At 36.8% G+C, this 489,078-nt stretch overlaps 1 protein-coding gene and 2 long non-coding RNA genes across 6 annotated transcripts; 2 read left to right on the forward strand and 1 right to left on the reverse strand.

The window, feature by feature from the left end:
- Positions 1–141,483: 141,483 nt before the first annotated feature.
- On the reverse strand, positions 141,484–378,033 carry LOC119255803 (uncharacterized). Of its 3 annotated transcripts, XR_008553539.1 has the most exons (5): positions 377,682–378,033; positions 351,549–351,690; positions 199,705–199,877; positions 157,313–157,423; positions 141,484–141,565 (listed from the first exon to the last, which is right to left on the reverse strand). It is a non-coding gene; the product is annotated as an uncharacterized LOC119255803 (long non-coding RNA). The 3 variants fall into 3 exon arrangements; XR_008553541.1 differs by lacking the exon at positions 157,313–157,423; XR_008553540.1 differs by lacking the exons at positions 141,484–141,565; positions 157,313–157,423 and adding an exon at positions 180,907–182,002.
- Positions 373,869–375,939, forward strand: LOC129146623 (uncharacterized). The gene is made up of 3 exons (XR_008553542.1): positions 373,869–373,953; positions 374,548–374,659; positions 375,889–375,939. It is a non-coding gene; the product is annotated as an uncharacterized LOC129146623 (long non-coding RNA).
- A 489-nt stretch (positions 378,034–378,522) lies between the features above and the next one.
- On the forward strand, positions 378,523–422,113 carry SPOPL (speckle type BTB/POZ protein like). Of its 2 annotated transcripts, XM_037523294.2 has the most exons (11): positions 378,523–378,577; positions 399,574–399,710; positions 399,914–400,035; positions 400,271–400,422; positions 402,878–403,005; positions 408,558–408,735; positions 408,817–408,872; positions 410,940–411,062; positions 414,271–414,413; positions 414,496–414,549; positions 417,882–422,113. In XM_037523294.2, exons 2-11 carry the CDS (start codon positions 399,633–399,635, stop codon positions 418,024–418,026), a joined length of 1,179 nt encoding a protein of 392 aa, XP_037379191.1. In that variant the 5' UTR covers positions 378,523–378,577; positions 399,574–399,632; the 3' UTR covers positions 418,027–422,113. The 2 variants fall into 2 exon arrangements, with proteins under 2 accessions (XP_037379191.1, XP_054555673.1); XM_054699698.1 differs by lacking the exons at positions 378,523–378,577; positions 399,574–399,710; positions 399,914–400,035 and adding an exon at positions 405,059–405,155 and having other exon boundaries at positions 400,357–400,422.
- Positions 422,114–489,078: the final 66,965 nt, after the last annotated feature.

Raw genomic sequence — 489,078 nt, forward strand, 5'->3', positions numbered from 1 at the left:
AAGTCGCCATGTTTATTGGTTGTTTATGTTTCCCTGTGAGTCACCCTGCATGAACTCTTGAGGGAGAATACACTATCTCAGCTATTTTCTACTAATGCCTAGCACAGTATTTGGTCTATAATAGTCATTCAATGTATGTTTGGAGAATAGATGGTTGAATGAAAGCATCTATTATATTTTTTCCAAAATTCATTTCCAAGCTGAATAATTTAGAGTTTTTGTTGCTACAGTTAAACAATAATGTTCATTTTTAAATACATGATTCTGATTTTCTGCCAAAATTTCACCCCTTTGGGAAATTTACTCCATCATGTTCTTGGATCAGCCTATTTTTAATCCTCTGAAAACCAAACAAAAGTCCTGTTTGCTGAGTTGCTTGATTTTTTTTTTTTATTACCTCCCCTCATCATATAATCGCCTACCTTTTCTTCTTCCTCTTGTGATTCAGTTTGTAAGTATATTTTCAGACACAGAGGAGAAGAAGCTGTTCTTTCATTACCTTTGCTAAGCTTCTGGGTATCTCATTCTCTGATCCTGACACATGTGCTTTCTTAATCCTCAGTGATAGTTTTTCTCCTGTGTGTTTGCTTAGTTCTGTAAATTCAACACAGGTTTTCAGGATATAAATCCCTGAAGAAGTAGGAAAACAGTGAAAATGGATTCTTAGGTTAATAGTTCTTCTTATTATTATTACATAATTAATGAATTAAATCCTAATGCAGGAGACCAGGCAAGTTTGTGAATGAAAAATCTGCCTGGCCTTGTGCATAGACAGGTCAGCAGTTACTAATTTAACTGTAAATGTGAAAAGGAATTTGTCTTCCATTGTTATCATCTTCATCCTCATCCTCATTATGGTCTTCATCACTGAAACCTATACCACATCATGTGTGGTGTGCACAGAACAATACCTACCTTAGTCTAAATCCCTAATATCACTCTTATGAATGCTCTTGCTACTTTAAACCTTCATAATATATGTCATTTTGGTCATTATTTTAGACTATATTGTAGTAGGTTTAAAAAAAAGTGTTATTTTTTATTTTATTCATTTTTACATCATTTTTACACAATGTATGCATTTTCATCTTGGTTATAGTCCCCATACAATTCCCACCTCCTCCCCATCCCCCTGTACTGTGTCTGTGGTTTATAGTTGCTTATTGATTTTGATTTTTACTTTATATAATTAGTTTTTTTCCTGGTCCATTATTTAAGTTTTCTAAATTCCTGCTATGAGTGAGACCATCTGGTACTTTTCTTTTTCTCTCTGGCTTATTTTGCTGAGCATGATCCCTTCAGCTCCATCCAAGCTGCTGCAAATTGCACGAGTTTATCTTTTTTGATTGCTGAGTAATATTCCATTATGTATATGTACCACATCTTCTTGATCCAGTCGTCTGTTTTGGGGCATTTGGGTTGTTATATCAGATAAAACAGATTTCAAACTCAAAAAGGTAAAAAGAGACCCAGACAGTTTATTGCAGTAGTTTTGAGTTGTTCTCTCATCCTTCTCAAACTCCTTTCTCTATTCTGGCACTAGATCAGAAATTCATTAAAGGCTAAGATTGAGGTTTATATTTCATGTTATCCTAAGTAACTATTGTTATGCCAAAAACATAATACAAATTTAATAACTACTTCTGGAATTAAATTGTTTGTCTGCCAGCTCAAACAGAAGCAAAGAAAACGCTAAACTAGGAAAGGGCATGTGAGAAATTAACAATTTCAAAATAAAACATATGTTTTCATTGATAGAATGCTATTGATAAACACATTCAAAAAGTTTTGAAAAGTTAAAGAAACCAACAATTGACATTTATCAAGAAACATGAACTGTAGAATGAGACCTGAAAATACCAAAGATTCATTTGGACTTGATTTATGTAATATTTTTCTTACAGTGGGTGACATTCAACAAAAGAAATAATTTAAATGTCATTCTTTTTGCCTCCACAGCAGTATTAATTTTAAGAATCTACCTCCTCTTAATTCCCATTGGCAATGTCTTAGTTCTGATACTCATTGCTTCTCATCTGGATAATTTGCAAATGTTTCTCTGCTTCTAGTTTCTTCTCCAGTTTCATCAGTGATGACTCCCCATTGATCACATGACTAAGTTCTAATCCTTTCTTGACATGCAACATACTTCAATTTTGGCCATCAATTTATTTTATTAGAATTCTCTGTTACCATTCTCTTTTTACGCCTTGTACTCTAGCCTCATTAAATTTTGCAAATCTCCAGAAGGGAGTACAATATGCTTTTTAGTTTTCCACACATCTCCTAATGCTGTTTCTACAACCTGAAATGCCCATCACTTTCATCTGATCTTCCATGAACTCAGGCAAAAAAAAAAATATTATCTACTCAGTGAAATATTCCGTAAATTTACAAGTAAAAATTGATCTGTCCCTATCATTTGCCATAGAATTTGACTGGTAACTTTAATATAACATTTGTCATAAAATTGTGTTGAAATTCTTTGTTTACCAAACTGTAGTTCCAAAAAGGCCAACTCCTATTCATATCATCATCACCAATGCCTAAAGAGAAACTGTAGTAGACTGAGCTGCTGCAACAAACCCTGAAATCTCTGCAGTCTATCACAATGAGAGATTATTCACTCATTACAGGCCAATGTGATGGGGGGAGGATTATAAAATATCATATGATGCCAACATATTCCCCACGCAGATTCAAAGTGTGCCACAGAAACAGTAAGTGGAAGATTGAGTGTGGGAGATACTTGTGGGTGATATTTATGCATAGTGCACATAGTACTAAATCACATTCCATTTTGCAGTCACAGACCCAACCTAACTTCAGGTGGATAGGAAAGTAGTTTAGTTGTATCCCCAGAGGAAAGAAGAAAAATATGGATGCTGAAGAGTGCAAACTTCTCTGCCATCAACTGCAATACATGGATGCAGAATGAATACAAAGAATACCTGATTCCAAATCTGAAGCTATTGTAGGATATTGGAAGGAAAAAAGAGAACCAGTTTTCAAACACAAAATTCCTAGCTCAGACTATAGCAAAGCAAGCCACTTACTAGCTCTGTGGCAATACTTAAAGCTAAGTTCCAAGTTCCTCATCTATAAATGGAATTGGCATGACATTAGTTGAGGTAACACATGAAAACCACCTGACACATAGGAAAAATTATTTAATAATTATCCTTATTTCATTCAAACATATGATTTTTAGAATCTACAATGTGCTTGTATGAGGAATAGAAAAATCTATTAAAAGCATTGCTAACCTTTGGAAAATTCAGAGACCAGTTTTTAGGGCATAAATAAAATAAGAAAAATAGGCATTTAATATATATTGTGATAGGCAGGCTCTTCAGAACATAGGATATTGGAATTTCTAATAAACATATGAGAAAATATGTAATCATTAATAACCAGAAACATGCAAATTAAAGCCACAATGAATTCCTATTAAATGTTAAAAAGGTGACAATATTAAGTATGGGTAAGTATATGGAACAATTGAATTTCTTACCTAGCTGAGTGATTATAAATTGGTCTAATCACATAGAAAACAATTTTAAAATATCTACTAAATCTCACATACACAGCTCATGACCAAGCAGTCTCACTTCTGGATGTAAGCTCAACAGAACTGACAGAACTGTATACATTTAAGATCTATACATTTCAATGCATGTAAATTTTGCCTTAACAATAATAATAATAATAATAAAAAGAATAAAGCAAAACCTTCCAAACTGACAGTTTGAAGAGTCTTATACCAAAGCTTTATTTGTTTTCGAGGATGACTCATATCTTCAAAAAGTGTCAAGTCTCTTATAAATCCAAAGAAACTTTATTAGTAACACAGATTACATTAATAATGACCTCCACACTATTAAAGCTTTATTATTAAGAAAGTCATTCTTAGCTTTAGTTTCAATTAATCCAGTTCTTTGATGGTCCCCTAGCACTACCATCATTAGTTCTGCTTACTATACTTTGAGTATATTTTAAAGCAAACCACCTAAATATACTATCCATTTTGGGTAATAATCCTGACAATATATGCTTAACAAATATATGTATTTCTTCTTCATAAAAAAGATACCATTTAATGGTTTAGTGATAAAAGAAAATTCCAAGAGGGAAAACTATTCTGTTGTACATCTAACCAAAAAGTAAGAGGTGATATCACCAATTTCCTTAAAGTCCTATACAGTATTATCTTCAAAAACCAATATTTTATTACCTAATTATATGGAAATATATAAGTAAATATATTTGCAAATACATTTCTTTTTAAATGCTTTTTTTTAAAAGATTTATTTATTTATACAAGCACTGAGTACAGTCAGAGCGTGGGAAGGTGAGAGAATTCACCAGAGCCAGAGCGGGGAACTGAACAGGCAGACCGACGAAGTACACTGCTGAGGAAAGCAGTGGGCATGGCAGGGGAGGTCTGTCACGCCATGTGGGACCCTCGCCGGCAGCCGGGGATCGAACCAGCGCTGCAGAGGCTGTGGGCAGCTTCGCAGCCCAGTGCTCAACTGCTGTACCACCAGGGGAGGCCCATTTGCAAATATATTTAAAAAAAAAATCTCCCAAGCTCTCAATTCCACAGAAAACCAATTTGCATTTGAGATTATCTTCTGCATTAAATAGACTGCCAGGTAGTCAGACAGAAATCTTTAAAGTTGTTTAGAATTTTTTAATTAGAAGATAAAAGATACAGATTGGGGGGGGGGGCATGCCCAGAAGGCCTAATGCAATAAACCACTTCAGGAAAAATCCCTTTACAGCACAACCAGTATCCAACCAAATATCTTAGCAACTCACCACAGGACACCTGATCAATCCACACACCTGCATTTTTCAAGGTGGTGGACAAAAGTTTGTGGTGTTGATAGAATTAGGAGAGGAAGAATCGAACTGCAATAACTGACAAAGAGAAAAGAAGAGTCGGTCGTGGCATGTTGTGGACCAAGCAGGAGGAGGGCCAGGATTTTGGAGCTAACCCAAGATGCCAGAACTTCATTACCTCATGGTAATGACAAAACCTATAGAATAGGAGTAATAAGATGAAAAACTGAAGCAATCGAGAGAATCACCAGGAAGAACCATCCAAATGAAAAGGCAAATAGAAATTCATGGAAAAAAGAAATGTCAGAAATATAAAACAATCAGAAAACAAAAGGTAGAATGACAGTAATTAAGCCCCATATTTTAATAAACACCCTAAATGTAAAAGGATTCAATTTACTGATTAAAAGACATAAATTAGCAGATGAATAAGAAAAGCAATATCCATATATATTAGGCATACAAGGGACCCACATAAGACTTAAAGGCATTGACTCACTGTGAAAGGCTGAAGACTTATCAAGTAAATAAAGCAAAAGGAAAGGGAAAAACTGCTATCCTTATATCAGATAAAGTACACGTTCACTCAGAAAAGGTTCTAAAAGACAGACAGGTACTATAAATTACAAGGGAACAATTCACCATGAAGCTATAACTCATTGATATATATATATATACCCAACACTGCAGCATCTAAATATACAAAACAATTATTAGCATAGCTAATGAGAGACATTAACAACACCACAGTAGTAGATCTCAATATACCATTTACATGAATGGACAGACCACCTATACCAAAAAAAGATTAAGGAAATAATGGTCTCAGATGAAGTAATTGACCAGATGGACCTAGTTGACATCTATAGAAATTTATATAGAAATGAATACATATTCCTCTTAAATGTACATGAAACATTCTCAAGGATAGATCATACTGGGACACAAAACAAGACTCAATAAATATATGAAGGTTGAAATTATATCAAGCATATTTTCCAACCACATATTAAACCACAAATCTAATAGTTGTTGGGTACAGAAACCCAATGAATTAGATAGCATAGATATCTAGTATCAAACCCCATAAGTGTTTCTATAATATCTGGATTGTTAAAGAAGCCTATGATGAATTTTGGAAAGAGAAGTCAAAATAAAACCATCTAAAAACAAAGAAAAACATGGAGAAAACAGACCTATTGTTATTGCACATTGACAGACTCCTTTGTTTGGTTCCTTGTAGATTCCTGTGTAGGGAAAGAAGATAGATTTGGAATGGCCATATATAATCTCACTGGAATTATTCCTCTTTTCTACTTGGTGACATTTGCTTCAGATCATTAGCAACTAAGAAAGCAGTATGTAAGTGGGCAGGATAATTGAAGTCGAGATCCTTGGTGTACTGTTTCCCACTAAGATCTAGGTTCAAATATGCAGGAACTCTAAAACAAAGGAAAAAAGGAGTCACACATGGGAAAAATAACATGAGCTTTATCCCAGCAATATGATTTTATTAGCACAGAAATAATTTCCTTCACTTCCAAGAGAGAAACTTTGAGTATAACTTACTTGACGCCTATATCTCTAAGTGATATTTCCTCATAGAGAGACTTGCAGATGGATTGCTGACAATGTGCTATTTTTATGGAACTATAAATGGTGCTCTTCTTGGAAAAGAAATTTAATCAGAATTAATTAAATTAATTTAATTTAATTCTAGCCCCCTAAACAGACTAAAAGACCCCTGCAAAATTTAACCTTGTAAGTCTCAAGAATTTATGCTCCCTACACTGTGTGGGCACCAGAGTTGCGTGATGGTGAGCCACAGTGATTCCTTCCTCTGGGCCAGCTACTAGGTCTGAATGCTTTGCATTCTCATGTCAGCTTCACCAATAGGATATCTTTGAGCATAAGATTCAGTGTTAGGCAGGAGTTGTAGTTAAGACTGTCACAAGTTGGGAGTCGTTATCTTTGCTAGTACAGAGCTTTTTCCTGGGGTGTTTGCTCCTCTTGTTACCAATGTCTTCTTAAACTATGGTTAGTGAAAGTTTCATTTGTTGTCTCAGTTTCTAGTCTGGATGGAAGGGCAGTAGGGGTTTTGAGTATGCCAGTTTCAGGCTGCATGTTAAGTGAAACATGTACCAGATTCCTATAGGAGGAGACTTAGGTGCTCTGGTTCTCCCAGCCAACTCACGTTCTAGCTATTCTATATTGGGAGCTCATGCTTAAGAAAGTAACCATCATTCTGCACCCCTATTACTATTATTTCCCAAAAGTACAACTCTGTCCTGAATTCCAATTCAGTGTATCCCTTTATCCAGGACAATTCTGAGTTTCCAAACACTTGATATAGGTATGTACCCCTTAGAGAGCAACTATAGAGGGTTTTCTACAGCAGCTGCCCCTCTCTCTCAGGGGTTGCACTACCTTAATAATTTCTACTTTGCTGTTCTTAATAATTTCTACGTTGCTGTTCCCCTCCCTTTCAACTTCAGCCATGCTGACCTCTTTGAAGTTTTTTATAACACTCCAATCTAGGTCTGCTTCCAAACCTTCACTTTTGCTTTTCTATTCCCTTCCTGTTAAATCTGCTTTGTCAAAACTGAATATCACCTCCTGCATCTCTTCAGATCTTTATTCATATCTCTATTCATATCTTCAGAAAAGCCTACGCTGATATCCATTTTAAAACAACCTTTCCAGAGGTCTCCCTGGTGGCACAGGTGTTAAAGTCTCAGCACTGTCAAGCCATTGCCAGCCACTGCCAGCATGAGTTCAATCCCCAGCCAGGGAGCTGACCCACATGGCACAGCAGACCTCTCCTGTCTCACCAGCTGCTTCTCTTAGCAGTGTATTTCAGTAGATCTTCCTGTACTGCACCCCAATCTGTCTCTGGTAAATCTTCTTACCCGCCCCCCAACACCTCTGGTCTACACACCAGTTGTTGTATGCATAAATAAATAAAATAAATTTATTAAAAAATAACACAACCTTTCCGACTCTTCCCATTTGGGGCAATATGGATGGAACTGGAGGGGATTATGTGAAGTGAAACAAGTCAGGAGGAGAAGGATAAATAAGGAATGATTTTAATCATATGTGGAATGTAGAGAAAAACAAACAAAAATAAAAACAAAAACAAAGGAACTGACAAGACAAAAACCAAAACAAACCCTAGATATAACTGCTGAATGGAGGCTAATAGAGGGGGAGGGATAGGGGTGGGATAAAATGAGGAACTACTTTACCACAGTAGTCTGTGGTAAAGGACTTTGGGTGTTTGGATGGTGGAGGTGGTGTGGTAACAATCATCTGAAGTGTATGAACCTATACCCCTAAATCATATAGAGTGTTGCACATGTTACCTCAATAAAGGAAGAAAAATTTTTAAAAATGTAAAAAACTCCCATGTCTTCCATTTATTTTTTCAAGTTTTTGGTAACACTTAAGTTTATTCCGATATATACTTGTTTATCTATATATTTTCTGTCAGTCTCTTTTACTATAACTTCAGTTGCAGGAAATTTGCTACTGGATTTTCAGTGCTCAGAAGAGGATCAGGCATCCGGTAAGTGCTCCTTGCATTGTTATTATATAAATAAATTAATTTAAAAACCACACACATCTAATTTTGTATAAGGGTTCTTTGGCATTCTACCATTTTTCTCTAGATTTTAATTCACTCAGAAAAGGAAAAATTCACTGAAGCAGAAAATCACTCAGACCTAGAGAAGATCAGGAATGATCCCTAACTGAACAGAGTGCAATTCTACAAGTAGTTGAAAAATTGACTGAGTTTTGGTCAATTCATTTTATAAAGTCATGTCCTGAATGTGTAGGTTTTTGCAGTCACTGGATCAGCCATGCAGTCAATTTAATTCAGTCTCAGAGGGGAGAAATACATTGAATGGCTTTAAACCTATATGTTTTACTCTACCAACATGGGCAGTCTATTCTTCAGACAATTTCCAACACCAAACCCATAAGTTTCTGGGAACCTCTGTGGCTGTTAACCTTGTTAGCTCCACTTTTGATGCATAATTTCCTTTTCACATTCAAATACTCAAAAAGTATTGTTACTTAAAAAAATCTAATGTTGAGCAACTGATTAGAACGTTTTGTAATCCTCTTGTTTCCTATATATTTTTTAAAAGATTTATTTATGTATGCATACAAGAGCTGGGGTACAGGCCAGAGATGCAGGGGGTGAGAGGATTCACCAGAGACAGAGCAGGGAGCAGAACAGGCAGACTGACTGAAATACACTGCTGAGGGGAGTGGCGGGTGTGACAGGAGAGGTCTACTGCCATGTGGGTTGCTCCCTGGCCGGCCAGGGACAGATGCTGCAGAGGCTGCAGATTTCTTCACAGTGTGGTGCTTAACCCTTGAGCCACCAGAGAGGCCCCTGTTTCCTGAATTTTTAATAACAGAAGGCAGAGGGAACAATAGCCTCATCTGTGGTCTGTCCAAATAAAGCCTCATCTTCATCTTTACATTTGAGCACTTAAGTTTAAGAGCAGAACTCATCACAGAGCAGAGAAAAGGGGCACCTTTTAGTAGTTAAGCTTCACGCAAACTTGATCTGAACTAAATGCTTTGTAATCTCTCTTTAAACAAAAGCTTTAGCCTCTGTAATCCCCCTTTTTATCCATCCCTATGAAGCCTCCTGAGGCTGAAGCTTCTGCTCATGTCATTTTATAAACAGCCTAGATCTCTGCCCATGGATTGCTTTCCAAGGGTGATGGCAGCAGTGTCAGCTCAGCTTGAATGTCATGAGTCATGTTTCTCTCCCTTGAGAGAACCTGCACAAGCAAAGCCCCAACATCCTTTGCTTGTGCACAGACGTCCTGTTACTGAGCACCCAGTCAGCCAAGAGCCCTGGCTCATTAACGTGTGGTTGAGAGACTGTTGTGTCTGTCTGCACCTTCTGTTCTGGAAATCCCAAGAAAAGCCTTCTATTTGTCTTGTAAATATGCACTGTGACACATTGTACCCCTGGCTCTACCCAAAGTCTGGGTAGTTATTGATAGAGTTCTTCAGTGCCTGTGAAATTCCACAGGCTTTCCTGAAGCGAAACAGCAAAGCAGCCCAGGGTCCATGATAACAGGCTGATGCCAAAATCAAGCACAGTCAAGTCAGGATTGAAATGGATCATACTAGCCTAGTCACTGTGGACTTTCCAACACACATCTTTAATATATGCTGATAAAAGCCTGCATCTAGAGATAATGAAAAGCTGCACTCCAAATAAAAGCCAAAAAATAAAAATATATCTCTCTGCAAAAAGAATATCCAATTTCTGCTGCACTTATTCCAGAAGGCCATGTGTCAGCATTTGCACACAATTGTATACATACACAGATATACACAGACTCATCCACAAGATTGCAGCTGCTCTCTCTTTTAAAAGCTCAAGCTCTATACATATGTGGGTGAAAAATAATCTCTGGATAAATCCTTATAAAATAAAAATCAATTATATTTTCTATCTTTGACTTAGATCTCTAGGCTCAGACTCACTGACAAGAAAGTTGCTGTAACTGGGAATGAAACGAACTAGAATCTCTCAAAAAATGGTCTAGTTTGATGGCAGATGCATGGGCTAATAGAATTAAACAGAGCTGGCTGTAAATCCCTGACATGCCTTTTACTAATGGTGTAGTTATGAGCACAATTAAACTCTCTGAGTCATAGTTTCCTAATGTGCATAGTGTTTTTTGGAAGCAGTAAGGATGATGTCGAAGATAGCTGGAACAGAGAAAGGAACGGTAGATTTCATTATAGCCTGACTCTTATTAAAAGACATGTTGCCTTTTGGGCACTCATCTCTTGCACCTGAACAAATCAGGTGCACACCTGCTTAGAGCACTAAGAGACTGCAGTCTTTCAGCATGCAGCTCTGTTAGCTAGTCCTTCACCCAGCTGTCTTGCATGATGTTCATGCAGCATGGAATGGAGAACTGGAGGCCTGAACCAAGTGTTCAGCCTGCAGGACTTCTGTTGCTGGGCCATTATCTCCTGCACCCCAATGCACCTCTAACAACAAGTTCCCTCTGCCGATCACAGTCAAGAGTCACCTCAGTCTTTCTCAGTGGCCAACTGCATGAATGCCATCATGCACAAGTGCTCCTACTCACTGACCAGTGTGGCTGGGGGCAGTGGCAGCAAGGGGAATAGCTTTATGAGATCCAAATCCTTTAATCCACCATCCTCAGAGACGGCCCCAGGACAGCTTGTAGAGCAACAGAAAAATCTAGCAGGGCAGGCCAGGCATTGTAAAGTCCAGACAAGGGACTCCTGGTGGGGGAAAGTGCCAGGTTGAGTTCTGAAACCTACCAGTGTATTCAGGGAAGACTGGTCCTGGAAAGCCTGGGGATACACCTAACAAACTTGGTAGTCTCAGCAAGAATAAGCTTCACAGAATGGTAGAGGGTTAGTAATGTGGGGATGTGGGCAGAATCAACCTTGGACCATGAGGTATGGCTGAGAATCAGGAGGTAGCTCTGCCTGGCCCCAGTCTGGCCTAGGGGACTGTCCCTGGGAACCAGGGAAATTAGATTTACATTTCTTTTTTACAAGGAATATGTTTTACTCCTTTTTAAAAAAAATATTTTTATTTATTTATGTATTAAAGAGCTGGGGTGTAGGCAAGAGGTGTGGGGGTTGGGGAGAGGATTCACCAGAGACAAAGTGGGGAGCAGAACAGGTGGATCTACTGAAATACACTGCTGAGGGGAGCAGTCGGTGAGACAGCAGAGGTCTGCTGTGCCATGTGGGTTAGCTCCCTGGCCTGAGGTGGAGCTCCTGCTGCAGTGGCTGGTGATAGCTTATTAGCACTGAGACTTTAACCTCTGAGCCATCAGGGAGCCCCTGTTTTACTCCTTTAATACATTTTTAAAGGGCAGGAGGAAAGTCTCAATGGAGCCATAAATGCTGAGTCCATTTCATTCCATGTCAGTCGTGGGAAGGGTCTGATACTTTGTGGGAGAGGGGAAGGAATTACCATCAGTTTAAAACTTTCTTCGAATTTATACACATTTCACATGGGGATGTGAGGTAGGGGCCAGTGAGGCAAGTGAGTCCTTCTGAAGCCTTGGGCAGCAATTTTGGACCCCCAGCCACCCGCTCTGGACTTCTTGACCATAGTGGATTAAAAAATAGTATCACATTTTAAGGTTTAGCAAGTAGAACTTTGGTAATGGGTTGAGAAAGAAATTTCAAACATAGCAGCTAAATTTTGGCCTGAGCACTTGGGTGAATTAAGACATGTATTGCTAGATAGAATATTAATGGTAAGAACTGGTAAGAGATGATGCTTAGAATCAAGAAGCGTACCTTTTTTGACATGTCATTTTTTAATTTGTTGTTAATTAATTTATACATATTTTACATAATTGTTCATTTCTGTACAATGTTTGCTTTCTCCTCTCAATGTCTAGGTTTACTAGACTGAAGCCCAGGGGAAAGATTGAGGATTTATCACCTTATAGGTGATACATAAGCCCCTGAAATCATGAGGACACTGAAACAGTGCTGTAGCAGTGTTACAGAGGGTTAAAGGAAAGTGCCAAGATACAGGACAGGTCACTGACTATGGGTTCTCACCCGTGTGCTCAAATGCAAGAGCACTAAGGCTCAGGGAACAACAACAGTGGGGTTTATTTAACAAACAGAGATGTTTTGTTTTTACTTTTTTTTTTTTTTTTTAAGATTTATTTATTTATTTATTTATACAAGCACTGGGCAGAGTCAGAAGCGTGGGAGGGTGAGAGAATTCAGCAGAGCCAGAGCGGGGAGCAGAGCAGGCAGAAGGACCGAAGTACACTGCTGAGGGGAGCAGCGGGCGGCAGGAGAGTTCTGTGCGCCATGTGGGACCCTCCTCTGGTGGCCGGGGAGCAGCCGGGGATTGAACCGGCACTGCAGAGGCTGCGGGCAGCTTCGCAACCCAGTGCTCAACCGCTGCGCCACAGGGGAGGCCCTGTTTTTACATTTTAAAAGGACAGATTTGTTAGGAAAAGAAGAAAAAGGGAGGCACCTGCATAGTCACAGGTGGTCAGAGTGTTGCTGCTGCTGCTGCTGCTTTGCAAACGGAAAAGGTCTGTGAAAAGAAATCTAAACAAAGAGTTTCTAAGGCCACAATTGGCCAGCTATCTCACTCCAGATAGTGTCCAGTGTCCAGGAGTCACAAACGAAAGACTCATCCAAGATGGCACTGTCCCATCTTGGAGCTCATGGCACACCAGCAAGCAGTGGGCCAGGATCTCTAACTCATAGTAGCAGCTGGAGGTGCTCACAGGTTGGATTGTTGAAATGACACTGAAACAGTCCACAGCAACAGTGTGAAGGTGGGACTGGACAGAACTGGACGCTGGGCCAGACAGCAACAGAGGCAGTGGTGGGTGATGAGAAGCAGTGGACAGCTCTCAATGGGTGATCCAGACACTGAGGGCCAGGGCGGAAGGGCTCTGACACTTTAACCCAGGTAGGCATAGTGAGCCATCAAGCCCAGCCCACTGAGGTGGGTCTCCACGTAGCTGTCCTGCAGCCTGCTGCCCCAGAGCATCTGGTGTGCCAAGGCAGTGCTCCTGGGATGCTGATGGGAAACTCCCACTGCTGCTGCTCTGGAGACTCAGGCGCTCAGTAGCAGGCAGGAAATCCCACAGCCACTGCAGCTTTTATTTTGTATTTATTTTTATCATTTTTAAAAAATTTTTACATCATTGTTCATTTTTAAACAATATTTGCTTCCGCCCCTCAGGTGTAGTTACCATAGAATTTCCTTCACCAATGCACCTGTGCACCATCACCTCAGTCCACTGTGCTCCTCCCTCATTCCCTGTGATGTCTCTCCCTCCTCCTCCCCTGCAGTATGTCTCTGACTTATAATTGTCTGTTTTTGCTTTGTTGTGTTTTGTACTGTTATTATTTTTTTAGACTGATGTCTTATTTGGTTTCCCTATATTCCTGCTATAAGTGAAACCACGCTGCAACTTTTAAAGCCAAGAAGGCACTGGGCACTGGAGCAGCAGGGCGGACAAGGCCAATGCTGCTGCCAGCCCTCCAGCTGTACCAGCTGGTGGGGGCCAGCAGCACCAACAAATCTGGCCCATCCTGCTGCTGCTTAGGTGGCAGTAAAGAGCTGGTTTTTCCCACACTGCTTGTGCCTCGGGATCCATTTCAAGGCCACCTAAGAAGTGAATTTTGTAGAGAATATTAAGGGTCTTGAAAAGACTGAAACCTGGAACACTCTAAAATTCAAAGGTCAGGATTCAGTGAAGCTGAGAAGAAACAGTGAAGAGGGAAAAGAGAGGACAATGGTTCCCAAAGCTAACTTAAGCATTCTGTAATGAAGGAATGAAGATTAACATTAGCAAACATTCCAAAGACATGAAGATAGATCATGAACCTATTGGACTTGGCAAGATGGCATTCAGTAATAGCCTAAACCCAGTAACTAGGGAAGTGTGAGAAGAGAATAGAGGGTAAAGGAACAGAGATGGTAATTTTAGGCAAGACCTTTGAGATTTTTGTGCCATAAAGAAGCACAGAAAGGGGATAGATACAGGGTAAAATAGGTAAAGGTTGTGTTTTATTATTACTTTAATGTTGAAGACTGACAGTGCATTTGTATTATGATGGGAAATTAGTGATTCAGGGAAGATGTGGGGTAACTGCCAGAGCAAACACCCTGAGAATTATAGAGGAACTAAGGACACAATGAATGCAAACTCACTTTGAAAAGTATAATGTGCTAATTCAGGGACATTATATTACTAGACCTAAACTATGCCCTCTAGAAAAAAAGAAAAACAAAACTCAACTCTTACTTTAAATATCTGTGATAACCTCGCAGGAAAAATAGATGTACATTAAAAAATTCTGATATGACTTCAAACAATCCTAAACTTTGCAACGCTTGGGGCATAGCATCAACATAATTTAGATTAGGAGGTCCTACTGATTCAGTGACCCTAATATCACACCAAGAGAGCCAACTTTAGTACCAAAGCCCTTGTAGGATTATCCTGCCTTGTTCAAATTAAAAATTCTCCCAAGATTATTTTCAGTTACGAAATAAAACAAACAATAAGCTCTAATTAATATGCATAGTTATGCATATTATACTGTGAAGATGATAGCTTGGGTCTTGGAAATTTATGGTAACCACATTTTATTAGTGCTCTCCTGGGGTTTTGAGCAGCCTCTCTCATTCCTAGTGTATCACTCTACTCCCACATAGTTAGAATTCTGTACAAAGGGGATTTTACTCACCATCACATTTTTTCCCACTCCACCCTATCTGCTTGCACTGCAACTGATAAATGTTATTATTTCCTATATGAATAATGACTTTCTATTACTCTCTTAAGGCTTTCATAACAAAATACCAGAGTAGGTGGCTCAAATAACAGAAATTTATTTTTTCACAGTTCTGGTGCCTGCAAGTCCAAAACCAAAGCATCGCTAGGGCTTGCTTCTCCTAGGGCCTCCCTCCTGGACTTGCAGATGGCCACCATCTCATTGTGTCCTCAGATGACCTTTCCTCCATCATCAACCTCCTTGGATCTCTCTTGACCTTTTTATAAGGACATCAGTCCTATTAGATGTGGCCACCACCCTTATAAATTTATTTATTCTTAATTACCTCCTTAGAAGCCCTAGTTCTAAAAACATTCACATTTGGCAATAAAGGTTTCAATATATAAATTTTAGGGGCACATATTATATTCCATAGCAACTATCTTTCTAATAAATTTGATGATTTTCTGGCTTTACTTGAACAATGTGGTCAATTTCATATTTGACAACTCTCTATGTTTTTATCTTCCTTTCTTGATTCTATTTCTTTTATTTCATTGATCACTCCTATCTAGCTTTCATCAAATTTTTCTTCCTTCCCTCCCCTTAATTCTTTTTAATCTCTAAGCTCAGTCTGGAGCCCTCTTATTTTACTTAAAATGACTTCACTAGAAGGTATTAGTCATGCTATAATTTAAACATGATCTGCTAACTACACTTTTATGACTCTAGTCTGGATCCTCTTTTGAGCCTCAAAATTATGTGCATTCAATTTCTATTGTACTTCCTAGAATCTATAGGACTAGGATAGACAGACATGAATTCAAAAAATGATAAACACTCAGTACATATTTATTGAGTTCATTCAATGCACTTAGTCACTTGAAAATACTCATTGACCACCTTTTAAATACCAAACACTACCAAAAGCACTTGGAAGACATCAATAAACAAAAAAGACCAAGGTCTTTGTTCACAAGAAGCTTCTATCATTAGCAGATAGGAAGCAATGATCAAAAAACATACTATATAAGTTAGTTATCCAGTAAAATAGAATATGCTGTGATTAAGCAAAAAGGAGAGCAGGGGAAGGGTGTTCAAGGATGGTCAAGAAACAGGCTGAAGAATTAAATTAGATGGCCAAGGGAACTTCATTGAGATAGTGATCAAACAAATGTGAAGGTGAGTAAGTAGACCATAGACATCTCAAATAGAATAAGCCCAACATACCTCTTCAACCCCTCTCCTCCATAGAATTCTCAATGTAATTGTTTTACATGTTTTTATTAGGGTAACCATATAAATTTATCTGACAAACTTGCTTACACTGGAAAATAAAATTATGGTAATACAGGAATTAACCAACACAGTCCAAGACAAGGTTGGATGTGCAGATGACCAGCTGGCACCCCAGACAGAAACCTATCTGTCAATCTGACGTTCTTGTAGACCCTCATCCCTCCCCCCACGCCCATATTCTCTTAGAGTTCACTAATTATCTTGGCAATACCCCCAGAATACCTCTTCTTTTCCATTACTACCTCTGCTGTCTTAATTGCACATCTCAGGATCCTCGGCTATTGTAGACACATGAGCTCAAAAATATTCCCTCTGTATCTCGGTCTATTCACCCTCAAATTCTTTCCCTATACTTCAAACAGAAGCTTCTGAAAAATTCAAAGCTTATCCTGACACTAATTTAGAATATTCTTCAGGAGAAAGATGGGAGTGAAGGATTTGGGTAGAGAGTTCATATTAATGCTGGAAAAAGCAGTTGTTGGCCTCAGGCACTCCTCTCTGCCACCCATCACCTACTCATGATGTGCAGGTGTACCCCACCCATGAATTCCTGCAGCAATCTAGCTGGGCCAAATGCCTTCACTAAAAGGAAGTGGGGAATCAGTCAATTTATCTCTGAAATCCACAGTTTCTGTAATTTCAACTCTAAAACTCAGTGCCTCACAAAGATTAAATGTCCATTATTTTCCTTAAGATGTGGGAAATTAAAAATATATCAGATCTCTCTATATTTCCTATTTTAGCCCAAATGAATCCAATTAGGTTTCACTGCAAACTATAAAATACTCTAGACCTATTTCCTCTTTAAATTGATTATAAATGTTGATGCTCTTAAGTATAAGTGCAAATTAATCTAGGGAATTCCATGAAATTTTATTTCTTAATTAAGCAATTTAAACTAAATTACTTAACTGAAATGTCTACTCTGGCTCCTAAGATTGTTCAAGGTCAGACAAATGTAATCAAATGTAACACAGTGATTTTTCACTTGGCATAAACCTTTCCTCAAACTCATTTCATTGCTTTAAACTTGATAGAGAGAAGAAGCTGCTGTAACCAGGTGATCTCTAGAGAATGGAATCAAGAAATATAGGAGGCAAGGCTAGTTGAAGACACTTAGGCCAATTGGAGAAGTTTCTGGAAAATAGAAATGTGGTTTCCATTAAATTGAGAAGGTAACTGGGGGCTTAGATGGTCTAGAAATTAAACTTTCCACTGTTATAAATCTGGCAATGCTCCAGTGAGCACAATCCATTTGCCCAGCCAGATGGACTAGTCCTGGCAGCTTTTCAGTCTCATGCACAAAGCATTCCAGGCCAGGGAAGAGAAAAATCCCCAAGCAAAATATAAATGGAAAAGACTCCAGCACTGTGGCTAAACAATGGGAACACACTGTCTGTGCATTTCAGACACTCCAACTGTTAACCATTTTTCCCTTGATTTTTAATAACTTATTTATCATGGGTAAAGGATGAGATTACTTAACTGGAGTTTCATGCTTTCAGTAGCAAATCTTTATACTACTCAGTTACCCTATCCTTGAGGAAAGAAGGCAATTTCTAGCCTCTTCTGAGAAAGCATACTAAGTAACACCAACAAAGAAAAATGATAAGAACTTAAACTGAAAAAAGTATTTGAAAAGGCAATTTTTTCTATTGTCACCTATCAAAGGGACACAGGCTAAAAGGACAGAATCACTAAAGAGATTATTTTTTCTCACTTAGGAAGACGTGCCTTTTTCTCACTTTCTAACACAATGAGTCTAATTCAAGTCCCCTATTAGCTTGAATGAGAATTATCTTCTGTCAATCAAACTATGTATCTTAGTTGAAGTACATTGATCATCCTTCAGCTGAACTGCCATGGTTACTCAATAATCATGGTCCATTTGCTATTCCAGAAGTCAAATGCTTAGATGAGGGCATGACATCCACTAGGCAGTCTATCCATGTTTCTTCCATCCGTGCTCAAAGATTGAGGTAGAAATAGATGGGAATCCATTCTAAACAGCCATTCTGACTTATGCCTTTCATAATTGTGGACTTCTGAAGTACTCTAAATATACATCTTTAAATATAGGCTATGTGGGGGAGGATATGAAGTTAATGAAAAAAAAAGTTAATGTCTTTTACTTATTTAATTGTATTATCAAATACTTTTTGTTTGTCATTTCACATACAGATTCAGCCAAAATTTAAATCTTGGTTCTTCCTTCCCTTTCTCTTTCCCTTTCTTTCTTCTAGAAAAGATTCTAGCTTGCACTCTGTGCCTGGTATACCACTGAGGGATTTTGTGAACTATCAACAAAATAAAGCTTTTTGGTGATTTCCAGGCATTACACAGAACAAAACACATTTCTAATAGCTAATCTTCATGTTTCCTTTGTTATTTATATCAGTGGGATATTAAATTCCAGATCAAATATTGAAAATGAAAGTTCACATTGTAAATATTTTTCAAATTTAGATTTTGGTTTTTATAATGTTTGGGCCATGTCTAACCTGTTTGGAGAATTAGCTTCCTTAACCCATTCTCAATGCTTCAGAAATATTGGGAATTTTTCTTTATTTCAAGTGAAGAACAATGAGATTTTGCATCTTTTCTAACAGTTACCCTCTCAGAATCAATCCATTCATTCATATTTTTCTGTTGTTTCTGCATACTTAATTTCCTGATAAAATGATCAGAATGTTGGCATGATTCTGGAAGTCATTACTTTAATGCTTTCCACCATAAAAATATTTTGTTTAATGTTTCTTATATTTCTTTCTTGTACTATGCTTTCTTGTACTCTTTAACCAAGGCCACCACTCATTTGTTCCCTGTCACTGTGGATGAGGCTACAAAACAAAAGTTCTAGAATATCATACACATTGAATTACACAATGTGTTCTTCTATCTGGCTTCTTTTACTCTTTACTCATGTTATAAAGATTCAGTCATGTTCTTGGCATGTACTAGTTGCCATTTCATTATAATGTTACAAAATCTCATTTTATGGATATACCACAATTTCTTATTGTTAGTGAATATTTGGGTTGTGTCTATTTTTTTGGTTTTGCTTCATTGAGCTTTTTGAATAATGCTTCTATAAATTTACCTATACAAGTTTTGTGTGACTACATAAAGACTCTTGCAAGAAAGAACATAAAAGGAACACTCAAGGGTCATATATTCAGATTCAAAAGGGAAGAAACAGTTAATATCAATTGATGAAGCCAAGTAAGTGTAAGATAAAAGAGAGTGGTAAGGACTGTAGCAATTTGCCACAGATCCAGTTTTTAACTTTTATCTTATGAAATAAATTTAAGAAAGCAGAAGATAATACACACAACATCAAAAGAAAAGTACAATAGGTCAACTTATTCCTCAGATCGCATAATAAGCAGCACTTTTCAGATATTCTTCCTTACCACAGGCTAAAGTATCATTAAGAAAACAAATTTAGTTTTACACAGCCTTGGGTTTAAATTCATTATCCACACCTGCTAACTGTGTAACATCAAGCTTCTCCACATTTTTACATCTTTGTTTTTATTAGTAAAATGGGGATAATGATATTATTCATTACATAGCAATCAAGTAAAACACAAAAAAAGTGAAAGTATATCTGGAATTTGCCTAAATATTCTCTCTTTCACTTTGGCTTAGACCACAATTTTATTGCATGTCTTAAACATATCTGGCCCTGTGGATAACACATTACTCTCATCTTATTTTTTAAATCCTCACCTCATTTGCTAGACAAGAAACTGAGCCTGAGAGAGGTTGAACACCACAGGACAAAAACAGAAGACAAAAACCACTAGCTCTGACTAGAATTTTCCAGGCTTCCTCAAAGCATGAGCCAATAAAAAACAATTTTCATTGACCTTAGCTGTATCTCCACAGCCACTCATCCATAGCCTACAGGTCTGATGTACTCATTAAAAGCTGGAGGCCAAGTTTTTCTGAGAACTTATCTTTGGTTAATTCTAACCATACTGACAAAAATGTGTCTCCTACCCTTGACTGTGAGCTCCAAACCCTGGACCTGGCAGATGCCTGACATGTAACAGGAAAAGACCATTTTATGGAACACAGAAAGAACATAGTTTTTCTTAAATCAAATCCAGGAATGAGAATTTTTAGATCAAGAACAAGTATTCACTCCTTAATTCCATTTCCTACATTGTTATTATCTTGATATCATCTTTAGTAACTGAAACAGCCAACTGTGGGGAGGGTGTCAGTTAACCTTGTTACCAACTTTTGGTACAATAATGAGTCACTTACTCTTAAATGATGACACACTCTGTCACTGAAACCCTGTTTATAAAATGAAAGTGTGGACTAAGTGACTTACAAGATCATTTGGAGCTTTAAATTTTCTACTGTTCAAATAAAATTCACTGATGCTTGTCCCAGTTCCAATATATTTGAGGTAATCTGACATTTTTCTGAAATCAGGTTTCTATAGATCTTGTTGAAATGGAGAACATCAACCTTCTCTTTCTAGTTTGAGTCTCTCCTAAACCAGGGACACTAGGTCCAACTCCATAGCAGCTGCCAACTAACACTTCCCTGCATTCTTCAGAGCACAGAATTATCTGGAAGGCTCTTCAAATTCTATTTCCTCTGTCCATCTGACCCAAAATAACATCTTCATTGGCCTCATGAATGAATTATGAGGGTATTCTCACTTCCCAAGAAAAAAGTGACATCCTTCCAAAAATGAGTGTCAGTGTCAGTTTATAAGCAACGCATATTGAAACTATTGACTGGCTTCTGCCTGGTCAAGCAAAACAAAGAAAAGTGGTGTGTGTGTGTGTGTGTGTGTGTGTGTGTGTGTGTGTGTGTGATCAGATCTGGCTACAGGAGCAAAAAAAAAGCTTCTGCCTTAGCATCACATTCATGAAGGAATTTGAATTTAGAATTTTGATATAATTTCCAAATTAGTTTATGTGTTTACTCAGGGAGATGTATTGAAAGATGGTTATCATTTTACTTGGATCCCGTATCTGGATCATACTTTGTATGTTGTATTGTGAATTATTTTTAAAATAAATTCTTCACTTCCCTCATAGACAACACAATTATATTGCACTGGGTTTTCATGCAAGTATTTAATTTGTTAACATATTAAATTCTTGGGCCCTACTTTGCAATTTTTTATGATAATAGATTAAGAGACTCAATATATCACCTTGCTCTTGCCTCTTTCCCTTATGAGAAACCTGGGAATATTCTCAGTATCTAGATGAGCAGGTATGAGGCCCAATAACCTGTAATAATAACTTACCCTTAAACCTGAACTTAAAAATGTTCCATGAAACATTCAAGGTCCTTCCTAATTTCATGTCTTATCTAATTTATATCAAAAGTCAATAAACATTATCAAATGTTTACTGTCATACATTGTATTAACGCTGAGGAAACAAGATGTAAAAGATAACCTGCATCCTCAAAGTGCTCACAGCCTATCAAGGGAAAAGACTTAAATAACGGGCACAATTCATCATAATAAATATTATGAGAGAAGTATGGACGTGATACAGATACTCAGCTGGGGAGAAGAGAATGTGTTCTGGTTAAGACATCCAAATAATGGTTATGGATGTGAAATATGGTTTTCCAGCATGAGAGCAAATGGGACAGAGGCTACAGTATCTGAAATAGGAGGGCAATTGTAAAGTCAAAACACTAGTTGGATTTTGCTGCAGATTAAAGATGGAGAAGTAGGAGAAGAGGCCCACCTCCTGCCTCATAGGTTTCTTTCTTTTAAAGATTTATTTATGCATACGAGAACTGGGGTATAGGCCAGAGGTGCAGGGGGTGAGAGGATTCACCAGAGATAGAGTGGCAGGCAGACTGACTGAAATACACTGCTGAGGGGAGCAGCGGGCGAGTCAGGAGAAGTCTGCTGTGCCATGTGGGTAGCTCCCTGGCCTGCTGGGTATCAAACTTGTGCCACAATGGCTGCGGACAGCTTCATAGGTTGTGTCTTAACCCCTTGCGCCACCAAGGAGGCATGTTTTATAGGTTTCTTAAAGCTCTAACTGCCTTCAACACTTGGTGTATGTTTATAGACCGTCCAGAGTACTGAAGGCCTGAACTGTTGAGCTCCTCCCTCCAGGTCTACCCTGGACACCCAGAAGCCAGCAATCCAGCTACTCAATAGCTGGAAAGCTACAGGCTGTGACCAGGCTCCAAGCTTTCCTCTCTGAAAAGTGTAGAAGCCCAAAAGGATTTTTTTTTTAAATACATTGTAAGTCTCTCTTTTTTTTTTTTAAATATTTATTTATTTATTTATACAAGCACTGGGTACAGTCAGAAGCGCGGGAGGGTGAGAGAATTCACCAGAGCCAGAGCGGGGAGCAGAGCAGGCAGAAGGACCGAAGTACACTGCTAAGGGGAGCAGCGGGCGCAGGGGAGGTCTGCACGCCATGTGGGACCCTCCTCCGGTGGCCGGGGAGCAGCTGGGGATGGAACCGGCGCTGCCGAGGCTGTGGGCAGCTTCACAACCCAGCGCTCAACCGCTGCGCCACCGGGGAGACCCCCCAAAAGGATTTTTTTTTTTTTAATTCTGTTAGTACAAACAGATCCGTGTATCAGCAGAGAGTTATCAAGGTTAATGAGAAAAATTATCTCATCAGAACAACCCCAGGATTGAGGCGTGAACACTGAGGCTGAAGCCTCTTTAATCTGCCAGTGCTGGGCCTCCTGTGCAAAGTGATCCATCAAAGTCATTACCTCCAACTTGCCACCTTCCCTGGAGAGCACAGCTTCCCTCCCATCATTGGGAGGGAAACTAGTCAGACGGAGGGTCCCCACACAGGTGGGCTGTGAGCACAAGGGGACACCAGGTGAGTCCATAAGTGGATAAGGGAGCAGGACCTGCATCCCAAACCTCCTTTTGCCTGAAAGGTAGCCAAGAACTGAGTATACTCAATCAGGTTCCAGAGGAGGGTAAGAAATGTGTGCCCAATACACACACACGCACACACACACACAGACTACAACACAACATGCATACAAAATGGACATATACCACACACGCATACACACTCAGTCAAATTGACAAATAGATACTACACATAGACATCTCCTATGTACATAGGACACACACACAGCCACACATACACCACTGCACACACACAAAAACACACTACAACATACCACACACAAAATATGCACATACACTACACACACATCAGTGTCCTACTCAGCCACAGACACAAACACATACCACACATGGACATACCATGCATACACAAAGGACACACACACCAACACACATTCACATGCAGGCATGCTGTGTGTCCTACTGCCATTTGTTTGCAATATTTCATCCTTTATGGGAAATAACAACTGTTCGGTCAGATGAATTTTCATAAACACTTGTCCTTATGGTGCCTTTGGCAGGAGCCTGGAATCTCCACCTGCTTTCAGTTCTGTGGGGAGAGAGTGTTTTGTTTTCTTTTGTTGCAGTTGTTGTGGTGCTGCTTTAGTTTTGCTTTGTTGGGGAGAAGGCAGGAGGCACCGGAGAAGCAGCTAGGAAGCCACAAGTTTTCAGGTGGGCGATCCAACATGTAATGCAATTTGCCAGACAAGTGCCCAGTCACAATGCCAGGCCTGCACACCCCGCCCACCACCAGTGCCCAGTTCCCTTATCATCTCACTTCCTTACCGAACAAGCCTTCTACCAGCTGGGGGCGCTCGCGCTGAGCAGATCCCCTTTTCCTGGCTATGCCTCCCCTGGCCCTTAGACTTCTCTTTCCTCAAGTCTAACCCCAGTGGGAAGATCTTAGCCTTCACTGATCTTTCCTCTCCTCAAGCACTCTGTACTAAAGTTACAGTCACTAGTATTCTTCTGTAAAGCACCGTTTAGCCCATAATTTATATCGACTTGTATTCTCACTAGATTTCAAGGATGTCAGTCTCGACTTCTCCAGCCAGCTTGTAAGCCACTTCAGGGCATGTTCGGTGTTCTAAAGCATTCTGCGATGTTCCCTCAGCTCATGGCAAAATGCCGGTTGCGATTCTCATCTCAAGGCATGGCCAATAGATTTTATATTCATTGCATTTCTTTCTTTGACAGAGGATTCTTTTAAGAAACTCCTTACTTTACTAGCTATTCTCTTCTTTTCATACATTGCAAAGAATTTTGGGAGATTATTCATACTTACAAATTATTTCTGCCAGCACAGAACTGTCCTTGACATATTGCCAATATAATTCCGTGGTGAAGCCCGTTGTAAGACTGAGGAAAAGGGGAACCTCGGAAACTATGACCCCTAACACCTGGCTCTGACCCCACGTGGTGACAAACTTGCTCTCCACACACAAGGGCCGCAGAGACATCGTTTCCAGACATCTCACTGAAGATACACAACTCCCTCCTCCCCAATCCTATTCCAAGTGATGGGTCAGTATGGTTAAAATATAAAGCAATTTATCCACTCATCAAATATTTGTTGATTGCATATTATCTGTGTGTTGGACTCTGGGAGAGGCCCTAGAAGGAAGACTATACACGGGACAGATTATAGTTACAAATGGTGGTAATCACCATGAACAAGCTGGAGAACTGTGAAGATAAAGGAGTAACCAATTGGGGTTACTCCTTTAAATGCCATTTAAATGCCATTAAATGCCATTGTTACAATACTGCTCCAGATAAGCTTACTGCAAATGAGGAAATTGAGACTCAGATTGGTAAAAAGGGTGAAGATCCAACCTGGGTCTCCTGGACTCCAGAATGTGTGCCTCTTCCCCCTTAATTCTATGTAAGAGAGTTTGTATGTAACCCCAGGATTGGAAAAAAAAAAAAGTATGTCTTATGGAGGACATATCTATAAATCAATGTTAAATAAATCACAACTGCTTTACTTGTAAAAATCAAAGATATGCCATATAGTACATGTAGAAAGAGGACAGAGTCAAGGAATTAAGCAAAGAATCCAAAAGGCAAAAAAAAATTTCCTTGAAGATACGTATTACACATTAATATTCACTGGTCTCTGCCTAGATAGAGAGTAGACAACAACTATTGGTGCCAATTTGTCCTTCCAATATTCCAAAGACTTTTTTGAGAAGCTGTTATATGTTAGACACCATAGTAGCAGTTCAGTGTGCAGATACATACCATGCTACTGTCCTTAAATTTATATGAAATGCTTTGGGGAACAAAGAGAAGAGGTAATTATAATATGGTATGGGGAATGCTATGATAGTGAACACGCAAAGGGATATTTTAGGCAGACACAGAGAAGGTAGGTTTAGGAGGACTTCAGCAAATGTTCTTTAAAGGAAGTGATTTCTGAGCTGAGTCCCTTAAACCTTAATAGGAGTTAATCAAGTGAGGGCTATAGTCCAAAAGAGATAGCAAGGAACATTATGGAAATTTCTAAGTAGTTGATGAAGCTAACCTAAGGTGCAGGAATGAGGATGAACACAATAGAAGAGGCTAAATGTTAACCAGAGACCAGACTACGAAGAGCTTCTAATTGTGGTAAATAAACAATTGGACACTGCTCTGAGTGCTATAGAAACCACTGTTTATGAAAATGTAAGCAGAACAACAACATTGTTCTTAGAGTAATCTCGTTGCTATGTGGAGAATGAATTAGAGGGAGGTTAACACTAGAGGCAGGGAGGGTTCCTGCTATGTGCCCTGGATCTCTGACAAGGCAAACATGGTACCAACCCGCTAAGGAGAGAGACAGAAAGCTCTACTGACAAATCTCATTTTATATTCACAGCCAGGAACCTCAGATAAGTTCTTTGTGCTACTCAGTAGTCAGGCTTCAAATCCATTCACCCACCTATGCCCCTAGGTACTATTTTATCACATTTCCTCTTCCATGAAACTAACTCTCCATGTTCTCCAGAAGCTTCATACTTAGTTGTCAACCTTGTTGCCCACTTCACTGAGAATGTAAGGAGGCAGAACAGAGCTGTTGCATACTCTTCACACCACTTCTACCCACCGCCAGTGTCCCCATAACACAATCTGGCTCCCCCTGCCTGATAGGAGATGAGCTGTCTGTGGTCCCATCTGAAGCCAGTCTCTCCGGTTGCTTAGATCCCACTTTTCACCTTCCTCTCCCAAAACATATTTCTTCACTGACCTATGCATTTTTCCATTTGACTCCATATTTCTTTACATCAGCACATGAATATGCTGTCATCCTTCTTGTCTTAAAAAACCTTCTTTTGACTCACTTCCCCTATCAATTGCTGTCATGTTTCTTTACTCTTGGTGGCAGCAAATCTTGGAATTGTCTAACCTTATTGCCACAATTCATTTTCTATCAATTTTTTTCTGAAAACCAACTGGACTTTAAGTTGGTTTGTTAAATCCCATGGTCAATTCTCATTCTTCATCTTAAGTGACCTACCTGTAATGATACATGGCATAATTCTTCTTAGATGCATTTCTTAGCCTTGCTACCGGGGCACACGTTTTCTCGTTTTTGGTTGTTTTTTTTTTTTTTCTCTTCCTCACTGGTCACTTCCTTTTGGTCTCTTTTACTGATTCCATCTTTTCTCCCCAATTCTTTATTTAGGGTGCCCTAGGATTGGCCTTGATCGTCCCTTCCTCTCTCTCTATACTAGTATGTTATATATTGGTGCCTTAATATATATAAACCTCAGCCTATTCCTCCACCCACTCCCACATATGCAACAGCCTTCTAAATTCCCCTACTTGGACATCTAATGGACCCTTCAATGTGTGCAAAATCAAACTCCTGGTCTTCCCCACAAAGTCTGCTCTGCTGGAAGCCTTCTCCATCACAGTTGGTACCATCTCCTTTTTTCCAACTGCTCAGTTAAAACTTATGAGGACCACCTGGCTTTCCTCCATGTCTCACATCTCTTATCCAACCCATAAGCAAACATTATAGCTCCCTTGTCATGATATGGCTAGATACTATCACTTCTACCCAACTTCACTACTACCACTCCATCAGAGCCATTATCTCCTATTTCAAACCTCCCTAACAGGACTCTGCTGTTACTCTTACCTTCTAAAATATTTGTCTTTAGCACTAAAATGATTGTCTTGAAACTCACCACTCTTTGCTCAAAACACTAAGCAAAGGCCAAGCGCCTACAAGATACCCCATAACGGTAGTCCTCACACCACCTCTCTAATGTGACCAACTTTCTTTCCTTCACTCACTTGACACCAACATTCTGACCTCTTGGTTGGTCTGGGATGTTTAAGTAAATAGTCACATGGTTTTAGTCTCTGGTTCTGCACAAAGCTCCTAAAATCATTGTGCTTCCTAAGTGAGGAGAGGTATACAAGTGGCTTTTGTTAAGCTAATAGGTGACTTTTTGAAAGCACCTAAAGATGGGGGCTAGCTGCTAGGAGAATCAATCTTGTGATTAGGTTTGAATTTTCAGTCCCACCATACCTCAGAGCTCAAGGGAAGGAGAACTGGAGATCAAATTCTATCACTAATGGTCAGTGAGATAGTCAATTGCAACTATGTAATGAAGCCTCCATAAAAAACAATAAAATGACTTGGTTCACAGAGCTTCTGTGGTGGTGAATACATGTAATATGGCAACAATGATGAGCATGGAGCACTGTTCTCTTTTCCTACACCTTGCCCTATGCATTTTTTCCATTAGACTATTCCTAATTTATTTTCTAACAAACCGGTGATCTAGTGAGTAAAATGAGTAAAATATATCTCTGAGTTTCTATAACCGGTTAATGGTACCCAAGGAGGGGATTCTCGATCTTCCATACTGTAGCCAGCCAGAGCACAGGATCTGTGTTAATTTTGACCAGTGATTGGTCTGTGGTGGAAGGGTGCAACTTGTAGATGTAACCTGTGGGATCGACACCATCTCCAGGTAGATAGTGTTAAAACTATGTTGAAATATAGGGCACTGGCTGTTGTGTGGTGGTGGGGAAACCCCCTACACAAACACACACACACACACACACACGCACATAGGAATAGATCCTTAGTCCTCAAGTTCTCCAGATGCACTTTATCTAAAGGATTTTTTATTTTTTTTATTTTTTGGGGAGTGGTAAAAAGTTTATTTTGATTTAAATTCATAAAATGCATAACTGCAAATTTGTAATTATATTCTAACATTGGCTTTAGAATAACATCATCTTTTTTTTTTTAGGAAGATTCAACTAATTTTATATTTTTTAATTTTTTTTAAATTTTATTCATTTTTTTAATCTTATTTTTATATTCCCCATACAATGGCAAGCCCCTTATTTTGACCCCAATCATCTCATAAAGGATTTTTAAAGGATTGTTACTGAAACATTCTTTAAAGCTAACTTTGAGTACCCTATTTAAAATAGTAACCCCTTAACATTCCAGCAGTCTCCCTCCCCCTTACCCTATTTTATTCTGTGGCACTTACCACCTTCTAATTACCATCTAATAATGTACTTAACTATGATATTTTATGCACAAACAAACAAATCACTCTGTGCCCACTAGAATGCAGGTTCCACAAAAGCAGATCTTTGCACATCTTGCTGCATTAGGCATCATATGTACCTAGAACAGAGTCCGTCAGAAACTGGCATTTCATGAATAGCTGCTGAGTGAATGAATAGCATTAAGAAGGAAAAAGTGAGGATGTGACCTAAAATGAGACAAATCTCCACAGAGAGAAGAGATAGAAAAGATTAAGAAAGTAAAATTAAATGATCTCTTTGATTGAGTCCAGGGATAGAAAAAAAAGAGTAAATGTGATTTCCAGGTTTTAGGTTTAAGTACCTCTGTGGAGGGTGGTGCCATGCATTGAGATAAGAAATGTGAATTCAATTTAGATCTGAATATGGGATACCAAAATAAAAAAGGTCTATTTGTTAAGTGTTTTTAAAAATTGAGATGTAATGCACATACAAAAAAAGATAAACTTTTAAAATATATGATTTAGTAGATTTTAGTATAACCATTATCACTACCTAATTTAAGGACGTTCCCACTGTCCCACAAAGAAAGCACATGTCCACTGACTTTTACACCCCATTTTTTTCCTAAACTGAACCCTTGAAATGAACTTTCTGTTTCTATGAGTTTGGCTACTGTGGACCCTTAATACAAATGGAATCATGTTATGTAAATTTTGTATCTGACTTCTTTCATTTAATATTATGCTTTCAAGGTTTATTCATATTGCAACATGTACCAGTACTTCACTATATTTTATAGTTGATTAGTATCCCATTATCTAGATATATCACATTTTGTCTATCAATTCATCAGATTATGCACAATGAGTTTTTTCAACTTTTCGGCTGTTATGAAAAATGCTTTGATTAATATTTTTTTCTGTGAATATGTTTTCAATTCTGGAAGTGGCATTGTTGAATCATTTGATAATGCTATATTATAGTTTTGAGAATGACATTTGGTTTCAAGAACAGAGACCAAACATCTTGATTTGCCAAGGAGAATGCTAGTCTATGTAGTTATCGCAGTAAACTTATTAATAGTGCTCCTTTTTCGGTCTCAAAAGAGCCCACACACCAGATCACATGATCACCCTAATTTTATGGATTTGGAGCCAAGAAGATAACCAGGCATATAGATAGTAATTAGAGGCCATGGGTAAATTGCCACATGGAAACAGAGAGTTATGGAGACATTTTGTAAAATGTGAAAGGGGCTAATGACAGAAACCTTGGACATAGGACATTTAACAAATTAAAGGAGGAATATTTCACTGTGAATCTATTGTAGAATTTTCTAGTATCTCCTGATCACCCTTCCCACCATTAGTGTTAATTAAGAGACCAGAGTGTGTAGGGGGGAAATTCTTTTTTTTTAATTGAGGAAATCCTTGTGAAGGTATCTGTTTTCTGTGACAAAGGCAGAGATATGTTGAAAGGTGTTTACTGAGTGTGAGGCAATGTGAGAGAAATAGTGAAGAGATGGGAAACACAAGATTCTGTGAGGAAAGTCCAGGCTTATTTATAGCATCTGGTACCCAAAAGAAGTTGAAGATCCTGTATTTGTGGTACTTGAGTCACCTTCCAGTAGCAGACCCAGAGAGATTCAGAGAAAGCAACAGCTAAGCTGGTCCAACAACATATTTCTGCAAGGTGGGCAATTCAATGGTTAAAAGGAAAAGAGAAGGAAGAGAGATCTAGAATGGTTGAAAGCTTAAGGCCCTGATATGTAGGTTGAATAGTAAAGAATTGATCCTAAACATTCCAAAGTTTTTGTTTTGTGTTTTTTTTTTTCCTTCCAGTCAGTTAAACTTTTGTATATAAAGAAAAGTTAAGCAAAAGCAAAAAATCAAAACACAAGAAAGGCACAACAGGGATCCTAGCTTCTTTCTTCCGTAGGTTATTCAACTCTACCTATATCAAAATAAATAAATAAAAAGAATTTTTAGATGTTTTCTTAACACGGAACTATGAATAGTGATAAAATGTCATAAATATTTTTTTTTATGTTGCAATCTGTTCACAGGGAAGAGATGAGTTTAGCTGCAATAAAATTAAATCGACCAAGCAATGAAAGCCAGAGGAATTTTTTTTGTTCATTTATGTTGCATTGCTAAGATTTCAGATTTGTATTTACTCTTTCACAATATATATATTTTATTTTTCTAGAATTGATGGTCAATCTAGGTGTATTGATAATTAATGAGATAAGATTGAACAGTACTGGCCATGTTATAGTTTTATTGTTTTTATTGTTAAAATTCTTACTATTAAGTATATAAAGTAAGAACAATTTTTAATAATTTTAATTAAGAGGGTGTGTCAATTTTCTAGAACTGTTGCTGACTTCCTCACCATTAAACATAAAGCAGTATGATAAAGGAACTACTGGGATTCTAAAAATAAGCTTCATCTAGATTACACTTGAACTTCTCTAAAATGTTAATTAACATAAAAGTGCTACCATTGACAAAACTTAATTGTGCTTCCTTCTCTATCCAATGGATGGAATAACTCAAGGAGCAAAAGACTTTTTATATCAGACAGTTTTAGCATAAATATACATATCAAGATCTTGTAGCTACTGATATTATGCACTTCCCCACCTCTCTGTCCATATAAATTCTACTTATTCTGAGAAATTTGTCAGTTCTAGTTCCTATATCATCTGAGTATCTTCTAGGAGCTCATATTATTATTATCTCATATTATTTATGACCTATTCTATGCCATTATTCTACTCCAATCTCATTTTATACCACTCTCTCCCTTGTTTAGAATGCTCCAACCTCACTATTTTAATTAACATGTTAATTGTGTACGTCTAACTCCACTGGGCCCAGGGTGTCCAGACATTTGGTCAAACATTATACTGGGAACTCCCTGGTGGCATAGAGATTAAGTCTCAGTGCTATCAAGCTATCTGCAGCCACTGCAGCAAGAGTTCGATCCCCAGCCAGGGAGCTACCCACATGGCACAGCAGACCTCTCCTGACTCTCCTGCTGCTCCCCTCAGCAGTGTATTTCAGTCAATGCATCTGTTCTCTTCCCCACTCTGTCTATGGTGAATCCTCTCACCCCCTGCATCTCTGGCCTATGTGCCCCAGCTGTTGTATGCATAAATAAATAAATCACTAAAAAAAAATAAAACCACTTTTGCCATCACTTCACAAACCCTGATTCTCTACTACGACACTCTGTTTTTTTTTTCCTCTTGGCACTTACTGAGTTCTGCTGTGAAACTCTTTCTGTATTTGCTTTATTCTACTTCCTCTTTCCTTGGTTTACATTCCAAAGGAAGCAAAACCTCTCATTGTTCACTAGTATATATCTCTGCCCAGAGTAAAGCTACTCAAAAACTGTACTACCTTATATTTAATGATATAAGGAATTTGGGAATAGATTCAGAAATTTGACACATCCTATCATTTTGAGTAGGGTTTTTTTTTTGTGTATATAAACAACCTTGGGCAGGGGCGGGGATATACAGGTAAAGATGATAAAACTGAAGTTTTGAGTCTATTTCTTAATCAACCCAAGAAAGCAAATAATGCTTCTCCTTGCTACCAAATAAAGATCAAATGGGTTATATATATGTAAATACCCTGAATATATAAATTATGGTTAAATATGATCATACGGTGTAATAACTTATAACTTGTTATAATGTTTTATTTCTACCAGACATTTTATCTGCACTTATGCATTTTAATAAATGTCCTGTGCAAATATGATTTAGTTGTGCTATATATGGATGGATAACAATTTTAAAATTCCCCCACTAGAGCTATATTATTAATTTTAAACTCACCCTGTGGTATGCCATAGAAATTGAGCACATGTCTGATTATTATTTCAAGATAGGTCTCCAGACACAAAATTATTAAATCAAAATTTAAGAATTTTTATTGCACTCTGAACAGAAGGGCAAACTATTTTCCACTAGAGATTGTACCAGTTTTCATACATAACATCTTCCAAGTACTGAGTTAGAAAATTTTTACCTTTAGCACTGTTAGGATGGGAAACATTTTTCTATTATTCAATGCATATTTCTTGATTATTGGTGAAGCTGTGAAGTTTTAATATATATTGACTGGACATTTATGTTTCATTTTCTAAGAATTACTTGCTGGGTTATTTTGACAATTTTCTATTTGGCTTAAGGATTTTTGTTTTTTAAAGATTTTATTTTTGCACAGAACTGGGGTACAGGCCAGAGGTGTGGGGGTAAGAGGACTCACAAGAGACAGGGTGGGGAGCAGAACAGGCAGATCTACTGAAATACACAGCTGAGGAGTGAGGCGGGCAAGACAGGAGAGGTCTGCTGTGCCATGCGGGTCAGCTCCCTCCCAGGGATCGAACTCAGGCCATAGCGGTGACAGCGCTGAGACTTACTCCCTATGCCACCAGGGAGGCCCCAGGATTTTCTTTAATTATTCAGTTTATATGAGCATATTACAGTCTGATGTCTCTTATTAATTTATCATGAATATTTAAAACATTTCCCATTTAAACATGAATATTTAAAACATTTTAAATTTATATATCACATACACATTTTCATTTTTAGGTAGTCAAATTAATAGACTGCTCTTCTGGTTATGATTTCTTTCATTGTTTTATGTTTAGAAAGTTCTTCCTCATTTTAGATAAGATAGTTACTGATATTCTTTTTTCCCCTGCTTCTGATCACATTTCATTATTTACCTTAACTCCCAACCCACCTGGAATATTTCTGGCACAGAAAGGAAGACTGTCTAACCACGCATTATGGCCTTTATGCTGTAAGCTCTGATATGTAAATGGTTCACAGGCTAATATCTATTGGTGGGATGTTCACCTTGTTATCTTCTGATCTGGCTGAATTCTGAACCAATATCATTCTGTTTAAAATTATTAATAATAATATTACTATGTGGTTCATGATTTGGCAAAATAAGCTCCCATTATTACTCTGAGTAGGTAATATGTTCCAGGTTTTACTCTGGGCAGAAAGCTATGCTAGTGAACAAGAGTAGGAGGTTTTGCTTCTTTTGGAATGTAAACCAAGGAAAGAGGAAAGTGGATATCTTTACTTATTTTTCACTCATTCAGATAAAATTTAGACTTTTTAAGTTATTAAAAACTCAACTTAGGGCCTCCCCGGTGGCACAGCGGTTGAGCGCTGGGTTACGAAGCTGCCCGCAGTCTCTGCAGAGCCAGTTCGATCCCCAGCTGCTCTCTGGCCACCGGAGGAGGGTCCCACATGGCGCGCAGACCTCTCCTGCCGCCCGCTGCTCCCCTCAGCAGTGTACTTCGGTCCTTCTGCCTGCTCTGCTCCCCGCTCTGGCTCTGGTGAATTCTCTCACCCTCCTGTGCTTCTGACTGTACCCAGTGCTTGTATAAATAAATAAAATAAATCTTAAAAAATATATAAATAAAGATTAAAAAAAACTCAACTTATATTTTCAGTTGAAAATACAATGAACCTACACATTAACTTGGTAGGTTTTATATTTTTATAATTTCAGTTATATAACAGAGTTAAGGATCTGTGCTTCTCCATTTAGTTCAAGAATTCTTTTAGGATCTACAGTAAAGATTACTAGTATTCTTTACAGGACTTTTAAAGTTTCCACTAAGGTTATAACTAAATATTAATATTTAATTTTAGTTCTTAATTAGATAGCCTTAACTATCACACTCTTTCCAAGGTAATAAATACTGCTTATGTATTTTTCTCAGTTTATGTCATATATTGGCAGAACAGTTGAGGGGAAATGAATTATCAAGAATGTGTGTAGAGGAAAACATGTAAGACAGAGGACAGAGGATTCAAGTGAGAAGCCAGTCCATACAGTTTATAATCCCTCATGTGGTTTAATTTTTTTTCCATCTTGACTGATTTTTATTTTTTTTTTACTTTTAGACAATCATTATTTTGCTTCAAAGCACGTTATATACAATAGTCCATTGTAAAAATTGACACTACTATTATCATATAGTAGCAGTTCATTAAGTATTTTAGTAGGTGAAGAAGCAAAGATAAGAGCTGATAATGGCTGAGTAATATTGGTACAAAAATAATTTAGGTATATTAGTGGAAGAGGCTTAAGCCAGCACTCATGAATATGAGCAGTGCTATTTTTCATTCAGAGGCAGTGTCAGACCCAAACCAACATGATAGCAAAGTAGTTGTCAAAAATAGAGATTAAACCTCAGTCCGTCAGAAATATAGTAATTAGTTTCTGAGTGAAAGTGCTAAACAGATCCAATGCCATTAAAATATGGAAAACTTAAGACAAGCTAGTAAGGCAATACATATGAATTCAAGGCAGAAAAAGGAGGTGATAAGGTGGCATAAAGGTTAAGCTTCCAGTGAGAAAATAAGGAAATACTATGCTGGAAATAACAGATTGGTCCCAGAAAGAGAGTGCAGGAGTCCTTGAGATTTTGGCTAAGAATGATATGCTTTTCTAGTCACAAAATCCTGGCTTAAAACTTAGTCCTTGGCTGCCCAAGTCACCTCCTTCCTTTCACCATCCAAACATTTTAAAAACAGAAAAGGCAGAAAAGGATGGCTACCATGACTGTGGTCCTGAACAATCAGGAACACCATGAGCCACTACAAATCAATGTAGCAAGAGAGGAGAGAGTGGCCAAAAACAGAGTGGGGAGAGAGTGCCAACCACAGATTTTAAGTAGCTTATAAATTTGCCAATGGTGGTTGAGTGGAATGAGAGATTAGAAATTCTGAAAATCTGCCTAGCTACCATATGGTATTTTATTAATAACATTTTACATTCAAGTTGTATGTTATAGTAAAAAAGTGCTTCACACACCATAAATCCAGAATCCCAAGGGTATATCTGAAAAGTCATAATTAACTCTATTTTCTAACTGAAAACAAGCTTGTGAGAAGTATAGTGACTTATGAATGCAAAAAAATCTTATGTGGTGGAGAGATCCTGAATTCAGGATGCTGAATCCTGAAACAAGGACTTCTGAGAGTAAAACTAATTCTCTCTCCACAATATGTCTCCATTTCTGCTGCTCCTTCAGGCCAGTTACTGGTTCTCAAGTTTGTTCTTAAAATAAGCCAGAATGTTTTAAGCAATATTGATCTCTTAGACCCCACTCCTAGATATTTGGATTTAATTGGGGTGGCATGCAGTTCTAAAAGTTCCAGTTCTAATGGAGCAAAGTTTGAGAGCCAATGTCATCAGACTGAAATTAAAACTTTCATAGTGAAAGTTTTATGAAAAGAGTTCTGGGGATTTACTGATTCATTTTTCATTTTAATAAGATGCATTATTATTCAAATTCCACGCAGGTCCCAGGTCCAGGGGCCAAGTGCACAGCCCAAGCTGGGTCCTGGCTCTGGGCCTGACCAGGGTTCCAGGGAATAGGCAGTGTGACCATGAGGTTGCCTGTCCATGTGGAGAGGAATTCCCTGGGCCACAGGAACTCAAGCACCATGGCGGCCTTAGGAGGAAAATCAGTGGGCTTAGGTCCCCGCCTGACGTGGCTTCTGAGTCACATGAGTCTACAAAGTCCTTCCTAACATGAAGCAGGGGTAGATGCTGGTGGGAGGAAACAGAGACAGCCTCAAGGAGAGCGCCCGCCATATCAGGGCACCAGCCAACGACCATCCTGCGGCAGGGATATTCCATTTCAGACAAACTGGTGGCATAGACTAGGATGAGTGGTTAACACTGAGAGGTAACAGAGTTAATAAGAGTTAACTGCAGCTCATAATCTCTCCCTTTCTCCCTATTCATACTCCTCATCTGAGTTTTTTTTTTTTTCCTCACTTGTATTACCAAGGAGGGGATATGGGGGTGGACAGAGTCAGAGTGGGGAGGAATGATTATAGGCAGGCAAGCTATCAATCCAAAATAAGAATATTCCCATTTGGTAGGGTATTTTATTGGGGGGGAGACCTGGGAATGCTATTACCATTAATTTATTTGGAAATATTTTCAGTGTTTTAAGACCCCCCAACTAACCTAGCAAGGCATACAAATAGGAATACTCTACTTTCAGATACTAGGGGAACCTGCAATAACCACAAAAAAAAAAAAAAAAAAGTCTTAAACCATTACTAACACAAGCTAAGGTGGGGAAAAGAAATGCATAGAGCCTGGGTATTCAGAGTAAGAATCAGCCATAGTGGAAGAGCTGGAACAGCAAGGGGAGAAGACTGAGGAGTAGAAAAACAAGCTGTGGTAGTAGAGCAGATTCTGCAAGGAAAATGGCATTGATGTAAAGTTGCATGTGCTCTCAAAACTAGTCACATTAGGTGAAATATGGGCATAGGGAGAGCAAGGACAGAATCAGAGAAGTGTGTCCAAAGCATGGTGGATGTCTTCAGCGGGGTGAGGGGTCACCACCGAAATCTCCACAGGCAAGGAACATTCTCTTTTCCACATCCCTAGGCTTTTCTTCCTTTTCAAGTGATTTAGCACCAGAGAAGTCAAGTCAGATATTTTAATGGATACTATCAGAAAAAATGCTTCTCATATGTCCTAGATAGAAGTTCAAAAATACTTTTTCCACCACAGGAAAAAAATACATAATGGCTGTGCTAGTGAAATAAGGGTTTAAATAGAACTTTGGAGTAATATTCCAGAAACAAAGGAATTGGGAACTGAACACAACCGGACATTATCCCTGTGGAGAAGGCAAAGTTTAAAGTCAAATTTCAAAAAACTTCTTTTTCCATGGCTGCAAGTTTCTAAGAGCAGGGTCTGTGTGTTTTTCATGATGGTATCACTGGGGCCGAGCACAGAGCATACAAATTGAATTGCTCAAATACAGATGCACTTATAAGTTGCAAACTGCCTCTTCATACCTCAGGAATAAGTGATGCCTCAAAGAATTTTACGCATTCTATTTTCCTCTCATATTTTGATGTGAGGTAAATTGAAGACTGTTTTCTTTATCAAATGGAAAGCATGTCTAAAGACCTCTTGCCAAATTTGTGGGTAAGAAGTTTTGGTGCACCTCCAGTCCAGGGTGCCCCAGAGAAAATAATCTGAGAATCTCCTTTCTAGCTGGTGTATGTGTCCTTGTACAGGTTTTGGTGAGTACAGATTGCCCTTCACTTGATTTCTCTCTCCTTTTTCCTCACCCTGCTTTATCAAGATGCAGCCCTTTTTATCTGCTCACAAAAGTGAACTCTTAAGTGCTGGTTTGTGATCAAGAAGTAACAAAGCTGTCATCTCCCTAAATATATTTTTATATTTTGCTTGGGGTTGTCACTATAAATAAGAGAAAGTATTGCTGATGGGGTTTTTCATGTGTGTGCTCTCTTTCTCTCTACCTCCTCACTCACTTCATCATCCTCAGGCCCCCAGAGCTGTGTCACCACCCCAAAACAAATGGAAAAAAGCAACCAATTACATTAAAATGCAATATAAAGAGAGGGAACAAGCAATTTTTAACTTGAATTTTCCCGAAAAACTGTTCACATTCTGGTGGCAAGTCAAGAAGGGAACAAATAAAGAAGTTATTTGGCTGTCATTCCATTTGAACTATTATAGGGATCTAAGTGCCCGGGGGAATAGTCCCACCAGGCCTTACTCTCTTACGAATAGTTTAGTCTTTGTCTATGTCACTCATTTGGGAGAACACAGACACTGATGAAAGGTATCTCGGGAAGAGTCTGAAGGAAATTATTCTGGAAACAAGACCAGTGAAGAGGGTGGAGAGAGTAATGATCATAAAAACTCAAATCCCTCATGTCTTGCAGAATGGAAGGACAGGAAAAGACAGACATGTCCATTTCATACAGCAGGCAATGACACCAAGCATCAAGGTGACCTTAAAACTTGAACTGTGGAAGAAATAGATAACTGTCCATAAAAAAAGGCTACTGAGAAGCATAAGGAGCTGGGGTGGAAATATGTCACACACATGTTGCAATCTCCACTGTCCTGCCAGCAGATATTGTAAATGAATTATGACCATCTCTCTGCCAAGTCAAAGTTAATCTTGAAATCTGTTTTCAGTACAAAAAACCAGATACATTATCCATCAAATGGTGTCAATATACCAGAAGAAATCTGTTTGCTTTCATGATTCAGAGTGTCCAGACACATCAGCCTGTTAATTCTGGTTGGAAGAAATGTGATACAGGCTTGATTTAAGCAAGCAAAAAAGCAAATGCCTGCCTTGTGAAGTTGAGATTTCTGCCCCTACTCTGGCACAACCACACCCCTTAACCTGATTGCTTTATCCTGGCCTCTTACATTTTCTCTCACCATCATATTCATTGAACTTTACTTTCTACCCTACCCTATTATGTCCCACCACCATAATATCCTGGCAAAATTCAGGGAACTTATGTTTTATGGAAGTGAATAGAATAGAACTGAAGATCATGATGAGGGAGATGGCATAGTTTTTTTTCTTTATCTCTAGCTACACCCAGTTGTACAGTGAGTTTTTAGATATTAAAGTTGTGTAATTAAGATACACAGCCAAGACTCCAGATGACTTAGCTGGCATTCTACTGTACTATGATGCCCTTTTCTCATTCTTAGGCTATCTGGGAAATCTCAGGACTAAATGATGACCTTCTATTGACATCTATAAATAATTTCCTTGCAAATCAACTGCTAAAGCAATATAGAGCACCATTTTTATAAGAAGTCTCCTCACCTGTCTTTATAGCAACTGTAGCTTTAATACTGAATTAATATACATTTTTTTCATTTCGATTTTTGGTATATTCTACCTCCTTCAAAGCAAACAACCTCAGTAAAGTTTGATAACAATCTCTGAAATTTCTGAGAGCTATTAAATCATACTCGCCTAAGATAATGGAGACAAATTTAAACATTTATAATTAAAATTAATTCAAATCACCATGAAATCTTTCTAAGTCATACTTATCTTTATAATAAGTGCCCTGTGGTTCTAAGGGTATTTGGTTTGCCACAAATACATGATTTCCATTGATAAGAATCAATTGTTCTTCTTAAAAATAGGAGACTCCCATAACCTCCTGAATCACTTTAGTATCTTTAATTGTCCACAAGAAAATAGTTTGACTAAGGCCTTTCAGGTTATTTTAATAACCCAATCATTTCAATACATAGCCATAGCCTCTATAATCTCTGAGTATAAATCTCATTAATGATTGGCTTAAATAGGAGACAACTACAACCCCACATTTACTTCTGCTTCAGTGTGTTGGATGTTGTTCTGCAGAAATATATGAAGAAAACATGGCCTCAGACAGAAATGTAGTCAAAAAATTAAGGAGAATTCTGTCTTTCCAGGTAATTGTAAATACTATTTCCTGATAGTACAGCAAAACTCAACAAGTAGAATTTGAAACTAGATCAATGAACTTTTCTTCCTTTGCTACATTACACTCCATTAGCTCTTTGATCTTTGAATGGATCTTTTCACCATATGTGATCCTATAACATGTATTGGTGACCTGGAAAAATACTGATTTTTCTGAGTTATGTATATCTTACACATGTTGATGCATTACATTAGACTGTATTCAAAAAAATCACATTTCAAGTTAAGTGTTTAAATACAGTAAGTTCTTATTTTATATCATAGATATTTTCTTGGAAACTTCAACTATGAGTTCAATGAAATACAACCAAAACAGGTTATTGAACAAAATTATTTTGTTTACTGTCACCTGGGATTGTATTTTTCTCATGGATGAAATAATGGAACGACACTAAACTAAACATTTTTCAAGAACCTCATACAAGTAAGAAGCTTCATCATTAAAACTTGAACATTTTAATTTTATCACTGGCAAGAAACTTCTATGTTTCTCTTGAAGTGACAAGACATTTCATTTTTATAATATTTCCCAAGCACCCAAATCTGAATATCCAGTTTGTCTCTCTTATGCAATTTCAAGTTAAAAAAAAAAAAAAGCATGGGTGAAAGAAACGAACAGTTCAGCTTGCAACTGAAGCAATTGAACATGTGCTTTTCTTCTAGATAACTTAGGTATCCAGCTGGAATGCAGCTGGATACCTCTTTATGCATACCTCTTATTTTTGATGACTGATTTTTATATGTCAACCTGGAGTGTGTTTTTGGATGACTATATTACCTTTCATCTCTCCTGAAAAGGATCAAAAGTATTTCTATAAATCCACATCCAAACAAATGAATTAAGATAATCCTAACCTTTAGAGCTCTCTGATGGGATGTGAGTGCCTTTCCTAGTGCTGTCTCTATTGGTGCCATTGTGGTGACCAGACAGCACCATCTCTTACCCTGCTCAACCTGCTTCACCCAGTGGAGTCTTTTTAAATAAGAGTAAGTAGGCCTACAATCCAAAGCTCATTTCATGCATAATTGATAGCTCATAAGAAACTTCATCAAATTCACAAAATATCTAAAAAGACATTGATGAAGTTGAAGTCTTTTATGGTTGTTGTGGATTCACATCAGGAGAAGGAACTCTTTAAGGAGAAGGATATGGTATTTTAATTTGCATAAAAACAATAAAACTCTTTCAACAGCAATTTTCCCCATATATAAAAAGTGAGAACATAGCACCTCAGTGACACAGACATCTGTTACTTAAACAGATGCCACCTTCTAAACTCACTCAAGCAATCCTCTGTTCCAACTAGAGACCCCTAAACCAAAATTCAATGTGTGAATAGAGCTCAAAAGAGGAACTTCGAATAATGATTGATTTTACTTCCCAGCTTTATTATGAATTTGTTCAACTTGTGTATGTTTTTAATTTAGCAAAATCCCCATCATCTTTTTCAGTAATTCCTTGCTTCTCACTTAATCTCCATAGTCTGCAAAATTCAATGTTTCCGTCTCTGATTCACTGCTGATTAGCATTAGCCTCTCAGAGGACCAGATAAACTATGGTTTTTGTTTGTTTGTTTCTTCTTGCAAATATACTTTAATGATTTCACAGGGTAGGGCTCTATCACCATCTAAAGAGAAATGAAACTTAGTTTCTTTTTTCTAAGTAGCACAAAGAGTCTGGGACTGATGTTTTCCAGTTAAGCAATACTTCCCAGCCTGAGACTGATAAGCGCCTTCAGAAGTCAGGCTTACACTTCTAAATCAGCAGTTCATGAAAGGCATTACGAAAAACTATTATACTGCTCTAATGGATGACAGCGCAGTTGTATATGTTACACCTTGAAGTAAGCAGTAGGATTTTCAATCACTTGATAACCTTGAAACTGCTAAGGTATCAAATTGCTATCATGAATATTGTGCAGGAGCAGAAATAACTCAGGAAGCTGCCTTTGTGAATAATAATCAGAAAACTGCAACATTTTTACCAAGAAAATGGATTTGAGGCACTGGTGTATTGACAAGCTCTCTAACAGGAAACTAAGGTAGACATTACAAGTACATTTGCATTGGACTATGCATCAATCCATCATGAAATTCCAAAAGCACTGGGTTTGTAAGATATTATCAGCTAAAAATATATTAGCAAAGAATTATGTAGTTTGTTAATACCAGAAGGATAAAGGAGGAGAAGACATATGTTCTGTATAGTTGAGAACATAAACAAAAATATTTGTTTGCTGTTTCAACTTGTCAATACTCTCAAATCTAACTCATTTTTACAGAGTAAAACAAAAAGGGGGTTGGAAAGTGAGGATTTGCTTAATAGGCACTTACATCAACTACAACATGAAGACATGGTAAAAATGTAAAGAGTGAATGTGTATTATACATTTCTTTTCCCTAAAAGGCATCTGTTTAGTTTTTACCAAATCCCAGCTTTATTAATGAATAGAGCACCCAGGGTTGGTCTGTGGCATTTCCAGACGACAGAGTCTACTGAGAATCCTCGACAGCCATGTGAAAACTCTATGGAGTGATTCATCATTGTGTCAGATTGGCCAGCACTTTGTCACAGTGACTGACAATGGGAGAAACTTGGAAATAATACAAAGATTCTCTGTTCACTGATAGTGTCTGCACTGTGATTAGAGAAGAAAGCTTTGAGACTGAGAAAGGAATCTTAATTTTCCTCCAAAATTAATTCCGATGTCTTACCCTTTGTAGGTCAATCCCCACCTAACATTTCCCATTGTCTTCCTCAAAAGTAGCCATTTTTATTTAAAATAGTTCTTGGAGCCTGGTTGTTGAAATCATCACATACTCACAGACTTATTGAGTAAGGTAAACAATTTTTCACCACTACAAAACCAACTACACCTCCTTTATCACAGAAACACTGTATCTACTTAAAAAGGTAATTGACACCCAGCAAAAAAAATATCTGAACTGACTGACTACTACTGATGGACATGCCAGTGCAACCTAAATTCATTCATGCTATACCTTTGGAACCTGGAATCATTTTATATTATTCAGTTTGACAAAGTCCTAGGGGTCTAGTAATGCTGTTAATTTCTTGTGTTGGGTAAACTTGCTGGATAAAGTAATGTAGAGCATAGGCATTATTTTTAGAGGTCCTGAGATGCAAATGTAGATGACTTGATGCAAGTCCATCTCTTCTATTGGAAATAAAGGAAATAGCATTTTCCACAGGTAGATCAATAATGTCACCTTCTTAATAAAAGAAAAAAAAAGCTAAATGCATCCTATGCAAAAGAAAAAATGTATCACACAAGGAATAAATTAGTATTGTGGGTAGTAATCAATACTAGCACTTATTAACTTAACATGCGCCAGAAATTGTCTAAATAACATGTCTCAGAGAAAACTCTCTGAGACAAATTATCATCACCATTTTGAAAATTTGGAAAATTGAGACAGTAAAGAATACACACCTTCTACCATTCTATACAATTATAAGAATTTGAATTTAAGTCAAAGTATACCAAATATTTTAAGTTCTGTGGATATTAACTATTGGGCCAGAGTAAACAGAGGATTAGAGATGGGGTCCATGAAAGATCAAAGAAGATAAAAAAAAATGCTGTCAAATATCTGTAAGACTGATAGCCTCAACATGCAAATCTGGTCATATCACTTCCTTCCCTCACTCTCATCTCCCTGAAAACTTCATTGTTCTTAGGTTAAAGCCAAAATTTCTTCTCATGGCCAACAAAGCAATATTTAATCTAGGCATACCTGCCTCCCAAGCCTCATCCTCCATCTCCTTGACCTTCTCTCCAATACAATCATGCTGACTTGTTGGTAGTGCTTTATATCTGACATACTCCCTCCAGACTTATGCTTTTTCTAGTCACTGAAATTCTCTCTATTACCCTCTTTAGCTGACCAATTTGCCTTCATTCTCCCTAGTTCAGCTACATGACATCATAAGGAGGTTGAGTTTTCTCTATCACAGGAACCACACAACTTTTCTTTGTTGCCTTTGTCAGAAATGCACCTTATATTTGGCAGAATGATTTTTATTTATATCTGAATAACCAACTCATTTGGCTAGTAGCCCCAGTGCTTAGCTCTCCCTGTCACATAAATAGAGGCTCATTAACTCTTTGAGAGTGAATGAGTGGGTAAATGAATAGTTTCTATCTGTATTTCTTCTGAAAGCTCGTATTTAGAATTTTATTTGATTTTTATTGCAACTCAAGGGCAAAATGAGCTAGGTATCACTTTCCTATTTTACTGCAGAAGAAATTGATGCTCAGAGAAGTTTTGTATTATCTAAATTTACATTGGTAATACCTATGTATTGTGGCAGAACCTGTTAAAATCTGAGACTTCTGAATCTCAGTCACTGTCAAGGACATCAAAGCCTAATGTCTCATCACTGAAAATGCAAATTTCAGATATCTATCTTTAAAAAAAAAAAACAGAAAATGGGAAAAGGTATACAAAATGAGATCCTCAATGACCATTAAAAAGGCATGCCTTAGGGAATGGATGACTCCTGCAGATGGCAGCACTGCTTTTCTCTATGGAAATGCCAGACTAGCTCAGGGTATTGTGTGAGCTCATCAACTGTGACAAAGACCCTGGTGGAGGAAGCCAAAACTTGAGTGAAGAGTGATGTCTCTCAAGTCAAGTAGCTGATTGGTGAACTCTGGATGAGTGGGTATAGAGTGGTTAAGGTTCAAAAACATAAGGGAACACATCCCTGGCCAGTCTTCTGTGGTCAAGGAGGCAATGTGTTCCAAGAATATTGCAGACATGGCCATGAGCTTCAGACCAGAGTAGCTCTCCATGATTGGAGGATTGATTTTTTTTCCAAAGACACATAGGTCAGTACCAATCAGCAAAACAAAAATTGATGCCAGTAAGGCCCACCCAATTTCTGAGACAGTTTGGTCCAGTGTGAAATATGTCAGTAGATACAAATACAACACAGGGGCAAGTCTAGGAAAAGCTGGGCCATTAGACCTGTTGCCTATTATTCGTGAGGCAATCATTTCCAGAGGCTGAAAGTTCCTTCATCTCAGCAGCATTGCTCAGCTGGGATAACTCTGCTATAGTATGATTTCTGTTAAAAAGAAAATGTTGCTAATAATTGTAAGCCACTTGGCTAGTTTCTTGCTTAGGCCTTCCTGTCTTGTTTACCCCAGCTGTCAGACATCTGTCCAGTCCTCTCAGCTTGTGGTTACCATCTACTTAAAGAGAATAGAAGCTTCCACTACAGAACCATGAACAAATTACCCATCTGATTCTGAATCACCACTACTTTGTATTCTCCTGATACCTTGACCTAGGAGGTGGCAGGTTGGCCACTGTGTTCCTTTAAACAGTGTCTAGTTGTCTTATGATCAGATGCTCAGGGCCTCTGTCCAGCCCATAGCTCTACTCTGACCTTTTATAAGGATCCAATTGGAAAAATTTAGAATGTAACACTTAAGTGTATTGATAAATTTTAACTCAGTTTCTACATTTCTGATTTTCCCTGCTGAATATATTGATTGCCCAAATGCTACTATTCAACCCAGCACAAGGTCTCTATCCTTACATGGCAATGGGAAACATCCTCAGACAGGTCTGAGATTTCAAGAGAAGTACCACTCCAGGAGAAATATATATTTATTGCCTCTAAACCCAGACCAGTTACCTATTCCATCTGAACTCATCCATTGACCCTGAACTTGTGATCCAATTTCCAGCTTCTTTCCTCTCTTTTGAGTGACAATTTAGTGGTGTTTCTACTCTTGTTTGAACATGTGTGTCCTGTATGAAATCTTCTCAGGTCTCTGAGTACTTTACTGCTGATGGTTCCTTCACCACGTAAATCAATTTGTTAACCACAAAGGTCTACCACAGCCTTTCTAAATGTCACTAGAGATTTTAAAAAGTGTAGACTAGTATGGCTCAAATACACACATGGGTGATTCCTGTGTGCAGTCAAGATAAGAAGCTACTGTTATACATATTCTAAGAATTCAGTGCAAACAAGATTGGAGAGAGAAAAGCAGGTGTGAGGGAGAATGGGTTCTTAAGGCAGAGAGAATAAGTGGGGAAAGCAATAGTTTAAACCAGGATGTGTCAGTGGAGACTTGGAGAGGAGACTGAATAAAATAGGGAGGGATGAGGCTTGAAAGCTATGCCCCATGGCCACATAGGAAATGTGTTCTGAAGGCAGGCAGGAGTGAACCCAACATTGACCCTAGGTTATATAAGCAGCACTTATTGGACATGGTGGGTGAACTCACACTTAGTCAATCCATGCAACTAGAAAGCAAGTAAATCCAAACTGTAAGCATCGCTAAAGATAACACAATCTACCTTCCTTCCTCTTCCTTAAAGAGTTCCTTCTCCTGGAGACATCCCCTGCTCATGGATTGGAAGAATAAACATTATTAAAATGGCCATCCTTCCAAAAGCAATATACAGATTCAATGCTATTCCAATCAAAATTTCAATGTCATTCTTCAAAGAAATAGAACAATTATTGATGAAATTCATATGGAATCACAAAAAACCCCGAATAGCCAAAGCTCTCCTGAAAAAAAAAGAAGGGAATGGAGGCATCACACTCCCAGACTTCAAACTCTACTACAAAGCCATAATCATCAAAACTGCATGGTATTGGAACAAGAACAGACATACAGACCAATGGAATCGAATAGAAAATCCAGAAATAAACCCACAGATTTATGGTCAACTAATCTTTGACAAAGGAGCAAAAACTATGCATTGGAGCAAAGAAAGTTTGTTCAATAAATGGTGCTGGGAAAACTGGGTCGCTACATGCAAAAGAATGAAGCTTGACCACTACCTCACACCATACACAAAAATCAACTCAAAATGGATTAAAGAACTAGACATAAGACCTGAAACCATAAAATATATAGAAGGAAATATAGGCGAAACACTACGTGATTTGCACATCAAAGACATCTTTACAGACACATCACCCAAAGCAGTGATAGTGAAGGCGAAGATAAACAGCTGGGACTACATCAAATTAAAGAGCTTCTGCACAGCAAAAGAGACAATAACAAAAACAAAGAGAAACCCCACCAACTGGGAGAACATTTTTGCACCCAACACTAATGATAAAGGACTGATCACCAAAATCTGCAAAGAGCTGATGAGACTCAACAACAACAAAGAAAATAATCCAGTCAAAAAATGGGCAGAAGAGCTAAAAAGAAACTTCTCAGAAGAGGAAATGCAACCATCTTACACCAGTGAGAATGGCACATATTAAAAACCTAGCAACAAAAAATGTTGGCGAGGGTGTGGAGAAAAAGGAACTCTTCTGCACTGTTGGTGGGAGTGCAAACTGGTCCAACCACTGTGGAAAGCTGTGTGGAGATTTCTGGACCTACTAAACATAGAGCTTCCATATGATCCAGCAATTCCACTCCTAGGAATTTACCCAAAGGACACAGAAACATCAATTCCAAAGAACACCTGCACCCCTATGTTTATAGCAGCACTGTTTACAATAGCTAAGCTTTGGAAACAACCCAAATGCCCAAAAATAGATGACTGGATCAAGAAGATGTGGTACATATATAGCATGGAATATTACTCAGCATTCAAAAAAGATAAACACATGCAATTTGCAGCAACATGGATGGCGCTGGAAGGGATCATGCTCAGTGAAATAAGCCAAAAAGAAAAAGAAAAATACCGGATGGTCTCACTCATAGCAGGAATCTAGAAGACTTAAATAAGGGACCAGGAAAATGAATAACTATAAGAAAGTGAAAATCAAAATCAGCAAAAAACTATGAACCAGAGACACTTTTAGGGGGGCGGGGTGGGAGGGGAGGGATTGGGGTCAGAATGGGGGGGCTGCAATTGTATGGGGAATATAACAATAAAATTTATTATCTAATAAAAAAAAAAAAAGAGTTCCTTCTCCTGATATGAATAGTTTCTCTGAGCACCAGGAATTACTGTGAAGTTGTAACATCTAACTAGATGATGAAATCAGATCACATGTTGATTTTAAATTTATTGGCTATCCTGTGAAGTTAGCAGGATGCTTATTAAAGAATTTTGATTTTTTTAGCATTTTCATTTCTTGATTATTCAAAAAAACTTCATTTTAAAATTTAGCTTTCTAACTGCTCTTGTGCCTTCAACACTTAATGATTTTCTGCTTCTCAATAAGTTAAAATCACAGACTATTTAGCATATATGGAACCACCAAAGGTCCCATTGATATATTTTTTCATCTTAAAAAATCTCATTATAAATTTAGGTTTCAAAACAGAAACTCACGGAGGTTCACACAACACTATATGCAGCTATTGGTGCTTTCTCAATGACCTCTGTGTTATTAAGGTAACAATTATAATATCAGGGATTCAGGACAGCCTAATTTTGTTAAGAGGCTGTATTGAATGCCAGTCTATGACAGTATATTAAGCCCTGGTCATTCTGAATGCCTCTCCACACCCTCCTCAGAAGAGTGACAGTAATTATTTTTCTCTGTCTAATCAATGAAGGTAATGATACTCAGAATGGAACATCACAGGGTTACTTTGCTACCAAATTCAAGGCAGGACCAAGATTGGAGCTTGGAGCTTCTACTCCAGTTTCATAGCTTCCTTTACTTTGCCAAAAGGATTGAGGATGTTATGAAAATACAGAGATCAGGGCTGCTTTATAGGCTCTGGTAAGGTTGCACCCTTAAGTGGATGGGAAGGATATGTTTCCCCTTCAGGTGGATCAGTTGTTCTTAAGGGGCATGGAGCCATTTGGGAGGAAGTTTTTGGAAATTTATAGGGAAAGCATTTTTATCATTCAATATTTGGGGACCAAGGGTAATGGAAAAGTTTTAGACCATGTTATACTCCCACAGAGCAAAGATTTCTAGCATCACCTGTGAGGTTGAATACCCAGTGGATGTCAAATAAGTGAAAATGTGTGTAATTACCTAAGAACCTAACTCTGTTTTATATAAAATCACAAAATAATTTGCATGGTTTCAAATAGTTACTGGATTTTCAGAAATGTGATTCTCAAGTAAATCTAAGAAAAAAATATGTGTATGGTTTTGTGAGAAATTTACATGTGGGGCCTCCCAGGTGGTGCAGCAGTTGAGTGCTGGGCTGTGAAGCTGCCCGCAGCCTCTGCAGTGCTGGTTCAATTCCCGGCCACCGGTGAGGGTCCCACATGGCAAGAGGACCTCTCCTGCTGCGCCCGCTGCTCCCCTCAGCAGTGTATTTCATCAGTCTGCCTGTTCTGTTCCCCATTCTGTCTCTGGTGAATTCTCTCACCCTCCTGTGCTTCTGACTGTACCCAGTGCTTGTATAAAAAATAAATAAATAAATAAATAAATAAATAAATAAATAAATAAATAAATAAATCTTTAAAAAAAAAAAGAAATTTACATGTGGTTTTCAATGAGATACCACTTTACACCAGCAAGTGTTGCAATTATTAAAAAAAAAAAAAAAAACAGGAAACAAATGCTGGTGAGGATGTGATGAAAAAGGAACTCTCCTACACTGCTGGTGGGAATGCAAAATGGCCCAACCACTACGGAAATCTGTGTGAAGATTCCTCACACTAATAAAAATGGAGCTTCCATATGACCCAGCAATTCTACTCCTAGGAATCTACCCAAAGGACACAAAAACATTTATTCAAAAGGGTACCTGCATCCGTATGTTTACAGCACTATTTACAATTGGTAAGATGTGCCAACAACCCAAATGCCCAAAATAGATAACTGGATCAAGAAGATGTGGTGTATATACACAATGGGATATTACTGAGACATCAAAAAAGATAAACTCATGCCATTTGCAGCAACATGAATGGAGCTGAATAGGATTATGCTCAGTGAAATAACCCAGAAAGAAAAGTACCAGATGGTTTCACTTATAGGAGGAATGTAGGCGAACCAAATAAGGGGGCGAGAAAAAACATAATAAATTAAAATACAAAATTAATAGGCAACTTTTAATCAGAGACACTGCAGGGGAGGGGGAGGGAGAAGTATCAAAGTGAAGGTGGGAAGAGCACAAGAGACTATGGTGATGGTATAGAGGTGAACTGGTTGTGGGAATTTTATGGGAACTACATGTAAGAGGAGAAATCATACATTGTGCAAAAAGAATGATGCAAATATATATATAATTAAATAACAATAAATAAATTTACATGTGGTTTTAACTTGACTTTATTTACTGACTTTATAATCTTGCCCTAGAGCAGAGGTGGGAGTGAGGGACTTTCACTATATAGCTACCAGAATTGACTTATACTTCTTAAAAACTTGTTAATGTTGGATGCTTGACAAATGGAATCTACAATCACAACACTGAATTTCAACCTGGGAAAAACAACTGATTGAATAGCATGATTTTCTGGCAATAAATAGCCTGGATTTTGGCTGAAATGATCATTGAAATAACTCTCTCTTCACTGAATAGTCATGAAACTTAGGTCCCAAGTTTAAATGTAAATGAAAATTCGTTAATTGGAAAGCATTCCACAAAGTCAGGTTATTATTAGATCTCCTCTAGGAGAAAAGATGAGAAGTTGAGTTTGGATAAGACATTCTGTTACAGATTCACTTCTGCCTCATGTCATAGTTTTCGTATTATTTAGAGGTAATTTAAGATTCCTATACATGGTAACATGTTGAAACTTTCATTTCATCCATTGCACTTTCTCCCTGCACTTTTCAGTTCCTGTCTTTGTTTTGGAATGGAACTATTAAGTTCCAATATGAAGTTAAATACACTGGACAGAGAAAGGTGTGAGTCAGCAGTTTACTGCCAAGAAAGGAATGAGAGGGCTTTCAAATTCATGTTATTGATGTGTACTATTTTAAAATTGTATGGTTGGCTGTTTCAGTGAACTTAATCAGGGATCAGCAATTTACTGATGATGAAAATAAACTAACACTAAAGTTTCATTCTGCAAACAAGGAGCAAAGTTGACCATTTGGTAATCAAAAATTAGAGATAAAGCTGTAGGATTTTCAGACTGTCATGGAGAGAAGCTCTTTAAACTTAGTTCACTATCTCAAAAGAACAGATCTTAGGTTCACAAAAATCACATATGGGTTTTAATTTCTTAGACCCTTTATTTCTTTAGTGACAACTTGCTATGGAATTATTTCTAAATATTATGCCACAGTAATTAGGGAATGACCCAAAGCACCATTCTGGAAAATAATGATGTCGGTCAACTGCAATAAGATCTTCTGGGGACATTTAAAAGATGAAAATAAAAATGCAAAATAAAATAAATACTACAACCCCCCCAATTCCCAGATACATCTCCAAGCACACCTGATTTGTAGCCCTCAAATGAGGTTTGGGAATCTGTGTATTCCCTAGCAGATTCTAATGTGCCAAACAGGTATGTTACCTATGATTTTTGACTACTTGTCAATTAGATGACAGAATAAATAAGATCAACACAGAATTCCTGCAGATTCACTTTAATGTTTTACAGTAAATTCTAATTCTCTTTGGCTATTTTACATATTTTATCTGCATATCCAACATTTAATACTGATAATGTTAAAAATAAAAGAAATCCACCTGCTGTGCACAATGACAGAAGACATAAAGAACATTAATAGTCCATTACTTCCTCTGGTCCAGAAGAAAATAATGAAGTATGAGCTGTTGGGAATACTTCCTCAAGGTATCAGTTTTACTAGTGGCACAATGGTAATGGTTACTTCTGAACAGTGGCTCAGCTATTTAGAGGCACAACATTTCAATAATAGGAAAAGTGCTGAAGTGGAAATTGGGTTGAAAGCAAATGAGATATCTATAGGTATCTATAGACATAGATATCTATACTACGCTGCCTTCTATACAAAGCAGACTTTAATTAGTCTAGAAATTTCTTCATATAGTAATGCACAAGCAAAGGAAGACATGATACCTATCCTTAGTTTCCAAACTCAGATGGCAGATAGAGTTCCCAATAGTTCAACCTATCAAACCAGGCAGAACTGTCTTTTCATTGGTCCCTCCTTCTTAAAAAGCAGAGGCTTATAGCTTAATGAATTTTAGCAAAAAAAAAATCCTATGAGAGTCAAGGTTAACAACTTAGTACTTCGGACTATATACTGATGCGTAGTATGTAGTATGTAATATCAACAGATAATTTTGCACAAATGCATGTTCTCACAGTTGTGGCACTGGCCTCTACTTTTCCAGAAAGAGAACAACTTTCTGCAGCGGTAAATTATAAAATCTAGCCTGAAATATGCTTTGCCCATTTTGTCTGAACATCCACTTTTTGAGAATAACAGATATTAGGATACATTCTCTATAATCAGAAAATCATGAAATATTATATTGAAAAGAGAGCTTAGATATAATCTGATCCATCTCCAACTTGGACTCTTCCCTCTCTTTCTATAACACATACCAAATCCATAAAAGACACAATCTCCCAGCAAAGCCTAATGCCCTTAATTTATATATATTAGAGCAAGTCGTTCACCCTTCTACCACCCCCACCAAACACACACACACAAACACATACACACACACTTGACTTTAGTCAAAGCCACTATCAGGTCTCCTTGGACTACCAAACTCCTTTCCTAATAGGTGTCACCACTTCCATCCTTGTCCATTGTATAATTTCCCATCACAACAGAGAGATACTTTTTACAAGAATCTAGAAAACTTAAATAAGGGACCAGGAAAAAGAATAACTATAAGAAAGAAAATATCAAAATCAACAAACAACTACCAACCAGAGACAATCTATGGGGGGTGGGGGGCAGGGAAAGGAGGGCTTGGGGTCAAAATAAGGGGGTTGTAATTGTATGGGGAATATAAAAATAAAATTTAAATAAAATTTAAAAAACATACATACTAATAAAAAATAAATAAATAAAATGAAAATCACTTCATGTCATGCCTCTGGGCAAAGAGTCACTCCTTAATAAATGACATGCCAGATTCCACAGGATTTGTTTCCAGGTCACTTTTCTAATATTATTTATAATTTCTACATTTCATTCTCTGCAGACACACTGGTCTCCAGGCTATCACTAACATGGCTGCTTTCATGCTATGATAACAGAGCTGAGTATTACCAATAGAAACTATAAGACCTGCAAAGCCTAAAATATTTAACCTGCTGACTCTTTACAAAAAATTTCACCAACTTCCTGATTTATATTATGCTGCCTTCCATACAACACTAATTAGTCTCGAAATTCTTTGATATATAAATGCATATGGAAAATTACATACACAGATGATACTATTAAGAAGCCAAAAAATACTTTTAGGAATAATATACAGATTTTTTAACTTGTACGTCTCCAATCTAGCTTTTCTTTAACTTTTTAAGCTTAGTTTACTAAACAATATTCTTTCAGCAGAGGAAGCAATTATTAAATAGTTGAGGATACCTTTGATTATTGTTGGTCCAATTACAGATATAGGTGAACTTTCTCAAACATTTTAAACCACATCTAAGAATTTAACATCCTTGATTTTAATTTTCAGTACTTCCGTTTTTTTTTTTTTTTTTAAGATTTATTTATTTATTTATTTATACAAGCACTGGATACAGTCAGAAACACGGGAGGGTGAGAAAATTCACCAGAGCCACAGCAGGGAACAGAACAGGCAGACTGATGAAATACACTGCTGAGGGGAGCAGCAGGCACATCAGGAGAGGTCTGCGTGCCATGTGGGGACCCTTGCCAGCGACCGGGGATTGAACCGGTGCCGCAGAGGCTGCAGGCAGCTTTGCAGTCCAGCGCTCAACTGCTGCCACCAGGGGAGGACCACTTTTGTTTTCTTACTGACATAAACTTTTAGAATTTTTACATAGCAAGTCAGTGAAATATATACATGTGCTTAGAGTTCCTAAAATGTCCCAATATTGTTTGAGATTTGACAAGACTTAAAAATCTAAGTCTAGGGCCTCCCTGGTGGCGCAGCGGTTGAGTGCTGGGCTGCGAGCTGCCAGTTCGATCCCCGGCTGGCCAGTGAGGGTCCCACATGGCATGCAGACCTCTCCTGCCGCGCCCGCTGCTCCCCTCAGCAGTGTGTTTCATCAGTCTGTCTGTTCTGCTCCCTGCTCTGGTTCTGGTGAATTCTCTCACCCTCCCGCGCTTCTGACTGTACCCAGTGCTTGTATAAATAAATAAATAAATCTTTTAAAAAAATCTAAGTCTACATCCATTATTCAAAAATATATTTTATATTTAAATTTACAAGTCTCACTTGTTATTCAGGAGACCACATTCTCTTAAACATTATAAGTATATAAAATTTCAAATGTGCTTAGATTATTTAGCTAAAAAAATACAAGTTTGATTCCTTAAATAACTCTTATTAAATTCTAAATGTTTTTGAATTCCTTAAGAAAACATTTCTGTCATGCCAATCAATTTTAGAGAACAACTTCTCAACCAATTGATATTATAAAATGATTATAAATATTTGGATTATAAAATTACATATTACATATAACAAATGCAACAATAAAAGCAAAATATTCTTATTGTAGAGCATATGGAGAGACCCTTATTAAGATATTACTTATATTTTACAGTGGCAGAGTTAGTACTAAGGAAAGTTAGCTTTTTAATATGTATCATTGCTTAATGTTTGCAATTTTATCTAGTAAAGGCACTTGAATGTTTGCATTTCTTTGCATTATTTGGCCTTGAAATGTGTTATTTCAATGTAATACTAAAGACTTGTAAATAGTACATTTTGTATTTTTATGCAGTTTATTTCTTCCTATAACACTGTTCTTAGGGATATCAAAATACTAGTAGATTTCTAGATCTCTTTGATGACTTTGTATGAAAATTAGGTAAATCTAGAATTCTAGGCAAATCTAGAATTCAGTTCTCTGCTGCATGACTTTGGGCCAATATAGCCTGAAGGGGAGGAGAGATAAAGGTAAGAGACATTGTCAAATTGGTCTGCATATCTGTTTTTTTCTTTTATCAGACTCCTCTAGCAGTCCCACTTTTTCCACAACAGGTATTTCCAATTTTATAACTTTATCAAATAAACTTCTATATCCATTCTAATGGCATCTTTATAGATAGATAGATAGATAGATAGATAGATAGATAGATAGATAGATAGACAGATAGATTTATTTGTACAAGAACCGGGGTACAGGTCAGATGTGCAGGAGGGTGAGAGGATTCACCAGGGACAGAGTGGGGAACAGAACAGGCAGATTGACGAAAAATACTGCTGAGGGGAGCATCAGGCGAGATAGGACAGGTCTGTCCTGCCATGAGGGTTTCTCCCCGGCTGGCCAGGATCGAACCCGCGCTGCAGACTCTACAGACAGCTACACAGTGCCAGTGTGGCGCTCAACTGCCTGTGCCACCAGGGAGGCCCCCACTCTAATGGCCTCTTTTTCAACTATGAGTTTTCTATTTGCAACCTACAACTCTGTTACAGGTTTATGAAATCATTTTCTGAAAACAGATCATGAAGGGAAAATTGAGTGAGAGAATCCAGACACTTGTATTGATGAGAATTTATGAAAGTGACAAGGGGCTAACCAACTTCAGCATTATCAGTATGTCTCTGAGTCTTAGCTTCATCTTCTGTGCTAGAAATAATGATACCTGCTTCACAGATTAGAATGAACAGTGAGAAGGAAATGGTGTACTAACTATGAAAGTGCTCAGCACAGTGCATATTTTGTGATTGTTTTGGTATATTTTTTCTTAATTAGTACTTTTTTTACTCAAGTAAAACAGTGATCCAGGAAAATGCATAAATCATAAAGGCACGGATGATGAGTTAGTCCAAAGTGAAGGCACCTGTGTAACCTGGTGAAGAAACAGATAACAAGCACCTCAGCTCTCTTCATGATCCCTTCAACTACTACACACCAGATTAGTTTGGTCTATTTTCAAATATTATATCCATATACTCATGCAGTGCAACTTTTGTGATTCCCTTCATCCCTCCACATTATATTCCTGAGCTGTGTCATTTATGAGGCATGCTTATGCAATATTGCATGTAATAGTTTGTTTTGTTGTTGTATAGTGTTCTGCTTTATGATTATGCCTTGATTAATATGTTCTTCTCTTGACTGATACATAAATTGTTTTCAGAATAGGAATAGTATGAATTATTTTTCTATGAACATTTTTGTATACAATTGCTGACACTCATAAGTGTGCATTTTATTGCATCTATAACCTGGGCATTTGTTGAGTCAAAGGGTGTGTGTATGTTTAACTTTGGTTGCCAATTCCTTTCCAAGGTGGTTATAACAAATTTAACCTCATACCAGCCATTTAATGAAAATTCCAATTGCTCCATTTCTTTAACACTTGGCATCTCACTATGATTTTAATTTGCCTGTTCCTATTCCACAGAGGAAGTTGAGCTCTTTTTATTCCAATACTGCTTTGGCAGAATAGAGCATCAGATGTAATAGCTTTATCTTGGTAGTAATACTCTTCATGGTAGGTAAATTAATAGTTATGCATTTAAAACTATTTCTTAGAGCACACAGATTAATCAGAATCACAAGCTAAAAATTACCAAGTGTGCTATGTGGACATTTTCTTCATTTAACAGGAGAGGTGAACATCAACAACTTTTCCAATGGATTTAGATTTTTGGCATTCATGTTCATGTTTGATATGTTCTAATCCTAACTGGTGGTACTGATTCTGATATCCTTTTTGTATTCTGCTAAGGTGGATCAAATCAGATGCAAGTCTAATGAGAACTTTTGAGGCTTCTGATGTTTCTTCACATCACAATAAAATTATTTGAAGACCAGGCATTATGTTGATTTTTTAAGGCTTGTGTATCTCTGAGAGTTTTTTTTTTTTTTTTATTGTGTCACTATCAGGCCAAGGAATCCCCTGTGAATAAACTGGAAATGGAGAATCAGAAACAATGCCAATAGCATCACCACAGTAGGGATATTTAATTCTGTCCATTTATTTTTTACCTAAGAGAAAGCTCAGTTCTCATTCTTGCCAGTTATTTCTAGGAGGATTTGTGATGACTTGAATTAATGTTCAGCTAATATTAATTCCCCTGTCACTCCTACTGTGGGAGGAGTAAACATTCTGATACATGTTGATACTGGGCTTGGGAAGCTGGAAAATGTGACACACGCAGGGATCTTAAATACCCTGTATAGTCTGGCTTGGCTTTTGGATTCCTGGCATTCAGCATAAACAGTAAATGACTAGGTATCCACTGTTCCAAAATGTGAAGATTAATGTAGACGTCAGGATCCAGTCTAGATCTTAGAGCCCAGAATATGGCGTCTGGTGATGCTGAGTTAAAGCTCACACCTAACTCATGAAAAAGCAAGATCTTCTTGTTTTAAGCCACTTAGTTTTGGTGTGATTTGTTATAAAGCACTAGTGTTCCAAAAGCTGACTGAGGCAGTTCCTGAGTTTATTGTTTAAGAATATTGACATTGGGGCCTCCCTGCTGGCACAAGGGATTAAGACACAACCTACAAAGCTATCTGCAGCCACTGCATCATGAGTTTGATCTCTGGCCAAGGAGCTACCGACATGGTGCAGCAGACCTCTCCTGACTCCTCCGCTGCTCCCCTCAGCAGTGCATTTCAGTCAGTCTACCTGTTCTGTTCCCACTCTGTCTCTGGTGAATACTCTCGCCCCCCCATACCTCTGGCCTGTACCCCAATTCTTGTATGCATGAATAAATCTATAAAAAAAAGAATATTCACATTAAAGTTCTCAAATAGAAAACTGCATTTATTAAATTAGTCAAAAAAAAAATAGAGAAAGAGAGCACTGATAATGTGCCAGTCACTGTGCTACTTGCTAGAAAAAGATGATGAAGAAAAAACACTTGGGAAAACTTCACAAAGTAATTATAACATAATGTGATATTTCCTGATGCTGATAAACACCTATTACAGGATGGTCTAAAGAGGGAACTAGAACTCGCCTTGACAACTCAAGGAAGTTTTGTGAGAGATGAGGTAGAGTAAGAATTATACACCTTATTATAGGCAGAACTGATAGCATACTCAAAAAAATAAAATGACATGATGACCAAAATGACCAAAAATGACATGATATAGTCATTAAGTAGACCACAAGGAATGTTGTAAGATGAACTCCATGAGAGTAAATTTTAGGGGGGTAAGAAAGTAAAAAGTGTATCTGTGGCTTCTGTAGCCATCCTGCACACTAAATACAGAGATAAAACTCAGATGAAATAACAAATTTCTAAAATTCAGTTATGAATGAAACCAAGGATAGGATTCTAGATAACACCCACATTTATAAGATAGACGGAGGCAACAGATTCATTAATCTGCCAGATAGTTGCTGAGCACTGTCATTATGATAGTAAATGAAAATAACCCCTTGTAGAAATACAAGTTTCCATGTGAATATAAACACAAAAAGTAGGGAACTCCCTGGTGGTGCAAGGGGTTAAGCACCATACTATGAAGCAATCCACAGCCTCTGCATCATGAGTTTGATCCCTGGCTGGCCAGGGAGCAACCCACATGGCACAGCAGACCTCTCCTGACTCGCCTGCTGCTCCCCTCAGCAGTGTACTTCGGTCAATCTGCCTGTTCTGTTCCCCACTGTCTCTGATGAATCCTCTCACCCGCAGCATCTCTGGCTCGTACCCCAGCTCTCGTATGCATAAATAAAAAAATCTTTAAAAAAATACAAAAAGTAAAGAGGCAATTCTAGTATATAGTGTTAAATGTTATAATGTGGAAATGGATGGAACAAAATGGGGAGAGGACCAGGCCATCTTCACAGAGAAAGTAACACTTTAACTGAGAACATAAAGAAGGAAAACAAATTACTCAAATCAAAAGTAACAAAAATATTCCAGAGAGAGTCAATGGAATGTTGAAAAATCTCACAGAAAAAAGATAAGCTGATGAGTCCATCCATGTAAGGGGTGATGTAATAAAAAAATAAAAACAAAAAACAAAAAAAAACACTAGATGAGGCAAATAGGGTCAGGTTATAAGTTGTTTTTGGAGTTTCCATTAACTTTGAAAATAAGGAGAAACCACTGAGGGATTTTAAGGAGGACTAAGACACATCCTTGGCATAGAATTGGCAGAACTTGATGATGCTGCACACCTGGGTGAAAAGAAAGGAACACACACAGGACACTCAGCAAATAGACTTGGGCGAATGAGTGAAACATAATGCCTTTTGGAGCACAAACTGTGTGTGGGTTTAGAGGGTTGGTGATGAGAATTTAAAGGTTATATTTTAAAAATAATAATAAAAGAGGTAGACAAATAGCTGTTAGGGGGCAAGTAAGAGAATCAAAGGTATAATGTTTGTTCATCAATTGAGGAGAAGACCTAGTTTTAAGAAAGTGTTGCTGATCATCAGTGGCAATACTGCAAAGAACATGAGAATACTTAGTAAGAAAACATATTCATCTTTGACTATTAAGAGTTTGTGAGTGACTTTTGATAATGCAGTTTCAGTGATGTGATGGGTGTAGAAATCAGATTAAAACAGGATTAAAAGTGACTGACTGAACAAATAGGAAAGAAAGTGGAAGAAATAACAGAATGACAGTTTAAAGAAGTACCTCTGTTGAAATAAAGGAATATTACAAGAGGAAAATCAAGCCAGTCTGTGTGCTAGTAGAAAAGAGTCAGAAGGAGGAGGCAACTTAAAACATAAGGTATGTCAGGGTGTTTGTCTCTTAAAAGAAATCACTCCCTATATGAACTCATCAGCTTGTCTCTTATCCTTGAGAATCTTAAAAATTCCATTAACTCTATCTGGAATTATATTTTTCTTACTTTTGACTTATGTAATCCATATTCCTCCTTTAGCTTCTCTGTTCGGGTGTTACTTTCTCTGGCTCTTTCCAAATTTTGTAGTGGATGGGGAAGGAACTTCTACATTTCCTGAAGGAAATGGAAATCTTGAATTTAATTTCAAAACAGGAAATCTTATTCCTATTAAGGAGCAGGACACTTTGTCCTCAGGACATAACAGGGAAGGGCAGGCTTACTAAAATAAGAAATTTAGAGATCATTGGAAGAAAGAAAGATGTAAGGATATTGACTTTTACTCCAAATGGTAGAAAAAGAGGTAATTGGCTAGATGAGTTTGAGAAAAGTGGAAAAGGTTGAAATCGTCCTGAGAAAACTGGTAAGGAGAAGGTTCTTAGCTGCAAACCAGAGTCATCTCTATAGTTAATTTTAGTAGAGATGGATCTTATTAAGGTATATTAGGTAGCCTACAGTATTATTAGGAGGTCTAGTGAGCTACAACCATAACAATGTCAATGCAGGCCTCCCTGGTGTCACAGAGTTTAAAGATAGCGCTATCAAGCTACTGCCAGCCACTACTGCATGAGTTTGATCCCCAGCCAGCCAGGGAGCAACCCACATGGCACAGACCTCTCCTGCCTCACCCACTGCTCCCCTCAGCAGTGTATTTCAGCACATCTGCCTGTTCCTCTCCCCACTCTGTCACTGGTGAATCCTCTCACCCCCCTGCACCTCTGACTTACACCCCAGTTCTTGCATGCATAAATAAATAAATCTTTTAAAAAATCATGCCAGTCCAGGATAGATTTTCATTCTAAGAAAAAAAGTAAACTTCTATCTTGTTTTCTGAATTCAAAATACTTTCTAATGGGTCTGTCTGCTGTGTGGCCCAGATCCTTTGTCTGGACCCAGTCAGCCCAGGGAGACTAGGGAATCATATCAGGTTCCACCTCTCGCAGCCTGGACTCGTAATGTAACATCCCTGAAATAGGAGATGTATTCAAAAGATATTAGGCAACCACCAATAAAGGTCAAGGAAGTAAGAGGGAGAGGAGAAAAAGGGAGACTGAGGAAGGAAAGACGCAAGGAAGGACAAAATGAGTGGCAAAGGGGTGAAAAAAATTGCATGAATTAACCATGATCTGACAGCATGCCTTTAAAAATAATTAAATTTATCTGTTGTTATTAAAGCACCATCGTTTTACATCATTGTTAGTATTTTGATGGTAGAGGATTTCCCCTTCAGGTGTAGTCACCATCGCACTCCCACCACCTTGCACCCACAGTCCTCCACCATAGTCAACTGTGCTCTCTCTTCCACCCCTCTATCTGAATGCCACAGATCTGTTACGACTTTCATCATAGAAATCCTTGACACCATGGGGTTAAAAATAGAAGCTAATGTTATCTTAATGAAAGTATGTGAAATTGATGGACTGTAGAATTCAGATTTGATGTAGAAGCAAATAAAAGGGAATGAAGACAAGAATACCTTCCCTCTTTTGTACTCATGCCAGTGCCCAGAAGGACAATGGTTGTATACTGTAGTATGAGGGTTGACTGCTGGTCAAAGTAAAGCAAAGGTTTGAAGTCCAAAGTGGATGTGATTCGGGCCTCCCCGGTGGCGCAGCGGTTGAGCGCTGGGTTGCAAAGCTGCCCGCAGCCTCTGCGGCGCCGGTTCGATCCCCGGCTGCTCCCCGGCCACCAGAGGAGGGTCCCACATGGCGCGCAGACCTCTCCTGCCGCCCGCTGCTCCCCTCAGCAGTGTACTTCGGTCCTTCTGCCTGCTCTGCTCCCCGCTCTGGCTCTGGTGAGTTCTCTCACCCTCCCGCGCTTCTGACTGTACCCAGTGCATGTATGAACAGAACAAACAAACAAACAAATAAATAAACATGCCTCTATAAAAAAAAAAAAAAAAGAACAAAGTGGATGTGATTCTAGCTCTGCCTAACATACTAACTGCAAAACTTAGGCAAGTTATTAGGCCCACTTCCTTATCAGTACAATGGGAAGGATGATGGTTAGCAAAGCATTATACCACAGGCTCTCAGCTGTGGTATAATACACTCAGCTCTTAGCATAGTGCCCCTCACCTGTGTGCCCTCAAAACGATAGTAAGCACTTTTCAATAAAGCTCAAGTGCTTTATTTATTCCCCCCCCCCTTGTCTCCTTCCCCCACACATAGATTTTAGGCAAATAAAAATATCCAGTCCACTCAGGGGCTGAAAACCGCCCAGCATAATTCAAGTCATTCTCAAGAATTGAGTATTTGGACATAGGAAAAAAAAAAAAAAGTTATGACTCACAATTAGAGGATGGAATCTTCAGGAAAAACCAACATTAGCATCTAAACAAGAAAATGAGCTTGTTGACATTGAAAAATGTTACTATGTTTTCAATTTCATTAAAGCCTCCAATAGACAAACACATTTATTTCTGTGCTATATGTCTGATAGCAAGAATGGGCAAAAACATCAGTCTACAAGCATTGAGACTCTTGTGACAGCGCTGATGAAATGTATGTTTCCTGAAGAGACATGCAATCCTCACTATCTGTGACCATTGAAATATTAAGGAAATTACTTATAAAACAGATAAAAATCCATTATGGGAGCACAGCCTAGAAACTGCAAAGAGACTGGGAAGGAATAATTTCCAATCTTCCTTGAAAATAAAAAGAATTTTTTTCTCTTGTTATTATCTTGGTGAAATTAAATTTCATTGTGCAGTTCTCATCTTCATAATTGCCAGGTTGCTTTGAGAATTAGATATAAAAAGCCACCTCATATAAAGGTAGCAGCTGATTTTTCTAAATATGATATTTTTTAAATGATAAAAGAGGAATAACATTTCAAATGATCATTTTAATCACTAGGCTTGTTCTGTGGCAGCCCACCCATCGTCCTCAATACACACTCATTTACAGACATTAAAGCACGATACATCACCTTAAGGGGCATCCACCCAGACCCTAAAATTATCTGTATTTGTATAGAAACAGGATCTCCATTACCATGTTCTTGAGTTTCTAGAAAATGTCCAAAGGCTGACAGCCTAGAAATCTGAGTCTTGGGAGGTATAGCATACTAAATAACTGCACCCCAAAGATATCCAAACAATAATCATCTGGAACTGTGAATATGTTACCTTATGTCCGCTGTGAATATGTTTTTCCCATATGTCTGCTCTGTACCCAGTATGTATAATGGGCCCATAGCCCTTGTTCCTTGTTCTCTATCTAAGGACACAACAATGTGCCTGCCTCTTAGTAGTTTTTATTTGGGAATTAGATGCTATTTCAGTGAAAACAGTATCTGCAACTGACTAGTCATGATGCTTCAACCAGCCCTGAAGATTCCTGATATTCCTCTTAATTTTCATCTTGTCAGATGTATTGGAACATCAGGCCTGACTTATACCTAGTCCTACTTATCAAATCCTCCTTTTTGATTTCCTTTTCTTCCTCCACCCCTCTCTTTCTTCCTTCTTCTATCTCATCTTTTCTCCCTTATTGATGATGTACAGTTCAACAGGTACTACTTGCAAAACACATATTTAAAAAGTGATTTTTATATACACCTTCAAATTGATTTTAATGTCACACATATCTCAAAGTATGGCATTAAAATCACTAAAAGGTGGTGATTTTAATGTCTACTATATTTCACTAAGTCATTGAAAAGTACATTTAAGTGGGTAAATTTTATCAAATATAAATTATACCCTTAATGAAATGTTTTAAAGAAAGTTTTGTCATGAAGATTTTAGACATCATTGTCATCAACATTGCCCTCCTTGAGGGTGCACTATGGTAATAACACAAGGCGGGGCTCTATTCCCAAAATGAAAACAATGATGAACACCAATATTACTTCAATAAAAAAAGTAAAAGTCAACAAAATGATAATCAAAAAAACACTTAGTTTTAGCTAACAGCATAGTATACCTTTATATCTATCTATCTATCTATCTATCTATCTATCTATCTATCTATCTATCTATATATATATATTTACACCATTTTTCATTTTGCACAATGTATGCATTTTCATCTTGGTTATAGTCCCCATACAATTCCCAGCCCCCGCCTTGTTTTGATCCTGCTTCCTCTTCCCCACCCTCTGTAGTGTGTCTCTGGTTTATACTTGCTTGTTGATTTTGATTTTTACTTTATTATAATTAGTCTTTTTCCTGGTCCCTTATTTAGGTTTTCTAAATTCCTGCTATGAATGAGACCACTGGTATTTTTCTTTTTCTTTCTGGCTTATTTTGCCGAGCATGATCCATCTAATGGAATATGGTAAAAGATTGTTGTGGCACTGGTGATGGGCAGGGTGTGAAAGTAGGCATTTGCACAGATTTGAATTAATTACTTTCAGAACAGGTACAAAGATGCAAACTTACTTTGGCTCAATAAACATAATTATGAAAGAAAATAGAAGTCCTCCTTGTCATTATCAATTGACATATATACACACAGATAAAAAATATCAAATAGTTATAAAAACATGTAATAAAAATCATATCTTCTATTTACAACAGAGTTTTCAATTCTGCCTTTTGTTCACATATTTTTTAAACTTTAAAATAAATTTATATTTACAGAAAAATTGCAAAGATATTTTAGAGTTCTCATATAACCCTCAATGAGCTCCCCCTAGTTAAAATCTTTCACAGTCACAGTACACTAATATTAAATATTTTTACTCTTATTTCTTCTGGTTATTTACTTCATATTTTTTAAATATTTATTTATTTATTTGTTTGTTTATTTATTTATTATTTTTAAGAACTGGGGTACAGGCCAGGGGTGAGGGGGGTGAGGGGATTCACCAGAGAAGAGTGGGGAGCAGAACAGGCAGACTGACTGAAATACACCACTGAGAGGAGCAGCGAGCAAGACAGGAGAGGTCTGCTGCACCATGTGGGTAACTCCCTGGCTGGGGATCAAACTCATGCTGCAGTAGCTGCGAATAGCTTCACAGTGCTGTGCTTAACACCTTGTGCCACCAGGGAGGCCCAAATATTTATTTATTTATGCATACAAGAACTGTGGTATAGGCCAGAGGTGTGAGAGTTGAGAAGATTGACCAGACAGAGTGGGGAGCAGAACAGGCGGATCTACTGAAATACGCTGCTGAGGGGAGCAGCAGGCAAGACAGGAGAGGTCTGCTGCTCCATGTGTGTTAGCAACCTGGCCAGGGATTGAACTAGTGCTGCAGTGGCTGTCAACACCTTGATGGTGCTGTGTCTTTAACCGCTGTGCCACCAGGGAGGCCCCTATTTACTTCATATTTTTAAATAATATATTTATACGTCTATTAACTAATATATCAAATTTAGAAAATATGCATTATCTGTCACTGTGAAGTCAAGGAACTAGCTTGCAAACTCTATATACCTTTACCCTGCTCCTCATCTTAACAAATGCATTTTATCATATTTTTAGTACTTTGCTGACAAGTTTTTTAATTTAAATGAAACAACTATTGTTTCATTTTATGCTATCATAAATCACCATTATATGCTATCTCTTAAAACTCTATTTATAAATTCAAGAAATTGGCATCTCTCAATTTCCCTCTTTCTTATTGCTCATGTTTCACAACTTTCATTTATTTATTGAATTGATACTTGTTGATCACATACTATGTTCCAGAATTTTCTAAGCTCCATGGATACAATAATACAGATATGAGAAAATGAGATCCTTACTTTCATACAATTTATATTCTAGAATTGGAGTAGGTTAAAATAAATAAGCAAGGGAACAATTCAGGCATAAAGTTATGCATGGGGGAAAGGTCTGTAATGACAGAGTAGAGATCCTGAGGCCAAATGCTAGGGAAGACTTCCCTGAGATGACTTATAAATTAGGAGGCAATAGTTAGTTTCCTAAGGTGAGGGTGAAAACAAAGAGACAAACAAAAAAAAGAACAACAAAAGATGAGGTCAGCGTGGTGGGCAGGACAGGGACCATAATACAGGGCATTTAAAACAGGGTGGAGAGGGCCTCCCCGGTGGTGCAGAGGTTGAGTACTGGGTTACGAGGCTGCCTACAGCCTCTGCAGCGCCGGTTCGATCCCTGGCCACCGGAGGCGGGTCCCACATGGCGCGCAGACCTCTCCTGCTGCCCACTGCTCCCCTCAGCAGTGTACTTCATCAATCTGCCTGCTCTGCTCTCTGCTCTGGCTCTGATGAATTCTCTCACCCTCCCACAATTTTGACTGTACCCAGTGCTTGTATAAATAAATAAATAAATCTTTAAAAAAAAAATCATTGACTTTAAAAATAAATAAAATTAAAACAGGGTGGAGAGTTGGCATTTTATTCTAAGCATGACAGGAAATCTTTGAAGAGTTCTGAGCATGGTGTGAATGCACAGGAACATGGTCTGATGTACATTTTTAGGAGTTCAACTTATGTGTGAAGAGATGGGAGGGGCAAGGAAGGCAGATATTGTATCAGAGAAGCCCGCTTGGGAGGTTATAGTCCTAATTCAAGATCATGACAATGAAACCTATTTAGGATATGATTTAAAGGTAGAATTGGCAGCACTGGCAAATGAACTGGATGCTAGATATGAGCGAAAGAATGTAGATAAGTATAAAAAATACATATATAGCGAATGGTGCCATTTAAAATGGGAAAGCAACAGAGGATCCAGTTTATATGAAAATGTTGAGATGTACACTGAATGAAAACTATGTTACAGTTGAGATGTCTAACATATTTAAGTGATGTTTAAGCAGGTGGTAGGATATGTCTATTTGGAATTCCAGGAATAGACACGAGATACATATTAACAGGGTATTTCAAAATAGTTTGTATTCAAAATAACAAAACAGTACGATATAATCTAAGGAGGGAGCATGCAGTTAGAGAAATGGTTTAAGAAGGAACCTATTAATCTGTGTAACAAGTGTATGGATACCTCTCCAGGAATGGAGAACTTCCTGTCAAATGTTTCTCAAGCATTGAATCTCTGTGTCTCCCACTGACTCTGAATTATAGGCTAAGATGTGGCTCAAGTGATTAGGTCAAACCTACATGAATAATGCTTCTTTTGTTAATTCAAAGTCAAATGATTACTGACCATAATTACATTTGCAAATCTCTCTTGCTATATAATGTAACCTAAGCATGGGCACAACATTGGGGGCAAAAGTCACAAGGGAAATTCTGCCTACAACACACAAGCAGCTGAAGGAAAAACTTTCAAACAAATGTGGAGAGCATGTGCCTGTATACTGCTAGAGTGTGAGTTGAGATTACTTTCTATATAAAATTGTTATTAATAAAGAGGTTATTTATAACTACATAAATTTTAATTACATAATAATTGCATACATAGAGCAGTAACTATGTTCATTATTCTGTTATTGGAAACTAATATAATTAGAAATGTTTCTTACAACAATACAGCAAAGAGGTATATGTTTTTGCATATTATGAGCAGAGGAAATGATGCCTACAGAGTTTAAGTAATTTGATCAAGGTTGATTGTCATAATCAAATGCGTTCCTCACAGAGGAACAAGTCAAGATCGTTCTACCCTGTCACCTGGAAACAGAATGAAAGGGACAAGAATAGGTAATCATGACACAATGCTTCCTGTTGAACCACCTGAGTATGTCTTTTAACCCTACTTGAGAAGTGACTCTCCTTGAACCCTGGATGATGTAAGAAATGCAACCAAAAAATTGTGGATCTGAAGCTAATGATCTATAAGCTTGAAAATTCTAGCATTTAAACTGACACACATTTTTCTTCTCTGGACTCATACTTCATTTTCAGAAAACTATTAATAAATGATGAACAGATCAGGTTTGCTTACCTAGCTCACAATACCAAAGATTAAAAGGTAATTTAGTCTAACCAACAAATATAAATGGGAAAGAAAAATTAATATGAAATCATCTTATGTATTTTGAACAAACACTTGTGCTCTTAACTCAATTTTTACTTAAAACATATAAGCTCTTAGATTTGGGTTTAGACAGCTCTCATCTGAGAAGACTTCCTGACTGCCCAAGCCAAAATTGAAAGACTTTTTCTTCTTTTTGGCTACCATACCTCCCAAAAGTTTGCTATGGCTCATGAAACACTGAGTTACAGCTGCCAGTTAACTTATCTCCCATCTTTACCAAACTGTTAATTTGTTGAGTGCAGGGACAGTCTATTGTTCATTGCTATGTCCACAATGTTTCCATAGCTCCTATATCTATATTATTTACATAATATGATAAATTAATACATATGAATGAAATAAAGACACAAAAAATTGTTACAATGACCAACAGGTTAAGGAAAGCAGATTACACGTGTTACAGGGAAACAATAAAAGGTGGTCAAACATGTAAGAAAAGTTCTACTTCAACAAACAACCTTACACGTTTGCAACCAGAAAAAAATCTAGAAAGGATGACTCACTTTCAGCATATATGAAAGTTGTAGACTCATTTAGCAATGATAATTACTGGCCATTTAGAGAAAGTCCAAACAAAACATCTCTACTAGTGACTTGAAACGTTACTTGAATGCAGAACTGAAGTCTTCTGGCTTCACATAAACCATCCTATAATTCTGGTTCACACAAGCTCCAATCTATCACTTGTGTGTGTTTAATTCAAACATGAAGATCCCAAGACATAGCAGGAAAAAACAATCAGTTCTTGACACCTTTCTCCTTGAAACCATAAATCATCCCCGGTCCAGTTGTTACTCTACACATCAGAGGTAACTTGTCCTTCTCTGAACCCCCCAAAGGTCAAAGTCATCACTCCCAGACAGAAAATTTCCACTAGAACTTTTCAAATATCCTACAAACTCAGAATGATCAAGTATAGTTCAGGTTCTTAAAAAGCTCAAGAGGCAGTGTCCCAATTTGCTAATTATTCTCGTATGATAGGAGTTGACAAAGAGGCAACTGAAGTGGAAGACTGGTAGTGAGTAGATAATAAAATAGTTTTTGAAACCTTCCCATTTCAGTCATCTAATGATATAACACCACCATGATGGAATCATAGCAAATGATTTTACAAACCTGCCTTCCATTTGTTTCTGTTAGAATCATGTACCTCCCAGTTTATTTTAATGATTCTTTTTTTTTTAAGTTTTAAGAAGCTGGGCAAATGGTTTTATGTGGAGACAAATGTCAGGATTCATGATGCTTAAATTACCCATCATTAGTGTGGTTCCTAATGGGATTTAAACAGCTAGCCATTGACAATCATTTGTATTTAGACTGCTTTTGTAGGAGGCAGTCATTTCTGTGTGGCTGAAAGCCCTAGAGATGCTCTAGTGACTAATACAGAAGTTATAATAGCATAAATCCACATGATGATCTCTAACATAAACAAAAATCTGTGTCCATGTTGGATATAAAGATGAGAGTTCTTTAATCAGGGGTTAAAACATGGGTTTTCATAAAATACAAAGTTCCCAAGGTTTCCCCAGAAATGCTAATAAAATGAATAGGCTAAAGGCAAAAGTACTAAACCGTTAAATTAGAAAACCTTAGCAAAGCAAAAAATGGAGCTGTGTTTAAACTGGATAGAAACACCAAAAATGAACATTTCTAACCTCTATGGAGGAAGAAATGGGTAGAACAGGAAATGTACCTGCATCTCTGTTAGTGAGAGGATGGAATTGGGTGGAAAACATAAGAAACAAATGAATTCTCTCTTGAGTGATATTTTGTGCTGTGATCCAGGCAACATGATAAGTTTATCACCAATTAAGCTAACGTAATGACAGGTTGTCTTAAAGACTAGATTGGAAGTAGTGTAGGATTATAGAAGAGTATCTCTACTTCAAAGAATACTAAAGTAGACTAGAAAGAAATCAGAAGAATTGATTTCTGATGTTGCCAGTAACATTTCCTTGTTTGGAGTCATTTTATCCTGTGAAGGTTATTTAAGGAGTGGTGTTTTTTGTGTTTTTTTTTTTTCCAATTCCCAAAATTGGTTCCCCAAGTGAAGTGTATTATTAGTCTGGATTTTGGAAAGCAGCATCATTTACAGCAAAAGGAACAACAGGAATAATCAACGTTAATGTAACGATAACTTAGCATACACTGCACACATTCTATGTGCCAGAAACTTCACTAGGGGTTACACAACCATGTCCAAATTTAATCTTCACAACATTCAAAAGATATAGTCACCACAGGGTAGAATTACCTTATGACTAAATATTAGTCCTTATTATTTAGTAGATATTATTGATATTATTAATATAATTAGAAAAGTCCTAAAGACAAATGTGGGATGGATGTATAATTCTGAAAAGCCCATTCTTTCCTAAAGAGCTTACTACTTTCTTAATATGAAGTTTCAGTGAACTTAACTCATATGATTTAAACTAATTACATGGTGAAATCCCAGGAGAAGAATTAAAATGCTTAGTGTAACCCCAGGGGAAAGATGAATTATAGGAGCACACTCAAATGAATCACAGGATGTGACTCCCTCCTGCATTTTACATTTGAGGAAATTCAGGGAAGAGAAGATAAGTACATTTTCCAAGGTCAAGAAAATATTAAGTGGTGGCGTTGGGACTGCAGTCAGAATTTGCTGGTATAACCAATGTGCAATTACAAGGGTCATTGAAGTAGCATTGTGTACATACTGCAAATACAGTTTCCTTTATTAGAAGAGTCTAGACATATAATATTTATAAAAGAGATAATAGCTATATTTTTTAAAATAAAACATAGAGAAAAATGTACACAATAGGGAAAAACAATGGCAAATTCACTAATACTCCAGAAGGATAATTTTGTGAGCTTATACCAAAAACCATACTTAGGGTAACTGAAAATATCAATTAATACAAATATATCGGAGTATTAAAGTGCTAAAACTTAAGTTTTTTGTGAAAAAAATTATGGTCACATTTCATAACTCAATAAAGCTTGCAGAATTTGATACAAGACACTGAAGTGTAACTCCCCAATTATCTTTTCTAGTAGTCAATCATACATGTTCCCTGTTTAAACAAAGCATTTTTTCTGCTTCAAGTAGAAATTCGTTTTACCTTTACAGAAAAATCCAGTGAAGCTGGGACATACATTGGCATGTCTTTGGGTAACTCACAAAGTGGAATCACCAAGAGTTTCAATTAGGGTAAGGTTTTTTACATTTTTTTAAAAAATATTTATTTTTGCTTTACCCATGTTCTGATTAATTCTTAATCATCATTGCTGGGGACATCTCTGCTTTTAAACATTTCATTTATTATGATTACTGCTAGAATCTGAGCCTAAGTTCATCGCTTCTTTTCTGTTTTGAAGAACAAATAGCTCTGCTTCCCTCAAAAATAACACCATAAGTCACATGGACATCATCCCTTAGGTACTTTTCAAGAACATTACTCCTGAAATTTCAATATATCTCTTTTCTGAACAACTTATGGGCAACTTGCAAATATGGTGTCCCTTTCTCCTAGATATGTCCGTGTATATTTTCTAAAACCAGGACACTGTCTGATATAACTGCCACAAAATCATTCAAAAACGGAGATCCACATTTGTACATTATTACATTCAAACCTGAAATCTATTCCATTTCCCAATTATGTCAGTTATGTCTCTTACACTTCTCCTCTCAGACTCTATCCAGCATCAATCTTTGTATTTTTTGTTGATATTTTCTATATTATTTTATTTTTTTATTATTGAGGTAACTAGCTTACAACACTATACAGCATTTGTACCTCCTCAGCTAGCTCTGATATCTCTTTAGTTTCCTTCAATCTGAAATAGTTAGTCAGTCTTTCCCTGTCTTTAATGTTCTTTTATAATATTTTATAACTTAAATAAGTGCTATACATAATATATTTTATAGCAAATTTTATAATGTATAATATGTATTATAAATCACAATATATTTAAAGTTGCATAAAATATATAGCATACATATAAATCATATATAAATACTAAATCTTTTCATGGCTCTCTATCTCAGTTTGAACCATGACTGATATACTGTTCTCCATCAAACCTCCATCCAAAAGCCTTAAGCCTTTCATACCTTCCATTTAATCAGTAATGATAATAATTAATCCATAAGATGTTACCAAATAGTAAGTTTTCTATATTCATAATTTGCGGCAGCCTCTGCCGCTGAACGCCAGTGAACTTACTGGAAAGAGGGAGGCTTTCACTCAGACACATCAGAGTGAGTAAGACCCCCTTCCCCTGTGCGCTGGACTGGACAGTCAATGACGGGTAAGATCGGGGGCAGACTAAAGAAGGCACTGGCCAGCCTCATGTTTGTGACTCCTGACGACCTAAGACAGGCGCAGTCCCCGAGGGGCTTCATCATGATAAACTTTGGCGTTCAGATCAAACAAGGTCTACATGCCTATAAGCCTAATTTAGGCACCAAGCCTGCAGTAATTAACCCCTCCTTTGATGGAAACAAGGCTGCTAAGAACGTCACCTGCAAACAAGCCTGATGGAATTACCTACAAAGCAGTTTTACCATTAATCAGATAGCCATTGTTTCAGAAACAGTAACAACTTAGCAACCTGCCTATAATCATACTACTTTTTCACTTACTTTGCTTTTTCTTTATATGTGTACAATCAGTTTCAGGAAATGCATGATAAAGAAAATAGTGTGTGGCAATAGTAGTTTTATAATAATCATAATACTTCTCACATGAGACAACACCATAAAAATCAAAATGCTTACGTAGAGAATATATTGCTCGTGATTACTAAAAGTAGAAGGTGCCAGTAGGTAAATATCAATGTTTTTGATCATTGTGGTTTTGGGATACGAATCAAGAAAAGCTAGCTTAAAGAATGCTGTTCGGTGTAAGCTAAAATGATTGTGTAGATTCAGTACCTGGAGATCGTTTACTGTGCCATGTCATGGAACAGCGATCACATGCACATGAATAATGAAGTAGATGTCTTATGCCTTACAAAGTATTTTATGCTGAGAAAGAATTAAATTGTATGAAATCATCCATTGTTAAAATAGGTATAAAAGTGTATGATGATTTTGAGCAAATTACATTCAGATCTTCACTCTTGAAGTGTGTCTGTTTGTCATTTGTGTGTCTGTCTGTCATTTATGCGCCGATTCCTTGAGCATCCTCACAGTTTCTCAATCCTGAGACAGTCCTGCAAGTCTACCGCTGCGTTGGTCCGCGGCAATAATTCCCTTCAGATTTATTAGCATTCTGCTCAAAGGAAGAATTTTTCCTTCTCTAGAATTATTCATCTTTTAATTTATTTATATATTATGGACCTATGAATTACCATTTATTTGGTGGTATGTAAACCATTACTTCATTATTAATTTGGATGCCCAGAAGCTCTTAGAGTCGCCAATGGAAGTCCCATACAATCTGGTCCCATGTCCTTTTATGCATATTTCCCACCTTGTTTTATGCATATTCCCCACCTTTCTAGCAAAAAAGATGTTTTGAAGTTTTGTTATTTCTCTGACAGTCACAGCATCAGCTATTTTCCTATGAGAATCTGTTCCTTTTAGTGGAGGATGCTGTTTAGACACCAAGTCAAAAATCTTAAATTTACCCTTATTTTATACCTTTCATTTATCCTCTCCATATAAATCATGTAGACATTTTCTATTGTTGTGAAACAAATTACTGCAGCATAGTGACTTATAACAATCCTGTTCATTTTCTCTCCATTCCCATGGATTAAGAGTCTAGGCCTTGGTTAGCCACCCAGAGATTCACAGACTGTAATCAAGTGACCTCATCTAAGCTGGAAGTCCTCCTCCAGGTTCATTCATGGTGTTGTTAGAATTCAAATACTTGCAGTTGTGGACAAAGTGCCCCATCAGTTGTGGGGTCCCTCTCAGCACCTCCCTACTTGGTTCTCTTATAACAGGGCAGCTTACTTCTTCAATTCAGCAGAAAAATATCACTCTAATGTGCTATAAGAAAATCTCAACATGGATGTGAGGGCGATCTGGCTGCGACATCTGTCACCCCATTGATCGCCAGGGTTGATTCGGCTGATCTGGCTGGCTAGGCGGGTGTCCCCTTCCTCCCTCACCGCTCCATGTGCGTCCCTCCCGAAGCTGCGCGCTCGGTCGAAGAGGACGGCCTTCCCCGAATAGAGACGGACCGGTCTTCGGTCGAGGGTATACGAGTAGCTGCGCTCCCCTGCTAGAACCTCCAAACAAGCTCTCAAGAAAATCTCAACAACATAATGTAATCCTAGGAGTGACTATACCATCATAGTCAAAGGTCCTGTTCATACTCAAGAAAAAAAAATTGTACAGAACAGGAATGCCAGAGGGCTGACACTTAGGAACCATTTTAAAATTCTATCTATCACAAATCAAAAACAATTGTTGTGGATTATATTTCTAATATATACCCAAATCTAGCATCTTCTCTCCATTGTTAATGCCATCCATCCTCACAGTCCATGCCACTACCATTTTATTTCTTTTATCTAATATTTTCCTGGTCTCCCTTATATATATATATATATATATATATATATATATATTTATTTATACAAGCAGTGGGTACAGTCAGAAGCGCGGGAGGGTGAGAGAATTCACCAGAGCCAGAGCGGGGAGCAGAGCAGGCAGAAGGACTGAAGTACACTGCTGAGGGGAGCAGCGGGCGGCAGGAGAGGTCTGCGCGCCATGTGGGACCGAACTGGCGCTGCAGAGGCTGCGGGCAGCTTTGCAACCCAGCGCTTAACCGTTGCGCCACCGGGGAGGCCCTCTCTCTTATATTTTTGCCTCTCTATACTATTATTAAAAATGATCCAGTGTGATCTTTTAAAAATATACATAAGATGATACTGTTAATTTACTTTAAATCTTCAACAATATCCCAATACATTCATATAAAAATCCCCACTCTTTCCACAGATCACATCTCTATACTGTCTGCCCTTGCTAACCTCTTGCATTCTCTTCCTTTTGAATCCTGGTCCCCAGCTTCCATATCATTTTTCTAAAATCTGTTTCTCAAGGTAACCAAAGTTGTTCCCTTCCTATGCCTTTAAATTTGCTCTTAACAAATTTCTTTGGCTACTTAGATCTCACTTCACGTAACACTTCTCTAAAAAAGTCTTCCTGATGTTACAAAGCAACAGCATTCAAGGTTAGTCACTGAATTTTATCATCTTGCTCATTTTCTTCATAATGTTTATTACCCTCAGACAGTATATTTTTCATATATTTACTTATATGTTATCTGCCTCCCCAAATATAATGTTAACTCCATGGCAGAGACCATGTCTATTTCATTCACTGATGTAGCTCCAGTGTTTAGTACTATCCTTTATCCTAACTAGGTATGTGATAGATAATATGTAATACATAGAATAATAAAAACAATTTGGAAATGTGTTTTTAAAAGAACTCAGGTTCTGAGGTCATTTTGTAATGTGAACAAAATTATACATTTATACAGTCATACATACAAGTTTTCTCTCTTAAAAATTATTTTCTGAAAGAGCATATTTAAGAATCAAGATTAAATTAAACCATTTGAACATTTGATAATATTAATATCTCTCTTGAACACTGGGAGGAAGGTGTCATTACAGAAACAACCTTTTTATTACTACCATTGAAAGTAGTTGGAAGGCCTGATATTATTTTAATGAACTAGCAATATTCTCCTTTAGTAAACTAATATCATGCTCTAGAAATTTAGTTCATCACTGTTAGCAACAATAATAAAAACCCTTATTTCAGAGATTCTGCAGGTGGAAGACACTTTAACAATTGTGGATTATTATATCTTCTACCACCAATCACAAACTGATATCTACCCAGTTAGATTCTTAGTTACTGGATATCAGTCCCTTCGGGCCTGCCTCAAACTGGCACAGGGGGAAAGAACATGGTTAGCTTGGATGTGCTTAGTGAGAGCACTACCTGGGGTGGCCTCTCATGCTCCAAATAATTCCAGTATCCTCCAGGTCTTTGGTGGGGAGCAGTCCTTAAGAAACTGACTTCGAACAATATGCACAGATGACATTTTCAGTGGTCAGTTTTCTAAGTTAAACTACTATATACAGCTTAAGAAATTTAAGAGCCTCTGGCTAAAGGGCTAAAATTGTAACAGGAATGCTTAGGAACTGTTTATATGCTTGATTTGTTTTACAGTGTTTTTGGTCTTTAGTTTTGATTGGATTGTTTTACTGAAACATGAAGGGCATTTAGAAGGCAAGAAAGTGAATAGGATACATTTGCAACAATATGCCCTAAAGCAACATCTTAATGTCAGAAGTAAATTATAACAACTTACATTACTGATGACATACATTATAATTCAAAGCCAGGAGAACTACATCAAGGTTGTTCTCACTGTGATATAAAAAAGGGTTTCTTTGTATCTTTTGCAACCAAATGAAGGCCTTTATTGATGAAAATGGTACCAACAAAAGGTAATAGGAGAAAATACATATCTCCTACACTGCGTGAAAACATTTTTTTTGCAGCTTCCCAAAACCTTTGCATCTATTTCACTGGAAATAATCTTTATTTCATAAACAGCAAGAAATGATTCCTTCAGTGTTATATATATGACACCCACAATGTCAAAAGAAAGTATATCTACAGTTTGACACCCCATTTCTAATGTAAGTATTCAGTCGATAACAGCACAAGCAGTGATGACAGTTATAGAAAAATGCTGAAACTAATAATGCAGTGCTGTAAGGACATAGAGATTTAGATATATGTACATAGCCCCTTCTGAAAAACAAAGAATCCAAAAATTCTTTAAAGTTAACTTTTTTTTAAATTTGAAGAAAAAGTAATGCTTGTTTGTATTCGTATTCAAATGTTTAAAAATCAAATTTGAGATGAATTAGCTCTCCAAGTTGTAATAAGATGAATATCTTAATAAGTTACAGAACTTTACTTCATTATTTCTATAAAGATATTAATATGGGGCCTCCCTGGTGGCGCAACGGTTGAGCACTGGGTTGCGAAGCTGCCCGAAGCCTCTGAGGCACTGGTTCGATCCCTGGCTACTCCCCAGCCACCAGAGGAGCGTCCCGCATGACGCACAGACCTCTCCTGCCACCCGCTGCTCCCCTCAGCAGTGTACTTCGGTCCTTCTGCCTGCTCTGCTCCCTGCTCTGGCTCTGGTGAATTCTCTCACCCTCCCACGCTTCTGACTCTGCCCAGTGCTTGTATAAATAAATAAATAAATCTTAAAAAAAAAAAAAAAACACCAAACTGATTGGGAGAAAACATTTTAAAAAAAAGATATTAATATGAAATGAAATCTCAAGTCTAAAGGAGCTATCACAGGTTTATTGACCAATGAAAAAATGTATTCTTTGATTATAGAGTATATAGAACTTAAAATTTATAACTTCGGTCAGTTTAAGGATCCAATGTGGTATTTTGTATTAATTAACTTATATTTGGTAATTGCCAGATCTTATCTATTTTGATTGTTTGTATGTGTACATACATGTAGATGCAGCTGACTTAGACCTGAAATTCTGAAACATCTATCCACTGACACATGCCCAATGAGGCGTTTTAGCTAGGTAAGAGCAAACATTCAAACACTCTTATTCATCCTTGGCCCCAGTAGTGGAATAAAATGACTTGAAAGCCTAAGAAAAACCACTGCTTTAAGTTGATTATATTCTTCCAAACTGTGCTATGGGTTTACCAGCTCCCTATGTTGCTATTTCTAGGATCAGCTAAAAATACTCAAGTATCAGAGCTGGAGATAATCTAGAATATTGAAGTCAATCATTACGTACACTCTAATTCTTCTTTCAGGACAGAGCCAATAGTTAAATGTTCACGCATCCATACTTTATGACTACATTAATATTGATTCTTTGAATTCTATCTATGGATACATAGGTAAATTGGTTCCCTGGGAAACCTACAAGAGAAAATAACCCCCCTTGCTTTTTTTTCTTGCTAATCCAAAGACAGGAAGAGGCTACAATGCAACTAGAAGACCTTTTTTATGAAAATGGGATGATATGTCATTGAATACAAACTGATTCACATCCCTGCTTGGGAATGAAACAGCAATTTTATGACTGTTGGGAAGAAAATGTGAGTTGGGGTATAAACCCCTTTTACATGAAAAAGCAGGGTGCACTGAATGCTCTGAAATGATACTAAGTTAGGCAACATCACTGGAAGGAAAACGTCAGATTAGAGTCAAAAGCTTGGGGTTCAAACAGTGAATTTACAATGCAATGTTGTAGAATACTTCTACCTTTACCTGTACATTTGCGAGATAAGAACTTAATAGCCATTTTTTTCAGAGGACACTGAAGCCCAAACTTACTGATTTAAAGTAATAGAGCTCATAGAAACCAACTTTCATATTATGTGTATAACCTTTTAGGTTTGTAGAAATTACATTATTTTTTAAACTGAAGTGATTTAATATACAGCAAGGCATAAAACCATAAGTTTGGAAGGAATTACGAACTGATCTGAACCAATAAGTACACGCATATTTTATCAGTCTATGCTCAGACATGGGAGTTTGGGTTGTTGTAATGTTGTTTTAGATACTGAGCCATAGTTGGACCTGACATATACATGCCATCTGGGCCTCATTACACTGCTAAGCATCCTGGTGGCATGACCGTCAGCCCAATCATCCTGTAAAAATTCTGGACATTATTACTGGTTCTTCCTTTGGAATCTCTGCTATAGGCAAGTAAGGACATCATCAGTAAAAAACTTGCCCTACTGGCAAATATTAAATGAGATCATGAAATTGGAATTGCTTTATTAATTCTAAAATTCCAGATGAACATTTGTAATTGTAATTATTTGTTTAAAGCATATATATAGGGGAGAAAGATGATATTGAAAATTCCCGACAAGAATTGTTGGATATTTAACATTTCTCAGAGCTGAAATTCCTCGTAGATAAAAGGAGTATTGTGAGTGGTCTCTTGATCAGTACTTACAACTCAATTCTTAAAATCAGGTGGAAATACTGATTACATTTTATATAAGAAGAAAAGCCTATTATGAATATGAGACATAGTATCTATGTGACCTCACTTTTTTCCTGTTCATTAAAAATTGGTCTAGCCATCATTAAAATTGGCCACCTCCAAACCAAAAAGATGTAGATGAAATCTCAAAAGCAATTCACTTAAAAACTGGATCTCTCCACAGCTATTCACAAAATCTTATCAGATTGGGTTTTATTCAGAGTATTGTTATTTAAAAAAGAAGAAAATACCTACAATGACAGTAAACAGATTTGTTTTTCTATAGTTACTAACATAGGGCCTTTTGTTATTACGCTTGCTTAGGTTAAAAAGCTTGCAGTTGATCCTATAATTGAGTATTTAATCAGTTTTGCACAAGAAAGAAAAATAACGCCTTATGTTTATATAACATTCAGAAAGTATAAGCATTTTACCTTTTCTCTCATTTGATCTCTACATAATTACTTTGGGGAAGACAAAGAACAGTCATGGTGATGCCCAGGCTTTAGCTAAAGAAGTACATCGAGAGACTTGGCACAGGTTGTATGGCCCAGGTTACCAAGGAAGCAGCAGGGCCTCTTCTTAAATCAAACACCTGTGAGCTCGAGCTTTCATGCTTTTCATTTCTCAATAAGATCAATGCCTCTTTATATCCCATGTCCCCTCCATGGTATATGCAATTTTCCCTGTATAGGAGATTTGTTTGGGAATTAGGTTCTTTTCACATGGTTTTAAGCATGTTATAGGTCACTAATGCTCTCTTAATTATAAAAGCTTAATGCCATATTATTATATCTTTAGAATCTACAGCCTAGCCCTTCAAAACCAGTGAAATAAAGATTTTTCTATGCTGCAAACATACAGAAAACGCAGAAGACAATCAAGTATTAAATATTGTTGGAGCTTGTTGGCTACATGCAGATCTAATTAGAAAATTACTAACTTGACATTAATGAGTAATAATATTTCATTAATTGCTCTGGCTATTGTTTATAAATGTTAAACATAGTGCATGGCTATTTATTTTCTGTTTAGTTAATAATGGCTTGAAACCTCTGTTTTCTTTCAGAGCTAATATAGACTGACACATTATAATCCAAGTTCTTAGGCAGTCACCTGAAAGGTTATGATATTTTCATTCATATTGATATTTTCAAGTACTTGATTTTCTCTTCCAGAATCTGTGTTCCTCCTAATTTCCCCTGACCAGAAAGAAGAAAAAAGCTAATAAAGATTCAAGTAGATGAGGTTTGTGTTTTTCCTTCTTATCTTTTATCATTGATTTTTGTATCAGTAATAATCAAACACATTTGTATTCTGGAAACTGCTTATCTCTCTCCATGCAACAAATTTCTGTTGAGAATGAACAAGCATAAAGCTTAGTAATGAATCTTCTAAAGTGCCTTTATTCCATCTGTCTTGCTCTGTGTGTGGTGAGGGATGACAGGATAAGGTGAGGTGAAGATAATTCATTTAGCCATATTTGAGTTCATGTGTAAAGTCAATCAACTTTCTGATAGATATCCCCATGCACACACATCTAATTCCTTTTGTCCTAAGTTTTGTTTTTGTTTTGTTTTTTAATAGTGCTGTGGGCTGAATGTTTATTTCCCCTCAAAAAATTCATATGCTGAAACCCTAACCCCCAGGTAATGATATTAAGAGGTTGAGTCCTCAGGCACGTATCAGGTGATGAGTGTAGAGACCTCATGCATGAAATTAGTACCCTCATAAAAGGGACCCTGTAGAGCTCTTGGACCCCTCCCTAACATGTAAACATAGCAAAAAGCAAAGAGGCAACATCGATGAATCCGAAAGTGGACCTTCACCTGACACCATGTCACTAACACCTAGACCTTGGACTTCTAGTCTTCAGAACTGTGAGGAATAAATCTCTGTTGTTTATAAGCCCCCAAGTTTATGGTATTTTGTTATGACAACCTGAAAAGACTAAGATAAGCACTATAGGTTCCATTAATAACAAACAAAATACAAAATTAAAAAGAGTTATGAATAATGAAATATAGAGTTGTACAGATTCACACCAACTGGGAAGAAAAAACAGTAAACTCATTAAGAAGTATTTGTCAGACAGGAAGTGTTTGCCATCCATATTCTGATTACTTTGAAGAGAATATAGTCTGTTCTTATAAAGCAAGAATCTTCAAGTCTTTGTGGCTGGTTTTCACTGTTATTTTCAATGGAAATATCCTTAAGAAACTTTCTTCATGAGGAAAGCCCATCTGAGATACCTAACAAGATATTTACATTTTTTTCATAGCTTGCTGATAAAATCAGACTAAGAAACAATGTTTCAATGATCAAGATTATCATCAAGTTTTAGAAATTCTTTAAAGTTACTATAAAGTATACTATTTTGATTATTTCCTACTAGATTCCATGACAGAAACAGATATAAAACCAAAGTATAATGAGTCATAAATTATCATTATGCACATTAATTACCATTATGCATATTTGAGAAAAGTGAGCAATTGTTATCCATTTCTCAAATATTTACTGAACAGCAAGCATGACAATTTTAAATCCATTCTTCCCTCCACACTCCCACTTCCCTTTCCACTGACAACCACTTATCTGCTTTCTGTCACTACAGATTAATTTACTTCTAGAGTTTTGTACAGAATGAAAAGTATATTGGGCATGTACAAACAGTTTGTTCCTCTTCATGGCTGGGTAGTATTCCATGTGAGGATATACCACTACTTCCTCATCCATTTAACTATTGACAGACATTGGCTATTAAAAATTAAGCTGCTATTATTAATATCCATTAGACTTATTTTTTTGATTTCTTAGTAGCTAAAGATATTGCTCTGTTATAAATCCCCCAATTAATTGTGTTCTCTCATGCAACAAAGTTCAGTTATGGAGCAATATAACTTTACATTATTTTAAACACAAATATTTGTCATTGATGAACCTAACAAGGGGGATGATTAATTTTATTTTCTCATACAGCTTTTTATTAATAGTTGCCTCACATTTTTCATATGCTTATTCATATATAGACCTACAAATAATTAATTCTCCCTCTCTAATAGCCACTCAATATCATTTTGCAAATGGTTAAATGTACATATCAGCTATTATTTCCAATTCACACTGGCAACTTTTCCTAGAGCCCTGCTCTGATGTGGACTCTTCTTTTCTGGGTAGTATATAGGTGCTTCCCCATTGTTTTTGTTCTGGTAATTACTTACAGGATCCAATTTCGCATGACATCTTCGTTCACTCCTATGTTAGTGAGACCTAGTCTCCAGTATATTCCTGAGATAAGCACATGGAGAGGAGACAGAATATTTTTATTCCTTGCATGTAGGAAAACTATTTCTTTAATCCAGTTTTACTGGAAAACAATTCCTCGTTGAAAAATACTTTTACTCAGGTTTATATTTGTTCTTTCCATTGCTTTTTAACTTCCTAAGTTGTCACTGAGATGATAAATATCATAATATCTTTTTTTAAGATTTATTTATTTATGCATATAAGAGCTGGGGTACAGGCCAGAGATGCTGGGAGTGAGGATCCACCAGAGTCAGAGTGGGGAACAAAACAGGCAGACTGACTGAAATACATAGCTGAGGGAAGCAGAGGGCGAGTAGGGAGAGGTCTGCTGAGACATGTGGGCTTCTCCCTGGCCAGCCTGGGATCAAACTTGTGCTGCAGAGGCTGCAGATTGCTTCATAGTGTGATGCTTAACACCTTGCACCACCAGGGAGACCCTCATCATATCATTTTTATTTTGGGTGATGATTGTTTCTAGAGTATTTTTAGCACCTTTTCCTTATTCCTCATGTTCCAAAATTTTACAGTTATGTACCTCATTACATTAATTTCTTTGAGAATCCTTTTAATCAACAAAATTATGTTTTTTCTTTCTATAAAATTTTGGGGTATTATTTATTTGTAACCCTCTCCCCTAAAAAAATGATGTTCTTTTATTTTTTTTCTTTGATTTAGAGCTTCTACTAATAGCATATTAGGTCAATATTGATTCTCTAATTTTATGTTTTATGTTTTTACTTATATTTTCATTGCTTTCGGAAGAAATCTCCAACTTTACCTCTCAAACTTTCTACCTTAAAAAAAATCCCACTGTAATTTTCAATTTTCAAAAACTTTCATTATTCTTTTATTTCTCCTATGTTTATACCGAAATTTGTACTTAAAATTTTGTTGAACCATATACATATTTATAAATATTTTTGTGTGTACACATATAGGCATGCACAGACACAATTTCTGTTCTTTGCAATCTCTATTTTCTCTGAAATTCTTCTTAATGTTCATTGATTTTGAGCCTTCCCCTGGTGGGAGAGCTCTCCTAATTGTCTGGTGATCCTAACCTCAACATTCACTTTAAAGAATAATGCACCTTCTTGGAAATTTACTTGGAAGTGTCTTATTGATGGGTAGGCTTCATTGTAGAGGGGATGCCATATGAATGGAGCTATTTCACTGGTAAAGCCATAAATGTTAGTCTGCATTAGATCTTCTCTTTCAGTATTCAGAAAAGGGTTTATTCTTCACATTCAGTGTACAGGGCTGGCTACTAACCTTGTGGGAAGGAGCTTGAGATTCTTACCATTTTATTTTTCAGCACATCTTTTTAAACCCCTTGCTTTAAATCTCTCTGAATACTCTTGTTCTCTACCATGTGAAGTGTCCCAGAGTGTGATGTGTTCAATTTAGAGAATCAGCCTCTGGTTTCCTATGAGGGTAGAAGAGGAAGTCATTGGATTACCTGGGGTGTGACTAGAATCCTAGAGGTACAAATACCTCTTGTGGAAGTTTTCACTCTGAGTTGGGTCATGACAGGTCTGTCAATTTCTACAGGCCTCAAAAGATAGGACTACTGCAATGTAAGAATTTCTTTACAGGACATGTACTAGGATTTCCCAGAGAAACAGAAGTAACAGAATATAGATCCATCTCTCTCTCTCTCTCTCTCTCTCTCTCTCTCTCTCTCTCTCTCTCTCTCTCTCTCTCTCTCTCTCTCTCATATATATATATGAGAGAGAGAGAGAGAGATTTATTGTAGGAATGATTCATGAGATTATGGAGGCAAAGAAATCTCACAATCTGCTATCTTTAAGCTATACAACCAGGAAAGCGGGTGGTATAGTTCACTCTGAGTCAAAAGACCTGAGAATCAGGAGAGCCAACAGCGTATGTTCAAATCCAAAGGATTGGGAATTGGAAAGCTGATGGTGTGTTAGCTGTGTTTGAAGATTTAAGAACCGGGAGACCTTAGTGCCTAAGAGCAGGAGAAAATGAATATCACAGCTCAAGCAAAAAAGACAATGCTCCCTTGCTCTGCCTTTTTGTTTTATTTAGGTTCTCAATGGATAGGACAATGCCCACATACATTAGTGAGGGCAATATATTTTTTTTTAAATGAACCCAAATGCACTTATTTTCTGGAGAAGCCCTTTTAGACACATCCAGAAATAATATTTTACCAAATATCTGGGCATTCCTTATCCCACTCCAATTTACATAGAAATTAACCATCACACTAGATAAGTTTTTGAAGAATGAGGTTTATTATAGGGATAATTACAAGGCTGAATGCATGTAACTGATACTCATTTAATGATATAAAAGATAAGAGTATGTGGCTCTGGAACCTTCTAGTATGTGGGCTTCCTGACCATGAAATTATTTACCACAATTCTAATATATCTTTGTGAAAAAAAATATAGAGACACAGCAATTTGGGTAGTCCCTTATTTCTTTGTCAGGAGATTATTCTGGTAATGCTTGGATGAAGTAAAGCTTGCTTATTAAGAAAAAGGCTGAGTTGTCATTCTCACCTGTCTTAAAAACCAAGAGGATTCTTTTTAGTCCATCTGGATCATTCCATTTTCAGCTCATTTTGGAGTACCCAAGACCAATTTCTGAGAACTTCTGTTATTATCTGAGAACCTATGGTCAACTACTTGTCTGTGCACTCATACCTTTGCAAGCATTTAGGATTTAGGGTTTTCTCTTTAATTTCTGTCATTCTAAATGTTGTTGGCATTTATCCTCAATTAACTGTTTTCTTTCCTCCTTATCACTGTATTCTTCTGGATTTATAACTTTTTATTATTGCTTATTTATCTTTATTTTGGTGTAATTTGAAGTGGAAGCAGATATAAATGCATGGGATCTCTGCCATGTTTATCCAGTTTTAGATGTTATACATCCAGGTCTTAGATGTAATACTTAAATACATATTTTTTATTAAGGTATCATGTCCTTACAACAAAATTCACCTGTTTTAAGTGTAAATTTGAAAATGTATTTATATTTTCAGATGTTTGAAAAGCCCAACTCAATAGTGCATTTCTCCTGGTGAAAGTAGAGAGAGATTTATATGCCCTTAAATTTTAGAAGTAATTGTAGATGACTGGCGTAGATCTGGATTAAAAAAAGTGGGAGAGCAATATAGTTGGCAATATACTTAACTATAATGGCCAATAGAAGAGCTATTCTTTATGGATAAGCAATCATGACAAAAATAAAACATCCTATACTGTACTACTCAACAATGCTTAATTGGTTCTTATTTAAAAAAATATATGGGGGAGAGAAATCCACTAGTTTTTCTGAAGATGACAGAGAATGAACAAAATTGGACTTTGACCAAGTTATTTCCATCCACTGTGATGAAAAAGACTATATAAACACATTAGGGAGGCTGAATACTTGTAGCTGATGCTCTTTTAATAGCAGCTGATAAAGCATGACAGGCACTTTGAAAGCATCTGATACAATTCTCACAAGTGACTCACTGTTTTCGTTGAAAATATTGGGGGAGAATTTCAGAATATATCACCCCAATTTCAGGACATGTGTGCTTTAATATTACTCTTTAATTTAAGGTATGCATAAGTGCAAATACCTTATATTTATTATCAATGATGAAGTCTTTACTAATGGGTTGTCTATTGTAACCACAAACTCAAGCTCTTGCAGAAGTCATGCAGGTATACAAATGCACATTTAAGAAAATAGGGAGTGGTTAGTCACAGACTGGCATGGACTTCTAAGGTCACTCAGATTTAAAATATGTTAAAATGTATGAAAATAAACATAAAATTAAATGAACAGATAAAAACACATACTAAAATAAAAATAAACTCAAGTCTTGAGGTGCTTATAGATGATAGGTTACCATTTTAACATCTAGTTTAAGAAATGTTGATGAGGGTCTCCCTGGTGGTACAGGGATCAAAGTCTCAGTGCTATCAAGCTATCACCAGCCACTGTGCCATCAGTTTGATCCCCAGTCAGGGAGCTAACCCACATGGCACTGCAAACCTCTCCTGTCTCTCCTGCTGCTCCCCTCAGCAGGGTATTTCAGTAGATCAGACTATTCTGCTCTCCACTCTGTCTGGTGAATAATCCTCTCACCCCCACACTGTACTCCAGTTTGTGTATGCATAAATTAAAAAAAAAAGAAATATTTAAAAAAAAAAGAAATGTTGATGAGTTCTCAGAATCCTATAGCAGATTGTATTCTTTTTTAAAAAAAAATATTTATTTATTTATTTATACAAGCACTGGGTACAGTCAGAAGCGCGGGAGGGTGAGAGAATTCACCAGAGCCAGAGAGGGGAGCAGAACAGGCAGACTGATGAAGTACACAACAGCAGATTGTATTCTGCACCTAATTTTCAAGTCAAAACTTACTTAAACTTAATAACATATTTCTTATATAATGTGTTTTTGCTCCTTTTTTTCTTTCTCAGAATGTACTTCTCCTCTTCCCTACTTGTCTAATGTTTACTCCTTATGTCTTTCTTCCCTTCTTCTTTCTTCCTTCTCTTACCTCTTTTCTCTTGTCCTTAGTGAGATGTAACTGGAAAGAACAGTTTTATATATAACTATTCTTAAGATCAAATCAAGTTGAATCTCCTCTATTGGCTCACTTCCCTCATTACAAACCTTTGGTGGCTTCTCTTTCCCTTTATCAGGAAGACAAAATTGCTTAGCCTCTTCCTCAACTGACCCCTATTTGCTTTGCCAGTTTCATGTGTTAGAATAATTGCTCTTCCAGCATCCCAGATTCACAAGCCACAGAAGCCAGTGAACAGGCAATGCATACAACTTATTCTTCATTAGTCATCTGTGTTCCTTCACTTTGTCTGGAACATGCCATGGATATTGCAGGTGTTTAATAAACATGAGTTAAATTTGAATTTTTTATTACCAGTTTGGACGCAAATGAGTTGAAGTATTACTGTTTGTCATTTTAATATTTTAAAAGCCAATTAAATTGAGCTACCATTTACATATGACTCATTTTTCCCTCCTCAACACCAAAATTAAGCTGTTAAAAATATAAAAGACATCCTTGCCTGCATCTTCATCCCCTGTTGTTTTATTTGTTTGATTAGACAGATGGCACTAGGTGTTTGACTCTGGCATGCAGTTGATGGGCATGGATAAAAAACAAGAAGTGAAATTGATTCCAACTTCAGAAATTGTTGATTAGTAGACCATAGTTGACTTCCACTGTTTAGAGTTTTTACTGCCAAAGTTGCAAACACTCTGGGCTCTTTTCCATTACATGAATTGCTATATAAATTCTTATGTTTTCATTCACATACTGCACTTTCTTTTCACAAATCTCTGGGTAGAATTTTGCAAAGAGAGTAAATAGGCATTTTCTTGCCATTTACAAAGAGCTTTGTTTGCCCCAAAAGTCCACAATTTAGACACGAATAAAATATAAAATGTGCTACATTATGCTTTGAAAATGACCTTGTATCAATGTCATCAGTATTCAGGGATTTTCATGGTTCCTATACAAATTTTATGTTTACTTTACTGAATCTTTTTCTATACTTATACGCTTTAATGTTTTTTAGACATTAATACATAAAAAAAAAATTAGGTTGTTTCAAAAAAAATCTAAAATCTAATTTATCTATGAGATACTCTTCATAACATAAACCAATTTTTCTGTAGTAATACTGTGTCAATATTTCCTGACAGAAGACAAATGTTGTTATTATTTTACTATTTCTTACCTTTGTAAAAGTAAATTTTTACAAAATGATTCTTCTTTACATGTCAAAATAATAAGCTGATGAAAAGACAAAAAAAAGCTGCAGCAAATTTTTATAACTGGTGGCAATGATGGATAATAAAGGTATGTTGAGTAATAAATGGAACACATATCATACTGACAACTTAAAAAAACTGAATACCATTTTAATGGAGAAATGTATGTTTTCATCAAAATCACAGATAAGTGTTTTAATAGCTTGTTTTGACTTGTTTCACTTTTAATTTAATTGAACATTCTCCAAGAGGAGAGACAGAAATCAGGATTGTAAAGGTTATCAGTGTCCAACTAGTAGTTTATTAGTCGATACATAGAATAGAGAGTTAGTAGCTAGCAAAATTGGGAAAGAGATAATGTTTATGCTTCATAGGCTTTCCAACTTTCCTAAAGTCCTTTCTAGATCTCCTTTCCTATCATCCATTCCTTAATACACACTTTGAGTCACTCAATGTACTGATGCTATCTGAAGGTAGGTGCTTAAGAATTTACTATGCTAGAGTGGGATAAGATTGCAGCAGAGTGAATACATCAGGTTCATCTCCTCCATATATTCATAGGTAGACTGTAGCAGAATAAGTCAATAACTCCTGATGGAAAAATGACTAAGCAAATAGCAGCAACACTGTCTGGAGGAGGGGGTCTCTAACAAGCAATGGAAGGGGCCAAGTAGGAACTCCAAGTGGGTAAGTGAGCCCCAATGACTCAGGGATTCCTGCAGGCAACAGAGTGGAACTGCGAAGCATGCCTGATCTGGTAGGCCCAGGCAGACATCATCAATTCCTGGAGTGAGATCTGGAAGCAGCCCTGCTGAGGTAGGGTCCTGCAGAACCCCAAGAATCTCAGACAGGACCTTAAAGGAAACCACATGCAGTAGGTCCTGGCAGTGAAGCAGAACCTGTCAATGGGTGTAGATGTGACAGTCCTCAGCAGAGGCAATGGTAGGGCCTGGACCCCACTGGCTCTTACAACAGTGAGCCAGAGGTTCAATATTCACAGAGTCTGATGGATAAGAGTGGGATTCATCATCCCTTGGACAGTAGAAACCAGTGTAGACTTCAACAAGCTTGCCACTGAGGAGATTCACACTACATTAAACAAGAGGTGGGTGGAAAGAGGAATTTGAGGTTATGGTCTGGAGAAGGGGACACCAATTAAAGGCTGTCAGCTCAAATAGGGGCAGTGGGGGCGGGGGAATAGAGATTGTGTGAAGACAATGAATTGTCCTCCTTTGAGGGAAAAACCTCTTGAAGGAGTTGGGGTGCCCCATATAGGCTGGCAAAGATAGGTATCTAACAAATATAATAGCAGAGCAGGCATTCTGAATCACACCCCTCTTTCACACCCCCGAGACTGGTGATTACCTTGTAAGGTGTACTGAGGGCATGGAGACTGCTGAGTCTTCCATCGCAAACCCCTAGAAAAAGGATATTGGGGTACAATAATTCACATGCCAGTCACACCTAAACTTATCCACACCACATCTGGACACCCACAAGCCCTTCCACCATCCTGATGACTCAGCAACTACAAAACAGATGAGAGTATAGAGAGAAGGCCAAAATAAATAAGTGAAATCAAAGAAAACTATAGCACCTCCTATGGGCAAGTAAATTAGTTTAACCCCCTTACTACTAAAGACATTAAAAACAATAACAAAATAGGGAGGCCTCAAGTAACAAAGTGAGCAGACAAAAAAAAAAATAAAATACATGGGAATATGAGACTTCAAGATAGTATGACAAGAACTATCCAGAATTCAAAGTCAAAAGATGGAAATTTATATCTCCCTATCAGATAGAGTTCAAATATCAGCAATCTATTCTATATAGTGCAAATATTTTTAGAGAAAATTTAATATGCAAATATCTCTAGAAAAGAGAATATGTAAAACAGTAAGTGATAGAAATCAGATTTTATAATTGAGGGAGAGAGAAAGCAAACTGATGCTGTTGTTTCCACAGAAGTGGTGTCTTCATAGGGAAGTAAGAAGTAAAAATTCAGAATAGGTGTTCATGTATTTGAGCCAGTTCCAAACTTTGGTAAAGTTAAGATTAGTCAGGATTCACACTGCATGTAATCGAGAGGCAGATCATGAAACCCATGCTTGGAAAATGAAATGACAACAAGCAGTGGAAGAACCAGGATTCTAATTGGGATAAACAGCTTCTTCAATAACAGTACAGTAGATCTCTCTATTCCTTACAACTAAAATATAAATTCCTAAGCATCAGCTTCCTATTGAGGGCACTCAAAAATTATTTATTCAATCATGAGCTGAATTATCTCTATTATATTAACTTCGTCTTCTCTTATTCTTACCTCTTAGTTCTGACAATGGTCTTGAGACCCCTCCATGGCAAACAATCAAAATTAAAGATTCTTGCCCCTCTCAATGCAATGTTTGCTTAATTTCAGAATGTATAATGTTAAAATTATTTTTAAGGTCCTTAAATGAGAAGCATTAGTAGAGTAGATATGACTATATCACATTATCTTAGGCCAGCTTTCCTAGAAGCAAATGCTTAGATAATGCTATGTAAACCAACAATTTATTAGGAGAATGCTCCCAGAAGGAACGGTTAAAGAAGTGGGAGGCATTAGTAATGACAGGAAACTAAACAAGAACACAATTTCTGATGTCAGCCTAACCTCAGCCTGACCCCACCAGTAGCTCTGGCAATTAAAGACAGCAAAGTTTATCCTCCTACAGGCAAGAGGTAAGACTTTTGTACCCTGTCTTCAGTCAGTCATTGCCTACAGACTTTCCCAGGGGCTATGCAAACTGGAAGGTGCTTCCAGAAAATGGTTCCTAGATGTCCCAGGGCAATGTGATGAATGTTGCTAGTCTGAGCTGTTAACCAATAACAGGAAGAGGCTGTGATGTGTGCATACAAAACCTCTAAGAGAGATCTAGGAGAGCTGGATGGAACATTATTATATTCCCTAATGCCAAACTGATAGGAAAAAAATGACTCATTTGTCACCTGCTAGTTTGGTTATGAAGGTGGACACACAAACACCCTGTGTGCTTTGTGTTCTACATGATGCCCTCATACCTAAGTAAAGTTCTGCTGGTGACTCACAATTTCAGGTTTGAGTACTATCTCTACTGCTTAATCTCACTGCTCTTCTAGCAAAGACTATCCGGTTAATCACAGTTTTCTTAAATTGGGCTATGGAGCATGTGTTAATGTTCCCCCAAGTAAATTCCATGTAGTAAGGTGTGAAAATTAGAATGATGCAATGCCAATTGTAATGTGTACTGAAGTTTGCTTTCCTACCAATTACTGTAATCCATTTCCCAGATTCACACTGAGCACATAGATGAAATGTATATATATATATATATATATATATATATATATATTATTTTTGTTATTGAATGCATGCATAATCTCAAGAATCTAAAATATAGTTCAAGATAGATTTGTAAAAATGGTATGGTAAGGCGGCCAATCTTATCATGAGTATATTAACATGCTTTCTACTTTTCTTTAATCCTTTTGACATTTTTATTATTATTTCCAAAAAGTAACTTCTTGAGAAATGATTTATTTTTCACTTAGATCTATATAATGCTCATGTAATTATAACCTCTTTACACATAATAATAAGTGTATATATATATATATATAAAATACACAAACATATAAAATGTATTGAAGGTCAGCTCTATAGCCATCAGTCAAAACACATTACCAAGAATACCAAGAAAATTCTTTACTAAGAAACAACTGCTTAAATGTGCTCTACAATGAACAAAATACATGTCACCAAAAATCATGTACCTTTAGTATTGTCATTGTATGGTTATAAAAATCAGAAACATTTGTTCAGTAATCTTAATTATCTTTAGTCTTAGCAAAGTAATCTTGTGACCAAACTAATTTGAGTGAGGGGCCGGATGGAACTTCTCTAAACTAGCATGTCTGCAGGTGGAAAAATAGGAGTTAGATAGATAGCAGAAACATTAACAACTGAGTAGTCTGATGGATATGTGATCTTGCTGTACAGTTTCAGATAAAATAACACAATAAATGCTTATAAAACACTAATAAATATGACATTGACCATAATATTTATTAACATGTGATTCTGATAGATTTTCATTGAAAATGATTCAATAATTTCAATCATTTGGATAAATAGAAGTTATTTGGAAATTTCACTCATGTGATGTATTTCCGTTAGAGGAACGTTAAGAAGTGAACTCTGAGCCAATGAATGACATCCTGAGTGAACTCCATCCCCTAGTGACTTTATTTATTCCCCACTTTTCTAGTACTCACACTCTCCTTCCCCCATCTCCATGCCAAGTATTACAACTCTAACCATTCCCTGAACCTGAATTCCTTAATAGGGGGTCACTAGGAACTAGGGTGAAGTTAAGCAGCCATGTTTGGCTAATAACTGTAATATGTAGATTCCTGGCCCCCCTTTTTCTCAGGATGTTGTCTTGGTGCCCAAAGTTCCTGCTGGTCAAGCTAAAATGTAGAGTCAGGCAGGATGGCTCTCACCAGGACAAAAGTCTTGGTATGAGGATATCTCCTGAAAACAGCAGGCAGACATTATGGTCAGATTAGCATAACCAGCTAGACCACCTTAACAGGAAGTTAACTGTAAACAGGGACTAGACATAGGATGTTTTGATCATCAGCAACAATGGAGCCCCCCAGGCTACAGCCTATATTCACTCCACCCTAGCTTGTGCCAGATAATTATGCATCCCCAATAAACATCCCCACCACACACGTTCCTCCACACATCCCCCCACTTACTTGCCCACCTTCCCTCAATCTGATACCCAAGAAATGTAATACTGGCCTGGAAAATAGGCACTGTATCTCCAGAGGTGCAAGCCCTTCTAAGTCTCTCTCTCTATCTCTCTACTTGGACTTCGAGTTGTCTTTCCTCCATCCCTTACCACTCCCAATGCTACTGTGTTGTGAGACAACAGAAATACATGTCTGGATATTCTTGCTATTTTGGCTGTGACTTGGACCCTGCTACTGCTGGAAGAAGAACACATGGCAGAAGACACATGAAGTAGAGACATGAAAAGACAATGAGAAGAGACACTTGGAAGAGACATGTGGGTGAGAGACACATGGGAAGGCTGCTCCTGGGTCCTTGGCAGAGTCAATGGCAACCATTATCGTGATCTCATGTTGGATTATGTGGTATATTTTGAGTTTTGTATCTCGCCTTCTGTTCCAGATCTCTGGGACCAGTTTAACCCTTTTCTTATGGTTCCTTATCAGAAAGTACCTTAGATTTGTGGCAAACTTTCTGGTCTTAGCAGTCCTGTTTCAGGCCCAAACTGTTTGTCTTGGCACTTGCCCAAAGGTCACTGAACCTGTCTACATGCCAATTCTATTAGAAACCTATCATACTAAGAGTATGTTTCCTTTGTCTTTGTGTATGGGAATGACAGAATCTCTTTCAGAGTATGCACCCCTTAACTGTTTGGTGTCCCTGGGTATCCCTCGGTCATGCACTAACATTTCATTCCTGAAAACAGAAAAACTAAACATTGTCATCTGTATGTTTTGAAACTGCACAAGACTACTTGGGCATTTATGTGCACATACACTTCAATGTACTACTTTTTTATATATAGATGAATTTCTGATCAGCTAGGTGAAGATACAACATGTCATGAGAAAATTTTCAGTTTTTCTCAACTCCAAATTATTTGAATTCAAACAAAATGTGAAGGGAGTAAGGTAGTTGCTAGGAGTGTATCCATAGTAAGTAAAAACATTCACTTTGGTGGACAGATAGCCTGACTCAATACATTTCAAAACACAGACTGCGTGATTTTAAACAATGGAGAATCACAGGTGGCCACAAAACCCTTGAGTGCGGTAATGAAAGTGGTTAACCAGAATAAAAACTCATAAAGAGCACCTTCACCTTCCCTATTTAATGCAACATACTTAACATCAACTTTGGCTCACTAATGAAACTGACACCTCTGAGAGCAGGAAAGTAAATTATAACTCTGCTATGGATTCCCAAGGAAGAAATTCTTCTCCTTAGCACTCTTAGTTAGCCTTCCAACTTGATGTCAATTCATGGGATATAGTTTCTGATTAAAAGTGATGCCAGGTGAATTCCTAATGCCAAAACCTGATATCAATATTTAAATAGAGGTACAAATCAATAATTAGAATTCTTCTGGAATTCATAGCCCAGTACTTTTGCATTCACTTCTCTGTATTTGGATACAGATACTTAGATCTGGGAGATGCCCATCTTATGATTCTATTTATTTAATAAATACAGAATAAACTATTCTGTATCACTGTGAACATGTCACTTTTTATGAAATTAGAAAATGGCATGAAATAAACTATTGGACAGTGGATCCAGGAATAAAAATAAATTGTGTACCATGGAGCTGAAATAATGGGAAGCTGGGAGCATAGGATGATCATCCTGCAGCATAATAAAGACTTTCAGAACCAACTGCATACAAATCCAGTCTTAAGACTTGGACTTGAGGATACCTACTTTAATGGTCCCATAGAGGTGGGCTTAGTGATTTGTAATAAATTAGTTACTGAAAATGCAAACAAGCCTCACAACTTGCATTTTTTTTTTGTGGTAGCACTCTTAATCCCCCAAAAAATTACACAGAATTCAAAATAAGCCATTGTATAGCAAACACTACAACAATAACATTAGAAAACTATACAGCTTATCTCTAATGATCCCCTAGATAATTTAGAATGTGTTCCAGGAAAGAGCAGCGTCACAGCAACACTTTGACTCCCTCTAGAGGAACAGCTTTCAACTTCATTTTTATAATCCACATGACAATGGCAGTCACCTATAGGACATACTGTCAAAGGTATGTGTATGGTAATTTAGAGCATTATGCTATTTATAATTGTATCTGATTATCTGGAACAAAAAAATCCATACTAGAATAAAAATATATTAACCTAACCATATTATATGAATAATTTGATCCATTTATTTTAAAATAGAAATCGCTGGGAGGAATATTTGGTACTGTACTCATACACTTACTAAAAGTTACTGTAACAATGGACATAATACACAAAACCACTTTTAGACACTGAGCAAGAAAAGAGCAGGACTGTTTCCTTAAGGAAAAAAAAAAAACACAACAGGTTTATCACATATTCTGCCAAAATAAAGAGGGAATAAATCAAGAAGAGCAGAGAAGAAACTAAATTGAGGGTGCAAACTTGGTATACAAGAGTCAATGAACCTTCTGGAAGTTATGAGGTACGTTGTTAAAAAAAGAGGAAGCTCAAGGCAGGGGTAAGGAGAGAAGAGCATAAAAGTGTATGCAGTTCCCCATCGAGGAACAAGACTTGGCAAGGCTAAGCAGAGAATGGATGTTGTGGGGCTGAGAACTGGACAGATACCCAAGACTGCACAATGTGGAGATACTGTGGAGATACTAGAGTTCAAGAGCAGTCTGAGTGGAAAAACCACATAAGGTAAGCCTTAAGAATGAAGACCATGCACTAAAGAACACACCTAGAGTAAAAGATAGACCATAGAGCTAAGAAAAAACTAAAATAGCTCAAATCTAACAAAAGACAGAAATTCAGTTCTGCAGAAAAGAATGAAAAGGCATAGAAAAATGTAGAAGTATAGACACTATAGAAAACTATCTTTTATTCCTTCTATTAGTTGTATTTTACATAAAATATTGATTCTAAAGAAACTATAGTAAGCTAGGGAAGCACATGATAATGAAGTTTAAAAAGTCAATAAATTAAAATGGAATGCTAAAATATTCAATTATTTATACAAGTTCATTTTAAAAAGTCAGTACAAAACCAGGTGAGACAAAAAAGAACACAAACACAACAATGGTAGTAATTGTTAATGAAAGCTTACAGTTTAGTGGGCACCCCTCTCCCTGGTCCCAACTAAGAGGCACAAGTCAAGAGTCACGATGTGGTTGATTTGGGCCTATAAAGAAATTCTATCCAGGAAAAATGCTGTCTTTGTGAAAAAGAGTGCTTTAGAAATTATGGCCTCCAGATTAACAGTAACTTCAGAGAATTCCAATGCCCGGTTCCCAGAAGATAATATTGATAAGTTAAATACACTAAATTTTAACAGCTCTCTTTGTTTTCCTCAATGCATAGACAACATCAGGTAGAGAAATTAACCAGATCCCTACCAGGATTTTTTTGTAGAAATCCCTGAAGTGCTTCATGTTGTGAATTATACATAATCCTCATTGAGAAGCTCAGAATCCAGGCAGTGTTCCCAGAGCTATCAGGAAGCTGTTCCCCAAGCTCAAGTCCTCGGTCTTGAGTCTTTAATAAACTCACTTTTTTTGCTTGCCTCAATTTATGTAAGCCAATAATATAAACCTTATAAAATTTTTGTTAAAAGTAATGTACTAAAAATTCCAATTATAAGGCAGATTGACTAGATAAAAAAGAAATACCAATTATTTTCTGTATTTAGGGATTCATTTTAAGTGTAAAAACACATAAAGGAGGAAAGTAAATGGCTAGAAAAATAAAAGTTATACAAACAGTAAATATAAAAGCCAGGAGAAGGTATTACTATCACATACAAAGCAGGCTTTAAGACTAGGAATACTAGCAGAAATGGGAAGATTTTTTTTTTTTATAAAATATTTTATTTTTATTTTATTTTTAACTCTGTCTATTGAGCTAATGTTGGGCTTTGATGGTGAGCATGGTGTGATAACATATATTTATTTGTGACAACAAACATATATTGTGCTGTAATTCAACATTACCTCAATAAATATAATTAAAATTTAAAAAGAAGCATCTTATTAAACTAACATTGCATTACAACATTAAGTTTCAGGTGTGCACCATTAAAAATAAATGTGCATCTATGTTGTACTACTTTAAGTTTGTCACTAAAAATTCAATTCTATCTTCCATTATACAATTAACCTTTTTACCAAATTTACCTCCCTCCTTTTCTGCTTCTCTCCAGGTAACCACTAATTTTTCTTATAGTCTAAAAGTTTGTTTTTATTTATTAATACATCCATTCATTGATTTCTGTTTGTTCTCCTCCATCTAACATATTTTGCTATGCATAATACCTTACAGATTCATCCAAGTTGTTGTGATGGTAGGATTATATATTTTTTCCTTTAATAGGTGAGTAGCATTCCATTCTGTGTGTGCATTATACATATATTTTATATATATATTATATATATGCACATATGTTTCTGTATGTGTGTGTATCTTTATCCAATCATCTGTGATGGGTGCTTAGGTTGTTTCCAGTTCTTGGCTATTGTAAATAAGGCTGCAATAAACACGAGAGAGTGTATATCTCTTCAAATTGGTGGGGCTTTTTGTATTTTTCAGGTAAATATTCAGAGATGGAATAACTTAATTTTATGGAATTTCTGTTTTATAATTTGTTGAGGAATCTCCATACTGCTTCCCATAATGGCTGCACCAATTTACATTCTCACCAGCTACGTGCAGGGCTCCCTTCTCTCCACTTCTTCCTTCCTTCCTCCCTTCCTCCCTCCCTCCCTCTCTCTCTCTCTTTCTCTCTTTTTCTCTCTTCCCCCTCCCCTTCCCTTCCCTTCCCTTCCTCTCCTTTCTTTCCTTCTTCCTTCCTTTTTTTTTTTTTTTGATAGAAGTTACTCTCACAGGTATGGGGTGATATTATCGCTTTGATTTGCATTTCCTTTACAATTAGAGATGGTAAACATCTTTTCATGTGCCTAATGGCCATTTGTATTTCTTTGGAGAAGAGTCTATTTAGATCTTCAGTCCATTTTTTAACAGGAATTTTATTGGTTCTTTATAAATTTTGGATATTACGCCCATGTTGGATGTATTACGTGTAAATATGTCTTCCAATTCCGTAGGATTTTTTGGTTTTGATGATAGTTCATTTCACTGTGTAGATGCTTTTAAGTAGGGTATAGTCCCATTTGTTTATTTTTGTTTTGTGTCTCTAAGATTAATTTCAAGGAGCATATTAGCTATGTTTTCTTCTATGTATTTTATGGTTTCAAGTGTTAGTTCAAGTCCTTCATACATTTCCAGTTAATTTCTGTACATGGTGTGTACAACATTCTTTTGCATGTGGTTGTCCAGTTTACCCAACACCCTTTATTGAGAGACCTTCTCTGTTTCATTGTATGACTTTTGACACCTTTGTCATAAATTATTTGTTCAAATATGGGAGGTTTTATATTTGAGCTCTCAATTCTGTTCCATTGATTTGTATGTCTGTTTTTAGTCCAATATCATGCTGTTTTAATTGCTATTGATCTTTAGTATAGTTTCAATTTGGAAAGTGTGATACTCCTATTTTTGTTCTTTTTTTCTCAGGAGTGATTTTGCTTTTTGGAATTTTTTGCACTTCCAGATAAATATTATGATTTTTTTTTTTGTTCTACTTCTGTGAAGCATGCCATCAGGATTTTGATAGGGATTGCATTGAACCTGTATATACCATCAAGGATATACAGGTTAATTCTTCCAATTCCTGTGCATGGAATATCTTTCAATCTCTTTGTGTCTTCCATTCTTTCAACAACATCATATATTTCAACATATATGTTTTCCGCCTCTTTGGTTAAATTTATTCCAAGGTATTTAAAATTTTTGACTCAATTGTAAATAGGATTGTTTTCCTCATTTCTCTTTCTGCTAGTTTGTTACTGTGTCTAGAAATTCAGTGTATTTCTGAATATTAATCTTGTAGCTTGCCAGTTTACTATATTTGTTTGTAATTTCTTTATCCTTTTTACTGCAGTCTCTAGAAATTTCTATGTATGTTATTATGTCATCTGTAAATGCTGAACTTTACTTCTTCCTTTCCAGTTTGGAACCTCTTATACAGTTTTTTTTGGTTGTAATCACACTCCTAGGTATATAGACAAAGGGAATGAAAACAGATTTGTGAAAAGATCTATGCACCCCTATGTTTACTGTAGCAGTATTTATAATAACCTATTTAAAGAAACATCTAAGGGTCCATCAATAACAAATGAATGGATAAAGATATGATACATATATATAATGCATATAGTGAAATACATATCTTAGATATAGATATAAATACAGAATGGACTATTTTTCAGCCACAAGAAAGAAATCCTGCCATTTGTGACAACATGGATAAACCTTGATGGAATAATCCTAATTTAAATATATTTGACAGAGAAAGGCAAAAATACGAATATTGTGATTAAGAACAGAGAATCTAGTGACAGAAGATATATGTATGTCAAATATTGTATGATATATTTACATTTGAAACCTAAAAAAGTCAAACTCATAGAAACAGAGAGTAGAATGATGATTACTAGGGAATGAAGACTGATGAAAATAGGGTAATGCTGGTCAAAGAGTATAAATAACCAGTCATAAAATAAGTTGTAAGAATCTAAAGCACAAAATGATGATAATTAATAATATTTTATTACATATTTGAAAGATGCTAATAAATTACATCTTAAAGATTCCCACAACAAAAAAGAAAAATGATAATGATGTGATATGATAGAAATGCTGGCTAGCTCTAAGGTGGTAATCATATTGCAATATATAAGTGTATCAAATCAATACATTATAAATCTTAAACTTACATAATGTTATATGTTATGTATCAATTTTATCTCAATAACCCTGGAAAAAGGCCAGCAAAAAGATTGCTTAGTAGGGATCTAGCCTGACTTGATGGAAATAAAAGACAATTTCTGGAGTAATAGAAATATTCAGTTTATTGGAATTATAACTAGATGAACATAAATTTGTGAAATTTCCATTAAATTGTACAGTTAAGACTATATATTTCACTGTTTACACATTTTACCTTAATAAACAAAAATGGCACATTTCTCACAAACTTTGATCATTCTATAATACCATTAGTAGTATCAAATTACTTAGAAAATTTTTACCCTCACTGTATACCAGGGGACAAAATTGATACTTTCAGTCACATACCAGGAAGCCATACCCAGTGTCATTCAGTAGTAGTAGCTAGATTCAATTAGCTATTGCCTTAGTTGAAATCAAGGAGATGAGAAGCACTGAGAGTACAGTTGTAGAAAGTGATTGGTGGAAATGATTCCAATCCACAGGCTAAGCTGTAAATTGCTATCAAGAGAAACTCTGTTCATTTATATACTCAATCAAATATTTTATAAGTGTCTAACATGAACCAGCATTGACCTAGTCTCTGGAGATTCCAGGCAAACTCCCTACCATCTCGGGGCATTATATTTTAGTGTGGGAGATAGATATCTATTAAATAATCATGCCAAAATATACACTAATCTGTAGCAATTAGTAAGAAATACTAATATGAAAAAAGAAAAAAGAGTTCACAGAGAAAGAAAAAGTGCAGAGAGCTAAGAGAATTTATAATAATAATAGCAACTCCTCATATTTATTTATTACAACAACTCTAAGAAGTAATTTCAAAATTATCACTTCCATTTGGGAGGTAAAGACCTTTAGGCAAAAAGAAGATCAGTAACTAGTGGAACCTAGCAAAGCTAGTCAGCATTCAAGCCAGAGTTCTCATCGAGAACTTTTTATCTCTAGATTCTCTGTTCTTAACAACAATGATATATGCACAGCCACCTGGATGTACAGGAATATGTTCCTGAAGAATTAATTTAAGCCGAGATCTGAACGATGGGCAGAAATTACCTGGAGAAGGGAGATAAGATTGTGTGCAAATTCCCTGATATGGTTGATAGGATGGCAGATTTGATGTACAGTGTTCTTTGTTCGGTGGGGGTGAGAAATGGACCACGCTTCACTATTTTGAAACCCTTTCAAACATAGATACTAGTACTGTTACTGATTATTAAACACTGTGTTTGCAATTGCAATGACACCTGTAGCCATGCGTCTTTTTTCTAAGTTGATGAAAGTTCTTTACCCAAAAACTATAGCCGATTCTTCCACAAAGACACTTCTCTAAGAAACATGAAGCAGTTAATTCATTCTGCCAAACATAGTAGAAAGGTAATACTTTTTTCAAATATCAAATCAGTCCAATTTCATTTAGACTTAAATGATTTTTCTGGCCCTCTTCATGTAGATACCTCCGCAGTCAATTACCATTGTCACTTTTAATCTTCTGTAGTCAGATCCTGGTCATTTCCCATTAGAGTTCTATTAAATAGATTCTTATGGCCTGGCTGAACTGACTGCAGCGCAGTATCTGAGGCAAGCACTCTAGACATTATTATGCAGCTGGCATTTACTAAAGGTTAGATATTACCGATAACCTTAATCATGAATTATGCTACATTGCCTGAAAATTCACTCCCGGATTTCCTTGCCACCAAACCCAAAAATATTCCTGGAATACTCAGGCTAAATCTGGATGGAAGGGCACCTTGAATTATGCGTCTCAACTCAAACTACTTTAAACAACAAGATCCAAACATCCTGAAGCATCTGCATCTGACTTCAACTCCAGGTGCACTCTAAAAAGGAAGGACAAATACATTTTCCTTAGGAAAAAAAAGCCATGTCCTACCATGACTTTACTCAGTCCACTGAGTCTTGCAAATAAAACAACAATGGAATTGTGGAAATTGAAGTATATGAAAAACTTAGAGAAAAAATTTTTATCTTCTAAGTGAAAAGATAGGGTAAACTTAAAGAAATTCAAAACACATAGCAGATAAGAAACATCATCCTCTCATAGAAAAAAAGCAATAAGCAAGGTGTCATAAAATAGGGTTTCCACATACATAATATGAACTGCCACTATGACCTTGAGAGAGTTGCCTGATTCCACTAGACCTCTTGAGCTATAAGTCCCTGGTAAAATATAAATATAAATTGAGTGACTGACAAGCAACTCTAGCAGATTAGCACATGCTAATTGGAAGAGTGGGCACAGAGGAGATACGTAAGACTGGCTTCGAATTCTCCAGTCAAGCTGATCTTCCCAGTAGAGTGGCTTTAGGGAGACAGGTTACTAGTGGGGCAGAGAAACAGGAAAGAACTATGCCTGCTGCAAAGTCATGGTGGCAATCAGATCTAAGGAACAGAGATACAGCACTATAAATACACTATCTCATGCACTGCCAGCCCCTTCACCCTACATAGGCCCATTTGGTAAGTTTCTTAAGCACAGATTAGATAGAATCCCTGCACTTCAATGGCTTTTAGTTTCATAAGAAAGTCAGGTTGACAGATGGGCACAGAAAAAAATTATGAAACTCACGCTACTTTTATTTTAGACTAAAGTTCTTAGGTCCTTTTCTAGATTTGACTTCTCCCCAATTGTCTTCATACAGAGATCCACCAGGCACTCCTCATCTGCCTCAAAACAGTTCATCATGCAAAAACATGCAGAGCCAAACCGAATTAATTGGTTGGTGTCAGAGGCTTGTAAACCATTGAACATTTGTGAAGAAAGGTAGTTTCCCCAGTAAAATTCTTACTAGATCTTGTTTAATAAGTGGCTAAGAATCATTTGTAATTATCAGCAAATGCTTACAAAAAAATTAAAATCTGGGGCCTCCCCAGTGATGCAAGGAGTTAATCACAGCATTGTGAAGTTATCCACAACCTCTGCAGCACAAGTTCCATTCCAGGTGGCCAGGGAGCTACCTACATGGCACAGCAGACCTCTCCCGACTCACCTGCTACTCCCCTCAACAGTGTATTTTAGTCAATCTACCTGTTCTCTTCCCCACTCTGTCTCTGTTGAATCCTCTCATCCCCCACACCTCTGGCCTATACTCCAGTTCTTATATACCTAAATAAATAAATTTAAAAAAAAAACTTAAAAGCTATTTTCTTAAGTATTTTAAAGCATAATTTCTGAAAAGTCTGTCTTATCATCTTTTCTTAAGTTACTTTTTTCCTGTATAGTTAAGATATATCAGTTTAATGGAGCCAAGTTGGGATCACTTTAATGTATTAAGGCAGATGGTCAAGGTGCAAAATCAGTGTGATTTGCAATTGTCTGGTATGTTTCTTAGAGGATACTTAAGCTCCATGTTGAAGGCAAGGGAAGAGTCAAATTAAATGAAAGAAAGAGGGAAATAACTGTTATTAATGAAATGACAGAAGGGAAATTTGGAGGCAGGACCCCTTCTGGTGACATTAGCCAAATGTGTGCTGATCCACTCACTTTCATAAAATCCTATGCAGCAATAATAAAAGGTCTTGGGGGACATTTTCCCCCTTTTAAAATGAAAATAGCTTCACTGTGTAGCAGGGATAAAATATGTACATTCTTACATCATTCATACTAAATAGAAAACTATACACAAGAACAAGTGGTGTTTTTAGCCACAATAATATCAATCCCTATGCTTACTAGAGAAGTAGTGATAGCCTCATAACTTTATTTTATCCTTGTGTTACTTTGGATCCATTGAGAAGCATATGCTAAAATGTGATTAGACATGCAAGAAATGTATTAGCGAAAATGCCTGTGAGGAAAAGGGAGGGAGCTGAGAGAGGCTGAGAGAACTGTCAGACTGTGATACCCATCTGACCCTGAGAGAAGGGGAGAGAGATGGAGGGAAGAGTGGAATCATTACAGGTTGTAGCATATTTCTAAAGAAAGTACGAAGAGATTCTTAAATTGTCCTCTAGCTAAGGTTGGCCTTCAGAGAAGTCCCACAACCAATGTTCCCTTGTGTTCAGGTATGTCTGGGACAAGGGCAGGAAACACGCATCTCTGCAAAACAGCAGTGGGCTTTGAAGACAATGGAAGCCCTTGAACAGTCACAATCTCTGCAGTTGGAAATCTAACAAACTTGTTCTCTTGCTCACCATAATACTGAATTAGGCTTTGGGTAACACCACAAAAGGTTTGTAGCTCATCATGAATTCTAATAATTGTGATGCAAATTTTAATAATAATATCAATTAAAAATACTGGTACAGTGCTTTGTATATTCATACCACCACCACAAAGAAAATCCTCCCATGCTATTTTTATAGGTGAAGGAAAGTATTAGACATAATTAACTGGATATGAACAGACTATTCAAAACCAGGTCTTTTGACTCTATCCCACATGCTTCCCATTATTCATGCTGATTAAGATGTGGAATATTTTCTGAAATTATGAGCAATATTAGAATAGCACATATCTAGGGTAGAAATATAATTATCAAATACTGGGATGTTTATGAAAGGGAGAGGGGGAACAACTAATATTCTATCTGGGGAACAATGCTTATCACTGACAATATCCTTTCTTCAGGCGATAATCCCCAGCATCCTTGATGGACAGAGATGTCATACAACTTCAATCCAAAGCACCCACATACTTAGGTAATCCTTACCAGAACAATCTCTAAGCACAGAGAATAAATACCCTCAGCTCCTTTCTCCACCTGTTCCTTTCCCAGGGAAAAATTCCTCTTTAATATCCCTGAAGGAGGATCCTCCACTTCCATCAAAGTACCTGGAACCTCTGATATTGATGTAAAAGGTTTGTTTTAGATCATAATTGCAGATTAAATTTCACACTTATTCAGCATCTTTGCCATCAACCCTACACTTCATTTTAATATACTTATCTCCCTGCAGTATCTTATTTATTTAATTGATTGACTCCGTTTTCAAAGTCAAGTTAATCTCAAGTGGCATAACAGAATGCTCTGTTCCCACATTCTCCTCAGCAAGAGAGTGCTGACTCTTGGAATAATTCAATGTCTCATTAAAGAGAAAACCCTAAAACTAGTTCCAAAAACTCTTAGTCAAGGTGCATGTGCCTCATAGCTTTGCACCTTTTATATATTTTTTAAAGATTTGTTCATTCATTCATTCATTTATTTATTCAAGCACTGGGTATAGTCAGAAGCGCGGGAGGGTGACAGAATCCACCAGAGCCAGAGCGGGGAGCAGAACAGGCAGACTGACAAAATACACTGCTAAGGGAAACAGCGGGCGAGACAGGAGAGGTCTGAGTGCCATGTGGGACCGGGGATCCAACCCGCGCTGCAGAGGCTGCGGGCAGCTTCGCAGCCCACTGCTCAACCGCTGCACCACTGGAGAGGCCCCACATTTTATCTTTTACTGATGAACTTGTTCACACTAAACGTGCTTGCTCAAGTCCATCTCAATCAAATATTTAGGTAAAAAATGAACTTCGCAATTATGTCTTCCAATGTTTATTATTTTCTCTTTCCACACGTTTTTCTGTTTTCTGTTAATGATTTCACAAAGCTTAGGCATTACACTAAGACTGCAGAAAACAGAAAGGTTGTTTTTTTTTTTAAATTATAGACACTTTTTGGCTTTCAAGCCATACTTCTGAATTTTCAGTCATCACTGCATTCATGACACCAATCCAATCTGTACTCTTTTTAATTACCTTGAACATATTTTTCAATACCCAAGAAATTGCATAAGCCAATACAACTACTTCTACCTCTATTGCATCTCAATTCATTAGAAATGAGTCTGTAACTGTGGCGCTGTAGCATGCCAAAGACCATCAGATGGTACTTCCATCACCGATGGTCTCCTCTTGGTCATCTGGCCAGCAAGTGATTCCATTTTAGAATCCGATCCTGGGGAGCTTTTTCTTAGGAATACTGTCATTAGGGTTTCTGGCAGAATTTCTTCTAATTTGGGTGGTCCCAGGAAGTTTTGTGTGGTGGTGGAAGTGGAAGTGCAGAGAACACCAGTAGGAAAGTGAGAAAATACAGGAGAGGAAGACAGATAAAAATAAATAAATAAAATAAAAGTTTGCTATTAAACCTGCCTCTGAATTCTATTAAATTCTCAATAATCGTGTTTTTCAAACTTGGAAGTAATAAAGGCTACATTGGGACTGTGCTCTATTGCATTGCACTATACTCTTTGGCTTCCTAATCACATCTTTGTCAATAGCCCCACTTCTGTTATTCCCAGTTGAGTGTGTCAAGTGTTTTCCATCAGAATCTTCATTGAGATATTAACGAAAGGGCAGATTTCCACATATGGTCCTTTTAGGTACAATGGGTATTTGTGTAGGGTGGAGAAGGGGATAGCAGTGTGTACATGTACATGTATGTAAAAACACATCAATGACAATAAATTGTAGTGCATTTCTAGGCACTGCCTTAGGTACACACAAACACAAACATACACAGTCAAGTGATGTGTATGGGAAAAAATATTATAAGGAGATATCAAGATCAGATGTTCTCAACCCTTTTGCTGCTAAGTTCTCAACCCTTTTGATTCTCCCATGAAGAATTATTTTTCATTGTGCCAATGATTTTTAGCTGTGCAGTGGAAGTATTTAGATATTGGTGGATCTTAAAGAGAGATATTCAAAATTTTCCTGAAGATACTGACATAAGCCTAATTCTGACATAACCCTAAAAATCACTTCTCAAGAAGCTCTCCTTCTCCTAATTAGACTTTCAAATATTAAAGATTTCATCTGAAGATTTTTCCTGCACAGAAGAGGACCTGCATTGTAGTAAAATTATCCAGGGCTTTTGGGTCTCACATACTCGAATTTGAATCCCACCTTAGCTGCTTCTTAGCACTGTGTAGGTGCTTGTCATCTGTAAAATTGGAAAATTAAAGCATACTTCTTAGTGGATTCACAATGAATTCTTTGAAGCAAGCATTTCACCAAATTTCTGCACAAAACTGATTGGTCTTAAGGTAATTTTGTAGTAAAAGATAAATAATTGACTGTGTTTTAATTGACATAGTACTTTCATTTTTATATTTTAAAAATAAAACAATAAAATTTACTGGAATGTGAAATCAGAGAGTGTAAAGCAAAACTGCATTCCACCCATCAAAACAAAAAAATTATCACACAATGGCAAACATAAGAGACAGTTAACAATTCACAAATATCTTTCAGGGCAATTCTTTAGCTAATTTAGATACAACAGCTTATTCTTCTACACTATCTTTACAAAATTTATAATATAATATTAGAATTGGGAGGTAAAAGAAGAATCAATCTCTGCCTAAACCCCCTGAAGAAATATTTTCTGATTCCTGATGAGTATGAATTTCTTGAAAATTATAAAAAAAAATTGCTCTTGATAGTTGGGAACATGATGTAGACAGAACTTTGGTATTTGGCATAGAATCTGATTTAGAAAATTTTGTGAAATATAAGGTGTACCATCACACCTCTGAGTATTTGTACATTCATGCCCTATGCACCCTCCTCCCTTACCAAATTCCTTCTCATCTCTCAAAGCCCCAACTTCAATGCTGAATACACTGGGCATATGATATTAAATAACAGCATCCCTTATCTGTCAAACAACAGTGTCCAGTTTATACAAGGTAGCAATACAAAGCTTACTTTTAAATGTCTACCCTAGTATATGGAAACATATTTCTTCTAATGAAGGGAGAAATTTTAGTAAAAAAGAAAAATCAGTTCATTATATCCCTTAAAATTCAGTTCCCTCTTTTATCTTTTTTACAGCAAAATTGCCTTATGACCAATAAATTGAATGAAGTGAAAATGAAAAGAACTTAATGGAATCTACTGATATAATTCAAGTATTGTTCTATGACTAAAAATATGTTATATGTATAAATTATTATACATATATGTATTAATATAACCATTTGAAATGAGAATTTTTTAATGTTCAATATATCAATGAAAGACAGCTATCAATATTACTAGGACAGTAGAAGTAGTATGTGCAGAAACAGCAGATAGATTTACCTCCTGTTTGAAAAAGCCTGAGATGTAGAAGAGTTTGTGGGAAGCATAGAAACATGAAAACACAAAGGAGAAGTTTCAGTGTCATTCTTTTGAACACTGCAAATCTGTTATTAGGAACTTCTGGTCCAATGTTATGTTCTGCCTTCTTTAAACCCATATTCCCTATAGATAGCTCCTTTCAGTCTTGGATGTACAACAGGTCTGACTATGCCCCAATTTCTGTATAACTTCCTTGGCTATTACTGAGAGCTACACAGGAAACAATAAAAGGTCTAAACTCTAAAAGTACCAGTCACATGGGAGGTGATATAACATAGAACTAAGTCCAAGATGTAACAATAGAACCTGCTAAAATGACATCTATTGAACTAAACAGTCCCCATGTGTAGTTCTAGTGCTTAAAAAATAAGTAGTTTCATGAAATTGACAAGAATATAATAATATAAAACAGAGGAAAACCATACTATAATATCTCAAATGCAATGTAAAGTGACTGCCCAGAATGAGGTGTATATTAATCTATCCAGGGCCTCCCCTGGTGGCGCAGCAGTCGAGTGCTGGGCTACGAGGCTGCCCGCAGCCTCTGCAGTGCTGGTTCCTTCCCCGGCTGCTGGCAAGGGCCCCTCACACACAATAAACAAACAAACAAACAAATAAATAAATAAATAAATAATAATAATAATAAAGTTAATCAATCCAAAAGGAAATTTCATGGATTCTTTAGCCCAGTGTATAGACGTCCAGCCTTACCCTGAGTCTATAAATGAGACCAGTCCTCTTCCACACTTATCCCATTTCATAGTTGTTCTGGACTCTTTTGCTTTGTTTCACTACTCTTCTCACTGCACACGCCATGTTATATTTCTCTCCATTTGCAGGACCACATAGTGTTACTATACTAGAGAGGGTTGGCCTTGATGTTCCAAAGCACAAAGCTACCTGTGCCCATGCAAACACGCAAACAGCTCCAAAGCAAAAGGATTCTAGTTGGTGCAAATGCAAGATGCAGACACAAGACTTAGAAAAAGGAACAACTTTCATTGCACCTTCTTATATCTACACTAACATGGTAACACATCCCAACCACCAAGGCCAGGAAACTAGAGTTTTCAGGCATCATTGCTTTGAATCACCTATTTCTATTATTTTTAATAATATGATTCAGGATGCTATCAAACAAATTCTTTAGTTTTCCTGGAATTTGTCTTCTTTTCATAATTCCTCTACTTTCTCCTGCAAATCGTCTTAGACTAGTATTTCTTTTTAATCGAATTGTGTTTGCAGAAGCACTAGAGTGTAATGAATAAGGGCAGGGCTAGGGCTTTAGAACCTGATAGATTTCCTTTGAATCGATAGAAATAGACTGGTGGAATTTATGGTTAGCTCAGTGGGAGAAAGATGAGGAAAAAGGCACTCACATTCCAGGACTATATTAATATAATTAGTAAATGTACATAAGGAACTTAATTTATGATAAGCACATATCACATTCTAAGTTGTAAATAAATGTTATCCTCATTTGTTTCTTCATTTCTTAGTTTTCTTTCAGACCTTTTCCCACATTATCTGCCTATTTTCCCTGTTTTCTCAATATATTCATCTTACCTTTCTAAGATTTCAAAAAATATGGTAGGATGCTCTTAGTACTAATGGTTAGATCATCAGCTTAGCTGAAAATAAATCCTTATACCTTACAGTTAAATGGAAAATGAAATTTCAAATAGGTTTGCAAATGTTATTAATAATAGCTCAGCAACAACACCAATAGAATGGAGAGATGCAGTGAAAACAACACAGATATAAAAATTGCAAGACCAGAACTCAGATCTTAAACAGTGTTGTCTTTTTTGGCCTTATTTTCCTTGGGTGTTAAATAGCAGGCTGTACTAGATGTTAGCCACTTCCTTCCAAGTTTAAAATTCTATGACTCTATATAAGTTCTTTTACTTCATAGGATAGAATGTATCTTATGTTCAACTGAGTGGGAGAAAGATGAGAAAAAAGGTATTATAGGACTATTGTGCTATAATTAGATAATATACATAAGAGACATATTAAGCACATGCCATATTTTAAGTTTTAAATGAATGTTATTATTTATTTAAAATGTTATTATTTATTTAAAATTAGCCCCAAATCCATTTAATTTGCAACCTACCATATAATTGGTTTATATTCCCTATTTTTCAATCTATTAACAAATCAATTAATACAAATTAATTGGTGAGGACACTGCACTAGCTACCTATAATGCAGGAAACAAATCTCAACCCTAGCGCCCAATACCCATATTATAATTGAAGCATAAACTGCCATAGTTAGCAACATGTGATTACATACAACTAGATGCATGAACAAGAATTGGAGTAAAAGGGCGAAGGAGATTTTGTCTAGGAACTAACTTTTACTAAAACCTTACTCTTTGTCAGTCACTTTTTATACATTATTGAATTCTCACAGCTCTATTTGGAAGCTATTATAATTCCTGTATATGAAGGTAAAACAAATTAGATAGAGAAAGTATATGACAAATTGGATTTAATCCCACACATCCTGTTTTTCATATTGGACACACCACATGTCCTTATTAAAAGAATAGTTTTTGGAGAAGAGAATTGAGTCCTTAAAACTGGAGAATGTTTTCAAATAAATGAATAATAACTCTACTAAGATGGAAGGTAGAGTTAAAGGGATGAAAGCTTATAGGAAATAGAAGTCTTCCTCATATCAAGGTCAATTTATCTCAAGAAAGGAACTGTATGTCCTTTTCCCAAATTTATAATTAAGCAAATACCAAAAAGTATATGCAAATAGAATTGAGGATGGTCTAGCACAGCAGACTGGTTTATTCAGAATATTCTAAGAGGAAGGATGACTGTAAAACATACTCTTTCCAAATAATATCATCAACAAATAAAATCCCTGTAGGTAGTTGGATGAACATGGACATAGGACTGTAATACAACAAAAATTCTTACAGAGACTCAAGAACAAAAGAGACTCCCAGCTTCTGCACTTCATCTCAAATTCTTTTTTTTTTCTGAGAGCTTAAGAAAAAAAAAATGTTTAAATTAAGTTTGTTGCAGCTGCTCTGTCAGGAACTTACCAAGCGCTACAGCCATTGGAGCAATTAAAAAAAATTGCACAGAAGGTAATTAAAAGCCTTACTGGTTCTTGCGATTAGACTGACATTTTAAATGCCTCTGGATGTTTTATTGTGCCAATAACCTATTTCCCTCGTCTCCAAGAGAAATACAACTGACATCAGTAATTTACCCAAATACTCTACAGGTAACATGTGCCAAATACAAACCTGCACTAAATTAGGACCAGAATTCTCCTCTGTGCAATCAGTATGATACATCTTAATGGGAAAACTGCTATTTGCAAATTCCTTCTATATGTTTGTGTTTCAGTGTTCACAATTCCTGTTTGCTTGGCTCTGAGAATACAACCTAACGATGACTGCTGGCTGGAATACTCCAGATCTATGGGAAGGGTAATCATTTCCAATTTACACATAGTTATACAAGGACAAAGCTCACAGCTTTGGAGGACAGAGCCTTATTTTGTCATCATTATTGAATGATGATGATTTATTGGAGAATGTAGATTCCTTAATGGACTACTCATGTCAAGGGAATCCTGCTCCCCTTTATAACTAACCCTTGATTCAGGATTAGAATATGTGTTTGCAATTTTGGCTGTAACTTAATAGACAGCTTACATATGATTGAATTTAGGAAACTGCCCTGGCTCAGGGAATGGGAACTTGAGGACATGTCCACACTTGAAGTTTCATTCCTTCATGGAGTATGATAAGAAAATATGATTGACTTAAAGTCAATGTTAAAACAAGAATGACTCAAAGTAAAAAAAAAAAAAAAAATATATATATATATATATAGTGCCCCAGTTTCTCTCAGGAGGTACTAAAGACCAAAGGTAAATGAACTTGTTATTACTTCTTCAGTCTTTCTAGGAGAAACAGAATTTTCATTTCTCCTTGTGTGATTTTTTTTCTGGTGTACAGAGTAATCTACTATAAGTGGTTCTCAGCTTTCTTGCTCTCCTTTGTGAGCAATCACATATACTGATAAGTGACAATGCTATACCCAATTCTTCCCTGAGCCCATGGGGTGTGGTGTGTGTGTGTGTGTGTGTGTGTGTGTGGCTGTGAATGACACACACAGTACCTTATGTCCTCAATCCTTTGGCCTCACAGACTACATGGTGGCAAAACTGCTGAAGATGGCTGAACATCAAATAGAACTTTGTATAAAAAGAAAATAAATTTATTTCTATTCTATTTCAATTTCTGTTTATTCCTATTTCAGTTAACTAGACCAAGCATCACTAAATTAAATCAAATAAGATGATCAGAATTTATGAGCTTGTTGGGGAACTTCATAGAAAGAAAGCATCACAAATGATGAAAAAAAGGTGATTGAAACCTATCAATAAAGAAATTAGATTATACAATGTAAGGATGTCACAAAAGATGGAGAGATGCAATAGGTAACATCTACAAATACCTTAATGTTATTAGATAGAGTGCAGCACAGAACAATAGTCTCAGCAACATTTGGGGGCTACTAGTCTGGCCTTCAAGTCCCTACTGACAATGACAACAAAAAGCAGAGTGATAATCCATAGGTCCACTGAGTCATTCCCTTTTCTAGACACATTTTATTGATATATGTTTAATATAGTCTCACAAGAGTCCTGGAGTCTGGTCATCCACTTGCCTTTACACAAGAATGCAAATAATTAGAAACACTTAAGGACATTTTTAAATGGAAGGTGAATGGAACATGAATCCTCTTGGCCCTCTTCCTATGTAATCAGACATTTGCCAAACCAAGTGCTAGTTTATTCCTAAAAATATAATTGAAGATCTTTTTAAATATGAGTTCTTACAGAAGTGAGTAGCAATGGCAGGCTATAAAATCTACTGCTGCAGAAATTTTTCAAATGAGGATAAATTCCAGTGAACCAAAGGTGATTAAAGAAAGATAAATACAGAATCATTTTTCACTGAATGTAGTGGGGAAAGGTAGGTTTAATTCAGTGAAATAATCTTTGAAATAAGTATTTGACCACTACCTTATGATAAAAAAAGGTTGATTTGAATGAAATTTTGTTTTTCTTTTGCTTAATGATGTTGTAAAACATGGAAGTCACTTGAGCTAAAAATAAGACAAAATGATTTTTCAGGATACTAGATGATCCAAAAACGATATATTCCAAAAATGCTAACTGAGTTTATTTAATTATGCAAGTAAACTGAGAAACTGGTGGTATTTTCAACATGCCATCTCAAATGTTTTATGTATTTTTTATTAAGGTAGCATTGATTTAACTCACAGTATGTAATTCAAAATTACAGGGTCCCCTAAATTAGTTCATTATATCCTTTTATTGTCAGATGTGAAGGCAGCAGTCTCATGTTGAATATATTGTAGGTGAAAAAAGTAAACTTCACAAATAATTTGTCAAAATTTCTGAAAGATTTTGGATTGCATTATTGCATTAGTATGTGGTATATTGGTATCACAGTTTGATAATAATTAATCCCCTTAAATTCAATAAGATAAAAATCCTGCAATGTTATAGTTTCGAGTGTTTAATTTCAGAGATGTAAACTATACGTGCAAACTTTTAAGGAAATTAGAACTTAAATTTAGACAAAAATTATCACCTATTCATGCCATTTGTGCACCAAAACATCCATATTCCTAGGGTAGATCTGAAACTTGAGAATGTGTTAACCTACCCAAGGGTCTATCAGAAATTAATTATATAATTTAAAAGAATTATATTCACATATATTTGAAGGCTCCCTTGTACTTATGATGCAGTCACATGACTGCCCCAAATTAGGGAGATAGTAATAGTTATTTTTAAAATCACAAGTAATATATCACTAGATATTGTGGATTTTCATGCATTTTTAATAAAACAAGAAATGTATTCTTAATATACTATTAAGCATGAAAAGCAAAATATAAAATATTTGAATTGACATGATTTTAAATATTAAACATCATCTACATGTATACTAAACTGTTACAAATAGTTTTTCTGCTAGAAGTGGGAATATGGATAACTTCTTTTAACTTTGTACTTTTTATTATATTTCAACAGTCCATCTATTTATTTACATGTCTTTTGCCTCCAATAAGATATATATTCCCAAGAGACAGCAACCATACCTATCAATCGTTATTTTTCTAGTTTGTAAATCACATAGAAATTCCGACAATTAGCATGGAGCTATTTGTAGTATACATGTCAATACAGGTGATTTTGCAGATCTTAAAAATAATTCCAATAAATGTTACATGAATGTATTCTGTATCATTTGGTTAAAATGTAAACTCTCAGTTCCTACAACTTTCTAATTTTTTCTGCTTCCAAAATGTTATTTTTATAGATTTTTTTCCCAACTGAATAACATACATGTTTGACTAGAGATGTTAAGTTGAACTGATTGACTTAATAAATTCAATGAAGAAAAAAAATCAAATGAGTTACTTGTTTTCAATGAATGATTCATCCATGCATGCAGATACTTGCACTTGCAAATTTCTGCAAGTCAACTAATTCTACCTTGCAACCCAGTTTTGGAGATCTCAGCTCTTCTACTTCTATCTTATTTTGTTTTCCTATGATTACAATAAAAACCGCTAGTCCCAATGTTGCCCACACTCAAGTAGCAGCATAAACCACAACCAAGATTGAACAGCTTAAACCCTAATATCTCAATTCACCTTTTCTGCCACTCACTAGTACCACTCTTTAATCCCCTAATTTCTGACAGGATGATGAGAACTTCCCATCTCTCCCAGTCTTATTTGACTTTCTGGGATTCAACTTTTCTTCCTTTTCTTTCCCTAGGTAGACATCTCCTTGGTTGTTTGAGTTCTTGCTCACATTTTGCTAATCTACTCCATTTACACCTGGCTGCCAGCATACCAGAGGGATGCATAATGTGTAAAGCAGGGTAGAAAATTGGCTTTACCTCACAAGTATTCACTGATCCGTGGACATATTCTATACCACATGGTTAAAGTGTGAACCCTTAAGTACCTACAATTGAAATATGCTGAGAGGTTCTGAAGGAGGTTGGGAAGGAGATATACGACTGATTACTAATATAAGAAATGGACATAGCAATAAAGAAGATGGAGAGTGGTCCTCTTCAGCACAATGGCACTAGAAAGTATGAGTCTGTTTACAAGGAGGACAAGTTTGACATCAGCACACATCTATGATACATAGTTTCCTTATCAATAAAAGGAGGATAAACAGGCTATGCTACAGGCTTAGAATTGGAATTACTGAGTTGTATGGTAGATTTATTTTTAGCATTTTGAGCTACCTCCATACTGTTTCCCATAGAGGCTGGACAAGTCTACGTTCCCACCAACAGTGTACAAGGGTTCCTTTTTCTCCACATCCTCGCTAACACTTGCTGTTTCTGGTGTTTTTCATATGGGCCATTCTTGCGGGTGTGAGACAGTATCTCATTACAGTTTTGACTTACATTTTCCTTATGAAAAGTGATGGTAAGATTTTTTTCATGTGCTTATTGGTCATTTGTATGTCTTCGTAGGAGAAGTGTGTATTTAGCTCTCCTACCCATTTTTTTGATTGTGTTAATTATTGATAATTTCTTTTAGTTGAGTTGCATAAGTTCTTTATATATTTTAGATATCAGTACTCTGTCAGATGTATGATGTACAAATATTTTCTTCAGCCCAATAGGCTGTATTTTTGTTGTACTGATAGTTTCTTTCACTGTGCAGAAGATTTTCAGTTTGATATATTCCCATTTATTCATATTTGCTTTTGCTTCTCCTGCCACTAGAGTTAAGTTCCAAAAGACAGCTCCAAAATGAGTGTCACAGAGGTGTCTATTTTCTCTTCAATGTATCATATAATGTATGTTTTTACATGTCTTTAAAACCCATTTTTAAAATTAATTTTCATGTAAGGTATTAGATGGCTATCTAGTTTCAGTCTTTTACATATGGCTTCCCATTTAATCCAACATCATTTGTTGAGAAAACTTTCTCTTCCCCAGTATCTGACTCCTTTGTCATAGATCAATTGTCCATAGATGGGCAGATTTACGTCTGGACTTTCAATTCTATTGCATTAGTCTGTGTAGCTGTTTTTGTTCCAGTGCCATGTTATTTTGATGACTAGTGTTTGATAGTATGGCTTGAAGACTGGGAGTGAGAAACTGCAACTCTTCCACTCCTCTTTTTTTCAAGATTTTTTAGGCTATTTGGCATTTTTTGTGGCTCCACATGAATTTCAGTACTGTCCTATTTCTTTTTTAATTTTCCTTACAATGTTTGCTTTCTTTTCTCAGGTCTAGTCTCCATAAAACCACAATGAAATACCAACTTATACCAGTAATAATGGCACATAGGTACCTTACTCCTTAACTTCCCACACCCACCACAAGTAATGAGGAAGCCCTTTGTTCATAGACTCTGTTCACTATGGTTACTTGGGGTTCTAACAACACACTGAACACAGTCCCAGAGGTTCCACTGTGGGTAGAACTGGGTGTGTACTTAGTCTTTTTGAAGGCTGTCATCTAGAAGTCCCCTGCTAAAAATGCTATGTAGACAATATGCCCAAAGTGCTGTGCTCTCTCACTTTGCAGCAAAAGGCATCAGAAAGGGTGGCAGTTACAAGCCAGCCCTTTGCGTCTAAAGGCACAGACAAACCTGGTTACCCAGAGAATGCCTAGGGTGTGGCCATAAGAATCTCCCCACAGCCAAACCCCATACCCAGCCATCTGGGTGTTCTTTGTTGAACTTCCGAAGAGGAAATGCTCTCACTAAGAATTATACATTCTCCTTCCTATATTGGAGACATGGGAGAACCCAGGAATTTGTGGGAGAAAGGCTGGTAACTCTCCCAATGACCACACACCTTCCTGATTACTGTCTTTCAATCTTTCCCACCCTTGCAAAGATTTCTAGCTCTCCTCCTTGCTAAAACACAGGTCCTCACTTTGCAGCTCCATTCCAGATGTGCCTTCTCCTCCCAGATGCTTAACCTCTGTATTGCTGAAGGTTCCTGCCTGCCCACCAACTTCCAGTGCCCCTTTTAAGCCCATTTTACAGAGATCCAATATTCCACTTTGGGACCTTCTCTTTCTTATTTTCTCCCTATTTATGTTGCACTTGGACTTTTTGCTCTATCTCTGCTGCCCTTTGGGCATTTCTTTTGCTACTGACTTACTTTGGTGTAGAGTTCTCTAAAGGAAGATGCTTCTTAGATTACCAACTCTACTTCCATGCACTCATACCCAGGAATTCTCCTCCCAACGCTATACTTGCCCCAAATTCCGTTTCTTTGTACTCAAATCTAAGTTTCAGGAATTGACTAGACAATCTGAAATTAAAAAAAAAAAAAAAAGCTGTGTTTCAGCTCAAAGTATAATCCTCCCCTGCCATAGACCTATAGCTTCAGAAATCAAAATTGCAATTGGTCCTGGAGAGGCAGCACTGAAGAGTCAGCCAGACACAGATTTGCCAGAGGTTACTTTAAAACACACAGTGAGCTTGATTCATACCTGAGATGTTTCTCCCATTGTCTTGGGATTGTGTTAAATGAATATCACCTGGTCTTTTTATCTTCCCTCACTTCGAAAGAAAACTATTTCTCACCCTTCTCATTCAAAAATGAAAGTCCTAAGGGCCTGTCATGATAACAGATGTTTCATTCTTTTACTTTTAAAAATTAACATAGCACTTGAGTCATAGCCTCCTCCGAGGGTTTGAAAAAGAAACATGAGCTGGGTACACATAAATACAATAAAATGAGATGAAAGTTAAAAACAACAACAACAAACTTATTCTGTGTGGTAAGAACACAATTATTACCACCACCAGTCAGACTGTGTCTGAGAAAAGCAACAAATAGTGTTTTGTGGGAGAAAATGGTTGCTCTCCACAGTATTACATCCATAAAACCAGAGGTGATAGTAATTATTTTGGTAGAAAGAACAACTAAGCTGAATGTCAGGTGACTGGATTTTAAGCACAATCTCCTTATCTCTGAGATGAGTTTTAGTTGGCTGTTATTGTATTTCTAAAGTGTATGATAGTGACTAATTTTTCTAAGGTTTCCTAAAAACAAAAGCTCTGTAATTTTCCTGACAGCATATGAAAGGCACAGAGAAGGCTGTAATAAAAAGGTGTGAGCCATTTGTTTAAGTTAGTGTTCCTTAAATACTTTGGATAATCTGATATTTTTATTTAGTAGCAACTGATTGATTGCTTGCCAGGCTTGTATTATTTAAAGGGTCTATTTTTCCAAACATTTTAAAGGTCAATTTTCATCTTGTTTAATTATGGCCTAATAGCCTTACATTTATTCATCACTTTTAAAAAACAATATAAACTTAGCTGAGTACTGTTGTTTACTTTATTCTTGACACCTTTCCCTTTTGTTCAGATAATAAAATCTTCACCAAATCCATACTTATGATTATCACCAATATTCCCAACACTACTACTTATTAATCATTCACTATGCGTGAGGATATGTCTAAGTATGTTTTGTGAATTTTACACTTAATGCAACAAACATCTTGGCAAATATGTACTATAATGCCTACTTTTATGTAAAAATATCCCTTAGACACTGAAAGATTATGGAACTTACCGAAGACCCAAAAGGTGGCAAAGCTGAGGTTATACTCAAAAGACTGACTTCAAGTCTAAGATGGTTAAAATATCATATATCATGCATGCATCTTAAAACATTTGTGTGTGTCTTCATAGGGAATCAAGGAAACCTGCAATCCCCACAACAGAAGAGGTAAGGTACCTTTAAAACAAAGCAGAAGAGCTTCTTCACATCTCTAAAGGCCCTACCCACCTCCAACATTCTAAAATATAACTGCTTGATATCTGAACATTGATATCTGAACAATTTTATCTTTTCTGCTTTCACTCCCAAGAAAACTAGTCTAGAATACTTTTTCCATCCTGAAATCTCCTTTTCCTGACTCAGTTCTTAGCCTGTCCTTTGGGATCTGCTTTCTTTTCTTCCAGCATGAATGATCTAGCTTTATCTCTGGTTTTATTAGACTCTCCCCACAGTTTTCCTGTTGAGTTAGACCTAACTTTGTCACCTGTTTCAGCCACTTTCCCAAAGCATAAGTGAGTTTTCCAGGCTTGGCTGATGATTGCTGCCACTACCTGGCCTCCAGTGCTGAACATGCCTACCTCTGTGTGTCCCAATTGGATTAACTTTGGGCCTGAGAAGACCATCCCAATCTCCTTGCCTGTTTTACAGGTTCTTCTTTCAACACTTTCCAGCTGCTTTATACGTTTATTGAGTGGCAGAAACTCAAAACATAAGCAATATCCAAGCCTTCCTGGTGGCGCAAGGGATTAAGCACAGCACTGTGATGGTGCAGCAGACCTCCCTTGCTTTGCCCGCTGCTCCCCTCAGCAGTGTATTTCAGTAGATCTGCCTGTTCTGGTCCCCACTTTGTCCCTGGTGAATCCTCTCACCCCTCCCTCACCTCTGGCCTGTACCCCAGTTCTTGCATGCATAAATTAATCTAAAAAAATAAGCAATATACTGTCTCAGGAAGAACATGGTCATAAAGTGGTACGGAGGAGAAGGATCCTCTTTGGCTTTTAACATATTTCTAGATAATGCCCAACAGCTTTATTTCCTCATTGGATTATTACAACAAATTCAACTAATTTTGTCAGGAAAATAATTCTCCAAGTGTTTTTAAAGGTTCACTTATCAAGTCATAAATACACAAATTTATCTTTCTCACTTCCTTTGAGAACTTGAACTAGTAATTAAAATACCTGGGCCCCATTTTCTTTCTCTATAAAGTTAGAGGGATGCCATGTCACCTGTTTTCCACAGAGTGTTCCAAGAATCTCTGTGATCTCCATTACTATCTTGTGGGATCCTGAGTAGGGAGATAGAAGAGGTAAAGACTATCGGGCAAGCACAGGTTTAAAGGCTGTCTTACAAGTTATGTTTCTGGATAGCATTTTATTTTGAATAAAAAGGAAAGGTTAAACAAAAGTCTGGGAAACTAGATCAAACACTGAATTCTCTGCTTTCCTTTCTTCAAGGGAATTTGTCCTTTCCCCATCTGTTAAGATGTAGCTCAAATGTCACCTACTTAGAGAAGTCTTCCTTGGCTCCCTTATGCTCCACTTTTTGTGTCCCAGGCTCTTTTTTATCATCCCTGACATAGTACTCTCTCTCACCCAGTAGACCAGCAACCCTGCATTCTTTATTTCACTCTCTAGTGCCTTTTGCAAAGCACATAGTAGGCACTCAATAAATACTTGCATGAAGAAAACCTGATTTATCCTACAAAGTTCAGATTATTTTCTCCAAATAAAACATGCTGCTTTATACTCTCTGAAACTGAAGCTCAGTTACTATTTTTCAGTTTACTCCCACAGTCTCTCAAGATGTCCCTGCAATTTATTCATGTCATCATGGCATTTCACTATTAGGAAGAACTAGTGTCACCAGCAAATTTGGAGATGTCACTGTGAATTCCATCTTCCAGATCACATCTAAAAATGTTCTCTGAGACCAATCCTTAAATATTTCTCTGTTTGCACTTTTCCATTTAGACCTGCTTATTCTTATTCATTGTTTCATGGGTAGAAACTCGGTCCCTAGGTATACATGATGACTGTTTTCCCAACCTGATTTAATTTTTAAACACCTGTTAGATCTGATCAAAGGCTTTTTGAAGGTCAAGTAATTTTCATTCTCTCTGAGCCAAACTGTGGAGAGTAGTGGTGGAATTTAGAGCTTTATTATTTTGTATTCTCCTATGCTTCTGTACCAAATCAGAAACATGAGATTACTTTGGTAGGTAATGAAATAAGGGATACTCTTAAATTGATATAATCTTCTTGGAGGTGTTACCTGACTGTGTAATCACATGCCAAACTATCCCTTCTCCACTTGGATGTATGTTAAAGATGAAAATATTGTATAGATCAACGGATGCTTACTAATAGCAACTTAAATCTCTAAATTTACTGATAACTTTTACATTACAATTTTACTGTACAACCTAACAGTCTGAATTCTAATTCACTGTATTTTTAATCTATCTCCCAACACAAACATATACTCACCCAAAGCACATGGTAATTTAATCTTCAATGATATTATTAGTTTTCTACTAAGACAAACATTAAGCCTTCTTTCACAGTGCCCTTCCCAGAATTTACATCTGTAATCTGATTACTGAAGTATCAGTACAGAGCAATTTTATTATTGAAGTGCCCTATGACTGTACAGATTGTCAAATGTCAAAATATCAAGTTTGACAACACCCCTTATACAGAAATACAGAACATAGTTTTCTACTTAAGATTTTTTTAAATTGCCACCACACACTGAAGATTGCAGACTTTTCAAAACATAATAATTCCCAAATTGCAGTGATTGTCTCTGAAGTAAAATTCTTTTTTCATTTAGATTTCATTTCAGATATTTATTCAAGTGCTCATTATTGTTGATTTACCTAGGTGAAATTGAATTTACTTTTGATAACCTCAATTTAAATTTACATTTCTTCTTTTCTCTATAACAGCTTCGTTGTTTATTTGGGGAAGAATATATGATATTGTATGCATATCTACCACTCCTCACGTGTTTTCAAAATTGCCATTAAGACAAATTACAGCTAAATTTTTAATGTGATTTCATGGACACAGCTTGCTAACTTCAAGAGCAAATATTTCAAATAATTTTCAGAAGTATCCATTTGAGTTCTTTTTGCACTGTCAACTCAATTAATTCAATGGTTCCATATTTTGAAAACTCAGGTCTGTATCTGCACCATTTCTACTTCCCTATTAAAATTAGTATACTGTATAGATAAACAGGAGTCTCTATTATACAAACCCCTCTAGGGAAAAATTGTAAAGTCTCATATTCCTGGTAAATTTATTGCAAACAATACAATATAAAATTCTTGGACATCCCTGGTAGCTTAGGGGTTAAGTCTCAACCCTATCACAGCAAGGACCCACAATGTCCACCTAACTTTGATCCATGGCTAGGGAGCTAACCCACATGGCACAGCTGACCTCTCCTGAGTCTCCCACTGCTCCCCTTAGCAGTGTATTTCAGTAAATCTGCCTGTTCTGCTCCCCACTCTGTCTCTGGTGAATCCTCTCACCCCCTGCACCTCTGGCAACACTCCAGCTCTTCTATGCAAAAATAAAATGTTTAAAAAAATTCTTGAGCAATAACAAAATGTGAATATCTTAGATTTTTTCATAAAAGATTACAAGCAATTAACATTCACATGTTTTAGATTATATAATAATACATAAATATTGCTCTTCTTTTATAATACTAAATTAGATATAATGCATAACTACCTTTACAATAATCACCAGCCAGCCCCAAGCTTTACCATTATGAATCCATGCGGGTCATCTTTATTTCTCATTAATTTGGATCACTCATATGTGAAAAGAGATCGTATGCAAATGTGTGATAACAAATTGCAAGGCCCCCATAGTTACAATGTTTTAGACTTGATTATATGTTAATCTACATATAACAACTATAGAAAGTTGCATAAGTCCTTTACCTTTTCTGTGCTCAATTCCCCTACCTACAACAGTAATCTTTGGGGTACATGAAATATTAAATATCCTAGGGTCATGTCAATGTGGACAGTTTTAAGCAACACAATGTCTGATCCTTAGCTTCCATGTGTGCGCATTCCTAAGGTTGCTGGACCCAAGAAGGTGCCCACTGTCAAAGCATTGTGCAGATACCATCCTTTTTTTTTATTTATAATTTCCCCAAAGTAAATTAACTATACTTGTTAAGACAATATTTTCTTCTATATAGATGAAGGACAATTTTCTCCAAATGTAATTTTGGGCATAATATCTTGAACTCTAAATATTTAAACTGTTAAAATTTGAACTTTTAAAATTTAGTATTAGCCATATGTTGACATATTTCAATTCTGAAAAATACATAAATTATAAATTTAATATCATCGGCCATGAAATGAAATAATTTTTCTATTTGTGTCTAATATTTATTAAGTAACATCCTTTCTGTCAATCTTTTACACTTTTTAAAAAAAAATTGTAAGAACTATAAAAACTGACATCTATCACAAAGCATAAGTCTTCACAGCCAAAGGGAATAGACCTTCTGTATATATGCTATAGTATATATAGTGTATAGTATAGTATATAGTATATATAGTGTGTATATATATATATATTTATATATACATATACACACACTATATTTATTTTTAGGGTATATATATATATATATACATACACATGGGTAAATGGGTATCAATAACTATCATATTTAGGCACTGCTTTTTTTTTAAGATTTATTTTTATTTATTTATGCATACAAGAACTGGAGTGTAGGCCAGAGGTGCAGGGGGTGAGAGGATTCACCAGAAACAAAGTGGGGAGCAAAGCAGATGGATCCACTGAAATAGACTGCTGAGAGGAGCAACAAGCAAAACAGGAGAGGCTGCGCCATGTGTGTTAGCTCCCTGACTAGCAGTGGCTGGTGACAGCTTGATAGTGCTGAGACTTTGACCCCTGTGCCACGAGGGGGGCCCTATTTAGGCACTTTTAAAATAAGAGCCTTTTCTGAGTTTTTGACCAAAAAATTTAAAAGCACTAATTTGAAGAGATATATGCACCTACATGTTTATTACAGCATTATTTACAATAGCCAAGAGCTCTAAGCCACCTAAATGTCCAACAAGTGACAGGATAGAGATGATGTGGTATACACAATGAAATACTATAATCTATTTTAAAAAAAGATGTAATTCTGCCATTTGTGCCATATTGAAGGGCCTCAAGTCTATTATGCTCACAGAGACAAAAATACAGAGAAAGATATACACTGTTCGAATATGTGGTATATTGACAAAGCAAACAAATAAGCTAAATTAAATAAAAATACACTTTCAGACTGTAAGACCAGTTGACAATTACCAGAAGAGAAGAAAGAGGATAGTTAAATCATGTAACAGGGACAATTATATGCTGAAGGATAGAAATGGACTTTTTTTTTTTTTAAGATTTATTTATTTATTTATACAAGCACTGGGTACAGCGGGAGGGCGAGAGAATTCACCAGAGGCAGAGCGGGGAGCAGAGCAGGCAGAAGGACTGAAGTACACTGCTGAGGGGAGCAGCGGTGGTAGGAGAGGTCTGCGCGCCATGTGGGACCCTCCTCCGGTGGCCAGGGAGCAGCCAGGGATCGAACCAGCGCTGCAGAGGCTGCAGGCAGCTTCACAACCCAGTGTTCAACTGCTGCGCCACCGGGGAGGCCCTAGAAATGGACTTTTAATGGTAACTTAATGCAGTATATATGCTGATCTTTAACATATACTCAATGATTTAATATGTATACAAAATAATAAAGCAAGGTTACTTCAATTTTTAAAAAGGCATTTAAAATAATATAAAGAAATAAAAGTCTAAAATGAAAATTTTGTTTTCAGATTTCATTATATACAACAGGACAAAAATTTTATTATTTCAACTCAACAGAGAAATTTTATGTATTACCTAAAAATGTGTAAGAGGAGTACATATTTTTTCCAAATTGTTTTAGGAAGTAGAACATTTGCATACTATCAATACAGAACGTAGAGATAATACTATGGCCTGCTGTCTTCAAATGTAAGGTGTTCTAATGACTATGATATTCTATATTATTTTAGTTTTAAATTCAAGCCTATGTCAGTCTTTACATAATATTGAGTAACACTTTCTAGAGTGGTAATAAAATAATTGTGGGAGGCAGTAACAAAACTTGACTCAAATAATTAACACATTTGAACAAGTTTTAATTCCAGATTTTATTGGGAACAAACAGCCTTAATCTCAAGAAGCATTTCATTCACAGGTTTTATCTAAGGAAAAGTTGGATTTTCATTACCCCTTATGGTAGGTAGATAAGGACAAACTTAAAAACTAACCCTTTAAAGCCAACTATAGAACTGACACAAACAGGGGGGAAGGGGTTAAGGAAGGGTAAAAATAGGGAAGAAAGCACAACAGACTCTGGTGGTGGATGATACGTGATTTTGTGGGGTTCACTACAGTGACAATACCTGATGGAGGTATCCTAGTATTACCTCAATTAAAAATAAATTTTAAAATATAAATAAAATTGCTCCTTATTTTTTTTCCCCACCGTATATAGAACTTGTGTTTATGCATTAAAAAGTAAGGTAACAGACTATGTGAAATTTAGTCCTTTTCAGACTCTCTTATAATTTGAGAAACGTAAACCTCAATTTTAAATAAAATGGGAATAAAACACAGATAAGATGGAAACTTCATTTTGAATAAAAATGTAGTTTCTGTGATTCCTAGCTTAGTTACTCATGTCCATAAACTTAATTTCATGAACTTTTATTTCTTACATACCAAAAGTATCACATTATAGCATGTAGCATATCAGATACATGAATAATGCCTGGATATATGATTAATTTATTATAAAACTTTTAAACATCATTAAATTTTGGAAATTTTGCAATTCACAAATTGGGGGTTATTTTCTATTCAATATCTGTAAAGTCATTTGTTCATTTGCTTCCACTTTACAATCACAGTTCTACCTCTCAAAGGTTAAAACATCTTAATCACTGTTATGTTATGCTATCAGAAATTTTAATTTCAATTTTAATATACATAATCAACATGATTACTTCTTTGAGATAGGTATCGTGTTTCATTCCTCTTCTTTTTAGCAAACTATAAAACAAAATGATACAGCAATAACCCTGCAAACATGTATTCTTCCTTACTCATTCTGCAGTTCTCAATCTAGTCAATGTCAGAGTATTTAATATGACCCATTTTTCATAGAGAATAGTAGTCCCATTTATAGTACTGAGATTGATAGCACGGTATGCTATCAATCCCAAAAGCTCTGATGCGGGCCATGGACCTCTACCAAAAGATTCCTTTCTGGGCTATCAATCTCACCGCTTCTCACTGTCTCTGCGCTCTAAATCAGACTGCTTGATATCTTTCCAGTTTTGTATTCCTGCATCAGCAGTCTGCCTAAGCACAGCCATCACTCACTAGCACTGTTAACTACACTTGTTACAAACACTGAACCACTTTCCTCATCCTAAGGCTGAGTGTGAAATTCTTGCTACATTATATCACTTATGAATCCCTTGACAAGAAGAAATCATTATGTCTCCAGTATTCTGAATAATTGGAAATTTAAAAGGATCATTACTTTATTATTTATTTTGGTAATGGGAATCTGGAACATAACAGGTAGACAAATACTGAAACAAGGAGACTTCAAAACCAAAGTTAAAAAAGACTTATCTGTAAGTATGTACATTTTTTTCTATTCAGAAGTTGTATTCCAGTCTAGAATTGCTAAGTTGTATATTCAACAAAACTTCTAAGGACAATTCAATCATTCATTTTACATGTGTTTACTCAAAATGAACAAAATGCTCCTACTCCTTAGTTTGCTGGGGTGAAACAGCATCATAAGCAGAGAGTGGCTAAACCAATAAAGCAAGTACTCCAGGCTGAGATGCTTGAAAGCATATTCAATCCTATCCATTTCTTTATCTTTACCAATCAATTTTGCCTCAGTTCACATGAGAATCCATTTTGCTCTTATTTGTTGACTAAAGTAAGGCACATGGACATGCCTCATGTTAAAGAGGCTATGACTTCAAAGTGAAATCCTTCTATGTCTACAGAAGGAGAAAAAAAAAAAAAACTAAACACAGAGATAACCCAAAAGGTAATACTGAAAATTATCTCTAATGAAAAACTGCCAGTACTACACCTGCCATATAAGAGTTGTTCAATAAAATGGTAACTTTTTATTAGAATATTTCATTCAGTTGGTCTCAGTATTTGAAATCAATCCAGTTATCAGTCTTTTAAAAAATACATCTCCATAATAATTAGTATCTACTGTTAGAGAGAAAAAAGGGTCCTATATTACTAAAGGAAGGAAAGGAAATAAATATTCCTGACACATTAGAAAATACTCTGTACCCAGTAAAAGTAATTATCAAAGACTATTCCTTCCATGTCAGGACTAAATATAGTTTAACAATCTAAAAAGCATCAGATCTCTATTTTACTGGTTCAGTTGCTTATGGTACTTAATTTAAACTCATATCATTGTCAGATATACATACTAAAATGTATACTATTTGACTTCTAGCCCACAGTAGAAGATGAATCTAAAGAAGAATAATACAAGTTGACTTATTCTATAATGAATTGTTTACATTTATCCCAAAAGCTAATATATATGAGTGTCTAGTTACATTGCATTTGTCCTTATGTTATGTACAGTAATAGTCCTAGAATGCCAAGCACCTTGAAAACCACCAAATAACCAGATTTTAAAGTAAAATAATTAATCTCTATCTTCCTTATCTCTGCCTTCCTTTTTCTTTCAAATAAAAGATTGACACTCTTATCAATTTCTTATCTTTCCCTCTTTCTGCTTACCCTGGATTCTATAACTTTAAAGCCTTTTTTCTCTACCTGAAAACTAAGCACAATTGTACACCAAAATAATAATTTTTCCCTAATTATTGTATGTTTGGTGTCTTTTTTTTTTTTTAAAGATTTATTTATTTATTTATACAAGCACTGGGTACAGTCAGAAGCGTGGGAGGGTGAGAGGATTCACCAGAGCCAGAGCGGGTAGCAGAGCAGGCAGAAGGACCGAAGTACACTGCTGAGGGGAGCAGCCGGCGGCAGGAGAGGTCTGCGCGCCATGTGGGACCCTCGCCGGCGGCCAGGGATAGAACTGGTGTTGCAGAGGCTGCAGGCAGCTTCACAGCCCAGCGCTCAACCGCTGCGCCACCAGGGGAGGCCCTGTTTGGTGTCTTGTGTGTGTCTATTGTGGAAAATCACACCTCAATACTAAGACATGTATGTGTGATATATGTACTCAACTAGTGTTAGGAATCCTAGTTTCTATTTTTAGAGTTAGGAATCAAGGTGTGTCAACACCTTGATTATAACATTGATAAGTCATAACCTCTGGGTCCAATTGTGCATGAAAATGAACAGATCTCATATCATTGTCACAAATTCATTGATATTGTATTCTCTTTGTGAAATATTCTTTGTGAAATATTCCCCCTCTACATATTTACTGCTAATTGTTATTGTTTTAAGCCACATTTTATATATTACTACTTCTCTATTCCCATTACTGAAAAGATGACATACTATTTTCACAAAATAAGCATATATCTTCATTGTTATGCTTAAAACATTGTTAGTTCTTGCTTTATATACATCTATTTATATGCCTCAGTATACTATAGTATACTTTGAGGTGACTGGAAATAATTAGTTATTAAATAAATATATGTGTGATGAATAGATGAATAAATGGATTCATAAATGAATAAATAAATGAAGTAAATGATTTTTCCCAAGTTCTTTTTACCTCAAACTTTTTATTACTCCAAAAAACATGAACAACTGACAGAGATATTTGGAAAATTGGCAGCATTTCAATTCATTACAACTAGGAAGCAACTTTTTTAAGTCTCTGCTATTTTAGTTTCTCACTATATCCTTTATCTTCATGCTCCTGGTTATAATAAAATTAACTGAAATATTGGTGTAATACATAGCTTATTTCTTATTCATGCTTCTCAATTTATGAGCAAGAAATCTGGAATCTTGTAAGGAGTTTGCAATATCAGTCAAGCAGACAGAAGACAAACAACTAGCACTCATCAACTGGGGCGGGACTGCTGCTATAAAAGACCAAGGCTGAAGCTTGGGACTGATAGAGAACATTGGTCCGGGGCAGAGGAGACATTAGTCCAGGGCATGACTCCCTCTTAGTGACAGGTATGAAGGAAAGAGTGTGATCAAGAATGAGTTCATGCTCCTATTTGTGAAATGTTCCCTTTAAGTAAACTGGTTAATGATTACCAAAATGAGTCTTATGTTTTCTTATTTCTCATGTTTTTTTCCTCTGTCATTTAACTCACTTCAGTTCCAACATTCTTTTTTTATATATTTTTTTTATTTTTATATTCCGCATACAATTGCACCCCCTTATTTTTATCCCAATCCCTCCTTTCCCCACCCCCCATAGTGTGTCTCTAGTTTATAGTTGTTTGTTGATTTTGATTTTTTCTTTCTTATACTTATTCTTTTTCCTGGTCCCTTATTTAGGTTTTCTAGTTTGCTGCTATGAGTGAGCCCATCCGGTATTTTTCTTTTTCTTTCTGGCTTATTTTGCTGAGCATGATCCCTTCCAGCTCCATCCATGTTGCTGCAAATTGCATAAGTTTATCTTTTTTAATTGCTGAGTAATATTCCATTGTGTATACGTACCACATCTTCTTGATCCAGTCATCTATTTTGGGGGCATTTGGGTTGTTTCCATTTCTTAGCTATTGTAAATAGTGCTGCTATAAACATAGGGGTGCAGATGCCCTTTGGAATTAATGTTTCTGTGTTCTTTGGGTGAATACCTAGGAGTGGAATTGCTGAATTATATGGAAGTTCTATCATTAGTAGATTGAGGAATCTCCACACAGCTTTCCATAGTCATTGGAACAGTTTGCACTCCCACCAGCAGTACAGGAGAGTTCCTTTTTCTCCACAACCTCACCAACATTTATTGTTGCTAGTTTTTTTAATACGTGCCATTCTCACTGGTGTAAGATGGCATCTCATTGTAGTTTTGATTTGCATTTCCCTGAATACAAGTGACGTTGAACATTTTTTCATATGCCTGTTGACAGTTGCATTTCCTCTTTGGAGAAGTTTCTTTTTAGCTCTTCTGCCCATTTTTTTTACTGGATTATTTTCTTTGTTTTTGTTGAGTCTCATCAGCTCTTTGTAGGTTTTTGTGGTCAGTCCTTTTTCATTAGTGTTGTATGCAAACATTTTCTCCCAGTTGGTGGGGTTTCTCTTTGTTTTGGTTATTGTCTCTTTTGCTGTGCAGAAGCTCTTTAATTTGATGTAGTCCTAGCTATTTATCATTGCCTTCACTATCACTGCTTTGGGTGCTGTGTCTGTAAAGATGTCTTTGAGGTGCACGTCATGCAGTGTTTTGCCTATATTTCCTTATATATATTTTATGGTTTCAGGTATTATATCTAGTTCTTTAATACATTTTGAGTTGGTTTTTGTGCATGGTGTCAGGTAGTAGTCAAGTTTCATTCTTTTGCCTGTAGCAATCCAGTTTTCCCAGCACCATTTATTGAACAAACTTTCTTTGCTCCAGTTCCAACATTCTTAATGGCAAAAATTCAGTGTTCTTCCTCATCTCCAGAATCAAAGATGCCTTCCTTTTCCGAACTCAGCATGTGATCTTCCACTTGATATTTAACCTTGTGCCATCTGTAATATCATGTTAACTTTTCCATATTTAAAATTTTATATTCTGCTTATATTTAACTCTGTGTGTATTCATGCCTAGCCTCTTCAACTATAGTATAATTTCTTCAAGGGAAACAACTATACCTTACACCTTATACCAAGGCACTCAGTAGCTATTAAACAATTGATTATAGATTAAATATTTCAGTCAATAGAACAAGAAAATACATGTTTTTTCAACAATCTGAGTTCACAAAATATGACAGTCTATTGATATTGTAAAATCTTTTGAAAAACATTTCACATTTATAAGGTAATTGCTATTCCCATAACTGTTTTTTGAGTTACATAGTATAGAGAAAAGTATAAATTTTTAGATGAAGAATTTACACCTTAAAAATTATGTTTCAGGCCTACTAGGAGTATCAAGACTAGAGAAGGTCTCCTGACTACTGGTATTCCGTTGTTCTTTCCAAGACAATAGATCAAGTTCAGGTTCCCAGCACACAGTTCCTTCCATACACTTCTGCCACTTAATAATGGACCCCTAGCCAGGTACATAGAAGAGTTCTGTAACTTCATAACCTTCCCTGTGCCAAATTACTAACTGTCAGATATTTTCCTCTAAAGAAAGAAATGAGTGCTAATTCTAAAGGCAATCTCTGAGATTTTTAACTGGATTATAGAAATGCTAGGGTACTACTTATTATTATTCCTATTTGCTTACAAGTACCAGGGAAAAAAGTCATGAAAGTCCATAGCACACAACTTCATATTTAGCTCTGGAATGTATAGAACAGATTAGAAAACAAAAATTCAATTTAATCTCTACCTCTGAAAGATAAAAACAAAAAACAAATCCAAACACCAAAGATCTTTTTTTTTTTTTTTGATACAGCAGAGATTCCTTAACTGCCTGATCAACATAGAATGAATTCATTTACTGACAAGGAGTATCCACTGAAGACAAATGTAGTCATCGTTTTATTCAAATAGAAATCATCATTCATGCAAAATAAACTGACTCTACTTTAATTGTTCATTTGCTGTGACTATAAAGCAAACTATGTGAGCCTTACAATTGAATCTTTACCACAGGCAGAAATGAGGATATAAACATCTAAAATACTGTTCATTTGGGTCATTGTTGAAGAGTTCATATCCTGTTTGATACTTCAGAGTAAATTGCAGTTGGCTATGATGATATTAATCACATATTTTCTGCACATCCAAAAAATATCATTTCCCTTTATGTCAATGAATATGGCTCAATTTTCTCCATATTGAAAAGATTTACAGAAGGAAATTGTTTACCTACATGATACTTTATTTCTGAAGCCAACATATTAACACATGCAACAACAATGAAAGTAAAGAAGAATAAATTACATAAAATAAAGCCATACTTTTGTTTACAAACTATAAAATAAGTCTGATTTTTTAAAATGTTAATATGTGTAATTTAATGTATAGAAAGGTTACAAAAATAAAGAAAATTTTTCTTAAAAGGAAAAAGGATACAAAGATACTTTATCACACTTATGATATTTATTACAGCAAGACATTTTTAAAATGTAGTACGAATGAAAATTTGAAATTCGGCCAAAAGTTTTATTGAAAGTTGATATTAAGTTAGCAGCTGAGCCAATAATTTCTATTTTCAGAAATATTTAAATTTAGGTAAGATTTTTGTTTACTTTGATTAAAATCTAGATTGTATAAATGTTATATATACATGCATAATTTTTTCATTTTCTGGAAAGTGAATGAGTAAAAATTTAGCTATAAAAGATGAAGTGTGCATATTATTTTCATGCCTTTAATTTAGTTAATAAATAAGAACTTCAAATGCTTCTAGTAAATTCTTTATATTAAATTGTCTTCTTATTAAAGAACTTATATTTAACTAAGACTCATCGCACACACTATTATGTTGATGGTGTATGTGTGAAGTTAGTTTCAGTATCCCAGTGAAGATACCTAGTTCACAAACTATCATTTTGGAGAAATACTGAATTTATGGGGTTAGAGAGTCTGGATTTCTCTAACAAGTAAAACCTGTACTGAAACAAATCAATCCATTGTGTTTTCCATTTGTGGGAAGGGAACAATATCTTTCCTTTCTTAACCCAAGAATTCTGAGAATTAAATGAAATTGTATAAGAAACAACATAGGTGTTAGAGAAAGTCTTTTACAAAATGTAAAATAAACTAATTTATTTACCATTTTAAAATGCATTTGTTAAATGCTTACAATGCACAGAGCAACCAAAATAGCCCCTTTCTACAGAAGGATAGATGTCTGAATCCCAAGAAACCTCTCCTTTGTCTATACACAGACCATTCTAACAGCATCCATCTCCCAACACTGTAATATTTCTATGTATCTATCCTTTGCAGGGATCATTTTATTTTTTGAGGTTTCCAATAAGCTTTACTAGAGTATTTGTAAACAGCACTGCATTATTGGAAAAGCCCTTCATATAATACTGTTTTTCTTTGTTTTGTATAAATGATGCTACATTATTGCTCTCATTCTCTTTTTTCTCTCAATATGATTTTAAAATTTCATATTTCAGCATATACATTTAGTCCTCACTACTGCAGATTCAGCGTAATCGTCCATCATATTTTGTTTTCCATTTTCATAATGATAGATATTTGGGTTACCTCCAACACCCTACTTCCAAAACTGGTGTACCAAATAGTTTTGTGTATGTCTATTTATCAGTTAGTGACATTATCTTTTTCTTTACATATGTAGATTTACATATGTAGGTTATTGCTAGGTATATGGATAATTAATTTTACTAAATATTGTGTAGGTATCCTTTTAGTCTTTATAATTAGACTGTAAACCTCTGGGAATGATGATTATAACTTGTTTGCCTCCTCCTCCCCCCAGCCCCAGTAGCTGCCAAAAAGAATACAAATTAAGAGCATATTCTTCCTTACTTTGCAATTATGAGTAGCCAGAAAACTTACTTGTGAAATGTGTCCAGATGTATATTGTTCTCTGCCTATCCATATGCATATTTGATATGAAAATCAAATAATGAGTCCTGCCTCAGCCATTGGCCAACTGATTGGCTGTGGGAAAAATGGATTTGATTAACATTCACTGAGATTCACAAAGAGCTGCTATTAATAAAGTGTGTTTGCAGGTAAGTGCTATTAAATGTCTTATGTTTTTCCCACTGTTCTCATAAAAATGTGTGCTAAAATGTATTTTGAAATTCTGTAATGTGGTGACACAACACATTAAAATGTGTCACATTCTCTGGAAAACTCTTCTTTATGTTAAAAAAAATGGAAGCATTCTCTAGCATCTAAAATATTCCTTCTATGATTTCACAGAATTAATCATCAATGCCAGAACTATGATTTAAAAATCTGTAGGGTAGAGATGAGTTATTAATAACATTATAGATGGATAGATGCTATCCAGGGGATGGACAGGATAGGGCAAAGTTACCAAACTGGCAAGTTCTCTGAAACTGAATCCCATTGATGTGTTTTCAGTCTAAGTAAGGGTTGGCATTGCAACTGGTTCCCAAAGCTGCGACCTACCCCCAAACTATTTCTGCATTCTATCAGACAATAACTTAACAATAAGTTAAGTTATTTGAACTGCTTTTTGTTTTACAACTATGCTGGTTAAATCAGATGACTTATGATTCCCTTTGTTATAACACCAGGAATAACTTGTTCTACCAAAACATTTGTCCAGATAAAGAAAACCTAGAAACCTAGGTCCAGATTTGTTCACAAGGATCTCTCCACTAGAATACAGAGACAAGAGCATACCACCACCAATGACCTGCAGCCAGCTGTTTATCTGTCCCTTCCTGCTCACTTTATCAATGACCTCTGACAAAACTCACATTCCTGTGCCCCAGTTCACTACCCAGTCAATAAATTTCACCTCTTTTGTTCTATAGAGCTTTATTTCCCAAAATGTGATGTTAGCCCATTCCCCAGTGATTGGAAGAGACACAGAGGAGACTGGGCACAGCCAGGCTTTCAATAAAGCCTTTTCCTTTTACAAACCCTGGTCCCTTATTATTGTCAGTTGTTTGCCTCAGGCAGACAAGCCCTGCATTGCTTGATAACAGCAGCAAAATGTAGAGATGCCAAAGAGAATGAAGAGAGGAGGAGACCATGAAGGCTAAACAAGAAATGGACAAAAATATAATGGAATAGAAAGAAACAAGAACAGCAGAGATTCTTGAAAAAAGAAGAAAAATAGAAAAAGAAAATATATATACATGCCACCCAAATAACTGATTTTTCTGGCATTTTCCAGGAAATCATTTCTCCAATTCTAATAGGCTTCTCTCAAAACTACCATCTTCACAAAAATGTTCTCCATCTTTTCCTCAAAATGAGAAAACTAATAGATATTATATTAGTGTACATATCTATACTAGTGTACACATATCTATATTAGTGTCCATTTTAAAGTCGCTTTCATTTATTAAACTTTACTGTGGGCTTTAGTAGCTATTATGCAATGAGTCATTTCCCTCGACAACAAAAATATTAGTTTCTGTCACCAGAAACACACACATAGAATTGATTATGCTCTTTTTGATGACCATTACCATAGCTTTTGAGTGCAGCTACCTCAGCTGATAGCCCCCTTTCTATCTCTTGATGAGAGTGTGAGAGGAATGAACATAGCTTGTATATAATGGGATTAGAGTGTGGGCAACTATAATGAGCTTTATTTTATTTAATTTCTGCTCTGCTAGCATTTGATGACTTCTTATGAACTTAAGTACTTCTTTTGATCATATGAATATTGGAGAAAGGGTGGATCTTGAACACCTGAAAAGCACTACATACGTAAAATGAAATTTACCCAATAAAAAATATTACATTACTAAAGAGTAATGTGGACCATGGGGAAAATATATATTTTTAGTGACACATGTCCAGGTCATATTTTTAAGATATGAACTCAAACAGATTTCCACCCTTTCTGTAGTTGGCTCTAAGGAAAATAGAAAAAAAGACCAGAGCTTAATCTTTCCTGCTTTTGTTTGCAAATGAATAGTAGTCACAGGGATGATGCCTAAGGCCAATGAATGGGCTTCAACACTTACAGAAAACCTGGAGAGTGAGGAACATGCAGAGGGAAAGATGGGGAGATGTCATCTTGTTATAGGACAGGGAGAGGGGCAGCCCAAACCCCACAAACCTGCCTATTCTAAATGGGTTCTGCCATCCGCCGCATCAACACAAAACATATGAGACTTTAATGGGAAGGAACTTTAATAAAACTAGGAAACAATACAGGTAAGGCAAAGAGTCTAGTTTCTAAATGAAGCACCCAAAGTTACCCATCCCCTCGTGGGTAAAAGTCCATCCATATGGGATCGGCCCAGAGCAAGGCCCCAAAGCCTGCCACAAGTCTAAAGCATCTTCCAGTGGGGACCCACAGAAAAGGGTCACAAACAACCGGACAAGCCCGGAAGGAAAAGAGCAAAATCAACATCAAGATAAAAGCTGCCATTGTCACCTCCCCACGGGTCTCACCCACATCTGTGTCACCCAGTCCACGACCAAAAGACAAGCACAGTTTCTTCACGTGTCTCTAGGCTCCATGTACCTCCTCCAGGTCTCCTGGCTCCATCCTCCTTCCTTCCTCAGTCTCTTCTGTGGCTTCTCCTCTTCCTGCTCAGCTCCACCCTCCCTTGGGTGGGGCAGGGAACCTCCCCTTTTCCTGGGGACTACCCTGTTACAATCCCCCCTTTTAATTTTTATTCCACCACATGTCAAAGGGAGTGTGGAAGAGCAGAGATAAGTAGGTGGTTTGGTTACACTTCTTTCATCGATAAGGAGGAAAATGAGTCAGCTCAATAAAGGGATTACATGAGGACTGTTTCTGCCAGTAGAAGCAGAGTCCCTGTGCACAGGGACTTTTTCATGCAGGCGCACCAGTTTTCCTTCCCATTGAAGTACATTTGTTAGCCTCTAGGGAGTGTCCAGGGTGACCATTAATTAGCAGAATCAATGCCCAAGGCTTCTAAAATTCCATCTGACTTTTTGTAGATTACCTTCCCCCAACTACTACAGAGATCTACATAAACTTTTAGACACACACAATAACCCCTGAGAGAAATGACTACAAGAAAAACAGGTAGTATTGGGGATCTTCAATTGGTTATAGGGAGGAAAACCCTTACATCTCAATTTGGCAAAAAGTAAAGAATAGGAAGAGTTCCCAGTTTCCCTACTCTAATGCAGAACAGTGGTTAAGCTGAGTCAGTATCCTAGTAATTTTGAATTAAGGTTTTCTAATCTTCAGAAGTACTTAACAATTGGATTTGGCACATGGAAGGTAGAAGGGGCATGGAAAACCTAAAAAATTAACTTAATATCCTTTAAGTATATACAATGATTTTTGTACACTCATTCATACATCCATATTTGGACATGCATGGACATGCACACATATACACAGTTATATGCACACCCAAGAAATCATTCATTAGAGTCTAAGTCCTAACTACACTGATAGTCTTGATTACCATTCAGTACTGTAGTGTCAAAATAATGTCTAGAAAGAAAGAAGTCAAGGATCATCACAGGCAAATAATTAATTTAATTAGTATTTATTGGGTCTACAATATACAAGCTCCTGTGCTGGCAATGGGGGCTGACACATTGATGTATTGCATCCCTTGTTTTTAAGAATTAAGGTTTTTAGAATCCAGTAAAAACATAAAGTAAAGCATAGCACTGTCCCTGACATGGCAACTAATTTACATACACAAAAGTGTAATCGACACTTATAAGCATTAAAAAAAAAAGTACCCAAAACTGTGACAAGGAAAATTATTTTAAAAATAGTTTTTTCTAAAGATGCATGGGGAAAAGAGGTTCTTTATACTATTTTTAATCCTCATGGGAGAAATAAATAGCTATTTAAACTCAAGTCTGTTTAGGAAAGAATTATGATGAGATAACTCAAACAGCTATAAGAAAGACAGTTCAAAAGACATGAAGAGGGATGTATTAAAGAGTTCCAGATTGAAAATAAAATCTGTATTGAATAGTTTCTGTAGCTGGAGAACTGACACAGCAACAAAGTATATGTCTCTATCCATCCCACCAGATGAGCACCCCCATTTCCTTTATTTTCTCTGTAGGCTTAATAAACTTTGATTTTTTTTTTTTTACATTCCAAGTGGAAAGCTTTGCACAAAGGCAACATCAGAATCGCTGACCACCAGATGATGGCCAAAGCAAGTCAGCATCAATCAGAATCATGAGAAGCTTGTGTGTCGCGAGGATGGACTTGATGATCCTAGCCACTTCCCCTTTCTACTCTCTTATAACTCTGGATAAATGCCCCTGCCCTCTGCCAAAGACGAGGATGGTGGTCTGTCAGACATTAGTGTGCTGTCCTTCTCAATTTGTTGACAAATTAAGCTACATTCCTTCTTCTCAAATTCTGTTTCCTTTTATTGGCAAAGGGTACTGAAGACTGGCCAGCATTCCGATTATCAGAATCACCTAGGTAAATGATTCAAGAGACAGTGGAGTACAAAGGTCTTAAGACCTGTGGCTAAGATCTCTGCATGAGAGTGTATTATCAGAGGATCTGAACTTCTTCAGGGACCACCCAGTTTGACCCAAGCAGCACAGATAATAGATGACAGAGAATTCCACATTAACAACAGTATCAGCAGCAGAGAGCAAGCTGTGGTGAATTCCATCATGAACGCAAGACTCAGCTATTTCCTGATTTTCTAGCACTGAAAAATGCCCCAAAATTTTCAACCATTCAAATCACAGAGGGTTTTCTGAGCTAAGGAAAATAAGGCAAATTCAGGTATGCTATAGAAAAGATTTCTCTTTGTTCTCTAGGTAGATTTCCTGAAGTTCTTTTCCATCCCCAAACTCAACTGCATTTGAACTACCCATCAAGCAGAGTCACAGACTCAAAGGAGACTTATATATTGCAGCGAATATGTTAAATCTGAGAGATTTTATTGTTAATATTGAGTTTAAAATTAAATTCTACCATGAACTAAAAGACTTGGTGATAAGAGTCATAAATATAATTCAACATGTTAGAATAATTTAGGCTTGCTAATAAACTACAAAGTAAAAGAGTCATATTTCCACAGACGAAGTGCCTGGTAAAGGTTAAACTAAGTGAATAATATAAGGTAATTCCTAGAAAAACTAACAATTACTTTCCACAATTCTACTGAAGTCAATTCAAGTCTCTTCTCTGATGAAGAAAACTAAAAAAAAAAAAAGAAGATAGAATTTCACTATAATAGTTCCCCAAGCTACAATTTGGCACCAATTTGACAATTCTATTAGAGAGCACACCCAACTCATTAAAAGCAGAAAAATAACCTTTCTATAAAGTGTTATACCATAATCAAATATTCTCACAATAACTAGACAGGAAATACAGTGCCTGTCTGAAATATTAGCAATTAACCATAAAATATCCAGTTTTTCTAAACTGTCATGCATTTCACTATACACTAATGCTTCTTAAATTGATCTGAAAAAAGTTTTTTTATTTTTCACTTGTATTTTCTTTTTCTTAATACATTCAAGAGTTATCTATCTCCACAAATGTGAATTCAATCCATATAGAACTGGAACTTGATCAATTAAGGAAAATCCTTCAAGCAAATCTAGATTTATAGGAGGATAACCTTTTAAGTATCAAACAGAGCCTTGGTCGGACATTCTCTTCTATAATCCCCAATCACAATGGAAGCTCTATGAAGACAGTTCAGAGACTAATGTGAGAATCTCTTTTATAGCATCTCTTATTTGAAGGGATAGTCCTTAACTCAAGCAATGGCCATGTCATTCATCAGCATGCATTGCATGATGTTAAAAACTGTTTTGAATTGATACATAGGTGTATATACTTTTTACTCACTAGTCCTAGATTTGCCTTTCAATCAAACAAACTGCTGCTTCTTCTGTCCTAAAGTATTATAAATATCTGAAGACTACCCATGCCTTTTTTAAATTTTTAATTTAATTTTATATACTTTATGTCATTTTTCATTTTTGCACAGTGTATGCACTTTCATCTTGTTTATATTCCCCATACAATTCCTACCCCCCTTATTTTGACCATAATCCCTCTTCTCCTCCCCCTCTCCATTGTAGTGTGTCTCTGGTTTATAGTTGCTTGTTGAATTTGATTTTTACTTTATTGTAATTAGCCTTTTTCCTGGTCCCTTATTTAGATTTTCTAAATTTCTGCTATGAGTGAGACCATCCGGTATTTTTCTTTTTCATTCTGGCTTATTTCACTGAGCATGATTCCTTCCCGCTCCATCCATGTTGCTGCATATTGCATGAGTTTATCTACTGCTGAGTAATATTCCATTGTGCATATGTATCATACCTTCTTGATCCAGTCATCTATTGTGGGCATTTGGGTTGTTTCCATAGCTTAGCTATTGTAAATAGTGCTGCTACAAACATAAGGGTGCAGGTGCCCTTCTGAATTAATGATTCTGTGTCCTTTGGGTAAATACCTAGGAGTGGAATTGTTGGATCATATGGAAGCTCCATCTTTAGCAGGTTGAGGAATCCCCACTACCCATGCCTTTCATTAATCCTCTTGCCTCCAGTCCCTTTAGCCACTTTCCAGCAGGACATGGTTTCTAAATGCCTTTATCCTCCAAGAGTGAATAACTATAAATATATACTTATGGGTAAAATTAAGACTTTCATAGTTTCTATATCATTAAAGGGAAATTTTAGGATTGGCTATATTCAATTGACTATACTCAATATACTCAGTTGACTATGTTTTGGAGGTGAAAAAAATGCCCACTTGAAAGAAGATTTAAAAATTATGTTAATAGTAACAGGCTCTTTTAAAAACTTAGTGTTTGTTTGCAGGCCCATTTCATATAATTGGAAAAATATTTTCATTGTAAATATCTAACGAATCAGCAAATTTACTTCTTAAAATTCACTCAACAAGCATTTATTGTGGTGACTGTAAACTAAACATTAAGAAAATTCATGAAAATCACAAAAAGCCATGAGAGGACAGAGTACGCACATCTAGTCCAACTTGGGAAATTATCTCAATTAATTTAGACTACTATAACAAAATCACAGAGACCAGGTAGCCCAAACAACAGACCTTCATTTCTCACAATTTTGCAGACAAGGATATACAAGATTAAGAAGCCCACAGATTTGCTTATTTGCATGGTCACTTTTGTTCTTTTGCAAATTATTCCTCTTAGCTATATTTCCCATGGCTTAGAAAGGAAGCACTAGTATTTCTTCCTTGTTTTAAAAAGCCATTAATCCCATCATGAAGGCTTTACCCTTATGACCTCTTTTCAACATAATTATTTCTCAGAGGTCTTATCTTCTTCTACCATCATATTATGGATTAGGGCTTCAACATATAAACTTAGGAGCACACAAACATTCAGTCCACAGTAGAAGCTTCCTAAAGCGGTGACACTGGAGTTGAAACATAAGTGGAAATTAATCATGCAAATACATGAGAGACAAAATTCTGGCAAAGAGGCAACCATGTGTAGAGGCTCTAAAGCAAAGGGAAGCAAGGCATGACTTGAGTCCTCTGTGGTTGGGACACTGACATGGGAATTCAGGAAAAGTAGTGCAAGATAAATCTGAAGGGCTTGACTTAAGTCAAAATACAAATGGCTTGATTCTTAGCCTAAGAGTGGAAAATCCTTAGTGACTTTTTATCAAGAAAGCATTAGAGTTCACTCATGAAGCAGTATGGAAAATGAACTGGAGTAGAAAGCTAGGAGGAAAGAATAATCCAAATCAGACCTAATAGTAGGTGTGTCAAATTGATAACTGCAGAGAGAAAGAAGTTCACAGATTTGAGACATGTAATATGAAGGAATTTGAAAGATGGAATATAGAGACTAAGGAGAAAAAAGTGTCAAAGATTATCTTTTGAATTCTATCCTGTGCAACTGATTGGAATTTTCTCTAGAACACAGAGAGAAACAAGTATGGAAAGGAGAAAATGTTTTACCTGGACATGCTCAGTTAACATATCATCAACAGGACTGGATTCAAGAATTTGGGCATTTAGATGGCAATCAAAAAAAAAGACTCCACTTAGTTTATTACACTATACCTTGTAGATGGCAACACCTAGGATAGTAAAATATATGTGCTTGGGTTATACAACCACCCCTCAACTCAAAAACACATATATCATTACTAATGTATAGGAAATAGCCAAACTCTCATGAGATTTAGAATGTTTTCGTATATCTCTGGCCCCAAGAACAGCTCCCCTTCCTTCAGCTGCCCAAAGAATGCTAGAGGGTATTTCTCTGAATAATTAGCTTAAGATAATGTACCACCAGTTGAAATGTGAATCTGCTACTTGCCTTTCTGCTCCTCATTTGAAAAACCACTTTTCAGGAACACTCTTCCAAGAGGTCATTCTATTTCATTTCTTTGTTATTTCAAACTAGGGTCAAAAAGAAAAAGAATAATGAGTTGAAATGGATCTTAGAGACCACCCCCTTCCTACAGAGAAAAAATGAAGCCTCAAAATAAAGACATATTTAGACAAAGCTAACAGCAGTTTTTTCCTTCTGTCCTAGGTATTTTTTCTTCTTTTCTTTTGAGTATTTCTAAGGTTAGAACAGAACACACTGCTAGCAATGTTATCTGCATTCCAGCTTCTGGAAAGAATAATCTAAGGAACTCAAGTAGAAGACACGGTGTTCTTAGCCTCTCTGTCTTCTGAAAGTCCTGCCTAGCAGTTAGTAATAAAATCTTATTCAAGATATTGTGTTCAGAACGTACTGAAAGTGTTAGGCTGGTCACAGAGGTGGAGTTCCCAAATTAGCAGGTGGAGATACTGATACTTTTAAAGAACAACTATTTCTAAGTTATAAAGAAATTCAAAAAGTGTCTGGTACAACCTCAAATTCAGTGGAATTCTCTTGGAACACAACTGTTAGGAAGATCTTTATTGAGACTGTGAGCATGAGGTTTAGCAAGGGCTTTGTCATCATTACCGTCCTAACCAGTGGTAAAGAATGAAATATTATTAATAAAAATAAACTAGTAGCTTTGTCTGCTTATTCCTTAAGGTTTTAAATCAAAATCAATGTGACTTTTTAAAGTAAACCCCAGGTAGTGTTAAAAAATGCTGAATGTGCATGAATAATGCATGTGTACAAGGCCTACAGCCTCAGGTGCATTGTTAGTAAATCAAATGCCATAAATATAAATCCATTCCAAGAGCTAATTTGAGTGACTGAGGCTGCTGTCCCACACTACACACCGTTGACATAGAGGGTAAGAAGAACACCACTTGTATGGGGATGTCTTGGTATGTATAGGTACTAGAAGTGATCCAGTGATAATACTAGTAATAAAACTAAAATAATGACTGAGAACTCCCTCTAAACTGTTTAGAAATTTGGCTATCTACTTTCATCAGCTGCCAACTATGTACAAGTGCCTGCTTTTGGACTCACAACTGAAGATGATTGGATTCTTTCCCCATAATCAATCATAATCCACTGGGTGATTTACATACCTAATTATAACAATACACAACAAACAAGGAACAGTGAGAAAGGTCATAAGTTCTATTCAGGTAAGCTTGTTCTGTTTTCTTTTCAGGTCTCAGAGAAAATGTTTGTGATGGAATTGATATGTCTGGCAGTCCTCCAAATTTATTTATTTAAGAGATTACATAACCATTGTTTAACAAATTATTGATATGAAATAATTTATTTTAAAATTTAATAATCAAAAGTTCACCTATTCCAAGGTCTTTTGAAGTTCTGAAAACAAAGACTGAGAAGATTTAATGACATAGCATAACATGTCATTATCACATTAACATTAAAGTACATATTTACATAAAACATAAATTGTATAATGTATACAAATAGTATATATTAACATAGTATACAATGCATATTTATATTTTATGTGTTTATGTTTAGATAGATAAAAGACAAATAGAGAGGTATACACATGTAACTGCTGGCAGATCATTTTCAGAACCGTAGATACATTCAGTCAATTGTATTATATCAGACCTAACTTTATAAATCTAAAGTATCATTGGCCAAAAAGCTGATTTGTTTCTATTTTCATGTCTTTTCTTCCTTGAACCCCATGAGTAAAATAAATTCTCTTAAGTAGTCTTGGAAGAATAAGCAGTGAATGATAAAACGTCCCTGGTCCTCAGAAAGTAGTATCACCCTGTCTAAGTAATATTTATTACCAAACTATTGCTTTCTCTGAAACACATATCAAAGTAATTAGCTTAAGGGACTCAGCTTTCTATAATGCTGGGAATGGGCTGATGGAAGGCCTTCACTTCTATCTCATTTGAAATAAGACTCCAAAGAAATAGTGACAAAGGGAAATTTAATTTGGACTGAGGAGTCAAGAGATTAGATAGCCCTAGTGGAATGAGCTCTGAGATTTGCTGAAACTTAAATATGAGTCTTTTATAGCACAGATTTATTAAACTCAACCACCTCTGTGGACTCTTCTTTGCCAAAATCAATCCCCATTCTGATATTTCCCCATGGATTACACAAATGATAACAGAAAAGACTGGGTCTGTTACTGTAAAAACCCACAGGGTTGTTTCATATTTAGTTTGTCTAGTAAGCTGTCCCAGGAGAGTCATGAAGCTGTAGGAAAAGATAGAGAATCAAATCGATTTCTTCGACTGAGAGTATGGAGACCACTTTCTGAGGCTTCTCAAGGTGAGAACATAGTACTGACTTGTCCCCATGAAAAAGTTGATGGGTCTGAAAGAGGCTTGTGCAACAGAGGACATAGTAGGAAGTTTAGGGAGAATAAATCAATCTTAGAAAGTAAAAAAACTATTACACATTAGGTTCTTCCAAAGAGAATTCTTTCTTCTTAAAGCCTCAGAACAATTTCCTTCTCTGATTTTATAACGCTGAATTTTTCTCTGGCAAACATTTATAAGGTATCCCTTTATTTTTTAAGTATGGCAAGAAAATCCAGAAGTAGTAATATGTTTGATATGTAATAAACTATTACTGAGCTTGTGAGTATAGTCCATGGAGTACCAATTTTGGATATAGTTTTGAGAATCTTGAACTCAAGGTCCCACCTCCTATCCCTCTTGCCATACTTATAAATCTCTTCTCAGATGACTTACTCCATTCTGGAAGCAGCTATTCAAGTTTCCTATTACCACTCTTTCCACATATATCTGAAAACATCTAACTAAATTTCACTATATGTACTGACCAATTGGCTTCAGTTAATTAAGTGACTATGCCTGTCATAATAATGCTCACTGTAGATTTTTCTGGTAAATAATATATGACATGTGTCAAAAGTCATTTTGTGCCAACTCTATCTCACTCCTCCTCCTTTTAATATAATGCTCTTGGAGTTGCATAAATTATTATGTTTATACTTATTAAAAGAATCATTTAACATTAAGCTGTAATGTGCTTGTACTTTTTGTTAATATTCTTTGGTCCTCTTCTGCATTAACTAAAAAAAAAGTTGTTTACTATGACACTTCCAGTGAGTAAGGTATCACATTGGTTCTATCATAGAATTTAAGAAATTTGACTAGGTCTCACTTTGTTTGCCTTACATTAGAATTTTGTTCAAAAAAGCCTCAAATTAAACAAGAGTTACCAAATCTCTAATTCTCCATGGGATAAAAAATAACATAGATATTCATATACGTGTATGCATACATCTTCAGAAGTGATTATTCACAAATTTTAATAAGGTAGGCAATAAACTTTCTCAGTATATCTTCTAAATCTCATCTACTGTATTGGAATTTTAGATTCTTATTTATTGAGGTAGTTCTTCATCTAACTACTGGTTAGGCCTCATTTTATTATTACACAGGTAACATACTTATAAGAAATGAGTTTCAGTACCATAAGTCCCTTGAAGAGAATGGCCTATTTTGTCTGGTTCTCCTGGTACTAAAAACTTGTCTGCACTTGTCCGTTTCAGAAAATAACAATCATAACATCTTTCAACATTCATTGAACACTTCCAGTGAACCATTTTTCTAAAGGTTTTACATGAATAAACTCATTTGATTTTTTTTCCTGATTTTTAAGTCATTACAATTTTTACTTTATGAGACTTTGTAAAATTGTAAAATATACATTTCCCCATATCTGTTTAGATTTTACAAAAATCAAAGATGTAAACAGAATATACCACAGAAGCAGTTCTTCACTTTTCTTTATATTTAAATTTCATTTATTAATTATATCATTTTACTGAGATATGTTTACAATACTATACATGACTTAGAGGTAAAGACTCACCCTTCTTTAGATATATGTTATAACAACATGCCTACCACCAAAGAACCAATAATACCCCAGTCTGTTGGGTCCTCTCCCATCTTTGGCCCACAACTCCTTGCCCCAATTCCACAGTCAGATATCTAGTGTTTTGTTTTGGTTTAAATTCATCTGTTACTTTGTTTTGCTCCCATATAGTCTATGTATGAAAAACTTCTAATTTCCATGACAACTTTATGAAAGAATATTATGGGCTCTATTTTACATTTAAAGAAACAGTTAAAAAGTTAACTTGCACCCAGGAAGGCAGATCTAAGTCCTTGCCCTTGGCCTCTAAACTCTACTGTATTTATTATTTCTCTGTCTATAACAATATCAATGTGGGAGGCAAATAACTTAGTTCTTCATAAATAAAACTAAAAGAATTAATTATAAATGTATAAACTCACTCTAAAACAAAACTGTATGCAGCTCATTCCATAGATATTCCATGGATTTTATGTAAACATAAAGATACAACTACTAGCTCTTCTGCATATTTTTTGATTTATTTGTTTGATGTGTGTTTGTTAAATTCTGTGAGCTCTTTGTTGATCCTCCATATCAGTCCCTTATCAGATGCATGGTGTGCAAATATTTTCCCCCACTCAATAGGGTATCTCTTCATTTTGGTTACTGTCTCTTTTGTTGTAAAAATTCTTTTTAGCTTGATTTAGTCCCAGTTACTTATATTGCCCTTTGTTTTCCTTGCACCTAGAGATGAGTTCTCAAAAATGTTTCTGAAGTTTATGTTATACAGTATTTTGCCTATGTTTTTGTCTATATATTTTATTGTTTCAGGTCTTACATCCAAGTCTTATATCCATTTTGAACTAATTTTTGTGTATGGTATGTGATAGTGGTCTAGTTTTATTAGTTTGCAGCACAATTTATTGAAGAGACTTTCCTTGTTCCAGCATATATTCTTTGTTCCTTTGTCAGATTAGTAGACATATATTTGTGGTTCTATTTCTGGGCTTTCAGTTTTATTCCATTTGTCTGTGTGGGAATGTTTTTGTTCCAGTACCATGCTTTCTAATTATTATGGCTTTGTAGCATATTCTGAAGTTCGAAAGTGTAATATCCCCATTCTTTTAGCCAAGACAGCTCTGGCTATTTGGGGTCTTTCATGATTCCACATTAATCTCAGCATATTTGTTCCCCAAAGAAGAAACGCAAGTGGCAAACAGGCATATAAAATATTTCCATCATTATTTAATATCAGGGAAATACAAATCAGAACCACAATGACATACCACCTTACACTAATAAGAGAATGGTCTTTATTAAATGAAACAGAAACAAGCGCTGTCGAGGGTGTAAATGAACCCTCTTACACTGTTGATGGGAATGCAAAGTGGTTCAGCCACTATGTAAAACAATATAGCGGTTCCTCAAAGCACTAAAAACGGATCTGTCATAGGACCCAGAAATTCTATGTATGTATGCAAAAACCACAAAAACACTAATTCAAAAGGAAATCTGCACTCCTATATTTATTGCATCAGTGTTTACTATAACCAAGATATGGAAATAACTAAATGCACCAAAACAGATGACTAAATCAAAAAGATGTGGTATATATACATAATGGAATACTACTCAATGATCAAAAAAGATAAACTCATGCCATTTTCTGTAACAAGAATGGAGCTGGAAGGGATTATGCCAAGCAAAATAAGTCAGAAGGAAAAAGATAAATAGCAGATGAATTAACTTATATGTGAAATACAGAGAAATCAAACAAAGAATCACAGATAAACCTTGAAAGCTGACATAGATCTGAGGCATTCAGGAGGGAAGGAGTGAAAACAAGGGGGCCAAGAGCACACTGGACTATGGTGATTGATTATGGGTGCTTTGGTGGTAGGAGAACTACCACTTCAGGGGAGAAATCATACACTTTCCAAAAATTAACAATTATGTAAGAAAAAAGTTACTTCATTTTAAAATTTTTTTTTTTTTTTTTTTTTTTATAGAGGCATGTTTTTTTTATTTATTTATTTATTTGTTTGTTCATTTGTTTTGTTTATACATGCACTGGGTACAGTCAGAAGCGCGGGAGGGTGAGAGAATTCACCAGAGCCAGAGCGGGGAGCAGAACAGGCAGAAGGACCGAAGTACACTGCTGAGGGGAGCAGCGGGTGGCAGGAGAGGTCTGCGCACCATGTGGGACCCTCCTCCGGTGGCCGGGGAGCAGCCGGGAATCGAACCGGCGCCGCAGAGGCTGCGGGCAGCTTCGCAACCCAGCGCTCTACCGCTGCGCCACCGGGGAGGCCCTTAAAATATTTTTAAAAAAACATTAAGCAAACTTCTATTGTTAGCTATATATATATATATATATATATATATATAAAATACACAAACACACACACATACCACACACACACACCCATACACACTATATAGTGGGACAGACCCTTCCTTTGAAATTATAAAGTCCTGCTTAAAGACAGCTCTCAGCCCTAAGCCAAGTCTGTATGTACCCTAATACATCATCTTTTCTCCTCATTTGGTCCTTTCACTCACATCATGAAAAACTAGCAATGGTCATAGTGTCTACCTCTGGAAGTTGGCTAATACTTATTCTAACATTTATTCATTCCACTTTTTGCTTCATGATCTTGCCTGGCTGCATTTCTCATTCATCATATTTGCACAACTTTTCAGCCCTTTTCTCTGGTCTATGAACTTTTCATCACCTCTCAACTCTGCATATTTGAAGATAGTCTCTGAAGCCTTGGGGAAGAGACTCCATATTCTTTCAGAATTGCTAAACTTGCATCTGGCCCCAGGTTCACTGCAATAGAATGTACCCATCCACATTCTCCTATAGTTTCCTTGTGAAAAATCATACCTATCTTCCACTGGACTGTAAAATCTCTTGAGATTCACCTGTGCTTACCACTGGACCTGGCTCATTGTTGATGTGTGATGAAAGGCACTCTGAATTAAAATGAAACTACCTTTTTTTTATCTTTAAGGTAAGTATAAAGGAAGGGATGAGATGAAGGAGAGGGAGACTCAGAGATAAGCCTCAGGAACAAATCCAACACGTCAGCATTCAGGAATTAAAGTTCAAGAGAACAACGACAGATGTAGTTTATTACCAAAGATAAAATAATATATAAAAACTGTATTGACACAGCATAAATTCAGGAGTAACTAAATATTTAGTGCTATATCTCAACTAAAGAATTAAGGATGCCATTAAATTGTGATCAAATATGTTTTGGTGCTGACAACAATGTATAATTAATAACCCATCATTTCAGGGGCCTCCCTGGTGGCGCAAGGGGTTAATCACAACCTATGAAGCTATCCAAAGCTACTGCAGCACAAGTTTGATACCAGGCCAGGGAGATACCCATATGGTGCACCAGACCTCTCCTGACTCGCCCATTGCTCCCCTTAGCAGTGTACTTCAGTCAATCCGCCTGATCTAATCCCCACTGTTTCTGGTGAATTCTCTCACCTCCCACATCTCTGGCCTATATCCCAGTTCTTGTATGCATAAATAAATAAATCTTTAAAAAAATAACCCATCATTTCGGAAGCACCTAGTATGATCATAGCATTATGCTACCCTCAGAAAAATTACAAGTGTTCAGAAAAAAACGTTCCTTTAGGAAATTAAAACTTTCCTTAGGGAGATGAAATCAATCTGTAAGAAACCAAAAGACAACCATAAAAAGCCAATCCAGGGCCTCCCCGGTGGCGCAGCGATTGAGCGCTGGGTTGCGAGGCTGCCCGCAGCCTCTGCAGCGCCGGTTCGATCCCCGGCTGCACCCTGGCCACCGGAGGAGGGTCCCGCATGGCGCCCAGACCTCCTCTGCCGCCCGCTGCTTCCCTCAGCAGTGTACTTCGGTCCTTCTGCCTGCTCTGCTCCCCGCTCTGGCTCTGGTGAATTCTGTCACCCTCCCGCGCTTCTGACTGTACCCAGTGCTTGTATAAATAAATAAATAAATCTTTAAAAAAAAAAAAAAAGCCAATCCAATTATCTACAAAATTATGTAGTACAGATTAACTACTTCATTTACTTATTCATTTCATAATATTGAGAGAAACCTACATGAATTTTTTTGTGTGTCAGCTCTTCACTTAGAACAAGAGATTTGTTTAGCTGAGTGTGATGGTATAAGGCCTTTGTATTTTGTTAGCATTACAGCTGCCAAACCTATTAAAGGGGAGTTTTAACACCTACAACTGCGAAGAAGGAGGCAAACATAAGGTCCAGATGAATGCTGTTAGATATGTAATACAGAGCTCATCTCAGTTCCCATGAGCATCTGAAGAGTTAGGAATTGCAGAATTCCAATATTCTGCAATTCTCTTTACATCAAGTGTTACTAAACAATTTTATTGATCATGCATATTTATTACCTAGCACAAACCAATAATTTAGTCTTAGAGCAATATCTTAAATCAGTCAATTCAGTCTTAGAGCAATATCTTAAATCAGTCAACTGTTTTAGAAGCCCCTGAGTTCAAATTGCTACACACCGGATGTTTGCTATAGAAATAATTTGAGGTCTGGGACATCAATCTAATTCAAGAAATCTACTCAGTATGCTTCTGAACTGATGTTTCCTGATGTTTCATTTGGGAAAACTACATATGAATTATTGTGCTGTGATGAATCTAAATGTATGATCTAATTTAGTTTTGGGGCTTTGTTAAGTTAGAGCTCAGCAGGACACTGCAACTATGTAGAATGCCAGCATGATGAAACACTGGTTAAAGGAAATAAATTTTAAAGACTCTACATTTCTAAATCAGGAGGAGCCACTTTTACAGCTCTGAATGTTCCTCCAGATGACAATCTATGGGATTCCAGAAATGAAATGACAAACAACTCCACTTTGGAATTCTGTATATTGAATTGTGATTTACAGAATGGCCCATCTCTTTTAAGAGAAGAAAGTAAATCTAGTCTTATAGTTTATTACCACAAACTTTTCTCCCCACAGAAATGTAATGGTTGTTTGGAGAAAATAAAGAAGCCAACAAATGAATTAAACTGGGCCTAGTCACTCAGTTCCCTGCTGACATTTTTGCCAAAAGTAGGTAAGACTCACTATTTCACCCTCACTATTTCTGTTGAGGAATAGATTTAATTTGAATATTCCCAATTTTCTCTTAACCCCTACCCAAGAGGCCATATAAAAAGGTTTTTTTTTTAATTTTTCTTGAGTTCTATGAGCACAGTGTGGTAAAGTCAACAGTGTTTGCAGAATATACTCAACTATTCATGCAACTTTTTTCAATAAAGAATAACATAATTATCAAGACTTTGTAATTCCTGCCATAAGAGTTTGAAAATGGACTTCTTTCATTTCAACCTGGAAATTATGTTATAATCCAAGCACTTTGAACCACCAACATGTGAAACAAGGTTTCACATCAAAATAAATAAAATGAAATGATTCAATAAAAAACTTAAGCCTTGCACAGTTCTAAAATGGTAGACAAGGCTTATTTCCATATTACACCAGTCTAAGCTTTCTATCAGATAGGAGAATGCCAACAAAAGAAACCAACATTACAAATTTCTGTGCAGAAGGGACACAAATTTCCCTTTCTATTTAATTGATTTGTAACTTACATATAATAAATACACAGATTTAAAGTGTCAATCATAAGCATTAGTTTTCACATTTTGATAGCTTTAGAGCCATATATCCACCACACAAATCAAGATTAGAACATTTGTATCACTCTAGAAGTTCTATCATGCTCTTTTGACTTAATCCTACCCCATATGTGTGTGCACGCACAAGTGCATGTGTGTTATATATTCTGAAGTCCTTTATCAGATAAAGGCATCACAATTATTTTCTCCCAATTTATGCCTTGTCTATTTCTTTCATTGGTTCCTTTCAAAAAGAATGTTTAATTTTGGGCTTTAGTTTTTCTTTTATGTTTCATGATTCTTAAAAATCATATCTAAGAAATTTTCATGACCACAAGGTCATGAAGATTGTTTTCCTGTACTCCTCCAGAAATTTCATAATATGTTTGTATTTACGTCTGTGCTCCATTGACATTAATTTTGTATATCATATGAAGGAAAGGTTGAATTTCCTTTTTTTTTCATATAAATACATAGTTGCTTAAGAACCATCTATTGAAGAGATTCTCATTTTCTCATTGAATTATCTTGTTGCTTCTGTAAAAAATCAATAGACAATAGTGCACGTGTAGGTATTTTTCTGGTCTCTCCCTTTTGTTTCATGATCTGTTTAACTTGACCACAATACCACACAATCTTAGGTTTATAAAAAGTCTTAAATAAATTACTTTAAGAGCTTCAACTATGATTTTCTTTCTCAAATTTGTCCTGGCCAATCTCTAGTTATAAATTGCAGAATCAGTTTGTGCAGTTCTATAAATAACCTACTGAGTCTTGACTGGTACTATGTTCAACTTCTAGATCAATTTGGAGAGAATGGATATCTTTTAAGAAGGGAACTTTATCCTCAAATTGATCCCTCATTGTATTTATTCCCTCACACTTGATATAATCTTATGCTAGTGCAAAAAATTTAAATTAAATTTTTAATCCTTCACTGCTAGTTTATAGTCTCTGTATTCTGTAAATCACATGATCTTGCTAAATAACTAATATTAGTATTTTTGTAAGTTTTTAAAAAATTTATTCAAAAACATGTAATTTATAAATGAAAAGCAGTTTTATATTTTTCAAATTTTTATATTTTTCCTTTTTGCTATGTAGTAGAATCCCCTACATATAATTTTTAATTTCAGAAGAATTTTACTAACTAAAATTTCAGTTTCTTGAATAATTCATAATGTTACCAGAAATATGCAATACTGCCCGTTTTTTAGTAAAGAACTGGGAATTACTGGAACTTTTATCAATTTGATACATGAGAAAGGGTAAATATCAGTCTTCAAATTTGCATGAATGTGAGATAAAATAAGAATTAAAACATGATTTTATAAAATATATAAATTTAGAAAATTCAGTGTGTTTCTCTAACTTATTAGCACTCAGAAGTGAAAAATAGAAAACTCAAAACATTTGCTTATCTTTTAAGGGCTTAGAAATACATTTAAGGGCCTCCCCGGTGGCGCAGCGGTTGAGCGCTGGGTTGCGAAACTGCCCGCGGCCTCTGCGACGCCGGTTCGATCCCCGGCTGCTCCCCGGCCACCGAAGGAGGGTCCCACATGGCGCGCAGACCTCTCCTGCCGCCCGCTGCTCCCCTCAGCAGTGTACTTCGGTCCTTCTGCCTGCTCTGCTCCCCGCTCTGGCTCTGGTGAATTCTCTCACCCTCCCGCGCTTCTGACTGTACCCAGTGCATGCATAAACAAACAAATAAATAAATGAAACATGCCTCTATTAAAAAAAAAAAAAAAAGAAATACATTTAATTGGGCCTCCCCTGGTGGCACAGGCAGTTGAGCGCAGCGCTGTGAAGCTATTAGCAGTCTCTGCAGCACCAGTCCTATCCCGGCTGGCTGGCGAGGGTCCCACATGGTGTGGCGGACCTTTCCTGTCTTGCCCGCTGCTCCCCTCAGCAGTGTATTTCGTCAGTGTGCCTGTTCTGTTCCCCACTCTGTCTCTGGTGAATCCTCTCACCCGCCTGTGTATCTGGCCTGTACCCCAGTTCTTGTATAAATAAATAAATCTTTAAAAAAAAGTTTAAAAAGAAAGGAAAAATAAAAAGAAATACATTTAATCATGTCCGTGTCTGCTTTTGTTATTAGGATATGTTGACCTCTTAAAACATGTTTGGAAGCATTCCCTCTGCAAATTTTTCAAGGTTTTGAGAAAGGTAGGTATAAGTTCATCTTTGAAGCTGCGTTGAACTAGCTAGTGAAATATATGATCTTTGCTTTTGTTTTTTTGGACAGTTGATTATTGTCTCAATTTCCATGCTAATTGTTACTCTGTTCAAGTTTTCTGTTTTTCTTCCTGATTCAGTCATGGAAGGTCATTTGATTCTAAGTGTTCATTTCTAGATTATTTAATGTTTTTAGTCACTACCATAGCAATGAAGAAAATAGCAATCTCCTATCTTCAAATCTGTTACCTCTCCCTCAAATTACTTAAATTCTATTCTATAACCCATAATTGTCTAGATTTGTTTATCTTTTAGTTCATGCCCAACACCAATTCTTTGTGTCTCTATTTCTGAGTTTTTTTTTTTAAAGATTTATTTTTATTTTTTAATGATTTATTTATTTATTTATACAAGCACTGGGTCCAGTCAGAAGCGCGGGAGGGTGAGAGAATTCACCAGAGCCAGAGCAGGGAACAGAACAGGCAGCAGGACCGAAGTACACTGCTGAGGGGAGCAGCAGGCGAGTCAGGAGAGGTCTGCACACCATGTGGGACCCTCGCCCAGCGGCCGGGGATCGAACCGGCGCTGCAGAGGCTGCAGGCAGCTTCGCAACCCAGCGCTCAACCGCTGCGCCACCGGGGAGAACCTTTGCTAGATTTAAGTCTCATTCTCAAGAAGAGTTCAGGGGTACTGCCTTTCTTGTTTGTGTTTTGATATTTTTGTGTTTTTTTAAATTTATGTATTTCATTTTTCTTGAGATATTGCTTTTAACATCTAGGATTTTGTTCTATTATTTTCATGCATAGAATGTTGCTAAGCACAACATTTTTTAATTGAGTAATATTTAGATACCACTTCAGGGATTCATCACCAACAGTAAGGAAAACAAAAGAACATAAATAACTGGAACTATATCAAACAAAAGACTCTTACACAGTGAAATAAAGCATAAGTAAAACAAAAAGACACCCCACTGAATGGGAGAAAATATTTGCATAACATACACATATATTATATACATTACTACTATAGTGCAACCACCACAGTCCATTGTGCTTAATTCGTTCTTGTTTGTACCCCTCCCCTACAACTTCCCCCCACCTTGGAGCTTCAGTTTATAGTTAAGCTTGTCTTTGACTTTTAGTTGTTTTGTATTCCACATATTAGCAATACCATGTTATTTATCTCTTTCTGACTTATTTCACTTAGCATTATCCCTTCCAGCTCCAGTCATGTTGTTGCAAATGGCATATCTTTTTTGATCACTGAGTAATTTTCCATTGTGTATATATGACACATCTTCTTGATTCATTCATTCATGTATGGGGGCACTTAGGTTGTTTACATAATTTATAGTAAACAGCACTGCAATAAACATGGGAGTGTAAATTTCCTTTTGAATTCATTTTTGAATTTTGGGGGTAGATGCCTAGAAGAGGAATTACTGGGTCAAATAGTAGATCAATTTCTAATGTTTGGAAACACCTCCAATACTACTTTCTATAGGGGTTGGACCAGTTTGGATCTCCATCTTTTTCTCCACATCCTCTCCAGCACTTGTTTCTGTACTTTACAGGCAGTTCTCACAGATGTGAGATGGTATCTCATTGTGGTCTTGATTTGCATTTCTCTAATAAGTGATATGAACATTTTATCATGTGCCTGTTTACAGTCTGAATGTCTTCTTTGGAGAAGCATCAGTTTAATTCTTCTGCACACTTTTTTATTGTTTTGTTTTTCTAAAGTTTTATGAGTCTTTGTGTATATTTGATATTAGTCTTTTTTCACATGTATGGTATGCAAATATTTTCTCCCATTCTATAGGATGTCATTTTGTTTTACTTATAGTTCCTTTCACTGTGCAAAAGGCTTTTATCTGATGTAGTTCCAGTTGTTTATGTTCTCTTTTGTTTTCCTTACTGTTGGGGATGACTCTCTTAAGGCATAACTGAAGCCTATGTTGTGAAATGTTTTGCCTATGTTTTCTTCTATGTATTTTATGATTGCAGGTTTTACATCCAAGTCTTATCCATTTTGAATTGATTTTTGTGTATGGTGTAGTATAATGGTCTAGTTTTGCTCTTTTGCATGCAGCTGTTCAGTTTTCCCACCATTTATTTAAGAAGCTATCCTTGTTCCAGTGTTTGACTGGCTCCTTTGTCATAGATTAAATGTCCATATATATGTGCATTTATTTTGGGGGTCTCAATTCTACTCCACTGGACTGTGCATCTGTTTTTGTCCCAATGCCAGGCTGTTTTTGTTATTATGACTTTATTATAATTATATAATTATGCCTTTATAATATAATTTGCTGACTGAAAGTGTGAATAACTTCATTCCCTTTCTTTATCAGGATTGATATTGTTATTCAGGGTGGTTTGTGGTTCCATATAAATTTTAGTAGTGTTTGCTTCAGTTCTTTTAAAAATGCCATTGATATTTTAATTAGGCATGCATTGAATTGGTATATTGCTTCAGTTTTATTGCTTTTGTATAGATCTTTTTCCTCCTTTGTTAGTTTTACTCCTAGGTATTTAAATGTTTTTTGGTATAACTGTAAATGGGATTAATTTCTTCCTCTCTTTTCTATATAGGAAGGCACTGATTTTTGTGTGTTGATTTTGTACCTTGCCAATTTGCTGAGCTGATTGTTTTGATTAGTTTTTCTGTGAATCACCATTTTTTTTAAGTTTTTTTTAATGCATACAAGAACTGGGGTGCAGACCAGAGGTGTAGGGGTGGGAGAGGTTCACCAGAGACAGTGGGGAACAGAACAGGCAGACTGGCTGAAATACACTGCTGAGGGGAGCAGCAAGTGAGAAAGGAGAGGTCTGCTGTGCCAGGTGGGTAGCTCCCTGGCTGGGGATTGAACTGCAGAGGCTGTGGACCGCTTCACAGTGTTGTGCTCAATACCTTGTGCCATCAGGGAGACCCACCATATTTTTTGTGTGTGTTTATGATAAATAGGCATTAGAACATAACTAATGTTCAGTAACTTTTTCTCATTTTTCTTGAATATGGTGTGCTCTCTCAATTTCCTTGATTTTTTCCTTCATTTTTAAAAACATAACCTATTTAAAATTTTGGAAACTATTTTTTCCTGTTCTATTTATGAAATTCTGTTCTTCAGGAACCACCCCCACCCATTTTTGTTTTAATTAACATTATTTTACAACACTGTATTGGTTTCATATGTACATTTTTTTCACCATAGCAACTATATCACACCAGGCCCACCAACAAATCAGAGATAATGTTGTTCACATTATTGTGCTCCTAACTTTTCTCTTTTAGCTTTAAAAATGCCTTCTTTTCTTCCCTTTCCTCTCCTTTTTTCCTTTCTCTATATTTACCTATTTCTAATCTTTCCACTTCATCTTTTTTTCAGTTTCTTGCTTTTACTTGTTATATCTATATTACTACTTTCCTGGTCATACGGTCCTTGCAAGAGCTAAAAATCTACTGTTCTTTATTTAAGTGCTAAGTATATGCAAGGCATTTTAAATACATTGCTTGTGATCCTCGTAGTAATTTTGTATGATAAAAATAGTCTTAATTTTATACTAAAGCTCAGAAAGTCTAAAAATGTGTCATCATTCACCTAGCTGTAACAATGTCACAACTGGAAAGCTATAGATATACAGAACAGGGTCTGACCATCACAGAGGATCATCTATACTGTACCAGATATAAATATTTTGATTGTTGTGAAAAGGCCTAGGAGTCGATACCATGAAAGCTAGGGGAGTCTCAGGCTTCAGGCAACAATAATGTAGTTATTAACCTCTGTGAGCCATTACTTTTCATCTTTTGATTCCAACTCAAGTGCAAATATTCTTCTAGGTCAAGACTGCTGTCTAATGATGGTTTATAGCTTGATTTAATTTTAAGAGTGCTATGAAACACTGACCCTCATGTATAACAGAGAGCTGATAAGTATTTGCCAATTGATTGAGGGACAAGAAATATGTGCTTACCTGCAAAGGCCTTATTTTATATATAAGATTATCCTCATATCTTAAAAAAGACAGAAATTGTTGTTTTCTAAGTGTTAATTGAAATAACATACCTGCCTTTTGTCTTTCTTCTTCTTTTACACTGGCATTTCCAGTAACAATGACTACCCTTGAATGTATTGACAGTATTTATTTTTTGATGATTCCTCTAAACAGATTTTGCTCTAAACAACAGAAACAATGCAGTTGTAAACAGTTAAGATATAATGAAAGATTAATCCACTATCACATTACATAATGACTAATTTCTAAAAGGGCTAATGATACAAATATGCTTAAGAGAAATAAATTAACAATAGATTTGCCTCAGTAAATTCACATCAGTATCAGTCACACCTGCTTTGACTGTGTCTTATCAATAAGAATAATAAATGCATTTTTATGGTAAAATATGCAAACAGACTTTTTTCATAAACCAAAAACTCACTATCAATACCAATCAAGATGTCACATTAATCTATAAGCATTGTCTATGTTTTTCTTCATTATAGGAATGAGGACTACAAAGTCTCAATCATACACAATAATTTTCCAGATGAAGCAATTCATTTACAGCCTCTCATTGGATCCTTTCCAATATTTTAAAACAGAACTTACAATGCTCTTTTGTCACATGATGTAACTGAAAGTGCTCAAGATGTAAATCCTAATAAATACTGGTTTAAATCCCAGTTCCTCCTCACCAATAGTGTACTCTCATGCAAATTCTGTAACATAGAATATAATCTGAACATATTTCCTCATTTTTAAGATGGGGATACTAATATATATTTCATGGAATTGTTTTCAGACTTTGAGAATTTATAAAGAATCTAACAGCTTAGCACGTAACAGCTCCCAGGACATAAGAGGCTGCTTTCTTACTCTCTTTTTCTTTCCCCTTATCAACATGGCATTAAATGAGAATATTCATATTTGCTTATGCTTTCTGAAAATCATGATGTGATTTTGGGCTTAGATTTGACTAAAACTCTGCTTACACTTTGAAAAGTGCCTGGTAACTTAGATGGATATGTGGTCTTTTAGATAAAGTTTTAAATAATTAGAACTTTGGATAGCTGTGTTGGAACTGACAACTGATACAGAAATGTTTATATTCTTTGAGTCTTAAAATACAAAGCTCATTTTAATGTATTTTTTAAAATCATCCCCATATTATACATTTGTCAATTTGCTATTTGAAAATTTTCCTCCATTCTACCCCCACAGCTTGTGGGACTGTCAAAAACTAAAATAGAATTTTAAAAAACACAAAGAAAAAGAGATGACTACTCATTTCCTTCTTAGTTCATTCTAGGAGTATTATGGTGCCCCTACTGTGATGCTATGCATTGCTCAAAGATGTGGGCATATATCAGTGACCCACAGAGGTAATAGTCTAGACTGGAAAGACAAACATAAGTAGATAATAGAATATAACACATTAAAAGGTAGCATGTTATATGGAAAAAAAAAAGCAAGACATGTAAGATTGGAAGTTTAGGGGCAAAAGAAAGGTGAAAATTTAAATGAGTTGGTCAAGGTAGGTGTCAGGGAGCAAAGACTTGAAGACATGAGATAAAGCCATAGATTTTGAAGGCAGGGTCACCTTATCGAATAGGGCATAGCAGGCACCATTCTAAGGAACCACCATACTTTTGGTGACATTCAACAACATTGTACTTCTGGCTATTTATCTGAAGTATAGAAAAAAAAATTGAAAACTTATATGTACTCCAATGTTTATTGTAACACTATTTACAATAGCCAAATTATGAATGCAACCTAAGTGCCCACTGGCAAATGAAGGATAAAGAAAGTGCGGTATTTATATACATATACATACATATATGCACACAGTAGAATAGAACTCAGCTACATTTTAAAAAGTTGAAACCTTGCCATTTATGACAACATGGATGGACCTTGAGGGGATTATGCTAAGTGAAATTAGTCAGACGGAGAAAGACAAATACCATTGTGATTTCAAGTGTGGAGAGATAAGGAATCAAAGCAAATGAGCATACAAAACAAAACAAAAACATACCCCTAGGTTCTGACAAAAATCACTCTGGTGACCAAAGAGGAATGCAATGGGGGTGAGCAGAATAGGTATAGGGGTCAACTGTATGGTGGTAGATAGAAACTAGCTCTTTGGTGGGGTAGAGGGTGTGACGTGATGTACACAGATGTCAAGGTGAAAAGCTATAGTCCTGAAATTTATAGAATAAGGTAAAGCAATGCTACTGTGATTGAAGAAAAAACAATCAGCCAAATGTACAGATTTATTGATGACTGACCATAAATAAATGGTACATGAAGAAGCTACACAGCTGGTGGGAGTGCAAACTGGTCCAACCACTATGGAAAGCTGTGTGGAGGTACCTCAGATGATTAAAAATAGAGCTACCATATGACCCAGCAATTCCCACTCCTAGGGATCTACCCAAAGAACACAAAAACATTGATTCAAAAGAATACCTGAACCCCTATGTTTACTGCAGCACTATTTATAATAGATAAAACCTGGAAACAACCCAAATGCCCAAAAATAGATGACTAGATCAAGAAGCTGTGGTGTACATATATATATATATATATATATATATATATATACACACACACACACACACACACACACACACACACACACACGGAACACTATTCAGCAATCAAAAAAGATAAATGGAGCTAGAAGGAATTATGCTCAGTGAAATAAGTCAGAAGCAGGAAAATACAGGGGAACCAAACAAGATATCAGGGAAAAAAATAATACAAAACACAACAAAACAAAAACAAGCATACAGTTATGAACCAGGGACATCCTGCAGGGGAAGGCTGGGGAGAGGGATCAGAAGGAGGGAGGGAGAAGCACAGGGGACTGTGGTGATAGTACACGGGTACCTTGGTGAAGGAAATTCTATGGGACTACACCTGAGGGAAAAAATAGCAAACATTGTTTAAAAATGAACAATGATGTAAAATATATATAAATTTAAAAAATTTTTAAAAAGAAGCTATTTAGTATCTTTCTTGTACCCACTTCTCTAATTTCCTATTTTATTGTCCAAACATCTCCTAGATGTTTATAACAATTATGATATCGTTTCCATTGTGACTGGGTGCACATTAATTTCCAATTGTAATGTTATGCATTTAAAGTCCTCATCTTATTTACCTTTTGTAGACTTTTCTTTTGAAGCAGTACCCAGAAAATAAAGGTGCTTAGTTTTAAAAAGAAGATGACAAACTCAATGTAGAGTTGTTTTTGTTAAGCTCCATGTTACCAAACCAGAGCAAATAATTTTGACATTCTCAGAAATGGAAGTTTAGGGGCCTCCCTGGTGGTACAGGGGTTAAAGACAGCACTAGCAAGCTACTGCCAGACACTGCAACATGAGTTTGACCCTGGCTGGTCAAGGAGCAACCCACATAGCACTGCAGACCTCTCCTGTCTTGCCTGCTGCTCCCCTCAGCAGTATATTTCAGTAGATCTGCCTGTTCTGCCCTCTGCTCTCTCAGGTGAATCATCTCATCTCCACACCTCTGGTCTACACCTCAGTTCTTGTATGCATAAATTAATAAATCTTAAAAAAGAGAAATGGAACCTTAAACTAGACAAATAGGAATCATTTTCTCAGTAATAATTAGGTAATGTGCCTGAGAGATTGCTGCCTCCCCTAAAGAAAAGTAACTATGCAATGGCCAACCCGCTTTTTTGCCAGTATAACCTGCTTTTTGCTAGTATAATAAGTCCTTTTCCCCATTCCTTTCAGTCCATAAAAGTTGTTCTTTCTTTGCAGTTTCTTGGAGCGCCTTTCTATTTGCTAGATTTGATGGTGCCCAACTTGAAGCAATATTTGCTCAAATAAACTAAAAATTTTTAAGATGCCTCAGTTACCTTTTAACAATAGTAAACATTGGTTAATTGAATTAAATTTGAAGAAGAAATATGTACACTTAAGCTGTTATTCAGAGCATAAGAAATTTATCGCAGTTATAGGGAGCAGCATGCATAAATGTATATAGTGATGGCTTAGAGATACAAAGTAGTTAATATATTTTTCACACAATCTATGATTCACCAATTTTTGGGATATGTATTATTTATAGATTTGTCACACTCAGAAGATCAGGAGAGAAAGTTAGGGTGAGAGACTTGAAGGAGAAAAGAGAAGGACAGGGCTAAAATTGTGGATGTTATTGGCATATGGATTCGTACCTCTCCACTGAACTCAAAGGACACTCCATTCTGGAGAGTTATTTGTAACTCTGGATGGGTCAGATAATTGCCTGTTAAATAGTGAATGAAAATTGTCAGGGGGTGACTGAAAATGCAAATCATTTACATTCCTCAGGAGAATTTGCAAAGTAGTTCAACAGCTCAAAGTAGTTTAAAGGAAAGTGGGTTGAAGGGTCATTGAAGAGAGATGCAACTGATAAAGGTTGATTGGAATTTCTTGTCATATTAGCCAGTTAATGATGTATTAAAATTATCCTGTAGGCTCTTTCATTATACCTAATGTTCATAATTTAACTCTTTTTAAGTTTGAAAGTCCTAGATTAATTTTTCAAATTCAAAGGTGAATTATTTAAATAGAGGAAGGAGAGTACTACTTAGACCTACATAAAAGAGGAAAAGAAATCTACATTATACTTAAACTGTAGTCTTCCCAGTCTTACAGATATCAACTAACTCAGCTATCAAGCATAAAATTGGGTTGAGAAGAGTAAGAGGGGCTTTATCATTTTATGTTGCCATTTTCTTGAACAGTCTATGTACCTAAGGGGAGCAGAAAATTTTGCAAAGTATAGAAATAAAGATTTCAAAAGACATTTAAGATTTCACTATATTTAACAATACATATCTCATTTTGTATACTGGACAGAAAATTAAACTTGAGAGACTGCATCAAAAAGAAGATTCTAAAAGAGAAAATATCTTACTGTAAAGGTTGTAGGAAATAAAATATTTAGTTTAGATTAGGAAAAATAAAATTGTTCAATTGTTCTTTAATTAAAATCAATTTAATAAAAAAAGCATGATGGAATAAGATTTTTATAAATATTCTTCTAAAATAAGTTTTTAATACCACTGCTTATAGAGTTAGTTTGTAATTGTCACAAACTTTAAGGAGTGGCTGAAGGAATCACTATATTTAATTTTGAAGTAACACATAGGTAGCAAACACCCCTGAAAATATCACTTGGAGAAAGGAATGTTTTTTCAAGAGCACAGTGAAAAGTTAGCACCTGCTGAGTGGGAAAAATTCGTCACAGAAATTTTTTTTTGTTTTACTCTCTAAGTAAAAAGGTCTAACTTTCAGCTTCTTCCTTCAGCTTATTGCTTGGAAAGGAAAATAGAGACCCCAAAGAAACTGCAAATTTGTGGGCCTCCCTGATGGCCCAAGGGGTTAAGCACTGCACTATGAAGCAATCTGCAGCCTCTGCAGCACCAGTTCCATCCCTGGCCAGCCAGGTAGCAACACAAATAGCTCAGCAGATCTCTCCTGACTTGCCCACTGCTCCCCTCAGCAGAGTATTTCAGTCAGTCTGCCTGTTCTGTTCCCCACTCTGCCCCTGGGGAACATCTTTAAAAATGTTCCCCACTCTGTCCCTAGGGAACATCTTTAAAAAAAAGAAACTGCAAATTTGTGAGGATAATTTCAGCAGTGCATCCTGAAAAGGCAGCCAAACATAAGATTGCTCACCAGAGTTCTTGGGTTTTAGTGTCAATAAGAATCCGACATTGGGCCTCCCTGGTGGCACAGCGGTTGAGCTCTGGGCTGCGAAGCTGCCCTCAGCCTGCGAAGCTGCAGCACCGATTCGATCCCCGGCTGCCAGTGAGGGTCCCACATGGCGTGCAGACCTCTCCTGCCGCCTGCTGCTCCCCTCAGCAGTGAACTTTGATCCTTCTGCCTATTCTGTTCCCCGTTCTGGTTCTGGTGAATTCTCTCACCCTCCTGCGCTTCTGACTGTACCCAGTACTTGTATAAATAAACAAATAAATCTTAAAAAAAAAAAAAAAAAAAAAAAAAGGGCCTCCCTGGTGGCGCAGTGGTTGAGCGCTGGGTTGTGAAGCTGCCCGCAGCCTCAGCGGCGCCGGTTCGATCCCCGACTGCTCCCCGGCCACCGAAGGAGGGTCCCACATGGTGCGCAGACCTCTCCTGCCGCCCGCTGCTCCCCTCAGCAGTGTACTTCGGTCCTTCTGCCTGCTCTGCTCCCTGCTCTGGCTCTGGTGAATTCTCTCACCCTCCCGTGCTTCTGACTGTACCCAGTGCATGTACAAACAAACAAATAAATAAATAAATATACATGCCTCTTTAAAAAAAAAAAAAAAAGAATCCAACATTGAACACTTATTAAAATTCTGGCTCCAGGTGAATCCCATTATAGTTCCCTCTTTTATCGATCCAGCAGATCAGAGACATGTACAGTAATTTGCATTTTTTTTAACAAACACACATGATTCTGATAAGATGGTGATAAATCCCACACAATGGGAAAACTAGCCCCTATCTGATATTTCCATAACTCATAAGAATAAGAAGTTGTAAGTATAATTAGTCTATTGTATGTTTGAAATGTTAAGCCAGGATTTTAAAAAAATATATTTTCCTTGGAATAGTTCTAGAATGTTTCGTGATTGATGCTTCAAAATAAGGATTCTATGGTGAGGTATGTTTTAAAAAATGCTGCATTCCAAATCTTCTTTTCTGAAAATTTGATTCACAAGTCCTTTCACACATTAAATTAAAAAAAAGGTTCTTCGATTTAAAATCATGTTTTAGATTTTAATAGTTAAACTTCTTTACAAGGGATTTTTCCCCCCTATTAAGGGGGGAATTTAGTAACATTTCCCCAGGAGTGTTCTTCAATAACCCTTACTTGGGTTGGGTTCAGTTAAAATTCTCTTCTGTTATGCTGAAAATAGATTTTAAAATTATAGCACTAAAATGTGTCAAAGATAAACAAAGCCAAATATTAGTTAAAATGGCAAGGACAGAGTTTAATCATTAATACCTTTTTGCAATAGGGAAGAGTCCAGGATGAACTGAACTCAACTTTGATTTCTACAGGGGTGACTTGGTGTTTTCAAGGGACAATGAGAGGGTCAATGAAAGCTCGGTGGAGTCCTAGAATTAAAAATTTTCAAAAAGAAGAAAGAAAGGAGGCTAGTCCATGTGAAACTCATCTGGGTTTGCTAATTGGTGCTTATTGCCAGTTAGGGCTGCTCCCCAACCATGGAGGCTGGGAAACTGCAGCCCCTCTTCACAAATAGAGTGGAGCAAAGAGTAAATCTTTTAAAAGCCTTGAGTTTTCTCAGGTGAGTATTTCAGCAGGTTGGGGTAGAAGGAAGGTTTATCCTAAGGATGTGTCTTTTTTGCCCTATTGGAAGCTATGTTTTGTTTGTGCATGTCTTTATAGGCTAAGATTGCAGTCTGGTGGAGAAGATGGCTTGGAGGAACCTAACTAGAGTTGCATCAGTGAGGAAATCTTTGTCAGAAGTCTGTGATGAGCAAAGAGAACCATTTGGAACTCAAACCCAAATCAAAAAGTTTCTTTAATCTCCCCCATCAAAAGGGAGTAGAAAAAATTCTCCCCACTCCATTATTTTGGTGCACCACAGAATGTAAAAACAGAGAGAAAACTGTTAATACAACAAAACAACAGAGTCAAGAAAACAGCAGCAGAAGCTATTTGTAGATTATGAACATTAATATTTAGTACTACTTTGAGCAAACACTATTACTAGTGTGTAATCAAAACTTTCATTATTGATGCTCATGTTCCCTTGACATCTACGCACCTGGGTAAGATTTAGCTCCTGCCACTTCAAAATTTTGGAAAGCATCATGACTTCTATCAGCCTTTACTTTTTTAAAAGATTTATTTATGCATACAAGAACTGGGGTACAGGCCAGAGTTGCGGGGTAGATTAAAGGATTCACCAAAGAGAATGGGGAGCAGAACAGGCAGATCAACTGAAATGTACTGCTGAGGGGAGCAATGGGCACACCAGGAGCGGTCTGGGGTACCAGGGTTGCTCCCTGGCTGGCCGGGGATCGAACTTGTGCTGAAGTGGCTGGCAATAGCTTGATAGCACTCTTTAACCCCTGTGCCACCAAGGAGGCCCTCTGATCAGCCTTTAATTAAAGCATTGAACACACTCAAATCAGCAATGTAAAAAAGCCCAGCTCTATATATGAATAATTATATGTGATGTTATATATGCTGTATAGAAATCAATAACACCTAGTGCTTTAATCGTCATTAAAAATTAACTCTTCTCCATCAGCCTGACAAGAATCCATCTTTGCATATGTCAATAGGAACCATGGGAAGCTTCTTTCTCTCTTTTTACCTTATCCCTCAGTACCGTGGCAGACCTTGCCAGGGTTGAAGCACAGGGAATGAGGAAGGCAGGAAAAGATACATACTTTCTTACTTGAGTGTAGAGGCAGGAAGGCCTAGTGCAGGGTCTCTGTGATTCAAGCAGATGGGGTAAAGGAGAGTCCTGGAGCCCTCGGTGGCTTTTGCAGGCTAATATTGAGTTTATCAGGTACATGACAGGCAGGGGTACCAGGGGGCTGGGAGGCTGGCAGGTCTCCCAGCCCCCAGCAGGTCTTCACTCTTTCTGGGCTCTCCAGCGTTCTCTCGTGGCCTTTACTCTACTGTTCGGCTCTTTCGCTCCCTCGCTCTGCTGGCGGCCCTGTGACGCTGCCCTTATAAGCCCAGTCTCTCAGTCCAGGTGAATCCCATCTACCTATGCCCCTATGCCCACACCCTACTCCAGGTGCCCGCCATCAGGCATGCATTCAGGACCGCAGGGATCTATCATCAATCCTAATGGCGGGGGGTAGTGGGGGCAGAAATGCCTGATATTTTACTTACCCTACACTGAGGAACATACCATATATTATATGCACACTTTTTGATCCAAGTTAATGTTTAAAAATGCCTCATTGCCTTGTGGGTGTGTAGAGTAAGGAAAAAGTATGAAGAATGAACGGAAGCCGAGAGAAGAAAAAGAGAAGCAGAGAGAACGCCGGAGAGCCCAGATAGAGTGAGGATTTGCTGGGGGCTGGGAGGACTGCCAGCCCCCTGGCCTCCCAGCACCCCTGCCTGCCGTAAATCTAAATAAAAGACCTGCAAAAGCCACTGAGGACTCTGACTCCTCCTTTATCTGGTCTGCTGAATCAGAAAACTTGCTCCGAGTCCATTCCTGCCCCTGCAGGGTGCTTTCTCAATTTCTTTTTTTTTTTTAAGATTTATTTATTTATGCATACAAGAACTGGGGTACAGACAAGAGATGGGGGTGTGAGAGGATTCACCAGAGACAGAGCGGGGAGCAGAACAGGCAGACTGACTGAAATACACTGCTGAGGGGAGCAGCAGGAAAGGCAGGAGAGATCTACTGTGCCATGTGGGTTGCTCCCTGGCTGGGGATCGAACTCGTGCTGCAGTAGCTGTGGACAGCTTCATAGGTTGCGTCTTAACACCTTGCGTCACCAAGGAGGCCCAGCTTTCTCCATTTCTTGAAGACACCAGGTCACATCTCTCTGACTGGGGTTTTCAGGCACTCCACAATGCATTCTCTCCCTTCGGTCTTACTAATTAATGTTTTCAGTCTCCCTGCCCCTCGACAAGTTACTCTATTGCAACCCCATTGACCTCTCACGTGATGCTCATGGCTAAAAATCAAAATCACTCCAGTCTTAGTTTCTCTCCACTTGGCCAGTCAGGTTTAGATAAGTATTTACTCATCCTTTGCCTTGCTTGATAAGATCTGGAAGTAGAGACAGATTTAAAAACAACTGTTTCTCTACTGCCAAAGTAGTTTGTTGGTTTTTTCTATCCTCTAGATTTCCTGGGCACATGATTACTGGTCAGTTGTGTCTGCTGTTTCCCTAATAAGTTCTCCAAGAGTACTGCAGAAGCACTTTTTTTCTGAACCCAATATAAAGTAGGTGGCTACCTCCTTCCCTGATGAGTAGATGACAAAATTGAAACCATTGGGTGTGCATTCTTTTAAGTAAGATTGTTATTTTTTTTTAAAGGGATGTGGACCTCCCTATGGCACAGGGGTTAAAGTCTCAATCCCTGGCCAGGGAGCTAACACACATGGCACAGCAGACCTCTCCTGTCTCGCCTGCTGCCCTCCTCAGCAGTGTATTTCAGTAGATCCACCGGTTCTGCACCCTACTCTGTCTTGGTGAATCCTCTCACCCCCTGCACCTCTAGCCAGCACCCCAGTTCTTGTATACATAAATAAATCTTTAAAAAATTAAAAAGGGATGTTTTTACCATAATTCAAACAAAAAAATACTTTCTTAGTATGTCTATCCCATGTAACATAACAAAAATTATTCCAAAAAAATATTCAAATGTAGTTGGGCACCCTTGTACTTTCATCTGCTAATTCTGACCATCCATATCCCAGAAACCTCTTTTCGGATCTTTGTTTCCCACATGCACACTCTAATATGTGTATTTTTTATCCTCTTAAAATGGGTAACAAAGACTAAAACTGTGAAACTCATACTCTGGATCTCTCAACTTACTTTAATTGAGCACCTTACTATTGAAGTTTGTGTCTTTTGGCATATTAGTTGAAATTAGTGGCATCATTTATTAGCAGGTGACATTGTACAGAGTTTTTGAGATGGCAAAACCTTATAGGAGTACTCTGGATATTTTTAATTGAACTTACAACGTTCACTCACAGATACTGTTTGAAACAGTTACAAGGGCTCTGACACAAATAATTAGTGTCAAAGTAACCACAGCCTACTGTAAAGGCTAGCATAGCAAAAAACAAAGAAAATAAGAACATGTTAAAATTTAAAAAGATCATGATTATAAAGCACAATATAGAATTATTTTTGTTAGCTTTGTAATAAGAACATTGAACAGTTAGAATTTTTGCACATTATATTAAAATAAATTTATTTTAGGGCCTCTCTGGTGGCGCAGGTTGAGCACCACACTGTGAAGCTGTCCACAGCCTCTGCAGTGTGGGTTCGATCCCGGACGGCGAGAATCCCACATGGCGCAGCAGACCTTTCCTGTCTCACCCGCTGTTCTCCTCAGCAGTGTGTTTCAGTCAGTCTGCCTGTTCTGTTTCCTGCTCTGTCTCTGGTGAATCCTCTCACCCTCCCGTGCATATGGCCTGTACCCCAGTTCTTGTATAAATAAATAAATCTTAAAAAAAATTATTTTATATTCATTATTGTCAGTTATATCTAATATATCCTTTCTGGTGTTTTCTTAAAGAATCACATTAACTCTTGAAGATATGAAAGATCTATAACAACCTGGACATAGAAGTTTATACTTTACATACTATGTAGTATTATATGGATTCATTTCTGTTGGTGAGGTTTCAAGATTAAGGAACTCCAATACCAAATTGATGTAACTCTCAGAAAAGATCTGACTCACTGAATGAATTCTAACTTTGTAAGAAAACAAGATTCTTTGGGGTAATTATGAAAAAATGGTGATCCATAATACAGTTCATTTACTGTATTTGCCAGTTCTCTGAACGTTGCTATTAGCAAATGTGACTGATGGGTCATAGGCAAATGCATATGGAATACTATTAATATTGCCAAATTCTAATTTTAAAGCTCTAGAAATGTATAAATGTCTGCTTCCCCAATCTTACAATGCTGTAAGCTTACAGCTTTTGGAGTTGTGTCAATCTGGCAATTTCTTCATTTACTTTTGTATATTTATGCTTACATTACTTTATCTTTTTCTATTTTAAATGTGCTCTTCTTTAAGATCTTCTAGCATATTTTTCTCATTTCTAATTTCTGAATGTTAGTTTTATATATTGCCATTTTACTAAATTCACAGTACTTTTCCTTAGGACTTTTCCAGATATTCCATTGTAATAGAAATTTTGACTCTTCTATAGGTTCATACCTACTCAGATCTACAATTCTTAAATATTTTAAAATATTTTTTCTAATTATACTAGCTAATATCTTTAGTTCACTATTACGTAGAAGTACATGTGGTGAGTAAATTTGAATTTTTTTTAGTAAAACAGTCCTTAATATTTCTCTATTAGTAAGATTTTTGCTTTTGATGTGAGACAGATATTAAGAAAGGATCTATTGTGATTTTATCATGTTTTTATCAAAGATGATTTTGTTGCATTTTTTCAGAGGTTAGTTTGCAAGATTATATGATGCTTAACTAATATGCATGCCTAATGCATAATACTATACATAACTAATATATGTAGAAATTTTCTACTTAATCATAGTATATTTTTCTTTTAATATACTTTTTATTAAAAAGTACACAAAGTATAAGCCTCAGCTCAAGGAATCTTCACAAACATACTTGCATAACAATTACAAATTAAGGAAAAAATCATTATAAAATACTAGAAACCCCCTCATAGCACCTTCTAGTGACTACTAATCCTCAATAAAATAATCAATATCCTTCCTGCCAGCATCATGAATAAATAAATTTTTCCTTATGCCCTCATTACCTCTAGATGCATATAACTTGAACCATGAAGAGCACTGTTCTCACTTCTAACCTACACTGTCAAAACCAGTAACCACTAGCTATATTTAGTTATTTAAATTTAAATTTTTTATAATTAAATCCAAATAAACTCACAAGAATAAAACTAATAGAAGCAAAATCAGGAATAAATAGTAAGGACAAAACCCAATAATAACATTGTTAATTAAATAACTGGTTGTTTGTGAAAAGTAATGAATTAGATAAATCATTGTCTAATCAATTCAAAAGAAAAAAAAAGAGAAAAAAACAATACAAATACTTCACAATAGAAATAATAATAGGGAAAAAAAGAAATAATGAGAGAAAAGAAACACAAGTTCAGAGAAAAATAAAAGAATCATTAATTACTACTTTGCCTTATTTTTGTAATTAAACTTCAGTATGTAGCTGGATAGAGGAGCACTCTAGAATTTAAATTGCCAATATTAGAATTATATGGAAATAGAAAATATGAAATTTGTAAAATCTTTCTCAAGCTAATTAAAACATTAACTGAAACCACAGCACAGAAGTCACAATTTTATTCAGTTTGGAAAAGAAAGGAAATTGTATACTTAGTTTCTTCTTAAATAGAAAGTCTTCTTAAGGATATTCTCTATTTTGATTATAAATATAATAAACCAGTTATGATAGACTCATTAAAATTAAAAACAATCACAAAGAAAAAGTGAATGTGTATGAAAAATAAGATATCTTTCTATTTAAGTTGTTTTTGTTTTGATATACTCTATTTTGTGACATCATTAAGACTCGGTCCGTGTCTAAAGTGACTTTTTAAAAATTATAACAGCGATATGATATTCTACTTTCTAATTGCAAACAATTCATGGTAATAACATTTGTATGTGATCCTTTACCGAAGGCTGTAATTACTGTAAGACTTGATTTCCTTCTTATTATAATACATGGCAGTAGTTTGAGTATGACAGCTATAGGAAATCTAATTTTACCACTTGTAGCTAGTTAAATAGTGGCCCCCAAAGATAAATTCTAACATTCACAAGCAGTATATATGAAGTTATTTGGATAAAGGGTCCCTATGGCTGTAATTAAATTGAAGATTCTGAGGTAAGACCATCCTGAATTATTTGGGTGGACCCTAAATTCAAAGACAATTATCCTTATGAGACTTGGAAGAAGCAGTGAAAGATTCTCTCCTACCTACTTTGGAAGGAGCACAGGCTCACCAATACATTAATTTTGGACTTCCGGACTCCAGAATTACATAAGAATAAATTACTGTTGGGCCTCCCCTGGTGGCGCGGCAGTTGAAGCTGGGCTGCGAAGTTGCCTGCAGCCTCTGCAGCACCGGCTTGATCCCCGGCCACCAGCGAGGGTCCCACATGGTGCGACAGACCTCTCCTGCCACGCCAGCTGCTCCCCTCAGCAGTGTATTTCTTCATCAGTCTGCCTGTTTTGCTCCCCACTCTGGCTCTGGTGAATTCTCTCACCCTCCCACGCTTCTGACTGTACCCAGTGCTTGTATAAATAAATAAATAAACCTTAAAAAAAAAGAATTAATTAAGGTTATTTTTTTTTCTTTTTTTTTATAAATTTTATTGTTATATTCCCCATACAATTGCCGCCCCCCATTCTGACCCCAATCCCTCCCCTCCCGCCCCCGCCCCCGCCCCCTAAAAGTGTCTCTGGTTCATAGTTTTTTGTTGATTTTGATTTTCACTTTCTTATAGTTTTTCATTTTCCTGGTCCATTATTTAAGTTTTCTAGATTCCTGCTATGAGTGAGACCATCCGGTATTTTTCTTTTTCTTTTTGGCTTATTTCGCTGAGCATGATCCCTTCCAGAGCCATCCATGTTGCAGCAAATTGCATGTGTTTATCTTTTTTGAATGCTGAGTAATATTCCATGGTATATATGTACCACATCTTCTTGATCCAGTCATCTATTTTTGGGCATTTGGGTTGTTTCCAAAGCTTAGCTATTGTAAACAGTGCTGCTATAAACATAGGGGTGCAGGTGCTCTTTGGAATGGATGTTTCCTCCCAACTTTGTCCCGAACCTCTTCTAGTAATCAATATTCTGTAGTCATTTCTTAAATTTATTTTGATTTAGTTCTATCTGTTCCTTGTTTTGTTTCTCTATATTTCAAATGTGATGAAATAATCAGGTGTTTATCTTTGTATTTCTTAGTGGAAGTGTGTTTGATAAAAATAGTCATTCTAGCAGATGAATTTTACAACAAATACAAAGCTTGTATCTTCTGCAAGTAAAATGAATTTAAAATCATTATCAATATGGGGGCTGTAACAGAACTTTGTATAAAGCTGAAAATTTCAATGAATCTAGAAGAACAACTTGCCTCATGTGAAAAAACAGCAAGAAAACTTGCCCGACTTTCCCTAAGATGATTTATTTGCTAACATCATTTGATGGTTTGAATTTATACTACCTGGTTCATTTGAGAAATATCAAATGGAAAAATTAAAGGTGGTTGAACTCAGTTGGGCCCTAAAGTAACTAACAGTAAGAAATGAAAATTTTCTTTAAAAAATAACTTCCGGGCCTCCCCGGTGGCGCAGTGTTTGAGCGCTGGGTTGTGAAGCTGCCCGCAGCCTCTGCAGCGCTGGTTAGATCCCCCGGCCACCGGGGGAGGGTCCTACATGGCACACAGACGCCCGCTGCTCCCCTCAGCAGTGTACTTCGTCAGTCTGCCTGCTCTGCTCCCGCTCTGGCGAATTCTCTCACCCTCCCACGCTTCTGGCTGTACCAAGTGCTTGTGTAAATAAATAAATAAATCTTTAAAAAATAATAATAATAATTAGTTCTGGGTCTCCCTGGTGGCACAGCAGTTGAGTGCTGGGCTGCAAGGCTGCCTGCAGCCTCTGCAGCGGTGGTTCACTCCCCAGCCACTGGTGACAGTTCCACATGGTGTGCGGACCTTTCCTGTGCGCCCACTGCTCCCCTCAGCAGTGTACTTTGTCAGTCTGCCTGTTCTGCTCCCCACTCTGGCTCTGGTGTATTCTCTCACCCTTCCGCGCTTCTGACTATACCAGTGTTTGTATAAATAAATAAATAAATCTTAAAAAAATAAATAAATAAAAATAAAAAATAACTTCCAATATTCTCTGAGGTAAAGCTCTAAACATTTCACAGTGTATAATAATAAAACAATAAGCCACTGAGGAAATGTAAGTTGAGTACAACATAATACTGCACAACCAGGTAAATAATTAAAATTTGAGATTGACAAATATGTCATTTTTAGCAAATAAATTTGAATATGTATGTATAATAATGTATGTATAATATACCCACTATACTGAAAATGTGGAGTAAGCAGAACATTGATGGCACACAATAGTACAATTATTTTGGTGAAATGTTTTGCAAATAGTATAAAGCTGATATAAACTTGCCATAATGCCAAGTAATCATGCTCTAAGGCAATTAACTAAGTGTAACACAAATACACACACACACAACACACACACAACACTTAAAATAGGAATGTTACAGCAACTTTGTTTATATTAGTCAAAACCAGGGAAAAATCCAAATTGAGTGGGAAATGGATAAACAGATTGTTGTTTGTCAACAATTAAAAGGAACAAACTATTAATACAAACAAAACATGGACTATATAAATATTAAGGTACCCAGGTATTTATTCTTAGTAAATATGGAGAGGCTTAAAACAGACAGCAAATTTTGGGTTCACCTGGAAAAGATGCCAAAGTATATTTTTACATTTAAAAAATAATATAAATAAGCAGTTTGTTGAACAATACACTCATTGTGTCATTTTTTATTTTAAAGAATACTCCAAATACAAGTAGAAAGATGGATCAAGAAATGGGTAAATGATGAATGGATAAGGGAGAGAAAGAGAAAATGTTTAAGAATAATGCAGATAAAAGTCTGGAAAAATAAGTACCAAACTCTTAATAGGGAATGTCTACTCTTGTAATGGGGTTGCTTAGGATTGCTGAAGGAGAATATGAGAAGAAAATATTCACTGTTAAAATTATAATGAAAAAGCCTTCTGGAACATTGTGGAGAAAAAAAACTGACAGTGTGTAGAGAAGGTAGTTCTGTAATTTTCAATCCGAGATGTTTTCTTACCTCCTCTTTCTGAGAATTAGCAAGCAGAGCAGTAAGTGTCAGATACTTGATTTCCTTTGGTGGGAAACCTGAGTTTAGAGTCTGGCAGACTGGCAATAGGGCTGATAAAGTCAAGAAACATAAGGCCTACAACGTGGACAACATGATCAACATGGCAAAGATTCAGAAGATATTGTAGCTAGTTAAAGAATGCCCAGTCATTAGAAAAACCATGTACATCAGAAAAACAGAGGACTTAAGAAAGACAAAGGACATAGCAGAGAATGCCATCAAAACACCCTATGACTGGACTAGGTACATCATGCCATTGGGGATGCTAGATAGTAAACCCTTAAGTTAGTTCAGTGTATAAAAATCATCACACATTCTCTCAGGAATCATGGTTACTTTAACATTCAAACAAATGTTACATTGATACATGAAAAGTAAAAATGGAAAAATATTAGGTACAGAAGATGCCTGATAAAAGTTAACACTCACACATTATAAAAACTCTAAGGTAACTAGTAATACAAAAGAAATTGAATCTGATAAAGGATATCTACCAAAAACCTATAGCTAACAACAAAGTCCAATTGAAAGACTGAACTTTTTTCTCTAAAATCAAAAACAAGGCTAAAATGTCTATCCTTGACACTGCTATTCAACATTGTACTAAATGGTCTAGCCAGAATACTATGGCAAGGGGAAAAAATTAAAGATATCGTAACTGGAAAGGAAGAGATAAAACTGTATTAGCAGATGACATTATCATATAAATTTTAATGACTATAAAAAAACAATTGAAATAATTAAAGAATTATGTAAGGTCACAGATACTAGGTCCATATAGAAAATTTAAAAGCATTTCTATATACTGCAATGAACTGCTAAAATAGAAATTCTAATTGTGGGATCTTGAGCAAATATTTAACTTTCCTGAGTACAAGTTTCCTGACCAATGAAATGAAGGACTTAAAGAAAATTATCTCTAAGACTCCTTTATGCTTTAATTGTTACTGTTTCACTATTTTATAACTTTGTGAGGTCAGAGATTCTGTTGGCTCTAGGACTGAGTGATTCTTCCCATCTGAGAATAGCCATCATGATAAGGAGCATCCAACCAGAAGCTGTTATGTATGCTAACTGAACATGAATGGCTCTGTCGTAGGCACTATGAGGGGAGACTATTGGATTATTTCCTCCTGGAGACAGAGTCAGAGACAGAAATCAAACTGGATTGTAATTATTTTCTATTTCCAATGGCAAGGAGGCAGAAGCACAATTTCTTGAAATTATGGAGAGCAAAGTCCTTTAGCTATAATAACTTCAAATCACAGAATAATTAACCTAATTAATATGTAACTGCCTTTAAATATATCTGAGATTTGCATTCTTAATTATTCTTTTGGCAACAGGCAATAAAAAAGATTGGGCATGTGAGATTTACAAAATGATTTCAGTTGGAATATGTATTTCAACAAAGTTAGCTGGGCTTGATATTACTCCTGGGAGGCAGTTCAAAATTAAACTTTATTTGATTAACACAAATACATTTGTGCATACATGCAGTCTCAAGGTCAAATTCCTGCTTCACACTGCATCTTTTCTTTTAAGGCCTTCAGCTGATTGGATAAGGCATAACTACATTTTGGAAAGAAATTTGCGTTATCCAAAGTCTACTGATTTAAATGTTAAGTTGACCATGAGTTTCTTCTTGTACTCAAAGATATTATCTCTCAGATTTTTGGTATCTATGTGTTTGAGGTTTTGGTTTTGTGTTGTTTTAACTGCTCCTTTTGAGAAGTCAATCGTCTTCATGTCACTCTATGAAGATACTACCTCCTGAAACAATCCCACCCCGGTTACCTTTATAATTTTCTTCTACTATTTGGTTTCATGCAGTTTCACTATAATGTATCTGAGTATAATTTTATTTATTCTACTTAGCATTTATTGGTCTTTAATCTATAGTTTAATATCATTTAATATTTCTAAAAAGTTTAGCTATTAAGCCTTCAAGTAATGCCTCTTCCAAGATTTCTCACTCCTTCTATTTAGCATCATATTTAATTTATTAGACCTTCTCAACCTATTCACTCATTGCCTTGTATGTTTTCCTGTATTTTTTACTTCCTCTGGCTGCACTCCGTGTAATTTCTATGCTCTATCTTCCTTAAATTTATTCTTTAGCTATGTCTAATCTGCCTATAATCATATATTATATTTAATTCTGAGAATTAAAATTTCATTTATAAATATTCTATTTACTAATCTTTTAAATCTACTGTGTCACTTTTCAGTTTACTGGTTCCAAAAATATCTGCAAACTCATCTCTTTTTTACTATCATAGCATAGTTGCTTTGTAGCATCATTCTGACAGTTACAAAACCTAATATTTTTCTGGAGGTGATCTGATATTGAATTTTCTTTTACTTAGTGCTGGGTATGTTATCTGCAAAAAAAAAAAAAAATCTGTAGGCATAATCTGCGACCTTCACTAAAGACACCTTGCCCTAGAGAGACATTACATTTGCCTCTGTGAGGTTCTAGGAGACATTGCACTAATCAGAGGCCTATTTAGAACAGATTTAAGGCTTGAAGTTTACTGGGCTATAAAGAAGACAGTAATTTGTGTTATAATTCCATAAGAAACCTGATCTACTTCAGGTCAACTTTCATCTAGAATATGTTGCTCTTGGAATCACATCTTATTGTGTGTAAAGTTTCCTCCAAGACTTATTACTACCAGGCCTGGGTTTTGATTTTTCTCCTACTTGTTTCCCAGAGCTATCATACTAAATCTAGGAGAAATATAAATTCAAGTCAAGAGCAGTTTTCATGTTTCTTTATATCTCTTCCATGCATATAAAAATATTTTATTCAGGGTTTTACTGATAAGTTAGTTCTCACATGAGGATTAGTCAAATAACCTAGACTAATATCCTTTCTAGAAGCTAAATTTGAGATTTTCCAATTATTCTATAAAGCATACAACCCTTGAGCAAAACCTCCTACTTACCAAATTTTAAAATATTAACAACTATGAAAATAAATATTTTAGCTAAAATCTCCTTAATTGTATTCTACAGAATGGCAATATATGTAAGTAAGGTGAAAGAAAAATGAGGAACTGCTTTATGATCAAATAAATTTAGCAAATGAAACAGACTTTGTTTTTTTATGAAATTTATCTCTGAGCTTTGTCTAACATGAGTACTTATGTAAGAAGAGGTATATATATATATATACATATATATATATGTATATATATATATATATATATTTCTGTGCTTTTTGAAATTATTTTAACACACGCAAAAAAAATCTTTTATATTGTAGTATCTCTAAGGATTTGTGTTCCACAGCATGAACATTAGGAAAAGTGCTAAAAATTAGTAGCCAAACATTTTGGAAAATGTGGCCATATGTTTATGATAACTTATTTTTTACTGAAGTTTATATATCTAGTATTGACAATTTTCAACCATAAAATAGTACTTTCACCTTTTATATGAGCATTTATTATCTTTCTATAAATTTCAAAATACTATTTGCTAAATGTTCAGAAGGCTGATAATAACTTCATTGTTCTATTGACTCTGGACACTGTTTTCAGACTGATATTAAAAGACTATAAGAAATCTTGAATAGAGGGCCTCCCCAGTGGCGCAGCAGTTGAGCGCTGGGTTGCGAAGCTGCCCGCAGCCTCTGCGGCGCCAGTTCGATCCCCAGCTGCTCCCCGGCCACCAGAGGAGGGTCCCACATGGCGCGCAGACCTCTCCTGCCGCCCGCTGCTCCCCTCAGCAGTGTACTTCGGTCCTTCTGCCTGCTCTGCTCCCCACTCTGGCTCTGGTGAATTCTCTCACCCTCCCGCACTTCTGACTGTACCCAGTGCATGTATAAACAAACAAAAAAACAAACAAATAAATAAATAAAACATGCCTCTATAAAAAAAAAAAAATCTTGAATAGATATAATTTTCAGATGAATATATTCATCTTAATGACCTTAATATTAAGGGTCACTTAATGATTCCTAATGAGTCCCTATAGATTCCATCAGGATCTCTATTTCTGTATTCAGTTGTCTCATAGGTGATAGTAACATACAAATATGAGCCGTAGGTAGGAAAACTGTGAGTTAATTCTGAGTTTAGGGAAGGTAAGGGGATTTAAAAAAAAAAATCAGTGAGAGCTTTTGTAAGTTGAATTCTAAATAAACTTTGTGAACCATTTGGATTGAAAATGTGGCTCACTCTACTCTGTTGTTTCCAGAATTAGCCCCAAGATATCTCACTAGCACTACTTGACACTGTGTTAAACATCACTATAAATTTCTGCTTTCATAGAGTTTTAGCTTTAATTAGTTTTCATGGCATAGCATTCCTTACAGAAAGAATGTTACTGTGGTTGGGATTATGGATTGATTTTTCAAGTAACAATGAAGGTTACTAGCAAAACACCATCCAGGCTCACATCATCTCCTCCCATACTCCTAATTCAGAACATCAAATGAGTTTAACTTCCCCATCTCATTTGCAATTATTTTCTTAAATTGCATTACATTAAAAGAAAAAAAAACTATCTATTCATATTTCTCTTGCCTAATCCTAGATTATATTTTAAAATGACGATAATTAACAAGCCATAGAAAATGCTATGATAGTTATAGCAACATGGTAACCAACTTAATTAGTACTATCAAAGATTAATAGAAAACTTTATGCTCTTTCTCTTGATTCAGGCAATTTTTCTTATTATATGAAGACTCAGATGGAATTAGATAGGTTTATTACTTTCTAAAGTGATTATTGTGTTTTCCAAATACTTATTGGTTCCTAAGGATCAGTTATCCACATTTATAATGTGCTATATCCAATTGGCAAATCTATTTCACTTACACTCTTTAAATTGCCCCATTGTGGGTCAAATCATATTCGACAGCAACAGATTCCATTATACAGGGTAATTCAGTTACAAACATGATTTCAGGTTTCCCTAAAGCTGTTTCTCTGATTTTACATGACAACTTGGACAGACTATAGCAATTGTGAAGACTAGAGCAGCCATAATAATTTTCCACATTATGAAATCAGTCTATATTTTTTGTAAGTATGGGTCCCAGCAACAAGTTAAAACTTGATTTGCTACATCACAGATTACATTATAGACAAACCTAAATGAGTATCAAAACAAAATAATATCAATAATTCAATAGATGAAGGTAGCCTGCAAGATCTGATTATTTGATTAAAGAATCTATGAATTAAAAGATTCATTGATCATATAGTACAACTTCTCACTAAGTTGAGAAAAAAATTCCTCTGGTATATACCTAATAGAGGTTGGTCATTTTTCATTTAAACAAATGTAATAATATAAGAAATCACTCCTTAATAGGGAATCCCATCACATTAAAAAGTTTCAGAGAAGTATCACATCCTCATGGTTGAGCTGTTGTTCACCGAGTCAAACTGCTTAGGTTCAAATCCCATTTCTGCTCTCACCTGACGGGGAAGCTACAATAGGTTCATTTCAATCCTTGCACTTCAATTCTGTGATGCGTTAAGTGGATTTCCATAAAGGTTAAAGTAGTTAATATATATGAACACAGAATTAATCATATATAAACGCAGAATAAGTTGACATTAAAACAATTTTTTTAGAAAATTAATTCATATATTAAACCAAATTCATTCATCAGTTCTAGTTTATCTCTAAAACTGCACTATACAATATATATCACTCTTCTATATTTCCACACTTGTCTTCCATTTTGTTTTGTTTTGTTTTGTTTTGTTTTGTTTTGTTTTGTTTTTCTCCAGGGAGAGCATTTCCACATCTCTAATAAATACATGGATACTATTTTTAAGTCAGGGGAGGGCTAAGATGCATGTTTCTTAACTTTTTTTCAAATTCACTACACTACACAATGATTTTTTTAAATACCCTCAGCATAAATCATATTTCTTCATAAAATTCATATCTTCATTTTAATAAAAGTTTAACCACTAAATATAGGGTGAGGAAATATACCATATACCAAACACATGCAAACATGCATACACATATGCACATTGTTGCCTGTGGATGCTGCAGGTAAGAGTGCATGCTTCCGGAGCACCATTTTTCCCTAAGGTTTAGGAAGGACAACTGAATCAAAATGAATAGCAAGTATTTAGTCATAGTTTCACTTTCAGAAATTAAAGACCTTTACATTTTCTCAGCTATTTCTAGCAAGCCTTCAAATGGTCAAAGACACACATCAAGATGAAAATTACATAAAAGCAAATAATATGTACTCATCTTTAAAAATAAAATAAAATCATAGAGGATGGCATTCATGCTCTGCAACTACATAGGCCTTTTACTCCACAGATACAACCTGCCATCCTATGTATGGCCCATTGCATTTTTTATGGAGTTGTCCTAGATAATCTGATGCCTATAAATTTTCACAGGGTCTTTGTTATTTTCCATGTATGAATTATAAGCCCAAAGCAAGTCATTAAACCCCTTGTTGTCTCTTCTGACTGGATTTTTTTAGTCTGTTAACCTCACAGATTTCAGTTACTACGAGGCAAAATAAACTATGAAATATTAAAATCACTTTTAAAGTATCAGTACTATTGCTGTTGATAGTCCTAAGGAGATTCTGGATCCGTTATCTATTTTTTCATTATTGAGAACACATGGGGTGCAAAGCAATTTCTTTCAGAACTTCCACACATGGGATCTAGATTTTTTGTAGCACTTAGATTTATATTTTGTTTTCACAACTTTGAGGTGAGGTCTGAGAAGGCTAGAGCCATGCCTTCACTTCAGGAAACCCCTACAACAGCAAATACTTAGTAATGATAATTAAATTACTATGTGGCCCAAAGAGTCAAAATATAATAAGTTATCATTACATAAGTTATTTACTGTTTCAAATATTAGCTTGAGAAAATATGCCTCAAGGCATGTAAACATGTCTAAGGAATATTTTAAAATCACAAAAACATTAATTTGAAACAAATATCTTTTAGGATGTAAAGGCATACTAATATTGGATTATTGTTATAGCATTTGATAGTAATAGGAATATTCGTGGTAGATTTTACTTTTGGTCTCTTCTTGTGGTACCTTATAGCCCTGAGAAGGTTTGGCTGAAAAATTTAAAGCAGATGGCCCTAAAGGAGACTTTTGTCGCTTCTGCTTTTTTAAGACCTCAAGTGTAAGTCTGAATGGCTGACCAACCTTTTGATGTCATGGCAATTTTGTTACCATTATTTAGTGTCTAAGGAAAAAACACCCCAAAACTATCTCAGGAAGTGTCTCCTGACAGTCCAGGGTCAACAGTAGTAGAGACCCCCAAGTCAATGCTATTTTTTGACATGTATTGGTAAGCATGATCCCAATGGACTGGAGGAAAAAAATCCCAAGGTTCCATAAGTGCTTTCATATAAATGAGATCAAGCTGAGTTGTCAGTTTTTATTCCAAAAATAGTATTTCATGTCATGTATATACTAGGCACTGGTGGTAAGATGGAGAATATACAGATATAAAATCCTTCCTTCCATAAATCTCATTAAATAATCAAGTAGTAGTTCTCACAAGAGGAGGTGAAAGGGAAGTTCTGGATCAATGACCAAGACTATCTCATGAGAATTTGCTTGAAACGCCATTTTTCAGTCCTCACCCAGACCTATGGACCAGAAATTATGAGGGGTAGGCTCACCAATCTGGTTTAAAACTAGTCTCCAATTGATCTAATACAAGTGCTACTGAAACAAAGAAACACAATACTGAATAAAAATTACAATGGTGAAAACATAGCAAGCAAGAGGGGACATAGAAAATGTAGAGTCAGTTTGCATACGATCTATTATAAGTACTAATTTTAAAGGCATGAGATCACAGGATATTGTGGTAGAACATTAATGTCCCATAACAGCAAAACTTCTTCATCATAATGTAGATTTTCCACACTCTAAATAAAATCCATGAATAACTTGTATGGTCTTTTAATGCCATAAGACATTTCTTTCCACTCCAGGTTTAAAGCACAACTCTAGAGTCACTGGTTGTATGAAGCTGTTTTTACAAAAAGGGATGAAGTGTTGATCCTTCCTGGAGAGAAGCTGTCATGACACCTATATTTCTTTTAAAAAAAAAAAAAAAAAAGATTTATTTATTTATTTATTTATTTATTTATTTATTTATTTATACAAGCACTGGGTACAGTCAGAAGCGTGGGAGGGTGAGAGAATTCACCAGAGCCAGAGCAGGGAACAGAACAGGCAGACCGACAACATACACTGCTGAGGGGAACAGCGGGGGCAGCAGGAGAGGTCTGTGCGCCTGCCCTCCAGGTGGGACCCTCCCTGGTGGCCGGGGATCGAACCAGCGCTGCGGAGGCTGCAAGGCAGCTTTGCAGCCCAGCGCTTTACTGCTGCGCCACCGGGGAGGCCCTGACACCTATCTTTCCTATTAGGACATGGTACACATGCTGTGGTCATACCACACCCTGTGACCACTGAGAACACTGCTTTGCAAACTGTAACATTCTGAAGCATAGGACCTGGGCTTTCAATGTTATAAAGCCTTGACTTTATCAATATGTGATTTTAAAAAAAAAATCATCTCATAATATGTAATGGAAGCACTTGTCCTTATGTCTAAAACATTGGTTCCAACCAGGATTCAACATATAAAGATCTCTCAAGGAGCTTTAAAAATGTACCAAGGCCAGGACTTCAACCCCAGAGATTCAACAAGCCTATTTAAGAGCCCAGACATTATTGCTGTTACAGAGATCTTCAGGCGAATCTCAGAATCTCACGTGAGGCCAGGTTTGAAAAGCACTTTGCCTCACAGCTCAGTTATGGTCCATGGACCAGATGTATAAATCATGTAACCAGAAATCTTGTTAGAACTTCAGAATCTCAAGCCCCAATGTAACCTGTTGAACCAGAATTAGCATTTTAACAACTCCCCCAGCCCAAGTAATTGCTATGTGCCTTAAGATATGATGCACTAGGGGTTAAGTCTCAGCACTATCAAGCTTTCACCAGCCTCTGCAGCACTAGCATTAGTTTGATCTCCAGTTCGATCCCTGACCAGGAAGCTAACCCACATAACAGACCTCTTGTCTCGCCCGCTGCTCCCCTCAGCAGTGTATTTCAGGGGATCTGTCTGTTTGCTCCCCACTCTGTCTCTGGTGAATCCTCTCACCTCCCACATCTCTGGCCTGCACCCCATTTTTTGTATGCATAAATAAATAAATATTTTAAAAAATGATGACAGATGGAATGGAAGTACTTTTAAATATATATATATATATATATATAATGCACTGGTCTAAAGGGGTTTTGATTGCTTCTTCTCTAATGAAGTATCTGAACTCCTAATACAAAATCATAGCATAAAAATTATCTAGCACAGACTAAGCATATTTGGAAAATCTTATAATTTTTTCCTGAAGCATGTACCTTTTGCGGATCATTTCCTGCATTTTTGAAAACTCGTAAGATGTTTGGTTGGTTTAGGAGGCAGACAGAAGATAGTTTCAGCCATTTTAGGGTGATTTTAATAGAAAACTGGAAGGTTTTTTTATAAACCCCCACACAATTTGTAATTTGAGGAATACTATACTATTGTATAAACATCAAAATACTGACTAAGACTGACTCACTGACTCTTTAACAGTCATGATCTTCTTTATATAATGATGCAAGTAAACTAGTATTACGCCCGTTATGTTTTGTGCATCAAAACAACTGAGGTCCAGAAGGATTAGTTAAATTGCCTAAAGTCACAAAAAATTACTAAGTGATAATTTGAACTGAGCCATTGAGACACCAAAACCCAGATCTTTTAATAATTCCAACTTGATTGCTTTAATTCTGAAAACCTCAGCAAAGCATCACTCTTCTTTATACATTCTAGTGAATGTATAAATCACCTCTCTTAGCATGAATAAATGATAACTGATTGTAACTTTTCAAAACTATCCATCATCTGCTGAAATGCCAAACATTTAGTCCCAACATGTCCTTCACAAAATCACAGTGCTTATTTTTGGAGCAATCACTTTTAAGTGTTAATAAACTATAGGTAAATATGATAAGATTTGGCATATTTTGGAATCAGATAAAAAGCACCTGTATGCCATTTCTGGTGCTTTCCTTAGCTATACCAAATTAATTCAATTACAGCCCTTGTCAGTCTACAGAACAGTGAACTGTGGATGCCTGCATCTTTTTATAAATTAAAGGTGTGACTTTAGAGTTTCATGACACTGAACTTGATGTATACATGAAGAAAGCAGCAAAGTTAAAGTAATAAAGCCTGTTGTAAAAGGCATTGAGTCATTGTATTTCTCTTGGTGGAAAATGACCTTGACTGCATCATTCATGCCCCTTTGCATTTGGCTTAGGGTGCATAATTCATACAGCAATCAATTAGCTGACTGCAGTGCCTGCAACAAGAGGGAATATTTCATATAAATCAATTCTGGCTAAATTGCTAGGACAATTAATAAAGTAAGAAATCTGTGGACATCAATATGTAGGCAACACAGGTTCATCAAAAGGAAATCAGTTTCCTCCAACTTTTAGAAAAAAATTACACACAAAGAAAAAAACGCATCATTTAGTCACTATTTCTTAAAAAGGGCTTGATCAAGATAATATTGTATTTTGTTTCGATTAATGTGAACAAGTGCCAAACATAAGTGGCTCATTTATTTGGCTTAGGGCACTCAATCAACAATGTCATTCTATGAATTAAAATACAGCAATCAAATATTTCACACAGTATTCCTGTGGTGAAACATCTAAAATCTAGTATAGGAGGCCTCAACTTGAGATCTCTGGTAGGTCATGAGGGTCTAAAAAATAGCCCTATGACCCTCTCTCTTTCAAGAGCAAAGCTTCTTTGACAACAGATGGGGGGGGTGAAAAAAGTGAGGTGGTTGAAGAAAAACTGCCATTACTTTTACTGCTCTCCACAAAATAATCTGAGTTTACAACATTCCAGTGCAACCAAAATATTTCATTTCTAATATCCCACTTTCCTTTACCAGAAATATGTCTGGAAAGTAAAAAGATCCAGTGCTTTAACTAAAGAAGTTTTCCTTGACAGTGATAGTTTGAATTGCTTCTCTTTTGTTGTTATAGAGATTTTAATTTCTGAAGCAGTGTGAACTCTCCTTTGTTTATTATGTTCTGTTTGTAAGACAAAAAAAAAAAAGTATGATTGTGGAAGTAAACATGGAGGGAAGATGTAGCATCTATAGACATATTCTTTTGTAGGAAAAAGTCATGTGGATATTCTGATCTGGAAAATAACTCTTGTAATTATCAGTAAGCAGAGCACATCTATATGAACATTCAGAGACACATGTACTTCAGCCTGAATCCTGGGTAAGTGTGGAAAGTTCTTAATTTTTTTAGTACATTTTTCTTACATCATTGTTAATTTTTGGATAACATAAGAGTTTCTCCTCAGATATTGTCACTGTAATTCTGCTAATACCAAATCACCCATAGTCCATCAGCATAGTCCCTTATGCTCTCCACTATACCAGTTTGTACCTTCCCTCCTGGATGCCTCAGATCTATGGTCATCTTTCAAGTCTTTGTCTGATCCTTTGTTTGGTTTTTCTGTATTCCACATGTAAGTGAAACCATCCAATATTTATGTTTTTCCTTCTGACATACTTGGTTTAGCATAATCCCTTCCAGTTCCATCCATGTTGGCACAAATGGCATGAGTTTATCTTTTTTTGATCACTGAGTAATATTCTATTATATATATGTACCACATCTTGATCCTTTCATCTGTATTGGGCCATTTAGGTTGTTTGCATATCTTGGCTATTGTGAATAGTACTGCAATAAACACAGGGATGCAGATTTCCTTTCAGATTAGTGTTTTTTATTCTTTGGGTAGATTCCTAGGAGTGCAATAGCTATGTCCTATGGCAGATCCACCTTCAGTATTTTGAAGAATTTCCACAGTTGCTGACCAGTTTAGACATTCCCACCAGCACAATAACAGGGTTCCTTTTTCTCAACATCCTCACCAGCACTTGTTTCTGTTCTTTTTTTTTTTTTTTTTTTAATATGGGCTATTCTCACAGAAATAAGTTGGTTCTGATTTGCATTTCCCTGATAATAAGTGATGATGAAAACCTTTTCATATGTCTACTGGCCATTTGCATTTCTTCTTTGGAGAAGTGTCTACTTAACATTTAATCCTTCTTTTTTTTTAAAATTAGGTTGTGGGCCTCCCTGGTGGCACAGCGGTTGAGCCTTGGGCTGCAAAGCTGCCCGCAGCCTATGTAGCACCGGTTCCATCCCCGGCCACTGGGTGAGGGTCCCACATGGCGCACAGACCTCTCCTGTCTCACCCGCCACTCCTCTCAGCAGCATATTTCGTCAGTCTGCCTGCTCTGCTCTCCCCTCTGACTCTGGTGAATTCTCTCGCCCTCACGCATTTCTGACTGTACCCAGACTGTACCCAGTGCTTGTATAAATAAACAAATCTTTAAAAAATAAAATAAGGGCCTCACCTGGTGGCACAACGGTTGGATTGTTGTATATGACTTTTACTAGTAAAATTAGGAAATAAGATCTATTTCTTTTATCCCTAATTTTTTATGGTTTTTTCATCACAAATGGATGTTTAACTTTATCAAATGGTTTGGCAACATCTGTAGATATATTCATATGGATTTTATCTTTTTTTGCTATTTATGCAATGAATTGCCTTGATTGATTTTCAGATGTTGAACCATCCTTGTGACCCTGGAATAAATCCCACTTGTCATGGTATGTAATCCTTTTTAACACATTGTTGGGTTCAGTTTGCTGAGATTTTATTGAAGATTTTAGCTTCTGTGTTAACTAGGGAAATTGGCCTATAGTTTTCTTATGGTGTGCTTTGTTTGGTTTTAATATTAGTGTGATGCTGGCCTCATAAAATGCATTTGAAAGTATCCCTTCTCAATTTTTGAAAGGTTTGAGTAGGATAGGTATTAGTTCATCTTTGAAAGCTTAGTAGAACTCACTTATGAAACCATCTGGGCCTGTGCTTTTTATTTTTTGATTGCTGTTTTTGACTGCTGTTTCAATTTCCTTGTCTGTAATGTGTTTGCCCAAGTTTTCTGTGTCTTCTTTATTCAGCCTTGGATGATCATATAATTCTAAAAATTTGTCCATCTCATCTAGATTGTTGAGATTGTTTGCACATAAATGTTCATAATAAATTTTTATTGTTCTCTGCATTTCTGTTGTGTCTGTTGTAATTTCTCCTTTTTCATTTATGATCCTGTTTGAGCTTTCTTCCTCTTTTTCTTTGTGAGCCTAGCTAGAGGTTCATCTGTTTTTCTTTGGTCTTTATTTTTTCAAAGAACCAGCTTTTGTTTTCACTGATGCTTTAGATTGTCTCTTTTTTCTTTTTTCATTTATTTCTACTTAAATTTTTATTAAGTCCTTCCTTCTACTGACTTTTGTATGTTTTTGTTATTCTTCTTGCTCTTCTTCTTCCTCCTCTTCTTCTTCTTCAAGTTAAGAGATTAGGTTGCTTCTTTGGTTGTTATTTCTTAATTTGGACCTGTATTGATATATACTTCCCTCTTTTTTTAAAAAAGATTTTATTTATTTATGCATACAAGAACTGGGGTATAGGCTGGGGGTGGGGGAGGTGAGAGGATTCACCAGAGACAGAGTGGGGAACAGTACAAGCAGATTGACTCAAAAACACTGCTGAGGGGAGCAGGTGGTGGATGAGAAAGGCGAGGTCTTCTGAACCATGTGGGTTAGCTCCCTGGCTGGAGATTGAACTCCTGCTGCCGATACTTTCATAGTGCTAAGACTTAACCCCTTACATCACCAGGAAGGCCCTATATTTAATATTGCTTTCACTGTATCCCACACATTCTACAATATTGTGTCCTCACTGTTATTTTCCTGAAGGCATTTTTTTGATTTCCTCTTTGATTTTCCCATTAATCCAGTGGGTATTTCAGTAGTGTGTTGTTCAGTCTCAAAATATTGGAATATTTTCTTACTTTCTTTTTGTAGTTGATTTCTAGTTTGATACCTTTATGGTCAGAGAAGATACTTATTATGACTTCAATTTCAAATACTTGGATAATATTTTCTTGTGACCCAGTATGTGGTCAATCCTAGAGAATGATCCATGTGCATGTGAGAAGAATATACATTTAGTTTTGGGGGAGGGGAGTGTCGTGTGCCCTATAAATGTCTGTTAGATCTAAGTGGTCTATATCTTTTCTTTATGGCAATTGTGCCTTGTTTATTTTCTGTCTTCTTGATCTAACCATTGTTGAAAGTGGGGTGTTGAAATCTCATGCCACATATGTATTTTCTTCAATATCTGTTTTCACATTCAATAGTAATTGTCTAATATATGTCAGTGTTCCTTTGTTCTGTGAGTGTATATTGATGAATGTTATATTTCCCTGATATGTTTTCCCCTTGATCCTTATATAGTGTCCATCCCTGACTCGTGTCACCTTTTTTAAGCTGTGTGTGTACTTTATCTGCTATAAGTATAGCTTTCCTTGACTTTCCTGGGGTGCCATTTGCTTGTAGAATTGTTTTCCTACCATTTACTTTTAGTCTATGTTTATCTTTGGAACCTAGGTGGGTTTCTTGGAGGCAGCAGAAGGTTGGATCCTGTTTCCTAATCCAGCATGATAATCTGTATCATTTTATTGGTGAGTTCAGTCCATTGATTTTTAGCATGATTATTGCCATGTAGAAGTCTGCCCTACCATTTTTTTCATAGTTTTGTGGTTCTATTCAACTACTTGCTCACTTGCTTGTGGTCATTCCTCTCTTTGGTTTAAATTTTAAAACTCCATCGCTTCTTGGCCATTTGGCTAAGATCAATTGTAAATTTTAAAACTCCTTTTATTATTTCTTGTAGGGAATAGTAGCAAATTCCCAAAGATTTTGTTTGCTTATAACGATCCTTATTTCTCTCTCATATAGGAAGGAGAACTTTGCAGGATAAAATATTCTTAGCTGGATTTTTTTTCAGGCCCCTCTTGGAGTATTTTGAATAAGTGATTCCATTCTTTTTCTTTTTTTTTTTTTTTTTTGCCCGTTACCATAGTTGCTTATTTTATTTTTTTATTATTTTTTTTAATCTTAAATTTTATTTTTATATTCCCCCATACAATTGCAAACGCCCCATTCTGACCCCAATCCTTCCCCTCCCGCCCCCCACCCCCAAAAAGTGTCTCTGATTCATAGTTTGTTGATTTTGATTTCACTTTCTTATATTCATTTCCTGGTCCCTTATTTAAGTTTTCTAGATTCCTGCTATGAGTGAGACCATCCGGTATTTTTCTTTTTCTTTTTGGCTTATTTCGCTGAGCATGATCCCTTCCAGCGCCATCCATGTTGCTGCAAATTGCATGTGTTTATCTTTTTTGAATGCTGAGTAATATTCCATGGTATATATGTACCACATCTTCTTGATCCAGTCATCTACTTTTGGGCATTTGGTTGTTTCCAAAGCTTAGCTATTGTAAACAGTACTGCTAAAAGATAGGGTGCAGGTGCTCTTTGGAATTGATGTTTCTGTGTCCTTTGGGTAAATACCTAGGAGTGGAATTGCTGGATCCTATGGAAGCTCTATGTTTAGTAGGTCCAGAAATCTCCACACAGCTCTCCATAGTGGTTGGACCAGTTTGCACTCCCACCAACAGTGCACAAGAGTTCCTTTTTCTCCACATCCTCGCCAACATTTGTTGTTGCTAGTTTTTTTTAATATGTCCATTCTCACTGGTGTGAGATGGTATCTCATGGTAGTTTTGATTTGCATTTCCCTGATTGCAAGTGATGTTGAACATTTTTTCATATGTCTGTTGGCCATTTGCATTTCCTCTTCAGAGAAGTTTCTTTTTAGCTCTTCTGCCCATTTTTTGACTGGATTATTTTCTTTGTTGTTGCTGAGTCTCATCAGCTCTTTGCAGATTTTTGTGATCAGTCCTTTATCATTAGTGTTGGGTGCAAAAATGTTCTCCCAGTTGGTGGGGTTTCTCTTTGTGTTTGTTATTGTCTCTTTTGCTGTGCAGAAGCTCTTTAATTTGATGTAGTCCCAGCTGTTTATCTTTGTCTTCACTATCACTGCTTTGGGTGATGTGTCTGTAAAGATGTCTTTGATGTGCAAATCCCGTAGTGTTTCGCCTATATTTCCTTCTATGTATTTTATGGTTTCAGGTCTTATGTCTAGTTCTTTAATCCATTTTGATGATTTTGTGTATGGTGTGAGGTAGTGGTCAAGCTTCATTCTTTTGCATGTAGCGACCCAGTTTTCCCAGCACCATTTATTGAACAAACTTTCTTTGCTCCAATGCATAGTCTTTGCTCCTTTGTCAAAGATTAGTTGACCATAAATCTGTGGGTTTATTTCTGGATTTTCTATTCGATTCCATTGGTCTGTATGTCTGTTCTTGTTCCAATACCATGCAGTTTTGATGATTATGGCTTTGTAGTATAGTTTGAAGTCTGGGAGTTTGATGCCTCCATTTCCTTTTTTTTTTTTTTTCAGTAGAGCTTTGGCTATTTGGGGTTTTTGGTGATTCCATATGAATTTCATCAATAATTGTTCTATTTCTTTGAAGAATGACATTGAGATTTTGATTGGAATAGCATTGAATCTGTATATTGCTTTTGGTAGGATGGCCATTTTAATAATGTTTATTCTTCCAATCCATGAGCAGGGGATGTCTTTCCATTTCTTTGTGTCTTCTTCTATTTCTTTTAACAGTGTTTTATAGTTTTCTTTGTATAGGTCCTTTACCTCTTTTGTTAGATTTATTCCCAAATATTTGATTTTTTTTTGTTTCAATAATAAAAGGGGTGGTTTTTTTGATTTCTTCTTCTTCAGATTTATTGTTTGTGTATAGGAAGGCTACTGACTTTTGTGTGTTGATTTTGTATCCTGCCACTTTACTGAACTGACTGATGAGTTGAATTAGTTTTTCTGTGGAGATTTTGGGGTTCTCTATGTATATTATCATATCATCTGCAAATAGTGATAGTTTGACTTCTTCTTTTCCTATTTGGATTCCTTGGATGTCTTTCTCTTGTCTTATTGCTCTGGCTAGGACTTCCAGTATTATATTGAAAAGCAGTGGTGAGAGTGGACATCCTTGTCTTGTTCCAGATCTTAATGGAATTGCTTTCAGCTTTTCACCATTGAGAATTATACTGGCTGTCGGCTTCTCATAGATGGCCTTTATGATGTTGAGGTATGTTCCTTGTATCCCAAGAATTTCAAGGGCTTTTATCATGAATGGGTGTTGCACTTTGTCGAAAGCTTTCTCAGCATCTATTGATATTATCATATGGTTTTTATATTTCTTTTTGTTGATGTGTTGGATAACGTTGATTGATTTTCGGATGTTAAACCATCCTTGTGCCCCTGGAATGAATCCAACTTGGTCGTGGTGAATTATCTTATGGATACATTGTTGGATTCTGATAGCTAAAATTTTATTGAGGATTTTTGCATCAGTGTTCATTAGGGAGATTGGCCTATAGTTTTCCTTTTTTGTGTTGTCCTTATTCGGTTTTGGTATTAGTGTAATATTGGCTTCATAGAACGTGTTTGGTATTGTCCCTTCCTTCTCAATTTTTTGGAAGAGTTTGTGAAGGATAGGCACTAATTCATCTCTGAATGTTTGGTAGAATTCATTTGTAAATCCATCAGGTCCTGGGCTTTTGTTTTTGGGGAGGTTTTTGATTACCATTTCAATTTCGCTGCTTGTAATTGGTCTGTTTAGGTGTTCTATTTCTTCTTTATCTAGCTTTGGGTGATTGTAGAGTTGTAGGAATTTGTCCATCTCCTCTAGAACTTGTTTCCATATAACTGTTCATAGTAGTTACTGATTATTCTTTTGATTTCTGCTGTGTCCGTTGTGATTTCTCCTCTTTCATTTATGATCCTGTGTATTTGTGTTTTCTCCCTTTTTTCCTTTGTGAGCCTGGCTAGGGGTTTGTCTATTTTATTGATTTTTTCAAAGAACCAGCTCTTGGTTTCATTGATCTTTTGGATTGTTTTTTTAGTTTCAATTTCATTTATTTCTGCTTTGGTTTTTATTATTTCTTTTCTTCTACTGGATTTGGGGTTTTTTTGTTGTTCTTTTTCTAGATCTTTGAGCTTCGAGATTAGGTTGTTTCTTTGAGTTCTTTCTTGTTTTTTGATGTGAGCTTCTATTGCTATATATTTTCCTCTTATTACTGCTTTTGCTGCATCCCATACATTTAGGATATTGGTGTCCTCCTTGTCATTCAATTCAAAGAATTTTTTGATTTCTTCTTTGATCTCCTCGTTAGTCCAGTGGTCTTCCAGTAGTGTGGCTTTTAATCTCCATGAGGTAGGATAGTTCCTTGCCTTCTTTTTATGATTTATTTCTAGTTTGATGCCTTCGTGGTCAGAAAAGATGGTTGGTATGATGTCAATCTTGGTGTATCTGTTGATGTTTGTCTTGTGCCCCAGTATGTGATCGATCCTGGAGAATGATCCGTGTGCGCTTGAGAAAAATGTGTACTCCGTTTTTTTTGGGTTTAGTGTTCTATAGATGTCTGTTAAGCCCAAATGCTCTAGGTCCTTATTTAGAGCTTTAGTTTCTTTACTTATTTTTTGTCTTGTTGATCTATCCATTGTTGATAGTGGTGTGTTGAAGTCTCCTACTACATATGTGTTTTCTCTGATGTCTGTTTTCAGAGAGGACAACAGTTGTCTGATATATTTTGGTGCTCTTTCGTTTGGTGAATATATGTTAATGAGTGTTATTTCTTCTTGAAGTATTGTCCCCTTAATCATAATGTAGTGACCATTGGGGTCTCTTTTTATTTTTTTGAGTTTGAAGTCTGTTTTATCTGATATAAGTATAGCTGTTCCTGCTTTCTTTTTTGGCCCATTTGCTTGTAGGATTGTTTTCCATCCTTTGACTTTGAGCCTATTTTTATCTTTTGTAGCTAAATGTGTTTCCTGGAGACAGCAAAAGGTTGGGTTTTGTTTCTTAATCCAGGCTGCAACTCTGTGTCTTTTTATTGAAGAGTTTAGTCCATTTACATTTAGAGTTAATATTGATATGTTAGCATCTGTATTTGCCATTGTGTTTGTCTTTCCTTTGATTTTATTTATTCTTTTAATAACTTTTTTTTTTTGGTCTTCTTTCGTAGTTATTCATCCCTCTGAGGTTCTGGCTTTAGGATTCCTTGTAGTATTTTTTGGAGTGGGGGTTTATTCGTAATGAAATTCCGGAGTTTCTCTTTGTCTGGGAAGGTCCATATTCTTTCTTCATGGAGGAAAGACAGCTTTGCGGGATAGAGTATTCTTGGTTGGCATCTGTTTTCTTGGAGTCTGTTGACTATGTCCCTCCACTCTCTCCTTGCCCGTAGTGTTTCTTCAGAGAAGTCTGATGTCAGCCTGATTGGTTTTCCTTTGAATGTTATCTGTTTCTTCCCTCTTGTCAGCTTCATTATTTTTTCCTTGTCCTGGATTCTTGGGAGCTTTACTATTATGTGTCTTGCTGTGTTTTTCCTTTCGTCATGGAAGTTTGGTGTTCTTCTTGCTTCTTGTATATCAATTTTCACCTCCTTCTTCGCATTTGGGAAGTTCTCTTCAATTATCTCCTGGAATATTTTCTCTGTTCCTACATCTCTCTCCTCTCCTTCTGGAATTCCTATAACTCTTATATTTCCTTTCCTCATGGAGTCAGATAGTTCTCGAAGTCTTTCTTCATTCTTTTTCCTTCGTACTTCTCTTTCCTTTTCTGTTTTGGTTCTTTTTATTTCTGTGTCTTCAAGAGAACTTATTCGTTCTTCCATTTCATCTATTCTGCTTTCCTTGCTTTTCCCGGAGTTCTTTAGTTCCTCCATTAATTCTTTGATCTCCTGCATTTCTTTTACTTCCCTCTTTAGGGACTCAATTTCATTCTTCTGACCATTGTTTTCCCTCTTTAGGGACTCAATTTCCTTCTTCTGATCTATCACTTTTTTAATCATGGCAATTTTAAATTCTCTTTCTGGAAGGCTCAGAAGTTCTTCCAAGTTGCTGTCGTTGCAATCTGGGGAGTGGTTTTCTTTTTGTGGTGTGCTTCTTTCCTGAGGAGTTGTTAGGTTGCGTGTGGTTCTTCTACTCCCTACTGTCTGTTTTCTAATTTGTCGTATGCGTTGGGACACTGTGATGCATCTTTGGTGAACTTCTCCGCTCCCCTCTGGCTCTTCCAGGAGCCATCTCTGTCTTCTGGGGGAGCTTTCTGCTGGTTTTAGGCAGTTTTTACTGAAGAAATGTCCCTGTTCTCAAATGGCGAAGCGGGATGCAGTCCCTGCGCCTCCGGTTTCAGGCACACTCTTCTGCGCACCCGGTCTGCCCCGGACGTGGGTGCCTGCTCCCTCTGTGGGCTCAGACTGCTGGTCGGAAGGGGCCTGGCGTGGAATAACTTCCCAGCTGGCCACTGCAGAAGCCTTCTGCCCTTTTCAAGCAGTCTTAAGAAATTTCCTGTTCTATGGGGTGTTAGTGACTTTTTTTTTCCTGGTCACTAGGTGGCGCCAGAGATCTCTCCTATTGTCCTTGGGGGGCTGTTTTTCGTCCCCCCCACCCCGTGGGACAGGGAACAGAGCAGGAATGGTAGGGTACACCTCAACAGCTTTGGGGTGCTGTGTCTGCCTTGTGCCCCACCGTCGTGGAGAACCCACGCCCCGAATTTTCATGCCCCGGGTCTCAGTTCAAAGCCCTCAGTTCCAGGACGCGGGCTGTAGCCCAGTTCAGTGGCGCGGGAATGGTGCCTTTTGCACTGCTCCCGTGCCCGGGTGCCTGGTTCCTGCTCACTCAGGGAGAGACCTTCACCTCAGTGAGGACCTCCGCGCGTCTCCCCGCAAGCCTAGGTCGCAGGCGCAGGTACCTGGGCAGCCGCGATTCCGGTCTGCACTTGCTTTTCAAGCTCCCCGAGCGTGCCGCGTTTCGGCGCAGGCTTACCGGCAGCCCGGGCTGTGTGCGCGTCTCCCGGGGTCTTTGTTCTTCTCTAATGGCGCCCGGAGCCGTTCGCTCACCGCCGCGGCAAATCCTGCAGGGTTCGCCTCAGCTCCAGTTCACGGGGTGTGGTGGCTGCAATAGTTCCTTTCCACTCACAGTCCCGCTTGCTGCGTCGTTTGTTCTTGTGGGTCGTTTTAGTTTGTTGTTTTCCTCCTCTCTGCCGGTCGGAGAGTGCCGCCTCTGGGGGCGGGGGAGGGGAGCAGGGTTCTGCGCTTCCCTCCCTTCTAGTCCTCTTTTATGGCCACTTTCTTCTTCGGGTAGTTTGCTGGAGTCACCCGTTTATCTTCCGTGTCCCAGTTCTCACTGGGACCTGCCGCTTTTCCTCCCTATTAACTTTTTTTAATGGGAGATCTTACTCGCAGCGTCTCCTCGCCGCCATGTTGCTCTATAACCCATCTGATTCCATTCTTTTCTTGCCCATAATGTTTCTTCAGAGAAGTCCAATGTTAGTCTAATCAGTGTTCCTTTAAAGTTATTTGTTTCTTCACCCTCATCAGCTTCATTATTTTTCCTTTGTCATGGATAATTAGAAGCTTTACTATTATGTATCTTGCTGTATATATGTATTTTTTGTTTAAGTAGTTTGCAGTTCTTTTAGCTTGCTGTATTTCTATGTTCATTTCCTTCTTCAAGCATGGGAAGTTTTCTGCAATTATTACCTTAAATAGTTTTTCAGCTCCTTTGTTTCTCTCTCCTCTGGGATTCTTATTACTTTTATATTTCCTTTTATGGTGTCATGTAATTCTCAAAGTGTTTCTTTATTCTATTTTTCTGTATATATCTTTCATTTATTTCTTGGTTTACTTCATATCAGCATCTTTGAGATTATGGATTTGCCTTTCCATTTCATCTATTTTATTTCCATGGCTTGTGCCAGAAGTTTTTACCTCCTCCATTGATCTCTTTACATCCTGCAATTTCATTATTTTCTCATTTAAAGTTTCAATCTTGATCTTCTGTTCATGGGTTGTGTTTTTCACAGCTGCCTTTTCCTTTTCCAAGTTTTATTGTATATCACTGATGTGTTTTGCTGACCTTTCTTTGTATTGTTCTAATCCTTTGCTTTTCTTCATTATTGCAACTTTGAATTCATTCTCTGATAGCAAGAAAATCTCTTCAATATCTGTGTTGTTGGGTTCTGGAGACTGGTTTTCTTTCTATGGTGTATTGTTTCCCTTAGGACTTACTTGACTATTTTTATTTTACTTTGTCTCCATCATTTGCTTTGGCTTTTTTTGTGCTGTGGATGGGGCTTCAGATGAGTGTGGCTCTTCCTCTCCCACTATTCTGGGTGTTTATCAGGTGGTGGGAACAGTAGATATGGCCTACTCTGGAGCATATTCTGACACATGGTATGGTGGTGGTCCTGTTGGGTAGGCCTGGTTGGAGGCAAGACCTCTGGTTACTCCCCCAGACATAGTTCTAGATTGGGCTGTGCTATTGAAAACTCTTAATTTAAAAAGAGTGCAGGACCTTTACTGAACAGTAGGCTATAGAGAATCAGAACAAAGTAGGAGATGTAGCTAAGGATAGGCAGTTCAAAACCAACTCATTGTTCATAGGCCCTTCTAAGAATGTTGGCCTTCATTCTAAGATCTATGGAAATTCCTCCAAATAAATAAAACTGAAACAATGTCAGACTTAGAATTTTGAAAAATTATGAAAAATGTATTTGGTTGGGAAGTGTAAATGCATTGATAATAATAAAGAGACATTTCCACTATTCCAGGAGAGCCAGGGAAGAATGATAGAGTGGTGGTAGAAATAAACATACATATTTAGAAGACAAAAATCACTAGAACTTTATGATTTATTGGATATGGGAATGTGGAGATGAATCTGTCCAAGAATGACTTCAAGGTCTCTAATTTGCAGATACATAAAACTTTTCACTATTTTCTCAATTTTTTCCCTGAATAATGCATGTTTATTTTAATGGGAAATAAAAAATAAACCTTTTTAAAAGAGGTAGCACAAATCTTCAAAAGGAAAAAATATGTTTTTTCAGATATGATACTAAGATAATTTTTTAAATAAGACTAATACTTTATAAAATAAGAAACCTATTTTTTAAAAGCAAGACATTACATTCCAGTATCTTGCCTTTGGAATATAACATCAGCCATTTCTCTGGCCACCAATGCCACTACTCTTCCAAAGCAATCCTCAAAACAAAACCATTTCTCCACTGAACAGTACGACACCCAAGCTAAAAAAAAAATAAAAAAAAATTAAAAAAAGCAAAACAGCTCTGAACACTGCCGAGAAAGTAATTGAATCCAACATCAGAATTATTTCTTGACCTGTGCATCTTCTACCATATGAAAACTGAAAATAATACTGTATTATCAAATTCTCCAATTTCTCACATAGTTCATCTGGTCAAAGAGAATCAAATACACATTGCTGAAACAGTATCAATTCTCTTGTGGTTATTTCACAAATAAATTTCTTTTTCTCTACTTTCATATAGCACATAAAATTTTCATATAGTTGAAATGAACTGTGCAGAGAAAACAGGTAAATGCCAGCAGGCATCTAAATATTGTAGCATCTGTTATATTTTACACTCTGTAATCACAAATCTAATAAAGCTTCATTGCATTTGAGGTTGGATTCTTCACAATTATTGAAGATTGATAGCTGCTATAATTCTCATTATACTTTCATTTTTATCATATTGATTTATAAAATTTTTCTTCTATCTCTTTTCTTTTCTAATGTATCTTTTTAAATAACAATTTCCAATGTCAGCTTTATATTTTCTTGTAAAAGTCCAAAATATATATAATGAAATTTAACATTTTTAATTAAATATCTATATTTTTTATTTGTATACGTGCATGTGTGTACATATGTGTATAGCATTGTTAATTTATTAAGCAGCCTTTTCTAGAGTATTTAGAAAAAAATGGCTTGGAGCAGAAATATTAAAAAGTATTAGTTTGAAAGAATTTTAAAACTGACTTGAAAGATACCACCAACTCTGATTTAGTTTTGCTGTTTGTCATAAGACAGAAACAGTACAGATTTTAAATATTTGAAGGTTTTAAACTTCTAAGAAAATGCACAAACCTATTCTTTGTCATTCACCCTATTAAGAACTGCATATTCAGTCCATGGAATAAACCTCAGGAGCCACACAAATGTGTATGCCACCTCTCCAGATTGATTTAATTTTTCCTTTATGTTTTAGATCCTATGTGAACATCTTCTTTTCTCTTCTATTAATTTTGCTGGATTTCATCTCATATATCTACTTTCAACGCTAACATTTAAGTACCTACTATGCACTTGGTTCTTTACTAAGTGCTATTATAGACCTAAACCCTTGTAAAACCCCATCTTTTTTTTTTTAAGATTTATTTATTTATTTATGCACTGGGTACAGTCAGAAGTGCGGGAGGGTGAGAGGATTCACCAGAGCCAGAGCCGGGAACAGAACAGGTAGACTTGAGGAAATACACTGCTGAGGGGAGCAGCAGACGCGGCAGGAGGGGTTGTCGCGCCATGTGGGACCCTCCCCGGCGGCCGGGAATGGAACGGGCCTCCAGAGGCTGCGGGCGGCTTCGCAGCCCAGCTCTCAACCTCTGCGCCACCAGGGGAGGCCCAAACCCCATCTTTATAAAAGAACCATATCAAATAAATTCTTTTGTAACTGATGAAAGAAACAGATCTGGCAAGTAATATAATCTCCATTTCATAGGTAAATTACTGTAAGTTTAAAGAGAGCCAGTAACTGTCCAATGCTATTAATCAGACTTCCAATGTAAGTATTTTAGAGACACTGGATATGGTCACACATGCTGTACATTGCACACTTCGAAGATACCACTCAGTCTATAACATGTATGGCAACCTTAGAACTATCCAATGTAACAGCGCTATATCTATCTCAAAAGTCTAATCTCTTTTTACTGCTTCATATTGCACATATTACTAAGGCACTCACATTAAAGTAGCAAGAGTAGACAGGATTTGGAAAAAATAATAAGTTGAGTTTTGCATGGTACTTACTGAAAACAAGACTAATGTTTCTCCATAATAGTTTTAAATAACTTAATCCTTAAACCAACAGCTCTCTCATATTTTCCTTCTAACAGAAAAAGTAATTTATGATCATTTGTAAATAACCTAAGAACAAGCTAAACTATCATTATAAGTTGCCTTCATAAACTATATACTGTGCAATTTTTTGCTATCACTGAATAAAATAAGCAGTCTGAATCAATTCCCTGACACTCAGAATTAATCATATTTTGATATTCAGGTTAACATTCATTTGAGAGGAAAGTATATCTCTAACATTTTGATCTATTTACAAACTTCTTTATTCAAAATTGTGTATCTGATTACACAAATAAAAGACATATTAAAATACTGAACATCTGCAAAGACATGGTTAAATGAACAAAGACAATGCAAAGGCATTTGCTGTCCTAATTCCAAGCAAGTTGACAGACAATGCCCCAAAACTCTCTATCAGATTCGAAATGAACTAATAAGCTAATTAGAGCATAACAAGTCTTTGTGAGTGACTTTGTAAGAGAACTGTAAGAATGTTTAAGGAACACTCATGGCATTACTTCCTAAATATGCAAATGTATTCTGAGAAATATTAGTAAGTATTTGTAAATCCATGGAGTATAATTTTCACTATTGAGTAGAGTTTTAGGGTGTAGAGTGAAATGAACAGAAACATTAATTTTGCCTTAGAACTGCAAATGCCTACATAATAAAGTCTTCACAAACATCCTGCTCAGAACTCCTTACCTTTAAGTTGGCCATTGAGGCTCCCATTTATCTAGTTATCGATGACAACTCTCCAAGGGATTATGAGCAGGCACAATTTGGTCATATTCCCTTAAGCTCTTGAAAGTTCTTTTCTAGGAAAATCCTTTTTTCTAGTTCAAGAATTTGTAGAATGTCAAGTTTCTGTGACAAATCTGCAAAAAAGGTAGGAATACCATAATTTGTTAAATAAAATCGGTATCTCATGCTTAAGGGAGTTTATAAATCATACAGTTGTCAGGATTAATGACAATTGGCAAACAAAAATTATTCTCCTAAAGAAATACCAACAATTAAGAAATATAAGAAACATTTTTCAAAATGTTCCACTTGTAACTACATAAGCTTTTGTTAATTACTTCAATTTCATTTAATGCAAGCACATTGAAATGCTCCTTCTGGGATTATTAACAATAGCAACAAAATGCCCAAATATAGAAAAGCCCTATAGAACAAATTAATAATAATCGATATGGCCTATCTCTGTTCTGATATGCTCTATAGGCAAAATCAGAGTCACAGGAGAACAACACTATATAAATTGTGCCTCCTGTGTTCTTTAAAATAACAAAGAGAAAATCTTCAAAGAAATGAGACAAATCTATAAAAATGTTTCTGTTCCCCCTCATCATTCTTTTCTTTTCCTTTGCCTTTTTTTTCACTTTAAATTCAAGTTACAAAGAAGAAATAAAGGTGTTTTTATTTCTCTACAGTCATATAGAACTTGGTTTTACAGTTTTATTATATTTTTTATTCAACACTGAGAGTAATGCAATGTGTTAAAACTTTTTTTGCTGCTAACAAACTAGGAAGTATACATTTAAAGTTTTCCCTTGATGTTTATTCGTCTTTATTTGAAGGAAGAACAAATACAGTAGATTATAGCATGTGAACAATTAAAAAAAAAAACTATTCCCCCAATATGAAAATTTTCTTTGAAAGCCAGAAAAATCTCTCAGAAATATATTCAAGCAGTCACTTCAGACTTGTGTTCACTTCCATCCATAGGTACTTTGTTCAGTGTGTCTTTTTAAATTCTCTGAAATTATTTTAATTTTATTATTTTTCAATGTTCTCTCTTTGAATGATCACAGAGTTTTTTATTCCAAACCTTTTTTTTAAAGATTTATTTATTTATTTATACAAGCACTGGGTACAGTCAGAAGTGCGGGAGGGTGAAAGGATTCACCAGAGCCAGAGCAGGGAACAGAACAGGCAGACTGATGAAATACACTGCTGAGGGGAGCAGCAGGCGTGGCAGGAGAGGCCTGCATGCCATATGGGACCCTCGCTGCGGCCGGGAATCGAACCAGTGCTGCAGAGGCTGGGGCAGCTTCGCAGCCCAGCGCTCAACTGCTGCGCCACCAGGGGAGGCCCATATTCCAAACTTTTTAAAGTGCAAATATTTAGAGAGTAAACTAATTTCAAACCTATTGATGTCAATTTTCAAACTAAAAGTCATTTAAAGCATGTCCAAGTTAACATTTTTAAAGCATGGAACAAACTAAAACATAACCCGTTCTGAAGATAAGACACATTTTACCAGAGAAAGACAGGCCTGAAGAATGACAGAAATCGTGAAACCTGTATCTTTGTTCCAAATAGTAAAACAACCTTATATTCCTTCCTCTACTTTCCACGGAGGTCACTTTGCTACACTTAGGAAGTTTATTTTTAGCTGATGTGATTTATCTTCTCACTATTTACTCTTCTGATCTCTTTCCCTTATCTGAAAAGACACCTATAGAAGGTTTTCTTTACCTATACATATACATAAATGAACACCTATATATAGTTTACAGGGAGAATTAGGCAATTGGTAAGAACATGAAACATAAACACTAACTCCAGCATGTCTGAAATTAACACACATTAAAATAATAACTCATCATATCCACATCTCTACACTAATCTTTTATTTTGAAGAACCTTTCTCTGGCAATAGTGCTACTGTTATATCAACCAGAGGTGAGGTCCACAGGAAGCAGGCAGTATATTTATTGTATTCACCACTCTAATCTCAGCACTTAGCACAGTGATGATTTCTTAATACATACGTGATCTTCAATAAAATATTGAAGGGCAGGCCAACTTTATCACTTACATAGTTTAAGACCATAGTTTAAGTTCTCAGAACCTATGTGACTTATAATTCAGTGACAAGATAATTGGCCTTGGTGCCAAAAGGCTTGGTTTCTATTTCAAAGTCTGCTCCTATATGACTGTTATGACCTTAAGCAAATCACTTACTCTCCATGGACCTAAAAATTGAGGGAGTAAGGAGGATGGGGTAAGGACTCTAAGATTTATTCTGATCCTATCCCCCTAGTACCTAGGTCATAGTTTGTATTGTTTACCTTCCAAATGTTCTTCTGACCATTCTTTTTCTTTCCTTTGCCTACTACCACTCCCTTTAGATCTGAGTTTCACCTCCTCGGCCCTTAATTAGCAACTGCAGTATGTATTCTGAACTTTAGTTTCTGGGCTCTTTTTTTCCTTTCTGCATAGCACAGTGGAATAATTTTCCTAAAACTTTATGCATAATCCAATTTTCACAGACACAAGAACCTGGGAGCTATGTTTTCAGCTCCAAAACCGTACTGCAGTTATTCAAAAAGTGTCTATCACACTTAATTGTTTTTTTAGTAATATGAAAATTCATAATCTTTCAAATAAAACTACAAAAACTTTAGAAGGTAACTCCTTTCAGGAGTTAAGATCTTTCAACTTAAATAGTTGAGAACTCTAGCCCTGACAAAAATTGTGAGCACAAGTAATACAAAAGATAATGAAACCACCTTGAGTCTCTACAATCACTCTATCCAGAAGAATCCTTGTACATTCTCCATTTATGGAGAAAAAGTAACCCCTGATTCTTCTAGAATTCGATAAAATTCATTAATACGCACATTTTGTTATTGTAAATTATTTCTAGTATTCTTAAGGGAAATCTAAGATACTTTTATAATTCCTGGAACATAATGAATTAAGAAGGATGAAAAAATTTCTGGACCAGAAATAGAATCAATTTATATATTTTTGACCCCTCACGAAATTTACTGACCCAGTAAATTCTAGTCAACTACCAAATCTCTATATCTGACAAGCACTGCTATAGTCTCCATTCCCCTTTTGATAAACTGATAAATCTGAAGTCCATAACAAAACTCAGCAAGCAAGAAAAAAGGAAGACAACTGGAAGGATTGACGATGGGGAGCTAATCTAAAACTAAGTTGGTTAACTAACAAGGTGTGTGTTAGGGAGGGCAGATTAACCAGCAAAATTCTTGTGATGTGATGATAAATCCTAGTTAACACTGATATAACAAAAGTGAGTGCTGAAGAAGGCAAACTGATGGGTTGGCCATGTTATTGTTCACAGGGATCATATAACAGATCCAGAATCAAACCCTAAGAAGAGAGGGTTATCATCTACAAACCATGTTCCCAAGTCAAAGCAAGTAAGTTCAAGACTTGGTAGTGAACTGGGCTGGTTAGCTTAAAGTCTACTCATACATACATTGGTCAAAAAGTAAGGGACAATGTTTCCTGGATTCTGCAGTGCCTGTCTAGACACAAGATTCTGGGTCCTCGAGATTCAAATGAACGCTATTCTCCAACCATAGAAAGAGAAAGGGGATCTCACTTTTTTTTCCCCAGGAAAGGACATTTTCTGTCTTATGATAATTTTCCACTGACCACAATTTTGTACATTTCTCTGTTGAATCTTCACAAATTTTGTGTCTCTAATGGCTGCCAGGTCTTTCCCGATTCTTAGAGGTTGGCATAAAATGAGAGAAGCTGGGTTTAATATTTCCTGCTGTGAGAACCATATATATCATTTTTGTTTTTCATGACTCTTTAAGGACTGAATAAATGACAAATGCAAAGTATTGGTGGTGGTGGTAGCGCTGGTGGTGATGATGGTGTTAACTTTAATCATACCTGTTTTACTATTAAGAAGCAGAAACCAATTATATCTTTTTTTTTTTTTTTTTAAAGAGGCATGTTTTATTTATTTATTTATTTATTTGTTTGTTTATACATGCACTGGGTACAATCAGAAGCGCGGGAGGGTGAGAGAATTCACCAGAGGCAGAGCGGGGAGCAGAGCAGGCAGAAGGACCGAAGTACACTGCTGAGGGGAGCAGCGGGCGGCAGGAGAGGTCTGCGCGCCATGTGGGACCCTCCTCTGGTGGCCGGGGAGCAGCCGGGGATCGAACCTGCGTCGCAGAGGCCGCGGGCAGCTTCGCAACCCAGTGCTCAACCGCTGCGCCACCGGGGAGGCCCCCCAATTATATCTTGAGTTCATATTCCCAACTAAATTCTGGGGTTTCATTAAAACAATGAACTGCAGTTCCTGACAGAGAAAAGGCTGATTTCCCTGTATAAAGCATGTCTCTAGTCCTTGGCCAATTGCAAACCCTGACAACACAAGCAGCCCTGTGTCAGGACTGTTTCAGAATAAAGGAGAAGATGAAGTTTCCAGGCACAATTATTCTATTAACAATTATTTAATCAATGGCCCTCAACTTATCTTCCTTTTTTCATATCAGCTCTCTCCACAAGCTAAGTACAGAGGCCTCTATATGAAGAACAGCTTCTCTGTCAACTGAATTTTCTCATGTGTATTCACCAAGTGGTGGCTCTTTCCTCTGGGATTCTAGATGTGGTTCTACAATTCTGTCTTCCAAAAATGTATCAAAACCTTTGGTACACTGTCATCACTCTTTCCTCTTATTTTCAGCACACTTATGAGTAAGTTTCTCATTTTTGTTCTCTCTCTCTCTCTCTCTCAATTTTGAACAGAAACTCTATGGCAGGCTCTCACTAATACTATTTTATTTAGCTTGGGAGACATTGTAACTCATCCTGAAGATAAATTCTGTTTTAAATGTTCTTCTACTACAGATTAAATGCCAAGTACATCATTAGTCCCTCCCACAGTCTCACATATTTCTAAATTTATCTCAGAATTCTGAGTAAAAATTACAGATTGAAGGATCAGGAACAACTTGAGATCTGACAACTGGGTAAGGGTTTAAGAGTAGGGTTGAGTCTATTTATTCCTTTCTAAAAATAGGAAATAATGATTTGTTTAAGGGGATCATTAACTATATAAGACTATTGACTTAATCCCAAAGTTATAAATTTACCTTACTATTAAACCCCCCCCACACACACAAAATATCAACAATGTATTATCTTCTTCACATTAGAAATGAGAAAGCTGAGTCAAAAAAGGTAACTTTTCCAAGGTTACATACCTAATAACGGGCTTTGAAAGGATTTGAATGGTGCAAGCTTGACTGCCTACTTTTCAATTTTATTTCATCGTTCCCTATTACTCCTATGACTTCTGCTAGAACATAGAGAGGAAGAACTTCAATAAAACATCCTGAACATTAGGGAAATCAATATTTAATCGAGGAGGAGAGGCTGGGAAATTCTGTGAGAGAAATAGCCCACAAATAAGTTTGTTTTTGTTTTTGTTTTGTTTTTGTTTATTTTTACAATTCTTGAATTTTTATTATTCCAAATATTTTCCTACACAAGTGTGTTCCTTAATTTTTATTCTTTTTTAACTAATATTTTATTTTATATAATTCTTACATCATTTTTCATTTTTGCAAAATGTATGCATTTTCATTTTGGTTATATTCTCCATACAATTGCACCCCCCCCTTATTTTGACCCTAGTCCTTCCTCTCCCCTTCTTTCCCCCCACCCCCGTAGTGTGTCTCTGGTTTATAGTTGCTTGTTGATTTTGATTTTTACTTTGTATTAGTCTTTTTCCTGGTCCCTTATTTAGGTTTTCCAAAAATAGGAAATAATGCTATGAGTGAGCATTATTTCTAAAAATAGGAAATACCTGCTATGAGTGAGACCATCCAGTATTTTTCTTTTTCTTTCTGACTTATTTCGCTGAGCATGATCCCTTCTAGCTCCATCCATGTTGCTGCAAATTGCATGTGTTTATCTTTTTTTGATTGCTGAGTAATATTCCACTGTGTATATGTACCACATCTTCTTGATCCAGTCATCTATTTTGGGGGCATTTGGGTTATTTCCATAGCTCAACTATTGTAAATAGCTCTGCTATAAACATAGGGATGCAGGTGCCCTTTGGAATTAATGTTTCTGTGTCATTTGGGTAAATACCTAGGAGTGGAATTGCTGGGTCATATGGAAGCTCTATATTTAGTAGGTCAAGAAATTTCCACACAGCTCTCCACGGTGGTTGGACCAGTTTGCACTCCCACCACCAATGCAGGAGAGTTCCTTTTTCTCCACAACCTCACCAACATTTGTTGTTGCTAGTTTTTTTAATATGTGCCATTCTCACTGGTGTAAGATGGTATCTCATTGTAGTTTTGATTTGCATTTCCCTGATTACAACTGATTTCATATGCCTGTTGGCCATTTGCATTTTCTCTTTAGAGAAGTTCCTTTTTAGCTCTTCTGCCCATTTTTTGACTGGATTATTTTCTTTGTTTTTGTTGAGTCTCATCAGTCATTGCAGATTTTTGTGATCGGTCCTTTATCATTAGTGTTGTATGCAAAAATTTTCTCCCAGTCAGTGGGGTTTCTCTTCCTTTTGGTTATTGTCTCTTATAAGTTTGTTTTTGTATGTAAACTCTTCTGAGAAAATCTATTAGGGCCTGAGGGCATTGTCACACAAATGAGTTGTATCTCTGTATGTTGATTTATTTTATAATTTTGTCAATTTTATCCTTTTTCTGATCTGAAAATCAGAGTATTGATGGTTAAATAAATGATATTATTGTCTGATAGCTGTTAATAAACAAGTAACCATATATAAAAATAATCTAGTTAAAAGTGTCTGAGAAGAAATAGACACAAAAGTATGACAGTGAAAAACAGGTTGACTTAATACCAACTTTTATGGTCACAACTTATCATAACAAAAGAGAAAAATCTAGCCCTTATACAGGTTCAATTTATATAATAATAACAAAAGACTTCTGCACTCTTAGAAGAAAACCAAATGGTATAAAACATAGCAAAAAGAACTGTCCAGGCACAAAGAAGAGAGTCTGTCTCCAAAGTTACAACATATAACACTGATTTGATAAAGAAAGTCCTACAAGTCTTGGTCTAATATGTTTCCAAGGTTGTTGACACATCCCAAGGTAGGTTCATAAAAAGAAATTTGGCAGTGTAAAAAGAAGGAATCATAAAAACAGTTTTTTTTAAAAATTTTGTATAAAATTTAAAAACCTAACCTATAAGTTTATAACACCTGTGGCATTACCATATTACCATGCTGATCCTTCTACTAAGACAGTGAAGGAAATAAACCATGCAGTTGCCTTAGCTATTGGCCTTTCATTCCAAGAATGAAAACAGCATTTGAGAGGTCTGATGGAAGCCCAGTCAACCTGACACTTGGGCTGATCTCTCTGCCTTTGTTATTAGGCAGGAAGGTAGTGCCAGTAAAGGCAGCAAAGAAGAAGCAACATTCAACCATGCCCATGTTAGGAACTATCTAAATGTCTTTCTTCATGCTTTGGATCAGCTTTTCACCATAAGAAGTGACTGTGCCTCAAGAATTTGATGATCACTCACTTTTATACTTCTGAGTCCCTGCCTTTTGGGTAGGAAAAGGGGGGAAATGAGGAAGCAGGTTTTAAGTAGTCTTTTTAATTTTGATAGTTATTAGAACATTCAAGATTATAATTCTTTTCATACAAAATTTATGTATCTTATAAATTTATTTCATCAAAGTTTTTAAAATTTGTGGGGAGTGAGTAAAGTTAGTTACTTTAGCCTAGTGATTTTTATTCCTTGCTATTCTGTGGTATTCCCCTTTTTTACACTATTTATGTCATATTTATATCTTCTGTCTCTTCTCTAGATCAGTTTACCAGAAGTTCATGTCTTATTATAGTCAATGAATTGTGATTTTGTTTTATTATGCATCTCCATTGACTTTGTTGCTCTCTACATTTTATAGCTTTGAAATTATTTCTGTCCTTATTTATCTGACATCATGCTGATGATTTTTTTCTAGCTTCCTGTTTTAAATGTTATTACCATTTGTTTTCTCTTCTGCTCTGTTTATATTTTCAAATTCATACATTTCTGTTTCAGTAAAACTGTAGATTAATTCCGTAAAAATTAGTCTATAGTTAAATAATATTAATATATTCGTTTGCTTCAAGAGTTTCATAATTTCTTTTATGATTCTTAACATGTCATTTAATAAAATGATATTTAATATTCAGGTGTATGGGATTTTTTGAGCTTTTCTCTATTAATTATCTTTAGTTCTATTCATGTGGTATGAATTTACATAGTATTGATTAAATTAGATTATATTGAGGTCTTTCTTTGTGGCCAGTATCTGGTTCATTTTTGCAACTATTCTTTGTATGTCTTCTGTTTGAGTCTATAACATCTATTTATCTATTTGTTTAAAATCAATACTCTTCCTGCATAATTTTGATCTGCTAATTTTATTAATTTGTGAGATTTGTGTGTTAAAATCTCTAAATTACAATTGCTAATTTATCTATCTTCATAGAACTACTAGTCATTGTCTCAAACATATAGTATTAGGTATATAAATGACTGTGATTATCATGTCTATTATTTCTAATACCAATACCCCCATTGTCCTTTGTGACTTCTTTCCCCTTAATTCTATTTGCCTGATATTAAAACTGCTAATTTGACTATTCTGGAAGAAGGGTGCATTTACCTACTGTGTATTAAGACAGTTGTTTCAATTTCCTCTACTTGTATCCTTTGTTTTAAACATCTTTTTTTATAGAGATATTGTTGTCCTTAATCATATTGACAGAAGTCTTTGATTCTCTGAGTTAGTCTTAAAGTATTTATTATAATTACTTCTATGTAATTATATTTCTGCATTTTATTTTGTATTCACTACATTTTCTGCTGTCTTTTTTTCTCATTTCAACTACTCTTTGATCTTTTCCTTCCCCCTCTCACCTCTCACTCTGTCATTTTAATATCTGAAGTTTTGTTTGTGTTCTAGCCATCCCTAACTTAGCCAATAAACCTTTTCAAATTCTATGTTCCTTCCCTCTGGATTAATTTGTTTTCTGGAGATTACTCTGTTTGAAATGTTCTGGGCTGAAGTATCAGAAAACCAATTAATAATTACTTAATTAAGCTAATTTTCTCACATAAAAAAATAGCCTGTGGTAAGTGGCTGCTGGCTCATTACTTCAACAATATCCACACTGATATCTCTGCAGTTCCCTTTCTCTTTCCTCTAACCGCAATGTGGCTCCCATACCTAATGTTATCCCTTCCATGTTCACTGTAAAAATAAGGAAGAAAGGATAGAATTGGTGATTAGAGTGAATATGTGTGCTCCCCTCCTCCCTACCATCAACCCAAGGACTAACGTGATGATATTAGGATATGGGGCCTTTGGGAGATGCTTATCTCATGATGGTGAACCCCCATGAATGAGATTAATGCTCTTATAAAAATGATCTCACAGAGCTCCCTAGTTATTCCACCATGTGAGGTCACAGCAAAAAAAAAAAAAAAAAAATTACTATCTAATTACAAGGACGCTTTCCCAGACACTAAAACTGTCAGTATCATGATTCTGACTTCCTTGAAGTAATCATGAGAAATCAGTTTGTTAAATGCTACCAGTCTGTGTTATTTCGCTATAGCAGACTCACCTGTCTCTTTTATCAGGTAAAATTTTTTCAGACACTTCATAACAGGCTTGAGTTTACATTTCACTAAGCCAAAACTCCCTTGCATGGCCACCATTAACTACAAGGGGTTAGTAAAGTAGTATGCTTTACCAAAGTCTGTAATATATAGACATTTAGCCAACCAAAATGTATGCCAGTACTTCCCCCAAATGGTTCACTACAATGTGCCTAGGTTAGCTTTTTCTTGATGCCTCTTAATGAGTCCATTTAATAAACTTTTAAATCTTTCTACAATTTAAGGAAATGTACAGGCAATATTTCCCTCCCATTATCTACATTTCTTTCATGCTGGGTCTTTTTTGAAAATATGCTAACACATTAATTTCACAGCTCTATACATTAACTTTTCCCTCATATTTTCCAAATCTTTATTTTTCCCCATGTCTTCTAGGGAAGTTCCCTAATTTTTTATTCTGGTGTGTTAGCTCATTTTATAACTTCACTAGTTCTGGGATTCCATTCATCTACTCACTCCTTTATTTTAATAATTTTAGGTTTTGTATCCATTTATTACCTAACAGTTCTTCACAAATCCTTGTGACTGTTTTCTTAACCATTATCTTCAATTATCACTGAGAATTTTCTGGTTTGATATGGTTTACTACATTCTTTTTTTTTTTTTTTTTTTTTTTGGTTTACTACATTCTTATCTTCTTTTCATCTTGTTTGTATGTTCTCCTTTACTCTCCCTTAGAGTTTATGAACATTAGGATTACAAAATAGCTTTGCTTTACATGAAGGAGGGCAAAATCTAGACCCTAGCAATGATCTTCCAAGTGAATTTATTGGTACTCTGCAGTGTGCCAGTAAGAGAGCTTCTCATGTTATAATTGTGAGTCATTCCTCATTTTCCTATCCTGCTTCAACTGACTTTGGCACTTAAGATATCTCCCAATAACTCTGCACTAGAACTCCTCAGTTTCAAGAATTTCTATTTGTGTCATATTTATTTCCTCAAAGAACTGAAGAAGAAAGATTCCTAAAGCGTACCCACCCCTTTTATGTGCTATAATGGATTTCCCACATTAACCTAACTTCTAGTACTGCTCTCTATACTGTAGCACCTCTGAGCACTGTAGATACTTTCTTTTTATGCACTTATAGAGTTGTAGCACTAATGGTACTGGGATAATGTCGAGGAGATAAAGGCATATAGCTAGAAGGCACTTTTACCACCAATTTATCTCTTATCTTTAATGGCTGCCTTTTTCCCAACCTATATTACGCATTTCTTCTAGGTCAGGACTGTAAGGAATTGAATGGTGTCTGAGAAAAAAAACTTGTCCATGCAGAACATCAAAATATTAACTTACTATGAAATACAGTCTTTGCAGAGGCCCTAACTTAATTAGTAAATTAATGAGATTATATTAGATTATGGTGAACCCTAAATCCAATGACTGGTATCCTTATAAAAGAGGAGAGGACATAGTCACACAGACTCACTCACAAGGAAACACAAGGAAGATGGTCATGTGAAAACAAAGGCAGAATGGAGTGATGCAGCTACAAGCTGTAACAAGCTGCAAGGAATGCCAAGGATTTTTGGGGCCACCAACACAGAAAGAGATAAGTAAAAATTCTTCCTTAGAGCCTTCAGTGCGGGTTTTGTCCTACTAACACCTAAATACATGGTCTCCAGAAACATGAAAGAATGAACATCTGTTGTTTAAAACCACATGCTTGTAGAAATTTGTTATAGTAACCTTAAAATCTAATACAAGTACTCAACCACTTTTTAAATTTATGTTAATATCTAAAATCCTTTTTTTTTTTTTTTTTTTTCCAGTATCTCCAGAGTTGGGTTTGGAAAAAGAACCTGAGTCTTATACTGACTGAACATTTATCTTCCACCTGGTATATTAGTTAGCTGCAAGCTACTGAAACCTTAGTCTAGTTAATTGGCTTCTTCGTGTAATATGAAATGTTGTAATAACTCGTTCAGGACTGGAATAGAGGTTTCAACATGCCACTAACAACTGAATCCTCTTCTGTCATACTACACTGTAATTCTTAGCACATGACTTTTGCCATCATGTCTACAGAACATCTACCTCTAGGCAACATCTGAATTCCAGGACTAAGAGGTAGAAGTGTAAAACATAAAACAAATTCTAAGTGAATTCACCCACATGGAAAATAATTATTTCCCAGACATTCCAACAAGTATATTTATACTAATAGCACATTGACCAAGAATGCATCACATAGTCATTCATAGCTACAAGTGAGTTACGGAGATATATTTTATTAACTTCACATATGTAATATGTAGTCTTCTATTAAAACATAAAGGGAAAATACATAATTTAGAGACAACTAGAAATGTGTGTCACAGAAAGTTTTTCAAAACTTCATTTTGGTGAGCAACCTTCCCTAGCCAAGAGAGCTAATTTGTAAAAGCAATACAAATATGCTAGGATCTCCCTCTATAAAATCTCTCACTATATGACATACACCTCAGCAACATCTTCAAAGACACACCCAAAACAGTGATAGTTAAGGCAAAGATAAACACCTGGGACTACATAAAATCAAAGAGCTTTTGTACAGCAAAAGAGACAGTAATCAAAACAAAGAAACACCCCACCTACTGGGAGAAAAATTTTGCACACAACACTAATGATAAAGGACTGATCACAAAAATCTGCAAAGAGCTGATGAGACTCAACAAAAACAAAGTAAATAATCCAGTCAAAAATGGGCAGAAGAGCTAAAAAGGAATTTCTCCAAAGAGGAAATGCAAATGGCCAATAGACATATGAAAAAATGTTCAGCATCACTTGCAATCAGGGAAATGCAAATCAAAACTACAATGAGATACCATCTTACAACAGTGAGAATAGCACATATTAAAAAAAAAAAAAAACTAGCTACAACCAAAGTTGGCAAGGATGTGGAGAAAAAGAAACTCTCCTGCATTGCTGCTGGGAGTGCAAACTGGTCCAACCACTATGGAGAGCTGTGTGGAGATTCTTCAACCTGCTAAAGATGGAGCTTCCATATGACCCAGCAATTCCACTCCTAGGTATTTACCCAGAGGACACAGAATGATTAATTCAAAAGGGCACCTGCACCCCTATGTTTATTGGAACACTATTTACAATAGCTAAGCTATGGAAATAACCCAAATGGCCAAAAATAAATGACTGGATCAAGAAGATATGGTACATATAAACAATGGAATATTATTCAGCAATCAAAAAAGATAAAACTCATACAATTTGAAGCAACATGGATGGAGATAGAAGGGATCATGCTCAATGAAATAAGCCAGAAAGAAAAAGAAAAATACTGGACGGTCTCACTCATAGCAGGAATTTAGAAAATCTAAATAAGGGACCAAGAAATGACTAATTATAATAAAGTAAAAATTAAAATCAACAAGCAACTATAAACCAGAGACACACTATGGGCAGGGAGGGATTAGGGTTAAAATAAGGGGGGTGGGAATTGTATGGGGAATATAACCAAGATGAAAATGCATACTTTGTGCAAAAATGAAAAATGATATAAAAATATATAAAATATATTAAAAAAATATCTCACTAAGTCTCTTTAATGAGGTACACAGGAAAGGGAAATGGCTTTAGAGTGTGATTTTCCTGGGTCCAATCCTGATTTCTCTATTTTCAGCTGTGGTATTGTTTTTTTTTTCTTACCCTCATCTGTCTATAAAAATAGTGATTAAACTGCTTAAAAGTGAAAGATATTATTTGTATAAGCTTCTGCTACACAGAAGGATTATTAGTTTTCCATTCTTCCAAACCACTCAAATATCATATCTCCATTGACTCCTTTTCCTATCATTCCAGTCTTCACCCTTTACTTCTAAAAGATACTGGATTTTTCTAATCAAAATGTTACTTCAAGAAAATATCTTAGAAATCTGTTATGATCCACTTATTTTAGTTATATATGTGATCACTGATGGTTAAAAGCAGAGTAGAAATGGAACCCAACTCTTAACTCAGTACACCAGACTGTGCAATTCAATAAGGTATTATATTCTCTCTTCTCTGAAGACTGTGGTTTAATCCTATTTGTGTTGCCTCTACAACTGGGGCATAAATTCACTAGAGTTTTCATTCATTCATTCATTCACTCACTAACTTATCCATCAATTCACTCGATCATGTACATAAATCAGACACTATTCTAGATTCTGGGAATACAAAGATGAAAGACAAATGGAGCAACTATCAAGTTTTATACATATCCAATTATAGCACTAATTACACACTGAGCATGTAATTACTCAATAAATACTTGTTTGATTGATTGACCTTTAGAAACAATTGCATCTAGCAATAACTAAGTAAGCAATGATTTATAATTTGAATTTTAGAGTGTAAAAAACACCCAGTTCTTTCCTTCAGTGCCTAGTGCTTTTATCCCTGGATCTAGCTATTTTTCTTCTTCCTTCAGAATATGTTCTTTCCTAGGAGACATATTAGAAATTTAAACAAATAACCATGATTAGTACTTCTCTACCAATTTTCAAGATATGTCTAGATATCTGAATCCCAGAAATGTGTTAACATGGGATGAAGTTTGGGATCCTTGGTGAATGAAAAATCCACTTAAAAAGGCAGGCATGTGCAAAATGGATTCTTTACTTAATATTATATAAGAAATATGCTGTAAGTAACGAATGTTGTTCAATAAAAATTATTATAAAAGACTCAGGCAACTGACTTTTACTTGTATTTGTTTCAGATAAATTAGTTTTGTTTAAATGAATCTCTGGTGAATTGACAAGATGAAGAGACAGTAGGAAGATTACTTGTTGTAAGGATCCCTGCTGAACTTGTGATATTTGGAAAACTGAAGTAGCAGAAAAATCTGTTACTTGTGTCCTGCATAAGTGAAGACTGCCTGATAAAGAACCTATGTACTTTCTTTTTTTTTTTTTCCCAAAGATTTATTTATTTATTTTATACAAGAACCAGGGTACAGGCCAGATGCACAGGAGGGTGAGAGGATTCATCAGAGACAGAGCAGGGAACAGAACAGGCAGACTGGCGAAATACACTGCTGAGGGGAGCAGCGGGCAAGACAGGAGAGGTCTGCCGCGCCATGTGGGACCCTCGCTGGCAAGCAGGGATCGAACCAGCACTGCAGAGGCTGCAGACAGCTTCACATCGTGGCGCTCAACCGCCTGCACTACCAGGGGAGGCCCAGAACCTATGTAATTTCTAAGATCAAGGTAATCTCATCCTCATTTCCCCCATAATCTGCTAAATTATAAGACAACTAAAGCCAATTCTTTTTTTCATTCCAGAGGGAAGAAAAGGAGGACAGAGTGGTGTGGCAGAAAGATCCCAGGATTGAAAATTTGTAGGCATTGTTTGCTATATTATTAGACTGCCCGATTTGTGTTTCCCCCATCTGAGACTTAATGTTTTCAGCTGTAAAATGTGGTGAATATTTCATCATAGAAGCCCAATAACTGAAACCTACTACTGCTACCATCATCATCACCACCATGGTTACATGATTAAAATGTATCTTGCACAGGTGAAGATGTTAGCACAATTGAAAGAGTGTATGACATTCACCTCACCTTAGAATAACCAATGTATACACCTGGCTAATGTTCAGCTAGATGTTGTCTTCCCACTGTATCGATCCTTAGCATTATTTGAGGCAGGTTTCAGGACCTGAGATAATTTCATTGGCTTTGACATTTCCCTTTATGTTTCTGTCCTTTCCTCCCCACATCATTCTCTCCTCACTTCCTCCCCACATCATTCTCTCCTCACAAAACACAATGTTGTGTTTTCCTTATGTTTATTTCTTACGTTCTGATAGCATTTAGTTACGGCTAAAAAAGTCAACTGAAAAAGTCAAGACAGTAAAACTAGCTTCCTTTCTTTTTTTTGTGGGACCCCACCGGTGGCCGGGGAACTAACCGGCGCTGCAGAGGCTGCGGGCAGCCTCTCAGCCCAGCGCTCAACCGCTGCGCCACCAGGTGAGGCCCAAACTAGCTTCCTTTCCCTGAAGTGAATCTCATGGTGATGAAGATGAGAATGATGATAATTGTGATATTAAGAGGATTTCACATTTTTGAGCAATCTTATATTTGCCTGTCGCTTTTTTTAAGTTGCTCTTTCCTGGCCACTTTTAAGCATGTTCCAAAACATTGATGCATTTAATCCTTACAGCTACGCTATGAGACAGCTAGACTGGGGAAAATGAGCTCAAAGAAGTTTAACTATTTACTGAGGAGTTTTTTTTAAAAAAACTTATCAATTATCAAAACCAAAATTCTCTAAATTCAGAGTTCATATACCAGAAGGAATTGTGTGGCTCTTTTCCTAGAATACACAGTGCAGGCATTTTGGAATGTGTTGTTAAGAGCCTCCAACATTATAGCTTCCCACTACAACCCAGACATTCACTACTTTATAAGCAGAATTTTATTTCAAAACAGCAGAAGCTAAACTTGCAGTTGTTCACAGGGAACACTGAAACAAAAATAGCTTGCAAAGTTTATATTGTGCTCACATTATTTGCCAAGAGGAGCCATGCTCGGTTGTCTGATAATAATTTGGTTATGACAAGTTCTTACACTCAGCATTTAATGAATAAATCCATAGTCTATATGAATTTCATTGTCTCGAAAGTGAGGGAAATAAAACCAACAAGGGCCTCATTGATTTCAGAATTATGGGAAGTCCCTGGCTATATTAAAGTCTATTTATCCAAATAAATTCCTGATCATTCCACAATATGTCAGTTCTAAGTGCCTGCTCACACGCTTCAGTTGCTCCTTGGAGGACATTTTTCTATACAGAACGTGTTCCTAGAAAATACAATACGTGATAAGAGAGACTTGCTGAGTGTGATGGGGTTTGTGGGTGGGAAGTTATTCTTTGGGACTTTGGGAAATGCTGAATATTGTGTCTAAACCACTTAAAAATGGCAGTCCTAATAGTGGAGATATGGCATGGGTAGAATTCCATAGTAGCACTGAGGAAACAGGGAGCAAAATCTGAGGATCCTCATTGGAATTTTATTAGCAGCACCTCAGATAAAGTGGGTTAAATTATGATTATTGCTTTGCTATAAAATAATATTAACTGAGCATCAGTTATTATTATTAAAATATATTTTCCTATTACAAAGCCCACAGGGGTTTATTATATAAAACAAAATATTAAAAAAAAGTAGAAAAAAGAGCCATAACACCATGAATGAGTTTATCAATTTGTCATACATATTTCTAGAATTTTTCCATTTATTTATTCAATGTTATTTAAATATTGCCTATAAGCTAAGTTCAATCTTACAAACAGAGAATACAGGGGAGATGAGATTTTTTTATAGGTGTGTATATTTACATATGGAATATATATTTAAAAATTACTTTTTTTTTCAGTCAACAATGTAATATGAACATTTTACTATGTAAACAAATAATTTTATGGATGCAATTTTAACAGTTACGTATCATCACCTTGTATGGCCATGCAACAATTTTAACCAACATTTCTCTTTTGTCTTTTAGTTTTTGATTTTCCTCATTACAAATATACTCATTAATATCTTTGTAGGATCTATGTGTCCATTGACGCATTCAGTAAATAATCAAATGTAAATTTTACGAATCAAAAAATAAGTAAAAATGTGAGAGTTTGACAAGATGGGGACAGAGTAAAGACATAAAGAGTAAAGATTCCAAGCAAACTCAAAGACCCATACAAACACACACACACACGCAACCTGAGACACATTATAATAAAGTTGTTCAAGCCAATGACAAGCGTAGAATATGAAAAGCATCCAAAAAAAAAAAAATGGGTAACCTATAAGGAAAGACGAATAAGATTATCTATGTACTTTTCAATTGTAAACACAGGGACTTAAAGGAGATATTGAAAGTGGTTAAAGAAATAGACTTCCATCCTGCAATACGTTTCCATGTAAGATAAACAGTCCATGTAAGATAAACTGACAGAAGTAATAGTAAGAAGATTCACTGAAAAGCAAAAACTAAAAGAATTAATTTATTTATTTTAAGATTTATTTATTTATTTATGCAAGCACTGGGTACAGTCAGAAGCGCGGGAGGGTGAGAGAATTCACCAGAGCCAGAGCGGGGAACAGAACAGGCAGACCGATGAAATACACTGCTGAGGGGAGCAGTGGGCACCGCAGGAGAGGTCTGCGCGCCATGTGGGACCCTCGCCCGGTTGCTGGGGATCGAACCGGCGCTGCAGAGGCTGCGGGCAGCTTCGCAACCCAGTGCTCAACTGCTGCGCCACCGGGAAGGCCCCTAAAAGAATTTATTAACATCCAAATGCATATGAAAGAAATCTTAAAGGGGATATTATAAAGAAACAGAACAATGGAATAGGGGCAAAAGACATCCACATCCTATAACATGGAGGAGGAGAAGAGTAATGATGAGGCCCATCAGAATGAGTTGGAGAGCAGACCATCCAATGGATCACACAAATAGTTCATCATATAATTATCCCAGCAGAAGCTTCAAACAAACATGACATGGTATGGTTTTAGGATTAGACATGTTCCAAATTTCCCTCCAAAAAATATTTGTGCAAGATATAGAATTTCTAAAAGAAATATAAAGGTTCCTATTTTCATTCAATATTGCCAACATTGAAAACTTAAGAAAAATGTCCCTTGACAAATTTTATGAAAAGATACCTCATTTGGTTATATTTATCTATCTTTATTCACTAATTGTATTAAACATTTTTCATAAGCATTTGATTATTTGTAATTATTTTCATATTTACTTTCTTTTCTATTTTATAATGTAAATTGTTAGCAGTCACTTTTTAAAAAGTCTTTACTTGGGCCTCCCCGGTGGCGCAGTGGTTGAGCACTGGGTTGCGAAGCTGCCCGCAGCCTCTGCGGCGCCAGTTCGATCCCCAGCTGCTCCCCAGCCACCAGAGGAGGGTCCCACATGGTGCGAAGACCTCTCCTGCCACCCGCTGCTCCCCTCAGCAGTGTACTTCAGTCTTTCTGCCTGCTCTGCTCCCCGCTCTGGCTCTGGTGAATTCTCTCACCCTCCCACGCTTCTGACTGTACCCAGTGCTTGTATAAATAAATTAAAAAAATAATAATATTAAAAAATAAAAAGTCTTTACTTGAGAGAAAGAGTTAAGCCTCATTTCCATTAAGAAACTAATACTTAGGGAACAAAAATCACTGTAGAGTTTAAGAAACAAGCAAACAAGCAAAGCTAAGAGTCCTCATACCCAAGTTAATATTGTAAAAGTTCAACACATAAATAAGTTGGTGCAGAACTGGAGTTCATAGGAGGTGAAGCAGTTGATTGTGCATGACTTCCCATAGTTGCTTCTATGGATATAGTGGAACATGATAGGTCTTGTAGTGAAGGTCTCAGCTCCTTCACATGTCAGATTTATTAGCATAGACAAGTCAGTGAAGGTCAACAAAGGTAGACAAAATGATGAATTTCCCTTAAAATTCTGTGTAGCTGAATACAGAAGAATTGACAATGAGAGGGAATAAAGGAGTGCAGCATCAAAGTTGGAAAACAGTCGGATAGTAAATGCTGAGCCCATGGCCTCTACACTTAAGTGTTGTAGGCATAGAATAGTGTTTTCTAATATGTGTTCCATGGAACATCTTCTGTACAAAATGTTAAAGAATGGTATGGAAAGCAGAATCCAGTGGTTATAGAAATCTGATAAATTATGGGGTAATCAAAGTTAAATGCATTTCTGTGTTGCAATTTTAGGTTATTCAACATGCTTATTTGCCTCTAAGAGGGAAACAGATTTTGTGTCTGTTGCCTTGTTTGTATTCATGTGACCACAGAATCTTTTCATGAAGCATCTTTTAAGACTTGGATACAACAGAGCATAGGCATAACAATCTTCAGATTAAATAGGATGCACAAATAAATCTTTGGCTTATCTAAAATTTCACTTTGGTTAAGCAACCACCAGTTCTATTCATGTGGTCATGTGCCCCCATGAGCCAAGACAAAGTGTCAACGAGCAAGCACATCACCTAAATATCTTTATGGAAGCCTCTATCCTACGCCAGGCAGGAAATGTTATTTTCTGTTGAGATGTTGAGAATACCCAAAGTTGAGTCATTTTCCTACCGTCACAATTCTTTTAGAATTATGCTGAATATAAAAAAATCTACTTTCTAGTAACTAGAAGTTATCATATAGCACCATATTTTTTGAAGATTGAATTTTGAGGATCAGAAAGCATGATTTAACCAAAACAAATCCATCCAAATATTGTACTTGTTGGGCATCTATTTTTTGTTAGTTACTATATCTTGCTTCAGTATTAGACATAAACAGGCTATATTTCAGTTCTCATGAGGTTGGATCAGAGTTCATTTGTGAATAAGAGTAGGGAATCAGAGGATAAATGAGCAATTTAGCACAAAATGACAAAAGCTATAATTAAGGTATGGAAAAGTTGCTATGGGAACCCAAAATAAGAATCTTCTATCATACATTGAAGAAGCTATGGAAGGCTCACAGAAAGGGCAATATAGGTGAGTAGGAAACGATAGCCACATAGACAATTTAGAGAGAAGCATTCTATATAGACAGCGAGCATGTCAACCATGTAGGAATAATAAAGAGCGTTGTACTTACCAAAAAGTTAGGTGTTAGCTTAACACAGATTTTTTTTTAAGATTTTTTTTTTTACATTTATTTATTTACACACTAACTGTAGTACAGGCCAGATGTGCAGGAAGGTGAGAGGATTCACCAGAGACAGAGTGGGGAACAGAGCAGGCAGACCGACCGAAATAAGCTGCTGAGGGCAGCAGCGGGAGAGACAGGAGAGGTCTGCCACGCCATGTGGGTATCTCCATGGCCAGGATTGAACCCGCACTGCAGAGGCTTTCGGACAGCTTTGCAGCACTGTACTCAACTGCCTGCGCCACCAGGGGAGGACCACACAGATATTTTTTATAAGGAGTAATTGAAGATGAGACAATAGAGAAAGGCAGTGTCAAATTATGAAGAACCATATATGGAAGATAAAGATTTGGGCTTTCTTATGTTAGCTATGGGGAATTACTGAAGAGTTTTAAGTGTCTGAGTCATAGAAATTTGAGGAGTTTCATTGAAGAAACTTTGGCAGTGATATGGGATCTGACTGAAGGCTTAGATAAAAAATTCCAAGTCAGAAGATATTCATGACAAATTTAGAAATGATTAGGTCCTGAGCAAGGCAGTAGTAATGACTGCAAACCATGCCAAGCTGTAACTTTTCTCTATATTAAATGAACTTTTTTTTTGTGGTTTTATTTTTTTTTATAATAAATTTTATTTTTATATTCCCCATACAATTTCAACCCCCCCATTTTGACCCCAATCCCTCCCCTCCCTCCACCCACCCCCCTAAAAGTGTCTCTGGTTCATAGATTTTTGTTGATTTTGATTTTCACTTTCTTATAGTTATTCATTTTCCTGGTCCCTTATTTAAGTTTTCTAGATTCCTGCTATGAGTGAGACCATCCGGTATTTTTCTTTTTCTTTCTGGCTTATTTCGCTGAGCATGATCCCTTCCAGCGCCATCCATGTTGCTGCAAATTGCATGTGTTTATCTTTTTTAAATGCTGAGTAATATTCCATGGTATATATGTACCACATCTTCTTGATCCAGTCATCTATTTTTGGGCATTTGGGTACTTTTCTAGAACAATGCTATTAATAATAATAGGGCAAAAGTTTAATAGAGAAATGAATTCCTTAAAATTGCCATTGATTAAAATTGACAAAGTGTGACTTCTCTCTCCATGTTGTTACATGCTCAAACTTTATTTAAGCTAACAATAGCTGAGATTACCAAAAGCAGCATTTTTAACAACCATATTTTGGATACATTTTCAAAGTGCATAAGTTACTACTTTGAGACCTATGAAACCACTGACTACTGTGAAGCTATTCCAGTAAGATCACTGTCATTCGTACAGGAAAAAGCTGAATTAAGGAGGAAGATAAATATGATGGAGATAATCTGCTCATTCCCCTAACTCAGGATCTAGAACCAGCTGAAATCTTTACAGAAACAAAACCTGCATTTACCTCTTATTAGCAAATATGGATCATAGGGCCTTTCCTGGTGGTGCAGCGGTTGAACGCTGGGCTGCGCAGCCTCTGCAGCGCCAGTTTGATCCCCAGCCACTGGCGGGGGTCCCATATGGTGCGACAGACCTCTCCTGCCGCGCCCGCTGCTCCCCTCAGTAGTGTATTTCGTATGTCTGCCTGTTCCGTTCCCCGCTCTGGCTCTGGTGAATTCTCTCACCCTCCCACGCTTCTGACTGTACCCAGTGCTTATATAAATAAATAAAAAAATCTTTAAAAAAAAAAATATGGATCCTGAAGGTCCTAATGCATGAAAAATATTTTTCCCTCTAGACATTAGGGAAGATCCATTATCTTTGGTCCAGAGGGTCAAATATCTGAACTATAACTGTTGCCTTTGGATAATTTCCTGAAAAAGTGCCACTGAAAGTCATTGTTGGTGTATTTGACTGACTCAATACAAGCTGGCTCTTCCCTTAATTCTCACTTCACACCTGCCTTTCTGACCAAGATTTCTGCTTATAGTATGCTTGTCTTCGCAGTTATGTTGTAAAAAATACCCCCCTCAATTTTAGTAATAATAACTCATGCAATTTAACTAATTTAGATATTTATTACTCCATCCTTTAAGTAGGTCTACTATTAACCTTATCTTGCATATGAGAAAACTGGGGTCCAAATAAACTAGTTAAACTGTATTAAAGACAAGACATCTAGTAACTAACAAAACATGATAAAAACAGGCTCCATAGTGTGCACTTAAACACGGTAGATTATCTACATACAAAAAAGCAGGTCGATTGCTGTTTTGCCCTGAAGAGAAATGTTGGTCCATTTCAAATAGTCACTGTGGCTATCATTTCAAAAGATAACTTTAAAAAGGTGACCTGCCAAAATGGATTTTAATACAATTTCAGAAGTAGTCACTTTCAACTTCTAAGAATGTTCATCGCCCAGATATCCTGGGAATTAGAGAGACCTTTTCTGAGAACTTAGGGAGCCAACATTTCAGGAGCAACAACATTCAAGAAAGGGAGCCATGATTATCTTTCTAAGAAGATCTTGAATACATATATATATATACATATATATATTAGATTTTATTCTAAGTAGAATGTATAATATCCTAAGACATCTGATGATTCTTAATTAAATCATTCAGCAGCTGTATTTATTGAGCACCTATCAGATATAAATCTGTTGCTATTTACATTATTTTCTAAAGGTTGTTACAACAATAAAGTCTCACAATCAGAACTCTAAAAAAGAATTGAGAGTGGAACAAATGTTGGGGAAAGAAACTTTATAGCTGGAAGAAGGAGAAAGGACTAAAAACACACACATACACTCCTCAGAACTTTTTGGTGAAACATAATAATTTGTTACACACAATAGCTAAGACACACACACATACGATACACACCTGTCTACCAGTATAATAACCTGTCTGCCTCTACACCTTCAGGACAATGGAGCTCTTCCACTCCACCTTATTACAGTAGACTCGATCTAAAAGATAACCCTAAACACAAAACTATGCCTAACATGTAGATTCAGTGGTTATTGAATTGAATATTTACTTCAGAATTTGAATACTACTGGGAATCTGTGAAAAATAAAAAAGTACTATGGTTATAAGAATGATGGTATATGTGATATAAAAAACCAAAAGGATTCTTTTGATGAACCATTTCCAGCATACATACACCTTACATTAAGAGGAATTATTCACTCAGAAAGTGGTAATTTCCATTTTAAATGCATCTGAGATTTCAACTATTTTTAGTGGTACAAAATTTTTACAACCTTTGACTCAGTACCTCCTACTAAACGCATCCTTTCAAAAGCATGAAATGTTGAAGGTCTGTCTATATTATTCAAACCGGCAATTAGAACCAGATGTTACTGCACTTTATATTTAGACACTACATTTCAATATCTAAAAAAGAAAGAATGCTCATGAAGGACAGAGAGAATAATTTATAAACGCAATTAAAGCATATTGTTTAGATTCCTTCTCACTAATTTACCTGATTGCAAAGTAAAATTAAATGAATTCATATTTAAATGTAAAATTGGGCCAATGAGTAATGAAATTTTTAAAACTATGTATAAAAAAGGAAGATACCAGGTATATTATTGTTGTATCAGATACATTTATCAGTTTTTTTACCTTTACTGTAAAGTATTCCATCTTTTTAAAAAGGCAGTCAAATTCTAGATAGTATAATAAATAAATTTATATTAATTTTAATTCCTTTGTTTTTTCCCAACAATAATAGTTTACTCATTGTATTTATATTAATTTTAAAGAAAATATATGGATCAGAAACAAAACAGCAACTTGAAACTATGTGTTCACTATAGTAGAAAAGCTTTTAATAGGAATACATAAATACCCCAGGTGTCATAAGTTTTTCCTGAAGTTTGGCATGTTATTCATTTGGGGAAATAATAGAATGGAAATTATATATCCCTTTCAAAACTACTTAAAGTTCATGTCATACATATGGAGTATAAATATAGCATGCAAAATAGAACTAATCCTTAAAGTTTGGTTGATCCAAATTATGGGTACTTGGAAAGAAATAGAATGGCTAAGCATCTCTTTCCTTTATTACAGAATAATCCGATAAGGCCTTGATTGAATTCAGTACATTATGCCATTTTCTTGCCAATAGGTTTTCTTCTTAATCCTGCTATTTACTTTGGATAATATAAAATTAATGGTCGTTTCTGAGTGTATGCCAGTAGCTGGTGGCACAGAGAGAGCCTTCCATAGATGCTAGTTATAAAGGATCCTGCAATGGTTAACAGTCTGATGCTTTAACAGATACACAGGATTGAGAAATGAAGTCAGTGACCATGTGAAAAGTTGCTAAACTAGTGAATATTGATTAGTGATCATTTATTCCTGGGGCTACTCTATCTAGGTAATTACTGGAAAGCAAGGCTAATCATTCTCTTTGGTCTCTGGTTTATTCGTAATTCACATGGTTAACAATGTTGCAATGTTTTTTTAAAGTCACTTTTCAGGTTATCATGGTATTTGAACTTAAAAGATAAACAGAGCTAGTTCACACATTTGTTCAAAATATTAATTAAGCACCTACTTCATAACATACACTAATATAAATGCTAGAGCATTTCCATTAATTAGAATTAGTTTCTTCTGTGATCTCAAAAATATGAAAATAATTGTAGCTCAAATAATAGTAACTATCGCTAATATATATACCTCCCATACGCCAGATACTAGTCTAAACATTTTGTATACATTATCTCATTTAATCCGTATATATAATTTATGGATTTAGAGTCATTAGTGCAATTTATAAAAGAGGACATGAAGGTTATATTTATTATTTTAATAAGCTCTCATGGCTTATAAGAAAAAGATCCAAGACTTAATCAAATGCAGTCTGGTTTCTGAGTCTTTGTTCTTTGCCATGGTGCTAAATACTCTTAAATAAATAATACCATATCCTGTACCATATATAATTTCAGGTAAGAAGGTCAGGCCAAGCTGATATGTGAGTACCCACTCACCAAAACCAAAGTTTTCTTTATCGTGTTATTCTATCTTCTATATGCATCTTCTACATCAGACTCCAGAACAACTGATTACTCCAGCATGAAATATTCCAGATAACAGAAAGATGAAGAAAAGGAGGTGGTTAAACTATTTTCTTTTTGATGACTCTTCCCAGATTTTTAACAACCAATACCTTCATGTACCCCATTGACTAGAACTTACATGTGATTGTGAAGAAGGCTGGGATGTTAGTTTTTATTTTAGGTGACTCATGCCCAACAGTTATTTGAGATTCAAAATACTCAAGGAAAAAGAAAGAACAGTATTCTTCATAAAATATTTTAAAACTAGCCCTGAAGCAATTGTTCCTTTGAAAATATTCCTGCTACTACTGCTAGTACTTCCTTCTTTTTTTCTACGAGTCTTTTTTAATCCAGATGCCTTCGGGTCATTGGTAGACTTTGATTTTGCTGGCTCGCCCTCACATGCTATCTGATAGGTCTCTAAGTCATATTGACAAACTGGAAAATAACAAAACTGCTCAAGGTGCAGAACAATAATATTTCGCTCCATCCTCCTGATGAAAAACTGATTAAAAGGATTTTCATTAGATTCTCTATCAGATTGGGAAAAATGGTTTCCTTGTTGACTCATATATGTTTAGTTTTATTTTTGGAATATTTGTTAAAAACTAAATAAGTATAATAGAGTCATTAACTAAGAATTCAAAAAGAAAATACTTATCAGATTCCTGATAAAAAATTCATACTGCTATATAAAACAAAGAAAATATTATTGGTTTGAAATATTATAGAGATTTAGGATATTTCTCTTCCAAAATACATCCTCATTATTGGTTCTGAGTGCCATTTCATTTCAGATCACACTAGGGACACATTCATTAGCAAACATGATTCCTCTTTTCTTCTGTTTTTCAAAGTATCTAATCATATTTGCCTTGAAATTGGAAGGCTATGAGTAGGAGTTGAAACAGAATGCCCAAGTCCCATAATTACATGTCACTGGAAATAGTATAAAGTGCAGCAGGATGTACTATTTTCTCTAAATCTGGAGTTATTCTCAAAGGATCTTGGAAATAGGTGGATTAATTTGGAACATCAAATACTTAGACACATGTATGAAATGAACCAGTTTATTTTTCGGTAACCTATGCTCTGATTCTCTGGACCTCCTCCACATGCATGCTGTCTTCTGCCTTCTTGTTCTCTAACAATCTCTTTATGCATTCTTACTCCTGTCAGAAAAAAAGCACCAGAAGATACCAATAACTTATGTCTTAGTTTCATGTGTTCACAAGGGACAGTCTCATATAAAAACAGTTTCAAAGGGAAGACTTCAAATAAGTGGTTGTCCCAAAGAAAAAATTTAAAGTTCTAGAGCTTACAAGTAGTTGACATATTGAGTGACATACGTTGAGGATCATCTATAAATTCCCTTATGTGCCAAAAAGTCATATACTTGGTTTTTGTGAGAAGCTTTCTAAATAGTGATTCTCTGATTCCACTCAAAACTTACAAAATCAAAAGAAAGCATTTCTAAGAATAACAAGAACTATAACACAAATAAATGAAATACATTCCTGCTCATGGATTGGAAGAATTAACATTGTTAAAGTGGCCATCTTACCAAAAGCAAAATATAGATTCGATGCAATCCCTATCAAAACTTCAATGGCATTCTTCAAAGAAATAGAACAAACATTACTGAAATTCATATGGAACCACTAAAGACCAGAAATAGCCAAAGCACTCCTTAGCAGAAAAACCTAGGAATCTATATTTTAAAGAATTTTCCAACTTTTTAAAACCTACATATCTGGGTGATTCTGTTATAAAGGTAAATTTGGAAGCCACTGACTAAGCTAGCACATATCCTATGGAAGCTAAGGTGGTCCTTGCTATAGGACAAAAAGAGTTTGAAGATTTGCAAGGTCCTTGAATTTACAAATAAATACAGATCTCAGTTATATCATATGAGGCACCATGTGTTTTCTGTTATTAACTATACATGGAACAAGAACACTAAAATGAATAGAATTCCTCTGTTCAGTACTGTGCAATAATTAAGGTTCATAATAATAACCTTACGATACTACAAGATACTGAACTATCTCTTGCATTATCAAAGAAAGATTAAACTCATTATTTTGTGTAGGTCTAATTGTATTCTATTTTTTTGGAAGTCAGTATTTTATACGTACTATGTATGCTTTGTGATCTTTTAAATTCCATTCTAAACCAATGAGAAATAATATCAGCACGGTATTTTATCTTGAAACACTATTGCTTATATGCATCTGAAACAGTTCTGAGGGACAGGGACTAAGTAATAAAATCACTTCTTAAAATTCTCAATTTTTCTAATCTCTTCTAATAAAGTCTGTTATTCTTATTAAAGAAGTCATGTTAGCATGCAAAACAACATACTGTACTGACTCTAGGTGTGACCAAGGAGAAGGGAGGATACTCAAAAATTAAGGAGTCATGAAATTTGCAAAATTAGTTACTAGGTTTGAAACATGGTGGCAAATATCTTTAAAGCCTCAGGTCACATTTCTACCTCACAAAGAGGGCAATCAATATCATGCAAATCCAGGATACCAAGTCAGCTAATATAAAATGACCAGGAAAAAAGTTCAGTTCACTGTGAAAGAAGCACCTCACCTTGACAAAAACAAAGCTTCCAGCAACGCTACTACAATTCTTTCTGTTCACTACTCGTATGATACGCAGGGCTGCCCTCCAATATACATAATTTAGAGGTAACTATCAAGCTTTTAAATTTTTATCAATAATTTTCAATGATAAATATCAGTTCTTGATTTATCCCCAAACCTCTCCCATGTCAACTTTCCCAAACTCAGTAACTGAGAATATGATCTTGAGATGTTCAGTCCAAAAAGCTCAATAATCCCTAACTTCCTATATTGTTCTCACATTCCATAAGCAATATATTAGCAAATCCTAAAAACTTAACTTGGAAACATAATCCAAATCTGATCATTTCATACTCAAGTCAATTGCCTCTGTTTTAGCCAAGGCACCATCCATTCTTGCCTGGATTATTGTACTAGCCCTTATCTGGTTTCTCTTTCAGAATTCTCACCACCCTACACAATATGATGGATTTCTGGAGGGGGTTTCTCTCCCTACTCTACACTTAGCTTGCAGTCACCCCTGTCTGTGGCTTCACAGAATGTCTCTTCTCACTTTCATCCCTCTACCTATAGTAGACAGCACTTGCTTTTACTGACAGCAGGAGGCTCTGCTATATCAGTCTAGCCTCAATCTTAGGTAGGTCTTGTGTCCCTAGGTCTTGAAAACAGCTCGGTGATACTATTCTCTTGCCATGGCAGTTAAATTCCACCCTGTATTTTAGGTGAATCTTCTGTAGGAAGTATTTCCTGTCATCCCTTAGCAGTAGGAGACCTCAAATGACCATGACCCAGGAAAGGACAGCCTTTTATTTTCACCCCAGGGATCTTCACCTGATCCCAGAACAGGATTTGCGGCTTTTTCTCACTGGCCTCAGACTTTTGCTCTATAAGAGACAATGTTCTCAGCCAGGATTCTACTCAAACACCTCCAGCTTTGCAACACAATCAGAGTCTCTTCTTTCTTCCAGTTTTTCTGTAGAGTGAGTATGCCAGGGAGGATCATGCAGACCCTACAAGTGAGTGTGAACACCCTGTGTCTGAAGCTCACAGGGTCTATTTAGAAATTTCGTAATATTTTTAGCTGAAGGCATCTTATTCATTTGTTGTATGGCATTCCTATTTCCGCCCACACTTTGTCACAGGTGAGCCAGTGCTCGCCTTCCACTACTTTTGTGAAGGTACTTTCTTTTTCTTAGATTTCAGATTAATTGAACTCACCAATCTGATAGCATCAGCAGGAGTTAAAATCTTGTAGTCTGTCTGGTTTGTTCTTATTAGAAAGAAAAATATTTTTTCTGCCTCGTAACTATATTTTCACAAGAATCGTACTAATTAGTTTCCCTGTCATATTTCTTTCTCCATCTCAGTTTATTTTTTCCAATGTTTGTTTCATTATATCCTCCTCCAAAACATTCAATGGTTTTGTATTTCATAACTAGTCAATTCCTATGCTATAACCTGACATTCAGAAAATCACACATTTTAGTGTTAGAAAGGATTTCAGAGCTGGTTAGAGTTTGATTCCAACTACTTTTACAACCACTGTTTCTATGCTTTAATCCAAACCAACCCAACTTTAGGCACAATTCCTCAAAGTTTCAATCCACAAACATTCATCAGATACCTAGTTGTTATGCATCACAGTGAGTACTTTAGATTTAGAAATTAATCACTTATGGACCCTTCCCTCATGAAGCTATATGCATTTTTCCTCATGTGCATTTTCATTTAGCTTATCAGTGCTAAGGCAGGATTTTCTGCCTTTCCCACTGGCCTCAATAAGAGACAACGTTCTCAGGCAGGATTCAACACAAACCCCTCCAGCTTTGCAAAACCACTTGCAGTTTTAAATTCTTCCAGTCTACTGTGTTACTCTACAGTGACCTTCAACATCCTAGTCACATCTCATTAGCCATCCCACATACAAACCTTAGTTTAAGCATCATGATCTTCATGATGCTTTTTCTCCTTCCTGCATTTTATTTACTTTTTCAAAGAACTGGGGTACAGGCCAGAGATGCGGGCGGTGAAAGGATCCATCAGAGAGTGGGGAACAGAACAGGCAGACTGACTGAAATACACTGCTAAGGGGAGCAGTGGGTGAGACAGGAGAGGTCTGCCTCGCCATCTGGGTTTCTCCCTGGCCGGCTGGGGATCAAACTCATGCTGCAGAGGCTGTGGATTGCTTCATAGTGTAGTGCTTAACCCATTGGCCACCAGGGATGCCCACCCCTTCCTGCATTTTAAGGTACTTCATTTTTATCTTCCTATATTCCTAATTAAGCTTTAATTTCTATGGAAGAATGAAATAAACCAAAGCAAAACTTTATGCCCCACCATAATATTATCTGACATTTTAGTTGTTCAATACATCTTACTAAATGAGGTTGTATACTACAGCATTAGAAACACGTACTAGGGTTCAGATTCTATCATCGTATGGTTTAAGAAAGCTTTTAAACCACAGTCTTATTTTCCTCATTTGAACAATGAATAACATAGGGTTATTGTAAGGATAATTGAGATTTTTGTATATAATGTACTTGACATGTAGCAAGGATACAATAAATAGGAGACAGTAGCATATTACTCCTAAGTTATGTTGTAGTAAAGCACCCATCTAAGTCATAGACTGGTTTTACTCTGGTACAGAGGTAAGCTCCCCAAATGGAGTCTGAGCTCAAAACCATTATAGTTTCATTAGTAGTTGGTATAAGAATAATTGCTGACCATTTTTCTTTCTTTTCTGTCACAACCATGTGCAGAGATAGCAACACCAAGAGGTACATGAGGAAACATATGAGTCTCAACCTAAATACCGAAGTAGAAAGAACACTGTGAAGTGGAATTTAAAATGTTTAAACAGGGACTCCCTGGTGGTGCAGGTGATTGAGCACAGTGCTGTGAAGCTATCCACCAGCCTCTGCAGTGCAGATTCAATCTTGGCCGGCTGAGGAGATACCCACATGATGCAGCAGACCTCTCCTATCTCGCATGCTACTACCCTCATCAATGTATTTCAGTCTGTCTGCCTGTTCTGTTCCCCACTCTGTCTCTGGTGAATCCTCTCACCCTCCCACACATCTGGCCTGTACCCTGGTTCTTGTATGCATGAATAAATAAATCTTTAAAAAATAATAAAATAATAAAATAAAATGTTCAAAGAATTTTCAAAACTTCTGTCAAAACTCATGTGAAAAATGAACCAAATGTAAATATTTTGATAAGAAGCCTGATGTAGAAAAATCTATGCTCAAATAAGGACAGGGGTGGGGCCTCCCCTGGTAGCACAGGTGGTTGAGCACAGCGCTATGAAGCTGTCCTCAGCCTCTGCGGCGCCGATTTGATCCTGGCCACTGGTGAGGGCCCCACATGGCACAGTGGACCTCTCTGTTGCTCCTGCTGCTCCCCTCAGCAGTGTATGTCATCAGTCTGCCTGTTCTGTTCCCTGCTCTGTCTCTGGTGAATTCTTTCACCCTCCTGTGAATCTGGCCTGTGCCTTGGCTCTTGTATAAATAAATAAAGTTCAAAAAAAAAAAAAAGGACAGGGGTGAATTTAACTGCAAAAGACTTTTTTCTATTTATGATAGGTTTTTGAGTCCAGTAATATGACATAACAATAAAACTGCTATTAAATGTAACATTGATAATCATAGGAAAAGATGCTAAACCTAAGTTCATGACTTTCACCTCTCCAAGTATATTCTAAACTATTAGAAGTTAAAAAGATCACATGGATTCTCAGCTGAATTCTACCAAACACTTATGGAAGGAATTATACCAATCATATACAATCTATTCAGGAAGATAGAAGGAAAGGAAATATTTTCTTACTCTGTTAGGCCAACATTATCTTAATAACAAAACCTGGCAAAGACATTACAAAAAAAGAAAAGTACAGACCAACATCTCTCATGAATATAAATGCAAACATCCTTTAAAAATTAACAAATTAAATCCAACATACATGAAGATAAAATTACACTGTTATATATAGAATTTACTCAAGGTATGCAAGACTATTCAACATTTAAAAATCAAATAACACAGTCAATCACATTTGCACACTAAAGAAGAAAAAAATCACACAATCATATTCATAGATATAGATAAACCATTTGACAAAATCTAACATGTATTCATGATAAAAAGCTCTCAGCAAAATAAGAAAAGAGAAGAACTTCCTTAACTTGAAAAACAGCATGTATAAAAGACTTAACAACTAACATTTTATATACAGTGGTAAGAAAGCACACTACATACTTTCCTACTAGGTCAAAAACAAGGGAAGGATCTCTTCACAGTTCTCCTATTCAATATCATACTGAAAGACCAACTAAAGCAATAAAACAAAAAAGAAATAAAAAATATACAGATATGGAAGGAAGAAATAAAATTGTCTTTGCAGTCAGACAACATGCTTGTAATGCAGAAAATTCCAGAGAATTTTAAAAACACTCCAAACTAATAATCACAGCAAAGTTACAGGATATAAGGTTAATATTTATGGTAATTGCCTTTCTATGTACAGACAGTGATTAAGTGAGATCTGAATTTAAAATTACAGTAACATTTACATTATTTTCCACAAAAGAGAGAGAAAAATATTTAGGCATATAATTATACATATACATACAAAAGAACTATACAAGGAAAACTACAAAACCTTCCGAAAATAAGTGAAAGAATAATAAATAAATGGAGAGATAATTCATGTTCATGGAAAGGAAGTTTCAATATTGTTAAGATACTGGTTCTTCCAAAATTGAGTTATAGAGTCAGAGTAACCTCAATAAAATTCCCAGTTAATTTTGTGGAAATTGACAAACTAATTCTAAAGTTATACTGAGGGGCAAAAGACCCAGAATATCCAACACAATACTAAAAAAGAAAAAAGTTGAAGCACTGATATTCTCAACATCAGAATTTATTATAAAGCTATAGAAATAAAAAGGAGATACTAGCAAAAAAGTAGACAAGTAGATCAGTGGAATAGAATAGTGAGCTCAGAAATAGAATTGATCTCTGAAAAGACAAAGGCAATTCCATGAAGAAAGAATAACCTTATCAACAAATACTGGACACTCATGAAAAAACAAAAGTACATAGACACAATCTTTACCCTTTCCCAAAATTAACTCCTTGTATGCCTTACTTAGCCATATAAATCTAATTACATATATACATACAAAAGAGTTATTCAAGGGAAATTACAAAAGTTTCCCAAAATATAGCAAAGAATAAGTAAATGGAGAGATAATTCATGTTCATGGATTTAATCTTAAAATACAAAACTATAAAACTCGCAGAAGATAACACTGAAGAAATTCTAGATGTCCTCAGAATTGGCAAATATTTTTTAGATACAACACAAAAGGTTTAATGCATGAAAGAAAAAATTGTTAAGTCCATAGGTTAGTTGGACTTAACTAAACTGAAAACTTTGTTGTATGAAAAACACTGTCAAGAAGACAAACCACAGACTGGGAAAGAATTTGAAAAAAAAATTTTGATAAATAACTGTTATTCAAATTATACAATAAACACTTAAAACTCAATAAAAAAGAAAGACCAATTCAATCAAAATTAGCCAAAAGATCCGAATGGACACCTCAAGGAAGATGAAGTACAAACAACAAGTAAAGATATGTCAACATCAAACATCATTAAGGAATAGATATTAAATTAACAATAACAATAATAACAAATAATTCCAAGTATTACTGAGAATGTAGGGTAACAAGAAATCTCATTCATTGTTGCTATGAATGAAAAGTGGTACAGATACTCCAGAAAAGAGTTTCAGTTTTTTTCCAAACCAAACATATTTTTACCACATAATCTGGGAATCATGCCCCTTGATGTTTATCCAAATGAGCTCAAAACTGATACCCATATAAAAACTTGAATGTGAATGTCTATAGCATCTTTATTCACAATTGCCAAAACTTGAAAACAACCAAGATGTCCCTCATTAGGAAAATGGATAAACTGTGGTACATCCTACTTTACAATATTATTCAGAATTTAAGCCACAAAAAGACATGAAAGAAACTTAAATGCACAGTACTAAATGAAAAAGTCAATCTTTTGTTATTCAGGTCAGGTATGTGGAAATCTCCATGACATTGCTGCCAACTACTATCAATGACAGGAAAGATTCTCTAACCCCTAGGAAGAAAACCAAAGAGAGTGGTATTTAAGTAACAATCAAAATAAGTAAATAGAAATGTGACAGTATTTATCTAGACCAAGGTATAGCATTCACTTAAAAACCTATTTATAAATATGTGAATGTAGATAAATAGAGATCAGTATGTATCTAGTTTCTTTAGTGGTCATAATTACATGACTTTAATAAAAATACTATAACTTGCTTTCTCATGAGCATTATTATTATGAGCTTAATTATTATCATGAGCTTAATTATCTGTTTATCTCTTGGACTATTTCTAACTTAACAAGGGTCACTCAGAAGAATGTTACCAAATTGGAAGTTGGCATTTTGTTGAAGATGCTCTATCTAATTTCTGAAGTTAACCCTAACATATTTAAATTAAGTGTTCCTTAATCTAGCTATCACTTATTCAACAAGAAAAAAATTAAGCACCTAGTTTTCCAAATTCTGTGACTTATAAGTTTATCTTCTGCCTGTATTGCTAGCAGCTAACTCATACTAGTTTACCATAAAACATCAAATGGTACTGGGGATGGCTAGCTGCCAGAAGATTAGACCAGTTATCTAAGCAGTAACAAATATCTGACATTGAGTCTATCTTCTGTCTCACATGAAGAGTGAAATAACAGGTTCTAATGTTGTCAACTATATCTAAATAACTGGCCTATCTGAGAATGTATTGATACATGTTCACATACACATATGAATTTTCTTGTATGTTCTACAATATGCAGGCACACAGAGCAGTAACCAAAGATCGGAGTCACAGGCCTGAGAAGGTAAAAGAGATCAGCTTTATCATGGCAGGATAAGTTTAGAAGGTTAAAGGTTCAGAGTGAATCAGGAGCCCAAAGCACAAAGACCAACTTAGAGCTCTAATGGAATAGGAATACCTTGAAAAGAGTAAGGATATAGAGGAAGGGGTATGAAAACCTAGTGCACCTATAAAAGAGAATTAGGGAATTGTAGAGTACAAGATTTCATCCAAATTCTGTGGGGTTGTACAGCCCAGCAAAATCTCTTAGGGTTGTCAGTGAAAGCCACCAAATATGACAATAATAGCAATAGATATAGCATGTTGAAGGGATGACTCCACACTGGGGTGGAGTGTTTGCTTGGAAGTACTTGTGGGACCATTCACAGGGGTGGTTAGAAATTAGGGGAAATTCTTGAAGGAATCTTGGGGTTCTTGGTTTGATGTTTATATTAACTAGGCCTCTGAATGAAGGCCAAGGAAGCTTGTGTGAAAGCAAAGTTTGGGGACTTTTCTCACAGGTCAGAGTTCATATTTATACCAGAGAACAACCAAATCAAATTTAGGAAAGCCACCTGTGTCTCACTACCAGGTACCTCTTATCTCTTTATCTGCATTTCGCCTAAAGATTGGGAGAGTCAGTCTTTTCTTTTACAGAAAAGAAACAGTAGTCATACAATTAGCAAAATTTGAATAAGGTCTATATATTCAATAGTAATACTATGTCAAAGTAAATTTTTCAATTTTGACAACTGCACTATGTTTGTGTAACAGAGTGCCATTGTTTTTAAGAAATACACACTAAAGTATTTAGGGATAAACAGGCATCATATTTGAAACTTTAAAATGGTTCAGGAAAATTTACATATATAAGTATATAAACACATAGGCAATGAAGGGAGAAAGGCAGAGAAAATATGATAAAACAAATGTGGCAAAATAGTAACAGTCAAGTCATATGGGTAAAGGTTATAGAGCAGTTCTCTCTATTATTCTTGAAATTCCTCTACGTTTGAGGTTATTTCAAAACTTAACTATTCTAAAAGGTCTTTGCCAACAACAACAAAAAAGAAAACACATTCAAGAAATTCTTAATTACAGATGAAGTCTTGTTAAGTAGTGGGACCCAAACCATGTGGGAAACATGGCATTCTCACTGCAAAATAGAGCCTACCTCCTACCCAGCATCTTTAATTTTATGGCAAGTATTCTTAGGTATTAAAACATTTTCTAGAAATCTCTGTGAAGAAATTAAAATGTCTGAGTTGGAAAGGAAGTGCCTGAGTTGGAAAGGAAGTGCCTTAATCTCTGCCCATTTTCCCAGAAGAACAAAGCAGGAACATAGCCAGCAACTTTGTCCCTTTATTTCACAAAAGTAGGTTTTTGTTTTATCATTCACGTAAAGTCACATTAAACTCCCTGTGAGAGGGCAGTAATATTTAATGTGAAAATAGTTTTTTTGGCTGATACATTGTGCCTCTAGAATAAGGTTCCAAAATTTTTTGTGCTTCTTACAAATAACCAAACAATAATACTAATGACCCGATTTATTTTCCACAATCATTTTATGCTACACCCGCTAATGATTTGGTATTGAACTCCTATTTTAGTGATAACAATTGTGCTGATTTTTTGGAATCATTTGCTGTATGTTTCACATTTATTACAGGTATGAAGTCTTTCCAATGGTAACACTTTCTTAGGTCAAAAAAACATTGCACATATTTTATAGGTGTTTGGAAAGGAACCATATTCCTTCTGTCCAATATTCCAGTCTGAGTTCAGATAATAAAACCTCTCTCCACTTGATAATTTCTACTTATTCCTGAAGGGATTGAAATTTCATTGATGGAACTGAGAAGCAACTGAGCATACTAAATTTGGGCACTTTCTCCTATCTATGGGTTAACTAGGATACTGTATTAATTAATCCTGTTTTACAGGGCAACAAGACTTGAGTCATGACTTAGACCTACTTTCTAGAAGCAGTTCTGAAGGTTCATCGCATTCCCTGCTGGGGACTCAGTATAAAATGTGTGTGTGTGTGTGTGTGTGTGTGTATATGTATATATGTATATGTACATAGATATACATGCACACACACACACATATATATAGTATAAAATAACAGCTCTCAGTGAGTGTGCATGTTTTGAAAAGCATTCCAGACTTTTCAAAAACAAAAATAATATTTGCCTCTGAGTTTCTCTTTTGATTTTTTACATAAATTTGTTAAGGACTTAAGAAAGAGATGAATACTATTTAAAGGACTCCTAAAATCTCATCAGTTTTTTTTTTGTAAATTTTACACTAAGTTTAAAGTCAACATAAATTTCCACTAAGCATAGATAATTAACAAAACCTCTATTTGCATTTCAAAACAAAGTGATTATTCACTTACTTCATTGCCTGATGGGTTAAGTGTTCATTAGAAGTCATTAGTGACCATTAAGAAATGCAGTTATTTTCATTTCTTAAGGCTTTGTTTGAACTTCACAAATTCCATGACAAGCCCTGTCAACATCTTCAAAGAGAAGTATCTCTGATAAAGTCAAAAAGCCAAGAAACTGGACCTGACCGGGATTAAGTCCGGCTCTACTGGCTGGATGGGATGTGTAGCAACCTTAGAATGAAGTGGGCAGAGCTAGGGAAAGTCACCCTTTCACTAAGACTGGCAGCCTCCTGGGGCTGGTAGCTATTAGAAAAGGAATCCTTTTGTAATTTGTATTATAATCAAATGAGAGTAAAATGGACAAAGATGTCAATCCAGAAGGAACTAAACAAACAAATGATATCAACCTGGTAAGACGAAGTCTGGAAACACCCTGAGACCGACAAATCAAGTTATAATCCTTGGTCCTTTAAGTTATGAGAGCTATTAAAAATACTATTTCGCTTACAGAAGCTTTGGCTGGCTTTCTCCATTTTGTGATTGAATAAATATTAACTAATACGGAAGGTCTATTTACATTTTTCAGTTTATTTTATGCGCAAGTAAAATGCTATAATGGCATATATCATTCAGTTTCAAACAGGAAAATAAAAATTACTCTAAGTATTCAAAATAGAGGAGACCAATTCTGGGAATTGGCTCCCCAGGTAATGAAATAACTGAAAGGCAAGTGGGATGGAGAGGCTACCTAAAGATTAGAGGCGGCAGGAGGCCTGGAGGAGGCAGCTTAGTAGAGCCCAAGTGTCAGTTATCTGGAAGAATTTAAAACAATGAAAAAGATGCAGCTACTGAGAACAAGAATTACTGGAAGAGCCTTCTGACAAAGAGCTGACTCAGTGGGAGAGGAAGAAACACCAGGGCTTTTCCTTTCGCCAGTCCTGTGATCTCCTATCCGTGCCTCTCATTGGCTAAACCCAAATAAAACTCAACTGACACAAGAGCCTGGGAAACAGTTGCAGTGATTGTTTCTCCTCTACTCAACCTTCACAACCAGTAAAACAGTGAAGCATGAATGTATCTGATAGCAGACAAGCCGAGGCCCAGCACAAACGATATTTATAAATTAGCAAATTTATAAATCTGATCTCAAAGTGTCAAATGCTTTTTGACCAGAAAAAAAATGGAGTGTACCACAAATACTTGCTCAGCACTACCAAGTTTTCCTTATTTCTCTCTCCCAAAGCAATGTAGATAATGAAAACGGATATTATATTTTCAAAAGTTCTCCAGTTAACTCAGATTACATTTATATCAGCCCTCTTCCCTTAATCCTCCTACCTATTAATTGAAACACTTCTCTACCTCATTTCAAAATTCAAAACATGAGTGAGGATGTGCTTAAATGCTGATATTTTTATTTATTTTCCCTGCTGATCTGCTTTAAAATTGAGAGAGAAAAAAAAAACAGAACAAGTGAACAAATACAAGGAAATGGTGTACTATGCTAGGGATTCTAAACCACTGAGCTGATACTATTTCTCAGTTATGACAGAAATTCATATCAAAGAATTTTTTAAACTGAGAAAAGACAAAATTTAAAGAAAACAAGTGGTTTTATGTCACACTTCAATACAAACTCTTCTTAAGTGTGATTTTAGGCTATAGACTGAATTGTATATTTTAGAAGAGAAAAAAAAAAAAAAAAACCTTCCTGTCTTCTCAACTGCGTAATTGGATACCTGTGCTCCATCTATAATGATTTGCCCACAATCCTATCTGTAGTAGTAAAAAGTAGAGGCCACAGGACCCAGGTTTGTAACTAGGGAAAAATTAGTTCCAATCATTAGTGGAAATTTTACGAGTTCAGTAAATGAGGTGTGTCTGCTTGAGTGCTTAGGTGGAAAGGGGGAATTCAGTGTAGTAAAGTCATAATATACTACTAACTCAGAAACTTCTCAGGAATCTAAAGGTCATCTGCCTCCCAGTCCCAAAGAAATACAACACTGCAGAAACTTCCCTGGCCATTTAAAACCTACCTGGCTAACCTTTCCCTTGGGGCCTAAAGGGATGACCCATCTGTCAACTCAAGCAGATAGACTATCTGGAGCCCTTTTTAAAAACCTTATATCTGGCCTCATCTGTCCTATACAGCATGAGACTAAGATAATATCTGTGGATGCGCTCAGACTGCAATAGTTAGATTTATCCACTCTTCTGGGAGGTGGTATTTGGGCTGGTAAATGAGGAGTGAATAATGGGGTTCTTCAGATGACTGTGGGTCACCTCGGTGAGAATTCTGAATCTTAAAGTCCAGTGTGATGAGGCATGATCACAGACTGGAGATTCAGACAGTAAGAGGCTCTGACAAATCTTTTCAACATCTTCCCAATCAAGCTGGAAAGTGACATCAGAATATACACATCATCTTTTTTTTTTTTTAATATATTGATGCTACCCCAAGTATTTTCTCATTTATTCCTTTGGCATTGCCTATTCTTCCTCTCCGCTCTTACCTTTACATCAGAATAAATTTGAACCACAAACTAACAAAATTAAGAGGTATTTTCCAGATATACGAAATGCTCTTCCCATAAGATTTTATATATTAAAGAGCTGTCCCTAATAGGATATTTAGTGCTTACTAAGAATGATAAAATTGTCTTGCTAATTTCCAAGTCATTTGTAGTGTAATTACTTCTCTTAATTTACTTTTCACAACCTGGATTCCTTTTATTTCTTCTTCTTGTTTAATTGTGCTGACTAAACCAATACTATGTTAAATAGAAAAAGTGTGCATCCTTGCCTTGTCCCCGATCTTAAAGAAAAAGCTTTCAGTTTTCACCATTATCTGTGAAACTGGTTGTGGTTTTACTACATATGACCTTTATTACGTTGAGGTGTGTTCCTCCCATCCTCTATGTTAAAATTTTTTATCATAAATGAGTGCTGTATCATGTCAAATGTTTTCTCTGAATCTTTTGACATGATCATATAATGTTTGTCCTTCTTTTTGCTTATGACTAATAAGTGTAAGTTAAATCATCCTTGTATCCCTGGAATTAATCCCACTTGGTCATGGCCTATGATCGTTTTAGCATCGTTGAAGTCAGTTTGTTAGAACGCGGTTGAAAATTTTCACATTTATATTCATCAGTTGTATTTTGTGTGTATGTGATGTCTTTGACTAGCTTTGGTAAATTATGGTTATGTTGACTTCATAGAATATATTAGTATTTCCTCTTTTTTAAAGAGTTTGAGTAAAACGGTTCTATACTGTCCTTAAATTATAACAAATTTAAAAATTATGTCTAAAATGAAAAAGTTAGCGATATATTTAATAATTTTGTTAGAAGACAGCAATGTCTATTACATAATGTATTATTTGCACAGGTGGAAACAAGAAAGGGTAAAAAGGAAAAGGAAAGACAAATATTTGAATTAGAATAAAAATTACATAAACTTGTCTATCTAAGAAAATCTTTGGTGTTCAGATAGTCTCAGTAACTGAAAATCATTTTTTTTACTTTTTTTTTTTTTTTTTTTTTTTTTTTTTTTTTTTTTTTTTTTTTATAGAGGCATGCTTTATTTTTATTTGTTTGCTGGTTTGTTTGTTTTGTTTATACATGCACTGGGTACAGTCAGAAGCGCGGGAGGGTGAGAGAATTCACCAGAGCCAGAGCAGGGAGCAGAGCAGGCAGAAGGACCGAAGTACACTGCTGAGGGGAGCAGCGGGCGGCAGGAGAGGTCTGCGCGCCATGTGGGACCCTCCTCCGGTGGCCGGGGAGCAGCCGGGGATCGAACCGGCGGCGCAGAGGCCGCGGGCAGCTTCGCAACCCAGCGCTCAACCGCTGCGCCACCGGGGAGGCCCCTTTTTATTTTTTAAATAAATCTTATTTTTATATTCCCCATACAATTGCAATCCCCTTATTTTGACCCCAATCCCTCCCCTCCCCACCCCCCACCCCCATAGAGTATCTCTTGTTCATAGTTGTTTGTTGATTTTGATATTTTCTTTCTTATAGTTATTCTTTTTCCTGGTCCCTTATTTAAGTTTTCTAGATTCCTGCTATGAGTGAGACCATCCAGTATTTTTCTTTTTCTTTCTGGCTTATTTCGCTGAGCATGATCCCTTCCAGCGCTATCCATGTTGCTGCAAATTGCATGTGTTTATCTTTTTTGAATGCTGAGTAATATTCCATGGTGTATATGTACCACATCTTCTTGATCCAGTCATCTATTTTTGGGCATTTGGGTTGTTTCCAAAGCTTAGTTATTGTAAACAGTGCTGCTATAAACAACGGGGTGCAGGTGATAGTTTCTGGTTACAACAGGGTTCATATGTGTGTAAATGTACACACACATGCAGATATAGCTTGTTGATGTACAATATTACATATGCATATGTGTAGATCATATATGCAACCCATTGTACACAGACATATGTCATGCACACATAATCACAGGTATAATACATGGCATATGTACAGACATATTTATGCTTAGGTCATCACATGTAACACATGTTTAATAAATATTTGTTGAACAAATGAATGAGTGAATATGCTTTTTTGGAAGCTACACATGCATGATTCAAAAACCATTCAATAAGGAAGTCTGGATTTGTGGGATTAAGGATTTTCATCTCACTACATAATTCTGCGTATTATCTGCATTTTTTATCAGTATTCATGTATTGCTCATTATTTTTCCACATTAAGAACAATCATCTAGAAAACAGGATTTGGGGTACTTTTGCTTTGTATGTTTATATTACAATAGTAATAACTACTATGCATACAGTATTTATTAACTATTTTTGCAACAAGGTAAGGATTATAACAGAGAACACACATATTTTGAAACTCACATGGATAAACCCAGAGCAAAACAATATATGTTACCAAAAGAATGGGCAGTTGGATTTTGTTGTTTTGCCCAAAACTTCATCCCCCATGAATTTCCAGTTTTCCAAATTAAATAGATAAAAAACAAAACAGAGATGAAAGTATTAGTACAAGTAATAGATACAATCATCTATATTTCTTATCTTTAAAACTTTGTATTATCCTCCACTAAATCTCTTTCAATTTATCCAATAGATGTCTGTTTCAACAATCATGTAGCCATAATCTAAGTATAAGAATTGAAATCTTCTTAAAAATAATCGTCTTCCCATACTCTTCTTTTTGCCCCTCAGTAATTACTGTTCCTGTGGGCAGGTGGTATAAAGGCTATAAAATATTTTAATAGAATTTTTGGTTTCATGATTAACTGATACAAAACTGAAGTGTTACTCTTCTCAAATGTAATCAAGTAAAGATTATATTTCTGATTAGCCATTGAATAGGTCCAGAAACATAATCAGATACTTGCTTATTTTGTCAACCTCTGATTTAGTGTCTTTATTGCAATTGAATGGCCTTAATCTACTAACAAATAAGATATCTGATTTAAGTAGACAGGGAAGAAAATGGTTTTTCTATGAAAAGTTTCCTCTCTTACGCAAAGAAATGGACTAAAATCTTCCTAATGGTCTATTAATGGCTATAAGAATTTGATATGGAAGTAAGAACACTTTCAGCATTGTGAAGTGAGTTTGAATTTTTTTTTATCACCTCTTTTCTCAAATCACTTAAAAATACTTCTTGGACTCTTGTAATATACAAAAAAATGAATAATTTTAATCGCTACCCAGAAATGTTCAGCTCATTAGAAAACTAAGACAATTAGGTAAGAAAAAGTAAAAAAACAAACTTTGTATGAAGTGTAAAATTGTGCCATGCAGACATTAATTTTTCTTTTTTTTAAGATTCACTTTATTTATGCATACAAGAACTGGGGTCTAGACCAGAGGTGTGGGCAGTGAGAGGATTCATCAGAGTCAGATCAGGCAGATCTACCCAAACGCACTGCTAAGTGGAGCAGTGGGCTAGACAGGAGAGGTCTGCTGCACCATGTGGGTTAGTTCCCTGGCCTGGGGTGGAACTCATGCTGCAGTGGCTGGTGATAGCTTGATAGCACTGAGACTTTAACCCCTGCACCACCAGGGAGGCCCCCAGGCAATAATTTTTCATTTTCTTTTTTTGCCACTCAGTACTTTTTTTTTTAACAAATCTTCCACTTTCTAACATTATTTATCTTTTTTTAATTTAAATTTTATTTTTATATCCCCCATACAATTATATATCTTTTATCCCATTTTCCACCCCATTTCACATGCTCTTTCAGTGTTCTCATCTTTTCTCATGACTGTGAAGACATACAAATTCTGGTGCTTTCCAAATGTCGATGTTCAGAACAGACCTCAAATATGATAACCCACTGATGGGTCATTACATTGAATTGAATGTCTCAAATGTTTCTAATTTAACATCTCCAAAATGGAACTCTCGATTATCCTTCATAGTTTGTTCTAGCTCTAGATTTTCCAATCTCCATTACTAAAGTCAGAAATCAGAGATTCATCCATTATACTTCAGCACTTCTTAACTCCTACATCTAATTCATCATAAAGAACAGTCAATTCAATTTCCAAAATATTACTCTAGTCCTCTCCATCTCTCTTTTCATTCTTATTGTTTACCTAACTCCCAATATGTACTCTTTTTTGCATGCCTCCGGCCTCTATCCACAGCAGTCAAACTGATTAAAGTGAAAACCACATGTTATTTTCTTAAAAATCTTCAAAGACTTCCTATAGGGTTTAAGAGAAAGTATGAAAAATACAACTTGAATCATATCCTTTACCATCTTTATGTGTCAAATAATATCATTATTTTTTCACAAAACAATAATTTTTAATAGATTTCATATGATGGTTGGTCTTCATTTTTGCTTTGATTATATGTTTGTTTACATAGCCACATATACATCAAGCTTGATCTTATTTATATTAAAATAAATAAGATCTTATTTATTTATACACATGATCTTATTTAATATTCAAATATCCCTATTCTTTTTATTACCCTGTTTCACAGATGTGGAAAATATGACTTGGAAAAGAAGAGACTTGGCTGAAGAGGCATATCTCATCAAAATAAAAGTCACATTTAAACCAAGATCTAGGGCCTCCCTGGTGGTGCAGGTGGTTTAGTGCCACACTGTGAAGCTGTCCAGCAGTCTTTGCAGTGCAGGTTTGATCCCAGCCAGCCAGCGAGAATCCCACATGGCGAGGCAGACCTCTCCTGTCTCGCCCGCTGCTCCCCTCAGCAGTGTATTTCGTCAGTCTGCCTGTTCTGTTCCCCACTCTGTCTCTGGTGAATCCTCTCACCCTCCCGCACATCTGGCCTGCACCACGGTTCTTGTATAAATAAATAAATCTTTAAAAAAAATTCAAAAACCAAGATCTATTGAAAACTGAGGGTTACATCGTTATCTATGATGTTGTATCATCCCCTCCACATACATTCCCCACTGGCGATGTCCCAAAACACAGCTGCACTAAGAAACCGCCTCTTGAAACAAAATTTTTTGGCTTTTACATTTTTTTAATTTTTCTGTTTTTTTTTTCTCTTTATTCAAGTAATGTTAGTTTACAACACTGTATAAACACTATATAGGTTTAAATTGCAAAGTTTCTCACCTCAGAAACTGTATCTGTCACACCATGTTCACCACCAAATGTCCAGCAATCATCCACTACCAAACAACTGACCCCCTCTACCTACCCTTTCCTCCCTCATTCCCCTCTGGTAATGACCATTCTGTTGTAGAGTCTCAGGGTTTTTGTTTTATCTTCTCAATTGCATTTTTTCTTCCTGAAAAAACATTAACAAGCTAAAAATCAAAATGAAATTTTTTCTCAAAATGTAAAATATTTTTTAATTATCAGGGAGTTAAGGTATGAAACTGGTGATCCAATTTTATAGGAAGTACACACTGAATATTTTCATAGAGTGAAACCTCAAGTGCTAAAAGCTTTCAAGAAAGACAGACCCAAACCCAAATTCATGGATTTTAGTTTCTTAATATGGATTTGTTGGAGTGACCCAGAGCAGCTAAGCCCAGACAGCTTGCCAGGCCAAGCACAAATCATGTCTACCAGGATGAGGGTCAAATTCTGGCCCCTGAGCTCCAGGCACCACCCACATCACCCAGGCTGGAGGGATTGCAGTGCCATGGCCAGAACTCTACCTTAGACATACAAAGTATGAGGGCTACAGAGAAGAGGGTGGTGCTAAGTAGCTCCCATTTTGGGGAGCTTTTAATCGGTAGTAATTTATGTGAACTCACCTTTTTTGTCATTTGAGCTGCTGCAGAGCAACCATCCCTACCAGCCAGATTGGGAAGAAGGAGTTTGCAGAGGGCATGGAGTGGGCTATAAGGGAGTAGATATAAGGGAGACTCTGACCTCAGTAACAGCAGTCCTCTACCATACCCTACCACCCAAATAGTGGCAGAACTTGATAAAACTTTGCCCCAGAATGCCACATATGCCTGAGCTCCAAACACAGAAGGCCTTGCTGGCTCCTGTAGCTTTAGCTCCACTTCACACCATCACAGTAACTAAACCTTCTTACTCTTCCTTTCTCCAGCTATTTTTTCTCTTCCTTTCTCCTTCTGCCTCACTGGTTAAAATATTTTTTTTTTTCTGCACTAAAGATTCTTTTGTTTGTATTTGTGGTGGTAAGTGGCCAGACTCAGAACCAGTGAGTGAGGTACTGAATCTATGTCAGTTTTCAGATGCTTTGGCTGGTTAAAAAAAAAAAAAGTTTTAGGATTTAAGAATTAAATGAGGTAATGTGTGTGATGTACTTAGCACAATTCTGCATTCAGATATTATTATTATTTCAATTTTTAAGAACAGCTGCACAACCATGTAGTGAGAGATGAGGCACAAATGAATATGCTCTGATTTGAGTGAGAGTGCTGGTGGTCATGCTGGAGTGACTATGGAGTAACTGCAGTCAAGCAAAATGGAATCCCTCCATGGTTTAGGATCTGGAATGAGCTCCAATTCCTGTCCTAGATGAGACTCTCTAAAATGTACACAAAACTTTTTAGATGAGTTCAGTTCATGGTTCTTTCAACTTATCACTTAATTTTAATTATCAAAATTCTTTCCATTATATAGTATATACTTGAATCTCTCCTTTAGAATCACTCAAGGACTGGCTGGTGCCTTGCTATTACCAGTTCCCCTCAGGGTTTATATGTAGAAACCTCAAGTGCCAAGTGCTTCCAAGAAAGACAGACCCAAACCCTGGAATGAGACATACCATGTGAAGGAATAGTGAATTCCCTGCTTTTGTGCTCTGTGATGCTGTTGAGAATCAGCCCCCCAATTGTACTGATCTTGTCAGTGATCACCAACAGTCAGTAGCCATGTTTTGTGATCATCTGTCTACTGTCTACTGCTACTGCTAATAATCTATTCCACCTTCTCTATTCACAAAACAGGGGGTAAGTTCTAATGTCCACCATTCAACATATGCAGATGTAGTACTGAAATCATGTCCCAACCCCTTTATCCTACAATATAATTTAATGAAGTTGTTTGCTAATTAACCCGTATTAAAAGGTTAAAATTCTAAAGATCCAAGACATATATAAAAGACACTTAAAGAAGGAAATGCTTGGGGTGGGTAAATGTCTAATATCCCTCCAGAATACAGATAATATATTCAAAAGTAGTTAATTAATAGCAGGTTTTTTTTAAACCACAGGGAAACTGTGATTTCTTTAGAACTGACATTAAATTTAACTAATTATGAATTGCAATCATTAAAAATACTTAGGGAAATAGTTTCAAAATGCTCTTTGGTATTGGCCTTGGGGGGAACAAAGGAGCAGAATCAGACTTTAGAGCTCTCCCATTTTTTCCTGTCAGTGATAGTCTATCATTTCTGGTGATCCTGGTTCCATTCCAAATGCCATCCCTTTCTCTTGTCATGTATAATCACCACTCAACGGGCTTACTTTCCCAGTTCATTGTCAGTATTCATCATGCCTCATCACCTCTTTTCTCTGGCAAGACCACTTTTTTGTTAAATTATTCTTTTTAAAAAAAGATTTTTTTTATTTATGCATACAGGCCAGAGGTGCAGGGGGTGAGAGGATTCACCAGAGACAGAGTGGGGAGCAGAACAGGCAGACTGACCGAAATATACTACTGAGGGGAGCAGCGGGCGAGACAGGAGAGGTCTGCTTCACTATGTGGGTTGCTCCCTGGCTGGCCAGGGATCGAACTCGTGCTGCAGAGACTGCGGATTGCTTCATGTTGTGGTGTTTAACCCCTTCCGTCACAAGGGAGGCCCCAAGACCACTTTTTGCTGACCACTCTTTCCTAGCTCCTTGTTCTAATTCCTTTGGAATCCTCTTTCTTATGTAGAGTAATAGAGCAAAAAAATGGAGCCAGGATGTAGACTCTGGTCACCCATGGGATTGTATCATGCTTTTTCCAATATATCCATATGCAGTCATTTCATAGTTGGATGCTGCAAGGTAGAAACTTGTGCTGTTCTTTGTAACTATTTGTGAAAACAAATAAATAAATGACAAGTAAGACTTATAGGGAAAAGGGGAATGATCCATGAGCCTATGATGCTCCTACATTGGCATTCAAAGATATTAAAGCTAAGGGTGAGAGAGATTACCAGTCCCCCTTACATACACCATTGGCAATTCAGTTATTACTAGCACAATTAATTTTGGAAATACACATGTGTTTTTGGGGGCATGGCAGATTGAGGGTTTCTAAATTGAGAGAGATTTTACAACATATGAAAGGTATAGTTGCTGGGGAAAAAAAAAAAAAAACTGTCACAAGAAGGAACACAGAACCTTTGGTGGTAGATTTCTGGCTCCATTGAGTATGGCAATGGAGGTCTAAGAGAGGTATTCTTTATAGGATTCATCCTCAAGTAGGACATTGGTTTCTGCTTCCAGAGTACGAAGTAGCATGGGAGAAATGCTGAGAAATGGTATAGGAGCATTTATAGTAAGGTGGATAGAGAAGCAGAATTCTTATAATTTGGGATAATAATGTAAATGTGTTTTTGTTTTTTGCCTACAAACAGCTAAAAATGTCCTTATATACTTACTCTTTCCTATGTATACTTAAATGAAATCCTGAATCATTGCTTGGGTGTGGAGGAAGACCACTCATTGCTGTTTTAATAACTACCGAAATTTTTAGTAGATTCATGGTTTCTCTGAATAAATATTGTATTTATCAGTCTCCCTTACAGCTACATGGCCATGTGACTATATTCTGACCAATGAGATAACAATTACATATAATTTGTATGAAGGAAGCTACTGTAAGTTTGTAGGCATCTACCTTAAGAGATAGCTGAGAATATGCCCTTTGTTTCTTCTTCCTTACTTTCTCCATTCTGCTGCTAGGAATGTCAAACTACTGTCCTGGATGAAGATGAGGCAGTACCCTAGGCACAGTAGGACCTTGAAGCCATGATGAATTCATGGAGCACAGCCACCATACAGCCCTGGAGAACACATGATGGCACTTTCAATCACATGTCTGGAACCTGGACCAGAATGGTTGGGTAAATGGGAGGCTGGATGGACTTCTCTCTCTCCATATGGCCTTTTCATGTATCTAGTTTCCCTTCTAGTTTCCCTTCTCCCCTGCTAACTGTTCTTTTTCAGTCATCTTAAATGGGTTCTTTCCTCAGCCTTCTGTCCCCTGAACATTTGTCGTCTTCTTCTTCTATACTCTCTCCATGAGTCCACCCAGTTTATTTATTTATTTATTTATCTATTTATTTATTTATTTGTGGGACCCTCTCCGGCGGCCAGGGAAAGAACTGGCGCTGTAGAGGCTGCAGGCAGCCTCGCAGCCCAGCGCTCAACCGCTGCACCATCAGGGGAGGCCCAAGTCCACCCAGTTTGAAAAGGAATATAATTGCTACTGCCTGCCCAGAAATTAAAGTCATAGAACTCTGGCAGAAATTCTGGGACAGAATAAAGGTTCTTTCACTAAACTACTAAAAAAATAAATAAATAAAGTCATTCCTAGTCAAATTGTTGCTTTCATCTTCCTTTTGTTCCTTAAAATGGCCACAGTGGTGTTCAAAGATCTCTCTGGGAGGTAACTTCATTATCTCCCAAGGTTGAGGAGCGACCAAGCTCTGCTTAGAATGCCAAAATCTTTTGCAACATGACTCTAAACTCATCTTTCTTGACTCTTGCAAAAACACCAATTGCATTTTGGAGGAAAAATACATATTGAAATGCCCCACTTTTTACTCAGGTTTTCTACCCTCTCTGGAATAACCTATCCCTCCTTTCAATCATATCAGATAACTTGTGCTAGTGTTCAACACAGCCCTTGATAAATATTATGTTCAAAACAGATACAAAGTTCCTATGTCATTTTTCCTAAGATTATGTCCAGTACCCCCAGAAAGAACTAACCAGAGCCTTTCCTTGATTCCATAGCCATTTATCTGAAATTACTACAATACACACCACATGGTATTGGAGCTGGTTCATCCCATGTCCTTCTAGCACGGTTGTAAATTGCTAGCTCAGGTGTCTAAGATCATGCCAGTGATTGGTTAATTTGTAGTGAACACAAATTTGTCTGTTTACTGATAAACAGTTGAATTTAAAGCACTTGCCAGTTATCCTCCACTTTTTCAAACACCAATTCTCCTTGTTATTTCTACTTTGTGCATAGCCACAGCTAAATCCCTATCTGCCCTTTCTAGACAAGATCCCTTGGAGAACAGAGACCAACCCTTAATAACCTCAGTTCCCACCAAATGACACCCAGTTCAGAATGGGCACTCAGTAAGTGCTAGTGGGAATTGAAAGAAAATATTTCTTGCTGTTTTGGTCCTATGTAGGGCCCAAGCTCCAAAATAAAAGTTATGTCCCTCTTCGAAGTGTCTGTATTTTTACAGACCTCAACCATTCAATGCTTCCTCCAAAATAAGTCTTTCCAGGATAGAACTCTTCTAAGGTCCATGATGCTAGATATTGACATGGTTCACATGCTTCCCTGAGTTCTACATTATACTCTGCATTATAGCAGAAGTGGGACACAGGGGAAAGGATGAGTCTATTCTGTTTTTAAAAAGAGTAACAGTCACTACTGCCTGTCCAGCAATCTATGGCAACTCCCTGTCAAATTGTCACTTTCCTCTTCCTTTTATTCCTTAAAATGGTCACAGTAGAGCCAAGAGATCTCTCAAAACACAAAATTGCTTTTGCTAGCCTTTTTAACATTAACATAGAAAATGAGCTTCCTCTTAGCATACATTTGAAAATACAGAATTTTACTTAACCCAAATAAACTTGGTGTATCTCATTATTAGAAGAGAGAGAGAGAGAAAGAAAGAAAAATGCACCACCTAGGAATATGAATACATTTTTTACAATTGCTTCGAGATTCAGAGCGTGAATTTTTTAATACTTAATACCCTAAGTTGTTTTCTTCATTTCCACAGAAATAACTCTGCAAGTTCAGAGTTTATTTTTTAAGCTACTTTTTTTTCCAAATCAGTGGGAAAAAAATTACCATATCTTTCAGCTATATAAAATAGTTTTACAGTTTAGCACTTGAAAAACAACCCCCATCAATCACTGGCAGAACTGAGGCACTTTATGTAGCAAACAACTTAAGCTTAAATTGAAACATAAACTGATTGGAGACAAAACAATTTTTGTCTTTCTAGTTTTTAGCATGCCTTCTCATCAATAGGTGTTAGGTCTAAGGTAAAGTCAATCTTATGGCCCTATTTTAAATATGTCAGTGACAGGAAAATCCTGTCCAGTTATTTAAAACTACGTATTTTCCTGCAAATACTTACTGCCTGGGAAAAACTTCTTAAGGACATTACTATATCTCTAAAACCTTTACAAGAAGAATATTTAGCAATCTGATTAAGCACAATTTTATTCCACTAGTAATAAAAGTACACCTTAGAAAGGAATGAAGTTGTTTATTCCTTGTAAGTTGGCCCTGGATTATTATCCAAACAAGTTACCTTCTCTGACTTTCTAGCCTCTCCCACTGAGAAAACTCAATGTCCTTCTATACTTGCACACTATTTTCTGCCAAATATCTCATTTCTGTCCAGTAATCAGGGACAAAGTCATTATGGGAATGCCAGCTAGAAAACAGTCAGATCTTTATTGTTAACAGATACTGATCTGCATTATAATAAATATTAACTACATATGAAGTTTAATTTTCAAACTACATTATAATATGTCTCTTTAGATATTTTATTCTATTTTGATTGTGTTGTTTTATTTTTCTTGAGGCATATGAGTTCTTTGTGATCTTGGATATAAGCCCATTGTCAGATAGATGATGCACAATATTTTCTCCCATTCAGTAGGGTGTCTTTTTGCCTTAATGATAGCTTCTTTTTCTATGCAGAGGCCTTTTTATTGGAGGTAGTCTATTTTATTATTTTTACTTTTGTTTCTCTTGCTTTTGCAGTTGAATCCCTAAAGACTTCACTGAAGCCAATATCTTGGAGTGTTTTGCATGTCTTCTTCTAAGTATTTTATGGTTTCCCATCTTACATCCAAGTCCTTAATCCATTTTGAATTAATTTTGCTATTATTAAGACACATTTTAGCTCTTCCCAGACAATGAGAGGAATCACTTTAAGTACTTTTATGAAGCCATTAAATGCTGTCTTCTATTTCTCCTAAAGGAAAACCAGTAAATTTCACAACCAAGAACATTGGGAAAATACCAGAACTGAGAAAGGAATTCTAGAGAGCAGATTTGGTATCTATTTGTTATTCATTCATTCAACAAATATTTGTTAAGCATCTTCTCTTTGACAGGCTGTGTGTTAAATGCTGACACATTATGTTGTATAAAACAGTCTGAGGAGTAATTTGTGAATTTAAGTGGTACCTTAAGATGACCACTACCCCCACTCACAGTTTCTCCTGAATCTGAAGAGGAAGATTCTTAAACACAGGAAATAAATCTCACTTCCTCTCTTTGTGATTTATCCAATATAATAAAATTATCATTTCTTTTCCAATAAAAAATGTGAAACTGGGGCAAAAAGACCTCTCCTGTCTCGCCCGCTGCTCCCCTCAGCAGTGCATTTTGTCAATCTGCCTGATCTGTTCCCGGCTGTCTCTGGTGAATCCTCTCACCCTCCCATGCATCTGGCCTGTACCCCAGTTCTTGTATAAAAATAAATAAATCTTTTTTTAAAAAAGTGAAAACTGGGATATAGACAACCATGAAACCATGATCAAAGTGTGGAGTTTCTTGTAGGTAGCATTTTTCATTGCAATTTTGTAATAAATTATAGAGGTGGTGTTAAAAAGTTGAACAGCTTATAAACCTGAGTCTTTATTAGCATATATTAAGAATCATTATTTATTAGAATGTTAATAATTTATTAGTTTTAAATTTAATAATCAAATCATTTTACACAATTAAAATCTAATTAATGCAGAGGGATTTCAGAGGGAGGATGTTCCAAAATCAGTCCTTCCTATTTTTTTTATTATTATTAAGGAAACAGCACAATTCAAGGTTGTTACAGGGCCCTTAGGCACAGTTCAATTACTGGGTAGGAAGAAAGGTTTGCATAGCAGCATTTTCATGGTTTGAGCCATAGGAACATGTGGGCGTAGGAGACAATTTATTAGGGTAAGCAAGTTGTAAAGTGAGAAATCTCACGGTTCCTGGAGTGACTGTTACTTTGGCAGAGATGCCACAGATAACTAATATTCCCTTCCCTTTTCTACATTCTCAAGTTGAGAACTGCTTCACTGGAGCCCACGCTCCTTAAAGACACAACGAGTCCTCATTCCTCACTGTTTGCTGGTGTCCATCATAGAACCTGACACAGAGAATTATGCATCAGTGTTTGTGGACCCCACCAAATTTGTATCTTGAAACCCTCATGCCCCAAATGGTCATATTTGTACTATAGATGTGATGAAAATTAAATGACATAGCTCAAAGGCTAGGGCCCTATTCCAATTGGATTAGTGTTCATATATATATATATAGACACAGGAAAGCTCATTCTTTTTCTCTGTACATGTGTGAAGGAAAGACCATATAAGGACACGTAGAGAAGATAACAAGGTCATTTACAAGACTAGAGTAGAGCAATCAGTCAGCACTTTGTTCTTGGACTTCTAGCCTCTAGAACGATGAGAAATCAAATCCGATTATTTAAGCCACTTGGTCTATGGTATTTTGTTATGGTAGCTGGGCAACTAAAACACAAAGCAACCACTGTGATTATTTGTCAGATAAATAAATAATTTCTTCCAAAATAACTCCAGGGTTTGTCATTCAAACTTTTCTTGAATACGTTTGTCAGACGTTATGACAGTCAGGGTACTATATAATAAAAGAGAACTTTAGTTACCTGTTTTTGCATATATAAAATGGGAACAATATTAGTACTTCCTTAGGATTATGAGGAATAAATGAGATAAAGAGGACTTATTTCAGTGCCTACACAAAGGAACTACTCTATTATTGGTTATAAATATGTTTCAGGATGCCATGCCACAGATGAAACTACAGATTTTTTTTTTTTTATTCTGTTGACAGAGATGCCAGCAATACCACTCACCCCACCTGCCATTTTCATGGGTGCAATCTTTATATTGCCTTGAGGAAGAGGGTTGGGACTTGGGTGAGGGAAAATGACAACCCCCAAATTTTAGGAGGTTTCCATTCTCATAATCACATGAGTACAACATTGGTTGAACAAAGGGAATACACACCTCTTTATAGCTCATATACTAGTTGCCTCCTTACCTGCCAATGCTGTTGGGGAATTTGCTTTGTAAGAGTGAATCATCTTAAAACTGCTGGGAGTAATCCTATTGAGGAGTGTGGGAAACCATTCTCATTTTATGAGGAAAATAGGTATAAAATTGTTTGGATTGGTGGAACTTAAAAGGAAATTACATGTACTGGATTGTATTGTTCCCCCCACAATTCAGGTTTAGTCAGAAACTATGAATGTGAACTCATTTAGAAAAAAGGTCTTTGCAGATGTAATTAAATTAAGAGGGGGTCATAATGGTTAAATAGTCTCTAAATCTAATATTACTTATTTCCTTATTTAAAAAGAAGAGGGAAATTTAGACACATAGACAGACAGACAGGACAGAAGACCATGCATAAAAGGAGGGAAAATTGAAGTGATGAATTTGCAAACCAAGGATTGCTACCAATTACAAGAAGCTATCAATGGTGAATTATTTCTTAGAGCCTTAAAAGAAGCATAGTGCTTATAACACCTTGATTTTATACTTCAAGGCTCCTTAACTCTCAGGATTCAAAATCCTGAGAGCCAATTGTATGTGTGCTTGGCAAAGGTGTTGGTGGAGTCTCTTCTTCAAGAACACATGGAACTCCCTAGAGGAGACTTGCCATTGCTGTCAGAAGAGTAAAGAGCATCTTCTGACATCTCAGTGAGGTTAGTTCTCATCAAGGACAAGTTCAGCAAGGGCCAATGGAAACAGTCTTTGTATCCCCGTATGAGAACAGAAACTGGACTGGTCATCCTCTCTCTGGGATAACTAACTCTCCAAGATCTTAGGCAATGTGAAGATGGTATGCCTAAGACAAACTTGGAGTATAAGGAGGACTCATGAACTGTTTTGCAGATAGTTACTACCTATACTGAAGGACAGAGTCCTTCATTCCTATACTGAAGTAACAAATGTATTTATACTTACTTGCCTCCTTTTATGCATGGCCTTCTGTCTATGTGTCTAAATTTCCCTCCTTTTTTAAATAAGGAAATAAGTCATATTAGATTTAGAGACTATTCTAATCATTATGACGTCCTCTTAATTTAATTACACCTATACTTACTCATGTGAAGTATAGACTGGGAAGCATTTTAGATAATAATGCTAGTAAAAATGAGGGCCTTGATTTGATGGAAGGATGGCATATTTAAAATATGAAAAGGACTGAGAAAGAAATGCAGGTGTTCCAAGACATGAGATGGAGAAGTAAGTGTCTCCATGTGGCAAGCTGGGGAAGTGGTAGAGTTTGTAGAGGTGGAGGAAAATGAATAGATCCTAAAACCAAGGTTGAATATGCAAAAAACAAAATGAAATTAGACCACTATCCCACATCAAACACAAAATCAACTGAAAAAAGATTAGACTTGGTTATTAGACCTGTAACCAGGAAATATATAGAAGGAAACATAGGCACAACACTCCATGACACTGACTTTAGATATGTCTTTCAAGATTTGACTCAACAGCAAGGGAAACAAAAGGAAACACATGGGATTACATCAAACTAAAAAGCTTCTGCAGAGTGAAAGAAACTATCATTACAATGAAAAGACACACTACTTACAGAGAGAAAATATTTACACACCATACATTTGACAAGAGACTATAGAGACTTGAAGAGTTACTTTGGCAGAGATGCCACAGGTAACAAATATTCCCTTTTCTACATTCTCAAGTTGAGAACTGCTTCACTGAAGCCCATGCTCCGTAAAGACCCAACAAGGTCTACAAAGAGCTCATACAGAAGCAAACAAGTAACCTACTCAAAAAATGGGCAGAGGAGGATTAAGGATGGCAATAAAGCAGGGAGGGGTCCTGGTGGACCATGGTGGAGAATTATTGATGATTTGGTGGTAGGTGAGTCACATACATCTGAAGACTATGAATCTATATCCTTAAATCATGTAGTGTTGTAAACCAATGTTATCCCAATAAAAGATTATGCAACTAAAAAAAATACACAAATTTAACATTCCTATTTTGTGTGTATACCTGCAGCATATTAAGCATGTGCTAAAGGGCAATTTAAAAAATAAACATAAGAGCAATGGTTTAGAAATATAAATCTACATGCAATTAGATAATAATGAAAAGGACTCATGGAATTAAAAAAATAAAATAGGACCACAATGGAGGTAACAAACTCCAAATTTGTTTCTAAATATAAATGGTTGTTGTTTTCATCAGCACTATTATTACATACTACACCTGCCTTGTGGGTTAAACATATATTGGCGGACTAGACTAGGAATTACATCAGTGTTTTTTATAATGTTTCCATGGATTATTATGATTCTGTATTGTAAAGAACCAATTTACAAAGAAGTCCAACCTATTTCTAAAAGGCAGACTAGCTATACTAGTGACTTGCCACATGCAGAAATGGCCTTGCAATGGGAAGGGATACAATTAAACCTAAATAATCCACTCTACTATTGTGTTCTGAGTTGCTGATAAACTAAATCACCATTTTCTTTAAAGTTCACATGTTCTTTTTTATTGAGATAGCCAGAAAGTCTACAGTAGATCTTGATAAATTTGAGCCACAGACCAGAACCAAAGTACAGTTAGAAACACCCTGTTACCCCATCCCTATCACTGAGCTTTTAACAGATCTGGGAGGGAACTAAATTAGAGAACCTATCCCGGCCTCCTCTCACAACCTGACAATCCTTAGGAAAACTTCAGCGACAACTGTATTTTCATAGGAAAACTTACTCATGGTTTTGGCATAGGAGAAACTGCAATTCTCTGCTCCTAGACTACATAAAATACAACAGAGATTGAACGAGGGTGACAGCCGCCTTCCTTGAATTCTCTTCCTGTCCATGAATTAAATCCTCTCAGAGGTGAGACTCATCACCACGCAGCCCCAGGGAAGGACATGACTGATTGAGTTCATATTATAATACCTGGTACCTCTCCTGCCTCAGGGAAGGAAACATAAAATAAAGATGCCTGTACCATGAAATACTCAAATATGTTCTTCAGAATTCAAGGACTTAAATTATTCATTGACTGGGGCATTTTTTTTTCTTTCTTTCTTTCTTTTTTTTTTTTTTTTGAAAGAGAATAAAAGGGGGAAAAATACCCTAATCTTTCTGTCACAAAATAATACATCAGCTCTAATGTTCAAATCACCCTCAGAACACAGCACAATCCCATATTATAACCAATTTTGTAAAAAGTGAAAGTATATGCAAAATAAGATAAACAAAAGGAAAAGAAAGCAACTGAGTACAAGAAAATAGCTCACAGCAAAATGACATTTGGAATGAAAGATAGAAAACCCACACTATTTTGTTCTATACTTAAATAGACTGAGAGCAGAAATACACTAGAGACATTTGATAATCAATATAACATCACCCCAAGGGTGCCATCTACAACTATAATCTTAAAAACAAAACTTGAGGAAATGGAACATTTAAATTAGAAGGAATTTAACAACAAAATGGCAAAAAAAAAAAAAGGAAAAATAAAGGCTTAATGTCCTTTTATATCAGGATATTCTTAAGGGTTATTTTTCATAGCCAGTTTTTGCCAAGCAGCATGAGGAGAGAAAAAAATATCTTAGGTCTTTCCTGCCACCGTAGGCTTCATAATCACCACAATTCAACATGACACCATGACATGTAAGAAATTCTCCCCGGCATCCATTTAAGTGGACACTAATTGGAAAGTTCAGTGAACAGAAAAAGGCTGTGAACAATATATATTTCAACATAATCCTGACCTTAAATGACAAGGAGGGGAAAAAATGGTTCAACACAGTCTGTGCATTCAACTCTGTCCTGTGAAACCAAGATGGGAATTAGCTCTGAGAAAAGCCCAGGCTCTTGGTGAGACTGCAATCAAACTTGCAAACTCCATGAGAGTCAATCTGCTCTACACACAGGGCTCTCGAACAGTGTATCTAGGTGCCCAGCTCTGAAGTCAGGGGCTCCACAGGAGAGGAGGTAATGGTCAGATGTCTATGAAACCATAAGCTCTGACATCAGACCAACAAGACTTTCCATCTTGCCTCTATCATATCCTAGATGTGTTGCCCTGGGCAAAGAGCTTCATCTCTCAGATTTGTCCTCATAAACTAGGAAGAATAATAATGCTACCATGAATCATTGTGAGGAATAACTTAAACAATGTAAATGTAGCACAATACTTGCCACATAGCCTGAATAATAACCAGCATGCATCAGAGATTTACAACAAATCATTAAAAAAAAACTTCATTATCCAAAATAACCCTATGAGCTAGATATCATGATGATCCACACATTTTGCAGAGGTAAAGACTGACACATGGAAAGGCTAAGTAACTTGCTTCAGGTCATACAGATGTTTACTGGTAAACACGATTAAACCTAGACATTCTGGTTTCAGTCAACACATACTGTTTCTCAATTAGTTTTATTGAATTAATAAGAGAACAAATGAATGAATGTAGAGTTTGATAATCTAAACAAAGTGATAGGCAGAACATTACAAGCATAAAATAAGATAGTATACTACCAATAGCTACCTTAAACCTCTTAAGCACAAAAACTTACAAAAATAGAGACAAAAAGGCTTGTAAAAGGCATTATGAGAACTTTTCTCAATGTCAAAGCAGGAAATTCCTGACAGCTTACAGAAGAGCCCAGCCAAGTGGGTTTGAGAACAGCTGGCTGCACCCTGACTTTTGGTAGTCTCAGTATTCTGCTGATCTTCTTTCCTGGCTAGCATGGCAGAACTCACCTTCATATTACAGTCTGGGGCCCCAAATTCCCAGCTGAACAGAGTTCTACGTCTAGATCTTCAATTAGTGGCAAAACCTGGGAGTTGCAGTACTATAGTCCTAGGAAATAGGAAAGGGTATGCCTCGGGAAAGTTAAGCCCTGCTGATTTGGAGACAAGGGTAAGGAACTTACTACATCATATTTGCAGAATCTTTTTAACTTATTGTAATTTATCCATGTAAAAGCTCTTCACAAGTAACAGAACTTGGGATCTAAGACATAACTGCACAAGTTAACTGTAGGGTAAATGGTTTTCAGGCTTTTCTGCCCTCCCACCATGAGGCTTGCCCTGCCTGACGGGTACCTGCAGTTGTTACATTGTTGTAAGCTGTCTTCTTTACTTCTGTGGGTCATGGGAGAAGTATTGAGATAGTCACCAAGAGAAGCAAAGCAGAAGAGGCAGGAGAGAGACAAGTGGAGAAAGAAGTCCAGAGTGAAGACTTGCTGGGGGTTTGGAGGCCTGCCAGCCTTCTGTCCCCCCCGGCCCCGGCACCCCTGCCTGCCATGTACCTGTTTGCCACACTACATGTAAAGCTCAATAATAGCCTGAGAAACCCACTGAGGGCTCCAGGACTCTTCCTTTACCCATCTGCTCAGATCATAGAAAACCTGCTCTGTGCCCTTCCTGGTACAACAGTCACAGAGCATATATCAGAACCAGGATCTAAACCCAGGCCTTTTATTTCACAGCGTCCCCTATCATGGTCTCTTTTTGTTTGTTTGTTTGTTTTTGTTTTTGTGATTTGTTTTTTAATTTTATTTTTATATTCCACATGCAATTACAACCCCCTTATTTTGACCCCAATCCCTCCTTTCCCCACCCCCCACCCCCCATAGAGTGTCTCTGGTTTATAGTTGTTTGTTGATTTGGATATTTTCTTTCTTATAGTTTTTTTTTTCCTTGTTCCTTATTTAAGTTTTCTAGATTCCTGCTATGAGTGAGACCAACCGGTATTTTTCTTTTTCTTTCTGGCTTATTTTGCACAAGTCAGTAGCCTTCCTATCATGGTCTCTTAAAGCTTAGTAATGTGCAAATCCACCCTCATACTGGATTTATGTTGGATCCTTAAGTTAACTCCAAGACTAGCAAGGATTTTAGAAGACTGTTGATAAGAAATTTTGTTTGACTCATTAGTGCCCTGGTGGACAGATCTTTTTTTTTTAAAGATTTATTTATTTATGTATACAAGAAATGGGGTACAGGCCAGAGGTGTGGGGGGTAAGAGGATTCACCAGAGACAGAGTGGGGAACAGAATAGGCAGGTTGACTGAAATACACTGCTAAGGGGAGCAGCGGGAGAGTCAGGAGAGGTCTGCTGTGCCATGTGGGTAGCTCCCTGGTCAGGAATAAAACTCATGCTGTAGTGGCTGGATTGCTTCATAAGATGAATCTTAACCTCTTGCACCACCAGGGAGGCCCTGGCCATATCTTTGACCCAGCAAAGTGGAATATGAATTCTATTGCTTTGATTGCCTGATAATGTTTGTGAACACTGCCTTCTATTAACACAATCTGCCTGTGAGACTTTGTCCCTAAGACAAAATCTTCTTAATTCATTTCAGATTTTATGTGTATTTTTTCCTTTGATTTATTAGGTATTCCACTACACTCTTGAGAAGGGGAGTAGGAAAGTAATAAATATAAGAAAATGGCAATAGGATAGGGGTCCTTTTAAAAGAGTTGTTATAAAAGAGAATAAACTTAAGTTTGAATGTTAAAGACCCAGATTTCCTACATGTATTTATTGATATTGACTACTAAGACATTTTGCAGTGCTCCTCTCTAGGATCTGAAATTATGAAAAATCTAATCCCACCACAGCCACTCTGTCCTCAAGGTTTTTGCTTCCCAAATAGGGAAGAATCAATATTTATTGGGTATCTATATCGCCAGTCACTATGCAAATACATTCTTAGTTAACCATTACAGCAAATGATGAGAAGTAGTTGTGCTATAACCATTTCACGGAAAAGTTAGTCAGCCTGCCAAAGTTTATCCAGCCGGTAAGAAGCAGAGCTGGGTTTTGAAAGTCAAATTCCTATAACCTTGCTCTTATCCACAAAGTCTTTTCCATGATAGGCTTCTTAGGGCGGATGGTTGGCAACAATATTATAAGCAAAAGGAATAGCCAAATAAAGCATAAAATATCTTTGCCAAATTTAGCAGTGCACATTGGCTGAAGGATAGATGTAAATAGAGACCAGGTTGTTGAGACTTCCTATGCTTGGCCTGTATGTGAACTCATGTCAGTACATGAAAGAACAACCCTCTCCTGCCTCCTACAACTGCTTCATGAATCATATAGACTTTATGACTCTGCTGGGAAGGGGGATATACTGGATGATGATGATAATGATCAGAAGGATGACCAACTGGAGTTGATTAAGGATGATGAAATGGAGGCTGAGAAGGAAAGGATGACAGAGACAACATCAATGGTGAAAATGGACTCTTAAGCACATAGTAGGGTTTAGATCTTTTCTTATTATTTCTATACCTAGGTGCTTATCTAAGATCAAAATTTTCACCAGATCCGGGCCTCCCCAATGGCACAGCGGGTTGAGCACAACGCTGCAAAGCTGTCCACAGCCTCTGCAGCGCAGGTTCGATTCCTGGCCAGCCAGGGAAATTGCCAAATGGCGCAGCAGACCTCTCCTGTCACGCCCGCTGCTCCCCTCAGCAATGCTTTCAGTCTGTCTGCCTGGTCTGCTCCCCACTCTGTCTCTGGTGAATCCTCTCACCCTCCCACGCCTCTGGCCTGTACCCCAGCTATTGTATAAATAAAAAATAAATCTTAAAAAAAAAATTTCACCAGATCCTCTCTCATTTCTTCAGCACATGCTCCCCATTCTCCAAATCCTTGTCCTTCCCATGTTCATTAATTCATACTACCTTCTACCTAATCCCGTTTTCCTTTTTTTTTTACACTCCTAGTAAAGTTCTACCCTGTAAATTCTGCTTTTAATTATGATACCTCTTAATGACTCAATAAAAAGCATGTATGTTTTTTACAAGTCTCCCCAAAAGTTTCTCTTGTTATACAGGGAGTACAGATTTTTTCCATTCATAGATGAGTTCAGTAGTTGCTTCCCTGACTGCAAAGGAAATTTCATTGGTTGAGTAGCACCTGAGAATAGCTTTGAGTTAGAGGTATGTGAGTTATATCCTACATAAAAGTGTTATGTGGGGCTATTCAACACAAATGTAACAATATATTTTTGTGAATGAGAGCTGGCAAGTCAAATTCATCCTCCAGAAAAATAGTGTAATAGTCTTAAGATTTGCTTTCTAAATTTGATGCTGTGGGTTATTTTTGTGAATAGCCTAATGCTTGTGATTTTTTCCTCAAAATAAAGAAGCCCTTATTAAACTAGTAATTTGGAGGGAAAAAAATCTGTCTTTCCAGAACACATTTATCTCCTCTCCATCCGTCTACCCTCCCACCCCAGTGGCAAGCCCTCATTTCTTGGCACACATGACTCAATATCCTCTCACCAAAGCTGCACAAAAACAAGTGATGAGATGTCATACATTTTAATGTATGCTATGTACCCAATATTCTTAGCCCCGGGGATACAATCATGCATAAGACATCCTGGGACTTGTTCTTCAAAAAAAAAAAAAAAAGATATCCTGGGGCCTACATTCTAGAGAATAGATCCAGACATTAAATAAGTAAACCAATACATCAACCAAACCATTTCAGGTGGTGGTAAGTGCTAGTAAGGGCAAAAATCTGTAACAATGACCTGAATAGGTGAGAGGCCTACTGTATATTTCATAGTTGGCAAACACTTCTCCAAGAAGGTGACTTTTTTTTTGATCTGAGACTTAATGGAGATGAGAAAATTACAATTGAGACCAAAATTTTTTAAACTCTTCATTTCTGCCAGGAACTATAAACATTCTGTCTGTTCCACATCATTGCCAGCACTGATATTATTTGTGCTGGTGGGTGTGTGGTGGTATTTCATTGAGATTTTAGTTTGCAGTTCCTTAGTCTCTAATGAAATTTTGAATCTCTTCATATATTTATTGACCATTTATGGGTCAGTATGTTAACTGCCTGTTGGATTCTTTGGTCCATTTTTCTATTGGGTTACTTGCTTTTTTTCTTATTATTTTATAGGAGTTTGTTATATATCCTCTATTATTCTTTTGCCAGATAGATAAGATGCAAACGTCCTCCATTCTGTGGTTTACATTTTCACTTGTTTGTGTTTCTTAGTAGTTTCTCAGTGCATCCTGGTACCTTCCTTTTTTGGTTAGTGATTGTGTGTGTGTGTGTGTGTCCATCCCTTTGTTTTTTGTTTTTTGTTTTTTGTTTTTTTTTTAAATATTAAATTTTATTTTTATATTCCCCCATACAATTGCAAACGCCCAATTCTGACCCCAATCCTTTCCCCCCCGCCCCCCAAAAAGTGTCTCTGGTTCATAGTTTTTTGTTGATTTTGATTTTCACTTTCTTATATTCATTTTCCTGGTCCCTTATTTAAGTTTTCTAGATTCCTGCTATGAGTGAGACCATCCGGTATTTATCTTTTTCTTTTTGGCTTATTTCGCTGAGCATGATCCCTTCCAGTGCCATCCATGTTGCTGCAAATTGCATGTGTTTATCTTTTTTGAATGCTGAGTAATATTCCATGGTATATATGTACCACATCTTCTTGATCCAGTCATCTATTTTTGGGCATTTGGGTTGTTTCCAAAGCTTAGCTATTATAAACAGTGCTGCTATAAACATAGGAGTGCAGGTGCTCTTTGGAATTGATGTTTCTGTGTCCTTTGGGTAAATACCTAGGAGTGGAATTGCTGGATCATATGGAAGCTCTATGTTTAGTAGGTCCAGAAATCTCCACACAGCTCTCCATAGTGGTTGGACCAGTTTGCACTCCCACCAACAGTGCACAAGAGTTCCTTTTTCTCCACATCCTCGCCAACATTTGTTGTTGCTAGTTTTTTTAATATGTGCCATTCTCACTGGTGTGAGATGGTATCTCATGGTAGTTTTGATTTGCATTTCCCTGATTACAAGTGATGTTGAACATTTTTTCATATGTCTGTTGGCCATTTGCATTTCCTCTTCAGAGAAGTTTCTTTTTAGCTCTTCTGCCCATTTTTTGACTGGATTATTTTCTTTGTTGTTGCTGAGTCTCATCAGCTCTTTGTAGATTTTTGTGATCAGTCCTTTATCATTAGTGTTGGGTGCAAAAATGTTCTCCCAGTTGGTGGGGTTTCTCTTTGTTTTTGTTATTGTCTCTTTTGCTGTGCAGAAGCTCTTTAATTTGATGTAGTCCCAGCTGTTTATCTTTCTCTTCACTATCACTGCTTTGGGTGATGTGTCTGTAAAGATGTCTTTGATGTGCAAATCCCGTAGTGTTTCGCCTATATTTCCTTCTATGTATTTTATGGTTTCAGGTCTTATGTCTAGTTCTTTAATCCATTTTGAGTTGATTTTTGTGTATGGTGTGAGGTAGTGGTCAAGCTTCATTCTTTTGCATGTAGCGACCCAGTTTTCCCAGCACCATTTATTGAACAAACTTTCTTTGCTCCAATGCATAGTCTTTGCTCCTTTGTCAAAGATTAGTTGACCATAAATCTGTGGGTTTATTTCTGGATTTTCTATTCGATTCCATTGGTCTGTATGTCTGTTCTTGTTCCAATACCATGCAGTTTTGATGATTATGGCTTTGTAGTATAGTTTGAAGTCTGGGAGTGTTATGCCTCCATTTCCTTCTTTTTTTTTCAGTAGAGCTTTGGCTATTCGGGGTTTTTGGTGATTCCATATGAATTTCATCAATAATTGTTCTATTTCTTTGAAGAATGCCATTGAGATTTTGATTGGAATAGCATTGAATCTGTATATTGCTTTTGGTAGGATGGCCATTTTAATAATGTTTATTCTTCCAATCCATGAGCAGGGGATGTCTTTCCATTTCTTTGTGTCTTCTTCTATTTCTTTTAACAGTGTTTTATAGTTTTCTTTGTATAGGTCCTTTACCTCTTTTGTTAGATTTATTCCCAAATATTTGATTTTTTTTGTTTCGATAATAAAAGGGGTGGTTTTTTTGATTTCTTCTTCTTCAGATTTATTGTTTGTGTATAGGAAGGCTACTGACTTTTGCGTGTTGATTTTGTATCCTGCCACTTTACTGAATTGATTGATGAGTTGAATTAGTTTTTCTGTGGAGATTTTGGGGTTCTCTATGTATATTATCATATCATCTGCAAATAGTGATAGTTTGACTTCTTCTTTTCCTATTTGGATTCCTTGGATGTCTTTCTCTTGTCTTATTGCTCTGGCTAGGACTTCCAGTATTATATTGAAAAGCAGTGGTGAGAGTGGACATCCTTGTCTTGTTCCAGATCTTAATGGAATTGCTTTCAGCTTTTCACCATTGAGAATGATACTGGCTGTTGGCTTCTCATAGATGGCCTTTATGATGTTGAGGTATGTTCCTTGTATCCCAAGAATTTCAAGGGCTTTTATCATGAATGGGTGTTGCACTTTGTCGAAAGCTTTCTCAGCATCTATTGATATTATCATATGGTTTTTATATTTCTTTTTGTTGATGTGTTGGATAACGTTGATTGATTTTCGGATGTTAAACCATCCTTGTGCCCCTGGAATGAATCCAACTTGGTCGTGGTGAATTATCTTATGGATACATTGTTGGATTCTGATAGCTAAAATTTTATTGAGGATTTTTGCATCAGTGTTCATTAGGGAGATTGGCCTATAGTTTTCCTTTTTTGTGTTGTCCTTATTTGGTTTTGGTATTAGTGTAATATTGGCTTCATAGAACGTGTTTGGTATTGTCCCTTCCTTCTCAATTTTTTGGAAGAGTTTGTGAAGGATAGGCACTAATTCGTCTCTGAATGTTTGGTAGAATTCATTTGTAAATCCATCAGGTCCTGGGCTTTTGTTTTTGGGGAGGTTTTTAATTACCATTTCAATTTCGCTGCTTGTAATTGGTCTGTTTAGGTGTTCTATTTCTTCTTTATCTAGCTTTGGGTGATTGTAGAGTTGTAGGAATTTGTCCATCTCCTCTAGATTGTTGAACTTGTTTCCATATAACTGTTCATAGTAGTTACTGATTATTCTTTTGATTTCTGCTGTGTCCGTTGTGATTTCTCCTCTTTCATTTATGATTCTGTGTATTTGTGCTTTCTCCCTTTTTTCCTTTGTGAGCCTGGCTAGGGGTTTGTCTATTTTATTTATTTTTTCAAAGAACCAGCTCTTGGTTTCATTGATCTTTTGGATTGTTTTTTTAGTTTCAATTTCATTTATTTCTGCTTTGGTTTTTATTATTTCTTTTCTTCTACTGGTTCTGGGGTTTTTTTGTTGTTCTTTTTCTAGATCTTTGAGCTTCGAGATTAGGTTGTTTCTTTGAGTTCTTTCTTGTTTTTTGATGTGAGCTTCTATTGCTATATATTTTCCTCTTATTACTGCTTTTGCTGCATCCCATACATTTAGGATATTGGTGTCCTCCTTGTCATTCAATTCAAAGAATTTTTTAATTTCTTCTTTGATCTCCTCGTTAGTCCAGTGGTCTTCCAGTAGTGTGGCTTTTAATCTCCATGAGGTAGGATAGTTCCTTGCCTTCTTTTTATGATTTATTTCTAGTTTGATGCCTTCGTGGTCAGAAAAGATGGTTGGTATGATGTCAATCTTGGTGTATCTGTTGATGTTTGTCTTGTGCCCCAGTATGTGATCGATCCTGGAGAATGATCCGTGTGCGCTTGAGAAAAATGTGTACTCCGTTTTTTTTGGGTTTAGTGTTCTATAGATGTCTGTTAAGCCCAAATGCTCTAGGTCCTTATTTAGAGCTTTAGTTTCTTTACTTATTTTTTGTCTTGTTGATCTATCCATTGTTGATAGTGGTGTGTTGAAGTCTCCCACTACATATGTGTTTTCTCTGATGTCTGTTTTCAGAGAGGACAACAGTTGTCTGATATATTTTGGTGCTCTTTCGTTTGGTGAATATATGTTAATGAGTGTTATTTCTTCTTGAAGTATTGTCCCCTTAATCATAATGTAGTGACCATTGGGGTCTCTTTTTATTTTTTTGAGTTTGAAGTCTGTTTTATCTGATATAAGTATAGCTGTTCCTGCTTTCTTTTTTGGCCCATTTGCTTGTAGGATTGTTTTCCATCCTTTGACTTTGAGCCTATTTTTATCTTTTGTAGCTAAATGTGTTTCCTGGAGACAGCAAAAGGTTGGGTTTTGTTTCTTAATCCAGGCTGCAACTCTGTGTCTTTTTATTGAAGAGTTTAGTCCATTTACATTTAGAGTTAATATTGATATGTTAGCATCTGTATTTGCCATTATGTTTGTCTTTCCTTTGATTTTATTTATTTATTCTTTTAATAACTTTTTTTTTTTTTTTTTTTGTCTTCTTTCGTTGTTATTCGTCCCTCTGAGATTCTGGCTTTAGGATTCCTTGTAGTATTTTTTGGAGTGGGGGTTTAGTCGCAATGAAATTCCGGAGTTTCTCTTTGTCTGGGAAGGTCCATATTCTTTCTTCATGGAGGAAAGAGAGCTTTGCGGGATAGAGTATTCTTGGTTGGCATCTGTTTTCTTGGAGTCTGTTGACTATGTCCCTCCACTCTCTCCTTGCCCGTAGTGTTTCTTCAGAGAAGTCTGATGTCAGCCTGATTGGTTTTCCTTTGAATGTTATCTGTTTCTTCCCTCTTGTCAGCTTCATTATTTTTTCCTTGTCCTGGATTCTTGGGAGCTTTACTATTATGTGTCTTGCTGTGTTTTTCCTTTCGTCGTGGAAGTTTGGTGTTCTTCTTGCTTCTTGTATATCAATTTTCAGCTCCTTCTTCTCATTTGGGAAGTTCTCTTCAATTATATCCATGAATATTTTCTCTGTTCCTACATCTCTCTCCTCTCCTTCTGGAATTCCTATAACTCTTATATTTCCTTTCCTCATGGAGTCAGATAGTTCCCGAAGTCTTTCTTCATTCTTTTTCCTTCGTACTTCTCTTTCCTTTTCTGTTTTGGTTCTTTTTATTTCTGTGTCTTCAAGATTACTTATTCGTTCTTCCATTTCATCTATTCTGCTTTCATTGCTTTTCCCAGAGTTCTTTAGTTCCTCCATTAATTCTTTGATCTCCTGCATTTCTCTTACTTCCCTCTTTAGGGACTCAATTTCCTTCTTCTGATCTATCACTTTTTTAATCATGGCAATTTTAAATTCTCTTTCTGGAAGGCTCAGAAGTTCTTCCAAGTTGCTGTCGTTGCAATCTGGGGAGTGGTTTTCTTTTTGTGGTGTGCTTCTTTCCTGAGGAGTTTTTAGGTTGCGTGTGGTTCTTCTACTCCCTACTGTCTGTTTTCTAATTTGTCGTATGCGTTGGGACACTGTGTTGCTGGGACTGACTGACATCTTGGGTGAACTTCTCCGCTCCCCTCTGGCTCTTCCAGGAGCCATCTCTGTCTTCTGGGGGAGCTTTCTGCTGGTTTTAGGCAGTTTTTACTGAAGAAATGTCCCTGTTCTCAAATGGCGAAGCGGGATGCAGTCCCTGCGCCTCCGGTTTCAGGCACACTCTTCTGCGCACCCGGTCTGCCCCGGACGTGGGTGCCTGCTCCCTCTGTGGGCTCAGACTGCTGGTCGGAAGGGGCCTGGCGTGGAATAACTTCCCGGCTGGCCACTGGGTCCTCCAGAAACCTTCTGCCCTTTTCAAGCAGTCTTAAGAAATGTCCTGTTTTATAGGGTGTTAGTGACTTTTTTTTTTCCCTGGTCGCTAGGTGGCGCCAGAGATCTCTCCTATTGTCCTTGGGGGGCTGTTTTTCGCCTCCCCCCACCCCGTGGGACAGAGAACAGAGCGGGAATGGTAGGGTACACCTCAACAGCTTTGGGGTGCTGTGTCTGCCTTGTGCCCCACCGTCGTGGAGAAACCACGCCCCGAATTTTCGTGCCCCGGGTCTCAGTTCAAAGCCCTCAGTTCCAGGACGCGGGCTGTAGCCCAGTTCAGTGGCGCGGGAATGGCGCCTTTTGCACAGCTCCCGTGCCTGGGCGCCTGGTTCCTGCTCACTCAGGGAGGGACCTTCACCTCAGTGAGGTCCTCCGCGCGTCTCCCCGCAAGCCTAGGTCGTCTCCCCGCAAGCCTAGGTCGCAGGCGCGGGGACCTGGGCAGCCGCGATCCAGGTCTGCACTTGCTTTTCAAGCGCGCCAAGCGCGCCGCTTTCCCGCGCAGGCTTACCGGCAGCCCGGGCTGTGTGCGCGTCTCCCGGGGTCTTTGTTCTTCTCTAATGGCGCCTGGAGCCGTTCGCTCACCGCCGCGGCGGATCCTGTAGGGTTCGCCTCAGCTCCCGTTCACGGGGTGTGGTGGCTGCAATAGTTCCTTTCCACTCACAGTCCCGCTTGCTGCGTCGTTTGTTCTTGTGGGCCGTTTTGGTTTGTTGTTTCCTCCTCTCTGCCTGTCGGAGAGTGCCGCCTCTGGGGGCGGGGGAGGGGAGCAGGGTTCTGCGCTTCCCTCCCTTCTAGTCCTCTTTTATGGCCACTTTCTTCTTCGGGCAGTTCGCTGGCGTCACCCGTTTATCTTCCGTGTCCCAGTTCTCACTGGGACCTGCCGCTTTTCCTCCCTATTAACTTTTTTTAATGGGAGATCTTACTCGCAGCGTCTCCTCGCCGCCATGTTGCTCCGCCCCTTCCCCTGTTTTTTTTTTTTTTTAATCTTCTAATTAACACTATGCCTGATGTAGAACTGCCTTTTTACATACTGCTAATATGATAGAGGGTTCAATATTTCTTTTTTCTCACATGTATATTCAACTGAATACATACCATTTATTGAACAGACTATCTTTCCCCACTGCAATGCAACATTATCTTTCTCAGTAATCAATGACTATTTATGTGTGAGTCCTGGAATCTGTGAGTTTCTGGAATCTCTACCATGTTATCCTTACTGAAAGAATTCTTTTATCATATCAGATTTTCATTCCTTTGCATATCTCATCTATTCCAAGTCTTTGTGTCTTTTCTGTCTATCCTTACTCAAGTACTAGATTGGCTGAATTAAATTTGATATTTTGTAATATAATCTTATACTACATATTGGCACTTAGTATTATATGTTGTCCATTTTGTTTTCATCTCTCTGGTTATCTTGCATATTTATGACCCTCATCAAGTTTTTTGACAAGCAGTCAAAATCATCATTGTGGTATATCAATACTCTTGTGGTATCAGAGATATTGACTTGGTATGAAGGATTGGTAAAGGTCAGAGAAAGAAAGTGGGAAGACCAGTTGAGATGAGTGATGATAAGGGTCTACTACTTGAGATTAGAAATAAAGGAAAAGACAAATATAAGGATGTAATAAAAATAGAGTGAGATCTTGCCTGATGTAAGAAAAGAAGGCAAGGGAGAAGTCAAAAATGATTGCAAGGTTTGAGGCCTAGACAACTAAATGATTGGTGAAAACATTCATTGAATAAGAAAGAGAGGATTGAGAGCTGGTTTGAAGAGCGGGATAAAGGATTTTATAAACCACAGCTACTAGTATCTAGCAGTTAGTTGGGAATGGTGGATTAGAGGTTAAGAATCATCACAGCAGGAGAGAGAGAATGTGTATACTGATTAGATCTGAAGGAAGAAAATAAAAGGAAAGAAGTTAGAGCAAGAGGGAGTTGAAGACTGAAACAGAAAAACAGTCCAAAGAGGAAAAAGATAGATGACTAGAAAGAGGAAGGAGAGAAAAGGAAGAAGGGAAAGAGCAAAGAGGAAGGAAAAGAAAGTAAAAGATTTTAATTTTCATTTAATAAAAAGGGACTAGACATATCTTTATTCTAATGTCAAATCCATACATTGCTCAAGCATTCCACTAGGAAATTATCTAGATGAGACATTCATGTGAAAGAGCCTTTGAGACTGTGTGGGGTAAAGAAAATGTCAGGCTTTTCTGCCCTTCTGCCATCAGGATAGATGAAGGATCCTTGTCCTGAATGCATGCCTGATGGCGGGCACCTGGAATAGGGTGTGGGCATAGGTAGATGGGATTCAGCTGAGCTAAGACTGTGCTTTTAAGGGCAGCGTCACGGGGACGCCAGCAGCAGCAGCAGCAGCAGCAGCAGCAGCAGCCAAAGCAGCCAAAGCAGCCAAAGCAGCCAAAGCAGCCAAAGCAGCAGCAGAAGCAGCAGCCAAAGCAGAAGCTGAGAAGCAGCAGAACGAATGTTAGAGAGCCCAGATAGAGTGAAGACTTGCTGGGGGCTGGGAGGCTGGGAGGCTGGGAGCTACCAGCCTCCCAGCCCCCCAGCCAGCACCCCTGCCTGCCATATGCCTGGTGAACGCCAATATAAGACCTGCAAAAACCCACTAGGGACTCTGACTCCTCCTTTACCCGGTCTGCATGGGATCAGAAAATCTGCACCGCGTCCATTCCTGGCCTTACAGACTGCATCTCCCTTTCTGATGTGTTGTTCTGGACCTACTGCTGCCTCCTTCTCAGCGGCAGAACCGTGGGCTGATGGGGGAATATTTTAGTCCCCTGAATGTCCTATCAATGTGTGTGCATTTGAAGTGACAGCAGGTGTGTGGGTACTGATCACTTACATTATTAAAGTGCTCTACTGAGAGGAATTAATGCATAAACTAATCAATCTGGGGATCAGGAAAAAGTGTGTTGCTCATTGTGATAAAATAATAAAAATGTCTACTAATTGCTTTCAAGAATTGTTATTACATTGCTTATCTTTTATTACTTACATTTAGTCAAATTTTGGAATGTTGATGGTTCACAAATAAGAACATTAAGTGTTTCTGATGGCCTGTAGACAAGGTTAATTTACACCTTGGAAGTCAGATGAGGTGTTAACTATATTCAGGTTGCACTTCAGTGGCTTGAAAGGTAATTGTTTTACATTCCCAGAGCTTAAAGGGGACTTCCAAAAATAGAGTAGACTATCAAACACAAAGAGACAATAAAACATTTGAACATTTTTCTTAAAATTTCCTTCCCTTTTTTTTTATTTATCTAACATTGGTTAAAGTACTTCATATCAAATAGACGATGACTAATGTAACGTGGGGGGAGTTTTACCATCTTTTGTTAGTTTTGTACCAACATTTATTTTATTGAACAAAATTCAGAGAAAGTTACAAAATGAAAAAAGAATGCTTTTCCATTTTAAAAGACCCTTGATATAAATTTGAAGATCAGAACCACGCTCAGCAGTCATGTCCTCCCTCTCTTACACATGTGATCCTTTTGTAACAGGGTGGTCCCCAGGAAAGGGGGAGGTTCCCTGCCCCACCCAAGGGAGGGTGGAGCTGAGCAGGAAGAGGAGAAGCTGAAGAAGAGACTGAGGAAGGAAGCAGGATGGAGCAAGGAGACCTGGAGGAGGCGCATGGAGCCTAGAGACACGTGAAGAAACTGCGCTTGTCTTTTGGACGTGGACTGGGTGACACAGATGTGGGTGAGACCTGTGGGGAGGTGACAATGGCAGCTTTTATCTTGATGTTGATTTTGCTCTTTTCCTTCTGGGCTTGTCCGGTTGTTTGTGACCCTTTTCTGTGGGTCCCCACTGGAAGATGTTTTAGACTTGTGGCAGGCTTTGGGGCCTTGCTCTGGGCCGACCCCATATGGATGGAGTTTTACCCACGAGGGGATGGGTAACTTTGGGTGCTTCATTTAGAAACTAGACTCTTTGCCTCACCTGTATTGTTTCCTAGTTTAATTAAAGTTCCTTCCCATTAAAGTCTCCTATGTTTTGTGTTGATGCGGCGGATGGCAGAATCCATTTAGAACAGGCAGGTTTGCGGGGCTTGGGCTGCCCCTCTCCCTGTCCTATAACAGATTTGGCGTCATAGATATGGTGGAATAAAAATTAAAAGGGGGGATTGTAACAGGGTGGTCCCCAGGAAAGGGGGAGGTTCCCTGCCCCACCCAAGGGAGGGTGGAGCTGAGCAGGAAGAGGAGAAGCTGAAGAAGAGACTGAGGAAGGAAGCAGGATGGAGCAAGGAGACCTGGAGGAGGCGCATGGAGCCTAGAGACACGTGAAGAAACTGCGCTTGTCTTTTGGACGTGGACTGGGTGACACAGATGTGGGTGAGACCTGTGGGGAGGTGACAATGGCAGCTTTTATCTTGATGTTGATTTTGCTCTTTTCCTTCTGGGCTTGTCCGGTTGTTTGTGACCCTTTTCTGTGGGTCCCCACTGGAAGATGTTTTAGACTTGTGGCAGGCTTTGGGGCCTTGCTCTGGGCCGACCCCATATGGATGGAGTTTTACCCACGAGGGGATGGGTAACTTTGGGTGCTTCATTTAGAAACTAGACTCTTTGCCTCACCTGTATTGTTTCCTAGTTTAATTAAAGTTCCTTCCCATTAAAGTCTCCTATGTTTTGTGTTGATGCGGCGGATGGCAGAATCCATTTAGAATAGGCAGGTTTGCGGGGCTTGGGCTGCCCCTCTCCCTGTCCTATAACACTTTGAGGAAAATGAGCAAATGTTGAAAAGTGGAAAATTCTTCTTGAATAGTTTATACTAAAAAAAAAGATATTCTCTACTTGGACATTAGAAGTTTAAGCAGACAAAGAAGTCCCAGAGCAGCATTTTTTAACACTCTTTTAACCCTCTCCACTACTTTAAAGAGTAACTTTGTTAAAAAATATTAATAAGACTAAATTAACTTGCAGTCTCTCTCTCCTCTCTCTCTCTGTCTCTCTCTCTGTCTCTCTCTCTCTCACACACACACATACACACACACACACACCGGTTTACTTGTCCAGAGGCACTCCATCATGATTGCTAGTGTATTTGTCTCATGACACAATTACTAAGATACACAATAACTAAAACATTTCTAGTTTTCAGAGCCAAAAAAGAAATTAGGATATAGCAGTCAAAATTAAAACGCAAAAACAAGACCTAAAAAAATGGCCAAATAAACAAACCCAGATTATTTTTTATTGAAATTTCCTTATTCCTCTGGCCATAAAAGAGAGTTCATGCCTACAATCTCAGATAGGCTTGTTATCATCTTTGCAATCTCAAAATAATCAAAGTGGTAAAAATCAAGTATATATAATCTTTCCTTTGTTTCTTTAAAAATAAATGAGAGTGGTGGTCTATGATATGTACTTAATTCATTTTTCTGGTTTTTATCTTAATAAAAGTCAAGTATAGTAAAATAGATATTTCAGTCTTAAAAGCTAATTTGTTTTTTTAAAAGAATTAACTTTTAATAGACTCTTGAACACAATCTTAGAGAAGCCTTGGGAAAGTATCTCAAAATGCTGATTTTCTAACTAGGAAATGAACCCTGCAAAATATTCACAGCCCAATTAACGTCACTCATGACTTTTAAGTCTTCCCTTTATGTTTTGAGGAATGCAACAGCTTGAGTTAGATGAAAATTAAAATTCAGAGGTTGAATTCAGCTGTGTATTTGAACATTGTGTAAATTCATTGAGCAGAAGCCTGCATTTGTTTACTTGAGAACTTCTCAATAAAGTCCTTATAATGTGCTTGCAACTCCAAATAGCTGCTAAAATCACAAATTCTAAAGCTATGAATTTTTTTGTGTGTGAAATGGTACACTAAAATTAACACTACACTTTTTGAATAAAACACCAAGGTGGTACATAGAAATGGCTCCAATTTTCTAGGCTTAGGAAACACAGCTGAAGCTGTGTCTGTCATGTTGCTAGTAGCAAATTTCTTAAGGTAGCACTGGAGTAACTTCCAGTCAGACAAGAAAAGTCATCCTGTGTTGGGTGTGCTGTGAAAAGTCTTCTACTTCATTTATCCCTTGACTTGTGAGATACCTGGCAGTACTCCTAACATCGTCTACTGAGCTTTTCCTCAACTATCCCTGAAATCACAAAACCACATTTTATTTTCAAATGGAATCTATACCCCCCTTGAATTAATTACAACCCCCATTAATAAACTGAAGAGCAGATATAAACATGAAAGCCCTTTGTAATCTGAGGATAATAATAGTGAGCAATGTGTATTACACATTTACTATATAACAAGAATAGCAAGTACTCTTCACCTGAATGATACAGTCTGTGAAGTTTCCCGTATTTCATCATCTTAAGGAAGCCACCCACATATTATGATTTTCTTAAACATACAAATGAACATGGGGGGAAATGCTGCCAAAAGAACTATGATGTAATGTGTTCCTGTCACTTTGAATTTTTGTTTTATACACGTTGTAAGAGCTCTTGTATCATACCAGCCTCTCAGTGCTATGCCGTTTTTCTCAATATTTCAAAAGATTTGGAATTCTTCTACTCTTAGTTGCCTGGCTTAGGGTTTTATAAGCAATTCTTTTGCTGATCCTCAGTAACAAAATGAACACAGTTTCAGCTATCTGTAAGTATTTTATCCTTCTTGGATATCATAAAAAAACTGGCATGACAATCATTACTCTAATGATGAATATTTGCTTCTCAAATATCAAATGTAAGCCCCACTGCTCTGTTGCTGCAAATACAATAACTTTTTCTCTTAAAGCCAAAAGCATTGTGTAATCTTTCTCAAGACGATTTAAATGGCAAATTAATTCAACATGTGCAGCAACATAAATGCACATAATTCAAATAAAGTGATGACAATGTGAAAAGGAATGACCAAGTCTGTGTGTGTTCAGTCAATGTCAGGTATGTCCAGGCTGTCAGGTATTCAATGTTGGTCATGAAATACTGTTCATTATATGAGTAATCTCAGTTACTAGAATGTGAAAATGTAAAATATTGTGTTTCTTAGAAGAATCTATAAAATACAGTGTGTTCAAAGCATTATATAATTTTTACGAGGTCAAGCTAAATTTTTTACCAGGAAATCTAACTTTGGATCACATTGTTCAAACTATTATATTATACTAGATTTAGGAAAATAGACCCATGCCCTTTTCTTCACTTTTCCATAAGAACTGAAGTTGGAACTCAATATAACCTACACCTTAGGTCTTTGGACTTAATTTCAATCCTTTGCTGCTGCTTCTTGTGTTTTTATTAAATACTGACACTGGTGTCTTAGTATGCTGTTTAGAGCTGACAGCTTTTGACTGAAGAATTTATGATTTAAATAAAACTAGGAAAATGAGATGACAAAAGATCATGAGAAGCTGATGTTGGTTTCAATTTGCTTCATTTTCATAGAGCTAGTTTTCTTAATGCTTCCTTTTCTCTTTTTCTCCCAGTGATTTTTGAAGTGTGTCTAGAACATAGTATGTTCCTTTTGTTCCAAGTAAAGAAACTGAGCAGTATACCCATATTCATATAGCGAGTTAGAGGATGAGGAAGTTCTGTTGAAACTGAGACCAAATAGTTTCATTGCTTTCATACCCTAAAGAGCACAGAAGAAAAATAAAAGCTTATCTAGACTTTTCTCTTTGAGGAGTGTCCTACAGATGCAGTTTATCTGACATCCTGAGCAAGTAACAGCAACCACCTTGAGCTGAGCTCCATTGCTGACTTAAAATTGAAAATTCAGAAAAAAAGGGTTACTTACAGGAGGAGGGCTTCAACAACAGAAACTCAAAAGACAAGTTTCTTTATACTTCATGTTCATGAAGTTCCCCATGACTACCCAATGAACTTCAGCCAAGTCCACATTTCATTGCACCTAACCCAGTGTTCAGTTTCTTTTGATCTCTGAAACTTATTGTATTGCCTAGTTTCCTTTTTTTTTGCAAAAGACTAGAGATATTACAGCTTCCAAATAATTGTAATTCAAGGGTACAAACAATTAGGATTACAACCCTGTGACAACCATTCATATCTCAAGTGAGCAAGTTTAATATTCTGCTCCTCTGTGGGCTCCCGAATCCCCATGCCTATTCAGTAAGAAGCAGTTACAGAAGACAGACCTCTGCCCAGTGTCCCTGAGGAATGAGGAGAAGAATACAAGGCAGGGAAATGTCACTGGTCTGATAACCAAAATATCCTTGTCCTTGCCCTGTTCATCCTTGTTCTCCTTTTTATCATATTTTTGCAGACAAAAACCAGATATCCATGGTGGAAGTAGAAACAAGGGATAAGCCACAACCTCATTACCATAGTAAAAAGTACACCCACCACCTATATGACACATCTGGTCAAAAACCAAACTTGGAAGAAAAACGGGTATGGATACAGTTCCCGAAAACCCCTGCCTATTTCTTTGAAATCTTTCTGATGCAGATGCTTTAACTGTTCCTCCTCCTTAGCACTCCCCCATGTGAGCCCCTACTTCTCCCCAGCTCAGGCAGATGGCCTTTGTGATAGCCATCTCCCATGTCCTCAGTTTTTCAACTCCTGAGTAAACCTGATTTTCTCTCACCAACTTTTGTCCCCCAAGTTTAGGCTCCCAAGCAGTGAGTAGCTGGACCCAGGCTCCAGGCACTAGCACTTGGATTTTACCATTATTTGGAATACTTCCATGTTCAAAAACACAGAGAGCTAAAAGCTGACGGTGGATCTATGTTTCACTCCTGGTGTCCCTGTAATGCTGTTCACCTCTGTTCTGAGGTATCCTGCCTCTCCTCCAAGGTAGGCTACCCTGTCTGAAACCTGGGGCTACCTAGACTGCACGTTTCTCACCTGCTGTAATGTTACAGCAATAAAATATAATGATTGGGCCTCCCAGGGAACAGTCCCTGGCTTTATTTATGAACTTGGCTTTTTGGTGGTTAGAAGAGTTGCTTACTCTGCTTCAGCATAGATGACGATCTTCCAGAGAACATAACTCAAAAGAAAAGAATACTTAGACTTTTGTTAGGTGTATTTGCTTTGTATAAATAAATGTTTAAAATTTTCTATTGAGAAGGAATGAGTTTTAGAGCTTCAACTTCATATTTTTTTAATTTTGTACATTTTAAAGCCACAAGTCTTTATGTGTTGGGGAGAAGGTATTATAAGTTTTATGGGACAGTTGGTATTCTTAACTTTGTATTGTCATCAAAGTACACAAAAATCCTATTAATTCCTTTTTACATTTCTACTTCCCTTAACTCTGGTACACACTAAAAATAAATCTCTACCTTCCATGGTTTATTATTATAAAATAATAAAAACATTTTGCTAATATGGAAAATAAAACTATAATATTGTGACTACATTTAACTAAGGGATAAATAAAAATTTTCTGACCACACAAAAATTCTCTTCCCAGATGAGCATTTGAGCAAGCGGCATATTTCATATGTTTACCTTGCATTTAGTGAAAATGTAGCAAGGTGATATAATTAAGAGAGATCTTAGTCTGTCTCCTGGTTCTGCCACTACCCAGATTTGCAAGTTTAGAAAGTTACTTCTCTGAGCCTCAGTTTCCTTATCTGTATGATGGAGATAATGATGACAAAACACTCTGAAAGTAAGGAAAATGAAAGGATAAAATTCTATCAATAAGATTGTATATAGATTAGACAGAATAGTCTTTAAAATAGAAACTTCAAATAATGAGTAAATATATTTGGGAGAAAAGAAGCAATTTTTAGTCCTATATTAAACTTGAATTGACAACCAGTTCACCTTAGGTTTTTATGTTATTATTCATCTATACATATCTAATCTTACTGTGACCCTCAAAGGGTTATCAATTTCCAGCCCAAATCTTTTGCTCACTGAATAATACTCCTATTTAAGTTTCCAGAAACATATCCACATATCATTTCCATAGTCCTACTACTATTTGTTTATGCACCTCGACAAGAACATCTGATAAACACATGCTATCTTCCCAAAGCCACACTGCCTTCTTAGTATCTTTTAGCACACTCAGGAGACTTACTAAACAAATGAATGCCCACAGAATTCCTACTTTCTCCTACTTCCCTTTTAGTAACAGAGATAGTTACCAGCTCTTTCAGGATTGTTAAAAAGCATATCCACACAAAGATAGTATATGAAAAAGAAGTTCCTCATTCATGGATTCTTAGATTGCTCCAAAATGGTAATGTTAAATATATATATATATATATATATAGCTGTAGTGAAATATCTTAATTCAGCAAGAAGCCTGTTTTCTAAATAGGAAAATCTAAGCTTAATATATGTCATATAAGCATATAACTACTATCACACAGCAGTATCTTCACATTAAAGGAGTAAAAGAGTGGCAAATAATGTCAAAATCAGAAAACAATACTTTTGTTTATAATGGACTGTGGTAACTCTAACGTGATTTTAATATTTATCTTCTTTGGGTTTTCTGTCCTATATATTCCTCCCTCTTCCACCTATGCTTACTTGCAAGGGTGTCCCAGGCTCCTGTGGAGGACCCGATGCCCTAGGTCACTGGTTCCAGAATAGGCACATGACCCTGTCTAGACAACTGGAGTCCTTCTGGGAAAATTTCTACTTCAGCTAAAAGGAAAGATTCTGATCTTCTTTTAGTTATGGTATCAGAAGAACATAATCTAGAGCTGCTTATGGTCATATTTCCCAGTCTTTATTTCTCAGTTTTGGGGATAAAATCTACTTGTTATTGTGCAAAGTGAAGTAAAATCAAGCTAAGACATGTCAGACCTCAAAGGGGCACCATTCTACCTTTCTCTACCTGTGTCTTAAGTAATGTCATTCCCCTGGTATATCATAAGAACAGTGCCTTTCTGCATTTGTGTTACAAAGTAGTCTTCTTTTTTTTTTTTTTTTTTTTTTTTTTTTTTTATTTTATTTTTTTTTTTAAAGAGGCATGTGTTTTTATTTATTTATTCGTTTGTTTTTTTTTTGTTTATACATGCACTGGGTACAGTCAGAAGCGCGGGAGGGTGAGAGAATTCACCAGAGCCAGAGCGGGGAGCAGAGCAGGCAGAAGGACCGAAGTACACTGCTGAGGGGAGCAGCGGGCGGCAGGAGAGGTCTGCGCACCATGTGGGACCCTCATCCGGTGGCCGGGGAGCAGCCGGGGATCGAACCGGCGCCTCAGAGGCTGCGGGCAGCTTCGCAACCCAGCGCTCAACCGCTGCGCCACCGGGGAGGCCCACAAAGTAGTCTTCTTGAAGAAAAAAATAAATTAATATATAGCTCCAGTATCTAAGGAATAGGTTCCCACAACTCGTTCTTCTGTCTTAAGAAATATATGATATACGTAGGTCTTGATCCCACAAGCTGGCAGTAGAAGGACGGGCCAAACATGAGCTGGCCAGGCACTGAACTAACTCTACTACCAGAGTGTACCCAAAGGATTTACAGGTAACAAAACTGTCTCTGACATATATCTCCCTTCACCCCCACTCACTGTTGGCCTGTAGAAATAAGTACCACCCGAAATCAATTCTTCTTTTGAGAATTCTGGTACTAGGGGTCCTATTTTTCTCATTGAATTTACTAAAAATAAATAAATAAATAAATAAAGATTGTGCTATATTTACAAGATGTTCAAATATCAAAGATAAATCTTGGTAAACTTAAAAATACAATTTGTTAGTGAAATACAGGTTCAGACAGAATAAAGGCAGAACTGGAAAATAAGGCTTTGAAGTTAAAAAACTAAACAAACTTTGGGGTATAAGGTAAATAAATTAATCAAATCTTATTATTTCTGGTCTTTGGATATGGTTCATTCTCCTGGGTATGAGATGTTATCATACTGTTATCTTGTTTGCATTTCCTTGAAGATAAATGATGATGAGCAGTTTTACATGTGCTGTTGGCCATTTATCTATGTGTCTACTTTGGAGAAATGTCTATGTAACTCTTCCATCCATTTTTTGATTGGGTTATTTGCTTTCTTTTTGTTGAATTGCAAGAGTTCTTCATAGATTTTGGATATTAGTCCATTGTCAGATGCAAACTTTTTCTTCCATTCAGTAGGGTGTCTTCTTTTTCTAATGATAGTTTCTTTTGCAGTTCAGAAACTAGTTTGATGTGGTCCCACTTGTTCATAATTGATTTTGTTTTCCTTGGCATTTTAGTTGAGTCCCCAAAGACATGACTGAAGCCAATGTTGTGGAGTGTTTTGCCTATGTTTTCTTTTATGTACTTTAGGATTTCTGATCTTATATTCAAATTCTCTCCTTGACTCTGTCAGGTTAAGATTCTAGGTCTCACCAATAATCTTATCTTGAATTCTATGCCTGCTTTCAACTATGGCAGGAAAGGCACATGATTAACAACTTCACATATGAAAAGAAGAAATTCTGGCCTCCCTGGTGGCACAAGGGGTTATGTTCAGCACCATGAAGCTATCTGCAGCCTCTTTAGCAAGAATTCAAACACCAGCTGGCCAGGGAGCTACTCACATGGTGCAGCAGACCTCTCCTGTCTCACCTGCTGCTCTCCTCAGCAATGTATTTCAGTCAGTCTGTCTGTTCTGCTCCCCATTCTGTCTCTCGTGAATCCTCTCACCCCCACCCCATAACTCTGGCCTGTACTCCAGTTCTTGTATGCATAAATAAATCAATCTTTAAAAACAAAAAAGAAGAAATCCCCCCCAAATTCACAGTAAAATTAAGAATTGCTTATGCCAGTCACTCGGCCAAATAATACTGCAGCAATGTTTCTTCTACAGTACCAACTTAAGGACAACCTAGAGTTTCAGTATCTACATGTAATGGGTCCTGGAGGGGTGCTTTTTTTAGAACTTTATGAAGATGACAAAAGGATTTGCTGAGATCATATAATTCCATATTTGGTAATGCCTAGATACATGCTGAAATACAACCAACTAGGAAGGATACATAGGAGATTATGACTATTGTTTCTCTCACATAAAATTATGATAAATTGGAAATAAGAAGATTAAGGAGATGGTCAGTATCTCCTTTATGTATCCCACATTTTCTATGCCCAGACACCACTTCTTTTGCTCTTGTACTTTTTAAAGTCACCACTATCAGTTGATGAATTGTCAAAGTTTGTCTTCTTTCAATAATTCTGTAACAATTGTGGTTTGTAATATGACACATTCTGCCTCTGAGACCTGAAATCTAAGTCTGTGACTATATTTTCTTTAATGACTACATTGTTTTCGGAGGATGAGTCACCTCTGTGCTACCAGTATACAATATAGCATCCCTTTTAAAACGTGATTCACTTATTTTCCATAACAATGGTGTCCTGATTCACCTTTACAAGAAAACATGGTTATCATAATTTCTGAAGACTTCAACTTCAGAATCATCTTTCTTTGTTCCAGCAATTCAGTAAGACCTCAGGTGTCTCAAATATTATTTTTAAATATCATGTGGAAAACACTTTCTTCTTAAAGTTATTCCACTAATAGAATCAATGAAGTAAATAAAAATCCCACCTACTTACTTGACAATGATGAGCAGAATAGCAAACTTTAATGAATTAAAGAATTTAACAGAAATTCCAAACTTTAATGTTTAAGTTAGATTTTAAAACTAAATTTTTGAGCAAGTAATCTTCATAATTTGTAATCAAGGCATTGTAACAAATCCATTCAAGATGTAAATCCATTTAGCTATAGTATTATATTTAAAATTAATTCAAATGACAGATGCCTTGAGATTAATCAAAATGCACCATGTAAATTCTATAATGTTTTCATTAGTAAGGATAAGGCAGATCTGAATTATTCCATGAATTTCCAAATCTTATTGGCTTTACACACAGAAGTTCATTTCTCACTTTTACAAAGATGGCTTCAGATCCCAGCAGCTTCTCTCCAGGGCAGCTGCTCCTCATGTAAAAATGCAACATCTTTTCATCTGTAGCCTTTGTGCTACACATATTATTCATTCTCAAACTTTAAACTTTTCTCTCTCCATTAAAACTATCATTAGACCTTAGTTATGCAGCTGCCTCCCTCATTAGTTCTTCCTTGCTCACATATACTCTTCCCTCACATACTCACTTGTGTCATTTCCTCCTCCAGATTTCGGAAACTCCCAACTATGATTCTCATCAACTGCTTAGTTACCTTGACTACAGTCACCTTTTTCCTCTGCCAGCTCTCCTTTGTCACCTATCCAATCTATTTAAAATTGCTCTGCCAAGATATTCTACTCATATAGCTAAGACCAAGACAGCTATGCCTCCCCAACTGTTTCTAAATTCTCAATCCTTCTGACATCTAACTCTTGGGTACTTTCAATCCATCAATCAACAAAAATCTACTATCTGGCCTGATGAATTCTACAAACTGTGGTGGGAACGCTATTCAAGAAAAAAAGGATAATAGATGGTTTTTATTATCAAGTATACGGCAATGAGTTGGTGATACTAATATAAATGAAAAATGGGGGCCTCCCTGATGGCGCAGCAGTTGAGCGCTGGGTTGCAAAGCTGCCCGCAGCCTCTGCAGCGCTGGTTTGATCCCCGGCTGCTCCCCGGCCACCGGAGGAGGGTCCCACATGGCTCTGGCTCTGGTGAATTCTCTTACCCTCCCGTGCTTCTGACTGTACCCAGTGCTTGTATAAATAAATAAATAAATAAATAAATAAATAAATAAATAAATAAAATCTAAAAAAAAAAGAAAAATGAAACTCCAATTTATTCTTCATCATTACATTGTGGTTGTACATGATCATCTGAGGGAGTTCAGTAGAGTGAGACAGATGCTTAGGTTTCAGAATTTAGAAGCATCCAATCCAGTGATTTCCAAACATTACTGGGATTACAATTGTCTAGGGAAATTTTTTTAAAACTCAGATTACTGGGCCTCCCCTGGTGGTGCAGGCTGTTGAGCACAGTGCTGTGAAGCTGTCCACAGCCTCTACAGCGTGGGTTTGATCCCTGCGGGACAGCGAGGGTCCCACATGGTGCAGCAGACCTCTCCTGTCTCGCCAGCTGCTCCCCTCAGCAGTGTATTTCATCAGTCTGCCTGCTCTGCTCCCCACTCTGTCTCTGGTGAGTCCTCTCACCCTCCCGCACATCTGGCCTGTACCCTGGGTTCTTGTATAAATAAATAAATAAATAAATACTTAAAAATAAATAAATAAAACTCAGATTACTGAATAGGTAACTCTATGACATAGAAAGATACAGATATTGTGTGTATGTACATGTATGTATACACATGTATGTATGTATAATGTGTATATGTGTGTGTATATATACAATTTAGGTAAAAATAAACACCTCCCCAAGTGATTTTCATAACTACATATGTTTATTATCCAAAACGTAACCCACAGTATATTTTATTTAAAAATATATAACAGAAAAATTTAAATGTCTTACTCAAAACACAACTTGCCACAAAACTAGGAGCTAAAGCCAAGTTTCTTGACTCACTATTTCTAAAGTGTTGCCATGTGATATAATCTGAGAAGACAATGCAAAAGATGTGGAATTTCAGAAAAAAAAAACAAAATTATGCACTTTTTTTATGAGGAAAGGGGAGGATTTTTCAAAGGAAATTACTTCCTATCTCTGCTCCCATCCAACTAGCTTAAATCCAATACATACTTTGCAAATATATTGAAGGGTTAACATATACAAAGCACAGGTCTGTACACAATAGGAGATACAAAATGAGCTAGTACCATTCCTCAGAGAAGATTAAAAGCTGGATCAGCTGTAATTTTTTGCAAGCCTAAATCCAATTTCTCATAGCTTCACATGCTTCATTTTTATTTGATTCATTTTGAATTCTAGATCAATGAACCCAAAATCTAGTTCTTTGAAAAAACAAATAAATTAGACAAAACTCTAGCCAGTCAAACCAAAAAAAAAAAATTAATAAAAGGGAGAAAATGCTAGTAAAAAAATAAAAAAATGAAAGAAGCAAAATTAAAATAAACATCAAGAAATAGAGGGTCATAAGAGATTACTATAAATATCTGTATGCTAGTAAGTCAAATAATCTAGCAGAAATGGAAAAATTCTTACAAGTATACAGTCTCCTGGAAGTAAATCAGGAAGAAACAGAAAAGCCAAACAGACCAACTACAAGCAAAGAAACTGAAACTATGATGAAAGTTCTCCCTCCCAAAAAAACCAAAAGTCCAGAACCAGATGGTTTCACTTGTGAGTTCTACCAAAACTTCAATGATGAACTAATACCTATCATTCTCAAATTCCTCCAAGAAACCGAAAAGAGAGAATGCTTGCAAATACATTTTATGAAGTCAAATTTATTTTGATTCCAAAAGCAAAGCCATGACAAAAAAAAAAAAAAATAGAACAAACATTACTGAAAGTCACATGGCAAAATAGAAAACATGAATAGTCAAGCAATCATGAGAAAAAAGTATGGTATCACATCCCAGACTTTAGACACAAAGCTACAGTAACCAAAACTCTATATAGTACTTGAATAAAAAAAGACCTGAACTAGTGGAGTAGAAATGAGGGCCCAGAAATAAACCCATACTTATATGGACAATTAAGTGATGACAAAGGAAAGACTCTTCAACAAATGGTGCTGAGAAAGCTTTACAAACATGCAAAAAATTGAAACTATAGCACAATCTCACACCTTACACAAAAATAAACTCAAAATGGATTAAAGACATAGCTGCAAGACCTAAAACTATTAAATACATTGAAGAAAACATAGGCAACATATTCCACCACACTAGCTTCAGGGATGTCTTTGTGGGTTAATTTCTAAAGACAAGAGAAACAAAAGAGAATATAAACAAATGGGACTACACTAAATTAAAAAGTTTCTGCACAGTGAAAGAAAATATGATTAAAATAATAAGACACCCTACTAAATGGGAGAAAATATTTTCGCATCACGCATTTGACAAGGGGTTGATATCCAAGATTTACAAAGAACTCATAAATTTCAACAGAAAGAAAACAACCCAACAAAAATGGACAGAAGAGCTAAATAGACACATTTTTAAAGACATACCATTGATCAAAAGACATATAAAAAACAATCATCATCACTTATTATCAAGGAAATCAAAACCAAATCAAAACCAATGAGATATCATCTCATACCTTTGAGAATGGCCCATATCAAAAAACCAGAAACAAGTGCTATTGAGGATGTAGAGAAAAAGTAACCCTTATACGATGTTGATGGGAATATAGACTAATCTGGTACTTACTGAAAACAATACAGAGATTTCTTAGAATATTAACAATAGGTCTACCACAGAAACCATAAATTTCACTCACTGTATTTCTCCAAAGAATGCAAAAAACATGAATTTGAAGGGATATATGCACTCTAATGTTCACTGTTGCATACTTTACAACAGTCAAGTTATGGAAACAGCCTAAGTAACCAAGGGCAGATGAGTGAATTAGGAAGATGTGGTCTATATACACAATGAAATACTACTCAGCTATAAAAAAGATAAACTTTGCCCTTTGGGACAATGTGGATAGAACTGGAAAGGATAAAGCTAAACATAGTCAGAATGACAAAGACAAATTCTAGATGGTTTCACTTATATGTTAAATATAGAAAAACAAACCAAGGTTAAATAGAACCAAACCAAAAGCAAACTTTAAAAGTTTTGTAGTATTGAGGCCACCAAAGGGAGAGGTAGCTAGATGGTGGTGAGCATGCTGTGGAGGGAGCCCAATGGAGGAAAATAGGTGCTTCCTGATCACTGTGGTTTGGTAACAGAGATGTGACCCCTATACCTGTGAATCATATACAGTGTTGTAAACCAATGTTACCTCAAAAGTTGGTAAAACCTGGAAACAACCCAAATGCCCAAAAATAGATGACTGGATCAAGAAAATGTGGTATATATACACAATGGAATATTATTCAACAATCAAAAAAGATAAACTCATGCCATTCTCAGCAACATGGATGGAGCTAGAAGGATTTATGCTCAGTGAAATAAGCCAGAAGGAAAAAGAAAAATATCGGATGGTTTCACTTATAACAGGAATATAGGGGAACCAAATAAGACATAGTGTAAAAAAAAAATAGTAATAGTACAAAACACAACAAAGCAAAAACAGACAATTATAAATCAGAGACCTCCTGCAGGGGAGTAGGAGGGAGAGGAGGTCAGAGGGAGGGAGGGAGGAGCACAGGGGACTGTAGTAATGGTGCACGGGTGCCTTGGTGAATGAAATTCTATGGAGACTCAATCTGAGGGGGTGGGGGAAGCAAATATTGTTTTAAAAAAATGGAAAAAAAAGAAGAAAAAGTTTTAGAAAAATAAATAAATAAAATAAAAAAGAATCTCCAAAACTTCAGTCTATATATTAGGTAAACTACCCAATTTAACAATTTTTTAATTGAACACAGATATATCTGGTATATTATCTCATATGTTCTGTCAAATATAAACTTACTACTAAAATTTCTTGAACCCATTCTTTCTAATATATGAAATTTTTGGAATGTCATGACTCTGTATTTCCTTCAAATACTTCGTCTAATGTCCTCAGGAAACTCTTATTAAACTTTTTTCCCCTATTCACCTTCTGGATCTTCTAAATATAAGTACTTAGTACTTTCTACTAACTGGGAAAACAACTTTTAAAAGAGATTCTTGCCCAGTATTAAGGGACTATGTTCATTTTCTAAGAATTTACTTTCATGGAAATATACCTTACTTTCAAGTGACAAATTGTCTTTATATATATAGTAAGTTTATATAGTAAACTTATATAGTAAGTTTAAAGCAATGGTAAAGGTCTAGGATTTGTGGTCAAAAACCTAGATCTCTCTTAATTCAAAGAATAATGACTGTGGAAGAAACATAACTCTAAAGTACCATATAAAAAATGTTAATTTTACATTATAACTATGCATACAATTTCATTCGTTCAACAAACATTTTATTTAAAACTCTGCTTTTAGAAATTAGATATTTTCTCTCTTTTTTTAAAAAGATTTATTTATTTATTTATACAAGCACTGGGTACAGTCAGACGCGCGGGAGTATGAGAATTCACCAGAGCCAGAGCGGGGAACAGAACAGGCAGGCTAACAAAATACACTGCTGAGGGGAGCAGCGGGCGGCAGGAGAGGTCTGCGCGCCACGTGGGACCCTCACCTGGCGACCAGGTATCAAACTGGTGCTGCAGAGGCTGTGGGCAGCTTCGCAGCCCAGCGATCAACCGCTGCGCCACCAGGAAGGCCCAAATGAGATATTTTCTTTAGTGACTTTTCCCAAACTTTTCCTCCTTGCCTATTCCCCAGACTGAGTCTGATTCATCTCCATAGTTCCCTAATTTAGTTCACGATCTGAAGCACAGAACGTACTTAGTAAATATTTATGAAATGATTCTAGCAATTCTCAGCTTCCTCCTCCCCTGTTCTTTCAACAACAACTATATTCTAAATTATATTGTGGTAAACTTAGCTTCACTCCATAACGATCTGGAATCTTGAAAAACACATTCACTTTGAATCAATTTTAATTTACCAGGTTTATTAATATAATTAATGGATATTCATACTATAAATTGCATATCTTCATTCAAACCCCCTTTTTTATAATTTATGAAAATCACCTTATGTTTAAAAGTCATTGATGATTGTTTAGATGGAAAGACCCCGATGCTCCCTCTGCTGGTTCTGCAGAGAATGAAGAAAACTGGGAAAATTCTTAGCTGTCACTGACATTCTGGGTGATGAAGGTTTGCCCTCCAGAAGGATGATATTAGAATTGTGAGATGCTACATTATGATTGAGTTGTCTCTACCACCTAAACTGAACTAAACACCACATTGAGACTCACGTTAGATGTGCAAAACATTATGGAAAGAGATATCTGAAATTCAATGTTAGAAAAGTCATTATGAAAAAAAAGAAAGAAATGATACCTAGGAAAATAAAAATATAAAGAAAACTTGACAGTTTCTCTTAAAATTATGAACATACAAAATAAGAATGAGGTTTTCTGGGTATTTTGTTAACTTTGCAATTCCATATATACATATATATATGTAGGATATTTTAAAGTTGCAGCATAGATTAATGAGTATTGTCTCGTTTAATCCTTTAATGCTGAAGTTAAAAGGCCAGGGATATTATCACTTGTTCTGGCCATTTCATTATTTTTTAAAGATTTATTTACTTATTTATATAAGCACTGGGTACAGTCAGAAGCGCGGGTGGGTGAGAGAATTCACCAGAGCGGGGAACAGAACACGCAGACTGATGAAATACACTGCTAAGGGGAGCAGCTGGCGGCAGGAGAGGTCTGCGGTCTATGTGGGACCCACACCCGGTGGCCGGGAATGGAACCAGAGCCGCAGAGGTTGAGGGCAGCTTCGCAACCCAGCACTCAACCGCTGCGCCACCGGGAAGGCCCTGTTCCCGCCATTTTAAATGGGAGTATCTATCTCTACAATGTTTATAGATGTTCCACGGAGCCTGTAAAACAATCCCATGACCACATCCATGCTTTAAATATTAGTAAATATCTAAACTCTAATGAATGCTCACAATGGCCAGATGCTCAAAGAAGTAATTGACAAACATTACCTCATTTCATCCTCTTAACAATTCTATGAAGGAGGCACTATTACCATTCCCATTTCGCAGACCAAAAAAAAAAAAAAAAAAAAAAAAAACTGAAACACAACACTTTTCAGAATCAAACTGCTATTCAAAATTGTGTCCCAAAATCTAAGGTCAGTCATGTGAAAATTCACCAAAACCAATTCAAACACTTAGAGGTAATAAATTGCTTGTAAATTATAGCACTCTTCGTGTAACACAATGAAATATTGATATACTTAGCTCTATTTTATAGAGTAGGCGTACATTTTCTAACAGAAAATATTATTAGAAAATATTTATGGGTACCAACCAAATTGTGTCAATATTGTAAATGCTTGAATATATAAGTAATACATAAACAGGTTCCAGCCTTGGAGTCTTATAACTTAGAATGTCTTCAACTAACAAGTACAGAGATACACTATGCCTTGCTGTATTATCATTTGTATCACTCACTGAATTTTACAAAATCTGAAAATTCTTCAGTATATATTTCAGCTATTTCCAAACCTTGGAGCCCTTGGCATCATCACCACAGTTTTTTTTAATAATATGCAGGGGAAACAAACCAGCAGGGAGATAGCAACTTGGGCCCCCTGCGAATCTCTATATGCTCTTCCCTCTGGGCTTTCTCTGGCGATCTCTCTTGGTCTCTTCCTCTCCTAGTCATTCTGCTGCAGTCATCTCTGAGTAGCCTCACCCTTCTATCCCTGACCTCTAGGCTCAGATGTGCACACTACTCTGTGATTTAATTAATTAAATTCTTTTACTTTCCTGAGTTCCAATTTACCTCTGTAAAAAAAATAATGAAATGTAATTTCTTCATCTCAATGCCTTGAATTGGTTGTACACAAGGAAGAGAACAGTAAAACCAATGTAAGGAATTCACAAATCAATTACATAAAGCATTTGAAACAAACATAAAATATCAATGGCTGTATAATATGAAAAGTTTCTACATACAAAAAATAATAAAAATGGATAAAGAAAAATGATTTGCCAATTCAAGAATATAAGCATTAATTTCATTTTTAAAGCAGTGAAAATTATAATTCTAAGAAAATAGTGTTCTAAATAATAACCTCCCTCCTCTTTTTTGTCTAAATTGTTATTTAATTGAAATAGAAATGTAAAGGAACTTTTTCTTCCAGGTTATTTGGCATTGCTGGTAGACTCCAATTCACTTGAATTATAAACTTCTCTCAGGTTCCTGAGAATAAGTCCCCGCTCAAACGGGCTGATTTATTAAGTTTTCCAATTATTACCTTCCCAACCTGTTAATCAAATTCAATGTTATTATTCCTCAATAACAACTAAACTACCACTACTATCTTAAAATTTTTAACTTGTTTTTCTGATATGCTTGTTAACAAAATATGTAAACTGAGTAGTGCCATTTTAGCTAAATTGTACCACTTATTTAGAAAATTTATTTCAAAAAAACTTAAACCTAATGCTAATTTAAATGAATGCATCTTAAGGAAAATTAATTGAGAAATAGGTAATAAAGATATGTTTATTTCAATGTAATCCTGACATGTACTAAAAAGGAAATAATAGAAAAACCTGTTCATTCTCTAATGGAAATGGCTTCATAAAACTAAAAAGATTTGGTAATACTGAGCAACAGTCCATGAAAAACTGGTTAGTATCAATACTCAGTGCCTAGTTTGCTAGTTAATGAGGTAAGAAGAAACTAAGAGTGTTTAATAATCCTACAAACTGATCATAATCAAATCATTACATTGTTAATTATAGAATTAAGGGATTGTAACCATGAAAATAAATATAAAGCCACTACTTCTTTTCTATGTAATACAGCAAAGCTTATTTTCTAAAGCTAGATGGAACTCCAAACAGCTGACACTTTATTCAGCAGAAATTTCCTTTTCAAAAAATATCAGGCTGAATGAGTTTTAATGATAGCACCTAAAAAATATTTATTCTTCTTTTGCCATGTAAATCTAAGAAACTCTCAATTTGTTGAGATATTTAATTTCCGAAACATCACAAATACTCATAGGACAAATCATTACTAAACTGTCTTCTGATTATGTTAGAAACTTAATTTTATTAGATTTATAAATTAGTTCTCAATCCCTTGTCTTTTCAAGTGCTAAGTCAACTATTTTCGGTCTACAACACTGATACATATGTTCTTGTTTATTTATATGACACTAACATATTTTGTCTAGTTACACAATGTAATTATAATCTAACTTCAGAAATATCACCCTTTTTCATTGCATTTTTCAATCTTTAGAGCATCTTTCTCTTAGCACATTATATTACTAAGAATTTAACCTAAAACAACACATTCCCTATTGACCTGAGAACATAAAAATATCCACAATTTTTGGAGGGGAGTTAAGCACAGTTTTATTCATGTCAATGGTAGCCCCAAAGTTTTTCCAAGAGTAACAATGGTTTACATAACTAAAAACTTTTCTGATTTTGTCCAATCAGAAGGAGCAATTTTTAGAAAGCAGTAGTCAAGTCTCCTTTACAGCATATACACAAAAAACATTTTTTCTTGGTACTATCAGTTTATCAAATCAAAAACCTGTTAGTGGTCTTATCCACAGTTCTTTGTGCCTAGCAGTAGTGTCTACTAGTTTGCTTATTTCTGTTCTTTACCACGTGTATACTTTCCATCCCCAGTTACGTTGTGTTTATTTTTTATTTTTTACATCATTGCTCATTTTTTAAACAACATTTGCTTCCTCCCACCCCCTCAGGCATAGTCCCCATAGAAATTCCTTCACCAATGCACCCGTGTACCATCACCACAGTCCCCTGTGCTCCTCCCTCCCTCTGATCTCTCTCCCTCCTCCTCCCCTGTGGTATGTCGCTGATTTATAATTGTCTGTTTTTGCGTTGTTGTGTTTTGTACTGTTACTATATTTTACACTGATGTCTTATTTGGTTCCCCTATATTCCTGTTATAAGTGAAACTATCCGGTATTTTTCTTTTTCTTTCTGGCTTATTTCACTGAGCCTAATTCCTCTAGCTCCATCCATGTTACTGCGAATGGCATGAGTTTATCTCTTTTTTGATTGCTGAATAATATTCCATTGTGTATACATACCACATCTTCTTGATCCAGTCATCTATTTTTGGACAAAAAATATCCACATTTTTTTTTAATTCAAACTTCCTTTTTCTTGGACATAAGTAATCTACTCTGAAAACCCCAGAGAAAGTATAAAGGCAAAACAAACAAACAAACAAACAAACAACTATATAACCTCACGAATCAAAGACAACCATAATTTGTAATTTTTCCTTATAGCTATGTTCTCTAAATAGTTAAAATCATAGGGGCCTCCCCTGGTGGCACAGCGGTTGAGCGCTGGGCTGCAAAGCTGCCCGCAGCCTCTGCAGCGCGGGTTGGATCCCCAGCCACCAGCAAGGGTCCCACATGGCTCGACAGACCTCTTCTGCTGCCCGCTGCTCCCCTCAGCACTGTACTTCACCGATCTGCCTGTTCTGTTCTCCTCTCTGGCTCTGGTGAATTCTCTCACCCTCCCACGCTTCTGACTGTGCCCAGTGCTTGTATGGATAAATAAATAAATCTTTAAAAAAAAATAGTTAAAATCATAGAAGCATATCATTTTTATACGATTTTCACTTAAAATGATTAAGAACAAATACTTTCTATACCATCTTTAGCTGCATAGCATTGTGTGGGATGGCTCACCCATAGTTTATTTTACTAGTAAATTATTAGTAGATTTTTTAAATATTTCTAAATTTTCATTATAATTTTCACAATATCATGAAAGATAGCTTTAGATAGGAGAAAACAGTAATGAAGATGTCAAAGCAGAATTTGTTTTTTTTTTTAAGATTTATTTATTTATGCATGCAAGAACTGGGGTACAGGCCAGAGGTGTGGAGGATGAAAGCATTCACCAGAGACAGAGTGGGGAACAGAACAGGCAGACTGAGTGAAATACACTGCTGAGGGGAGCAGTGAGTCAGGAGAGGTCTGCTGCGCCATCTGTATCTCCTCCCTTGCTGGGGATTGAACTCGTGCTGCAGTGTCTGTTGATAGCTTCATAGGTTGTGTCTTAACCCCTTGCACCACCAGGGAGGCCCCTCAAAGCAGAATTTAAAGTAGAAGTTCAAATCCTGGTTTAGTTATCTAGGAGTTTGGGTTTTTTTTGAAAAGTAAATTATATAAAATAAGGTCTATCACATGGTAAACAATCAATGAAAATTATTATTAAAATGAAGTTTTTCCTAAGTTTAATAACATGAAGGTCATTAATAATTTATTCTAAGTATAGTTTAAGCTTCTTAGTTTCTCTACCTTTATATGCATTTATAATGCTGATATAGAGAAATTTTATATTTCTCTTTTATTTTTAAGTGAAATCTATTATTCTTTCCCTTTTTGAATCTTTCTTCCCTATGCAAAGTTGAAAAATAATCACTTTTTTTTCTTGTAGGCCAAATTCAGTTTCATATTCTACAGTTGCCTTTTTAACCCTGATGAAACATATTTCGGTTTATGCTGTTACATGAGAATCAAGTTTAATTATTCTTCAAGTAACTTAACAATTGTCCAAATATGATTTATTAAATAATCCTTTTCTTTCCCATTGATCCATAGTCTTCTTTATGATGTTCAAAACTTTTCTACATAAGAAACTTCATTTTATAAAGCATCTGAATAAATCAGATTTTCCATTGTACATGATCTGCTTTTGAAAGAGGGGTTGCAATTAAAGATCCCTGCTGCAACCCTCACCCAAATAATTCTCCATATGATAGTGGCTTAGGAGATTTCCAAGACAAGAAGGGAGAATAGTGAGTAATTGGGGGGAAGATGGGATTTCTACATTTTAATTCCTGGTCAGTGCTTTTCCCCTCAGTTAGCCCATAACACATTTACATCATGAACTAGAATTCAGGCAACATTTACTAAGTGCTTATAGTGTTCTAGGTCCTTTTATACCTCTCAAAAATCCCATAAGACATTCTTTTCCTAATTTTGCAATTATGGAAAGACATTCAACAAATTTAACTGAATTATTTCTACAATCAATAAGTAACCGAAATAGGATATGAACCTAGATTACTCTAAATCAAAATTCTTGTCTGGTGAAATATATGCTTAGTTAGAAAGCAGCTCTTTATTTCTCCCCTTTCCTTCCCACCCCCTCTCCTCTCCTGCTCTTTCTTCCCCACTATATTCCTGGAGTATTATCTTGTCATTAGCAAATATTATAATTTTGAGTTTTTATCCTTTTTAAGGATAAGTGTGCATGTGAAGCTGAAATGATGAGTAAGTCCTACAAAAAAGGATGTGGACTGTCCACAGAATACCACATGTGGATGTGACTACCCAGAGTCAATGAGGGTAACATTGGGACCCTCATTGCTAGTTATAAGTTAAAAGATGCACGCATAGTGGAAAACAGAGTACTAACAATGGACCTGCCCTCTTTACTAATGCCAACAAGGACCTTCGCGTTAGACCCTCAAAGACTCAACCTAGAAGGGAAAAGGAAATTCAGGTAAAACAATCCTTATTATGACAGTGTCCATGCTGAAAAATCATGAGGTTTCACTGACTAATCACTAAATTTGACTGAATTTTTAGGTTTCACTTTCTATTTCATAAAGAATGAAGACTGAGGGATTAAAATTTTAAATAAGCTACAGAAAATAATAGACACCCAAGGAACTGAGTCCCTCTTTTGAATTACACTAAAAAAGATTACCATAAAGAATAAAACTAGAGCCAGCCTTCAGGTGCACTGGATTGAGAACAAGAGAGTGGAAAATCAGGGGTTTTCTCTGTGGCTCAGAAGGACTCAGGTGCTCCTTCTTGTCTTCTCCTTGTGTAGCTATTTGTTGTTCTTTCTCTGGGTTTCTCCCTGGATGAGAATAGAGTCTTCTGCCACTCACGGAAAAGCATGGTATCAGTCAAGAATTCTCAGGCTCATAGTACCAGTGGCGTCTACCATTTCAAATTCTATTTCCTCATTCCTTGCTTGACATTTCTGACTTAATGCACTCCTACTGATTTCTTACTCATTTCATTCCATCTTTCTCTTTGCCAACATTTTTCCTCTATTTTATACCCAATGTAAATGTCATTTACAGTGTCAATTAATTAGTGGGCAAAAAGCCCATGTATTCCGTGTGTATGTGTGTGTATGTGTGTGTTTGTGTGTACACACATACATGTTATATTGAACGCTGTACTTATGGATTATATGAGGTGAATACAATTCCCAGTCCAAAACTTATGTTTTGCAAGAAATATAACATATGTCTTTTTCTATACTTTCTATTTCAACTTACTTTCTGTTTCAAGTCCCCATCCTGCTATAGTGGTAGAAAATCAATGTTAGCTATTCCGTGCCCACACTCCTCCCTTTCCCCAGGATTGGAACAAAGTTTTAGTGGTTTGTAATTCCTCTAAAGATGTTTGGGCTCCTGCACAGATTTATTCTTACCCCATTTTCACCCCACTCTTTGCCCTAAAGCCTGAACTGAATAGAGCACACCAACTGGATTCATTTCCTTTGGCTTACAGATGACATCAGACTCTTTTATGATTCTTTTCTAGTTCCTGGAATCATACTCTGTCTTCTTCCCCTCAGATCCAGCAGAGGTGACTGTTCTGCTGTTGCTGCTAACCCCATGTTCCTGACTTTGTAATCACTCCTTTTATAAATAATCCTTCTCAAATTAATCTACAGTAAATGTGTCAGCTATTTCTTGCAGCGATACAGTCCTAGATGTCCATTACTAGTCTATAGTGTCTGACCTATCTTTCATCCTGTGTGGTTTCTGTTGCCAGACCAAAAGATTTCCACAGCATTATCCCTCATGTGTGCCTGTATGACTTTGCATGTCTGCTGTTGTTTCCATGCAACATTAAGGACCTGAAATGTCTATGAGATTATCAAGACCAGGTCTTCCTGGACTTTGTGTGTGCTCTCACTCTCTCTGCATCCAGGATTGCAAAATGTAGGTATTTCTCTCTCTAAGGCCCATCTATATCTACATAACTCACACTTCTGTTTTGTCTACCTTATGCAACCCACAGCAGGGGATGTTTGCCAGTAAAGAGATGGGGGTGCATAAAAATATTGAGAGGAAAAATATCTATCATAATAATAAAGTTAATACAGGTGTTTCAACATCAGCACTCTGTGGTGAATCCATGAAACTGAACATCCACATGGCCAATAGAACTATAGAGCTTGTGGGTTCTAAATATAAGCACTTAGACATTCCTGTTGTCAAATGCCAGGTTCTTCATTTGAGTAGCAAATTACAGTTTGAAAAGCACGTCACATATGAAAATTCATTGGGGGCCTCCCCAGTGGCGCAGCGGTTGAGCGCTGGGTTGTGAAGCTGCCCGCGGCCTCTGCAGCGCCAGTTCAATCCCCGGCTGCTCCCCGGCCACCGGAGGAGGGTCCCACATGGCGCGCAGACCTCTCCTGCCGCCCGCTGCTCCCCTCAGCAGTGTACTTCGGTCCTTCTGCCTGCTCTCCTCCCCGCTCTGGCTCTGGTGAATTCTCACACCCTCCCGCACTTCTGACTGTACCCAGTGCATGTATAAACAAAACAAAACAAAACAAAACAAAACAAATAAAATAAATAAATAAACAAACATGCCTCTATTAAAAAAAAAAAAGAAAGAAAATTCATTGGATCAAGACAAGAGGACTATAAAATATACTATATGCGAGAGGCTGAATTGTGTCCCCCCAAAATCTCATGTTCAAGTCCTAACTCCAGTGTCTCACAATGCAACCATATTTAGACACAAAATGTCTTTTAAGGTGTTAAGTCTTTAGAGTGGTTCCTAATCTAATATGACTGATATTTTTATAAGGAAAGATGAAATTTGAACACAGAAATTCACACACTCATAAAAAAAAAAAAATGTGTAGACAAGGAAAAGAGGAAAAGACAGCCATCTATAAGCCCAAGAGAAAGGCTTCAAAAGAAAAAAACCTTTCCAAAAACTTGATATTGGTCTTCCAGTCTCCAGAACAATGAAAAAATGTAGTTTTTGATTTAAGCCACCCAATCTGTGCTACTTTGTTATGGCAGTGCTAGGAAACCAATACACTCCATTTTATAGATCAGGAAACTGAATTTAGAGAGGTTAAGTAGACTTTGTCAAAAACTCACATTTTCTACATTTAATATATTGAAAATCATGTATAATATTTATAAGAAATTATTATATGAGCAATTCTAATACTTAATTCCGGCACTTCATACCCTATATTACTTATCTCGTTCATGAACTGATTGCAAAATGCTCTGCAACTATATGATGTTACTGTCGTACAAGAATATTCATGAGAGGGCCTCCCCGGTGGCGCAGCGGTTGAGCGCTGGGTTGCAAAGCTGCCCGCGGCCTCTACGGCGCCAGTTCGATCCCCGGCTGCTCCCCGGCCACCGGAGGAGGGTCCCGCATGGCGCAGCAGACCTCTCCTGCCGCCCGCTGCTCCCCTCAGCAGTGTACTTCGGTCCTTCTGCCTGCTCTGCTCCCCGCTCTGGCTCTGGTGAATTCTCTCACCCTCCTGTGCTTCTGACTGTACCCAGTGCATGTATAAACAAAACAAACAAACAAATAAATAAATAAATAAAACATGCCTCTATAAAAAAAAAAAAAAGAATATTCATGAGAATATGTGTATAAGTTTCTTCAAAGTCAAGCAACGCATCTGTGAGCTTAGGCCACCAGGTTGTAGCTGCCTCCAGGCCATTTCCAGACAACCTGTTTCCCTCTTCCCTCCTTTCCATCTGCTGCCTTTCCACGTCTTTCATACTCCCTGTCAATTTCCTGAATGACAGGCCCACTCAGAGACTGGACAGAGCTGGAAAGAGGTGAGGCGGGAAGCCTAGAGCAGCAAATGAACTGTAAGGAAACACTGTGAGGTGCATATAGAAAAGGATTCTGTGGCAAGTACTACATTCCCAAAACATGCTGAAAAGAATGAGGGAACAATGAAAGAGAGAGGAATTTCCAGTTTCATTCTGAATGCAAGCACAGGAGACTGAGACTATGTAGAGCAGAAGGGTTAGAGGATTATTAGGAAATAAAAGAGCTGGTTTGTGGTCTCAGATTTGTGGATTCTCTATCAGAAACCTTGGGCAAAATAATTTGGGCATCAGTTTCCTTACCACCAAAATTACTTTATATTCACAGTTTCTTCTAGTGCTAACACTAGGTAAAATTTTTACCAAGTTTTTTTTATTTTTTATGGAAGTATAAAATCACACCATATGGTTCAATTGCCACCAATATCCAGTTTTGTTGTTCATGAAGAGTTATTTTTTTAAAATAAAGAATAATCCTAACTGTGAAGCTATTATTGTGAAGTCAATTATTCCAAGTTCATTAAAATAGGAACACTTTGTTGACTTATTAATTGTAACCATAGTAAACATTCCAATCACTCAGTCATTTAACCAAAATGGGAGGAATACATACTGTGGGCTAAATACTCACTATTTTTAACCTTAGGAGTTCATAGTATCTTTTGTAGGAAAGAGAGAAAGTATGGACCTATAAATGTCCTGGAATCAACCATGACTATATACCAGTTGAGCTCCCTGATAGAGAGAGAGAGAGAGAGAGAGAGAGAGAGAGAGAGAAAGAGAGAGAGAGAGAGAGAGATCACTTATTCCATATTTTAAAATATCCCTTCTGTTGAAACTTGTCTTTGTTGCAAAGATCATGAAATGCACATTGAATGGGCACTGCAATAATTTTCACAGAACCAATTTAGGAAGTGGATAGTGGCAGATGGCACTGAGTATTGATTCATTTTGCAACATTTCTCCAGCACCTAGTATATGCTAGTTACTATACTAAGCAGCAAAAAATAGAATGACTAAAATAAGACAGTGTCCTGGGCCTCATATTGCTAATCTACTAGTAAAATAGACACAAAATAAACAAATAGACAAAATTATAATGCCAAACAGTAAGTATATGATAAAGCTTCAAACTGAAGGAAATGAAGAAATATTTTTTTTTTTTTAAATTATGAAGGAACAGAAAGTGCAGTGGGAAGAAACTGTAATGACTCACTTCCAAAAAAGAAAGATATTTGGATATACTGAAGCCTTTCACATTCACTTTCCTCTGCATGGAGTCATTCTTAGAAATATAGTGGGAAGAAGTAGGAGGCACTCTCAAATTTCTTCTGCAGTGTCAGGAACCATCCTCTTAACTCTTATCAGTCTGGTTTTTAGACAGAAATCAAGCTCTTTCTTCCCAAACTCTCAGTACTTTCTTTTCCAGACACATGTTCTTTTATTGTTGCAAAGTTTCTAGAAGAGTTCAGTTTCCCTACCCTTCTTTGAATATCGAAATTAAAAGAAACACCCCCCCCCAAAATACCCATAAAAAGTGTGTTAAATGTCAGGGAACACACTGAAGGCCACCAATAATCATTCTTCTGGATACTCCTTTTTAAAAAATCACATTTCTCTGCCTAATGGGGACTGGGTTCTACCTGGCCTATGTACAAGAGTCTGAGATACAAAGGTTCTTTAATGAAAATATTGCACATGTTCAGAGATCCCTTGGCCAAAGGACTTTTGAATTGCCAGGTGGCAAAGCTTAAGGAGTAAAATTTGCAATATGACTAGGAGTACTGTTGACTGCTAGCTATTTAACTCCAAATAGAACTTCAGTACTCTTTATTTAAAAAAAAAATTATAATATATATTTGAAATGTTACCACTAAAATGCACAGAACAAATAAAACAGTGGGTCTCATTCCTGCCCAAGTATTAGAATCACCTGGGAACTTTTTAAAAAGAGCATACATCAGACATCCATCAGATACCAGGCATACATTAGACCAATTAAATCAGCATCTCTCAGGGTGGAGTCCAGGAATTGGTAGTGGTTAAATTTTCCCCAAATAATTCCAGTGAAGAGCCTGGTTGTAACCCACTGTTTTTGAAGTTTGACAGGTCTTCAAGCATTACAAACCTAATGCTACTGAATTAATAAAAGAAACACTTAAAACTAAACACAGTGAGTCCAGAGAATTATTAACTTTATTTGAACTCAAAACCCAAAACTCAAGACATTAATTCTAATTGTTCTGAATAGTCCTAACATTTTACAAATAGATGAAGAACAGAAAAATTTATCAGTAAACAGTAGTTGGTTTCCTTATACAAATCAAAACAGACACAAAAACCCACTAACAATGATTCTACTCCTTCCTGCAATCCCCAGGACCTAGCACAGAGCATGGCACACATGAATGCTTAACAAAGTTTGCACATTTGACCACGTCATTTTTCATCCTTCCTGTCTCCATCAAACACTATAGGAAAAAGAACATCATGACCACCCAGTAGACTCTCAACTGGACTCTGGAGAAGCAATATGATTGAATTCATTCTTTCATTAAAATATGGATTATCTACTATGTGTCAAATTAACTAATGCTGGGTATGATGATGATAATTTAATCATTGGCAAAATCATTTCCAGCATCTTCTTTTTAACAATTCTTGGAACTTAGTTCCAAGAAGATTAAGAATACTCAAGAGACAGTGCATAGCAGAGGCTAAAGTGAAGTGCCTATCTTTTAATTCCCAATATGAAGCTATTTTGAAGGGGACCAAGCTATTCTGAAGTGTCACTTTTGTTATGTATAAATTTGGATAACAAGACTAATTCTGAGAGCAGATAATTCTATAAGAAAAAAGTCATAACATGTATTGATCATATAAAGGAATTTTCCAGTTCACGAGTCAGTTTTGTATGTCACTATAGGATTAGAAGTAGATTTTCAGGCCTCCCTGGTGGCCAGGTGGTTGCCACACTGTGAAGCTGTCCACAGCCTCTGCAGTGCTGGTTCCATCCAGCCTGGCCAGCAAGAATTCCACATGACCAAGCAGACCTCTCCTGTCTCACCCGCTGCTCCCCTCAGCAGTGTATTTCAGTCAGTCTGCCTGTTTTGTTCCCCACTCTGTCTCTGGTGAATCCTCTCACCCTCCTGCGCCTCTGGCCTTCCCCTGATTCTTGTATAAAAATAAATAAATAAATCTTTAAAAAATAAGTAGATTTTCTTTCATGTTTGGGTTAAATGTAATTTGTATTTAGATCAAATAATATCAAGTTCTTTGTATAAAGGTTAAAATCATATATATCTTTGAGACTAGGAAAATAATTGTGGTAAATGAGTCAAAGAGTAAACTGAGACTGGAACTGAAGGCTTAGGAAAATAGAAGAGGCTATGTTGATTTAAAAATGAATTTCTAATCTCAAGTAAAAAGTACGCAATTGCTCAGTGATTTTAGTTATTCACATAGAATATTCTGAGAATATGTAAAATTTAAAATAAAAAGAACCCAATAATTACAGATACTAATCACCTCTCCTTCTTCATCTCTATTACTTTTCCTCTTATTCTGTATTCTCCAGCAGCTAAAACCTAATCATTTCCAGGAAAAACAAGAAAAAATTGTCAAAAATCTCCCAAATTAAATAATTTACACATAACAATAATTACACATCCAAGAAGAATAGCACATACCAAGTACAGACAATTGAAAGAGATCCACATCAAGGCACATCACAGTCAAACTGTTGAAAGGTAAAAAAGGAAGAATATTGAAAATGGCAGGATAAAAATGATACATCATACAAAAAGGAATTCTCAATAAGATGAACAGTTGATTTCCATTAGAAACTATGAAAGTCATAAATTGGACATAAATATATGTATGTACTTAAAGAAAATTAAAATGAATCAAATATTCTCTATCTTTCAAAAATATCCTTCAAAATGATATATCCAGTGGTGAAAGACTAAAAACATTTCCATTAATATCAGAAATACATAAGGATGCTCACTTTTAGTATTTCTTTTTTTTTTTTTTTTTTTATAGAGGCATGTTTTTTTATTTATTTATTTGTTTGTTTGTTTTGTTTATACATGCACTGGGTACAGTCAGAAGCGCGGGAGGGTGAGAGAATTCACCAGAGTCAGAGCGGGGAGCAGAGCAGGCAGAAGGACCGAAGTACACTGCTGAGGGGAGCAGCGGGCGGCAGGAGAGGTCTGCACGCCATGTGGGACCCTCCTCTGGTGGCCGGGGAGCAGCTGGGGATCGAACCGGCGCCGCAGAGGTCGCCGGCAGCTTCGCAACCCAGCGCTCAACCGCTGCGCCACCGGGGAGGCCCACTTTTAGTATTTCTATTCAATGTACAATTGAAAGTTATAGCCAGAGCTATTAGGCAAGAAAAAAAAAAAAAGACTTCCAAATTGGAAAAGATGCAGCAAAATAATTTCTATTTGCAGATGACATGGTGTTAAATAGAGAACACTAAATACCAAAAATAAAAAGAAGTTAGAAGAAAAGAATTCAGTAAAGTGAGCTGAAATTATAAAATTAACACTCAAAAATAGTGTTCACAAGCAATGAACAAACTAAAAAGGAAATTAAAAGGCAATCCCATTTACAACGGCAACAAAAATAACAGAACACTTAGAAATTAGCTTAACCAAGGAGGGAAATATTTGTCACTGAAAACTACAAAATGGTAAAAGTAATAAGAGATACAAAATAAATGAGAATATATTCAGTGTTCATGGATTGGAAAACAACATAGTTAAGATTTCAATATTAACCAAGGTGACCTACAAATTCAAACTCACCCCAAACAAAATTCCAATGTCATTTTTTACAGAGGTAGAAAAACCATTCAAATTATCATATGGAATCTCAAGAACCCTGAGTTTCCGAAACAGTCTTTTAAATACAGAAACAAAGTTGGAGGTTTCACAAGTTTCAAAAGTTACTATAAATTATAATAATCAGCATAGTATTGGCATAAAGGCAGAACTATACATCAATGGTATTGAATAGAGAATACAAAAAGAAGACCTCACATATATCATCAAAATATTTTTAACAAGGGTGTTAAGATCTCCTAATGAGAAAAAGACAGTTTTTTCAATAAATGGCACTGAAAAATCTAAATATCCACATGCAAAGTAAGCAAGTTGGACCCTTACTTAACACCACATACAAAAATTAAATCAAAATGCTTCAAACACCCAAATGTAAGTACAAAAACTACTATAGAACACTTAGGAAAATAACATAAGAGAAAAGCTCCATGAATTGAAAATGGCAATGAGTATTTTTCATCTGATACCAAAAGCTCAATCAACCAAAAAAATGGACACAGTGTACTTTATTAAAATTAAAAACTGTTGTGCATAAAGGAGTAAAATGAACGATGACTCACAAAACAGAAGGATATGTTTGTAAATCACATACGTGATAAGTGGCTAATATCCATAATATATAAATAAAACTATAAATATGTAAAAGCTATACTTAAAAACTCAACAAGAAAAAAAACCAAACAAGCCAATTAAAAAATGAGCAAGTACTTAAAAAAGATATTTCCCCAAAGAGTATAAAAATGACCAATATGCATATGAAAAGATGCTCAAACAATTCTAATTTCTGATGTAGCATTTAAAGAACAAGTAAGTTGTCACTCCATCCTAACAACAAATAGAAAATTGAATAATTATTTTTCTATCTATCTGTTAGAGAATTGAGGTCACTGGACAAACTCCTGTTCTAAAGATTGGAGAGACAAAGAGAGACAGAAATTCACAATTTGCCAGGCAGAAAATTGGTGGCAGAAAGCTCTATAGGAACCAATACTTGGCTTCTTATACCCAGAACATCATTTCTGTACTAAAGATAAACTAAAGTTATGCTAAAAGGCAAAATAATGGCCTTAAGAAACAGAAACAGACCAGATTAAGATATAACTGGGACATAGGACTAGGGCATTATCAAATCAGGAACTCTGTAAACCTACAATTAATATGCCAAAGGCTCTAATGGAAAATGCAGATACCATACCAAAACAAGCAAAGAGATGGGAATAATAAGCAAAGAGATGGGAATTCTGAGAATCAAAAAGTGAAACTAAAGATCAAAACACTGTTACAGGGCCTCCCTGGTGGCGCAGCGGTTGAGCGTTGGGTTGCGAAGCTGCCCGCAGCCTCTGCAGTGCCGGTTGAATCCCAGGCTGCTCCCCGGCCACCGGAGGAGGGTCCCACATGGCGCACAGACCTCTCCTGCCGCCCGCTGCTACCCTCAGCAGTGTACTTCGGTCCTTCTACCTGCTCTGCTCCCCGCTCTAGCTCTGGTGAATTCTCTCACCCTCCCGCGCTTCTGACTGTACTCAGTGCTTGTATAAATAAATAAATAAATCTTAAAAAAAAAAAAAAAAAAACCACTGTTACAGAAATAAAGAATGACTTTAATATATTCATTTCTGGACTGGACATGTCTGAGGAAAGAATCTCTTATTTGGGATATGTCAATGGGGATTTACAAAACTGAAAATAAAGGGGAAAGGCATGAAAAAAATAGAACATGATATCTAATAACTGCGGGAATAGCACAAAATGTATAACATATGTGTAATAAGAGTACCAGAACAAGAGAGGGATAATTAGGAACAATATTTGAAGCAGTAATGAAAGAGAATTTCCCCAAATTTGTCACCAAACTAAGAAAAATGAACATGCAAGATATTAATGACATTATCTATATTCTTTTACTGAACTTACTAAGAATATTATTCTTAAGAAATAAAATTTATTACATATTCTTCTAAAAGAAAATATTAGAGAATATTTCCATTATCTTGGGATGGATAAAGACATCTTAAATAGGACACACAGGGCCTTTCTGGTGGCGCAGAGGGTTGCATGTAGCACTGTGAAGCTGTCCACAGCCTCTGCAGTGCGAGTTTGATTCCAGGCCAGCCAGGGAAATACCCACATGGCGTGGCAGACCTCTCCTGTCTCTCCCACTGCTCCCATCAGCAGTGTTTTCGGTCCGTCTGCCTGTTCTGCTCCCTGCTCTGTCTCTGGCGAATTCTCTCAGCCTCCCGTGCCTCTGGCCTGTACCCCAGTTCTTGTATAAATAAATAAATCTTAAAAATGAAACAAAAAGGACACACAAACACCAAAAAACACTACTGAAAAAAAGTGATAGGTTACATTGCATAAAAATTAAGAAAGTCTGTTCATCAAGAAACATCATTAATAGAGGGAAAAGGTAAACCAGAAAGTGGAAGAAAATATTTGTCATATATATAATAAACTCAAATCTAGACATAAAAAAATATCTCCCACAACCAACTTTGAAAAAGTGGGAAGAATCCTAATTTAAAAAAGGACAAAATAACTTAACCAGGTACTTCACAAAAGGGATATGCAATGGCCAATAAACATATGAAAATGTAGATAATATTATTAGTCATCAGAGAAATGATGCTATCACAATGTAATAGCACTATATTCCCACTGGAATGGTTAAAAGTTAGAAAAATAGAATAAAACAAGTATGGGCAATAAAACTGAACACAGGCTCCCTGACTCTATGACCCAAGAGTTCACAGCTATGTGTGCATTTTTCCATCAAAACATATGCATAAGAATGTTCATCACTATTTATAATAGCTGAGACCTGGAAACAAATGTTTAAGAAGAAAGGGATAGAGTCATTGTGGCACATTCATACAAAGGCAAATTATATAGCAATAAACAAATTATTGCTAAATCCAAATATATGGATGAATTATATAAACATAATGGTTTTTATTTTAATAAAGTTCCAAAAGTTATTCTATTGTGGGATTCATGTTAAATATCAGACCAAGTCAGTGTTATTAGAAGTTAGATCGATCGTACTTATTTTTTTCAGAGAATAGTGACTGGGAAGAAGGAAGAGGGAAGCTTCTGGGGTATTAGTATATTCTATTCTATCTTAATCCAGAGGATGACTGTCCATGTGTATTTACACTGAAAAAATCTATCAAATGTATCCTTTATGCATACATCTATTGGTTGTTATGCTTTGAAAGATTTTAAAAATAAAGATTTCCACATGGTACTTGTAGTAACAATCTCATTGCCTTAGGCATCATGCCAAAGGGCTGTGTATGTATAAATTACATGTACTTCTAATAACACAAGACTATTAGGATCAATATTTTTATATTACACCTTTGAGAATTAAGAGGTAAAATTACATGATTATTTATTCAGAGCTATAAATAGGAAAAATAATAAATGTTTATTGATTTTAAAATCACGGAAGCTTGAGAATTTAAATGTTTCGGCATGCAAAAGCAATTCGTGTGTTCAAATGAACTTGGTATTTATGGCTAGGAATTTGCTTAAACAAGGATATTTGTAATCATTTTACAATGTAAAGTGTTCCTCCTACAGTAACCTGTCCTTGTTTTCCTTTGATGTATGTGACCTGGGGTGTTCTAGGAATGATCTTAATATTATAAACTTACTTGGTAGCAAGTGATGCTTAAAATACATATGTGGGGCCTCACTGGTGGTGCAAGGGGTTAAGACACAACCTATGAAGTTATCCGCAGCCACTGCAGCACAAGCTTGATCCCCAGCCAGGGAGCTACCCACATGGCTCATCAGACCTCTCCTATTTTGCCCACTGCTCCCCTCAGCAGTGTATTTCAGTAGATCTGCCTGTTCTGCTCCCCACTCTGTCTCTGATGAACCCTTTCACCAACCCCCAATCTCTGGCCTACACCCCAGCTCTTGTATGCATAAATAAATAAAATAAATATTTTTAAAAAATATATCTAAGTGGATTATGATTGCATAAAAACTATCAGTGGGAAAACCAGAATTAAGTATTAAGAATTTGTAGGCTGAAAGAAAAAATCTATACTATCTATAGTCTGGGAAATCTTTTCCAGAGGAGATGTTTTACTTTATTTTTTGTTTTGGGTTTTTATTTTTCCTAGAATGAACTCCAAACAATCCCAAGGAGCTTAAGGACTAGAACAAAATATTTTGTTTGATCTTCTGAGTTTCAGCAATTTTTACTCAGTAAGTAGATTTAAATTGAAAATAAACATTAGTTATGGCCATGAAGAATAACAGAAGATGCAATAGGGCAAAGAGGTGCAGGGAGCACATTATTTGTTGGGAAAGAAAAAAGAGGAGTCATAAATCATGCTGTCTTTGTCCATTAGGGCTGTTATAAGAAAATACCATAGATCGGGTGGCTTACAAATAAACAAAAAAAAATTATTACTCACAGTTTGGTAGGCTAGGAAGTCCAAAATCAAAGTGTCTGCAGATTTGGGGCCTAGTAAGAACCTGCTTCTTGGTTCAGACAGTCATCTTTTCATCACGTCCTCCCATGGTGTAGAGGGAAAGTGTACTCTATAGAGTCTCTCCCTCCCCAAAACCCCATACCACCATTACCACAGAAAAAAGAACAATAAATACCTTTATTATATGTGCTAAGAGGAAGCAGAAGGGTTTATCTGCCTTTCTGTGTCTTGATTTTCCTCAGCTAGTACTCCAGCTCCTTACCCTCTGGCACAAAGCCATCTGCTCAGCCACATAGGGCTGATCTTCGAGAAAGCACACAAGAATCTTGCCCTGCTGGAACTGTTCCTCTGGAAGACTTCTGTCATATTTCTTATGAATTATTTTTTATTCATTTCTTGTTTAAGATATCTTCCTCCTCAGAAGTCATTTTGGACCCTTCTCGCAGCCCAGGGGCAACACATAATGGGACTCCACTGTCAGCACACTCTGTTATCAATGAACACATTGCAATTCTTCTCCAGGATCTCAGTGAAGATCAGCTCTTGTTGCAGGCATTGCAGACACCATCAATAGTCCTTGTTTTACATATATAACTCCAGGAGTCCCTAGAGAAGTCCCCCACTTTCAATCCAGTACACCTACTTACCTAAGCAACAATTGCATGTGGGATATATGGGCCAGCCTTAGAGTTAGCAATAGGATGTTTTAGCTCACACTTTCATTTCTTATGGAAAAGCTTTCTCTTGTCTGGTTGTTGTGGTATTTGTGCCAGTTGTTCTGAGAGATGCCTAACATTCAATAGGGGCTGAAAAAAGAAACTCTTACAAGAACACTATTCCCATTCATGTGGGTTCTATACTCATGAGCTAAGCACTGACCAAAGGCCCAACCTCCTAATACCATCACACTGGGGATTAGATTTAAACATATGAATTTGCAGGAATGGGGGCAAAAATGCAGTCTATATCACTTACCATACTTTTTTTGAAATTCCAAGATGTGAGGGTTCTAGCCAATTGTCCCAGGCATTTTAAAAGCCCATAGAGTCATACTTAAAAGCTACACTACTCTTTGCCTTCAAAATGGGCACCAATGTAATGTGAACAACTTTTCTATTTCACCTTCTCCTCCGTCAGAGTCCAGGCACTTTCAAAGGCCCCACATATTCCCATTCCACATGCACACACATATATACACAGAGGCAGAGAAAGTCCATGAAGACAACAAATAGAAATCATGTTACTGAAGTTATAGCATTTTATCTTACTGCAAATCTTTTACACTTGCAAATTCCATGGCAAGATTTAAAAAATGGAGGCCCACATGTCTAAATTTTAACTTAAAAGCTGAAATTTGTTGCTTAAGATGTTTTTGTTCCTAATAGTTACAAATAAAACTTCCAAGCGATATATTTCAGGTTCATAGGCCTGCAGGTAGACTGGGAGCTCACATTACCCATCTCACACTAGGATCCAGCAGGGAGGAACAGTACTATGCAGAACATGCCTTGCAGAAGCACGAGAAGCAAGCCCAAACTTGCTTCAAGTCTCTGCTTACACCATGTTTGCTAACTTCCCATTGATAGCAAATCCAATGTCAAGCTGACAGGGAGTACATTTTGTCTACAGAAGGTGACCACAAAGGAAGAGATTATTTTACAAGAGCAAGAGAAGACTACATCATTTATTCAATTTACCTCACTCAAAAACACAGTTCTTCCTTATTAGAATATATTACTTTGACCTTGAAACTTTACCATGGTTTGTCATCACTATTTCAAAATTTGATGCTTAGGAAAAGGAGTCATTTTATAAAATCTACATAATTAAAATTATATAATTTTTAATAATATATGCAAAAATAACACATGTGTCAAACAATTTTTTTAAAAACAAAGCTTACCTTATCAAGTCTATCATAAATAGTATTTCCTATTGAAAATTATCTAGTATGAGAGGAAATGCTTGTTTCCTTTTAAACAAATCATTAATAGTAGAAAAGCTAAGAATTTGTCTAGCAGACCTCCCTTAACCATGGCTTTACTTACAGCAGGTTCACTTACCTATGGTAAGGATGGTATGAAAATAGTGCAAAGAAGAACACATTTACATAACTTACACTATAGTATATTTTCGTAATTGTCTATTTTATTGCTAGTTATTGCTGTTAATCCACCATGCCCAATTTATAAGTTAAGTTGTATCATAAGTATGTACATATAAGGAAAAAAACAGTTTCAGACATCTACTGGGGGTCTTGAAATGGATCCCCCATGGGTAAGGGAGGACTACTGTACAATTATAAAGTACAGATTTGGAAGATATTGGAAATCATTGTAAATGTTACATATCTAAGCCTATATCTTCAGAAGACTGCATACCTTGAATTTTTTTAATATCTTTTAGAAACATTTACTATGAAATTATGGAAAACTTTCACAAATGCCCTGCCATACTCAACAAATAGGTATTTTTTAGAAAAAAATATTTTAACATCAACATTTAAAATTAATCACCAGGCCGAAATTATTTATAATGGCATTCCTTGAATGATTTTTTCAAAAGGCATTCTGAAAATAATGTCAGAGGAAGTTCCTTGCTCTGCTCCTAGGAGAAGAGTCTGAAAGTTTACTGTCCAGGCACTGTACTCAGAGCATCCCTCGACTTGTAGTGAAACTAGAGTACCTTCTGGCCAGTAAAAAGCAGCATGGACTGCACAAGAAGGGACACCAAGATTCATGTTTTAATCCATGTGTGGAGAGAAATGCCTGGAGATTAGGGTCTGAGGCAGGAGGCTGGCATACAAACCATAGCACTACTGCTTGGCTAGTGACCTTGAGGAAGGGACTGCTAAATGGTGTGGAAGCACACACAATCCAAAAGAGGTGGAATATTCCCAGCAGGCTGAAAAGAATAAGTACAGTACACTGGACTGTGTTCTACTCCATCATGCCTTGGGAGTAGTACTGACCTTGTGAAGCATACTGACAGTATACTATGGAGACTCAAATCTGGAACTCCAAAGAGGAAGGATATTGGTTGTGCCACAAACATTAGCCAACAACTCCCAGTTATTGTATTCCTCCATGCCACACCCCCATCTCTGACTCAATAGCTACAAGATCAGGTCTGCAGGCCTACAGAAGCTGGAAAAGTCAAAAAAAAAAAACATGTAAAATCAATAAAAACAGTGTCACCTGCTGAAAACGTATAAGTAATGAAAATATACACAGGGAAATCTAATCTGTCTATAAAATGGGCAAACAAAAAAATGCACATGGTGGGTCTCCCCTGGTGGCACAGCAGTTGAGCGCCTGTTCAATTCCCGGCCACCAGCGAGGGTCCCACATGGCGTGACAGATCTCTCCTGCAGCGCCCACTGCTCCCCTCAGCAGTGTATGTCGTCAGTCTGCCTGTTCTGTTCCCCGCTCTGGATCTAGTGAATTCTCTCACCCTCCCGTGCTTCTGGCTGTACCCAGTGCTTATATAGATAAATGAATGAATCTTTAAAAAAAAAAAAATGCACATGGAACCTTGAGACTTCAATGGAATATATTACCATAAGAAAAGAAAAATGCTACAGAATTCAACAACAAAAACAAGGAATATTTTATTTTCCTATCAGATCAAAATTTCCATGATAAACAAATTCAAAAAATGGAAGAAAATTCAGAAAACCAAGTTAAATTGTTACAAGAGAACTTTAAAAGTTAATCAAAGAGATATGACAAATTTCAGAAAAACAAATGACATAAGAATTAAAATTAATGAACAGAAAACAGAAATTGAACTTTTAATAAGAAAGCAATAGAGAAACAGGACATAAAAAGAGCAAAAGAGAAGATAAAATATTCTGGAGAAAACTATGTAAGCAAAGGGAGGATATGAATAAGTGATGCTGAAGATAACAATGCACAAGGATCCATGTGGAATAAGATAGAGAAATACAAAAAAAAAATTAAAAAAAAAAACAAGAAGAAAAAACACTATCCAACTCTCTTGGGAAGGCAATATAAGGATAATAGGGCTTACAGAAAAAAAAAAAAATTTATTCAAAGAAATTAATAGAGAAAATATTCCCAAACCTGGGAAGAAACTAAATATACAAGTCCATGAAGCTAAAAGAAAACCTGACTGTCAAAATGTAATGAGACTACGTCAAGACACATAGTCATGAAACTACAAAGACACAAGACAAAGAAAATATGGGAAGTGCCTAGGGATAAAGCACCTTTAAAGTTATTTCCATCAGGCAGTAAGGACAGACTTACAGACTTCTCTAAGGACAGCCTACAAGCAAGGAGAGAATGGACTGCAAGTTTCAAAATACTTAATATAAATAAAAAATGCCATCCAAGAATACTAAATCCTGCAAGATTCTCTATCAGATATGAGGGAGAAACAAGGGTCATCCAACAAAGAGAATTTTGCAAACACCAGATCTCACCTACAAGAAATGTTGAAAGGTTTATCTTTTTTGATTGCTGAGTAATAGTCCATTGTGTAAATGTACCACATCTTCTTGATCCGGTCATCTATTTTTGGTCATTTGGGTTGTTTCCATAGCTTAGCTATTGTAAATAGTGCTGCTATAAACATTGGGGACTCATGCAATTTGCAGCAACATGGATGGAGCAGGAAGGGATCATGCTCAGCAAAATAAGCTAGAAACAAAAAGAAAAATAGGGCCTCCCCTGGTGGTGCAGCGGTTGAGTGCTGGGCTGCAAGCCTGCCCGCAGCCTCTGCAGCGCCAGTTCGATCCCCAGCCGCCCAGGAGGGTCCCACATGGCAAGACAGACCTCTCCTGTCTCGCCCGCTGCTCCTCTCAGCAGTTTATTTCATCCGTCTGCCTGCTCTGTTCCCAGCTCTGGCTCTGGTGAATTCTCTCACCCTCCTGTGCCTCTGACTGTACCCAGCGCTTGTATAAATAAATAAATAAATCTTTAAAAAAAAAAAAAATTGAAAAGAAAAAGAAAAATACCGGATGGTCTCACTCATAGCAGGAATTTAGAAAACCCAAATAAGGGACCAGGAAAAAGACTAATTATAATAAAGTAAAAATCAAAATCAAAAAGAAACCATAAACCAGAGAAACATTGGGGGTGGGTGGGAGGAGGGATTAGGGTCAAAATAAGGGGGGCAGGGGCCTCCCAGGTGGCACAGCAGTTGAGCGCTGGGTTGCGGAGCTGCCCGCAGCCTCTGCAGCACCGGTTCCATCCCCGGCTGCTCCCCGGCCACTGGAGGAGGGTCCCGCATGGCTGGCGCGGAGACCTCTCCTGCCACCCGCTGCTCCTCTCAGCAATGTACTTCGGTCCTTCTGCCTGCTCTGCTCCCCGCTCTGGCTCTTGTGAATTCTCTCACCCTCCCGCGCTTCTGACTGTACCCAGTGCTTGTATAAATAAATAAATAAAAAATAATAAATAAATCTTAAAAAAAAAATAAGGGGGGTGGGAATTGTATGGGGACTATGACCAAGATGAAAATGCATACAGTGTGCAAAAATGAAAAATGTAAAAAATATATATTAAAAAATTTTTAAAAATGAACAATGATGTAAAATATATATAAACAAATTATATTAAAAAATAAAAAAGAAATGTTGAAAGGAACTCTCCAATCTAAACTGAACAGAAGAAAATACCCAAAAAAAAATAACCCTGAACACAAATAAAAACAGAATACTAAAGAAAAATGGCAGTAGCAAATCCTCATATATCAATAATCACCATAATGTAAATAGACTGAATCCATTGATCAAAAGGTACAGAGTGGCTGGTTGGATCAGAAAATAAAATCCAAAATTCTGATATCTTCAGGAAACATATCTGAGCTCAAAAGTTAAGTACAGACTCAGAGTAAATGGCTGGAAAACAATCCTACAAGCAAATGGGATACAAAAAAAAAAAAAAAAGCCAGGGGCAGCCACAGTTATGTCAGATAAAATAGTTACCCAGATTAAAAAGATAACATGAAATAGAGATCAATATTATATAATAATAAAAGGATCAATACATCAGGAACACATAGCACTCATCAATATATATGCACCAAAAAAAGGAGCAACAAAATACATAAGGCAAATTAATAAATCAGAAAAAGACATTGGCAGCAACAAAATAGTGGTAGGGGACTTCAACACCCCACTTTAGCAATGAAAATATCAACCAGACAGAAAATAAACAAGGAAATAATAGCCTTAAATGAGGAATTAAAACACATTGGCTGAGTAGATGTTAACAGAACACTATACCCCCAAAAGCTGAGTATACATTCTTCTCAAGTGCATATGGAACATTCTCAAGAACAGATAGCATTTTGGATCACAAAACAAGTGTCAACTAAACCATGATAATTTCAATCATATCAAGTATTTTCTCTGATGACAATGGTCTCCCACAAAATAGCCAAAATAACAAAAAGGGCAGGAAAAACCTCTAATATGTAAAGTATGAAGAACATACTACTGAATAAGTATTGGGTCTATGAGGAAATCAAAGAAATTAAACCTACCTACTGAAAAATACAAAAATGAAGACATAAGCTACCAGAAGAACCTATGGGACCCAGAAAATACATTATTAAGAGGCAAGTATATAGAAATACAGGTTCACATCAAGACACAAGAAAGAGCTCAAATAAATAATCTAACCTGATACCAAATAAGCTAGGAAAAGAAAAACAAACAAAACCAAATACTAGTTGAATGAAGAAAATGATAAAAATTACAGAGGAAATAAATGAAATAAATCAAAAAGAGAGCTCAAAAAGTCAATGAAACCAAAAGTTGGTTCTTAAAAAACAGACAAACCTCTAGCTGTGCTCACAAAGGAAAAAAGGGAAAAAATGCTAATAAACAGAATCAGAAAATAAAGAGGAGAAATTATAATAGAAATCTTAGAAATATGGCAGATCACAAGAGACAACAATGAACATCTTTCTGTCAGTAAATTGGATAACTTAGAAAAGCCATCAAATTTTTAGAACTATATAAATTTTTAGACTGAATCAGGAAGAAATAGAAAACCTGAACAATTACAAGTGAGGAAATTAACACAGTAATCAAAATCTTCTGAACAGCAAAAGCCCAGTACCAGTCAGTTCACAAGTGACTCTAGCCAAACCTTCAAACATGAACTAATACGTATATTTCTCAAACTATTCCCAAAAATTAAGGAAAAGAGAATGCTTCAAACACATTTATGAAGCTAACATTACTCTACCAAAAGAAAACAAAAAAAAAATTGAAGATCAACATGTTTGTTAAAGATTTATTTATAGTTACAAAAATAGTTACAAAAATCCTCAATAACGTCTTAGGAAATTGAAGTCAATATTATATTAAAAGGATTAAAGATCATGACCAAGTAGGATTTATTCTAGGGATATAAGGATGGCTAAACAACTGTAAAGTGATAAATGTAATTCAGCACACCTACCCAAAGCAAAGAAAAAACATATGATCATATCAATAGATGCAGAGAGAACATTTGACAAGATTCAAATCTATTCATGATTTTAAAAACCTTCAAAAATTGGGATAGATAGAAAATACCTAAACATAATAAAGGCCATATATGATAAACACACAGCAAACATCAGACTAAATGGTAAAAAATAAATAAATAAAAATTTTTCCTCTAAGGTTAGATACAAGACAAGAACATCCACGTTCACCACTACTATCAACATAATACTGGAAGTTCTAGCTAGCACAATTAGGCAAGATAAAGTTATAAAAGGAAACCAAGGTGGGGCACAAATGATAAAACTATCACTATTCGCAAATGAAATGATAATGTACATTAAAAAATTCCTAAAAATTGGGCTTCCCCTGGTGGCTCAGCGGTTGAGCGCTGGGTTGCGAAGCTGCCCGTAGCCTCTGCGGCGCCGGTTCGATCCCCGGCTGCTCCCCGGCCACCGGAGGAGGGTCCCACATGGCGCGCAGACCTCTCCTGCCGCCCGCTGCTCCCCTCAGCAGTGTACTTCGGTCCTTCTGCCTGCTCTTCTCCCCGCTCTGGCTCTGGTGAATTCTCTCACCCTCCCGCGCTTCTGACTGTACCCAGTGCTTGTATAAATAAATAAATAAATAAATCTTTAAAAAAAAAAAAAATTCCTAAAAATTCCACTACAAAACTCTATTAGAATCAATAAATTACAGATAAGTGATAGGTTACAAAATCAATTTACAAAAATTAGTTGTATTCCTTATGTTGCAAATAATAAGCTAGAAAAAAATAGCAAGAAAATAATCCTATTGCCAATCATAACAAAAAGAGTAACTAGGGGCCTCCCCTGGTGGCGCAGCAATTGAGCGCTGGGCTGCGAAGCTGTCCGCAGCCTCTGCAGTGCTGGTTCGATCCTCAGCCACCACGAGGGTCCCACATGGCGTGATAGATATCTCCTGCTGTGCCTGCTGCTCCCCTCAGCAGTGTATTTTGTCAGTCTGCCTGTTCTGTCCCCCGCTCTGGCTCTGGTGAGTCCTCTCACCCTCCTGTGCTTCTGACTGTACCCAGTGCTTGCATAAATAAATAAATAAATATTAAAAAAAAAAGAGTAACTAGGAGTAAACTTAACAATTATGAGGTGAAGGACCTGTACAATAGAAACTTACAAGACATTGTTAAAAGAAATAGAAGACACAATGGAAAGATATTCCCCATTAATGACTGGAAGTATTAACATTGTTAAAATGTCCACCTCGCCCAAAACAATGTATAGATTCAATGCAATCCCTATCAAGGTTCCAAATAAGTAGAACAAACAATACTGAAATTCATATGAAACAGAAAGAAGACCTTGAAGAGCCAAAGCAATCCTGTCAAAAAGGAAAAAAAAAAAAAAAAGGAAGAATGGAGAGATCACACTCCCAAACATCAAGCTATACTATAAAAAAATAAAAACAGTACTATATTAGGATAAAAATAGACACACAAGCCAATGGAATAGAATGGAGAGACAAGAAATAAAAATACATTTATATGTAAAGTTAATCTACAAAGAATCAAGAGTATATATATTGGAGAAAGAAAAGATTCTGCAACAAATTGTGCTGGGAAAACTAAACAAACACATGTAAAAAAAAATGAAAGTAAACCACAATCTCACACTAGCTACAAAAAATTAACTCAAAATGGATTAAAGACTTGGATGTAAGACCAGAAACCATAAAATACATTGAAGAAGACATAAGCAAAACACTCCACAACACTGGCTTTGGTGATATCTTTGTGAATTTGTCTCCCATGGCAAGAGAGACAAAAGAGAGTAGAAACAAATGGAACAACATCAAACTAAAGTGTCTGCACAGCGAAATAAACTATCATCAAAACAGAAAGACACTGCACAGAATTGGAAAAAAATTTTTGCACACTATACACCTCACAAGGGGCTGATATCAAAAATGTACAAAAAACTCAAAGAACTCTGAAAAAGAAAAAAAACTCATAAGCAGGTAAAAGAGCTAACTAGATACTTCTCCAAAGAAGATAAACAGATGGCTAACAGATACATGAATAAATGCTCATCATCACTTTACTATCAGGGAAATGCAAATCAATACAACAATGAGATACCATCTTACACATGTGAGAATGGTTCATATCAAAAAGAGGACTGGAGAAAAGGAACCCGGTACACTGTTGTGGGATGCAGACGGATTCATCCCTTAAGATCTCTCATACTATTAAAAATAGGTCTACCATATGATTCAGCAATTCCACTCCTATGTATCTACCTAATGAATACAAAAACACTAGTGCAAAGGAATATATGCAGTCCTATGTTAATTGCAGCACTATTTACAATAGGCAAGTTATGAAAACAACCCAAGGGCAGATGAGTGGATTTAGAAGATGTGGTATTGTATATATACACAATGGAAGTCTGAAAAGCTATGAAAGAGATGAACTCTTGCATTTACAAAAGAATGGCTGAAACTGGAGGGAATAATACTAAGCAATATAAGTCAAAAGAAAACAAACAGCAGATGGTTTCACTTATAAAAAATAATCTAGAAAAACAAAACAAAGGGTGAGACAAAACCAAACCAAAAACAAACCCTAGAAATATCAGACTCTAAAATTCAAACTACCAGATAAGGATGGGAAGAGTAGAGAGCAATGGGGTGAGACGGTCTAAATGACTATAGTGAGGGACTGTGGATGCCTTGGCGAATGTGGGATGTATGCAGTACCATACATCTGACAAGGTGTGACCCTATACCTCTGAATCATATATAGTGTTGTAAACCAATGTTACCTCAACAACAAAAAGTCTGAAATGATGTGACTATGTAAAACCATAAGTAACCAAAAAATTTGAGTGAATTACGTTCACCATCAATTAGCCAGACTGACTTACTAGTTGTGGATTTTAAGAAGAAATAAAGCAGTAGGTTTTTGTTGTCGTTGTTGTTGTTGTTTTGTTTTGTTTTTTACATTAGCTACTTTTATTGTTCTCAAGCAGGCAATGTGTTATTTTTTTTTAATTTAAATTTTATTTTTATATTCCCCATACAATTACAGCCCCCTTATTTTTATCCCAAGCCCGCCTTCCCCACCCCCCACACCCCATAGAGTGTCTCTGGTTCATAGTTATTTGTTGATTTTGGTATTTTTCTTTCTTATAGTTTTCTTTTTCTTGGTCCCTTATTTAATTTGTCTAGATTCCTGCTATGAGTGAGACCATCCGGTATTTTTCTTTTTCTTTCTGGCTTATTTCACTGAGCATGGTCCCTTCCAGCACTATCCATGTTGCTGCAAATTGCATGTGTTTCTCTTTTTTGAAGGCTGAGTAATATTCCATGGTGAATATGTACCACATCTTCTTGATCCAGTCATCTATTTTTGGGCATTTGGGCTGTTTCCAAAGCTTAGCTATTGTAAACAGTGCTGCTATAAACATAGGCGTGCAGGTGCTCTTTGGAATTGATGTTTCTGTGTCCTTTGGGTAAATACCTAGGAGTGGAATTGCTGGATCATATGGAAGCTCCATGTTTAGTAGGACCAGAAATCTCCACACAGTTCTCCATAGTGGTTGGACCAGTTTGCACTCCCACCAACAGTGCAGGAGAGTTCCTTTTTCTCCACATCCTTGCCAACATTTGTTGTTGCTAGTTTTTTTAATATGTGCCATTCTCACTGGTGTAAGATGGTATCTCATGGTAGTTTTGATTTGCATTTCCCTGATTACAAGTGATGTTGAACATTTTTTCATATGCCTGTTGACCATTTGCATTTCCTCTTCAGAGAAGTTTCTTTTTAGCTCTTCTGCCCATTTTTTGACTGGATTATTTTCTTTGTTGTTGAGTCTCATCACCTCTTTGCAGATTTTTGTGATCAGTCCTTTATCATTAGTGTTGTGTGCAAAAATGTTCTCCCAGTCTGTGGGGTTTCTCTTTGTTTTTGTTATTGTCTCTTTTGCTGTGCAGAAGCTCTTTAATTTGATGTAGTCCCAGCTGTTAATCTTTGCCTTCACTATCACTGTAAAGCAGTAGTTTTAAAAGGATACGTTTGAGTATCTTAGTAAACACTTCAAAATTCGTAAATAAAACATTTATTGACATGAAAAGATTCCACAATTGTTATATAATAAAACACTATAAGCTATGGGGAAAAAACTTTTTTTTCAATTTAATTTGTGCTTAATCCTGAGCTAGATTTTTTTTAATTGGACAAATTATAGTATCTAGCATCATGGAGTTTAAAATCCAATAGATCACTATAATATAGCTGAAGCAAATATATAAATGATATGAAGTTACTTGTAAGCAATGAAATGAAATGGATTATATTAATAGCCAAAATAATATCTGCCCCTACATAGGAGATATTTCAGATCATGAAATACCAGACAGTAATGTGACAAACAGCACTCATCATGTTGATGAATTATATAACCCTGACTTACTGAATTCAGACATAACCATAAAACTTGAGGCATACTTCCTCACAGGAAGACTATTTGTTCCTGTGTTGATAAACTTAGAACTTGTTTCACCAATGAAATGTAGTTAGTCAGAAATGACCTGGGCCACTGCCAAGGAGAAGATTTGGAACCTCCTATGTGATGCTTTTTTTTTTATGAAACGACTGTACAGATCTCCCATAAATACTGTTTCTTCAGCCTTGGTCACAAGTGAAGATGTAGAAGAGTTTCAGTTGTAATGTGAGTGAAAAAGAAATTCTTGTAATAGTAAGCCACTCAGATTTGGTTTAACATAGCAAAGCTATAGCACAGTATAGACTCTCTGGCTGCACAGAGAGACTTAAAGTGCCCACAATTAACTTTAGAGAAAGAAGTGTCAACTAGAATTGTTGGTTTGGGTATTGGTATAGGCAACTAAATAAAATCCACTAGAAAAGAATAGTTAAGTTTTTGAGAGAGCTCCAAAAGGTCACTCTTTCTGGGCTAAAGAAAAAAGAATGACTGAGACATAAAATGACTCTTGGCCCTCAACTTTCTAAAGCAGGGTATTAGTTGAGATTAAGTCAGGAAGCCAGAGTCACAACAAGTATTACAAGGAATAAGGGATTTAATATGGGAATAAGAGTTTATAGAAATGTGGATAAGGCAAGTCAGTATGTTGAAATTGGGAGTTGAAGAATCAGCTTATCCTTGAAGCACACATACAGGAAGTGAAGTAGAGGCTGCTTACAGGAAAATAAGAGGAGCCTATGTAACTCACTGCCAGAGAGGGACTAGAGGACTTTGGCAACAGAAGAACTGACAGTGAGTTCTATTTAAGCTTCTGTAGGCCTAAGGCCAAGTTTCGGTGGGCTTGAGGCAGCTGTCAGTCAGTAGGTCAGCAATCAAGAAGCAATCACGAATGGGAATAAGGGAAGAGAACAGGAGACCGGCCAAGCACCTCTATATTTCATACCTAATCACCAGGATCTTCCAAATGTAGGTGCCTTCTCTCATCTGTCTTTCAGATATCATAAAAGTTACTCTTAATACTCCATGATTATACTACAAGATTCTGCGAAATATATTTCCCAACCTTAGATGTAAGTCCAGTGCTATATCAACAACAGAGAGTCCAACACAGGAAGGAAGCAGGTTGAGAGGCTGCCTCAGTTCCCAAGGACAGTATTTTCAGACATAGCCAAGGATGATAACAGAAAGGTAGTAAGGTCCTCAAAGTAGAACTAATGGTCACATAATACAATGGACTAAAAATCTGTTTACAGGAACAGAGACTGACATAAAAATTTGGAATAATTCCCATTCCAGCTTAGGAAGATCTTGCTCAATAGTATATCAAAATTTCTATGGACCAGTAACTTCTCAATGACTTCCTTTGTTTTCCTTTTAAATAAAAGGTTTATTCTGGTTAATTCTGGTTATCCTGTACCCTTCTTCATCAGTGTTCAAGTTGTCACATGTATTTCTTTTAATAGTTTGTCAGATATCAGCAAACTATAGCCTGGAGGACAAATCTGGCCGTTGCCCATTTTTGTAATTAAAGTCTTATTGACACATAGTCACATTTTGCCCATTTATTTAAGTATTGTCTATGGTTGTTATTGCATTACAAAGACACAGCTAAATAGATGTGACAGAAATTATATGACCTAAAATAATTTCTAATTTTCTTCTTAACAGAAAGCTTGCCAACTATGAATAAGATCTATATATTGTAATAGGTGCCTATTATCTCTTAAATATCTTTTAATTTGTTAATCTCAGCAAAAACTTTCTAACAATATACAATGATCTTTCTCATTTCTCTTTACCATTGCACATTCTCTCACTGAGTGAATGTAAATAAGGTTTAAAAAATCTTCTGATGGACATCTGTGTTTATTCCACTCTGCACTACAATGAGCCTTGTGCAAATAAATTCTTGTTACTTCCTCTCATTGTTTATTCAAAATAGATTACTAAAAAATTATTTGCCAACTAATATATATCCCCAGTTTGCCCTCCTCTTGAAATTACACAGTTCTGTGTTCCAACCAAGAATGTATGAGAGCACTTTATCCAGCCAGCAGGGGGTGCTGCCAAACTTTTGGAGTTTGGCCAATCTCATTGGACTCTAGTGTAATTTCAAATTGCATTCCCATTATTATCAGTGATATTGAGCACCTTTGCAAACAAAAGCTATTTGGATGTCTTTTTCTATTACATGCCTATTAATTATTTTGCCCATTTTCCTATAGGATCTATAGAATGTTTTTCCTCTCTAAAATTACAGGCTTCTTCTTATATTGTGATTATTAACCCTTGCCTTTTATGTAAATTGCAAATGTTTTCCCATTTTATCATTCTCTCTTGCTTATAGTGTGTTTTCTTTCATGCTTTTGTCATGCAAAAGTTTGTTGTTGCTTTTTAACTTTTTTGTGCAAATTATCAGTCTTCCGGTTTAAGTAATAGAAAAATTTCTCCTATATCAAGGCTATAGAGTTTTCACCCACATTTTTAATACATATATGGTTTGATTTAACTTTCTAACACATTGGGAATTTGTTCTGATATGCAGGATAGGACCAATTTTCTCTTTTTCTATATTACTATTCATTTATGCCACACTAGTTATTTCAATAAAGTCACCTTTTCCCTACTGATGTCAGATTATTTTATATCACATTTTCCTATGTACTTGAATCTAATTTTTTTCTTTCTACTCATGTTATAACGCTATACTATTTAAATTATAGAGGTTTTATAGTATGATTAGATTGGCATTCCCTTAATAGTCTTTCTCTGTTTTAATAGTTTAGTTTGTTCTTTTATCCTTCCAAGTTAACATGATAGACAAATCTTGCAGCTTCAGAAAAGAAAAATATTACTGAATTTTTTTTCACTGATACCGTATTAAATGTGTTAAGATAAAAGTAACTGACATTGGGCCTCCCCTGGTGGCACAGTGGTTGAGCGCTGGGCTGCAAAGCTGTCCACAGCCTCTGCAGCGCTGGTTCAATCCCCGGCTGCCGATGAGGGTCCCACATGGCACGGCAGACCTCTCCTGCTGTGCCCGCTGCTCCCCTCAGCAGTGCATTTCATTAGTCTGCCTGTTCTATTCCCCGCTCTGGCTCTGGTGAATTCTCTCACCCTCCCCCGCTTCTGACTGTACCCCGGTTCTTGTATAAATAAAATAAAAAAATTTAAAAAAAAACTGACATTTTTATGATATAAAGATGCCTGTCCAAAAATACATATTTCCCATTTGTTGAAACATAATTTTAAATCTTTCAGCAGTGCTAAAACTTTTCTTATAGAGGTTTTGGACATTTCTTATTGATCATATGTTAATCTGTGTGATTGTGTGTTTGTGTGTGTAATCAAATATTGGGTCTTCAATTAGTTTGTTGCTATTTATATATACATATGCATACATATGCATATATATGAAGTTTATTCAAGCTCTATATAAATCTTAATGTTGCAGCTATATTAAATTACACCATTGCTTGTAGTAGTTTTTACATAGATTCTTTCAGGTTTTTAACATAAAATCATACCATGTGAAAACAGAAATAGTTTAATTTTTTAATTTAAGGCTTTAATTTATTGCTTAAAACTCAACTCTTAACTATTGAATATTAAATTAATCAGATTATCAAGGGATAAAGAGGTCTGTTTTGACTTATAAAAATCTGTCAGAATCCAAGTTGAAATATTGATTTTATTTTTCTTCCTTTGTTCTTACTAATTTGATAAATGCTAATTGAGTGGCATTTTATTCAAAACTTACACTGAAATCATTAGGGATACTTTTAAAATATTTAAGTGTACTCCGAAAAAATTGTGTAACCTCAAATTTATGAGTATTACTATTACTTAATAGGATAAGTTAAAATTGAGAACAGGATTACCCCAAAGCAGAACCATTAAATCACTAGTTTGAATTTTTTGACAATTTATAAACCTTTCTTAATTCCTTGTTCCCCAAGAATCTTTGGTTATCATACTGACCCATATACTCTAAGAACCCCTAAAAAGAAACCATCCAATCAGATATCTTTCTTATTCCTGTTTACTCTAATTTCCAGGGGACATAGCAGAAGCCAATCTAGTATAAAAATAACAAGTTTTTTTTAAGCACTACAAGCATACACTATTTCTTCTAGTAGGTATAATTTGCAAAAGGAACAACAAAAATATAGCAAGAATGAAGCAGTGATGGTTAAATAAACTCAGAATGACTTTAAAGACCTTCAATGAAAATACCATTTCTTTTTTAAGTAACAATTTTTTTATTTTATATATATTTTTACATCATTTTTCATTTTTGCACAATGTATACATTTTCATCTTGGTTATAGTCCCCATACAATTCCCAACCCCCTTTCTTTGATCCTACTCTCTCCTCCCCCCCCCCCCGTAGTGTGTCTCTGGTTTATAGTTGCTTGTTGATTTTGATTTTTATTTTATTATAATTAGTCTTTTTCCTGGTCCCTTATTTAGCTTTTCTAGATTCCTGCTATGAGTGAGACCATCCGGTTGGTCCATCCAGGTTGCTGCAAATTGCATGAGTTTATCTTTTTTGATTGCTGAGTAATATTCCATTGTGTATATGTACCACATCTTCTTGATCCAGTCATCTATTTTTGGGCATCTGGGTTGTTTCCAGAGCTTACCTATTGTAAATAGTGCTGCTATAAACATAGGAGTGCAGGTGCCCTTTTAAATTAATTACTATTTCTGTGTCATTTGGGTAAATACCTAGGAGTGGAATTGCTGGATCATAGGGAAGCTCTATCTTTAGTAGGTTGAGGAATCTCCACACAGCTCTCCATAGTGGTTGGACCAGTTTGCACTCCTACCAGCAGTGCAGGAGAGTTCCTTTCTCTCCACATCCTCGCCAACATTTGTTGTTGCTAGTTTTTTTTAATATGTGCCATTCTCACTGATATAAGATGGTATCTTATTGTAGATTTTGATTTGCATTTCCCTGATTACAAGTGATGCTGAACATTTTTTCATATGCCTGTTGGCCATTTGCATTTCCTGTTTGGAGAAGTTTCTTTTTAGCTCTATCAGTTAGAGGAGTCACAGGGTTTCCAGTTGGAACAATATCTGGTTTTATTCACTCTCCACTCCTTTCTTCAGTCAGGGTTGACTTCTAACCAACAGCCAACAACTAACAACAAAAATTCCTGACAGAAATTTATGGCTAAATTTATATTTACAATAAACACACACACAATATATTAGTATAATTTATATGCATAAATTATAATTTATATAACCATAAATATATATGAATTAGAAAGTAAATCGTATAAAATTATGAAATATTCAATTTATTATATATAAATATAAAAATATATCATTATTTTCTGTTACATAGAAGTATTATATTATAAAATTATAAATGTATTTTAAAAGATCATAAAAATATGTTTAATAACTCAATCTTAAAATCTAAAAATATATATTATTTATATCAATAATTGCAATTATCTATTAAGGATGTTACATTTTATAAATATCGAGATTTACTGAGAAAATTTTATGCCCCAAATTAAACCCTAAAACAAGCTATGTACATCAATTTTCTCTGATAAACAGAGCTACTAGTTACAAGAAAATATTTCTCTATCCAACTTTAGGTAAAGTCACTTTCAAAACTTAGCCTCAGGGCCTTCCTGGTGGTGCATGGGTTTAAGCACCACACTACGAAGCAATCTGCAGCCTCTGCAGCACGAGTTCGATCCCTGGCTGGCCAGGGAGCAACCCGTATGGAGAGGCAGACCTCTCCTGTCTCACCCGCTGCTCCCCTCAGCAGTGTATTTCAGTCAGTCTGCCTGTTCTGTACCCCACTCTGTCCCCGGTGAATCCTCTCACCCCCTGCGTCTCTGGCCTATACCCAGCTCTTGTATGCACAAATAAATAAATCTTTAAAAAAAAAAAAAACTTAGCCCATATGCATTATCGGGAAATGCCTTGATGAACTGGAATTTCCAAGAACTGAAGTTAGCAGCATAAAATAGTATTCATAATGAGGAAAGTCACAGTTTTCCCTTTGCTATATATTTCAGCAATTTTTGAATTTCAGCAAAGTTTAGATTAAGGGTAAAAGTCATAGTTTAAATAGCTTTTAGTCTTAAACATCTCTGAATTATGGGAGTGGAGGGCACCATAAGATAGAAGCAATTTTAGTCACAAGGAAATCTTCCTTAAAATTCCTTGTCTTACCATTCTTTAACTTTTAGTTAGTATATGCAGGTTAGCAATGGTTAATAGAAATTATTTATACATACGTTAATCAACTTTCAGCTCTGAGCTCAGAGACCCTTAACTGAAATTAATATCCTTGTGCCATCAACAAAACTCTAAAAAGGGAAGAGAACAATGTGCTATTCAATACAGGTAGATGATGGATTGCTTTTGATCAGTGAATCTTGTAAAACAAAAATTTAACCAAGAAACCAAGATTCAATAGTTTTTGTATTGTTGCGTTTTTTTTTTTTTTAATAGAGTTGCTTGAGACCAGTCCATCATAACTCTCATCCTTGTATTTGAGGAGTTCAGCTTAGCACAAGGATAAAGAATTATACAATAACTACCTAAAAATAAATGAATTAGTAAATTATGTTTGCTCTCAACTTTTTGTTTAGAAAATACTGGCCATCAGGAGAAACCTTCAACCTTACATAGTAGGGGAGGAAGAATTTTTCTAGGTACTCTCTCCCTACCCTACATAAGAACAGACCTCTGTTGGTGGATTTAGTTTGGTTGTGATTTGGATCATGCAATAACCTCTTAGGTTTAATAACACTGGTGCACTATAGACCAGTTAGGAGGGCTTCTCCATGTACCCAGAGGCATGTTATTGTTGGAACTCCACAAATATGATAGCTGGTAAATTTTAAGAAGTGACCCTTCCCAGAAACACTTAATCAATATCCTCTTAAGAATCCAAATAAAGTTCTGAAGAGCGGGCTTTAAACAAACAAAACAAACTGATGGTCATAGTGTGGGATGTACACACAGATACGAAAGTCAATTTAAAGTTTTGCCTCAAACCTTACAACAACCCAATGAGGCACACACTATTTTCTTTATTTTTAAAATGAGAAAACTGAAACTTTCAGTGATATTTCTCAGCTAGGTCCCAGACTGGTAGTGTTAGCATCACTTTGGAACCTGTCAGGGGCAAGTTATTGGACCCACTCTAGACTTATTGAATCTGAAATCCTAGGGAGGGGCACAGCATACTGTGTTTTAACAAACATTCTAAAGTTTGAGAACGACTCCTTCAGAAAGTTTGCATGATTTGGCTATTCACAAATGGGAAGATGAGAGCAGGAACTCTCGATTGCACCCCACTTCCTCATGTGGAACAGGCAGTCTCTCTCCTACCCCCTCAAAAAGCCAGCCCTGTACTACAGTTGAAATTCAATAGCAAAAAGATAAACCACTTCCTAGATGAACCTCACAATTTCATAACTTTAAATATTCTAAAGAAAGAGTTTATACATGTCCAAAAAGTTTGGATGGAATTCAAAATAAAATATCTATGACTGTCTTCACTCTGTAAATACACTCTGTAAATACTTTACACAGAGAGCCATACCACTCATTTTATTCAGTGCTTTCTTTTAAATTTCTCTTTATGGATATTAAAATAACTTTTTATCTGATCTTGACAATTTTAGATGTTTAAGAAGTACAATAGTCCATAGAGTTCATGGTTGGGTACATGTAATTTGTATCCTAAATAGCCATTTTTCCTTCCTTGACTTGAGCAGGCCTATAAAATTCTCCAAGAATAAAAATTAAAGAAAACTTTGAACTGAACTTTTTTGGAGTAACATAGATTGCAGCAAAGAACATTGGTTGGGAACCCACGTTTTAGCATGAGCATCACCTGAATGTAACCCAACTTTAACAACTTACCATGTCAAACAATTTATCTTGGTTCCCTATGCCTCAGTTCACTATCTAAAATAGAAATATGAACTGCACTAATTCATAGAGGGGTTGCAAGGATTTTTACAAGATAAAAGCATTTAACACAGTTCCTGCACATAATAAAAGCTCAATAAATGCTATCTGATAATTACAAATACTATTCCTATTATTAGTCATATAAGAATACAACTGATCTCCTGGCTGCCGTTTGCACATATAATTCTTCTTTCAGTATGCTGCTTCCCTTTATGTCATCCCTCACAATGTTTTGTAGAGCTGTTTTAACTTTCAGTAGATATTTCTTCTGCATGTGTTTCATCTCCCTGGTAAGTAAACCCATACACTCAAGGGCCTCCTTATCAAAGTTGATTATAGGAGTGATGATTATTAGAGATGATACTTTCTCTGAAAGTATCATTGCCACCAATGACTGAAATGCTCTCATTTTTAATAATTCATTCTATTGTGTTAAAACTAGCACTTTCCTCTAAATACTCTCCTTTCAAGCAAAATATCAGCGTGAATAAATTATCATATTGAATGAGAGAAGTGGGATCTTACATGTAATGGTTTTGCTAGAAAAAGGAATGAAAGCATTGACAGTTCTCCAATGAGTGATTGAAGTGTCAAAAGCAAACCACTGCATTAGACTTTATTCTATAAAAGCTGGCAAAAGCCTTTGCCTTTGAATTCAATACCATGTTGCTAAAGTGTCTTTCTGTATAGTTTCATCCAAGAAAAATCAGCTCCATGAACTACCTAGGATCAGGGTAAAAATATTGAGTATGGATATTTCCAATCATATGCATAGTAATATAGTATGGATAAGCCAACTAGCTTAGGCAAACCAAATAAATAGAAAGATACTCAGATATAATTTCACACACATGCACCTTCATGAAATCTTTAATCAGAACCAAACACACATAGACTATGAAAATTAAAATTAAGAAACTCAATGCCAACCTTTCCACCTACAGGTTTTAGGCCAATAGCTTTGGTCTAATGGCATCATAAAAGTATCTAGTCTAAATAAAAGTTCAGTGCTAATATTAATGAGCTAAACAATGATGATGGTCAATCTCATTAAAGTCTCTTGACAGGAAGAAGTCTGGGTTCTCATTAAATTAGCTGACTTGAGATCCCAAAGTTGCAAAATTAGCATCCCCACCCTCCCAAAGCTATCACTGTATAGCATGGCCAATTACATTCAACATGCATCAGCATGTTTGGGCTTTATAAACACTACAGTCAGTTTCTATAGATGAGTTGGGCACATTTCCAACACCTTCCTAAGTATGAAAATAAACATATATTCAAATGAGAGTAAACAATGACCTAATGGGAAACATTCAGTCAAGCAACTAACAACCAGTTCAGACTGGCACCTATATCCTTTACAGTTTCATCTGTCCCTCCCAGTCAGTAGAATGACTAGGCACCAGTACAGAGCTGTGGTGTGTGTGTGTGTATGTGGGGAGGGGGGTAGGCCTTGCAGAAGTCCAGGTGTCTTGCCTAAACACTGATTATGACAATGTATCCAACAGTGGCAGGCAACCTATCTGCAAAAGCCTGATAACTCTATCAGACCCTGCTCATTCAAGTGACTCCAGAGGCCCCCCTTTCATCCTCAGCTTGAGGCAGATCTCAATGAGCTGAACGTGTATGAGAAACCGAGATAAGTGTAGCTACAATTACAGAGATACGTTTGTGCTGCTGCAATTAGAGTTGTGTCAGCACTTCTATTAACCTTTGCATTGCCAGCATTTTCCCACTTGGTATTCCAAGTGAGTAACAGGATTTAAATTAGGAAGGAACATAAGCTGCTGAGCTACTGGCCCACAGAAGAGTGAAAATGGACAGCTGTAGATAGGAACAGCCTCTATTGAGCTGCTAAACAAGTAGAGCAGGGAATGGAAAGGTTTACGAGAATGGCTCCCACACCACTGTTCCTGTATTCTTTGATGTCGAAATGATTCCTGTGATGAGGTGGACTTATAACTGAGTCACTTGAGAAAATCTGAGCACTGGCAGGATCTCAAGAATTTATGGGGGCCTTTCCTTTTCCTGAGGTAGCTTCCCTAAGTAAACACTCCTTTTAAGCAGTAATGAATGTCAGATCATTTTGAAACAAAATATAGAAGTTTTTGATAATCCGTGGAGTTTAATAACTTTGTGTTTACAGCTATCATTTCATTTGACTCATAAAATTCTGTAGGATGCATGCAATACATGGTGTGTTCCTATAGCAAAGATTGAAAATGAAAAGCAGTTAAATATCTTTCTCAAAATTACATAGCGAGTTAATTCCAGGTTCAACTCAAACCAAGTATAATGATTAATATCCAGGTCAGATGACATTATTCTTTTCCATTAAGGACTGAAAGCTAAAGTACCTTTTCCTCCCTATTCTGTAAGTTACTCCTTAGTTACATAAAACTAAAATGAATGAGACTGGCACTATTTTTACCTATACCGTTTGATTCTCTTTCCCCAAAAGGTGTCTGATGACACTCAAAGTGGCGCTAATTTGAGTTCAGTTGTTCTTTTTTTAATTAATAATTTTGTCAAATTTCTTTCACAAAAACCTAGTTTAAAAAGCTGTTTTCCCAACATAACGAAAGGCCATATTCAAGTCCGTCTGGCTCAGTGATCTGATATTTGCAGCTACATGTCAAACCAGCTTGGATTGTACGATTCTGAGTCAATTATCAAGAAATCCATGACTAAATTTCAAATGGCTTTGGGTTTAAAAACTGATTCCCAAACTTGCTAATGATTTTAAAAAAACAACCTGAGACCATTAATAAAATTTCCAGACTCTCTAGAATCCTCATTTTTAAGAAGTACTCCCAGGTGATTACTTTGCTAATCTAAATTTGGGGCATATTATATAAAATATTTATCTTAATTGGAAACCAAATATAAAACAGAAACGTTGCTTGAATTTTTAAAGTTATTAGTTCATTTCAATTCAAGAAATTAATTTATATCAATGGAACTTGAGAAAACAAAAATAATGTGAAATATTCTCAATGTTAAACATTCTCATCACCCACTACAAAATATTCCTCACAAAGTTTTTGTTTTAATTTTGGCTGTAGGCATCAGCCATTTTTAAATTCTGTGTGTCACCAACAGCTAAGCCAGTAGAACAGCACTGTGCTTAGCATAGAATGCTTAGTAAATATTTCATTAAAAAAATAATGAAGAAAATGACTCAGGTCCCCACCTCTCCATGATGTCCTCGCCCATCTTTCCAACAACTTGTAATCTCTTTTCCTTCTTTCATGTTCTTGTTATAAATATAGACTTCTCTACCTGACAATGTGCTTGTTCAAATTGTATTATTCTGTCCCTGTAAGGCAGCACAATGTAGTAAAAAGAAGTAAGAGTTTAGATTCAGACATACATGGACAAATTTCTTAATTTCTTTTTTTTTTTTTTTTTTAAAGTGGTGGAGATTTCATCAGAGGATTCCTGGATTCTTTTTTTTTTTTTTTTTTTTTTATAGAGGCATGTTTATTTATTTATTTGTTTTGTTTGTTTGTTCTGTTTACACATGCACTGGGTACAGTCAGAAGCGCGGGAGGGTGAGAGAATTCACCAGAGCCAGAGCGGGGAAGAGAGCAGGCAGAGGGACCGAAGTACACTGCTGAGGGGAGCAGCGGGCGGCAGGAGAGGTCTGCGCGCCATGTGGGACCCTCCTCAGGTGGCCGGGGAGCAGCCGGGGATCGAACCGGCGCCGCAGAGGCCGCGGGCAGCTTCGTAACCCAGCGCTCAACCGCTGCGCCACCGGGGAGCCCCCCCCCCTAATTTCTAATGTAGAAGGATACGCTAAGCATCTCGGAGGGCTGTTGAAGGGACTAAATGAGTAATGCCTACCAAATACTAAGTTTCCGCACATCTCTCAAAATCATATACTTCTTTATATTCTCTTGCCCTATCCTTCCTCTGTAATACTAAGCACATAAGATACATTCAAATCATTATTGATTTAGAAATAGCAAAAACAAATGGCATAAGAAAACAAGGGAAGAGAAACCATAGAGCACTAAAGAAAAAAGATAGTAAAATACATAAAGAAAAAAAAAAAACTACATATTCTAAGAAGGATTGTTTTGTTCTCAGTAATTTTCCCAGGTACCATCTAACTAACCCTAAATGCAAAGCAGAAGTGACACCCTTTGTTGCCAAGAGGGAGCTAATTTTTACTGTAATAATTGCCTATAATTGTGTTCATGTCTAATAATTTAAGTTACATAACCAAAAACAAATGTTTGATTTTACCTACACTGTATATTATCCTCTCTACAATATAGCTTTGATTTAATGAGCCATTTCTGCTAGTTTACAAATCTCAAAGTATCTTTCAAACATAATTCATGCAGTCTTTAATCTTTAAAGTTAAATGGGAAAGAAAAATATTATACATTATACATAGCCCAGTATTCACACATTTCCTAGCTCCAAACAAAACTGAAAACAAATGGGAAGTTTCTTGGTTAGCTTTCATTAGTTAGCCTCAATATTCTTTAACTAAAAACTGTTAAAGGTGATTGACAGTGGCTTCACATTTTTTACAGATGAAACCTAAAATGATATGAGAAGAGGTTATGTGACACACCTAAGACAAAAAAGAATCAAAATTCCAAGCAGAATCAATAATTTATAGAAATTATACACCCCCATTCAATATATGGGGGTGTCATTTTTATATCAAGTCATAACATACCTTTCTACCTATCGTTACCAAGCCTGATTTTTGAAAAATGTATTAATTCTACTCTCTCTTTATATTTCCACTGTTTTTTCTAGAATTGTTATATTCCAGATTTCCAAATATAATATACAATGACTTTGCCCACGGTGATAATCTTTAATTAGTTAGTACTGATGATGATATAATGACAAATGATAACAAAGATGAAAATAATATGAGAAACCCTATATTTAGGGCCTCCCTGGTGGCACAAGGGGTTAAACACCGCACGATGAAGCAACCCACAGCCTCTGCAGCACGAGTTTGATCCCCGGGCCGGCCAGGGAGAAACTCACATGGCGCAGCAGACCTCTCCTGTCTCGCCTGCTGCTCCCCTCAGCAGTGTATTTCAGTCAATCTGCCTGTTCTGTTCCCCACTCTGTCTCTGGTGGATCCTCTCAACCCCCAGCATCTCTGGCCTGTACCCCAGCTCTTGTATGCATAAATAAATAAATCTTAAAAAAAAAAAGAAAAGAAAACCTATATTTATTGAATGCTTTAAATGTGTCAAGCTTTATGAAACATCATTAGCATTTATTATCTATGTTTTGTTCCACTGTATATCCACAGCACCTAGAACTGTGCTTTGCATATATCAGGTATTCAATAAATATTGGTTAAAAGAAGACATCTTCATCATGGGCATCCCCAGTGGCACAGCAGGTTGAGCACAGCACTATGAAGCTGTCTGCAGCCTCTGCAGTGCAGGTTGATTCCCGGCCGGCCAGGGAGATTCCCACATGGCAAGGCAGACCTCTCCTATCGTGCCCGCTCAGCAGTATTTTCGGTCTGTCTGACTGTTCTGCTCCCCTATCTGCCTCTGGTGAATCCTCTCACCCTCCCGTGCCTCTGGCCTATACCCCAGCTACTGTATAAATAAATTTAAAAAAAAAAACTTTAAAAAAAAAAAACCTTTGAAGTAGGCATAATTAGGTAATATATACATCACAGTACAAATTTGAAGCTAGGTTCTTTGACTACCTGATTTTATATGTGCACTTAACTATTGTGTTTTATGCTTATAAATAATTATTGCTCAAACACAGTAACACACTTGTGACCACTGATTTTATTTACTAGCTGTATGTGTAAAATATCTTCACCTAAAAGCAGACTATAGCCTTCCAAAATTCCATCCATGGGGGCTAACTCCTATAGCATACAAATAAGATGTTGGTCTCTTCATTTTTGTTGTTAAGATTTATTGTTTATTTATTTATATATACAAGAACTGGGGTATATGCCAGAGGTGGGAGGGTAAGTGAATTCCCCAGAGAGATGGGGGAGCAGAACAGGTGGCTCTACTGAATTACAGTACTGAGGGGAGCAGCGGGTGAGACAGGAGAGGTCTGCTATGCCATGTGGGTTAGCCTCCTGGCTGGGAATAGAACACATGTTGCAGTGGCTGGTGATAGCTTAATAGTGCTAAGACTTTAACCCCTGCACCACCAGGGAGTCGCTGTTGGCCTCTTCTTAATAATAGTTCCTACCCCAAATCTCTACAAGTTACCACCTCATTTCTTTCTATTCTCTTTTCAGAAAAATTCCTTTACAGGGTTACATACCTTATTGTCTCCAATTCCTCCCCTTCTATTATCTTTTAAAACCATTTCATTTACTCTTTTCCCCATATTGCACTTGTCAGCATCAATAACTTCCATACTCCTAAATCCAATAGTCAATTCCAAGGCCAAATCTTACTTATCAGCCATCTTGAACATTATTCATCCTCAGTCCTCATCTATGTACTTTCTTCACTTGCCTTTAAGGATATTGACACCTTAGGATTTCTTACTCCGCATTAAGCAATCCTTCTCAGTCTCCAATCCTCTTCCTTATCCTGAGCATTTAGTGTTGGAGAGTCCCCACAAAGATTATGTCTTTAGGACCTCCCTGGTGGCACAAGGGGTTAAAACACAATCTATGAAGCTATCCGCAGCCATCTAGCACAAGTTCGATCCCTGGGCAGGGACCACCCACATGGCACAGCAGACCTCTCCTGACTTACCCGCTGCTCCTCTCAGCAGTGTATTTCAGTCATTCTGCCTGTTCTGTTCCCCACTCTGTCTCTGGTGAATCTTTTCAGCCCCTGCACCTCTGGCCTGTACCCCAGTTCTATATGCACAAATAAATAAATCTTTAAAAAATACCACTATGGAAAGCTGTGTGGAGATTCCTCAACCTACTAAAGATAGAGCTTCCATATGATCCAGCAATTCCACTCCTAGGTATTTACCCAAAGGACACAGAAACATCAATTCCAAAGAGCACCTGCACCCCCGTGTTTATAGCTGCACTATTTACAATAGCTAAGCTTTGGAAACAACCCAAATGGCCAAAAATAGATGACTGGATCAAGAAGATGTGGTACATATACACCATGGAATATTCAGCATTCAAAAAAGATAAACACATGCAATTTGCAGCAACATGGATGGAGCTGAAAGGGATCATGCTCAGCGAAATAAGCCAGAAAGAAAAAGAAAAATACCGGATGGTCTCACTCATAGCAGGAATCTAGAAAACCTAAATAAGGGACCAGGAAAAAGAATAGCTACAAGAAAGAAAAAATCAAAATCAACAAACAACTATGAACCAGAGACACACTATGGGGGGGTGGGGGGTGGGGAAAGGAGGGATTGGGGTGAAAATAAGGGGATTGCAATTGTATGGGGAATATAAAAATAAAATTAAAAAAAAAAGATTATGTCTTTAAACATAATCTTTATGTAAAGAATATCAAGTTTACAATTCCTGCCTACAACTTGTTATCTAACACTATATCTAGATATCCAGCAGAAAATCAAAACACAAGCCGTGATTTCCCTTCACTCCAAACCCACTCCACTGATGGATTTCCCCATTTTACTTAATGAAAACCCGTCATTGCTTAGGTCAAAATCTTTGGAATCAACTCTAACTTCTCTTTTAGTCTTCCAGACATAAATTCAGTCAGAAAATTCTAATGGCCAAAACCTGTTTTTTCATTTTTTAAAAATCTGATCACTCAAAACCTTTCAGTGGCTTTCCATTTCACTTAGAGTAAAAGTCAAATATTGCCACTGGTCTATCATGTCCCATCTAATCTCCCTCTCGCCTCTCTATTACCTTTTCATTCTCATCCTAATTAGTTCACTTAACCCTCACAAAAATCTTATGATAGGTTGCTATCCTTATATTATAGATGAGGACATCAAGGCTCAAAAAAGTTAAGTAATTGATATTAATGGCAGTAATTGATAGTAAAGGCATAATCAAGATATGAACTCAAGTTACTAAGCTCTTTACGATAATTTCATGTACGTAACCAAAAAGCAACTTGATTTCATTTGAGAATCCCAAGGATGTTCAGAAACTGGTGGTACCTAGTACTCCTAAAAATGGGAGTTGAAAATAAGAAAATTTGTTGAAAGTTTAATTAAGATTTCCCTCTCTACCCTGCGCACTCATGCTAATGACTCCTCCCAACCTTGTGAGAGGAATGATTTACATGTGGTGAGCTAGAGAGATATTGAACTGGAAGACAGTGGGCATTACAAGGGGTAAGGGGAACCATACTATTCCCCAGCCTAAAATGAGAAATATCTTCTTCACATTTCTTATGACTCTTCCTATGAACATTTCAAAACTAATTTTTAGAATACTAGCATGGAAGAGTATAGATCTGGTTAAATAGCTTGGTCAAAAAATTCAAAATGGCAAATCTGCATTCAAAGACAGACTATTTAATGTCTAGCTTTTTAATTGGTTCTAGACTAAAACCTTGTATAGCAAGTTTCAGGCTGAAGAGAAATTTTTATACTGCCATTATGAACCTCTGATAATAGGAGATTTAATGGAATTTCAAATAGGCCATTAATCGTAACATGTCAATATAATAACAGAAAGATTAAAATATGTCTAAACTAAAGATCAATACAGTTTAAGCCCTTTGTTTGAAATTAAACTTTCCCAAGTATATATTTGATATCAAATCTTGAAAAGTTAAATACTGAAATAGATAGAAAAAGTTTTTTCTGGCAAATTTCCATAATAAATGCTTTTATAGCTTATTCCAAATATAACAATTTTGCAACCATATAAATTATAAATTAGACCAAGCATACAATAAATTGTGGGTAACAGAGTTGTTAGTATGTGTGTACTTATAATTTCTTAGACTTTTTAAACAAATTTTATGTAAAAAAAAAATTTAAGGTAAATTTTTAAATGGTTGTGGCATAATTTATTTCCCAACAAAATAAAGTTGTGATGTTAAGAAAAGGGATTAGATAGTGTTGTTACTCAGTGTAAACCTTTGGGAAAATAGTGTCTAGAGGGAGCTCATTTGGTAAAGACAAAGGAAAGGATAAGGGTTGTAATAGTGACTGTGTTGTTTTCCTTGTAATAGTGCATTGATATTGGAGAGAATGATATCAATTCCAGCTGTATTTGGGGATTAATATTAAAAAGACTTACTGATGGATTGGATATGGGAAGTGAAGTGAAGTGAAAGAGAAATTAAAGATGACAAAGGTTTCTGACTTGAGCAACTAACAAAAGATGATGTAATTACTGAAAGCGAATGGAGGTATTGCAAACAGGTTTATGAGGTATGGAATTATGAATTCTGTTCAAGACTTGGCAAGATTAAGAAGCTTATGAGTCATCCAAATGATGGTTATGTAGGATGCTGAATATCAGAATCCGGAATCATCGCCACTGAGTCAGCATCAATGAACACAAAGTTGGTCAGGTTCAACACACAAAATAAGCTGTGAGCACAGAGTAAGCAGCCACCCTGAAAAGTCTACCAGGAAAGCAAGGAAATCTAGAATCATTTTTCAATCTTATCACTATCTAAATGTGATACTCATTCTTATTTTCTGGATCTTACAATGGTGCAATTATCTATTAATATATTATACACTCTGATTGCAGAATACTGGGGTCAAATTCCAGCTGCATCTTTTATTACCTGCATAACTTCAAAAAAGCCAAGCTCTCTGTGTCTTTATCTCTTCATATATAAAATAGGGATTTCATCATAACTATTTCACAAGGTTTTGTTTTGAGAATTAAATTAATATGCTTATATACATATACACACAGACACACACACCAGTGTCACTTAATGTTATACCTAACATATAAGAGCTACTTAAGTGTTTGTTATATTATTATTCAAAGGTTCATTTACAAAAACATTTTTCAAATTTTATCTATTGGCAAGTTCTTTGTTCAAAATGTTAACATCCAGAAACCTAATACATGAAAGAAATATTGAATGATGTAGCTGAATGGTAGGACCTGGATCCCCATCACACCCCACCCCTGCTTAGTACTTTTCCTTCCTTTCTCCATAGAATCCACTGAGGAAGATACATGGCCCTTCTGAAAACCATCAGACTAGATCATCTTTTTTAAGAAAGAAAGGAAAATAAAGATATTTTCAGTCATACAAGCATTAAAGAGTCTTCCACCCATACATCCTCATTAAAGGAACTCTGTTTTGAAATAATAAAAGCAAAGTCAAGTCAGGCATCATATCGAAGTGATGATTCTCTGTTGTTTATGTGTCAAGCGATATGGAGGGTGCTCCACATGCATCACAATCCTGGTCTTCCACATCCCATTCCATGCCCAGCTTGCTCCATGCCCTTCTCCTGTGAGGAAGGGTAACTTCATATGACTTTAAGGAAAGGAGAGCCTGGGTTTTAGTAGTCCAGCCCTTTTCTCCCCACTGCTACTCAGGAGCCAAACTGCCTGCAGGAAAGTATCATATATTCTGCTCCTCCATATGGTATTATCAAGGCACAAGGGACCAAGTATGAGGAGGCATGTCCTCACCTAGTACTGCCCCTGAGTTGATTAATGTGTCCATCAACCAGGCCAGTAGCTCTGGAAACTGATATTAGGAAGCCCACTTGACACAACAGAGAAAATTTTCCAGTATTAGCTTTATTGGTAAAAAGTTCAATTGTTTGTCCCCATATGGCTTACACTTTCATCTTTTTCTCTACTAGTACAGATGAAAAAATGTGCTATGTAGAAGACCTCCTTGACTTCTAATAGTGGGACAAAAGAAACAATAGTGAACTCAGAAATGGATCAAACAAGTTGGCAAAAGCATGGGATAAGAAAGGTCCAGATCATAAAAACAAAGTTTGTTTATCCTGCTAAGGAATTTGGATTTTATCCTGGGAAAAAGCCACTAGAATGCTTTCAATAAATGATGATCTGACCAGATAAGTATGTTTGATTATAATCTTAGATAGATCAGGATAGAAGGAAGAAGAGACTGCTGAAAATGAGATCAGGATAGAAACAGGTGTCATTTTCCAAATGCCAAATTCACCTGCCTTATAACTTTTGCTAAGACTTTCTCAAATGGTAAATTCATGTTTTTCCAACCTAATGTCCAATTTTGAATAACTGGTTGGCTAGTTCAGTAAGACTTCACTAAACCAGGCAATCAGATAACCAGATCTTGAAAGGCATTTAGGGTATTTAACAGTGTTTCAAGGATATTTTATCATTTTCCATTTAAGGAAAAGAATGAAGTAATGCTTCTGACTTCCAAAGTTTACATTTTTATGGCATATCCATGGTACATCATTATTTAGAATTTGTTAATACAGAATACTGATAGTCACAAAGTGATGGTTTGAAAAATATTTTTTGTGGATATAGAGTAGACAATTTGTCATTCATAAGTTAAGCACGATATTATACTTCAATACAAAACAGATGTATACCATATTGCTTTAGGGTTTTTTTTTTTTTTTTTCTTCAGAGACAATTTTTTAGCAATGTCAGAGTCGGTCAAGTGCCTATAAGCCAAAAGCTGACATTTGGTCCTTTACCTTTCTGAGTTCTCTATTTTTGTGCCATTCCTCTGAGCATAATACTGCCAGCTGACCTAAGGCAATTGATTTTGATCTTATGAAGTTACTGGCTTCTCTCACATGAAATAACTTCTATGGTTGTCCAGCAATGTGCCTTGCAGTGACAAAGGAAAGGGAGACACAACACAATACATAATTAGATGTTCAGTCTTCTAAGGGACTCAAAAACAAACAAAAATTCCAGTCTTCATATCCTAGTGGTTCCTTTCCCCATCAGGCAGTCCCCTGACATTGTTCTCTACCTGATAAGTGCTTCTGTTGGGAAAACACAACGATGGAAGGAAAAGGATATCTGTCAAATGTTATGGAACAATCCAGGCTGTCATCAGATTGCCTACCTCTAAGCAATGGGACTTGAGAACTTAAGTCATTCACCTGCTTGGTTGTTTTATTTGTTTTGTTGTATTTTTTAACACGGCTGATTATTGTACCTTTTCCTTGTTGACACTGCTCATTCTCCCCAACAGGGTCCTTTTTTCCGAAACAGGCCTACCAGTTTCCAAATGTCTAGTTATTCCTCAACCCACTGACCCCGAGGAAACATAATCATAAGGGAACCTGAAGTACTTGAAACAAAGACTTGTCTAGCATTCTAACTGGGAAGTTCAAGCAATGAAAAACAGGCATGACTAGGTTATGATGCTCAATTATGTCCTGAAGGGTTTGCATTTCTCTCTGTATCTCTGTTTTGCTCTAGGCAGATGTTCCCCGATATCATGGCAAAGATGGCCACCAGTAACTCTAGGATCACATCATCCTTATAGACAATGATCTTCTTTCCTCCTCCCTCCACACTAGTAATATCTCTTTCCTCAAAGTTTCATCAAAGGTTCCAGGAATTGTTTTCCAGCGAGATGCTAGGGGAAAAAAATGTATACCTAGTTTATACAGAAACCTTTCAATATTTTCTAAAGGTGAATAAAATATGATCATATTACAGTGTCAAGAAACTGTTGCTTAATACATTTTGTGGACTTTCTGAAGCTCACAGAAATGTAAATGGAATTATCCAGCTACTTCTTAGCATGTTTGACTAAGTCATTTCTTATTGTGTTGTTTAGAAATACCACTAACAAACTCCTTTATTTAGGTTTTTGTTTCCAGAATTATGTTCATGGATTTTCCCAACTTCTCAATGAGCATCCTTTTTTCTAATTCACAGAGCCAACACCGGAATGAAATTGTGTTGCTGCTAGGTATAGATAATATATCTAAAGAGAGCCAAATAAAATGTACCTTCTTTTCAGAGCAAAACTCTAGGCTGCTTATCTAGATGTACTATATTCTGTCTTCACATAGGAAAATCAACTTATTTAATTCCTTGATGCTTGAACGCTTCTTTATTCCAACATTTTTTAAACAATGGTTTACAAGCACAGAGTTGGAAAACTATCTCTCTAAGACTGGAACACAGCAAGAATGCACCAAGCTTTGACAATCCTTCCTGAGGGAGGGCAGAGTTCAATCATTTTAAGAAGAGGACTGCACACATTCTCCTCAGTTGAGCTGTCCTTTTGCCCCTGCCATTACCTTAGAATATAGCAAAATGAGTAAAATGTAAAATTTTCAGCCCAAAACTTGTTGGTATGAGGAAAGCAAATCATTGTCTTACAGTAGGGAGAAAACATCAATACCATTTCAGTGTAGAATTACCTGGACATGATTAAGATGAAAATAGTATGGCAAAAAAAAGGATATTTAATGCAAAGTAAATGAATACAGCTTAGAAGAAATTATAACTTGAAACTAACAATTGCTTCAAGCTATAGACAAATTTAATAAGAACATAAATTCAATTTGTTCTCTTACCCTCTTCCCACACTAACAGTAATCCTCTAAAACAACACAAAAATGAATCAATAGAACAGTATAAGATAAAAAGGGAACTTGCCAATCTGAGAAAAATAATTAAGTATGAATAACATTGCTCTCTGACTATAAAAAGCTTTGGCTCTTCTCTCTTCCTTTAAATGAAATACAATTTATGAACTCAGGAAATGAAGTGAACTCATTGTTGGAGGAGATTCCCTAGGATACCACATGTTTCCTGCTTTGAAGATTCTATCTTCCCTCAAATTTGGAAAGATCAAAGCTTAAAGACACTGGGAGAAACTTCACAGATATATGAGATGCAACCTATGAAGCTATCCACAGTCACTGCAGCAAGAGTTCGATCCCTGGCCACAGAGACACCCACATAGCGCAGCAGACCTCTCCTGACTCACCCGCTGCTCCCCTTAGCAGTGTATTTCAGTCAATCCGCCTGTTCTGTACCCCACTCTGTCTCTGGTGAATCCTCTTACCATCCACACTTCTGGGCTGTACCCCAGTTCTTGTATGCATAAATAAATAAATCTTTAAAAATAAATAAATAAATAAATAAATAAATAATAAAACTAGAAACAAGCCAAAATATTAACAACTACTGATCTTACATGGAGAAAAGTGAACAGTCTTGGTATAATTCTTTGCTTTTTAATAGAATTTGTTTAATATCTTTGATAAATATAGACTTCACTTCAGGTGATACAGGGAGGATCAAAAATTTGAGATGGCATATTGCCAAATAAAGAGTATTCGACTTTTAAATTGAGCCCAAATTAAACATCAATTATCTATTGCTTCTTAAGAAATGACTACAAAGTTAGATAGCATAAAATTACAACTATTCTATATACTTATGTGTGTGTAGGTCACATATTTAGAGAATGCATTGTATGAATCATTTGTTTCTACTACATGAAACAAGGTGGGACTTTAGCTATGTGGCTTAAATATCTGGACATTGGCTAGGAAGACTCAAGTGAGACTGCATGTCTAGAGTCTTGATTCTTACTTTCAACTGGCCACCTAGCACCTCCTCCAACATGGACTCTCCACATGGCTAACTTGGGTTTTCTCAGTATTTTAAGTAGAAGCTCTGCAAAGAAGACAAGTCCCAAAATTGCAAGCACTTATTAAATGTCAGCTCACATTGTGCTTGCCAATATCCCATTCACCAAAACAAGTCAAATGGTCAAACCCAGACTTAATGTGTAAGGACATACATGAGGAATTTGAATTTCAGCTATCATTTTTTTGACTAAATTACTTTGACAAGTAATTAATTTCTCTGAGTCTCAGTTTCCACCTTTGTGAAACAAAGATAAGCAATTACTATCATTTGGGGAACTAAATGAAACAAGTACACAGCAATAAAGGACTTAAGAAATAGTAAGTGGTTGATAGACACTAATTCCCATTTAATACACACTTACAAAAGGTGTTTCTTATTTAAAAATTGCTTTTTGAATAAGCCTCACATTTTGTAGAATTATGATTAGCCTTTTTTAAATGTGTTTTTCAGTGTTTTTACTTATTTTGGGTTACCAATACTAATTATATAATTCCTTCATGGGGAGATTATATTTTTTTCTAAATTTTAATGATCTTTCTCAGTTTTCTTTTTACAGGCTTCTAATTTAAAAATATATTTCCCATTGAACCATTTGACGAGCATCTCTTTTATTGCCCATTTTATTTACATATAATTGGCACATAACTATAAGTTTAAGGAATACACTGTGAGTAGGGAGTATATGGATATGAAATCTTCAGCAAAGTACTAGCAAACTGAATTTCACAACTGAGATGAAGTGGGATTTATTCCAGGGATGTATCAATAGTTTAATAAACATAAACCAATATAAAATGTTATTATTAACAGAAGAAAAGATAAAAATCATATAATGTCAACAATGCAGAGAAAGCATTTGACAAGATTTAGTACTTACGATAAAAAAAAATCTTAACAAAATGGAAATAGGAGAAAATTTCCTCAACATAATAAAGACTACATGTCATAAATCTACATGCAATATAATTCTTTTTTTTTTTAAGATTTATCCATTTATGCATACAAAAGCTAGGGTACAGGCCAGAGGTGCAGGGGTGGGGGAGGGGTGTGTGTGAGAGGATCCACCAGAGACAGAGTGGGGAACAGAACAGGCAGATCGACAGAAGTTCACTGCTGAGGGGAGCAGTGGGTAAGTCAGGAGCGGTCTGCTGCGCCATGTGGGCCAATTCCTGGCCTGTTGGGACTCAAACTCGCGCTGCAGAGGCTGCGGACAGCCCCATAGGTTATGCCTCAACCCCTTGCACCACCAGGGAGGCCCCAATATAATTCTTAATGATTAAAAAAACAGTTTTCCTTTCAGAACATGAACATGACAAGGATGCTCACTGTCACCACTTTTGTTTAATTTAGCATTAGAGATTTAACTAATTAGACAATGGCAGGAATAAAGAAATATATCTTATATCAGTAAGAATAGTATATGTTAAAAAGTGTCCAATATGTGCTGGAGAGAATGTGGAGAAAGAGAAGCACTAATACACTGTTGGTGAAATGTTAACTGGTCCGGTCATTCTGGAACACGATCTGTATTTACCTTTAAAAACTAAAATTAGAGGGCCGTCCCCTGGTGGCGCAGGAAATTGAGCGCAGCACTGTGAAGCTGTCCACAGCCTCCGCAGCACCGGTTCAATCCCGGCTAACCAGTGAGAATCCCACATGGCGCAGCAGACCTCTCCTGTCTCACCCACTGTCCCCTCAGCAGGGTGTTTCAGTCAGTCTGCCTGTTCTGTTCCCCACTCTGTCTCTGGTGAATTATCTCACCCTCCCATGCATCTGGCCTGTACCCCAGTTCTTGTATGCATGAATAAATAAATGTTAAAAAAAAAAAAAACCAAAAAAACCCATAAAAACTAAAATTGGAAATAGTATATGACACAATAATGCTAATTTGGGGCATTTATCCAAAAAAAATATGAAATCATCAAATCGAAAAGTTATATGTTCTACAATTTTTATTGAAGGATTATTTACAATAGCTCAGACATGGAAATGGTCAAAGTGCCTGCATGAGTGCCTGCTCAAAAGAGGAGTAGACCAGGAAGATATATGTCCATACAATGGAATACTATTCATTCACAAGGAAAGACAAAATGCTACTATTTACAGAAAAATAGAAGGGGTTTGAGAGAATTATATGTAGTTAAGCAAATCAGAACGACAAAGATAGATTTTGGACATTTACATAGCAGACTATTGGACAAAGCAAAATACTCAAAAAAAAAAAAAACTAAAGGACACTAATAAACAAAATGAGATGTCTGAGGTTAAGAGGGAGGGAGTAGAGAAAGAGAACAGGCCAAAGGGGTAAAAAGTATGGAGTATGTCAGGAGGTTGGAGGGGAGCTTACACAACTAGTAAATAGCAAAGATAGAACAGGAATACAGGCATGAGTGACTCCAGTGCTAATACTACTAAAAGGGATCATTAAGACAAAAGGACTAAAGAATAAATTTTTGAAAAATGATTTAAGGAGTATAATGTAATGATATAATACATATATATTGTAAAATGTTTATCATAATAAGGTTAGGTTTTGTCATTGCTGCTGCTGTTGTTAGTGTCGTAAGAACATTAAAACTTAACTCTTATAGCAACTTTCAAGTATACAATACAGTATTGGTAACTGCAGTCATATGTTGAATGTTAGATGCCCAGAACTTATTCATCATATAACTGAATGCTTATACCCTGTGACCAACATTTCCCAGTTCCCCCATCCCTTTAAGCCCTTGGCAGCCTTCTACTCTCTGTTTCTATGAGTTTTTGGATTCCATATATAACTGAGATCACATGTATTTATTTTGTCTGTCTGACTTTTTTCACTTAGCAGAAAGGGTAACTTATTTGATTATACACAACCTTGTGAGACAAAAAATTATCATCTGCTTACTGGATCAAGAAGATTTGGTATATATACACAATGGAATACTATTCAGCAATCAAAAAATATAAACTCATGCCATTATGAAATAAGTCAGAAGGAAAAAGAAAAATATCAGATGGTTTCACTCATAGGAGGAATATAGGGCAACCAAATAAGGTATCAGGAGGAAAAAATAATAACAATAAAAAAATTAGCAGGCAACTATAAATCAGAGTGATTCTGCAGGGGAAGGGGACGAAGAGGGTTCAAAACAGGGGAGGAAAGAGCACAAGGGACTATGGTGCTGGTGCATGGGTGAATTGGTAGTAGAAATACTATAGGGGATACACCTGAGAAAAGAAAGCAAACATTGTACAAAAGTGAACAATGATGTAAAATATACATAAATGAATAATTTTAAAAATTATCATCTTCACTTCACTGTTGAGAAAATTATGGCCAGGAAAGGTGAAATCAATATCAAAGGTCATCCAGTGAGAGAGGCAAAATCTCACTGCTCCCAGCTCTCAGATCTCCATGCCATATTTTTTCTAGATTCTTATAAGCCTCTTAAAGAATCTAGGTTGACATTCCAGAAATGTTGCTATTGCTATGCTTCTACATGAAGATCCGTGACAGTTAATAGAATTTAACTTCTTAAGATCTTTTCCAGTCATCAAGAACAAATCTGTTGTGAGATAAGTATGTGCTTGGCATTGTGTACTGGGTATTTTTTTTAATATTTTATTTTATATAATTCTTACATCATTTTTCATCTTTGCACAATGTATGCATTTTCATTTTGGTTATATTCCCCATATAATTGCAACCCCCACCCTTATTTTGACTCTAGTTCTTCCTCTCCCTTTCCCCCCACCCCCTGTAGTGTGTCTCTGGTTTATAATTGCTTGTTGATTTTGATTACTACTTTGCATTGATTAGTCTTTTTCCTGGTCTCTTATTCAGGTGTACTGGCTTTTAAAGAACTTCTTTTCTCTTTTCATTCAATGAAAACGAGGCTATAAACTCACCAATGAATTTGAGAGAGTGCTTAAGTGAACCTCCTTAGAATATGCCTGTTCTGTTTTTAGTCCAGTAATTTCCCTTAACTAAAGCAATTATGAGCAAGATCTCATAAAAACTCTGGTAGAATCTTGGTATTTGCATATGTACACACCAACACATGTACACACTAGCATGTACAGACATCCATAGAATGGAATATTTTATATCTATAGTCCAACATAAAGTGTTAAATTCTATACATATGGACCCTGACCTAAAATTGTTTGATTTGGGATTTTTTTACTTAAAAATGGTGAGAAAGTTCTATGTATACTATCAAATATGCGGTATAGTAGAGACCATATTTTGAAATTTGAATTTTGATCTTTTCCCATGCCAGCAATCTGTGGTAGGCTACTCTCTCTGATCCTGGGCAGTAACTGTGAGCAACTGCTACCAATAAGCTATGAAATGGCTATAAATCAAAGTGTCCTACCTTTACCTGGCTAAGGAGTCCATGAATCAATCAGATGTTCAGTGTAAACAACTGATACTCTAGCAACTGTTTTATACTTTATCTACAGTATTCAAAAAACTACATGACATAGTCAATACTTTATAACAAAACAGGCTTTGTTTTAGATGATTCTGACTAACTGAAGGCTAATGTAATGATCTGAGCATATTTAATGTAGTTAGGCTATGATGTTCAATGGGTTAGGTGTATTAAATTCATTTTTGACTTGCATATTTTCAACTTACAACAGGTTTATCAGAACATAACCACATCATAAATCAAGGAAGATCTGTATAATACTTTAGAACAATAATACCACATATCGAGGAGTGCAAAATCTGGTGTGGCAATTAGTGTTCTTTAATTGTAACAACCAAGGTCAGCTCTGGCAAACTTAAGGGAAAAAAAAAAAGACTTACAAGCATAGCATACAGTAGTCTTGATAACTGCAGTCATCATGTTGTATATGAGAAACAGCAGCAACTGCAGAAGTATGTGCACCAAAAAATTTAAGGAATGTAGGTAGCAAAAACCAAGTAGCCTAACCACACAGTGGAATCACCTGGTTCCATTTCTGAAGATAAAGAGGTTCTTATCTTTTCTACTTTTACATCATTTATTTCAAGAGTAAAATCTTGGGAAGGAACATCTTTTTGGTTTATGGACATATACCTTAATTGAAGGCAGGGCATTTTGATTGACTGTTAGCAAGACTGCAGAGAGTGGGCAAGTAGAAGTTCCTATAAGGAAATCATGGTGCTATAAGCAGAAGGACAAAACCAGAAGCTGGACTCTACCACTAAATATGAAAAAATGTTCTACATCACTTGCAATCAGGGAAATGCAAATCAAAACTACAATGAGATACCATCTTACACCAGTGAGAATGGCACATTCTAAAAAAACTAGCAACAACAAATGCTGGTGAGGTTGTAGAGAAAAAGGAACTCTCCTGCACTGTTGGTGGGAGTGCAAACTGGTCCAACCACTATGGAGAGCTGTGTGGAGATTTCTGGACCTACTAAACATAGAGCTTCCATATGATCCAGTAATTCCACTCCTAGGTATTTACCCAAAGGACACAGAAACATCAATTTCAAAGAGCACCTGCACCCCTATGTTCATAGCAGCACTGTTTACAATAGCTAAGCTTTGGAAACAACCCAAATGCCCAAAATAGATGACTGGATCAAGAAGATGTGGTACATATATACCATGGAATATTACTCAGCATTCAAAAAAGAGAAACACATGCAATTTGCAGCAACATGGATGGAGCTGAAAGGGATCATGCTCAGCGAAATAAGCCAGAAAGAAAAAGAAAAATACCAGATGGTCTCACTCATAGCAGGAATCTAGAAAACTTAAATAAGGGACCAGGAAAAAGAATAACTATAAGAAAGAAAAAAATCAAAATCAACAAACAACTATGAACCAGAGACACTCTATGGGGGGTGGGGGATGGGGAAAGGAGGGAATGGGGTCAAAATAAGGGTTTGCAATTGTATGGGGAATATAAAAATAAAATTTAAAAAAAGAAAGTAGTGGTTAATAAGGGTCAGGGGTAAAGGGAGATGACTGACTACAAAGAGACATGAGACATTTTGGGGTGCTAAGAATACTCTATTACTTGACTGTGGTATTTTTATATGACTCTATACATTTGCCAGAATTCATAGGGTTTTGCATCTGTATTTTTGCTGTAGTTAAATGATACCTCAATAAATTTAAAAATTAAAAAATAAAAATAAAATATTAAAAAAATAAATAAAGTGAAATTAAATTAAAAGCCATAACGTCTTCTTTAGATTTAGTACATTTTACAGGGGAAGATTTTTTTCAGGTAAATCCAATAAATTAAGTTGATTTAAGATTATCCCATTTAATCATTATAGAGGTTTATCCTAGGAAGTCCTCAGTATATCACTTTTAGATGTAGTTTTATGTTATCCTCTTACTATGTTACTTACAGTTACCTGTTTTATTGTTATTAAATCTGTCATTTAAAAACATAAAGCAGTGCAATATAATTCATTCTAAACTACACTTTCCTTCATCACATAATTACATTAGAAAACACTAAGCCTTCTGCTACAATGAGATAATACAATTCCTAGGTATTCAAAGACACATGGCAAACAATGCCTAAAAGGGGAATGTTATCTTACAGTAAAATATGCCTACCTCTGAGGACTGTGTTTTACCACTGCTAATATGTTTTTGGAATTCTGACAGAGATGTACCTACAGGAATGCCACTGACTGACAAATCATTACATACCAAATACCCAGAGAAAAAATTCAAGGAATTCAAAACAAGACAGTGAGCACATTTTGAAACGAATTTTGAAAGGCATATTATGTGCAATTTAAAACCTTTTTTTTTTTTTTGCAGTCTGCCTGCCATAACTCTTTTCCTTGATTGTAATGAGGTATTTGATAGAATTAAGTGTTTGATATCTACAAATCATTCTAGAATTTTGATGGTGGTTGAAAGTGAGGCTTATACACAGAGATGAAGGTGTATCCCTGAAATTTATAGTTTGGTAAATCAATAACATTTTATCAATCTTTTTGTATACGCAAGGTTGCCACTGAATTTACTCAGAGAATGAGACACATATAATTCTGTGAGGTCTCCAGTAAACCAAATATAGTTTTTCATATGAGTAGGTAAGAATTCCGTGTGGACTTCTGATGTTTCAGAACATAAAAAACTTGGAATTTGAATGACCTTAGCAATCATCCAGGCCAGAACCTTCATCTGACAGTTTCTCTGGTCATTGCTATGGTTAAAATATCCTGTTCAAAATTAGTAGTAATCCTATTCATGTCATCATTCATATTATCTCTAATTAATTCTTGTATTAGCCACAGTAGGAAGGAAATTTTTTTTGTGTGTGTAGAACCCCCATTCTACAGGGGGTGCAGGCAAGAGGTACGGGGGTGAGAGGGTTCAGCAGAGACATAGTGGGGAACAGAATACACAGATATACTGAAGTACACTGTGAAGGAGAGCAGTGGGAGAAAGAGAAAAGGTCTACTGCGCCGAGTGGGTTAGATCCCTGGCTGGGGATAGAATTCTGGCCATTGAAGTAGGTCCTTGCCGCCATTGCACTGAGACTTAACCCTTAGGTCACCAGGGATGCCCCGGAAAGAAACTTTTACCAAAATATCTGGAAAGGGTTTTAAAGTCTTGGGGTTGAAGAGAATAAGGAAAAATCATGATGAAAATATGAACCAGTCCTCTGTCTTTTGAGGATTCAAAGAATCTGTGAAATGATAAGAAAGTTATTTCTTTATATAGTCCCTGCTTTGTTTTTAAAAATTATTTATCATGGGTCTCCCCGGTGGCACAGGCAGTTGAGTGCAGCGCTGTGATGCTGTGATGCTGTCCGCAAGCCTCTGCAGTGCCGGTTCAATCCCCGCCGGCCTCGGAGCAACCCACATGGCGAGCAGACCTCTCCTGTCTCGCCTGCTGCTCCCCTCAGCCTGTTCTGTTCCCCGCTCTGTCTCTGGTGAATCCTCTCACCCTCCTGCGCATCTGGCCTGTACCCTGGCTCTTGTGTAAATAAAATAAATCTTTAAAAAAAAATTATTTATCATGACTTTAGAAGTCAATTAACAAAACCTTGTTTCCCAAAGAAGAAATCTGTGTCATGTCAAATTGATGTTTTATTATTTATTTCAATGACCAATTGCACAAGCAACTTTCGCAAGATGTCATAAAACTACTTTATAGGGAAAAAAAAAAAAACTTACATGGACATACATCTTTTATTATATATATTTTGCTTGACTTAATCCTATCCACTTTAGAGGCTTCTTTCAAGATCACAATTTATTTATGATTTTCACAGACCCTACAAATTTATTTCTGTATAAAAGACATTATCTAACAAAATCACTTTCCATTACCAAAACTAAGTGTGTCTTCTGATTCTGAATCAGTGTCACAATAACTTGCTGTGAAAAGTCATAGGCTCCATTCCAAACCTAATGTATCTGAATATCTGGACATATGACCAGAGAATTTACATTTTAAATAAGCACCTTGACTCTAACATACACTTAAGACAGGTACTCCAAGGGGACAAAGATAAAAAAAGATGCAGATTCAACCACCTTCATAGTCTCAAAAAAACGTCTTAATCTGTTTACTTATTTGTCAACAGTGATTCATGACCCTTATTAAAATCTCTTCCATATTCTAAAATTAAAGTCATGACCACAGATCCATAGATTTGGCAAGAAGTCCCATGAGCTTTGGCCCAGAGTCTCACTATATGAACAATGTTGTAAAGTCAAGCTGGAGTGGATATAAGAAACGTCTGAAAAATACTGGATTTCAACAAAACTTGGTTCAGATGTATTCTTTCAAAAAAATCCTAAATATAATGGTTTTGCAACTCTGAGTGTTCACTATCTCTAGCCACACCATAGAGTTTCAAGAGATGTAATATCTAATTTAAATAAAAATTCTGTTGGGAACAGCTATCAGACAGCAATTTTTAAGAAAAAGAATCTGGGATTAGGAATCGGGGAACTTGACCCTCAATCTAGTTCTGTTACTATCTATGCTACTTCAGTGAAACCATTTATTGGCTTCACTTTACACAGTTTCCTCATTTTCAAAGAGAAATTTGCCATCCTTTTGCAGTGTAACTATAGGAATTACAGGAGATAAGACTATTATATAAGTAGTTTTAAAGTTTGCAAATATCCTGCATCTATTTATATTAAGGTATTGTCTTGGTCTTTTACAGCACTAACACTTTGTTAGGTGCTGGAAATGACAGAATTAAATGTGATCTTTGCTTATAAAACTATGATATGCAATCCTATAGGCTCATAATCTTCCTAACAGGATATGACATGCACACTGGGAGATACTCCAGAAAAAAGGCTGTTGACAAGAGTAGAAAAGTCAGGCATATTCAATTACAATGTTGAATCCAATCATCATCATGAGTTCAGGATGGATATTTATGGATCATCATGGGAACAGAGTGAAACTAACATTCTTATAGGATAGTAGGAGAGCAGTTTCTTGAGGAAGGTGAAGTTATCAAAGACAAAGTCACTTCCAACTTGAGAACTGGATACTTTACAACTCGTATAGCTCATCTATTTAATAGGTCCTAACATTTGCTGCATGCAGAAATTGAATTCGGTTGCCATGAGATCACAGTAGAGGTTCAAGTGCCACATTTGGTACCAGCACAGTTGTAATCAGGAGAGACTGCAATCAGGACACTTTTCTCTGGCTCCATAGATACTCACAAAATTCCTGTTTTCTTTTTCCAGAACCCAATTCAGAAATGAGTGCTGATCAAACAAAGCACACATTCCCTTTGGCACCAAATTTGACTTGGCAGATTCTGTATGGGATCCTGGCAAGCCAGAGAGTCATTTCTCTAAGCCAAGAGCAATCTCTGGAAACATATCCAACCCTAGAATGGTGTGCCAAGAAATGAAGTGAAATTTTTTCAGAGATGGACAGAAGGGAAAATATAAGAACAGCCATAACTAGATCCTTAGGGGAAAAAGCCATATTGTATTAAATTATGTATGATTTACAGCAGCTATCCAGTGCCTAAACAGTTGTAAAAACTATACATGTTAATTAATGAAAGGATGAAAGGCTAGTCAGGATTAACTGTGTCTCTGATAGTATTCAGTTGCAGGGTCAGAACATTTAGCCTTTAGAAACACTGGGGACTGACTCACCTCTGTATAACAATACAACTGTTGTTTCTGAAAGTCATCCATGTGGCACAATCACCAAGGTGAAGCACTAGTTGAAAGAAGAAGCAAATATGTGCTCTATGTTATGTTCAGTCTGATTTGGCCAAAGTCTCACAGGTAGGTTCTACAAAGGAAGCAATAATGTCATTGTCATTGAAATACTACTTTTGAAAGACAAAAGTGCCTTATAAATACAACATTTGAAAACAAAGTAAATTTAAGTCCATGTAAACATGAGGAGATTCTTTAATTTTCCCCAAACTTAATGAGATATAAGTGACAAAAAGCACTATGTAAATTTCAGTTGTACAAAGTGATGATTTGATACACATACACTATCTGAAATGATCGCCACAATAACAGTACTTAAACATCCTTCATTTCACATAGTTACGTGTGTGTGTGTGTGTGTGTGTGAGAGAGAGGGGTGTAGTGAGAAAAATTAAGATCCACTCTCTTAGCTAATTTCAATTTCAAATTGGTAACTACAGTCACTAAGCTGTATATTAGATGCCCAGAACTTACTCATCTTATAATTAATGATCCCTTCTATCCTCTGTAAAACCTTCTGTCAGTCTTTTAAGTCCTTAAAACTGAACTGTTTATTCTTGTCCCTTCGATGACTTTAGTTGTTCTTTAGCTCTTGTGCACAGGAACCCCTCTTATATAATACATCTAGAACCTATAAATACTCTGGTTACTGGAAAGTTTTGTTTCAGACATGTCATATAACTTTCCAACAATCATAATTCATAGTTTTATCATAGTATATATTATGTTTATTATATTTTATTCATATAACTAGCTCTACTGGATGTAGCAAAATCTCCTCTAAGAGACTTATAAAACAATTTAGGTTCCTGTTAAGTCTCAGTTACATTTGTACTCACAGCAAGCAAAACAACTGTGTCAAGTGCTAGATTCCTGGTAAACACAACTATATCTTTGCTCTGAAATTATTTGGTATGTAGACAACTCTTGGTAACCCTAGGTATTTTCTATTTCCAAACTTACCAAGATTATCAATAATTAGCTTCCCAGATCAAACAAGATCAGTTGTGCTCCATATGGTATGCTTTTAAATATTTGTGTTTATTATTTATGCTCTAAATTTTCCTTACATAATACCCTCTTTAATTTTTTATTTAAGTTCTCTCCAGCCTCAAGAATTTTTTTGAAGGCAAGTTTTTTCCCTCGATTTTTATTTTACAATTATTTATTTTAAATCATTCACTGTTGCTTATTGACTACATCTTATATGGCAAAAATAGACAATATGTTATTAAGCAATTGTCCAAAATGTTTTTGGAAATCAGATAGATTTATGCTTCATTTTCTAGCATGTTCTGCAGAACTCTGCTATTCTACAGATGTACTTTGCTGACCACCATGATAAGAAGAGAAGCTAAATTCACTTCTCTGGGCATCCCATACTCTTCAACTTTAGCAAGTCTTATCTGTTTTATTTATTGGAATTCCACATAAAGTTGTTTGTGAAATGGATTCCAAAGCATGAAAATAGTTTCATATTGACTATGAAAATTTCATTTTGGTTGATCTGTTTATTGACAAAGCTATTATTGAGCCATAGGAGTGATGCTAACAAGTCCTTTCTATAGAGTAGAAGTATTTTTAAATGCTTACCAAGGGTTGAATGCTGAATAAAGCCCATGTATTATATTATCAATGCTAACTGTCCAAAGAATCATTATGTAAAACATTTAACTGAGCTTCTACTCTACAATTATAAAACCAAAACAGAATGTGCATTGTTGCTTTGAGGATTCTGACTAGAAATTGTTGGTGAAGTATGTTCACATGCAGTTTGACTTTTCTCCACATTGGAGTAATTACCAACCATTGTGGCTGGATTCAAAAGACTTTGATTGTGGTAATGAATTGCATCAAACCTTCCAAGAAATATAGAACTCTATGTCTCAGGGAGTTGGCTGGAGGCTGCAGTTGTAGATAAGGATGTGGGAAGGGAATGCTGGTACTCTATAGCCAACTGTATAAGGTTATGAATTGAAATTCATTGCTAACGCGGAACAGGGATGGACCTGGAATACATTTTTTCCATTGTTATCTAGGGTACAATTTTTCAGTTGTTAAAAAAAAAAAAAGGTTGCTAATCTAGCTAATTTACTTTCTAATGATTAAAAATCAGAATGTCCAGATTTTTAGAATTTCTTACTAAAAGTTAGAATTTATATATGGTATAAATAATCTGGATGAGTATAGTGAGAAACTCTCAGGTTCTTAGCCAAGATCATAAAAAGGCCAAACATGTAATTAAAATTAATAAGAATTAAAATACAGTAGATAAAAGCAGACAGCTGAAAAAATTACATGTTCAAAAGATATTTTCTTACTTAAACGATCTTAATCTAGTCAAAGACCCAAATGCAAATGAAACAAGCATAACTTAAACAATTATACCCTTTTATTACCTGTAGAATGAATGGGTGGAATGTGTTTATATAAACAATTATTCAAACTGAGCCTAAAGAGGGGGAACCAAAAATAAAGATACATGAAAATGTATCCAATACTCTAAGAAGGGAAACTGTATCTAAATGATTTGAGATTAAACTCTCATTGCTAAGGAAGACTCCCCACACTATTCTTACAGACTTTGCACACTTTCACTATCTCAAGAAACAATAGAAAAAATAGACATCCCTTGACTTGAAGTAAAAGAGATTATCCAAGATATAGGAAAGGCCACCCGACACATTTTGGGCTTGCCTAAGCAGCTCCTACAATCACATAAATTGGTTCCTAAAAAATAAATCCCTAGTGTATATCCCGTAATTCTATTTTTCTGGTGAACCCTGACTGATACATAGAACCTTTCTCAGACAACCAAGAAAATCCTTCATCAAAAAGAAAGATTCAATAAAGAAAGAAGACTAGGATCAAGTAAATAAGGAACTCAACTTAAAAGAGAGACAAAGGAGATTCTAAAATGAGGATTTCTAGGATAAAAATCCCTAGGATAACAGCTATGGACCATAAAGGAGACAGGAATGGATAGACAAAAGGTAAAAATTACTCACATGTATCATATTAGCAGAAATTAGTAGTTTGAGAAGAAGATAGAAATCAGGCAGATTTAAAAATATTGACAGAGTTCTTAGTGACAATGATTAAAACACACAAGTTGCTTGGCCATTGGTGGTGAAACCACAGAAGTTTGTTGTTTATTGTGAGCCCAGAAAGCATGGACATCAATGAAACTCTTCCAAGTCCCTAGATATATCATCATTATAATTTTGCCTGAGATCATTAACAATTTTGTAGTCTGTGTTCTAAAGAGTCTTATCTCCATTGCAAAAAAAAAAGGTTAACAAAAATATGTGAGCCATAAATCTGAGGTATACAACAGGGGAAGAGGAGGGGGAGGGATCATACAAGGGAGGGAAGAGCACAAGACTATGATAATGGGTCCTAGGTGCTATGGTGTGGGAGAACTACGGGGTATTAGAGAAAATGAAGGTATCTGAATGTGGTTAAAGAAATGATCTGGTAAAGATACCAGGAAGGAAAATACTTTAGGAGACGATGGAGAATTAAAACTTGTGTTCAAATAAAAATGCTTTTAGTAGATGGAAAGAAACTTGGTATTCCTAAAGTTGCACTGTGTGAAAAAAACTCCAGAGCCAGAATAACAACTACCAGTGTCTAGAAAAGAAACATTATTTAGAAAGATATGAGCATCATTTTTTTTGCTCAACTAGGTCAAATGACTAATTTAAAGCAACTTTAGATATGAACTGGATTATCAGGATATGGAACATCATTGAGTTCAAGGGAATGCAGACACCATCAAGTAGTACAATTAAGCAAGAAAATATAAGTAGTGATTGCTGTTAGACCTTAGTTAAATATAGGAAGTGTCATTAGGCACATAATAGATACAGAAGTAGATGGACAGGTTATAAATAGTAAGTATAGTTCCCTAGGGTCAACTGAGTAATGGCTTCAAGGGCGTCAAAGAACTTCAACAGTACTTCCTCCCATATCAGCATCTGAGAATTCTAGGGAAAGTTAGAGATAAAATGCCTTATTCTTTAGTGACTTCATCTTAAAGTAATGGAAATAAGTATACTTATATGACATACGAAATAAATGTCATGGTAACATTAATTAGGCACACTGAGACATGAGACAGACTAGTACCTTAGTAACATTAATAACCAAGAAAGGAAGAGAAATTCAAACAGTAAACAGGACAAAGGAACACTAACCATTCTGAAACAGCTAGCTTCTGGGAGGAGAATTGTCAGAAAGACTAATGTCCAAAAGACATGACAGCCTTAAGGCTGAGTGTAGGGTAAAGAAAATATCAGGCTTTTCTGCCCTTCTGCCATCAGGATAGATGATGGATCCTTGTCCTGAATGCATGCCTGATGGTGGTCACCTGGAATAGGGTGTGGGCATAGGTAGATGGGATTCAGCTGAGCTAAGACTGTGCTTTTAAGGGCGGCGTCACGGGGACACCAGAAGCAGCAGTAGAAGCCGAAGCAGAAGCCGAAAGAGAAGCCGAGATCACCAGAGAGCCCAGATAGAGTGAAGATTTGCTGGGGGCTGGGAGGCCTGCCAGCCTCCCGGCCCCCCAGCACCCCTGCCTGCCATATGCCTGGTGAACCCCAATAAAAGACCTGCAAAAAACCACTGAGGACTCAGACTCCTCCTTTACCCGGTCTGCATGGGATCAGAAAACCTGCACTATGTCCAGTCCTGCCCTTAAACTGAGTAACAAGGAGTCCCCATCAAGTAGGCAGGGAATAACAGCAGGAATCCATTCAATGTTGATTACAACTGTGTTTTTAGAAAGCCTCTTGTCAGGAGCGAGAGTCCACATGAAAGATTTGGTACAAGCCACTAGGAAACTGGAGTCACAGGTAAGTGAGCTCCTGCTTAAGAAGTATTTCAAATACAAGGAAGTAAGAGCAAATTCATGATTTGGATTAGTGTGATGAGTAACAGAGGGAGAAAACTCTGAAACAAAAGCTCCATATGCTCCAAGCCAAGAGTTTCCTCTTGGTCATGCCTGTTAGACCAGGAAGACTATATCTAGGTTCTATCTATAGGTGGTGCTAACAAAACTGCTGTAAGTCAGTGACCTGGTCAAGCTCTGCCAGAGAGACGGGGTCAGCCTGGTCCAGCAAGAGAAGGGCACTATTGTCTCCAGCTGGGAGGAAATGAGGAAAGACAAAGGTAGGGAAAATGAGATCATTAAGAACAACAGGCACATGTCTGGAGCTACATAAAATGACACCAGTCTTATCTAACAGCTATTTTATATGTTGAGAGAACAAGGAACTGTAGTCTGTGACGAATGAGTTTTTAATGAATAGGGTTACAGGAATCCTATGTTATATTCCAGAGCAGACCAATGGTAAGAAACTTCTGTTTCTTATGTCAGGAAGATACTTATTCAGAGCGATGACAGGAATTGTTATGTTTGATCTCAGTAATAGTTTATGAAGCCAACTAGACAGTCATGGGAAGGATGATCAAATGAAGGCCACAAACAATCTATGCTTGCTTTTTCCATAGAGCCTAAAAAACCTTTTTCACCCACCTTTCATTATCCTTTGAAATAACTTGCAGGGAAATAAAAGGAGTTGTCTAGAGAAGTCATCAAGAAAAGCTACAAATCAAAAAGAGATTTCCAACAGATATGTTTTTAATGAACCGGTGAAGGTTTTCTATTTTTCCCCTCTCTTCCAACCCAACTTATCCCAGAATGTTGGTGACAGTGTGTTCTATCAATCAGTATTTTTCCAAACCTGAATGTGCTATTCTACTTTCTCTGACAAGGAAGACTTAGGAAAGTAGATGGAAGCATGCTTAGAGTACCAACAGAGCTTTATTCTGCAATTCAGTTCTACTGCTTTCTTTTAGTACACAAGTACAGCAAACTGACCCGGAAACTTGGAATAAAGTCATACATATTCCTCTATTACACTTGTAAGAGAAAACAATACAATAAAATAAGAAGTCACTCCTCATAAAAGTTGTCTTGATTCCCAGACTATTCAGTAACTTTTTCTTTCTTTCCCAGAGTCATAGTATTTATCAACAATATTTTAATTAAAAAATCTTGGGCCTCCCTGGTGGTGCAAGGGGTTAAACATCAGCACTATGGGGAAATCTGCAGCTACTGAAGCAAGAGTTCGATCCCTTGCCAGGGAGCTGACCCCCGTGGTGCAGGGGACCTCTCCTGTCTCACCCGCTGCTCCCTTCAGCAGTGTACTTGTTGATTTACCTGTTCTGCTCCTCACTCTGTCCCTAGTGAATCCTGTCACACACACACACCACACCTCTGGCCTATACACACAAAAAAAGAAGTATGAAAATGAATTATACCAACACAGGTCATTGGCAATCTTGGGAGCAATGAAATGGATTAAGACGAGAAGGAGGAGTATGGAAGGAGCGTTTGTATGATGGATTTAATGGTGGGAAGATAAGTTAGTTCCCTTCTGATCACATCCATTTTAAAATATCTTTACTAAGATAATTAGCAAACAATAAATTTACCATTTAAAGTGTACAATAAGGGGTATTTAGTATAGCCACAAGATTGTGCAACTATCACTGCTATTGAAATCTGGTACACTTTCCAACCGCCCAAAGAAACTCCATATTCATTCTTCTCCACCCTACACCCAACTCACCTTCAACTCCTGGCAACCACTAATCTATCTCCATGAATTTTCTTTCATGCAAATGGAGTCATATATGATCTTCTGTACCTGGGTTTTTTTCACTAAGCATGTTTTCAAGGTTCATCTAATTATAATCTGTTAGTACATCATGTTTTTATGATTAAATATCATTTCATTGCATGGACTTACCATATTTTGTTTATTCATGGACATTTTGATTATTTCTTCATTTTGGCTATTATGAATAATGTTGAGATGAATATTTGTGTGCAAGTTTCTGTGTAAACATGTATTTTGATTACTTTTGGGTATATACTGGTAAAGTGAAAATGCTGAGTTATATAGTAACAGTAAGCTTGGTCGTTCAAAGAACTTTTCCAAGTGGCTGCACTATTTTACATTCCAACTAGAAATTAATGTGTTTTAATTTCTCCACATTCTCATCAACATTTGCTATTTTCTATTTCTTTGATTATAGTCATCCTAGTGGCTATGAAGTGGTTTCTATTGTGTTCATTTGCATTTCCCTAATAATGAGTGATGATAAATATTTTAACATATGCTCATAGGAATATCTTTGGGGAAAATGTCTGTTCATACTTTATGACCATTTTAAAACTGAATTACTTTTCTTTTTATTTTAAGCTACACGGTCCTTCATATATTCTGACTACAAGCTCCTTATCAGATACATGACTTCAAGTATTTTCTCTCATTCTTTGGGTTGACTCTTCACTTTCGTGATGTTATCTTTAAAGCACAAAAAACTTCCAATCTTAATGCATTCCAAGTTATCTATTTTTTTTCTTTTGTTGCTTTAGTTCTTAGTACCATTTCTTCAAAAAAAAAAGACTAACCCTATATCACCAAGATTTGGACCTACTTTTTAAGGAGTTCTTTAGTTTTAGTACCTGTACCTAAGCCTATGATCCATTATCAGTTTACTTTTGCGTGGATGAGGTTCAACTTCATTCTTCTTCATGTAGCTATCCAATTGTCTTGAGAGAATTTGTTTAAATACTATTCTTGGGCCTCCCTGGTGGGGTAGGCAGTTGAGTGCTGCACTATAAAGCTGTCCACAGCCTCTGCAGAGCGGATTCAATCCCAGCTGGCAGGCGAAAATCCCACATGGCGCAGCAGACCTCTCGTCTCATCTGCTGCTCCCCTCAGCAGTGTATTTCTTCAGTCTGCCTGTTCTGTTCCCCGCTCTGTCTCTGGTGAATCCTCTCACCCTCCCTATGCTTCTGGCCTATACCCTGGTCCTTGTATAAATAAATCTTTAAAAAAAAAAATACTATTCTTTCCCGAACAATTTTGTTGGTACACCTGTCAATAATCAATTAACAATAAATATTTGGATTCATTTTTGGAATCCCAATTTTATTCTACTGAACTACATATCTAACCTTATCCTTGTCCTATCTTGATTACTATAAATGTGTGTAGTAAGTTTTAAAATCAGTCTGAGTCCTGTAACTTAGTCTTTTTCTCTAGGTTGTTTTAGCTATTCTAGGTCCCTCATCTCCAGTATGAATTTTAGGATCATTTTGTCATGTCTCCCTCATGCAGATGAATTGGGAATATGGCCATCTTAATAATACCTCATGAGAACAGAGATATTTTTTCATATATTTAGATCTTCATAAAATTATTTCAGCATTATTTTTTTTAGTTTTCAGTGTACAAGTCTTGTATTTCTTAATTAACTTTTTAACTGCCATATTGAGATAAAATTCACATACCATATAATTCTCTATTTAAACTGTTCATAATTCTGTAGCACTCCGTCTGCCCACCTGTGACTATGCAGGTGCTTCTTTTCACCAACTCTCTCCCTCCGCAGAACAGCAGCTTTCCTGCCTGCCAGTGACCTGTACCTGCCGGGGCTTCTCTTCACTGACCTCCCTCAGTGGAGGCCACTCTCCACAAGGCCGCCTGCCTGCAACCATGCAGACCTCTCTCAGCTAACCTGTCCCTTTTGGGGCAGCTCTTCCTGCCCGCTTGTGTCTATGCAAGTGTCTTTTACTGTTTCATCCCTTCCCTAATAAACCTGCCCTTTAAATATTAGGGAAAAAAATTAAAATTAAAAAATAGTGTTCATAATTCTAAAAAAATCCAGATGTGTGAAATTATCGACCCAATCAATTTTAGATTTTTTTTTAGAAATCCAATCAATTTTAGAAAATTTTAGAAAACTCCCAAGCCCTTTAGTTATCACTCCCAATTTCTCCCCACTTGCCAGGCCCAGGCAATCACAAATCTGTCTTATATCTTTATAGCATTGCCTATTCTGAAGATTTGGGAAGTTTCTTGTTCAAGATGGCAATAATAATAAATCCCACAAGACTTCAGTGATCAGAGAGATGGCTCTGAAATTCAGATTCACACACCTAAGGACCTAGCTCTGAGAAGCTGAAAGTCCCAGACTTAAAGTAAATGAGAGACATTTGTTCATTAAAAAAATAAAAAATCTGAGGGAGTGGGGGGAAGCAAATATTGCCTAAAAAAATGTAAAAAATGATAAATGCTAAAATAAAAAGATAAATAAAAATTGCATCTCAGAAAAAAAAATTGGCTTAAGAAATAGACATCTAATTTAACATGCACATTTAAGAACCTACTGGAACACTCTCTAGGACAAAGTGGCAGATATCATCATCTTATTCTCTATTTTCTGTGTTCCAGAACACTATTATTCCCAGAAGGTAGCTTTTTCACATGTGGTGAATCAATTTTTGTGGTTATCACCTAGGAAAGATTACTTGGCTCTCAAGAAAATTATATGGAATCCTAAAATACATGGTTTCTGGGTCTGGCTTGCCCTACTTGGCATGCTTTCAAGGTTCATCCAAGTTGTAACATGTGTCAACTCTATTCCTGTTTTATAGCTGAGTAATATTCCATTATATGGCTATATAGTACTACATTTTATCCATTAGCATATAAACATTTGGATTGTTTCAAGCAACAACAAATGTCAGCGAGGATGTGGTGAAAAAGGAACTCTCCTACATTGCTGGTGGAAGTGCAAACTGGTCCGACCACTATGGAAAGCTGTCTGAACGTTCCTCAGTCTACTAAAAATGGAGCTATCATACGACCCAGCAATTCCAAAACTAGGGATCTACCCAAAGGACACAAAAATATTGATTCAAAAGAACACTTGTACACCTACATTTATTGCAGCACTATATATAATAGTTAACACCTGGAAACAACTGGATCAAGAATATGTGGTATTTATACACAATGGAATATTATTCAGCAATCAAAAAAAGATAAACTCATGCCATTCGCAGCAACATGGATGGAGCTAGAAGGAGCTAGAAGTGAAATAAGCCAGAAGGAAAAAGAAAAATAGTGGATGGTTTCACTTATAACAGGAATATAGGGGAACCAAACAAGACATCAGTGTAAAAAAAATAGTAACAGTACAAAGCATAACAAAGCAAAAACAGACAATTACAAATCAGAGACATAGTGCAGGGGAAGGGAGGGAGGAGAACAGGAGACTGTGGTGATGATGCACGTGTGCCTTGGGGAAGGAAATTCTATGGGGACTCAACTTGAGGGGGTGGGGGGAAGCAAATATTGTTTTTAAAAAATTAAAATTGAAAAATAAATAAAAATTAAAAAATAAACATTTGAATTGTTTCAATATTTTGCTTACTATGCATAATGCTGCTATGAACACTCATTTTTCTTATGTAAACACTCGTTTCTCTTGTGTATAACTAGGAGTGGCATTTCTGGGTTATGCTGTAACTATGTTTTACATGGAGAAATTGCCAGGCTGTTTTCCAGAGAGATTGTATATATCATTTTACATTCCTACCAACAAACATAAGGGATGTGCAATTTTCCACATCCTCACCAATACTTCTTGTTATCTGACTTTTTAATTACAGCCATGCTAGTGACTGCGAAGTGGTATCTCACTGTGGTTTTGGTTTGTATTTCCCAAATGACTAATAAATAGAACACATTTTAATGTGTTGATTGGCCATTTATAAATCCTTGGAGAAATGCCTATTCAAATCCTTTGTCCATTCTTCAGCTGAAATTGAATTGGTCATTCTTTGAGTTGAAAATGTCCTTTATGTATTCTAAAGATAAGTTCCTTATCAGATATATTACTTGCAAATGTTATCACCTGTCCTTTTGGTTGCTTTTTCACTTCCTCAATAGTGCCTTTTAACACACAACAGCTTTCCATTTTGATGAGACCAATGTATCAAGATTGTCTTTACCTGCTTATGCTTTTGGTGTTCTATGTAAGAAAATGTTGCCTAGGGCCTCCCCTGGTGGCGCAGCAGTTGAGCGCTGGGCTACAAAGCTGCCCGCAGCCTCTGCAGCACCGGTTTGATCCCTGGCCACCGGAAAGGGTCCCACATGGCGCAACAGACCTCTCCTGCCGAGCCCACTGCTCCCCTCAGCAGTGTATTTCGTTAATCTGCCTGTTCCGTTCCTCGCTCTGGCTCTAGTGAATTCTTTCACCCTCCTGCACTTCTGACTGTACCCAGTGCTTGTATGTATAAATAAATAAATAAATAAATAAATAAATAAATAAATAAATAAATAAATAAATAAATCTTAAAAAAAAAAAAGAAAATGTTGCCTAATCCAAGGTCAAAATATTTTACACCAATGTTCTTTTTTAACTGTCTTGTAGTAGTTATATTTTGTCTGTGATCTATTTTGAGTTAATTTTTCTATATGTTATGTGGAAGCATCATTTTGATACCATAGTACATAGAATTCTTAATTTCTTTTTCAAGTTATTCATTGCTTCTGTATGCTGGTTTTTCTATATTGGTTTCATATCCCGAAACCTTGAACTCATTTACCATGATGTTTTAATTGTGGAATTGAAATGAGGCACTATTAGCCTTCCATCTCTAATGCCCTTGTCTAGTGTTTATATTAGGATAATACTGACCTCATAAGATGAGTTGCCATGTATTCTCTCCTCTTCAAAAATACCTTTAAGGGCCTCCCTGATGGCGCAAGGGGTTAAGATGCAACCTATGAAGCTTGCCACAGCCACTGCAGCATGAATTCGATCCCCGGCCAGGGAGATACCCACATGGCACAGCAGACCTCTCCTGACTCGCCTGCTGTCCCCCTCAGCAGTGCATTTCAGTAGATCTGCCTATTCTGTTCCCCACTCTGTTTCTGGTGAATACTCTCACCACCCACAACTCTGGCCTGTACCCCAGTTCTTGTATGTATGAATAAAAGATCTTAAAAAAAGAAATCTTTAAAAGTTTGTACAGAATTAGGCCTCCCTGGTGGCGCAGGCGGTTGAGTGTCGCACTGTAAAGCTGTCCACAGCCTGTGCAGCGCGGGTTTAATCCTGACTGGCTGGCGAGAATCCCACATGGCGAAGCAGACCTCTCCTGTCTCACCCGCTTCTCCCCTCAGCAGTATATTTCTTCAGTCTGCCTGTTCTGTTCCCCACTCTGTCTCTGGTGAATCCTCTCACCCTCCTGTGCATCTGGCCTATACCCCGGTTATTGTATAAATAAATAAATCTTAAAAAAAAAAGTTTGTATAGAATTGGCATTATTTATTCTTTAAAGATTTGGTAGAATTTACCTGTGAAGCAATAGGTCTGGCAATTTTCTTTACAGAAAGTTATTTTTTGGGGAAAAAGCTCCCTAATTTCCTTAATAGATATCAGTCTTTTCAGGTTTTTCTTCTTGACCAAGTTTTTCAAGGAATATATCCATTTCACTAAAGTTGTTGTATTGGCATCTAGTTGTTCTTAATATTCCCTTCTTATTTTTCATTATCTGTAGAATCTATAGTGATATCCCTCTCTCCTTACTGACATTATTATATATGCTTTCTTTTTTTCCTGATTAGTCCGACTAAAAGGTTATCAGTCTTACTGATGTTCTCAAATAATTATCTTTTTGGTTTCATTGACTTTCTATTGTTTGTTCATTGACTATTTTCTTTTACTTCTGCTTTGATCTGTACCATTTCATACATTCTTTTTAATTCCTATTATTTTATTAATTTCTTATGGTAGATATAAAGTCACTGACTTGAGAATTTTCTTTTTTTTTAATATAAGTGCTTGATAGTATCTAATTTCCTATAAAGGAACATTCCACAGAGTGTACATCTTTCTATTTTCATTCAGTTCAAAATTATTTCTCATTTTCCTTTTGACTTCTTTGACTAATGGATGATTGTTAATGCGTTATTTTGTTGTGAAATATTTGAGAATTTTCCAAGCTTTCCTTTATTTTTTCTTTGAATATGTTCCCTTCTCTCTCTTCCTCTTCTGGGATACCCACTTTTCCTTATATTTTCTTTGCTAATTGGATAGTTATCAAAGTATTCCTTCTGCTTCATAGTTTTCTTGAGATTTTTTTATCTTCTCTATTAGCTTTTTAAATCCTGAATCTGGGGCCTCCCCTGGTGGCGCATCAGTTGAGCGCTAGGCTGCAAAGCTGCCCGCAGCCTCTGCAGCGCTGGTTCGATAACCGGCAAGGGTCCCAAACGGCGTGCAGACCTCTCTTGCCGCGCCCGCTGCTCCCCTCAGCAGTGTATTTCGTCAGTCTGCCTGTTCTGTTCTCTGCTCTGGCTCTGGTGAATTCTCTCACCCTCTTGTGCTTCTGACTGTACCCAGTGCTTGTATAAATAAATAAGTCTTAAAAAAAAATAAACAAATCCTGAATCTGTTATATTCTCATGTAAACCTTCAACTTCTATTTCTGCTCATTTTTTCCTCATATTATTTGTTTTTCTGAATTTTTTTGTATCTCTGATTAGTTTTCTGAGTTTTTGTGCATAGCTTGCATTTCTGTGTTTTCTTCTGTTTTTTTGAGTTTCTTTATTATAGCAATTCTGAATTCTCTACCTAATAAGAAGGTAAAATCTTTGGTCTCTGTGGTTGGATTCTGGAGAATTGTTCCCTCCATGTGGTGGTATATTCCTTTGAGGTCATTGTTGCAATGTGTTGTATTTTCTTGTCTGCCTTTTTGCTGCTTTAGATTTCTGTTTTAAAAACGTAATTTTCAGCAATAACTATGAGTTGCACTACTTCTACTTTCAAGCAGGTAAAGTTTATGGTAAATAATTTCCAGCAGGTAAAGCTTAATAAATATATGTATTTTTTTTTGTCTTGCCATCTTCTGTAGGTACTGAAAGTGATATTGCAGTTGATGGTGGGGGAGGGTATCCACTTGCTTAAGGCACTGCTGATATCTCTGCTCTCTGGGGTTCCAGATGTAAGACTTTGCGCTATCCGTGCACCTTAAAAGGTCAATACAAGTCCCAGCAGACTGAGAACACAATTTAATACACTGTCTTTACTCTGTTTACCAGGGAGCACACTGGCCTGTGGGGAGCACTGTTTTTCTTTAATTATTTTAATGCCTGCTTTATCTTTCTTATCTTAGTATATGTTCAGTGATATTATACTTCTTAAACTCTTAAACTATAATGTAATAATTTTATGATGGTATCCTTCCATTCCTCCCCTCCTGGTCTTATGGTAGACATTTTACCTACACAGATGTTAACATATGTTATAAACCTCACAGTACATTGTTGCCTTTTTTTTTTTTTATTTCACATTATACATTTAATTTCTTTTTAAAAAAAAGATTTATTTATTTATTTATAAAAGCACTGGGTACAGTTAGAAGCACAGGAGGGTTAGAGAATTCACCAGAGCCAGAGCAGGAAGCAGAACAGGCAGACTGACGAAACACACTGCTGAGGGGAGCAGCTGGCGCAGCAGGAGAGGTCTGTCGCACTATGCGGGACCCTTGCCAGCGGCCAGGGATCGAACTGGAGCTGCAAAGGCTGCGTGCAGCTTCGCAGCCCAGCGCTCAACTGCTGTGCCACAGGGGGGCCCTAATTTCTTTTTTTTTTTTTAAGATTTTATTTATTTATACAAGAACTGGGGTACAGGCCAGAGACGTGGGAGGGTGAGAGGATTCACCATAGCCAGAGGGGAGAGCAGAGCAGGCAGACTGAAATACACTGCTGAGGGGAGCAGTGGGCGAGACAGGAGAGATCTGCTATGCCATGTGGTTATCTCCCTGGCAGGCCGGAATCGACCCCGCACTGCAGAGGTAGCAGACAGCTTCACAGCACTGTGCTCAACCTGCTGTGCCACCAGGGAGGCCTCTGTTGCCATTTTTTTAAAGGATAAATTAATTTAATACAGTTATACATTTAATAATTCCAGGTTTCTTTATTCCTTTTGCTTATTCACATCTGGCATTAATTTCTACTGTCTTGAGAAAGCCATAATATCCCTTAGAGTATGCATCTTTTGGTAATAAAATTTTTCAAGTTTCATATGTCTGAAAATATTTTTACTTCACTATTGTCTTTGAAAGCTCTATTTGCAGGTCATAAATTCTAGGGTGACAAGTTTTTTCATTTACTTTTTTTTTAAAGATTTATTTTATTTATTTATACAAGCACTGGGTACAGTCAGAAGCGTGGGAGGGTGAGAGAATTCACAAGAGCCAGAGGGGAGAGCAGAGCAGGTAGACTGACAAAGTACACTGCTGAGGGGAGCAGCGGGTGGCAGGAGAGGTCTGCGCACCATGTGGGACCCTCGCTGGCAGACCAGGGATCAAACCGGTGCTGCAGAGGCTGCGGGCAGCCTCGCAACCAAGGGCTCAACCGCTGCGCCACCAGAGAGGCCCTTTTCATTTACTTTAAAGACACTATTCCACTGTGTTCTCACTTAGATTACTTCCATTAAAAAATACTGTGTCAAAACAATAATTTGAAAGGAAATCTGCACTCCTATGCTTATTGGAGCACTATTTACAATAGTTAAGATATGGAAACAACCTAAATGCCCCTAATCAGATGAATGGATCAAGAAGATGTGGTATATATACACAATTGAATACTACTCAGCAATCAAAAAAAGATAAATTCATGCCATTTATGGCAACATGGATGGAGCTGGGAGGGATTCTGCAAAGCAAAATAACTCAGAAGGAAAAAGGTAAGTATCAGATGGTTTCACTTAGATGTGAAATACAGAGAAACCAATCAAAGGGCTAGGAAAAAGACAAAATTTGCAAACTGACCATAGATCTTAGGCATATAGCAGGAGAGGGTGAGAAAGGAGGTCAAACAAGGGAAGGGAAGAGCACAAGGACTGGGGAGATGGGTTATGGGTGCTATGGCAGTGGGAGAACTACAGGGACTACACCAGAAGGGAGAAATCAAATACTGTCCAAAAATTAACAATCATGTAAGAAAATTAAGTAATTAAGTAAAATACTTGTATCACTCTCATGTTTGTTTTTTATGTATTTAACATGTTTCTTATCTCTGAGAACTTCTAGGTTTTTCCACTTAGCATTTTTGAAATGGTGATGATGAAACTTGCTTTTATTGTCTTCATGCTTCTAGTAATTGGCTTTTATTGAGCTTCTTGGTGTGGGTTTATTGTTTTTAAGTTTTTGGGTATATTTCTTTGGAATTTTTTTTCCTGTTCCTATCCCCTTTTCTCCTGTGGGGACTCTAATTACCTATACATTAGGCTAATTGAAATTGTCCCACATCGTCATTAATTTTTTTGGATTCTTTATTATTTTTGTTTCATTTTGGATTAGTTCCCATTGATTGCTGTTACTTCAAATTCACTAATCTTATTTTCTGACATATCTAATCGGCTACTAATTACACCCAGTATTTATTCATCTCAGACATTGTAGTTTTTAGCTCTAGAAATTTGAGCAGTCTTTTTTTAACTTAAAAAAAAAACTTTTTGAATATATACAGTAACAATAATTGTTTTAATACCCTTTGCTCTAATTATATCATCTATATCAGCTTTGATCAGTTATTCTAATACCTTGCTATGGATTGTATTTTCCTGTAGCTTTACATTCATGGTAATCTTTGATTGCAGGTATACTTTGTGGATTTAATTTTGTTGAGTCTGGATACTTTTAAAATCTCATATCTTCTTGAGCTTTATTCAGCAATGATGTGAATTGGCTTGGAAATAGTTTGATCCTTTCAATTTTTACTTTTGTGGTTTGTTTGGCAAGTTGGGAGCAGTTCTCAGCCTAGGACTAATTATTCGCCACTAAGGCAAGACCTTCTTAAGTAATCTATCCAGTGCTTATGAATTATGAGCTTTACCAGTCTGGCTGGTGGGAACAGGCACATGTTCCTGGACCTGTGTGTGCTTCTTTCTATTCCTTCCAGATTTCTTTTCTGGGTTTCATGTAGTTTCCTTGTAGGCATAAACTGATCAGCAACTTGCTGAATATTTGACAGGTTACCAATGAGCAATGACAATGTTCTCTCTGGGTAGCTCTCCTCTTTGTCACTATTCCTATCAACTCTCACTGCCTTGATCTCACTGAACTCTCACCACTGACTCTTCAACTCTTGGCTCTAAGTAGGTGTCACCTCAATTATTCCTTCCCTAAGTGATGGCCTGAAAACTTTCTCAAGTTATTAGACTGGGACAATAGATCTCTCTTTCTCTCTTTTTTTCCCCCTATTGCCTGATATCCAGTGTCTTCAAAACTATTGTTTCATGTTTTTTATCAAATTTTTTTTGGTTTTGGTTTCACCAGTAGGAGAGAAAATCCAGTTCCAATTATTTCATCTTGTCAAGATAGCTTTTCTTAATCAGAATTAGCAGGAAAGGCCTAGCATCTTTCTTACTTATTAGGAGAATGGAAGATATAGCTCAGATTATATCTATGTACGTTTACATGGTTTGTTATTTCAGATCCTAAAAAGAGATGAAGCAAACAATGATATCTCAAATGAATTCCTTTTCCAGAAAGAATAGAATGCCACTGGGAATACTCATTAATCAAGTGGGATGCTAGCCCAAGCTTTGTCCTGGCAGAGTTTACAGATCCAAATGTCTACACAGCAGTCTCAAATATGGGAAGTACATGCAAGATATAATATGGGATGAACAGGGGAAATGGCAGTTGATGTGGATTTAGATCTGGTCCAAAAATCACTCAAATTCAATAGCATGGCAACAATAACAGATCCCAACTAAATTGCACTATCTACAACCTAAACTTCAATAAGATTGTACTTCATGTACTTCAATAAGATTGCTTTTATTGACATACTCTATCACAAAATAATCTTCAAAATGAGAGTAACATACAATGCCAATCATAGTAATGGTTACTAGTATTAATGCTGATCAGTCCTTTCCATAGTCCCCCAAATGAAGATCAAGCAAGACAACGAAAAGTCATATATGAGAAAATGAATGTGATTCTCATAAAGCACAACATATTCTTTTTACCAATCCTGGAAACAAAGCAATATGACCATGTTTAGGATAGCCCATCTCTTCTTCTTTCCAACAAAAGTAGCCCTATTAGTACAACCTGTTTCTCTTGTTTTGCTGTCTGCTTTGGTCAATATTTTCTTAAGCTAGGAAGGAAGCAAACACACACAGCTGGAAATGGGAAACTGGTTTTGGAAACCTGTTGACAATATAAAATAGAAGAGATATATTTGGAGAGCTAGGATCAATATTTTAAAAGTAATTTCTAGGTTTTAAGAAACTTTGGTTTGGATTCCAGTGCATAATAATAAGAATTTTAATAATATGAAAGATTCCACAGATTATGACCTAGTCATGATGCTCATAAAATTATAACTCCAGCAGCTACTCAAGGCAGTCTATACAAGTATAGACTCAGAATATCTGAGTCATATTATGCCTGCAATATATGTTCCTTTAATATTCCATCTGAGTTTCATCGTCTTTTAAAGGACATCAAAAGATCAACATATGAGAGGCAGATATAAAGTATGAGTGGGTTTTTTTTAATACCTGGTAAAAATAACAAAAGGTATTCATTGCATGAAGAAAGCCCATTTTGGTTATGTAGTCCAGCCACAATACTCAACAGGAAGATTAGCCTCTTAAACTTAAATACTGGTACATGACACTGCTGTGACATTAACCACTCACTTTCAGTGTAGAGTTTGTATATCACTAAGACAGGTTATATTTCATGACTGAACTACATTAAAAATAAGTTTTATTCCAAAATCATCTATGGGAAGCCAAACACTTACTTTTTATAAATTTGAGTTAAAAAGAGTTGACATTTTTTTCCCAAGTAGGTTTGATTATATCAATGGTTCTCAACCTGGGGTAATGTTCCTCCTTCCTTTCTTTCAGGGACATTTGGCAATGTTTAGCAGTAAGTTTTGATTATCAAAACTGATGGGGAGGAGTACTACTGGCTTCCACCAGATAGTGGCAGGGATGTCACTGAACACCAAAAATCACACAAGACAACCCCCTACAACAAAGAATTATCTATTCCCGAATAAAACTGAGATTGAGAAATCTTGTGTTAGATGAAAATTGTTAAACTTCAATATAAAACCTAATTGAGAAATACCATTGCTTCTAACTTAAATTTACATTATCTCAAGAAAAATAACTACCTTACTCTTCTTAAAGAACAATTTGTTGTATTTGCTTAGCACTTCATCAGTTACAAGATCTTTCATGTTTCATCTCGTTTGCTTCTCATTGCTCTGATTAAGTCATGTTTTTTTTCCTCATTATACTACCAAGGGTATTGTTGTGTAGGAAGAATCTAAGGTATTCAACTATGTCATACAGATTCAAATTCTGCATTATTTGTTATTCTATAACTGTGATACTCTTATTAACATTATATAGAAAGGGATTTCATAATAAATAAAAGCAAATCACTATGCATCTATGGGGGTGTGACTTCAGAAGACAGATGTCATATGCTCTAAGGATGGAGAAGACAGCTTAGAATGGGCCTTCTCGGAGGTAGGAAGCAAGTATGGAGATAAGGAACAGGGACATTAGTCAAGTCACGTGGAGGAGTTTAGACAGATCTCTAAGCTTAAAACAATTACTTCGTGTAACTATCATTCTCCCTATAAACAGCAGAAGACCCTTACGGAATCATAATATGAGTGCATTAAGTTCATTAGAAAAACAGAAACCATACTCATCACTTAAAACAAAGAATCAAATACAAGGAATCCATCGCTCCAGAAAAAACAGAAAAATTCAGGGATTAGCAACAGCACAAGTCATTACACTTTTAAAGAGGTGGGAGGGAGAAGGTAGTACTATCATATCCCAGGGCTGATTCTGGGGCAGGTCTGCCCAGCTGAAGATGGAGTCTAGAAAGAGACAGTTGCTGTAAGAGACAATGTCTAAGGAAGAAAGAGAGGGGAGAAAAGTACTACTTCTCCTTTTCCCCCCACCCTCCAGGTTATTGACAGTGCTTCCTAGAGGCCTAACACAGCAAGAAGCCAGAGACTGGAACTTGGGAAGCAGCCTACAGGAGCTGGCTGAGAAGTAGAGAAGAGCAAGGGATGGATATAAAGACAAACAGGCAGAGAACTATCACATCTCTTCCGAGCATTATGCCAATGGCACAACAACATAAACTAATTCAAGGCAGTAAGTGAGTATTCTAGACCCTAAATTCTGTCTTCCTTCAAATCTTCCTTCAAGGGGAACATGTTTTATGCCTACCCTGGACTAAAGAATAATAATAATAAAATAAAATAAAAATTGAACTTTAGTAGAAAGAATCTGACAAATGAAACACAGTAACATTTTGTATAAATATCCAGACCTTTTAAGGTTAAGTTATTACAACTGAGAGAAATAAAAAAGAAAGAAAATAGCTCTAATAGGTGATCAAAAAAGAAACTGGGGTTTTGGGCCTCCCCGGTGGCACAGCGGTTGAGCACTGGATTGCGAAGCTGCCCACAGCCTCTGCAGCACCGGTTTGATCCCCAGCCACTGGATGGGGGTCCCACATGGTGCACAGACCTCTCCTGCTGCCCGCTGCTCCCCTCAGCAGTGTACTTCCTCACTCTGCTTGTTCTACTCTCCGCTCTGGCTCTGGTAAATTCTCTCGCCCTCCCGCGCTTCTGACTACCCAGTGCTTGTATAAATAAATAAATGAATCTTTTAAAAATAAATAAATAAATAAACTACTCTTGATGGAGAGTACAAATGAAAAAAAAAAAAGAAACTGGGATTTTGTCACACCTGTCTTGCACACAGTAGGCTCCACATTCAAAATAGAATTTTTTTTTAATTTTTTTAAAGATTTATTTATTTATGCATACAAGAACTGGGGCACAGGACAGATGCGCAGGAAGGTGAGAGGATTCATCAGAGATAAAGCAGGGAACAGAACAGGCAGACTGACGAAATACACTGCTGAGGTGAGCAGCGGGCACGACATGAACAGTCTGCTGTACCATGTGGGACCCTCCCCAGCCCGCCAGGATCAAACAGGTGCTGCAGAGGCTGTGGACAGCTTCACAACGCTGCGCTCAACTGCCTGCACCACCAGGGGAGCCCTAGAATAAATTTTTGCTGAACTCTTGACAGCATGAAAATAAAAGCATTTATCACCTTTCTTCTCTAAATGGTAGCAGAACATGATTTTAGAGACCTAGCCTAATTTCTTTCTGAGAAAAAAAAAATTAAGAAGACCAAAGAGGCAATAATTGCTGCAGACTCTTGCTCTTATGTTATTCACACTGTATGCACTGAATATGGATAATACAATTTTAAGAAGCACACTGTAATTGTAAATCAATCATATAAAGACAAGAAATCCTGGAAAGTAAAAGCCAAATTCTAATAGCTATTTCAGCTAAGTAATTGTTAATATTTAGGAGATGTAATCTGAGAGTAATGCTAAGGACAATTTGGCTATATCATATATGTTCTCAGTCTATATAATGAGGGATCAGGAAGTCTTCAGAGAAGTGTATGACTTAGTATGCAACTGAGACATAAAAGACCTCCTTTAGGGAAGGAGTTATCCAAAGCACAGAGAAACATGAGCAGGTGCTTAGGGAAGAAAATATAAAGTGCTACTTTCTGGTAGTCACCCTGCTTAGGACACAAGTGGGCTTTGCTGCTCAGTCCCAGCAAACTGGATAAGATGGAAACATCCAAACTGCAGTACTCCAGTGTTTTGACAGGATGTGGGAGAAGGTTTCTAAAAGAATATCCCTGGTTTAGGTAGCCCTTGATTGGCCCTTCTTCAGCCCAGTATAGCTCAGGCAGAGAATGTCAAGAGTGTGTTAAAATTTAGGCAAAGCATAGACAGGAAAGGAGGAAGGAAAAAGCCAAATCACCCAGGCCAGAAGTGTGGCAGAGGGAAGAAGAAAGGTTGGGGGGAAGGGTGTCTGGGAAAGTTGCAGAGATTGGGCTTGAGCTGGTACTGGGAGATGCAGGTGCAGTGTCCCTAGAGATGGGGCAGTCTGGTTTCTAATTTTGGAAATGGTCATGCCAGGGTTTCTAATCAAGCAAGCAGGCTCACAACAAAGGTCTCTAAATAGCAGAGAGAACCATCTGGAAGCAGGTGGCTGCTTAGTGTTGTATAGGGGTATGAGTGCAGAAATAGCAACAGCAAGACCACAGGGCTTAGTTTCTAAAGTGGCAGAAGGAAGGGAGTATTGAGTAGAATTCTGTCCTGAGGTACCAGAGGAGTGGAAAATTAGCAAGTCAAGGAACACTGAGGTACAGAGATTCCAAGGCTTCTGAGTTCACCTAGTACCTGATTGGCTGAGGGCAATCCCAGGAACACTACAAGAGTTCACCCAATGGGCAATCTAGAAGTCCTAGATTGCCGGTGTGGAAGAAGGGCCCAATTCTACATATCACCCATTGTGGAGGAGAGGTGCCTTAGTCTAAGTGAAACAAGAGGCTATCAGAGATTATACTGGAGGCAGGATCCCTTAATGTACCTAGAAAAAAAAAATGGCCTTGGAGTTACCATTTCTTGAGTCAATATCAGAGGGGAGTGGAGTGAGAAGGTTAAGGAGACAGGGAACCACCCACTGGGGGCTGCAGCAGCAGATGTTTGTTTAAATAAACTCCTCTAGCTGGGATTTGGCCTGATAGGCAGCAGGGTATGTCTCGGCTCCTTCTCCGGCCGCTGGCGAGGGTCCCACAAAAAAAAAAAAAAAAAAAAAAGAGAAGACTGAGCAGAGGGCTCCTGTAGAGCCATTTGGGGCTGCTGCAGAGGCTGGTGACCTCTAGAGGGATGCTGTGGGGCTATGGGTAATCTTGTTTTTCTGCTATTACATTGTAAATAGATGTCTTACAGGTGGGGTGACCAAGATTTTTTCCAAGATGATAGCTTCTCTAGATTAATTCTCATTTATTAGGCATTACAGATTCAGAAGATAGGGACTACCAATGTTTTAAGAGTCTCAAAGTTTCAAATCTGTTTAAAATTAATATTTAACTGAATGGCTATAAAATATAACAGATGCCAACTAATGAGTTGCAACTCAACCTGTACTCTTCACATGGTGACAGAAGAAAAACAACAAAAATAATCACCCTTACAGTGGACTCTACAGATTATCCCAAGAACCAAGGTAATAAATACATGTGTATATATTTAATTTGACACAATAGATCATTCTGAAATATTTGACATAACATGGCTAGACACATGAAAATAAGAGTCCCAATGAAGGACTTAAACAAGGATCATTAAAATTATCCTGTTAGAATTCTGAATAGGCCGTTGTTCTCAGTTCTCTGAGAAAGACTTCTGAGTGATAAGTACATGAAAGTTACTGGTTTGGTGCCTCCCCAGTGGCACAGTGGGTTGAGTGCCACGCTGTGAAGCTGTCAGCAGCCTCTGCAGCCGGGGTTCGATTCCTGGCTGTTTTGTTTTTAGTTTTGGTTCTTGCTACAGGTATCACTAAACAAGAGTTACATGTATAATGTTAGGGTTCTGAAATACTTTGTACCCTTAAAAAGAAAGTGGTTGAGCGCTGCGAAGCTGCCCACAGCCTCTGCAGTGCCGGTTCAATCCCCGGCCACCAGCGAGGGTCCCACATGGCGTGCAGACCTCTCCTGCCGCCGGCTGCTCCCCTCAGCAGTGTACTTTGGTCCTTCTGCCTGTTCTGCTCCCCGCTCTGGCTCTGGTGAATTCTCTCACCCTACTGTGCTTCTGACTGTACCCAGTGCTTGTATAAATAAATAAATCTTTTAAAAAAAAAAAGAATCATGTAATATAAACATATGACAAAACTAAGAGTTCACAAGTAAGATGAAAAGTAATAGGGAAAAAAATGGAGACTTGGGAAGAGAAAATGAAATTGAGTAAGATAACTGACAAGTTATTAAACAAGGGTTTTACTGGTTCCCCCCCCCCAGCCGAGATTAAAAGGTCCAATAGTTACAACAGAGAGAAACAAATAGTAAACAAATTGTTTTCTTTCCACATAAGTTCCAAAAGTTAATTGTCTTTTTAAATTTCCTGATCACAAGTATCAGTTTATGATACAAGTACCAGCTTTTCTTCAAGCAATTTATATTCCTTGAAGAAAAATAGGATAGAATAGGATAGGAAGGGATAATAGAACAATGTGAGGAAAGCCAGTTCACTACGAGAGAAGGGTTTAGTAAGCAGATCACATTTAAAAAAGGGTAGGGGCATGAGCAGTATGTCCAGGGAAGCCCAGAGTATACCTTAGGATCCATGAAGTATAACCTATTTGCTGCTAGCAAGCATATTTCCACTTTTTTAAAGCTCTGAACAGTGTAATAGATTTGTGGATTGTTTGACAACTAGAATTCGAAATTTTCCAAACAGGTGGTGGTATGAAAGGCACTGGCGAGTTCTTTGTGAGTACTGAACCATGAAATGAGAGCATCTGTGTTGTTCAATTTAGAAAAAAGGAATAAGATGCTATAGTCACTAAAGTAACAATATGACTGGTTGCCTCTTCAGACAGTGTCTCTTAGGGCGGAGTCAGAAAATCCTGTCTGCCCCTAATCTGTGTTCACTAAACTCAGAGAATGTCAGTTCTGGTCTTCTCTCATGGCCAACATGTTAATTACACTAAGTTGAACTTCCAAGTCAACTTCATAAATTGAGCACTCCGGTTTTCTACAGAAAACTGACAGATGAGCAGCAAAATAAATATCAGAAGTTTCTTAGTCTCTAAGGAATTGAATGATCCTAAGGGCCTACTGCCTTAAGTAAGGCAAGCCTGATACAGAACTGATGGAAGTCCACTATGCTCTGTGCCAGTAATAGAGCTGTTACATTTTCTCTATTTTTAAGTACCTTATGACAGCAAAAAACTAAAGCCTATTATGAGCTGCAATATGGTAGTCCTGTTTTCAAATAGGTATCCACTAAGGTGGAAATCAAATCAAGAAAGGTAGTTCTTTAGGAGACTGGTAATAAAGAAGTAAGTTTTAATTCAAGCTTTTTGAAGATGAAGTCATCTTTTATGTGATCAAGCAATTAGTTTTGTTAGCATTACTTACATCCAACCCATACTCACTTTTACCTTTGCTATTATTTTATCAGTAAAGTCACCAAATACTAAAAGGAAAAAAGGTATATCCTAATATTTCAAGGAAATGTGCTTAGAGAAAAGACTGTGAGACTACCCTAAGGAGCAATATGACATCCTTGTGATAGAAGTTTACTGAATTACTCCCTGACTAAACGCAGTGAAGCATCAAGTTTCACCTAGTACCACTTATACCTTAACTCCCAACTAAAAATCTGCTTGAAGAATTTATAATTTGTTATTGGGCATATAACAATTATTAGTTGCTAACATCGACAGATTCATGGAAGAATGGGCATGATATATTATTACGGAGTTGAAAACAACTAAAAAGACTGGTCAAAAATTATATGTAATTTTCACTGTCTCCATCAAATATCATAAAGTTAACACAGACCCACCACGAGTATAGCAAATAGTTTTAACTATTCTTTGCTCATGTTTGGAGATGGTGAAATTTTGCACCAATATATTTCCTCTCCCCACCAGTTCCCAGCGTATCAATGCTTATTTCTACTTAAGTTTTTTAACTCTTGACCAAAGGCAACTTTGTACTCTCTGGTTATACTGATGTATCCTTTTTTTTTTTTTTTCTTTTCTGATTTTTATCCCCAGCAAGTGGTGGTATTAATTTGAAGTGATGGGATCTCCCATCCCAATCTTCAAATCCTAGTAATCCTTGAGTAAAATATTTATGATTTCTGCCCCTCAGTTATATTGCTTGAAAGACAGGAATGGTTTCTATCGTGGTTTGATGGCTAAAAAAGTCATAGAAGTGTGTAATTACAGTGCAAAATACATTATGCATGTTTTTTCCCTCACGGCCATCCCCACTTTTCCTGGGAAGCCTGCTACACTTAATGCAAAATTAAAGTGAAAATTGGGGGTGTTTAAATGACACTCGTGCCTGCCCTGCCAAAGCCTGAATTGTTGGCTCCTAAAACCTCTTTAAATGCGAATATTCTTGGCAGCTAGATCAAGTACCTTTGCTCTATGAGGGGGTTGAATAAAATTGTTCCGGTCACTTCTTTCGCTAACGCCCTGGGGCGGGTCCCTCATCTTTTCAGACATTTGCTTATACCTTTTTTTCAACCAACGTCCGGCCCGGGGGACGCCACCTGCGCTCCTGGAGCCTCCTCAGCCGCCCTGCCTCTCTTCAGGGCACCTTTTCCCTTCGAGGCCTGAGCCCTCCAAGTGAGGTGTGTCTCTTCCACCAGAAAACCGCTCCTCTCCGGCACCTCCGCCGCCTGCCCGGCCCGCCCCACGGCTCTGGCGGCTGCACAGCCGCTTCCGTGCGGGCAGTTCCCGGAGTTCGGGGCTCGCCACAGGGACTCAGTAAAACTTCCCCGACCGGTGCGGCCCAAGAACACCGAGGCGGAGACGGAGCCGCCTTTCGCACCCCAGGCGGAGCGGACCAGTCCTCGGGCGCTAGCTCGGGCTTTTCAGGCAAAGAAAGTTGCGCGGGGTCGCCCCGCGCTCGCGGCGCGTCGGGCCGGCGCGCGCCCCAGCCCGTGCCAGGCGGCGCCGGCGGCGCCCGGCAAAACCCGGCAGCGGATCGCGCGCGGCCCGGAAGTGCCGCGCCGAGGGGGGGCGGGCGCAGCCTCCGCAGCCGGTGGCGCCGCGCGCACGCGCCCTCGCGGCTGGCCGGGGCTGGAGTCGCAACTCGGAAGCCGGAGCCCGGACGGGCCCGGGGCGGGGGGGTGGGTGGGGGGCGCGGCGCGGGGGCGGGAGCGGCGGAGGCGGCCGCCCCTGGCGGCGGGTTTGTTTATCCCGAGGAAGAAGTTTAGGAGCGGGAGATAGGGAGGGAGGGCGGGCCGGGGAGGAGGGATGCGGTTCGGCGGAGGCGGCCGCCGCAGGGACTCGCCGCCATCACCTCCGCCGCCGCGGCCGCTGCCGCCTCGGGCTCCCGGGGCCGCCGCCGCTTCAGCCGGAGAGAAGCCGCCGCCCCGACCGCCCGCCGGCGCCCCGCGAGGCCGGGTAGGTGCCCCTCCCCCCGGCCCCCGCCGAGAGAGCGCCCCGGCCCCAGGGACGCCCCTGCGCCGGAGCCTGGCGGCCCCCCCTCAGTCTGTCCCAGCCCCCCGGATCCGAGCCCCTCCGCTCGCGGGGGCCTTCCCCAATCTCGGGGCTGTCTTCCGCCCCCGCCCCTCAGCCGCACCCCCGCCCCCGGACCGCCTTCCCGGTGGGAGCCCTTCCCTGGGGATTCCCCATCCCCCGCCGCCACACCTCACTGATCGCCCAGCCTCCGCCTCCCGGGGTACCCCCCCCCCAGGCTTTCCTGCGTTTGCCTCGCCCCCTTTTTCTCTTCCAGGATCCCTGTGGCTTGTTACCTGTGTACCCCTCAGGCCCCGTGTACCTGCTCTTTGCCACCCCGCCCTCGGCACTGTCCCGAGTGGAAAACTGACCCCCCCCTCCACCTGCGTCCACACTGCCACCTCCTCCCCTTAAACATACTCATCGAAATTACCTTCCGTGTTAACCCATTTTAGCTTGACTCCTCCGCTGCCGGCCACACCACTCTCTGTCTCCATCCCGGTGGTCCTAACGCGCCCTCCGGGCCTCGCGCCTCCACGCGCGCGGGGCCGTCTCAGAAATTCCCATGTTCGCAGGCCCCGTCCTGCCAACTGCGGGTCAGGCTCCAAATCTAGACTTTCTTCTGTGTCCGCTAATACATTCTTTCCCCGCACTCTTCCCCACTTGAGTCTCTGTGTTTGCCTCCTGACTGGAAGCGAAGGGGATGGTAGGATTTTCTCTCAAAGCAGTGGCATTCCAGTGGAAGTGAGAGTCACCTTCTGCTTGTCCCAACTCTGGGCTTCGCTGTGGATTGTGTCGTTCAGCCCTCCTTTCGAGGTTTCTCCTGTTCTGTGTATAGGTGAATAATCCTGGGCCTGCATTGTCCCATCCAAGTTTTCCTTACAAGTAAATCCACTGTTTCTTAGACAGGAAACTTCAATATTAAAAAATATGCATGGAAAGTTACATCTCTCTTACCGGGGTGGGAAAAGTAGAATGGTTCAAATGATCGTCCTATTATTTGTGAGAGAAATGGTGCCTAGTGGTTAGCAGCTCAGACGCTGGAGCTGGACTGCCAGGCTCTGACCCCCTGCCTTGCTATCTGCCAGCTCTGGCCTTTGGGTACTTATTTCACCTCTCTGTGTCTCAGTATTTTTACAACTGTAACATGGGAATAGCGATCTAAGATGGTACTAATTGCATAATTTGGTGCAGGTTATAGACAGCAGTACCTGCCACATGGTAAGTGTTCAGTAAATGTTCTTTATCTTCTTGGTTTGGCTGTTGGTAGGTGAATTCTGAGAGGAAGGTGGGAATGGAAAACCACCTCTTTGATCCTTCTATTTAACACTTTTTTTTTGATGTAGGTATGATTCATGTTTTGTTACTGTAGAAGTCAATTCCTTCTTATGTGAAAAGCATGGGGTTTTCGTTGCTTATTTTCCCTCTGCTACAAGCAGTTCAATCCCAGTTTCAGATATCTGTGTGGAAGAATAAATGAAATATGTAGTAGTTTTATCACAGAGGAAAGTAAGGATTTTTACAGATAAAAATTTCAGTATTGCGAGTTAAATGTTCAAAACTGTTGGAATTCTTTACCACGCCTCTGTCATTTTATCTTGAATTGCTAAATTAAAATAAAGCTTTGGCTTCTTTCAGAAGACTAATGCCTTTTCTCTCCTACCATGTTGTTTAGTCACATGACTGTGCCTTGATATTTCCCACATTTTGCTAAATGTTTATAAAGTTCTGACAATTTTTGCTGTATTTGTTCCTGCAGTATTATTTTCTCAGAAAACTCACTTAAAAAACATCCAGATTGGTACTGTTCACTATAAGGGTATTATAAATAATACAAATTTTAAATCATGGTTTGCTGCCCTAATAACATATGAAAATATGTGCAGATGCAACTACCAAAAATGTCTCCTGTGTATAACTTAAAATCATTTTTTGTATCTCCAATGGAAGGTACTCCAAACTTTGGGTGATGCTGCTTTTGCTTATGCTGTTCCCAGGCCTAGAATAACCTTTGCTCTTTTCCTTGCATATGCAAATTATACCTATTTTCTACCTTTGAATATATCCATGTAGCTCATGCCAACATTGATTTCTTTATTTCTTGGCTTCTTTACTATTTATTTCTATTCGGCATTTTTGTCTTTGGATATTACAGGTAGCTGTGGTTCAAGAAAAATGATTCCCCTTGAATCAGACTTTCAAAGTCTATGGGAAGTATAAAGGGTGGGGAAAAAATTGACATTTGGCATTTATTCTCTGGTAAGCTCTATTTTCTTTGGTTTTATAAATATTCATCCTTCCTAAAGATGCTAATGAGCATCTATATTGTGCCAACTATTGGGGATACATGAGAGCAGCCCTGGGCTCTAGTGAATGTGAAATCCTAATGTTCTAAGACTTCCAAGGTATATAATACAACTAGAATGATACTAGCCATGCACCGTCCTTGAGAAAAGAACTGAGGAAATTGTCACTTAAATCAGTTTCTATAGGATTTACAGATGAACCGTGGTTGAGAAAAACCCCATCAGAGAAAAATACAGTGGTGGTTTTTATTTGTAATTTATATTCTAATGGCACTGACAGATAATATGCATGTAAACAGATAAAATTATTCTATATGAAATTACTGATGGTATTAAAGATAATGATAATCGCTAACACGTATAAAACATTGTGCCAGACAATTTCAAATGATTTATATATATAGTAACTTGTTGAAACAGTCCTTTGAAGAACGCTTTATTATCTCTATTTCACAAATGAGAAATCTGAGAAACATTACTTCTACAAAATCACCCAGCTAAGCAAGCAGTGGAGCCTGACAATGATTGTAGTGTCTGTTGCCCTTAGATTCCTCCCAGACTTTCCACTTCCCTGTTGATTACTGTAGACAAGGTTCTTCACCTTTCTGAAAAATCTTTTTTAAAGTATCTCAATAATGAGGTTTCCCTGTGTTTTTACATTGTTCAGGGAAGTAAAGGAAATTTAACTTGTGTAAAGCACCCTGTACAGTCTTATCCCAAATATTGAACACATTTGTATTTATTTGGTGACCTTTCTCACCATTTTGTTCCCTTAGGATTTACTCACTTAGCAAAGATTTATTCAACATAGGTTCTATGCTAGACACTTCATGAGGGGTCTTATGACACATGTTAATGGAAAGAGGGTACCTGTATTCATGGAGACAAAAGTCTGTTGGGGTATAAAGAAACTAAACAAGTAATTACTAAAAGAGTACATAAACTGTGATAATTGCACAAATGAAATTATTATAAATAATAAAAGCCAACTGATCTATAAGGGCTGCTTTTCTAAAGAAAACTGTTAGGCTGAAACCTGAAGGATGAACTATAGCTGCCCATGTGATACTGGTAAATTCATCTTTCTAAAATTGAACCGTCCTGTATGAACTAGACCTTCTCATGTGAGTCTTGGTGATGAAAATGAGACTAGAGCAGATCACAATGGTCTATTATTGCTAATCGTTTTGTACTTATTTCTAAGTACAATTGGAAGTCACTGAGAATGTTAAACAGCTGAATAAGTAACATAATTTTTTGTCTAAAAAATATTACTTGGCTGCTCTGTGGAGGACAGATTGGAGAGGCTTGTGTAAATGCAGGAAGACCAGTTAGGCCAGTGCTGTTCAAATTTATCTGTCATGGAGGTTCTGTTTTGTTTATGTTTTAATTCTAATCCGTACTGGTACTTAGTAACACCCAATAAAATGGATGCTATGGCAGTGTCAAAGTATTCTAAAAATTCCTAACTGCTTCCTCTCAGTTGCTGTATTTACCTGTGTCAGACCAATAACAATAGTTTGTGGACAAGTGTTGTCCACTGACTAGACTTTGAGTAGAATAGAATTCAGCTATTACGGTAACTAGCAAGAGATGATGCAGTTGTAATCCAGAATAACAGTGATAAAGTCGCCAGATTTAATAAATATTTATGAAGTAAAATTGATAGACTTTGGTGATGTGGGGGTCTAGGGAGAGAAGGCTGATTTCCAAGGTTAGTGGTTCTTATGCCTAAGAAAGGAAATGTTGGAAGGGAAATAGTTTTTGATTTGATTGATAATTTCTTGTAAGGGGAGAGTAAGTCATGTGGGGATAGTCAGTCTGTGATGGAAGTCTTAATGTATGTGGTAGTGGTGGTCGTGGGGGTTGGGGGTATGAGATTGCCTAAGAGAGTATATAGAGAGGAGAGAAGGGAACATAGTCACCTATGAATCATCACTAGTTAAACATTCAGAAAAAGAAATGTAGCACAGGAGACTGCATGGGAGTAACCAAAGGTTGGAGGAAATTTTTTGTTGGTGTCACTGAAGCCGAGGCAATAGTGTGTTTTAAAAAAGGGTGGAGTGGTTAATCAACTGTGTGAAAGAAGCTGAGAAATTAAGTTTGAAACTAAATACACATAAGATTTAGCAATATGAAGAAAATTTTCTCAGTAGTCAGTCTGTCCATAACCTATTTGGTGATGAATTTTGTTTTACTCTGCCAAGCAATAATCCTAAATTTAGGATAAAATTATCATATCTGTAGCATGAGCCATATCTTCCTTCCTGAGCCTGATCACACCCATTTTTCTATTTATCACCATCTGGATGTTCCATAAGTATCACAAACTCTTTTTCCCTATCTTATTTTTTCAGAACATATCCGTACAGACTGGGTGTTGTTTTAAGTGCTCACTACTTAACAGGTATCAAATATAGTATGACCCTGTTTTACAATACAAATCAGTTCCACAGACACACAGACAAATTACATAGTGAAAACATGGTAGCATGAACCCAGAAGACACTTACAGTGTGTAAATTATTCTAAGACTGTATTTGAAAATTTCAGCACGTGACTAAACTTACAGCAGACTGATTTATACAATAAAACAGAATTCCGTAAGATGAAGTTAAAAATAAATTGAGCATGTGTATTTCAAAATCTTTAGAGTTTGCTAATGGAATGGCTTGGAAAAACCAAATTTGTATCAACGAACAAATTTTTCCATCATCATTTTGCTTTTTTATAATTTCTTATTTCCATTTAATTCAGTTTTCTTTTTAATACCCTAAGGACCTATGGTTACAATTTAACACAGTATTTTTACTCAGTTCCACAGCAACCATGTAAACGGATACAAAAAGAATAAGGAATAAAACAATCTGATACCAAAAAAAATAAAAAATAAAAACAAAGACCCTTGTGACAAAAAAACACTAAACAGCCGTACCATAAGCTGTGATTGGCTCATATGGTCACAGTTAATTCAGCTGCCCCACCTACAAATACCCTACCCACATGGTCTAATTGGAGACAGTAGTAACGTGACTATTAAATCATATAATGATTGATATTTTAGTAGGAAGTGATGCGATCATATCTGTGGACAATGGTGAAGTGTGGGGGTCTACTGTACCAGACTACTGGAAATGTAGTTAGACCTCAGAGACTAGGGACAATGGACAAGTAATTATTGCTATAGTATTACTAGTGCTCACAAAGCAGTTTATTCAGGTTGCCTTGGAAGCACAGAGAAGGGGCATCAGGAAAGACTTCTTAAGAAAATGAGACCCAGGCAGAATATTTTGAATCATAAGTCAAACTTAGGTGAAGGCAGCAATTCAGTAGTAGAGGAGTTTATAGAAATGATATTTTAGGTGTTTTGAAAGTATGCAAAATTGAAGGCAAGGAATTACGGCTAGAGTACAATTATGGTTAGTGTTCAAAAGTTTTTCATCTTGTACCTCTTTCTGTTTGCTGTCTTGATTTACATCATCATATAGTCACCAAACATGGAGATATCTTCTGAATATCTTCAAAAATTAAAGATGTGCTGTTATTTTCCAAAGTACTGCTTAATTCTTGCTAGTTAGTTTTATTTTTGTATATTATATCTATACTTACAGAATCAGGTAACTAATAGTGTAATTTAAATATTTTGTTTCTGTTTTGTTTTGTTTTTTTGAACATGACATTTTATGCATGCAACTTTTTCTCAGATTTAGAGCACTGAAAATGAAGGCCTTGGTACAGGTTGTTAAGATTTTACTACTAAAGCTCAGATATATACATAGATGTGTATGTGTACCAACGTACACATTGGTACATTGGGACTCATAATGAGAACAGTTCTTACATACCTTAGATGATATTTTGCTTAGTTGTCAACATGTCCCAGGACTTCCCTCTTGGACATCTGTAGGGATAATTGTAGTTGGCAGTCTGGTAATTAGCCAGATCAAAGTATCAGAAAATAATTTATTAGAAGGGAAAATAATGTCAAAATAGTTTTTGAAAACACAATGAATAATGAATCTAGAAGACAGCTATTTTAAAATAAAAGGGGGGGTAAATAAGCTCTACCAAAACTTGCTTCTGAAATACCTTCTTGAGTTACTGTTGAAAAATTGTGTTATTTTGATTTGCTAAGACAGTATTAAATTTTATATTACGATAATTATAACTTTTGAAATTTCCTTTTTACTAGTATTTTTAGAATCTTTTACTCTTTCCTTCTCCTTGGTATTCAGTTCTGTAAGTCTTGTGTCTACACGTTTAAATACTTGTGTAACAATTGAATGTTTTTCATGTTATTATGGCTCTAACAGTTACACTTTTCTAGGCATTTTTTAATGTACATAATTATATACATAATTAAAACTCCTCCCCGATAGACTCTGCCTACATATTTTAAAGGAGCACAGAATGAATAATGATTAGCATTGTATCTTGAATTGTGTTATGCAACTAGGTGAAACTTTTACATAGTAAAAGATAGCAGATTAAAAAGTTTTTTACCTACAAATATAAAATTGCATTTCCTCAATTGGGATTTTTTTTAATATACCTGAAGTGAGAATATAAAAGAAAATAATTCAACTGTGAAATATGAATATGCTTAAAAAATGCCCACTTCTTCCTTCCCACCCCTATTCATTTTGGGTTTTGTGTTTGCTTTCATCTTTTGTTAGGCATAGGAATACAAATAATTAGGAATAATAATTAGAAACCAGAGTGTTTTCGTTCTTAGGTAATCCAAGGTCTGAAAAGTTGTGGTATAACAGAAAAGTAGTATGATGATTTTTAAATATTATTGGACAGTCTTTGACAAGGAAGATACAATTGTTTCCTGTCTGGATGTGTCTGGAAGCAAATTAAACAGGTTTTTTCCTAGTCTGATACCCCTTTGTACCTCTCTCTGGTAGTTTAAGTGATTTTTAAGTTAAAAGGGGTACTGTCTCAAGACTTTTTTTTTTTTGTAATCTAAATATAATTTTTGGTGTTATAGTGGGAATTTCCTCTAAATAGTTTTCAACTTAGAATTATGGTTTTGGGTAAGCTTTGTTCACCATTTCAATTTCGGTGCTTATCATCGGTCTGTTCAGGTCTTCTGTTTCTTCCTGATTCAATCCGGAAAGGTTGTATGATCTAAGAATTTGTTCTTTTCTTCCAGACTTTCCAGTTTGTTGGCATTCACCATAGTCTCTTATGCTTCTTTGTATTTCTGAGATGTCTAGTGACTTCTCTTTCATTTCTAGTTATATTTATTTGAGTTTTCATCTTTTTTTCATAGTGAATCTAGCTAGAGATTTGTCTATTTTGTTTATTTTTTCAATGAACAATGTTTTGGCTACATTGATCTCTTGAGCTGCCCTTTTTACTTCTATTTTGTGTATTTCCATTTATATTTTCATTATTTCCTTCCTTTTACTGGCTTTTGGTTTCTTTTATTCTTCTACATTTTCTAATTTCTTACTATTTTATGTTATTTATTTGAATTTACTTGATTCTTGCTGTGATCCTGTATTGATACACGAGTGTTACTGCTACTTAGTGCTGCTTTTGCTATGTCCCATATATTTTAATAGGTTGTGTCTTCATTTTCATTTGTCTGTTTCTTCATTGATTTCCTCATCCCCTTAATTCATCATTCAGTAGTGTGCTGTTCAGTCTCCACATGAGAGGCTTTTCCTTCTTTGTGTTCCATGTTCAGTGCTTCAGTTTGCAAGACTCATGAAGTCACAATTCAACTTGTAGGTTGTGTTCATTCATTATTTTTTGAGATTCTTTTACCCCTGAAATAGAAAATATTATCTATACAGCTGAGCTTACTCAGAACTGTAGAGATGAGAAAATTCTACCCTATGCCCATATTTATGGTGTTTTTCTTGTTATGGATTTATAACTATAGTTAAATCCATGATTTTTAACAATTTATGTGCTTTTTCATAGCTAATACTTATGTTTCTGAATTTTTTTCCTACTTCTTCAAAAGTACAGTTCTTGGGTAGAGTAGCCATTTTGCATATATCTGTACTTTACATATTCATGAGTGGTTACTGATTATTGCTGGTTACAAGAATTTTGGAATTATTAGCATATCATTAGAAGAGCTGAGATGGCATTCATGTCCTTAAAGTGTTCCCATGATGTATAAGAACAATCAAGTTGGGCCTCCCTGGTGGTGCAGGCGGTTGAGCACCACACTGTGAGGCTGTCCGCAGCCTGCGCAGGTTCATTCCTGGCCAGCTGGCGAGAACCCACATGGCGCAACAGACCTCTCCTGTCTCACCCGCTGCTCCTCTCAGCAGTGTGTTTCATCAGTCTGCCTGTTCTGTTCCCCGCTCTGTCTGGTGAATCCTCTCACTCTCCCGCACATCTGGCCTCTTGTAACCCCGGTTCTTGTATAAATAAATAAATCTTAAAAAAAAAAGGAACAACTCAAGTTTTTGCAAAGCATTTCATTGTGAAAGAGTTAGGAATGGTAAGTGGATGGCAATAGTTTCCATTCTGACCACGTGTTACATCATTTCAGAAATGAGTGGATTAAAATCCAGTGTCTCCTAATACATTGCTCTTCCTGGGTCATTTTGCTTTGATTTTTTATCTTTTCATTCCCCCCCCCCCCAGTTAAGCAGCTATATGATTAAATGAGATTATTTTAAAAGAATTAGGTCATTTTAATGGTTATGAACATTGTGGGATTAAATGACATAGACATACATTTCTGTACTACTCTTTACCTTCCTAAGACATGCTACTTTGCCCGTTTTACCCTTGTATTTATAATCTAGAGCTCTAAAAGTTGTAATCCCTTTTATTCTTTTTCAGATTTTGGTTTGTCCTACTTTTGCCTAGAGCAGCACTAGTTTATGTCGTTTTGTCCCAGTATCCTGTCCAATTTAGCATTTGTAATAGATACTTATTTTTAATGAAATGCTGTTATCAATAGTTGCATAAAAATGAGCCTGAGTGGATTAGGTAGGACTTTTACTTCATCTGCTGCTCTGGTCTAGTAATAGATGTATACATATGCAATAATGAGTTGTATCTGTGATAGATGGTAAAATCTATGGTTACTGATTCTGTGGTTACTGCTAAATTCACTTTTCCTAACTCTTCTCAGATAAAATGTAACTTATACATTCCTTTAATTATAGTATCAGGACAAATCTCCATAATTGAAATTGGGCTGAGACTCAGATGAATAGAGACAGCTAGCTCCTTTTGATCATGGGTGATAGTAAGAGATTTGATAACATTACCAGTTGGTGTACCAGCAAGTTGTTCTGTGTTCAGAACTTCATTTTGCAAGATTCATTAAGTCACAAGGATGGCTATAGGTGAAGTAAATGGGAAATTATTGATTATGTGAGCTGAAATAGTGACTGAGCAGTCCTGTCTTTGACTATATAGACCGGCTTTGTTTAAAAGTTTTGTGCCATGATAAAATGTTTAGTGTATACTTTGCATGATGATAATCACTAGCCTCCTGTCTCAATTGAGTATTTAGAATGAGTGTAGTACAACTGAGGAACTGAATTTGTAACTCAACATACTTCATTATTTAGTAGGACTTAAATTTTGCAACTCTTTTGACAGCAATTAGTAAAAAAGCAGAAGTACACATTTAATGAAAGCACTTAAGCTGCTGTTTTGCTTTTTAAAGACTTTCTGTATTACTGCTCAGGAACCCAAATAAAGGAGCAAACAGTGGGTGGTTGGGTGGATATGGAGTGGGAGGTTTACAGGATGGTTGTGGTAAAAGAATAAAAGGCTAAACAAAATCGTTAGAGTGTTTGAGGTGATACACTGTGGGTTTTGAGTTTGAGAGGGAAGGAAATAATAACAATGGGGATAATGATTTAAGATGAATGGGGAGGACTCGTTGACGTATTGGTAATAAGAGGTATCGGATTAAATTGATGAAATAGTGGGAATTAGTTACAAAACTTAGGTTTATTTTCATGATTGGTCAAGCTTTTCTATGTAATAAGTTCCAGTTCAGAATTTTTGAAAACGTTGCTAAAATGTTAAAGAGGTGAGATCAGTCGGGAAGATCAAGCAGCTTTGATGATAGTTGGTGGGAAGACCACAGGCGTGAAATCATTCAAGGTAATGGCAGAAATAATGAAGAAGACAATGGACAAAAATTGTTGAAGTCTTTGATAGGAGCCTAACTGGAAGAGAGATGAGTAGATGATAGCAAAGGAAAATAGGGCAAGAGAATAGAACATTCAGTTCATGCAGTTGCCAAAAATTTTGGTAAGAGGGTGGAAATGCAACAGTGGTAAGTCAGAAGAGCCCTACTTATTTTTTTTTTTCCTCCACATCCTTCACTGGTATAAGAAAAGGTTACTATTTTAGCAATTCTGCTTTATCTATGTTTGTTAGTTATTTGACTCTATGTCCTTATCTTTGTCATTTTTGTGTCTCCAGTGCCTGATTTGTTTAGTACTTAATAAATGTTTGTTCAGTAAATGCTAGGTGAATGTGATTATTCCAGTGTCCTGCAGTTCTTTAACAAAGAGCATTGCTTACACGCTTTAAAAATGTGATTTGGAAACTAGTTAAAAAAAAACAAACCTGTTATTTTAACACGTTTGTATTTTCAAAATAAGGAATTAATTACCCCAATTTTTAGGAGATGTGTTTGTATTTGAAGGGATAACAGGAAATGAATTATATAACATCTTACATGAATTAGTGGATGATTTTTTTTTTTATTTATGCATATAACAACTGGGGTGTAGGCCAGAGATATGGGGGGATGAGAGGATTCACCAGAGACAGAGTGGAGAGCAGAACAGGCTGATTGAAATACACTGCTGTGGGGAGCAGCGGGCGAGTCAGGAGAGATCTGCTGTGCCATGTGGGTTTGCTTCCTGGCCAGGGATCGAACTTGTGGTGCAGTGGTCTTTACAGACCTTATATCCTTAATAATCACTAAAAATTTCTGAGAGAGGAATTGTTACCTTCCTGGAAATGAGAAAGCTAAGGGCCAGGGAAGGAAAATAACTTGTTTAGGAGTCATAAAAGCCTATTAAAAATTATTTTTATTTGCCTTGTTTTAATATACAAATCTTAGGGATACATTTCATTGATTTCTGACAGATGTATTCACCTTTGTACCAACAATCGGTCAAGATATAGATTATTTCCATTGCTCCAGAAAGTTCCCTTGAGGTTACAAAATTTCTCAGAAACATTTTAACATCAGCCTGGTTTTTCTGACTATACTTCCACATTGCTCACATTAAAAGGGAAATAGAAGCTATTAAAAATAAGCAGTGTGAGAGCAGTAGAGTTAATAGCTGATGTAATAGTCCATGGAGAGCCGAGTGTTAAAGGTTGAAAAAGCAAAAATAAAACCTCCAAAAACATATTTATAAAAATTTAACTCCTCTCCTCCATAGTTCATGAGATTATTTTTTTGTAAACTAATTCTGTCTTTGAGTTTATTATTCATACTTATACACATTATTGTATTGAGTTCTTTCTATATACCAGAGACTATTCTCAAGAGTTTTCTATACATTCTCATTCAATATACCAGCTATTTGAGATAATGTTAACCCCATTTTACAAACAAGAAAATTGAGGCCCACAGTAATCACACTCCTTCAGAATTTGACTCTAATGTCAGAAAACAAATTCTTAACCCTGACAATATTCCCAGGATAATTCTATAACTCTGAATTCTGTTTGGCACTTTACTTTTTAGGAGGCAGTAAATTATGTATTTTCTAATATGTAATACTTTTCCAGTAGTTGGCTTCAAATTCAGTCAGTATATCTTTGCTAGGCAGTACTTACGTAAAGATGAAAACATAGTAATGTCAAGTTTTTAGCAATTTTGATGAATTTGAGAAATCATAGTATTTTCTTTAAGATTTATTTTTGTTTATTTATGCATACAAGAACTGGGGTGTAGGCCAGAGGTACAGGGGCCAGGGGTAGGTGAGAGGAATCACCAGAGACAGAGTGGGGAACAGAACAGGCAGATCTACAGAAATACACTGCTGAGGGGAGCAGTGGGCAAGACAGGAGAGGTCTGCTGCACCTTGTCGCTTAACTCCCTGGCTAGGGATAGAACTCATGCCACAGTGGCTTGTGATAGTTTGATAGCCCTGAGACTTTAACCCCTGTGCCACCAGGGAGGCTCAAGAAAAATCATAGTATTTTCAATGAAAAATCCAGAATTCAATTTCTTACAAATTGGCCATTCTCTCTCCCCCTCTTCCCTTCTTCTTTCTGTGACCTTCAATCGCATTGCTTCTGTGTTTCAAAAGTTAGTCCAACTCCAGAATAGTCCTCAGGTCAAATGGAAGACTTAGAGATAGAGGACAAATGGATAACTAGTACAAATGATGATGAATTTTTCTTCTAGTTTTAAGTACAGTCTGAACTCTGTCCCAAAGAAAAGGTGACTTTAAAGTCTTACAAATTTCAAGTTTTTCTAAGTGTACAGCATGAGAATATGAGTAATTCCATATATATGGTCCAATCTAATAGTACCAGCATACAAGAGACCAGAGACAGAGTGGGGAACAGAACAGTCAGATCCATTGAAATACACTGCTGTATAACCAGGAAGCAACTTCCTGGTCTGATCTTCAGGCTAGAATACTGGGTCTCAGTGTAGGATCCGTAGACCAGCTGCCTTAGCCCCACCTGAGAGCTTAGTTACACATGCAAGAGCCTAACCAAGACACACTGAATCATTAACTGAAGTTGAGCCCAGCATTCTGATTAAACAAATATTCCAGGTGATTCTAATGCATGCTTAAATGTGAAAATCACTGCCTGAAGGAAATATAAACATAGATGCTGGTGCTATTAGATTGGACCATATGGAATTATTCATATTCTCATGCTTTACACTTAGAAAAACTTGAAATTTGTCAGACTTTAAAGTCACCTTTTCTGGGCCTCCCTGGTGGCGTAGGCGGTTGAGTGCCGCACTGTGAAGCTGTCCGCAGCCTCTGCAGTGTGGGTTCAATCCCGACAGGCTGGGGAGAATCCCACAGGGCGCAGCAGACCTCTCCTGTCTCGCCCTCTGCTCCCCTCAGCAGTGTATTTCGTCGGTCTGCCTGTTCTGTTCCCTGCTCTGTCTTCAGTGAATTCCCTCACCTTCCCACGTATCTGGCCTGTACCCCAGTTCTTGTATAAAAATAAATCTTTAAAAACTAAAAAAGTGAAGTCACCTTTTCTTTGGGACAGAGTTCAGACTGTACAACAGCATTTCACTTCTGCCTACTAAACAAAGTAGGAAAAAATTAAGGGCTTAGACCACAAAATAGATGAAGGTATTTGCTTAACTATCGTTCGTTTTTTCCTTTTTTTAAACTGAGGCCCTGTGTAATTTCATCATCAGCATTGAGTCCTGGGCACTCAATCCCTTCCCCTCCCTCCCATCCGCCCACCCACCATTTTGGCTTTCTCCTTATATAGCAATGGAGGAGGGTATAGCCTGGAAAGAGAAATGGTCTTTCCATCTGGTCTAACCTTCCTTGAGGTTAGAATATGCCCTTGCTCTAGACTTCATCATTCCCTGTTCCTGTTCTCTGAGATTCTTCTAGATAGTAGTTGTGTCAAGATATGTTGCCAGTGAGTCGAGTCAGCATACTGCAAGTCACAACTGTTTCTGTATCATAAAGGAGACTTTCTCTAGCAATAATACACACAATTTAGTCAACTTTAGATAAACTGAATTCAAGTGATTGGAACTACAGTATAACTTCCCTGTTTTGGTGTCTAGGTCTGACTTAACTATTAATTTCCTGAGACTATCTAATTAGTCCCTCTCCCTCTTATTTTAAATTAATGCTGAACATTGTTCTAGGCTTCCCATCACAGAATTAAACAAAAAAGAAACCTTTATAGAGATAATAGCTTAGGTAAAAATAATTGTGCACATAAAATTCAGAAGGCAGTAGATGAAAGAGGGTGATGGAGGTGGTAGGAGTATTCAGTGTGGGCTGAGTATGGCAATCAGTAACCAATTTCAGTTTTCTAAATGGACATACTGTGTTATGTTGATTCTTCCAACATATAATTCTTGTTAAAATACAAGTTGTAATTCACATTACATAAAAGTGAAAAGAATAGAAAGTCACTTTCCTACTCCTAATTCCATTTCCTACTATAAATTGTGCTGCTTTTATTTCTGCTAGTGGTTTCTATTAGTGACTTTTTTTTTTAGTTATCTCTAGAGAATACTACCTACCTTTGTGAATAATAATCTTGTTCCTGTCTTTATTCCCTCAACTTCTCAATTACGTGTTAATTGTACATCATCGAGTTATTTGCATCTTGTTCTGTAACTATAATTTTTTAGTTTCATTTACAGATCAACTCTGAAAATTTTAAACTTCAAAATATGAATGTTATTATATAAAAGCACTATAGAACAAAGTAAAATGGTCTCACAGAGAACAAACTTTAAGTCTGTCTATAGTGAAACATTACCAATTGAAAATTTTCTAATCTGTTAACTTCTAGTGGATTCGCTCTACTTTTTTTTAACTTTCTTCACTTTCCTTGAGTCATATTCAATTCTGTGGTTTCAATTTCATGTTTTTTTCATTTCATTAGAATTGTGATTTTCAAAATAAGGCATCCACATTAAAATACACACAAGATCATTTTACAGTGTGTCAGAATATATTGGAAACCAAATTATTATTTGTATATCTGATTTTTAATTTTTATTTTAGTGTGCTTTGTAATAAATATATTAGTATAATGATATGTTATTTTTTGAACATGTACACTAAGGACATAAATTTCAACTATACGAGAAAGTCTGGAGTTCGTCAGATTTAAAATACTTTATTGCATAATTGTTAATATCAGAGGGGAAATTTTTCATGTAATTGCTTTCTGAAAATATCCATTTGTTTAACTTTTCACTCCTGAAAAAATTTGAGCATCAAATTTTAAGTTTACAACACCAAGTACTAACCACTATACAATCATAGCAAGCTACTAGGGACATGTTAGTTCACTTTTTTTATAAGCATTTATCCTGTGTCTTTTTTTTTTTTTTTTTAAAGATTAATTTTTATACAAGAATTGGGGTACCGGTCAAAGGCATGGGAGGGTGAGAGGATTCACCAGAGACAGAAGAGGTCTGCCCCGCCATGTGGGAATCTCTCTGGCTGGCCGGGAATCGAACCTGCGCTTTCAGGCTTTGGCATGATGATGAAAGTCACAATTGCCAGCTTTGGGATAGGGAAGTTTCCTGACTATCTCAGCTAGCCCAAATACTGTTTCTGAAATAACCCAAAGACCACCAGTTGGCCTTTTCCTATTCTTCCTTTTCATTGAAAGGTTGATTCTTTGCACATCCTTAATAGAAATGGCAATATATCTAGTACCTTCAATTATGATTTTCTCCCCTAATTTCTTTGTGAATTTGTTCCCCTTTATCTGCCTTGAATATCAACCCAATATCAACCTTTCTTATTTTTCAGCCATAATGTGGCTTCATGCTTTCATAAAAATTTGTTATTTCACTGTTCCGTTGGGAAATAAGCAGGTAAATGTGCTCTTTGTGCCTTGAACTGTGTGCTATTTTCATATTTCCATTAGAAATTTGTAATGTGTGATCCAGGTATCTAAAAGTTAGAAAACTAATAGCAGACTGTGTTTCTGTCACATGAGTTTGGAAGAGTATGAATCCCCCGCCCCCTCACCCACTCCCAACATGCTGGAAACATACTGGAAAAGATACTTTTAAAACATTGGTACAAGCTTAGGCTCTAATCCAGGCAGACATTGCCAAATTTTAGCATTCTAATAATGGCAGTTTACTTAGCCTTTTAGTGTTCTAGTTTGCTAATCCGTTACATTGTCAATTAATTACCTTCCATAAAGAGTTTTTTAGGAATCAAATCAGATAAATACTTAAGCCTAATATACAGAAAGTCTTTACAAAATACCAACTCTTGGTATTTTAAATTACTTCTAATTAGGAACATGTTATTTATATATTTAAATAGCGTTTTCCTTAACAGAGCAAATATGCTTCTGCAAAGTTGACTCTGAACAGGATTATTAGAAAGTAAATTTTCTTAGTGATTCTCTTTGTAATACTGAAGATGCATCTGTAGAGAAAAATCCCTATTATGTGAGTTGAGAATCTTTGGTGAAAAAGTTTGTTGGTAACTTGCTGGAATCAGTGGCAAGTATTTTTGCAGGGGTTTGTTACAAGAGATTCTTGTTCCCTTTTAAGGAAGCACCTGCTGGTGGAACTCTTTGCATTATTGAGCTCATAGAAAGCCGGTAAATAATACTCATAATTGTATCATTTATCTGTGTGTACTTTTATGAAGTTATAATAAATAATGTAAGCAACTATCTACCTAATTTCATGGTATCCACTCACCAACCATTGGGAAATAAAGTACTAGAAAATTTTAATAGGCAACGGGAAGATCAGATGTCTATGAGATTACAAAAATCTTGACAAAACCATCACATTGCTCTCAGTATAAAGCTCTTGCTACTAAAATCTGTGTGTGTTTGTGTTCTTTCTATACTTTGTTTGCTTCTTTTAGACTCCAGTTCAGGGATTATCTTCAGTACATCCTTCCTGAAAGTATTTTATTATTATTCTGTACTTTCCTCTATCATATTATCATTGAAACTAACTTCACTTGTGTCATGCTCCTCTAATATATTATAATCTTCTCCAGAGTAGTGACTGTATTTTGTTCATCTTTGTACTTCAAGGTCTATTAGAGTGTACATTGTATCTAAGCATATAATAACTATTGTTTATTATGCTCCCCTGAAACCATGGTATGCTTAATTCATATAATATGCTTAAGAAATGTATGATACATGTATTATTAATGTTTTATCATATTTATCAACATTTATTGAAGTCTCATAATTATATCTGATAAACAGTCTTAGCAAAATTGTTGAACGTTATATATTAAGTTACAGAGTAACTCATTTCTTTATGTAATCATAATCATATACATATATATCTCAGTATTTTCAGTTATAACTTACTAAAGCAGTTCAAAGAACTTTTAGTGAAAATATGGTAATATTTCACAGTATAGTGATTTACATTTTATAAGTTGAAGAATAAATATTATACTATTAACTTTGCAATTGATTAAACTAGCTCCTAGAGGGCTTGAGCTGATTACCGAAGACAGCACGAAAGTAGTATCTCATAAACATGCTAGCCACACTTTATAACTGAATAGAATTTTGATAATATTTTTCAGACAGTGCTGGATACTTTATACATTCCATTGAATCTGGACGCTTGATAGCTAAAATGCTAATACAGAATTTAAGACAGTTGTTTAAATATCTTAAGAGATTTTATTTAAGAGTAATGAAAAATAATGTTTAGTATTTTATTAATAGTGGCTACTTTCAGCTCAGTGGCTTTGGAAGAAACTTTATAATCACACTTCCATTATTTTTTAATGACGAAATGTGTAATTATGTGGACATGAACATGTATGTGCTTATCTCTTTTTGTTTTTTGGTAAAATATAACATAGAATGCACCATTTTAACAGTTTTAATTGTAAAATTAAGTGTTGTTTAGTACATTCACAGTGTTGTGCAACCAGCACGGCTATCTAGTTCCAGAACATTTTTGTTACTCTAAAAGGAAACCCCATGCTAATTGAGCACCCACTTCCATTTCCCTTTCATACCAGCCCTTGCAACCGCTAATCTGCATTGTGTTCATATATATCCATCTATTCCAGACAGTTCATAAACGTGAAATCATACAATGAACGGCCTTTTTTGTCTGTTTTTTTTCCATTTACCATAACATTTTCATCTTCATGTTTTAACATGTATCAGAATGTCATTATTTTTATGGCTATAAAATATTCCATTGTGTGAATAATACATTTTGTGTATCCATTCATCTATGAATAATTCAGATTTTTCCATCTTGGGTTGTTTTATAACTTTTATTTGAAACTGGACGTTACTTATATAGTGTAGAAATTCTTGGAGCTGATTTCTCCTTTCTCATGAATGTTGCTGTTATTTAGTGACTGAGGTTGTTTTTTCCAAGCATTCTAGCAGGCTCGCTTTTTAAAATTTTTTTTTTTTATTGCAGTAACTTTGGGTTTACATCATTGCATGTCTATGAAGTATTGATTTCATTACCAGGATTTTTAACAGAGTTAATTTTCCTCTTTCTACACTTTATTCCCTTCCCTCATTCCTTTTTCTTCTCTCTCTCTCTCTCTCTCTCTCTCTCTCTCTCTCTCTCTCCCCCTCTCTTTCTGTCTAACTGCTCCTCAAGGGAAACAGTCTTGCATTTTCCCATAGTTAACCTGTAATGACCAAGGTTTTGGCAGGACTCTCTTTGTCTCTTTCCTGACTGCATATAACTGTTAATGTCCACTAATCTAGTGCTAACTGCTGTATTTTTTTTTCAGCAGTGCTCCCATGTATGAATTTGTCCACAAATTAACAAATCAAATTTAAGTTCCTTTGAAGAGATAATTCCCTACATCAGCGCTTGAGATTTGTTTTTACCCCAGGCAGGCTTCTTCTGACTGTCTTCCTTTCTTGTCTCTCTGGCAGACAAAATCAGGGTACAATTTAGCCTCTATGTCCAGTGATTCCTCCAGCTCTCCTCAGTTTAACTTTTACTACTCCCATCAGTTTTATTCTGTGTATTTTTCAGATCATCTTTGCCCATTCCTTTGCAAATAAAGTCAGTATTTCTCTGGGAAGGAGATTTGGACCTCACTGTTGTATGTCCTCCTCTCTACATAGTATTGCCCAGCCAAGTCTCTTTAGTATGGAGTGGGGACAATGATGCATTTCTCTCTGACATGTCTGTTCTAGAAGCTGAGCATTTGGTCAGTGGTGGGAGGGAAGAGGGATATTACCCTCAGGACTTCTTGACTTTTGCTATCCTGGTGTGGAACTTTACAAGTTGAAACAAGGGCATTCTGTATACCAGCAGTACCACACCCAAGGTGGAACCAACATCCTACCATGGGGACTGCATGGAAGAAGGAAACCCACACCAATTTGGCCACATGCACCTGGGAACTTAGCTTCAGAATAGATAGCTTTTCCTATTCTGAATGAAAAGAAGACAGAAATGTTGACTTGCTACCCTTCCAGTAAGAAAGATCCCTGAGTGGGACCTGGGGGAAAAAGGTGACCTACAGTCTTTGCTATACCTGTCTGGGTTGGAATTTCCACCACTGAGCGGCAAGGAATGAGTAAAGGACAGATCCTGGTTCTTTATAGACTAAACTTTTATAACAGTTCTAATAAGTATGTTTTCTTCATTTGCTCTGTACCCCACTCACCATTTCCACATACTTTAAGTGGGTGTTCTTTATAATTTTACCAGTTTCACTAGAGAACAAATCTATGAAGCATGAAGTTTTTCAAGCTGTAATGCTGCGATTTTTTTCACTTAATTGATTTAATCTCTTTACTGGTTATAGGTCTGTTCAGATTTTCTTTTTGTTTGTTCAGTCTTGGTAGTATTTTCGGAATTTCATGCATTTACTCTAGGTTATCTAATTTGTTCATGTATAATAATGCATGATATTCCCTTATAATTCTTTTTATTTTTCTAGAGTCTATAGTAGTATCTCCACTTTCGTTTCTGATTTTAGTCATTTGAATCGTCACTCTTTTTTTTTTTTTTTGATAATTTTAGCTAAATGTGTGTGACTTTTGTTGATCTATTCAGAGAATCAACTTCTGTCTTGATTCTTTCATTTGTTCTTCTGTTCTCTATTTCATTTATCTTCCTTTTAATCTTTGATACTTCCTTCTTTGTATAAACATTGGGTTTATTTTTCTTTTTCTGATTCTTTAAGGTATAAGATTAGCTTATACCTTTCCTTTTTTCTTTATAACTATAGGTGTTTACTACTGCACATATCTCTCTGAATGCTGCCTTTGTTTCATTCTATAAATTTTGGTGTGTTTTCTCATTTTGTCTCAATATTTTTAAATTTTTCTTGTGACTTCTCTTGCCCATTGATTGATTAAGAAGGTGTTTAATTTTTTATAAATTTGTCAATTACAGTTTTCTTCTGTTATTCTAGTTTTATGTCATTGAGTTCAGAGAAGATAATTTGTATGACTTCAGTCTTTCAAATTTATTAGAGACTTGCTTTGTGTCTAGCATATGGTCTAATTGGAGAATGTTCCATGTGCAGAACATATATTCTGCTGTTGACAGGTGGATGTCTTTTATGTTCAATTGTTTTATAACATTCAAGTTCTTTATTTCTTCATTGATCTTCTTGCTGGTTGTTATATGCATTATTGAAAGTCTAATATTGATCTCTCAGCTTTTATCATGAACTATTTTCAGTGCTGTTAATTTTTGCTTGACACAGTTTAGTGCTCTATTGTTGGTTGTCTGTTGTATAGTTATGTCTTGATGGATTGTCAATTTCATCAATATAAATTAAATTTGTTTAGCTTTCAAGCATCAGATGCCACAAAGACTTACGGTTTTATTTCTTAAAAGTTATGATGAAATCTTCACATGTGCCCTCATAATCGAATTTGGGAAAATAATAGTTTTATGAAACTTAAATACTTCTTTCCTTGTGATTCACTCAGTTAAGCTTTTTGATCAGTAAGTGAAACTTCTTTTCTTTATAGTAAAGTGCTCAACTGTGTAGGATATTACATAAATCGTGGAAGACTACAAATAAGGGGTAATGTCTCGCGAACCCACCCCACCACTCCCTGGAGATATGTCTACTGGTCCTATAGCAGAGAGCTGGTGTTACACACAGGTATGTGCTGTTAAAAATGCCTTTTTTGTGTCAATGAAACAAATTTTTATATTTTTATTACATAAAACATTTTTATAGTATTTTAAGAATATGTGATGAAGCACTTTGGAATAGTCATTGTGTTTTTTCAAGAGAGTATTATGAAATGTTTAACATATGACAGATTAACAACATGAAAGTCATTAATATTTTGAATCTCATAGGTTAAAGTGGTAAAATTTTCCTACATGTGGACCATTAATAACTTCAGTTTTTGTCGAGAGGAAATGGGTGAAGTGTTAAAAAGTTCAACATTCTCATCTAGCCCCAGTGACAAAATGAAATGGTGAGATTTTTGGTTTGTTTTTTTTTTTTTTTTGGTTTTGTTTTTGTTTTTTCCTAATGTTATCATTGATGACTATATGGTTTTGTGGTTATTGTTCCTAATTGGGTATTGGTCTAGGAAATAATTGCTAGGAACGCTGTTTGTGATATTATTTAGAAAATTACTTCAGTATTGCCTCTCTCTTGAATGTTTATAGTATTATGTTCCTCCATATGAATCTGTTGTTTTATTTTAGGTGCCTGAGGGTAAATCCAAAGGGATTGGATGATGAAAGTAAAGACTACTTGTCCTTATATTTGCTTTTAGTCAGCTGTCCAAAAAGTGAAGTTCGAGCAAAATTCAAATTTTCCCTTCTGAATGCTAAAAGGGAAGAAACAAAGGCAATGGGTAAGTGATTTATTTGCATACGAAGTGATGAAGTCTCTATGTAACACCATACTATGTCTTCCACAGTTTTACCTAGACAAACTTGGAATTTTTTTTCACTAAAATTTGCTAATCTAAAACTTTGGCCATCATTTAATTTTAAATGACAGGGTAGAACTATAGTTGTTTTACTACATCTTAGGCTTTCTAAGACATGTAAAAGTAGTTTAAAACTCAACTTTTTCATGCCCTAATGTGATACTCATATTTGGAAAAATAGTTGCTATTTGAGGAAGGTGCCTCTTTCACTGTCTGGCATATACAGTGTGTTCAATATATTACTCCTCTTCCTTGTCATTTATGCCAGCTAAACACTGAAGAACAATGTGAAAAGAGATTTGGTTGTCCTGGTATTTTGTCAATAGAAGTGTTTTGAGCAATGACTAAATACTAACTGAAAGGAAATCAGTTTTTTCTCTACCTCAGGGCCTATTAAATTCAGTCTAAGCTTTTCATAGGTCGCTAGCAGAAACCATGTAGCCTGAAGTTGCATAGTAGGACATTGTAGGAAATACATTGTAGGAAATACATACAAATCTCCATGAGATTTGATCCAACTTTTCTTCCATTTAGAGATCCAGAAATACATACATTGTAGGAAATACATCACAGAATCCAGTAATGTTGTTATAAAACAACCTCCTCCAGACAGACATTTAAGAAAGTATCTTTTACTGCCAAAGTAATACAGTTTCACATATATTTTCATGTTGTCTAACATTTAAGGTAGTAGAATACCTTAGTCAGGTTGTGTAACAAAGTACCATAGACTGGGGTGGCTTGCAAACAACAGAAATTTATTTTGCACCAATCTGTAGTTTGAAAGTCCAAAATAAGGGTGCCAGTGTGGTCAGATTCTGGTGACGGTCCTCTTCCAGGGTTTAGACTGCCAACTTCCCTCTTTCTTCATATGGGGGAAGGGTTAGGGATCCTGTCTCATATGAGCATCAGTCACATTCAGGAGGGCTCCACCCCGGTGACCTAATGTAATCATGATTACTCCTGTTAATATTATAGAATTTCAACATCTGATTTTTGATGGGATACATACATTCAGTTCCTATCATGGAATATTTTACTTATATTTATTACTGGTTTCCCATCTATAATTTATTCTTTGTATAAGAATAAATATTTTCTGTAGAGAATCTTGTTTTCTTTCATAGTAGGTGATTGTTACATAGCATTGTTAAGTATTTTCAGACATAGGGCCTCCCCGGTGGCGCAGCGGTTGAGCGCTGGGTTGAGAAGCTGCCCGCGGCCTCTGCAGCGCCGGTTCGATCCCCGGCTGCTCCCCGGCCACTGGAGGAGGGTCCCACATGGCGCGCAGACCTCCCCTGCCGCCCGCTGCTCCCCTCAGCAGTGTACCTTGGTCCTTCTGCCTGCTCTGCTCCCTGCTCTGGCTCTGGTGAATTCTCTCACCCTCCTGTGCTTCTGACTGTACCCAGTGCATATATAAACAAACAAACAAATAAATAAATAAAAACATGCCTCTATTAAAAAAAAAAAAAAGTATTTTCAGACATTAATTGTTTCACAAATTTCACTAAAAACTTTTAGATTTTTATGAGTTGTCTTTGGAAGTGAGAGGATTTTATTTAGAGATACAGGAATGATGAGGGACATTATTTAACTTCTTTTTTAACCAGTAAGTGTTTTTTTTTCCCCTCCAGTTTAGCAAAATTTATCCCAGCAAAACTGAACAGATGCCAGATTTTAACACATCAATTTTCAAAGGGAGAAGTAGGACCTCCCTGGTGGCACAGGGGGTTAAGATGCAACCTATGCAACCTCAGCCACTGCAGCATGAGTTTGATCCCCAGCCAAGGAGCTAACTGTGGTGCAACACAGCTCTCCTGACTCGCCCGCTGCTCCCCTCAGCAGTATATTTCAGTCAATCTGCCTATTCTGTTCCCCACTCTGTCTCTGGTGAATCCTCTCACCCCCCGCATCTCTGGCCTGTACCCCAGCCCTGTGTGCATAAATAAATAAATCTTTGAAAAAAATAAATAAAAGGAGAAGCAGTTACTGATACGTATCAGTACCTTGTCGTGTTCTGATAGTAAATGAGTAGTATTCCTATACCAAGGTAGTTTGGTCCTACTCCATTACTAAGGGGCCTATATTGCTAGAAAGACCTCTTCCTTCTCCATGAGATTTGATCCAACTTTTCTTCCATTTAGAGATCCAGAAATTTGAAAGCAAGCTCATTGATAATGAGTACTGCTGTGGAGTGATCTGATTCTACCTGACAAAACTCTTAAGACATTTTATTTATGAATACACATGTTTATATTTTAGGATAGCTATCCTGGCTAAATTCTATTTCTGTACATTTCATTTAGCTGTATTATCATTAAGAAAAATGGTTTTTAGATGCTTTTTTCATTCAAATTTCTGTTCTGTTTTCCACCAGAAAGCCAAAGAGCCTATCGGTTTGTACAAGGGAAGGACTGGGGTTTTAAAAAATTCATTCGAAGGGATTTTTTGCTTGATGAAGCTAATGGTCTTTTACCAGATGACAAGCTTACATTATTTTGTGAGGTGGGTACATTTTTTTATTTCAAGGAACTCCGATTATCTTTGGTGATGAAGTAAAAATATAAACTAGAATAACTTTAGGAATACCTAAGTGTTAAAGGAGTACTACTAAATAATTGATATTAAGTAATTGATAAGGTTTCATCTGTAAATGTTTTACCAGTTAAAGCTTATTGGACTAAGAAATCAATATGATAGCTCAGTGTGAAAAAATTCTGTCATGTCTCTAACTATAATTTCTGTATAGTTACGTTACCACATACCAAATCTTTCTTCTAGGAAGATTATGGATGTGTGTATATTTATAAAAAAAAATTAAAATACCTTCTTATTCTGAATAACTGGCATAGATAGTCATTATTTTCTGTCATATTCAGATTGATCATAATAAGCATTATTAACCCTTTGCACTCCGAACCATTTTACGATATTTTGATTTAATTTCTTGTGCCATTTCAAGATAAAACTTCAGGGAAACATGCATGTCTCAAAAAGTTGCATTGAAATATCCTTAATTCCCCGTAATCACTAATAAATTGCAATGTCCCCTGAGAGGGGACATCCAAGTGATATGCTAGAATTCCGATGTCCCCTGAGAGGGGACAGTGGAGTGCAAAGGGTTAACAGTTTATTGATTTGAAACTAAACTCGAATGATTATAAAAGTGCCTGGAAAAGATTGAGAAGGCTTCTGTTTATTCAAGCAGTTGAAGTCTTTTAATCAAGTCAATTTTAGCATTCTAAGCAATAGTACCTGAGATTTTTAGATATGCCCGTGTCTGTTGACAAACTTATAAGGTATATTTTTAATGTATCAGATGTCTTATTTTGAAAATTATCAACATTGCCCCTGTCAATACTTTCTACCTCCAATTAGTTTTAATTTGAGGTATAGATGCACTTCTCTCATTATTCTCATTATGTAGCTTTAGCTATACAAATTTTTGAGATTCATCTTTGGGGTAAATTTGAGGATAATGTTACCAATATAAGGACTATGCATTGGTTATGTAGTTCTATTAAAATGTTTAAGATAGTTGAAAATTTTTGTAGCATCAGTTGAAAAGGTTATGATCAAGTAAACTCAACATTAAATATATTTCAACAGGTTATAGTAGATAAATTAGTGACTTGGAAACAATAACTTCTTTAACTGCTACTCACTTGGCTTGAATCTATGTAAAAAAATATGTGCTATTTATGCACATTGCAAACTAATTGTATGACATTATGCTGTGTCAGAAGAATAATTGAAATATGGCCCAGAGACTACATGGTGCAAATATAGTGCATCTTATTTTCACTTAGACAAGTTAAATGAACTGTATGATGAATTTGTTATGAATACAATTATTTGGTTGATAAAGCACATACCAGAAGTGTCTTGAGCAGAGCTTATCATTGAATAACTTGGAAAACAAATATAAAGCATGTGTTGCCAGTAGATGCTCTAACTAGTATTCTAAATAAATATAGTTTGTGCTATTTAAAAACTTGAGCCATCTTTAATATAGACTCTTTCAGAATGTTAGCAGTAATCTTAAATTTCAGTTTGTTAATTTTTATGGAATCTTAGAATTTAAAGAACCTTAAGGGATATGTAATCTAATTAAGAAAACAAAAAGAAAAAAATACTATAGTTGAAGTGTTTTTGTAATGCTTTTAAAGATACTATTTCTTTTTTCAATATTAAAATATTGTTTACAGATATTTTCCTAAGCATATTGTATTAGAACCTAGACAATTAATAAATTCAGAACAAAGGCTGATATTAAGATCTGTTTTTGATATATTTTATTGAAGTACGCTTTTTATCCACGTTACAGTATACATGCAAGTGATCTCCTAAAAGTAGAACCCACTATGACATATGTTTTTCAGTTGTCATTGATCAAATTCAGTTTTGGATACTGAAATGTATACCTGTTTACCAATGTAGACATTTACACCCTGGGCACCATATTTAGCATAGGCGGGCAAAAAGTACTTTGAACAAACATTCCTCATGCCCTCCACCATATCTTCCACCCCTCTCATGGATGCCCTTCCTTCTACAGCATCTCCAGCACTGCTTGCAGAAGAGGAGGAAGCATTGCACTGCCCTACCTAAAGAACTGCCTCCTCCCCCTCCCCTGCAAGTGGTGCTGTAGACAGGTAAGGCAGTTTGGTGTTACCCTTTTTGTGCAAGAAATAGCTTAATCTTGCAAATTCCTTATTGTGAATCAAGTAGCTAGTGGTAGAAATTTCTAGATGTTTAAGCAGGTCTACCCCTTCTTTCCAAAGTGGTACAGAAGACAGAAATCGAGAAATAACAGAGAAACAGAAAATTGTTTAGTTGATTTGTCTTGAAATTCAACAAATTTTTAAAAATCTTGAAGTCTACAAAACCATGCTGTTCCATGATATACAGGAAAAAGCATATGTATAGGTAAAATATATGACTACAATGAGTTTTAAATTGTATTCATTCAGAAGGACATACTTTTTCCCCTACCGTATACTTATGAAAATGGTTGTAAATTGAGCCATATTTTCTTAAAAAACTCTTCCTAGCAAAATGAAGAATTGACAGCTTATTTCTGTTATCCAAATTTCATATTGTTGATAGTCAAAAAGTCTTAAGGCCCACTATTCTAGAAGACAAGAAATTGCAATGGAGCCATTGAGTCAAATAACAAAATTTATAGAACTGCTTTCCCAGCTTACACAATTAGTTTGGAGAATTGAAATTTTTAAAAATTGGGGCTAGTAGTCATCTTCATTCCATATTAGAGGAGACCCATATTTCTAAATTAGTCACAGTTGATTAGAGTCAGCACATGTTCATCTTTAGGCTAAATTATATCCTCAGAGTTGAACCAAAAGCCATTTTGGAAAAGAGTTGTCAAGTGATTTTTGAATTCTGCTTTTGTAGTATTTGTCAGTTTTGAGTATTATGTGTTTACCTTTTAAATTTGAAAGAACAGTTTAACCTCAGGAAAGAATCTCAGCCTTTTTTCTGAATTTTTCACTCTAGTTTCCTTTCAGTAAGAATGCGCAATACATGTATTTATTTTAAATATAATGTACGTGCATTTGAATATCTACTGTGAGAAAACTGAAATGTTACCAGTTTCTTAATTAAAGGTATCAAGAAAATAATCACCAGAGTTCATTGCATATTAATTTTTAATTAGACCATTAATATCTGCTGTATAGTCCCTTGGATACTCTTCGGAATATGAAATGTTAATAATGTCTTAGTTAAAATATGTTGTTCCTATGATTAAATTATGTAGATGTGTTTGTCAATGATATAAATACTTCTGAATTAGATGATTATATACAAAGTGCAAGTATAGCATTTTGACTATTCTTGTCTGATAATAATGGCCTTATTTTTTGATCCATCTATTTTTTTCTATCACCTGATTTTTGTCTTATTTTTTACATATTATTTTGAGTTAGGATAATAGAGAATAGAATGAATTTCAGAAATCCTTTCCTGAAGTAAATATATAATCTTATCTATACAACTTCACTGCATACCTATGCAAGTAATTGAACTGATCTAATTCCTGCTGTCAGGAAATTTCAAGAGAAATGGTTGCTATGAGCAAATAAATATTATGTGATAAAGAGTAAAGATTTTCCCATTTTGTAGTTATTAAAATTTTAGAAACAACTTGAATAACTGGATTACTGTGAGAACCTTAATTAATAGACTATATTATGTACATCATATCTTGACTCCTATTTAGAATATTTCAATACTTTGTTGTAATAAATCCTTTATGAACCATAATTGTGTTCAGGTAGACTATTAATTACATAAAAATCCTAAGAAACATTGTACAAAGAGTACTAAAGTGATTTGGATATATGTCTAGTCTTCCTTGATAGTTACCTTTTCTCAATCTCACTTTTAAATCCTTTTATAAAATAAAATGATTCGATTAGATGATTTCTGTGGCACATAGGATTCTAAAAGTTGATAATGCACGATGATAAAGCACAATGGCTAGTAAAATATCCTCAGAAAATAATTTTTCATTGAAAGTTTTCATTCACATGAAAGACATTTATACATCTGGTGAATTAAGATTTCCCTTTTTTTTTTTTAAGATTGTTTATGCATACAAGAACTGGTGTTGTAGGCCAGAGTTGGTGGGGGGTGGTGAGAGCATCCACTAGAGTCAGAGTGGGGATCAGAACCGACAGATGTACTGAAATACAAGGAGCAGCAGGCAAGACTGCTTGGCCATATGGGTTATCACCCTGGCTGAACTAATGCCACAGTGACTAGTGATAGCTTGATAGCAATGTGTCTTTAACCCTGCACCACCAGGAAGGCCCAAATTAGGATTTCTGAAATTTAATACTCTCCGAACATTTTATATTGGACCACTATTATATATTGTATGTTACTCTATTAGTAGTTTGGTCCAATTTACACATTTCTAATTTTCATTTCCTACATTAAACTATGTAAGACTGAATTTATGTATGCCCTTACTTATACCTATGTTTATTTAATAAAAATCTTATGAAAAATATTTTAAAAGAAGCATTATCTATTGCTGCATGACAGATGATCTTAAACTTAGCAGCTTAAAACAATATATAACTAATACAGTAATTTTGTTAAAAATGGTTCATTTACTTTGACACATTTGTTTTTTTAGTTGAAGTAGTGTTTTCTTCAATTCATTAAATGCAATGCAAAATTTCTAGTAATTATAGAGTATCTTTTTTTAAAAAAATGGTATGCTAGACTTAGTCAACAGTGCTTTAAGATTTATTCAGTATATATCTTTAATGAGAGATTATCTAATCCATATTATACTGGAATCTAAATAAAAGCAGTGTTATATTCATACCAATTTTAATTGACTATTTCATATGTAAGTAAAAGGTTTGCAAATTGAACTGTTACATTTGTAGTATTCTTGCTCTTGATTTTTTATAAGATAGCCATGAACTTTATTAACTATAATTGCTTTTGTGTGAATTTTTATAATTTAAAATTTAAACAGATATTACTACACATTTAAATCAATTCTACTATATTTGTAACACATAGAAACACTTAAAACATTTCCCAAATTGCATATTGTAAACTAGTTTTTATAACCTTTTTAATACTGCGGAAAGTCATTCTGAGAGTGATACTGTGTTTATTGTATATATTATGAACTTTAAAAATTGATAGATCTGAAGTGTAAGAAAATAAAAATCAAAGAAATTTCTTCCTCTGTCTCACAAAAAAGTCTTCCAGTTGTTTTAATTTGACAGTGTATATGCTATGACTTTTATACTGTTTGAAAAATCATTTCTATAATTACTTTAAAAACCAACCATCCCAACCAACTAATAAACAGTTTAATTTACATAGCATGTTGCTTGAAAGTGATCTCATATTTTTCTGTATTATTTCTCTCCTTTAAAGTATATCCTTAAAATAAGTTCCCAGGTATTAGCATTTCTGATCAGGAGTACACTGAATTACAAATGATTTTAATAAAAGATTTAACTATAGATTTAGTAACTAATTATTGCTATCTCTTTTTTTATTAGGTGAGTGTGGTCCAAGATTCAGTAAATATATCAGGGCATACTAATACAAATACTTTGAAGGTGCCTGAATGTCGACTTGCAGAAGATTTAGGTAATCTCTGGGAAAATACAAGATTTACAGATTGCATTTTTTTTGTGAGAGGACAAGAATTTAAAGCTCATAAATCTGTACTTGCAGGTATTTTCTTCTTTTGGGTAATACAGTACATTTCTTTCAAAAAATTTTTGCGTTAAATAATGATACCTAATCTTCTTACAGCTCGATCCCCAGTTTTTAATGCAATGTTTGAACATGAAATGGAGGAAAGCAAAAAGGTAAATATGATGTAAAGGATAATATTTAATTTATACAAATCTAGAATAGTGGAATGTGTTTTAAAAGTAACATTAAAATGTTCTCATTCTTTATACTATGATTTTTTTTCTTTAAATTTTATTTTTATATTCCCCATACAATTACAACCCCCTTATTTTTACCCCCAGCCCTCCTTTCCCCACCCCCCACTCCCCATAGAGTGTCTCTTGTTCATAGTTATTTGTTGATTTTGATATTTTCTTTTATTTTTTAAATAATAAATTTTATTTTTATATTCCCCATACAATTACAACCCCCCCATTCTGACCCCAATCCCTCCCCTCCCGCCCCCCATCCCCCAAAAAGTGTCTCTGGTTCATAGTTTTTTGTTGATTTTGATTTTCACTTTCTTATAGTTATTCATTTTCCTGGTCCCTTATTTAAGTTTTCTAGATTCCTGCTATGAGTGAGACCATATACTATGATTTTAGAAAGAAATAGAGGATATAATGTGTTACTTGGTAGAACAATGGATAGATCTTAATATAGTTGGCCATTCCAAATAACAGCTATTTTGACACCCAGCAACTACCCGTGGCTAAATAAATGGTATCCAGAAGGATAGTCAGTCAAAAGAACTGTCCTACTGCATAGCTATTTGAGAGGTCTCTGATTAAGGTGTGTCTCCCCCCTTTCTGGACTTTATGAAGTACACTGGAATTTATTTTCTAGAACAAAAATAGTGCTGCTTTTCTTTATACCACTAAAAGTTAAGAGGTTATATATTAGATTTAGCAAAAAAAAGACATAATTGACAGCAATATCATATACTAACTGTAGGCAGGAAATTGCCTGTTTGGTTTTCTCAGATGTCTCCCTTTCACCTGTTATCTTGAAATGTAGTCAGATTAAAAGATCAGAGGTTGATTCTTTGCAGGTTACATTACATGTGAACCTTAGTATTCCAGTAGACAAGCTGTGCCTCAGCTTTATTCTTTCTGCAGAACTAGAAGCACTAATAAAATAGCTGCTTTTTCCCTTTGTTGGTGTTGGCAAGTACAGTGATCAGCCTTCTGATTACTTACAAGTAAAGAGACATCAATAATGTCAAATGTGGTTGGTAGCAAAGGATCAGTAAAATTTGGCATGATTTGCTGCTAGACATTTAGCTTAACTGATTTTAGAAGAGAAGCCAAAGGTATAGGACTAAAAAAGCAACTAGTTCTCTAGACTTCAGTATATCTCAAACAAACAGATGTGGTGACAGTAGATAATAAATAGTATGTTCCTTTTTTTTTTTTCAAAAAGGGTAGTTCTGAAGTAGTGGATTCTGGATTTTATCAAATGTTAGATCCTATATATTTTTAAAGATTTTTAAATTTATTTATGCATACAAGAACTGGGGTGCAGGCAAGAGATGTATTGGGGGGATGAGAGGATTCACCAGAGACAGAGTGGGGAGCAGAACAGGCAGGATGAGTGAAATACACTGCTGAGGGGAGTAGCGGTTGAGACAGGAGAGGTCTGCTGCACCATGTGGGTCACCTCACTGGCCAGGGATCAAACTTGTGCTGCAGTGGCTGCTGATAGATTTGTAGTGCTGCATCTTAACCCCCTGAGCCACCAGGGAGGCCCTAGACTCTGCCTTTCTTAAAATTGAGAATAGGACTGTTGGCTTATAGGATCTTAGGCACTATATTATCACTTAGGAATTCAACAAAGAAAAAGTTAATAGCCATCTTCTTCTAAGATAAAGGTCATAAACTGAACACAGTTATATTTTGTGTGGTCTACAATGTTATTTTTGTTTTTGCTTTACTCTTAAATTGCAAATTAGGGTTTATATTCTTAAATGGTTTTGCCTGGCTACATGTATTTCTCTTAGACCTATGTTCTTCACTTTGCCTGCTTAACTTACTGAATACTTACCTTAATATTAAAATAGAGTTTAATGTATATTTGACTTGTAGACTTGTATAGCACTTGAGTGCAAAATTGGGGCTCTCAAATTACTATCAAAGTTTAGGTTTGGTTCACTTGTGTGTGTATATTTATATATAACTTTATTCTGTTGCTCCCAATATCAGAATCGAGTGGAAATAAATGATGTAGACCCTGAGGTTTTTAAAGAAATGATGAGATTCATATATACAGGGAAAGCACCAAACCTTGACAAAATGGCTGACAACTTGTTGGCAGCTGCAGACAAAGTAAGTAATTATGTCTTAAAGAGCTATAAAATGTCCTCAAGCTTGATGTAGGGAAAGCTATCATCAAATGAAAATCTCAACTAATTTGAGGTACTGAGTTTTTAAAAATCAAAACACAAACATACCTTGAAGCAATTAGAGTATATGGAAGAAAGTGAAATTTTTGTGGAAGAGTAAACTATAGTAGTTTTGAATGTATCTTTATTTTATAGGTACACACGCATAAATGAAGATAACTTTGTTCATAATTTCTTAGTCTTAAGATAGAATATATGACCCTTTATAAAAAAGAAAAAAGTGTGTTTTGTCTAATTTAATTCTCTGTTCACAAATTTATTTTTAATATGACAGCATATAGAAAGGAAAAAACAATGTTAATTTTATAGTACTCTGTTTTAATGATGATTTCTTAAAGATAAGGGAAAAGTACAAAAATACCACAAAAATAGCAGAAAAAGTACAAAAATAGCGGTGGTTCTTAATCCTGAACGCACATTGGGTACTTTCTCCAAAGGAATTGATAACCATGCTATTTCCATCCCCACATATGTGTGTGTGTGTGTGTATATATATGTGTGTGTGTGTGTGTGTGTATGTGTGTGTGTATGCATTTTTAAACTATATATCATGATGGTGTATGTTCGTATGTGTGTATGAGGTGGTATTTTACTTGTTTTGAATGTTACCGTCGGAGGGGGAACTGGCCCAAGTGTATGCAGAATCTATTATTTCTTTACAAATGCACATAAATCTATAACTGTCTCAATAAAAATTTAAGTTTAAAGCCTTTTACAATAGCATCAGAAATATCAAATATATAGTCATATATCAGAGATCTTCAAGACCTGTGTTGTATTGCTTAGAGAAAATCAGGTAGTCTTAAAAGGAGAAATTAATTTTGTGAGTGAACTAGAAGTTTCAGTATAGTTAAAAATTGTAATTCTCAGAAACAAGTTCTTCTATCAAAATCCCAGCAGGCCTTTTTATTTTTCAATTGTTAAGCTGATAAAAATTGAGCACATGTGGTGCAAGGACCTTGCATTATCAAATAACTTTGAAAAAGAAGGGCAAAGTGGAGGACTGTCATTTCCTGATATTGATACCTATTACAAATCTTTAACTTTTAAAACAGTGTTGTATCAGTGACAAGTTAAAAAGATAACTCGCTGGAACAGAATACAGAAATAGACTTTCACTTATATGGATATTTAATTCTTGATAAAAGTGTATTGACAGTTTAGTGGAGAAAGGTTAGTCTTTTCAACAAATGGTGCAGGGATGGATATACATAAGCCCCTCAAAATGAACTTTGAACTCCTTTGAAAAACTGAGTTTTCCATATGACTTCATACTATATACAGAAAAGTTACACAAAAATGAATTAAAAACCTAACAATGTAACTTCTAAAAGAAAATCTTCATATTCTTATTAGGTAAAAAAACTTCTTAGCTAAAACATCAAAAGCATAATGTATAAAAGAAAAAGAAATGATTAGACTTTAATAAAATTTAAAATTTATTTTTATTTTTCAAAAAGACAGGAGAATAAAAAAGACTGGGAGAAAATAATTGTAAAACTTAAATCTGATGAGTAACTTTTAACTAGAATATTTCTGATAAATAACTTGGGTTGTCTTCAGACTGTACAGAGAACTCTTAAAACTCACTTATAAGAAAACTTGCTATATTTCCAATTACAGTAAATATTTGAATAGATACTTCCAGAAATATGTCAACTGAGTATATCAGAAAATGTTCAACCTCATTAGTCATTAGGGAAACTAAATTAAAACCATCATGAGATACTTCTATACATGTATTATAACAGTTAATATTATAAAGATTATCCCTAAGTATGGTCAGTGATGTAGAAGAATTAGGTTTCCCATACATGACTGACAGGACTATAAAGTGGTACAAGCACTTTGAAAGACTGTTTGGCAGCTCCATAAAAAGTATTACGCTTGGGCCTCCCCTGGTGGCGCAGGCAGTTGAGCACCACACTGTGAAGCTGTCCACAGCTTCTGCAGCGCCAGTTCATTCCCGGCCGGCCGGGAGGTTCCCACATGGTGCGGCAGAACTCTCCTGTCTCACCCACTGCTTTCCTCAGCAGTGCATTTCGTCAGTCTGCCTGTTCTGTTCCCCACTCTGTCTCTGGTAAATCCTCTCACCCTCCCGCATATCTGGCCTGTACCCCGGTTCTTGTATAAAAATAAATAAATTAAAAAAAAAAAAAAAAAAAAAGTGTTATGCTTGGTGTGTGTTCCAGTTTTTAACCCAAGAGGAAAGAAATCATGTAGCCTTATAATGACTCATACATGAATGTTTACAGCAGCGTTAATTGTAATATCTAAAGACTGGAAACACTATTCGCCAACAAACAGCTATTTGCCAACATATGCATAGAAAAATTATGATATGACTGTAAACAGTTGAACTCGTACTGCTAATACCTGGGTTCACAAAACATACTAATACACACACACACAAATAACTTTGAACTGCTGATAGGCAACCACATGAGTGAATCTCAAAATAATTATATTGTGTGGAAAAGCCAGACGAAAGTGAGTGTAAATTGTAGATTCCATTTATAGAAGACTTCAGAAAATGCAAACTCTAGTGAAAAAGAATACCTGGGGTATTGTTTGGGCTGGGGCAAGAGGGAAGGATTACCAAGGGGTAGAAGGAAGCTTGAAGATGTTGAATATTTTACTTTCTTGATTTAATGATGCTTATATGGCTTTTTGAACTTACCAAAGTATACACTTTAATTATGTGAAGTTTATTGTATGTCAGTTATATCTCAGTAAAGCTGCTGAAGTTATAATATGCCCTAGTAACTAAGAATTTTTAGTGGTTATGACTATGATTTGTTTAGCTTTATAATTCATTCTTCAAGATTGAGTATTGGCAACATGTTCTATACTTAACACTCTCATAAATAATAAAGCTTTTTTAAAGAATAAAATTCTACTTTTTAAATATACTGCATTTTGCACTTAAATTGAAATTTAAAAAAAGTAGCTTTTCTCTTCAATTCATGCATTCATATTTTCCTCATAATAGGTTGAAGTTTTTTAAAACCTTTAAATTTCCCTCAGTTTAAATTATAGTGTACTTTAACTCTTTCTAAGTTACATATATCATGTATTTAAACTGGATAGTTTGAGAAAATGCTTAATGATTCTGTTTTCCTTTTGAATAGTATGCACTGGAGCGACTGAAGGTCATGTGTGAAGAAGCTTTGTGTAGTAACCTCTCAGTAGAAAATGTTGCTGATACCCTTGTCCTTGCAGATTTGCACAGTGCAGAACAGTTGAAAGCACAAGCCATAGACTTTATTAACAGGTAAGCTATGTTTATATTTCAGTGAGCATTTAACATTTTTTCACTGGACATTTTTTTAAGTATGTTTAAATCTTCAATGCAGGTGCAGTGTACTTCGACAGCTTGGGTGTAAAGATGGGAAAAACTGGAATAGCAAGTAAGGTCACATTAGTTTCTGACTTAAAAGTTTATCTGCATATATGAAATTAAATGTTTATATGGCCTTTGTTCATCTAAATAAATGTGAATCCATGTGAAATAAACTGCCTGTTCTTTTAAAAAATAATAATTTCACTATTAATTGATTCTTAAGGCTCTGCTTCCTTGTAGATCAGCTTCTAATGTGAGTTGGGATGGATGCTGTAATTTCTTAAAACAATGCTCACATAATGTATAGCTGAGTACAGATATTGCATTGGTTCTGTCCCTGTCACCCTTCAGGAAATATTTCTTAAAATGTGAGAACTAATTCACTTTATTCTATGAGGAATATACCCTCAGGATTTTTCTAGAAATTCCTTACATTGAATATTACCCTACTGCCTCTTAGGTTAGCCAAGTACCTAGCATCATATGCTACATTGAACTAGCTACCTTACAGTCCAAAAGAAGAAAAATAGCAATTTGATCTTTCCATGGTAAAATTATAAGGGCCATATCTTCTGGATATGAACTATTATCAGTTATTTCCTTTTTTTCTCAGTTTTAAAGTAGCTTTTCTACTCTTTGTGATTATTTGAAGTCAAAAAGAGAAAAGTGTCAATAGGCTAAAGAATATACATTTGCTTTTGATTAGGTTTTATCTGTAACCCTTCAAGTACATTTCAACAAGTTACCAAAAGTTAATATAAAAAGTGAAAAAAAGTGTTAGAGACAATAAAATGGATGTTTGTTAATGACTTAATTATTTCCCACTGCTTACATCTGTTTGATATATGTGACATTAACTAATTGAATTACTGTTAGTTTATGAATTTTGCTTTCTGAAAGTAAAGCTTAATAACTACCTGTAAGGTTTCTGTTGTTCTGTAAATTGGTCACCATGTGATAATATGTTATAGTATGTGAGTCTAGCAAAAAAATCTTTTTGAGTTAAGAATATATTGTATTTAACAGCAAATGACATATTTATAATCCCTTTGAACGTAGCCCCTTTCAAGCTCTAGTTTTGTTCCGTTAGGGAAATGTTTTTACATTGTATAACTTATCAACAACTATCCTGGAGATAGTTGTTGAGTTAAATAAATGAAAATGTCAGTTATCTGTATGATTCTAAACAACTAGTTGAAATTATACACAGTGACACTCTGATGCTTTATGTGAGACTAGTAAAAAAAGTTATTAGCTACTGTTTAATTCATCATTTACCTACCATCTATGGTGTCTCAAGCATCATGCTAGGGTGCAGCATATAAAAACAATTAAGAGGGGAAAGAATCCTTGTTGTTGACAAATTTATGTAATGAAAGAAACAAATTCATAAATATATAATTTCATTATAATATGGTAAGGTGCTAAAAAGGTATATGCACGGTGCTTGACTAAGGCTGGGGGCTTAGGTAGCTTCCTAGAGACAATTGAACTGAGTCTTAAAACTGAATAGGATTTAGGAGAAATGAAGAGGAAATAGCAAATACAGCAGACAGAAAGGATAGCTTGTATGAAACTCTAGAAGCATGAAGCAGTGTTTGACCATTTGACAGATACTTAAAATTATTATCCAGGAATAAATATGAGTGTTCAGTACAGAGAACATAGTGGTAAATATGACCTAGTGTTTTTCCTGCCTTCATGGAATTCATAGTTTAACAGGCAATAAACAGGAAATAAACAAGAATTAAAGTGTGATGCTAGGTAGTATATTGCATACCCAGTCAAACATATAGCAAACGGACTTTAATCTAGGGGTCAAAGAAAACCTTTTCAAGAAACTGTTATATCAATGTAGACCTCAAGTTTTCTGTAGGTGTTTAATACTGGGAAAGTATATCCCAGAGAAAAGGAATCAGGTATATAAAGATTGTGTGATATTATAGAGTAAGAGAAAGGTTATAAGAAGTTGGAGAAAGCAGGAAGAGAGCAGATCCTGGAAGGCCATATAAATAATATTAGGGCTTTTAGATTTTGTTTGTAGAGTAATAGACATGATTAAGTTTGTGTTTCTAGCTATCTTTCTGCATGCAGGATAGAGTGGATTGTAGGGAGGTTGAGGCAGTTGTCACAGTTGAAGAGCAAGGTTAATGGCGAAATTAAGAGTAATTGGTAACAGCGGGGCTAGAGAAAAAGCAAAGAATATCATTTTGAAGGGACAGTCTAATATTTGGATATTGAATGATGGGTGAGATAATTGAGAGGAGACAAGGAAAGGTAACTAGATTTGTTGCTTGAAAATCAGGTATTTACTCTGTTCAGTGCGAGTAAGCAGTTCAGCATCAGTATATGAAATGTCAGACCATAGAAATGAGAGGTGGAAAGCTAAAAGCATAAGTATGAGACCTTATTTCTTTTTCTAAAGAACCTGGATGCAGCAGTGGGGAGTAAGTCATATATGTGTTATTAAGGCAGTGTGGAAGCTGGTTTTAGAGCAGTAAGATGGGAGACTAGAAGGCTAACATTGAGACTGTTAAAATAATACAAATGTAAGTGCCTCCCTGGTGGCGCAGGCAGTTGAGTGCAGCACTATGAAGCAGTCTGCGGCCTCAGCAGTGCGAGTTCGATCCCGGCGCCGGCCCAGGAGATACCCACATGGTGCAGCAGACCTCTCCTGTCTCGCCTGGATTTGGGGTTAAGTTGAAGTTTTGACAAGCTTGAATTTATGGGTCCTAAGGCACATCCATGTAAAGAGAACAAGTGGTTGGAAACCAACCTGTGGGCAGGCCTAGACTTAGCACAATAGTAATTATCATCACTGAATATAATAGTTTAAATTGGGAAGAGTGGATAAGATGATAATGTTAAGGGAGAAAAAAAGAACTCTAGGAAAACCTTCATAAAAAATGTTGGGAAAAGAACTTTTTTTTAAAGATTTATTTATTTATGCATACAAGAGGTAGGGTGTAGACCAGAGGTGCGGGAGGGGGTGAGAGGATTCACCAGAGACAGAGTGGGGAGCAGAACAGGCAGATTCACTGAAATACACTGCTGAGAGGAGCAGCAGGTGAGACAGGAAAGGTCTGCTGCACCATGTGGGTCACCTTCTTGGCCTGTGATCGAACTCATGCTGCTGCAATAACTGCAGATTGCTTCACAGTGCTGACGCTGAACCCCTTGTGCCACTAGGGAGACCCGGGTAGGAATGGTAACAATGGGAGCAGAACTATAGAAATAAGTGCAGAAGTTTGTTTTCAGTTGCAACAGAAAATACCAGTAAGGTAGAGATGATGTTTCAATAAATTCAAATGGTTTGAATACATGGAGCAATAGGCAAGAAATTGACAGTGCATTTTAGAAACTACTTTTTAATAAATGTCCCTTAATTTTATTTTTCAGCCAAGCAGCAGACATAATGGAAACATCAGGATGGAAGTCCATGATTCAGTCTCACCCTCATTTGGTAGCAGAAGCCTTCCGAGCACTGGCATCGGCACAGTGTCCACAGTTTGGCATTCCACGCAAACGACTAAAACAGTCCTGAAATCTTCCATGAACTGTAGAAAAAATGGAATTGACTTTTACTCCTCCAGGTCCAGAAGGATTCTAATACACAAACCACAAGCAAGAGTTGTTTCTGTTGTCTTGGTCACAGGACAGAAATGAAAAAGCATATTGCTTGCATTTCAGGTGGATAATGTATGGTTTATTCTTCAGCTTTAAATTTGACTGATTATACTCTAATTCACTTCAAGGCCTTAAATTATCTTCAGTGACTTCTCTTGTTCATATGATACTTTAATTTTTTTTTTTATTGTGCCTTGTCATTTTGACCAAGGCTATGCAAGATTGCACTAGCTCCATAATGCAGTAATGTTGATACCTGAAGATATTAAGTTTCAAAAGGATCTTCCATTAGTTTGAAAAAAGCAAAATGAATTTTATAGGATTTATCCTATGTTATCTCAATGTTTGAAACTAGGGTCTCCTAAAAAGCACTTGTATTGGAGATGACTGATGGTATCTCCAATCTAAGTTTTATGAACACAGGAGAACCTGCTTACCTTCAAGGTAAGTTATGGCAATACATTGCTTCATTTCTAATTTATTTTTCATTTCAGGGGGAAAATATGCAATGAGTTGGCCCAAATTTTTAGTAAAATTTGTGATGTTTATATGTGTTTCTTTGTGGGTTTATTCAAGTTTACAATGATTGAGAACTGATTGAGGTTAAGATTTTAATAAGAAAGCATGTTTTATGCTGAACTGATTTTTCTCTTTTTTCTTTTTAATTTATGGTGACCTACCTAGAGGAAGAATTCTGTACATGTTAAAAGTAAGGATGACCAAATGTAAATTAAATGAGTGGGCCAATTAAGAAATACATATGCACTTTTAATGTGTAATTTTTGTATGATGAATGGTACATGTATTTTTTGCTTTTGAGAGAATAAGGTATAATTAATTGCGTCTTAACTTTTGAAAGAAAAGACAAATGGAGGCAACCGGAATGTTTGTGGTGATAGATAAGAAAGATACTTTTGATTATAGTTAAATTGGTTTGAATTTTGGATGTTCATAATTGATTTCAATCCTGTTTTATCCCCAATTTGGAAAAGGCACCTGAATAATAAACAAATCCTAGATAGTCTACTCTCCTAAAAGCAATGAATGGAGTGTAAAGGAGAGAACCATTAGAAATATGTGAGGCCACACTCTGACCTTTTTTCCCCCTCCTAGTTTTCGCCTTTCTCTTTCTGTTGAGTAACTAACACTGTGGGTGACATTGAAATTCTGCATAATGTGAACAGGATAAACTATTTAAAAACTGCTTTTCATGAGCCAGTTCTTTCTTATCAAATGAATTTTAGCTTTAAACACCTACACATGTTAAGTGTTGATAGCTCTGTTCACAACAGATGCCTGTTTGGTTGCATTGTCCCCAAGAAGCAGTAGTTATAAATGTAAAGTCACTGCAGCTGATTTCTTGTAACAGTGACAGTGTATTTCTTGGGCAAGATTTATATTTGCGAAAAGTGTGCCACTGGGGGAAAAAACATGCATATACCTATGCATATATAACTTTATTCTCCAGAATAAAATTTGTATAATTTCTTCAGTTTTTTAATTTTAAGACAAAAGGAAAAAATTGAAACCCAAGGTTTTAAAATGAATTTTTTTTGTTATCTCTTTGTTAGATATTCATTGAAGCAATCTTAATAATATCAAGAGTGATTTATACCTACATTAAACAAACACTGTCACACAAGCATTTATTACCCATAACTAGAGTTTGAAAAGATCATATTTTTAGATATCTTCATTTCTTTCTGGGTAGTTTGAGTCTGTTATTTGACTAAAATTTTAAATTGGAAGAATCCCTTGGATTAAAAGAAAAATTCTTATATCTTAATGGACTCATTTGTGTGTAAGTATTTTAGGAAACAGAAATTCACTTTTGTCACCATTAGACTGAGCCTGTTAAATTTGGCGGTGTACAATTTTTAAAACCCACAGAGACATACATATATACTTTAAGATTTCAATTTAAGATGTTGCTATATTCTTATAAGAAAACAAAAACACTTTCCTTACACTATAGTGTTTTGTTGTCATATATATCAAGAAAATACTGGTATATCCATTTATATCATGCTCATTGCCACATTGTGAATTCACTGCTTGAATACACATTTCTAACCATAGTTGACTTCAGTAATAACACCATATAATGAACATTTCAGCCTGTCTTTACTTACTCACGTTAGTGTTTATTGCAATTATTAAGGGTTTTATTATAAAGATTTTTTTTAAAGTTTGGTAGCACATTTTGTACCAAAAACGTCAAACACTGCTGTGAGTCTATCCACGTTTGTAGAAATGTCCACTTTTCAGATAATATAATGCCTACCATTGTACTAACATCACATGATAATGGGTTTTTTTTATTTATTATGTATATTTTTGGTGTGGTGGGTTCTTAAGGCAGTGATAAAAGACTTAAGGTTTGCTGACATGAGTACTCTACTAGCCCTTTCTCCCTCTTCTTATTTAAACTACATAAATTGTTTTCAGTAGGCACAGATGCTTCTAGAACTGTCTTGCCTTTTGAACTAATAGCCTGTCTGTTTTCTTATTGTCACCTAAGCAGTTATTTTGGTTGGTTTTTCTTTTTTTAAGAAAGTAGTAACTGATTTTAAATATCACGTATTATAAGTAACCATTGGAAGAACTGTTCTTTAGATTGAGATACAGAAACACTGTATTTGTGCCTTTTTTTTTTTATTTTAATATGTACGGATATTTAGAGCACAAATATGAAGGTGCCATAATATGGCTCGACGACATTGTTACCTCCTTGAATACTCATGTGTCATTGTCTTGAAATAGTAATTGGAGAAACTTGCATGTGTTACATGATGATTTGGGAGGGTGTGTGTGTGTGTGTGTGTGTGTGTGTGTGGTGTGTTATATGTACTTGTATTCACTTGCCCTTGAGTGTGGTACATTCAAAAGAGTGAACTTCTGAAAATAGGACTTAAGTTAAATGTTAAAAGTTTGGGTTAGTTATTTCATTTAAATGTGTTTTATTTGGGGTACAACTGATTGCCAGAGAAAATTATAATTCTCAAAAATGTGACCGATTTACTGCATGATGAAATGTGAAAACAGTGCCTTTTTTGGGACATAGTTTTAAAATTAAGTTAAAATGCTAACAAAGAACTCTTTAAAAAGTTGTCATGAACATTATTGGCTTATTGTTAAACTAGACTTAGATTAAATGACCAAAAGTAAGTAATTACTAATTTACTTACCCATTTATTTTGTGGATAAATTTGAAATCTAAACAAAACTCTATTGTGGATCATAGTTGCTACTAAAATAGAACACTAGAGACTCCAATAAGTTGTTTTGTTAAAATCCAACTTAATCAGCTTATCTCAATGCCAAGTATACTTAAAGAGTTGACGTATCCTAAGTTGGACATTCATGTTCTTTGGGAGATAAAATTTAAAATATTTCAATGCTTTCTCGCAAAATAAGGTGGGTGGGTTTCAGTGTTTTCAGATTATAAAGATAGCACTTTCAGCACACAGAGTATTTTGCAAAAACCTCTTTTATACAGATTATGAGCTCTACTTTATTTAAGTATTCATGGAATGATGTAAATTTTAGGTCCAGTTTAACAAATATTGAGTGCCTATCATATACAAGACTTCCTTTTCACTAGGAATGAAATCACCACACTGTGTCTTCTGTTTGCAGTATGTGGACTTTATGTTTAAGAAGGAATTCTTATATTTAAATCTTTTTCTGTTATTAGAGTTTATCATTGTATAATGTAAGCCAGTTAATTTTGCTTTTTTTTTTTAAGAATAAAAGACATAACTTAAGTGAGCCCCATTTTTGAAAATAAAATTATTTAAAAATTAGTTCTGGGGGAAATTTGATTTCAAGATTCAAATATATGAAGAGTTATGTTGAACTTTACAGCCTCATTTTTAATCAGCTGATGTTAATGCTGAGATACATAATTTTTGTATCTTGTGCTGAAAATATTTTTTGCATTTCAGAATGTTTAGTTCAATAAAGTTGTTACTACTTGCTCAGACTTGATTTGTTGTTTTTGTGTTTATTTGAAACATAAGAACTCAAAGAGCTATGTGGGGCCTCCCTGGTGGTGAAGGAGTTAAGCACAGCAATGTGATGCTATCCAAAGCCTCAGCAGCCTAAGTTCGACCCCCTGCTGGGGAGGTGACCCACAAGGCCTCCTGACTCATCCTCTGCTCCCCTCAGCAATGTATTTCAATCAATCTGCCAGTTCTGTTCCCCACTCTGTCTTTGGTGAATCCTCTCACCTCTGTCCTGTACCCCAATTCTTGTATGCATAAATAGATAAATTTTAAAAAAATAAAAGAGAAATTTATCTATTAAAGAAACAAAAATAATGGGGGGTTAAAAAATGTAGAACATTGTTATGCAATTATAGTAAAATAGGATAAATAATCATATTTTAAACTTTAAGTGAACTATAATCTTTCCTCCTACTCTGCAGCAGCGAATACCTTTAATACTTTATCTTGGAACATTGGAATATTGTATTCTTCCCTTACACCACTTAAGAATCATTTGCTAAGAGAAAGCCAAAGGCAGTATTCGCTTTGATCACTATTTTAAGCAGGAAACACTTTTAAGCAGAAATCTTTACATAATATGCTGTTGCTACTTTATTTGGGGGGGTAACAAGTTTACATATGTCTGCAATGGTTAGTGATAACAACCATTGAGTGTTACCTGTTGCCCCTGTTGAATGCTTCCTTTTCCACTTCCCCCTCAATCTCTTGCTCTCTATCTTTAATCCTTTTGTAAAGAATTAAGATGTGGATCTGTACCAATCTATGATATTAATTGCCAAACAATTCTATACTATTTACATACCCTTTCGCCCAAATTCAAACGAGGCATTAAATGATAAAAAGAAAGAAAAAAAATTGTAAAATTTAGGAAGAACAATTGCAGTGCACACACAAAAAGCCAACAGTGCCCTGAGGACTATAAAATTCAGTTTGTTCTAAGATTTAATATATACCAGAAGTTGTTTTGATGTGTAATTTCATAAAGCACTAAGAATATGTGTAGGTCCTGAGCATTGAATGGGCAAAAGAGAAATGAAAGTGGCATGCAATTAAAAAAGTATTAAGTTTATAAAAGGCAACTAAAAATAATAGACATTCTGCAGGGGAGGGGGCCTCCTCTGGTGGCGCAGGTGGTTGAGCACAGCGCTGTGAAGCTGTCCGCTGCCTCTACAGCACGGGTTTGATCCTGGCCGGCCTGTGAGGGTCCCACATGGCGCAGCAGACTTCGCCTGCCTCGCCTGCTGCTCCCCTCAGCAATGTATTTCGTCATCTGCTTGTTCTGTTCCCTGCTCTGTCTCTGATGAATCCTCTCACCCTCCTGAGCCTCTGGCCTGTACCCCAGTTCTTGTGTAAATAAATAAATAAATCTTTAAAAAAAAAAAAAAACGGGAGGGAAGTGCACAAGGGACTATGGTGATGGTGCACAGGTGAATTTGTAGTGGGAATTCTATGGGGACTACACCTGAGAGGAGAAAGCAAACATTGTGGAAAAATGAACAATGATGTAAAATATAGAAACATTATATTTCAAAAAATTAAAAGTATAAAATATTAGCATATTTATGAAAAAAAAAAGATTTTACTACAGATTTCATCTTCCCCATACCCTTTCCTGAAGTAGTGTTACCTGTGTGAAAGAACAGACAATGTCAGAGGGCTGAGGGCACCTTGGTGATGGGTGTGGGATGGTAACGTGCATCTAAGGAGGTGCAATCCTACGACTCCGAATCACATACGGTGTTATAAACCAATGTTGCCTCAATTAAAAAAAAAGTAATTTAAAAATAATTTAAGGGAAAAAGAAGTAAATTTAGATGCATTAAACTTAATAAATAGCATAAATGATATAGCAGAAATTGGAGTCAGAAGAAGGCAGGGTTCAGAAACGCTTCCAGATCACAATGACCAGATAGTGAGATGAAAGTGAACATGATTTAGTTTTAGTTATACAAACAGCTAAATGGAGTGCCAGTCATTGTGTGACGGGGTAATCCCCCAGGAAAAGGGGAGTTTCCCGATTTCCTGCCACACCCTAAAGAAGTGTAGATACTGGCAGGGAGGGGAAACCAGAAAGACTAGGAGAAGGAAGGAAGGAGATCAAGAAGGAGACTTGGACAAGTCCCATGGAGCAGAGATGTGAAGCAGCTGTGCTTGTTTCTTGGCCTTGGAGTTGTGCCACAGACTTGAGGCACATGGAAGGAGACACTTGAAAGAGAGAGAGACATGGGTGAGAAACCTGTGGGGGCAGCCTGTAGGGTAAGGAAAAATGTCAGGCTTTTCTGCCCTCCCGCCATCAGGATAGATGATGGATCCTTGCGGTCCTGATTGCATGCCTGATGGCGGACACCTGGAGTGGGGTGTGGGCATAGGTAGATGGGATTCACCTGGGCTAAGACTGCTTTTTAAGGGCGGCGTCATGGGGACGCCAGTAGAAGCCAAGCAGAAGCCCAGAGAGAAGCAAGAGAAGCAGGAGCAGAGAGAACGCCAGAGAGCCCAGATAGAGTGAAGATTTGCTGGGGGCTGGGAGGACTGCCAGCCTCCCGGGCCCCCCAGCACTCCTGCCTGCCATGTACCCGCTAAATCCCAATAAAAGACCTTCCAAAAAAACCACTGAGGAATCGGTCTGCTGGATCAGAAAACCTGCACTGTGTTCATTCCTGCCTTTACACAGCCTTTATCTTGACTTGGGTTTTGATTTTGCTTCTTTTCCTTACAGACCTACCTGGCCCTTTCTGCCCCTTTGCTATGGTTGCCTTAGACTTGCAAGCTTTTGGGCCTCAGTGGTCCTGCTTTGGGCCACACTTTTTGGGCATTTACCCACAAGGCGATGGGTAACTAGGTATTTCACATGAAAACTATTCTGTGTTTTCCCTTCTCTTTATTGCACACTAATTGTTTTAACGTTCCTTTCCGTTGCAGCAAATGTATGTTTGTCTTTATGCAGTGGATGGCAAAACCCACATAGAGCATGAAGGTTTAAGGATCCCGGGGTACCCCTCACCCTGCTCTATAACAATGTGCTGAACTTGTTTACAGTGATAAAATATAAATGGTCTCTGTCTTCATGGATTCTATTCATGAACAAAGGACAATTATACAATTGTTAGGGGGTAAAGGATGTCCCAAAGCTAATTCCATACAGGCTTTGTGGACTCCACTCCCACCCCAGGCCAAAGCCAAAGACACTGGGAACTCCAAATCCCATCACCACCAAAGGGAAGGTGGCTGGGACCTGAGGGTGGGGTTAAGCAGCCAGGTGGATAAAAGGCAGACACGTGGGCTTTGGGGGATCCCCATTTTGGCTCTCCACCAGCTCGCAGCATCTGGCCAGCTCTGAGAGTGACTTTGGGTTTCCAGGTCGTCGGATCAGGTAGGACGCATTAAAGACTTTATTTCCCTATTTTCTCCCTGAGTTGTACATTTTCCTTATTTCCTTTTCTCTTGTAAATAAACCTTTTATTAACCTTTTGTGTGTGTCTGTAGTGGAGTATTCATAAGTCCCTTTTAAGCGCACGGGTGAAGACCCACAGCCAGGAACCCGTTTAATATCGGGGCTGCTCTATAACACAATGAGTGAATTGTTACATACAAAAGGAGCACTGTAGTGTAGGTAAAAGGATTCAGGCTTTTTTGCACTCCCGCCATTAGGATAGATGAAGGAACCCTGTGGTCCTGAATGCATGCCTGATGGCAGGCACCTGAAGTGGGTACACCTGGGCTGAGAGACTGAGTTTAAAAGGGCAGCATCACGGGGACGCCAGCAGAAGCCAAGGACGAACAGAAACCGAGAGAAGCAGAGCCATGAGAAGAGCAGAGAGACTGTAAGAGAAGGTCAAAGAGCCCAGAGTGAAGACTTGCTGGGGGCTGGGAGGTCTCCCAGCCCCCCAGTGCCCCTGCCTGCCTTGTACCTGGTAATCTAAATAAAAAACCTGCAAAAGCCACCAAGGTCTCCAGGACTCTAACTTCTTCTCCTTCACCCGGTCTGCTGGATCATAGAAAACCTGCACCATGTCCATTCCTGACCTTACAAGCACCTAATCTGGGATGGAGCTGGAGATCTCAGGGCCTTCCTGAGGAAGAGATTAAGAGAAGTAGGTTTGTTGAGGCATCAACCAACTTAATATGTGAAGTCAGAGGTTAACTAAGTTTCATATGGAGCACTTATGGAAATGAAAATGAGCATAGATGCGTCCTAGTGTGTAATAAGAGAAAACTAGTATAAACCAGAAGTCAAAATTTCATGATTTTTTTAAAGGCCTTATTAGAGGAGTCAAACCTTCAAGTGTTGAGAGGGATATTAAGTGAGGGTATAACATTGTCAACTATATTTAGGTGAATTGGAGGGGGCTGCAGGAGAAGGCAGGCTGACCCTCTTAAGAGGTGAACTCAAGAGCACTGAGATGGGGAAATTGGGAGCTATTTGAAAGGAAATAGTGAGGACTTGAAAATAAGTTGCATCTGGTAGAAGGGAGTGGCTTAGAGTGTCTGCCAGGTCTTTTGTTTGAGTAACTGGGTGGAGAATAGTACTATTCACTGATAGAGTAATCACAAGAGTAGCAGCAATTTGGTGAGAGAAAACTTCTGTCATGGAATTTTTTGAGCTTGTTTCCTATGGGGACTCTGTTTAGAAATAAAACCATAAACATGAAAGTGAGCTGCTATAAAGTCAGAAATACTCAGTACACAAATGACAATCAGTGTGGTAAGAAGTCAACTCAGGGCAGAAACATACATAGAAAAAGCAGCTTGCAAAAGACAATGAATGAGCAAAGAAAACAAGAAAAGGGTCCATCACAGAAGTTGGAGAAAGGTTCAAAAGAAGGAATGGCTAGCTGTCAATTACTGCTGAGAAGATAAATATGAAAGTTAAACGTAACTCTTTTTAGAAGGAGGAAATGAAAGGTATCTTTGGAAATGGGAAAGAAACAATTTGAGTGAGGAAATGGATGTTCCAAATATAAACATGGGAGGTTTGACAAAGATGGCAAGGAAGAAACTGATGCTATCGGAGGGGTTTACGTTCCATTTCTTATTTTGGTTTATTTTCCATTATGGTGGAATAAGTATCCATATGTTAATGTAATAATAATCAGAAAATAGAAAAAAGTAGATTTGCCTAGGTGTTAGTTAAACGAAGAATGAAATTAGATGCCAGACAGGACAATTTGCCCTAACACATGTGAGAGAGAAATACATAGCTGCAGAATCAGATTCATACTTTAAAAATGTTTTGTATAGGACCTCCCCAGTGGCGCAGGGTTTGAGCGCTGGCTTAGGGATTGAGCGCTGGCTTGCAAAGCTGCCCACAGCCTCTGCAGCGCTGGTTCGATTCCCACCTCCTCCTGGGATGGTCCCACATGGCGCGCAGACCTCTCCTGCTGCCAGCTGCTCCCCTCAGCAGTGTATCATCAGTCTGCCTGTTCTGCTCCCTGCTCTGGCTCTCATGAATTCTCTCACCCTCCCGTGCTTCTGACTGTACCCAGTGCTTGTATAAATAAATCTTTTTTTAAAAAAAATTATTAAAAAAAAAGTTTTGTATAAAAAAACGTTTTGTGTCTTGTATTCCTTGTAAAGATATCTAGAGTAAAAGGGAAGGCTTTGTAAAAGGACTAGGTAATAAACATTTGTAGGGGCAGGAAGGACACTGAGCAGGTTTTCTGATCCAGCAGACGTGGTAAAGGGGGAGTCCTGGAGCCCTCAGTGGCTTTTACAGGCTTTTATTTAGATTTACCAGGCATATGGCAGGCAGGGGTGCTGGGGGGCCGGAAGGCTGGCAGTCCTCCCAGCCCCCAGCAAATCCTCACTCTATCTGGACTCTCTGGCGTTCTCTCTGCTTTTTTTCTTCTCTCGGCTTCTGCTCATTCTTGGCTTCTGCTGGCGTCCCTGCGACGCCGCCCTTATAAACTCAGTCTCTCAGCCCAGGTGTACCCACTCCAGGTGCCCGCCATCAGGCATGCATTCAGGACCACAGGGTTCCCTCATCTATCCTGATGGCGGGAGGGCAGAAAAGCCTGAGTCCTTTTACCTTACCCTACAACATTTTACACATTCAATTAGGCTATTGTATGTGAAAGCAGCCTTAGACTATATGCAAATAAATGTGATTGTGTTGTATTTGAAGCATTTACAAAGGCAGGCAATGGGCTGGATTTGACCCTTTTGCCATGGTTTGCTGAGTTCAATGGTTTAAGAACAGAGGAGTTTTGAAATAACTGAAGTGGAGAAAAAAACATGGGTAATTCAGTCTATAGAGGGTGAGAGTTTGCATAATTGATGTTACCAAAAGAATAATTGGAATGATTTTTTCTTTTCAAGATTTATTTATTTGTGCATACAAGAACTGGGGTGTAGGCCAGAGGTATGTGGAAGTGCAGTGAGAGGATGAACCTGAGACAGAGTGGGGAGCAGAACAGGCGCATCTACTGAGATACACTGCTGAGGGGAGCAGTGGGCAAGGCAGGAGAGGTCTGCTGTGCCATGTGAGTTAGCTCCCTGGCCAGGATCAAACTCAAGCCACAGTGGCTGGGACTTTAACCCTGCACCACAAGGAAGACCCTGGAATGATTTTTTTATATGAATTTAAAATGAGAAAAATAGTGCTCCAGGTGGAATTCATGAACAGATATTCAAACTGTTATAGAGCAGCCCCGATATTAAACGGGTTCCTGGCTGTGGGTCTGTTAGGGGGAAAAGGATGTCCCAAAGCTAATTCCCTACAGGCTTTGTGGACTCCACCCCCACCCCAGGCCAAAGCCAAAGCCACTGAGAACTCCAAATCCCATCACCACCAAAGGGAAGGTAGCTGGGACCTGAGGGTGGGGTTAAGCAGCCAGGTGGATATAAAAGGCAGACACGTGGGCTTTGGGGGATCCCCATTTTGGCTCTCCGCCAGCTTGCAGCGTCTGGCCAGCTCGGAGAGTGACTTTGGGTTTCCAGGTCGTCAGATGGGTAGGACGCATTAAAGACTTTATTTCCCTATTTTCTCCCTGAGTTGTACATTTTCCTTATTTCCTTTTCTCTTGTAAATAAACCTTTTATTAACCTTTTGTGTGTGTCTGTAGTGGAGTATTCATAAGTCCTTTTTAAGCGCGCGGGTGAGGAGCTGTTATAGAGCAGCCCCGATATTGAACGGGTTCCTGGCTGTGGGTCCTCACCCTCACGTTTTAAAGGGACTTATGAATACTCCACTACAGACACACACAAAAGGTTAATAAAAGGTTTATTTACAAGAGAAAAGGAAATAAGGAAAATGTACAACTCAGGGAGAAAATAGGGAAATAAAGTCTTTAATGCGTCCTACCCATCTGACGACCTGGAAACCCAAAGTCACTCTCCGAGCTGGCCAGACGCTGCAAGCTGGCGGAGAGCCAAAATGGGGATCCCCCAAAGCCCACGTGTCTGCCTTTTATATCCACCTGGCTGCTTAACCCCACCCTCAGGTCCCAGCTACCTTGCCTTTGGTGGTGATGGGATTTGGAGTTTCCAGTGTCTTTGGCTTTGGCCTGGGGTGGGGGTGGAGTCCACAAAGCCTGTAGGGAATTAGCTTTAGGACATCCTGTTCCCCCTAACAAAACCTCAGACATACTGCATGACTTATAAATTGTGAAGATAAGAAAAATGTGCATCCAAATAATAAATAAAAGTTGTAAGTCATTTCTCTGATACTTTCAGTGCCAATAAATTTTGACTCAAAAAGTCATAGCTATTTAATGATCCATTCCTAAAGTTGACATTTAAATTACATAAAATAGCATATTAGCATAGTACCCAACCTCTAGGACTGAGAAATAAGTACAAAGTTCTTCCCCTTCCATAAAGAGAATTAAAAATGTTTTCTTGCTTATTTTTAAATTTTGAGTTATAGACACTTAAGGATTTTTTCAAAATTATTTAGAAGCTTTAACTATCCACTAGTGGAATTTAAAATTGATTATACAGTCTCCAAGTTGCAAACAAAGCACTGTGTATATAGAAAAATTTTGAAAAAACAAATTAAGATACTGAAAGAGAAGACAAAGATAACACGACAAAGATCTAGCAGAACTGGTATTGTTATAGGACAGGGAGAGGGGTAGCCCAAGCCCCGCAAACCTGCCTATTCTAAATGGGTTCTGCCATCCGCCGCATCAACACAAAACATATGAGACTTTAATGGGAAGGAACTTTAATACAACTAAGAAACAATACAGGTAAGGCAAAGAGTCTAGTTTCTAAATGAAGCACCCAAATTACCCGTCCCCTCGTAGGTAAAAGTCCATCCATATGGGATCAGCCCAGAACAAGGCCCCAAAGCCTGCTACAAGTCTAAAGCATCTTCCAGTGGGGACCCACAAAAAAGGGTCACAAACAACCAGACAAGCCCGGAAGGAAAAGAGCAAAATCAACATCAAGATAAAAGCTGCCATTGTCACCTCCCCACAGGTCTCACCCACATCTGTGTCACCCAGTCCACGACTAAAAGACAAGCGCAGTTTCTTTACGTGTCTCTAGGCTCCATGCGCCTCCTCCAGGTCTCCTGGCTCCATCCTGCTTCCTTCCTCAGTCTCTTCTCCAGCTTCTCCTCTTCCTGCTCAGCTCCACCCTCCCTTGGGTGGGGCAGGGAACCTGGAACCTCCCCCTTTCCTGGGGACCACCCTGTTACAGTATGGCAAAGGGAATAGGTAAAATACACAAAGAAAAACTTTTTCAGCAAAGATCTCATTCCTCAAATGGTGTCGTGTACGTAATAGAGAGGCCCTGTTCTGATGAAGTTTAATAAAATTAATAAAAATGAAAGTCTTGTGGAAGGTGACATGTAGGACATTTCACAATGTATAATTGCTAGCCAAGTACAGAGAAGAGAGGGGGTTTTAAAAGGGAAGAGTGTGAAGTCTTGTTGGGGGGAAAGGATGTCCTAAACAAACTCCACAAATAGGCTTTATGGACCCCACCCCCACCCCAGACCAAAGAGCTCCAAGACACCAAGGACTACAAATCCCATAATGTCTTCACCATGGAAGGGAGGATTGCCAGGAACTGAGGGTGGAGTTAAGCAGCCAGGTTTGCTATATAACCAGGCATGCAGGTCTTGGGGGGTCCTTGGTTTATCGCCGGTTTTCTGCATGCTGTTGGGGTTGGGCTCAGGGGAAGTGGTAGGAAACATTTACTAATTTATCTTTTTCTTTCTCCCTGGGTTATTCGTTTCTTCATTTCCTTTTTTTTTTTTTTTTTTTTGGTAAATAAATTCTTTTTGTATGTGCTGCAGCTGAATTTCATTATAAGTCCTTTTTAAGCTCATAGGTGAGGACTGACAGTCAGGCCAACCATTTCACATTGGGGTGCCCTGTAACAGTCTCAGGGTAAGGGAGGATGATTTTATCGACATGCAGTAGACCTGAAAGGCAGTGGTGTAGCGCACACACATCTTTTTTTTTTTTTCCCATGGGCGTAGGAATCCAAGTCAGAATTGGATGGATAAATAGGTAGGATAAAAGACGCCCTTTTAAACTCCACATTCTTCAAACTGATAATCAAGAGGAAAATGGAAGCACTTATGAAATAATTATCCTCACAAAAAACTTGGAAATGTAATTATTTTCAAAATACATATTCTATATATTTGTTTTATATGTTCCATAAAGAATGATAGCAAAATGCTGACTTTTTTTATGCTAGCTGATAACACAAATATCAGTCTTTATCTGAATCATTCCTCTTGGGATTTAAGGGAATCCTCTTGGGATTTAACCTTCCGTTGCAGTTATACAATAGTACCCTTATTCTCCACAAGATCCTGAGGATGCAAAGATGGTAAAACAAAACATATACAAAGACAGGTCTCTTACTCTCAGGTACCTTGTGCACAGACTATTGGAGGAACATTCGTTAATCAATCATGATAAATCTTGCTAGATGTCAAAAATATTTGACTTTTGATTTTCTTTTAGTCCATTTTCTATCTCACTGATGTCCCCAATTATCTTTTTACTCACTTATTGTTTCCAATCTCCTTAAGGTAGAAGGTTAGATTACTGATTTTTATAAATTCTTTTCTAATATCCCGTAAAAATGTTCATTTTTCTTTAAGCACTGATTAATCTTGTGTATTTTAAACAGACAATACTGTTTTAAATACATTGAAAATGTTCTGTGTAGGTATGGATATTTGTTACCAAAAAAGTCATTTTCACTTACTTAGGTTTTTTTTTTTTTTTACTTGCTAATATTTATTTTACTTCTTGTTCCTTTCTTCAGTTCTCTGCATCTATTACCATTTTTATTTAATCTGAAGAAATTCAATTAGCATCTCTTCTGATGTAACTGTGGTGGAGACAAATCCATTCAGCTTTTATCTGTCTGGTTCTACTTCTCCATTTTTAAATTATCATTTCATTGGATAGGGAATGCTAAGTTCAGAGGTTTTTCCCCACACTTTAAGATGTTATTTCATTGTGCCTTTGTGTCTAATCTTGGTGGTTTTTGTGATCAGTACTATTGTTCCCCTGTATGTGGTATGTCTATTCTACCTGCTCTGGTTGCTTTTAAACTTGTTCTTTATCAGGGCACCTGCATCCCTATGTTTACAGCAGCACTATTTACAATAGCTAAGCTATGGAAACAACCCAAATGCCCAAAAACAGATGACTGGATCAAGAAAATGTGGTACACATACACAATGGAATATTACTCAGCAATCAAAAAAGATAAACACATGCAGTTTGCAGCAACATGGATGGAGCTAGAACGGATCATGCTCAGCGAAATAAGCCAGAAAGAAAAAGAAAAATACCAGATGGTCTCACTCATAGCATGAATTTAGAAAACCTAAATAAGGGACCAGGAAAAAGACTAATTAATACAAATTAAAAATCAAAATCAACAAGCAACTATAAACCAGAGACACACTACAGGGAAGGGAGGGGCGGAGAAGGGAAGGATTAGGGTCAAAATAAGGGGGGGGTGCAATTGTATGGGGAATATAACCAAAATGAAAATGCATACAGTGTGCAAAAATGAAAAATGATATAAGAATTATATAAAATAAAATATTAAAAAAATTTTGTTCTTTATCATTGGTTTTCAGCAGTTTGACTGGAGAATGTCTAGTGCTGTCAAGAACCAAGCAGTACTGTTGATACTGTAATGTCAGGCTTTCAGGTCTAGTCTCCCAGCAGGAACAGATCCCAGGCTGCAGAGGCAGCGCTGAGTCCCAGCCACTAGACCACCATAGGTTGGTGTCTCACAAAGCCGTAGTAGGAACTTCGCTAATGTTCAGGCAAGCAAGTAGAAAGGCAAATTTGTTTAGAGAAAGAAAAAGTTTATTAAGGAGAAAAGGAACAGAAATAAAGTGGGACTTCTAGGCCGGTGGAACCAGGCCAGGGAAGGGCATGGAAGCTGAAGTGGAGTTGTGTGCCTCAGAGACTCTATACCTTCTTTCGCTAATTACTCTTTAAAGCCCCATTAGTCTCTTTGTGATTGGTTATTTCTCGGTGGTCTTACTCACTCTGCCTTAATGACTCTGTGCCCAGAACTAAGTCTGTGAGTCCCAGCCCTTATCTTATAGTCCTTTTTTCTTTATCATCCTTGTTCTGGAATATCCTGTTGCCCTTAGTCCTGGGTGTTTGATTAGTTCCCTGTGAAGTTGTTTCCCTTATCTCTGGAGCCTTCTTTATTCCTCCGAGGCTTTTCCTATTCTATTCTGACCCTAGGAGTTCTCTGCTTGCCCTATGACTCACTGTCAGAGATTTGGCCAAATACCATCTTTGAGGATTGCTTCTGTCTCATCTGTACTGCACCACAGTGGTTAGTAAACCAAGCAGAGAAGCACTGTTTTCTCATGCTTTCTGTTGACTTTATTCCGTGTTTCTCTTGATGGATCACCACTGTCATTCAGATAAAATCTTTGATGAGAATTTTATTTTGAAGTAAGGGTTTTCATCAGAATAAAAACTTATCATGTAAACTGACTCAATATGTTCAGATTTTGTCACTTCAATTCTTGCCAAATAATGCAGCACCTCTTCATCCTCCTCCCCAAATAGTGGAGACACTTGTGAATGGTTGACAATGTTATCCCAAAATTTGGGATTTGGGAGATCAATTCCAGCCTCTTGAAAAATAATTGGTGGAGCTTCTTAGATTTCTGTTCTACTTTTAAAATCACATTGGCTTGTTGATAAAGTCAGTCTGCCACAGGGTGGTCCCCAGGAAAGGGGGAGGTTCCCTGCCCCACCCAAGGGAGGGTGGAGCTGAGCAGCAAGAGAAGAAGCTGCAGGAAGAGACTGAGGAAGGAAGGAAGCAGGATGGAGCCAGAAGGAGACCTGGAGGAGGCGCATGGAGCCTAGAGACACGTAAAGAAACTGTGCTTGTCTTTTGGTCGTGGACTGGGTGACACAGATGTGGGTGAGACCCGTGGGGAGGTGACAATGGCAGCTTTTATCTTGATGTTGATTTTGCTCTTTTCCTTCCGGGCTTGTCCGGTTGTTTGTGACCCTTTTCTGTGGGTCCCCACTGGAAGATGCTTTAGACTTGTGGCAGGCTTTGGGGCCTTGTTCTGGGCCGATCCCATATGGATGGACTTTTACCCACGAGGGGACGGGTAACTCTGGATGCTTCATTTAGAAACTAGACTCTTTGCCTTACCTGTATTGTTTCCTAGTTTTTATTAAAGATCCTTCCCATTAAAGTGTCATATGTTTTGTGTTGATGTGGCGGATGGCAGAGCCCATTTAGAATAGGCAGGTTTGCGGGGTTTGGGCTGCCCCTCTCCCTGTCCTATAACAAGTCTATTTAATTTTGTATTTCATGGATAAGTTCAGTTGCTTCTTACTGCTCCTTTTCTTCCTTCTGCATGAAGTTCAAAGTTCCTCCTACCACTAAACAGCAGGAAATCCTGGTTTCTTTAAGGGAAAATCTATGTCTGGAAGAAGGTCTGATAATTCTTTTCCATTCTTTATCTTTTTTTTGTTTGCATAGGATCTGTCAACATATTTTCAAATGCACAGATCCTTTCCTAAATGGAATACAGCTTACTATTAAACTTACCTACTGATGTAATTTGCGCTATCAGAATTTCTAGTTGATTCTTTCATTACAATATCCTGAAACGTGTTCTTTTTATGTTTATTTTCACCTTTTCATTTTCTTCAGCATTTTTTAAATATATTTTAAAGATTTATTTATTTTTATACAGGAACTGGGGTACAGGCCAGATGTGTGGGAGGGTGAGAGGATTCACCAGAGACAGAGCAGGGAACAGAACAGGCAGACTGACAAAATGCACTCCTGAGGGGAGCAGTGGGAGAGACAGGAGAGTTCTGCTTCGCCATGTGGGATTCTTGCCAGCTGATCAGGATAGAACCCGTGCTGCAAAGACTGTGGACAGCTTCACAGTGCAGTGCTCAACCGCCTGCGCCACCAGGGAGGCCCCTTCTTCAGCATTTTTATTATAATTTCAAATCTAGTAATTGCAGTTTATGGACTATATACAGTTGAGTCTATTTTATTGAGAAATAATTTTCTTGACAATATGTCATATAGTAGATCTTCTCAAGTCCTCTTGTAACATTTGATTTTATGCCACACAAAAACAATAGAAACTAAAATAAATAATATTTGCTCCCAGAAAAGTGAATGCTTTTTCTAAGTTATGTCACTAAAGTGAAGCTAAGTCAATATGCTCTGTAGTGATTGTTTTCTGGCTTTCGGATTTGGATTAATGCATTTCACCACAGACATTACAAACTTTGAAATAGGATCAGGATTTTCCTTTCTGAATACTGGTAATATTACTGTAACAGGGTGGTCCCCAGGAAAGGGGGAGGTTCCAGGTTCCCTGCCCCACCCAAGGAAGGGTGGAGCTGAGCAGGAAGAGGAGAAGCAGAAGAAGAGACTAAGGAAGGAAGCAGGATGGAGCCAGGAGACCTGGAGGAGGCGCATGGAGCCTAGAGACACGTAAAGAAACTGCGCTTGTCTTTTGGTCGTGGACTGGGTGACACAGATGTGGGTGAGACCTGTGGGGAGGTGACAATGGCAGCTTTTATCTTGATGTTGATTTTGCTCTTTTCCTTCCGGGCTTGTCCGGTTGTTTGTGACCCTTTTCTGTGGGTCCCCACTGGAAGATGCTTTAGACTTGTGGCAGGCTTTGGGGCCTTGTTCTGGGCCGATCCCATATGGATGGACTTTTACCCACGAGGGGACGGGTAACTTTGGGTGCTTCATTTAGAAACTAGACTCTATGCCTTACCTGTATTGTTTCCTAGTTTTATTAAAGATCCTTCCCATTAGTCTCATGTGTTTTGTGTTGATGAGGCGGATGGCAGAACCCATTTAGAATAGGCAGGTTTGCGGGGCTTGGGCTGCCCCTCTCCCTGTCCTATAACATTACAACTACTTCTTGTGTTTTATAGCCAAGCTGCCTGTTGAAAAGTTATATTTGTTCTTCAGTCTTTTTTCAGACTTTTAACTCTTTGGCAGATCTCTTTCTACCTTAGACCACCTTGGAAACTTCTTTGCATTTCCATAATTTGCAAGCTAAGAGTTTGAAATGTATCTGATAGGAAGGTCAAAGTCCTCTCTCAGTTCTTCTGCTCTGACCTCAATACTTTATAGGTAAATGCCCTAAGGACCTTGAGTTGAGTTGATTTCACTCAATTCCTCTGCTCTGCTCATCAGTTCAGTTGGTGTCTTATTACATTTAGAGAGGCTTTGAAGGCAAGTGTCTCTTTCTGTTCCTGCCTGCCCTCAGATTTGGTGCACTATCTCTAGTACAGCGTAATATCCTATTGGAAAGATTTGGAAGGTTGCTTGGTGCCAGACTTAATCTGTGACTGTGACTTTTCAGAATTCAAATTTATTTGACATTCCAGTTCACACATAGCCATTAAGTAAGTTTTTTTGTTTTTAATTTTGCCTAGGTTCACCTTAAGTCTGTGGCAGATTCTGTTTTACCCTGCCATTTCACAAGAGGTGAATACTGTCATGGATTTCTTCTACAAGTAAGCCGTTTTCTGGAGCTTTCTTTGCTTAGTTTTTTTCCCCTTAGTTCTCTGATGGGTTTAGAATAATGATGGCACTGTTTCTTGTCTGACTTATTTTGGTTATTAGTGTGAAAATCATAGGCTATTACAATCATCTAAATACTAGTGGGAAGTGGAAATGCTGGTAGTTTTTTTTTAAAGATTTATTTATTTAGACATACAGGAATTGGGGTACAGGCCAGAGTTGTGAAGGGTGAGAGGATTCACCAGAGACAGAGTGGGGAACAGAACAGGCGGATCTACTGAAATACATCTGGAGGGGAGCAGCAGGCAAGTCAGGAGAGGTCTGCTGCACCATGTGGGTAGCTTCCTGGCTGGGGATCGAACTCATGCTGCAGTGGCTGTGGCGAGTCTCATAGGTTGTATCTTAACCCCTTGCGCCACCAGGGAGGCCCAAAATGCTGGTAGTTTTATAATTTTGTTTCCATCGTTTGCTCTAATATATAGACATAAAAGTTATGTATTGATCTTGTACTTATAACCTTCTGCATTCACTTACTAGTTCTACTGAGGTTCTTGTTTTGTTTGTATAGTCCATAGAATTTTATAAATAAGCTTTTAATCCTATGACAGTAGAAATTTATTTCTTTAATACCTTGGTCTTCACTCATTGTCTAGGATATCCAGTGCAATATTGAATGAAAATAATAAGAGCAAGCATCAGTCTAATCATTGAAATAAAGAGGAAAATATTTACTATTTTATCACTAAGTATTATGTATGGTGTTAACTATAGTTTATCATAGATGACTTACAGACTGGAAGCTCTCTTCTGTCCCTGCTTTGCTTAGTTTTGTCATAAATAGGTGATGATTTTTTAATCCATCTTTTTATCATTATGAAATTGTCCTTTTTAATCTATGACAATATTCTGAGATCTACTTTAGTAATGTTAATGTAGCTATACCAGCTTTTTAAAGCTTAGCAAGGTGCACATATTTTACTCTAATTTTCAACCTATCAGTGTTTTTTGTAAGTGAATCTTTTGTAATGACATTTATTTATGTCTTACTTTTTAATTTGGTCTAAACAGCTTTTAAGGGATATGTGTAAATGGTAAACACATTACACAAATTATGTCGTTATTAATATGCTTGAATTTACAGCTACTGTTTTGATATTTCCTGTATTTCCCTTTCACACTTTGTTCCCCTTTTGCTTCTCTCCACTTTCTGTTATTTGTATTATTTTTCTCAAAATTTATTAGTTTGTCAGTCATTTACATAATTTATAATTAGGGGAGTACAACTTTTCACCTCTATATATACACATGCGTCACTCACTTTCTTCACCAAGTACCTTAAATAGACAAGATAGTTGCTCTGGTCTGTTTTTTAGGGGAGGGAAGGATAGGAGGGTCAGAGCAGATGATGATAGGTTTATAAGTTTGATGGTAGGAAAATGAAGGGTTTTCTGTTTCTATTTTCTCTGTGAAAGAGTGAGTGTAAAAGAGAAAACAGAGTATCAGCTGCATTTCCCTGAGGTATACCAGTGATGAAAACATGGGGTATCTTTATAATTTTTTAAAATTTCCATTAATTTTTTTGGTTATTTTTATTGTCATGTTGTCATTCTAGCCTGACCCTTTACTTCTTACTTTATTTTATAAACTGTTTACTTTATAAACTAAGTTTATATTTCTTTTTGTAGTTTCTCTTTTTCTTCTATTTGGTGTCAGGTTTACTATCCTGAGAAGACTTTATTATAGTCACTGGATGATGTGTTCCTTCTTTGCTCTCTGAACAACCAAGTCAGCTTTATTTATGAATATCTGAGGACTGTTAGCATCTGAAGAGAAATTATAAATGTCCATGTCATTTCTGTAATTTCTGAATTCTTTCTATGCTTTGGATAACATATTGTTAAGATGCTAAGGAACCTTATAGAGATAATCAAATAGGGATATAGAATAAAAATCTCCTTTTATGCATCATTTGCAGAATCTTTTTTTAAAAGATTTATTTTATTTTATGTATGCAAGAGCTGGGGTACAGGCTAGAGGTGTGGGGGGAGCAGGCAGGGGAAGATGAGAGGATTCACCAGAGACAGAGTGGGGAGCAGAACAGGTAGATTGACTGAAATACACTGCTGAGGAGAGCATTGACAAGATTAGAGAGTTCTGCTGGGCCTTGTGGGTACCTCCCTGACCAGGGATTAAAATGAGGCTGTCCTGGTGATAATACTGAGACTTAACCCCTAGGCCACTAGGGAAGCCCCAATGTGAAAGATCTTTAATAGAACTAGTGTGCATAGAAAAAGAAGATAAAAGAGGATATTAATGTCCCAATAAATTACCCCAAATTACCCATCTCCTTACTGAAAAATGCTCAGCCAAAAAGTGGGGTCACTGAAGTCCAAAATCTTGCAACATGTTCAAGCTACCTTCTGGCAGGGAACCACAGACTGAACAGTGGGCAAGACTGAAACAGAAGAAGGGGTGCAAAAATATGAATCAACGGAATGACTGTCATAGTTTCTTCCAATACATCCTTCCCACATGTCTCTCACTCATGTCTCTTCCAGGAATCTCTACATGTCTCTTCTTTCTGTGTCTCCTAACATGTCTCCATCCCAGCAGTACCAGGGTGCGAGTTGAGCCACCAAAGCAAGAGCACCCTTTTTTTAGCCCACCTGCCTTCCATGCTATATAATAATAGCTTCACCTGGCCACTCAGCCCCACTCATAATTTCCAATAGCTCTTGTCCAAGGGGGCTGCATGTAAATGGGGTGGGGAAAATGGTAACTCCCCTGACAATACTGCATCTGGCATTGAAGTCTATGGTAATGAAGGATAAACATTTGAAATGTATACAGTTGTATGGCCTGTGCAAAAGTCTTCCAACTCTCACATGTGTAAATTTGCAAAATGTGAATTCAGTTCTCATTAATACCTAGATAATATGGAAGTTATGCTATGTAAGAATGTACTCAATGTGCCATAAACAGTTATCAATACACAATGGATTTTTTTTCTTTTTTGATAGAATTTTTATCAACGTTTCTATGTATGTAGAGCACAAAACCTGTGGCAGTTAGACACAGGACTACTGAGTGTGAAGTCATACCACATCCTCAACATGTACTTATTACCAGTAACAAGTTGTGAAACTGTCACACTATCATACTATAGTACACTCAGTATTATAACACAAATTTCATCAGTTACAAATTTCAGACTGAATTATGTTTCTTGATACCCCTTTATTTATTTATTTTTGTTCTGTGTTTTGGTTTTGCTACCTCTGAAGAGATAATATCTTACAAAGCTGTCAATATAAAGAAGTGTTCAATGCAGCCAAAACAAATTGTAGGAAAAGGAGAAATATAATGTGTCAGGCAATTTAGTAATAAAAACATCGTTATTTATATTGACTGTGAGGTCTATATTTGTCAACTTTTAAGTTTGTAATTTGTCATAATTTTTTTTCTTGCTTGAAATAAGTATTCAGTTTTCTAATAGTTTTGTATTATTAATTCAGTTTTATTTTTCCTAAATGAACTATTTTTCCCCACTTCCAACCCCTTTCAACCTTGCCTTACAACTTCAATTATATGTACTATAAACTTCATAAAAACTGACATACCCCAGACAGTGAGATAATGGAGGCTAAAATAGTTTTTGGTTTTTGGTTTTTTTCTACAAAGGGAAATTATTTCACACCTAACACTTGTAGGGTCAGGAATGGCCACAGTGCAGGTTTTCTATGATCCCATGCAACTGAGTAAAGGAGGAGTTCTGGAGCCCTCAGGGATTTTGCAGGTTTTTATTGGGAATTTACCAGTTATATGGTAGGCAGGGGCACTGGGGGGGGCGTGAGGCTGGCAGGCCTCCCAGCCCCCAGCAAATCTTCACTCTATCTGGGCTCTCTGGTGTTCTCTGTTTCTCTCTCGGCTTTTGCTGCTTCTTTCTCGGCTTCTCTTTAGGCTGCTGCTGCTATCCCCATGACGCTGCCCTTAAAAGCACAGTCTTAGTCCCTCTACCTATGCCACACCCTCTCCAGGTGCCCGCCATCAGGCATGCATTCAGGACCACAGGGTTCCGTCATCTATCCTGATGGCAGGAGGGCAGAAAAGCCTGATATTTTTCCTTACCCTACACACTGCTGAAGGTTTCCAGTGAATCACTAAACTTGAATGACAGGGCTACTCTCAGAAGTTGACTTTGCCTTTAGTATCTAGCTGTAAACTCTTAATTCTCCGTAATGGATCAGCTGAATCCTAGAGCAGATGTTGGCCAAAACCTTTGGGTATCCTTGTGCTTAATGACTTTCTCCTTCAATTAGAATGGGACTTCTCAAGGCTTTTGATTTCCTCCTAGTAAAATGGGACAGCCAGGACAAAGGACCTTGAGATACCAGTATAAAAGTTTGTGGTGTTCTCTCCGTTACTTGTGTAAGTGAGTTTATTTTAATTTCTGTCTTCCTTTTATATTTTTTTAAAGATTTATTTATTTATGCATATAAGAACTGGGGTAGAGGCCAGAAGTGTGGGGGTGAGAGGATTCACCAAAGACAGAGTAGGGAACAGAACAGGCAGACTGACTGAAATACACTGCTGAGGGGAGCAGTGGGAAAGTGAGGAGAGGTCTGCTGCGCCATGTGGGTAGCTCCCTGGCAGGGGATCAAACTCATGCTGTAGTGGCTACGGATAGCATCATAGGTTACATCTTAACCCCTTGCACCACGAGGGAGGCTCTTCCTTTTATTTTTAACGGAGGATAAGCATGTATGTTACAATCATATAAATCAGAAATGGGCTTGAATTGTTTTTGAGAAAAAGCCAAGTGTTGTTTGTTGTAGTGATTATACATAAAATGTTGACATTGTGAATAATTATTATGTAATATTTCAAACTTCTAATAAGAATTTATTCAGCTCATTCTGAATAAATTTTCCAACCAGGCAGCCACTCATTCCTTGCCTTCTTCTCCAAAATGTTTATTTTCAGCCTTCGCAAATCTCTGTAAACTATAGATCTTGTCTTTAAATTACATACTGAAATTGAAAGTAAGGAACAAATTAGATTCCCATTGTGATCTTTTTTACTCAAAGAACTGTAAAAAGCAAGCCAGCCCAATGGACTGATTTATAGTAGGATCAGTTCTCATCTAGGGGACAGTTGTCCTCCATTGAGTAATTTCCTGTGATCTTATTTATTGAAAATTTTGCAGTTGTCAATTTCTTACTTCATAAGGGCAAATCCTCTGGTGTTTCTTTAGAAGAAATAATGACTTTCAAGACCATAGAATAGTAAAGAAAAAAGTAGTGGACAAAGTCAGATCAATTAAAGGAAGATATAATTATTTTAAAAGCATATTGAACCAACTTCCTAAGCTAGAAGTCTTGGTAATGAAAAGTCGGCAGAGCAAGCAGATGAAGCTGCAGCATTTTGCTAATCTGTAAATTAAATGTGCCTCATGTGGTCTATATTCCTTCTGTCTGGATCAGACATCTGCTTTTTTGCATTTTCCAACCAGGCAACCACTCATTCCTTGCCTTCTTTTCCAAAATGTTTATTTTCAGATTTGTGGAAAGGCCTTTCAGTGATAACTATATATATTGTAGATTCATGCAATACAATGTATCAATGTCCCATCTACATTTAAGCTTAGTAGATCTCCGATCTTCTTCGTTGTTGTAGTTTTATTGTTTTGAGTTTGTCATGTAAAAAGGAGGCCCAGAATCTCTTCTCAAAGTTATCTCAGATTAAGTGGCTTTCTGCTTACAGGTTACAGACCTATAGTTTTCGTTGATCCTTTCCTATTTTTTTTTTTTTGTGTTCACTATATTCTTTCTTCTTCTCCCTGGTCCCTTCCCTTGATTTCATTGTCATTCAAGAAAGATTGGGAGAGGTTACTCTTTGGTTCCATACTCTTTACTGGAACTTGAAAAAGACTCAGTCTATCTTGACAAGATGACTACTGATGACATCAGGCAAGGAGGCAGCTTCAGCCTATACATCACTTGGATTTTGATAGTGGGGCATAACCAATGGTAAAATTAGAACATCACAATAAAGTAGACTTTGTTAACAATCAATAGAAGTGAGTTATTATAAACTTGGAGAGGGAAGTATTTCTCAAATTGTGAAATAGAGATTTATCTATTGCTTTCTGGGAGATCTACTATTCCAATCTTGCATATGATGTCATTTTGATAAAATAATTCAATCATGGCATAGAAAATCTACAAAAACCTTCAGTTGGATTATATATCTCTCCAGTCCCCTGAGCTGGAGATCCAACCTGTATTTTTATTCACGTTTAATTCACATTCTTCACTTAGTTTCCAGAGTTCTCCTTAATATATAGCTTGTCTCCTCTGTCTTTCTGTTTTTACTCCAAAGATCAGGGAAACATCTCAGAGATCCAGATAGCAACAAAAAAATTTGTGTATATTTTAATTATAGTATCCTCAGTGACCTCTAATAACTCTTATATGATTATGAACTCAAGGGTTAATTTATCAGAGTACAGTCCACTACTAGTTAGGTCTTTCATATCCCCTAAATAGAGAAGATCACCAGGTATACAAGCTACAATTATTTGTATATAAATTATTTTATGTTTTACAAATAAACTTAATATTACATGACTTTTAAGAACATACACATAAAAAAGCAAGAGAAAACACAACAACCATTAAAATATCAATAGACTTTTGAGATTCTAATTATGTAAGGCAAAATGAGAGCTGATGATCCAGCATTAGGCCATTAAAGAAAATGTGCTAATTCCTTGGACAACGTATTTCTAAATCTTAATTTCTTAATGCAATTAGTTACATTAAAACACCCCAATATGTCCTCCAACAATGTTATATATTCAAATCTATAAAATGGAAATAGTAATATTAACAATTACAAGTTGCCATTGTTGCAGGTCAGTATGGTCAAATATTACCAGTTTCATATAGGATAACCCTGTACTTCATGGGGTGGCTAAGCAGATTAGTAATTTAGGGAAAACTTGCTCCCATGTCCATCTCCAACCAAACCTAATGCTCCATTTAGTGGCTTATTGTGTCTCATTTCACAGTATCCTTACAAAATACATTAAAGATATATTCTTTTCTTATCTTTTATCACAAAATATACCATTTTATGATTCTGATACCAGTTTTAAAGTTTGATTTTTTTCCCTATCAGTTCCAAAGGCAATCAGCCAATCAAACCCTAAGACAGGGTTTGTTAGGAAATAAAACAAGAGAAAAAAACAGCTAGAGAGAGTGTTCTCTTTCTACTTCTCAGGTGACCTACACAACCTCCACAAGCCCATCCCCACAGTTCGTCTGGAGGAAGAAACAATAGGAAAATGCTAGGTATTATGACTTCTGGAGTTTGCTGAAATGCTCAAGTGCGGAGCTCTCTACTCTTTAACCTCATTTAAATAAGGTTCTGAATATTAATGTTGACACCCCACATGAAGCTATTCTCCCTCATCAACTGGTTGTTCTACAATTTAATGAATACCAAGGGTTTTAGAAGCTCTATGCCAAAAACAGATACAGATCAAATATATAGGTTTCATTATAAACCACAATATCACACAAATTCACTGTTATTTGCCTTCCCTTTAAAATAATTTTAAATTATTTTATGTATCCCTTGCTTCCTGTCCCTCACCCCTCCATTTTTTCTTTAGCAAGTGTTCTATTGTTCTATAAGTACTATTACATAGGTATTCTATTGTAAGACGGTAATGACTTATTTTATCAACCCCAATTGATGGATTTTTCAGGATGATATTTTTAAATATGAGTTTCATATTATCAGGCAAATCCTTTGCTATTGTAAGCAGTGTAGAGAATCACACTGACATGTCATGTGTTCAGAGTTTTGATTAGGATATATTCTCAGAGAGGGAGTTGCTAAGCTCAATGGTAAATGTGTTTTCACTTTTGATAGTTACTAGATTTTTTCCTCAAGAGCAGATTTTTCCCCCAAGCATTGAATGAAAATTCCATTTTCCCATAGCTTCACTAAGATATATTGTTAAATGATTAGAATTTTTTACCAATGTGATAAGGTGAAGGTAGTATTCTAAAATGGTTTTAATTTACATATCTATTTTTATAAATAAAGCTTTGAGTTTTCTCATTTAACGAGAATTTTTTTTTTTTTTACCATAAGAGTCTCTTCAACTCTTTCCCCTCTTCTGTTAATGGCGGTCTTATTCTTAGCCGTTTCAGAAGTTTTTTAAATAGTAGGAAGATTTATATTATGCTTCTAGTATGAATAGTAGACACTATCCCCAGTTCATTGCTTATATTTTGACTTCTCTTATTATTGTTTTTCTGAGTAGGGACTTTCATTTTTATGTTGGTGAATGTACCCATTTTCCCTGCTTTTATAATTTGAATCATAGTTAGAATGACCTTATGCCAAGTTTGCAAAGAAATTTGCTCACTTTTTTTCTAGTAGTTACTATTGTTAAAGCACTTACTTATTTGATCCATGTGGAATCTGTCATATTACAGAATGTAAGATTAGAACCAACAGTATTTATTTTCTAGATGGCTATCTAGATTTTCCAATATCACTTGCTGAAAAATGCATCTTATCCCCAATAATTTCAAATGCCACTCAAGTTTATATAGGCCTGTCTCCAGATATTGATTTTATTCCGTATTGACTTTGTTCTACTGTCTATTACTACACCTCTACTTTACTTATTTCATTATAGAAAAATGCATTATTTTAACACCTGATAGTTCTAGATACTTTACAATGCTCCTCTTTTTTGGAATTTCCCAAACTATTTTTCCATATAAACTTTTAAGTTTCCTGTTGGTAATTTTGAGATTGCATTACATTTCTAAATTAATTAAGAGAGAACTAAGATCTTATTATTTTTCCCCCTAGAAATTATCTCTTCTTCGTTGCAATTAGAAATGAGATTTTCTCCCTTCTATTACATTTCCTGCCTTGCTTCTGGTATATATGAAATCTATTGATTTGTGTTTATTAATTTTCTACTCTGCTACCTTATTGAATTCTTACTGCTTGTAGTAGTTTTCCAGTTGCTTTTATTTCCCAAGTATATAATCATATTATCTGCAAAGACTGATAGTTTTATGTCTTCCTTCCCATTTTATGTAAATAATTTATGAATATATTATCATTTTATACAGTCAAACAGAACAGAACTATTTTGATGCACAAACAAGAATGCCTCCTAACTTCTGCAACCTAGTGTTTCCTGGGATGTGACAGCTGTTCATCTAAAACACATTCTATATATTTCCTTAGGTTTGTATGTTAAACTATACATTGTTTTACTTTTCTATTTGTATATTTGAAATGTACTTTATATACTAACATTTTCTATATTTACCTTTATACATATGGAGAATTTACAAATACAGTATGAAGAACTTATTTTCCTGAATCATTTTGATAGGAAGTTCCTGACCTGGTAACCTATAATCCTAAATACTTTAGTATGAATTTCCTACATACAGTAATATTAACCAACAGAACTACCAGATCAGATAATCACATTAATTTATTACAATCATCTAACAGTATACCACATTCTATTTCATCTGTTTTCTTAATAATATTCATTATACAAAATGATCCAGTTCAGTATCATGTTATATTTAGTTGTAATGTCTCTTTAGTATTCTGCAGTCTTGCTTCGACTTTCATGTAACTTTGACAGTTTTGGAGATTACTGGCCAATTTGGTAGAGTGTCCATCAATTTGGGTTGGTTTTATTTTATTCCTTCACAATTATATTTGTTACTTGCAAGAAAACCCTAGCAGGAATAACACACAATTAAATCTGTGTTTTCATTGAATCTTCTCTGATGGCACATCACTCATATTTATCCCATTATGATCATATTTAATTTGATCTTGCTGACACTCAAGGGAAGTCATTATGTTCATCCTCACGTTTCATATTAATGAACACAGTATCATCCTGTGGTCAGTTCCTGAAGCCATGTTTATTGGCCTCATGATCTAGGTCAGTGACTCCATTCAAAAATGCAGGTGTATGGGCAATCAGACATGCTCCGATGATCAATTGGTGCAAGATGCATGAGATATTTAGTTGATTTCTGATTATACCTCAAAGAGTATTTTCCTGACATTTATTTCACCATGTTTTCTGGATGTATCCCAAAAAATAGTTTATCTCTACTTACTACATTAAAACGACTTTATCATATTAACCTGCCTTTAATAATGCAATCACTACCTTTTGCACCATAAACTCAAAATATCAGAAAAATTTTCAATATTTGATGTATGAGAAAACACAAATGAATTGAAAGGTTATTTTATTTAAATCTGAGTAAATAGTCATCACAAAATTAAATGGAAAGTGTTTTTTTAAGATTTATTTATTTATGCATGAAGAGCTGGGGTACAGGCCAGAGGTGTGGGAGGTGAGAGGCTTCACCACAGACAGAGTGGCAAACAGAACAGGCAGAATGACTGAAATACAGTGCTGAGGGGAGCAGCCAGGCAAGACAGGAGAGGTCTACTGTGCCATGTGTGTCACCTCCCTGGCTGGGGATGGAACTCGTGCTACAGTGCTTATGGATAGCTCCATAGTGCTGAGACTTAACCCCTTGCACCACTAGGGAGACCCTAAATGGAAAGTTTTGAAAAATAATCATGTGCTTCTCTTTAAAATATATAAAAATGTAATAAATCCAAACAAACACATAAAGATAACCTTGAATTGTGACATATCTGAATATTTTCCTTTTTTACTTACTTCTGGGTAGACATAAATTGTCTTAGGTTATTCAGTTAAGTGTTTGTCTAGTGACCTGAAATATTAACACACTTATCTAAGCCATTGTTCCTGACAAACTCTGATCTACAAAATTTAGCAACATGGTTATTTTTACTTTTATATGACAATACTGAATATTATAAATTCAACACATAAAAATCTCACAAGGTCGGGCCTCGCCTGGTGGTGCAGTGGTTGAGCGCTGGGCTGCAAGGCAGCACTGGTTTGTTCCCGGGCCACCCGCAAGGGTCCCACCAAAATAAATAAATAAATAAAATAAAAATAAATAAATAAATCTCACAAGGTCATATACCAAGGAAGCCTTCTTCCTTTCATTGTTACAGACCACTTTTTCGCTAGTGTTAAAACTCTCCCATTATCATAAATATATTTAGTTATTTCATCAGTATTCCTGAGTGTAATCAACCACCTATCTCTGCCACCACCCCAAGTTCATATGGGCATCCTCTTCCCCTGTTTGGGCTCTGATATTCCTCTCTGTGCCACTGTAGGCCCTCCTTTCTCTCCTGTCTCTCATGTGGAATCATACATTGTTCCATCCCACTTAATGATTTCAGAACTGAATTGTTCTGGAAAGGGCAGGGAAACAGGAAGTTCAGATAGGTATCTTTATTTTTTCTAATTGTAAAATAGCCAAATATTAATTCTGAAAACAAAATCAATTTTTATTTTAATTTGCTTTTATTTTACTCAATTCATGGTTGGAAATCTTTCTGTGAATCTACATACATATCCACTTTATTCTTTCTAAATTGTCTTGATATTTCTGTAATATATGTATACTATAGCTTGTCAACAGGGGAATGGTAAAATATACATTGCTATTTTCTCTTTTTTGTTGGTAAATTTGATTTGCAAATGTTTTGCTGAGCATATCAGTTTATGTTCAGGAGAAATTTTTGTCTGTAATGTGTTCATTTTATAATGTCCTTTTAAAATTTTGAGATTAGGGTTTGCTGGTCTTAAGAAACAGATTAAGAAGTGTTCCTATTCCTCTCTTTTCAGAGAGAGTTTGCATACAATTGGTATTCTTTTTTCCTTAAACGTTAGGTAGAATTTACCACTAAAGTCATTTAGGCCTACAAATTTTCTTTGTGAGAATGTATTCATTGATTTGATTTTTTTCATCAAAAATCATAGTTTCTTAAACTGGAAGCTTAGATAATTCATTTTACACATATTTTCAGACATAAAGTACTTAACACTATAAATTTTCTTCTAAGCACTTAACATTTACCTCACATAAGACTAAATAGAGTTATTATTGTAGTTGATAAACATACTCTGTATGGTTTCAATCTTAGAATTTTATTGATAGGTACATTATGGCTTAACACATCCTTTCTCATGTTCAATATATATATATATATATAATCTGTTATTTAGCCTTCCACATTGGGAGTAGTGTTCAATAGACCATGTCAGGTTAGTCTATTCCTTAAGTACTTAATAGGTATAAATTGTATTTTTGTGTATGCTATGAGGTATCTAAGTTTCTTTTAAACATATAACCAATATTTTAATATCCATCACAGTTTGAAATGCCCCCTTCTTCATGTCAGGGACTAGACTTCTCTATTACTTCTTGGGGTCAGGTGCACAATTACCTTATATGAGAACTGACATAAACAGTTTAACAGTTTCACCACTTTTTTTTCTAGAAGTGTATTTTCTAAATAGATGTAATTCATGAACACTATTACAGTTGTTCTTTGCTTCTCTACAGTCTCCTAGCTTGATATTTGTGTTATATGTATTATAAATATATATATTATAAATATAAAATGACTAGATATATTTAGGGCAATGCTTAAAATACTTCCACAGCAACCTGGCTATACAACAAATCACTAAGAAATAGCTGTCAGGGACTATGTACTTTAAAGAAAATACAACTTTTACTAAATAAATGTCTAACCTATATCAAATAATTTGAATTTCCTTGAATTGCTGACAGCTTTTCTTAACTCCTAAAAATAATACTATTCCTGTTACAGGGCAGGGAGAGGGCCACCCTAGGCCCCACAAACCTGCCTGCTCTAAATAGGTTCTGCCATCCGCCACATCAACACAAAACATATGAGACTTTAATGGGAAGGAACTTTAATACAATTAGGAAACAATACAGGAAAGGCAAAGAATATAGTTTCTAAATCAAGCACCCAAAGTTACTGGTCCCCTCATGGATAAAAGTCCACCCAAGCGGGATTGGCCCAGAACAAGGCCCCAAAGCCTGCCCCAAGTCTAAAGCATCTTCTAGTGGGGACCCACAGAAAAGGATCAGAAACAACCAGACAAGTCTGGAGGGAAAAAAGCAAAATCAAAATCAAGACAAAAATCACCATTATCACCTCCCCACGGGTCTCTCACCCACATCTGTGTCACCCAGTCCACAACCAAAAGGCAAGTGTAGTTTCTTCATGTGTCTCTCAGCTCCATGTGCCTCCTCCAGGTCTCCTTCTGGCTCCATCCTGCTTCCTTCCTTCCTCAGTCTCCTCTGCAGCTTCTTCTCCTCCCTGCTCAGCTCCACCCTCCTTTTGGGTGGGGCAGGGAACCTGGAACCTCCCCCTTTCCTGGGGGACCACCCTGTTACATTCCCAGTACTAGAATCTTCCTATGATTTAATTATTAATTGTGACAGATTCCCTTGGAAGAACTTGTCCTTTTTAGCTTGGTGCATCCTTTTAAGATTACTAGAAAAGTAGGAAGCTCCATTCCCTGAGAATGGTAATATGAGTTGGTTGCTTGAAGAAAGATTTAAGGCATGTGGTAGTGACTAAGTATTTACTCTTACCTTTTAAATCTTTTCCAAGCTACTGTGGCAAGAATTACTTCTTTCTTCTTAAAGTGCTTAGAGTTTCTTAGGATGTTGCTCTCATCCTGATGGTTCACACTTATTCAATTTTGGCTACAAAAATATTTCTCAAGAAATATTTTGTAGGTGTACTTTGCTCGGCCCACTGCTTAAGTACTTGGGAAGTGCAGTGCTTAAAATCATCTGGATCTAAGCACTAATGTTGCTTTCCTCTCCTAGATGTTAGGGTGTGAGCATTTCACATTGCTTTTGGCTCCAGAATTAGCTGAACCTGAAACTTTTGAACAACAGTTAAGTTCTTGTGAACAGGCAATGGAGGCCCCAAGTTAAAAAGACTGTGGAGAGGCACAAGGCCCATTTTGATCGGCATGTCACCAGCTGCTGTTTGCCCAGTCTTCAAGGAAAAGCTCTCCTTGACCTGCTGCATCTGCTTTGCATTGTTGCCTGCCTCTTCTTAGGAATTCAGGTGGATGTAGTGGCATTATGCCACTAATCTCTAATTTACATAAAATGCCAAAAGGAAAGCTTCAGGCAGTGGGGTAAGGGAGGGAAGACTGGGTGAAAAGAATGAAGTGCTCTGAAAGGCTTGGTAAAGAAAACCAGGTGGATGCCTAAGATAGATTGTCTATTTTTTCCACCTATTTTACCTGATGATTTTGATTTGAAAATTGGGGGTTGGGGTGGGGAAATGAAGCAAATAACTGAAACAGGACTGTTGGTGAACCCAACTTTATGTTGACAAAAAGGCAGCAAGTGAAAAATACAATCAGAGAATATCTCAATTTTAAGAATGAGATGATGAGCCTCAAGACAAGTCTCAGTCAATGGTGAAATATTCATGTGTTTTATCCTAATAGTATCCAGCATCTGTTTTCTTTTTTCTCTTTTGTATCTAATTTGTGGTTCAGGAGGGACCCATGATTTAGGACTGAATCCATCACAGTTCACATGGTGACAGAGGAACATTTTATAATATAAAATAAAACAAATATTTTACCTAATCACACATAAACACAAACATGCATATATATATATATATATATATATATACACACACATAATATACACACATATACATACACATATATATGTAGTTATACAACGCATTTTTATAATCTGAGTTTACAGCAAGAGTGACACATCAATAAAATAAAATTAGTAATTAGAAACAAAGTTGACTAAGAAGTAGCAAATCATCTTTTTTTTTTAAAGATTTGTTTATGCATATTGGTGTAAAGGCCAGATGTGCAGTGGGTGAGAGGATTCACCACAGACAGAGTAGGGAACAGAACAGGCAGACTAACTGAAATACACTGCTGACGGGAGCAGTGGGCGAGACAGGAGAGGTCTGCTGTGCCATGTGGGTAGCTCCCTGGCCAGGGATCCAACTCCTGCTGCAGTGGCTACGGATAGCTTCATAGGTTGCATCTTAACCCCTTCCATCACCAGGGAGGCCCGAAGCAAATCATCTTTAAACTATTTTTCAAGAAGACTATTTTCTGGCTATTCTAGATTAATTCTTGTTTGAGGAGAGATTTTTGCAAATCTTAAAAACAAACTACTGTTTTCAGTTTTCTTTGTAACATCCTAAAAGTGATATATTTGAAATAAGAACGTTGAAATGTTGACTGGCTTTAGATACTGATTTAAATCATGACCAAAACTGTAATATTAGTGAGAGCAATTTTTGCAATAAAATTAAATATATATAACCTTTTCTGTGGTAATGATAAACTTTCACATCATATACATGAATTATAATGTTGGCACATATCCATAAAATTCATGACTCATAGGAATCTAGGTATTTCTTTAAGCATTTTATTGAAAATACCAGTTACTCTTACCCCAGTGTAGCAAAATTTCTCAAAATTAAAATTCGTAACTACCCAAGAACTGTAAGGAATTTGGTCTAATTTGGCAAAACTATCGATAAAACTCAAATTATATGAAAAGCTTAATAACAACAATATATTTGGTACATTTTCTGAAATTAAGGCAACAAAAATAAATTCTATGGACTAAAATATATGGTGATCTGTGAGTTATATATGTATTTTATTACTTATCCTAACATTAGCAACTGTTCAACAGAATGCCCAGGTGAATCACCTTTGATATTTCGCCAACTTTCAGTTAAATCAAAATCATAACTTTCTAATATCTTTTTAAATCTTTCATTAATGATGGTATATTTGTCAAAGGTATATTTGTCAAAATAGGAGACTAGAACATATTTTATTGATAACTTGTAGCACAAAATATAACATTGAAATAATTAGACATGGTATATTATATTCTTATCCAGAGTCCTGCAAATGTAAGGGGCAGGCTGTTCTATTATTGTTACATTTGTGACCTCCATATGAAATGAGCAGGAATAATATATATTTTAGGTCTTAGCACAAGGGAAGAAAGGGTCTTATGGGAGGGAAGCATAAGGAAGGGGAACCAGATTACTGCATTGCTTGTTTTTTCTGTATAATCATCATGGTGTTTCAAGTCTCCTCCTGGCCTCACTCCTAGTATTACTTCTATCAGAAATACCTTTTCCTCTATATTTGATGCTGGAAGAAAAACTGAGGGGTACTGAGGACCCCAAACTATTAAGGGGGGAAAATTTCTTGTAATGTCATCAGACTCACTGAAAGACACAGTGAGGAAAGCCATGTGCTGGGGTGTGTGTGTTGGCGGGGGTGGGGTGGGGTGGGGGGGGTGGGGTGGGGTGGTCAGAGATTGGAGTTATGCTGCCAGAAGCCAGGATTTACCAGAAACTGCCAGAAGTTGGAATAGGCAAGAGAGGATTCTTCCTTAGAGGCCTCAGATCAAGCATAGGCTGGATGACACCTTGACTTCAGACCCTAGAACTGTAGGACAATAAATTTCTTTTATTATAAGCCACCCATCTTGTGATACTTGTATGGTGTCCTGGGAAACTGATACAAACATCATGGTATTTCAAGCCTGTGGATCTGACTCATGAGACTCTTATTGCCAGTAATACTCTCTACTCTATATTCACTTGGATGTTTCTTAATTATCCTCCTCACTGCTTCTAAGGACTTTGCAAATATTCCAGAGCAGGTTTGTCTTTATGCTGTCAGATGGAGTAGACTAAAAGTAGAATGTGGCCAGGTGGAGGATGCTGCTTCATCTAAACTTCTATCATATTGTTGTTTTCCTCCTGCAATTGGGAAGAACCAAGTGCCATCTGCTAGCAACAGCAAGTTTTCCTGATATGTTTCGGATATCAAACTACCAAATCAGACTGGCATAGCCACGGTTGATTCATTCCAACTACACCGTTTTGGAAGGTGGCAATTTTGGCCAGCAGGGGCTGATCTAGGAAGGACAGCTATTTCAACACTCATTCATCTGGAGAACAGAACAGTCTTTTGGCTCTGTGGATGGTTCCACCAGATTCAATGGCTCATTTCTCTGAGCCCCAGAGTCTGAAGTCTCCAGTGCCATCTACCTGGCATCTATGTCAGAGGCAGCATTTTCAAAAGGACCCCGGTGTCAGCAGCTGCTGGTGTGGGTAATACTAGGTGTAATCATCCACTTATGCTTTCAGATTAAGAGTTGATTAGGCCAATTGTATCCAGATCATTTTTCTCTATGAACAATGGCAGCTGCAGGGCATGTTTTTAAAAATCTAGTCTGAAATATGAGAAAACGATACTGTTTTTCTTGGAAATGAGAAAATAGATTTGGACTCAGCTCCTGAATTTTATTTTATCTCTCCCTGGGTTTCAATAGCAAGCTTAATGTAGCAGTGTGTAGAAAGAAGAATTTTAATCTGGAGGGAAGGCATTTGCCCTCTCAACAAATTGACACTTTCCATAAAACACTTAAGCTTGAATATGCAAATTATCCTCCAGTAGGAATTATCATTAGTCATTCTTTCATAAAGAAATAATTGAAGAGCTTTGTTGTATATGACAGACAGGATTAAGATTCATCAAGTTTCAATTCTTTGGATCTGTCAGTTTATCCAAAAGCAGATGTTTGATTTTATGGTCCTGCTGGTTAAACATTAGACTCTTTCTTTTGGTGCACAATTTAGATACCTTCTATAATTTGCTTGGAAATGAACAATATCTGGCATGGTACATCTTCTATTTAAGGGGCAATATTACAAACAAGTTTAAAAGAAATGACTATAAAGCTGTTGTCTTTACAATCTAATTTGGCAAGATGCTACTACAGGCACTAATGAGCTTACTAGATATTTTATCAGGACTGATCACCAAATACGAATGGCATGGTTTTCCTTACAAGATTTAGAGAATGTCTGGAACAGTTTGTCATTCAAACACTAGCAGTTACAGGCTCTTGGATAGATTCCAGTAAGAGATGATGTGATTCAATTTTAGATACAAATGGTAGGTGATCATTATTCAGCATACATTTTATTTCCTTTGATCTTTGGGATAGAGTTGGGGAATTTGTACATTTGAAAAGTTTTTCTGTTACCACTAATGGTTATAACAGTTACCATTTACTGAATGATTACTATATGGCAGCTGTATACCTAGTACTTTCCACTGAATCATCTTGGTAATATAAGAACATAAGTAATACTGTTATTCCCATTTTTAAATGAGTAATATAAGGTTTTTAAACCTTACCTTGGGCCTCCCTGGTAGCATAGTGGTTGAGTCTCAGTGCTGTCCTGCTGTCACCCCTGTGGCCTGGGTTCAGACACCGGCCAGGGTGCTAGCCCACATATGGCACAGCAGATCTCTTGTCTCGCCCACTGTTCCCCTTAGCAATGTTACCTCGGTAAATCTGCCTGTTCTGCTCCCCATGTTGTCTCTGGTGAATCCTCTCACTACTCCCCGTTCCTCTGGCCAACACCCCAGTTCTTCTATGCATAAATAAAAACAAATCTTAAAAAAGAAAAAAAGAAAGTCACAGGTCTAACACCAAGAGCAATGGGGAAAATATGTTCCTCTTAGTGATAAGAGTCACTGTAAAGTTACTTAGCAAAGGTATAAATGTAAAATCCTATTATATGGGAGGGAAAAATTGACAACAATAACCTAACCTAAGCTCCAGTGCAGTTATCTAGCTGCCTGCAAGAGACAGACACAGTTAGATACATCTAAGGCACTTTAAATTCTATATGAGCAAAACTGAACTTATGATGCATATCCTCACACTTATTCACACAACCCATTTTTCCTTCCTGTCTTGGGGAATAGCAACACCATCCATCCACCCACCTGTATAAACCAAAAGTCATCCTTAGATCCTTAAAATCCCTCTCTCCATCACCCCTCCCAATCTTATTCATCAAGTCCTATTGATTTATCTCCTAAATATACCTGGAGTCCATTCATTTTTCTCCATTTCTAATACCATCCTTTTGACTGAACTCTTACAGTGTTTCTTAATTGGTCTCTCTTGCTCTCTCTTTTTTTAAAAGATTTATTTATTTATGCATATAAGAACTAGGGTACAGGCCAGAGATGTGAGGGGTGAGAGGATTTATCAGAGATAGAGTGGGGAGCAGAACAGGCAGATCAACTGAAATACACTGCTGAGGGGAGCAGCGGGTGAGACTGGAGAGGTCTGCTGTGCCATGTGGGTTGCTCCCTGACCAGGGATTGAACTCGCACTGCAGTGGCTATGGATAGCTTCATAGTGCTGTGCCTTAATACCTTGAGCCACCAGGGAGGCCCCTTAATTGGTCTCTTAAATCCTTTCTAATTCATTTCTGTTAAATCCTTTGTACTATGGAGTGATCATATACAAATGCATATTATATTCTTTTGCTTACATGCTTTCAGCTGCCTCCTATTGTCCTCATAGATTTGCAAGGGTCCTTCCTATGGCCTACACACCTTGCATGATCCAATCTTACTCCTCGGTCCCATTCTGTGACACTCACTCCTTGTGCCCTCCTAGGTCTCAGGTGCCGCTAACCTTATTTCAATTCCTTGACAGGTCTCTACTCTGCTTCAGAGACTTTGCCTATGTGATTTTCTCTCCTAGACTCTCTTAATCATATCTTTTGCATATTTACCTTTCATTCATATCTCAGCTCAAGCGTCTCTTTCTGAGGGAAGCTTCCTCTGATCATGAAGAATATAATAGAGCCCTCATTGTGTACTCTCTTGGTATAATATGCCTTTCTTTTTCTTTTCTTTTCTTTTCTTTCTTTTTTTTTTTTTTTTTTTGGCTCATTCTCACAATTCTTAGCATTATGTCCCCAGGAAGGAAACCCAAGTTAGAGGGCAGGCAATTGGCTAGAGGCACTGAACATGTGGGAAGTAACTGTTGGAAGCCATTGCCTTCCCTGGGCAGGGAGGGGCAATGAGGAGAGAGTTCTCTGAGCCCAAGGGCTGGGGATGCCCTGTGGGTGCTGGCATAGTGAGACAGAAGCTGCTGGTGGGAGTTAGAGTCAGTACAGGAAGTGTCCAAAGAACTCTAGTGAGGCAGGAGAAATAGCTCCAGGTTTTTCCTTCCACCCTCTAATCCTGCCACCACCTTCTGTAGGTTGAGCTGACTGGAAAGCCAGAATGTAAAGGAAATGCTGCAGATTGGGGAAGAGAGGAAATAGGTCTGACCATACCACAGGGATAGGCCCATGACAGGCAAAATATATATTTGTTTATGTGATTGTCTGTCAACTACTTGTTTTTTATACTAGACTGAGCTCCTTGAACAAGGGTTGTGTTACTTTTCTGATCATTGATTTCTTAGTGTGTTTCATTGGAACTAATACTGGTTTAGTATTTGTGGACTTAGTGACTGAATAAATCAATGAATAAAAGACATTAAAAGAAAGGAGGAACAAAATTATCTGCTACCATTTTGACAGGCACTCATTTCAGAACTGCCATACTTTCTCTCCTTCGTCTCGTTCTATTCCCTACTTTCTGTTTCAGAAGTTCCAGTTAGGCCTTTCCATCCTAATTTCAAGGTATGTCATTTGAAGAATCGACAACAGAAAAAAAGCACTGTGACATGAATTGATTACATTCTCAAAAAAGCACAAACTCATAGATACATAGAATAGAAAGACACACATAAACAAATGCACACGTGCCCACACAGATTTGTTTTTCTTTCCTCAATCACATGGGCAGGGCCCTGAGGAGGATTTTTTTTGTAGTTTGCAGAGCCTGATACTGTCACAGCAGAATCTAAGGAGAACTGGGCAGGTGCCAGGCTCCTGTTTTCTGAGTTGAATATTAAATGATGACATCTAGTTCCTCTGAAGTTGAGCAAAATATAAAATAAAATAAAAATCAAACTGCTTGTATTTATAACCATCTCACAAAATGATTGAAGTAGGTTATTTTCAAGCTTGTTTTTGGCCGTATATTCAGAACCTGTCAAGAAAGTATTTTAAACTGTTTTGAAGAGCTTTTAGGTAAACTATCTTTTGGAAATTGCAACTTCAAGGAAAGTTTGTAATCATAGCCATGGGTAGAGGGTGGTGGTGACAGAATCTGGGGTAAAATGAGATGCAGGTCCAGGTATTCTCTTTAGCAAGTTCCCTCTGTTCTGTAAAATCATACAAGCTCTCAAGATCCCCTATGTCAGTGGTGGTAGGGGAGTGAGGCAGGCAAAGTCCAGGTTCCCTCAGTCTGTGGATACCCCTTTCTCTCTATTTTCTTTCCTGATACCATTAGTAACCAATAAGGGAGACAGTGGTCATCTGCAAACATGCAAGCTCCTTTCCCATGTTTCCCAGCAGCAGGTAGGCAAGTTATATGACTGGGTCTGGCCAGTGGGCTGTGCTGGGAAAGCTGTGTGTCATTTCCAGGCTGAGACATAGACGTGTTGCCACAGCATCTGATTTGAACTCTGAGGTGCACAACATGGATTGCTGAGTCACGTGTGGAGGAAAGTTGTTCTCAAGTATTATATGGGCTTATAGCAGATTTTTTTTTTTTTTTAAGCAAAACAGAACTTTGTTGTGTTAAGTTACTGAGATTTTGAGATTATTTCTTACTGCAGCAGAAACGGGCTTATTCTGACCAATAATGTGTAGCTATTCTAAAAGCAGGATAACTTCTACAACTTTTGTTCTTTTGTATGACTTTGTCTTTTCTTCTCCTGCTCTCTTTCCTTTGATAGTATGAGATGTATATTGTGGTGAAAATGAAGTCTAAAAATCGAGCTAATTTGGAATTTGGTTGTGACTGTCTTTATTCCAAATATTGATGTAGATCTAGTAATAAAAGAAGAAACTCCAGGCTAAAGTGGACAAGTTAAGTTTTTCTTTCAAAGCCACTGATCTTATGCTATAGAGTGTCTCCCAGGGAACTTTGCTGTGCAGAATCTCCAGGTATCATGTGATGTGTGGAGAAGGTGTTGCAAGAAGACTTTATACTTGAAATTATCATCCTTCCAGTTCTCAAGAACACAATACTTAAAGGGGCAAATAGGAAAATAGAGGATGCAAAGATAAGAGCCCCACTTGATGATGCCTAAAGGAGTGTTCAGAACAATGCTATTGTAGCATCTCATAAGATTAACACTGATGCCCAAACATGAATAAATTAAGCCAGTTTGATTCATAGAATTTATGAGGCTGTTTTGTTTCTCTTATCACCTTCTGAAATTTTTTTTATTGGCTTAACTTATTATTATCTGCCCCTTCCACTAGAATATCATACCACAAAAGCTAAGGGGTTGCATGTGCTCTTTGTTAAAGAAGAGGCCTGACAGTACACGTAGCAGGCCCACAAATGTGGACATGGTATCTGGGGCATCAAGTCAAGATCGGAATTGACTTTCCTCATGAAGCAACATGAGAACTTCGGGAGTCCAATGGCCTGGCCAATTGGGAAGGTGGGAGAATTGTTCTTAAAGACAATATTTGAAAATGGAGAAGGAAATTCCTCTCCCCTGGTTTGCCTTACAGCCAGTGCTAAAAGTTTAAATCTGGGTAAGAGGTAGACAAATCCTTGGAGTCATCTCAAGAGCTCTCTTGCCGGTTCTCTCTCTTGATTGAAGGCCCACAAAACCTGTAGCTGAAGAGTATAAACAAAACTCAGTTTTTAAGTGTGGCAGAAAAGACATTTTCATGAGGCTCTACAGTATTTTTGAATATTTCAGAAACAGAAGGTGTATGGTTTTTTTAGTATTCCTGTCCATGGAACCTATTAGAATTCATGTGAGCCATTTTGATGGATTGTACATTCACTATATTCTTACAGAAATGGTAGAAAAAAATAAGTACAAATAGACTAGTAAATAATCCCTGAAATAGTTAAATATTAAGTATCTTCTGAGCTCATACCTCTTACCATTGAAGATCTTTGCGTTTTCTTTCCCATTGACTTTTGGACCCTTATTTGGCCCTGAAGGCTGCTTAGCTCAGTTTAAATTCACATGTGTTACCTGACCGAACTCAGCCCCAGCCTGAGGCTTCCTTGTGGAGAGTCTTGATGTGCTTGAACTACTTGGGTAGGCACAACCTGGAAGTGTGCAGGAGTTAACACAAACCTGAGAGCCAAACCTTTGGCCAAAAAGAAATGCAAGCAGAGAAGCAATACATTTTTCTTCCTTTCTCCCCCAGATGGCAGACCGTCCCGAGAGGTTCAGTCATTTATTTATAAGGCCTTCTGGGGAGTGTCCCTTCAGATCTAGCATGTGAAGACAGCTTGGTGACTCCCTTGCCTGCCTCACTCATTGTCCATAATTCTGTTTAGGATTACATTGTGTGACAAGTATTAGCATGTATATTTAGTTTCAGGCTCTCTCTCCTGGGAACCTAGGTTAAAACACTTAAAATAATTTCTCTCAAAAATGATAGTAAATATCAGAAGAAAAAACATGACTTGAGAGTTAAATATTTATGTGTGCCCATTTATTTTATGTTTATATCAAATATCATAAAGAAAGGCCAACTGCTTTTGGGATCTTATGAGTGTTCACTTAAAAAGCCCAATTTTCTGCCAGGAGAAGTGTTCCTATGGATTGTAGTAAGGAGATCTGTGAAGAGCAAATTAGAATCTTTCATTAGTAAGTTCTTTATAATTTCAAAACTCTTTCACATTTACTATCTCTTTATATATTTTTTTAAGATTTATTTATTTATGCATACAAGAGCTGGGGTACAGGCCCGATATGTGGAAGGTGAGAGGATTCACCAGAAACAGTGGGGAACAGAACAGGCAGACTGACTGAAATACACTGCTGAGGGAAGCAGGGGGCGAGACAGGAGAGGTCTACTGCACCATTTGGGTAGCTCCCTGGCTGGCCAGGGATCGAACCCACGTTGCAGAGGCTGCGGATTACTCCATAGTGTGGTGCTTAATCCCTTGCACCACCAAGGAGGCCCATATCTCTTTATATTTTTGTAGCAATATGGCTTGTACATAACTGGAGATGGAAAATAAGAAGTTTTTTGTTTGTTTTGTGTTTTTTAAAAATTATTTATGTATATATCTTTTACATCCTTGTTCATTTTGTACAATACAATATTTGCTTTCTCCTTTCAGGTGTAGACCCTGTAAAATTCCCACCACCAATTCACTCATGTACTACCACCTTAGTCCCTTGTTCTTTCCTCCCCTGTTTTGATTCCTCTCCCTGCCCCTCCCCTGCAGAATGTCTCTGATTTATAGATGCTTGTTAATTTTATGTTTTTAAAATTTATTATTAATTTTTTTCCTGATCCCTTATTTGGTTCCCCTATTTCCTCTTATAAGTGAAACCATTTGATATTTTTCTTTTTCCTTCTGGCTTATTTCACTCAGCATAATCCCTTCCAGCTACATCCATGTTGCTGTGGATGGCATGAGTTTCTCTTTTTGATTGCTGAATAGTATTCCATTGTGTATATACACCACATCTTCTTGATCCAGTTTCTATTTTGGGCATATGGGTTGTTTCCATATCTTATTAATTGTAACTAGCATTGCAATAAACATAGGAGTGCAGGTATCCTTTTGAGTTAATGTTTTTGTCTTCTTTGGGTAGATTCCTAGGAGTAGAATTGCTGGGTCATATGGTAGTTCCATTTTTAGTAGTTTGAGGAGCCTCTACACAGCTTTCCACAGTGATTGGACCAGGGGAAATAAGAGGTTAAATGACATGATCAAAGTCAAACAATTAGAAGACTCCTGAACAGTTTATTGTCTAGCCCTGATCTTCAGTCAAGATTCCTCCCATTTATTTCCTTTTTGTTTCTTCAGACCTGCTGCAGTTGAAAAACACAATGATGTACATGAGTACTTAGACTTATAGACAAAAGGAAGCACATTGACTGAAATGGAAATCTCAAATAACTTTTTTTTTTAAATATTTATTTATTTATTTATACAAGAACCAGGGTACAGGCCAGATGTGCGGGAGGGTGAGCAGACTCACCAGAGACAGAGCAGGGAATAGAACAGGCAGATTGATGAAATACACTGCTGAGGGGAGCAGCGGGCAAGGCAGGAATGGTCTGCCGCACTATGTAGGACTCTTGCCGGCAGCTGGGGATTGAACTGGCGCTGCAGAGGCTGCGGACAGCTTCACAGCACTGGGCTCAACTCAGGGGAGGCCCTCAAATGACGTTTAAATTAATAACTTTTAAATTTTTAACTTACATAAACCTCGAATATGATCCTGCTACCTGGAAGACAACTTAAGGGCTCTATTGGACCGTTTCTATTCTGATACAACATTAATAGCTTGTCTTGAAACTTAGAGATATAACAAAAGAGTCCTGGTACTTTGTGCCAAATTATTGAACGCAGAATATTAGAACCAAGAAAATTTTTTAAAATATTGACTTATATTAATTAGAGAAGGCAGAAATACTAAAGATATCTCAAAGATAAGCCACAAGACAAATTATGGTTCCTAGTTTCAGAAAGCCAGACACTGCATAGAACACAACATGACATGTTTGCAACTAAAATATATGATCCCTCAGTCCCTGTTGGCATAACTCACATTCATCCTAATGAGGAAACTGGGGGGTACCTTCATTAAGGACAACCAAAGGGAATCAATCCCTTCTGTTACTAGCCCTATGTTTGAGGATTAGTTTAGGTTTCCGCACTGGTCCACATTTCACTCTTATGCACCCAATTCACTTGCTTATAGCAGGGCAGATATTCCACAAATTAGAAATTTTCTAAATAATTCTGCCACTTAGTACAGAGCATATGCCAACTCTTTATTTCTCCCTAGTTATTTCTGTTCCTCTTAGCTTCAGTACAGATACATGCAGTGATGAATCTGACTCTGACTCTGCAGATCAGAATCTGTAAAATGTCTGATCCAGCTGTTTGTTACTGAATGACTTCTGACAGAAAAAGGGTAACTTCCAAATTGAGCTTCAGTTGAAACATCTGCCCCACTATGCAGAAATGATCAGTCAAGTTACTCTCTGATTTATACCACTAGACATTCTTTCACTACAACAGTTTATTGTAGTGATTAAGTGGTTAAAAATGGCTTTTCAACCATTTAAAACTAACCTAGATCTGGGATACAAATTCTACTTCATGACTTCAGTAATAATAAAAAGCATATACAGCATAACCGTATTTCCCTGTATTTCTATTCCTGTCTTCCTTCCTGGGCTCCAAATTTTGTTTTCAAAAATCTATCTGGTTGCCTCATAAGCATCTCAAAAATAAATATTCCTTACCATGCCCACCCTCTTCCCTCACAAAATGGCTTTTTCTTAACCATTTAGGTAAGTTCAAGGTTAAACTTTTCACTGATTTGTCATGTGTTTTAACTCATCTGAGACTACTCTCACTCCTCATATCTACTCTACAAGCAAGTCCAGATATTTTTCCTTGCAATCCATTTCTTGAAGCCCTTTCCTTACCTCTATCTCACAAGTCTCCAGCATGCTTTCCCAGGACGATTTCAGCTAAGGGATAATTATCTCCCTCTCCCCTCTTACCCTCCCTCTCTCCCTTGTCAAGTGAAGATACAAGAAGTGGTCTCCTGCAAACTAGGAAGAAAGTCCTTGCAGGGAACCAAATTTTCTGGCACTGTGATCTTGGATTTTATAGCCTCCAGAATTGTGAGAAGTAAATGTTTGCTGCTTCAGGCAGCCTAAGGAATTTTGTGCCAGTAGTCCTTACTGACAAGCAAGTTGACTCAAGACAACCAACCTTTGTACATCTTGTCTCAGGAAGACCCCTTGCGGTTTGTGGAACAAGGACCATCATTCTCTGAGGTGAAAAGCCTGCGACTCCAGGAGGTAAAGCCAAAACCACAACTCAGTTGTCCTCCCATGCCACTTGGGAATCTAAATTTTACTAAGTCATAGGCCCTGAGAATTTGAAAATTTAGAATGACAACTGCAGCTGCAGCTGTTTTGCTGCATGAGGCGCATTATCAGCGATGCAGTAGAGCTGCCGAGATGAAAAGTCAGTCCTCGTCCTCGGACAGGGTGGGCAGAGTCAGCTCCAAGGAAAATCATTAATCCTGCAGTCCTCTGATTCCTATTAGGATAGTGTCTGTCTCATTTGTTATCTTTAAATGAAGTGAAGTGGGCGCTATCAGAAAATGGTGCTTTCTCCTGGGCTTGGTGAGAAGTTGAGGGGAAAGTAAAAATATTTTCATATTTTTCTGAAAATTTTGACTAGGAGAGATAAGTCTTTGTGGGCCGCTCACACTCTTACTCTTGTAAATTGTATTTGCTCTTACACAAATCTGACCAGAAAAAGGAATTATTGATTTTCCTGGGAAATAATGAAAAGTGATGAAGGCATGTGCCTATATGCATGAAGCAGTGTCCTATGAGAATGTTACTAGATTTTAAATGGCACTTCTAGAAAATGATTCAGTCCTAAGCCAAAGAGGAAGTAAAACTTAAAATTCAAGGGTCTAAAATATTCATATCATGTTCTCTAAATCTAGATATTATTGAATCCTAGTATGTTTGAGCTAAAGGGAATCTCCAACACGAACTGTCTAGTGGGCATTAACAAAATTCAGAACAAAAAATTGTTTCAAATAATAAAGAAAAGAACTGTTCTGAATGAAACAGGGCAAGATCACCTAGTCTGACATTCACGGCCACCTTCTCACTCACCCTACATTGCCAAGGAAGCCCAGGCTTCAAAAAACAGTCCAATGGCTAGATTTGTCCCACTGAAGGCAATATAGGTCTTTCCAGCAATGGAATCAGAACTCAAACCTTCTGACTTTCAGGTATTTTTCTTGAATAATTCTGTGGACAGTATTTTCTTTGGTGACTTTGGCAAACCTCCCTCTGCCTCATGCCCAAGCACTCACAGAATGCCTGGGTTTGAATTCCAATGCTGGAAAGATCTATATGACCTTCAGTCTTGGACAAACTTTGTGACTATTAGACTATGTTAGTTGAAACCTGACTCCCTTGGAGATGTAGGGTAGATGAGAGGGTCATGAATTGGCCATGAGTAACAAGCTTGGTGATCTGGCCCCATTTCATTTAGAACAGTTCTGTTTTCAATGTGTCAGATGCTCCTGCTGGAAGTTTTTGCGTAACCCCAGTCTTTCAGGCACAGCCACTGTGTCAGGCAATAAGTTTGTATTAGTGGCAAGACATTGTCCCTGCCTTAAGTGAGAACTGATTACATTGGTTGGTGAAGAGGGGAAACCAGAGACAGCCAGAGGAGTGAATAGATAAAAACCTGGATTTGAAAATAAATCCAATTAATCTTGGACAACTCCTGAGACGTGATCCTTTCTTAGGGGCTACATATTTAAAGGCATGGAACCAGGACAAACCATCCTTTCTCTATTCCCCCCCTTTCGATCTTCATGCAAGCACTACTTTGGATTCCGTTAAGACAATAGCTCTCAAACTGTTTTCAAGGTTAAATTCTAACTGTGGCATGCATTTGCATAAATATTAAGTTAATTGCTAGAATTTTCTCCAACAAAAGTTTATCTCCCAAAGTATTTCTTAACCTTTCGTGTCTACTATTGCTTGTCTGTCACTGAGAGCTAACAGATGGCAAAATTAATGAACATATAGCACAAGAATATTTATGCGAACCTTAGAGGCGACTGATCATCCTTAGGTTAGCAGCTTGTTTCTTAGTGGACGCGTGGACTCACAGGTTTTTGCTACATCTATGCATACAGTGTAGGCTGTCATATGTTTGATGATAATAATGGCTAATAATGCATATGAAAGCAATAAAATCATCAAGTTTTATGCTTAAACATATTTAGGATATTTCTGTATCATTGCCAAGAAGCTGGTAATAATGACAGTGTCTGAAAAGATAATAGGTCTTGGATTAAGAGGTGGGGAAGAGAGCCTTACTTTTCATTGCATATTTTTCTTGGTATGTACAAGTTTTTACTATATTCATCTTTTCAGTATTAAAAGAAATTAAAATTGAAATGTATATGCGTTTAAACAGACTGATGCTGTGGCCTCACCCCACAGATTCTGAATTAATTGGTCTGCAATGTAACTTAGGCACTGGGGCAGAATTAGTATGTGTGGCCAGGACAAAGAACTGCTGCTCTAAGCTATTAGAAATTCTTACTGTCACATCATATGTAGTAAATTGTTTCAAATATTTGGCATTTCTAGCTTTTTTGCATAGGGGAGGGTTCTTTGAAGGTCATCTTTCTTAGCCTCTCACAACACAGCTGACATATTTTTAGTATATGTTGATTGAGGAAATACCAAGTGTTAAAAATTTGCTGTAAATTAACTCAATAAAATTTATATACACTAGAAGAATAGTAGCATGTACATAAATACAAACGAGAAGCAATTCCAAAAATATAGGTAATTCCACACCCTCATATGCTCTTATATAAGATTTATATATCTACAGAGATATATATACAAAACATATATGCAAAATCCTTGGCTTCCCAGAAGTCCACAGTCCACAAAATAGAAACCACTGAATTTAGTGTATACTATCTATAGTGTATACTTGAAATCTGCCTGGTTAAGTTGTTTATTTATTTGCTACCTATGTCCTAGTATTCTCTAGAACACAAACTGCCATTTGCTAGTCTTATTCACAAGCCTTGCCTAAGTATGCACTGGACATTTGTTTCTTGGTAGCACAGGTGGGGCTCTCAGCTTCCTTTGGAATGACGGCAAGTGTAAACCTCTCTGTTTCTGACGTATGGCTTCTTGGTATAATGACATACCTGCTTAACTAGTTTTTAGTGACAGTACCACTTTGTACTCTTTCTTAACATCATGAGATAACTATTTGAAGCTAGTCTGACATATGAAGGTGAGGCTCTAGAGGAGGTCTCTTGATTCTGTTGTTTTGAACATCAATTGGAAAGGCACTGTGACGATTTTTCAGGATTATTGGCTGCCTAGTGAGTCTTTGAGCTACTCAGTATAAATATGAGATCTTCATCAGAAGCTCATTAGAGGTAGGAACATTGTCAATTCTGAATGTTCCACCCTAAATTTTGCAATCATGTATTACATTGATTTTTCACCTCCAATCACCCATCAAATTTCATTCAACCAAAATTAATACATGTTAAGCTAAGAAGAATTATTTGATATGTTGGATTTTTTTTTTCCTGAGATATATTACCAAATTATGGCACTGGTATGATTTTTTTACTGTTTTATATATTTTCCTGTCAGTTCTGAAAACTAAGAATATTTTCTCCCTTTTGACTACCTGACTCCATCTTAAACTTAAAAATCATCAATGAAATAGAAAAGCATTTCATTCAAGTATTTCGTTACCCATGGTTTTACAGTCACATCATCTCAGAATTATAATAAAAAAGTAATATTGTGGGTCTTAATATGCCTACTTTTCAATTTTGAAACTATTTTAATATTTAATTTTGTGGAAACCTTAACCCTTAAAAATATATTAAAAGATATATATGAAAGCACATTTTTCACCTTCACCTTAATCCCCCAATTGGCTCAGTACTACATTTTTTTATTGAAATTTTAACATTTTTATCCTTTTAATTTTTAAATGAAAAATTTAAATATTATCTTTATTTCTGAGTTCTGGGGGCTACATTCTTACATTTTGTGACCAAGGTGAAGACCCACTTGCCTCAACCCAGCCCCAAATTATGTGTAAGATATTGAGAAATCTAGCTTCAATGATCCTTTAAGATTATTGTTGCAGAAAAAGGGAGGGACCCTATTCCAGCACTCTGTTATTATCACTATTGTGAAATACTATGGAGGGACTCTGCTCAGGTTCCATTTCCAGCTCTTCAACCAATAACTGCTGTGAAGGAGATGAAATACCATGATTTGCTAGGACATGATGTAGCAAAGATTGATTGACAGTCCTACCACAGGGAGCATGGTATAGAAGTTGTGTAAAGAACTGGAAAGATAAAAAAAAAAATAATATGTCCACCATATGAAATCTTTCCAGACCATCTCCCTGATCTGTCTTCCCATAGAATTTTGTCTATTCCTAATCATCATAAACATCACATTGTGTTATGTTTAGTTTTTTAGAATAACAAATGGCCTTATATTATAGTGTTTGATATAATTTAAACTTTGGAAAAATAAAGAGTTAAACTTCATTTAATTTTTTTTTTCAATTTCAGTTATATTGGCTTCAAACACTGATTTCGAGGAATAGGATTACATCCTTCTGGTGTATGTTATTACACAACACCCGCTAACAAGGTGTCCATAGTCTTCTACCATAATCCATTTTGCCCCTCTCCTTTTCTCTCAACCCCACTCCCCTTCCCCTTCAAGTAGCCTCAATTCTAAAGTCAGATTTCTAGGATTTGTTATTGGTGTAGTGTGATCTGGCCCTTTGTTTTGTTTCTCTATTTACCACATATAAGTGAAACCATCTAGTATTTGTCTTTCTCCTTCTGACTTACTTTCTTTTTTAAAAAAAAAGATTTTATTTATTTATGCATACAAGAGCTGGGGTACAGGCCAGAGGTGTGGGGGTTGAGAGCATTCACCAGAGACAGAGTGGGGAACAGAACAGGCAGACTGACCGAAATACACTGCTGAGGGGAGCAGTGGGTGAGTCAGGAGAGGTCTGCTATGCCATGTGGGTGGCTCCCTGGCCGGCCAGGGCATCAAACTTGTGCTGTGGAGGATGCGGACAGCTTCATAGGTTGCGTCTTAACCCCTTGCGCCACCAGGGAGGCCCCTTCTGACTTATTTTCACTCAGCATTATCCCTTCCCATTTCATCCATGTTACTGTAAATGGCAAGACTTTATCTTTTTTTTTTAATAGCTGAGTAGTATTCCATTGTGTATATGTACCAAATATTTCTAATGCGATGGTATCTAATTGTGATTTTGATTTGCATTTCCCTAGCGAGATGATATCTAATTGTGGTTTCGATTTGCATTTCCCTGATATTTGTTTACTTATCTACCTCCATAGGTAATCTGTGAACTCCTCAAGGGTAAAATCTGATGGGATATGTTGAGAGAATTAAATGACATAAAAATAGTAAAGTGTTTAGCAGAATACCTGACATATATGCTTAATAAATATGGGTGCATTTCTCTTTTTTTCATTCATAGGTCAAAAAAAATATTGTCACCCAATGTGTTTTTGTCTTTGCAAGTAACAAGTCCCAGGTCTAGATGTTATATTTCACAATAAGTAGTGCTCCTTGCTCAATGATGGTCACCTGCTCCTTCTACAGTGTGTCCTACTCCTAGTTTGCTAGCTGGCTAATTTAACATAGTTAATAACCTGGTCCCCTGCCCATGGGGCTGCAGCTCTCCACCTGTAAGATTCTTTATTTTTAAAGATTTATTTTTATTTATTCATACAAGAACTGGGGTGTAGGCCAGAGGTGCAGGGGGTGAGAGAATTCACCAGAGACAGAGTGGGGAGCAGAACAGGCAGATTGACTGAAATACGCTGCTGAGGGGAGCAGCAAAAGAAACAGGAGAGGTCTACTGAGCCATGTGGATCAGCAATCTGGCTGGGGATCAAACTCATGCTGCAGCGGATAGCTTCATAGTGCTGATGCCCAACACCCTGCGCCACCAGGGAGGCCCCTGGATATTTTTTTTTTTTCATCAATTTTGTTTTTATGTGCTAGCAGTCAAAAATCAGGAATTGAATTTAAAGAAACCATGCCATTTACAGCAATGTAGAAAAATATGAAATCCTTAGGGATAATTTTGACAAAAGATGGGTGAGACTAAATCACTGAAAACTAAACATTGCTGAGACAGTGTAAAGAAGACTTAAACACATGGAGATGTGTAGTGTATTTATGGATTGGAAGACTCATTATTATTGAGAAGTCAATTCTCATCAAATTGATCTAGAGATTTAACACAATCCTTTTCAAATCCCAGCAGGCTTGTTGGCAGAAATTTTAAAGCTCTGGCTGTGCTTTTGAGCTAACAGAACACCTCCCTTGCACCTCCTGACCATGGTTTCAATAGACCTTCCCACATGCCATCTCAAATGGAATATGGCCCTGAAGCAATGTTGTCCATGTTTCCCAAATTTGCTGGGGATAAAAACTACTTAACAAAGGGGGACCTTAGCGTACTCATGGAAAATGAATTGCCTAGAGTTTTTGAAAAGCAGAAAGACTGGTCATGGACAAAACAATGAAGTATATGAAAATTGTTTAGAAGAGGATCTAGCATGTAGTAGGTGCTCAGTAAATGTGTTATCAGTTAAAGTGATTTAATAATTAGTCAAATCAAGAGAGCAATAAAATATACATAATCCCTTACATTAAGATGCCCCAGCTATTTATAAGTATTAATTAGAAAATAACCTTTTCAGAGGCAGGGTCTGTGTTATATTCACCCTTGCAACTCTAGTATCTCCACAAGTGCTTAGCAGATATCAGCACCCAAGAAAGAAGCCTGGAGTCTCTACCCCCAAGACAACCCTGCATGGCTCTTTTTGTCAGAGGGTTAATTATAGAATTGGCATAAAACCTGGGCCCCAGGATCCTGGCCTTGTGTTCCCCATGTCCTCCTCCTCCTGAATATCCTCGCTTAGCAGGAAAATACATTGACCTTCTTAGATTGTGCAGGTGTGTGAGCTGTTAAGCTTTTTGAGCGCAGGCAACTGACAATGTGCCCTTACCCTGATGAATCTTCGTACCAGTACCACTGCTGACACCTGGAAAGTTGTCCTAAAAACAGGCTGTTCTGGCCTAGGATTTTCATTTATACTGGATTTGCCTTGCTAAGTGAACAGCTTATTTAGTTGTAATATATTAGACTTTGCTACTCAGAACTAGATTAAACTGTCAATCATCTCGCCCATATTTCATATTGTTTCCTCTGGGCAGGGGCATGTGTGAGGTTACACATGTCTCACCAATAAAACAGCCCTCTGGATTGAAATCTGTTCAGGACATATAGCAAGATGTCAAATTAATTGTACCGAAATAATGAGTTAGCACCAAATGCTAATTAAATATTGATGAAAGTCATACTTTCAATTATCTTCATTACAGTCCCATGTTTTATGTAGGCATTAAATGCTTGCAGTATGGGTACGTCTGGTAATTAGCTGTGCACTATTTAAAAAAAAAAAAGCCCTGAGTTATTGCTCTCCATATTAAAAGCACTTAGAAACCACTTGGAAAGTGGAAACTGTGATAAGAGTCTGCACCTTTTTTTCTGAATATGTTTGAAATTCTATGCATTCCATACTTTCTGTTGGTAGTGTTGGGTACTCTTTATGTGACTGAGCAGATTAGAAACCAGACGGTTGCTGAAGTCCTCTCTGAACTCTGCTGAATCCTGCGCTGTCAGTTAACTTACGGCAGCTGCTTTTGAGCACCTGCACTATCTTTACACTTTTCCTATGTGTCCTACCAAATAGCTGCTTCTGGCAAATGTGACCATGGTTACCACTTATAGAGTTGTGATGAAAATGATTTTCAGAGCCCAATCCTTGTAACCTTTGCACTAGAAATACCTGGGTTCTGCCTAACTTGTAGATTCCTCTATTCCCACTTCCTCAGTGGCCCAACAAAGAGGGAGGAGGTCGGGGATGTGGACAATACTATCTGACAACTAAGCATTTTCAATCATGACTGCAAAGTAAAATTGACCTGGGGTCTTTTAAAACATGCTGATGTAATTGGTCTTAATTAGGGCCTCAGTACATATGAATATTATGGACACTCATGCACACAAAAACATATGCTTCTGAAGCCGAGTGAGGGTGGGGAACAACTATAATGGGTCTTAACAGTATAGACACTGGGCCATTCTGTCTGCTTGCAAGACTCTTCCCCTTAAGGGCTCAAAAACGTCCCTCTTCATTCATTATTAGCACTTTTTTTTTTTTTTTTTAAGTGATCACACTCCTCTGCTGGTCATTTGCCTCTTTGTTTTCAAATACATTCTTTTCAGTGTAAAACATACTTATAGGAGGAATGTAGGAAAACCAAATAAGGGGGAAAAAAGACAAATCTAGCAGGCAACTATAAATCAGAGATATTCAGCAGGGGAGAGGGAGGGAGAGAGATTAAAACAGGGGCAGGGAGAGCACAAGAGACTGGGTGGTAGGAATTTTATTGGGACTACACCTGAGAGGAGAAATTAACCATTGTACAAAAATGAACAATGATGTTATATATATATATATATATATATATATATATATATATATATATATATATTTAAAAAAACCCATGCTCTAGGAGAATCAGGTTCTACTGGGACAGCTTGTCCTGGAGCCAGGGAAACAGTATGAACTTGGAGTCTGCCAGTTCTGGGAACTTCTCGTGAATCCTGACTTCACCAGTATTGGCTGTGTGACTTTACATAAGTTACTTAAATTCTCTGGGTCTCAGTTTTCTGATTTGTAAAATGGGTCATCTCAGCAGGCATGCCATGAAAGGAGGCACCTATAACATGTGAAAAACTCTGCAAATGATTCATAATAAAAGCTTCAAAATGTCATTTAAAAATTAATTAGATTCTATAGCTGTTCTACATTCATTCACTAAGTTGAGGTCATGACTGAAGAAATGGAACATTAGAGAGAGTTGTTTCTGTCAAGAAAAGTTTCTGGTCTCTGGAATAGCCTAAACGTCTGTGCTGTAGAGCATAGTTCTTGTTACTTCCAGACTCACAGTCTTCCAGTGGTGTCTACCTTACTTTTATGCTCAGAATAATAGCTGAAGTCCCCACCTTTTGTTTTCTAGCCTGGGCCACTTCTTTAGTCACAGCTCCTACCAAACTCCCCTTACTCACTGGGTTCAGCCACACTGGTCTTTGAGCTGTTTCTTCAACAAGCCAAGCAAGCTCACCTCAGGTCTTTATGTTTTCTGGAAGTTTCTGCAGCCTTGAAAGCTGCGTCTGAAGCTGGAGCTGGGAGCACCTGCCTGCGAGGTCAGGTTTTAGTCCTGGTACATGGAGGCTGCTTTGTTCCTTCCCCTCACCATCAGACAATATTACCTTTCAGGAGGCGTGCTGCCTCATTTGGAGCTGTTGAGATAAGGAAAGCAAAAGCTTAATTGATGAAGAGTGATGAGATAGGTCCTGCTATATATCTGAAAGTGAGGTATGCGAGAGAAAATTGGATTTGTGGTGACAGAGAGGCTAAAAAAGGGCCATACTGCTAACGAGCAGCCAAAATGCACCATCATTCACTCATTTCTTTCATGCAAGTATGGACAGAGTTCCTACAATGTGCCAGGCAGTGATCTAGCATGAAATATAGAATAATGAAAACAAAGAAACAGCTGACACTGTCCTCGTGGATCTCATATTTTAGTGTGAGACAATAAGCAAAAATCATTAAATATAGAACATTAGGTGATGATAAGCATATTGATAAAAAATGAGTGTAAGATAACAGCATGAGAAATTGGACTTTTAAAAAAATATATTGTTTTACATGAGCAGTCAGAAAAGACCAAGAAAGAATGTGACAACAATCTCATCTATCTGCTGTGTTTTTACCATAGTGGTTGAACCCGGCAATATCAAATGGTGATTTTCAAACTCCTTTATGCCTTCTGGATTTATTAATTGACATTCCATTGTAGGGTGGAATTTTCCTTCTCTACATTTACTTATTCATTATATCAACATACACACATTGTTTATTTTACTCAAGGGGTTACAATATGTTATAAATCATTGTTTATTTTATACTCCAGTTGTTTTGTGCTTCACTGATGGGAGTCTGTTTAAACTGATCTGTTTGTCCTTTTGTTATCTCCATCATTCTTGAGTGTTGCATTATTTTCTGGAACAGAATGCTTTAGAATCATGTGTTTTCTTGCCTTGGTCCTGTAGAGACATTTCTTCAAGACGCTCTCGTTCCTTTTATGGAGAATGAGATTAAAAAGCCAAGATCTTGTCTTCAGATTGTTATTGCTTCTAGGGTTCCTCATTAAGACAGCACTAGAACATCTATGCATGTGTGTACCCCTCTATCTTTTACTCTATCTTCTACTTGTCTTTCTGTCATAGTGAGTATAGTCAGATGCAGCACTGTAAAATGTATTAACTAGTCCCCTTTCCTTAAATTTTGACTTTCTTATTTGATGATGGAAAACCTGGTTCCATTATTCCCAATGTAGTTATTTATTTGCTTAATTTCCTGACCACACCAGTTGAGCATTTGACCCTGGACACATTGGTCTCTCCCACCCATCACCAGCCCTGTTGAACACTCAAGTCAAAACCTTGGACCCAGTGAAAGGGGAGGCAGTTCTCTTCCTCATTCCGCCAATGACCCAAAGGACGTTCATCTTTTTTTTTTTTTTTTTTTTTTTTATAGAGGCATGTTTCATTTATTTATTTATTTTGTTTGTTTGTTTTTTGTTTTTTGTTTATACATGCACTGGGTACAGTCAGAAGCGCAGGAGGGTGAGAGAATTCACCAGAGCCAGAGTGGGGAGCAGAGCAGGCAGAAGGACTGAAGTACACTGCTGAGGGGAGCAGCGGGCGGCAGGAGAGGTCTGCGCACCATGTGAGATCCTCCTCCGGTGGCCGGGGAGCAGCCGGGGATCGAACCGGTGCCGCAGAGGCCGCGGGCAGCTTCGCAACCCAGCGCTCAACCGCTGCGCCACCAGGGAGGCCCTAAAGGACGTTCATCTTGAGTTCAGAGTTTGCAAGTTCCATCAGCTTCTTGTTCTCACTCATTCTCTAATGTCTCTCAAATACATTCATTGAATAGCAAACACACACACCAACAAAAAAATGTACAGTCTGTTCTTACATTTTGTCATGGAGACGCAAATCTAGTTTTCAGCTGATGATTGAAAGATGCTTCTAGTTGCTTGCTTAGCTCCCCCCTCGCAGGCTTTCCTCATCCACCCTGTACTCTTATAATGTTCAAAATTTCCCTTCTTTTTTGAATAACAAAGTGTATGCAAAACATTGATGAATGTGAATAGGTCCAGCAGAAAAGAGGTTGCACTGACAACTGTTCTAGAGCTCAGTCAACTTCAAGTCTCCATCTCCCTGATCTGATGGTCTCTTTCTACTTTTAACACCCAAAGGACAGACTAAGTGCAACACGTAAACAGTAAACAGTGGGCTGGTCACCTCTCATAACTGTCCAAACCCTGGTGTGCTCTTAAGTGAAACACTCTGTTCCAGAGCTGTGCCCATCATAAGCAACTCACACCACAATCAGACTGAACAGAACAATAAAGCTGTAGGAGACTGAGGGGTCATAATAATAGGAGGGTGCTCAGTGCCCATATATCTTCAATTTAAAACACACATCTGGGTATATCCTGCATTTCAGACAATTGCTACCTTATAGAGTTGAATAGCAAAAATGTTAATAGTCTCTTTCCTCAAATAATTCACTGTTGAGTTTAAGAGACAGAGGAATTAACAAATGATTGCATGAATTATATCTGGTTGGATGCCAGAGGTGTCATAGAAACATAAAATAAAAAGGAGCTGGCAAAAATTGGTAAGGAAATGTATTCAAGACAAGGTCAGGAGCATCAGAAGGGGAGTAGAGTCAGCCACACTGAGTAAACAATTGAAACAAAGGCCTTGAGGTGACAGAGTACTTGACACCGGGGGACAGGGACAGGCTGTGCTAATTAGTAAAAATGTCAGAAAACCAGAGCAGTTATACACTGAATTTGTGCAGTACAAATTGCAACTATTTTCCTGGAGGACAATTTATATTTCAATGGTCTTGACCTTTGACCCATTAATTCTATTTTTATGAATTTTTCCTAGAGAAATATAGAAGTAGAAAAATACCCATGCACAAGTAATGTTTCTCTCAGTATCATTTATAATAGCAAAGGCATGAACTAACATCTTTGTTTAAGAAAATAAGGGTGGCATATTTATGAGATTCATGTGATGGGACATTACACTCTAGTGACTGTGAAGGCTTTGAATGTAAGGTTTTAGCAAGAGATTAAACAAGAAGGAGAAATGTTTGCATTTTATTACTGTAGTACACATTAGCTTGCTTACCAGGCATGTAGGTCTCTGCTCCTTTGCCAGCATAGCTCAGGGTCCTGTTAAGAATGTCAGTCCTTCATAGACTTAACCCCTTGTGCCTTGAAGGGCTGAAATTCTTAACAGGACACCAGGCTATGCTGGCAGAGGAGCAGAGACCTGCATGCCTGGTAAACAGCTAATATATACTACAGTAATAAGTGCAAACATTTTTAGCCACGCCAGCACAAATTCGATCCCTGGCCAGGGAGCTAACTAACCTCTCCTGTCTCACCTGCTGCTCCCCTCAACAGTGTATTTCAGCCAATCTGCCTGTTCTGCCACCTACTCTGTCTCTGGTGAATCCTCTCCACCCCACACCTCTGGCTTACACCGCAGCTCTTGCCTGCATAAATAAATAAATCTTAAAAAAAAAAAAAGAATGTCAACCCTTCCCTCAGTGATGGAGTCATTGAGTCTGAGGACAATTGAGGCCTTTTCCTAAACACCAACTCCCTGCTGTACGCTTGTGGTTTCAGTCCATAAGTCCATACCTGTCTCATGAAGAAAAGGAATTGCCCCAAGTGGGACTATGAGAATGGACAGTTGGCTTTTGCCTAATGATTTCGAGAGACATCTTCTCTCAATTTCTTTGTAGGAAGAGTTGCATAAGGGTACATAGTCTGAATCAGAAATGGCTATTTTGCTACTACAAAGAGTGGAGTGAGCCTTAGAATAAAGTGAACTCGTGTGGCGGGCAGAGGTGAGAGAATTGCTAGAGGGGAACTGGATCCTTGAGAAAATCTTCTATTGGAGTTTTCTATTAAGAACTAAAACATTTTCTGAATGTTTTAAGCCAGTTGATTTGGAATTTTGGCTACTTACATAGAAAACACCTTACTTGATACAGTTTAGTGCAAAATAGCAGTAAATAGCAATGAAGGAAACTGCAAATATACAGTTAACTCAGTATTATTGTATATAATGTGTTCCTGAAATTATTTGTGAAAGTCAAAATGTAGGGGGAGTGACAATTGAACTGAGGCAGGAAGGTTTAATATGAGTTGGTGAAGGATAGTACAGAGGAAGGAGCTTGTGGGCAGAGATGGACGGGTATGAAAGACCTCTGGTAGGAAGGAATCCGACTATAAGGGACTGAAATACAACCATTGTGGCTGAAAGGACATGGGTGATGGACAGTGGGACTAATTGGGGCCAAGGAAGATAGGAGGGTTGCAGGGTGGTCTGATCAGGCAGATAATCTCTTTTAAGTCTATTCTGAAATTTTGTCTTAATTCTAGGAGCAAGTAGAAAATCAATAAAGGTTTATTTATTTATTTATTATTTTGTGACCAAAACTTTTAATCCCAAGGATTCTCACAAAATATATTGCAGGGGGTTCCCTTGTGGCCTAGGGGTTAGGCCTGTCACCAATACAGCCTGCGTTTGATCCCTGGCCAGGGAGCTAACCCACATATGGTGCACAGCAGACCTCTCCCGTCCCTGCCAGCTGCTCCCCTTAGCAGTATATTTCAGTAAATCTACCTGTTCCAATCCCCTAAACTGGGAGGAGCTCAGGATCTTAAATAGTTTCAAATTTCCTAATGAAGAATGTTATAAAGAGCTATGCATTAATACACAGCAATCACATAAGGAACTTATGACTGAAAGCAAAAGCAAAGTAATTTTTTTGAAACTGCTTTTTTGAAAAAAGATTTATCTTTTTATGCATACAAGAGCTGGGAAGCAGGCCAGAGATGGGAGGGGGTGACAGGATTCACCAGAGACAGAGTGGGGAGCAGAACAGGCAGATGTACTGAAATACACTGCTGAGGGGAGCAGTGGGCCAGATAGAAGAGGTCTGCTGTGCTATGGGGGTCACCTCCCTGGCCGGGGATCAAACCCGTGCTGCAGTGGCTGCGGATAGCCTCATAGTGCTACATCTCAACCGTTTGCACCATCAAGGAGGCCCCTTAAGATATTTTACGAACTGGACACTCTCTAAACCCAGTGTTTAAACTAGAGTTAAAACATAACAAAGCAAAACAACCCTTTAATCTGGCTTTAATGGTACAGCTTTTAATTTTACCTACTGGCTTGTGTTCATAGCAGCTTTTAAAGATAGTTTTTTTCAACTACAACTGTATACTATAACCTAGTTATGGGGAAAGAAAGTTTGGTTGAATTTTTGCCAGTTTTTATAATATCAATCATGCTTTATAACTAGGCAGAATTTAGAGGTTTATTTTTTAGTCTATGCAAGACTAAATAAAGTTCAAAGCGAATTCAGTGTTGCTTAAGGGGACATTGTAAAGTAACAATTCTTATTTTTTTAAAGATTTATTTATTTATGTATCCAAGAACTGGAGTACAGGCCAGAGGTGCATGGAAGGGAAAGATGAGAGGATTCACCAGAGACAGAGTGGGGAACAGAACAGGCAGACTGACTGAAATACACTGCTGAGGGGAGCAGTGGGCAAGACAGGAGAGGTACCCTCCACCATGAGGGTAGCTCCTGGCCAGGAATCGAACTCGTGCTGCAGTGGCTGCAGATAGCCTCATAGGTTGCCTCTTAATTCCTTGTGTCACTAGGGAGGCCCTAAAGTAACAATTCTTGATATTACCTGCCTCATATGATCCATTTGAAACCATGGAGAATTATATCTTTCATATGTCACTGTTCCAAAGAGCAACAAATGTGAACAACTAAAACATCAAAAAATGGGCAGAAGAGCTAAGTAGATACTTCTTCAAAGAAGAAATGCAAATGAACAATAGGCATATGAAAAAAATTTTCATCATCACTTACTGTCAGTCAAATGCAAATCAAAACCAAAATGAGACACCTGTGAGGATGGCTCATATTAAAAGAACCAGAAACAACAAGGGCTGGAGAGGATATGGTGAAAAAGGAACCCTGTTATACTGCAAGTAGGAATGTAAAATGGCCCAGCCCCTATGGAAATGTGTGGAGATACCACACTCAGCTATTCTACTCCTAGGTATCTGCAAAAAAATGCTAGAGCCAAGAAATGGAGACAATTGAAATGCCCCCAAACAGATGACTGAATCAAGAAGATGTGGTGTATATACACAGTGAAATACTACTCAGCACTCAAAAAAGTAAACTTGAGGCCTCCCTGGTGGCACAAGGGGTTAAGCACTGCTCTATGAAGCTATCCGCAGCCTCTGCAGCATGAGTTCAATCCCTGGGGGCCAGGGAGCAGCCCACATGGCACAGCCCACATGGCACAGCAGACCTCTCCTGTCTCACCTGCTGCTCCCCTCAGCAGTGTATTTCAGTCAATCTGCCTGTTCTGTTCCCCACTCTCTCTGGTGAATCCCTCACCCCCTGCACCTCTGGCCTGTACCCCAGTTCTTCTGTGCATAAATAAATAAATCTTAAAAAAAAAGTAAACTCATGCCATTTGTGGCAACATGGACAGAACTGGAAGGGAATATGCTAAGCTAAGTAAGTCAGAAGGAAAAGACAAATATCAGATGGTTTCACTTATATGTGAAATATAGAGAAATTAAACAAAGGGTAAGAAAAAAAGAAACATTTAAACCAACCATGAAAGCCAGCCATAGATCTGAGGCAGTGCTGTGCTGAGCTTTCCCTTACAATAGGGCTAGACAGACACGTGTGCTGCAGATTCATTGTGAGCACAGGCCAGAGATCCTGCATGAATGTGAGGGAGAGTGGTGGGTGAGCCCCTAGTCTTTGGAAAGCTTGAGGTCTAGAAGCCCCTGCCAAACACTCTATGCGAGTGAGATGCCCAATGGTGACCCTGAACAAGCCACAAGCAGACAGTTCATTGTGGGCTCCCACAGCTTCCCTGTCTGTGCAGACAAGTGAGACAGGCGGTCATGTGTGTTGTGGGGGGAGGGGCTTCCTGAGCTCCCTAGAGTGATCACAGACACTGCTGAGAACTCAGAAACTGTGCTCAGGACTATCTGGCTTTCTGCACTACTGAATGCCTCCCTGGTCACCTGGATGTCTTTTGTTGAACTGTAGGGCAGGCTGTGCTCTCATAGCATATAATGCTCTCTCCTTCCTGACCCAGTGGGAGAGCCTGGGGGACTATAGGAAGAGACCAATAGCTATTTCAGTGATTTTTTTTTTAAATATATTTTTACATCATTTTTCATTTTTGTACAATGTATGCATTTTCATCTTGGTTATAGTACCTGTGAAATTTCCATCACCCATTCACCCTTGAACTATCACCATGGTCCCTTGTACTCTTCCCGCCCTTGTTTTGATCCTCCTCCCTTCTCCCTCCCTGCAGAATGTCTCTGGTTTATAGTCACCTATTTCAGTGAACTTTCACCATTCCTGACAAACTGTTTCTCAGGCTTCCCTTCTTGCTGAGGCACTGGTCTTCACCTCCCCAGCTCCATTCTCTAAGAGGCTGATCCCTCCAAGTGCATATCCTTGGCTTTCTTAACAGAAGGATCCTGTCTTTCTACTCTCTTCTTCCTCTAGTCTCCTTCTAGTTTTACATTTTTTTTTTTAAATCTTTTTTTTTAAAGATTTATTTATTTATTTATACAAGCAGTGGGCACAGTCAGAAGAGTGGGAGGGTGAGAGAATTCACCAGAGCCAGAGCGGGGAGCAGAACAGGCAGAAGGACCGAAGTACACTGCTGAGGGGAGCAGCGGGTGGCAGGAGAGGTCTGCACGCCATGCGGGACCCTCCTCCGGTGGCCGGGGAGCAGCTGGGGATCGAACCGGCGCCGCAGAGGCTGCAGGCAGCTTCGCAACCCAGCACTCAACCGCTGTGCCACCAGGGAGGCCCTAGTTTTACATTTTGAAAAGACTAATCTCACTGGAGAGCAGGTGGACCACAGTACAATATGTAGAGAGAGAGAAGTATAGATATTTGAGAGTAAAATCATTCAGATTTTCCAGTGGACAAGATTTGGAGATGTGGCATCTGCAATATTTAGAACTTAATGTCAATAATGAGAGAAAAGTTAAAAAAACATGAAATATATGTCAGGATCTGCTAACACAATTAATATGCAAATCATAGTCTACTCTGCATCTGGAGTAGAGTTGAGTGATGAGCAGTAGAGATGGTAATGGCCAGAGGAGACCTCAGGAAGGAGAGGGGCCCAGAAAGAATGGGGGGATTGGGACAGTCAATGGAGTTATATGATTAAAATATCGTAGTGAAATAACTCAAAGGGAAGTTTTTGTTTGTTTGTTTTTTTAATCTGAGAAATATTGAAAAAGTCATGGGGCCAGGCTAGGATCTCATCTAGCTAAGAAAAGAAAAAATATAGTGCAGGCTGGAGAGCAGTGAGAAAAAGAATCAAGTTGGTTTCTGCTCAAATTCTGAATCCAATGTATTTAAAAAGATTGCATGTGCCTCTCTCAACAGAGCTAGTGATTTGTAGGAATCTATGTCCTGGATTTATTGGGATTTCATCTAGAGCAGAGGTCAGCAAACCACAGTCCAAAGTTCAAATCTGATCCACAGCCAGATTTTCTAAATATTTTTACTGGTGCGCTCTCATGTCCACCCATTGAGTATTTCCTATGACTCCTTTGTTTGGTGGTAGCATTGGGAAGCTGTCACAGCCCCTTTGGCATGCAAAGCTAAAGTATTTACTATCTTGTCTTTTAAGGAAAGAACTGCTCATCCCCAATCTAGATAATCTGAGGAATGAGACGCTTACTTCCTAGTGCAACAAAATTTTAGGAAGAAATATACTGGTATACATAAAAAAAATATTTCAAGACTTTTTACTAGACAGAATTTGAAGAGTTACATGACAGATACAGAACAAAATGAAATTTTATCCACCTCGTTAATGCAGCAGTTAGTCCACTATTCATACAGTGTTTCATTCATCTAACAATTATTCATCTATTCATTTAGACTTTCATTCATCTATCTCCATCACCTGTCTAAACCTCCCCAATTCTTCAGGGTCCCCCTCCTCCCTGCAGTGTCCTCTAGCCATTGCCACCTATACCGCTCCCATCACCCAATTCTATTCCAGCTGCAGCATAGTCTATGGTTTACATACTGTATGTCAGGCACAGGGCTGGATGCAAGGAATCAGTTGGAGAAACCCCCCTTCATCTTAGAGCTTTTTCCTTGGGAGTGGGAGAAGAGTGGCAATGAGTGAAAATCAAGATGAAAGGAAAAAATATATCAAATGTTAATGATGAGGCATGCTGTGAAGAAAAAAATAATAAAGTAGGAAAGAGTAGAGAGAGTGAAAGTAGGTATAGATATTAGAATACCAAAACCACACTTGAGAAGCAGACATTTGAGTTGAGAACGTATGGAGCAGACAGAGATCGCCATGTGGCTCTCTAGGGGAGTTATCCACAGGGGACAGGGGCAAATTCCTCAGATATGAGAATGTCTGTTGAGTTTGCAGAATAGGAGTAATGGACATACCTGCAGTTGAGTGAGCAATAGAGAGGAGTGGAGCTTGAGGAAACAACGTGGGAAAAGAAATGGGGGAGTTGGAAGGTGAGGGGTGAATGCAGGGACTTCATTTTTTTTTCTCTGAATGAGAAGGTAGGCCCTAGAAATTGTGGGCAGTAGTATGATGGGACTAATATTTGAGAACTCAATCTACCAGGTACTTGAGAATGAAGTATAAGATAGCTAGGTAGATGGGGGAGGTTTGGAACAGGGTTGTACAGTTGAGTGGCAGCCCCACCAGGAGCTGCATTTGGATTCCATATGATATGTAGGAAAAAGGTCAGATTTTGCGGCTAAGCGACTGGAAAGATGTAAGCCTGTGGGAAAGAACAGCTTTGAGTAGAACAATTGGAGACTAAGTCTGGACATGTTAAGACTAAGGTGCCTGTTGGCATCCACTGGGTTTTATAGCACTATTTCATTCCCTTCCCCTTCAGGCCTAGGAGTTGTAGAGATTTCCCACCGATGCCTTCTCCAGGTGTCTTAACATCCTTTGATAGTTCCTCTACCCTTGTCCTGAAATTAGTCTTTTTATTTATTTTCTTCAAAATGCCTCTTCAGGGTATATTCTGGTTCCTGCTGCAACACTGGCTAATAGATATGTCACCTAAGCTTTTAAATAACCATTTTAAAAGGTGAACATTTGATAATTTTTCAATTGTGACCCGGAATGGATGGACCCAGCGGTAGTGTTTCTTATACTCAATAGAATTAAACACATGTTATTGGGTATACCAGCAGTCAGGTACTTTGCGAAAGGACAGAGAACAACTGAGTAAGAATAATGGACAAGAGATCCATGGTCTGTACAAACTGACATTTTAGAGCGAAGGGCACCTCTTTGCTTCCACAGATTATATACCTGTATGTACACATAGTACCCTGACCACATGTCATATAATTAAAGTTAAGCCTCAAGTCAAGCATCTATTAAAAATACATGGACATTAGACACAGTGGTTCTGCCGTGGACCATTTGCTATTTAATGCCACCTCATAAGAACATCATGTAACAATAATATGTGATGATTTGTGCTTTAATAGATCTAAGGTGCTACCTTCAGCATGGAACACTCTATATTGACACTCAGAGAGCATCTATATGAGTCAGTTTGGGAAGGTATGGGAATAAGGCAGTTAAAAATTCCCAGTTGGGTAACACCAGGTTGTGTTTTGAAATTTTTTTGTCTTCACTTGTTTGGTACACTTTCCTATTACTTGTGAGTAAGTTCATTGCATCCTGCCCATCACCCTCCCCCTCTCACTGTAGTGAACCGAAAGATGACCATTCTTTTATTTGCAGCTTTAATGGTTTTATTATATGTGTTAGAAAAGACTTGAACAAATAGTATATGGTTTTTCCCAGAAAGAAAGGCTATAGCTTATTTCTTAACGAAAGCTGTTATTTTTGGTAAATGTCTTCAATGAATAAAAATGCTTCACTGCAAAATAACTATTTTCCTTGGCATATCATTTGGAAATTGTTTTGTAGAGTGCATCAGAAAATAGCCTCAGTGAAAGCTGGATGATCGATAAGTGCTCTATTGAGAGTCTGGGGTAGGATAGTTGTCTGGTTCCCAGCCTTAAAATTATTTCCAGGTTCAAGCCATTGCAAATCTGCTTTGTGGAATACAATGTTAAGAGTTCCAAAAATCACTATTTTATGTGTTTGGGGTGAATTTAAAATAATCTCATTAACCACTGCTAACCAGCCCTTGCAAGGCTTGTCCCAACAGGATTTTCTTTCACATCAACATTTTATATGATTGCCCAAAATTCTTTGGCGTAGACACACCACCATATTCTTAACTGGTCTCCTATCTGAAAATTTCAGTTGTATTTAATAGTTTCATATAAATAAATGATGTTCTAGTAAATACCCTTGTTGCTCAACCTTTATACTACTGAGATCTACTACTTCCTTAGTAGAGCAATAATGGGGCCAAAGAATAAGAAAACCGTCAGATTCGTAAAGATGAACCTTTGAGAAAATAGACAGTAAAGTTTGCTTTTCTGTGTACCTTTCAATTTTTTTTTTATGTTCCCAATTCTTTTAATTAAAATTCATCCTTACTTTGCATTTAGTTGAATAATGTTGAGAATAATGCAGGTTTTGGTTAATGAGAGGTATGTGGAAGTTGCTGGGAAGGACTTTGGGGAAAGTCCATTAAAATGGGGTAAATAAGCCAGCTCGTTGAAATGTTTCCCCTGTGTCCTACTGCCTGATTAAGACTGCATTGCTGTAGGTCTTGTCACCATGAGGTGAGGAGATGAAATCCATCTGCTAAAGATGACACAGTAGGAAGAATTCGGTCCCTGTTGGCAAGATTATATTATCATGCTTCTGTGACAGTCCTAGACATCTTACCTTCTGATTTATTTTACATGAGAACAACAAAACCACTATTTACTGAAGCCATGCTAAGTTGGGTCTTCTAGATGGCAATGACATAATAAAACCTCTGTCCATATTTAGTTGTGGAGACCATATTTTGGTTATTGATCTAGAGGGATTTTTGCTTAAAGGATATGAACACCTTATTTAATCAATATTGCCAAATATTTTCCAGTTTCTCATTTCTTTTTAATCTGTTTTATTTGATATTAAAAATTCAACCTTCAATTTCTCAGTCTTTGGTTTTATGGTTTCTGACTTAGAGGATTATTTGGGAAAATCTCCAGTATGGTATGTGATTATTCACATATATTTTCATTTAAAACTTAATTTCATTTTTTTTTTTAAGATTTATTTATTCACACATACAAGAACTGGGATACAGGTCAGACGCACGGGAGGGTGAGGGGATTCACCAGAGATAGAGCGGGGAACAGAACAGGCAGACTGACGAAATACACTGCTGAGGGGAGCAGCAGTCGAGACAGGAGAGGTCTGCCACACCATGTGGGATTCTCGCTGGCTGGCCAGGATCGAACCCGCGCTGCAGAGGCTGCGGACAACCCCACAGCGCTGCGCTCAACTGCCTGTGCCACCAGGGAAGACCCAAACTTCATTTCATTTTTAACACTAAAAAACTAGAATAGCATATCCATGGCTTACCTCTCTCACAATCATGGCAAAAACTGCTAATTGATTGTGTCACTCACTCTTAGTGAGCACTCGCCTAGGGCTTCATAACCTTTTCAAAATAATCTTGGGCAAACATGACAAAATAATAAAGATTCATGTCCATAAAACTCATTTCCTATCTTTGATTCACAGTATTTTGTGTTTTTTTAAAAATCTAGTCTTACAAGCTACTTTAAATAATTTCTTAGACAAGACAGATCATAAGTAGAAAAATAGACCAATCTATTGAAACATTTAATAGTGTTCTTGGTTGAGTACCATGAGGCCATATGACTGCTATAAATATTTAATAGACTAGAAAAACAAGTGAGAAGTCTGCTTTAAATAAACAAGTATTATGGTATGAATCTGAAAAAAAAAAAAGTTAGCAAAATTCAAATGATGATATCTCTCAAATGACAAAAATCACTTATTCATCTAAAGAAATCAAATAATCACTTAAACACCTTTTTGGGGGTTTTCATATTTCCACCATAAAGAATAGTGTTTGAGTATTATAAATTTCTGTGGAGGAGTCTAGGACCCTGGGGTGTTCAGACCATGCTGATTTAATTTGGAGAACTTAAGGGGATATGAGCATCTCTTTACATAGTTCAGAAATTAATAGTTATTCATTAATTAGACATAGTAAGTGAAAATCTTTAGGATTTAAGGAACTAAAAGGGGAAACAAATGATACAGAGCATGGCATTTAGGAGTAATGGAGATTTTTCTTTCACCTTCAACTTAGCCCACTCCCTTCTCTGTCTTGTAGGCCACTTGCCTTCTATTTAACATGCAATATGCTGATTGATATTATTATGACTTTCCTTCTTGCTCTCCTTATAATGACAACGGGTCACTGCAGTTATGGATGCACATAAAATTTAAAGGGAATGATTTTTAAATGTTTTATTTTTTATTTAAATGATTTCTAATTGAAGTAACATTGGTTTACACTACTGTATATGATTTAGGGGATAGGTTCACACCTCTTCAGATGTAAGTCACCATTCCACTCCCCAACCAAAGCACCTATGACACAAAGAAATAATTTTTAAAACTGAGGCAATATTGGTTAACGACATGATATATAATTCAAAGGTGTAGGCTCACACTTCCTCAGATGTATGTTATTACTCCATCTCCACAACCAAGGTTACCCACAGTCCTCCACTTCAGTCTGTTGGGCCACCTCTCCACAAGGAAATAATTTTTTACAATATATATCCTATAGTTACTTTCAAGATTTGGTTTCTATTTCAGGATCATAACAGGAAATGCCTAGACAACCTCCAAAAGTTTCCCTTTAGGTAGTGTCTGCCGTTGTGCTACTCACTGAAAATGAGTGGTTGGCTGCTCTGTAGTTATCGATGGTGGTATCACAGCATAAAGTAGGAAGAAATAAATGGGACCGGTCTTTACTGGTTTAACCTCTAGAAGAATCATGGAGCTAAGAAGAGAGGTTGTGGGAGGGGATCAATAATTGACAAATGAAAAGAGTCTCAGTCAGTTGGAAAGGGCATTTATTTTCTCATGACGTAGCAGAATAAATCACTTGGAGAATCCCACAACTCAGTATTGTCCTTTGCAAAATAGTACTCTGTTGTTTTTGTTTTTTATTTTCCTAAGACCTTTGGGAATGCTAGTACTGAGTTTTGTTTTGTTTTGTTTTGTTTTTTCCTACATTTTATAACTGGGGAAACAGAAACACAACTATCTAAATTGATGCTGGAAAAGAAACACATCTATCATTGTCATTGTCCAAATCAAGTGCTTATATAACATACAAAGTATGTGGAACAAAGCTACATATGGCAGGATATGCTTAATAAAATGTGATTCCTGTTACCATTAAGTTATTTTGCCCCCAGTGAAGTAGTTTATAGCTAACTAGTAACATATGTTCTTTGTAGGTTTTTTGAATTGAGAGGACTCTCTCAAATTGCTATGTTTCTCTCATTAATTCTTTGTGTAAGTCAAATTTATCTTTCACATTAAGACTCTTGGTTACATGTACCATAAATCTACTTGAACTATTTTTGGAGTTAGGCTACATTTGCCATTCCCAATCTCCATCTATTCCCTTCCGTTTTGGCTAGTGGCCAAGGTCTGTCATTGCATTGCTCTATGGTCTGGGATGCTCAGTTCTGTGTAACTCATTTTCTTGGACCATCTTTTTGATTGATTTCTGATTAGGCTTGGCAGTGGGAAGTGTTGACATATATGAGAGCCAGAGGAGGGAGAGATCTGGCTATTCATTTCTTTCCTCTGTCTTTTTTGAGCAGTGGCTATGTTCCTTGACCACAGCTCCCAGTAGGTTAGGCTGCCTTATCTTACTACCTCTGCTCTCACTGGATTTTATTATGCTATTTCTTCCCTTTCCTGCCCCTAAAAATGATATTCATTTCCAGCTCATACTCATTTATGTGTGTCTCACTGTATTTGCGCTGTAATGCAACCACAGCAACTACAAAGTTTAAGTAGCTTAAACAAGAGGCATGTGTTTTTGTTCATTAACCTGGGGGGTATAAGTGAGCTTCAGCTTAGATTGTTTTCTCATTCTATACCCCAAGCTGCGGACAGAAACTTGAGAGAGCCCAATACAGACCCTTCAATTACACATTGGATAGGACGAATGTCAAATCGAGTCCCATCTAAGTGACAAAAGTAGATAACATAGTCAAGCCTAAAGTCAAATGAGTGGGGAAATTTATTACTCCCACAGGATTCTCAGACTATGTGTGTGGCCTTTATTTCCTAAGACTCTACTAATACAGTTATCTAAAAAAAAAAAAAAGGAATATTTATTGCAATGATTTACAGAGCTGTCTGGCTGTATCCAAAGGCAAGATTACAGTCAGCCCTTGGGAATGAAATAGAACGAGAGACATGAGTACTTTCAGGACTTGCCTTTTCTCATTTCTGCTCCCTTCTGTTTGCTTCCCTTTTTCTCTTTCTGCAGGAGAGCATCATTCACTTCTTTCCTATAAGTTGGAAACATCATGACTAACAGTCCCTAAGAATAGTGTATGATGTACTGTCTCTTGATCCTAACTTGAAATTCCCAGAGAAGGCTTCTGACCCAGTGTGAAGAGATGCTCATTCCCTGTGCTAACAAAATAATATAATGGACAAGGTCATATTGCACAAAATAGCTGCTGAGATCCAGCAAATCACTACAGCACTACATTGTTTATGCTAAAGTAAAACTGACCAGAAAAGGAGCTGGAAAATCACCCACTAGGTACCCACTACATCTGGACATAGCTGCTTTTGTCATAGCTTTTCCTGTTGAGATCATTGTTTTGTTAAATAACACTTATGAACCAAGTAAAATGAGTTTGCCTTTGTTTTTCTTTCTTTCTTTTTTTTTTTTTTTAAATATTAAATTTTATTTTTATATTCCCCCATACAATTGCAAACGCCCCATTCTGACCCCAATCCTTCCCCTCCCGCCCCCCACCCCCCAAAAAGTGTCTCTGGTTCATAGTTTTTTGTTGATTTTGATTTTCACTTTCTTATATTCATTT

This window comes from Talpa occidentalis, unplaced genomic scaffold (assembly GCF_014898055.3).
Source record: "Talpa occidentalis isolate TD23 unplaced genomic scaffold, MPIMG_talOcc4v2.1 talOcc4.3, whole genome shotgun sequence".
NCBI classification, from domain to species: Eukaryota; Metazoa; Chordata; class Mammalia; order Eulipotyphla; family Talpidae; genus Talpa; species Talpa occidentalis.

Bases quoted from the DNA above. Each gene is read 5' to 3' on its own strand.
- SPOPL (XM_037523294.2), top strand. From the start codon at position 399,633: ATGTCTCGCGAACCCACCCCACCACTCCCTGGAGATATGTCTACTGGT. The intron at 400,423-402,877 runs GTAAGTGATTTA...GTTTTCCACCAG, and splicing joins GGAAGAAACAAAGGCAATGG to AAAGCCAAAGAGCCTATCGG. The intron at 414,414-414,495 runs GTAAGCTATGTT...TCTTCAATGCAG, and splicing joins GCCATAGACTTTATTAACAG to GTGCAGTGTACTTCGACAGC.